A 576,716-nucleotide genomic window follows, 5' to 3' on the forward strand; every position below is an offset into this window, starting at 1 on the left:
TTTAAACGTTATTAACCTGGAATGTATTGTAAGCAGCAACATTCTAGCTGGTTGGAAGGAAAAAAAGATATTCGCAATATATAACACAGAGCAGAAGAACAGACACAAAGTTGTAATAATTAAATAGGTACTCACCAAGCCCCGGGACCTCCACTCCTAGCAGGTCCAGCAGGTCCTGCTCACAGGCCAGGATGTCGGACCACCGGTGCGTCAGTTGCGTCTGGGTGCGCCAGACCCCAGAGATGCGCGACACTGCCCGGCGCACCTTCCCCCACCGCTGCCGACGCTCCCGGAGGCCGTACCCGGACCCAGGCCTGCCACCTGCTGCCAGGGTTGAGGGGAGGTGGCGCTGCACAAAGACAATTAGTGCAGCCAACTCCACCTCCCCAAATAAGGCCCGTGCCTGCACCCCTTGTGGGCGCCGCCTTCCGCAAGGAAGGCGGTCGCTGCTCTGGCTGCGACGGCGAACAGCCCTACCCTTAGACATGGTTCTGGGGACGGGGCGGGAAAGAAAAGGTAAAAAAAATAAAGGAGTAAAGGAAATAAATAGCAGGCAATAGAAAGAGAGAAAAAGTAGCTAAAAAACAAAAACCAAAAATATAGAAGCAGGAAAATAGTTAGAGAAATAAGAAGTAAGAAAGATAAAAAAAAAAGTGGCTATAAACAAAGGATTGAAAAGATTTTGGGAGGATTCAAAATCAGGCCCCAGAACCATGCAATAGAGTGAAAAACAAGATGGCCGCGCCCATTGCGACCACGTGCGCAAGATCGCGCAATATTTTCTCCCCGAGCAAGCAAAAAGCAACGCGATCAAGTAAAAGCGGTTTTGAAAAGGAAATAACTACCGTGTACGGGCGCGAACATGCATTGCACGACCCGGAACAGGAAGTAAGCATCTCAAGAGGGCGGGACAAGTGAAAACAAGATGGCCGCGCCCGTGAGCAACCGCATGGGTAAGTTGGCGACCCGCGATCACACAAAAAATACCGCGAACAGGCGGGAAAAAACTTCCGCGTCTTCGCGATATTTCCGGCGTGTTTGCGGAGATTTTCAGCATTTTTGCGATAATTTGCGAAAGTTAATTTCGCAAATTCCGCCCACCCCTAGCTTTGACACTAAAGTGCAGTACTGAAATATATAGATTGTGTGCAGTCCCCTTACCACAGTAGTGAATGAGTTTTGGTAAACTCCTAGGAATAGTGTTGCTTGTCTAGAATCACACTGTGAGTCTGTGTGCATTTGGGAACCACTGTGAGAGAAGCATTTGGTAACATCATGTATTTGCTGACAGATAACTGTTTTAAAACCTGTCATGTTGTCAAGTTTTAGCAGCATTGGAAGCCGGTCTTTGCTTATGCTTTGATTAAATGAGTCAGGCTTTGACACTAAAGTGCAGTCCTGAAATATGTAGATTGTGTGCAGTCCCCTTACCCCTTCCACAGTAGTGAATGAGTTTTGGTAAACTCCTAGGATACTGTTGCTTGTCAAAAAATCACACTGTGAGTCTGTGTGCATTTGGGTAAGGATTGTGAGAGAAGCATTTGGTAACATCGTGTATTTGCTGACAGATAACTGTTTTAAAACCTGTCTTGTTGTCAAGTTTAAGTAGCATTAGAAGCCAGTCTTTGCTTATGCTCTGATTAAATGAGTCAGGCTTTGACGCTAAAGTGCAGTCCTGAAATATGTAGATTGTGTGCAGTCCCCTTACCCCTTCCAGACTAGTGAATGAGTTTTGGTAAACTCCTAGGGATAGTGTTGCTTGTCTAGAATCACACTGTGAGTCTGTGTGCATTTGGGAACCACTGTGAGAGAAGCATTTGGGTACTTCATATCTTTGAATACGCATAACTGCTTAAAAACTTTCCTGTTCTCAAGTTTTGGGAGAATTAGAAGGCAGTCATTGCTTATGTATTCACCCAGGAGCTGTCCTTGCAATACTGTAAACATTCAGTTAATATTCAAGTACTAATGGAGTGAGGCAGGCTTTAGCACATGCATTGATTCAAATGCTTATCCACTATGCATGCAGTTCTTTAACCATCTACACAGTTTTCTTTCACACCTTTAATTCCACAGTCATTATCCATACACTTCCAGCAAACACCCTGTCACTTCCCATGTACTCCTCTAGTGACCCATTCAGCACCATGTACTAATCCATTCACTGCGCCAAAACCCAAACACTTATAAATTCACCCAGGCACTCTCTTTGCAGTACTCTAATCATGCAGTCAGTATCCAAGTACTCATGCAGCGAGCCAGGCCTTACAACAGGGACTGCTTCAAACCCCTATCCAGTATGCATACAGGCCTCTAGTCACCTACACACTTGTCTTTCACTTATTTAATTAACTAGTCAGTATCTATATACTTCAATAAACATCCTGTCACTCATCTTGTACTCATCCAGTGACTGATCCAGTACCATGTACTAATCTCTTCACTGTGCCAAAACTGAAAAACTTACAAGTTTTACCCAGGCACTCTCCTAGCAGTAGTCTAATGATTCAGTCAGTTTCCAGGTACTCATGTAGTGAACCATGCATAACCACATCGACTGCTTCAAATGTCTATGCAGTATGCATGCAGTCTTCTAACATACTATACACTTGTCTTTAACAGCTTCAATTTCCCAGTCAGTATTCATGTATTTCCAGCAAACATCCTGTCACTCCCCTTGCACTGTTCCAGTGACTTATTCAGCACCATGTAGTAATGCATTCACTGTGCCACAACTGAAACACTTATAAATTCACCCAGGTACGCTTCTTGCAAAAGTATAATCATTCAGTCAGTATCTAAGTACTAATGGAGTGAGGCAGGCCTTAGCACATGGATTGATTCAAACGTGTTTCCACTATGCATGGAGGCCTCTAACTACCAACACAATTGCCTTTCAGACCTTCAATTTCTCTGTCAGTATCTATAAACTCCAATAAACACTCTGTCACCTTAATTGCACACCTCCACTGACTCATTTGGCAGTAAGTACTAATCTATTCACTGCACTAGAATCCAAAATCTTAAAAAGATTCACCCAGTCACTCTTTTTGTAGTACTCTAATGATTCAGTCAGTACTCAGGTAGTTCTGCAGTGATCCAAGTGTTACTCTATGGACTGTTTCAAACGTTTATCCACTATGCATGTAGGTCTCTAGCCACCTACATACTTGTCTTTCACACCTACAATATCCCAGACAGTATTCATACAGTTCCTGCAAACACTCTGTCACTCTCCTTATACTTTTCCAGTGACCTATTCAGCACCATGTACTAATCCATTCACTGCGCCAAAAGACAACCACTTATAAATTCACCCAGGCACTCTCCTTGCAGTACTCTAATCATTCAGTCAGTACCCAAGTACTCATGCAGTGAGCCAGGCCTTAGCACATGAATTGCTTCAAACGCCTATCCAGTATGCATGCAGTCCTCTAACCACCTACACACTTGTCTTTCACACCTTCAATTCCCCAGTCAGTATTCATACACTTCCAGCAAACAACCTGTCACTTCCCTTACAGTCCTCTAGTGACCCATTCAGCACCATGGACTAATCTGTTTACTGTGTCAAAACCCCAACACTTATAAATTCACTGATGCACTCTCCTTGCAGTACTCTAATCATTCAGTCTATACCCAAGTACTCATGCAGTGAGCCAGGCCTTAGCACATGGACTGCTTCAAATGCCTATGCACTATGCATGCAGTCCTCTAACCACATACACACTTGTCTTTCACACCTTCAATTCCCCAGGCAGAATACATACACTCCAGCAAACACCCTATCATTCCCCTTGCACTCCTCCAGTGACCCATTCAGCACCATGTAGCAATCCATTCACTGCGCCAAAAGCCAACCACTTATAAATTCACCCAGGCACTCTCCTTGCAGTACTCTAATCATTCAGTCACTACCCAAGTACTCATGCAGTGAGCCAGGCCTTAGCATATGGACTGCTTCAAACGCCTATTCACTATGCAGGCAGTCCTCTAACCACCAACACACTTGTTTTTCACACCTTAAATTCCCCAGTCAGTATTCATACACTTCCAGGTAGTTTCGCAGTGATCCAAGTGTTACTCTATGGACTGTTTCAAACGTCTATCCAGTATGCATGTAGGTTTCTAGCCACCTACACACTTGTCTTTCACACCTTCAATATCCCAGACAGTATTCATACAGTTCCCGCAAACACTCTGTCACTTCCCTTATACTTCTCCAGTGACTTATTCAGCACCATGTACTAATGTATTTACTGCACCAAAATACAAATACTTATAAATTCATCCTGGCACTCTCCTTGCAATACTCAAAACATTCAGTCAGTATCCAAGTACTATTGGACTGAGACAGGCCTTAACATATGGATGGATTTAAACACGTGTCCACTATGCATGTAGGTCTCAAATCACCTAAACACTTGTCTTTCACACCATCAATATCCATGTCAGTATTCATACACTTCTAGTAAACACCCTGTCAATCACCCAGTGTGTCTCCTTATAGTACTGTAATCATTCAGTCAGTTAGCATGTAGTCTTTTAGTGAGGTAGGCTTTAGGGCATGAACTGCTTCAAAGTAGTATGCACTATGCATGTAGTGTTTTAACCATCGTCATACTTGTGCTTCAGGGCTATAGTTTCTTAGTCAGTTTTTATATAAAATGTGTTTCTACAGTAATAGAATAGTATAAATTTGAAAGTTATTAATATACATTTATTTGTGATTCTTTTTTACAGAACCTGTTTTTCAACGTTAAAATAGAGAAATCATGCCTGAAAAAAAAGAAAAAGAAAAGAACAGAGACAGGAGAATTACTTGAAGAAACATCAACCACAAGTATTGAATGTACAAGATAATGTGGGTAAAAAGAAAAAATCTTCTGGTAAGATCACAAATCAATTTATTAAAAATGTTTGTAGGAGGAAACAGAATGTACAGAATGGTGAAACCACTGAGAATGCTTCAACTAAAAAAAAAATTCAAAATAAGAGGAAAAGCAAAAAAGCAAATGGTCAGTCAAAGGAGGCAAAGTATGGTAAAAGAAGGCAAAATCAGTATAAAGAATTACGCAAAAAAATATTTTACAAGAGAGTAGTACAAAATTTGCTGAAAGATGTGAAGAAATATAAAAAGAGAGCTCTATTTTATAAAAAGAAGAAGCATATTGAAAACATTGTTGAAAAGGCTTTTGAAGTAAAAAGGAAACTATTCATTTTAGTATTAAACAGAATTCGATCACTAGATAAACCAATCCATTTAATGAAGGCCAAAAGTAGGAGGAAAAGAGTAATTAATAGGAAAAAAAATGGTGATGTTTTATTGAGAGAATGGAAACACAGTTCCAGTTCAGAGCCTTTCTTTAATGAAGAGAGTTATTTACAGAGCAAAAAATTATTGTATGCAGTTGACACCAGTGGTAGAGGTTTTGAGGTTAGAGATGGTTGTCCAATTGAGAAAGAGAAAATGGTTGAAAGAAATGCAGAAGAAGTGATAGCTGATGAAGTTCTAGGGAGACGTCCTAAACACCCTTTGTACACTTGGGATTGCAGTAGTATTTGTAGTGTACGTCAGGAATCTATTGATAAATTATGTAGTTTTTTACAAGCATATAGTAAAAATAGTGTTAAACAAAAGATTAAGGTGTTGCAAGGACTAGACCCTTGCAGAGTGAGAAAAAATACTGGTTTGCAAGGTCATTCTCTGGCTTGTCTTTCTAGGAAAGTTTGTCAAAGTGTTTTTCACCATTTCCGGATGCTGGCAGTACATCATACTCAAATGCGGAAGTGAGAAGATTGTATTATGCAAAAAGTCCAGCACTAAAGTTAAATGAGTTGAACAGTTCTCTTTTGCGTGGGTCAGTATCAGATGTGAAGAAGGTTTGTGATGATATTGAGTTTTGTTACTTTGGTCCGCAGCAAGAGAGTGTAGAAACTAACACATTAGTAGAACAAAATGTTGAAGACAATGTAGAACCCGTAATTACAAAAATTTTGGGGATGAAATCACAAAGTTTAAGGTAATATCAGGTGAAAGACCAAATGTTTCTTGTATTTGTTGTCGGCGAAGTCACTATAAAAATCAGACTAGGGGTGTCAATCTGTATTTAAAAAGTGAAATAGAAGATAATGATAAGTGGATGGAATTTGCAAGTTATTTGTTGGTAGAGGATTGTTTTGATTTGGGATCTGAGCAGCGTATTTGCAAATATTGTTATAACAAATTAGATGAGAATAAAATGCCTGCTAGAGCTGTTCATAATAATCTAGAGTCGGTTGCTATTCCTCCAGAGCTGATAGCTTTAAATACGTATGAGTCTATTCTCATTTAATGTGTTCACTCGTTTCAGGCTATTGTCCGTATGGAGCCTAAAACAGGTAAATTACCTCCATCAGAGTTGCAAAGAGGATTGAAAGGAAGAGTTGTGTATTTACCGTTAGATTTAAGGAAAAATATTGAAACTATTGGTGTAGACCATGCAGAAAATGAGCCACTAGTCATTCTAGTTAATGGTGTTCCTACTAAGAATAAGAAAATCTGGCAAGAGTTAGTGGATGTTAGAAAAGTGCAAAAGGCATCATTGTATCTGTTAAAAAATAATGAGTACTATAGAAATATGTTTGTAGGAGAAGAAGAAATAGATTTAGCAGAAGATACTGAAACATTAAGTGGACAAATAGAAAAAGTGGACATGTCCAGATGTGAAGAAATCTATGAACATTACAGTGTACATCCACTTCATTCCAAAGAGGTGATGGGGAATACGATTGAGTTGTTCCAAATGAAAAAAGCAACAGGAATTCCTATGAGTGTATGGGAAGAGAGCTTGGAAGCTCGTTGTTTCCCACAGTTGTTTCCAACAGGAAAAGGTGGACGATATGATGAACGTCCTGTGCAGATTCCTGCATCTGAATATCGGACAACAAGATTATATGCAGAAGATTCAAGATTTCGACAATGTATGTCTTATATGTTTCATCTTCTGTTTGAAAGTCACTTGTCTGGACATTCATATGCAGCAAATCACATTTTATAAACTGGAATGCATCTGCAAAATGTAACTGCAAAGGATTTATTTTATGGATAAAGTGCATCAGAGAGATGATCATTTAGAATCTCAGTTGATTAATCTGATGATATGTCAGCGTGGGACTAATATATATTGGCACCGTCGTCATGGAGAACTGAAATGTATGCTACGGAACTTGGGAACTCCTACATGGTTTGTTACACTAAGCTGTGCTGAGTATGCTTGGGATGATTTACTTGAATTTCTTCGAGAGGCAAATTCCAATATAAAAAATATTGAATACAAGACACCTGGAGAATTGTGCTCTTTGGATCCTGTTAATGTATGCAGATATTTCAATCATAGATTTGAAGCTATGATGTCTTTCATCTGCAATAAAAAGAATCCTCCTCTTGGAGAAGTTGTGGATTTCTTTTGGAGAAAAGGAGTATCAAGCAAGAGGTGCTCCTCATATACATATATTGTTATGGATCAAGGACTCCCCCAAATTTGGAACAGATTCAGATGAAACTGTTTTGTCTTTCATTGAATATTATGCCACATGTGCTGTACCCAATAGCAGAGACGATAAAAACTTAAAACAACAAGTCTTACGATTCCAAAGCCATAGGTGAGGAAAATGCTGTTGACCAAAGTACAAGTCAAAGGATAAATTCTATACCAAATGTCATTTTGGATTTCCACGTCCTGTATTATGCAAAGGAAGAGTGAACAGTTTTATGTCAGCTATGCGACATACCATCACAAGAAAGTCTCCGAAAAATACCTACAACTTAAGAAGAAGCAAAGAATCAAAATACATAAATGACTACAATTCAGTTATTTTATCCATGTGGAACGCTAACATGGATATTCAGTATGTTGCGGACAATTCCATTGCTGTTGCTCGATACGTAATGTCCTACATTACTAAATCAGAAAAGACGGAATTGAAAGAAATGTGGGAGGAGATTTCTCACGAGAAACTCAAAGTTTGAAGATGAAATTGGAGCATATGAATGTTCAGATCGGTTATCATCTGCAAGTCTATATTCCAAAAGTAGAAGAATCATTTGGGTGAGTCTAGGTCTTGCAGTAGTGCGAAATCGGGTACTGAAATCTGTTCAAGAAATTGAATATTTAGCAGAAAAAGAACCAGAAAGTAGAGATATTTTGAAAACGAATATGTTGGACACATATTACCCAAACAGAAGTCATCATCTTGAGAACATGTGTCTCTATGAAGTGCTGCAAAACTACACTTTTAAACAGAATACTACAGAGAACATCAATGATGGAAAATATGCAGTGATTGATTCCGAAGGATGTCTGGTGAAACAAAGGAAAGGAAATTTAATTAATCATAGGAAACTGAGTTGCGACACTGCTGATAAAAGGGAATTTTACTATTTAGCCCGTTTTTTGCAAATGTTCAAACCATGGCGTTCAGAACTGGAATTACTTGGAGATTTTCAGAGCTATGAAGATTCATTTAATGCTTGTAAAGATAGCATACAATGCAGTGCTTTTGCAAATTATGTGAAAATGTTGAATAATGAAATTCATCAAGAAGCTACAATTGCAGCTGAGATTGCTAGAGACAGTTCTCAAGACAGTCAAAGTTCTGCTGCACTGAGTCAAGATCCACTTGGACAACCAATTGTTGAAAATCAAGCAGCAACTGCCATGAATGAGGTGGAAACAGCAATGTATCAAGCTCAGGAAGATGTAATAAAGTTAGGAAACTTGGAAGAACAACTAAATGTTGAACAGAAACAAATATATCAACAAGTGAAAGAGCAGATTGACCATGGATTACTTCATGAAAAGAAAGGGTGCTCATGTACATCATTTCAACCTATCCGAATGTATGTGAGTGGTCAAGCTGGAACAGGAAAACGTTTCTTAATTAAAGTAATTACAAGTTAGCTGCAGAAAACAACTGAGTCGCATTTGTCTTGTGTTGTCACTGCTCCAACTGGGTTGGCAGCACATAACATTAAAGGAATTACTTTACATCGTTTACTAATGCTAACAGTAGAGCATGAGAACAAATTGGAATACCACAAGCTATCTGGAGAAGCTTGTTGTGAAGTTTCAAGAGTCCTGAAGAAAATGAAACTTCTCATTATTGATGAGGTGAGCATGGTCTCACACTTGATGCTTGCCTTTGTGCATTTAAGAATGCAGCAAATTCTTAAAACAGAGTATGACGTTTTATTTGGAGGAAACACGTCATAGTTTTTGGAGATCTACTGCAACTGACTCCGGTAAAAGGACAACCGGTATTTAAAACACTTGCACATGAAGATACCAGAAAGTCTCTTGGTAGTGTTGGTAATGTGAACATTTGGAATAATTTTGAATACAAAGAACTGACAACAAATATGCGACAGGCAAATGATGCTGAATATGGAAGTATTCTTCAAGATATAAGAATTGGAATTCTTACAAAACATGGCAAACAAGCTTTGGAAAGTTGATTACTTTGCAATGTGTTTCCAAATGAAAATGTAGTTCTTGCAAAAGTGTACATGAAAATTGCTGAAAATAAATCAGTGATCTGTTTAATGCCAACACTGCGCAAGTGTTCCATATTCAACGAAGAACTATTGAAACTGGAAAATGAAGAAATTATAAAAATGGAAGCCATCTATAAAATAGAGCATGAAGGAATCACTATTCTTTTGACGGGAAAGTTGAAAACAAAACTGGATTCTTTAGAAAAAAAAATATCTAAAACAGCTGGTTTAGAAAAGACACTATATGCGTGTGTAAACTGTTGGGTAATTTTAAGGCATAATTTGGATGTAGAAAAAGGTTTAGTTAATGGCGCAATGGGTAAAGTGGTGGATTTTGTAAATTATCAGAAAAAAGAAGGAATTGAATTTTTAAAAATTAAATTTGATCAGATTGAAGAAGTTAAAGAAACTGGTCGTTGTTCAGTTCGTTTTTTGCTTATTAAAGATTTATATGTCCGTAGGAAACAATTTCCATTTTCTCTGGCATATGCAGTGACTATTCATAAATCTCAAGGATTAAGTGTAGACAGTGCATTGGTGAACATTGGATCTACTGTATTTAAAGAGGGTATGGCATATGTTGCTTTGTCGCGAGTCAGAACATTATCTGGTTTGTTTTTGATTGATTTTGATGAGACAAAGGTTACTGCAGATGCAAACTGTGTAAAAGAGTATAATAGGTTAAGAAGGGTGTATGCTCCGAATTTAGGTCAATATCCTGTATTTGAAAAGCGTGTGGTTGGTCGAAAAAGAAGGTTTGAGAATATCTGTTCTGAAGGTGTCGACAAGGGAAAAGAACAAGATAATGTTGTGATTGCAAGTAAAAAGAAATCGGACACTGTTGAAGAGAGTGTTGGTTATCAGTTTGAAAATAGTTCAGGTGTCAACTGCTATGCTAATGTAGTGGTCAATGTTGTTTTTTATCTTGAAGGTTTGCAAGAACAAATTATGCAGAATCGGCAAAAAAGATTGCGTTCTCTGTTGCAAAAGTGACAACAGATACAAGTAAAATACAATCTGTTTCAGATGTTCGCAATCTTTTGGATGTGTGTTCTGGTTCTACACAATTTGCACAAAATATCCAACAAGATGCTCAGGAATTTTTAATGTATATGCTTACCATTTTTGAAAATGAAGGTGTAGAAATAGAAAATATTTTTGGCCTTTCTTACAAATGGGAACATCATTGTGAAAATTGCATGTATACATGTACCACTAATGTAGACACTGAAAGATTTCTGTATTTAACATTACCAGACTGTAAATCAGTTTCTTTCTATAAATTAGTTAAAGGTGCAAATCAAAACATGGAGTGTAGCCAATGTAAATCAGAAATGTTATCCACATTATTTTTAACAAAATATGGACAATACATAATTTTAATGATGCAACGTTGTACAGCTGATGGAAGAAAATTGGATACTTTAATAAAGCAATTTGTAGCAACACAACTATCAATATCAGGAAGGACTTTTGTAGCAATTGCAATAATTTTCCATGATGATCCTTCCACCACATCTGGACATTACACTGCCTATCTGAAATGTGACAAAGGCTGGACACTTTGTAATGATTCCCAGTTGGTTTTCAAACAGTGTTTGCCTAGGGAATTACCAAATTCCTACCTAATATTTTTAAAGTCAAAGTTTTAGGAAGATAATTCAATCTCTGAGGATTTTATTATTATAATTTAATAGGACTATCATTGGACAATTTACATAAAAAGGAGTGCAAAAATACCATTCGGCCTCAAGGAAAGGTATATGTTTGAATTATGACCTTTTTTGTGCTCATTGACTCGGTGAATATTTTGAAGCGACAACATTCACAGTTCTTATAAGTTAAAGGTATAAATTTTTTTTAGCCATAAGCATTTCATATATGTGTGATTTGTATTTTGTGGTAAATTACTGAGAATAGTATGTTGGGTTTTTTTAAACAATCTTTTTGATTGTTTTTTTTTTGCCCGCTGTTAAGCGATGAGTACGATTGAAATCACTATTTCTAGTAAATTCAATATATTCTGAGAACAGCAAAGAAGGCAAACAAATTACTTTGTTGAAATTATGCTGTGTTGTAAAAAAATGTATTATTACATGTTATAACTATTTTTTCTTTTCTTTCACAGATCCTCATTCTAAAATAAGCAATTTACATCAATTTACATTGCAAAAAAAATCTGAAAAAAATGTATACCATTTTTAATTTCTATTACGGTGAAGGTAAGTTTAACTAAGTATTGATATGCCGAATGGGCAGATCTGCAAGAACCTACAAAGATTGAACATGTTCTTAAAAACACTCTGTTTATACCTATGTAGCTTTGAAATCTCTCTGTTATCGGATATCATGTGACCTCCAAAAAAACAGATTTGAGTGGTTCATAATATTTCTCATTGTACCTATTGAAGGACCGCAAACATTTCAATCATTCTTCTTTGAGCATCTTTGCAGACAAAACTCTGTGCTTACCTTCTATCATTCAGAAGCAATTTTAAAACAGAAATATGTCACTTTTTGTAACATAGTTATTGCACAAGTCAGCCTTTCATATTTACAAAGAGAGGAAAAGGCACTCTGTGTACTTTTTCTACTCCATGTAAATACAACCTCATCATACACACCACTTTGCGTTGAAAGGGTGTTCTATAAGTGTTGTTGTGCATGATTGCACTGAATACTCATAGAACAAGACACATCTCCAGATTTATCAGAAATCATAAATTTCGATATGTGTGTGAATGCTGCACCATTCTCCAATTGGTGTACGAAAGCACAACAAGGAGAATTGTTTTCATTTCTCCTCATTTTTAAATCTTTAATGCATGCTAAAATGTTCCGCATACATTGAAGGAGAAAAATGCGTTAACTGATTGTTTTTGTGCAGGAAGGTGTGTCTTTCTGCACAAAAACAAACAGCACATGACACAGATATCCTTGCACTATGGTGCAAGGGTGCCTGTGTCACCACATGGCTGCAATTTAAGCAGCCGTGCAGAGAGAAGCATAGATTGGCAACATATTTATGTACATATGTTGCATCCCTGTGTTTTGGAAGTACTACAGCACACTGCAGTTAAAGAGGTTACTGTGTGATGCTGCAGCACTTCCTCATAGTTCTGCACTTATACATTCACCATACACTACTAATACATTATTTCAGTAAATTATACACTACGCATACATCCAACCAAACTTTCACACATGATCATAGAAATATAGCTCTTTGTTTAAACAGAGAAACAAGTTCTGAAAAGAACTTTTTTTTTTCTTCTTTTTAGTTTTTTATTTTTTTTGTACTTTTTGGAACAATTTTGTTATTTTTTTGTTTTTTTCGAAAGGAAAAAAAGACAACAGGAGGAACAAAACAGTCAACTTCTGCAAAAAAAAAAAATAAACACAAGTTTAGCACTTGTGGTTTCGCTGCGCTCGGCAGATAAGTTCAATTGACTGCTCGCCATAACAGAGCAGTGTGTTGCATTTAATGCAACTAATTTTCAGTTTTCCAAATTCTGGACGTATGTCCGGGTGAGTGGTCGATGGTGATGCTGCAGTAGTGCTTGTCACTGCTGGCTGAGGCTGCTGTTGGAGTCTTCTGCATTCCTTTTTGGCCAGGTTCACGGGATGCAGAGTCTTCAGGTGTTTTAATATACTCGCAGTCCCACAAGATAATTTTTTAGATGGATCCCCTCTGGAAAGCACTCTTTGACATATTTTACATGTCACTTTAGTTGAATTAGTTTTATTTTGTCCTTCTGGGAAGGAAAAAAATTTCCACACCACAGAGGTGTATCTCTCTGTGTGTGGAGGTTCCACAACAAATTCCTCATCAGGTGAATGGTCTGAATCTGATGGTGGCTGCTGTCCAGAAGCCATTGTCTTCAGATAATGAAAAATTGCAGCTGTGAAAATCTTCCCCAAAAAGTTTCTTCTAGTTCAAAGGTGTGAGATGTTCCTCCAAAGAAGCTCAAAGAAGAATGATTGAAATGGGTGGGGTCTTTCAAAAGTTAGAATAGGAAGTGTAATGAACCAATCAAATCTCTTTTTCTCAGGTCACATGGGATCCGCGCACCGTGCGCATAGGCGGCACGCACCCAGCGCGAATCCACGAAATAGCATTTAAAAGGAATATAGGATTAGAAGTAAAAATATTTTAATTTTATGAGTTGTTTAGATTATGTCTTCAATTAATATTCACATGAAATACAGATATATATGTTTTTTGACATTTAAAATATTTCGCGGGATTCGCGCACCCATCGCGTCAACCACGCACATGACGTTTCTCGGAAGCACGCGAGCGTCGCGTAACGTGCTTTGTACGTGTCGTGTATGGGCTTGGAGTCGCGTACCGGTCGCATAGCAATCACGCACGAAAATACGTACCCATCGCATACCGTACGCGGATCCTACACTACAATCGTAAAATGGCGACTATGTTCCATGCAGGGATCGAGAAAGGTGCGCATAGGGTGCGCGAATCCCAAAAAAATAGTTAAAAAAAAATAACAAAGTATTAAAAATATAGTTTCAAAAATATGAAAAAAATATAAAAAATAGTTTAAAAAATGAACACTTAAAAAAAAAATTCATTACAAAAATAATATGTTTTAATTTGTAAAAGAATTAATTGAAAAAATAACTTTACAAAATGGTGAAAAACAATTAAAAACATATAATTGAAGAATATAATTCACAGAAAAAACCACATAGGTTTCAGGGGTGTTATAGTTAGCTGGCCATTTCACTCGTACAAAACCATAGAAATTCCTCCGTTATAGTTAGTTCTGCTAACTATAACTCGTGCGCCCACAACGCACTGCTGATGATGTCACCTATTGCATCCTTCATGACATGGTCAGTGACATCACTGATGACATCACTGATGACATCTCAAATGACATCACTGATGACATCACTGATGACATCATACAGTGAATGTGGTATATGAATGAGAATCTCAGCCAAATGAGAGTATTTTTTCCATGTCTATACACAAAGTATCTTTTCCATGTCTATACGCAAGGTGTCACACTATACCTTTAAAAGAATCACGTTCAGTTCGTGCTAATCATGTGATCAAGACCGCTGTGTCGGTCGAAACGCGTCAGAACCGAATGAAGTTCGTGAGAAAATAAATCGAGCACTTTATTTTGCACCAGCATATTTGTGCCCGTGTCTTTTAGTAGCACCGGCTGGTGCTACGGAAGGAGGATTTGATATATATATATATATATATATATATATATATATATATATTCACAGAAAAAACCACATAGGTTTCAGGGGTGTTATAGTTAGCTGGCCATTTCACTCGTACAAAACCATAGAAATTCCTCCGTTATAGTTAGTTCTGCTAACTATAACTCGTGCACCCACAACGCACTGCTGATGATGTCACCTAGTGCATCATTCATGACATGGTCAGTGACATCACTGATGACATCACTGATGACATCTCAAATGACATCACTGATGACATCACTGATGACATCATACAGTGAATGTGGTTTAGTTTGAAATTTAAATTTGTATTATATATGTATACCAATCTGTATTGAAGATTGAGTGGATATATAACTGTCTGGATGGAGGATTTAGTAGCTGTTTGACTGTCTGTTTAAATGAGTAATTAAAAGTGTCTCACTTAATACATGGATTACTAACTAAACTATGTGAATGTGTGCACCACTGTCTCTATTGTTGTATACCATGCTGCATCAGTTGGTCACTAACTACATGAGTGTGTATTAGTTATTGATTAGTTGGGTGAGGATTTGTATGGGACACTGAGTTTGTGTGTGGTTGGATGGGCTGTGTGTAACTCTATGCATAGATGTGTGAATGGTTGATTGACTAGGTGTATAGGTTTAAGAGCCAATGTGGAAACAGTTGTTTGGGTGACTGAGTGTATTTATTTGTGTTGGTGAGCGAATATATGTTTTAGTTGTACATCTTCAACAAAGTAAAAAAATAAAAGGCATTGCATGTGAGAGTTGGTGTATATAAATAAGTATGTGTAAGAGTCAGTGATTGTGAGAGTAACTATATGAATGAGTGTATAATTGTAATGGTGATTTTTTAACATATTAACTATGAGTTACTATGTGTTTGAATAAATGAGGTATTGTTGGATAATTGTGTAAGTGAGTAAATGTAAGTAGGATGACTGCATAACCGACTACGATGACAGCTGATGTGTCAATGTCTATATATGTGTATAAGTGCATTTGATAGTGTTCTATTAATTAGTGACTGCATGTATAAATGATTCTGTTGTTGAATGGGGAGTTGTGTGTGTAGACTTAAGAATCAGTGAGTGGGTATGTAGTAACTGGTATTGGTGTGTCAATGGTTTCAAATATGGTACTCTGTATTTTACAGTGAGTGATGAAAGGTTATACTAGTGTAAGATGAGGTGTATCAGATTGTCACGTGGATAATGTCATCAGTGATGTCATCAGTGATGTCATTTGAGATGTCATCAGTGATGCCATCTGTGATGTCACTGACCATGTCATGAATGATGCAATGCATTTCGGGCGCGCGAGTTATTGTTAACAGAACTAACTATAACAGAGGAATTTCTATGGTTTTGTACGAGTGAAATGGCCAGCTATCTATAACACCCCTGAAACCTATGTTTTTTTCTGTGAATTTCGAAGGTTTTTTAAATGATAATTTCTAAATATAACGTCTCTGAAACCTATGGTTTTTTCAGTGAATTTCAAAGCTTTTTTAAATGCTAATTTCTAACTATAACGTCTCTGAAACCTATGGTTTTCTTCAGTGAATTTCAAAGGTTTTTTAAATGCTAATGTGATAGTAGTTATACCTATTTTTTTGTATTGATTTTCGATATTTTTTTTACTGTTTATTTATAAATATTTGATTCATTAAATAACATTATATATTTTTCTGAAAATTGCAAAAAAAATTTTTTTAAAACATTCAAACTGAAATATTGATGAATTTTTTTGTTTTAATTTTTAATTTTAATATATTTATATTATTTTCTTTTTACATTTTTTTTTACCAGTTTCTTTTCGAAGTCGTGCACTCAAAGCGTACACATCACGGTGGGTGCGTGGATTCTAACCACCATTTTAGAAAAGTTGTGAAGGATCCACGTACAGTGTGCGACGGCTGCGTGTTTTTCAGTTACATCATATGCAGTTAATATTACGTGATGTGCGCGATTAGTATGCGACCAATGCGTGACTCCTGCTCCCGCGCATTCGCGACACAAGCACATTACGGTACGAGATGCTTGCGCGGTGGTGGGTCCGGCGTGACGTCATATACATGCTGGGGCGCGCTGGGTGCCCGACTCCGGCAAAAAAAATGTATGTTCCAAAATGATATGTATGTGTCTTTAATATACATATTAGGCCAAGGGATTATCTTATCTAAGATATTCATAAAATTAATATATTTGGACTTATAATACACTTATATTATTTTTAAATATTATTTTACGAAGTCGGGTGCGTGCATGTAGAGCCAGAGAACCAGGTCAGCAGAGCTGCTCTAGAGCCTAAGAAGCAGGACAGCAGAGCTGCTCTAAAAGCAGAGACCCAGGTCAGCATAGCTGCTCTAGAGCCAGAGACCCAGGTCAGCAGAGCTGCTCTAGCGGCCGAGAACCAGGTCAGCAGAGCTGCTGTAGAGTCAGAGGAACCAGGTCAGCAGAGCTGCTTTGAGAGGGAGAGAACCAGGTCAGCAGAACTACTTTAGAGCCAGAGAACCAGGTCAGCAGAGCTGCTCTAGCGCCAGAGAACCAGGTCAGCAGAGCTGCTTTAGAGCCATAGAGCCAGGTAAGCAGAGCTGCTCTAGAGGCAGAGAACCAGGTCAGCAGAACTGCTTTAGAGCCAGAGAACCAGGTCAACAGAGCTCTTTAGAGATAGAGAACCAGGTCAGCAGAGCTGCTTTAGAGGGAGAGAACCAGGTCAGCAGAACTGCTTTAGAGCCATAGAACCAGGTCAGCAGAGCTGCTTTAGAGCCAGAGACTCTTACTGGCCATAAAAGTCTAAAATAATTTCGAAAAAAACTGCATTTTTTTGTATCATTCTGAAAAAAGTCTCTATGGCCTTTGTGAAAAATTCTATTGAAACTGCGCAGTATGGTATGTGAATGAATGAATGATTGAGTGTGTCTGGAGTGAAAAAGCTTTTATGTCCATCGTTAATTGTTGTGTTCATCCTTGAGAAAAAGTTCTTTAAACTCATTCTTTGAAGTCAATTTAAAAAAAGTAAAGTGTCTTTTACTAAAAAACAGAAAATAAATATATTAAATAGACGGAAAAAGTGGTCTTGAGAGTTATGTTGTTTTCAGTCAATATATTCTCCTGCTAAAGAAAAGCGGACATTAAATTCAGACTCAGTATTGGTAATTTTGGTGTTACTTGTGAGAGAAACCAGGTCAGCAGAGCTGCTTTAGAGGGAGAGAACCAGGTCAGCAGAGCTGCTTTAGGGCCAGAGAACCAGGTCAGCAGAGCTCCTCTAGAGCCAGAGAACCAGGTCAGCAGAGCTGCTCTAGAGGCAGAGAACCAGGTCAGCAGAGCTGATTTAGAGGGATAGAACCAGGTCAGCAGAGCTGCTTTAGAGCCAGAGAACCAGGTCAGCAGAGCTGCTCTAGAGCCAGAGAAACAGGTCAGCAGAGCTGCTTTAGAGCCATGAAACCAGGTCAGCAGAGCTGCTTTAGAGCCAGAGAACCAGGTCAGCAGACCTGCTCTAGAGCCTAAGAATCAGGTCAGCAGAGCTGCTCTAGAGCCAGAGGACCAGGTCAGTAGAGCTGCTGTAGAGCCAGAGAAACCAGGTCAGTAAAGCTGCTTTAGAGCGAGAGAACCAGGTCAACAGAGCTGCTTTAGAGGGAGAGAACCAGGTCAGCAGAGCTGCTTTAGAGCCAAGGGACCAGGTCAACAAAGCTGCTCTAGAGCCAGAGAACTAGGTCAGCAGAACTGCTTTAGAGCCATAGAACCGGGTCAGCAGAGCTGCTTTAGAGCCAGAGAACCAGGTCAGCAGAGCTGTTGTAGGGCCAGAGAACCAGGTCAGCAGAGCTGCTCTAGAGCCTAAGAACTAGGTCAGCAGAGCTGTTCTAGAGCCAGAGAACCAGATCAGCAGAGCTGCTGTAGACCCAGAGAAACCAGGTCAGCAGAGCTGCTTTAGAGGGAGAGAACCAGGTCAGCAGAGCTGCTTTAGAGCCAGAGAACCAGGCCAGCAGAGCTGCTTTAGATCCAGAGAACCAGGTCAGCAGAGCTGCTCTAGAGCCAGAGAACCAAGTCAGCAGAGCTGCTTTAGAGCCATAGAACCAGGTCAGCAGAGCTGCTTTAGAGCCAGAGAACCAGGTCAGCAGAGCTGCTCTAGAGCCAGAGAACCAGGTCACCGGAGCTGCTGTAGAGCCAGAGAAACCATGTCAGTAGAGCTGCTTTAGAGGGAGAGAACCAGGTCAGCAGAGCTGCTCTAGAGGGAGAGAACCAGGTCAGCAGAGCTGCTTTAGAGGGAGAGAACCAGGTCAGCAGAGCTGCTCTAGAGCCAGAGAACCAGGTCACCGGAGCTGCTGTAGAGCCAGAGAAACCATGTCAGTAGAGCTGCTTTAGAGGGAGAGAACCAGGTCAGCAGAGCTGCTCTAGAGGGAGAGAACCGGTTCAGCAGAGCTGCTTTAGAGCCATAGAACCAGGTCAGCAGAGCTGCTCTAGAGCCAGAGAACCATGTCAGCAGAACTGCTTTAGAGCCATAGAACTGGGTCAGCAGAGCTGCTTTAGAGCCAGATAACCAGGTCAGCAGAGCTGTTGTAGAGCCAGAGAACCAGATCAGCAGAGCTGCTCTGTAGCCTAAGAACTAGGTCAGCAGAGCAGCTCTAGAGCCAGAGAACTAGGTCAGCAGACCTGCTGTAGAGCCAGAGAAACCAGGTCAGCAGAGCTGCTTTAGAGGGAGAGAACCAGGTCAGCAGGGCTGCTTTAGAGCCAGAGAACCAGGTCAGCAGAGCTGCTTTAGAGCCATAGAACCAGGTCAGCAGAGCTGCTCTAGAGCCAGAGAACCATGTCAGCAGAACTGCTTTAGAGCCATAGAACTGGGTCAGCAGAGCTGCTTTAGAGCCAGATAACCAGGTCAGCAGAGCTGTTGTAGAGCCAGAGAACCAGATCAGCAGAGCTGCTCTGTAGCCTAAGAACTAGGTCAGCAGAGCAGCTCTAGAGCCAGAGAACTAGGTCAGCAGACCTGCTGTAGAGCCATAGAAACCAGGTCAGCAGAGCTGCTTTAGAGCCAGAGAACCAGGTCAGCAGAGCTGCTTTAGAGCCAGAGAACCAGGTCAAAAGAGCTGCTCTAGCTGACACTGACTGACACTGACTGACTAACACTGACTGATTGACACTGACTGACACTGATTGACTGACACTGACTGACTGACACTGACTGACTGACACTGACTGACTGACTGACACTGACTGACACTGATTGACTGACACTGACTGACTGACTGACTGACTGACACTGACTGACTGACTGACACTGACTCACACTGATTGACTGACACTGACGGACACTGATTGACTGACACTGACTGACTGACACTGACTGACACTGATTGACTGACACTGACTGACACTGATTGACTGACACTGACTGACTGACTGACACTGACTGACTGACACTGACTGACTGACACTGACTGACTGGCTGACACTGACTGACTGACTGACACTGACTGACACTGACTGACTACTCACTACTACTCTACTACTCACTCTCTACTACTCACTCTCTACTACTCTCTACTACTCACTCTCTACTACTCTACTACTCTCTACAACTCACTCTCTACTACTCTCTACTACTCACCCTCTACTACTCTCTACTACTCTCTACTACTCACTCTCTTCTACTCTCTACTACTCACTCTCTACTATTCACTCTCTACTATTCACTCTGTACTACTCACTTTCTACTACTCTCTACTACTCTCTCTCTACTACTGACTCTCTACTACTCACTCGCTACTACTCTCTACTACTCACTCTCTAGTACTCTCTACTACTCTCTACTACTCATTCTCTACTACTCACTCTACTACTCTCTAATACTCTCTACCACTTACTCTCTACTACTTTACTACTCACTCTCTACTACTCTCTACTGCTCACTCTCTACTACACACTCTCTACTACACTCTACTACTCTCTACTACTCACTCTCTACTAGTCACTCTCTACTAGTCTCTACTACTCTCTCTCTACTACTCCCTACTACTCACTGTCTACTACTCTCTACTACTCTCTCTCTTTATGCTACTCACTCTCTACTACTCACTCTCTACTACTCTCTACTACTCACTCTCTACTACTCTCTACTACTCACTCTACTTCTCACTCTCTACTACTCACTCTTTACTACTCACTCTCTACTACTCACTTGCTACTACTCACTCTCTACTATTCTCTATTACTCACTCTCTACTACTCACTCTACTACTCTCTACTACTCACTCTCTGCAACTCTCTTCTACTCTCTACGACTCACTCTCTACTCTCTACCTCCTTTCTACTACTCTCTACCTCTCTACACCTCTACCTCTCTACACCTCTACCTCTCTACCTCTCTCTACATGCACACATATGCACATACATATGTGCATATATATCGATATGCATTTATATATGTATGTGTATATCTATGTATACATACATATATAAACATATATATAATTTGCATATCTATATAAGTACAAATATAAATGCATGCATACATATACATATACATATATGCATACATATGCATGTTATGTACATGAAAGTTTGAAAAACACTAATACAAGCAAAGCTAAAAAGCCACCTAATTACAAACAGAATTGCTTTAACTGAAACGAGGGCTAGACCTATTGCATTTTCAATGCTTGTTTACTTTGGCTCCATCAAGAAGGCATTCAGATGTGTCACACATTTGCCATAAATTCTGAATGTTAGCACTCTAGTTGCTCATTAGATCACTGTAGTAAAGCTACTGCTCACCTGGGAAGTCTGCTGGTGGTATTCAAAGTGCATGTTTCAGTCTGCATATCAGAATTTTTTAATGAAATAGAAGGGGATTTGAGAAGTCAAAATGTGCCCTAATTTATCTTTCTGCAGCACTACTCATAATTTCTATGGCAAAATGAACCCCCTCATTTTGTTCCTTTACAAATTAAATGTTTTAAGTGTTACCACTTTATTCCAATCAAGATGGTTTCAGGTGTGCCATACTTTTGTCATAAGTAAGACTGCGCTCTAGTTGTTCTTTAGAATACTCTGGGACATTCTGTAATTGGACTATACTTTGGCTACATCTGGGGGATATTTGTGCTACATTTGGGCTCTTTTGTCTCTGGTGGCAATCTTGGGAGACTTATTTGTTATGAAGTTTCCTAATTTCCTCATTTACTACAGTCTCCTCAGAAGGAAATACTTTCAGTTTTTTTACTTTGATTCCATCATGAAGGCATTCAGATATGTCACTCATTTACCATAAATTCGGAATGTTAGCACTCTAGTTGCTTATTAGATCACTGTAGTAAAGCTACTGCTCACCAGGGAAGTCTGCTGCTGGTATTGAAAGTGCATATTTCAGTCTGCATGTCAGAATTTTTTATTGAAATAGAAGAGGATTTGAGAAGTCACTCAAAATGTGCCCTAATTTTTCTTTTCTCAGCACTAATCATAATTTTTATGGCAAAATGAACCCCCTCATTGTGTTCCTTTTAAATTAAACTACTCACTCTCTAGTACTCACTCGCTACTACTCTCTACTACTCACTCTCTACTACTCTCTACTACTCTCTATGACTCACTCTCTACTACTCTCTACTACTCACTCTACTACTCTCTACCACTCACTCTCTACTACTCTACTACTCACTCTCTACTACACTCTCTCTACTACTCTCTCTTTACTACTCCCTCACTACTACTCACTCTCTACTATTCCCTACTACTCACTCTCTACTACACACTCTCCACTACTTGCTCTCTACTATTCGCTCTCTCCTACTCTCTACTACTCACTCTGTACTATTTCCTACTACTCACTCTCTACTACACACTCTCTACTACTTGCTCTCTACTATTCGCTCTCCCCTACTCTCTACTACTCACTCTACTACTCACTCTCTACTATTCCCTACTACTCACTCTCTACTACAAACTCTCTACTACTCTCTACTACTCACTCTACTACTCCACTACTCTCTACTATTCACTCTCTACTACTCTACTACTCTCTACTACTCACTCTCTACTACTCATTCTCTACTACTCACTCTTTAATACTCACTCTCTACTACTCACTCTCTACAACTCACTCTCTACAACTCTCTACTACTCACTCTCTACTACTCTCTACTACACACTCTCTACTGCTCACTCTCTACTACTCTCTACTACTCTCTCGCTACTACTCTCTACTATTCCCTCTCTACTACTCTCTCTCTCTCTGCTACTCACTCTCTACTACTCACTCTCTACTACTCACTCTCTACTACTCTCTACTACTCACTCTACTACTCACTCTATACTACTCTCTACTACTCACCCTCTACTACTCACTCTCTACTACTCACTTTCTACTACTCACTCTCTACTATTCTCTACTACTCACTCTCTACTACTCACTCTCTACTATTCACTCTCTAATACTCACTCTACTACTCTTTACTACTCACTCTCTGCAACTTTCTCTTCTACTCTCTACTACTCTCTACTATTCACTCTCTACTCTCTACCTCTCTACCTCTCTCTACCTCTTTCTCTACTACTCTCTACCTCTCTACACCTCTACCTCTCTACACCTCTACCTCTCTACCTCTCTACCTCTACACCTCTACCTCTACACCTCTACCTCTCTACCTCTCTCTACCTCTATCTACACGCGCACATATGCACATACATATATGCATACACATTTATATATGTATGTGTATATCTATATATACATACATATATAAACATATATATAATCTGCATATCTATATAAATACAAATATAAATGCATGCATACATATACATATACATATATGCATACATATGCATGTTATGTACATGAAAGTTTGAAAAACACTAATACAAGCAAAGCTAAAAAGCCACCTATTTACAAACAGAATTGCTTTAACTTAAACGAGGGCGAGACCTATTGCATTTTCAATGCTTGTTTACTTTGGTTCCATCAAGAAGGCATTTAGATGTGTCACACATTTGCCATAAATTCTGAATGTTAGCACTCTAGGTGCTCATTAGATCACTGTAGTAAAGCCACTGCTCACCTGGGAAGTCTGCTGCTGGTATTCAAAGTGCTTGTTTCAGTCTGCATATCAGAATTTTTTAATGAAATAGAAGTGGATTTGAGAAGTTAAAATGTGGCCTAATTTTTTTTTCTGCAGCACTAATCATAATTCCGATGGCAAAATGAACCCCCTCATTTTGTTCCTTTACAAATTAAATGTTTTAAGTGTTACCACTCACTCTCCACTACTCACTCTCTACTACTCGCTCTCAACTACTCTCTACTACTCACTCTCTACTACTCTACTACTCTCTACTACTCATTTTGTTCCTTTTAAATTAAACTACTCACTCTCTACTACTCACTCACTACTACTCTCTACTATTCACTCTCTACTACTCTCTACTACTCACTCTCTCTCCACTACTCTCTGCTACTCACTCTACTACTCTCTACCACTCACTTTCTGCTACTCTACTACTCACTCTATACTACACTCTCTCTACTTCTCTCTCTATACTACTCCCTCTCTACTACTCCCTCTCTACTACTCACTCTCTAGTACTCTCTCTCTACTTCTCACTCTCTACTGTTCACTCTCTACAACTCACTCTCTATTACTCACTCTCTACTACTCGCTCTCTACTACTTTCTACTTCTCACTCTCTACTACTCACTCCCTACTACTCTACTACTCTCTACTTCTCACTCTCTACTACTCCCTCTCTACTACTCACTCTCTACTACTCTACTACTCTCTACTACTCTCTCTACTTCTCTCTCTCTACTACTCCCTCTCTACTACTCTCTCTCTACTACTCTCTCTTTAGTACTCTCTCTTTACTTCTCACTCTCTACTGTTCACTCTCTACTACTCACTCTCTATTACTCACTCTCTACTACTCGCTCTCTACTACTCTCTACTACTCACTCTCTACTACTCACTCCCTACTACTCTACTACTCTCTACTTCTCACTCTCTACTACTCCCTCTCTACTACTCACTCTCTACTACTCTACTACTCTCTACTACTCTCTCTACTACTCACTCTCTACTACTCTCTACTACTCGCTATCTACTTCTCTACTACTCTCTCTCTACTACCCTCTACTACTCTCTCTCTGCTACTCCCTCTCTACTACTCAATCTACTTCTCACTCTCTACTACTCTCTCTCTACTACTCACTCTCCACTCTCTATTACTCGCTCTCTACTACTCACTCTCTAATACTCTCTACTACTCACTCTCCGCTACTCACTCTCTACTACTCGCTCTCAACTACTCTCTACTACTCACTCTCTACTACTCTACTACTCTCTACTACTCATTTTGTTCCTTTTAAATTAAACTACTCACTCTCAACTACTCTCTACTACTCACTCTACTTCTCACTCTCTACTACTCTCTGTACTACTCACTCTCTACTATTCTCTACCACTCACTCTGTAGTACACACTCTCTACTACTTGCTCTCTACTATTTGCTCTCTACTACTCTCTACTACTCACTCTATTACTCACTCTCTACTACTCTCTACTACTCACTCTACTACCCCACTACTCTCTACTACTCACTCTCTACTACTCACTCTCTAGTACACTACTACTCTCTACTACTCACTCTCTACTACTCACTCTCTACTACTCTCTACTACTCACTCTCTACTAATCTACTACTCTCTCTACTTCTCTCTACTACTCACTCTCTACTACTCTCTCTCTACTACTCTCTACTACTCACTCTACTACTCACTCTCTACTGCTCTCTACTACTCACTCTGTACTACTCACTCTCTAATACTCACTTTCTACTACTCACTCTCTACTACTCTCTCCTACTCACTCTCGGCTACTCACTCTCTACTGCTCGCTCTCTACTACTCACTCTCTACAACTCCCTCTCTACAACTCTCTACTACTCACTCTCTACTACTCTCCACTACTCACTCTCTACTACTCACTCTCTACTACTCTACTACTCTCTCTACTTCTCTCTACTACTCACTCTCTACTACTCACTCTCTACTACTCTCTCTCTACTACTCTCTACTACTCACTCTACTACTCACTCTCTACTGCTCTCTACTACTCACTCTGTACTACTCACTCTCTAATACTCACTTTCTACTACTCACTCTCTACTACTCTCTACTACTCACTCTCGACTACTCACTCTCTACTGCTCGCTCTCTACTACTCACTCTCTACAACTCACTCTCTACAACTCTCTACTACTCACTCTCTACTACTCACTCTCTACAACTCACTCTCTACAACTCTCTACAACTCACTCTCTACTACTCTCTCTGCTACTCACTCTCTACTACTCAGTCTCTACTACTCTCTACAACTCACTCTCTACTTCTCTCTTCTACTCACTCTACTACTCACTCTCTACTACTCTCTACTACTCACTCTCTACTACTCACACTCTACTACTCTCTACTACTCTCTACTATTCACTCTCTCTCCACTACTCTCTGCTACTCACTCTACTACTCTCTACCACTCACTTTCTGCTACTCTACTACTCACTCTATAATACACTCTCTCTACTTCTCTCTCTCTACTCACTCTACTACTCACTCTCTACTACTCTCTACTACTCACTCTACTACCCCACTACTCTCTACTACTCACTCTCTACTACTCACTCTCTAGTACACTATTACTCTCTACTACTCACTCTCTACTACTCACTCTCTACTACTCTCTACTACTCACTCTCTATTACTTACTCTCTACAACTCACTCTCTACAACTCTCCACTGCTCACTCTCTACTACTCTCCACTACTCACTCTCTACTACTCTACTACTCTCTCTACTTCTCTCTACTACTCACTCTCTACTACTCACTCTCTACTACTCTCTCTCTACTACTCTCTACTACTCACTCTACTACTCACTCTCTACTGCTCTCTACTACTCACTCTCGACTACTCACTCTCTACTGCTCACTCTCTACTACTCACTCTCTACAACTCACTCTCTACAACTCTCTACTACTCACTCTCTACTACTCACTCTCTACAACTCACTCTCTACAACTCTCTACAACTCACTCTCTACTACTCTCTCTCTGCTACTCACTCTCTACTACTCAGTCTCTACTACTCTCTACAACTCACTCTCTACTTCTCTCTTCTACTCACTCTACTAATCACTCTCTACTACTCTCTACTACTCACTCTCTACTACTCACTCTCTACCACTCTCTACTACTCTCTACTATTCACTCTCTCTCCACTACTCTCTGCTACTCACTCTACTACTCTCTACCACTCACTTTCTGCTACTCTACTACTCACTCTATACTACACTCTCTCTACTTCTCTCTCTCAACTACTCCCTCTCTACTACTCCCTCTCTACTACTCACTCTCTAGTACTCTCTCTCTACTTCTCACTCTCTACTGTTCACTCTCTACTACTCACTCTCTATTACTCACTCTCTACTACTCACTCTCTACTACTCTCTACTACTCACTCTCTACTACTCACTCCCTACTACTCTACTACTCTCTACTTCTCACTCTCTACTACTCCCTCTCTACTACTCACTCTCTACTACTCTACTACTCTCTACTACTCTCACTACTACTCACTCTCTACTACTCTCTACTACTCACCATCTACTTCTCTACTACTCTCTCTACTACCCTCTACTACTCTCTCTCTACTACTCCCTCTTTACTACTCAATCTACTTCTCCCTCTCTACTACTCTCTCTCTACTATTCACTCTCCACTCTCTATTACTCGCTCTCTACTACTCTCTACTACTCACTCTCCGCTACTCACTCTCTACTACTCGCTCTCAACTACTCTCTACTACTCACTCTACTTCTCACTCTCTACTACTCTCTCTACTACTCACTCTCTACTATTCTCTACCACTCACTCTGTACTACACACTCTCTACTACTTGCTCTCTACTATTCGCTCTCTACTACCCTCTACTACTCACTCTCCAGTCTCTATTACTCGCTCTCTACTACTCTCTACTACTCACTCTCTAATACTCTCTACTACTCACTCTCCGCTACTCACTCTCTACTACTCGCGCTCAACTACTCTCTACTACTCACTCTACTTCTCACTCTCTACTACTCTCTACTATTCACTCTCTCTCCACTACTCTCTGCTACTCACTCTACTACTCTCTACCACTCACTTTCTGCTACTCTACTACTCACTCTATAATACACTCTCTCTACTTCTCTCTCTCTACTCACTCTACTAACTCACTCTCTACTACTCTCTACTACTCACTCTACTACCCCACTACTCTCTACTACTCACTCTCTACTACTCACTCTCTAGTACACTACTACTCTCTACTACTCACTCTCTACTACTCTCTACTACTCTCTACTATTCACTCTCTCTCCACTACTCTCTGCTACTCACTCTACTACTCTCTACCACTCACTTTCTGCTACTCTACTACTCACTCTATAATACACTCTCTCTACTTCTCTCTCTCTACTCACTCTACTACTCACTCTCTACTACTCTCTACTACTCACTCTACTACCCCACTACTCTCTACTACTCACTCTCGACTACTCACTCTCTACTGCTCGCTCTCTACTACTCACTCTCTACAACTCACTCTCTACAACTCTCTACTACTCACTCTCTACTACTCACTCTCTACAACTTACTCTCTACAACTCTCTACAACTCACTCTCTACTACTCTCTCTCTGCTACTCACTCTCTACTACTCAGTCTCTACTACTCTCTACAACTCACTCTCTACTACTCTCTACTACTCACTCTCTACTACTCACACTCTACTACTCTCTACTACTCTCTACTATTCACTCTCTCTCCACTACTCTCTGCTACTCACTCTACTACTCTCTATCACTCACTTTCTGCTACTCTACTACTCACTCTATAATACACTCTCTCTACTTCTCTCTCTCTACTCACTCTACTACTCACTCTCTACTACTCTCTACTACTCACTCTACTACCCCACCACTCTCTACTACTCACTCTCTACTACTCACTCTCTAGTACACTACTACTCTCTACTACTCACTCTCTACTACTCACTCTCTACTACTCTCTACTACTCACTCTCTATTACTTACTCTCTACAACTCACTCTCTACAACTCTCCACTGCTCACTCTCTACTACTCTCCACTACTCACTCTCTACTACTCTACTACTCTCTCTACTTCTCTCTACTACTCACTCTCTACTACTCACTCTCTACTACTCTCTCTCTACTACTCTCTACTACTCACTCTACTACTCACTCTCTACTGCTCTCTACTACTCACTCTCGACTACTCACTCTCTACTGCTCACTCTCTACTACTCACTCTCTACAACTCACTCTCTACAACTCTCTACTACTCACTCTCTACTACTCACTCTCTACAACTCACTCTCTACAACTCTCTACAACTCACTCTCTACTACTCTCTCTCTGCTACTCACTCTCTACTACTCAGTCTCTACTACTCTCTACAACTCACTCTCTACTTCTCTCTTCTACTCACTCTACTACTCACTCTCTACTACTCTCTACTACTCACTCTCTACTACTCACTCTCTACCACTCTCTACTACTCTCTACTATTCACTCTCTCTCCACTACTCTCTGCTACTCACTCTACTACTCTCTACCACTCACTTTCTGCTACTCTACTACTCACCCTATACTACACTCTCTCTACTTCTCTCTCTCAACTACTCCCTCTCTACTACTCCCTCTCTACTACACACTCTCTAGTACTCTCTCTCTACTTCTCACTCTCTACTGTTCACTCTCTACTACTCACTCTCTATTACTCACTCTCTACTACTCACTCTCTACTACTCTCTACTACTCACTCTCTACTACTCACTCCCTACTACTCTACTACTCTCTACTTCTCACTCTCTACTACTCCCTCTCTACTACTCACTCTCTACTACTCTACTACTCTCTACTACTCTCACTACTACTCACTCTCTACTACTCTCTACTACTCACCATCTACTTCTCTACTACTCTCTCTACTACCCTCTACTACTCTCTCTCTACTACTCCCTCTCTACTACTCAATCTACTTCTCACTCTCTACTACTCTCTCTCTACTATTCAATCTCCACTCTCTATTACTCGCTCTCTACTACTCTCTACTACTCACTCTCTAATACTCTCTACTACTCATTCTCCGCTACTCACTCTCTACTACTCGCGCTCAACTACTCTCTACTACTCACTCTACTTCTCACTCTCTACTACTCTCTACTATTCACTCTCTCTCCACTACTCTCTGCTACTCACTCTACTACTCTCTACCACTCACTTTCTGCTACTCTACTACTCACTCTATAATACACTCTCTACTTCTCTCTCTCTACTCACTCTACTACTCACTCTCTACTACTCTCTACTACTCACTCTACTACCCCACTACTCTCTACTACTCACTCTCTACTACTCACTCTCTAGTACACTACTACTCTCTACTACTCACTCTCTACTACTCACTCTCTACTACTCTCTACTACTCTCTACTATTCACTCTCTCTCCACTACTCTCTGCTACTCACTCTACTACTCTCTACCACTCACTTTCTGCTACTCTACTACTCACTCTATAATACACTCTCTCTACTTCTCTCTCTCTACTCACTCTACTACTCACTCTCTACTACTCTCTACTACTCACTCTACTACCCCACTACTCTCTACTACTCACTCTCTACTACTCACTCTCTAGTACACTACTACTCTCTACTACTCACTCTCTACTACTCACTCTCTACTACTCTCTACTACTCACTCTCTATTACTTACTCTCTACAACTCACTCTCTACAACTCTCCACTGCTCACTCTCTACTACTCTCCACTACTCACTCTCTACTACTCTACTACTCTCTCTACTTCTCTCTACTACTCACTCTCTACTACTCACTCTCTACTACTCACTCTTAACTACTCTCTCTCTACTCTCTCTACTACTCTCTACTACTCACTCTACTACTCACTCTCTACTGCTCTCTACTACTCACTCTCGACTACTCACTCTCTACTGCTCACTCTCTACTACTCACTCTCTACAACTCACTCTCTACAACTCTCTACTACTCACTCTCTACTACTCACTCTCTACAACTCACTCTCTACAACTCTCTACAACTCACTCTCTACTACTCTCTCTCTGCTACTCACTCTCTACTACTCAGTCTCTACTACTCTCTACAACTCACTCTCTACTTCTCTCTTCTACTCACTCTACTACTCACTCTCTACTACTCTCTACTACTCACTCTCTACTACTCACTCTCTACTACTCTCTACTACTCTCTACTATTCACTCTCTCTCCACTAGTCTCTGCTACTCACTCTACTACTCTCTACCACTCACTTTCTGCTACTCTACTACTCACTCTATACTACACTCTCTCTACTTCTCTCTCTCAACTACTCCCTCTCTACTACTCCCTCTCTACTACTCACTCTCTAGTACTCTCTCTCTACTTCTCACTCTCTACTGTTCACTCTCTACTACTCACTCTCTATTACTCACTCTCTACTACTCACTCTCTACTACTCTCTACTACTCACTCTCTCCTACTCACTCCCTACTACTCTACTACTCTCTACTTCTCACTCTCTACTACTCCCTCTCTACTACTCACTCTCTACTACTCTACTACTCTCTACTACTCTCACTACTACTCACTCTCTACTACTCTCTACTACTCACCATCTACTTCTCTACTACTCTCTCTACTACCCTCTACTACTCTCTCTCTACTACTCCCTCTCTACTACTCAATCTACTTATCACTCTCTACTACTCTCTCTCTACTATTCACTCTCCACTCTCTATTACTCGCTCTCTACTACTCTCTACTACTCACTCTCTAATACTCTCTACTACTCACTCTCCGCTACTCACTCTCTACTACTCGCTCTCAACTACTCTCTACTACTCACTCTACTTCTCACTCTCTGCTACTCTCTCTACTACTCACTCTCTACTATTCTCTACCACTCACTCTGTACTACACACTCTCTACTACTTGCTCTCTACTATTCGCTCTCTACTACCCTCTACTACTCACTCTCCACTCTCTATTACTCGCTCTCTACTACTCTCTACTACTCACTCTCTAATACTCTCTACTACTCACTCTCCGCTACTCACTCTCTACTACTCGCTCTCAACTACTCTCTACTACTCACTCTACTTCTCACTCTCTACTACTCTCTCTACTACTCACTCTCTACTATTCTCTACCTCTCACTCTGTACTACACACTCTCTACTACTTGCTCTCTACTATTCACTCTCTACTACCCTCTACTACTCACTCTACTACTCACTCTCTACTACTCACTCTACTACTCCACTACTCTCTACTACTCACTCTCTACTACTCACTCTCTAGTACACTACTACTCTCTACTGCTCACTCTCTACTACTCACTCTCTACTAGTCTCTACTACTCACTTTCTACTACTTACTCTCTACAACTCACTCTCAACAACTCTCAACTGCTCACTCGCCACTACTCTCTACTACTCAATCTCTACTACTCACTCTCTACTACTCTACTACTCTCTCTACTTCTCTCTACTACTCACTCTCTACTACTCACTCTCTACTACTCTCTCTCTACTACTCTCTACTACTCACTCTACTACTCACTCTCTACTGCTCTCTACTACTCACTCTGTACTACTCACTCTCTACTACTCACTTTCTACTACTCACTCTCTACTACTCTCTACTACTCACTCTCGACTACTCACTCTCTACTACTCACTCTCTACTACTCACTCTCTACAACCCACTCTCTACAGCTCTCTACTACTCACTCTCTACTACTCACTCTCTACTACTCACTCTCTACAACTCACTCTCTACAACTCTCTACAACTCACTCTCTACTACTCTCTCTCTGCTACTCACTCTCCACTACTCACTCTCTACTACTCTCTACAAATCACTCTCTACTTCTCTCTACTACTCACTCTACTACTCACTCTCTACTACTCTCGACTACTCACTTTCTACTACTCACTCTCTACTACTCACTTTCTACTACTCACTCTCTACTACTCACTCTCTACTACTCACTCTCTACTACTCTCTCTCTACTATTCACTCGCTACTATTTACTCTCTACTACTCACTCTCTATTACTCACTCTCTACTACTCATTTTCTACTGCTCTCTACTACTCACTCTCCACTACTCATTCTCTACTACTCGCTCTCTACTACTCTCTACTACTCACTCTCTACTACTCACTCTCTACTACTCTCTCTCCGCTACTCACTCTCTACTACTCGCTCTCAACTACTCTCTACTACTCACTCTACTTCTCACTCTCTACTACTCTCTCTACTACTCACTCTCTACTATTCTCTACCACTCACTCTGTACTACACACTCTCTACTACTTGCTCTCTACTATTTGCTCTCTACTACCCTCTACTACTCACTCTACTACTCACTCTCTACTACTCTCTACTACTCACTCTACTACTCCACTACTCTCTACTACTCACTCTCTACTACTCACTCTCTAGTACACTACTACTCTCTACTACTCACTCTCTTCTACTCACTCTCTACTACTCTCTACTACTCACTTTCTACTACTTACTCTCTACAACTCACTCTCTACAACCCTCAACTGCTCACTCTCTACTACTCTCTACTACTCACTCTCTACTACTCGCTCTCTACTACTCTACTACTCTCTCTACTTCTCTCTTCTACTCACTCTCTACTACTCTCTACTACTCTCTCTCTACTACTCTCTACTACTCACTCTACTACTCACTCTCTACTGCTCTCTACTACTCACTCTGTACTACTCACTCTCTACTACTCACTTTCTACTACTCACTCTCTACTACTCTCTACTACTCACTCTCGACTACTCACTCTCTACTATTCATTCTCTACAACTCATTCTCTACAACTCTCTACTACTCACTCTCTACAACTCACTCTCTACAACTCACTCTCTACTACTCTCTCTCTGCTACTCACTCTCTAGTACTCACTCTCTACTACTCTCTACAAATCACTCTCTACTTCTCTCTACTACTCACTCTACTACTCACTCTCTACTACTCTCGACTACTCACTTTCTACTACTCACTCTCTACTACTCACTTTCTACTACTCACTCTCTACTACTCTCGACTACTCACTTTCTACTACTCACTCTCTACTACTCACTCTCTACAACTTGCTCTCTACTACTCTCTCTCTACTATTCACTCTCTACTATTTACTCTCTACTACTCACTCTCTATTACTCACTCTCTACTACTCATTTTCTACTGCTCTCTACTACTCACTCTCCACTACTCATTCTCTACTACTCGCTCTCTACTACTCTCTACTACTCACTCTCTACTACTCACTCTCTACTACTCTGCTACTCTCTACTACTCTCTCTACTACTCATTCTCTACTACTGTCTACTACTCACTCTACTACTCTCTACTACTCTCTACCACTCACTCTCTACTACTCTACTACTCTCTCTCTACTACCCTCTACTACTCTCTCTCTACTACTCACTCTCTACTGCTCACTCTGCTACTCACTCTCTACTACTCTCTCTCTACTACTCACTCTCCACTCTCTACTACTTGCTCTCTACTACTCTCTACTACTCACTCTCTACTACTCTCTACTACTCACTCTCTACTACTCTCTACAACTCACTCTACTACTCACTTTCTACTACTCACTCTCTACTACTCACTCTAAACTACTCACTTTCTACTTCTCACTCTCTACTACTCTCTACTACTCACTCTCTACTACTCACTCTCTAGTACACTATTACTCTCTACTACTCACTCTCTACTACTCACTCTCTACTACTCTCTACTACTCACTCTCTACTACTCACTCTCTCCTACTCACTCTCTACTACTCTACTACTCTCTCTACTTCTCTCTACTACTCACTCTCTACTACTCACTCTCTACTACTCTCTCTCTACTACTCTCTACTACTCACTCTACTACTCAGTCTCTACTGCTCTCTACTACTCACTCTGTACTACTCACTCTGTACTACTCACTTTCTACTACTCACTCTCTACTACTCTCTACTACTCACTCTCGACTACTCACTCTCTACTGCTCACTCTCTACTACTCACTCTCTACAACTCACTCTCTACAACTCTCTACTACTCACTCTCTACTACTCACTCTCTACTACTCACTCTCTACAACTCACTCTCTACAACTCTCTACAACTCACTCTCTACTACTCTCTCTCTGCTACTCACTCTCTAGTACTCATTCTCTACTACTCTCTACAACTCACTCTCTACTTCTCTCTACTACTCACTCTACTACTCACTCTCTACTACTCTCTACTACTCACTCTCTACTACTCTCTACTACTCACTCTCTCTCCACTACTCTCTGCTACTCACTCTACTACTCTCTACCACTCACTTTCTGCTACTCTACTACTCACTCTATACTACACTCTCTCTACTTCTCTCTCTCTACTACTCCCTCTCTACTACTCCCTCTCTACTACTCACTCTCTAGTACTCTCTCTCTACTTCTCACTCTCTACTGTTCACTCTCTACTACTCACTCTCTATTATTCACTCTCTACTACTCAATCTCTACTACTCTCTACTACTCACTCTCTACTACTCACTCCCTACTACTCTACTACTCTCTACTTCTCACTCTCTACTACTCCCTCTCTACTACTCACTCTCTACTACTCTACTACTCTCTACTACTCTCTCTACTACTCACTCTCTACTACTCTCTACTACTCACTATCTACTTCTCTACTACTCTCGCTCTACTACCCTCTACTACTCTCTCTCTACTACACCCTCTCTACTACTCAATCTACTTCTCACTCTCTACTACTCTCTCTCTACTACTCACACTCCACTCTCTATTACTCGCTCTCTACTACTCTCTACTACTCACTCTCTAATACTCTCTACTACTCACTCTCCGCTACTCACTCTCTACTACTCGCTCTCAACTACTCTCTACTACTTACTCTACTTCTCACTCTCTACTACTCTCTCTACTACTCACTCTCTACTATTCTCTACCACTCACTCTGTACTACACACTCTCTACTACTTGCTCTCTACTATTCGCTCTCTACTACTCTCTACTACTCACTCTACTACTCTCTCTACTACTCACTCTACTACTCCAATACTCTCTACTACTCACTCTCTACTACTCACTCTCTAGTACACTACTACTCACTCTCTACTACTCACTCTCTACTACTCTCTACTACTCACTCTCTACTACTTACTCTCTTCAACTCACTCTCTACAACTCTCTACTGCTCACTCTCTACTACTCTCTACTACTCACTCTCTACTACTCATTCTCTACTACTCTACTACTCTCTCTACTTCTCTCTACTACTCACTCTCTACTACTCACTCTCTACTACTCTCTCTCTACTACTCTCTACTACTCACTCTACTACTCACTCTCTACTGCTCTCTACTACTCACTTTGTACTACTCACTCTCTACTACTCACTTTCTACTACTCACTCTCTACTACTCTCTAGTACTCACTCTCGACTACTCACTCTCTACTACTCACTCTCTACTACTCACTCTCTACAACACACTCGCAACAACTCTCTACTACTCACTCTCTACTACTCACTCTCTACTACTCACTCTCTACAACTCACTCTCTACAACTCTCTACAACTCACTCTCTACTACTCTCTCTCTGCTATTCACTCTCTACTGCTCACTCTCTACTACTCTCTACAACTCACTCTCTATTACTCACTCTCTACTACTCATTTTCTACTGCTCTCTACTACTCACTCTCCACTACTCATTCTCTACTACTCGCTCTCTACTACTCTCTACTACTCACTCTCTACTACTCACTCTCTACTACTCTCTCTCCGCTACTCACTCTCTACTACTCGCTCTCAACTACTCTCTACTACTCACTCTACTTCTCACTCTCTACTACTCTCTCTACTACTCAGTCTCTACTATTCTCTACCACTCACTCTGTACTACACACTCTCTACTACTTGCTCTCTACTATTTGCTCTCTACTACCCTCTGCTACTCACTCTACTACTCACTCTCTACTACTCTCTACTACTCACTCTACTACTCCACTACTCTCTACTACTCACTCTCTAGTACACTACTACTCTCTACTACTCAATCTCTTCTACTCACTCTCTACTACTCTCTACTACTCACTTTCTACTACTTACTCTCTACAACTCACTCTCTACAACTCTCAACTGCTCACTCTCTACTACTCTCTACTACTCACTCTCTACTACTCACTCTCTACTACTCTACTACTCTCTCTACTTCTCTCTACTACTCACTCTCTACTACTCACTCTCTACTACTCTCTCTCTACTACTCTCTACTACTCACTCTACTACTCACTCTCTACTACTCTCTACTACTCACTCTCGACTACTCACTCCCTACTACTCACTCTCTACTATTCACTCTCTACAACTCATTCTCTACAACTCTCTACTACTCACTCTCTACTACTCACTCTCTACTACTCACTCTCTACAACTCACTCTCTACAACTCACTCTCTACTACTCTCTCTCTGCTACTCACTCTCTAGTACTCACTCTCTACTACTCTCTACAAATCACTCTCTACTTCTTTCTACTACTCACTCTACTACTCACTCTCTACTACTCTCGACTACTCACTTTCTACTACTCACTCTCTACTACTCACTTTCTACTACTCACTCTCTACTACTCACTCTCTACTACTCACTCTCTACTACTCTCTATCTACTATTCACTCTCTACTATTTACTCTCTACTACTCACTCTCTATTACTCACTATCTACTACTCATTTTCTACTGCTCTCTACTACTCACTCTCCACTACTCATTCTCTACTACTCACTCTCTACTACTCTCTACTACTCACTCTCTACTACTGACTCTCTACTACTCACTCTCTACTACTCTGCTACTCTCTACTACTCTCTCTACTACTCTTCTCTACTACTGTCTACTACTCACTCTACTACTCTCTACTACTCTCTACCACTCACTCTCTACTACTCTACTACTCACTCTCTACTACCCTCTACTACTCTCTCTCTGCTACTCACTCTCTACTGCTCACTCTGCTACTCACTCTCTACTACTCTCTCTCTACTACTCACTCTCCACTCTCTACTACTTGCTCTCTACTACTCACTCTCTACTACTCTCTACTACTCACTCTCTACTACTCTCTACAACTCACTCTACTACTCACTCTCTACTACTCTCTACTACTCACTCTCTACTACTCACTCTCTACTACTCACTTTCTACTTCTCACTCTCTACTACTCTCTACTACTCACTCTCTACTACTCACTCTCTAGTATACTATTACTCTCTACTACTCACTCTCTACTACTCACTCTCTACTACTCTCTACTACTCACTCTCTACTTCTTACTCTGTACAACTCACTCTCTACAACTCTCTACTACTCACTCTCTACTACTCTACTACTCTCTCTACTTCTCTCTACTACTCACTCTCTACTACTCACTCTCTACTACTCTCTCTCTACTACTCTCTACTACTCACTCTACTACTCAGTCTCTACTGCTCTCTACTACTCACTCTGTACTACTCACTCTGTACTACTCACTTTCTACTACTCACTCTCTACTACTCACTCTCGACTACTCACTCTCTACTGCTCACTCTCTACTACTCACTCTCTACAACTCACTCTCTACAACTCTCTACAACTCACTCTCTACTACTCTCTCTCTGCTACTCACTCTCTAGTACTCACTCTCTACTACTCTCTACAACTCACTCTCTACTTCTCTCTACTACTCACTCTACTACTCACTCTCTACTACTCTCTACTACTCACTCTCTACTACTCTCTACTACTCACTCTCTCTCCACTACTCTCTGCTACTCACTCTACTACTCTCTACCACTCACTTTCTGCTACTCTACTACTCACTCTATACTACACTCTCTCTACTTCTCTCTCTCTACTACTCCCTCTCTACTACTCCCTCTCTACTACTCACTCTCTAGTACTCTCTCTCTACTTCTCACTCTCTACTGTTCACTCTCTACTACTCACTCTCTATTACTCACTCTCTACTACTCGCTCTCTACTACTCTCTACTACTCACTCTCTACTACTCACTCCCTACTACTCTACTACTCTCTACTTCTCACTCTCTACTACTCCCTCTCTACTACTCACTCTCTACTACTCTACTACTCTCTACTACTCTCTCTACTACTCACTCTCTACTACTCTCTACTACTCACTATCTACTTCTCTACTACTCTCGCTCTACTACCCTCTACTACTCTCTCTCTACTACACCCTCTCTACTACTCAATCTACTTCTCACTCTCTACTACTCTCTCTCTACTACTCACACTCCACTCTCTATTACTCGCTCTCTACTACTCTCTACTACTCACTCTCTAATACTCTCTACTACTCACTCTCCGCTACTCACTCTCTACTACTCTCTCTACTACTCACTCTCTACTATTCTCTACCACTCACTCTGTACTACACACTCTTTACTACTTGCTCTCTACTATTCGCTCTCTACTACTCTCTACTACTCACTCTACTACTCACTCTCTACTACTCACTCTACTACTCCACTACTCTCTACTACTCACTCTCTACTACTCACTCTCTAGTACACTACTACTCACTCTCTACTACTCACTCTCTACTACTCTCTACTACTCACTCTCTACTACTTACTCTCTTCAACTCACTCTCTACAACTCTCTACTGCTCACTCTCTACTACTCTCTACTACTCACTCTCTACTACTCATTCTCTACTACTCTACTACTCTCTCTACTTCTCTCTACTACTCACTCTCTACTACTCTCTCTCTACTAACCTCTACTACTCACTCTACTACTCACTCTCTACTGCTCTCTACTACTCACTTTGTACTACTCACTCTCTACTACTCACTTTCTACTACTCACTCTCTACTACTCTCTAGTACTCACTCTCGACTACACACTCTCTACTACTCACTCTCTACTACTCACTCTCTACAACACACTCGCAACAACTCTCTACTACTCACTCTCTACTACTCACTCTCTACTACTCACTCTCTACAACTCACTCTCTACAACTCTCTACAACTCACTCTCTACTACTCTCTCTCTGCTATTCACTCTCTACTGCTCACTCTCTACTACTCTCTACAACTCACTCTCTACTACTCACTCTACTACTCACTCTCTACTACTCTCTACTACTCACTCTCTACTACTCACTTTCTACTTCTCACTCTCTACTACTCACTCTCTACTACTCACTCTCTACTACTCACTCTCTACAACTCACTCTCTATAACTCTCTACTAATCACTCTCTACTACTCACTCTCTACTACTCACTCTCTACAACTCACTCTCTACAACTCTCTACAACTCACTCTACTACTCTCTCTGTGTTACTCACTCTCTACTACTCACTCTCTACTACTCTCTACAACTCACTCTCTACTTCTCTTTACTACTCACTCTACTACTCACTCTCTACTACTCTCTACTACTCACTCTCTACTACTCACTCTCTACTACTCACTTTCTACTACTCACTCTCTACTACTCACTCTCTACTATTCACTCGCTACTATTCACTCTCTACTACTCACTATCTACTACTCATTCTCTATTACTCACTCTCTACTACTCATTTTCTACTGCTCACTACTACTCACTCTCCACTACTCATTCTCTACTACTCGCTCTCTACTACTCTCTACTACTCACTCTCTACTACTCACTCTCTACTACTCACTCTCTACTACTCTGCTACTCTCTACTACTCTCTCTACTACTTATTCTCTACTACTCTCTACTACTCACTCTACTACTCTCTACTACTCTCTACCACTCACTCTCTACTACTCTACTACTCACTCTCTAGTACCCTCTACTACTCTCTCTCTACTACTCACTCTCTACTGCTCACTCTGCTACTCACTCTCTACTACTCACTCTCCACTCTCTACTACTTGCTCTCTACTACTCTCTACTACTCACTCTCTACTACTCTCTACTACTCACTCTCAACTACTCTCTACAACTCACTCTACTACTCACTCTCTACTACTCTCTACTACTCACTCTCTACTACTCACTCTCTACTACTCACTTTCTACTTCTCACTCTCTACTACTCTCTAGTACTCACTCTCTACTACTCACTCTCTAATACTCACTCTATACTACTCTCTACTACTCACTCTCTCCTACTCTCTCTTCTACTCTCTACTATTCTCTACTACTCACTCTCTACTCTCTACCTCTCTCTACCTCTCTCTCTACTACTCTCTATCTCTCTACACCTCTACCTCTACACCTCTACCTCTATACCACTCCCTCTCTACCTCTCTCTGCACGCACACATATGCACATACATATATGCATATATATGCATATGCATTTATATATGTATGTGTATATCTATATATACATACATATATAAACATATATATAATCTGCATATCTATATAAATACAAATATAAATGCATGCATACATATTCATATATGCATACATATGCATGTTATGTACATGAAAGTTTGAAAAACGCTAATACAAGCAAAGCTAAAAAGCCACCTAATTAAACACAGAATTGCTTTAACTGAAACGAGGGCGAGACCTATTGAATTTTCAATGCTTGTTTACTTTTGTTCCATCAAGAAGACATTCAGATGTGTCACACATTTGCCATAAATTCTGAATGTTAGCACTCTAGTTGCTCATTAGATCACTGTAGTAAAGCTACTGCTCACCAGGGAAGTCTGCAGCTGGTATTGAAAGTGCATGTTTCAGTCTGCATGTCAGAATTAATGAAATAGAAGAGGATTTGAGAAGTCACTCAAAATGTTCCCTAATTTTTCTTTCTGCAGCACTAATCATACTTTCTATGGCAAAATGAACCCCCTCATTTTGTTCCTTTTTAAGATAAATGTTTTAAGAGTTGTCACTTTATTCAAATCAAGATGGATTCAGGTGTACCATACTTTTGTCATAAGTATGACTGTTCGCGCTCTAGTTGTTCTTTAGAACACTCTGGGAAGCTGCAGTAGAACACAAAGGAATCAATTGGCAGTCTCTGCCCTTGTTGGATATACATGTTATACTGAGAATGTCAGACTTCATTCTCACATGACTGAGAAAGATAATGTGAATTTACAGAAAATATGCTCTCAGTTTAGATTATAGATCACCTTCCGAACCTCTGTAGGAAAAGCATGAGAAAAGAGTTTTCTCTCAAACATGATTCATGATATCCCAGCATAAGGCTTTTTCACATGGTGAAATCCCCTTAGAACACACCACATTTCCTAAAATGAGTATGGTACCATCAACAAATGATTTATAATGTAACTAAAGTCTTAAAACCTACTATTAATTGCAATGCTTTTTATTGAGGTGCTATCATGTATATTGGTCCCAAGATGGCTGCCAAGACTTCTTGGATAAAGTGCTGACAGCCAATCAGATCTCACGATGAGATGAGTGGTTAGGCTCTGCCCAGATATATATGTGATTTTACTTTTGATTTTCTCAGGAATTACTTAACGGATTTACACCATTTAACCAAAAGGCATGAGTCTGAACTGTGGACTACCTCTTTGCCAAATTTCGTCTAATTCCGTTCAGCAGTTCAGGCTGTAGCTGTGGCTAAAGGTCCTATGGGAAATTGCATGGGGAAAACACGTTTTGGGACCCCCCTTTTTACTCGGCCCCTGCTACACGAATCATCCCGAGACTTTCAGGATAGGAGCAGACCGGAGCTGGCCAAAAGTTTTGAAAATTTCGCAAAGATTCGTCAATCTGCGCAAAAATTATTGGGAATAGAATGTTGCGGATTTCCTATGGATAATAGGTCCTAAGTATAACTACCTACTGGCGACTGCCAGTAGGTATAAATATATATATATATATATATATATATATATATATATATATATATATATATATTCACTGAAAAAACCATAGGTTTCACACACGTTATAGTTAGGATTTAGCATTTAAAAAACCTTGCAAATTCAGTGAAAAAACCATAGGTTTCACACACGTTATAGTTAGCGGACATTTCACTCATAAAAAACCATTGAAATTCCCCCGTTATAGTTAGTTAAGCTAACTATAACTCGCGCACCCGCAGTCCACTGCTGATGACGTAACATATTACATCACTCATGACATGGTCAGTGACATCACTCATGACATCACTGATGACATCTCAAATGACATCACTGATGACATCATCCTTGTGACAGAGTGGTAGACCTCCTCTCACCCTAATATAACCTTTGATACAAACATTCAAAAATAGAGACTGAAATTTTCAAAAAAATGGACATACCAATATCAGTTACAACAACCTATTCAGTAATTCTAAGATCCACATACACATCCACTCATTCACCAACAGTCCTGTACAGTCACTCATACATGTACTCACTCATCATATGTACTCATACACCTATACATCCTGTTACACATTGTCACTCACCCATAGAGTTACTCACACACATAGTCACTCATGCTAATAAAGAGTCAAACATCCATTTACTTGCATATTCAGTTATACACACACCTCATCACGTACTTCTACAGAAACTTACACATACTTACTCTTTTAAATAATCACTAATAAAAACACATAATTATTCATACAGGAACTGTTTCAATCTCTCACTCTCACACATACTCACTTATATACACCAATAGTCAAATATACTTATTTAAAACATATTTAGTAACTCATAAAGACACTATTGAGACAGTCATTCACTCACTAACACACCCATACACACACTCATCCAACCATACAGTCATGCACACATGCTGTCTTCAACACATACAACCAGAGAGTCAATCATACATGCACCTATGCACTACGTAATACCCCCCACCGAACCATGCAGACACTCAGACTGATACTCAAAAAACAACCTAAAATCCAATATAAACACCCATGTAGCTACTCACCAACCCAAGCAGACACTTATACACAAAGTGAGAGACTGATACAGATAATTACATATTTAAACATTACTCACTAAGCCATGTATTCACTAAGATACACTTAATCAGTCAGTTACACAATCAAATTTTCAAAAACAAATCATCCTTTTAGACACTTATATACCCATTTTTTTTTCCATCGACCTTGAGATATACATATATAAAACATATTTAATTTTCAGAAAAATACACATTCACTGGATGATGTCATCAGTGATGTCATTTGAGACGTCATCAGTGATGTCATGAGTGATGTCACTGACCATGTCATGAGTGATGTAATATGTTACGTCATCAGCAGTGGATTGCGGGTGCGCGAGTTATAGTTAGCTTAACTAACTATAACGGGGGAATTTCAATGGTTTTTTATGAGTGAAATGTCCGCTAACTATAACGTGTGTGAAACCTATGGTTTTTTCACTGAATTTGCAAGGTTTTTTAAATGCTAAATCCTAACTATAACGTGTGTGAAACCTATGGTTTTTTCAGTGAATTTGCAAGGTTTTTTTAATGCTAATTCCTAACTATAACGTGTGTGAAACTCATGGTTTTCTCAGTGAATTTGTATGGTTTTTTAAATGCTAATTCTTACCTATAACATGTGTGATTCCCATGGTTTTTTCATAGATTTTTTATGTTTTTTTTTTTACAAATTCTTATATTAAACGTGTTTTTTTTTTTTTTATTTGCAAGTGTTTTTTTTTTTTTTTTTTACTTTATATTCTCTTAAAACACTATGTTTAATTTTAAAAAAATCTGCAATATATTAATTTTTCTCATTTTTTTATTTTCCAAACAGGTAAGATATATTAGTATAACATAGAGATTCTTTTTTTCCTTTTTTTTTTTTTTTTTTTTTTTAAGTGCGCGTACGGTAAGCTTACGGTAAGCGTACGGTTTGCGTAATGTTCGTAATTTTTCTACTCTTTTTGCGTATGGTTACGCAATTTACGTAGCCGTGCGTACTGCGTACGTGGCGCGTAAGCGTGTACGCTACACGCGCACGTTACGCGGAAGTGTTGGGGCGTGCCCATTATGCGCATGCGCGCGAGCACGTGTCTTTTTTACGCGCATGTGTACTTTTACCGTAAGCGCTCCGTAAGCGCTCCGTAAGCGCACCGTAAGCGTAACGTACGCGCACGGTGGGTCATGTGATCAAGAAACAAAACTTTTGATTGGTTCAAAGTAGTTTCAGTTCTAGAACTCTCCTACACCACACCCATTCCCCTCATTTCTGCTTGTGATCCCTTAGGAGAAGGAGCTGACTTGTCTTTGGGATACGATGGCAGACCAGCACTCTTCTGCTGAGAGTGAGGCTAGCAGCACCACCATCAGGCAGAGAAAGAGGAAACAGAAGAGCTCTGTTATATGGGAGTATTTTACTTTTCCTGAGGGCGAGAAAAAAGTCAATGCTGCCTTGGTGACTTGCAAGCTGTGCCAGCGTGTACTTTCAAGAGGTAATCCCAACAAGAAGTATTCCTTCGGGAATCACACTATGTTGAGACACCTTGAGGATGTACATCCTAGGACACATGCACGACATACTAGAGGCAACCCTTCAGTAAGTCGAGCAAGCACATCCACAGCAGCTCAGCCGAGTCCTTCTTCGGAAGCTCAGCAGAGCCCTTCATCTGTGGGGGCAGATTCACCTCTTTCTGGTCCTGTGGAAACTAACCATCGGTTTGCGAGGGTTACTATGCGGTGTTCATTTTGCCATGGTCTAATTGTTCATAGGGAGACCAGTCTTCCCCTCATTAACAACAAAATAGACCAGCACATTTGTCCTACCAGCTAATGTTCCCATTCTTCCTTTCCTCTGTCCCTGCATGAACACAACGGCTCTTTTAAGAGCCAACCTTACCTCTCAATTTTTTTTTATTTTTTCTTAAAAACGTTTTTTTTTTTTTTTTACCGTACGCGTACGGTAAGCGTATTTTTTTTTTTTTTTTTTTTTAAAAACACTAAAAAACAATTATCACATTACAAGGTCCTTGAGGGTTAATAACTAAATACTGAAAATCTGTTTGAGGAGAAGTGGAAGAAAGGGACCATCTAATTTCTGACTTACCTGACCCACCCAAAAATTTAATTATAATTTTAAATTTAATTGAAATTGCTTATAAAAATGGCTTTATTTTTCGAAAATTTTCTTTCTCAATCTGGAAAAAAAGAAAAAAGTATTAATATTTAATAAAACATTTTATAATACAGTACACGTATTTACATATTTTCCCAAAAACATTTTTTTGCCTTTTTTTTGCTGTTTTCAGAATATATTGCATTTCACTATAAATCGTGAAAGCAATTGCATTCATCACTTAACAGCAGGCAAAAAAAAATTAACAATCTCAAAGATTGTTTTAAAAAAGCCCAGAATCTCTTCTCACTAAAACATAACATTATAGAAATGCAAAATATTCAAAAAAAAATTCATCTAATAACAATAACTATTTCTTTAAAATACCGTCTGACAATTTTGTTACAGAAGCATAATCACAAAAATAATATATCTCAAATAACTCCACAATACATCTGGTTACCTTTCCTTTAGGCCAAATGGTAATTTTAAAATTCTTTTTTGATTAAATTTCCAATGGTAATCCAATAAAATTCCAAAATTTAAATTGGACAGATGTTACCGATTCTCTCTAAAATTTTGGTTTCCGAAAGATTAATTAGGAATTAAATAAGTCCACAATACAATTGATTACCTTTCCTTTAGGCCAAATGGTATTTTTAAAAATCTTTTTTGATGAAATTTCCAATGGTAATCCAATAAAATTCCAAAATTTAAATTGTACAGATGTTACCGATTCTCTCTAAAATTTTTGGTTTCCGAAAGATTAATTAGGAATTAAATAAGTCCACAATACAATTGGTTACCTTTCCTTTAGGCCAAATGGTAATTTGAAAAATCTTTTTATTTGTAAATTCCAATGGTAATCCAATAAAATGGTAAAATTTGTTTTGTACAGATCTTGCCAAGTCTCTCTAAAATTTAGGTTTCAGGAAGATTAGATAGGAATTTGCTAAATCAAAAGGCAAACGTTGCTTGAAAATCAATTGGGAATCATTACACAGTGTCCAGCCTTTTTCACATTTAAGATAAACTGTGTAATGTCCAGAAGTTACAGTTGGTCCTTCATGGAAAATTATTGCAACTTTTACAAAAGTTTTTCCTGAAATTGATAATTGCTGTCCTATAAACTTCTTTATTAAAGTATCCAATTTTGAACCATCAGCTTTACATCGTTGCATCATAAATTACATACTGTCCATATTCCTTTAAAATTAACGTTGAAAACATGTCAGATTTACACTCACCGCATTCCATGCTATGATTAGCATCTTTAACTAATTTAGCAAAAGTGACTGTTTTACTGTCTGGCAATGTTAAATAAATAAACCTTTCAGAATCAACATTAGAGCCACATGTATTGAAACAGTTTTCACAACTATGTTCCCATTTATAAGAGACACCAAACATATTTTCAATTGGCACCCCTTCTTCTTCCAGTACCTGAAGAAAATACATCAAGAATTCCTGTGTGTCTTGCTGTACATTTTGAGAAAACTGTGTTCGTCCTGAACATACATCTAAAAGTTTTCTAATTTCAGTAGCACTTTCTATTTGAGTTTTATCATTACTCAGCTTTTGAAAAAGGAGACTCAACTCAGAACAGAATCTTTTTGTCTGATTTACTATTATCTGCTCTTGCAAACTTTCCAGATAAAATGCAACATTCAGCACTACATTAGCGTAGCAGTTGACACCAGAGCTATTTTCAAAATGACAACCTACAACCTCTTCAACATTTTCCTTTTTCTTTTTGCTTGCAATTTCTTCACTCCTCTTTTTTTTCCTCCTCTCTACATCCTCATTACAGATATTCTCAATTCTCCTTTTTCGAGAAACTACACGTTTCTCCAACACAGGATACTGACCTAAATGAGGAGCATAGGTTCTTCTTAATCTATTATACTCCTTTACACAGTTTGTATCAGCACTAACTTTTGAATCATCAAAGTCTATCATGAATAAACCAGATAATGTTTTCACTCGTGACAAAGCTACATAAGCCATACCTTCTTTGAACACAGTTGAACCAATGTTTACAAATGCACAATCTACAGTCAATCCTTGAGACTTGTGAATAGTTACAGCATATGCTAGAGAAAACGGAAACTGCTTCCTACGTACATATAAGTCTTTCACAAGCATGAAACGAACTGTACAACGACAAATGTCTATAACTTCTTCTATCTGATCAAATTTTATTTTTAAACATTCAATTCCATCTTTTTTCTGATAATTAATAAAACCCACAACTCTTCCCATAGCTCCATTTACTAAGCCTTTTTCAACATCCAAATTTCTCCTTAAAAATACTCTACAGTTCATGGAAACATATAGATTTTTTTCTAATCCAGCAGTTTTGGAAATGTTCTTCTCTAGTGAATCCAATTTATTTTTCAGTTTGCCTGTTAATGTGATAGTAATTCTTCCATCCTGAATTTTGTCAACTGCTTCCAATTTCCTAATCTCTTCCTTTTCCAATTTCAAAAGCTCCTCATTGAATATTGAGCATTCACGTAGAGTTGGCATTAAGCAGATAACACTTTTCTTTTCTGCAATGTTCTTGTATATCTTCTCTGCAACTATTTCTTCCTTTGGAAATAAATTATGTAGCAACCGACTCTGTAATGCTTTTGTGCCAGCTTCAGTGAGTAGTCCAATTCTGATATCTTTCAGAATACTTCCATATTCTTCATCGTTTGCTTGCCTCATATTAGTAGTAAGTTCCTTGTACTCAAAGAAGGACCAAATATTTGCATTACCAATGCTTCCCAATGACTTCTTTGTGTCTTTATGTGTCACAGTATTAAACACTGGTTGTCCTTTAACTGGAGTAAGCTGTAGAAGATCCCCAAAAACTATGACATGTTTTCCACCAAATAACATGTCATAGCTGTCCTTAGAATTTGCTGCATTCTTAAATGCACAAAGGCAAGCATTAAGTTTGATACCATGCTCACCTCATCAATAATGAGAACTTGCATCTTCTTCAATACTCTTGAAACTTCCAAGCATGCTTCTCCAGTTAGCTTGTGGTATTGTATTTTGTTCTCATGCTCCACTGGTAACATTAGCAAACGATGTTTATTTATTTATTTATTTATAGCATTTGTAGAGCGCTTCTGCAACCCTACGGGCATCCTGGCGCTGTGTACATATTGCTGAAAATACTGTGCATCAGAGGAGGGGGATAGTATAAAGTTCTGGTGAGATTAAACTTTGGGGAAGAGCCATGTTTTCACCTTTTTACGGAAAGCCATCAGTTCGTCTGTTTTCCTGATGTCGATAGGCAATTTGTTCCACAGATGGGCTGCGGCTATGCTGAAAGCTCTGCCACCATAAGTGGCTTTCCTGATCCTGGGTATGCTTATCAGGTTGGAAGATGAGGAACGGAGGGACCGTGTGGGTATATACCATTTGAATTTCTTTTGAAGTGGTCGGGGGCCCATTCCGTGTACTGCCCTAAAGACAATACAGAGGGATTTAAAGCAGATCCTTTGATGTACAGGTAGCCAGTGAAGATCGGCAAGAGCGAGGGTGGTAGAGGATCTTCGCTCTCGGGAGAGTGCCAGCTTCGCTGCTGCCACCTGGATGCTTTGCAATCTGGAGATCAAATAGGCCGGGGATTCCAGAAGCAGAGCATTACAGTAATCCAGGCGGCTGAGAATGGTGCTCCTAACTATGGTGGTTCTGACCTGCGCTGGTAAGAGGGGTAGCAGCTTTCGCAGTCCTCTCATTAAAGCAAAGCAGCTACTCATCTGCTTGTTGACATTGGTCTCTAAGCTCAGACAGTCGTTAAAGCTGACTCCGAGATTCTTCACTGATTTCACTGGGGCTAATGACTCCCCCGAGTCCAAGGGCCAGAAATCGGTGGGTAGACTTCTGGTAATTCTGCCAACTGCGCAGTGCATTATTTCCGTTTTATCACTATTAAATTGTAGTGAGTTCTGGTTTAGCCAGAGTGTCATTTCTGCCATACAGGTATGGAAAGCCGTGAGTGAGTTGGCCTGGGCACCATCAAGGGAAATCATCAGCTGCGTGTCGTCCGCATAGTTGATCACGCTAATACCGTGGGCCTTGATAATGCCCAACAGGGGTTGCATATATATATTAAAAAGTATCGGACTGATTGCGGACCCTTGTGGGACGCCATGTGGGACTTTAACAAATTCCGACTGATATGGAGGGATGGCTACTGCCTGCCATCTGTCTTTTAAATAGGAGTGAAACCAATCGAGCGCCACTCCGCCGATTCCAATGTTTTTTAGTCTTGTCAGCAGGATGTCGTGGCTCACCGTATCGAAAGCGGCGGACAGGTCCAGCAGAATCAGGATTGCTGATTCCCCCCTGTCCGCCCTCATTCGCAGGTCATCCAGAACTGTCAGCAGAGCTGACTCGGTTCCGTGAGCTGGTCTGAAACCGAATTGCTCCTCTTCCAGGATGTTGTTGGTTTCTAGGAAGAGGGCAAGGGATCTGCTGACCCACCGCTCTATGATCTTTATAGGGTATGGCAGGAGCGATATAGGACGGTAGTTTTTTTTGCAGTTCGGGTCTAGATTAGGTTTCTTTAATAGGGGGGTAACAACCGCCAATTTCCATTCTTTTGGTACTGTGCCAGAAATGAGGGATTGATTGCAAAGCTGTTGCAATACTGGGAAAAGGTCATCTCTGAACTCCTTTACTATTTTGTGAGGCAAAGGGTCCAGAGGGGACCCTGAGGTTGTATTAAGCGCAGTTTTTGTGAAGTCTTGTTCTGTAAGGACTTTAAAATGTTCTAAGGTAGCCTTTGGGTTGGGTCGTCCTGCGTTGTCTTCGCTCTTTTCCCTATTCTCGGGGTTACTAATATCCTGCTTAGAGGTGATGGAAGCACCCTTCATTCCCTCAATGATTTTAGTGATTTTTTCCTGAAAGAAGGAAGCTAAGTCATCGCATAATTCTTGTGAGGGCTTAATTTGACTGTTCGCACAATCCGGATTGGATAACTCTCTGATTATCCTGAAAGTGTCACGGGACTTATTAGAGCTGTGGAGTAGTAAGTCGGCGAAATAGTTTGCTTTGGCTGCAATGATATCTTTTTTATATCTTACAATGGTTTGTCTCCATATCAGTTTCTCCGGCTCCGAGTAATTTTTTCTCCACATCCTTTCGGCGTTTTTACAGGCTCTTTTCAGTGCCTTCAGGTTATCCGTGTACCAGGGCGCGGAGGGTCTTCCTCTTTTCCTGATTACTTTCAGGGGTACAGTATCGTCAAGCTTTTTGGTTACTTCTTTACACAACGTGAGATAGTTAGTGGTGAGGTCGTTCTCTGGGTTGAACGAATTCCCAATGTGATGGAGATTGAACTTTCCTTTCTCTTTCCTTTTTAGCAGGCCTTTCCAATCGCGTCCAATAAAGGATCTGCTCTGTGTATTAGTAGGTCCTATATTAGTCAGGGTGTGAATGTTGAAAAGTAGGAGGTGATGGTCTGACCAATCTACTGGGAGCGTTGTTCTCATTGTAATAAGATCCTCTGCAGCAAATATTAGATCCAGTGTATTTCCCTGTTTATGTGTGGGGGTAGTTATCCACTGTTTCAGCCCTAAGTTTTCCCAAGAGTGGGTGATATTGTGGAAGGCCGTGTGTAGTTGGTCATTATCCCAAAGATTGAAATCTCCTAATACCAGTAATTTGCTGTGTGAGATTGATATGTTGTTGATGACGGCAATCAATTCCTGCTGTTGTGTTGCGTTGATATGTCCCGGAGTCCTGTAGCAGATTAGGCTCGTGAGGCAGTGGCCTGAGTCATGTCTGATCGATATCCCAAGTATTTCAGCACATGAAACCGTGTCGACATCTAAGGTAGCAATATTTAGCTCCTCTTTAAAGATGATCCCTGTTCCTCCTCCTCGTCCTATGGTCCTAGGTTTATGAATGATCTTGTATCCTGGCGGGCAGGCCGGCCCTAGCTCAAATTCCATTCCCGCAGCCGTCCATGTCTCAGTCAGAAATAAAATGTCCAAATGGTTGGACTCGACCAAAAGCTGTATTTCAGTGGCGTGTTTCGGCAGAGACCTGACGTTTAATAGTCCACTGACTAGTTCTCCCTTAATGGTCTGTTTGGGGACGGCGTGTGTTGGCAGGCAGTGCCTATATCCTGTGTTCTGATCAGGGTTCGAATGTAAAACTAGTGGGCGGGGATTGATATGAGGCAGGCGCCCTAGGCAGTTGGGACATAGACTATTGGTCTCGGACTCAAAGTGGGGACTTAGACGAGGGCAGTTAGCTCTGCCTGCCAAAGGGTTTAGTAGCATGAGTGTTTCTCTACTGTATCTGTTTGCCTTGTGGAGCGGGAGAGCTCGGGCAGGGGGGGGATGCCCTAGGCCCGGTCTCGGCGCTGACGAGCGCAGACGAGCTTGCCTTAAGCGCGCCTTCGGCGCGCAATCGTCGCGCCCGCTGCGCTAGTCCGCTGCGCTTCCTGTAAGTGCACATCTTACATAGGGATGAGGTGGGGAGTGAAAAGGAGCGTGGCTACGGTTGGTGGGCGTGGCTTTCTGTTCCGGCCAATTGTGCCTCAGCAATACAACAAACCCCCGCCCTCGGCAGCGTTTTCCGCTGTGCGAGGAGTAAGGTACAGTAATTAAACTTTTAAAATCAGAAGTGAACACACAAGTCTAAAATAGTGCTAGGGGTCCCTTCTCCCGGCTGTGCCTCAGGAGATTCAGCAGCAAGACGCAGCGCTCGTGTTCAGCGCGTGTTTTGGCAAAAAAGGGGCGTGGCTACGGTTGGTGGGCGTGGCTTTCTGTTCCGGCCAATTGTGCCTCAGCAATACAACAAACCCCCGCCCTCGGCAGCGTTTTCCGCTGTGCGAGGAGTAAGGTACAGTGATTAAACTTTTAAAATCAGAAGTAAGGTGATTCCTTTTATGTTATATGCTGCTAACCCAGTTGGAGCAGTAACCACACAAGACAAAGTTGAATCCGTTTTTTGCTGTAGGTAGCTTCTGATGACTTTTATTAAGAAACTTTTTCCAGTTCCAGCTTGTCCGCTTACATACATCCTGATTGGATGAAATGATGTGCATGAGCACTCTTTTTTTTCATGTAGTAATCCGTGATCAATTTTGTTTCTGATCTCTTCATAAATTTGTTGCTGCTCTTCATTCAGTTGTCTTTCCAAATTTGGTAAGTCTATAAATTCTTCTTGAGCTTGAGTCATAGCCGTTTCCACTTCATTCATGGCTATTGCAGCTTCATTTTCAACGATTGGTTGTCCTAGGGGATCTTGACTGAGTGTTCCTGAACTTTGGCTGTCTTGAGAACTGTCTCTAGCTACTTCAGCTGCAATTGTAGTTTCCTGTTCAATTTCTTCATTTAACATTTGCACATAATTTGTGAAAGTACTGCATTCTATGCTGTCTTTGCAAGCATTAAAGGAATCTTCATAGCTTTGAAATTCTCCCAGTAGTTCATCCTCTGTACGCCATGGTTTAAACAGCTGTAAAAGAGCCAAGTAGTAAAATTCCTTTTTGTCAGTAGTGTCGCAACTCAGCTTCCTGTGATTTATCAAACTTCCTTTTGTTTGCTTCACCAAACATCCTTCCTCACCAATGACTTTATATTTTCCATTGTTGATGTCTTCTGTGGCTTTCCGTGAATAAATGTAGTTCTGCAGCACTTCATAAAGACACATGTTCTCTAGATGAAGACTTCTCTTGGGATAATATGTGTCCAACATGTTTGATTTCAAAATATCTGTACTTTCTGAGTCATTCTCGGCCAAATATTCAATTTCTCCAACAGATTTCAGTACCCGATTTCTCATTGCTGCAAGGCCTAAACTTGCCCAAATTATTCTTCTTGATTTCGAGTAGAGACTTGCAGATGATAACCTATCTGAACATTCGTAGGATCCAATTTCACGATGCGATAACATCTTTAAACTGAAACTGTACAGCTTCTTACTGACAGTCTTCTCGTGAGAAATCTCTTCCCACATTTCTTTCAATTCAGTTTTTTCTGATTTAGTAATGTAAGACGTTACATATCGAGCAACAGCAATGGAATTGTCAGCTACATACTGTATATCCATGTTAGCATTCCACATGGATAAAATGACTGGGTTGTAGTCATTTATATTTTTTGATTCTTCTTTTCTTTTAAGGTTGTAGGTATTCTTAGGTGATTTTCTTGTAATAGTATGTCTCACAGATGACATAAAACTGTTTACTCTTCCATTTGAAAGAACAGGTCTAGGAAATCCAAATCGACATTTAGTGTAGTATTTATCTTTGCTCTTGTATTTCCGTCGACAGTATTTTCCACACCGATGACTTTGGAAACGTAAAACTTGCTCCTTTAACTTTTTCTCTTCTGTGCTTTTTGGTATAGCACATGTTGCATATTCTTCAATGAAAGATAACACTGCTTCATCAGTATCTGTTCCAAACTTTGGGGCATCCTTGATCCACAACAGCATATGAATATGAGGAGCACCTCTTGCCTGATACTCTTTTCTCCAAAAGAAATCCACTACTTCTCCAAGAGGTGGATTTTTTTTATTGCAGATGAAGGACATCATAGCCTCAAATCTATGATTGAAATATCTGCAAACATTAACCGGATCCAATGAGCACAGTTCTCCTGCTGTCTTGTATTCGATGTTTTTAATGTTTGAATTTGCCTCTCGTAGAAAATCCAGTAAATCATCCCAAGCGTACTCAGCACAGCTTAGGGTAAGGAACCATGTTGGTGTTCCTAAATTCCGTAACATGCATTTTAATTCTCCATGGCGTCGGTACCAATATTCATTTGTCCCACGCTGACAAGCCATCAGATTGATCAGTTGTGTTTCCAAATGATCATCTCGGTGCTGCACTTTCTCCATAAAATCCTTAGCAGACACATTTTGTAAATGTACTCCACTTTTTAAAATGTGATTTACTGCATATGATAATGCAGACAAGTCGCTTTCAAATAAAAGATGGAACAAATAAGGAATACTTTGTCAAAATCTGAGATCTTCTGCATATAGTCTTGTAGTTCGATACTCAGAAGCTGGAATCTGTTCTGGACGTTCATCGTATCGTCCTCCTTTTCCTGTAGGAAACAGCTGGGGAAAACATCGAGCTTCCAAGCTCTCCTCCCATACACTCACGGGAGTTCCTTTTGCTTTCTTTATCTGAAACATATCAATATTGTCTCCCATAACTTCTTTTGAATGAAGAGGATGTATGCTAAAATGTTCATAAATTTCTTCTTCCTTTGACTTGTCCACTTTTTCAATTTGTCCAGTTGGTGTTTCTGTGTCTTCTTGTAAATCTTCTTCTTCTATATAAATTGATTCATACCATTTGTTATTCCTTTTCAAATACAAATTTGCTCTTTGTACTTTCCGTACATCTACCAGCTCCTGCCAAATCTTCTTATTCTTTGTAGGTACACCATTAACCAGAATAACTAATGGTTCAGTTTCCAAAGTATCTGCATCAATAGTTTCCATATTTTTTTTCAAATCCAAGGGCAAATACACCACTCTACCTTTTAAACCTCTCAGTAAATCTGAAGGAGGTAATTTACCAGTTTTGGGCTCCATACGTACTATGGTCTGGAAAGGATGAACACATTGAATAAGTATAGACTCATATGTATTTAATTCAGAAAGTTCGGCAGGAATAGCATCCAATTCTAAATTATTATGTACAGCTCTGGTCAGCATTCTATTTTCCTCTAACTTGTTGTAACAGTATTTACAAATACGCTGATCTTCACCCAATTCAAAACAATTTTCAAGAAATATATATGTGGCAAAATCCTTCCTCTTATAATTATCTTCATTTTCACTTTTTCTGTAGAGATCAACATTCCTGGTTTGTTTTCTATAATGAGTTCTGCGGCAACAAATACAAGTAATATTTGGTCTTTCATTAGAGATTATTGCAAATTTTGTTATGTGATCATTAAATGCCTTACTTACAGAGGGTTCTACATTCTCTTCCTTTTCTTCCTCATTTACTGTGTCCTTTTCTGCACTTTCTTGTTCTGGACCAAAGTAACAAAACTGAATTTCATCAGTAACCTTCTCTACATCTGAAACCGATCCACGGAACAGAGCCCTATTCAATTCATCTAACTTTATTGCTGGACTTTTAGCAAAATACAACCGTCTCACAAACTTTCTCATTTCAGTATGATGAACAGCCAGCATCCTAAAATGATGAAAAACACTTTTACACACTTTTCTAGATAGACAAGCCAGAGAATGTCCCTGCAAACCAGTAATCTCTCTCACTCTGCATGGATCTAGACTTTGAAGCACCTTAATCTTCTGTTTAACACTTTTTTTACTATATTCTCTTAGAAACTCACAAAATTTATCAATAGATTCCTGACGCACAGTGCAAATACTACTACAATTCCAAGTGTACACTGGGGCTTTAGGACGTCTCCCCATAGCCTCATCCGCCATCACTTGTACCTCATCTCTTGGAACCATTTTCTCCTTCTCCATTATACAACCATTTTTCACTTCATAAGCACGACCTCTGGTGTCAACTGCATGCAGCAAACTATTACTTTGAAAATAACTCTCTTCATTAAAAAAGGTTCACTACTTGAACTATGCATCCATTCTCCTAAAAACACTTTACAAAAGTTTGTTCTTTTCACTAGTCTTTTCCTTTTGCTTTGTGATTTCAGTACATTGACCATTTTATCTAATGTACGCATCCTGTTCAAAATTAAAATGAATAGTTTCCTTTTTAATTCTAAAGCCTTTGCTGCAATGGCTTCAATTTCTTTTTTTCTTTTATAAAATTTAGCTTTTTTCTTATATTTCTTCACATCCTTTATCAAATTGGACATAACTCTTCTCTGAAACATTTTTCTACGAATCTCTTTAAACGCTGTTTTTCTTTTTAAGTTAATCTTTATTGTTTCTGAAGGTACATTTGCATTAACTAAATGCTCAATTTTTTCCTGTTGTTTTCTATTTAAAACATTCTTTCCAGTACAGACATTTTGTACATTTTTCCTTTTTTTGAAGATATTGCTTAAAAAATCTTTTGTCTGCTTACCAGAAGACTTTCTCTTTTTCCCAACATGAGCATCTCCAACTAACTTAGGTCCTCCAGTTGTCTTCAAATATAGTTTTTTTGTGGTTTTTCCTTAGTCTGGATTTTGTAGGCATCTTAAATTTTGTTCACTGCTCTTCAGCAATACCTGAAAAAAACTAAAAAAAAATTCCTTTATTTTATTTAAATATATTACTACATTTTTTATGATCTTTTCAAATCTTAAAATACTATGTACCCCTTTCCTAGTGAAAATCACAATAACACCATCACAAATTAAATATCTAAAAACAATTCCTGTGTGCACACAGAGTCATGGTTTGAAATTAGGCAGAAAACGAAATTTCTTTGCCAATTGGAAAGCACACTTCCTACTCTTTTTTTGGCAAGTGATAAGTACTTTTACAGTCTGACACATTTTGAATCCACTTTTCAGATTCTGAAAAAAGCACATGTCCAAAGAGCTTTTTGAGACCAGCAACATGTGTAACCTGGGTGACTGACTACACTCCAGCAAGGGCAACCAGCCTTAGTGATGCTGAATGTATTTGCATTACTGACTGCAACCTCAAACCCCACTCGGTTGTGAATACTATGCATGATTCCACAGGATAAGCAGCTGGGTGTGTGCTAAGAGTCTGCTTCTGCAGAAAAAATAGCTCCCCCTTTCCTACTAATGCAACTGTAAAATTACCAGAGTAATACGTAATAAATCTCTGTCTATAATTCCTCTTTGCACACAGAGTCATGGTTTGATATTAGTCAGAAAACGAAATTTCTTTGCCAATTGGAAAGCACACTTCCTACTGTTTTTTTTTGGCAAGTGATAAGTACTTTTACAGTCTGACACATTTTGAATCCACTTTTCATATTCTGAAAAAAGCACATGTCCAAACAGCTTTTTGAGACCAGAAACATGTGTAACCTGGGTGACTGACTACACTCCAGCAAGGGCAACCAGCCTTAGTGATGCTGAATGTATTTGCATTACTGACTGCAACCTCAAACCCCACTCGGTTGTGAATACTATGCATGATTCCAGAGGATAAGCAGCTGGGTGTGTGCTAAGAGTCTGCTTCTGCAGAAAAAAATAGCTCCCCCTTTCCATCTAATGCAAATGTAAAATTACCAGAGTAATTCGCAATAAATCTCTGCCTATAATTCCTCTTTGCACACAGAGTCATGGTTTGATATTAGTCAGAAAACGAAATTTCTTTGCCAATTTGAAAGCACACTTACTACTCTTTTTTTGGCAAGTGATATGTACTTTTACAGTCTGACACATTTTGAATCCACTTTTCAGATTCTGAAAAAAGCACATGTCCAAACAGCTTTTTGAGACCAGAAACATGTGCAACCTGGGTGACTGACTACACTCCAGCAAGGGCAACCAGCCTTAGTGTTGCTGAATGTATTTGCATTACTGACTGCTACCTCAAACCCCACTCGGTTGTGAATACTATGCATGATTCCACAGGATAAGCAGCTGGGTGTGTGCTAAGAGTCTGCTTCTGCAGAAAAAATAGCTCCCCCTTTCCATCTAATGCAAATGTAAAATTACCAGAGTAATACGCAATAAATCTCTGTCTATAATTCCTCTTTGCACACAGAGTCATGGTTTGATATTAGTCAGAAAACGAAATTTCTTTGCCAATTGGAAAGCACACTTCCTACTGTTTTTTTGGCAAGTGATAAGTACTTTTACAGTCTGACACATTTTGAATCCACTTTTCATATTCTGAAAAAAGCACATCTCCAAACAGCTTTTTGAGACCAGAAACATGTGTAACCTGGGTGACTGACTACACTCCAGCAAGGGCAACCAGCCTTAGTGATGCTGAATGTATTTGCATTACTGACTGCAACCTCAAACCCCACTCGGTTGTGAATACTATGCATGATTCCACAGGATAAGCAGCTGGGTGTGTGCTAAGAGTCTGCTTCTGCAGAAAAAATAGCTCCCCCTTTCCTACTAATGCAACTGTAAAATTACCAGAGTAATACGCAATAAATCTCTGTCTATAATTCCTCTTTGCACACAGAGTCATGGTTTGATATTAGTCAGAAAACGAAATTTCTTTGCCAATTGGAAAGCACACTTCCTACTGTTTTTTTTGGCAAGTGATAAGTACTTTTACAGTCTGACACATTTTGAATCCACTTTTCATATTCTGAAAAAAGCACATGTCCAAACAGCTTTTTGAGACCAGAAACATGTGTAACCTGGGTGACTGACTACACTCCAGCAAGGGCAACCAGCCTTAGTGATGCTGAATGTATTTGCATTACTGACTGCAACCTCAAACCCCACTCGGTTGTGAATACTATGCATGATTCCAGAGGATAAGCAGCTGGGTGTGTGCTAAGAATCTGCTTCTGCAGAAAAAAATAGCTCCCCCTTTCCATCTAATGCAAATGTAAAATTACCAGAGTAATTCGCAATAAATCTCTGCCTATAATTCCTCTTTGCACACAGAGTCATGGTTTGATATTAGTCAGAAAACGAAATTTCTTGGCACTTTGAAAGCACACTTACTACTCTTTTTTTGGCAAGTGATATGTACTTTTACAGTCTGACACATTTTGAATCCACTTTTCAGATTCTGAAAAAAGCACATGTCCAAACAGCTTTTTGAGACCAGAAACATGTGTAACCTGGGTGACTGACTACACTCCAGCAAGGGCAACCAGCCTTAGTGTTGCTGAATGTATTTGCATTACTGACTGCAACCTCAAACCCCACTCGGTTGTGAATACTATGCATGATTCCACAGGATAAGCAGCTGGGTGTGTGCTAAGAGTCTGCTTCTGCAGAAAAAATAGCTCCCCCATTCCTACTAATGCAACTGTAAAATTACCAGAGTAATACGCAATAATTCTCTGTCTATAATTCCTCTTTGCACACAGAGTCATGGTTTGATATTAGTCAGAAAACGAAATTTCTTTGCCAATTGGAAAGCACACTTCCTACTGTTTTTTTTGGCAAGTGATAAGTACTTTTACAGTCTGACACATTTTGAATCCACTTTTCATATTCTGAAAAAAGCACATCTCCAAACAGCTTTTTGAGACCAGAAACATGTGTAACCTGGGTGACTGACTACACTCCAGCAAGGGCAACCAGCCTTAGTGATGCTGAATGTATTTGCATTACTGACTGCAACCTCAAACCCCACTCGGTTGTGAATACTATGCATGATTCCAGAGGATAAGCAGCTGGGTGTGTGCTAAGAGTCTGCTTCTGCAGAAAAAAATAGCTCCCCCTTTCCATCTAATGCAAATGTAAAATTACCAGAGTAATTCGCAATACATCTCTGCCTATAATTCCTCTTTGCACACAGAGTCATGGTTTGATATTAGTCAGAAAACGAAATTTCTTTGCCAATTTGAAAGCACACTTACTACTCTTTTTTTGGCAAGTGATATGTACTTTTACAGTCTGACACATTTTGAATCCACTTTTCAGATTCTGAAAAAAGCACATGTCCAAACAGCTTTTTGAGACCAGAAACATGTGTAACCTGGGTGACTGACTACACTCCAGCAAGGGCAACCAGCCTTAGTGTTGCTGAATGTATTTGCATTACTGACTGCAACCTCAAACCCCACTCGGTTGTGAATACTATGCATGATTCCACAGGATAAGCAGCTGGGTGTGTGCTAAGAGTCTGCTTGTGCAGAAAAAATAGCTCCCCCTTTCCTACTAATGCAACTGTAAAATTACCAGAGTAATACGCAATAAATCTCTGTCTATAATTCCTCTTTGCACACAGAGTCATGGTTTGATATTAGTCAGAAAACGAAATTTCTTTGCCAATTTGAAAGCACACTTACTGCTCTTTTTTTGGCAAGTGATAAGTACTTTTACAGTCTGACACATTTTGAATCCACTTTTCAGATTCTGAAAAAAGCACATGTCCAAACAGCTTTTTGAGACCAGAAACATGTGTAACCTGGGTGACTGACTACACTCCAGCAAGGGCAACCAGCCTTAGTGATGCTGAATGTATTTGCATTACTGACTGCAACCTCAAACCCTAAAAGTATTCCTCATTTATAACAATACACCTTATTTTATGGTGAAAACATAGTCCATATTATTTTACATGTTCCTTACATTTAAATTTCTCCCAAAACACAAAACGATAAACACAACTTCAACAAAAGGAATTCCAATTCTATTATTCATTTCTTAATTTACCATATACATCCCCTCTCAAACTCATAACTCACCTTTAAAATTAGTTAGTTGTGAAAGAAATGTGGCACTCAAACAGCAGATTATCAGAGCCAGGATCTCTGTTCTGTACACCTCTCTCCTCTCAGCAGAACCAGATAATGGCAATGTTTCCCTCTCTTTTTCCACACATATACATGTTAATTTCAAATCTCAGCGCTTCCCCCTTTTTTTCAAATGTAATCACACATTTCTATTGGTTGAAAACCAACCCTTTTCCAAAAACTGCTGTGTAGAGTTAGGTCAGAAGTTCACCACACAATGTTTCATTTCCAAAGAGCAAGAGTGCTTGACTTTTCAAACCTAACAGCAAATCCATAGTACTGTTCTTTGGTAACACATTTTTCTGTACCAATACAAAACATGCTTCTATATATTGACACATACAGCCTAGTTTTTAGTGTAGAATGGTATGAAACAGCCAATGAGTTCTTTTTATTTTAAAAAAATATGTATGCCTCCATTTCCAAACTGTCTTTCATTTCTTTTTCCCATTCTACTGAAATACACCTCCTGAGTGCATCCCGATCTCCTTGGAAGATGTTCACAGTGTGGATTGTAGGGCACAGCTATGTCTTCTGGAGTGAAAAGTATGCAGAGAAAACAGGTATGGTTAGAGACCTTGCTTTGCCAAATGTAGACATTAAATGGATTGGTCAGAGAGGGTTAAAGTGGCACCAATTGATGCCATTGGTGAAATCCTTCATGCAAATCCAACACCCTGACCTCATAATAGTGCACTGTGGTGGCAATGACCTAGGCACTTTGACTGGGGTAGGTCTGGAAATGCTTATGAAGGAGACCTTTGCACAACTGTTTTCACTTTTCCCTAAAACTGCCTTTGCGTATTCTAACATATGCCAAAGGCAAAAATGGAACTGGTCCAATCATTTTTGTCCGCAGATTGACAAAGCAAGAAAGCACGTCAACAAATCTGTTTCTGCTTTCCTCCGAGACTATGGTATGGGTTCCATTTACCACAACAACTTGCGTTACGACATGCAAGACATTTATAGAGGAGATGGTGTACACTTCACTGATGAAGGGAACAGAGTCTTCCTCTTGAACCTTAGACTCTGCATCGGTACTTACTTGTAGGTACCACTAAAAAATCAAATCACTTCATAAACACAACGGCTCTTTTTAGAGCCCCCTAATATCTAAACACTTAAATCTGAATTTTATTTCTTTTTTTATTTTTTATTTCTACCGTACGCATACGGTAAGCTCACCGTAAGCTTACCGTACGCGTACCCCGCGATTTTTTTTTTTAACTTTTTTAATTAATAAATGGTTTTTTTGTACTTTTCTGTCCTTCTTTGACCCCCTTTCAAATGTTAGGGGGTCTGTAACTCTCTTCCTTGCCCCCTTTTCAAGTTATCTCCCTTTTTTTTTCTGTGTGAAACACACGAAATGGCGGCCGACACTTCCTGATTTCGTCCGATTCGAATGTTTACAGTCATGTGACAACCAATCAGATTTGAGCTCGCGCACGGCACCGTACGCGTACGGTAAGCTTACGGTAAGCGCACGGTAAGCGCACCGTAAGCTGCCACAGATATATATATTGATTTAAATGCTATTTTCTCAGGAACTACTGAACAGATTTACACCAGACCTACAAAAGGCACTTCCTTGACCTGCGGACTTCCTCTCTGCCAAATTTCAAGTAACTCTGTTCAGCCGTTCGGGCTGTAGCTGTGTCTAAAAGTCCTACGGAAAAATGCATGGGAAAAACGAGTTTTGGGACCCCCCTTTTTTCTCAGCCCCCGCTTGACGAATCCCCCTGAGACTTTCAGGGTAGGAGCGGACCATAGCGCCCCATTAGTTTTTAAAATTTCGCGAGGATTCGTCGACCGGCGCCAAAGTTATTCCAAATAGAATGTTGCGGATTTCCTATGGAAACAGGGTCCTAACTATAACTACCTACTGGCGACCGCCAGTAGGTAATATATATATATATATATATATATATATATATATATATATATATATATGTATATATATATATATATATATATATATATATATATATATATATGTATATCATATGTATATATATATATATCACAACAAAAGGGTCCCTGTGGACCCCTTTTGTTGTTTTGCTGTTTCCTGAGGACACACTCAGGAAATAGCTGAGTCCTGCAAATTATGGCAGCGCTCTTTATTGTGGAAAACCGGAGTTACTTATCACAGTTCATTAAAAACCAGCCCGACGCAGCTCCTGCTTCTTGTTCACGGGACTGCCACCTCCTCAGGGCTTTTTTAAAATGAAAGGCATGGGGGGCTCCTGCCCCCCCACGCTGCCCTGGGAACCACCACCTTCCCAGGGCAATCGGTACATTAAATACGGGGGTCTGTAGCAGACCCCTGGCCCCAGGGACCACCACCTCCCTGGGGCTATGTTTACACAGGGAGGTGGGCTGTGCAGCCCCCCTCCTAGAGCCCTTTATGGCCCTGGGTACCGCCACCCCCCAGGGCTGGCTCCTGCAATGTCCCAGGGTGCCTACCCCCGGGACATTGCCATTTGCTATGGCAGGGCGGGAGCACGGATCCTGCCCTGCCATAGCAAACACTGATTTGCTTCTTGGAAGCAAGAGCAGGAAACCTGCTCTTGCTTCCAAGAAGCAAAGCAGATTGCTTTTTGGTAAGGGGAGCTGCATGTCAACAGCTCCCCTTGCCCAAAAGCAATGCCGGCTTCCACAGGAGGCAGGGAGCCGGCAGGGACCGTGGGGGCATTGGGGCTCCCCCTGCGGTTCCCAAAGAGAGGCCATCCCCCGGGGAATGGGTCCTCAGGGCCAAAAATGGCCTGGGAGGGGGGCAACTCTGTCCCTCTCCCTTTAAAAAAAAATAACAAAGAATTGGGCATACCCGGGGGATGGGGTCCCCTGGGCTAAAAGTGGCCACATGGCCCCATTCCCATTTTTTTAAGGTAAAATAAATGGCTAAGGCCCTGGGGGATGGGGTTCCCAGAGCCCAAAAAATAGTAAGAAAAGGGAGGCTACACAGCTACCCTTCTAAAAATATGAAAAGTAAAGAAAAACGGGCATCTCGCCGGAGGCCCAGCCCCCTCAATGTAACACTCGGCAAACACACCTCTTGGCATTTTCTGGGTTGGAGGATTGAGTCCCCTCACATCTTAAGGGTCCTTGGGGGCCAACTAGCCCACCAGGTACCTCCAGTAAGCCTCACACAGTGGGATTGCTGAGAGGTGGTCCGAGGCCACGCCCCTTTTAACACCACTCTGCAAATGCGCCTATTGGTGCACTGCTGGTGGGGCGATGAGGTCCTCTTGTGTCCTGATGACCTCAGGACACAAGTGGACTTCATCCTCCGAGCATCAGTGCGCCAGGCAGTACATTTGCAGAGTGATGTAAAAAGGGGGCATGGCCTTAGACCACTCTAAGCAATCCAGCTGTGTGGGGCTTACTGGAGGTACCTGGTGGGCTAGTTGGCCCCCAGGGACCCTCAGGAGGATATGGGACTTCTTCCCCAACCAGGAGTGCGCCAGGAGGCACGCTTGCAGAGTGGTGGAGAAACGGGGCGTGGCCTGTGTCCACCTCTCAGCAATCCCACTGTGTTGGGCTTACTGAAGGTAAGAGGTAGCCTACTTGGCCCCAAAGGACCCCCAGCAGTGAAGGTGACTTTAATCCCCATCCAACAGCGCGCCAGGTAGAGCGTTTGCAGAGTGGTGCGCAAAGGGGGCGTGGCCTGTTATGAGAATTTAGCAATCCTGCTGTGTGGGACTTACTGGAGGTAATAGGAGGTGTAGTTGGCCCCCAAGGATGTCCTTGGGGGCCAACTACCCCTCTTGTTACCTCCAGTAAGTCCCACACAGTGGGCTTGCTAAAACGTCTTTGGATGCCACAACCACTTTCTCTACCACTCTGCAAACGCACCTCCTGGCAGACTACGGGATGAGGGATGTAGTCCACTTTACTCCTGTGGGAGTTTGGGGGCCAAGAAGCCCTACTGGTATGTCCTGTAAGTCCTACGCAACGGGATTCCTGAGCGCTGGTCGGAGGCCCAGCACCCTTTCTCCACCACTCTGCAAACGCAACTACTAGTTAAAACAGCATTTGCAATGTAATAGATTTAGCATTTGTATGTGGTATTTACTGTATAGGAATTATGTGGAGAGGCATTATGTGTTTTGGAGAGTAATTATGTGGTATTGTAGTCTGTGTTGTGGAGTGATGACCTCAGGTTTAGTCTTGCTCGTTTCCATAGAAGCGAAACTATAAACTCAATGAGACACAAAAAAAGAAGGAAGCATTGAGGAGCACTTCTGGACCTAGTTGAAGGTATGAGAGGGGCCACGGGAATTTTGTGACTGTTCGCTGCACCAATTTTCACATAATTAAACATTTTCTGCACTTGCCAAATATTCAATCATCTGCTGCCTGATCTGCGGATTTGAACAAAAAAGCCTTGTTTCTAGAGCTTTCTTCCTCTTTTTGCACCTAACTCTCTTCTTTCTGCACTTCACTTGACTCTTTCTGTGCTTCTCTTGCCCCTTTCTGTACCTTACCTGCCTCTTTCAGCACCTCTGTTGCCTCTTTCTGCACCCCATTGCCTCTTTCTGCAAACCTTTTGCTTCTTTCTGCACTTCTCCTGCCTCCTTCTGCACCCTTCTTGTCTCTTTCATTACCGCTTTTGTCTCTTTCTGCACTTCTCTTCCTTCTTTCTGCACCCCTCTTGCCTCTTTCTGTACAGCTCTTGTGCACCTCTCCTACCATTATCTGTAACCCTCTTCCCTTTATCTGCACCTCTTGTGAATCTGTCTGCACACCTGTTCCCTTATTTTGCATCCCTTTTGCCTCTTTCTGCAACTCTCTTGCCTCATTCTGCAGTTCTCTTGCCTCTTTCTGTCCCTTTCTTGCCTCTTTGTGCACCTCTCCCATGTCTTTCTTCACCCCTCTTGCCTCTTTTTGCACCTCTGTTGGTGCTTTGTGGCCTGCTCTTGCTACTTTCTGTACTTTCCTTGCCTCTTTCTGCACTTCTCTTGCTTCTTTCTACACCTCTGTTGCTTCTTTCAGCAATTCTCTCACCTCTCTCTGCGCTTCTCTTGCTTGTTTCTGCACTTCTCTTGCGTCTTTTTGTACCACTGATGCCTCTTTCTGCACCTCACTTGCTTCTTTCTGCACCCCTCTTGCCTCTTTCTGCATCCCTCTTCCTTCTTTCTGCACCTCTATTGCCTCTTTTTGCACCCTTGTTCCCTCTTTCTGCACCTCTTTTACCTCTTTCTACACCTCTTTTGCTTCGTTATGCTCCTCTCTTTCCTCTGTGCATTTCTTGTGCCTGTTTCTGCAGTTCCCTTGCCTCTTTCTGTACCTCCTTTGCCTCTTTCTGCACCTCACTTGCCTGTTTCTGCATCTCACTCTCTGCCTTCTGTACCTCTCTTCCCTCTTTCTGCACCCCAAGTGCCTCTTTTTGCACTTCTCTTGCCTCTTTCTACACTTATCTTGCCTCTTTCTACACCTCTCTTGCCTCTTTCTGAACCTCACTCTCTTCTTTCTGCACCTCTATTGCCTCTTTCTGCAACTCTGTTGCTTCTTTCTGCACATCTCTTGCCTCTTTCTGCACCCTTATTGTCTCTTTCAGCACCTCTGTTGCTTCTTTCTGCACTTCTCTTCCTTCTTTCTATACCCCTCTTGCATCTTTCTGTACCCCTCTTGCCTCTTGTGTACCTCTCCTACCACTTTCTGCACCCCTCTTGCGTCTTTCTGCACCTCTGTTGGATCTTTCTGCACTGCTCTTGCTTCTTTCTGCACCTCACTTGCCTCTCTCTGCAATGCCCTTGCTTCTTTCTACACCTCTGTTGCTTCTTTCAGCACTGCTCTTTCTTCTTTCTGCACTTCACTTGCTTCTTTCTGCACTCCTCCTGCCTTTTTCTGCACCCCTCTTCCCTATTTGTGCAACTCTCTTCCCTCTTTATGCACCACTCTTGCCTCTTTCTGTATCTCTGTTGCTCCTTTCTTTACTTCTCTTACCTCTTTCTGCACCCTTCGTACCTCTTTCAGCACCTCTGTTGCTTCTTTCTGCACTTCTCTTGGTTCTTTCTGCACTGCTCTGGCCTCTTTCAGCACGTCTGTTGCTTTTTTCTGCAGATCTCTTGCCTCTTTCCACACCCCTCTTTTCTCTTTCTGCACCTCTTTTGCATTTTTCTGCCCAGTCCCCTGTTTCTGCACCTTTCCTGCCTGTTTCTTCACATCTCTTTCTGCACACTTTGTGCCTCTTTCAGCACCTCTACTGGTTCCCTCTGCACTGTTCTTGCTTTTTTCTGAACCTCACTTGCCTCTTCCTGTACTTCTCTTGCTTCTTTCTACACCTCTGTTGCTTCTTTCAGCAAATCTCTTGCCTCTTTTTGCACTTCTCTTCCTTCTTTCTGCACCCCTCCGGCCTCTTTCTGTACCTCCCTTGCCTCTTTGTGCACCCCTCCTACCTTTTTCTGCAAGCCTCTTGCCTTTTTTTGCACCTCTCTTGTCTTTGTACCTCTGTTGGTTCTTTCTACACTGCTCTTGCTTCTTTCTGTACCTCGCTTGTCTCTTTATGCACTTCTCTTGCTTCTTTCTATACCTCTGTTGCTTCTTTCAGCAAATCTCTTGCCTCTTTCTGCACTTCTCTTCCTTCTTTCTGCACCCCTCCGGCCTCTTTCTATACTTCCCTTGCCTCTTTGTGCACCCCTCCTACCTTTTTCTATACCCCTCTTGCCTCTTTGTGCACCCCTCCTACCTTTTTCTGCACCCTTCTTGCCTTTTTTTGCACCTCTCTTGTCTTTGTACCTCTGTTGGTTCTTACTACACTGCTCTTGCTTCTTTCTGCACCTCACTTGTCTCTTTCTGCACTTTTCTTGCTTCTTTCTATACCTCTGTTGCTTCTTCCAGCAATTCTCGTGCCTCTTTCTGCACTTCTATTGCTTGTTTCTGCACCTCTTTTGCTAATTTCTGTATCCCTCTAGCCTCTTTCTGCACCCTCTTCCCTATTTCTTCACTTCTATTGCTTCTTTCTACACCTCTGTTGCTTCTTTCAGCAATTCTCTTGCCTCTTTCTGCACTTCTCTTCCTTCTCTCTGCACCCCTCTGGCCTCTTTCTGTACCCCTCTTGCCTCTTTGTGCACCCCTCCTACCCTTTTCTGCACCCCTCTTGCCTTTTTTGCACCTCTCTTGTCTCTTTCTGCACTTCTCTTGCTTCCTTCTACACCTCTGTTGCTTCTTTCAGCAGTTCTCTTTCCTCTTTCTGCACTTCTCTTCCTTCTTTTTGCACCCCTCTTGCCTCTTTTTGCACCTCTGGTGATTCATTCTGCACTGCTCTTGCTTCTTTCTGCACCTCACTTGACTCTTTCTGCACTTCCCTTGCTTCTTTCTACCCACCTATTGCTTCTTTCAGCAATTCTCTTTCCTCTTTCTGCACTTCTCTTGCTTGTTTCTGCACCTCTTTTGCAAATTTCTGTGTTCCTCTAGCCTCTTTCTGCACCCTCTGCCCTATTTCTTCACATCTTTTGCTTCTTTCTGCACTGCTCTTGCTTCTTTCTGTACCTCTGTTGCAAATGTATGTATCCCTCTTGCCTCTTGCTGCACCCCTGTTCCCTCTTTCTGTACCTTTCTTGCCTCTTTGAGCACCTCTGTTGCTTCTTTCTGCACTTCTCATGCCTCTTTCTGCCCCTCTGACTTAGAGGTAGTTTTAATCCCTCTGCCCTATTATGTACTAGGGCCTTACAGGGGAGGTCATGCCTATCACAGGATTACCCCAACCCATAGTGTGCCCTAGTGTATGTAGGTGTTTTCACTGTATTCTAAGTGTCTTTTAGGATAGCACTGGCTCCGGGTCTGGTTAGTCAGAGTCAGTTACCACCAGTACCAGTCAGCAAACAGTTGGGGGCACAGGATGACCTTGCAACAAGGCCTCTTTCTGCACCTCTTTTCGTTCTTTCTGCATAGCTCTTGCTTCTTTCTGCACCTTTCTTCGTCTTTCTGCACTTCTGTTGCCTCTTTCTGCATTTCTCTTGCTTCTTTCTGCTTGTTTCTTCCTCTTTCTGCACATGTCCTACCTCTGTAGGAATAGTTAGAAATTAGCATTCAAAAAACCTTTGAAATTCACTGAAAAAACCATAGGTTTCAGGGTCATTATAGTTAGAAATTATCATTTAAAAAACCTTTAAAATTCACTGAAAAAACATATGTTTCAGGGACGTTATAGTTAGAAATTATCATTTAAAAAACCTTTGAAATTCACCGAAAAAAACACAGGTTTCAGGGACGTTATAGTTAGCTGGACATTTCACTCATACAAAACCAGAGAAATTCGTCCGTTATAGTTATTTGAGCTAACTATAACTCGCGCCCCCACAATGCACTGCTGATGACGTCACATATTACATCATTCATGACTTGGTCAGTGACATCACTGATGACATTACTGATTACATCTCAAATGACATCACTGAGTGCCAAATAAAATACTAATACTGATTATGTGGGAAAAAGACCAGCTTGAAAACTATTCAAACCACTATTTTTAATAGTTAATAAAAATTCAATTGAATGATGACGTTGATTTTTAATAATTAAACAAGTGTCTTTTTCACTGTCTGGGGCTCCTGGAGGCTAATTTGCATTAGGTCTCCTGCAGTAGCCCAGCCCATGATTAGCCTTGAATAGGTGTAAAAGAGCTGTTAAATGCCATGCAGGGACAAACAATGGGCTGACCCGAATAGACAAAAATCCCTTCTCTGATCCAGGATGCAAACCAATTCTTGTGTATCTACTGTCTAGTTGCTGAAGACCATGCTATTGTGCAATTTGAAATCTATCTCTGGGTTTGTTATGGGTACAGTGCTCACTCCAAACTGGATTCTAGTGCTAGATATGGGAGGACACTGGTGATTTCCCTATGGCACTCCCACATACAACCCTACCCCTCAGAGCCCAGGTTTAGAGTCACAGGACACTTTGGACATCCTGATAATGCCCTCACAGATGGTATTTGGAGCCTGTTTGCAAATAGAAACTATAGAAACTGTGTATAGGGTTGGCCCCAGACACTTTTAGTCCATTGGTTAGGGAGTGTCCAGGTGTCACCCACACCCACACCCACTAGCTGGTGCCAGGCATAAATCTGACACCTCAAGGCACCATGAAAGAACACTTTCTGATCTTGCATAAGATCAGAAGAGGACTAGACCTGCTGTCTGTGACTTGGGAGGAGCCCTGGAGAGTTGGACCCAGTTCCTCTTGTACCCAAGACAAAGAAATGGACTCCAAGTATAAGTTGGCTGACCTCCTAAGTAGCTACAGAGAGATAGCAAACTGCAAGAGGCCTTTTCCTGGAATCATCCAGAGGACCAGTGACAAACGGACCTGGACTGGACTTTGATGCTGATCTCTGCCTGACACCCTAAATGTCTCTAAGTGGCCTTCTCTGAGGTCCTGGGAACTTTGAAAGTGTAATTCTGTGGATGATAAGGACTTAAAAGACTAAAGGTCTGATTTAGATGTTGGCAGATGGGTTTCTCCCTCACAATGCTGACCGACATCCCATCCGCCGAAATATTAATCCCAATATATTATATTGGGTTTATATTTTGGCAGATGGGATATCTGTCACCATTGTGATGGCGTAACCCATCCGCCAGGATCTATATCAGGCCCTTAGTCAGAGGGTTCAATCTTTGACCAGGATTACCCCGGCTGGTGTATCCCACCCATGCTCAATTGCAGTGGGCCTCATATAGCAACCATTAGTTATCATTGGCGCTTCATGCTTTTAGGTGCAGTCTTTACATCAAACTTTAATCATTTATATCTCTGGTTCCCCTTATTTGGTTTATTGTAATTTTCGTACCATTTTTTTTTTTTTTTTTTTAATCAACTTTTCTAATTTATTTTGAACTTTTTATTGGTTTGTGTTTTAGTGTTGTTACTATTTCAGAGCTTCATAAATACTTTACACGTTGCCCTGAGTTATGCTTGTTTACTCTGTACCATAGCTATCATGGGGTTGAGCTCAGCTTAATTTTAGTGGCATTAAAGGTTCACCCTGACAAGAGTTGTGGTTATCCCTTCAGCTGGGCAGTTGCTTATCCCAAACAATAATTAAACCTCTTACATGCACCAAGAAAACACGTATTACTAATTAAAAGTTATTTTTGAAGTTGAGCAGTGCCTCGGTGTGAGTTCAGGCCAAGCACAATGGAGTGAAGGTTGGACAGTCCAAACTAGTCACACCAGTCGATGTTTCTACCTTCTCAGTTATTTGTTTTTCTGGAGAACCAAGTCCTCAAGCAGAGCAAAGACAAGAAGATGAAGCCTGATAGAGTACCAGGAAGTCATATGTGCTGGTATCAAGATCCTTCTGGAGCTGCTGATTTTGGCACCAAAAGCTCAGCTTAGGAGAAAGCAGGATTCTGTAGCCACTAAGATTGATTTTGTTGCTGAGGTAGATTTGCCGCCGTACCTGTTGCAAGTTTTGTCTTTTGGATTTAGCCACTGTTTTGGTTCTTAAACCTGGCCAGCATTGCAAGAGAGGAAGCTGATGGCAGATAGGACTTCCCAAGACTAGATGCCATCACTGCAAATATTTTTTTTAGGGTCAGGGTGGAAAAAGCCCCAAGAGGTGCAACCCTGGATGTCTACCTGTTAAGGGTGTGCTCATCCTAGGGAAGCCTCAGAACTTTGTCTCAGTGGTTTCCAGGCAGTAAATTACCCAAATGACTCCAACTGTTAGGAAGGCTCCTCCTGTTCATTCGTTCCTCCTGTTCATTCCTGCCATGCTCAGGCTGACTCCTAGACATCAGGTCTCTTTCCAGTCAGAACTCCTGCAGGGTCCGGTCTACTGTGGTCAGTAGGGCCATTTTGGAGTCAGGAGTCCTTCTGCGTTTAATGTCCCTATAGCAGGAAAGAGTAGACCAATCACTTGACCTTTGGAGAGCAGTTCCAGTCCCTTGATGCCATCAGGAGTCCTTGGGTTTTCTTCCTGCAGCCATCTGGCTGAGTTTTCGTTCTCAAGACGTTTTGCCCAGTCCATAAATGTTCTGAAGAGGTGGCAGTGCTGTACCAGTCTTCTCCTGTGAACTAGTAAGTAATTGGAGAATTCCCTATAGGCATTTCTGGCTACCTTCTCACAGAAACCTCATCTCATTTTTCAGTAGATCCTCTCTTGTTGTGTAGTTCCTATATACCCTATACAGGATCTGCGCGTTCGGATAACATAAACTGTGGGATTGGTGGCAGACTGGTTCCGAGCACACCCACCCGATATGTTAGCCTGTCTGTATCAGATAGCTCACAGTGCCACTATAATCTCCTCTTATCGGGTAGAGAACAGTTTCTGGCAACCTCAGAACATGACAACCCTGATCCCCCAGGATCGTGTAAACAATATACTACTTTTCGCTCAATCACTCGTGCTCATTTAGTTTGTCTCAGAGATACACAGAATAAACATACCGGGTGTTTGTCAATAAGGATTTATTGAACAGTAGTTATTATAGTGTAGAATAGATGTGCTGTAACAATCATTATACAGTAGCAGAGATATATGTTTAGCTGTACTACGAAAGTAATGGGATGGTACACTTCTACCATTTTGCATTAATCATGAATACATACGAATATATAAAACACATGATAAAAGTGCGTACTCCTACGATGCCTCCTTAACTAGATGTACCTAAATGTACCTAGCATCTGTGTAGGTGTTATGCCAAGAATCCCTCTAGGATCTAGTCAACCTCATTACCTGAGAATGAGAGAATTTGGGACCCCATCCTGGTCTCGTGTTGGACACCGCACAAGGGATGTTAGACCACTGCGAGCTGGAGTGTCTGCATGCAGGAACCTCAGCCACTCTGGTCAGTGTGTCAGCAGGGAAGTCACAGTCTCCTCTGTCTTTCTAAGCAAGACATGATGTATATATACCCACAGGTCTCCCCAGGGGTCCTACCTTGCTGTGTTACTGTGTCGCCCTAAAGGATGACGTCGGGCATGAGAGATATTATACAGGAGATGTTCGTCGTGCTGTCAATCCTGCCGTGCTTCCAAGAAGCCTAATTCATAATGTATGAGTTTCGAACTAGGGAAAAACCTGCGTTCTGAATGCAGTGTCGTATCCAGGTAAAAGGTCAGTCCCTAAGAACCGTTATGTATGTAATGTAGGGAAGGATATAGGTGAAAGGTTGCAGTGTTACCTGCACCCATATAGTGTACCTATATGGAATATAACACTCTTATTTTACTTAGTTCACTGTAATCCTTCCCAGACTCCTTCACCCAATATGGGCTTAGCCTTCCTCTAGGTGCAGGAGCCTTGTCCTTCCTTTTAGCCACTCCCCTGTGGTGATGAGGTTTCATCTTTGTCAGTGCAAGAACTCGTGTCTTTCCGCATGAGGAGGACACATACAGAAGGTCTAAGGTGCCACTGGGATTTAATGACTGCAGCTCCTGACAGTCACATTTGACTTTTCAACTTTAATTAAAGAGCTCCCAGATAGCTAATCAATGCTAAATAGCCTCTGTAGCACCCTCTTGCTGCAAGAGGCCAAGCCATTAATTTTGAGGAGAGGAATTGTTAACAGTTAGCCATGGATGTGTATCCAGTACCAGGAGGAGGGCCATGATGCAAACCAGTTCTAAATTAATTTACTCTTAGGCAGCATAAAGTATACTTTTATAAAGTTACCTTTCCGATAAAAATTATACTTTCACATGTCAACTATATTTTGAAACTAAGTAGAAGTTAATTTGGATTGCCTTCTCTCTTTGTTCTCAAGTCTAAATAGGGAAAGATTATTTTATTCGTAGCTAGGCCTGTTGAAGTAAAATGCAGCTATGTGAACACAGTGAAACAGTTTCTTGTAACTGTTCACTGTAGGGACACATGCATCCCATTTGTTTATATTAAGCACCTGATCTATAGACATAGAATTCACACTGTAGAGATGGCTTAGCTAACATATAAAAATTGTTTTTCTATGTGTCAATGGCAGTTTTCCTTGTGATAGGTCACTCCAGTACTTTTAAACTGCAGCTCAGTCAGAGCAAAATGGTGCTACATAAAACGAGTGTATGGGTACAAATATTAAAAAATATATACATATCTCTTTTTATTTATTTATTTATTTTCTTTATAATGTGCGGTTCTATAGATCTTATATTCATTGTCTTGTCTTGTTTTATGTGGACCCCTTTTGAGTTCCAGAACATAAATAAAGAATTGAATTGAATTGAGTGTAAAAGAATTATTCCTCTTTAAGCTTTTATATATAGTTTCTGAGAAGCTTGAAATATGCACATGAAATGCCAACATCTCAATGTCCAGGCATGAAACACACACCTTTAACCTATTTAAGCACAAAACGGAGAAAAAAGATAACGAAGTTAACAGAGTTACATGATATTGCGTGGTAAATTAGTGTAATTGTAAATGTTATTTAGGTCGTGGTTACTACTCCTAACCCCCTACAATAAAGGTATTTTTTTTCCATTTTAGCGATAATAGATCTGTGTTTCCTGAAAGCCTCAAGCAGTGATCCGACCCTTCAAAAATAAAAATGAAGAGAAGCCTGGAGCCGAGGAATACAATGACCAGATCTGAAACCACGGACAACTACTAAACCAATGTTTTACTAGCAGCTGTAGAAAGGGAACCCAGAAGGGGGACGTGATGCAATATTCATCTCACAAGTTTTGCTTTATGGCCCACTACATGGGCTTCTTTTAAGTACTAATAAAACTTTGATGTTAGCACTTGTCTCTGGTTTATGTATTTACTGACATTTTTTGGTTGAGTACTGCACGAAGCAGAATGTTTCTTGTTATGATGTTGTTAATTCTAAACATTTCTTTGTGTTGCCCAACAACTTAAATAAGATCGATGCCGTGTAAAGTAAGTTATTTTAGTTTTATTGTAACATTAATATTATACAATAAAATATGCGTGTAGCTTAGGTCGAAATGAAAAATCTTCAATGCATTGCAAGTGCTTGATAAGATTTCATTTAGTACCCCGGATATTAAGCGTAGCTGGAGTCTCATGCTATGAAATAGCCCGGATGATTTCTCCTGAATGCTGCTCCTGAGTCACACTGGAGCCATTACCTGCCCTTTGAGCTGCGGCAATTCCAATTATATCAGCCCAGCCCCGCCTCTGGGATCTGTAGCTTTAGACTACATCATCCTGTAACAGCTGACTAAAGTGTTCGCTTTCGCCAATATGATGAATGTTCACAGTTGTCTAGAAGTTTACAAAATGGTGGTGTAAGACGATGTGTCTCGCGCCATCCAACGATACCTACCGCCTTCACTACAAGTCAAGGTGAATCACCTATCAGTTGTCTTGCATTAGACAATCACAGATCCACAGTCAGTCTTGGATACAATTTTTATATTTGATTACTGTAACATCCTGCTGTAGACATGGCGCCCAGGAATGGAATACAGGATACACGGGCTTCAGAGTTAGGAGATGTCAGTCTCATCGCTGCCAATGACAATTCATGAACCTCAAATCATGAACCTCAGTGTGAAACATTATTGCATCTCGCACGGGAGGCTGCCTTGCACCCCGTCCCCAGTGCTCCTGACCATAAACAGAGGGATGTGCATGGAACCCATATTTCAGTAAAGAGGTATTTGGAAGAAGTTGGGAAAGAGCTCAAGAGAGGTTAATTAACCAGGACATTGCTAGACTTGCATAAGAACTGCCCAGGTTGCCGCTTGAATTTGCACTGAAACAGAAACAGATATGACGTAGCCCACTGTAAACAGCAGCTCTCTCTTTAACTGTGTATTCCACTTGTTGGGACAGATGAGCCGTTTCATGGTCTTTGGAGGCTGATGCAGACACCATGATGTGTCACATACTGGTGCTTGTTCCTACCATCGGCTGCACTGAGTTTCATATGTGAGTTACTGCGTGAGGGGGAATGGTGTTGACAGCTGCAGAGGCTCCAGGTCGCCTGCATGGTTGCCCACCAATCAGTAGAGGAACACTCTGAGAAAAAGATGTCTGATTGTGCTCAGGTATGAAACCTGTCACATGCATTATAGTTGAGTATTGCATGTGATTGTGAATCTCTTACACCATTGCTAGGTCAGTGATTTGCACTCATGTCGTAGTGCTGACCTAGCATTGCAAACACACCTCCTCTGCCTAAGAGTGATGTCCTGCCTAAGTTAAGATTTAATGTCGGGAGCAATTATATAATAGGGCACTGAGGCGCACCAACCTTGTACCACTTCTACTTCTCCAGGCAATTCCTCCTGGTTCACAACTTTGCTCCCACCAAACGGAGCCCTAATTTCATCATGTCATGTAAATGAAGATTGTGAGTTTCTGCCTGCGTTGAAATGACAAGGTGTACAAAAAAAGCCCCACCATTACGTTTTCCACGGATGCATCTCACCTGGGAAAGTCAGGTGGAATATATCTCGGTCAAAGTGTTGTGAAAAAGGGTAAAATATAAGAAATCAGTGCAGAAAAAACAATCCTCTTTCCATGGCTCAATATCCATAAAAAATCTAATGAGGCAGAAATATCGCACTTGATAATTACAGTACCGATGAGGTATATATATATGTAGTAACCAGCAGTGATTGCCCATCTGCAAGCCCAAAGACATTGGGCCCAAAAGAACTGATTTTAATGAAATTCTCTCAGGTAGCCCAAGGCAGACTAGCAACGCAGAGCAAGCCAGGCACCGGAGGACCAAGAGGACGTGGAAGAGGAGGCAAAGGAGACCGAAGGTCAAACACCTCTGTAAGAGAAGAAATAACAAGCCCTGTGGGAACAAGAACGAGGGGACAGAAGAAAACAAAATGAAGGACACCAAGACTGTTATAAACCTCTCCAAACGAGAGCTCAATGAGGCTGAAATTGATGTACTGTCATATGGTCTTTCATTCTGTCCCTCAGCTAACTTTGAGTACACGCAAAGTCAAATTGATCTATTCCAGTTCACTCGTAAGCTTAGGCTAAAGAAATGGTTTGATGCCAAAGTTAGAGAACAGGCAACAGTAACCCATGAACAGCCGAGCAACATCCAGATAGGTGATGTTGAAATGCTACATATGCTCCATGACCTAGAAGGTGACCCTAATTTGATCCAAGACCCCCTTTTGAATGTGATAAATGAAAATATAAGACTTGACCTTAACTATGACAGGGGGTTTAGACCTAAATCAATCTTCCTGCCACAAATTGCTAATGAGGCAATAGACATTTTTGAGAAGGGGGTTGGTAAGGAACTGGACAAATGATCCAAAAACCAAAAGTATGTGAAAACCAACCTATCCATGGCACAGATGACAGCAATACGAAGCCTAAAATATGACAATCAAATTGTAATTAAAAAATCAGATAAGGGGGGCAACATGGTTATGCTTTCTAAAGAAATGTATATTAATGAGGGTCTCTCTCAGTTGAATGATACTAGTAGGTATGAAAGGAGCACAAAACAGCTATATGAAGCAGCGAACATTAAATATCAAGAACAGTTAGGAGACTGGAAAGACGGGCTTGTTGAAATTAGAAGAATACAACTTCTTGAAGTGTAAATATCCTTAAATACCAGCCCTTTATCTCCTCCCCAAACTTCATAAAAATTTAACTAATCCCCCGGGAAGGCTGATTGTATCCTCCAGGTGAATCTGCTTAGAGAATACCTCTAGGTATGTAGATTTTTATCTCCAACTCCTGGTACAGAATCTCCCCTCTTACCCGTAAGACTCAGGGGATTTTTTATGCATCATTGTCAAAGTAGGCTGGCACCCAGGCTGTTTACTCATGACACTAAATGTCAACAGCCTTTACACGAGGCTATCATCCACGTGATAGTCTGACACACCTCTTCACACTCTAATATAACCTTTAATACACCCACTCTAAAATACAGACTACCATTTTCGAAACCATAGACACACCAATACCAGATACTAGATAGATACCCATCCACTGATTCCTATCTATATATTGTGAGCCGGACATACACTGATACAGTCACTCATACATGTTGTCACTCATCATTACATCAGTAAAATATACACTCATACACCTATACATACATTCACACAGTGCTACTGATCCATAGAGTTACTTTTGACGGACACGGAGAGCCTGAGAGAGCCTGATTTGCCGTGGAGGAGGAGGAGGAGCTTTCCCGCTTTCCGCGGTTTGCAGTGTGCCAGTACAGCAGCTTGAGCAGAGCGGAGCCGTGGAGCCGCGGAGCCGTGGTTGGGCCGTAGCCAGGACGATCCGGTGGCTGGAGGAGACAAGTCGGGTTAAGCGGGTTGAGCGGGTTGAGCGGGCTGGAGCGGAGGCTGTTCAATCTCCTAACCCCCGCACCTCATTCCCTGTTCCCCGCGGCCCCTGTGGCTCCGGCTCCGGCTCTGGTGGCACTGGTGGCTCTGGTGGCTCGCTTGCTCACTGCCTCGCTTCTGTGCCGATTTAAGTAGAGCTGGTGAGCGAATTTGAGCATGCAGAGCCGGCGACACAGCCGAAACATCTCCGCCTGACATTTGTATTGATTGACGGAGGTCGGAGGTACAGGAGGAGCTACCCTGTTTCACCGTTTCCAACGCAGCCGCTATCGGAGAGGAGCGGAGCAGAGTCTCCGCAGGACAGCAGAATCAGCCGAAACACCAGCGAGTGATCAGGGTAGACGAGAGAGGCGAGGCGAGAGGAGCGAGCGGTTAGCGGTGAGTGGAAACAAGCTGAGTCGGGTAGAGCCGGGTAGAGTGGAGGGGCAGTTGCCTTATTCCTGTCCTCCCGCTCCCCCGCTCCCCGTACGCTCCCTGCGCATAGTCCATCGCATAGTCCATCGCTCCCTGTATTTGGTAAATAAATGAACATTGATCGTGCCTGGCTAAGCAGCTGGACGGGGTAGTGTGGGCGTAAGGAGTAAGGAGCAAGGAGTAAGGAAATAGTAAAGTAAAGGCAGACAACAGTGCCCTCTGTTGACTGAGGGAGCCTAACGCTGCGAAAGTACCGGAGAGTACCGGAGAGTACGGTCTGTGGTCTGTAGAATGGCGGACCAAAACACGTCCGACCCCGCCAAGACTCGCCAAGTTTGGCCATTAAATACCACGACTTGATCCTTTGCCAGGGCCCAAAGGAGTGTGGGTCCCAGAAAGGGGAAATGAGATCGGGGAAAACACGCCAACTTGCGGAAAGTAAAAAAAAAACCAAAAAATCCAGAAAGTTAACTATGGAAATAAAAAGATCACCGGAACCGGGGCATGAACCAAAAACAAGAGAAAAATTGGTATCGGTACCAACCCCCGAGCCAAGACCAGACCCCAGATGGAAACCCGGCCTCTTAAAATTCTTTTATCTAAAAGACCCATTGGCACCGATCTATGCTCCAACAGTGGAGGCTTCTAAGCTTCCAAGCCCTCTTGAGCCATCAAACTTGCCAAATATTAAACCAGAGTCTCCAACCATTCCCATGCGTTCCCTTCAAGGCAAACATGGGTTGATCACCGCACAAGTGCATTGTCCCAACATCTCAGCTGCCACAAAAGAAATTAATGGAAGCAGCGCAGTAAGGGTCACTGCGGATACTTGCCTCGTAAAGACCCCAAGCCCGACACAAAGAAAAAGTGAGGTCATAGCCGCGACAATCGAAGACAATGTTAACGTTGGTGACCACACTAAAGGAAATACGGGTGTCCATGAGGGAAACCGAGGCCACAAAAATCAATCCATCCTTTTAGGGCCAGACCGGACATATTGACATTCTCTGCCTTTTGAGTGCAGGTTGTTGTGTTGGTTTGCTTCTTTGCCTTCCTGTCACTGGCACGTTTAGGCTTCTATGGGCAAGTTACGCAACCCAAAGTTTGTCTTTGTGCCCTCGAAGACTCCACCTTCCTCTGCCTTTTCCTCAACAACAGGTCATTCTTCTCATCCTCCTTCCACAGATCAAATGGCGACAATATCCTCCACCCGTTCTTCTCCATCACAGCCTGCCTCCAGCAAGTCTTCTTCTCCTGCCTCCTTACCTAAGCGCTTGAAGCAGGACTCCTCTCCTCCTCCATCCGAGTCATCTCCACCCCCTATATCTATGGAGTTGATACTTGAGGAGATTCGCGCTTTGCGCCCGTTCGTGGAGGAGACTAATACTAAGATGCAGCTTTTTGAGGCTAAATGGTCAACTATGGAGGCTCGTGTCTGTTCTGTGGAGCAGCAGGTTCCAGAAATTCAGTCAAACTCTCAACGCATCTCCTCTCTGGAAAAGTCTCTTCTCGCCCTTCAACAGCACACTGAAGACTTGGAAAACAGGAATAGGAGGAACAACCTACGCGTTTATGGCTTGCCGGAATCCCTGGAAGGAGATGATCCTGTCACGTTTTTCTCCTCTTTCCTCCTGAAACTCCTGGACCTTCCCGCTACTACCTCTCTCAGTATCCAACGAGCCCATAGACTTGGCCCTCGCTCCTCCTCCTCAACCAAACCGCGAGGGGTCATCATCCTCTTCCTCAAGTTTACTGATCTCCTTCTGGTCCTCTCTACAGCTCGAGCGAAGCGCCAAGTGTCCTGGATGGGTCAGAGAGTTTATCTCTCTCAGGATGTCACTAATGGCACTGCTGCCAGAAGAAAATAATTCTTATCTCTTCGTGCTCCTCTGCGCTCTATTGGAGCTAGATATGGCCTCTTTCACCCCTGTACCTTCAAGGTAACTCATCAAAACAACACCTGGACTTTCCAAGATCCGGCTGAACTTAAGAATTTTATTCACATTCAGACCAATGCTGGCATGGATACATCCAATCCTCCTACTGGTTGATTATTTATCTGTTTGGTTTTTTCTCCTTACAGGTTTTTGCTGAAATTTTTCTCTCCTTGGTTTGATTCTTCTCCTGCTTGATGTGATTATATAATGGTTGTTGTTTGGGTTTTCTGTTTTGCATATAATGTCTGCATTTGTGCTGTTTATCTCACCAAGGGCCTCATGTAGGTAGCCAAATACCGGTCGGTAACGGCCGATTTTCGGTAAATATGCCGTTACCGACCGGTATTCAGACAAGTGAGATGTAGGAGTCCAAAAACGACTTTTCGGTAAATATGAGGCGGTAAATACCGAATCATATTTACCGAATTCTAAAATACCGAATAAGATTTACCGAATACATACTTAACGAATCGGTAAATATGAAGTGGTAAATATGAAGTGGTAAATATGAAGTGGTAAAAATTAAAATGACATGTAGGAGCACTCGGTAATTAAGAAATCCAAGAAAATCGGTAAATAAGAGTCGGTAATTAACACGGATTGAAAGCAGGTGGTAACCATCAACAGTGCATATAAGCAATCCCAAAATGCAACAGCGTGGACAACATGGCCGCTATGTATGTCATTGCAAGGCGCCTACGTCTACAGGCAGCAAGACTGAGGGTTTTGCGACGGGAGGAACGCATCTACAGACAGCGCATCACACTATTCCAGCTGACTGATGCAGAGATACATGAGAGGTACAGGCTACACCCCGAAACCATCATGGACTTAATCAGGGACCTTCACCCACTCCTGGACCAGCCAATAAGAAGGGCGCACGCCATACCCCCACATGTGCAGGTGCTCTGCAGCCTACATCTGCTGGCATCCGGCAGTTATCAGGTGGTGATAGCTGCGGTGGGTGGTGTATCCCAGAGTTGCCTGTCACGTTTCTTCAGGAAGTTCCTGGATGCCATGATGCAGAGAATGCACCACTACATCAGCTTCCCCAACACACAGGCTGCACTGCAGAAAACAAACACAGACTTTTATCACATGGCACAGTTCCCCCATGTCATCGGCTGTATTGATGGTACACACATCCCAATCTGTCCACCAGCTGACACAGAGCACATCTACAGGAACAGGAAGTCCACCCACTCCATCAATGTGCATACCGATTTGAATGATTTTGTTAAGGGTCCTGTGGGTGGCAGAACCAAAAGGTGGGCGTATGCTATTTACAACGAAGTCTGGAAGTTGTCGCAGATTGAGGCGGCTTCCAGATTGAGAGCTATTGACCAAGCAAACATGGAGAAGGTTTTAGCCGTTATAGATAATAGCATTAGCACTCTCTCTTCTAGGATTTATACATTAGACAATATTGTTTCTTCGGTTGTTGATATTGTGCATGATGATATGTCTGTGTTATATCATGGTCAAAACCAGTTGCGTTCTGTCATGCAGTTTGCATGGACGTTGCAGACGTTAAAGGCAGGGAGGGTCCCTTGGGACTATCTGAACACTACATCGTTATTCCTTCCCTTTAACCTTACTGACAAGCAGCGATTAATGTCCATGAAGGATGCTACATATTCATTGTTACATATTGAAAAGTTAGAACCGTTGCCTTTCTCTGTAGCGGAGATCAATTTAGCTACGTGGTTAGTACACGGATTGATAACTCTCCCTTTCGCGCTTTTTAAGTTTACGTCTTGTATGAAACATTATGCTTTGTCTAGGTATGAACCGCTGGGCACCGCTTTCATACATGAGGTTTGGTCCCTCCCCTTTACGTATAGATGTACTAGGGACGGAACTGAGGTTTATTTGAAAGGCGAGGAATGTACCACAACACCAGACCATTCCTTGGTATGTAGGCACATTCAATTACACGGCGCATGCAATGTACAAGCCCCGAATTTGGCGTGCGTCCTACGAGGTATCCCAGTGCCTGTGATTACACCTTCTTTCACGCTGCTTGCAAACGGTAGTTATTTAATTTTGAATAATGAAGCTTGCTGCGGGATGTTAGTGGGAATCCCGTACATAGTAACTGTCTCGCAGAAAGTTGTCTGCTGCAATAATGTTCTTTTTCCACCCCCGCATGGGCGGCTGGATGTTTCCATCTGGCCTTCGATTCCAACCTTGAAAGCAGAGTTCAACAAGTTGAGCAGAATAAGAGCGCTATTGTCCCAAAAAGAGGTGCCTTTGACTTCCTCTCGTGAAACATTTGTCCTTCACGTTGCTAATACGCGCACTGAGGTACAGGCGCTTCTGAATACTGACCTCCCCCGGCATTTCGGCTCTTTGATCCAAACTATTTTCAATGCCTCGTCCACGACCGGCCTGGCTCATTTTTTTAAACTTGTGGGCTCGGGTCTCGTGACCTCTTTCCAAACTATTTTTGGTGTGATTCCGGCATTTTTTCATTCACTTTTCTCGAGCATCTTTGGAGGTGTCCCGCTGCTTCTGGCGCTAGTGGCAGGTGTGCTGCTTTTCCTTTCTATACTCCGGAATGGCTGCTCCTTCTGTGCCACACGAGCACCTGTCCCGTCTGCATCTTCTTCGTGATAGGATGCTTGACTTTTATGGTACTTTGCCATTGGCGACTTTGAGCCTGGCTTATGGATTATCCTTCAGGTATTCCTACTTCACCTGCGTACAACCTGTATTTCACTGCCTGGATTGTCCCTTTGAATGGCCTCTGGATTTGTGCTTGACCAACATGGTGTCTCCGGTGCCGGATTTCGATCGACTGATGAGGCCCTTAGTGTCTCACGAGTTGGCCTGTTCTGGTGTCCGGATTATGGCCTGTGGTGCGGCGCATGGTATCCTGGGTAATTGGGACATCTCTGCGGCCGCCTACGACTTCTTGGCTATGAGCTATTTGGAGGAACATTCCGGGTGCCCTCTGATTGTGCTAGAGGCTCCGATGGTTGGAGAACACGTATGTTCCTTTTCTTTACTTAATTGGATGGCTGAGACTTTTAATGGCCCTGCAAACGATTTTTTGTTGGAAGCAGTGGCCACATATGCTGCCTATACATTCATGGATTAACTGGACTGTCGTCCATTGCGCCTGTGCTACTGGACAGCACCCTGGCGCAACGTTTATTTCTTTTATTTCTCTTTTTTCTCTTCCTGATGGTCGTTTTGAGTTTTTTTATATACTTGCATTTTTTTTTAGAATTCTATGCTGCTATTTTTTGTAGTTTCGGACTTTGGCGCCGCATTGGTTACGCCTTGTTCTGCTCTGACGAAACTGAACTCTGCGTTCTCTCTTTTCTTGCCTATTAAATAGTGCTTCGATCAAGGGGGCGTGTAGTGAGTTCTCCCTGAATACGTACATACATTGTTAAGTTAGCATCACCACGTTAAATGTTAGAAAGCCATCTTTTTGTCTTTGCACACGACACTGCGTTTACATGTTATTTCTTAAATAAACTGCTGACTCGAGACTTGCTTCACACGAGATCAATCTGTTGTTACCATCCCAAGCTCTGCGCAGCGAACTTGGTCTGTACATGGTGTGACAAACAGTCTGGAATATTACACAATGCATGTTTTCCACTCTAGGTTGATCGACCCACTATTTAGCCATAACACACGCGCAGCTGCAAATACCTGAAAGTTGTTGCTTTTAATATCACAGACATCATGTTTATTATTCAGACCGAAGACGAGCCTTCCTGCGAGAAGACTCCTGATGCTCCTGTGATGTGATTTCACTAAGCTGATCTTTGAGGTATGGGGTCCCCTATTCAAGCCTAAGAGACCTTCTATTAGCATAATAATAATATTAGCTTCTTAGTAAAGGGAAGGTGGTAGTATCCTCGGTATTTTCCGATTCGGTAAATACAACCTCGGTATTTTCCGATTCGGTAAATACCACCTCGGTATTTACCGATTCGGTGAATTCCGATTCGTGATTACCGAATGTTACCGAATCGGTAACTGTTACCGAATTTTTACCTACATATAACTTACCGATTCTAATTTACCGATTCGGTACGGCTCGGTATTTAAGAAACGGTAAAATTTATTTACCTACATGAGGCCCCATGACTTTTGCATAACACGTTTCTTTTTCCCTTCCTTAGATTATTATTCGATAAACCCCTTTTGTATCCCTCTTCGTATCATACGATTCGTCTTCCTCATATCCCGTCCTGGTGCGGTGTGTTGCTCTCCGGATTAGGAGGCCGTTCTTGTCGAATCCTCCCATACCCCATCGTCATCTTGTCATCTCCCTTCCCCCTTCAGGTATGTTTTCCTCAGTCATCCGTTTTGGATATGTACTGTCTCTTCTTCTATTTCTTTTTTCTTCCCTCTTCCCCTCTTTCCTTTTTCTTTGTTCTTCTCTCACTGTATTTCCTGACTTTCTTTTGTCTTGCTCTTTTCTCTCATTCATCTGTTGTTGTCCTTTATGGCGTTCTTGGTTTTATGCCTTTTCTCTGTTTCTTGCACATCTTATTGTTATTTAATTCAAAGTTATCTCATGGAATGTGAAAGGTTTTGTTAGCCCTATTAAACGACAGAGAGTGCTTTCCCATCTAGCCTCTTATACTCCTGATTTAGTTCTTTTACAGGAAACTCATCTTTCTGAGGCGGAGTCTCTTAAACTAAAGAGAGGCTGGGTGGGAACGGTTTTATTTTCTCCTACATCTAATAAAAAGAATGGTGTGGCCATTTTGTGTCACAAGAAGCTCAAATGTAAAGTTCTTTCTCAAGAGAATGATACTGATGGTCGTTGGGTCTTAGTTAAGCTGTTAATCAATTCTGTATCCTTGACTGTTTTTAATGTATATTGCCCCACTCATCCTGATTGTAATTTTTGGCCTCTAATAACTTCTAAGTGTTTTCAATACAGTGATTCCCTCTTCATTTTGGGGGGGGATTGTAATCAAATTGTTGACCCGTTTCTTGATCGTAAATCCTCTGCCCGCTTTACCCCCCACAAATCACATACGCAATTCCTTGACACTATTTCTAAATCTCACCTTCTTGGCTCATGGAGACTGTCCCATCCTGACTCTCTGGACTATTCCTTCTTTTCACCTCCTCATGCCTCTTTCTCTCGGATTGACTACATCTTCCTTTCTCAGTCTCTTTCTCAAAATCTTCTATACTCGTCTATAGAGCCGATAGTTATCTCAGACCATGCTCCCATTGTCACAGTTCTTGATCTTCTCCCTCCTCATCCCAAATCCTCTCGCTGGCGTTTCAATAACTCTCTCCTCCTGGATCCCCTCTTTTCTTCTTCTTTTCTTTCTTTTGCTACGGAATTTGTTCTACTCAATTCTGATCCCTCCTTACCCCCTCATGTTATTTGGGACTCTTTTAAGGCTACCTCTCGCGGTTTTGTGATTGATTTTGTCTCAAAGAAAAAGAAGTGTTACCTTAAGAAACAGAAAGACCTTCTCTCCCATATTAAATCCCTGGAGCATAAATTCTACACCTCTTCTACTAAAACGGTTTTACCAGACCTTATACGCGCCAAACTCGATTTTAACAAAATCACTACTGATAACGCTTCCTCAATATTACTTCGTAGCAGCGCCCGCTACTACGGAGGTCGCAACAAGTCAGGCAAACTTTTGGCCAACTACCTTAAGTCTCGCAAGGAGCGAAACCGGATTGATTCGATATATTCCACCGATAATCTTCTCTTGCATAAGGAGCAGGATATACTCGCCCAATTTCAACATTTCTATCAATCTCTTTATACTCCTGAGTCCCCTCCCTCGGCTTCTCTTATTCAATCCTACTTAGATAAAATTCCTGCCCCCTCCACTTCTCATCTTAACTTCCCTGATCTTGAACTTGATCTTTCTATTACCGAACTAGATAGCGCCTTAACATCTCTAACCAAAGGTAAATCTCCGGGTCCGGACGGTTTCTCTGTGGAATTTTACCTGCATTTTTCAGATCTTCTGCTTCCTAAACTTCTCTCCCTCTTCCAATCCTTCTTTACCTCTGGCACAGCTGCCGGTACTTTTCACGAGGCTACGATCTGTCTTATACCTAAAGAGGGTCGCGACCCCCAATTCTGTAAAAACTACCGCCCAATATCCCTTGTTAATGTAGACTATAAATTATTTGCTAAGCTTCTTGCCCGACGCTTAGATCCTTTCCTCCCACATCTCATAGGTAAGGAACAGTGTGGATTTGTAAAGGGCAGACTCACCTCGGATAATTCCCGCCTTTTTCTCAATGTTCTAAATAAAGTACCTTCTCTCAACATTTCTCTAGCCGCCATCTCGGTTGATGCTGAGAAGGCTTTTGATAGAGTGGATTGGTCCTTTCTGTTTGCCTCCTTGCGTTGGCACGGTTTTGGTCCTAATTTTATTTCTCTTGTTTCTTTACTTTATTCCTCCCCTAAAGCGTCTGTTTTAGTTAATGGCCAACTATCCCCCTATTTTCCCTTGCAGCGCGGCGTCCGTCAGGGCTGCCCTTTGTCCCCTCTACTTTTTGTTCTAGCCTTAGAGCCATTCCTTACGTCTATTAGAAATAACATTTCTATTTCTGGCTTCCCTTATGACAAGACTCATTTGAAACTCTCTGCGTACGCAGATGACATTCTTTTGTTTATTTCTGACCCTGACCAATCCATTCCGGCCTTACTACTTGAGTTTAACTCCTTTTCCCAAGTCTCTGGTTACAAGATTAACTCTGATAAAACTGAGATTCTCCCTCTTACTAAATTTTGTCTCCCTCATCAGTTTTCGACCACTGGTTTTGCATGGAATTCCTCTAAAATTAAGTACCTTGGAATTTGGTTCTCTAACTCCATCTCTTCATCTATTCGGTTGAACATGTCTGCTGTATTATCCCGTATTGATAAGTTGTTCTCTTCTTGGAATCCTCTCTTTCTCTCATGGTGGGGTCGGCTGGATTTGATCAAAATGATGATATCTCCCATTCCTATATACATCCTTTCCATGCTCCCCATTCATATCCCTGATATCTATTTCAAACGCATTGATTCCTGTCTCTCTAAGTTTCTCTGGAACCATAAAAAATCGAGAATTGCTCTAGTTGCTCTTCGTAAACCGAGTCAACTTTCCGGATTTCCGTCTCTATCATAAATCTTTTTCTCTCCGTCAGGCTTCTAATTGGCTTGTTCTTGCACCCTCCCCTCTTGCTCCTCTTTGGCTTTCTATTGAACGCTCACTCCTCTCTCCTTTCTTTCTATCTGAAATTGTACATTTCACTGCTAAGAACTTAACCACTCCTCTACCCCTGTTCAAGCATACTTCTTCTCTTTTACATGCTCTGGTCCGTCCTGGCCCGGTCTCTCGTGAATCCTTTTTGGCCTCCCCTATCTGGTACAATTCGCTTATTCTCCTCAATAATCGTCCTATTTGTTGGACTGTGTGGAGAACAAAGGGTCTGATGTGGGTTAACCAACTTTTCGATGGTCTTCTTCCATGTTCTTTTCCTCGATTCTGACTTCTGTTTCACTGCCCCCAGTCTTTTTTCCGCAGATTCACTGTCCTCATGGCCATCATACTTGATGTTTATTATTCACTTCCCTTGTCATCCTCTCCCGTATCCCATTCCCCACTTCTTCAGATCTTGTCTACTCTCCCTAAAACCTCTCTTATCTATAAATTCTTCTCCTCCCCCAATCCGACCCGCCCGAAATCTAAATTGGAACTTGCTTGGGAGCTAGATTTGGGCTGCGACTGGTCTATAGCTATTTGGGATAAAGTTTGGGCCAGGTCTTTAAAAATTTCCCGTTCCGCCTCACTAACTCAATCTATGTTCTTTCTATATCATAGACTTTATCTCTCTCCTGTTTCTATTTCTCGTTTTTCTCCTGATAAGGACTCTGCCTGTTGGACCTGCTCTGCCCCTAATGCTGATCTTTTTCATTTACTCTTTCTGTGCCCTTCTGTTCTCGCACTTTGGGATCAGGTGTGGTCTTATATCTCTCGTCTATTTTCTATCTCTATTCCATACTCTATCCCTCTTCTTTTTTTAGGTAGTATCTCTGACACTCTTGATATTCCTTCTCGCTCCTCTGGTCTATTAGATCTTATGTTGGCTCTGGCTTTTCAACACATTTCTTCTAATTGGAAGGATCTCTCTAAGCTCTCTATACAATGTTGGTGGAATTCTCTCTGTCACTATCATAGGCTCGATGTTCGTTTTGCTGCTGCCTCCACTCCTACCCTCAATAAAGATTTATTCTGGTTGCCTCTCACAGCATATCTTGACCGCATGGCTCTGAAATCTATCTCTCCTTTATCCTCTGAAAATTTCAAACCCCCATAAGCGACTCCTTCTCTGTCCTTCTTTTTCTTTTTCTTCTTCTTCCTCTACCCCTTTTGTATCTTTTACATTTGCATTTCTCTTTCCTGCCTTTCAACTGTTCCCTATCCTTGGCTTATTTGCTCTTTCTATTCTACCTAGTTTTTCTCTGATCTCTTTATATATTCTTCTCCTAACGCCTCATATTTACCTTTCTCTTTCTCCTTTCCCTTCCTTCCCTTCTCCTCCTTTTTTCTCCTCTTTCCCCCTTTTCTTCCTGGTTACCTTTAAAATTTTACAAAATGCTTTTTAATTTTCCCTCAGGTTTCTTATGTTAGCACATGATGATCCTCTATTTTTTCCCTTTTTGATTCTGTATGACAATGTTCTTTATATGATCTGTATTTTGTTGTTCACTATACTTTTCCTCAATAAAGCATTTCAAACACAAGAACTAAAGGACCTGAGCAATATAGAAAAACATGAGCCTTCAACATCATGGACCCAATCCTTGTTAAGCACCCTAGAGAAAGCAATAAGGGTGCTGAATTACCAATCCAACAAGATGGAAGTCCAGATTGACCTTATTACATTAATGGCTGGACACATTTCAGGTATAAACGCAAAATTGGACTCCCTTTCCGCGCTCCTTACAACTCAGGGGATACCAGATCTGATCACAAGAAGGAGTGATCAAATACAAAACTGTGGTTGTGGAAGCATAATAGAAAAACTAACAAGCCTTCCGGCCATCTTGATGGACATCCCAGGGGAGGTTAAGCTTTCACGTGCTAACAGACAGGTGCTAGAAATAACCCTTTCTCTGGAAAAATCACAAATACTCAAGAGTAAGACCTCAATAAGTAAACAAACAACGGATGATCCAGACCAATCAGCAAAGGAAAGTTGTCTAGGTGAAATTGTCTCGTCAATGAAAAATCTCAATCTATCATCCAAGCCAACTCCAAGAAAAAATTAACAAAGAGAGAAAGGAAAAGGGCGAGAAAGGCAAGGCTTAAGAACAAGAAACAACCTAATGGGGCTCCTGAGAAAATCTTCCCTATATTTAAAAATAAACTCCATCCTGGAAATAATTTTAGCCTTTTGAATGGGTCAACAGGTGGTGAGGGTCTTTCAGCAGACCCAACTGACAAACTAAATCCAGTACTCACACGAAGGGGAGAATGCCCTAGATCAGGAGCCGATCAAAGCCTACACCTGCCAACGGACGATGATTGCAGAGAAATCACAAGAACAAACCACCACTCTGTAGTACAAGTGAGGGGAAGTAAAGAAGCAAAATAATCTCAAGGGGGTGAACATAGAGATTATGAAGAGCATAGTATGATACGAACCCTGGCAACAAACAGCTTGGCTACAAAAAACATCCATAAAGATGTTCCAAAACCAGCAATAGAAAACTCTAATGAGCAACAATTACTTATAATTCCTGAAAGGGATATACACAAACAACGTGGCGCAGCAGTAGCAGTCACAAACAACGCAGTGCTGACCCCCCTGCGGATTACTATCCTGGAAAAAGAAAGTAAATGCTCTTTTTCACAAAGGGAGCAAAGTACTCCCCGACTGAAGACAAAAAATACAGCCCTTATACAGAATCAAGCATTAATATCTGAACAGAATGAGCAAGAACAACAACTGATCAAGTCCGTCAGCACCAGGTTAAAAGGTTGTAACCTTTTTCCTGGCAAAACAGACACAAAATTCAAGGAGGGAAGGAATTACTCAGATTTATTCGAGAAAAAATTAACATTTATTACTGATTACTCGACAAGGGGCATCCAGGATATCCTGAACCGAGGTAACCTGTTAACTTTGTTTAAAGAAGTATCGGATCTAAAAGGTATTACCTCCCAGGATCTCTATTCTGTGGAATTCCAGCAAAATGCAAACAAAATGGATATAGAAGAAACAGTTACAACCTGGGCCTCAAAGGACTTGGTAGACAGGATATATCTTGCAAGACCTCAGTTCGAAACATGGGGAATTTCTATAATGCGCCACAAGTGCCCGAGATGCCCATATCCATTACAATCTAGCAAAAGGGATCAAACAAAGGGGCAAGAGAGCAAAGGCCAAATGTCCACTTGTCTACGAGGCGCAAGGGCCTCTACGCCAGAGTCTTCTAGTGCAGCCCGTCAGGCACAAGCAATTGATCGCCGCCACAAAGACAGATTGGATTGGTCCTGGATTCCTGCTGTCTTGAGTAATATAGCTACCTAACCCCGTTTTGAATTCTACGGAGACTTCACAGATTCCGCTGTCCTGCCAGAAAGTAATAAAGAAGCCCACAGTCTTAATCTGTTCGTGGAATGTCCATGGTTTTCGAGAAATGGCCTATGACCATGAAACCCAAGCCTTTTTTCAACGACAGGACATAATTTTGATGCAGGAGTCCTGGAAATTAGCATCAACACCAATACCAGGCTTCCAAGAATATCAAATATACGCAAAAAGAGTCTCCACGTATGGCCACCCTTGTGGTGGTCTTTCGACATACGTAACCCTTAAGTTCAACTGGGCATCTGAGGAGATAGACGTGGGGCTGAAGTGGGTCCAAGTGATCAGAATTACTGGAAATCAGTCACTGGGTATGGAACCTTGGAAATTGATCATTCTTAATGTCTATATCCATCCAGACAGACATCCACAAAAAGAAAAATTTGTGACCTTGTTATCACTTATCAAGTTCCTGCAAAGGACTCACTCACAATATCCATTGGTCATCTCCGGTGACTTCAACACCGTCCTTATTGACCAAAACAAGGCGAGGGTGAAGATAAAACTTAACAGTGGAGGAAAACAGTTAGTATCAAGCCTTAAAGACCACAGTTTGTCAATTCTAAACGGGAATTTTAAGGAGGACACGCCGGCTGCCGCCACATATTTATGTGGCAGGGCTCAATCAATAATTGATTACACCATAACAATTGATGAGTTAATTCCTATGATTAACCTCTTCGGTGCCCGTGACGAGCTGGACTCGTCATGGGCCACAGTGGCGCTGTGCCCATGACGAGTCCAGCTCGTCACAAACCCCGCCCGCTAATGCAACGGCCGGCACAGGGCGGGGAAAGGGGCGGGCACCGAAGGGGTTAAAGCATTTGGTATAGAACACCGAGCGGAAAGTGACCATCTCCCCCAAATTATAAGTTTGAATTCTGCACCAAGTATGGCCCCAATAATGACCTCTTTATTGCAACACGCATCAAAGTTTAACCTGAATAAACTAAAATGGCGTGGGGAGGGTCTGGGCAAAATCATGGCCTCAGTTAAAGCACAGATGGCTGACTTTGGATCCCAAAAGGAGGAGGACAGAGTATCCAACTGGGAACAAACGATTCAGGTTTTGCAACATAAGTTCCCAGCAAGTTCAGGGAACCACAGAAATGTTTACAACAAAAAGGAGCCGTGGTTTAATATGGATCTCAGAACAAAAAAAAGAAAAGTGGCTAAGGAGGTCCGGGCCCTGGCATATAAAAAAAAATCAGGACTAACAATAAATACATCTAAATTGAGGAAAGTAAGGAGTACATACAGGAAGGCACTGAGTGCTGCAAAGTATTCATACAAAGAAACCATCTGGCATAAATTGCTAATTTCGGGAAAAAATCCGAACAACCGGGATTTTTGGGGCATCATAAACGATCTTAATCAAGGGTTTAAACTTCAGCAGGAAGCCGGAGTTGGAGCAGACATCTGGATCAGACACGTGCAAACTCTATATAGCAAAACGGAGGCGGGTTACAACAATAGCTCCGGGGTAGAGAAGGCCCACATGGAGAAATTAAAAGGAGAGAATAAAAACAAAAAAGGGGAATTCGCGCCGGAATATATGGAGAACGGGTTAACAGAATCAGATGATTTAACCAGCAAAAACGATCTAAGGATGATAATCTCAAGACTAAAGACAGAAGGGGCAGCAGGACCCAACGGGCTGCCAAACGCAATTTTTAAGCACGACCCGGACCTGTGGTCGGAGACTCTAACACCACTGTTTAACCAAATATACAAACACGCAGAGTTACCTGCCTCCTGGAAAGGGAGTATCATCCATCCCATCTTTAAGAGCGGTGACCATCGAAACCCCTCGAACTATAGACTGATATCTCTAATAGACGTAGAGGCTAAACTATATGCCTCTTGCATCTTAGCAGAACTACAAGCTTGGATCTTAGAAAAAAAGATCATACCAAAATTCCAAACTTGATTCAGGCAAGGAATGGGAACAATAACTAACCTAACCTGTTTGTCAATTCTAATAGATCAAGCCACAGGAAAAGGTACTCGACTGTACGCTTGTTTTATTGATATCAAGTCTGCCTTCGACCGACTAAATAGAGAGCGCTTATGGAGTAAGTTGGAGAGTTGGGGGCTGCCACACCAGCTTTTAATAGCCATCCAAGCTTTATACCAAAATACTTGGACAAAGGTGAAATTGGGAAATGGAGGTAGTACAACAGGGAATATCCCAATGCACCAAGGTCTAAAACATTGCTGTGTTTTAGCCCCCACCCTTTTCAAGCTCTTTCTTGCTGATCTTACAATGGCGATCGATTCAGCAGATAGTCATCCCCCCCACTTGGTTAACAACCCAATCTACTACTTACAATATGCTGATGACATAGTGTTGTTGAGTAAAACCCCAATCGGTTTACAAAGAGCCATTAACAAATTAACATCATACTTGGAAAAGGAAAGTTTGGAATTAAACAAAGAAAAAACAAAAGTGGTCCGGTTGGTTGATCCGAAGAAATTAAAATACAAATGGACGGCACAAGGGAAAATATTTGGGTCTAATAATAACAAAAGGAGGTATTCACAATGACCATAAAACAGCATTAAAAACAAAGGCACAATCCCTTATTTTTGCCCATCGCTCCATAAAAGGTATAATGGACTGTCCCAATTATAGCCACCAATTAAAAGTGATGGCAGCTCAGATAATGCCGACCCTATCCTACGGCTTGGTAACATGGTGTGGGAAGGAGGCTGATCTTTTAAACATCTTACAGACCAAAATTTATAAAGCGGTCTTCAATCTGCCAAAATCTGCATCAGCCGCACAAGTCAGGCTTGAATTTGGGCTGCAAAACCAGAAATATCGGAGTATGAGCAGTTTTGTGAAACTTTGCCATAAACTTCGATCTGCTCACTCAGAAACACTGGATTGGCTAAGCTGGGAGGAAATAAAACTACGTGGGGAATCTGAAAAGCCGAATATTTGGGGACAATACCTGAAACAATGTGTGGAAATGCTGGAGTTGGAATCAGTCTGGAAATCAGGGTCAGATAAGGCTACGTTAAGTAAACTAGCCAATGCGGCGGCATAAAGGAAATCGTTTATGGAGGATAAAGAGACATTGGTAAAACGTCGGCATGGTTGGACCATCATGAACTCTTTTACATCTTCAAAACCATTGCCCTACCTAGCATCCCACCTTAAAAATGTATTTACAGCTTATCGGATGGGGATGCATGTCTCAAAAGATTTATTACCATCTTGGAAACCGCTGCATCAGACGAAACAATGTCGCCTTTGCGGGTACCATACAGAAACCCTGGCTCATCTTTTCTGTATATGCCCGGCCCTGATAAACCAGAGACGACTTCTATTGAAACCTATTTTTAACGTACTAAACATTCGATCTTGCAGACAGGCAGTCACATGTTGGCTCAGTGGCTCCTCCATAATCTTAGCTTGCCGTGGAGTCAAATTCCTCGAAGAAGCAATAAAACTCCTTTCTTAACCTCTGGACGGTATAAGTACATCTTCTGAAAGTAAAGAGTATTTATTCCCAGTATTAATTCTTTTAAAATGAAAAAAAAAAAAAGGTTTTATTCATTGTAATTGTATTGACCATGTGAACTTTGTAATAGTTTTAATTAATTATGCAAATAAAGTTTCACTTCACTTCACTTCATAGAGTTACTCACACATCTACTCAGTCATGCCAAAAATCAATCACACACCCATGTACTCACCTATGCAGATATATACACACCACCTGACTTATTTATACTCACACCACTTCCCTTATTTATATAGATACTATCACATACTTACTCTCTTATACAATCACTAATACAAATACACATTCATGTATGTAGACACTCTTGCAATCACTCTCTCTCACGTATAGTCAATTATACACCCCAACACTCACATATACTGTCTAAAAACATATATAGTTACTCACATATATCCAACTGAGACATCAGTTCACTAATCAACACACCTGTACACACAGTTAGCTACTCATACAGCCCTTCTGAGATGCAGTTTTGAATGTATAGAGCCAGTGAAACAGCTATTCAGACATGTATGCACAGAGTCAGACACCCCCACCCAACCATATAGACACTCAGACACCCATACAGATACTCATACAAACAATCAATAACCCATATAGACACTGATGCAGCTACTCATCAACCAATGAACCTGCTTACACACTACACTAACTGAGAGACTAATAGAGACATTCACACAGTGTAGTCATTAATCCATGCATTCAGTAACTTACATTCAATCAGTGTCTTATAGAGTCAGTCATGCATCTACTAAATAATCCATTCAGGCACTTATACATCGACTCATTCTTCAATAGACCTTGGCATAGATATATAAGAAAAATATTTACAGTTTACAGAAAAACACACTCTAAAATAAACCATTTTCGAAAAAATAGACACATCAATACCAGTTACTAAATATGCACTGGCACTGGCTGATTCCTAGGTCTACACACACATCCACTCATTCACCCATACAGTCACTCAAACATGCTGTCACTCATCAATACAACACTATCATATGCACTCATACACCTATACAGACACTCACACACTGCCACATATCCAGAGTTACTCACATATATATATATATATTTAAAAATATTGTGAATAATTTTTAGTAAGGAAAACTATATACATTCTTTTAAAAAAAAAATATTATACAGAAGTCGAGCACCCTTCGCGCACCCTACACGATGGCTGCGTGCGTTCCGGCAGCCATTTTGAAAAGTCACGCTGGGGTCGCGACTTCGGCGTACTTTGTAAAGTATGAAATAACTTTAAATTAATTATAAATAAAAGTCTTCCTTTAAGTGCTTGTCTAAATTTATTAATAAAAGTATTTTTAAAGTATTATTTTCAATATCATTTCGTCTAAAAATTATTCGATTATTATAAGATTCGGAGGTTAGGAGGGATGGCCATTTTGCTCGATCTGTTTTGCAAGATTATTTGGTCTAGTCAGGTGGACACCCTCCTCCGGGTGAGGTATGGCTTGAGGATTCTATTCAAAATGTGAGGAATCAATACGCAGAAGTATTCATCAGAAGAACAAGTTACTTAACTTCGGTAACGCTTTTTCTGGTGGATACAGAATCTGCCTGTGGATTCCTCACTATCCCACCCGCCTCCCCTTTGCACACCTGTTTCTTCCAGCTGATTTTCACTGTTTGGCATGATTGTTTTTAATATGTCTTAATCATACTTATGTTTTAATAGTGAGAAATGCTTGATCTGTTGCTATTTCTTTATGCCTTTATTGGTTATGCATTTGTGTATATATATATATATATATTCACTGAAAAAACCATGGGTTTCACACACGTTATAGTTAGGAATTAGCATTTAAAAAACCTTAGAAATTCAATGAAAAAACCAAAGGTTTCACACATGTTATAGTTAGCTGGACATTTCACTCGTAAAAAACCAATGAAATTTCCCTGTTATAGTTAGTTCAGCTAACTATAACTCGCGCGCCCGCAATGCACTGCTGATGACGTCACATATTACATCACTCATGAAATGGTCACTGACATCACTCATGACATCACTGATGACATCTCAAATGACATCACTGATGACATCACTGATGCCATCATCCAGTGAATGTGTGTTTTTCTGAAAATTAAATATGTTTTATATTTATGTATATCTCAAGGTCAATGGAAGAATAAATGGGTATATAATTGTTTAAATGGATGCTTTTTAAAAAAAAAAAATTTGTGTAACTGACTGATTAAGGGTATTATAGTGAATACATGACTTACTGAGTAATGTTTAAATATGAAAATATCTGTATCAGTCTCTCACTTTGTGTATAAGTGGCTGCATGGGTTGGTGAGTAGCTTCATGGGTATCTATATAGGTAAATAGTTCTTTTTTTAAGTATCAGTCTGAGTGTCTGTATGGTTCGGTGGGGGGTATTATGTAGTGCATTGGTGCATGAATGAGTGATTCACTCTTTGTATGTGTTGAAGACAACATGTGTGCAGGACTGTATGGGTGGATGAGTGTGTGTATGGGTGTGTTAGTGAGTGAATGACTGTCTCAATAGTGTCTTTATGAGTAACTACATATCTATTAAACTAGTATATGTGAATATTGGTGTATATAAGTGAGTATATGTGACAGTGAGAGATTGAAAGAGTTCCTGTATGAATAAGTATGTGTTTCTATAAGTGTTTGTTTTTTAGACTAACTATGTGTAAGTTTCCGTAGAAGTAAGTGTGGTGGTGTGTGTATAACTGTATAAGCTAATAAATGTATGTTTGTTTCTTTATTAGCATGAGTGACTATGTGTGAGTAACTCTATGGATGAGTGGCATTGTGTCACAGGATGTATAGGTGTATGAGTACATATGAAGAGTGAGTGCATGTATGAATGACTGTATAGGACTGTTGGTGAATGAGTGGATGTGTATGTGGTTCTAAGAATTACTGAATAGGTTGTTGTAACTGATATTGGTATGTCCATTTTTTTGAAAATTTTAGTTTCTATTTTTGTATGTGTGTATCAAAGGTTATATTAGGGTGAGAGGAGGTCTGCCACTCTATCACAAGGATGATGTCATCAGTGATGTCATCAGTGATGTCATTTGAGATGTCAGTAGTGATGTCATGAGTGATGTCAGTGACCATGTCATGAGTGATGTAATATGTGACGTCATCAGCAGTGCATTGCGGGCGCGCGAGTTATAGTTAGCTGAACTAACTATAACGGGGAAATTTCATTGGTTTTTTACGAGTGAAATGTCCAGCTAACTATAACATGTGTGAAACCTTTGGTTTTTTCATTGAATTTCTAAGGTTTTTTAAATGCTAATTCCTAACTATAACGTGTGTGAAACCCATGGTTTTTTCAGTGAATTTGCAAGGTTTTTTAAATGCTAATTTTTTGTTTTCATTTTTTTTTTACATATTTTTATTATAATTTTCTATCCTTTTTTAAAGACTATGGTTAAATTTTATAAATTCTACAATATGTTTTTTTTTTACCATTTTTATAAAATAAACAGGTAAGATTTATTAGTATAACATATTGGTTTTTTATTTATTTGATTTTTTTTTTTTAACGTGCGCGTTCGGTAAGCGCACGTCTTGCTTTCATTACGTTAGATTTCTACGCTGTTTGCGTTCATTTACGCAATTTGCGTAGACGTACGTCGCGCGCGCGCAGCACGTAACGCGTACGCTGCACGCGCTTGTTACGCGGAAGTGAAGGGGCGTGCCTGTTTTGCGCATGCGCGCGAGCGCGTGTCTTTTTTACGCGCATGCGTACTTTTACCGTAAGCGCACCGTAAGCGTAACGTACGCGCACGGTGGGTCATGTGATCATGAAACACAACTTTTGATTGGTTGAAACTACTTTCAGTTCTAGAACACTCCTACACCACACCCATTCCCCTCATTTCTGCTTTTGATCCCTTAGGAGAAGGAGCTGAGTTGTCTTTGTGATACGATGGCAGAACAGCAGAACTCTTCTGAGAGTGAGGCTAGCAGCACTACCTTGAGGCAGAGAAGGAGGAAACAAAAGAGCTCTTTCATATGGGAGTATTTTTCTTTTCCAGAGGACAAGAAAAAGGTAAATGCACCCTTAGTGACTTGTAAGCTTTGTGGCCGTGTACTTCCAAGAGGGAATCCCAACAAGAAGTATTCCTTCGGGAATCACACCATGTTGAGACACCTTCAAGATGTACACGGTAGGACATTTGCTCGACATACTGAAGGTAACCCTTCAGTAAGTCAACCAAGCACATCCACAGCAGCTCAGCCTGGTCCATCATCTGCAGTGCCGAGTCCATCTTCGGCAGGTCAGCTGAGCCCTTCATCTGTGGGGGGAGCATCTCCTTTTTCTCATCCTCTGGAAATCAACCATCGGTTTTCGAGGGTTTTAGTTCGGTGCGCCACTTGTCATGAGCTAATTGCTCATAGGGAGACCAGTGTTGCCCTAGTGAACAATTTAATAGATCAGCACATTTGTCGTAGAGACTAATATTCCCACTCTTTCTTTCCTCTGTCCCTGCATGAACACAACGGCTCTTTTAAGAGCCAACCTTACCTTTTAACTTTTTTTTATATATTTTTTTAAACTTTTTTTTATTTTTTTTTACCGTACGCGTACGGTACGCGTAATTTTTTTTTTTTTAAAAACAACACTAAAAATCAACTATCACATTACAAGGTCCTTGAGAGACTACAATGATAAACTGAAAATGTGATTGTGGAGAAGTGGAAAAAAGGGACCATGAAATTGTTGACTTACCATACCCACTCAAAAAATTATTTATTAATTAAAATTTATTTTTTCTTGCTTTAAAAATGGTTCAAGTTTTTGAAAATTTTCGATCTCAATCTTAAAAAAAAGAAAAAAGTATTAATATTTAATAAAACATTTTATAATACAGTACACATATTTACATATTTTCCCCAAAAAACTTTTTGCCTTTTTTTTGCTGTTTTCAGAATATATTGCATTTCACTATAAATTGTGAAAGCAATTGCATTCATCATTTAACAGCGGGCAAAAAAAAAATAACAATCTCAAAGATTGTTTTAAAAAAGCCCAGAATCTCTTTTAACTTAAACATAACATTATAGAAATGCATAATATTCTTAAAAAAATCATCTAATATCAATACTTATTTCTTTAAAATACCGTCTGACATTTTTGTTTCAGAAGTATAATCCCAAAAATATTATATCTCAAATAACTCCACAATACATCTGGTTCCATTTCCTTTAGGCCAAATAGTAATTTTAAAATTCTTCTTTGATTAAATTTCCAATGGTAATCCAATAAAATTCTAAAGTTTAAATTGTACAGATCTCACCGATTCTCTGTAACATTTTGGTTTCCGAAAGATTAAATAATAATTAAATAAGTCCACAATACAATTGTTTACTTTTCCTCATGGCCAAATAGTAATTTTAAAAATCTTTTTTGAATGAATTTCCAATGGCAATCCAATAACATTCCAAAATTTAAATTGTGCAGATGTTACCGATTTTGTCTAAATTTTTGGTTTTCCAAAGTTTCATTAAAAATTTAAAAAGTCCACATTACAATTGGTTACCTTTCCATTAGGCCAAATGATAATTTGAAAAATCATTTTTTTTGAAAATTCCAATGGTAATCCAATAAAATGGTAAAATTGTTTTGTACACATCTTGCCAAGTCTCTCTAAAATTTAGGTTTCAGGAAGATTAGATAGGAATTTGCTAAATCAAAAGGCAAACGTTGCTTGAAAATCAATTGTGAATCATTACACAGTGTCCAGCCTTTTTCACATTTAAGATAAACTGTGTAATGTCCAGAAGTAACAGTAGGTCCTTCATGGAAAATTATTGCAACTGTTACGAAAGTTTTTCCTGAAATTGATAATTGCTGTCCTGTAAACTTCTTTATTAAAGTATCTAATTTTGAACCATCAGCTTTACATCGTTGCATCATTAAAATTACATATTGTCGGTATTCCTTTAAAATTAACGTTGAAAACATTTCAGATTTACACTCACTGCATTCCATGCTATGATTAGCATCTTTAACTAATTTAGCAAAAGTGACTGTTTTACTTTCTGGCAATGTTAAATAAATAAACCTTTCAGAATCAACATTAGAGCCACATATATTGTAACAGTTTTCACAACTATGTTCCCATTTATAAGAGAGACCAAACAAATTATCAATGGGAACCCCTTCTTCTTCCAGTACCTGAAGAAAAAACATCAAGAATTCCTGTGCGTCTTGCTGTACATTTTGAGAAAACTGTGTTCGTCCTAAACATACATCTAAAAGTTTTCTAATTTCAGTAGCACTTTCTATTTGAGTTTTATCATTACTCAGCTTTTGAAAAAGGAGACTCAACTCAGAACAGAATCTTTTTCCCTGATTTACTATTATCTGCTCTTGCACACTTTCCAGATAAAAAGCAACATTCAGCACTACATTAGCGTAGCAGTTGACACCAGAGCTATTTTCAAAATGACATCCTACAACCTGTTCTTCATTTTCCTTTTTCTTTTTGCTTGTAATTACATCACTCCTCTTTTTTTTCCTCCTCTCTACATCTTCATTACAGATATTCTCATTTCTCCTTTTACGAGAAACTACACGTTTCTCCAACACAGGATACTGACCTAAATGAGGAGCATAGCTTCTTCTTAATCTATTATACTCCTTTACACAATTTGTATCAGCACTAACTTTAGAGTCATCAAAGTCTATCATGAATAAACCAGATAATGTTTTCACTCGTGACAAAGCTACATAAGCCATACCTTCTTTGAACACAGTTGAACCAATGTTCACAAAAGCACAATCTACAGTCAATCCTTGAGACTTGTGAATAGTTACAGCATATGCTAGAGAAAACGGAAACTGCTTCCTACGTACATATAAGTCTTTCACAAGCATGAAACGAACTGAACAACGACAAATATCTTTAACTTCTTCTATCTGATCAAATTTTATTTTTAAACATTCAATTCCATCTTTTTTCTGATAATTAATAAAACCCACAACTCTTCCCATAGCTCCATTAACTAAACCCTTTTCAACATCCAAATTTCTCCTTAAAAATACTCTACAGTTCATGCAAACATATAGATTTTTTTCTAATCCAGCTGTTTTGGAAATGTTCTTCTCTAGTGAATCCAATTTATTTTTCAGTGTGCCTGTTAATGTGATAGTAATTCTTCCATCTTCAATTTTGTCCACTGCTTCCAATTTCCTGATATCTTCCTTTTCCAATTTTAAAAGCTCCTCATTGAATATTGAGCATTCACGTAGAGTTGGCATTAAGCAGATGACACTTTTCTTTTCTGCAATGTTCTTGTATATCTTCTCTGCAACTATTTCTTCTTTTGGAAATAAATTATGTAGCAGCCGACTCTGTAATGCTTTTTTGCCAACTTCTGTGAGTAGTCCAATCCTGATATCTTTCAGAATACTTCCATATTCTTCATCGTTTGCTTGCCTCATATTAGTAGTAAGTTCCTTGTACTCAAAGAAGGACCAAATATTTGCATTACCAATGCTTCCCAATGACTTCTTTGTGTCTTCATGTGTCACAGTATTAAACACTGGTTGTCCTTTAACTGGAGTAAGCTGTAGAAGATCCCCAAATACAATGACATGTTTTCCACCAAATAACACGTCATAGTCTGTCCTTAGAATTTGCTGCATTCTTAAATGCACAAAGGCAAGCATTAAGTTTGATACCATGCTCACCTCATCAATAATGAGAACTTGCATCTTCTTCAATACTCTTGAAACTTCCAAGCATGCTTCTCCAGTTAGCTTGTTGCATTGTATTTTGTTCTCATGCTCCACTGGTAACATTAGCAAACAATGTAAGGTGATTCCTTTTATGTTATATGCTGCTAACCCAGTTGGAGCAGTAACCACACAAGACAAAGTAGAATCCGTTTTTTGCTGTAGGTAGCTTCTGATGACTTTTATTAGGAAACTTTTTCCAGTTCCAGCTTGTCCGCTTACATACATCCTGATTGGATGAAATGATGTGCATGAGCACTTTTTTTTTCATGTAGAAATCCGTGATCAATTTTGTTTCTGATCTCTTCATAAATTTGTTGCTGCTCTTCGTTCAGTTGTCTTTCCAAATTTTGTAAGTCTATAAATTCTTCTTGAGCTTGATTCATAGCCGTTTCCACTTCATTCATGGCTATTGATGCTTCATTTTCAACGATTGGTTGTCCTAGGGGATCTTGACTGAGTGTTCCTGAACTTTGGCTGTCCTGAGAACTGTCTCTAGCTACTTCTGCTGCAATTGTAGTTTCCTGTTCAATTTCTTCATTTAACATTTGCAGATAAGTTGTGAATGTATTGCATTGTATGCTGTCTTTGCAAGCATTAAATGAATCTTCATAGCTTTGAAATTCTCCCAGTAGTTCATCCTCTGTACGCCATGGTTTAAAGAGCTGTAAAAGAGCCAAGTAGTAAAATTCCTTTTTGTCAGTAGTGTCGCAACTCAGCTTCCGGTGATTTATCAAACTTCCTTTTGTTTGCTTCACCAAACATCCTTCCTCACCAATGACTTTATATTTTCCATTTTTGATGTCTTCTGCGGCTTTCCGTGAATAAATGTAGTTCTGCAGCACTTCATAGAGACACATGTTCTCCAGATGTTGACTTCTCTTGGGATAATATGTGTCCAACATGTTTGATTTCAAAATATCTGTACTTTCTGGGTCATTCTCGGCCAAATATTCAATTTCTCCAACAGATTTCAGTACCCGATTTCTCATTGCTGCAAGGCCTAAACTTGCCCAAATTATTCTTCTTGATTTAGAGTAGAGACTTGCAGAAGATAACCTATCTGAACATTCGTAGGATCCAATTTCTCGATGCGATAACATCTTTAAACTGAAACTGTACAGCTTCTTACTGACAGTCTTCTCGTGAGAAATCTCTTCCCACATTTCCTTCAATTCCGTTTTCTCAGATTTAGTAATGTAAGACGTTACATATCGAGCAACAGCAATGGAATTGTCAGCTACATACTGTATATCCATGTTAGCATTCCACATGGATAAAATGACTGGGTTGTAGTCATTTATATTTTTTGATTCTTCATTTCTTTTTAGGTTGTAGGTATTCTTAGGTGATTTTCTTGTAATAGTATGTCTCACAGATGACATAAAACTGTTTACTCTTCCATTTGAAAGAACAGGTCTAGGAAATCCAAATCGACATTTAGTGTAGTATTTTTCTTTGCTCTTGTATTTCCGTCGACAGTATTTTCCACACCGATGACTTTGGAAACGTAAAACTTGCTCCTTTAACTTTTTCTCTTCTGTGCTTTTTGGTATAGCACATGTTGCATATTCTTCAATGTAAGATAACACTGCTTCATCAGTATCTGTTCCAAACTTTGGGGCATCCTTGATCCACAACAGCATATGAATATGAGGAGCACCTCTTGCCTGGTACTCTTTTCTCCAAAAGAAATCCACTACTTCTCCAAGAGGTGGATTTTTTTTATTGCAGATGAAGGACATCATAGCCTCAAATCTATGATTGAAATATCTGCAAACATTAACCAGATCCAATGAGCACAGTTCTCCTGCTGTCTTGTATTCGATGTTTTTAATGTTTGAATTTGCCTCTCGTAGAAAATCCAGTAAATCATCCCAAGCGTACTCAGCACAGCTTAGGGTAAGGAACCATGTTGGTGTTCCTAAATTCCGTAACATGCATTTTAATTCACCATGGCTTCGGTACCAATATTCATTTGTCCCACGCTGACAAGCCATCAGATTGATCAGTTGTGTTTCCAAATGATCATCTCGGTGCTGCACTTTCTCCATAAAATCCTTAGCAGACACATTTTGTAAATGTACTCCACTTTTTAAAATGTGATTTACTGCATATGATAATGCAGACAAGTCGCTTTCAAATAAAAGATGGAACAAATAAGGAATACTTTGTCGAAATCTGGGATCTTCTGCATATAGTCTTGTAGTCCGATACTCAGAAGCTGGAATCTGTTCTGGACGTTCATCGTATCGTCCTTATTTTCCTTCAGGAAACAGCTGGGGAAAACATCGAGCTTCCAAGCTCTCCTCCCATACACTCACGGGAGTTCCTTTTGCTTTCTTCATCTGAAACAGATCAATATTGTCTCCCATAGCTTCTTTTGAATGTAGAGGATGTATGCTAAAATGTTCATAAATTTCTTCTTCCTTTGACTTGTCCACTTTTTCAATTTGTCCAGTTGGTGTTTCTGTGTCTTCTTGTAAATCTTCTTCTTCTATATAAATTGATTCATACCATTTGTTATTCCTTTTCAAATACAAATTTGCTCTTTGTACTTTCCGTACATCTACCAGCTCCTGCCAAATCTTCTTATTCTTTGTAGGTACACCATTAACCAGAATAACTAATGGTTCAGTTTCCAAAGTATCTGCATCAATAGTTTCCATATTTTTTTTCAAATCCAAGGGCAAATACACCACTCTACCTTTTAAACCTCTCAGTAAATCTGAAGGAGGTAATTTACCAGTTTTGGGCTCCATACGTACTATGGTCTTGAACGGATGAACACATTGAATAAGTATAGACTCATATGTATTTAATTCAGAAAGTTCGGCAGGAATAACATCCAATTCTAAATTATTATGTACAGCTCTGGTCGGCATTCTATTTTCCTCTAACTTGTTGTAACAGTATTTACAAATACGCTGATCTTCACCCAATTCAAAACAATTTTCTAGAAATATATATGTGACAAAATCTTTCCACTTATAATTATCTTCATTTTCACTCTTTCTGTAGAGATCAACATTCCTAGTTTGTTTTCTATAATGAGTTCTGCGGCAACAAATACAAGTAATATTTGGTCTTCATTAGAGATTTTTTCAAATTTTGTTATGTGATCATTAAATGTCTTACTTACAGAGGGTTCTACATTCTCTTCCACTTCTTCCTCATTTACTGTGTCCTTTTCTGCACTGTTTTGTTCAGGACCAAAGTAACAAAACTGAATTTCATCAACAACCTTCTCTACATCTGATGCCGATCCACGGAACAGAGCCCTATTCAATTCATCTAACTTTATTGCTGGACTTTTAGCAAAATACAACCGTCTCACAAACTTTCTCATTTCAGTATGATGAACAGCCAGCATCCTAAAATGATGGAAAACACTATTACACACTTTTCTAGATAGACAAGCCAGAGAATGACCCTGCAAACCAGTATTCTCTCTCACTCTGCATGGATCTAGACTTTGAAGCACCTTAATCTTCTGTTTTACACTTTTTTTTACTATATTCTCTTAGAAACTCACGAAATTTATCAATAGATTCCTGACGCACAGTGCAAATACTACTACAATTCCAAGTGTACACTGGGGCTTTAGGACGTCTCCCCATAGCCTCATCCGCCATCACTTGTACCTCATCTCTTGGAACCATTATCTCCTTCTCCATTATGCAACCATTTTTCACTTCATAAGCACGACCTCTGGTGTCAACTGCATGCAGCAAACTATTACTTTGAAAATAACTCTCTTCATTAAAAAAAGGTTCACTACTTGAACTATGCATCCATTTTCCTAAAAACACTTTACAAAAGTTTGTTCTGTTCACTACTCTTTTCCTTTTGCTTTGTGATTTCAGTACATTAACCATTTTATCTAATGTACGCATCCTATTCAAAATTAAAATGAATAGTTTCCTTTTTAATTCTAATGCCTTTGCTGCAATGGCTTCAATTTCTTTTTTTCTCTTGTAATATTTTGCCTTTTGCTTATATTTCTTCACATCCTTTATCAAATTGGATATAACTCTTCTCTGAAACATTTTTCTACGTATCTCTTTAAACGCTGTTTTTCTGTTTAAGTTAATCTTTGTTGTTGCAGAAGGTATATTTGCATTAACTAAATTCTCAATTTTTTCCTGTTTTTTTCTATTGAAAACATTCTTTCCAGTACAGACATTTTGTACATTTTTCCTTTTTTTGAAGATGTTCTTTAAAAAATCTATTGTCTGCTTACCAGAAGACTTGTTCTTTTTCCCAACATGAGCATCTCCAACTAACTTAGGTCCTCCTGTTGTCTTCAAATATAGGTTTTTTTGTGGTCTTTCTTTAGTCTGGACTTTGTAGGCATCTTAAATTTTGTTCACTGCTCTTCAGCAATACCTGAAAAAAACTAAAAAAAAATTCCTTTATTTTATTTAAATATATTACTACATTTTTTATGATCTTTTCAAATCTTAAAATACTATGTACCCCTTTTCTACAAGTGAAAATCACAATAACACCATCACAAATTAAATACCTAAAAACAATTCCTGTGTGCACACAGAGTCATGGTTTGAAATTAGGCAGAAAACGAAATTTCTTTGCCAATTGCAAAGCATACTTTCTACTACTTTTTTGGCAAGTGATAAGTACTTTTACAGTCTGACACATTTTAAATCCACTTTTCAGTTTCTGAAAACATCACATGTCCAAACTGCTTTTTCAGACCAGCACCATGTGTAACCTGGGTGACTGACTACACTCCAGCAAGGGCAACCAGCCTTAGTGTTGCTGAATGTATTTGCATTACTGACTGAAATCTCAAACCCCACTCGGTTGTGAATACTGTGCATGATTCCACAGGATAAGCAGCTGGGTGTGTGCTAAGAGTCTGCTTCTGCATACTAAAAAATGGCTCCCCCTTTCCATTTAATGCAAATGTAAAATCACCAGAGCAATACGCAATACATCTCTGCCTGTAATTCCTATTTGCACACAGTCATGTTTTCACATTAGTCACAAAACGAAATTTCTTTGCCAATTTGAAAGCACACTTACTACTCTTTTTTTTGGCAAGTGATAAACACTTTTACAGACTGACACATTATGAATCCACTTTTCAGATTCTGATAAAAGCACATGTCCAAACTGCTTTTTTCAGACCAGCACCATGTGTAACCTGGGTGACTGACTACACTCCAGTAAGGGCAACCAGCCTTAGTGATGCTGAATGTATTTGCATTACTGACTGAAACCTCAAACCCCACTCGGTTGTGAATACTGTGCATGATTCCACAGGATAAGCAGCTGGGTGTGTGCTAAGAGTCTGCTTCTGCATACAAAAAAATGGCTCCCCCTTTCCATCTAATGCAAATGTAAAATCACCAGAGCAATACGCAATAAATCTCTGCCTGTAATTCCTATTTGCACACAGAGTCATGTTTTCACATTAGTTAAATACAATAGGTACCTTGAGGATTTATTTAGTAACAAATTAATTATTTATTCAGGAAGTCACAAAGTGATCTTAATTTCCTAGGACTCAAGCAAAGACGGGGAGAACTCATATAGTGCATTAATACAAAAAATGACCCCAGTTCATTCAAAGTTTTTTTACCAAAAATAAATGTATATTTTCAGTTTCTGAAGTCGTGAAACAATACACTTTACATTTCATGTATGGCAACATAAAACTACTGTCTTATTTGCAATCTAATTAGCAGTAGTTACTGACATTTCTTACATATACAACAGAGCCAACCAATTGTTTGGCCAGGCGATGAACTAAATTCATATAAACTTAAAGAATTTTCTAGGCTACCAATGCCTCTTAGTTATGTAAGAAAATGTCGCAGCGTCGACGTTTCGGTCTCACTCTTGAAGAACAATCACAGAGACCATCCTCAGGACCGAAGTTGCACCATGAATCTATTAAAATATATACATACAAACTATTAATATACTTGAGTTCACAAATTTGTAGTGAATATACACAGAAGGAAAACAGGTGTGATCTGTTTAAACCACCTATAGTGTGGTTGTAATTATGAATTGGAAGTGGTAGTAGAACAGAGCCCAACACCTATGTACCACATCAGCCTAGTCTCCAAAGAGAAGTGCAAACCATAACCACCATAAGTCCGCTAGTGACAAAATCAAAACACTCACTGCAATATGAAAATCAGCCTGTTCTAGAACTTTAGAGCAGCGTATGTACAGTGTTCCTTGAGAAACAATCCTATCATCAAAAAAGCCAAGAGAGAGCATCGTTACAAAACATGCCCTCACAACAAGATGGAATTCAACCTAGTTAATATGCAGTATTTCTTGCAAAGCTCCTACTCTCAAAAAATCATAAAACAGTCAAAGAACACACATAGTTACACAATACACCCTCACAACACGGTGTCTGTAACATGCAGTGGAAGAACATACTGTAGAAACATACCGGCAGTTACAAGCCAACGAGACGGCAATACTCGTCTCCTCCGTAAATTTCTATGAAAGCAACAGTTAAAACCAGTCAGTACAGATTACAGATTACCCATCACGAATTATAAATCAATCACAGTCCCAAACCAAGGTGGAATTAACTTACAATTCACCTTCTGATTCAGACAGCTCCGAGTTCTGCCTCTCACTCCCTAGGTCAGTCGAGCACCGGATGCACGCTGGACACGAGATTTAAACTCCAGCGGCATGCGCGTCTCACCATAGACCGACATAAAGGTCGGCCATCTTTGAATGGTAATATATGTACTAGATCGAGAATCTCTCAGACATAATCATGTAGTTAAATCGACAATATCCAAACATTAAAAAGTGCCCATTATGATGGCAACCAGTGTTGTGTTAGTGGATTCGCTCCGTATTGTATCAGCGGTGGGAGGGTCTCAATATACAAACTGAATCAACCTTCTTAAAATAACACTATCGGTCGACAGAAACTCTGTCAGTCACAAATCCGACCCCATCCAGGCTGGACTCTTGAGACAAAATGCTCGACATATAAAATATAGAGTATGAGGTCCTCAAACACCAATGTGTCGGCCATGTTGGAACGGGATAGAAAGCCCACATAAGGTAAAGGAATCTTGAATGAAGATTAAAGGGTTGCCAAAGATTGCCATTCAACAAAGGAATTAAGTCCCTTTTCTACAGTTTTAGCCGACCAAATCCACCTGTTTTCCTTTAGTGTTAACAAACGATCTACATTTTGCCTACGTTTGTTCATTTTTACACTTTCCAGTACAAACCATTTCGTTTCCGAGGGTAAATGTTCCTTTGTTAAATAATGTTGGACTATTGGTGCCGTTTCTATCCTACATCTAATTCTTGATTGGTGTTGGGTGATCCTTTTTTTCACCTCTTGTGTGGTTTTGCCGATATAGAATAGCCCACCGGGGCACTCTATACAGTAGATGACATTTCTAGTAAGGCAATTTGAATGTTGTCGCATTGTCCATTCTTTTCCATTCAATACACATGATTTGACTACTGATGTGGTAGGACAGGCAGAACAATTGCCACAGGGATAGTGGCCAATGATCGGTGGTAGACCCCAAAGATTTGTCAAGGTACTCGGGGTTGATTCTTTATATGTTTTAACGAGGTAATCTCTTAGATTTCTCGCCCTTTTGTAAGCAAAACGAGGTAGTGCCATTTGTGGTTCTGCTTTCTGAATCAGGTGCCAGTTTTTTGTCACTATCTTTTTAATGGAGTTAGACTCACTTCCAAAAGTCGTGACACAGGTGATCAACTCTCGTTCTTGTGTTTGCTTGTCTTTGATCTGTAATAATGCCTCATGGTCGTAGTACCACGCTCTTTTTAAGGAGCGTTTGACCAACCTATATGGGTAGCCCCTCATTACTAATTTAGTCTGTAGGATCTTAGCCTCTTTGAAATAATCCTCCCGTCTGGTACAGTTACGTTTGATGCGTAAAAACTGACCAAACGGGAGATTATCACGCAAGTTGCGTGGATGATGACTCGCGTACTTGAGTAACGTATTCCTTGCGGTTGGTTTTGTAAAGAGACTTAATGAAAGCTTGCCCCCATCGTTCCAGATCCGAAGGTCTAGAAAATTAACTGATTGGACATCACATTCCATGGTGAATTTTAAATGATTATTTCTTTGGTTTAACCACAAATGGAATTCCTGCAAACTTGCGATAGAACCCTCCCAGACAAGAAATACATCGTCTATATACCTCAGATACTTCTTTATCTGATCTTGGAAGGGATTGTTGTTATATATCACCTCCTCCTCGAATGCTGCTACATAAAGGTTCGCTATATCCGGGGCAAAAATTGCCCCCATTGCGACTCCGTTCGTTTGACCATAGAAATCATCATTAAAAAGAAAATAATTCTCTTCTAGTGCAATTCTCGCGCACTTTGTGATAAAATCAGTTGGTACCTGATGGGGGCGTGACCTTTGCTCTAGTGTAGCATTGATCACAGTTAAAGCCTCCCCTTGGGGTATGCTTGTATACAAGCTCTCTATATCCATTGTAACAAGGATATTATGCTCTTTGTTAAATGGCTGTCCCTCCAATCCAATTATCACATGAGTACTATCTCTGGTATATGATTTAGTCAGAGGCACAAAAGGTTTTATAAAAAAGTCCACATACTCTGCTAACGGCTGTAAGATGGATTGGCACCCTGCCACAATTGGTCTACCTGGTGGTTTTTTGTCATCCTTATGAATCTTTGGTAGCGTGTAAAACGCTGGTATCGAATAATCATTTTTGTTCAAATATTCAAATTCTTTTTTATTTAACCATGAACCTTCGTATCCACAACTAGTGAGATCTAAGATCTCTTTTCTGATCCTATCAGTGGGATCTCTTGTTAGCTTCACATAGTGGGCGGTATTATTCAACTGTCTTAGGGCTTCAGTATCATAATCAGTCTTATTCTGTATGATGATACTTCCACCCTTGTCCGCAGGTTTGATAACAATATCATCCCTGTTGGCAAGGGTTTTGAGAGTGGAATGCTCCTCTTTGGAAAAATTATATCGTACATAACGTTTGTTGTTAAACATCTGTTCGATTTCCATAAGTACCACATTTTCAAATGTGACCAGTTCCTTTGGGATCTGGTTGGTTGTCGGGTAGAACGTAGATGGACAACGTAAGCCTGTTACACTATGGTTTGTGGAGAAGGGAGTTTTGCTGAACAAATATTTCAGGCGGATAGTTCTAAAAAACTTGTGTAGTTCAATCTGTGTCTCAAAACTGTCATTTCTGTTGGTAGGGACAAAAGATAAGCCATGGCTCAATAATTCAACCTCCTTAGTGCTCAATTCATGGTTCGAGAGGTTAAAAATCGGAACTATCTCCAAATTCTGGTTGGTGTGATTCATTATTATTGGAGGGTTCAAAGTGGGGGTAGACTCTACCACTCGTAATAAGTGTTGCGGGTTTGGCGGAATCCCGGAGTGTACTGGTTCCTGAACCAGCCTCTCCTGGTGTTCCGAGTTCTTCCTCTTTGTGGTTGTTGTCCCCTCCCTAAAAAAGGTGAAGAAGGGTTTTGTCCTCTACCGTATCTGTAGTTTGAGGTATTGCCACGGCCACTGTTTTCTTCAGAGCTAGTGGAATTTGTAGAATTTGTGTCCGAAAAAGTAGTGTGTTTAGGCACCCAGTTAGATTGATTAGAGTTTTGTTGAAAAAAATCTTTTTTCAAAAAAGGATAGGTACGATCTCTGGAATAATTTTTAATATCCTTTTGTAGTTTCTCTGTCTTTTTAAGTATATTATTTCTCTGAAAATCAGATATAATCGTTTCCAATTTCTTTAGAAAATCTCGAGCATCCGTCACAGATGTGTCCTCCAAGATTTGTTTTTCTAGGTCTGCTATTTCACTTTTAAGCTTTTCTATATGCTTTAAAGCAGTCTCTATGCTTAGGACCATCCAGCTTCGTGAGCACTTGTTAGATACGAAGCTGAAACCTACTTTAAAGTCCTCATCGTCAACAAAAATAACAGGGATATTCCGTACCTGTAACCCAACTGGAATTATGTTGTTGTTTAAGCAGTCTGTGAGAAATTTAGCATGTAGCTCGGTTCTAATTAATTTTTTGGAGTCTCTCTAGGTTGTTGCGTAGTGCAGTTTGCTGAGTGTTCTGACTAGCACCACCACTTAGGGGACCTAATAATGAAGGCCCTCCAGCTATTTTCGCAATGTATTCGTCCGTGTAAGTGAGAGTTTCTTGTTCAGACATTAGAAAGCAGTAATTATCACGGTTTTCTAGATCCACCTCATAAATTTCACACAAATGTGGGCTATTCTATAACGGCAAAACCACACAAGAGGTGAAAAAAAGGATCACCCAACACCAATCAAGAATTAGATGTAGGATAGAAACGGCACCAATAGTCCAACATTATTTAACAAAGGAACATTTACCCTCGGAAATGAAATGGTTTGTACTGGAAAGTGTAAAAATGAACAAACGTAGGCAAAATGTAGATCGTTTGTTAACACTAAAGGAAAACAGGTGGATTTGGTCGGCTAAAACTGTAGAAAAGGGACTTAATTCCTTTGTTGAATGGCAATCTTTGGCAACCCTTTAATCTTCATTCAAGATTCCTTTACCTTATGTGGGCTTTCTATCCCGTTCCAACATGGCCGACACATTGGTGTTTGAGGACCTCATACTCTATATTTTATATGTCGAGCATTTTGTCTCAAGAGTCCAGCCTGGATGGGGTCGGATTTGTGACTGACAGAGTTTCTGTCGACCGATAGTGTTATTTTAAGAAGGTTGATTCAGTTTGTATATTGAGACCCTCCCACCGCTGATACAATACGGAGCGAATCCACTAACACAACACTGGTTGCCATCATAATGGGCACTTTTTAATGTTTGGATATTGTCGATTTAACTACATGATTATGTCTGAGAGATTCTCGATCTAGTACATATATTACCATTCAAAGATGGCCGACCTTTATGTCGGTCTATGGTGAGACGCGCATGCCGCTGGAGTTTAAATCTCGTGTCCAGCGTGCATCCGGTGCTCGACTGACCTAGGGAGTGAGAGGCAGAACTCGGAGCTGTCTGAATCAGAAGGTGAATTGTAAGTTAATTCCACCTTGGTTTGGGACTGTGATTGATTTATAATTCGTGATGGGTAATCTGTAATCTGTACTGACTGGTTTTAACTGTTGCTTTCATAGAAATTTACGGAGGAGACGAGTATTGCCGTCTCGTCGGCTTGTAACTGCCGGTATGTTTCTACAGTATGTTCTTCCACTGCATGTTACAGACACCGTGTTGTGAGGGTGTATTGTGTAACTATGTGTGTTCTTTGACTGTTTTATGATTTTTTGAGAGTAGGAGCTTTGCAAGAAATACTGCATATTAACTAGGTTGAATTCCATCTTGTTGTGAGGGCATGTTTTGTAACGATGCTCTCTCTTGACTTTTTTGATGATAGGATTGTTTCTCAAGGAACACTGTACATACGCTGCTCTAAAGTTCTAGAACAGGCTGATTTTCATATTGCAGTGAGTGTTTTGATTTTGTCACTAGCGGACTTATGGTGGTTATGGTTTGCACTTCTCTTTGGAGACTAGGCTGATGTGGTACATAGGTGTTGGGCTCTGTTCTACTACCACTTCCAATTCATAATTACAACCACACTATAGGTGGTTTAAACAGATCACACCTGTTTTCCTTCTGTGTATATTCACTACAAATTTGTGAACTCAAGTATATTAATAGTTTGTATGTATATATTTTAATAGATTCATGGTGCAACTTCGGTCCTGAGGATGGTCTCTGTGATTGTTCTTCAAGAGTGAGACCGAAACGTCGACGCTGCGACATTTTCTTACATAACTAAGAGGCATTGGTAGCCTAGAAAATTCTTTAAGTTTATATGAATTTAGTTCATCGCCTGGCCAAACAATTGGTTGGCTCTGTTGTATATGTAAGAAATGTCAGTAACTACTGCTAATTAGATTGCAAATAAGACAGTAGTTTTATGTTGCCATACATGAAATGTAAAGTGTATTGTTTCACGACTTCAGAAACTGAAAATATAAATTTATTTTTGGTAAAAAACTTTGAATGAACTGGGGTCATTTTTTGTATTAATGCACTATATGAGTTCTCCCCGTCTTTGCTTGAGTCCTAGGAAATTAAGATCACTTTGTGACTTCCTGAATAAATAATTAATTTGTTACTAAATAAATCCTCAAGGTACCTATTGTATTTAACTGATCTACCCAATTCCTTGGGGAATAGTGGGTTGCCCTATTGTGATTACATGTTTTCACATTAGTCACAAAACGAAATTTCTTTGCCAATTTGAAAGCACACTTACTACTCTTTTTTTTGGCAAGTGATAAACACTTTTACAGACTGACACATTATGAATCCACTTTTCAGATTCTGATAAAAGCACATGTCCAAACTGCTTTTTTCAGACCAGCACCATGTGTAACCTGGGTGACTGACTACAGTCCAGCAAGGGCAACCAGCCTTAGTGATGCTGAATGTATTTGCATTACTGACTGAAACCTCAAACCCCACTCGGTTGTGAATACTGTGCATGATTCCACAAGATAAGCAGCTGGCTGTGTGCTAAGAGTCTGCTTCTGCATACAAAAAAATGGCTCCCCCTATCCATCTAATGCAAATGTAAAATCACCAGAGCAATACGCAATAAATCTCTGCCTGTAATTCCTATTTGCACACAGAGTCATGTTTTCACATTAGTCACAAAACGAAATTTCTTTGCCAATTTGAAAGCACACTTACTACTCTTTTTTTTGGCAAGTGATAAACACTTTTCCAGACTGACACATTATGAATCCACTTTTCAGATTCTGATAAAAGCACATGTCCAAACTGCTTTTTTCAGACCAGCACCATGTGTAACCTGGGTGACTGACTACACTCCAGCAAGGGCAACCAGCCTTAGTGATGCTGAATGTATTTGCATTACTGACTGAAACCTCAAACCCCACTCGGTTGTAAATACTGTGCATGATTCCACAAGATAAGCAGCTGGCTGTGTGCTAAGAGTCTGCTTCTGCATACAAAAAATGGCTCCCCCTTTCCATCTAATGCAAATGTAAAATCACCAGAGCAATACGCAATAAATCTCTGCCTGTAATTCCTATTTGCACACAGAGTCATGTTTTCACATTAGTCACAAAACGAAATTTCTTTGCCAATTTGAAAGCACACTTACTACTCTTTTTTTTGGCAAGTGATAAACACTTTTACAGACTGACACATTATGAATCCACTTTTCAGATTCTGATAAAAGCACATGTCCAAACTGCTTTTTTCAGACCAGCACCATGTGTAACCTGGGTGACTGACTACACTCCAGCAAGGGCAACCAGCCTTAGTGATGCTGAATGTATTTGCATTACTGACTGAAACTTCAAACCCCACTCGGTTGTAAATACTGTGCATGATTCCACAGGATAAGCAGCTGGCTGTGTGCTAAGAGTCTGCTTCTGCATACAAAAAAATGGCTCCCCCTTTACATCTAATGCAAATGTAAAATCACCAGAGCAATACGCAATAAATCTCTGCCTGTAATTCCTATTTGCACACAGAGTCATGTTTTCACAATAGTCACAAAACGAAATTTCTTTGCCAATTTGAAAGCACACTTACTACTCTTTTTTTTGGCAAGTGATAAACACTTTTACAGACTGACACATTATGAATCCACTTTTCAGATTCTGATAAAAGCACATGTCCAAACTGCTTTTTTCAGACCAGCACCATGTGTAACCTGGGTGACTGACTACACTCCAGCAAGGGCAACCAGCCTTAGTGATGCTGAATGTATTTGCATTACTGACTGAAACCTCAAACCCCACTCGGTTGTAAATACTGTGCATGATTCCACAAGATAAGCAGCTGGCTGTGTGCTAAGAGTCTGCTTCTGCATACAAAAAATGGCTCCCCCTTTCCATCTAATGCAAATGTAAAATCACCAGAGCAATACGCAATAAATCTCTGCCTGTAATTCCTATTTGCACACAGAGTCATGTTTTCACATTAGTCACAAAACGAAATTTCTTTGCCAATTTGAAAGCACACTTACTACTCTTTTTTTTGGCAAGTGATAAACACTTTTACAGACTGACACATTATGAATCCACTTTTCAGATTCTGATAAAAGCACATGTCCAAACTGCTTTTTTCAGACCAGCACCATGTGTAACCTGGGTGACTGACTACACTCCAGCAAGGGCAACCAGCCTTAGTGATGCTGAATGTATTTGCATTACTGACTGAAACTTCAAACCCCACTCGGTTGTAAATACTGTGCATGATTCCACAGGATAAGCAGCTGGCTGTGTGCTAAGAGTCTGCTTCTGCATACAAAAAAATGGCTCCCCCTTTACATCTAATGCAAATGTAAAATCACCAGAGCAATACGCAATAAATCTCTGCCTGTAATTCCTATTTGCACACAGAGTCATGTTTTCACAATAGTCACAAAACGAAATTTCTTTGCCAATTTGAAAGCACACTTACTACTCTTTTTTTTGGCAAGTGATAAACACTTTTACAGACTGACACATTATGAATCCACTTTTCAGATTCTGATAAAAGCACATGTCCAAACTGCTTTTTCAGACCAGCACCATGTGTAACCTGGGTGACTGACTACACTCCAGCAAGGGCAACCAGCCTTAGTGATGCTGAATGTATTTGCATTACTGACTGAAACCTCAAACCCCACTCGGTTGTGAATACTATGCATGATTCCACAGGATAAGCAGCTGGCTGTGTGCTAAGAGTCTGCTTCTGCATAAAAAAAAACCTCCCCCTTTCCATCTAATGCAAATGTAAAATCACCAGAGCAATACCAAACAGCTTTCTGAGACCAGCAACATGTGTAACCTGGGTGACTCACTACACTCCAGCAAGGGCAACCAGCCTCACTGATGCTGAATGTATTTGCATTACTGAGTGCAACCTCAAACCCTTAAAGTATTCCTTATTTTTACCAGTACACCTTAAATTTTCGTGAAAACTTAGTCCATATTATTTTACATGTTCCTCACATTTAAATTTCTCCCAAAACAGAAAATAATAAACACAACTTCAACAAAAGGAATTCCAATTCTATTATTCATTTCTTAATGTACCATATACATCCCCTCTCAAACTCTAAACTCACCTTTAAAATTAGTTAGTTGTGAAATAAATGTGGCACTCAAACAGCAGATTACCAGAGCCAGGATCTCTCTTCTGTACACCTCTCTCCTCTAAGCAGAACCAGATAATGGCAAACTTTCCCTCTCTTTTTCCACACATATACATGTTAATTTCAAATCTCAGTGCTTCCCCCTTTTTTTCAAATGTAATCACACATTTCTATTGGTTGAAAACCAACCCTTTTCCAAAAGTACCCTTCCCCCAACTTGACTTCTGCCTAGTACCCTTCCCCCAACTTGACTTCTGCCTGCTACCATAGCAACAGCTCTTGAAACACTGCTGTGCAGAGTTAGGTCAGAAGTTCACCAAACAATGTTTCAATTCCAAAGAGCAGGAGTGCTTGACTTTTCAAACCTAACAGCAAATCCATAGTACTGTTCTTTAGTAACACATTTTTCTGTACCAATACAAAACATGCTTCTATAAATTTACACATACAGCCTAGTTTTTATTCTAGAATGGTATGAAACAGCCAATCAGTTCTTTTTTTTATAAAAAAAAAATATGTATGCCTCCATTTCCAAACTGTCTTTCATTTCTTTTTACCATTCTACTGAATTACACCTCCTGAGTGCATCCAGTTCTCCTTTGAAGATGTTCACAGTGTGGATTGTAGGGCACAGCTATGTCTTCTGGAGTGAAAAGTATGCAGAGAAAACAGATATGGTGAGAGACCTTGCTTTGCCAAATGTAGACATTAAATGGATTGGTCAGAGAGGGTTAAAGTGGCACCAATTGATGCCATTGGTGAAATCCTTCATGCAAATCCAACACCCTGACCTCATAATAGTGCACTGTGGTGGCAATGACCTAGGCACTTTGACTGGGGTAGGTCTGGAAATGCTTATGAAGGACACCTTTGCACAACTGTTTTCACTTTTCCCTAAAACTGCCTTTGTGTTTTCTAACATATGCCAAAGGCAAAAATGGAACTGGTCCAATCATTTTTGTCCGCAGATTGACAAAGCAAGAAAGCACGTCAACAAATCTGTTTCTGCTTTCCTCCGTGACTATGGTATGGGTTCCATTTACCACAACAACTTGCGTTACGACATGCAAGACATTTATAGAGGAGATGGTGTACACTTCACTGATGAAGGGAACAGAGTCTTCCTCTTGAACCTTAGACTCTGCATCGGTACTTACTTGTAGGTACCAATAAAAAATCACTTCATAAACACAACGGCTCTTTTTAGAGCCCCCTAATATCTAAACACTTAAATCTGCATTTCATTTCTTTTTTAAATTTTTTTTACCGTACGCGTACGGTGAGCTTACCGTACGCGTACCCCGCGATTTTTTTTAAAATCAATAAATGTTTTCTTTGTACTTTTCTGTCCTTCTTTGACCCCCTTACAAATGTTAGGGGGTCTGTAACTCTCTTCCTTGCCCCCTTTTCAAGATATCACCCTTTTTTACCGGAGTGAAATACACAAAATGGTGGCCGCTGCTTCCTGGTTTCGACCGATTGGAATGTTTACTAAGATCTAAGAGCCAATCAGAATCGCGCTCGCGCACGTCACCGTACGCGTACGGTAAGCGCACCGTAAGCGCACCGTAAGCTGGCTCAGATATATATATTGATTTAAAGGCTATTTTCTCAGAATCTACTGAACAGATTTACACCTAACCTACAAAAGGCACTTCCTTGACCTGAGGACTACCTCTCTGCCAAATTTCATTAAATTCTGTTCAGCCGTTCGGGCTGTAGCTGTGTCTAAAGGTCCTATGGAAAAATGCATGGGAAAAACGCGTTTTGGGACCCCCCTTTTATCTCAGCCCCCGCTTGACGAATCCCCCCGAGACTTTCAGGGTAGGAGCGGAGCGTAGCGCCCCACCTATTTTGGAAAATTTGCGAGGATTCGTCGACCGGCGCCAAAGTTATTCAAAATAGAATGTCGCGGATTTCCTATGGAAACGTGGTCCTAACTATAACTACCTACTGGCGACCGCCAGTAGGTAATATATATATATATATATATATATATATATATATATATATATATTACCTACTGGCGATAGCCAGTAGGTAGTTATAGTTAGGACCACGTTTCCATAGGAAAACCTCAACATTCTATTTTGAATAACTTTGGCACCGGTCGACGAATCCTCGCGAATTTCTCAAAATAGGTGGGGCGCTACGCTCCGCTCCTACCCTGAAAGTCTCGGGGGGATCCGTCAAGCGGGGGCTGAGATAAAAGGGGGGTCCCAAAACGCGTTTTTCCCATGCATTTTTCCATAGGACCTTTAGAACGAGCTACAGCCCGAACGGCTGAACAGAATTACTCAAAATTTGGCAGAGAGGTAGTCCCTAGGTCAAGGAAGTGCCTTTTGTAGGTTTGGTGTAAATCTGTTCAGTAGATTCTGAGAAAATAGCCTTTAAATCAATATATATATCTGAGCCAGCTTACGGTACGCTTACCGTACGCTTACGGTAAGCGTACGGTGGCGTGCGCGAGCGCGATTCTGATTGGCTCTTAGATCTTAGTAAACATTCGAATCGGCCGAAACCAGGAAGCGGCGGCCGCCATTTTGTCTCTCGCACTGAGAGTGATTTTTAAAATATCAAGCCAAAAAACATGTAAAGGGGCTGTTTTGACAACTCCCTCCCACATAGTCATGTTGAGGGAGTCCCCAAACATCCCCCAAGTGCAAAAACGGTTTTATTTTTTTTTCGGCAATTTCGCGGGGTACGCTTACCGTACGCTTACGGTAAGCGTACGGTAAAAAAATAAAAATAAAAAAAACACTATCCACACTTACCCCACCCCCTGTGCTTTTGGTGGCCGAAAGCCACCAAATGTACAGGGCTTTTGTTAAGGGCAAAAAACACTATCCACACTTACCCCACCCCCTGTGCTTTTGGTGGCCGAAGGCCACCAAATGTACAGGGCTTATTATAAGGGAAAAAAACTTAGCATTTAAAAAACCGTACTAATTCACTGAAAAAACCATAGGTTTCACACACGTTATAGTTAGGAATTAGCATTTAAAAAACCTTGCAAATTCACTGAAAAAACCATAGGTTTCACACATGTTATAGTTAGCGGAAATTTTACTGATAAAAAACCAGTGAAATTCCCCCGTTATAGTTAGCGCAGGCAACTATAACTCACGCGACTGCAATCTTCTGCTGATGACATATGTGTCTTTATGAAAAAAAAATATTTGTAATATATGTATAGCTAAAAATGTATGGAAGAAGACATGGGCAAATAAGTGTCTAAATACAGTATTAGCATCAGCAGAGGATTGCGGTCGCGTGAGTTATAGTTGCCTGCGCTAACTATAACGGGGGAATTTCACTGGTTTTTTATCAGTAAAATTTCCGCTAACTATAACATGTGTGAAACCTATGGTTTTTTCAGTGAATATATATATATATACAAACATCACAAGTTGCCCTGCATAGAGACGCCAACACGAAAGTAAGAATCACCTTCTTTATTTGCAGGCAGTAGGCAAAATGCGAAGAAGCATTTCCAGCAAGACGCCAAACGTTTCGGGCTTCATGCCCTTGATCACTGGCGTGTGTTGAAAGTCCCGGCAGCTGTGTGGACTTATTACCATGTGCCTCCGCCCATTCGGGACTTTGAATTGCAGAATTGCTTTATGGGACAGGTAGTCCTACTTGATCCAAGGTGGGTGCTCAGGGATTTTCCAACACAAATTATCTTTCCCAAGTGGGTGCCAAAAAAAAGAAAAAACACACTGTGCCTGCCAATGTTCATTCCTGCAAAAATCGGCACTTACTTTCCCTCAGAGCGCTCGTATTGTCAGGCGCTGTAGGTCCGCTGAATAGGCGGGGGGCATCTCTGCGGCGAGGCGCGCCGCTCTTTAAATCCAAACATCACAAGTTGCCCTGCATAGAGACGCCAACACGAAAGTAAGAATCACCTTCTTTATTTGCAGGCAGTAGGCAAAATGCGAAGAAGCATTTCCAGCAAGACGCCAAACGTTTCGGGCTTCATGCCCTTGATCACTGGCGTGTGTTGAAAGTCCCGGCAGCTGTGTGGACTTATTACCATGTGCCTCCGCCCATTTGGGACTTTGAATTGCAGAATTGCTTTATGGGACAGGTAGTCCTACTTGATCCAAGGTGCGTGCTCAGGGATTTTCCAACACAAATTGTCTTTCCCAAGTGGGTGCCAAAAAAAAGAAAAAACACACTGTGCCTGCCAATGTTCATTCCTGCAAAAATCGGCACTTACTTTCCCTCAGAGCGCTCGTATTGTCAGGCGCTGTAGGTCCGCTGAATAGGCGGGGGGCATCTCTGCGGCGAGGCACGCCGCTCTTTAATTCCAAACATCACAAGTTGCCCTGCATAGAGACGCCAACACGAAAGTAAGAATCACCTTCTTTATTTGCAGGCAGTAGGCAAAATGCGAAGAAGCATTTCCAGCAAGACGCCAAACGTTTCGGGCTTCATGCCCTTGATCACTGGCGTGTGTTGAAAGTCCCGGCAGCTGTGTGGACTTATTACCATGTGCCTCCGCCCATTTGGGACTTTGAATTGCAGAATTGCTTTATGGGACAGGTAGTCCTACTTGATCCAAGGTGGGTGCTCAGGGATTTTCCAACACAAATTGTCTTTCCCAAGTGGGTGCCAAAAAAAAGAAAAAACACACTGTGCCTGCCAATGTTCATTCCTGCAAAAATCGGCACTTACTTTCCCTCAGAGCGCTCGTATTGCCAGGCGCTGTAGGTCCGCTGAATAGGCGGGGGGCATCTCTGCGGCGAGGCGCGCCGCTCTTTAAATCCAAACATCACAAGTTGCCCTGCATAGAGACGCCAACACGAAAGTAAGAATCACCTTCTTTATTTGCAGGCAGTAGGCAAAATGCGAAGAAGCATTTCCAGCAAGACGCCAAACGTTTCGGGCTTCATGCCCTTGATCACTGGCGTGTGTTGAAAGTCCCGGCAGCTGTGTGGACTTATTACCATGTGCCTCCGCCTATTTGGGACTTTGAATTGCAGAATTGCTTTATGGGACAGGTAGTCCTACTTGATCCAAGGTGGGTGCTCAGGGATTTTCCAACACAAATTGTCTTTCCCAAGTGGGTGCCAAAAAAAAGAAAAAACACACTGTGCCTGCCAATGTTCATTCCTGCAAAAATCGGCACTTACTTTCCCTCTTAGCGCTCGTATTGTCAGGCGCTGTAGGTCCACTGAATAGGCGGGGGGCATCTCTGCGGCGAGGCGCGCCGCTCTTTAAATCCAAACATCACAAGTTGCCCTGCATAGAGACGCCAACACGAAAGTAAGAATCACCTTCTTTATTTGCAGGCAGTAGGCAAAATGCGAAGAAGCATTTCCAGCAAGACGCCAAACGTTTCGGGCTTCATGCCCTTGATCACTGGCGTGTGTTGAAAGTCCCGGCAGCTGTGTGGACTTATTACCATGTGCCTCCGCCCATTTGGGACTTTGAATTGCAGAATTGCTTTATGGGACAGGTAGTCCTACTTGATCCAAGGTGGGTGCTCAGGGATTTTCCAACACAAATTGTCTTTCCCAAGTGGGTGCCAAAAAAAAGAAAAAACACACTGTGCCTGCCAATGTTCATTCCTGCAAAAATCGGCACTTACTTTCCCTCAGAGCGCTCGTATTGTCAGGCGCTGTAGGTCCGCTGAATAGGCGGGGGGCATCTCTGCGGCGAGGCGCGCCGCTCTTTAAATCCAAACATCACAAGTTGCCCTGCATAGAGACGCCAACACGAAAGTAAGAATCACCTTCTTTATTTGCAGGCAGTAGGCAAAATGCGAAGAAGCATTTCCAGCAAGACGCCAAACGTTTCGGGCTTCATGCCCTTGATCACTGGCGTGTGATGAAAGTCCCGGCAGCTGTGTGGACTTATTACCATGTGCCTCCGCCCATTTGGGACTTTGAATTGCAGAATTGCTTTATGGGACAGGTAGTCCTACTTGATCCAAGGTGGGTGCTCAGGGATTTTCCAACACAAATTGTCTTTCCCAAGTGGGTGCCAAAAAAAAGAAAAAACACACTGTGCCTGCCAATGTTCATTCCTGCAAAAATCGGCACTTACTTTCCCTCAGAGCGCTCGTATTGTCAGGCGCTGTAGGTCCGCTGAATAGGCGGGGGGCATCTCTGCGGCGAGGCGCGCCGCTCTTTAAATCCAAACATCACAAGTTGCCCTGCATAGAGACGCCAACACGAAAGTAAGAATCACCTTTTTTATTTGCAGGCAGTAGGCAAAATGCGAAGAAGCATTTCCAGCAAGACGCCAAACGTTTCGGGCTTCATGCCCTTGATCACTGGCGTGTGTTGAAAATCCCGGCAGCTGTGTGGACTTATTACCATGTGCCTCCGCCCATTTGGGACTTTGAATTGCAGAATTGCTTTATGGGACAGGTAGTCCTACTTGATCCAAGGTGGGTGCTCAGGGATTTTCCAACACAAATTGTCTTTCCCAAGTGGGTGCCAAAAAAAAGAAAAAACACACTGTGCCTGCCAATGTTCATTCCTGCAAAAATCGGCACTTACTTTCCCTCAGAGCGCTCGTATTGTCAGGCGCTGTAGGTCCGCTGAATAGGCGGGGGGCATCTCTGCGGCGAGGCGCGCCGCTCTTTAATATATATATATATTTAATAAACTATGTATACATGTGAAAATGTGTCGTCCACCTGTTTACCTTGGTGGCACGGAAAAAATGGGTGGAACTGACGTCAGCACGACGACGAGGTCCTCTTATGGCTCGTATGATGTCACACTGTGTCGCGAGTGGAGCCATGCTATTATGACATTGTCGTCGATGTGGGAGAGCTAGGAAAGAATTTCCGCAGAATGCTGGTGCAGGGGATATTCACCTAAGTGTTCAGGCTAGGCCTTTGGGAGCAACTGTTTATGTTGCCACTCCAGAAACCGAAACCAGTGATCCGAGGGCAGAGGCCCTGCAGATGGCACACGAGGTGGGGAGCCCAGTCGTGTGCACTGGCGGGGCAGCAAAGTGACAAGCACCACTACCCACAGAAAAGGTAACGAGGGCACTGAATAACACAGGATCTTCTCTTTGTATCTGGCAGGAACAACAAGGTTAAAATGCCCTAGTTCCAAAATGTAGAATTAGTGCTACAACGGTCTTCAAGAGGACCTGCGATGAATGCCGCTTCTGCCTTCCGTACACTGGAGGCTGGACATGGGTCACGCGGTTGGTCATACTGCGGTGGGACGCACACTCGTTCACCTCTCATGGCACTGCTCCACACTTTCCATTAGCTGTGTTTTCTGATGATGTGTCATGCCGGCCCATCCAACAGCAGTACCCCTTTAGATCCAAACAGACTCCACTCTCTCACCGGAAGTGAAACCAGGCCATGCAGACACTTTCACAATAAAACAGCCAGGAATGCACTTTTCGGTAAAAAAAACACATTCCTTCATTTATCAAAAAAACGACTCACTGAAGAACAGGGGCCAGCTTCGATCGGTAAACAGCCGTTACAACAAATGTTTTACTTTGCGATACCATTACAATGCATGCATTACCACGCACGCGTTGTACATGGCAAAGTCATTACCACGCATGCCTTTACAATGAATTTTGTTGTAAAGGTATGTATGGTAAATGAACATGAGTTCTAAAAAAATTTAGACGATCCACGTCGTTGTAAGGAAACAGAGGCTGTTCCGTTTCCTCACCATGAAGTGCACCGCCCCTCAGAGACAACATAAAGCAGGAACCATGAGGAGAGAGGAACCATGAGGAGTGAGAGGTAAGGGGGATTGGGGTGGGGTGGTGGTTACTTTTCTAGGGTTTAAGGTAGTGCAGTGGTGTTTGAGTAGTGTAGGGGTTGTGCTGAGGGTAGTGTATTAGGGTTTAGGGTAGTGCAGTGGTGTTTGTGTAGTGTAGGGGCTCATGCTGGGTGTAGTGTTTTAGGGTTTAGGGTTGTGCAGTGGTGTTCGGGGACTGTAGGGGGTCTTGCTGGGGTGGTGTTTTAGGGTTTAGGGCAGTGCAGTTGTGTTTGGGCAGTGTGGGGGTCATGCTGTGGGTGGTGTTTCAGGGTTTAGGGCAGTGCAGTGGTGTTCGGGCAGTGTAGAGGGTTGTGCTGGGGCTGTTGTTTCAGGGTTTAGAGCAGTGCAGTGGTGTTCAGGCAGTGTAGGGGGTCGTGCTGGGGGTAGTGTTTCAGGGTTTAGGGCAGTTATTGGTGTTCGGGCAGTGTAGGGAGTCATGCTGGGGTAGTTCTTCAGGGTTTAGGGCAGTGTAGTGGTGTTCGTGCAGTGTAGATGCCCGTGCTGGGGTAGTGTTTTAGGGTTTAGGGCAGTGCAGTTGTATTTGTGTAGTGTGCAGCACATGCACTTCGGCGCTAGGTGAGACCTAAAAAGCATTGCACCAAGATGGCTGCCAACACTTCCTGGATTGAAGTGTTGGCAGCCAATTAGAGCCAAGCTCGTGCTTGTGTAGTAAGGTCCCGCCCAGATATACAAAGATTTTTTTCCTTTAATATCTCGAAAACTACTGAACGGATTTACACCATTTAAAAAAAGGTCGCTTTATGAACCAAGCACTACCTTTTTGCCGAATTTTGTGTATTTTCGTTCAGCAGTTTCAGCTGTAACCGTGTCTAAAATTAGCTATGAGAAATTTATTTTTGGACCTCTATATTTCTAATTTCTCAGGAACTATAGAACGGATTTACACAATTTAAATAAAGGTCTCTGAGTGATGTTACTGACCATGTCATGAGTGATGTAATATGTGACGTCATCAGCAGTGCATTGCGGGGGCGCAAGTTATAGTTAGCTGAACTAACTATCACAAGGGAATTTCAATGGTTTTGTACGAGTGAAATGTCCAACTAACTATAACCTTCACTAAAACCTATGTTTTTTTCAGTTAATTTCTAAGGTTTTTTAAATGCTAATTTCTAAGTATAACGTATCTGAAACCTATGGTTTTTAAAGTGAATTTCAAAGGATTTTTAAATGCTATTTTCTAACTATGCCTACAGAGATAGGACATGTGAAGAAAGAAGAAAAAATGCACAGAAAGAAGCAAAAGAAATGCAGAAAGAGGCAACAGAAGTCCACAAAAATGAAGAAAATTGCAGGAAGAAGCAAGACGTGCAGAAAGAACCAACAGAGGAAAAGAAAGAGGCCTTGTTGCAAAATCATCCCGTGCCCACAACTTTTTCAGATGGGTACTGGTGGTAACTGACTCTGACTAACCAGGCCTAGAGCCAGTGCTATGCTAAAAGACACTTAGAATACAGTGAAAACACCTACATACACTAGGGAACACTATGCGTTGCTGTACCCCTGTGATTAGCATGACCTCCTCTGTAAGGCCCTAGTACATAATAGGGCAGGGGGATTAAAACTACCTCTTAAAACCCGCCACGGGGCGTGTTTGCACAGTGGTGAAGGGAGGAGGCGGGGCCTGAGGTGACGTGTGCAAACACGCCCGTTGGCGTGTTTTAAGTTGTGGAATTAATTCCTCTTCCAACTTGAGGGCCCCTGGGGGCCAACTAGCCCACCAGGTTCCTCCAGTAAGCGCCACAGAGCTGCGTTGCAGAGAGGTGTAAAAAGGGGCATGGCCTGGACAACCTCTCTGCAACGCAGCGCAGTGGCGCTTACTGGAAGCACCTGGTGGGCTAGTTGGCCCTCGGGGGTGGTGTCCCCAGGGCTGTGGGGGCCCCCTGGGCCCCCGCAGTTATTTTTTGCTCATGCCCACGGGACTTGGCCCACAGGGGGGCTAATTAATAACGAAGTGCGGGAGCCCGCAATTCAATTTTTTTTAATTTTGTGGCATCCCGCGATTTAAAAAAAAAAATCTCTTTTTTTGGCCCTGGGGGTCCTTGTGTGAGCCCCTGAGCAGGCCTAGGGGGTCACGGTGTTTCTACCCTGCCACCTTTTCTTGTTTTGCGCATTTATTTTACTGTTCTCTTGTGCCTCGGTTCTACCGAGGTACAAGATGGCTGCAAACACTTCCTGGTTTGGAGTATTGACAGCCAATTAGTATTAAGCTCGTGATCGGAAGGGTACGCGGACACTCCGTGCCTCTAGATAGCACTATCTTTATTTCTTAATTTCTCAAAAACCACAGAACGGATTTACACCATTTTTAAAAAGGCCACTTTCTGAGCCAAACAGCACCTTCTTGCCAAATTTGTTGTAATTCTGTTTAGCTGTTTTTGCTATAACTGTGTCAAAATGTTCTTATGGGAAATTGATTTATAACCTCTATTTTTTGATTTTCTCAGGAACTACTGAACGGATTTACACCATTTAAAAAAAGGTCTCTTTCTGAGCCAAGGACTACCTTTTTGCCAAATTTGGTGTAATTCCGTTCAGCAGTTCCAGCTGTAGCCTGTTCCAAAATTTCCTATGAGAAATAACATGGAGAAAACACGTTTTGGGACCCCTTTTTTCTTGGCCCCCGCTTGACGAATCACCACCAAACTTTCAGGATAGGAGGTGACCGGAGCGCCCCACCAGTTTTGAAAATTTCGCGAAGATTCGTCATCCGGCGTCAAAGCTATTGGGAAAAGAATGTTACAAATTTCCTATGGATAATAGGTCCTAACTATAACTACCTACTGGCAACCGCCAGTAGGTAATATATTTACAAATATATATATATATATATATTCACTGAAAAAAACATAGGTTTCAGGGACGTTATAGTTAGTTGGACATTTCACTCGTACAAAACCAGAGAAATGTGGCCGTTATAGTTAGTTGAGCTAACTATAACGCACGCCCCCGCAATGCACTGCTGATGATGTCACATATTACATCATTCATGACATGGTCAGTGACATCACTGATGACATCACTGATTTTCTAAGGGTTTTTTAATGCTAATTTCTAAGTATAACGTCCCTGAAACCTATGTTTTTTTTTAGTGAATTTCAAAGGTTTTTTTAATGCTAATTTCTAACTATAATGTCCCTAAAACCTATGGTTTTTTTCAGTGAATTTCTAAAGTTTTTTAAATTCTAATTTCTAACTATAACATAGCAAGAGAGGAACATAAAGAGGCAGGAGGGGTGCACAAAGAAGGTAGAGAAGTGTAGAAAGAGGCAAGAGAATTGCTGAAAGAAGCAACAGAGGTGTAGAAAGAAGCAAGAGAAGTGCAGAAAGAGTCAAATGAGGTTCAGAAAGAAGCATGAGCAGTGCACAAAGAACCAACAGAGGTGCTGAAAGAGGCACGAGAGGTGCAGAAAGAAGGAAGAAGAGTGCAGAACCAAGCAACAGAGGTGCTGAAAAAGTTATGAGGGGTGCAGAAAGAAGGAAGAGAAGTGCAGAAAGAAGCAACAAAGGTGCTGAAAGAGGCACGAAAGGTGCAGAAAGAGGCAAGAGAAGTGCAGAAAGAAGACATTTGACATATGAGCAAAATATTCATAGTTCAAGTTATGTCAGGGTGGGTCTGTGATTTAAATGCTCCTCACCCATCATCTGCAGTGATCGGAGGGTCAGTGTCCTAATTTCATCAAGGTCAACTCAGCCTTCTGAGGTCGGTAAATTGTGCATGTGGCACCTGCTTCAGCAAATGAAGCGCTATACAAAGTTTACCGCTCCCCCATGTACTTCAGTTTTAAAATGCAGTTCCTCGCCCTTCAAGTGCTAAAGAAAAACTAGACCTGGGCGGAATTTTAATTATCGGAGTAAAGAGAGTAGTTTCGGTAATTCCGCATTAATCTTGGATGCGGAATTACCGTTAATAAGGCGATTACTCCAGCTTAGGTGATTAAGAGGAATTTTGGGGGGAAATCGCACAGTAAAAGCAATTTAGTGTTCTTCTGCATTTGGCTCTATTTCTTGGCAAAAAATTCATTCTCGCACCCATTTGTTTGCTAAGAAATAGCTTTAAATGCAGAAGTACTCTTCTGTAATTATGTGGAATCTTACACAATTCTTAGGTGATTTTGTGTGATTACACTGCACTGAATAACACGTCTTATGCCCACCCTTTGAAAAAGCTCCTTTTTTGGTCCTCTCAAACCTTGGCAGATGTAGGCTTATGCTTTCTTCTCCAAGTACAGAGACATCTGAAACCTCACCCATTGTGTGTGAGTCTCACACCTTTGAGCACCTCACTGTGGACTTCCATCCTTTTTAATAGAATATCAACCCTGGCCCCGCCCACAATGCTCCTGTTAAAACCTGAAGGTTGCCAGCATCCATGCAGTTTATTTCTTGTGTAGTCTGTGGCCGGAATCTCTGTGTGATTGCCACCTACACTCTGAGGCATCTGTGAGGTTGGGCCCAGCTGCCACCCTACAATCTTACTCCTAACTCACGCTTTGGAAGTAATCACTCGTATACCGTATGGATGCCGCCAGGACGTCTCGATACACTTCTTCCGACAAAGTTTGGTCGAATAGACTATATCGTGCTATAACTCTGCCCTGTACTCATGGGCTTGGGCCATCATATGTTTGAATAAGCTGCAGTTTGGACTGAATTCTTACGTTACTGGCGGTCTGGCTTCTTGATGACTTCCTTTACTTCTATTTTAAGAGATCAAACCATTTTGTCTGGCCTGACTGACTTACCAATCTCACCTAGTGCTTTACCCAGCCGGGTTGGAATTATCACCGGTTGAGGGCCCTGAAGAGTCGTGGTCCACTCTTTCCATGACGAAACACGTGTCGGCTGGTTACGCCTATTAAACAGAATTATCAGTGTACATGCGGATGCTTCATTGGTCATTTCTGTACTTACTTTGTGCAACTTTGATTTGATAATTGTATGTGTGCACAGGATTGTTCCTCACACTTTGGAAGTGTTTTGAAGAATGGTAGAAGGGGGTGGAGACCAGGGAATGTGGAATTGTAACATTTTGAGGGCAGAGTGGACAGGAGGTAACAGGAGCTTTTGGTGGGGAGGGGGATGTGGGGATTACGAGGTGGAGCGGTCAGTAGATTGAATATAGCCTATAGGCAGGGCACGGCCACTGGAATTATGGTATTGTTCTGCCGCAGTGATTTTTGCATAATTGTAGATTTGCCACATAATCCATCATCTGTTGCATAATCTGCAGATTTTAACAAACAAAAAAATATGTTTCTAGCTCAAACAGTTCTAAAGTTTCTAAAACTGCAGCAACATGTGTGGCTGCGCAGTGGAAGGTCCGTTGCAAAGTTGGACTGGTCACCTTTCTTTTGCTTATTGCTATATTTGGGTGTTAACCTGGCCCTAAAGAGGAGCAACTAATGCCCAGATAGTAATACGTTTAAAATTGACAAAATAATGAAGTAACACATCACAATTATGCCACATAATCTTGCATAATGTGCCTTTTCTTGCCACATAATTTACTCAACCCTGCCACATAATTCCAGTGACCCTGCTTGTATGTGAGTGGGTGGTGGAAACAAAGTACCACATGTGTTGCACATATTTGCAAACAGATGAAGGCTGGTGGGCCAAGTAGAAGAGGTGAGGAGGTGAACCAGAGGTGGGTGGGTCCAAGGTGGGCACAAGAGGTGGGCACAAGAGGCCCAGTGGAGTGGGAATGAACTGGCAGTAAGGGGTCGCTGAGCAGGGAATGACAAGACCCTGCAGACCGGTGAACGGGCAGGGAGTGGAAAGGGTAGAAAGAGGCAGGCGGCTGGAGAGGGGGCTGCGGAGAGAGTGGCAGTGGGCTGAGAGAGTACAGAATGGGTAGTTAGTGGATGGAGTATGGGCAGGAGATTGGGAAATGGACAGGAGATGTGGGAATGGGCAGGAGAGTGGAGAATGGGTAGGAGGGTAGATAATGGGCAGGTGCTGAAATAGAGGCACAAAGTAGAAATAAGTGTCAGAGTGGAGAACAGGCAGGAGGGAGGTGAATGGACAGGAGAGAGGTGAATGGGCAGGAGAGGGGTGAGTGGGCATGAGAGGTGTGAATGGGTAGGAGATGGCAGAATGGGCAAGAGAGGGATGAATGGGCAGGAGAGGGGTGAATGGGCAGGACAGGGGTGAATGGACAGGAGAGTGGAGAATGGGTAGGAGGGTAGATAATGTGCAGGTTCTGGAATAGAGTCAAAAAGTAGAAATAAGCCTCAGAGTGGAGAATGGGCAGGAGAGAGGTGAATGGGCAGGAGAGGGGTGAATGGGCAAGAGAGCAGTGAATGGGCAGAAGAGAGGTGAATGGGCAGGAGAGGGGTTATTGGCAGGAGAGGGGTGAATGGCAGGAGAGGGCTGAATGGACAGGAGATGTGAATGGGCAGGAGAGCGGTAAATGGCCAGGAGAGAGGTGAATGGGCAGGAGAGGTAAATGGGGAAGAGAGCAGTGAATGGGCAGGAGAGTGGTGAATGGTCAGGAGAGCAGTGAATGTAAAGGAGAGAGGTGGGTGGGCAGGAGAGGGGTGAATGGGCAGGAGAGGTGTGACAGGGCAGAAGAGCAGTGAATTCGAAGAAGAGGGGTAAATGGGCAGGACAGGTGAATGGGCAGGAGAGCAGTGAATGGCAGGGGAGGGATGAGTGGGCAAGAGAGCAGAGAATGGGCAGGAGCATGGAAATGGGCAGGAGAGGGCTGAATGAGCAGGAGAGGGGTGAAAGGTGGGAGAGGGATGACTGGGCAGGAGAGGGGTGAATGGGCAGGAGATTGGTGAATGGACAGGAGAGGGCTGAATGGGCAGTAGAGGGGTGAATGGCAGGAGAGGGGTGACTGGGCAGGAGAGCGGTAAATGGGCAGGAGAGGGGTGAATTGGCAGGAGAGTTTATGAATGGACAGGAGAGGTTTTACTGGCAGGAGAGGGTTAAATAGGCAGGAGAGCGGGGAATGGGCAGGAGGGTGGTGAATGATTAGGAGAGGGTTTACTGGCAGGAGAGGGGTGAATGGGCAGGAGGGTTTGAATGGGCAGGAGAGGGGTGATGGGCAGGAGAGTGGTGAATGGCCAGGAGAGTGGTGATGGGCAGGAGAGCGGTGAATTGGCAGGAGAGGGGTGAAAGTGGAAGAGGGGTGACTGGCAGAAGGGTGGTGAATGGACAGGAGGGTGGTGAATGGGCAGGGGAGGGGTGAATGGCGGGTGAGTCGGCATGGGGTGGGAAGGCAGTGAATGAGGAGTTACTGAAATATGGGCAAAGATAGAAATAAGTTTGTTGAATGTGGATCCAGGGTGTGCAGCGGTCTCTGCTGAGAGGGGGAGATGTGGGGATGGGGAAGGGACACCTGGACCCGAGGAGGCAGTCGGGCACTGCAGGTAGGAGAGGGTGCATAAGTGAGTGTGAAGCTAGTCAGAGGCGGGGAGAGTTCTAGGAGAGGTGAGAGTGGAGGGAGGCTGTGAACAGGCTAGAGACCAACGGCATAAGGGAGGCTGCAAGAGCATAGGGGTGAATAAAGCAGAGGGCGGACATACAGGAGCCTCACCCCATGGCAGGTGAGGGACAGCCATGGCTAAACGGTGGCCTGGGACTGCCAGAAAGGGGGCAGTAAGGGGAAACCGCGGGTGAACTTGCTGACCTAGGAGGGCCCCTTGACCTCTGAGGGGCATGCCATCTCCTGGCTGCTTCAGACTGGCCCTGACAGTGGGGGAAACCTGGGACTCCCCTGGGCACATATGGGCACAGCTCCCTGTAACTGGAGGGCCCGCCAGCAGTGCCATGCACCACAGGTGCAGGAGCCCGGTAGAGCCCCTGGGAGAGGCGAGGAGAGCGCAACGCATCCAAGGCACAATGTAAAGCGTAGCGACTGCCAAGGCCTCGGCCTCTCGGCGCTGCACCTCACCTCAAGCCTCTCCGTCCTGAATGCTTGCATCTGGGGCACAAGAATAAACAACTGGACAGCAGGGGACGAGTCACTGGATGAATGGATACATGAATGGATACATTTATCGATGAATGGACAGTGAGCTGCGCAGGAGACCGAATTAACGCGAAGAAGGAGACCACGATTAATCAGTTATCCCCACGACCTGTTGAGCTTCGATATAAAGAACGGAAACCGCTTTTCTTTCATCTGGAAAGATGAAGTGAATGAACCCTGGAATTCAAGAGCTTCGAGGCACACTGTACAGGGTCAGGGATTAACACACACTAGTGCAAGCCGTGCCCGCAGATGCCCCTGTCACCTCCTCAGCACAGCCCTGTGTCATATGCTTGATAACGTGTGCTGTAGTATGAGGAGCAGTGAAGTACAAATAAAAGATTTTTCACTCACACCCACAGGGTACAAACAGAGTGCAAACTGCCCCTCGGTCGAGGTTTAAGGCACGTGCGCTTTGTCAGGGCCAAGCTTCAGACATGTGTTTCATGTTCTGAACATGCATACTTTCAAGAAGGGGGCAGCGTGGTACATGCCACGTGGACTGGCATTGCATTGGCAGTTATGTTCGCTGCTTGCACGTGCGTTTGTTGTGTCCAGGTAAGGATGCGTTTCCACGTGTAGGCACGTGTGATGGATGTTCACGCAGTGCACTATCAAAGTCTGTGCAAGACAATATCACGGTGATACTATTAATAGTGCTTTGTGTTGTCCTGCCATTTCCAAGCGCTTTAAAGCAACAGTCGTGCCAGTCATAGTACGTTCATGGCAAATGACCCTTACCCAATGACATCTAACTTAACTTATTGGCAACACATTGAGTGATATATAGATATATATTTGATGTTCTAAGCTTCCAGCGTTTTAAAATGGGACAGAACCAGAAAAAGCACGTGCCCTTCTGTTCACAAATTGAAAATGATGATGGCATTGACAATATGTGTAGGGTCCGGCTCAACAAAGAGCACACATGTTTAAGTGTAGTGTGGGTAGCTCTGTGATATGGACATTATGCGTACAGCCCCCCTGAACACCTATGGAAAATAAAAGCAGTGAACGGCCTTTGAGCGTCAAAACCATGGCCTGAAGAAGGCGTGAAGGATGAGTAGCTGACTTAATGAGCCGTTTCTTTTTAGTTATTATGAATGGGGCTGTGCTCGCCCACATTCACTGCACGTATCATGTCACGACAGAGCAGGAGCGTGGCTTTTCACTGCAGTTCACAATCAAAAGGCAGTGCCAGGTGAAGGGGTATCGGTTTAACATGTATATGTTTCTGGAACATCCGTGGTGGCACTTTATGCAGGCATGACTGTACCGAAGATTGTGCTTCACAGCAGTTCTGATAATAACAGACCACTCCAGCAAGCATAGAAAAGGGGGGGGCAGAGGGTTTGGGAGGGGGGCAGTTTTCAGGATTCATAGAACTATTTTGTAGATGTGTAGTTGAGGTAGGCGCTGTGTGAAATGAATAATTTCGAGATTCAACTCATGCAGCGCCTAGAAGCATGCCACAGTCTGCAGGGTTCATTAGTTCCATGTCACTAATACAAGATACACATCTGATTTAAAAGAATGTTTTGATGAATTCACACAAATGTGAGGCATTCGGGGCACATTTACCTTTCAGTCCGCCCAGGGAGCAGAGTATGTTTTTTATAAATATATATATATATAGATATAAAAAAATTGTAAAAAATGTCGGCGGGATTCGCAACCCTAACGCGAATTCCGCCAAAATTGTAAAAAAAATAAATGCTTTTTTGGGCCCTGGGGTCCTTGTGGGACCCCCTGAGCAGGCCTATGGGTCAGGGTGTTTCTACCCTGCACCCTTTTCTTCTTTTTTAACTTCTTTTTCACTGTTTTTTTGTGACTCGGTTCTACCAGATGGCTGCCAACACTTCCTGATTTGGAGTGTTAGCAGCCAATCAGAGTGAAGCACTATCCTGGGAGGGTTCGCGAACCCTCCTCGGTGCTCAGATATATACATTTTTTCTTTCTTTAATTTCTCAGCAACTACTGAACGGATTTACACCACTTAACAAAAAGGACTCTTTCTGAACCAAGGGCTACCTTTTTGCCAAATTTGGTGTAATTCCGTTCGGGCTGTAGCTTTGTCTAAAGTTTCCTATGGAAATTAACATGGGGGAAACGCATTTTGGGAACCCCCCTTTTTTTTCAGCCCCGCTTGATGAATCAGCCCGAAACTTTCAAGACAGGAGCTGACCGGAGTGGGCCACTAGTTTTGAAAATTTCGCGAAGATTTGTCAAACGACGCCAAAGTTATTGGGAAAACAAAAAACGCTCTTTGAAAAGAAACGAGGTCCTAATTATAACTACCTACTGGCGACCGCAGTATGTAATATATATATATATATATATATTGGGCTGCACAACGGAGATTTCATTGAGGGAGGAGAGTACTTACTTTCGGAACTTTCCCAGTCCTCTCTCTATGCTGACATCAATGATCCAATGGGGTTCCTCCGGCCAGCATGAAAGAAGCCCCGTGAAAAACTTGAACTTTCAAAGCACAATTCTGGCACAGAAGAAGGCATCCGCCGAAACGCGTCTGCCAGGTGCTGCAACCAGAGGACCCAATCCAATGTGTATATGGTGGTATTAAAACCTCATCTTGAGCCTACTCGTGCTGTGTCAGACCTGTTTGTTACTGACAGATGGGAGTGGTGGCATTTGTGAGACAGAGGTCGGCTCTGTTTTTCTGACACGCCTCTCGTTCAGGCGCACCAAGGATCAGTCGGCAAAAGGTGGAACTTGGTGCATGAACTGCACAACACGGTGCCCCCCCGGCCGTGATGCATTATGGCAATGGGGAGAGAGAAGCAGACTTACTGTTGATCGAGTGGGCTCCTGAGAGGTAAAACCGCCATTGAATCTGCTCATGCGAGTGAAGGACAATACGACGGCTGGCGTGTGCTAGTGTATTATTAGATACATGAACCGGTTACCTAACCAGGTTTGCGAATTGGACTGTCCCGAACTTGATGGCAGGATCGTTTTTCGCATTGGGCTGCACAACGGAGATTTCATTGAGGGAGGAGAGTACTTACTTTCAGAACTTTCCCAGTCCTCTCTCTATGCTGACATCAATGATCCAATGGGGTTCCTCCGGCCAGCATGAAAGAAACCCAGCGAAAAACTTGAACTTTCAAAGCACAATTCTGGCACAGAAGAAGGCATCCGCCGAAACGCGTCTGCCAGGTGCTGCAACCAGAGGACCCAATCCAATGTGTATATGGTGGTATTAAAACCTCATCTTGAGCCTACTCGTGCTGTGTCAGACCTGTTTGTTACTGACAGATGGGAGTGGTGGCATATGTGAGACAGAGGTCGGCTCTGTTTTTCTGACACGCCTCTCGTTCAGGCGCACCACGGATCAGTCGGCAAAAGGTGGAACTTGGTGCATGAACTGCACAACACGGTGCCCCCCCGGCCGTGATGCATTATGGCAATGGGCAGAGAGAAGTAGACTTACTGTTGATCGAGTGGGCGCCTGAGAGGTAAAACCGCCATTGAATCTGCTCATGCGAGTGAAGGACAATACGACGGCTGGCGTGTGCTAGTGTATTATTAGATACATGAACCGGTTACCTAACCAGGTTTGCGAATTGGACTGTCCCGAACTTGATGGCAGGATCGTTTTTCGCATTGGGCTGCACAACGGAGATTTCATTGAGGGAGGAGAGTACTTACTTTTGGAACTTTCTCAGTCCTCTCTCTATGCTGACATCAATGATCCAATGGGGTTCCTCCAGCCAGCATGAAAGAAACCCCGCGAAAAACTTGAACTTTCAAAGCACAATTCTGGCACAGAAGAAGGCATCCGCCGAAACGCGTCTGCCAGGTGCTGCAACCAGAGGACCCAATCCAATGTGTATATGGTGGTATTAAAACCTCATCTTGAGCCTACTCGTGCTGTGTCAGACCTGTTTGTTACTGACAGATGGGAGTGGTGGCAAGACAGGCGCCAAGACTGGAGATGTCAGTGCAATGCCAGCGCCTCTCCATGCAGTCATGGCCCGTCAAATGACAGCAGCTCCTCAGTAACCAGGGGTCAGGCAGCGGGTCGCGGAAATCCGATACCTTAATAATGTTCAAATCACTATATATATATATATATATATATATATATATATATATATATATATATTACCTACTGGCGATAGCCAGTAGGTAGTTATAGTTAGGACCACGTTTCCATAGGAAAACCTCAACATTCTATTTTGAATAACTTTGGCGCCGGTCGACGAATCCTCGCGAATTTCTCAAAATAGGTGGGGCGCTACGCTCCGCTCCTACCCTGAAAGTCTCGGGGGGATTCGTCAAGCGGGGGCTGAGATAAAAGGGGGGTCCCAAAACGCGTTTTTCCCATGCATTTTTCCATAGGACCTTTAGAACGAGCTACAGCCCGAATGGCTGAACAGAATTACTCAAAATTTGGCAGAGAGGTAGTCCCTAGGTCAAGGAAGTGCCTTTTGTAGGTTTGGTGTAAATCTGTTCAGTAGATTCTGAGAAAATAGCCTTTAAATCAATATATATATCTGAGCCAGCTTACGGTACGCTTACCGTACGCTTACGGTAAGCGTACGGTGGCGTGCGCGAGCGCGATTCTGATTGGCTCTTAGATCTTAGTAAACATTCGAATCGGCCGAAACCAGGAAGCGGCGGCCGCCATTTTGTCTCTCGCACTGAGAGAGATTTTTAAAATCGGAAGCCCAAAAACATGTAAAGGGGCTGTTTTGACAACTCCCTCCCACATAGTCATGTTGAGGGAGTCCCCAAACATCCCCCAAGTGCAAAAACGGTTTTATTTTTTTTTCGGCAATTTCGCGGGGTACGCTTACCGTACGCTTACGGTAAGCGTACGGTAAAAAAATAAAAATAAAAAAAACACTATCCACACTTACCCCACCCCCTGTGCTTTTGGTGGCCGAAGGCCACCAAATGTGCTGGGCTTATTACAATGGAAAAAAACACTATCCACACTTACCCCACCCCCTGTGCTTTAGGTGGCCGTAGGCCACCAAATGTACAGGGCTTATTATAAGGGAAAAAAACTTAGCATTTAAAAAACCGTACTAATTCACTGAAAAAACCATAGGTTTCACACACGTTATAGTTAGGAATTAGCATTTAAAAAACCTTGCAAATTCACTGAAAAAACCATAGGTTTCACACATGTTATAGTTAGTGGAAATTTTACTGATAAAAAACCAATGAAATTGCCCCGTTATAGTTAGCGCAGGCAACTATAACTCACGCGACCGCAATCCTCTGCTGATGACATATGTGTCTTTATGAAAAAAAAATATTTGTAATATATGTATAGCTAAAAATGTATGGAAGAAGACATGGGCAAATAAGTGTCTAAATACAGTATTAGCATCAGCAGAGGATTGTGGTCGCGTGAGTTATAGTTGCCTGCGCTAACTATAACGGGGCAATTTCATTGGTTTTTTATCAGTAAAATTTCCACTAACTATAACATGTGTGAAACCTATGGTTTTTTCAGTGAATATATATATATATATATATATATATATATATATATATATATATATATATATTCACTGAAAAAACCATAGGTTTCACACACATTATAGTTAGGAATTAGCATTTAAAAAACCTTGCAAATTCACTTAAAAAACCATAGGTTTCACACATGTTATAGTTAGGTGGACATTTCACTCGTAAAAAACCAATGAAATTCCACCGTTATAGTTAGTTCAGATAACTATAACTCGCGCGACTGCCACTCTATCAAAAGGATGATGTCATCAGTGATGTCATGAGTGATGCCACTGACCATGTCATGAGTGATGTAATATGTAACGTCATCAGCAGTGGATTGCGGTTGCGCGAGGTATAGTTATCTGAACTAACTATAACGGGGGAATTTCATTGGTTTTTTACGAGTGAAATGTCCACCTAACTATAACATGTGTGAAAACTATGGTTTTTTAAGTGAATATATATATATATATATATATATATTACCTACTGGCGGTCGCCAGTAGGTAGTTATAGTTAGGACCCTGTTTCCATAGGAAAACCGCAACATTCTATTTTGAATAACTTTGGCGCCGGTCGACGAATCCTCGCAAAATTTTCAAAATAGGTGCGGCGCTACGCTCCGCTCCTACCCTGAAAGTCTCGGGGGGATTCGTCAAGCGGGGGCTGAGATAAAAGGGGGGTCCCAAAACGCATTTTTCCCATGCATTTTTCCATAGGACCTTTAGACACAGCTACAGCCCGAATGGCTGACCAGAGTTCCTTGAAATTTGGCAGAGAGGTAGTCTACAGGTCAAGGAAGTGCCTTTTGTAGGTTTGGTGTAAATCTGTTCAGTAGATTCTGAGAAAATAGCCTTTAAATCAATATATATATCTGAGCCAGCTTACGGTGCGCTTACCGTACGCGTACGGTGACGTGCGCGAGCGCGATTCTGATTGGCTGTTAGATCTTAGTAAACATTCGAATCGGTCGAAACCAGGAAGCGGCGGCCACCATTTTCTCTCTCGCACTCTGAGTGGGGATTAAAATACAAAGGACAAAAACATGTAAAGGGGCTGTTTAGACAGCTCCTAAGCACCTAGCCATGTTGGGGGAGTCCCCAAAGATCCCCCAAGGCCAAAAACGGAATTTTAATTTTTTCGATAATTTCGCCGATTACGCTTACCGTACGCGTACGGTAAAAATTTTATTAAAAAAAAAATTATCCATACTCTCCCCACCCCATGTGCAAATGGTGCCCGAAGGGCACCATTTGTGCATGGCATATCACTGATGTGAAAAATTACAATATAACCTTTCACAACGAAGTGCATCATATGTCCTCCATTTGCGCACGGTGCGCGAAGCGCATCGTGCGTACATGGCCCATCTAGCATAACGTGGGCACGCGGTGCGCGTAGCGCACCGCGTGCCCACCGTGCGTGCACGGCACTAACTGCGTAAAGTGGGCGCGCGGTGCGCGAAGCGCACCGTGCGCGCACGGAACGAACTGCGTTAAGTGGGCGCGCACGTCACGAATGGCGTAAAGTAACTTAGCATTTAAAAAAACGTACAAATTCACTGAAAAAACCATAGGTTTCACACACGTTATAGTTAGGAATTAGCATTTAAAAAACCTTGCAAATTCACTGAAAAAACCATAGGTTTCACACATGTTATAGTTAGCGGAAATTTTACTGATAAAAAACCAATGAAATTCCCCCGTTATAGTTAGTGCAGGCAACTATAACTCACGCGACCGCAATCTTCTGCTGATGACATATGTGTCTTTATGAAAAAAAAATATTTGTAATATATGTATAGCTAAAAATTTATGGAAGAAGACATGGGCAAATAAGTGTCTAAATACAGTATTAGCATCAGCAGAGGATTGCGGTCGCGTGAGTTATAGTTGCCTGCACTAACTATAACGGGGGAATTTCATTGGTTTTTTATCAGTAAAATTTCCGCTAACTATAACATGTGTGAAACCTATGGTTTTTTCAGTGAATATATATATATATATATATATATATATATATATATATATATATATATACATATATATATATATACACACACACATCAACAAAACCCCTGCTCGCAAAGGAAAAGAGCACACACACGAGCAATGCAAGGAATATGGCTTCTTTTCATTAGATGTGCCTCCCACGACCCAGCAACCAAGAGAGACGTGTTTCGGCTGTAACAACAGCCTTTGTCAACCTGCGGTGAAATATCTGCAAGTTGTATATATATATATATATATATACATATATCAACAATGTATTTATGTTTAATAACACTGTATTCCAGCAATTGTGCGGTGTGGCCATGGGGGCATGCTTCTCCCCGAGCTACGCTTGCTTACATGTGGGCTGGTGGGAGGAGCATGTCCTCATGGTCCGGCACGCCGAAGAATGGTCCAAGCACATTATAAAATGGTGGAGATATATTGATGACATTTTTGTCATTTGGAGGGGAACCAAAGATCAGGCCCAGAATTTTGTCGATTCCATCAATATCAATGATTTGAATCTGCAGTTCACAGCCCATATCGACAAAACCAGCGCTAATTTCCTAGACATTACTGTCCAAGCTAAACAAGGAATAATAGAAACTAGCCTCTATAGAAAGCCCACATCCGGAAACTTGGTACTACATGCTAAGAGTTTCCATCCTCCTCATACGATAGCTAGCATTCCGTATGGAGAATTTTTGCGAACTCATAGAGCCTGCAGCACCGAGGAAGCCCGAGATTATCATCAGGAATTAACAAAGAAACGGTTAGAGGAAAGAGGATATGTCCCTAAGAGGCTGGATATGGCTAGGAGAAAAGCAAATATGAATGACAGGATAACTCTACTAGATCCAAATAGAGAGACCGCTAATACCAACAGTGACATGGACAGAAAAACACATGGTGAGGGAGATGAGCTCAGACTAGTGACCACATACAGCAAACAGGCCAAAGCTATTACAGCTATAATTAAAAAAGAATGGCCAATAGTCATGACAGATCTGACCCTTAAGAAGGTGCTCCCTCCCAGTCCTACTGTGACATTTCGAAAAGCCTACTCTATGCGAACCGATCTAGTCAAAAATAGTCCAGAGAACATTAAGTTTAGGAATTGGCTCACCCCAAAAAAATGTTTTGTAAGGTGTGGTTCATGTAGAGCTTGTAAATTTGACATCAATACCTCTACATACAAAACACCTTTTTCAGATTTTGAGCATCCACTAAGAGAACACTACAGATGTAGGACTGACCATGCTGTATAAGTACTTAGATGTAGTTGTGATCTATGCTGTGTTGGAAGCACAAAACTTCAGGTACATATGCGTATATTGCAGCACCTCAGTGCGATTGTAAATTCTGATCCAACATATCCAATCGCAAGACACTCTAAAGCTGTGCATGAGAACAACTTACAATATTTACAATATTTTGTAATAGATGCAGTACCCTTCAATAAGAGAGGTGGGAATCGAGAAAAACAGCTGCGCCAAGTAGAATCTAAATATATTATAGAGTTAGACACCAAGTTCCAGACTGTACTGAACACAGGGGAAGATTTACACAATATCCTATAAAGAGGGGCTGCGACTTACATGTACCTGCATCCGTTAGATTATCTTAGTCTCCCGTCAAGATGTTCTGGTTGCTTTTATCTTGATAGGCCTTATGAGTATATACATGCTGAGTTCGTATATTTTGGTGCCATGCATTGTCTTTTCCATTCCAAGATAGATCATTTTTACCTTTATCAAAATGGCGCCGGTCGGCGTCTCCCACGGGTCGGTGGCCTGAGGCGGCCGGGAGGGCTCGGTGGCGCCCTTGAGCGAGAGGCGGGGATGATGGAGGTTGCAGTTTAGAGGGAGATAGGCAAGTGCATCCCCCCTGCAGACTGGCGGCAAGCAGCGGTAAGGCTAGACTGAATCCCTCGCGCAGCGTGGATCCCGCTGGGAGGTCTCCCTCGATCTGGACTCGCAGCGGGTGGGGTGGTGGTGGGGGAGAGCCCCGTTCATGGTTTCCAGCATAGGGGGGAGCAGTCCGGTGCAGCGAGACGTCCAGCTGAGCCCCGAGGACCAGTGGATTCTCAATGAAGCTCTGCTATGCTTCTAAGGACTTTTCTGCACTGCATACGCGAAAGAGGTGAGCTGGTCCCCTGTGCGCACCTGACCTAGGAGACTCAGCCGAATCGTGTGCGAGGATCTCCCTGGGCTAAATATTTACCAGCTTGTGTCCCTCATGAGCTCCGGGTGAGTGCAGCGGTTTTCCCTGTCTTCCACCCACCCGTCCCCGTGTCTGCCTCCCCCAACCGGAGCCGCCTCCTGGGTGCCAGAGTCAACGTCCCTGATAAAGCAGTAAGTTACAATCTGAGACGCTGCTGCCTTTTTGTGTTCCCGAGTATTTTTGTCGCAATGACCTGAGCAAGATCGGCGATTTTCTGGCCTTCTGTCCCACCGATCCCGTGGCTGCCTCCTACATCTGCTGTCCCGTCATTTTGTTCTGGAGAGTTCGAGACCTGTGTTCACCATCTTGTCAGCAACGACCAGTTTCTACTATCGTTATGGGCTGCCGGTCTACGTCTGGGTGTTTACCAATCTCGATCCCCCTCCCCTTCGGGACGCATACACTACCTTCTGATAAGGATGCCCACTACGAGACACCCCTCTCGACCTTTGGTGATCCAGAACATAGAGCGAGTCTGGCCCCAGATGATGTGTTTCTGTGACCCTAACCTGTTTGCTCGTGGATTGTGACTTTGAGGGTCCCCCGATGTATTATCTCCCATTGCTGGGTTGCTTGACCTCTGTCTGTTTTCCAGCTGCAGGACTCATTTTCCCCTCCCCCTCATTTCCCTCTATGCCCCATTGAGACTTGTTGTATTATTTATGCTTTGGTAATCTGATGTAATTCTGTACTACAATGTTCTCATGTAAAGAGCTCTGAGACTGAGCAACATGGCTATAAAGAAGTCTGGCTCTGGTTTTTCCTCGTTCTCCCCATTGTGTTTCCTTCCCTCCCCACCTCCTACCTCCGTGATCCTGTGGCTACCTCCCCTTTCCAGCTTATGCGTTAATATCTCTTGTTTTTGAGTTATAACTGTTTCTCTCCTATGTCTATTCTTGGCTCCTGTTACATGTAATTTTTGTAACCTGCAACTCGCTGATACTCATGTAAAGCTCTCTGATACCTCCGGGTCTAGCCAGCGCTATATAAAACCCTGCAAATAAATAAATAAATACCTATTTAAGATTTGGGTCACACATGGCAAAACTGGAACTGCATTATTATGAATTACTATTTAGAGTATTTGTATTAGAACATTGGATATTGTATTCTTAGTAGTAGATTCCAGCTCATAATGGTATTCGCTGCCTAATCCATTGTGGGATTAGTTTTTTTATCTTTAAGCACTGTTTTGCACATACCATTCATTTTGCACCCCTCACACCAATAGCACTTTAGCGATAGCGTGTAGGTATGAAATTTGTATTTTTATTCATTTTTTCTATTTGGCTCATCAATTTTAACATTGCGTATTTGCACACTTGACAGGAAATTTCAGCCACCCTATTCTGTATATAGGTGATATAATGACACACTGCTGCTAATGTTACAACTATACATATATTTTAATATGCTAGCAATAAGCTTTTTAATTTATTTAAGAAATAGTTGTTTTAGCTATATTGGATATGTTTTTATATATTCTGTAGCGCATTTGCACGTCATACATAGTTTACATTTCCATCATTACCTCCTATATCACTTCACATTGGCATATTTGCACATTATAAGAATGTCATTTGTAGTTGCTTCGGCATAAGGAACGAATTTCCGACTTGTAAAAGTTTACATTAGTGTATTTGTACATTTTATGTAGATGCCATAGCGAAGGATGTAGGTACAAAATAGTATGACCTGGCATATTTGCATTTGTGCGGAAGATATAAAACGACAATGTCTGGATTTCATTTTTAAGATCCCTAAATTGCATTATGTTTACTATATAATTTTCAACAGCTATGTGCGTTCATTTCTCGCATTTAAATTGGAGCCATGTTCTTGTATTCACAGCGAGATTTCCTCTAAATAAGGAACACAATGTGAAGTATTTTTTTCACGTTTGTTTAATGCCAATCACGCGAACCGGAAGTTTCCCGGTTTCCATTATGTCGCCAAGTGATCAAGGACACAGTTCGTGTCCGAAACGCATCTGAGACTGCACATTTCCTTCTAATAAAGCACCGGTTATTGACAACAGCATATTCTGTGTCCGTGGTCCTATCTGTGCGCGCCCTCACGAGGATATTGCTAGCAGATATATATATATACACACACATACATGACATGTGATCAAGGGCATTAAGTTGCCCGAAACGCGTCATGGCGGTGGTGCCGGGCATTTTTAAATAAACACAAAAATGCACCATCAACGGGTCTGCATTCGTCTTCTTTTGGGAATGAGTGGTCTTCGCGGCGAAGCTAGCTGGATATATATATATATATATATATATCAAAGCTCCCATGTCCCGTGTTCGAGACATACTGCACTCTCGGGGCTCCTTCAACTTTCATCCAGCGAGGACGCGTTTCGGCGTTCTGCCTTCTTCTACTCGCGAGTAGAAGAAGGCAGAACGCCGAAACGCGTCCTCGCTGGATGAAAGTTGAAGGAGCCCCGAGAGTGCAGTATGTCTCGAACACGGGACATGGGAGCTTTGATGTTAAAGAATGGATCCACCTCCATTCTGTTATGCACCGGTCAGTAAGAGTGCAGAACACGCCAGAGGTGGAAAATGGAGCGTTCATATTTTTGCGTGGTGCACCGCCGTTGGGCATCTGAGGCACCAGCGTCGACAAGGTTGCCAGACATACAGTCTGGTAGGGACAGGATATATGCCGACCCTTGTGCGGAGTGTCTCTAAGCCCAAGGTTTGACGAGGGGCCCCCCAACCCGGATCAACATTACAACTAGTGAGGTACTTTTAAATCGAGCAGTGGCGAAGGGAGAGGTATACAACTGACACTTTGGGAGCGCCATTGGGCTTAATACGCAAGACAGTAATTTACCATCAGAACTGCAATAACATTTTTGAAATACTCCCGAACTATGGACCTCGCATTAACAGCTTAAAGTGAGAAAGCCATTGGCAGATGAGCAGCCAATCCCGTTCTTCCTTCTAGCCACTGCGTCCAATGAGAAACCATCTAGCAGTTTAAGTACTGACACTACCATGCTGTTTCATTCCCTTATAGCGAGTAGAAGAAGGCAGAACGCCGAAACGCGTCCTCGCTGGATGAAAGTTGAAGGAGCCCCGAGAGTGCAGTATGTCTCGAACACGGGACATGGGAGCTTTGATGTTAAAGAATGGATCCACCTCCATTCTGTTATGCACCCGTCAGTAAGAGTGCAGAACACGCCAGAGGTGGAAAATGGAGCGTTTATATTTTTGCGTGGTGCACCGCCTTTGGGCATCTGAGGCACCAGCGTCGACAAGGTCACCAGACATACAGTCTGGTAGGGACAGGATATATGCCGACCCTTGCGCGGAGTGTCTCTAAGCCCAAGGTTTGACGAGGGGCCCCCCAACCCGGATCAACATTACAACTAGTGAGGTACTTTTAAATCGAGCAGTGGCGAAGGGAGAGGTATACAACTGACACTTTGGGAGCGCCATTGAGCTTAATACGCAAGACAGTAATTTACCATCAGAACTGCAATAACATTTTTGAAATACTCCCGAACTATGGACGTCGCATTAACAGCTTAAAGTGAGAAAGCCATTGGCAGATGAGCAGCCAATCCCGTTCTTCCTTCTAGCCACTGCGTCTAATGAGAAACCATCTAGCAGTTTAAGTACTGACACTACCATGCTGTTTCATTCCCTTAAAGCGAGTAGAAGAAGGCAGAACGCCAAAACGCGTCCTCGCTGGATGACAGTTGAAGGAGCCCCGAGAGTGCAGTATGTCTCGAACACGAGACATGGGAGCTTTGATGTTAAAGAATGGATCCACCTCCATTCTGTTATGCACCCGTCAATAAGAGTGCAGAACACGCCAGAGGTGGAAAATGGAGCATTTATATATATATATATATATATATATTCACTGAAAAAACCATGGGTTTCACACACGTTATAGTTAGGAATTAGCATTTAAAAAACCTTAGAAATTCAATGAAAAAACCAAAGGTTTCACACATGTTATAGTTAGCTGGACATTTCACTCGTAAAAAACCATTGAAATTCCCCCGTTATAGTTAGTTCAGCTAACTATAACTCGCGCGCCCGCAATGCACTACTGATGACGTCACATATTACATCACTCATGACATGGTCAGTGACATCACTCATGACATCACTGATGACATCTCAAATGACATCACTGATGACATTATCCTTGTGACAGAGTGGTAGACCTCCTCTCACCCTAATATAACCTTTGATACAAACATTCAAAAATAGAGACTGGAGTATTTTTCTTTTCCAGAAGGCCAGCAAAAGGTAAATGCACCCTTAGTGACTTGTAAGCTGTGTGGCCGTGTACTTTCAAGAGGGAATCCCGACAGGAAGTGTTCCTTTGGGAATCACACCATGATGAGACACCTTAAGGATGTACACAGAAGGACACATGCTCGACTTACTGAAGGTAACCCTTCAGTAAATCAACCAAGCACATCCACAGCAGCTCAGCCTGGACCATCATCTGCAGTGCCGAGTCCTTCTTCTGCAGGTCAGGTGAGCCCTTCATCTGTGGGGGGAGCATCTCCTTTTTCTGGTCCTCTGGAAACTAACCCTCGGTTTCTGAGGGTTGAAATACGGTGCGCCACTTGTCATGATCTAATTTGTTATAGGGAGACCAGTATTTCCCTAGTGAACAATAAAATAGATCAGCACACTTGTCGTACCGTCTAATATTCCCATTCTTTCTTTCCTCTGTCCCTGCATGAACACAACGGCTCTTTTAAGAGCCAACCTTACCTTTCATCTATTTTTTATACATGTTTTTAAAAACTTTTTTTAATTTTTTTTGACCGTACGCGTACGGTACGCGTAATTTTTTTTTTTTTTTTTAAAAAAACACTAAAAATCAATTATCACATTACAAGGTCCTTGAGAGACTACAATGAAAAACTGAAAATGTGATTGTAGAGAAGTGGAAAAAAGGGACCATGATATTATTGACTTACCATACCCACTCAAAAAAATATTTATTCATTTAAATTTTTTTTAAATTGCTTTAAAAATGGTTCTAGCTTTCGAAAATTTTCTATCTCAATCTGAAAAAAAAAAAAAAAGTATTAATATTTAATAAAACATTTTATAATACAGTACACATATTTACATATTTTTCAAAAAATATTTTTGCCTTTTTTTTGCTGTTTTCAGAATATATTGCATTTCACTATAAATTGTGAAAGCAATTGCATTCATCATTTAACAGCGGGCAAAAAAAAAATTAACAATCTCAAAGATTGTTTTAAAAAAGCCCACAATCTCTTTTTGCATAAACATAACTTTATAGAAATGCATAATATTCTTAAAAAATATCATCTAATATCAATACTTATTTCTTTAAAATACCGTCTGATATTTTTGTTTCAGAAGTATAATCACAATAATATATCTCAAATAACTCCACAATACATCTGGTTCCATTTCCTTTAGGCCAAATAGTAATTTTAAAATTCTATTTTGATTAAATTTCCAATGGTAATCCAATAAAAAACTAAAGTTTAAATTGTACAGATCTCACCGATTCTCTGTAACATTTTGGTTTCCGAAAGATTTATTAATAATTAAATAAGTCCACAATAGAATTGTTTACCTTTCCGCATGGCCAAATAGTAATTGGCAATCCAATAACATTCCAAAATTTAAATTGTGCAGATGTTACCGATTTTTTCTAAATTTTTGGTTTTCCAAAGTTTCATTAAAAAATGGAAAAATTCCACATTACAATTGGTTACCTTTCCATTAGGCCAAATGATAATTTGTTAAATCTTTTTATTTGTAAATTCCAATGGTAATCCAATAAAATGGTAAAATTGTTTTGTCCAGATGTTGCCAAATCTCTCTAAAATTTAGGTTTCAGGAAGATTAGATAGGAATTTGCTAAATCAAAAGGTAAACGTTGCTTAAAAATCAATTGGGAATCATTACACAGTGTCCAGCCTTTTTCACATTTAAGATAAACTGTGTAATGACCAGAAGTTACAGTAGGTCCATCATGGAAAATGATTGCAACTGTTACAAAAGTTTTTCCTGAAATTGATAATTGCTGTCCTGTAAACTTCTTTATTAAAGTATCCAATTTTGAACCATCAGCTCTACATCGTTGCATCATTAAAATTACATACTGTCCGTATTCCTTTAAAATTAACGTTGAAAACATGTCAGATTTACACTCACCGCATTGCATGCTATGATTAGCATCTTTAACTAATTTAGCAAAAGTGACTGTTTTACTCTCTGGCAATGTTAAATAAATAAACCTTTCATTATCAACATTAGAGCCACATATATTATAACAGTTTTCACAACTATGTTCCCATTTATAAGAGAGACCAAATAAATTTTCAATGGGAACCCCTTCTTCTTCCAGTACCTGAAGAAAATACATCAAGAATTCCTGTGCGTCTTGCTGTACATTTTGAGAAAACTGTGTTTGTCCTGAACATACATCTAAAAGTTTTCTAATTTCAGTAGCACTTTCTATTTGAGTTTTATCATTACTCAGCTTTTCAAAAAGGAGACTCAGCACAGAACAGAATCTTTTTCCCTGATTTACTATTATCTGCTCTTGCAAACTTTCCAGATAAAATGCAACATTCAGCATTACATTTGCGTAGCAGTTGACACCAGAGCTATTTTCAAAATGACATCCTACAACCTGTTCTTCATTTTCCTTATTCTTTTTGCTTGCAATTACATCACTCCTCTTTTTTTTCCTCCTCTCTACATCTTCATTACAGATATTCTCATTTCTCCTTTTACGAGAAACTACACGTTTCTCCAACACAGGATACTGACCTAAATGAGGAGCATAGCTTCTTCTTAATCTATTATACTCCTTTACACAATTTGTATCAGCACTAACTTTTGAATCATCAAAGTCTATCATGAATAAACCTGATAATGTTTTCACTCGTGACAAAGCAACATATGCCATACCTTCTTTGAACACAGTTGAACCAATGTTCACAAATGCACAATCTACAGTCAATCCTTGAGACTTGTGAATAGTTACAGCATATGCTAGAGAAAACGGAAACTGCTTCCTACGTACATATAAATCTTTCACAAGCATGAAACAAACTGAACAACGACAAATGTCTTTAACTTCTTCTATCTGATCAAATTTTATTTTTAAACATTCAATTCCATCTTTTTTCTGATAATTAATAAAACCCACAACTCTTCCCATAGCTCCATTAACTAAACCTTTTTCAACATCCAAATTTCTCCTTAAAAATACTCTACAGTTCATGCAAACATATAGATTTTTTTCTAATCCAGCTGTTTTGGAAATGTTCTTCTCTAGTGAATCCAATTTATTTTTCAGTGTGCCTGTTAATGTGACAGTAATTCTTCCATCCTCAATTTTGTCCACTGCTTCCAATTTCCTGATATCTTCCTTTTCCAATTTCAAAAGCTCCTCATTGAATATTGAGCATTCACGTAGAGTTGGCATTAAGCAGATGACACTTTTGTTTTCTGCAATGTTCTTGTATATCTTCTCTGCAACTATTTCTTCCTTTGGAAATAAATTATGTAGCAGCCGACTCTGTAATGCTTTTTTGCCAGCTTCAGTGAGTAGTCCAATTCTGATATCTTTCAGAATACTTCCATATTCTTCATCGTTTGCTTGCCTCATATTAGTAGTAAGTTCCTTGTACTCAAAGAAGGACCAAATATTTGTATTACCGATGCTTCCCAATGACTTCTTCGTGTCTTCATGTGTCACAGTATTAAACACTGGTTGTCCTTTAACTGGAGTAAGTTGCAAAAGATCTCCAAAAACTATGACGTGTTTTCCTCCAAATAACACGTCATAGTCTGTCTTCAGAATGTGCTGCATTCTTAAATGCACAAAGGCAAGCATTAAGTTTGATACCATGCTCACCTCATCAATAATGAGAACTTGCATCTTCTTCAATACTCTTGAAACTTCCAAGCATGCTTCTCCAGTTAGCTTGTTGTTTTGTTTTTTGTTCTCATGCTCCACTGGTAACATTAGCAAACGATGTAAAGTGATTCCTTTTATGTTATATGCTGCTAACCCAGTTGGAGCAGTAACCACACAAGACAAAGTAGAATCCGTTTTTTGCTGTAGGTAGCTTCTGATGACTTTTATAAGGAAACTTTTTCCAGTTCCAGCTTGTCCGCTTACATACATCCTGATTGGATGAAATGATGTGCATGAGCACTCTTTTTTTTATGTAGAAATCCGTGATCAATTTTGTTTCTGATCTCTTCATAAATTTGTTGCTGCTCTTCGTTCAGTTGTCTTTCCAAATTTTGTAAGTCTATAAATTCTTCTTGAGCTTGATTCATAGCCGTTTCCACTTCATTCATGGCTATTGATGCTTCATTTTCAACGATTGGTTGTCCTAGGGGATCTTGACTGAGTGTTCCTGAACGTTGGCTGTCCTGAGAACTGTCTCTAGCTATTTCTGCTGCAATTGTAGTTTCCTGTTCAATTTCTTCATTTAACATTTGCAGATAAGTTGAGAATGTACTGCATTGTATGCTGTCTTTGCAAGCATTAAAATAATCTTCATAGCTTTGAAATTCTCCCAGTAGTTCATCCTCTGTACGCCATGGTTTAAACAGCTGTAAAAGAGCCAAGTAGTAAAATTCCTTTTTGTCAGTAGTGTCGCAACTCAGCTTCCTGTGATTTATCAAACTTCCTTTTGTTTGCTTCACAAAACATCCTTCCTCACCAATGACTTTATATTTTCCATTGTTGATGTCTTCTGTGGCTTTCCGTGAATAAATGTAGTTCTGCAGCACTTCATAGAGACATATGTTCTCCAGATGATGACTTCTCTTGGGATAATATGTGTCCAACATGTTTGATTTCAAAATATATGTACTTTCTGGGTCATTTTCGGCCAAATATTCAATTTCTCCAACAGATTTCAGTACCCGATTTCTCATTGCTGCAAGGCCTAAACTTGCCCAAATTATTCTTCTTGATTTCGAGTAGAGACTTGCAGAAGATAACCTATCTGAACATTCGTAGGATCCAATTTCTCGATGCGATAACATCTTCAAACTGAAACTGTACAGCTTCTTACTGACAGTTTTCTCGTGAGAAATCTCTTCCCACATTTCCTTCAATTCTGTTTTTTCTGATTTCGTAATGTAAGACGTTACATATCGAGCAACAGCAATGGAATTGTCAGCTACATACTGTATATCCATGTTAGCGTTCCACATGGATAAAATGACTGGGTTGTAGTCATTTATATTTTTTGATTCTTCTTTTCTTTTAAGGTTGTAGGTATTCTTAGGTGATTTTCTTGTGATAGTATGTCTCACAGATGACATAAAACTGTTTACTCTTCCATTTGAAAGAACAGGTCTAGGAAATCCAAATCGACATTTAGTGTAGTATTTATCTTTGCTCTTGTATTTCCGTCGACAGTATTTTCCACACTGATGACTTTGGAAACGTAAAACTTGCTCCTTTAACTTTTTCTCTTCTGTGCTTTTTGGTATAGCACATGTTGCATATTCTTCAATGTAAGATAACACTGCTTCATCAGCATCTGTTCCAAACTTTGGGGCATCCTTGATCCACAACAGCATATGAATATGAGGAGCACCTCTTGCCTGGTACTCTTTTCTCCAAAAGAAATCCACTACTTCTCCTAGAGGTGGATTTTTTTTATTGCAGATGAACGACATCATAGCCTCAAATCTATGATTGAAATATCTGCAAACATTAACCGGATCCAATGAGCACAGTTCTCCTGCTGTCTTGTATTCAATATTTTTAATGTTTGAATTTGCCTCTCGTAGAAAATCCAGTAAATCATCCCAAGCGTACTCCGCACAGCTTAGGGTAACGAACCATGTTGGTGTTCCTAAATTCCGTAACATGCATTTTAATTCACCATGGCGTCGGTACCAATATTCATTTGTCCCACGCTGACAAGCCATCAGATTGATCAGTTGTGTTTCCAAATGATCATCTCGGTGCTGCACTTTCTCAATAAAATCCTTAGCAGACACATTTTGTAAATGTACTCCACTTTTTAAAATGTGATTTACTGCATAAGACAATGCAGACAAGTCGCTTTCAAATAAAAGATGGAACAAATAAGTAATACTTTGTCGAAATCTGGGATCTTCAGCATATAGTCTTGTAGTCCGATACTCAGAAGCTGGAATCTGTTCCGGACGTTCATCGTATCGTCCTCCTTTTCCTTTAGGAAACAGCTGGGGAAAACATCGAGCTTCCAAGCTCTCCTCCCATACACTCACGGGAGTTCCTTTTGCTTTCTTCATCTGAAATAGATCAATATTGTCTCCCATAACTTCTTTTGAATGAAGAGGATGTATGCTAAAATGTTCATAAATTTCTTCTTCCTTTGACTTGTCCACTTTTTCAATTTGTCCAGTTGGTGTTTCTGTGTCTTCTTGCAAATCTTCTTCTTCTTCTTCTTCTATATAAATTGATTCATACCATTTGTTATTCCTTTTCAAATACAAATTTGCTCTTTGTACTTTCCGTACATCTACCAGCTCCTGCCAAATCTTCTTATTCTTTGTAGGTACACCATTAACCAGAATAATTAATGGTTCAGTTTCCAAAGTATCCGTATCAATAGTTTCCATATTTTTTTTCAAATCCAAGGGCAAATACACCACTCTACCTTTTAAACCTCTCAGTAAATCAGAAGGAGGTAATTTACCAGTTTTGGGCTCCATACGTACTATGGTCTGGAACGGATGAACACATTGAATGAGTATAGACTCATATGTATTTAATTCAGAAAGTTCAGCAGGAATAGCATCCAATTCTAAATTATTATGTACAGCTCTGGTCGGCATTCTATTTTCCTCTAACTTGTTGTAACAGTATTTACAAATACGCTGATCTTCTCCCAATTCAAAACAATTTTCAAGAAATATATATGTGGCAAAATCCTTCCACTTATAATTATCTTCATTTTCATTTTTTCTGTAGAGATCAACATTCCTAGTTTGTTTTCTATAATGAGTTCTGCGGCAACAAATACAAGTAATATTTGGTCTTTCATTAGAGATTATTGCAAATTTTGTTATGTGATCATTAAATGTCTTACTTACAGAGGGTTCTACATTCTCTTCCACTTCTTCCTCATTTACTGTGTCCTTTTCTGCACTGTTTTGTTCAGGACCAAAGTAACAAAACTGAATTTCATCAACAACCTTCTCTACATCTGATACCGTTCCACGGAACAGAGCCCTATTCAATTCATCTAACTTTATTGCTGGACTTTTAGCAAAATACAACCGTCTCACAAACTTTCTCATTTCAGTATGATGAACAGCCAGCATCCTAAAATGATGGAAAACACTATTACACACTTTTCTAGATAGACAAGCCAGAGAATGACCCTGCAAACCAGTATTCTCTCTCACTCTGCATGGATCCAGACTTTGAAGCACCTTAATCTTCTGTTTTACACTTTTTTTTACTATATTCTCTTAGAAACTCACGAAATTTATCAATAGATGCCTGACGCACAGTGCAAATACTACTACAATTCCAAGTGTACACTGGGGCTTTAGGACGTCTCCCCATAGCCTCATCCGCCATCACTTGTACCTCATCTCTTGGAACCATTATCTCCTTCTCCATTATGCAACCATTTTTCACTTCGTAAGCACGACCTCTGGTGTCAACTGCATGCAGCAAACTATTAGTTTGAAAATAGCTCTCTTCATTAAAAAAAGGTTCACTACTTGAACTATGCATCCATTTTCCTAAAAACACTTTACAAAAGTTTGTTCTGTTCACTACTCTTTTCCTTTTGCTTTGTGATTTCAGTACATTAACCATTTTATCTAATGTACGCATCCTATTCAAAATTAAAATGAATAGTTTCCTATTTAATTCTAATGCCTTTGCTGCAATGGCTTCAATTTCTTTTATAAAACTTAGCCTTTTGCTTATATTTCTTCACATCCTTTATCAAATTGGACATAACTCTTCTCTGAAACATTTTTCTACGTATCTCTTTAAACGCTGTTTTTCTGTTTAAGTTTATCTTTTTAGTTGCAGAAGGTATATTTGCATTAACTAAATGCTCAATTTTTTCCTCTCCTTTTCTATTGAAAACATTGTTTCCAGTACAGACATTTTGTACATTTTTCCTTTTTTTGAATATGTTCTTTAAAAAATCTTTTGTTTGCTTACCAGAAGATTTTTTCTTTTTCCCAACATGAGCATCTCCAACTAACTTAGGTCCTCCAGTTGTCTTCAAATATAGGTTTTTTTTGTGGTCTTTCTTTACTCTGGATTTTGTAGGCATCTTAAATTTTGTTCACTGCTCTTCAGCAATACCTGAAAAAAACTAAAAAAAAATTCCTTTATTTTATTTAAATATATTACTACATTTTTTATGTTCTTTAGAAATCTTAAAATACTATAAACCCCTTTCCTATAAATGAAAATCACAATAACACCTTCACAAATTAAATTTCTAAAAATAATTCCTGTGTGCACACAAAGTCATGCTTTGAAATTAGGCAGAAAACTGCTTTTTCAGACCAGCACCATGTGTAACCTGGGTGACTGCCTACACTCCAGCAAGGGCAACCAGCCTTAGTGATGCTGTATGTATTTGCATTACTGACTGAAACCTCAAACCCCACTCGCTTGTGAATACTGTGCATGATTCCACAGGGTAAGCAGCTGGGTGTGTGCTAAGAGTCTGCTTCTGCACCAAAAAATGGCTCCCCCTTTCCATCTAATGCAACTGTGAAATCACCAGAGCAATACGCAATAAATCTCTGCCTGTAATTCCTATATGCACACAGAGTCATGTTTTCACATTAGTCACAAAACGAAATTTCTTTGCCATTTTGAAAGCACACTTACTACTCTTTTTTTTGGCAAGTGATAAACACTTTTACAGACTGACACATTATGAATCCACTTTTCAGATTCTTAAAAAAGCACATGTCCAAACTGCTTTTTCAGACCAGCACCATTTGTAACCTGAGTGACTGCCTACACTCCAGCAAGGGCAACCAGCCTTAGTGATGCTGAATGTATTTGCATTACTCACTGAAACCTCAAACCCCACTCGCTTCTGAATACTGTGCATGATTCCACATGGTAAGCAGCTGGGTGTGTGCTAAGAGTCTGCTTCTGCACCAAAAAATGGCTCCCCCTTTCCATCTAATGCAACTGTGAAATCTCCAGAGCAATACGCAATAAATCTCTGCCTGTAATTCCTATTTGCACACAGAGTCATGTTTTCACATTAGTCACAAAACTAAATTTCTTTGCCAATTTGAAAGCACACTTACTACTCTTTTTTTGGCAAGTGATAATCACTTTTACAGACTGACACATTATGAATCCACTTTTCAGATTCTTAAAAAAGCACATGTCCAAACTGCTTTTTCAGACCAGCACCATTTGTAACCTGGGTGACTGCCTACACTCCAGCAAGGGCAACCAGCCTTAGTGATGCTGAATGTATTTGCATTACTGACTGAAACCTCAAACCCCACTCGCTTCTGAATACTGTGCATGATTCCACATGGTAAGCAGCTGGGTGTGTGCTAAGAGTCTGCTTCTGCACCAAAAAATGGCTCTCCCTTTCCATCTAATGCAACTGTGAAATCACCAGAGCAATACGCAATAAATCTCTGCCTGTAATTCCTATTTGCACACAGAGTCATGTTTTCACATTAGTCACAAAACGAAATTTCTTTGCCAATTTGAAAGCACACTTACTACTCTTTTTTTTGGCAAGTGATAATCACTTTTACAGACTGACACATTATGAATCCACTTTTCAGATTCTTAAAAAAGCACATGTCCAAAGTGGTTTTTCAGACCAGCACCATTTGTAACCTGGGTGACTGCCTACACTCCAGCAAGGGCAACCAGCCTTAGTGATGCTGAATGTATTTGCATTACTGACTGAAACCTCAAACCCCACTCGCTTGTGAATACTGTGCATGATTCCACATGGTAAGCAGCTGGGTGTGTGCTAAGAGTCTGCTTCTGCACCAAAAAATGGCTCCCCCTTTCCATCTAATGCAACTGTGAAATCACCAGAGCAATACGCAATAAATCTCTGCCTGTAATTCCTATTTGCACACAGAGTCATGTTTTCACATTAGTCACCAAACGAAATTTCTTTGCCAATTTGAAAGCACACTTACTACTCTTTTTTTTGGCAAGTGATAATCACTTTTACAGACTGACACATTATGAATCCACTTTTCAGATTTTTTAAAAAGCACATGTCCAAACTGCTTTTTCAGACCAGCACCATTTGTAACCTGGGTGACTGCCTACACTCCAGCAAGGGCAACCAGCCTTAGTGATGCTGAATGTATTTGCATTACTGACTGAAACCTCAAACCCCACTCGCTTCTGAATACTGTGCATGATTCCACATGGTAAGCAGCTGGGTGTGTGCTAAGAGTCTGCTTCTGCACCAAAAAATGGCTCCCCCTTTCCATCTAATGCAACTGTGAAATCACCAGAGCAATACGCAATAAATCTCTGCCTGTAATTCCTATTTGCACACAGAGTCATGTTTTCACATTAGTCACAAAACGAAATTTCTTTGCCAATTTGAAAGCACACTTACTACTCTTTTTTTTGGCAAGTGATAATCACTTTTACAGACTGACACATTATGAATCCACTTTTCAGATTTTTTAAAAAGCACATTTCCAAACTGCTTTTTCAGACCAGCACCATTTGTAACCTGGGTGACTGCCTACACTCCAGCAAGGGCAACCAGCCTTAGTGATGCTGAATGTATTTGCATTACTGACTGAAACCTCAAACCCCACTTGCTTCTGAATACTGTGCATGATTCCACATGGTAAGCAGCTGGGTGTGTGCTAAGAGTCTGCTTCTGCACCAAAAAATGGCTCCCCCTTTCCATCTAATGCAACTGTGAAATCACCAGAGCAATACACAATAAATCTCTGCCTGTAATTCCTATTTGCACACAGAGTCATGTTTTCACATTAGTCACAAAACGAAATTTCTTTGCCAATTTGAAAGCACACTTACTACTCTTTTTTTTGGCAAGTGATAAACACTTTTACATACCGACACATTATGAATCCACTTTTCAGATTCTTAAAAAAGCACATGTCCAAACTGCTTTTTCAGACCAGCACCATTTGTAACCTGGGTGACTGCCTACACTCCAGCAAGGGCAACCAGCCTTAGTGATGCTGTATGTATTTGCATTACTGACTGAAACCTCAAACCCCACTCGCTTGTGAATACTGTGCATGATTCCACATGGTAAGCAGCTGGGTGTGTGCTAAGAGTCTGCTTCTGCACCAAAAAATGGCTCCCCCTTTCCATCTAATGCAACTGTGAAATCACCATAGCAATACGCAATAAATCTCTGCCTGTAATTCCTATTTGCACACAGAGTCATGTTTTCACATTAGTCACAAAACGAAATTTCTTTGCCAATTTGAAAGCACACTTACTACTCTTTTTTTTGGCAAGTGATAATCACTTTTACAGACTGACACATTATGAATCCACTTTTCAGATTCTTAAAAAAGCACATGTCCAAACTGCTTTTTCAGACCAGCACCATTTGTAACCTGGGTGACTGCCTACACTCCAGCAAGGGCAACCAGCCTTAGTGATGCTGAATGTATTTGCATTACTGACTGAAACCTCAAACCCCACTCGCTTGTGAATACTGTACATGATTCCACATGGTAAGCAGCTGGGTGTGTGCTAAGAGTCTGCTTCTGCACCAAAAAATGGCTCCCCCTTTCCATCTAATGCAACTGTGAAATCACCAGAGCAATACGCAATAAATCTCTGCCTGTAATTCCTATTTGCACACAGAGTCATGTTTTCACATTAGTCACAAAACGAAATTTCTTTGCCAATTTGAAAGCACACTTACTACTCTTTTTTTTGGCAAGTGATAATCACTTTTACAGACTGACACATTATGAATCCACTTTTCAGATTCTTAAAAAAGCACATGTCCAAACTGCTTTTTCAGACCAGCACCATTTGTAACCTGGGTGACTGCCTACACTCCAGCAAGGGCAACCAGCCTTAGTGATGCTGAATGTATTTGCATTACTGACTGAAACCTCAAACCCCACTCGCTTGTGAATACTGTACATGATTCCACATGGTAAGCAGCTGGGTGTGTGCTAAGAGTCTGCTTCTGCACCAAAAAATGGCTCCCCCTTTCCATCTAATGCAACTGTGAAACCACCAGAGCAATACGCAATAAATCTCTGCCTGTAATTCCTATTTGCACACAGAGTCATGTTTTCACATTAGTCACAAAACGAAATTTCTTTGCCAATTTGAAAGCACACTTACTACTCTTTTTTTTTGCAAGTGATAATCACTTTTACAGACTGACACATTATGAATCCACTTTTCAGATTCTTAAAAAAGCACATGTCCAAACTGCTTTTTCAGACCAGCACCATTTGTAACCTGGGTGACTGCCTACACTCCAGCAAGGGCAACCAGCCTTAGTGATGCTGTATGTATTTGCATTACTGAGTCCAACCTCAAACCCTTAAACTATTCTTTTTTTATACCAGTACACCTTAATTTATCGTGAAAACATAGTCCATATTATTTTACATGTTCCTCACATTTAAATTTCTCCCAAAACAGAAAATAATAAACACAACTTCAACAAAAGGAATCCCATTTCTATTATTCATTTCTTAATTTACCATATACATCCCCTCTCAAACTCTAAACTCACCTTTAAAATTAGTTAGTTGTGAAAGAAATGTGGCACTCAAACAGCAGATTATCAGAGCCAGGATCTCTGTTCTTTACACCTCTCTCCTCTCAGCAGAACCAGATAATGGCAAACTTTCCCTCTCTTTTTCCACACATATACATGTTAGTTTCAAATCTCAGTGCTTCCCCCTTTTTTTCAAATGTAATCACACATTTCTATTGGTTGAAAACCAACCCTTTTCCAAAAGTACCCTTCCCCCAACTTGACTTCTGCCTAGTACCCTTCCCCCAACTTGACTTCTGCCTGCTACCATAGCAACAGCTCATGGAACACTGCTGTGTGGAGTTAGGTCAGAAGTTCACCAAACAATGTTTCAATTCCACAGAGCAAGAGTGCTTGACTTTTCAAACCTAACAGCAAATCCATAGTACTGTTCTTTGGTAACACATTTTTCTGTACCAATACAAAACATGCTTCTATTAATTTACACATACAGCCTAGTTTTTATTCTAGAATGGTATGAAACAGCCAATCAGTTCTTTTTTTATGAAAAAAATATGTATGCCTCCATTTCCAAACTGTCTTTCTTTTCATATTGCCATTCTACTGAAAGACACCTCCTGAGTGCATCCAGTTCTCCTTTGAAGATGTTCACAGTGTGGATTGTAGGGCACAGCTATGTCTTCTGGAGTGAAAAGTATGCAGAGAAAACAGATATGGTGAGAGACCTTGCTTTGCCAAATGTAGACATTAAATGGATTGGTCAGAGAGGGTTAAAGTGGCACCAATTGATGCCATTGGTGAAATCCTTCATGCACATCCAACACCCTGACCTCATAATAGTGCACTGTGGTGGCAATGACCTAGGCACTTTGACTGGGGTAGGTCTGGAAATGCTTATGAAGGACACCTTTGCACAACTGTTTTCACTTTTCCCTAAAACTGCCTTTGTGTTTTCTAACATATGCCAAAGGCAAAAATGGAACTGGTCCAATCATTTCTGTCCGCAGATTGACAAAGCAAGAAAGCACGTCAACAAATCTGTTTCTGCTTATCTCCGTGACTATGGTATGGGTTCCATTTACCACAACAACTTGCGTTATGACATGCAAGACATTTATAGAGGAGATGGTGTGCACTTCAATGATGAAGGGAACAGAGTCTTCCTCTTGAACCTTAGACTCTGCATCGGTACTTACTTGTAGGTACCACTAAAAAACCACTTCATAAACACAACGGCTCTTTTTAGAGCCCCCTAATATCTAAACACTTAAATCTGCATTTCATTTCTTTTTTTTTTTTTTTTTTTACCGTACGCTTACAGTGCGCGTACCCCGCGAATTTTTTTTAAATCAATAAATGTTTTCTTTCTACTTTTCTGTCCTTCTTTGACCCCCTTACAAATGTTAGGGGGTCTGTAACTCTCCTCCTTGCCCCCTTTTCTTGTTATCACTCTTTTTTTTCTGAGTGAAACACACGAAATGGCGGCCGCCGCTTCCTGGTTTCGACCGATTCGAATGTTTACTAAGATCTAAGAGCCAATCAGAATCGCGCTCGCGCACGCCACCGTACGCGTACGGTAAGCGTACCGTAAGCGCACCGTAAGCTGGCTCAGATATATATATTGATTTAAAGGCTATTTTCTCAGAATCTACTGAACAGATTTACACCAAACCTACAAAAGGCACTTCCTTGACCTGAGGACTACCTCTCTGCCAAATTTCTAGTAATTCTGTTCAGCCTTTCGGGCTGTAGCCCTGTCTAGGTCCTATGGAAAAATGCATGGTAAAAACGCATTTTGGGACCCCCCTTTTATCTCAGCCCCCGCTTGACGAATCCCCCCGAGACTTTCAGGGAAGGAGCGGAGCGTAGCGCCCCACCTATTTTGAAAAATTCGCGAGGATTCGTCGACCGGCGCCAAAGTTATTCAAAATAGAATGTTGCGGATTTCCTATGGAAACGTGGTCCTAACTATAACTACCTACTGGCGACCGCCAGTAGGTAATATATATATATATATATATATATATATGACACCAACTTCTCCTCCCATTCGAGCAGAACAACGGACACAGCAGGGCTGCACCGGTCGTTTATTGAAAAGATTACAGGCATGTTGCGTTTCGGAGGTGAGCCTTCTTCCAAAAGCCACAGTTTGTTATGAGGTTTCCTGCTGTGTCTGATATGAGCTCCTCCTTCCCTAATGGCGAGGAGCTCACCTGCGCCGAATTATACTGCAAATCACCTCAGCAGTCCAACGTCCAAACTACTGATCTCATAATGCTGTATGTTGGAATACCTAATGCGGTGCAGGAGGAAAATTCAGGGAAGTTTCCAGGAAAAAAATGCCTTATGTCCCCTACTTCCAGCCAACCTTCTCCACAGGCGCCAAGACTGGAGACGTCAGTGCAATGCCAGCGCCTCTCCATGCAGTCATGGCCCGTCAAATGACAGCAGCTCCTCAGTAACCAGGGGTCAGGCAGCGGGTCGCGGAAATCCGATACCTCAATAATGTTCAAATCAATTCAATTCAATTCAAAATACTTTATTCGGTTAAAAGAAAATAACCATAAAAGCAACAAAAATACAAATGCAGTTTAAAATAATACAATATATAGTTATTGTTACAGGGGAGAAGTGCAAATGATTTCCATATGGACAATTCAATCAATTAACAATCCATTGATTTACGAAGTTTAAAAACATTTTTAAAAAATTCTGCCAGCGAGGCAACAATAAATACAGTGTCCATTCTTTGCAATTCTAAAAACGCTGGGCGGCATCTATTTAATTGCAACTCTTTAAGAATTGGGACAATAAATTTCTTGCGAGGCAAGGTATAAAATCTGCAGAAAAATAACACATGGATATCAGATTGCAAGGATAATTCATCACATGGACATAGACAGAGTTCTTTTGACCAAGAATTCATTTGTGGGAAAGTTAATAATCTAAAAACTATATTAAATCTAAAACGTGTAAGACGAAATCTATTGTGGGTTGCCATAGAAAGACATAAATATGGTTGTAAATTTACACCACTTAATATCAGCTGGTGGGAACACACAGTCTTTTTCTTTCTTTCCTCACACAGTCTTTTTTCCCTGAGATGTTCCATACAGGATTTTTTCAATAATTTTCTAGAGATGTGTACCATTGACAGTGGATCCTCAAAATATTGTTCACAATCTATCTCTGTCAAAAAAGTCTTCACATAGTTTAACCATTTGAAAACATTTACATTTTCCAGTTGTAACACATCCTGGATTATGGCTCGATTTACAACACATTCATTAACAGTCCAGACCCTGTGCCATAATAAAATAGGCTGAGTTTTTATTATATCTGAAATATATGGCTGCCCTAACTCCTCATGGCAATTTAGGGTTGCAGTACTATCGGGCACGGACAGCAAGTACCGCATAAACTTATTTTCATTTATTTGAATAGCATCTATGTTCGCATACCCCCAGAGTCCTGCTCCATAGATGGCCACTGATATACACGTTGCATTATAAATAGTTAAAATTTCTCTAAAAGGCTTCTTTCCCATTTTCTGTATAAAACTCTTTAGGGCCATTATAGTCTTTGAGAACAAAAGAGTTCTTGCCCTAATCGCATTTGTCCACGTGCCAGTCTCATGAAATAAAATGCCTAGATAAGAGAATGTAGGAGTGTTTTCTAGACTAGCATTATTTATTGAGATGGTTTTCATCCTTTTCTTAGTTCGTATTCCACAGTTCATGGTAAAAGTTTTGCTGCAGTTAATTTTTAGATCCAAACTGTACATGAATTTGTTGAAGGATGTTATTTGATTTTGTAGGGCATTTGGTGTTCGTGCCATTAAAACGGCATCATCCGCATACAGTAGTGCGGGAATGCGCCTATTGCCAGCAACTGGCATATCCCCGCACTCCTGCAGTAGATGATCTTCCAGCCCATTTATATAAAACAAAAACAGGAAGGGCGCCAGGACACATCCTTGGCGTACTCCGCGCCCTATCCCAAAGGATTTACTACATTCGCCCCCTTTTCCATAACGAACAGTTGCTGTAGCCCCAGAATACAGCTCCCTCAAAAAGGAGAGGATTGAGTCATCCACGCCCATCCTTTGCATCACTTTCCATAATTTATTGTGGGACACGCAATCAAAAGCCGAAGTAAGATCGACAAAGACAAGATATAGTCGCTCCTTCTTTATCGATGTATACTTCTGTTGCAGAAAAAATAAGTTTAAACATTGTTCTATAGTTCCTATGCCTCTTTGGAAACCAAACTGGAGGTCGCTTATTATGCCGTTATCCTCCGCCCAGTTTTGTAATTTAGCTAAAATTACTCTGCCCAGGATTTTTATGGACGAATCAAGTAGGGATATTGGCCTATAGCAGGCACAGTTTTGTCTGTCTCCCTTTTTAAAAATGGGGACAATAATTGATGTAAACCATGACCGACTCAGGCCCTTCGCCAGAGCTGCGTTAAAAAGCTGTACCAGAATGGGACCCCAGATCTCACTGTTAGCTTTATACAGATCAGCTGGGATCCCATCTGGGCCTGATGCCTTTCCACCCTTTGTATCTTTTAAACTCAATAGAACCTCGGGCAGTGTTACCACTAGTTTTTCAGATGTCCCCCATTTCTCCCGTGGAACCTCCAGCAATAGGACTGGTATTTTCTGTGCCTCCAGCTCATTTTCACATAAAGGGGCAAAGACCTCTTGTGAAGACGGCTCTAGACACATATAGAGGTTTGAAAAATGTGTGACCCAGTCCTCCTCATTAATTGCAATTTCTATACGTGCCTTAGTGTTATCAAAAAGGAGCGGCGCATTTACCACCCCCCAAAATGCTGTTGTATCTTTGGCCTGTGAGGCATCGCATAATTGTTCCCAGGCCATCCTCTTTATGTTTTTCTTTCTTTCTTTTAAAGCATGATTGTAGCGATTCCTTAAATCTCTTATTTGGATGGGGTTTCGTGGTTCCAAATGGATAGCATGTTTGAGCTCAGTCAAGGCTCTGGTACACGCCTTATCAAACCATCTTCTGGCATTTTTTGTCCTATTTTTAAAAACCACCCTCAAACTCTCTTTGATTGTAGCTGCTATGATATTAAAATGTTCAATTATGTTTTCGTTCTTTGAATTTTCATCTAAACTAACTCTAAAGCTATCTGAACAGATATTAACTAGTTTAGCTAAGAATTCGTTCGGGACCACCTTACTCCACTTGAGGGAATACCCATTTTGTCTCCCCATCAACACATCTGGGGCTGCCTGTATCTGTAAACTATCATGTTGGCATGTTAAAAATGGGCTATTAATTTCGAGTACTTGTGGGTAATGATCACTCAGTGGTAATTGGCGATTCTTATAAGTAGCAGCCCTAAATCCAGAAGTATTTGAGCAGATAATAAAATCAATGATGGTAGATGCGCCCCTTCCAATAAAGGTCGGGGCAAACAATGTTGGGCACTCAGTTAATTCATTAGCATATCCCAAATCACAATTAAATAATATCTCATTTAGTAAATCCCCGGTTAGAGTATGGTCAAAGTGTGTAAGATTAATGTCTTGCTCTAACATTAAGCCACAAGTTCCTTTTTGACCCATTTTGCAAAGATGACAATTAAAATCCCCCCCCCATAAAATCATTACTTCCCTCGCCTTGCTAACTATCTCCCCTTGTAGATCCTCATTTAGCCTTTTCATAGTGTTCTGAATAGCGGTACACAGGATGTTATTATAAAAATTGACTATCACAAGGCTGATCCCAGTTTTGGTATCTATCACTAATTTATGATAGTAACTACAATTATCATCGAAATGTACCCTCTCATATGATAATGAGTTTGAGAGATACGTGACTATACCACCTTTGGGTCTCCCATATGTCCCTCCTACTGCAGGAGTACAATAAGTTTTGTAGCCAGTTAAATGTATAGGATCTATTGTCCAAGTTTCTTGCAGGGCCAAGATATCCACACCGTCCGTGGCCGTTTTCCATAAGGGATTAGAGATTTTATGTTTTAATCCTGCCACGTTCCAAAACATCACCTTACAATTTCCATTTTGGGTGGATAATATTACCTCGTCTGTGACAACCTGACCTATGTCAGTCTTATCTATCTCAACTATAGGATCAGTCATGTTCCCTTTTGACTTTGGGACGAAGTTTAAATTATTATCAAGTGGTAATTCCTTTTTACCTTTTACGCACTCTTGCCCCGACAATTTGGCTTTATTATTAAATTCTTTGATTTCTAGCGAAGTCCTATTGCACAAACTTATACTAATCTTATCAAGATTTTCGTTCGAGGGGCTAGGGACTGGTGGATTTGGGGTAGTGTTTGCAATCGGAAACAGGACAGGAAGTTTCTCACACCCTGAACGTCAGTCGACCATATCAAGTGGACTGAATCTGTTATAGCAAGGGATGGCAAATGGAACAGACTGTATGCCTGGCCAATTTCCCCAATGTTGCGGGCCACCCTTTTGATTTCTCCCGAACCTTCGCTGTATTAAAGTCCAGTGGTCATCTTCCCTCCATCCCTGTCTGTACAAGTTTAAATCCCCATACAAATTATTTCTCCTTCCTTCCCTAGCACAATTTTCATTTCTGGTCCAACTCCATCTATCATCTAATTGTTCATTTGGAGTATAGAAATAGAATAAAGGTCTAGCTGTAATTAGCAAATCTTGATTTATAGGGTTCCCCTGGCAGATATAATCTACCGTTTGCGGGTTTTCAAAAGTTATAACCACGCAGTCACCATGTAGTTTCTTTCTCTTACTGCCCACCCATGATGCCCTTCGAACCATCAAGATTCTACTGGCCAAAACTGAAGGTATAGGATAATTAGAGTTTAGCCAGTGAGTCACCTTGTTTCTTAATGCTTCAAAGGGCTCCATAGTATGGGGTGCCAATTCAGGGACCCCAGTTAATACTACCACATAGGGGCAGGCATCTGGGGGCAAATCTATGCTTCTGCTCTTTTCAATTTTCTCCTGTTGCTGTTTATCTTGATTAGGAGTAGGAGCGGGAGACGTAGGTATGGTAGGTACAGTCACTTCGGGTGCCATTAATAGCCCAGGAGTCCTTGTACTCGCTACTAATTTGTTTACATTTCGCATGGACTCTGGCAAAGGGATTGTAGAAGTTATTTTCTTCCCTTTCGGCAAATTTTCTTTTAAGGCCACCGGTTTATCCACCAATATAATTTCATTATTTAGCGCTTTTTCCTGGGTGTGCAACTGTGTTTTTATATCCTTTTGGAGTGTTTGGAGTAGGTTCTCTATATCTTGGAGCCTTTCTTGTATGGGGGCAAATAAAGATTTGATTAGTGTTGACAAGGTATATATCATAGAATTTTCCCTGTCTTGATAACCATCTGGACTACTCCCTATATTACTCTCATCAAGAATATCAATTAAAGACTCATCTGGTAAAGTAGCATCTATCATAGGTAAAGACAATTTCTTATGATTGACAGCTTCAAGTTCTGATTCCTGATTAATCCCAACTTCATTTACCACAGACTCTTTAAAAACACCCTTCTTAACAATTTTAGCCTTAACCTTCTTACAAGTTAACCTTTTATTCTTTGCGCACTTTTTTGGGATTGCCCCCTGCCTATTTCCTTTTAATTTTCGAGTTACAATATCATCCTGGGTATCTAAATGTACCCCAATCAAAGTTTCTTCCACAGGGTTTAATAATTCTAATCCCGTGTTGATTGGGTTTTGTGATACCAGGTCAGTTGTGGCACTATTATGTATCTGCGCGTGTGCTTGTAATAAGGGAAGATCAGGCACAGTTTTATCTGGACTGCGAGCCGCAGCAATATTGCCTATCGATGATCTCTTGGCAAAAGCTAGGTCTTGGGATACCCTTCTCTCCATTAATACTATCCCTTGATCTATCAGGCTATTGGTGCGTACAATGAAATCATCTAATGTACCCGTCAGCTTATTTCCTGCGGTAACAACTTTGCTTCTAGTTTCCCGCATATTCATATTAACAACCAGCAATATAAACAGTAGGATAATCCTGTCTAATGTTGAATTAACTAAAATAACCTATATTTCCAGTGACACTAAATCGGGATCACATTTAGCATGTATATAACTTATATATTTAGAATAACAAACTATCAGTAGGGCTGTAGAGCAATTATAGCGTGGATCCCTGAACAATATATACCATGCGATATTTCGAATGACGTGTTTCAAATACAGGCCTTACTTCCTAGGCCGTCCCGTGCCTCTTTGTGCCTCTGAGGGCCTCAGAGGGCCCGCCCTTTGCCCGGGCTTAGCCCGGCGCAGTCCCGCGTGCGGTCCCCGCGTGGCGGTGGTTAGGCCAGTTTTTAAGCGCCTCCAGGCGCGATAGCAGAGTCGGCGGGTTCCGGTTCCTGTCCGGCGCTAGGGCTGTTGGGAAAGGTAGTCCCCTCCACACAGCGGCCGCGTATTGAATGGCGGCAGCGGGAGGGAGACAGCACTCGTTTCACTGATGGCCAGGTAGGATGCGGCGTCAGGGATCACTCAGCCCTCCAGGACACGGTTTTCTGAAAAGTCACCCGCTTTGCCAGTAGTTAGGCCAGTTTTTAAGCGCCTCCAGGTGCGATAGCAGAGTCGGCGGGTTCCGGTTCCTGTCCGGCGCTAGGGCTGTTGGGAAAGGTAGTCCCCTCCACACAGCGGCCGCGTATTGAATGGCGGCAGCGGGAGGGAGACAGCACTCGTTTCACTGATGGCCAGGTAGGATGCGGCGTCAGGGATCACTCAGCCCTCCAGGACACGGTTTTCTGAAAAGTCACCCGCTTTGCCAGTAGTTAGGCCAGTTTTTAAGCGCCTCCAGGCGCGATAGCAGAGTCGGCGGGTTCCGGTTCCTGTCCGGCGCTAGGGCTGTTGGGAAAGGTAGTCCCCTCCACACAGCGGCCGCGTATTGAATGGCGGCAGCGGGAGGGAGACAGCACTCGTTTCACTGATGGCCAGGTAGGATGCGGCGTCAGGGATCACTCAGCCCTCCAGGACACGGTTTTCTGAAAAGTCACCCGCTTTGCCAGTAGTTAGGCCAGTTTTTAAGCGCCTCCAGGCGCGATAGCAGAGTCGGCGGGTTCCGGTTCCTGTCCGGCGCTAGGGCTGTTGGGAAAGGTAGTCCCCTCCACACATCGGCCGCGTATTGAATGGCGGCAGCGGGAGGGAGACAGCACTCGTTTCACTGATGGCCAGGTAGGATGCGGCGTCAGGGATCACTCAGCCCTCCAGGACACGGTTTTCTGAAAAGTCACCCGCTTTGCCAGTAGTTAGGCCAGTTTTTAAGCGCCTCCAGGCGCGATAGCAGAGTCGGCAGGTTCCGGTTCCTGTCCGGCGCTAGGGCTGTTGGGAAAGGTAGTCCCCTCCACACAGCGGCCGCGTATTGAATGGCGGCAGCGGGAGGGAGACAGCACTCGTTTCACTGATGGCCAGGTAGGATGCGGCGTCAGGGATCACTCAGCCCTCCAGGACACGGTTTTCTGAAAAGTCAAATCAGTGATGTCATGAGTGATGTCACTGACCATGTCATGAGTGATGTAATATGTGACATCATCAGCAGTGCATTGCTGGCGCGCGAGTTATAGTTAGCTTAACTAACTATAACGGGGAAATTTCATTTGTTTTTTACGAGTGAAATGTCCAGCTAACTATAACGTGTGTGAAACCTATGGTTTTTTCACTGAATTTGCAAGGTTTTTTAAATGCTAATTCCTAACTATAACGTGTGTGAAACCTATGGTTTTTTCAGTGAATTTGCAAGGTTTTTTAAATGCTAATTCCTAACTATAACATGTGTGAAACCTATGGTTTTTTCAGTGAATTTGCAAGGTTTTTTAAATGCTAATTTCTAACTATAACGTGTGTGAAACCTATGGTTTTTTAGTGAATTTGTAAGGTTTTTTAAATGCTAATTCTTACCTATAACATATGTGATTCCCATATTTTTTTTTATTGATTTTGTATGATTTTTTTATAATAAATTCTTATATTAAATGTGTTTTTTTTATAAAAAAAACAAGTTTTTTTTTAACTTTTTATTCTCTTAAAACACTATGTTTTTTAAAAAAAATGCAGCAATATATCAAGTTTGCTCTTTTTTTTACAAAACAGGTAAGATATATTGGTATAACATAGAAAATATATATTTATTTATTATTTTTTTTTTTAGTGCGCGTACGGTAAGCGTATGGTAAGCGTACAGTTTACGCAATGTCCGTAATTTATCTACTCTGTTTGCGTATAGTTACGCAATTTGCGTAGCCATGCGTACTACGCGTGGGGCGCGTAGGCGTGTACGCTACACGCGCACGTTACGCGGAAGTGTGGTGGAGTGACTGTTTTGCGCATGCGCGCGAGCGCGTGTCTTTTTTACGTGCATGCGCACTTTTACCGTAAGCGCACCGTAAGCGTAACGTAAGCGTAACGTACGCGCACGGTGGGTCATGTGATCATGAAACACAACTTTTGATTGGTTGAAACTACTTTCAGTTCTAGAACTCTCCTACACCACACCCATTCCCCTCATTTCTGCTTGTGATCCCTTAGGAGAAGGAGCTGACTTGTCTTTGTGATACGATGGCAGACCAGCACTCTTCTACTGAGAGTGAGGCTAGCAGCACCACCATCAGGCAGAGAAAGAGGAAACAGAAGAGCTCTTTCATATGGGAGTATTTCAGTTTTCTAGAGGGTGAGAAAAAAGTCAATGCTGCCTTGGTGACTTGCAAGCTGTGCCAGCGTGTACTTTCGCGAGGTAATCCCAACAAGAAGTATTCCTTCGGGAATCACACTATGTTGAGACACCTTCACGACGTACACCCTAGGACACATGCTAGACATACTAGGGGCAACCCTAGAGTAAGTCAACCAAGCACATCCACAGCAGCTCAGCCGAGTTCTTCTTCGGAAACTCCGCAGAGCCCTTCATCTGTGGGGGCACATTCACCTTTTTCTGATCCTTTGGAAACGAACCCTCGGTTTGGTAGGGTTACTATGCGGTGTTCATTTTGCCATGGTCTAATTGTTCATAGGGAGACCAGTGTTCCCCTCATTAACAACAAAATAGACCAGCACAAATGTCCAACCAGCTAATGTTCCCATACTTCCTTTCCTCTGTCCCTGCATGAACACAACGGCTCTTTTAAGAGCCAACCTTACCTCTCAACTTTTTTTTATTTTTTCTTTAAAACTTTTTTTTTTTTTTTTTTACCGTACGCGTATGGTAAGCGTAATTATTATTATTTTTTTTTTTTTAAAAACACTAAAAATCAATTACCACATCTCAAGATCCTTGAAGAATTAATAACTAAATACTAAAAATCTTTTTGAGATAAAGTGGAAGAAAGAGACCTTATAATTTCTCAGTTACCTGACCCACCCAACAATTTAATTTTTAATTAAAATGTAATTGAAATTACTTGAAAAAATGGTTGGTTTTTTTTGAAAATGTTCTTTCACAATCTGAAAAAAAAGAAAAAAGTATTAATATTTAATAAATCAATATATAACACAGTACACGTATTTACATTTTTTTCCCCAAAAATGTTTTGCCTTTTTTTTGCTGTTTTCAGAATATATTGCATTTCACTATAAATTGTGAAAGCAATTGCATTCATCATTTAACAGCGGGCAATAAAAAAATAACAATCTCAAAGATTGTTTTAAAAAAGCCCACACTCTCTTTTTACTTAAACATAACATTATAGAAATGCATAATATTCTAAAAAAATATCATCTAATATCAATACTCATTTCTTTAAAATACCGTCTGACATTTTTGTTTCAGAAGCATAATCACAAAAATATATCTCAAATAACTCCACAATACATCTGGTTCCATTTCCTTTTGGCCAAATAGTAATTTTAAAATTCTTTTTTGATTAAATTTCCAATGGTAATCCAATAAAATTCTAAAGTTTAAATTGTACAGATCTCACCGATTCTCTGTAACATTTTGGTTTCCAAAAGATTAATTAATAATTAAATAAGTCCACAATAGAATTGTTTACCTTTCCTCATGGCCAAATAGTAATTTTAAAAATCTTTTTTGAATAAATTTCAAATGGCAATCCAATAACATTCCAAAATTTAAATTGTGCAGATGTAACCGATTTTGTCTAAATTTTTGGTTTTCCATAGTTTCATTAAAAATTTAAAAAGTCCACATTACAATTGGTTACCTTTCCATTAGGCCAAATGATAATTTGAAAATCATTTTTTTTGAAAATTCCAATGGTAATCCAATAAAATGGTAAAATTGTTTTGTACAGATCTTGCCAAGTCTCTCTAAAATTTAGGTTTCAGGAAGATTAGATAGGAATTTGCTAAATCAAAAGGCAAACGTTGCTTGAAAATCAATTGGGAATCATTACACAGTGTCCAGCCTTTTTCACAGTTAAGATAAACTGTGTAATGTCCAGAAGTAACAGTAGGTCCTTCATGGAAAATTATTGCAACTGTTACAAAAGTTTTTCCTGAAATTGATAATTGCTGTCCGGGAAACTTCTTTATTAAAGTATCCAATTTTGAACCATCAGCTTTACATCGTTGCATCATGAAAATTACATATTGTCTGTATTCCTTTAAAATTAACGTTGAAAACATTTCAGATTGACACTCACCGCATTCCATGTTATGATTAGCATCTTTAACTAATTTAGCAAAAGTGACTGTTTTACTCTCTGGCAATGTTAAATAAATAAATCTTTCAGAATCAACATTAGAGCCACATGTATTGTAACAGTTTTCACAACTATGTTCCCATTTATAAGAGACACCAAACATATTTTCAATGGGAACCCCTTCTTCTTCCAGTACCTGAAGAAAAAACATCAAGAATTCCTGTGCGTCTTGCTGTACATTTTGAGAAAACTGTGTTCGTCCTGAACATACATCTAAAAGTTTTCTAATTTCAGTAGCACTTTCTATTTGAGTTTTATCATTACTCAGCTTTTGAAAAAGGAGACTCAACTCAGAACAGAATCTTTTTCTCTGATTTACTATTATCTGCTCTTGCACACTTTCCAGATAAAATGCAACATTCACCACTACATTAGCGTAGCAGTTGACACCAGAGCTATTTTCAAAATGACATCCTACAACCTCTTCTTCATTTTCCTTTTTCTTTTTGCTTGCAATTACATCACTCCTCTTTTTTTTCCTCCTCTCTACATCTTCATTACAGATATTCTCATTTCTCCTTTTACGAGAAACTACACGTTTCTCCAACACAGGATACTGACCTAAATGAGGAGCATAGGTTCTTCTTAATCTATTATACTCCTTTACACAGTTTGTATCAGCACTAACTTTTGAGTCATCAAAGTCTATCATGAATAAACCAGATAATGTTTTTACTCGTGACAAAGCTACATAAGCCATACCTTCTTTGAACACAGTTGAACCAATGTTCACAAAAGCACAATCTACAGTCAATCCTTGAGACTTGTGAATAGTTACAGCATATGCTAGAGAAAACGGAAACTGCTTCCTACGTACATATAAGTCTTTCACAAGCATGAAACAAACTGAACAACGACAAATGTCTTTAACTTCTTCTATCTGATCAAATGTTATTTTTAAACATTCAATTCCATCTTTTTTCTGATAATTAATAAAACCCACAACTCTTCCCATAGCTCCATTAACTAAACCTTTTTCAACATCCAAATTTCTCCTTAAAAATACTCTACAGTTCATGCAAACATATAGATTTTTTTCTAATCCAGCTGTTTTGGAAATGTTCTTCTCTAGTGAATCCAATTTATTTTTCAGTGTGCCTGTTAATGTGACAGTAATTCTTCCATCCTCAATTTTGTCCACTGCTTCCAATTTCCTGATATCTTCCTTTTCCAATTTCAAAAGCTCCTCATTGAATATTGAGCATTCACGTAGAGTTGGCATTAAGCAGATGACACTTTTGTTTTCTGCAATGTTCTTGTATATCTTCTCTGCAACTATTTCTTCCTTTGGAAATAAATTATGTAGCAGCCGACTCTGTAATGCTTTTTTGCCAGCTTCAGTGAGTAGTCCAATTCTGATATATTTCAGAATACTTCCATATTCTTCATCGTTTGCTTGCCTCATATTAGTAGTAAGTTCCTTGTACTCAAAGAAGGACCAAATATTTGCATTACCGATGCTTCCCAATGACTTCTTTGTGTCTTCATGTGTCACAGTATTAAACACTGGTTGTCCTTTAACTGGAGTAAGTTGTAGAAGATCCCCAAAAACTATGACATGTTTTCCACCAAATAACACGTCATAGTCTGTCCTTAGAATTTGCTGCATTCTTAAATGCACAAAGGCAAGCATTAAGTTTGATACCATGCTCACCTCATCAATAATGAGAATTTGCATCTTCTTCAATACTCTTGAAACTTCCAAGCATGCTTCTCCAGTTAGCTTGTTGTATTGTATTTTGTTCTCATGCTCCACTGGTAACATTAGCAAACGATGTAAGGTGATTCCTTTCATGTTATATGCTGCTAACCCAGTTGGAGCAGTAACCACACAAGACAAAGTAGAATCCGTTTTCTGCTGTAGGTAGCTTCTGATGACTTTTATTAGGAAACTTTTTCCAGTTCCAGCTTGTCCGCTTACATACATCCTGATTGGATGAAATGATGTGCATGAGCACTCTTTTTTTTCATGTAGAAATCCGTGATCAATTTTGCTTCTGATCTCTTCATAAATTTGTTGCTGCTCTTCATTCAGTTGTCTTTCCAAATTTTGTAAGTCTCTAAATTCTTCTTGAGCTTGATTCATAGCCGTTTCCACTTCATTCATGGCTATTGATGCTTCATTTTCAACGATTGGTTGTCCTAGGGGATCTTGACTGAGTGTTCCTGAACTTTGGCTGTCTTGAGAACTGTCTCTAGCTACTTCAGCTGCTATTGTAGTTTCCTGTTCAATTTCTTCATTTAACATTTGCAGATAAGTTGAGAATGTACTGCATTGTATGCTGTCTTTGCAAGCATTAAAATAATCTTCATAGCTTTGAAATTCTCCCAGTAGTTCATCCTCTGTACGCCATGGTTTAAACAGCTGTAAAAGAGCCAAGTAGTAAAATTCCTTTTTGTCAGTAGTGTCGCAACTCAGCTTCCTGTGATTTATCAAACTTCCTTTTGTTTGCTTCACCAAACATCCTTCCTCACCAATGACTTTATATTTTCCATTGTTGATGTCTTCTGCGGCTTTCCGTGAATAAATGTAGTTCTGCAGCACTTCATAGAGACGCATGTTCTCCAGATGATGACTTCTTTTTGGATAATATGTGTCCAACATGTTTGATTTCAAAATAACTGTACTTTCTGGGTCATTCTCGGCCAAATATTCAATTTCTCCAACAGATTTCAGTACCCGATTTCTCATTGCTGCAAGGCCTAAACTTGCCCAAATTATTCTTCTTGATTTCGAGTAGAGACTTGCAGAAGATAACCTATCTGAACATTCGTAGGATCCAATTTCTCGATGCGATAACATCTTTAAACTGAAACTGTACAGCTTCTTACAGACAGTCTTCTCGTGAGAAATCTCTTCCCACATTTCTTTCAATTCAGTTTTTTCAGATTTAGTAATGTAAGACGTTACATATCGAGCAACAGCAATGGAATTGTCAGCTACATACTGTATATCCATGTTAGCATTCCACATGGATAAAATGACTGGGTTGTAGTCATTTATATTTTTTGATTCTTCTTTTCTTTTTAGGTTGTAGGTATTCTTAGGTGATTTTCTTGTGATAGTATGTCTCACAGATGACATAAAACTGTTTACTCTTCCATTTGAAAGAACAGGTCTAGGAAATCCAAATCGACATTTAGTGTAGTATTTATCTTTGCTCTTGTATTTCCGTCGACAGTATTTTCCACACCGATGACTTTGGAAACGTAAAACTTGCTCTTTTAACTTTTTCTCTTCTGTGCTTTTTGGTATAGCACATGTTGCATATTCTTCAATGTAAGATAACACTGCTTCATCAGTATCTGTTCCAAACTTTGGGGCATCCTTGATCCACAACAGCATATGAATATGAGGAGCACCTCTTGCCTGGTACTCTTTTCTCCAAAAGAAATCCACTACTTCATAAGAGGTGGATTTTTTTTATTGCAGATGAAGGACATCATAGCCTCAAATCTATGATTGAAATATCTGCAAACATTAACTGGATCCAATGAGCACAGTTCTCCTGCTGTCTTGTATTCGATGTTTTTAATGTTTGAATTTGCCTCTCGTAGAAAATCCAGTAAATCATCCCAAGCGTACTCAGCACAGCTTAGGGTAAGGAACCATGTTGGTGTTCCTAAATTCCGTAACATGCATTTTAATTCACCATGGCGTCGGTACCAATATTCATTTGTCCCACGCTGACAAGCCATCAGATTGATCAGTTGTGTTTCCAAATGATCATCTCGGTGCTGCACTTTCTCCATAAAATCCTTAGCAGACACATTTTGTAAATGTACTCCACTTTTTAAAATGTGATTTACTGCATAAGATAGTGCAGACAAGTCGCTTTCAAATAAAAGATGGAACAAATAAGGAATACTTTGTCGAAATCTGGGATCTTCTTCATTTAGTCTTGTAGTCCGATACTCACAAGCTGGAATCTGTTCTGGACGTTCATCGTATCGTCCTCCTTTTCCTTTAGGAAACAGCTGGGGAAAACATCGAGCTTCCAAGCTCTCCTCCCATACACTCACGGGAGTTCCTTTTGCTTTCTTCATCTGAAACAGATCAATATTGTCTCCCATAACTTCTTTTGAATGTAGAGGATGTATGCTAAAATGTTCATAAATTTCTTCTTCCTTTGACTTGTCCACTTTTTCAATTTGTCCAGTTGGTGTTTCTGTGTCTTCTTGTAAATCTTCTTCTTCTTCTTCTATATAAATTGATTCATACCATTTGTTATTCCTTTTCAAATACAAATTTGCTCTTTGTACTTTCCGTACATCTACCAGCTCCTGCCAAATCTTCTTATTCTTTGTAGGTACACCATTAACCAGAATAACTAATGGTTCAGTTTCCAAAGTATCTGCATCAATAGTTTCCATATTTTTTTTCAAATCCAAGGGCAAATACACAACTCTACCTTTTAAACCTCTCAGTAAATCTGAAGGAGGTAATTTACCAGTTTTGGGCTCCATACGTACTATGGTCTGGAACGGATGAACACATTGAATAAGTATAGACTCATATGTATTTAATTCAGAAAGTTCGGCAGGAATAACTTCCAATTCTAAATTATTATGTACAGCTCTGGTTGGCATTCTATTTTCCTCTAACTTGTTGTAACAGTATTTACAAATACGTTGATCTTCACCCAATTCAAAACAATTTTCAAGAAATATATATGTGGCAAAATCCTTCCACTTATAATTATCTTCATTTTCACTCTTTCTGTAGAGATCAACATTCCTAGTTTGTTTTCTATAATGAGTTCTGCGGCAACAAATACAAGTTATATTTGGTCTTTCATTAGAGATTATTGCAAATTTTGTTATGTGATCATTAAATGTTTTACTTACAGAGGGTTCTACATTCTCTTCCACTTCTTCCTCATTTACTGTGTCCTTTTCTGCACTGTCTTGTTCAGGACCAAAGTAACAAAACTGAATTTCATCAATAACCTTCTCTACATCTGATACCGATCCACGGAACAGAGCCCTATTCAATTCATCTAACTTTATTGCTGGACTTTTAGCAAAATACAACCGTCTCACAAACTTTCTCATTTCAGTATGATGAACAGCCAGCATCCTAAAATGATGGAAAACACTATTACACACTTTTCTAGATAGACAAGCCAGAGAATGACCCTGCAAACCAGTATTCTCTCTCACTCTGCATGGATCTAGACTTTGAAGCACCTTAATCTTCTGTTTTACACTTTTTTTACTATATTCTCTTAGAAACTCACGAAATTTATCAATAGATTCCTGACGCACAGTGCAAATACTACTACAATTCCAAGTGTACACTGGGGCTTTAGGACGTCTCCCCATAGCCTCATCCGCCATCACTTGTACCTCATCTCTTGGAACCATTATCTCCTTCTCCATTATGCAACCATTTTTCACTTCATAAGCACGACCTCTGGTGTCAACTGCATGCAGCAAACTATTACTTTGAAAATAACTCTCTTCTAATGCCTTTGCTGCAATGGCTTCAATTTCTTTTTTTCTCTTGTAATATTTTGCCTTTTTCTGATATTTCTTCACATCCTTTATCAAATTGGACATAACTCTTCTCTGAAACATTTTTCTATGTATCTCTTTAAACGCTGTTTTTCTGTTTAACTTAATCTTTGTTATTGCAGAAGGTATATTTGCATTAACTAAATTTTCCTGTTGTTTTCTCTTGAAAACATTCTTTCCAGTACAGACATTTTGTACATTTTTCCTTTTTTTGAAGATGTTCTTTAAAAAATCTTTTGTCTGCTTACCAGAAGACTTTCTCTTTTTCCCAACATGAGCATCTCCAACTAACTTAGGTCCTCCAGTTGTCTTCAAATATAGTTTTTTTTTGTGGTTTTTCCTTACTCTGGATTTTGTAGGCATCTTACATTTTGTTCACTGCTCTTCAGCAATACCTGAAAAAAACGAAAAAATAATTCCTTTTTTATATTTAAATATATTACTACATTTTTTTATGATCTTTTCAAATCTTAAAATACTAAGTACCCCTTTCCTAGAAGTGAAAATCACAATAACACATTCACAAATTAAATATCTAAAAACAATTCCTGTGTGCACACAGAGTCATGCTTTCAAATTAGGCAGAAAACGAAATTTCTTTGCCAATTGGAAAGCACACATTCTACTACTTTTTTGGCAAGTAATAAGTACTTTTACAGTCTGACACATTTTGAATCCACTTTTCAGATTCTGATAAAAGCACATGTCCAAACTGCTTTTTGAGACCAGCACCATGTGTAACCTGAGTGACTGACTACACTCCAGCAAGGGCAACCAGCCTTAGTGATGCTGAATGTATTTGCATTACTGACTGCAACCTCAAACCCAACTCGGTTGTGAATACTGTGCATGATTCCACAGGATAAGCAGCTGGGTGTGTGCTAAGAGTCTGCTTCTGCATAAGAAAATAGCAACCCCTTTCCATCTAATGCAAATGTAAAATCACCAGAGCAATACCAAACAGATTTCTGAGACCAGCAACATGTGTAACCTGGGTGACTGACTACACTCCAGCAAGGGCAACCAGCCTTACTGATGCTCAATGTATTTGCATTACTGACTGCAACCTCAAACCCTAAAAGTATTCCTCATTTATACCACTACACCTTAATTTATGGTGAAAACATAGTCCATATTATTTTACATGTTTGTATTTGCATTACTAAGTGCAACCTCAAACCCCACTCGGTTGTGAATACTGTGCATAATTCCACAGGATAAGCAGCTGGGTGTGTGCTAAGAGTCTGCTTCTGCATAAAAAAATAGCTCCCCCTTTCCTACTAATGCAACTGTAAAATTACCAGAGTAGTACGCAATAAATCTCTGCCTGTAATTCCTCTTTGCACACAGAGTCATGTTTTCATATTAGTCTGAAAACGTAATTTCTTTCCCAATTTGAAACCACACTTACTACTCTTTTTTTTGGCAAGTGATAAATACTTTTACAGTCTGACACATTATGAATCCACTTTTTAGATTCTTAAAAAAGCACATGTCCAAACAACATTTTCAGACCAGCAACCAGCCTTAGTGAAGCTGAATGTATTTGCATTACTGACTGCAACCTCAAACCCCACTCGGTTTTGAATACTGTGCATGATTCCACAGGATAAGCAGCTGGTTGTGTGCTAAGAGTCTGCTTCTGCATAAAAAAATAACACCCCCTTTCCATCTAATGCAAATGTAAAATCACCCGAGCAATACCAAACAGCTTTCTGAGACCAGCAACATGTGTAACCTGGGTGACTGACTACACTCCAGCAAGGGCAACCAGCATTAGTGATGCTGAATGTATTTGCATTACTAAGTGCAACCTCAAACCCCACTCGGTTGTGAATACTGTGCATGATTCCACAGGATAAGCAGCTGGGTGTGTGCTAAAAGTCTGCTTCTGCATAAAAAAATAGCTCCCCCTTTACATCTAATGCAAATGTTAAATCGCCAGAGCATAATGCAATAAATCTCTGCCTGTAATTCCACTTTGGACACAGAGTCATGTTTTCATATTAGTCTGAAAACGTAATTTCTTTGCCAATTTGAAACCACACTTACTACTCTTTTTTTTGGCAAGTGATAAATACTTTTACAGTCTGACACATTTTAAATCCGCTTTTCAGATTCTTAAAAAAGCACATGTCCAAACTGCTTTTTCAGACCAGCAACATGTGTAACCTGGATGACTGAGTACACTCCAGCAAGGGCAACCAGCCTTAGTGATGCTGAATGTATTTGCATTACTGACTGCAATCTAAAACCCCACTCGGTTGTGAATACTGTGCATGATTCCACAGGATAAGCAACAGGCTGTGTGCTAAGAGTCTGCTTCTGCACAAAAAAATAGCTCCCCCTTTACATCTAATGCAAATGTAAAATCACCAGAGCAATACGCAATAAATCTCTGCCTGTAATTCCTATTTGCACACAGTCATGTTTTCATATTTGTCACAAAACGAAATTTCTTTGCCAATTTGAAAGCACACTTACTACTCTTTTTTTTGGCAAGCGATAAGTACTTTTACAGACTGAAACATTATGAATCCACTTTTCAGATTCTTAAAAAAGCACATGTCCAAACAACATTTTCAGACCAGCAACATGTGTAACCTGGGTGACTGACTACACTCCAGCAAGGGCAACCAGCCTTAGTGATGCTGAATGTATTTGCATTACTGACTGAAACCTCAAACCCCACTCGGTTGTGAATACTATGCATGATTCCACAGGATATGCAGCTGGCTGTGTGCTAAGAGTCTGCTTCTGCAGAAAAAAATACCTCCCCCTTTCCATCTAATGCAAATGTAAAATCACCAGAGCAATACCAAACAGCTTTCTGAGACCAACAACATGTGTAGCCTGGGTGACTGACTACACTCCAGCAAGGGCAACCAGCCTTACTGATGCTGAATGTATTTGCATTACTGAGTGCAACCTCAAACCTTAAAAGTATTCCTTATTTATACCAGTACACCTTAATTTATGGTGAAAACATAGTCCATAATATTTTACATGTTCCTCACATTTAAATTTCTCCCAAAACAGAAAATGATAAACACAGCTTCAACAAAACAAATTCCAATTCTATTATTCATTTCTTAATTTACCATATACATCCCCTCTCAAACTCTAAACTCACCTTTAAAATTAGTTAGCTGTGAAAGAAATGTCAAACAGCAGATTATCAGAGCCAGGATCTCTGTTCTGTACACCTCTCTCCTCTCAGCAGAACCAGATAATGGCAAAATTTCCCTCTCTTTTTCCACACATATACATGTTAGTTTCAAATCTCAGTGCTTCCCCCTTTTTTTCAAATGTAATCACACATTTCTATTGGTTGAAAACCAACCCTTTTCCAAAAGTACCCTTCCCCCAACTTGACTTCTGCCTAGTACCCTTCCCCCAACTTGACTTCTGCCTGCTACCATAGCAACAGCTCTTGAAACACTGCTGTGTAGAGTTAGGTCAGAAGTTCACCAAACAATGTTTCATTTCCAAAGAGCAGGAGTGCTTGACTTTTCAAACCTAACAGCAAATCCATAGTACTGTTCTTTGGTAACACATTTTTCTGTACCAATACAAAACATGCTTCTATAAATTTACACATACAGCCTAGTTTTTTTTGTAGAATGGTATGAAACAGCCAATCAGTTCTTTTTTAAAAAAAAAAATATGTATGCCTCCATTTCCAAACTGTCTTTCATTTCTTTTTACCATTCTACTGAATTACACCTCCTGAGTGCATCCAGTTCTCATTTGAAGATGTTCACAGTGTGGATTGTAGGGCACAGCTATGTCTTCTGGAGTGAAAAGTATGCAGAGAAAACAGGTATGGTGAGAGACCTTGCTTTGCCAAATGTAGACATTAAATGGATTGGTCAGAGAGGGTTAAAGTGGCACCAATTGATGCCATTGGTGAAATCCTTCATGCAAATCCAACACCCTGACCTCATAATAGTGCACTGTGGTGGCAATGACCTAGGCACTTTGACTGGGGTAGGTCTGGAAATGCTTATGAGGGAGACCTTTGCACAACTGTTTTCACTTTTCCCTAAAACTGCCTTTGTGTATTCTAACATATGCCAAAGGCAAAAATTGAACTGGTCCAATCATTTCTGTCCACAGATTGACAAAGCAAGAAAGCACGTCAACAAATCTGGTTCTGCTTTCCTCCGAGACTATGGTATGGGTTCCATTTACCACAACAACTTGCGTTACGACATGCAAGACATTTATAGAGGAGATGGTGTACACTTCAATGATGAAGGGAACAGAGTCTTCCTCTTGAACCTTAGACTCTGCATCGGTACTTACTTGTAGGTACCACTAAAAAATCACTTCATAAACACAACGGCTCTTTTTAGAGCCCCCTAATATCTAAACACTTAAATCTGCATTTCATTTCTTTTTTTATTTTTTTCTACCGTACGCGTACGGTGAGCTTACCGTACGCATACCCCATGATTTTTTTTAAAATTAATAAATGTTTTTTTGGTACTTTTCTGTCCTTCTTTGACCCCCTTTCAAATGTTATGGGGTCTGTAACTCTATTCCTTTCCCCCTTTTCAAGTTATCACCCTTTTTTTCTGAGTGAAACACACAAAATGGCGGCCGCCGCTTCCTGGTTTCGACCGATTCGAATGTTTACTAAGATCTATCAGCCAATCAGAATCGCGCTCGCGCACGTCACCGTACGCGTACGGTAAGCGCACTGTAAGCGCACCGTAAGCTGGCTCAGATATATATATTGATTTAAAGGCTATTTTCTCAGAATCTACTGAACAGATTTACACCAAACCTACAAAAGGCACTTCCTTGACCTGAGGACTACCTCTCTGCCAAATTTCATTTAACTCTGTTCAGCCGTTCCGGCTGTAGCTGTGTCTAAAGGTCCTATGGAAAAATGCATGGGAAAAACGCGTTTTGGGACCCCCCTTTTATCTCAGCCCCCGCTTGACGAATCCCCCGAGACTTTCAGGGTAGGAGCGGAGCACAGCGCCCCACCTATTTTGAAAATTTGGCGAGGATTCGTCGACCGGCGCCAAAGTTATTCAAAATAGAATGTTGCAGTTTTCCTATGGTAAGAGGGTCCTAACTATAACTACCTACTGGCGACCGCCAGTAGGTAATATATATATATATATATATATATATATATATATATATTCACTGAAAAAACCATAGGTTTCACACACAATATAGTTAGGAATTAACATTTAAAAAAACTTGCAAATTCACTGAAAAAACCATAGGTTTCACACATGTTATAGTTAGCTGGAAATTTCACTCGTACAAAACCATTGAAATTCCCCCGTTATAGTTAGTTCAGCTAACTATAACTCGCGCGACCGCAATCCACTGCTGATGATGTCACATATTACATCACTCATGACATGGTCAGTGACATCACTCATGACATCACTGATGACATCTCAAATGACATCACTGATGACATCACTGATGACATCATCCAGTGAATATGTGTCTTTCTGCAAAATAAATATTTTTCATATATGTATATCTAAAGGTTAATGGAAGAATAAATGGGTAAATAAGTGTCTAAATGGATGTTAATTGTATAACTGACTTATTAACAGTATCTTAGTGAATACAGTGATGTAATATGTGACGTCATCAGCAGTGGATTGCGGTCGCGCGAGTTATAGTTAGCTGAACTAACTATAACGGGGGAATTTCAATGGTTTTTAGTACGTGCTCGCAGCGCGCACCCAGTACGCATGAATACGCACGCTTGCGTGCGTCGTACGTGCTCCGCGCGCTACACTCGCGCATCTGAGCGGAGTACGCGCGCTGACGTTTGCGCATGCCCGCGTGCTGCGTATGCGCGTCACGTACGCGCATAATACTTATGCGCATGCGTGCGTACACGTTTGCGCATGCATAATTGCACCGTGCACGCTCTGAGCGTGCTCCGTGCGCGCACCTCGGGTTATGTGATTAATAAAACAACACTTTTAATTGGTTTTCATTACTTTCAGTTTCAGATTGTTTCAACACCACACCCAATCCCCTCATGGCAATTCATGTGATCAAGAAACATCACTTTTCATTGGTTCAAAGTACTTTCAGTTCCAGATTCTTCCAAAATCACACCCACTCCCCTCATTGTTAGTTCTGATTCCCTTGGAGAAGGAGCTACTCTGTTTTTGTGAGACAATGGCAGAGCACCAGCCACCTTCTGAGAGTGAACAGGACACTCTTGAGAAACAGAGGCAGAGGAAGCAGAAAGACTCCTTTATATGGCAGTTTTTCACTTTTCCTGAGGGACAAAAGAAGGTGAATGCACCAAAAGTCACCTACATACTTTGTCAGCGCACCTTATCACGTGGGAATGCTAATAAGAAGTACTCTTTTAGTATTCACACAATGTTGAGGCACGTTGAGAAAATGCATCCTGTGTCTTTTCGTCAAGCTTCTGGAGCAAACCCTCCTCCTGCTCAGCCGACGACATCTGCAGCAGCTCAGCCGAGCACATCTTTGGCAGCTCAGCCGAGCACATCTTTGGCAGCTCAGCTGAGCACTTCTTCTGCGATGGTGCCTTCACCTTCTTACACATCTCTGGATATTTGTCCTTGTTTTGGGAGGATGAGTACACACTGCATGGATTGTGGTACTCTTATTACTATGGGTGAGAGCAGTGTTGATCTCATTCAGAGAAAATTTGAGGAGCACTATTGCAGTGAGCCATAGTTTTGTTATTTTTTTTTTCGTTTTTCTCTTCCTCTGTCCCTACATTAACTCAAGGGCTCTTTTAAGAGCCACCTAAAATCTAAACACAAAAACTTGTTTTTTGAATCTATTTGTCATTTTTTTTGATGAAATAATCATTTTTTTCACCTTTAGTAAACCTTCAGGGACTCCCTGACAAAGAGAGGGGAGTGGCAAAGTAATTAAAAAAGAGATGGTGTACATTTCAATGATGAAGGGAACAGAGTCTTCCTCTTGAACTTTAGACTCTGCATCGGTACTTACTTGTAGGTACCGAAAAACACTCAATAAACACAAGGGCTCTTTTTAGAGCCACCTAATATCTAAACACTTAAACTTGATTTTTATTTCTATTTTTTAAAAAAAATGTTTCAGGTGCGCGCAGAGTGCGCGCACCTCGCGATGTTTTTAAAAAAAATTAAAATCTTTTTTTTGCCCTTCGTGGTCCTACTGTGACCCCCTGACAATGGCTAGGGGTCAAGAACTCCCTCCTCTGCCCCCTATTCACGTTCTCCACCTTTCCTTTTCAGTGCGACAGACAAAATGGCGGCCGACACTTCCTGATTTCGACCGATTCGAATGTTTACTGACATCTAACAACCAATCAGAATTACGCTCGCGCGCGGCAGGGTGCGCGCACAGGGCTTGCACCGTGCGCGCACCCTGCGCACGTATAGATATTGATATGCTTTTAAATGCTATTTTCTCAGGAAATACTGAACAGATTTACACCAGACCTGCGAAAGGCACTTCCTTGACCTTATGGCTACCTCTCTGCCAAATTTCACGTAATTCTGTTCAGCAGTTCGGCTGTGGCTAAAGGTCCTATTGAAAAATGCATGGGGAAAACGCGTTTTGGGACCCCCCCCTTTTTCTCGGGCCCCGCTTGACGAATCACCCCGAGACTTTCAGGGTAGGAGCTGAGCGGAGCGCCCCATTAGTTTTGAAAATTTCGCGAGGATTTGTCAACCGGCGCCAAAGTTATTCAAAATAGAATTTTGAGATTTCCTATGGAAACTCGGTCCTAACAATAACTATCTACTGGCGACCGCCAGTAGATAATATATATATATATAAATATATATATATATATATATATATTCCAAGTGTTCTGTGATGTATTTGAAGGTTAAATACCGAGCAAATGACCATCTGTGTATTTGCATATGACTAAGATTAATACCAAGTTGGAACGGGTTATGCTGATGGTGTTCACTTTGCTGTGATTAAAAAAGAACTGCCACAAAATGATGCGCACACTCAGGAAATGCCAGAAGCAGGTTTAATGGTCAATGGTAACGCGTTTCGACAGCCGCGCTGTCTTGATCACACAGTGAATACAAAGTGACGGTGCAATAATAGCCAGGTGTAAGCATTGAGGAAGGACTACACATACAATTCTATGGTAGTATGTGACAAACATGGGGGCCATTTTGAAACAGTGTAGTTTGCAAAACAAAACATATGGCCTATCTACTTAAGATCAGTAGATAATGTGAGAGACAGAAAAATTGTCAATACAGAAGTACATCAAAACCAAATGGTTTCCATAGTTCATCACCAAGTGGTGATTGTAGCTGTACAGAAATTATGGAAAAATCTCTCCGACCACTGAGGGAACTATATTAGGTCAAAGCTACGTGAATGCATATATATATCCAGATTACCATCTCATAAGTGCCAGGCAGCAGCAGCTCGGTGCATCCAGGGTATGAGGAAACCCCTGTAATACTTTGATTTTCACCAATAGCAGACTCTCTGCCAGGCACCCACTTCTCCAAAATGATTAGATACACTTTAAATTTATAAAGCACTTGCTTACACCACCGGTGTGTCCCCACGCTAGAAACAGACTCTGTGTAAGGAAGCGAATAAACGTATGCAGCACTACTGGTCCCTGACAGTGACTCTAATGTGCTGTTGGGAACAGCCATGTCTTTAAGTGTTTGTGAAAATCGGTTTCGCAAGGTTCTGCTCTTAGGTCCGCCTGTGCACCCATTCTTGCTTTATATATTCTTGGCGCAGTCATCAATGCCCCACCTATGGATCTTAGGTTCCGGCACGGTGTGTAGGGTCTTATTAATGGTTGCAGATATCGTGGACTTTTTGTCTCCAGAGTGGTTTATTCGTAGCTAGCCAACCCAACGCGTTTCGGCATCTTCACCTCATGATCAAGAGCAAAAAAAAACAAAAACAAAAATTTAAAAAACTGACAAAACAGCATGCAAGTTCTTGAAAAGAGGATATAAACCAGCTTATGTCAAGAAAGGAAAAAGGAAAGCAGAGGCAATACCTCAGGATCAAACACTAGTGAAAAGAAAAGATTAATGAGACACAGAATAAGGACAATTCAGAGATTAGATTGATTCTAACCTACAGTAAAGAAAATCATGAAATCATTAGGATCATGAACAAACATTGGAATGTCCTCATGAAGGACCCTGACATAGGGAAAACTTTGGGACATCAACACAATATAACCTATAGACGAGCACCATCAATGAATGACAAATTAGTACACAGTCATTATACTAGACCACAAGTAACATCATGGCTACATGAACATCAAAAAGGCTTTACCAAGTGTGACAAATGTAAAGCCTGTCGTATCTGAAAAAACATCAAAGCAATTGTAGATTTCAAAGGGAGAACTTTCTTCATTAATAAAAAGCTGAATTGCGAAACAACCTATGTCGTTTACATGTTGGAATGTAACTGTTGCCTCAGATACATTGGAAGCACCATCTGCCAAATGAAGAAAAGAATCTTAGAACATATTCGTGCAATACAGAACAATGATACAAACTATGCCATGACAAAACATATGCACACAAATCAGGAATATAACTGTCAACAAATGAAATATTGGGGCATTGCATCAGTCCCCCCCAGTGAGAGGGGCGGAGACAGAACAACAAAACTGAGACGCCTGGAATGCAGATGATAATTCATTTCCGTACCAAACAACCATATGGATTGAATGGGGATGAAGAACTACATGTTCACCTATAATCCGCAGTAAGATCAAACAGCTTCCAGAAGATCAATAATAAAAACTGAATTACAAAATCATATACTAAAACTTTTTGAACCATAAGGTAACTCAGCCAAAACAACATCTGAGAGCAACTTGCTGTAAATCAGAGATGATGGTGCCCTCAAATACCTAAAATTCCATAATGAAAATGTATGGCACTTAGCCTGACAAATCAATTGAGCATTAGCAGTACGATTTATGGGACCCATGGGAAAAAAAAAAAAAGGCTGATTGAGCAATTAAATACATTTAAATTTGGGTCACTGAGTGACAATAGGGTGATTACAGCGATGAGAAAACCAAACAACTCTGAACCTTGAGTCAATCTTATTGTGATTCACCTTAGTTAAAAAATTATATCTAAAGGAATAATGGGAAAATGAGTAACATTGCAAGAACTTTTAATAATGAACAGTGTGGACATATTTTATACATTTATCTATACAATGGACCACATCTCCCACAATGCCTCATCAGTGTGCAGTTATGAATAACTAGAAATAGTAGAAGTATTGAAACTAACCGTGATCAAGAACGCTCAGGTCGAAATGCATTGGTTATAAGTTGGTGATGGTGATGGTAAATGGCTGTAATTTCATGGAGTGTATGTACATTTTTGTTGGAGAAATAATTGCGGAATTCGATTCCATTTCATGATACTTGCACCAGTCAAGAGCGCACTGACAGAGGAATCAATTGTTGTGGATTATATCTATGTAACTCTGTAGATATAGGTCGATTGAAAAGTTATTTCTGTTTGCCAGTAACTTTTGACCCTGTGTATGGATTTGTACAAAGTTAGTCTGCTAAGGACCAGTATGCCAATTTTGCTCAGATACATACCGGCAGTACCTAATTTGTAAAAAAATAATTGTCAGGCCTTCATCAGGAGGCCACCACAGATTGCACCAGCTGTTGCCACTGCCGGCACTGCCAATGGCAGTACCTACACAACTACTAACCATCACACTGCTACAAGTGTGACATTTCAGACTGTTCAAGGCTCCCAAAGCTACAAGAATGGCTTGGGAAGCTGGTATTAGTTGGTTTTCATGTGTATTGAATTAACAAACAACTGTTATTCTGCTCATCTTTTAATTTCAAAAACAGCACCACCATGTGGCAGCTGTCATAAGGGTCACTGTTGACAAGTAAGTGCCTGTGCCCAGCACCGGAAACCACAGGCTCAAATTAAGCACTGCATACAGGGCAAAAACATTAAGAGTGATTTCCTAATTTAGCTCCAATAGGAAATTTCACTCATGTCTATGGCGGAAGCCGCTCTGAAATGATTTACACAAAACTAGGTATGAAAGTTGAACTTTACTCAACATGCTTATTTGGTTCAGGATATTGGACTATAAAAATGTTGATGAGCAGGATTTGAAATGTTAACACTTTTGCATATCTCTGCCATTTTTCCTTGCGAGCCACAACTTTACTTTTCTGTAATCTTGAAATTAGCAAATTGGCACTGACTCAAAAGTTTCACATGGTGGGAAACCATTTTCACAGTCACAAGAGCCAACCCAAAAGGTCACTGGCTCCAGGTCAGTGGTCATGGGTCATGGGTACCCATGGTGCACTGCAGAGAAAAATGGTCCATAAAGGGTATGTGACTTGTAAGTCTAAGCCAACACACCAGAGGTCGTTTTAGGTACTTGTTCGACTTGTAATTTGTGACTGCCTTGCAAGTTAAAAAATATCTATGTAATTCCTTGTATATATATGTAAATATCATGATTAGCTTCAGAGGCATATGATCTAGTGACCATGCTGGGCTCAAGTTAGGTGTATGGCTAGTTCTTCTACCATGTTCAAACCTGTTGGTTGTTTGGGGCCTGTGTTATCGTTTGGCAAATAGAATTTACACTGTTATGGTGGTGAAGGACAATACAGCCATCGTCCTGTGGGAACTCTGCTCACCAAATTTAGAGCTGTCCGCTGGCCCACTGCTGTCATAAACAGTTTGCCAAACAGTACCGTCAGCCATGTTAGATTGCCCTAAGCACACGTTTGGGTTTGAAGAACATAAAGCTAATACCCCCCTCACTCTGAGAGCTTTCTCCCAGGGTTTGTTGGTCATTATTGTTTTTTTCCTTGTCCCTCAACAACAGGATTTTTCTAATAGTGACAGATGAGTAAAACATTTTTTACACCATCCACACTAAGTAGGGCAAATGGTGTAAAGTTCTTCCTCTGATGGTCTCAGTCGGCCCAACGGAGGAAGTATTCAGTCAACAGAATAGGTACGGCCACCCTAAAACTAAATGAGACGGGCAGAGTACTCTGTCGCGTTTTGGAGTCTGGCTGTCTACCAAACTCTAAATGAAGCCTTAAGTTTCTGGAAAGTTGATAAATTTATACTCCATGCTGTAAAAAATTGAGTTCTCTTTCACCTCCTCTGATATCTGGTATGGCAGTATTCATACCATATTAACTCAATAGGTCCAGGTCAGGATTATGTTTTTGTTGAACATGGTGCACAACAAGATGTGTGAAATTAAACATTTTCATAGTGTATTTATGTTGAAGAATGATTTTTCAATAAAGACATTTGTGCTCCTACATGCTTAAGTTTGCATAGGCTTAAGGCAATTTAATGCTCCTGTTTCTTGATAGGAACTTCCCTCTTTTGAAGTGATAGACCAGGGGTCTCCAACCTTTTCTGTAGTGAGAGCTACTTCTGCTCAAGGAAAGTCTTCCTGAGCTACTAGCAAATTTTATACCTGTGAAATAGTGACTACACTATGACCACCCAAAGCAAGATTTTCAGTAGTTACCACCCAAGTATACCAAGTGTGGTTACCAGCAGAAAAGCGGGGAAAAAGTTCTTCAATATTAAATGCCTCCCCTTGACTTATGAAGTAACATTCAAATCTTGGCCTGCCCAGTGGCACAAAGGACATAAGCACGGCAGTACATCTCCCCAGCTCAGCTTGAATTATCATTCACCAGTTTCTGAAAATGCACATTTTTCTATCTAATACTACTTTCCACTGTGGGCACACAAACTCAATTTTCCAGAAGAAACCCCATTTTTGAAAACTAAAACTGCCTTTAAAATATCAGTTTTCATTTTTTTAGAAATGCACAGTCTCAAAACATCAGCTTGTTATTATCATCATGTGCTCCCATGTACAAATGCATCATATGGTCAGACTTCTTTGAATTCCCAGGTATTACAGTCATATGCCATGGATGCTCACCATTGGTATAGGAAACAATGGTCCTAGACTTCTTTAAAGCTACAATTCAGTAATGAAAAATATTCATTAGTCAAAGGGCATCCGGTACATATAGAATTAGCATTGTATCATTAATGTACCACCATTTTCTGTACAATGCAAACATGTATATCCTCAAAAGACACAAAGGCACAAAATATCGCTCCAATAGTGACTTTATTATTTAGTTACTTTTATAACAGATCACCATATCCAATGCTCCAAATAGAGACATTTGAGTAAAACTGGTCATGGTTCATAGTGGCACCAGTTCTACATCTAGGCTTGTCCCTTATGGATTTACAAATATTCATTTCATGATTTTCTGACGCACATTCATCTGTGAAAGGGCAGGGCTAGGATGGTATCAGTTACAGGCCCACTGGGGGAGAGTGTTGACGTTTAGACCCTGGTGCAATGAGGGTAATTTATATCCTCTGCCACTATGAACCATGACCAGTTTTACTAAGGATACCAGAATGTGTAATTGATTGGTTATTGAAATTGCCTTTTGGATTCCCCTCCTTTATATCTGTCCTACCTCACAAGCACTTTCCTTTTTCACACTCCCCTTGGTTGGAGCAACCTCTTTCTCTATTTGGAGCATTGAATATGGTGATCTGTTATAAGAGTAGCTAAATAATAAACAGTCACTATTGGAGCAATATTTTATGCCTTTGTGTCTTTTGAGGATATACTTGTTTGATTTGTAATGAAAATGGTGGTACATTAATGATACAATGCTAATTCTATATGTAGCCGATGCCCTTTAACTAATGAATGTTTCTCATAGCTGAATTGTAGCTTTAAAGAAGTCTAGGACCGTTGTTTCCTGACCTATACCAATCGTTACCCGGGTCCGTGGACAATTGTGGGTTACCTCATTATATCATAATGGATGCTCACCATAGCACCACGGATGCCTGGATTATGCCAGTAATGCCCACCATTAATCTAGGGCCACAGTTGTGCCAAGGCTGGAAACCAAAAGAATCAGGGATAAGACCACATATCAGTCATGACTCATGACCATTAATATGACAGGAATAGGTACATATAGGCCAGTCATGCTCAGAGTAGGTCTATCATCATGGCCAGCATACCACAACTAGACCAAAAATACTAAAATAGTCAAGAATGACCATAATTATGTCATTGGCACTATTATGTCAAGAAAGGACACAAATATGCCAAATATAACACTCTTATGATGGGGCTGGCATATATATTTGGCGGTTCTTGGCACCAGGCATAGTTTCAGGAAGTAATAGTGTTTATTATGGGCACACACATAAATGTTGATGACTCTCTTAATTTTCTCTGCAGTACAGAAGCAGAATATGAAAAGAAAAGTCTGTTGCACGTCAGTGCTTTAAACAGAGAGGACACCCAAAGAATGTGTTAAGTACTGCAAGTAAAAAAGTTGATGGCAATGAAAGAACTGCTGATCAACAAGTCCAAACTAGAGAAAGACAATGCAGAAAATGGTTGACTCACTTTAGACTTCAGCATAGAATCACCACACATTAAGAAAATGATTAAAAGACAGCAGTGTATTTTACAATCAGAAGATAATTTGAAAGGATTTATTGAAAAACATCAATCAATACCATATTAGAAAACCTGCTATTTAAACCTGTAGGTTTTATACCATGTCATAAATGCAAAGGTTGCAAAAATAGTGTGACAGAAAAGCATACAGTCTAGTGCCATCCATGCCGTGCAGGTACTGGGGAGCATGCACAGAGCTGGGGCACAGCATGTGCCCCCCTGAATCCACCCCATAGCCCAGAGGCAACAGGGCATCCGGTAGGCCCCCCTTTGTTTCCTCTCTGCCATGGTTTTCATGGAGGAGGAACCTCGTAATATGCTTGGCGGAACCGTGGCAGTCCCAGAAAGCATATTGCTGCCTCAAGACCACCACACCATCGCCAGGGATGTTGCGGCGGTGCAATTGCAGTCTGACCACCCTAGCTGTATTACGGCTGCCGCACCATCATGAGTCTGGCAGTCTTTGGACCGCCAGAGTCATAATCAGGCCCTTGATAATTACTGGAATCTGGGGGCCCTGACTGAATCTTTATAGGGATAGGGGATCCCTAGTGAGTCATTATAGGAATATAGGGACCCTGACCTAAGCAATTTTTATGACTTTAACTGCAAAACCATGTATAAATACAAAAACAAACATTCATCAAACTGATACACAAATGATTAATTATTTTATTTAATTCACAAGCAAATCTAAAAAAACTCAAAATTGTAGTTTTAATGCAAAGGTTCTAACTTTTGTAAATTCAATAGTAGTGACCCATTGTCCATACTATAGTCTGATGCACTGACACTGCTCCCATGAATCAATCTGAGGATATCAACTTAATTTTGAGCCTCAATTTCAAATTTCTTCACAGAATGTTTTAAAAGTTTCAATTTTAAATCTTTACTTATATACACTTTATTAATCTATTTAATTTTGTAAGCAGTCCCTGAACCTTCGGAGCAAGCATTGCAGACCCCCCATGTGTCCTAGAACCACAGGTTAAGAACTTCTATTCTAGGTACTTTTTGCACTTCATAAATCACGTTATTTAGTTAAATTATTTCAAAGCACTGTGCATACCAGGGAATCAGAATTGTGTCATTTTTTGTGAAGGATGTGAGTCCTTGAGAAGTAATAATATATCATCGTTCATTAACAGGGAGCCGAGAACCCTATTGTAGGGCTTGATTTTCTCAGGGTAGCGAAGCAGATTATTCAGACACCTGATATAGAGAGGTGATGTGGACTAGTAACCATGGCTTGCTTGTATGCGGCAACACTCAATAAATTAATTCCAGGCTGAGCTTTTACTCATAAAAAGGAGTACTTTTCTTACATATACACTACTAAATATTATGCATTAATTAATTGCAAATATAGACAATCAGGTAGAGGAAGATACCTTTGGTGACACCCTTATAACATTGCCCCCAAGCGGGTCCTGAAACCTATAACCACTATACACTATACATAGAAAATGTAATATCACAATAAAAGATGGTGTCATCAGCAATAAGGCAAGCATAGTGCCTTTATCAGAGGCATCACCACATTATTAGGAATGGAAAACTTGTTAAAATCCACCACTGCAGAAGCATTGAAATCTATGTGGCCAGTACCAACATTCAGTACTATTCATGGCAATATAAAACTTTCCATTGTCACCCATCAATGTTTTCAATACATCATTATAATAAAAACATTTGTTGTAGGCTTATTTTGACTTTCACCATGCCACTACTTTATCTTTAGGACCAACCACAAGGGAGCTCCACACTCCAGAACCTATTAACGAAACTTCTAGCCCATGGAGTGCTTGAAACAATGGACACCCTCTCCTGGCTTCATAATTATACTTTGTACTTTGGGTGATTTTTGAGAAACATTCTGAAGGGGGCTACTGCACTTTCTGCAGCCCTCTAAACACAATCCCAGGAATGTGCACGAGCCCCCTGCCCTTCTAGGTGCACTTCAAAGAAGAGCTATGTAAATTTAAAGCTCCCACTGGGGTTTATGAGGAGTTTCTCTGCACCTAGGCATGAATATTGGATGACCATCTTCTCTTAAATAAATGCCTTTTACTTTTGTTTTTCTAAATGCGGGCTTGCTGCACTAATTCCTTTTCATACACCTGGTGCCCATGTCCACCAGTTACCCAGTTGCTGCCATTTTTGTTCGGGCAGCGTGTGGAACTTAATTCTCAGCTGTGTAGTAGGCTCCCTACCGATATGGTGCTCCAGTAACAGCATGGGAGATGGAGATTTCAGGGGCCAAATGTGGATTTTGGGAGGTTCCACACACACCCCTCCCCATTAAAATACAAATGATGAAGGTTGCACTGACCCCCGGAGGCTTGAACCTTCCCAAGGAAAAGTTTGATTTTACAGTTAAGTGTCATGCGTTTTGTTCTCAGCTGGTCCCACCTGGCAACCAGTCTTCTGTACTCGATTTCTCTGGCCACGTAGGGCTGATTTGAATATAGGAGGTATCAATTTGATCCTGGTGGCAAGCTCTAGCCACCAGGAGTATTTTATTCAGGCCTCCATGCTTCTAAATATATTTATTGGAGGGAGCTTGATTTTGTCATACCTTTTCTTCTCCCCGGGTTCCTTGTGCTCTCTCCTGCGTAGGGGTAAGGGCATCTTACACAGCGCCTCCACAGCCAGCAAGCCAGTCACCCTACTTGACTACATGTGTGTGTCAGAGGAGTCTAGAGCCAGTCAAAAGGCCCATTGCAGTAGGGGGAACACAGGATTAGAATCTAATTATGGCTGAGCTAGGGAAAATTTTGAATTATCAAAGTACTTTCTGGAATGTGGTTATGATGAAGGTGACTGTGGATCTACACTCAGGATGCATGTTTACCCTGAGATTGATACTCCACTGGATACTGTAGACCGAAGTGGGGTAGATTTCACCTATATTGTGTTATACAGTTAAACACCACAGAAATTCTGGGCCATATGTAGGTAGCCTAATACCGGTCGGTAACGGCCGATTTTCGGTAAAAATCCCATTACCGACCGGTATTCAGGCTTTGGTATGTAGGGGGACTTTCAGGATTCGGTAATTTACCGAATCGGTAAAATTACCGAATCGGTAATTTTACTGATTCGGTAAATACCGAATCCTGAAATGAGATGTAGGGGGAGTGTGTGGGTGTTGTGTGGATTCGTTATTTACCACCAACTAAAAGTTGGTGGTAAATGACGAATGTCTTAGAAAAAGCATTTTTTGGCCCTTAGAAGTGTGCAATGTGGCAGACATACATGCCCTTAGGGCATGTATGTGTGCCACATGTGCACACGTGCAGGAATCAGGGGTGCAACAGGGTGTCACTGTGACACCCTGCCACCCTTGATTGTGCTCCCCCCATTACCGAATCGGTATTTACCGATTCGGTAATGGTAACTGGCTTCCCATTGATTCCTATGGGCCTCCTGGCCCATAGGAATCAATGGGAAGCCAGTTACCATTACCGAATCGGTAAATACCGATTCTTAATTACCGACCAATTCCGAATCGGTAATTTTTACCGACTGATTACCTACATAGCATTTACCACTTCATAAATACCGAATCGGTAAAATTCGGTATTCATGAAGTGGTAAATGTTAGGCTACCTACATAAGGCCCTCAGTGAGCACAGCAGTCCTACCCTATGAATGCCTACTCACATTACAAGGCGTACCCCAGGAAAAAACAGTCCTTGAATGGCCCTTTCTGTAACAGTCTACCTAAGATCAAATAAAGGCCAGCGCAAGATGTTAGTCTCACATGCGCAGCCCTCATGTATGCTCAATCAATCAATCAGGGATGTATAGAGTGTGCTACTCAACCATGAGGTTCTCGAGGCACAGTGGGGTGTGCAGCTCCGGATCAGTCAAAGAGCCAGGTCTTGAGGCACTTCCTGAAGGTGTGCAGAGTAGGGGAGTGTCTGATGTTGACTGGGAGCTCGTTCCAGGCCTTTGCTGTGATGTAGGAGAAGGCTCTTCCTCCTGCTCTGGTTCTGCGGATGCGTTGGGTCTCTGCCAGGGCTAGGTGGGCAGAGCGGAGGTTCCTTTTGGGTACGTGGAAGGATACTCACTCGTTGAGGTACTTGAGTCCGATGTTGTGGAGTGATTTGTAGGCGTGGGTGGGTAGCTCGAAGGTTACTCTCTTCTTGATGGGGAGCCAGTGGAGGTCTTCTAGGTGTTGGGTCATGTGCTTCTTGTGTCGTGGGCTTCCGAGGACGAGTCTGGCTGCGGTGTTCTGGATGGTTTGGAGCTTGTGTAGAAGGGTTCTGTTGATTCTGGCGTAGAGGGCGTTGCCGTAGTCCAGTCTGCTGGTTATGAGTGCGTGGGTGATGTTCTTTCTGCATTCGGGGGGATCAACTTGAAGGTTTTGCGGGGGGAGTTGAATCAGGCGGAGGTGATGGTGTTGATCTGGCGGGTCATGGTGAGGGAGGAGTCTAGGATGATGCCAAGGTTTCAGGTGTGGTCTGTTGGAGTGGGTGGGTTTCTGAGGGCAGAAGGCCACCAGGTGTTGTCCCAGGTGGTGGAGGAGGGTCCAAGGACGAGGACCTCTGTCTTCTCCGAGTTGAGCTTCAGGCATATGTTATTCATCCAGGCTACGATGTCCTTCATTCCTTCCTGGAAGCAGAGTTTGGTGTCTTCAGGATGTTTTGTGAGGGAGAGGATGAGCTGGCTGTCGTCGGCGTAGGATACTATGCTGAGCCCACGCTGTCTGATGATGGCGGCGAGGGGGGCCATGTAGATGTTGAAGAGAGTGGGGCTGAGCGAGTATCCTTGGGGTACTCCACAATTGATCTCTGTGGGTTCGGAGAGAAAGGGTGGGAGTCTGATCCTTTGGGTTCTGCCAGAGAGAAAGGAGCGGATACAGTCAAGGGTGGTTCCTCGTATACCGGCGTTGTGGAGTCTGGCTGCAAGGTTGCGGTGTGAGATGGTGACGAAGGCTGCGGAGAGGTCTAGTAGGAGGAGGGCCACAGTGTGGCCCTGGTCGAGTAACATGCGGATGTGATCGGTGGCGGCAAGGTGGACGGTCTCGGTGCTGTGGTTGCTGCGAAATCCAGACTGGGAGGAGTCGAGGATGGCGTTTTTGATGAAGGTGGTCAGCTGGGCGTTGACGAATCTCTCAGTGACTTTGGCTGTGAAGGGAAGGGGAGCGATGGGCCGGTAGTTTTTCTGGTCCGTCAGGTCAGCCGAGGGTTTCTTGAGGAGGGGCTTGACCTCTGTCCGCTTCCAGTTGTCGGGGAGGATGCCGGATTCGAGGGAGGCATTAATGGTCTGGCCTAGTTCGGGTGCTATGGCGGTGGTGGCTCTTTGGTAGATGTGCGGTGGGCAGGGGTCCATGGGGGCTCCTGAGTGGGTGTTCTTCATGGTCGTGGTGGGGTCTTCAGTGATAGGAGGTTTCAATGTGGTGATGGTCGGCTGGTTGTCAGTGGTGGAGATGGGGGTGGAGTCTTGAGTCTGTTAGCTGAAGTTGTCGTAGAGGGCCTTGATTTTCCGGTGGAAGTAGGAGCTGAGCTTGTTGCAAAGGACCTGGGATGGTGTGACATCCGTGGCTTCGCTGGGGGGTTTGGTGAACTGCTGTATGACTTTGAAGAGTTCTTTTGCATTACTTGCGTTGGTGAGGATTTTGTTCTTGATAAAGGTTCACTTGGTGGCTCTTATGTGCTGGTGGTATTCATTCATGGCGTCCCTGTAGGTGTTCTGGTCTTTGTTGGATTTCCTGTTCCGCCAGAGTTTCTCGTGGCGTTTGCAGGAGTGCCTAGCTTCTTGGAGGTCGTGGTGAACCAGGCGGCCATCAGGGGGGGTTGTTTGACAGGGTGGTCTGTCCAGAGGGGCTGGGTGGTGTGGCTGAAGTGGATGTTTGTCCCTCCAGCAAAGATGGGGTCGAGGGATCTGTGGGTGGGGGTGGTCACAAGCTGCTTCAGTCCGAGGTTGGCGAGGTTATCAAGGAGGGTGGTGGAGTTGGGGTCGCAGCAGTTGTCGAGGTGGAACTTCAGGTCTCCGATGAGAATATAGTCCGTGGAGGTGATGGCGTGGGGTGCGAAAAGGTCGGCAATGGTGGTGGCGGAAGAGGCGCGAGGCCCACACACTTGTGCTCATTTGTCCCACCTCAAGCCTCTTATCCTAGCTAACTACAGTTAGCACTCAGTGCATTTTCACAGAATTTATAATTATTGAGACTCAATTTTTGAGACACGCTCACAAAATAAAAATAAAAATCAGTAGTCAAAAGTGAAAAATCTAGGAGGACGAATTGGGCAGAACCTATTTCCTACAATATTATTGTCACCTGTACTTGTTAAGAATTAGGTGAATACTGAATAGAGCAAATTTCCCCATTTACTCTACATTCCCTTAGCCTACAAACTGAACATATTTCTTTGCCTTAACCTCCTTTTAGAAGTGAATGTCTTAGAATTATTATTAAATATATAGCATGTTTTTAATTTTTAATGAATGCCATAAAGGGCCCCTTTATGAGTTGTCTGAAGTAGAATCCTCAAAGGGGCAAAATTCTGGACAACTATGTATTTGACAGTGTTTTCGGGTCTGAAATAATCAGAGATATCGGGTCTGAAAACTCCGGACTTGATCATTGTGGGTTCGGAGATATGCAGGGAGCTACAGGGCTAGAGACAGCTGCTGTGCCCACCCCCGCCCACATTCTTCAGTTGGCGGGCGAGCAGAAGAAGCTCCTGCCATCTGAAGTAAAAAGGAACCTGCCCAACTGTGAACAGTCACCCCCTTCTACCCGCCCTCACAGGCAAAAGAAAAAGCCATTGCAACATTTTCCACCAGCGCCACATCTCATTTCCTACTCCAGGGAATATTGCTTGTAATCCCTGTTATCTCACCGGTATTATTAATTCCAGGCCTGGTCTCTCCCTGTGGAGGTAACAGGGAACTCTTATTGGGGTCTACACGTCGAGCCGAAATTACAAATATGTGGGATCATCGTCAAAAAATCGAAATGTTATGTGAATATTTTAATAATCATAATTAATAAGTAGCACATAGTACAATGATTTTCTAGCCAATCGTGACTAACTTATTAGTAGATGCTTTCGTGGCAGGGAGGGCAGGTAGTATTCAATGTATATTTTGTGCTTAGGATAAAGAAAGTGATTTTAGTTAATTAATAAGTACAATATTAATTTTCTCCTTTTTATTGACACATTCTGGTCATTCACATTCCAAGATGTAACGGGAAATATTAGACAATTTGTTTATAGTTAATACTTTATCTACCAATGCTGCAAAAATAATTAAACAGTATTTACCTAATGTGAATCTCCCCAAAAAAACTAAAGCATTGCTATGCTTTTAACCGTAAGCACTTTTCAAAAATAGAAGCTTATTACAGCATTCCCAATATACAAACGCATGTAGCATTTGTGAATTAGTATAATTGTAGATTGGACAAGATTTATTAAGGATTGTGTGGGTGCTTTCGCGACACTGCACAATTTTGGCCTTTTTAAAGTTTCAAGTAACCAGATTAAAAAAAGGGAGACAAAGTAAATACTCAGGGCCCGATTCACAGAACTAACTTAAGACAAAATCCTAAACTTACTACCATGTTGGTATTCACAGAAGGCACTTACTCATTTCGGTATTCACAGAAGTTAGGACTCCTAACTTTAGGACTCCTAAATGCCTTCTGTGAATACCGAAAGTCTTAAAATTAGGATTTTTCTCAGTTTGGGAGTAGTAAAGTTAGGACTCCTAACTTTACTACTCCTGAACTGAGAAAAATCCTATCTTTACGACTTTAGGTATTCACAGAAGGCATTTAGGAGTCCTAAAGTTAGGAGTCCTAAGTTTACTACTACTAAATTGAGAAAAATCCTAATTTTGAGACTTTCGGTATTCACAGAAGGCATTTAGGAGTCCTAAAGTTAGGAGTCCTAACTATACTACTACTAAACTGCGAAAAATCTTAATTTTAAGACTTTCGGTATTCACAGAAGGCATTTAGGAGTCCTAAAGTTAGGACTCCTAACTTTACTACTACTAAATTGAGAAAAATCCTAATTTTGAGACTTTCCGTATTCACAGAAGGCATTTAGGAGTCCTAAAGTTAGGAGTCCTAACTATACTACTACTAAACTGTGAAAAATCTTAATTTTAAGACTTTCGGTATTCACAGAAGGCATTTAGGAGTCCTAAAGTTAGGACTCCTAACTTCTGTGAATACCGAAATGAGTAAGTGCCTTCTGTGAATACCAAAATGAGTAAGTGCCTTCTGTGAATACCAAAATGGTAGTAAGTTTAGGATTTTGTCTTAAGTTAGTTCTGTGAATCGGGCCCTGGGGGTACAACTAGGTATAGGTAGTATAGTGAATCATAAGCCCTCTTGGAAAGGGCTGCCAAAGTAAATGGTTGTATACATACTCAACATTAGAATAACTTAAATATTCACATGTATGGGTGAGGATACAGAGCAGAATCGTAAGGAGAGGGCTGCGATATAAGGTTGCACACTTCAATGAGAATTCCCATTCTTCCCTTAGAGGTATCAGGGAAAGCTGCATTCGGTGGAGATTATAGGGGAAATCGTATACAGTTAGTAGCAAAAGAATCATCTAAGGACTGCCAAATATTTCTTTGTTGTGGTTTCCATGGGGAGTGTTACAAGGTGATATTGTCACCCTCCCCCACCACCCCGAACCCCGATATGTGACACCCAATTGATCCAGGATTGGAAAGTAGCCTTGTGTGTGTCTTTCCAGTTAGAGGTAATGGTTTTAATTGCAGATGTTAGTAAAATATCAAGTAAAAGGTGATCTGCCGAGCCTTTTAATTTTAGAATTTTTAATGGTAAGAAAATATAAGTAATCTCTTGTGTCATTTGGTGGCACGTTGCCTCATCTGAGAGCCCATACAAAAAATTAGTAAGTAACTCTCTAAATCATCAATTATTTAGGTAAAATTATAAAAGAAAGATCCTTCTAAACATATATGCAGAGTAAAGGTGATCATTCGTTAGATCAAAAGTTCTAAATAAGGCTCGTACATCACAATAAGAATAACCCCTCCTTAGAACAAAGTAATATAAATTTCTTTAAAAAAAAAAAGCTTCACCTTGCCTGGATAGTTTTAATCCTCAAATGTTCAAGTGGTTTTTGGACACATTCAATTAAATGTGGAATAAACCATTCCAAGACCAGGCATGCTAAAAATCGGACTAATACACAACCTAGAATGATATATAGCTTTAGTCATCATATAAATATTGCAGAGAATATTTTTTTAAAACACCACTTATTTTCAGCATTACATACCATACAATTTTGAAGTCAACAAACTCACAATATTTCAAAACTTAACACAGACTATTGATTGATAACTCACTATAAAACCAAAACAAGTCATCATGGTAGTTGTAGTCATTTTAATCATATAGTAACAACGCTTGCAACATTGAACTTTAACCTCTTCAGTGCCCATGACGAGATAGTCTCGTCATGGAGCACGGTCGCACTGTGCCCATGATGAGACTATCTCGTCATGAACCCCACCCACTAATGTAACGCCCGGCACAGGAGGGGGAAAGGGCGTGGCACAGAAGGAGTTAAACATATCTTGTGAAAATAGGCAGTACAAAATAACAGAGATTCACTATATAAGACACATATACAAAATATGTTTTTTGGTGTAAAAACACTTATAAGGACCATTACATCATGGGAAATGTAATGGAGGTTGAAACCTGTGAACTTAAATAAAAGATAATGTATTAAAAACACACAAACAAGACAGAAAATAGATTGATACAAATATATATAGGTTCCTATGTTTGTAAAAGGTGCAAAACACATTAGCAATGCTAAATTAAGAGTTGTAAGGACATTTAGGTTTAGTGACACATTCAATAGTATAACTTACCAGTCTTCACTCCACCAGGGATTCCTGTCAAGCCTTCATGATGTAGGATCCGCAAGACCTTTTCCTTCCAAGGAAAAAGTTGTAAGGGGGGCTGGGAGAACCACCACAAGTCCTCTGAGCCTCCAAGTGATGCTTTGTGCACAGGTTGACACTCTGTCAACTATTCTGGCACACATTTGCCTTTTCTGACATATGGTTGCATTTTGTACTTGGGCTCCAAATAATTGTGGCTCAACCATTATCCAAATTAAAAGAATTGAAATAAATTATATAACCCACAAGAAAATAAATGAAACAAGAAAAAAGGGAAAAGAAACAAAGAAAGCAAAGCAAGGCCCCTGAATTAACTAACAAAGTTCAGCTTCTAAATGTTGTGCTGCAGAGGAATGGCAGAGGATCATGGGGTGAAATGGGGTGTTTTTTTATAGTGTTGTATGCAGGTGTTAACAATTATCCAAAACACACTTAGGTGTGTGGTGCTAGCATCCATCCAATAACCACAGGAAGGGCACATTGTTAAACATGTCCCAAGAATGGACCCATCCATCGGGAAACCGCCACTAGGACACCGCCAGCACAACTGTGTAGTTTAAGTAAGCTTGGCGAAATTCCACCACCCTGGCCGTGATTAAGTACATTTCGCCAGCATAGTTGTCTGCTGTGAGCCGTGTATGCAACAGTAAACTCTCTGTCCATGTGGATGTAGATTCAGCCTGCATACATCTAAATAGGGCGGTCGGGATTCCATAAGCTTGATGGAGTACTGGAAACTCTGCAGCGGAGTGACAACGGTAGTCCCATCAAGATCTAAATCTGGCCCAAATTGTTTTAGGATGTAGGCAGCGGGCAACTCTCAAACAAACAGACACAAATTTGTTTTTTTTTCTAAATGAAGCACCGTTTTCTTAAGGAAATTTAGGCTGCATTTAAAAAAAGCGACTTTATTTAAATGTGATCACAGACATGGTGATCTACTTACCCCAGCAAGCCACCATTCACTATATATAGTGCAATCCTTTTAAATGAGTTTCCATTAGAAAGACGCACTCCAGAAATGCAGCTGATAACACCCTTACATTATCTCTCAAAAATAATACACCTTTGTCACTGTAAAACCTCTTATGACTCAATCAATCAATTAAAGCTGTATACTGGCTCCCATGCAGCCTTAAGATTTGCTGATTATCAAGTTGCACCTATTTACATTTTTTCAAGTAGCAGGCGCCCTGGTGAGAAGGCTTGTTTCTTTTTTTGCTGTCTGCCTCCTCCTTGACTGTACAGAACAGATAAGACCCTCCATTATTTTTCAGCCAGAGGCACCTTCCGGCCATCATTATTTGTTCTAGATTAGTGCTTTTTAAAGCATCAATAAAGAGGAGAGTGAGAAGAGTGGAAGCTCCCTTGACTTCCTGAATATATTAACAAACAACAAGAGACAGCCTCCTGTCTATGTCCTGATAGATCCATTGATCTGCTAAATGGGTACTCCTAGTTAGCTATAGAAGAAGTCTCAGCCACTTAGTAGTATGCTTCATCATAGGATTCCCACCCGAGACACCTAATGCATCTGGGTGTGCTACAATACCGGATTTATAATGCATCTGGTAGTTCTTTATCAGGGATCAGAGCTGTTAAAATGATCTTAAGTTCTCCCTGCCAGAGAGTGTGATTTTTAATAGTGGGAATCATGGGGGAGGGGGGGCATGGTTAGGGTGGTTGAGCTTTAGAAGTGCTCCCATTATCCAAATTATATCCTTCAGCATCCTGCCTGACAGCACTCCATTCTGGCGGGGCAGCTCCCATTTTGGCCCCCTGTTTAAATGTGGTACTGCATGGTCACAGCCACGTGGGGCGAGCTACGAAAATGGCATTACTGATTTTCTCCGGTGCCTAGTTTACGAGGCTCACTCTTAGGCAAGACCCCGCTGATCCCCCTAACGTACTATAATTGCTGAGTTGGGTGAGCCCCCGCCAGCGACTTGATGGGGCCTGCAGCGATTATGCCCCCCCGAAAGATTCATCAGATTCATCAGCTTCATCATAGCTGCGCTGAAGCCTTCGGCTCAGCATCACTGGTTTGACCTGACCTGATTGCTGCCTCGGCTGAGGGATGCGGCTGATTGCAGGGTGGCTCCTGTGCCTCCCCACCCTGATGTGGTTTCACTCAAGCAAAACCCATATGTATTAACCTCCCGGCGGTGCTATTCAGTGGCGTGGTGCCCCCCCCCAGAGAGGTGGTAAACTCAGGTGCAGGGCAGACCATGTCATGGATGATGTCTGGGACACAGGCAGCCATATGGGGATTGGAAGCTCACATGGCCTCCTCCGCTGGCAATATCTTGGTATACACTTACAGTAATCCACTTACACTGCCTTCAAATGAGTTTTGAGACACGCCCACACCTTTGAGGGCTGCCTCAGTCCATGCAACCTTGACTTTTTTCATTGGGACTGTGCTCCACGGGGCGTACATGCTGACCCATGATCAGCTGTGTACCTGCTGCTCCTGGACCACAGGCCTGTGATCTTACTAGGTGCCCGAGTGCTGTGGCACCGGTGCTCCTGTAGCAGGTTGTTGTTGGCACCCGAGATGGGCCCCTTTGCCCTTACTATTTTGGAGGGGCTGGGGACGACCCCCTGGTGAACCACTTGTGAGTTTTGACGGCATTCACAGACCCTAAAGGGCGGCTGGAGCAGCTGAATACCCTGGATTAAAAGAGGGGTTTGATGACACTCGAGTCCCAAGGACATGATCTTTCAAGACTATAAGAAAAGGCGCTCCTTCAAGGAGGTCAAACAGAAATTCTGTGTTCTCAATCTTCGCTACATGTTTCTCTTTCCAGCCTGCCTTTAGGTAATCTTCCAGTCCTTGACCCCTTTTTTTGACACCTCAAAACAGGCTTAAGAATGGCATACTGAAAGACAATCACTACATCCCACCAACTTGGGAGGTCAGGCGCAATTGGCATCGCAAGACTGCCCCTGCCGCTCTCTGTACGAAGGTCCTGAAGGAAGCACTCCATATCCTGGAGCTCAAGACCTGCTGGGTTTGAAGTGGAGACATTGGCGAGCCCACCTTCGGTGGCAGAATTTCCAGCTGTTGAGGAGCCTGATGAAACGTAGGCAGCCACCCCTCAGCTTTTTGGCTTCCTGGGAAGTATACCCGACTCCTTGACTTAACCATCCTCACACCAGTACCGTGCCTGGGTGAGGGCAGGAGCCCATGGTGAGACAAACCTTACAGCAGACACTCAGAGGGGAATTATGTACCTCAGTACATGGCTTCTCAGCTGCAAGAGGGATGGAGGGTTGGGGGTACGGGTGTTATACCCAAATGTTTTGACACTGTTTTAATCAAATAACTAGATGTACGACTGTGAAACATGGGCATTTAGTGCCTAGCTACTTGCTGTAATGTTGTTTGGCACAAGATCCCATCTATGGGTGGCGTTCACTGCCATTGAAACCTCCAAGTATTCTCTTATCTTATTACCTTTCGTAACCCATGTTTTGTTCCTGGGGACAGATGCTTCAGGCGCAGAAGTAGGGGGTGAAGGAGTTGGGAGGGGGGACTTATGTTGGTTCTTATGGGACTGTTATTTTGTTATATGTTTGTTTTTGTTTTTCAGGTATTCATTTTGTGAGCTCTCCACTGTGACGTCTCTGACTCCTTGATTAGACTCTAAGCCACTATGCACAAACTACCTACCTCTGATGGGTCCCCATTTGCTATGTTTCTATCACTTTTCCATCCAACATGATTAACATCATCTCTTGGAATGTTAACGGTCTATTGGACCATATAAAGAGATCCACGGTATTGCGCTATATTAAGTGATATAGTCCTGCTGTGGTCCTGTTGCAGGAGACACACTTCTTGGGTTCCCAATGCTCCTTCCTGGGCCAATTTGGCTATCACAGAGTCTTCCACTCGGCTTCACCAGAGACTCAAGGGGAGTCACACCTCTCCTACGCAAAACACTTTTATTAAGGTGCATGATGATCCCCAGGGGATATACGTGAGGATTGAGGGCCGTATGGCCACCCAACATTACAATTTTATTTCCGGCTATGTTTCCCCTCAGCTGCTACAGTCCGCCTTGCAGATCCTCTGCTCCCTAATAGTGTCCCTCTCCCCATGACTACTCTCATGGGTGGGGACTTTAATGTAGTTCCAGACCCTGGAAGAGACACTTCAGGTGCCACTCCTCCTGGCAGGCGGGCATGCTCAGCTTGACTAATCACCTGGGCGTACTCCGTGGGTCTCTGTGAAGCATGGCGTTTTAGGCACCTTGTGCAGCATCCATGCCCACATCAGTCCACAGCCCAAAATCAGAATCATGAATTGACCAGCTCTGGTTGATGGCAGCTGATCTTCTGTAACTGCGGTCCGTCCAAATTCTCCTCTGTGGCCTATCTGATCATGCCCCCCTCTGTATTGAATGGGACACTCTGGAGGTTTAACCCATAGAACCTCACAGGCTCTAAATGTGCCACCGACATAGAGGAGGAGCTGCAGACCTTTTTCAAACCAACCTGGGATCTGTTCCCTGGGCGACGATGCTGTGGGCAGCAGGTAACCATGCTGGGAATACTCAAAGGCTATGTGCGATAATGGGAATGCCTACAACAAGCACAGGTAACAGATCTAGAGGTCCAAATTCTTACCTCGGAGTGCCAGATTAGTGGATCTGGTACAGGAGATGCAAATCATCTCCTGGGAATAACATAGTCTAAACTGCAACAGTTCTCCCTTGAAGAGGCAAACAGTGCTGGAGGGTCTCGACCCCGTGGGTTTATAGATTAGGAGACAAATCTGGCAAATTGCTATACTGGCTGGTGACCCATAGCGTGTCTATCAGAATAATTGAATACTGCAAGAGGTTTCACACTAATCTGATAGCTCACGTCTTGGCACTCTACGAGGAAGCTTTACAACAGGGATCATTAGCCTCGGACCTTGACTACACCACTATTGTTTTCATTTCAGTAGCGTGACTTCCTACTGAATGGTGCTCTTCATTATGTCCAATCTTGCTCATTTACGCAAGTATTAAAATCTTCGCTAAAATCCTGGTGACCAGATTAGGCATTACTCTGTCCCATCTTATTCATCCAGACCAATGTAGTTTTATGCAGAGTAGAAGTACCTACTACTGTATATGTCAAGTGCAATTTGCTCTCAGAGCTGCATCATAGACCTTCTCCTAGAAGATTTTTATAAGGTGTTTGACAAGGCCTCCTGGTCTTTCCTAGTCGCTGTTCTCTTACATGCAGGACTGGGCCCGGTGCATCTCCTATATAATGCTCCCATGACTCAGTTTTATATCAACTGTGTTTTATCCCCCTCCTTTCCGATCCATAGAGGTACATGCCAAGGCTGTAGCTTCTCCCCAATATTATTCTCCTTACCTATTGAACCATTGGCCCTTCTGGTACGTTGTATTGCCCAGTCGTTAGTGGGTGCGGCTTTTCTATGACTAACTAGAAGTAACCATTTAACCGATTAAGGGATCTATCAGGACATGGACAGGAGGTTCTCTCTTGTTTGTTTTAGAAAGTATTCCAACTGTTATTGTAAAAGTTTTTTTTAAAATTGGGAAGGTCATTCCTAATAGGTCCCACCCACTTCAAGCACTGAGGTGAGCCAAAAGACATTTACAGGTGGAGGAGGGTTTGTTCGTTTTTTAATTACTTCTCATACCTTATGGTGTCGCTATCTCTCTGCATAATCAGCTCGCTTTCAAAGTGCCAATGGGCCCCAATTGGGAACAGAAAGGAGCGGAATTCCAGTGTGGAATTCTATACAGCACCATTATAAGCGGTGCAGTGTTCCTGCTTCTGGATTTACTGGCAGAGAGAACAATAAACCAGATGTTACCGGCTGATAAGCCTAGCAGTTAAAAATCACTGCTACCCGGGGGGGCGTGGCTTGCGCGCCGCTGCGAGATGGCGGCTTGCGCTTGAGCTCTGCGCTGAGCAACGGCCGACGGAGGTTTTGCTGCTGCTGCGGACGGCCCTGTACACTCCAGCAGTTGGCATCATGTTTACGATGCTGCCGAGTGTGTTTTGAGGAAGTTTCCTGCACTTTGGGGCTGCCGGTGACCACATTCAGGACGTCTGTTGGTAGCGCTCGGTGTTTTCACGAGCGGCAACCATTTTGATTCCTCACTGGCGAAGTTGTTTTTTCTCCTCAGCACGACAACGCTACTGCTACGGACTGGTCAGAAATGATGACAAACAAGAGCTGGTGACGTTTTCTTACACTTTATAAGGCTAATTTGATTTTTTCTTCCCTCCTGCTGCATTACTTCCGTTTGTGAGCTTATTTTTGTTTTTTTTATCTTCTTAATACCGCCACTGCCTTTATATGGGGCTTCTTTGATCTATGTTTCCCTGCTTCTTAGCTGTTTTTGGATGTCGGAAGGAGTCCTCTTGATACCTGCAGGGCATGATATTTTTGTGAGGTGGTTCCTTTCCCTGACCTTGTAAGCCCGCAATTTTTACCGCCCTGTTCTTTTTGCTGAGGGTGCACTCTCCATTTTGTGCTCTTTTCCTTATTACACATTTAGTTTTTATACATCCTCTGGCATTTCCTTTCTTTAATCCATCTGAAGGGGTGTATTTTGCTCCTGCTGAGGTGGTGTGCTCTATGGCTGCGAATATGGGCCCGTCACCAAATGCTAAAGACGCAAAGGACTCTAAAGCGTACCTTAAGAGGTCCAAACAGGTCTCCCCTACACCTGAGTCTGTTCAAAAGGACCCTAACTCCACTCTTGAGACTATCCTGACGCGCCTTAATGAGGTCCATGAAATTGCGCAGTCTACCAAGACTAACACAGACTTACTGCAAGTGGAGGTGTTAGCCATCAGGAATGATTTCAAGGCCCTTTCCCTTCGTGTTTCAGACACAGAAGCACGTATTAGTGGCGCAGAGGATTCCATGCAAAAGCACTCTAGATCTCTTTGCCAGTTAGAGCGCTCAATGGCGGCCTTGCGGAAAGACCTCACTGAGCAAGAAGATCGTAACCGTAGATCTAATTTGCGCATTTTTGGTCTTCCGGAAGATGTTGAGAAAGATGCATCTTCTTTGATTGATTTCCTCTATCAATGGATTCCCTTTACGTTACAAATTTCTTTCCAAAGAGATTTTGAGCTGGAACGTGCACACCGTGTCTCTACCTTTCGCCCTAAGTCTGCTACTCAACCTAGAGCGATAATTTTTAAGCCACTGCGCCATCAGCACACAGAACAAATTCTGGCTCATATGCGGAAGGTTAGAGTTGTCTCTTGGAATGGCCATCGCATTTCAATTTCTCAAGACTTTGCCAGAGACACGGTAATAAGGAGGAAGGGCTTTCTTAATCTCCGGAAGCGTCTATCTGAGATGAATATCCCCTTTTCTTTTGCTGGCCCTTCAAAATTCCGCATTACTTTCAAAGTTCGCTCCAGAATCTTTGATGAACCTGCTGACTTGGCCTCGTTTTTGGATAAACAGATGGAGCTACAGATGGATCTTCAATTGGAGGCCTCGCATGTTCCTGGTTCTTCTGGCACCTGATGCGGTTATACATACTGCAATGTGTTTTCTTCTTTGTCAGATCTATTAAGTTTAGTTGCTTTTAGATCTGCGTGGTGGTCTTAGTGTCCATTGGTTTTGGTGTGTTTTTGTCGTCTTCTGGTGCTCCCTTCCTATCGTTATGGTGTAGTGGTCTTTATTGTCGTTAGTTTTATTGTATGAATCTTCCTGTATTTCGTGGTTGCGTCTCTTGATGGTTTGATTTCATTCCTGCTCGCGTGTCGTCCTTATTACTCTTTTCCTTCCCAGTTTGTCTTTTGACATATTAGGTCCTGGTCCGTTTCTTATCCCGGTGTATGACTTCTTTCTTTTCGTCAACTTTTGATGTGAGACTTGGTTTTCTCTCTCTCTTTGTTTTTGGTCTTTCTGCTTGATGGTCGTCTTTTGTTGTTTCGTATTTATGGAGTATACCATTGTTTTTTTAATGTATTGTTGTATAGTTTGGGTACATATTTGAGTCATAGATGCTTATTAGATGTTTATGTATTGCTGAAATTAGAGTTAAGATGTTTCTTCTATTTAGTTAGTGGTTATATCCATTTCACTGCTATATCATTGATTGATTTGTTTATTTCGTATTATTAATTATCTTTTTCGACTAGGTCGGATTTCTATAGTTGTTTTATAATTGATAGTCTTATGTCTCTTTACTTACATGTTCATATAATTATGATATCCTCACCTCTTTTAGTTAAATTGAGTGTATACGGTTCTACCTATTGGTGGACAGCCATATATAAGATTTCGATTGGTTTTACATATTTATATATAGTATTAATTTTTCTTATTTATCTGCCATAGGGCTTCATTGATTGTTATATTGAGCTGTTACTACATGCTGTTCTCTCTACTATGTTTCATTTATTTTTTTCCCACAATGTACCATATAGTATGCTTTGGAATGTATTTTCTTTTCTCTTTATTCTTTTTCTGTTGCTCTTCATGATGTTTTTCGGTCTCGCTCTACCTAATAGTAATATTAGCTTTTAGCTCATTTTTCATCAGCTCTTATTGATTGCATTTGTTTTTTCTCTTCTTTCTGCTTTTCCTGATTGTTATGATCTATTTTAACTGTTACCTATTTATCAATTTGGTTAAACGTGTTGCCTTTATAGACTTTCAAGTTGTTCTGTTTCCAGAATGCTATAATTAATTCCAGTTCATATCTTCTAGACAGTTCTTCTTTTCAAATACGTATAATCAACTATATACTGTTTTGGGGCTATTTATGCTGATGTTTTATATTCCTCTGGTTGGTCCCCTTGCTCATTTTCCCATGCTCCCGCTTGTATGAATTTGGTCTTTTTCAGACCTGCCTTATGGGCCCTTCTCTCTCTCTTTCTGTTTATTTTCTTGCTTTCTTTTTCCTTTTCTCTCTTCCTTTCTCTTTGGATTTCCTCTTTGGATTCTCCCTGTTTCGTGTTGGTTTCTAGTGTCTGGTGGCGTGGTCTCTTGGATGTTGTAGTTCATATATCATATATGAAATATCTTTTTCTCCTGTTAATGGCTCTATGTCTGGATTAAATATACTCTCCCTTAATGTTAAAGGGTTAAATCACCCAGTTAAAAGGTCTCATATTTTAGACTACTGCAAATCTCTTTCTTCGGATCTAGTCCTTTTTCAAGAGACAAAGGTCTCTGCCAAGGAGGCGTTATTTCTGAAGAAAGAATGGGTCTCTGATGTTGCTTGCTCAGATGCCTGTGGTAAAAGAAATGGGGTAATTACTTTAGTTTCTAAAAATTCTGGATTGTCTATCGTCTCCTCTGAACAGGATGCAGAGGGTCGGTGGCTACTGTCTAAGGTGTCCGATGGTAATGCCGATCTCTTTGTCATGAATATCTATGCCCCTAACAAGGATGACCCGTCTTTTTGGAAAGCAATCACTAAAAAGCTAAATGACACACCTCATTCTGGCAATCTTATTGTAGGTGGAGACTTTAATTTACCAATGGATCCTTTCTTGGATAGAAACTCTGCCTTTAACTTTCGTCCCCCTCAAGCTCATAAACAACTGATAAATATGTGTTCCCTGATCCATCTTCAGGATGTCTGGCGTCTTCATAATCCCACTGGCAGTGACTTCTCCTTTTTTTCTTCCCCTCATTCATCCTTTTCACGCATTGATTATCTTTTGGTTCATTCCTCTCTTGTTCAATCTTCTACTTCTCCGCTTATTCATCCTATTTTGGTTTCAGACCATGCCGCGGTGACTTTCACACTTATGTCTTTTGCCCCTAGGGCAAGATCTCGTTCGTGGAGATTAAACACGGAGGTTTTACATGATAATTCCCAGGTTTGAGAATTCTCCAAGGATATTGAGACGTTTTTTCTTGAGAATGTTGGTTCAGTCAGCTCCCCTGTTGTTCTCTGGGACTCTTTTAAATGTATTTTCCGTGGGCAGGTCATTAAGTGTATGTCAAGGAGAAACGCAGCCATTAAAAAGGAGCTCACGGATTTAGCAGATGAGATTAAACGTCAGGAATCCCTTTTTCGTCATTCTCAGGATAAGTCCTGCCTCCAATCTATTAAGAATTTAAAATATAAGTACAATACCATAGTCACTAAGAGACCTCATATTGGTCTTCAGGCTCAGAAATCGAAGAAGTTGCTGTTAAAAAATCGTGCGGGCAAGATTCTTGCAACTACATTAAAGTTCCAGGAATCTTCTTGTAAATCTTCCCAAATCTCTTCTATTACTGACCAGCTTGGTAAGAAAAAATTTCAAACTGAGGAAATTCTCGAGGTCTTTCGCGATTTCTATAATAAGTTATATACCCCTTCTACTCAAGCTTCTTTTGAACAATGCCGGGAGTTCTTGAAGTCAGTTCCTTTGAAAGTTATATCGGAGGAAGATAATAACTCATTGAATGATCCGATTACCTCTGATGAAATCATTTCTGCGATTAAGGCTGCTCGTTCCGGTAAGGCTCCTGGTCCTGATGGATATCCTATTTTGTTTTATAAAACCTTTATTTCCGTGATTGTTCCGAAACTTCAATCCGTCTTTGATGCTTTTATTAAAGATGGTTCTGTGTCTGGTTCCGCTGCTGATGCTACTATTGTAGTAATCCCCAAAGAAGGGAAAGATCATTCAGACCCCAAGAATTTTCGTCCTATTTCCCTTCTTAACATGGAAGCTAAGATTTTTGCTAAAATTTTGGCTAAAAGTTTAGAGTCCTTTATTCCTCAATTGGTTCATCCTTCCCAAACAGGTTTTGTAAAGGGGCATCTTGCACGTGATAATATCCGTACTTTTTGTCATATTCTCGGTTCCGCCAAGCGATCTAACCTTCTGGCGGCGGCCTTGGCCCTTGATGCTGAAAAGGCCTTTGATAAGGTCTCTTGGCCTTTTTTACGTGCTGTTTTATGTGCACATAACCTTGGTGAGTCTTTTATTCGTATGGTTATGTCTCTTTATTCCCGACCTAGAGCTAACATAAGAGTGAATGGAGCTACGTCGTCCTTTTTTAACCTTCGCCAGTGTACTAGACAAGGGTGTCCTTTGTCTCCTCTTTTATTTTTGTTGTCCATTGATCCTCTTCTCAGAATGATTGACGTACATCCAGACATTAAGGGGTTCTCTTTTGGTTCTCATCAGATAAAAACAGCTGCTTATGCTGATGATGTTCTCATTTTCTCGGATGATATTGCATTGGCCATCCCTGCTATTTCTGATACGATTTCTATTTTCTCAAAGGTTTCAGGATATACCCTGAACAAGGATAAGACAGAGATGTTTCCCCTAAATGCTTACTGTTTCTCTTCTCACATGGGTTCGGCGGGCTTTAAATGGCAATCTAAGCAACTAAAATATCTGGGTATTTATTTTTGCTCCACCCTTTATGCTACGGTTACTTATAACGAATCTCAAACTATTCTTAAGGTGCGAAGTCTTTTAGATAACTGGTCTCCGAAGCATATTTCTTGGTGGGGCTGACTCCAAACTCTTAAAATGATGATAACACCCATTGTTAATTTTATTTCTTCTATGCTTCCGGTAAAGCTCTCGGATGCCTTTTTTCATGATCTGGATCTATTGACTTCCAAATTTTTATGGAATAACAAAAGGGCTAGAATTTCCTATAAATTCTTGCGGAAATCCTATGATATGGGAGGTTGTAATCTTCCTGATTGGGGGAAATATCAATCTGCTTTTTTGGCTTCTCAGGGTGCGCTCTGGTTTTTCTCTCCTTCTATTCATGTTCCAGCTTGGTTGCTAATAGAACAGGAATTGGCCTCCCTCTTCCGACTGTCTCTTTTTTAACCTTGAATACCCTTTCTATTCCATTCTCTAGATCTATTATTTTAGACACTATTGCTGCGGTTCGCAAGGTGGATAAGAGAGTGGCGATTCCACTGCATAAAACTAGATGGTCATCTATTTGGCGGAATTCCAAAATTAAAATTAATATTGATCCAGACTTGATGTCTTACTGGGCTGGGAAAGGTATCTCACTTGTTAAACATCTTGATGATTCCAACAATGATCCTTTCCCTTTCTCGACCCTGGCTCAACAATTTTCTTTATCCAATCTAGACTTTTATACCTTTCTTAAGATAAAGGTAGCACTTGCTAAAGTACGCCTTCATCCATCCTCCTCTATGATTACGCTTTTTCAACTATGGATTAGGTCTGGTCATGTAGCATCTAGGATTTATACATTTTTGTCGTCTTCTACACTTCCTTCCCAGACTGTCGCACAGCAAAAATGGCTATATCATTTCGATCATAGTGTTACCGATCATATCTCTTCAGACACATGGCAAGATATTGGTAAACTTTCTCTTCGTAACAAAATCGCCCCCTCATTAATGCAATCTAAGTTTTTCTCTATTAATCTTCTTCACTGGACTCCCACTCGTTTATTTTCGTTAAATCTCAAAGAAGACAATCGGTGTTGGAGCTGTGATCTTGCACCAGGCGACTTTCAGCATATGTTTTTTGATTGTTCTCTTCTCCAACACTTTTGGGGTTTAATTCACAAACACCTCATGATTATCTTTAATATCAAGTTTCAACTCTCTTTCCCATTAATTCTTTTAGGCCCGTTGGCAGCCTCGGTCCCTTTGCCTTTGGATTCCATGGAGTTACAACTGTTGGATCTTTTACTAACTATTGCAGTCAAAGTAATTCTCATGGAGTGGAAATCTTTCTCTTCAGTTTCTTACCATACTTGGTGGGCTTGGGTTTCCTTCCTACGAAGTGCTCATACTTCCGTTGATCACGCTCATCTCTCTCCTTCTATATCTAATGGTGTGTGGAAGGCTCTAGATACGTACATGGAAATGGCCTCAGAGGGGTTGGTGGAACAATATCCTTTTGATTTGTCTGGTTAATGATGTCTTGGGTGTTGGGTGAATCCTTTGGAAATCCTTTTCTCTCCTTTCACTTCGTCTTGTCTTTCTTCAGCTTTACCCTATTTTTTCCATCTTTGCTTTCTTCTTTTCTTTCCTTTCATCCCTAAATTAATATCTGATTGTGATACTTTTGATAATTACTTCTTCCGGTTAACTTATTTTTCTGATATTTACAGATTATACCATATGTGTGTTCTAGCTGATATCATTTGTATCACTTTTGCTTATATTTTATGTTTCTTCTGCTCCTTTAAAATAATAAATTATTTTGAAATCAAAAAAATCACTGCTACCCATTTCTCACTAGTTTTCTCTTCAAATTCACACAGTCATAATACCAAAACATACTAAAGAGCATAAGTTTGGTCCTGATGCATGACATCAAGATACTCCCCATACAGGCCACACGACAAACGTGCTGTTCCATCTATGGTACTCCACAGAGTAACCTGCTACCCTTTCGCACTTTGAGACCTCACTAAGAATATGAAGTACTGTATAAGTACAATACGATACAAAATATTTGAACCCAGCAGCACTGACCATCCCTAATAATGGTAATACAGAGTTGGGTAAATTATCATTGACATAACCTATACCTGACTTTTATTAACATATATACTTTACTTGGACCCTGATTTGAAGCGGTGTTTTAAATTCTGATCCAGGCACTGAGGTCAGAATTCTGAGTTGCTCATCAGTTACTACACTTTGCAATTACTCCTGACATATTTCCCAAGAAAAAGGCTGAGAAAATATAGAGATGAGCTATAACTGCAGAATATCAGAAATTTAACTTTTTAGACTTCATTCTGAGGTAGGGAACTCAGAGGAAGTTAATTATGTTACCCAATTCAAATCCCACTAGGTTCATGGTAATTACAATGTGCACTAATTATAGCCCAAATACTGCAGAACTTGAAATCATGGTCTTAGTCTTCAAATCTGTTTGTGTACTTCTATCATGATAGAATCCATATAGGTACATATGATTCATTATGATACATTCTGCATTGCACATAGAGACTCTTATGAAATAATCCTCATGCTGCTTATGTGTTTGCTTCCAAGTTTAGTTTTTTTTTGTTGATTCCTCTGTTTGGAATGCACTCCATCTTGGCCTGTGCAAAGTAGAGGACCATTCTATGTTTAGGTACAGTCTTAAAAATAAATCAGTTTTATTGATTTTCTTCATATCTTTTCTGATGTTAATCAGTTTAGTGGCATGATGCCTAACTGTGTTCATTGCACTTCAAAAATAACAACTTAACACATATCTTGCATGTGTAGGGTTTCAGTATACTAAATGGTGCCCCTCGGCCCTAAACACAGGGCCAGTACAACTTTAGTAGATATTGGCCAGAAATGCTGGGTTGTTGCTCTTGTCTGTTGTTTATGCATTATTGTCACATAAGGCATAGCAAAGGTGTCCCCCGCCTGACCTGTGGGTAAACTGAGAGATAACTCAACTATGTAAAGACTGAACATATAATTTAGGTTTAAAAAATGCATACGTCGTCTGCCTAAAGAGTTAATTGTATGATAGATGTAGAATTTTCTTTAAAGTGTGATGTGTGTGGTTGATGTCTATGAACACACAGTACACCTACACTCCTCTTGTGTTGGCATTTCACCACTGTGATCTGCCTCTTCAAACTAGTGTAGATTGGTACCAAAATGCTTGTAAAATCTTATTCTGTTGTCACACTAAGCATGGGTCAGACAAAAGTAGCATAATTCTTATATGTCATATAAGAGGTTTCAATGCAAAGGTGTAACATAATGAAAACATTACTTTGTTCAGTACTTGTTCCAGTGCTGCAATGACAAACTGGTCACCATGCTATTTGCCTGGTGCCTCTCGTATGCCCCATTTAGGAACAACCATTATAGAAACTATGGTCATTCTTCTTAAAGAAACTTTGGGTATTTCTGTAACAAATGTTGCATTTTGCAATGCACATTGTCCCTGCAGGATTTAAAAAACAACACATATTTAAGGTCATGTCAAACTTTGTGCTGGGGGCTTCAGATTCAAATCATGGTCTTTATTATAACATATGCTGTTAAAAGCCATTTCTTTTGCAGGTTGTTGCCTATCTACCACACATTTGATGTGTTCTGGGACTTTAAGAAATACTTATATACTTTGCATGCTAGAACACCATTTGATGTGAAGTTATTTCAAGGCAACTACCTTTTTTAACAGTTCTTAAGGCATGGGGACTTCCTGCGTGGATGTAGCCTCGCATCTTGTGTGAGAACTGCTCAGTGTGTGGTGCTAAAAGTAAGGGGTTTCTTTTTTTATTTAGGATAGCGCAGATTCCTGGCAGAGTACTTACCAAGTAGTAATATTGCAAACTGATTGGCACTCATTTATTCAATCTCGGGAGGAATAGAAGATGTACTAGGAATCAACTCTGAGACTTAAAGATCACACATCCCCAAATCAGGTGAGTTAACTAAATATGACCAATATTTTGGGACCTGCATGTTTGTGGCTCCAAAGCACATTATGGTGCAACATCCCGATTAAAAGACTGAAAAAAATCGCTTCGGTCGATAGTCAGGCAGTAGCATCTTTCTGAATATGGAATTTGAAATATTATATGAGCTCTGTGTCATTTCACAAAAGGATTTTTTTCTTTTCTTAAAGATCTGTCAGTACCCTTTAAAATTGTTAAATTCACTGAAACATGTTTGTTGTAATTGGATAGGGTTTGGCCAATGTTTAAAATGCACAATTTACCACTCTATTTTGCTATATTGGCATGATAGCTCCACCCCTTTTCTTGAAGTGTGAGCTCCGCCTCCATTGGCTGACCTGTTTGCCCCCCCACCCAAACTTTGGGTCTAGTTGCTCCCCTGCAAAATAGCATAGTTCTGAATGGATGTATGTCGTTACAACGCACACTTTTACAACGCATGCACTTACAACACATTTTTTACAACACAAAATCCATTACAACGCATGACATTACAACGCATGACACTACAACGCATTTTTAAAAACTACCTTTACAACGCATTCCATTACAACGCATACTACCTTTACAACGCATACCATTACAACGCATAATATTAAATTGCATTTAAGGTAAGTATTAGATAGTATAGGGGTAAAATTTACTTTTGTAACTCCAGGGGGTGCAACAGTAGGGTAAGTGTTGGATAGTATAGGGGTAAAAATTACTATTCTAACTCCAGGGGGTGCGACAGTAGGGTAAGTGTTGGATAGTATAGGGGTAAAAATTACTATTCTAACTCCAGGGGGTGCAACAGTAGGGTACGTGTTGGATAGTATAGGGGTAAAAATTACTATTCTAACTCCAGGGGGTGCACCAGTAGGGTAAGTGTTGGATAGTATAGGGGTAAAAATTACTATTCTAACTCCAGGGGGTGCAACAGTAGGGTAAGTGTTGGATAGTATAGGGGTAAAAATTACTATTCTAACTCCAGGGGGTGCAACAGTAGAGTAAGTGTTGGATAGTATAGGGGTAAAAATTTATATTCTAACTCCAGGGGGTGCAACAGTAGGGTAAGTGTTGGATAGTATAGGGGTAAAAATTACTATTCTAACTCCAGGGTGTGCAACAGTAGGGTAAGTGTTGGATAGTATAGGGGTAAAAATTACTATTCTAACTCCAGGGGGTGCAACAGTAGGGTACGTGTTGGATAGTATAGGGGTAAAAATTACTATTCTAACTCCAGGGGGTGCAACAGTAGGGTAAGTGTTGGATAGTATAGGGGTAAAAATTACTATTCTAACTCCAGGGGGTGCAACAGTAGGGTAAGTGTTGGATAGTATAGGGGTAAAAATTACTATTCTAACTCCAGGGGGTGCAACAGTGTAGTGTAATATTATGCGTTGTAATGGTATGCGTTGTAAAGGTAGTATGCGTTGTAATGGAATGCGTTGTAAAGGTAGTTTTTAAAAATGCGTTGTAGTGTCATGCGTTGTAATGTCATGCGTTGTAATGGATTTTGCGTTGTAAAAAATGCGTTGTGAGTGTAGTGCGTTGTAAAAGTTGCGTTGTAAAGGTTGTTCCCCTTCTGAATGACTGGAGTTTGTGAGTCAAGAAGCTTTTTTCACGTGTGAGTGAGTTGAGAGCATGAGTGAGAATTGGCTTCCCCTAGCATGATGCTATGCTATGATGGCACCCGGCGAGATTTTCTGAATGTGTGCGGTTGCGACCATTCGCAGTGAGAAAGCAGGAGCTTGAATAGAAAATCTACTCATGTGGCAGCAAAGAAGCAGCATCCTCTGGCAAACCACGTGTTGCAATTCACACTGATTTTGCAGTGCAGAACAAGCTCTCAGAGCTACAAATCAGATCAAGCAGCACCACTTGGAGATTCTGCCCGCTCGTGGAGCTCTGCGGTATCTTATGGAGTTTACATGTAACTCATGTGAAACCCTGCGACTTTCGCCCACCCATAGTCTCTAGTAGTGCTAATTCTATTACAACAGTTACAATGTGGTGGCAAGGCAGTTACTGACAATAAGAGAATAGCTGTCAGTCTTTATCAGAAAATGTCTCTTTTTGTATGGTCACCCACATTTTTATGAATTGATGATGCTGAGTTTTTGACTCTGCGCACTTGGATACTACTAACCAGACACTAGTGCATATGCTCTGACCCCTAAAGCATGTCAAAACTGGCTACACTCCTGATTGGCATATTTAACTCACCTATAAGTTCACAGTATATGGTACAAAAGTGTACCCAGGGCCTGTATGTTAAATGTCACTAGACGACTGCAGTACATATTGCGAAGCCTCATGTAGAAATGTTGGGTCTGCCTGAGGATGTGTGTGTGGCCATAAGGGCCAGACAGCCATCAGAGAAGTCGAGGAGGTTGGAGTCTGGATCAATGGCTCAGGTTCCCACAACCAAGAGGAAGGTCAATGGGCTTGGGAATCCAGTTTATAAACCTCCCACAGTCCAGAGGGAATCTGACCTCCATGGGTGGATCTGGAGCATACAGGTCGGAGTCTGGATCAATGGCACAGGTTCCCACAACCAAGAGGAAGGTCAATAGGCATTGGAATCCAGCTTATAATCCTCCCACAGTCCTGAGGGAATCTGACCTCCATGGAAAGATCTGGAGCATACAGGGGACAAATAACCTAGCCTTAGAGAACTGCCAGAACCTCCAGGGAGTAATTCTTTTAAGCATAGAGAACATGGACAACTCCTGAAGGCCTTCAATGCCCATGAGCAGAGGGATACCAGTGGATCCCACAGGATCTACTGGGAGGAAGGTATCCCATACAGTGATGCTAGAGACCCGTTCACTTGGGCAACCAGGAGATTGTTTTTCCCCCAACAGTACAGGGTCTTCCTCTTAAACATAGTTCATGATGATCTCCTTTGCTGGGCATTTGGGGCAGACCAAAACCTGACGGGTTGGTTATCTACTTTTTCTGTCCCCAGATGTCTAAAAAGGGGAAGGAGTTCTGTTGCTTATACACCATCTATCAAGCCAGTGACAAGGCAGGGGAGCAAGGAGAGGATCTCTTAAGTTCTCTACATCTTGTGAGGATACATTTTGAGAGAGTAGGATTCACATTGTCGTCCCTGAAACCTTAAAAATATCACACTTCCAATCTCTCTCAAGAACTCATGAGCAGGGGGTTATCAGGTGTGGTATATGGCCTGGGTTGGGTGTGGTCCTGGGGCCTGGGTTGAGTTTAGTCCTTGGGCCTGGGTCGGGTGTGATCCATGGCCTAGGTCAGGTGTGGTCCTTGGGCTAGACCTTAAATACTGTGCCCCCACTGCCTAAACTGCGTGGCTTCAGGAAATTCTCCAAGTCAGAGCTCACGGTAGAAGATCCCAGTTAGTCTTACCTGTTCAGGACCTCCTTGCGACACAGCTCCAAGTCAAACCTTTCACCTGCCTCTTGATGCAAATCTCCACTGTGCTTTGCAAGAAAAGAAAAGACAAGATTCAAGAAAGAAGCTAATCTGAAAATAAGATCAGTGCACTGAACCAGAACAAACAATATTCTCATGGATATGCACATTTTTAAAGCAAGTAGCAACACTATATCAGGACTCTGTAAACTGAACTTTCATTAACTGCGTTCTCACTGCTCTTAGGCAACATTAACAGAGAATAGTTACTGTTGAACTCTTGACTTGAAAGAGTATCACCTAAGTCCAAGTCCGATCAAACTCAGTTCACTATGACGTATATAGTTACAGAGATTGCAAAAAACTTGTATAGCTGCAGAGATGGTAACAGGCTTTTTTGCTACAGAGCTTGCAAGAGGCTACTATAATTACAATGGTGGCAAGAGACTATTTGGTCAGTGTAACAGGGCAGAGGGTTTACATGTTGTTAACAAACTAGAGATTTCTGTAAACACTGTATTGTTTATATGTTCTTCACTGTTTAGAGGAACCAGTATCCTTGTTGTGGGATAATGAAGTCTATCTTGAACCCATGAACCATGAAATCTGAGAAGGTACCTGCTTCTCTGTGTTCATCCAACCCTCACCTTCCCTCCTGATTGAACCAACCAACACACACAGTAATCCGTAGGTTGGGGGTTGAATCATCTGTGAATGGGTGGAATATCTTCTCTCATGTAGACACCGGCTTTTCAGGTGGGAGGAGCTTAGGAACTGACAGGAAGCCACGCCCACAAAAAATAGACTCTGCCCGAGCGAAGATGAACTCTGATATTTTTATAGATCCCCAATGTTTGGATGAGCTTGCTCAGCGCCCTTCCTGAGCTAAATCATAATCCAACTACGGAAGCCATGGCCCAGACCATACATGCAATAAATGCTGAGTTACACACACTGCAATTAGAGAATTAGGCCATAAAAAATAACTGGTAAGGTACAAACCCAGTTCAGACCTCTGGAGACAGGGGTCTGGAGCTCTTCCTAAGATGCCCAAATTCGACCACCCTTCTTAAGCCCACCTGGGGGGAGCACTTGCACAGTCAATCCGATAGAGGGAACATGCAATGGGCCTGTAAATTTGACAGTCCTTACACCTGTCCCTCTAGCCCCTCTGGAACGCTTTAGTGGAGACAGTGCTAAGTATAGCATCTTTATGAACCAATGCCACCTCCAATTCTAATGTTGTCGTCACACCTTCCATGATGATGCTGCAAAAGTAGCTTTTTTATCTCCTATTTGGTAGGCAATTTGGCAGCAGGGTCCATTCCGCTGGTGGAAAACGACAACCTTATTTCATATAATTACCCTGCTTTTAAGGAACAAATGTGTCAACTTTTCACTAAACACACGGACACTCTGGCTATTGACAACAAACATTTGAACCTGAAACAGGGAAACACGGATCTGTTAACTTAAGTCACTAATTTCAATCGCCTGCTCTGAAACAATCTGGCCTGAAGGCAAAAGGACATCTTTATTTTATCAGGGACTTTGAGATGACCTGAAGGATATTCTCTTTTAAATTGTCTACTGCCCAGAAGAATATTCTGATTTCATTGATTTGGTTGTAAGGTCACATCATAGACTAGGAGAACGGAAAGGTTAGAAATCTTGGGGGATTCAAGACTAGTAACTATTCAAGGGTATAAAAACAAAGCATCTGAACACAAACCAAATCAAAGAGGTTGAGTCCATGGAATTAGCTGGGGTATGAGGCCCATTGTCCCCAGAGAAGAAAAAAAAGAAATGGAAATTAAATCTTTGCCTCTACTGTGGTAAGGAAGGATACTTTGCTCAGGAGTGTCCAGGTAAGTCAAAACAAAACTGAGAAAACTAAAGCCAATGTTAACATCTCAGACAGTCAAGGTGAAAACTGATAAACACAGGAAGGGAAGAGATCGACTCTCTGAGTGGTTCCCCCCTTATGATCTCACAGTATCTACCACACATAATATCTCATTAGGTTCAGGAGCTAAAATGCAACTTACTGGATATCTCTTGAACTAGACAATTAGAAATTCATTTGTAACATAAAGCTATACCCAAACCCGTGTAGGCCGTAGATGACTCTGAGATATCTTCAGGGCTCCTTACCTACCAGTCATAACCACTTATTGAGGACACTAAGAAATTTTTTTATCTGCTCTCATTGATGCTCCAATTTTCAGAGCCACATTAGGGGTCCTAAGGCTTTGACTACAACGTCCCAAAATTGACTGGTCTACTAGAAGAGTAACGTTAAATTTGCAAATGCGTTTACAGTCTTGCTATCAAGATGCCTCTAACTGGTCAACTCCCTTGATTTGTTCATCAACACATATAAAGAACTAGAAAACTTACCATCTCCATACCTGGAATACAGTGATGTATTCCATAAAGCCAAGGCAACAACTCTATCACAACAGAGAGATTTTGACTATAGGGTCAATGTAATTCCTGGTGCAACATCACCTTGCAGTCGAATCTATGCTCTTACTGAGCCCGAAAACCGACAATTCTGTGAATAACTGGATGGATTAGTTGAAATTGGGTTTATACAGCACTCTACAACTCCTGTTTCTTCCCTATTGTTTTTATTACAAAGAAGAATGGGGAATTATGCTGATTAAAGAGCTCCTACCATAGTGATGATTAAAAACAAATACCTGTTTCCTCTTATCCCAGTCCTCTTGGATCAAGTGAAGGGGTCCTCAATCTATTCCAAGCTGGACCTACATGGGGCTTACCATTTAGTTTGAGCACAGGAAGGAGGTGAATGGAAAATCACATTCCAACCCAAGTGTTAGAAATGGGGTACCTAGTTGGCAGAGGTTTTCACCCTGTCCAACTAGGGACCACCACTCTAGTCAGGCTAAGTAAGATATACACCCTAAATTAACCTGTGCTCACCCTCTGGTAGCCTGGCACAGAGCAGTCAGGTTTAATTTAAGAGGAAATATGTCAAGTATTTGTGCAACACTTAAATTGCAGTAACTCAATAAAAACATCACAAAAAGACTCTACACAGCTTTAGGAAAATGGAGAATATGTATCTGATTAAAACAAGACTACAACAACAAACATCCAATATGTAGAAGTTAAGCTATGAATTTTTAAAGAATAACCCAAAAATAGAGCTTTGACGTCACTAACGGTCAAAGATTTACTGGAGGTCATGAAGTACCGATGCAAAGTCAAAGTTCTAGCTCACTACAATCAATGGTTGGCCGGATACAGGACCCAGACAGTTCCTACTGAAGATATACCTTAGCTTATGTCAATGTTGAGAGTCTACTTCATCATCGTCAAGCCACACAGAGAGGGTCCCGTGTCAATGTCGAGCTCCGTTGCAGTGAATGCAATGCTTTGTCATCGAGCCACCTCTGCATCTTCAAGTCAAGCAGGCTGTAGCTTCTTCATCATCAAATAGCCTCAGCGTCGGTGTCGGAGGGGTGACACAGCGGAAATTCTCACACACTCAAGGCATTGCTACAGTTGTTGGAAACATAAGTCTGGAACCAAAAGCCCTCAAGGGTTGGATACTCCCTCTCTGCCTTACATACCTCCTCCCTGGTAGGTCCTTCTTCTACATGCTAGTCAGCAGGTGTAGGAAGGTCACCAAATGGAGCAATGTCCACCTCAATGGAATTCGGGCAGCCACTACGGGTGCCTCATCCATCTAACTGGGGTTACTTTCAGGAAATGGTTTCCCCTTTTTAGCCGCTGGCTAGGCCATTATTTCAGGCTCCTGCCCTTTCTGCCTCCCTACCCGGGCAGCCATGGATCTTTTTATTTTTTGTTAAAGATGCTTTATTGAATTAAAAAGAATCCATAGTAAAATGATATACATGTGCTCTAGCATTATATTAGAATAATATATGAAACAGTGAAATTATTATAGCTAAGAGGGATTAACGATTAAGAAAATAAATAACAAGAGAAAATACAATGCCGAGAGTCACCAGAACAAGATTAATACAAAACGGTAGTATTTTTCTAATTTTTTTGAGAGTAAGAATAGAGATGAAAGAAGAAAAGAGAGAGAAGAGAGAAAATAAGAAAAAGAAGACAATTTAGAACAAGGTTAAAAAAAACATAGTTAACAATCATTTGTTGCTACCAAAATAACCAAAACAAGATAGTTGCTACTCATGAGAATCCAAAAGGGTGCTTACAAGTCTAGCTAGGGTAATAGTACTAGATAAATATTACATTAGAGGAGGCCAGAACAGATCTCGTTTAATCATTAGTGGTAGTAAGGTAGTGAGTTCTCTGTCTAACCTGTAATGATGACATAGTAAGTTCCACCAGGCAATAAAGGTGATTTTTAAGTGTCTTTCCAATTGGATGTGATTTGTAAAGCCAGGGCTATCGTCATGTCAATAAACTTCCCAATTACATGGCTAGATTGCCATAGAAGGGACACACTACCCAAAAACAGATGTACGATATTAAATGTATAGTTCATAGACAAAATGTTATTAAGCTTATCCCAAATTAACAAAAAAAAGCTAAAAACTAGGGGACATTCAAAAATATGTGCAAAAAGTCACAGTTTTCTTGGGTATAAGACCAACACTTGGTGTCATTGATTAGTTGAAACTTATATAAATGCGTGGGGGTGTGATATAGTCTATTATAGAAATAGAATAAAGTTTGGTTGGTGGCAGCAGAGCGAGAAGTAGAATGTATCTTGGCCCACATTTTTTCCCCAGTGTGTTGAGAAAATTCTTAATTGAAGTTCTGTCCCACCATAATTACATTTTTGATTTGGGTCTACTCTTAGGCGGGAGACTTAAACGTTTGTATGTATACAAAGCTTTCACCTGTGAAGAAAAATCAATGGGAGGAAAGGGAGACAATGGGAGACTTGATGAAGAGGGAGATTGTGAATAAAGCTGCAGAATGGTAGGCCTAATAATGTTAAAATGTACTGCATAAAAGGATAAAATATGGTATTTAAGTTGGATATCCCTAATTCTAGCACGGAAGCGACTGAAATTATATGACCAAATACTAATATTTCTTTATCAATCCATTCCTTCCAATAAAGAGCCAGATTATTTAATTTAATGTGCTTGTTGTACCATATTGGGGTTTGTAAAAAAAAAACTCTATTGAAGAATTAGACTTAAGGAGAAGAGGTGCTACAACAGAGAGAGAATGTGTAAGTAGGGGTGAGAGAAAATTCCTAGGAGCTTGGGATATGTAGGCCATTTCTATAAGTGAAAAAGGAGCAATACAAGCTTGTTCCAGTTCGCTCCAGACTGTGCATTCATCCAGCGAAGGAACAGAAAGAGAGGTCCAATCCTGCTTTAAAGAAAAAGTGTAGTGGTATCTACTAATCGCAGTAAACTTGACCCTTCCATTGTTTCTAGTCTGTTGAAGCCGAGATAGAGATATTCTCGATTTGCGTTCGTTCCGTAAAAAAGATAAAAGCAAGCGATTAACAGAATTGAAAAAAGTAAGAGGGAGTTTGATTGGAAGCATGGACAAATAAAAATTAATTATCAGTAACTTCATCATTTTAATCATAGCTAATCTCCCCCACCAAGATAAGAAAAGAAGGGACCAGGCAAGCAACATATTCAACATTTTCAATTTTACTTGTTCTAAGTTTATTTGAATGGTTTCTTAAATATTGTTAGAATATAAAATGCCTAAACATTTTATGGGTTTAGCTGTCCAAGTAAAACCAGTGTCCTTAAACATCTCAGAGAGACAATATGTATTTAATGGAAGCACCTCTGACTTATCTATATTGAGCTTATATCCGGATACCAGGGAATAGTTATTTAATAATTGAAAAAAGCGTTAAGCTTATTTAGCGGGTTGGAGAAATATCATAGGACATCATCTGCATAAGCAGTGAATTTAACCTCCAAATGCCGGTATTTTCTCTAGGAAAGGTTCCAGAGAAAGTATACAGAGGAGAGGGGAAAGAGGGCAGCCCTGCCTGGTGCCTCGGAAAAGAGGAAAATATGAGGATTGTATGGCATTAGCATAGATAGAAATGGAAGGCTGAGAATATAGTAGTTGTATATATCTAAGGACATGTGGACTGAAACCATGCCATTTTAATGCACCAAACATAAAATCCCAATTAACACGATCAAAGGCCTTTTCAGTGTCCAAAGTTTTGGCTGCATTAGGTATTTCAGACTAAGAGGCCATATGGATTATATTAGGGAAGGTTCAGGAGTTAACTGAAATAAGATGACCTTACACAAATCTTGATTGATCAATCAATCAATCACATAATTTGTAAAGCGCACTACATACCTGTGAGGGTTTCAAGGCGCTGGGGATGGGGGTGCTGCTGCTATTGGTCGAAGAGCCAGGTCTTGAGTTGTCTCCTGAAGGTCAACAGGTCTTCGGTCTGTCGCAGGTAGAGGGGGAGGGTGTTCCAGGTCCTGGCGGCGCGATGGGAGAAGGATCTGCCTCCGGAAGTAGTTCTCCTGATGCGTGGGACCGTGTCCAGGGCGTGGTCGGTGGAGCGGAGTTTCCTGTTGGGTACGTAGAAGGAGAGTCGACTGCTGAGATAGGCTGGGCCAGTATTGTGAAGTGCCTTGTGTGCGTGGATCAGGAGCTTGAAGGAGATTCTTTTGTCGATGGAGAGCCAGTGCAGGTTCCTCAGGTGGGGGGTGATGTGGTCAGGGCGCGGGACGTCGAGGATCAGTCGTGCGGAGGCATTCTGGATTCTCTGTAGTCTGCTGATGAGCTGGGACGAGGCTCCGGCGTAGAAGGCGTTTCCGTAGTCGAGTCTGCTGCTGACTAGGGCCTAGGTGACTGTTTTCCTCGTGTTTGTCGGGATCCATCTGTAGATCTTGCAGAGCATGCGGAGGGTGGAGGAGACTGCGTTGACTTGTTTGGTCAAGGAGAGTTTCGAGTCGAGGATGACTCCCAGGTTGCGTGCATGGTCGGTGGGGGCTGGGGGGCTGGGGGGGACCCCAGTGACGTGGGCCACCAAGAGTTGTCCCATGCGGAGGGGTTGGACCCGAGGATGAGGATTTCTGTCTTGTCTGTGTTCAGTTTGAGGCGGCTGTCCTCCATCCAGTCTGCGACGGCCTTCATTCCCTGGTGGAGGTTGGATTTGGTGGTGGGGGGGTCCTTGGTGAGGGAGAGGATCAGCTGAGTGTCGTCGGCATAGGAGATTATGTTGAGGTCGTGCTGTCGGGTGATGCGTGCTAGTGGTGCCATGTAAACGTTGAACAGCGTCGGGCTGAGGGAAGATCCTTGAGGGACGCCGCAGATGATCTCGGAGGCATCGGATCGAAACGGAGGGAGGCGGACTCTCTGAGTTCTGCCAGAGAGGAAGGAGGTGGTCCAGTCCAGGGCCTTGTCTTGGATCCCTGCGTCGTGGAGGCACGTGCTTAGTGTGCGGTGGCAGACGGTGTCGAAGGCGGCCGAAAGGTCCAGGAGGATGAGGGCCGCCGTCTCGCCGTTGTCTAGCAGGATCCTGATGTTGTCTGTGGCGGCGATGAGGGTGGTCTCGGTGCTGTGGTTGCTGCGGAATCCTGATTGGGAGGGGTCCAGGATGTTGTTGTCTTCGAGGTGGCGGGTAAGCTGGGTGTTTACTACCTTCTCAATGACCTTTGCTGGGAACGGAAGCAGGGAGATGGGTCGGAAGTTCTTGAGGTCGCTTGGATTCGCCTTGGGTTTCTTCAGCAGGGCGATGATCTCTGCATGCCTCCAGTTCTCAGGGAAGGTGGCGGGCTCGAAGGAGAGGTTGATGATTTTGTGCAGGTGGGGTGCGATGGAATTGCTGGCTTTGTTGAAGATGTGGTGCGGGAGAGGGTCGGATGGGGATCCAGAGTGGATTGTTCCCATAGTCTTGATTGTGTCCTCGATGCTCACGTTGGCCCAGGATGTCAGGGTGTTGTGGACGGTGGGGTGCGGTGGGTTTGGTACGGTGTGGTCGGCAGGGGTCGTCCAGGGTCTGAAGCTGTCATGGATGTCGGTGATTTTCCGGTGAAAGAAGGTGGCGATGGAGTCTCACAGGGCTTGCGATGGTGGAATGTCGTTAGCGTTGGAGCTGGGGTTGGAGAGTTCCTTCACGATGGTGAAGAGCTCCTTGCTGTTGTGTGCGTTGTTGTCAAGGCGGTCTGTGAAGGAGGTTCTTTTGGCGGTCCTGATGAGGTGGTTGCGGATGGTGTTTTTGTGGGCAGTGCGGCTAACTGGCGTCTTGTCGCTGTGCCATATGTTTTCCAGTTTCCGGCAGGTGCGTTTTGAGTCGAGGAGTTCCGGGGTGAACCAGCTAACTCTTCTGCTGGTGTCTCTGCTGGTGGGATTTTTTAGCGGGCGATGGTGTTGGCGCAGTCGTTCATCCAGCGTTCGAGGGTGAGTGCACCTTCATCTGGGTTGGTGGGGTCCGTCGGAGGGTTGAGTGCGAGGCTTGTCTGTAGTTGTTCTTAGGTGACTTTGCCCCAGCAGCGGCAGGGGGTCTGTAGTGTGCGGTGTGTGTGAGGGGTTTTCGGAAGGAGAAGTGGATGCCGTGGTGGTCTGTCTGGGTGAGTTCGGAGGCGTGGCTGAAGGTGACGTGGGGGCTTGAGGAGAAGATGGCATCTAGTGTGTGGCCGGCGATGTGGGTCGGTGACGAGCTGTTTTAGTCCAAGGGTGGCGAGATTGTCGATTAGGGTGGAGGAGTTGCTGTCGTTGTTGTTCTCCAGGTGATAGTTCATGTCTCCAAGGAGGATGTAGTCGGTGGAGGTCGGCGCATGCGTGTTGATGAGGTCGGCGATGGAGTTGCAGAATTGAGGCCGGGGTCCTGGTGGTCTGTAGACGAGGGTGCCTCTTTGGGTGGTCTTGGGGTCCATGTGAATCTAGAAGTGCATGTGTTTGGTGGTGCTGAGGGTGTCGTTGGTGTTTGTTGAGGCCCTGATGGTGTTTTTGTGGACGATGGCGATTCCTCCTCCGGCCCTGTTGGTGCGGTCTCTGCGGGTGATCTTGTACCCGACTGGGATGGCTATGGCGATGTCTGGCGAGGAGGTTTTGTTCATCCAGGTCTCGGTCAGGAAGGCGACGTCCGGTGATGTGGTGTCGAGTAGGTCCCAGAGTTCGACGGCGTGTTTGTGTGCTTAGCGGGTGTTGATCAGGATGCATCTAAGCTGGTTGGGTTCCAAGGTGGCAGGTGTCTTGGCGCTTTCGAGGCAGGAGAAGCTGCAATTCCGGCAGGTGAAGGGACCATGGGTGCGCTTCGGGGTGGCCTTGCAGCAGGTGTGGATTCTTCCTGGGTTGAGAGCGACGAGGGTGCTGGCGTCGTAACGGAGGCGGTCTTCATGGGTGGTGCGGGGGGCAGGGGTTCTGGCGCTGGATGCGGTCCAGGCGCGGACGGGCGCAGACGGGCTTGCCTTAGGCGCGCCTTTGGCGCGCCAGCGGCGTGGGCGCGTAGCGGCTGCCATATATGGGGAGGTGGGGAGGGAGGAGCAGCTGGGAGGCGAGGGACGGGTGGAGCGAATGGGGTGGGGCCACAGGGGAGGCAGCGGCGGGGGAAAGGAGACCGGCGCAGGGCGCGGACTCGAGCAGGGGCACAGAAGTATAAAACAGCACAAAATCAGAGGGGCACTGAAGACAGAGGGACAGAATGTAAGGGGGCACAGAAGTACAAAATCACAAGCACAAAATCAGAGGGGCACAGAAGTCAGTGGTACAGAATATAAGGGAGGCACAGACACAGTGGAAACAAACATTAGGCCACCACTGGCCACCAGGGATGAGGCGCAGGTGGAGCCTATGGGTGGTGGAGGGCCTCGAATCACCTACAGCAGCAGGAGACAGCGGGGTGACAGCGGAGCTGCAGTGTGGGGAGCGACCTACCAGGAAGGTCAAGGGTCGCTCTCCTCACCGCGCAGCGGCCGCCATATATGGGGAGGGAGGAGCAGCTGGGAGGCGGGAGGCGAGGGATTGGTGGAGCAAATAGGCATGGAGGGGGCGGGGCTGCAGGGGAGGCAGCGGCGGGGGAAAGGAGACCGGCGCGGGGCACGAACTCGAGCAGGGGCACAGAAGTATAAAACAGCACAAAGTCAGAGGGGCACTTGAGACAGAGGCACAGAATGTAAGGGGGCACAGAAGTACAAAATCACAAGCACAAAATCAGAGGGGCACGGAAGTCAGTGGTACAGAATATAAGAGGGCACAGACACAGTGGAAACAAACCTTAGGCCACCAATGGCCACCAGGGATGAGGCGCAGGTGGAGCCTGCGGGTGGTGGAGGGCCTTGAATCACCAGCGGCAGCAAGAGACAGTGGGGTGAGGGCGGAGCTGCAGCCGGGGGAGCGACCTACCAGGAAGGTCAAGGGTCGCTCTCCTCACCGCGCAGCGGCTGTCATATATGGGGAGGTGGGGAGGGGGGAGCAGCTGGGAGGCGGGAGGCGAGGGATGGGTGGAGCGAATGGGCACGGAGGGGCGGGCCGCATAGGAGGCAACGGCGGGGGAATAGAGACCGGCGCGGGGCACAGACTCGATCAGGGGCACAGAAGTATAAAACAGCACAAAATCAGAGGGGCACTGAAGACAGTGGTACAGAATATAAGGGGGCACAGACACAGCGGAAACAAACCTTAGGCCACCCCTGGCCACCAGGGATGAGGTGCAGGTGGAGCCTGCGGTTGGTGGAGGGCCTCGAATCACCGGCGGCAGCAGGAGACAGCGGGGTGATGGCAGAGCTGCAGCAGGGGGAGCGACCTACCAGGAAGGTCAAGGGTCACTCTCCTCACCATGCAGCGGCCGCCATATATGGGGAGGTGGGGAGGGAGGAGCAGCTGGGAGGCAGGAGGCGAGGGATTGGTGGAGATAATGGGCGTGGAGGGACGGGGCCGCAGGGGAGGCAGCGGCGGGGTAAAGGAAACCGGCGCGGGGCACGGACTCGAGCAGGGGCACAGAAGTGTAAAACAGCACAAAATCAGAGGGGCACTGAAGACAGAAGCACAGAATGTAAGGGGGCACAGAAGTACACAATCACAAACACAAAATCAGAGGGGCACATAAGTCGGTGGTACAGAATATAAGGGGGCACAGACACAGCAGAAACAAACCTTAGGCCACCACTGGCCACGAGGGATGAGGCGCAGGTGGAGCCTGCGGGTGGTGGAGGGCCTTGAATCACCGGCGGCAGCAGGAGACAGCGGGGTGACGGCGGAGCTGCAGCGGGGGGGGGGGGAGCCACCTACCAGGAAGGTTGATGGATGTTTATTAAATCTGGAATAACCTGTTTAATGCGTAACGCTAGGGCCTTTGCAAAAATGTTGCAATCCGTGCTAAAAAGAGAAATGGGCCTATAATTTCAACACTTAGATAAATCTTTGGCCTTATTAGGAAGCAAGCAAACCATCACCTGTGAAAATTTACTTGTGTGCATTTTTGAGTGACAAAATAAGAAATCAAAAGAAGTAGTTTTGGAATAAGAAGATGTGCAAAATGCAAGTAAAATTAAACAGAAAATCCATCAGGACCAGGAGCTTTGTCCTTGGGAAGTTGAAGAACGGCATTCTTGAGCCCCAAATCTGTTAAATCAGCATCTAAGACGGAGAGGTCTAGTTTGTTTACTGTCGATTTGGGTATAGATTGAAAGAAAGAATCTAATTGGTGAGCCGTGGGAGAAAAATCTGTTGAATATTGTAGCTGTCACTCAGCTCAGATGTATACTGGAGACAGGCTGCAGGCACAAAGAGCAAAGTTAAGAGCAGAGAAATGCCAACTTTCTAAAAGTGGAATATCTAAAATGGTAAAGTCAAATCCAACTTTACCATTAAAGAGGATTTATCACCACCATTCCAAAGATATTAAACATGAAATAGTTAGTCCTTTCCAATCAGCAATTACAGCGTAAATGATGTTTTCAGGAGTCCCCAATGCTAGGCAATGAAAGGACTGACCAGGCCTTACATCAATGAAAAACTAATTTAGCTGTTTGTCACTGCCAGAACATGTAAAACTTAAAAGGACATGCCCTGCTTTCAGTTAGACAGCATTCTGCCCTTAGAGTCAGTTAGGGCCAGCCTTAGGGGTGACTTATGTGTAATAAAAGGAGAGTTGAAGGCTTAGCAAATAGATGTAAATGCCAAGTCAAAGTGACATTATGCTGCAAACAAAAGCCCTGCAATGGCAGGTCTTAGACAGGTTTGAAAGACTACTTGTGTGGGTGACACAATCAGTGCTGCAGACCCACTAGTAGTTTTTAGATTACAGGCCCTGGGTACATGGCACACCACTTTACAAGAGACTTACAGGTAAACTAAATATGCAAATCAGGTATACACCAATGTCACCATGTTTAGGGGAGAAGCACATGCACTTTAGCACTGGTCAGCAGTGGTAAAGTGCTCAGGGGCCTAAGGCTAACAAAACAATACAGTAAAAAGTGGAGGGAAGCAGGCATAAAGCCTGGGGGAAGAACATACAAAGGATGACAGATCCAACACCAAGTATGGTCTATTTGAATATCGTGTTATGCCATTCGGTCTCTGTAATGCTCCTGCTGCATTTCAATTTTTTATCAATGTGGTGCTTTGAGAATTTCTAGATATATTTGTTATTGTCTACATAGACAATATTTTCATCTATTCCCAAGACAAACAAGAGCACATAAAACATGTGAGAGCCGTCCTGCAGAAACTATAAGAGAATCACTTGTGCACCAAGTTGGATAAGTATGTTTTTCACACAAAAAAAGTAGAGTTCTAAGGGTTTTTCCAATCACCAGCTGGAATACGAATGGACAACAAACAATTAGAGGAAATTTCCAATTTGCCCAGATCTAACAATATAAAAGAAATCCGATCCTAATTGCTATTTGCAAACTTCTATCTGAGGTTTATTACCCATTTGTCAGATATTGTTAGCCCAATAACTCAGCTTGTGAAAAGAGGGAATGTCTTTCTGATTGTCTCCAGAAACTGAGCAAGCACTATACACTCTGAGAGAAAAAAATCTACTGCCACAATTTTACATCACTTGGATCCTTCACAGCCAATCTTTGTAGAGACTTACACTTCACAATACGTTGTGGGAGGTGTTCTCTCTCAAGGAGATTAAAAAACTCCACTCCATGGCCTTCTTTTCAAAGAAATGACTTCTATTTCAGAAAGAGAGTTATTGACAATAAAACTCGCAATTCAGGAGGGGAGAGAATACCTACTATTCGTTAGCCACACATGCACAGTTTATTTTGATCATAAAATTTTCTAGGTCTGCTTGGTCTTTAACTCCACGACAAAAGCAGTGGGTCCAATTCTTTTGTGAAGTTTATTTTCTCATTACCTGCTGCCTGGATTTTTCAGTGGATTGGTCCCCAGAGTTTTTGCTTTTTGGCCTCCTGTTTTAGATGCGGTTTTTGTGGGTTTTATGACTCTGGGCACTTTACCAATGCTGATCAGTGGTAAAGTGCATATGATCTCTGAGTAAATTGTGTAGATGGGTTGGTGTTTCCATGATTGGCTTGTTTGACTTACTACTAAGTCCCTAGAACAGTGCACTGTGTGTGCACAGGGCCTGTAAGCCAAATGCTGCTAGTGGGCCTGTGGCACTGATTGTGCCACCCACAGAAGCAGCCTTTCAAAGGGGTCTCAGACCTGCCACTGCAGTGTCTGCATGCATTCTCTACTGCCATGTCGACCTGGCAAGTGCACCCACTGGCCAGGACCCAACCTTCCCTTGTATTATAGGTGAGTCACCCCTAGGGTAGGCCCAAGGTCCCCCAGTGGGCAGGGTGCGGTGTAAGTGGGTAGGACATGTACTGATGTTTGTGACATGTTCCTAGTTTTGCTATTTGCTGGAAGTTCCCTCTCTTTACAGAACTCCTTGAGCTGGAACACGGTGTAGGTCTCCATGTTAGCCAGCTCAAACTCTATAATTTAAGATGTGGATTGAGCCACAACAATCAGTAGAAGGAGATTGAATTTAGAAAAAACAAAAAGGCCATTTAGGTAGAATCTAAACTCTCAATGGTCTTAGATATGGGATAGTAGTGTAGGCACAATCACTGTATGGCATTGAACAAACACAAGTCCTGGCCCTCACTGCTGAAATGTGGTTGTTGGTTGACTGGTGTGTGAGACCCTTGGTTAAGCAACAACCACAATCTTTGTCAGCGTGAGGCATAAGCCAACCCTAAATCAACCTGTGTTCAACTCTCTGGTAGCTTGGCAGAGAGCAGTCAGGTTTAATCTGGAGGCAATGTGTAAAGTATTTGCGCATCAATTTAAACAGTAATACATTGAAAAACGCAACACCAAAAAGGATTTCACAGCAAGTTAGAAAAATAGAGTTACTTATAATAAATAAAACAAGACCAAAATTATAAAAATTCAATCAGTGGAACTGGATATATGCAAAAAGTGTCAACTGTGGATATCTGGTCACCCAGACTGGGACAAAGTCACAATTTTAGGAGGACAGCGATGGAGCATGGGCTGGTTACAGGTGGCCAGTTAGGCCCACTAACCAAAGTACCTTAAGTCCTGGTTTGCAGACCATTCTGAGCATCTGCGCCAAACATGCAACATGCAGCTGAAGTGATGGGTCAATTCTGAGATTCTGTAACACTACAGTGTGTGGTCCTGCACTGTCATCAAGGATCCAGTCAATGAGAGCTTGCAATGCGAAGTCCGACGTTGAGTATGCATTGCGCAGTCAATTCAATGTGCTGGTTGCGAGGAGCTGCAAGGCTGCAATGTGGAGTCCACAGTCACTGTCAAGGCTGCAGTTGACAAGGGATGCATGGGTCTGTGCCTAGAATGTGTCACACAGCAGCAGTTCCAAAGAGGCTGTGGTGCGGTTCTTTATGACACGGTGATACACGAAGCAGCGACGATGGGTCAGTACTGCTCGGAATTGTGCTGCACAGCAGACATGATACGTTGGCTCTGATGGATCCACAGTGGCTGGCAGAGCATACTATGCCCACTTCCCAGTGTCCATAACTAGGGTTGAAACACTTGGCTGTGTTGGGTCACAGATGGCTGAGGCCAGGTGCATGTGCAGGGTTGTTGGAAGAATGTTATGTTCCTGAGGCTTCAGATGAAGAGGCCAGCCAACTAGCTTTTTGAGTCACCCGGGGGTCCTGGGTACAAGAGATGTAGGCCCAGTCATCCTCACCCAGGGGAGCGGGCTACAAGCAGCAATTCTGCACAGCGGGGTAACAGTTCTTCCAGGTCAGCAATTCGTCAGAGTGGCAGTCCTCTCAGCGACACATCAGCCCTGATTTCTGACAAAGTATCTACTGGTCCAGGAATGTATGGAAGAGTTGGTGTACTGAGGTTCAATATTTATACCCAGTTGTGCCTTTGAAGTGGGCAGAAGCTTCTAGTGCACAGGTGCCGTGCCATCCGGGCCCTGACTCCATATTAATAACAAGGTGTATGCAGCCCTTTGTGTTGAAGCAGAACACAGCTTATTGAAGTGTAAGTTGGGCTGTGCCCAGCTCCTCCCTCCCATCCTCCCATCCTCCCATCCTTCCAGTGGTGGTTCATCATTTCCATTTACAATTTCAAAAACACCAAGCATGAACTGGTTAACTGCTCCCATTTAGAACTTACAGCTTATGAAATGTAAGAAGGTAACTCCAATGTTATCCTATAGGCAAGGTAGACCCTCAATTAGTGAAAAACCTAAAAGTATATTTCAAGTTTCTAAATACACTGCACCCTGCTCTCTGGGTTGTCGAATGCCTGATCCTAAGGAGGTTTTGAGCCTGGCAAAGGGTTTTTTGCCAGGTAAGAATGGTAGTTTAAAACTGCACACACAGGTTGCAATTGCAGGCCTGAGACATGTTTAAAGTGCTGCTTAAGCAAATGGCACAATCAGTGCTGCAGGCCAACTAGCAACATTTAATTTAAAGGCCCTTGCAACACATGGTGCATTGTACTAGGGAATTACCAGTAACGAAAATATGGCAGTCAGGGAGAACCCAATCACCAATACAATTTAGACAGAGATAGTTTGCACTTTAGCACTGATTAGCAGTGGTAGAGTGCCCAGAGTCCTAGAACCAACAAAAACAGGTCGGAAAAAATTAGAGGAAGAAGGCAGAACTTGTGGGGATAACCCTGCCAAAAGGGCCTGGTCCAACAGTTATGCTCTACTTACGTATTATTTTGTTTGATCTGTGGGTATATGTATTTTCATCTTGTTTTCCCATGCTCCCATTACGTATGTTTTTTAATTCACACCCTAACTGCCCTGAGTGCCTTTGCAGTAAAGATGTTGTCACTGTATTGATCTGGTGTTACTATCCCCTCTCCATCTTATCCATATTCTTATGTATGACTTGTACTGTCTCTATAGCCTCCTTGTTGTAATTTTCTTTTCTTTGACGTACAGACAGTACATACATTTGTATCAGTTTTACATTATGAGTTACTTGATGGAATATTAAGGGTTTAGGTAAACCTGTTAAACAAAAGAGAGTTCTGTCTCATTTAGCTAAGCTTAAAACAAAAGTCGTACTATTTCAAGAATAACCTCTTTTTGAACTAGAAGCTATTAAATTTAAAAAATCCTGCGTTGGCAATGGTTTGGTTTCGCCTGCAATGGGGAAAAAAATGATGTACTAATCTTTTGCCATAAGAAGCTTCAAATCTCAGTCACACAACAATAACATAACTCAGATGGCAGATGGATTGTTGTTAAACTTCTTGTCAATAACAACCCAATCACAATGTTCAATGTCTATGGCCTAGTCTCTATTGATAACATCTTTTGGAAAACTATTTCTAACAAATTGCATCACTATGATGGTGATTACATTATATTCAGTGGTGATTGTAATCAGGTTATTGATACTAGCTACAAAGATAAATTTGCCTACACTAAAATGCATACACATTTCAGATCCACCATCAAAAGTAAATCCCTAGTTGGTATTTGTTGGCTATGTCTTCTAGATCTTCGTTAATACGCCTTTTATCCCCAACCTCATCATTCTCAATCTCCTATAAATTATCTTTTTTCAGTAAGAGTCTAGTTCAGCATCTCCTTCATCAAACATATAGGATCACCTTTAATTTCAGATCATGCCCCAGTATACACAGATTTAGATCTCATACCTTTTTAACCACACTCAGGTAGATGGCATTTTAAGAATTCTTTATTATTAGATGCTATATTTATCTTTCAAGTTGAAAAATGTGCCCAAGAGTTTTTTGTTCTTAATAGCATAAATGACTCCAATGTTTAATGGAATCCTTTAAGACTACAGCCCGAGGTTTTATCATTAACTTTGTCTCACATAAAAAGAAAGCCTTGGCAGCTCAATCAGACCATCTTCTTGATAACATAAAAAAACTTGAATACATATTACAATTCAAAGAATGAAGTTTCTTTGCAAGAACTAGTTGATGATAAACTAACTTTAAATCTCTTAACTACTAATACTGCTTCTGTATATTTGTTTAAAAGCACTGCAAGATACTATGGTGGACAAAATAAGATGGGGAAATTGCTTGCCAACTTTTTTAAAAAGTCAAGAAAGACAGAACAAAAATGTAATCTTTAATCAGTACAAATGGTGGTGTCCTCCTTAAAGATAAAGATATTTGAAATGAAATTCTTCATTACTTTAGAAATATATATACTCTAGAAACACAACCTTCCTCAAAAGACGTATCTGTATTTTTTTCAGTTTATCCCACCCTCCAAAGTCCACGTGCTGATTTTGCCATATTGGAGAAAGATATTTTGTTAACCTACAGAGAGTGAACGCTCCTGGCCCAACAGTTTTACCATTGAAGTTTATAGTGATTTTGCAAAAACTCTCCTTCCTAATTTTTTACCTTTATTTAATTTTTTCATCAAATATGAATCTTCTCGGGCACCTTTCAAGAAACGATGATTTGTTAAATTTGAAAAGACAAGAGAGATCTTAAGCAATGTACAAATTATCGTCACATCTCCTTAGTCAACACCAATTACAAAATGTTTGCAAAAATATTGGCATTACGCACTGATCCTATTTTACCAGATGTTATCGGCCCAGAGCAGTTTGGTTTTGTCAAGGGTCGACTGCGCTCTGATAAAGCTCATCTCTTTTTCGATGTCTTGAGTAAAGCTTCAATGTGAGATTACCTTTTGGTTGCTATAACTTTGAATGCTGAAAGAGCTTTCAACAGAATAGGTTGGTATTTCATGTTTGCAACACTAAAATGGATTGCATTCTCCTTAAACTATGTACTTTAATTTCGTTATTGTATTCAGGTCCGAAAGCTGCTATATTTATTAATGGTATCTTATTAGACTACTTTTCTTTATCCAGAGGAGTATCCAAAGGATGTCCTTTAGCTCCTCTTTTATTTACCATTGCACTAAAATCTTTGTTAACCAGATTTAGGCAAGATTCACGCATCTCAGGATATAAAGTTGTAAATCTGCAAATAAATATGTCTGTATATGCTAACTACATAATTGTATATTATTCTCATTCATCTAACTCTCTTCCCACTATCTTAGAACACACATCTGTTTTCTCTCAATTATGAGGTTATCAGTTAAATACTGACTAATCTGAAATATTGCCTCTAAATATTCTATGCAGTAAACAACTCTTTGACTTTGTAGACTTTACTTGGAAACCTGTTAACGTAAAATATTTTGGATTATAGTTCACAAACATGAATAAAGACACAATCAATCAAAATTTTGATCTCATCACTAAGTCTCTAAATGATACAATTATATGGTGGAATCTGTTATTTCTTTCTTGATGGGGTAGACTGGACTCCATTTCTACAATCTCAATTCATATACCTAACTTCAATTTAAAAATAGATTTAGTTGTTTTTAAAATTCTATGGAAGGGAAAGCCATCCCGGATAGCTCTGTCCACCTTAAAATGAGTTAAATCTGACAGTGACCTTACAATATAAATACAATATAATACAATAAAATGTATTACCTCATCTGGAGAGGCATCCCAGCACTAACAGCGTAAAAGTGGAACATGCAATTAACCACACCAAGAAGAGGAGTCATATATGTCAAAAAGGTAGGTCTTCAGAAGTTTACGAAAAACTGTTTCCTCCAACAGTTCCCAAACTTATGGCAATACTATTATGCCTTCTTCTTAAAAAACTTGGCTCAGTGGCTTAGCCACTCTCATGCTTCTTTATGGATATCAATAGAAAAATCCCTAATCACTCCTTTTGAGTTCACAGAAATATTATAGTTTACAACAAACATTTTCAAATGATGTATCCCATTTATTGCAAATTCACACCACACTTTGACACCTTTACTTCCCTCTATTCATATTTCTATTACTAGTTTTCAACAACAATCTATTCAGCATATCTGTCTTACCCAAATAAACAATCGTTCTATATATTGGAAAACTTGGAGGGACAAAGGACTATGTTTGATATCTTTGATAATGACAAGTTTTTATCATTTTCTGATCTTTAAAACACATTTCCCTTACCCTCTACTTCTCAAAATAATATGAGCTCCTCCGTACCTCTATAAATAATCCCAAATTGAATTTACCCCTGACAACCCATTCACCCCGCCATTCTGATGTGTTATTTCCGCTATTTTCACCCAATCCCAAAGTTTCTTCCATTTATAAAATAGTAGCATGTTTTATTTAATGTCCCCCTGTTTTATGATTTTGGAAACAGGTTTGGTGCCAAATTAACACAATTTTTAAAATAAATATTCCTCCCTCGTTTTCAAATATATTTTAGAGTGTCACCCCAGATTGATATGTACTAGCTCAACATCACAAATTGGTAGACTTACTATTAGCTGTGGCCTTTCACCTAATAATATCTAATAGGAAACAGGTACATAATGTTAATTTCCAAACTTACCCTGTATGTTTCAACCTTAGACTGGATTCTAATTATGTCTTCCACATTACCTTAGCAATAAAAAGAGTCTTCTTATGGCTTCCAATTCCTAATTCAGTACCCAAATCTAGTTTACTTGGAAGTAAGAACATCCTATTTCCTGCTGAGGTACAGAAACCACCTTAAATTAGTACATATAATACAGTTATATCTTTATTCATGGATTCACTATTGTATTTATGTAATGTTTGCTCATTCTTATGTGTTTATAGTGTATTATTATCTTTTATTTTTACAAATTATCTGATATCATATTCTCATCAATGTCCTTCCACCCTCCCATTTTATATTACTCCTTACTGTTATTTTTCATTTCATTGTTCCACAGCAGAGGATGCTTGTTTGATTTGATATCTTCAAGTTCTATTGAGTGTTTCTTCCATATTCTTTGCTGTATATTCATCTTTTCATAGTTTTAAATTGATGTACTGTTTTGCTATTACTTCTCTCATCATTATTTAACTGTTGTTAAATGTTCTAAATAAACCCAAACTTAAAAACATAGGTAGATTCAGTCAAAGTTCAAAGTTTATTGTGTGATAAATCATTTCAATTTGCAAGGAGTAAAAATATCATGACATGATCTGGAAAATTGCCACTGGACCATAACAATTATATTCATGATGCAGTAAAAAACAACATACAATTAATAAATTATGAATAGTATAAAAATAAGTGATGCACATGTAGGTCTTATGCTACAGTGCAAAGTGCTGTGCTACAGGCGTGTGTTCTTCTAAGTGCAAATATCATTGTGATGATCCCTGAACAAACGCGTATGTCTTTTGGAATACAAAACAGCATTGTGAGAATTCATAAACAGAAGCCGTCATCGTTCGCTCTTTGATGAAGCTCAGGCGGCAGAATTTATCTGAAACTGTTGCAATGACTCAAGCCATTTATTTTTTGAAGTGCTGAAGTGCCTGGAAAAATTGGGCCTATAAGGTATAAGCTGACTACAATGATTCTTATATCTATCTATGTTTAAAATCTTTAAAACAGGAAGTTCAGTGCATTTGGATTATGTTAAAATAAAAAATATTTGTCTTGCTTCAAAGTCCTCCTGTAAGTTTTTTCCGGTTATGAATTGTACCTGGGACCCTTGATTTTGTAGACGTATAAAGTGCAACAGTATTTGGTCATAAACCTGTTCCAGAAGCTATTTTTTCAGCTTACTCTCTGTTTTTCTCAAAGTCTGCTTGCCGGAGGAGTTTCCTTGATTCAGCCAAATATTTTATTCCCCGACAGGACAAGATTATTGAGGAGCCTTCCATCCAGCTGATCACGGCTTGCCTGCATTAGCGAATGTTTATCTCGTTAAAAATAGATTTTAAAAGCAATTTCCTCAAATCCTTAACTGCAGGGCAAGCACACAAGTGAGTTATTGTTTCTTTAGCATAGCCACATAATCGACAGTGTGCTGCTTGTTGTTTGCTTTTCCATGATGGCTGTACTTCCTTTGAGTCGTGCATTTCGAAGCAATGATAAATAAAGCTCTTTTTTATCACAGAGCTAGAATGGGCTGCTAGATTTGCTTGAAGTTTTATATGTGTATAGGAATTTATCACTGTCCACGCGTGACATCGTTTGGACAGTGTATTTTTGTCTTCCAAGAAGGATTCTTCTCTGCTGAATCGTTGCTGGACCTGTTAAAGTTTGCCTGTTCTACCATACTGTCCCATACTAATTGGATATCAAGTTCGACCAAAGATTTTCTTAAGTAAGCTCCCCATGTGTTTGATGCTTCTTGATCCATCTGGCCTTTGATCTCTTTCCAGCATAGACTGTTCAATGAGCGGGCCTCTGATGATCGAAATTTATGGCACAGCTTCACGAAGGAATTCATGCCTCGGAATTTCTGATTCTGAAGGCAGAATTCCAGCCGTACCTGTGCAGGGGATGCAGACTTAGGGTGATTAAAGACAGCCTTGTAAACCCTGGTCTGAAGCTTATTTCATAATTCAGACTCCTTTTCACACCATGTGTCTAGACCGTATGACAGGGTGGGTAAAGTTTGAGCTGCCATCATATTTAAGAGGTGGTTGTAGGCCGGATAGCCCAGTTTTTTATCAATAATCTGTAAGAGAAGATTAGTGCTTGGGCTTTAGCTCTTAGGTCCATTTTCTGTTCCTTATGGGTCATTCCCCGCCCCAGTTTAATGCCAAGATATTTATAAGACACTTGCTCTTCGACTAGTACCCCATTAACATGCTATTTTAACGTAGTTTTTTTTTGGTCCACTAGGCGTACAACATTGTTTTTCTTTTTGTTCAACTCGAGGTTTTCCTGGTCGAGGTAAATTGCTAGGTTGTTTATTGCTCTTTGCTGGCCAATCGGGCTTTGACTCAACACCACGATGTCATCTGCGTACTGTAAAAAAGGAATTGGCTCTTGGGCCAAGTTTGGTGGGTGACACTTGGCCGATTGCATGCATTTGGTTGTGTGCACAAGAAACAGAATAAATAGGCTGTGGGCCAGTATGCTGCCATGTTTTAGGCCGTGCTGTGTTTTTATACTGGCTGTTACTCTACTCCCGTCGCCTGGTTTCACTCTTGCCCAGGTTTCTCTATGTAGGGCAATCATTGGATCCGATAACTTAATTGGTAAACCCCAGGTTTTTAGTTTTTCCCAAAGTCGGTTTCTGGTCACTCTGTCGAACGCTGATTTCAGGTCGGTGAAGCATGCATATAATCGAGTTTTTCTTTTTGCTGCTTTTTCTGTTAAAAGTGCCAGGATTGCCAGATTTGTGGTGGTTCTAATCCCTGGCCTAAAGCCTGTTTGAAACTTTGAAATGATGCTTTTTTCATCTATCCAATCTCGAAGATGGACTAGGAGACATGATGCGTACAATTTGGCCTCTACGTCGATCAAGGATATCAATCTGTAGCTTTCTGGCTTACTGTGGTTTTCTTGTTTAAAAATTGGATGAATTATATTCCCTTTCCAGGAGTTAGGGACCTTATTCTGTCTATAAATGTGGTTAAAGAGGGGCTTAAGATAGTCTGCCCAAAAATCTGGTGCTTGCTTAAAAAGCGCGTTGGGGAGCCCGTTTAGTCCTGCTGCTCCCTCCGTTTTCAGGTTTTATTATTATTCCTCTTAGTAGTTTGGTGTCAGTTAAGTTGATTTGTTTGTTGCTGCTTATCTCTTGTTTTTATTGATTACATTCTTTCTGAGGCTGGAGAGTGATTTTTTTGTACACCAAGATTCTGTCCTTTAGCGCACTTTTTGTGCTCCACATTGTTATACATATTTTGTACATGTTGTATCCAGGTCTCTTCACCAATTCCTGCTTCTTGTTGGAGTGTTGGTCCCTTAGTCAAATTATTTATGATTCCCCAAAATCCTCTGGTTATTGGCAATTTACTTGCCCACAGTAATTTCATCCAGGTGGTTTCTTTGTACTCTGTTTTTGCTTCCCTTCATTTTTTTCTTGTATAGGTCGATTCCTTTTTAGTAATGTAAACGTATCTTCCAATGCAATTTGGATGCATGCGACAAAGTGCAATATGTGAATAAAATACTGCTAGAATTATCTTTATTTGTGATGGTGTTATTTGATCACTGCCTTCAATTTGAAATGGAGGACTGGAGATGTCTATGTTAACCAGTGTTAACTGTGAGGTTATGAGGTAACATGGTCGGACTGGACTACAGGGCAATCTGGCAGTGCCAGACAGATCAGTGTGTGGGCTGTATTTTTTTTACCTGTTCATGGTTTGATGAGCCGGTGAGCACTGCAGTGACAGCTCCTCCGCTAAGGCGGAGGAGTGTCGCCCCACTTCCATGAAGCAGTAAAAGAAAGGAAAAAATAAAATGATAATAATGTAATGTTATTATCGTTTTATTTTGTCCTCCTGCTGCGTCAGCTTTGCGTGAGGGGCCGGGCTGCAGGGGAGGAGTGGGAGCACCATCCTAGTGCGCAATTACTGTTTGGCTGGCCTATCCGGCCGGCGGAGCAGTCATGCGGACTTTGCCTGTGCTCCATGTTGGCTGCATTACTGCCTGCATGGAGAACATGCACAAGCCCCCAGTCCCTGGCTGAGCGCTGAACCACGGCTCTCAGACCAATCACAATGCTGTGATTGGTCAGGGGAGCCTGGGTGCCTGCTTCCTGTGTCATTCCCGACGCGAGGAGAGACGACGGAGAGACATGGCAGTAGGTACGTTTTTTTTCATTTTTTTTAAATATCCCCGTATCGCCACACCCACTCCCCCCGCCCCGCTACCCCTGATCCATGCCGGCCGCTACCGGCGCACTGTTGATTTCTCTAATATTACCCAAACATTTCTTGCAGCAAACACAAGTGCATGAAGTCTCCCAAACCTTGCAAATACCCATACAGCTTGTCTACACGAGTTCTAAACTGGCCCGAAATATGAACCACTTTTCAGGCATCTGATTCGCTATTAGGGCCAATTTATTTTGGTACCTGTTATGTTGTTACACAGTAAATATGTCACCTGGCTTACGTTTCCCCCGCGCGCCCCTCCCTCCTGCGCGTGGCATCTCCCGGTTGGAATGTTGACAACCGGGCATTCTAAGTGGCAGTTGTGACAGTTGGCATTAAGGTCATTATGTACTGGTTGCACTCAGCCTCCGGTTGAGTGTGTCGTTTGTCTGAGTAATAAACTTACTTTAGTTTAACCTCCTGACGCCTCGTCTTTACAATTTGGCGACGAGTGATGGTGAACGACACACAGAAGAACCCACAAGTAAGGGATCGTGAAAGGAAGTAATGGAAGAAGTTAACCGGATGGATGTGCAACGGAAGTGGTGAGATGGAAAATTTTGAAATTGCGGCACCAAACGAAAAAAAAGGAAATTTGATGGAGAACTACTAATAAGCTGCAACATTTACGTAAAAGAAAAGACTAAGGTAAAATTCTACGCCTTGTAGAGAAAAAAAATATTTACTGAAGGAACTACGAAGTGGATATTACCAACGACCTTATCGGATGAAAGAAATCCAATTGCAGTGCACAACTGAGATTAAGTGGACTTAAGTGACAGAATCACTTGCGACGCACCACGGAACAAACAGCGAAGGAGCTAAGCCGTGTGAGTAGTGACTGAAATTAAATTAATAGCCATGCGATGAACTCACCAAAGCGTTCTTCTAAATCATTCCGGAGGTGCAAGAGGTCGTGAAGTGACGAGAAAAAAAATTCACCTCAGACCTGGGGCGTTCGAGATAGAACGTCGTGACGTATAAGCAACCGGAAGTGAGTATCCAGTCTGCGGTCTAGATCAAAGTGTTCACGCACAGGAAACCGGCGTGCCGCCATTTTGACCAGGAAGTGTAGCGCAATTTACATGTTGCAGAGCTGCAAGTGAAAAATAAACAATTACGAACAGCTGGAGAGTTGGAAAAACCCCGGTTTTTTTCTACGGAACTCTAGCGGAAGTATACTAAACAAACAGGTGAGAGTGACTTTGTGGAAAAAAAAAGTTTAACTCAATTTTATTGAAGGAATTGAATTTAATAGGAAAATAAAAGAGGGAAACCAAGGTATTCTAGTATGGCATCTGGCAATGTATACAATTTACAGCCACCAGAAGCATTTCTAAAGGGTACAGGTGTACCGAATGTAAAATGGGAGAATTGGAAAGAGTATTTTTGCAATTATATTTCAACATTTGACAAGGAGGATGAACCTCTTAAACAGGAAGAAAAGAAAAAAAATTTATTACATTGTTTGGGTGCAGGAGGTTTGACGGTATATAACAATATTACAAAAAAAACTAGAACAGATGGTGAAAGAAAAGTGTACGATGAGGCTATGGAGGACTTAGATGGTTACTATAAGCCTACAGTATGTGTTGCAGTACACAGATACAAGTTCTACAGAAGGAAACAAGGGAAAGATGAAAGCATCGATGACTATGTGTCGGCACTTAAGAACTTAGCACTTTCATGCAAATTTGAAAATATGCATGACGATTTAATAAGAGACCAGATTGTCATGTGTGCTGCAAATTCGAATATACAAGACGCTCTATGGGCAAAGGGAGAAAAACCACTTCTCTAAGTAATAGAAATTGTAAAGAAAGCAGAATTAACCGGTAGATGTGCTAAGGAAGTGATTAACGAAGGGAAAAATAAAATGGAAGAAACCAGTGTTGTGGCAAAGATAAGTAGTAGTAAAACATATTCAAAGAATAAGATGAAGGACACGCACAAATACAAAGGTAATGCCGGTCAGTTTGAACAATTGAAGTGTTACCGCTGTGGTAGCGGAAAACATCTGGCAAATGATTGGAAATGTCCAGCAAGGAACAATAAATGTACCCAATGTGGAATCATTGGCCATTTCCAGAAATCATGCAAAAGAAAGGGTAAAGAGAAGGTGAAATTCGTAGAAGACGTAGAAGAAGAAGAGTCCGAGCAAGAATCCTCTGACGAGTCTGTGTACAATTTATGTATACTGGAGATTAATAAGGAAACAACTGTAGAGGAGGAGGAAAAGTACAAGAAAAAAAAACCAACCTGCTTGGTGGAAATAGGTGGCGTGAGTATTAATATTGTAGCGGATTCCGGGTCACCTTGTACAATAATTAACCGTGAGGTATGGAAAGAGAAGTTTAAAAGCAAGGTGGGAAAACATTTAGAGAAACCAGATATCTGTCTTAAGACTTTCACTGGTGAACCTATAGAACTTATGGGTTTTAAGGAACTGAAGTTTGCATTCAAAGAAAGGGAAACGAGCAGCAAATTATATGTAGCAATTAACGGACCATCAGTACTTGGTTGGAGAGACCAAGGCAAACTCGGAATAACTCTCAATCCAAATAGTGCTGAACCTGTCCTGATAACACTACAGGAGAACTGTGATTTAGTAAACAAGTTTCCTAATGTATTTAACGGAAAAATAGGGAAACTAAAAGGGTTCCAACATGTAATAAAGCTGAAGGATGGTGCAGTACCATGTCTACATAAAGTAAGACAGATACCGTTGTCTCTAAGAGAAGAAGTAGAAACTGAAATAAACAAGCTACTAGAAGCTGAAATAATTGAGGCTACTGAATCGTCAGAGTGGGTCGCACCTCTGGTGGTCGCAAGAAGGGCCAACAAAAAGATAAGATTATGCATTGATTTGCGCGACCTAAACAAGAACATTCTAATCGATCAGTACCCTTTACCGAAAATAAACGAAATGTTGTCCCTTACCAATGGCATGACTGTATTTTCAACCATTGACTTAGCTGCAGCATACCACCAGGTGTCTCTACATCCCGAGAGCAGACACCTCACGACATTTATAACGCCTTTTGGGTGCTTCAGATTTAAAAGAGTACCTTTTGGGCTAGCATTCGCAGCTGCACTGTTTCAAAGACTGATGCACGAGATATTCAAAGGAATAAAGAACATACTAATTTTTCAAGACGATATTCTCATAATGGGAAAAGACAAAAAAGAACACGACAAACGGTTGGAACAAGTTCTGAAGATCATAGAGAAATGTGGGTTAACAGCAGAATACAGGAAGTGTAAGTTTAGCAAAGACTCCGTCACATACTTAGGACACGAAATCACCAAGGATGGAGTGAAACCCAAGAAAGAATAGATCGAAGCCATCAAGGATGCCCCTGTGCCACAGAATAAAGAGGAACTTAGAGCGTTCCTAGGTCTGGTGGAATATTATTCAAAGTTTGTTAAAAATTTCTCGATGAAAACATACTGTATCAGAACCCTTCTAAAAAACAAAATCAAATTCGAGTGGTCGCAAGACTGTGAAAACAGTTTCAAAAACCTAAAAAAAGAGATTTGTGACGCACCACCCCTTCAGGGTTTTGAGAACGATTTACAATGTGTAGTCACCACAGATGCAAGCGGAAAGAGCATTGGAGCGGTATTAACCCAAGTGGAATCTGATGGAAAAGAAGTCACTATCGCCTTCGCATCCCGATCTTTGACACAAACGGAAGAGAAGTATTCCGTAATAGAGCGCGAAGCCCTGGCGTGTGCGTGGGGTCTTGACCATTACAGACAATACATATGCGGGAAAAGAATAATTTTAAGGAGTGACCACAAACCCTTGACTAAAGTGCTCACAGTTAAGGGATTATTCAATGCATCACCAAGATTAGCAAGATTGTCTATCAAATTGTTGGATTACAATTATGAAGTGCAGTACTTGCCAGGATCAAAGAACGTTGTTGCTGATTTTCTAAGTCGGTTACCCTTGCACAATGTGGAAAAAACAGAGAAGGAGGAAGAACTATGTGTTGCCAATGTGAGTGAGGAATTCCCAAGTATAACCAAAGAAGCATGGAAAGAAGAATACGAAAAAGATGGAACATTAGAAGAGGTAAAAAGACACATTGTGGTAGGATGGCCAAAGAAGAGTAACATGACGAAAGAACTGCGAGCCTATTGGGAATTAAGGAATGAGTTATCTATGGAAAACAAATTGATATTAAGACAGGGCAAAGTAATACCTCCCACAGCTTTAAGAGAAAGGCTTATTGATTTATGCCATGAGGGTCATCTTGGCATAAATAAAACAAAACAGAGAATAAAGAGCTGGTATTGGTGGCCAGGGTGCGACATACAGATTGAAAGAGCTGTAAGGAATTGTGTACCTTGTGAGAATTCAGATAAAACCCAAATTGTCTTAAGACCGACACTTCAACCGTTAGAATGCCCCAACATGGCTTGGGAAAGGGTTGGAATAGATATAATGGGTCCAGTGAGATGGCAGGAAGAACAGATGTATGTACTGGTCTTAATTGATCATTTCTCAAAATGGCCGGAAATTAAGGTTTGCAGGAAAGTGGATGCAACCGATATTGTCAAATTTTTGGACAAAATATTTAGTAGGGAAGGCATACCTAAAATTATTGTCAGTGACAATGGTAGTCAGTTCATGTCTGACGTCTTCAAAAAATATGTAAATGGGAAAGGAATTAAACATAAAACTACAAGCATCTACCATCCAGCGGGCAACGGAGCCGTAGAGAGATTTAACAGGGTGATAAAAGGCATCATCCAGTTGGCTAACAATAACAAAAAATGCTGGAGAAAGGAATTGGGAAAAATGGTATGGAGCTACAGGATAACACCAGGAGAAAAAACCATGGTAAGCCCATTTGAGATGCTGAGAGGAAGAACTCCCATTTCTAAAGACAATATTGGTTGGCTAAAAAGCGCAAGAAAATCAGAATGGTCTGTAGAAAATGTGAGAAAGAAGATACAAGAGTCAAAGGACCAGAGTAAAGGAAGATTTGACAGCAAACACAACTGCAAAGAAATCAACCTGGAAGTTGGGGACATGGTGAGAGTAAGGAGAAGTGGTAACGTAATCAAAGGACAAAACAGGTTCTCTAACCCGTTAGAAGTGGAAAAAGTATTTTGCAATTCTGCACGACTCAGTGATGGGAAAGTATGGCATGCCTCAGCAATGTCTGTTTGTAAAAGGAAAAATAAGACTCCCAACGAAACAAGGAGTAAAATACACATGGAAAAGGAAGGAAAAAGTAAAGAATTAGACGTGCTGGGTCGTGTTGAACTAGATTTTACAGATTCAGAGGAAGATGGTGATCACATGCAACACAAGGGACTAAAGAGTACAGACGTTCAGGGAAGTGGAGTTATCGAGACCATAGGTGCGAACTGTGAAGCGACCACAAGTGAATCTGGGGCTTCAGTGAGTCATGGTAGTGATATTGAGTTAGAGAGTGAACTGGAAGCTGTAGAACCAAGCGGAGTTGGATGTGTTCCAGTTACCTGTACACCTGGAGGTCAAATGGATCCTAATGAAACACCTGAAACCAATCTGGAACCAGTGTTAGAGACGGACAATGCAGAAGAAGATGCAACCACAAGTAGATGTGGTCGCGTCGTGATTAAACCCAGCAAATACAAAGATTTTCTTTGTGAATAGTTGCTTGTTACTCACTCGTATCCACGCTGTTCCTTTATATTCCTTTTCAGAAAATATTCCTTTCCTTGAGGAGGAGATGTGTTATGTTGTTACACAGTAAATATGTCACCTGGCTTACGTTTCCCCCGTGCGCCCCTCCCTCCTGCGCGTGGCATCTCCCGGTTGGAATGTTGACAACCGGGCATTCTAAGTGGCAGTTGTGACAGTTGGCATTAAGGTCATTATGTACTGGTTGCACTCAGCCTCCGGTTGAGTGTGTCGTTTGTCTGAGTAATAAACTTACTTTAGTTTAACCTCCTGACGCCTCGTCTTTACAGTACCCGGCACTATTTTCTATGCCATGCAGTCCTGATGTGTGCTGCCAGTTCCTGAACTCTCCGATCGAATGCGGTTTACAGTCAGCAGTATATGCTACTTCCACACTTCTCAAACTCATTTATAGACATTGCTGCTTCAGCCAGCCTTTTGATTTCGTTTCAGTGGGAAAATAATATTCGGAGATCGCCTTTTCATGTGCAGGCCTCGGTGCAGGGGAGCCATTATACAATAATTGCCACGCGTCGCAGCTTAATAACAAGGGAGGTTAGAGAACGGGAAACCACCAACTTGTTGTCTGAATCACTAGAAAATGCGAGATAGAAAAGAAACAGCTTCAAATATTCATGAACCTTGAACTTTGGCTTCAGATAAACAGCGTAACGCCAGGAGTTTGTCTGCTCTGGAGCGCTCCGCGAGCTGTTTTATTATAATGCAATGCTGGGACTTATAGGAATGCTAAGAGATGCTTTTTTTTTTTTTACTTTGTGGCTGCTAAGCGTCCCCGTTTGTAACTCGCTTGACTCTTTATAGATTGAACCTTCCATTGCCTGTGAACAGTTCCATTTCCCGAATAAAGGCAGGGAAATACCACCTTCACATGTTTAGATTGTCCCGTGACACCAGAGGCGCTGGGGAATCGCACAGCTATTCACTGATAATTATACGGACGGGGCTGTCGATTCCAAAACGCTAATTACCCATGTCCTCATCTCGAGTATTAATTTTCTGCACAATAGGAGTGTGACCGCCCATTGCCGCTGGAAGAGACTGAGACTGTTTCCTGCATAACAGACTATTAAGCGACACATTTGCAGTCATAATTCAATTATTATAATTAGAGTATTCCCATGAATACATATCACAAGGGGCGCATTTTGTACTGAATTAATTTCTAGCAGATCTATCTACCAGCTTCTTGTGTCCTGTATGTATTAAAAGTTTTAAAGCCTCAAACAAGTTCCGATTCAACTCGGTGCCATTTGGAGGGTTGGCGTAGTAGGGCTTTAGGCTAAACTATTGTATCTGTGGCTGGCTTGCTTATTATGGACTGCAACGCCTGGCATTTTTTACCTCTGGGCAGTGAGAGCCTTCTAACGACCGCCCCCCCCCCCCCACCCCTGCAAATGCCTTTCCTTAAACATGGTTTCAATGTTGGATTAAGTGATTGGCATGTTTGACTTCTGTGTAAGTCTGCCCTGAGAGTGCCCTAGATGCTTGTTTCTGGTCCAGGGAGGACCTGCTTGGCAGTTCGGTCTGGACTGTTCCCATGAGGCACAGGGCCAAGACTGATTTGCATATGGCTGGGTCAAGACTGGGGGGGCGTAGTGGGCAAAAGAATAATTGATTTAACCCAGATCTCTTGACTGGGGGGAATGTTTGAATCATTCAGACATACCCCAAAACCAGTCCCAGGATGCTTGTTTCTGGTCCAGGGAGGACCTGGCTTGGCAGTGCGGTCAAAAGGGTGACATACCCCAAAACTGGTCTCAGGATGCTTGTTTCTGGTCCAGGGAGGACCTGGCTTGGCAGTTCGGTCTAAAGGGTGACATAACCTGAAACCGGTCCCAGGATGCTTGTTTCTGGCAGTTCGGTCTGGATTGTTCCCATGAGGCACAGGGTCAAGACTGATTTGCATATGGTTGGGTCCAAACTGGGGTGGCGTAGTGGGCAAAAGAACGATGGATTTAACCCAGAACTCTTGACTGGGGGAGACTGTTTGAATCATTCAGCATTCCGTCCATCATTTGTTGCAGTTACACTTTTCGCCCTAAGTGGGATGGGTATGCGCAGGCGTGGGTCCCTTGCTCACTGTGCCACTGGATTCAAGCTAGCCTGGCTGATGAAGGGTGACCTACCCCGAAACCAGTCCCAGGATGCTTGTTTCCGGTCCAGGGAGGACCTGGCTTGGCAGTTCGGTCCAGACTGTTCCCATGAGGCACAGGGTCAAGATTGATTTGCATATGGCTGGGTCCAAACTGGGGTGGCGTAGTGGGCAAAAGAATGATGGATTTAACCCAGATCTCGTGACTAGCGGAGAATGTTTGAATCATTCGGCATTCTGTCCATCATTTGTTGCAGTTACACCAAATGCACAGGAGTCATAAAATTCAAGTACCTCATGTTGTACCAACACCCATACAAGAAATACGAAAAGTATAAAATGGGCTCAAAACTGCCATATTACACTGTGGGTAAGGCGTCAGAGTAGAAGTGAGAGGTGAACAAGCCTGTTTTGGTACTTCAATGTAAAATCTGACATTAGTTAAGACAGTGTTTACTAGGCCATGTTACAGTAAGGTTCAGCTGATTAATGTTCAGATTTGAAACGTGACCTGGTCAGACGTCAATGTGCCCAGTACAGAACAAGGAATAACATGAGCTGAATGGCATTTTGGAATTTGAGGCAGCAGCAGCTTCAGATATTGTTAAAGCTTAGAGTGGTTAAAAGTCTACTTTTAGTTTCTTAAAAAGAAGCTAAAAATGCCATTCTCATAACAAATGACTAATTAGACAAATAAAACATGGGCACATGCACATTTTAAATGTCATCATATGTCTCAAGGTGACTGTTATAAGGTTTATATATTCCTGTATTTTAGAAACTAGTCTAAACCCTGTTTGGAAGCTTCTGCCTTCTTGCTGCCCTCCTGCAACTAACCATTAACTGAATTGCCTTACACTTCCCTCCATACCCGTACTAGTTCAGAACTCCGAGCCTCCCCAAGGAAAATGTGCTATCTGGACCTCAATCATCCCCAGCCCCTCTACTCGACAGCTTTCAATCAACTAAAAAGGTCACTGATTAAAGGACTGTGCACAGCAAGGGAGGGAACAGCTCAGTCATTTTGAAAAAAAAGCATCACATATATTGCCATAGAAAAATGGGGTTCCTTGGAGGGGTGTGCTTCTATTTGATCATAAAGGGTCTAGAAGGGGGGGATTTGGTGCAGAGGTAGAATTCCAGGCAAATGGAACTTATCTAAGGCTTTCCTTAGCCATTTTGGAAAACAGGTAATGAGGTTTTACTGGATTAAACTTGCTAAAAGTAACATCGTATTACCAGAATATAATCGCCAGAATATCGTTATAGTAAAATGTTGACAGGAATATCGCAGGTAAGAATATAATTTTTTAACATTTTTTTTACATTGTTGATAAAAATGTAATTGTATTTTATGTAGTTTTTTCCAATGTTCTGGTAATGTTATCAGTCTTATATATTCGTATGGTGTTTTTGTTGTAAAAATATTGAGTAATTGTATTCAAAATAGTTATTATTTTGTAAAATGTTCTTTATTATTTTGTGTTGGGGGAGTTCATTTAAATCAGATTTTTAAAAAAAATAAAAAAAATAAATGATTTCTGGTTTAATATCAATCTAATTTTAAAATATTTTAAATTCTATTTTATTAGATTTTTTTATATTGTGTTTCTTAAGTGACATCTTTATAGACCATTAGTTTATAATATATATCATAACTAGTACTTTTTAATATTTATTTGATAACAATGTTGAACATTCTTAATACATTTTTGTTAGAAATGTAGGTTTCTGGTTGGCAGAGTATACACCCTGTCCAAGAAGGAGCCATATGTCAGATGCATAACCTAAATTAACCTGTGCTCACCCTCTGGTAGCTTGGCACAGAGTAGTCAGGCTTAACTTAAGAGGAAATGTGTAAAGTATTTGTTTTTACTCTTTAATTACAGTAACCCAGTAAAAACACCACAAAAAGACTCCAGATCAGTTTAGACAAATAGAAAATAATTATCTGAATAAGACAAGACAGAAATGACAAAAATCCAATAAGTAGAACTTGTGATCTGAATTTTTAACGATTAAATGCAAAAACAGTGCTTAGAAGTCACTAGCAGTCAAAAGGTTACTTGAGGTTGCAAGGGATTGGTACAAACCCAAGGTTCAGGCCGACCACGATGGAGGGCAGGCTGGCTTCAGGAACCGTGCAGGGCCCGCTGAAAGATATCTTGTACAGAGCAGGCTTCGGCGTCATAGGCTTCACTGCGTCGGTTCCTATCCACGCAGTCATTGCTGCGTGGACTTCAAGCCTCGCAGTTAGTGTCAAAGGATCGGCACTGTGTTGCCGTTGAACTTTGTGTGAGGACCCATGTTGGCGTCTAATCAGCCCTGCCTCTGCATCGGAGGGCACTGCGTCAGTTTTGACTGGAGGGAGTACCTCAGGCAATGTAGGACTCACAGATGGCAGAGTCCAGCAGCACCAGCAGAATTGCAAGTACTTTGTGACCCTGAGACTTCAGAGAACAGGAGGCAAGCCAACAAGCCTTTGGAGAAACTCGGGCTCAAGGATGTAGAGAGCAGGTCCAGTCACTCTCACTCCCATGCAAGAAGCAGCAGGCCAACACAGTAGAGCAGGCAGCAAAGTTGCAGCCCCTGCTACAGCACAGCAATCAGCAGGTGGCAGGCCAATGCAGCAAAGCAGTTAGCAAAGTGACAGTTCCTCTTGCAGTATAGCAGCTCTTCCTCCAGGCATAATGTCCCTGGTTCCAGCAAAGTTCTGATTTGGCAGTGTCAGGGGGCAAATACTTATACCCAAATATGCCTTTGAAGTGGGGGAGACATCAAAGAGGCCTTTGAAGATCACAACATCCCTGCCTTACCTGTCCTGCCTTGAGACTCACTATAGGGGGTAATCAGCTCTTTGGGTGGGGACAGGCACAGCCCTATTCAGGTGTAAGTGTCAGATCCTCCCTCCCGATCTTCTTCAGGAAGGCCCATCAGCCTGGTGATGGGCCATCAGGATGGAAATGTCACACCCCAGCTCCCTTTGTGTGACTGTCTAAAGGGAATGCACAAAGCTCAGCTGTCACCCCACCCAGACGTGTATTCAGAGACATGCAGAGGCACAAGATGTTTAAAGTTAGAAAGTGCCCACTTTCTAAAAGTGAAAAAACAACAGAGCATCTTGCTATCATATTATAATGCTGTTTTCTACTTTAACAGACTGAGACCAATCAAGTTCAAAACCACTTTATTCGGTTACTTAAAATTATAAAAGTACCATGCATTAAGTCACAATACAGCACATAAAACACATACAATGCACATTTAAAACAGACAGAGTACACAATAATATATCATAACCGAATTGTCAATAATAGGGCGATTTGAGAACATTTGACAAAGTTCATGAATTACATACAAATCTTGGCTGTAGTTAAAACCATTAAAACGATACATCATTGCAATAAGAAAAGTTTAGTAAAGAAAAAGGCAAGTATTAAAAGAGTAATAACAAGGACTTTGCAAATGCTCTTATGCTAACTTTGGGTTCCGAATGTTCCTGAGTCTTACAGCTGCGACAAGAAAGCTTGCAATGTTAAAAATATACCATGGATCATTAAGCATTTGTAAGTACAGTAGAGTGGGTTTAACCTGAATAAAACATTTCCCTTTTAGAATTGGGACTAAGAACCTCCTGCGGATAACACTACAGTGGTCACAAAACATAATAAAATGCATTGTATCCTGTGTCGACAAGTTATCACAGGTACAAGGACCTAAATCACACGTCCTACTCCAGCCTTGCAAATTACCCAGAAAAAAGTGAATTAGATTAAAACGAAATCATGTTAATAGCAGACGGTGAAACAGCTTTGTGACAATCCTCAGGTAAGGTTCAAACTCGGGGGTAGTTTTTAGCAAAAAGTGAACTTTAACTGTCGGTTTAATTAATTCGATCTCCTCCCGCTCTACCTTCAACTGATCCAGTTAGTGTATTTTTACCCATGCCAAATCATCTTTTCTTGTTTTACCCGGGGAATCAAATAAGTGTGGGCGTCAAAGCTTGGTGAGGGTATTCTTAACATAGATTAGCCATGGAATTTTGTTAGCTCGGTACAGGGTGCCACAATCCCAAATTATCTTATGGTTCAGTCTTAGCTGCGGGTTAAGCCAGGTTTTAAGCCAGCAGAGCACTGGTGCCAGCCTCAACCTGTCTGTCACATAACCAACACCTAGGGGTCTATTATGATCACAGGCGGATCGCCACCGCAGGGCCGGTGGTGATCACCGCAGGCCCGGCGGTAGCGATCCACCCGCCAAATGACCCATTTTCACCCCTGCCGTATTAGTATGACGTGGGGCACCGCGGTGGATGGAATGACCGTCCGCTGCTTTTCTGCCGGTCGGATTGCCGGCCGGCCGGGCGGAAAAGGCACAGGTAATGGTGGCGGTGCCTAGGTTTCATGCCTTTCCATGGCAGAGACTCCGCCATGGAAAGGCATGCGGGAAATCACCATGGTGGGCCATTGCGGGCCCCTGGGGTGTGGGGGGTGTGGGTGGCTGCACTGGGGGGTACCCATGGTACACCCCATCATTGCCATGCACAAGGTGGCAGGCACCGCGTGGTGCCCGTCACGTTGTGCATGGCAATGCACAACATGGGCTTCAACATTGCGGCGGGTGCTGCTTACAGCACCGCCCGCCGCAATGTTAATGTCGAGGATGTGCCCGCCAGTGTGGCAGGTGCATCCTAATTTGCCTGGCGGGACTGCCGCAACTTCAGCAGTAGGTCCCGTGCTCCGTTGCGGTGTCCTCCCGGCATCGTAATAGGCCCCTTAGTTCCTGGTGAATTGAAAAAGTAGGAGTGGATTGAGGTACAGACAGACTGAGACCAATCATTGATTGCATTGGTCTTCAAAGTTTATTTACTTATTTTGTTATACTGTTTTCAGAAGACCATTTCATTTTATCTTTTAAACCAGAGACAGGAAAAACACTGTTCGTTTTGACAATAAACATGCAAACAAACTACAACAATATCACAAACATTACAAATACACAAAAATGGATTGATTGCAAATGAATTACAGTATTGAACCAATCATTATTTTCACAGCAACATTAAACTCGATTTTTAGTTCAGTTAGTAATTTGTCTGTTCGTGCCTGACCAATGGGAACAAATGTTCAAGCTCATAAGTTGTGCAGACTTTCAATCAGATCCCTTAGGGCGGATCCAATTTTCATACTACATGTAAGAAAAAGGAAGGTTTGGGTCTGGCAAGTAGGTTTACTTCCCAGGTCGAAGTGGCATTTTTAAACTGCACACATAGGCTCTGCATTGTCATGCCTGAGTCATGCTGAAAGGGCTACGGAAGTGGGTGTCCTAATCAATGCTGCAGGCCCAGAAGCATTTCGTTTACTGGCCCTGGGCACATATAGTGCTCTTTACTAGGGAATTACAAGTAAATTAAATATGCTAATTGTGGATAAGCCAATGTTTCTTTGTTTTGAGGACAGAGCATATGCACTTTAGCACTGGTTAGCAGTGATAAAGTACTCAGAATCCTAAAGCCATCAAAGATTAAGGGGCCCATTAGGATGGCAGGCGGACTTTAGTCCGCCCACCACCCTAGCGGTGCTGGGACCGGCCGCCATTGGTGTGGCGGTCCCGCACCGGCAATTAGGATGCCACCACCACCGTGGCAGTGGCATCCACCATTCCCAGCATTGTAGCGGGCGGTGCTCACAGCACCGCCTGCCACAATGCTGGGAATGCACCGTGTGCATTGTCATGCACAAGGTGGCAGGCACCGCGAGGTGCCTGCCACCATGTCCATGACACTGCAGGGGGTACCATAGGTACTCCCATGTGGACACCCCACCCCCCTACCCTGGTGGCCTGCAATGGGCCCCGACAGCAAACCACACATGCCTTGATGCTGCCATAGAAAGGCACGTCTCTGACTGCATCCAAATATGGATAGCGGAGTCATGCAGACACCGCCACCATATTGAGCACCTTTTCTGCCTGGTCGACTAGTCGAAGGGGCGGAAAACCAGCGGACGGCCTTTCCGTCCACCGGGTTCCCCCCGCCATACTAATATGGCAGGGGGAAATGGGTGGCGGGCAGGGAAGGATGCGGGGCAGATCGCCACCACCATGCGGGCGGTGGCGATCCGCCCTACATCCTAATGGACCTGTTAGTCTGCAAAACAGGAGGTAAAAGGCAAAATGTCTGGGGGGAAAACGCCAAGAATGCCTGGTCTAACAATTTTGTAACATTTTTAATAACTTTCATCATTTACTTTTAACAAACATAGAATAGTTTTAATATTCATTTTTACCACCCATTGATTAGGAGGGGTTATGAGCAGAAGCAAAATTAACATAACACCAAAACAGCATTCATATTAGTAAATAAAAAACAAACTTCTGAACATCAAATAAAAATTGTTAGAAGTGCAATATTAATAATTTATCTGTTACAACAATATCATTAGTATTCAAAAGTAATTTGTAACCCAAAATTGTGCATTAGAAAAGCCTTCCGTAACCTCCCCCCCTGATTATTATATAATCACTAAAACACATTAATAAAACTTCATTAATCATCCATTAGTTAGTAGATGACATCATCATCTTCTGTTGCTTTGGAGAATTTTCATCTGACTGTGGATATGATCCTTGTGACTCTCTCATTTCCATTGAAATTTTCCTTTTCTTCTACCTATTTTTACCTTTTCCTTTGTTTTTATATCTACAAATCAAAGAAAATGTTAGCAAAAGAAATAGAACAATTGCACCGCACATTATAAATATTAGAGGTGTTAAGATTGCCTAGAAAGCATTTCTACCTAAGTTACCTAGCCATTCACCAACTTTACCAAAACTCTTCCATATATCTCACTAAACCATGACCCTACAGTTTCCTATAAGCCAGGTTCTTCAAAAGATATTTATCTTATGTGACTTTTGAATTTATGGAAGTGCTTTCCGCCCACAATGTAAAATCACAGCTGCCTTTCACAGAAGCATTATTAAAAAATAAATAAAAAATTAAAATTTGACTAATGAACGAAAACCACAGATGATTACATATGATACTATAAAAATAGTAAACTAAAATAGAAAATCATATTTAAAACTCTGGTATCTCATGGAAGACCTTCCCAGAAATATGAAAAACTCCTATGTCTTGCTGGGCTTTTTAAGTTAAGTGTACTGGAGTTTTGCCGGAATTTCCCAGCTTTGCTAAAAATAAAAAAACAGTTACTTTTGTTGTATGGCCTGAAAGGTCACTTTACAGAAAGAATATTTGCTTCACTGGTTTGCCAAACTTTTCTTTGCGTAAAATCTTGGCTATCGAACTAGACCTGATTTTGTGGTAAAAGATACAGGACAGCATACAATGCTCAATATCCTCTCTTTCACCACACGGACATCCTTGTCTGGTGCCTTTGTGGCTAATATGTCCACTGTAGGGGCTTGTGTTTGATATCATGATCACAGTTTTAAATCCCGGTGGGTCCACGCAGCCTTTTATTCTTCTGAGGTCGATAAAATGAGTACCATTAAGTTGGGTAATAATAAACATCTGTTATTTAGCTCAAAGATACCCTTCTGGGTGCACATGCAGTTTACAAATGCACATAGTGGTTGTCTGAAACCACAGGATTTCTTCTGTTCTTAGTGGTATTTAGTAACAAGCAACCACTCCTTGCTAATTCAAACAGTCTTCTTTCTCTCTGGTATGCTGGCAAGACAGGATGTTGTTGAGCGTTCTCTTATCGATTGAAGAAGCCGGCATGGCACCTGAGATGTAAATTTCCTAGGACGGCTATTTTCTAAATTACATTCAAGCTGGAAAATTGCTTATTAACAATGGCATTTGTCCTCTTGCCCATCAGCAGATTTGAATTCAATGACATTGACAGGCCCAATTTCTTGGCTTCTTTTTCCCATCACGCATCACGGCCCGATACCTGGAGTGAGTCTTTAAACTGCGGTGAAGAGGGACTCAGCGGTGGAGAATGGCAATGACATCGGCAGCGGGAAGGGCCGGGCACTGGAGCATCCCCAGAGGGCTTGCCACAGTGCAGTGGGTGCACATAGCCCATATAACATTTGAAAGGGGGCGCTGACCCCTAGCACTTGAAGCAGTAGAGGTCGGCGGAGGGCTGAGTCACTTTTGGAGGCTTGACCACTCTGCTGGGCCCATCTCAGGGCAAGATGTCTACAACCTGGCTTGATTCCCCCCGTGCAGCGCAAGATCTACCTGCAGACTACCACACGCCACCTTCACCCACCACCATCTGACCTTCTACCCCTAAAGCCAGCACCTGCACTGGTATCCCTCCAGGCCCAAGAACACCGCCCATGAGTGCACCTGCACCCTGAAGGCCTGACTGAACGAGCACTGCAAAAACTCAAGCAACGGTGAAAAGATCATGCTCTGTAAATATGTAAAATATATATATATATATATTATCTACTGGCGGTCGCCAGTAGATAGTTATAGTTAGGACCGAGTTCCCATAGGAAATCGGAAAATTCTATTTTGAATAACTTTGGCGCCGGTTGACTTATCTTCGTGAAATTTTTAAAACTAATGGGGCGCTCCTCTCAGCTCCTACCCTGAAAGTCTCGGGGTGATTCGTCAAGCGGGGGCTGAGAAAAAAGGGGGGTCCCAAAACGCGTTTTCCCCATGCATTTTCCCATAGGACCTTTAGTCGAAGGTACAGCCCGAACGGCTGAACAGAATTACTTGAAATTTGGCAAAGAGCTAGTCCTCAGGTCAGGGATGTGCCTTTTGCATATATGGTGTCAATCTGTTCAGTAGTTTCTGAGAAAATTGTAGTTAAAAGTACATAAATATCTTTATGCGCGCACGGTGCTGTGCGCAAGCGTAATTCTGATTGGTGGTTAGATGTCAGTCAACATTCGAATCGGTCGAAATCAGGAAGTGTCGGACGCCATTTTGTGTGTGGCAGTGAAAAACAAAGGTGGAGAACGTGAAAAGGGGGCAGGGTAGAGAGTTCCTGACCCCCTAGCCTTTGTCAGGGGGTCCCTGAAGGACCCAGAAGGGGAAAAAAACATTTTTTTGTTTTTTCAAAAAATCGCGGCGTGCCCACACGGTGAAAAACCCTTAAAAAAAAACCATTTTAAACGAGCCATTCCATATTACAGGATACAGTCAATCTATAACTATATACATAGGTAGGTTATTGTAAAATAAATATATAAAAAAGTATAATAATACATAAATTAGCATTTAAAAAACCTTACAAATTCACTAAAAAAAACATAGGTTTCACACACGTTATAGTTAGAAATTAGCATTTAAAAAACCTTGCAAATTCACTTAAAAAACCATAGGTTTCACACATGTTATAGTTAGGAATTAGCATTTTAAAAACCTTGCAAATTCACTGAAAAAACCATAGGTTTCACACATGTTATAGCTAGCTGGACATTTCACTCGTAAAAAAACATTGAAATTCCCCCGTTATAGTTAGTTCAGCTAAATATAACTCGCGCGACTGCAATCCACTGCTGATGATGTCACATATTACATCACTGTATTCACTAAGATACTGTTAATAAGTCAGTTATACAATTAATTTTACAAAAAAAAACATCCATTTAGACACTTATTTACCCATTTATTCTTCCATTAACCTTTAGATATACATATATAAAAAATATTTATTTTTCAGAAAGACACATATTCACTGGATGATGTCATCAATGATGTCATTTTAGATGTCATCAGTGATGTCATGATTGATGTCACTGACCATGTCATGAGTGATGTAATATGTGACGTCATCAGCAGTGGATTGCGGTCGCGCGAGTTATATTTAGCTGAACTAACTATAACGGGGGAATTTCAATGGTTTTTTAATAGTGAAATGTCCAGCTAACTATAACATCTGTGAAACCTATGGTTTTTCAGTGAATTTGCAAGGTTTTTAAAATGCTAATTCCTAACTATAACGTGTGTGAAACCTATAGTTTTTAAGTGAATATATAGATAGATAGATAGATAGATAGATAGATAGATAGATAGATAGATAGATAGATAGATAGATAGATAGATAGATAGATAGATAGATAGATAGATAGATAGATAGATATACTTATAGATATCAATCCATCTCTCTCTCTATAAATATATATATATATATATTTGTCCAACCCTAATCCCTTCAACTTTCCTTAAAATGTAATCTTGAGTGAATTTGCAACTTGTATATTTGTAACTCTAACCACTTGTATCTGTAGTAGACATATGTACTTTCTACCATTCTTATGTGAATTTCTAGTTTATCTGTTTGTATCTTTTATGTAATTCATGTACTCTGAAGTCCTTATGTAATGTAACTGGTTCTATTGTAAAGTGTTCTAACACTGTTGGGTAAAGTTTGCGCTATATAAAAAAACGCATAAATAAATAAATTGTAATACAAAGATTGCTAAGTTTTTTTCTTAAGAAATATTTATTCCTAACTGGAACACACTTTAACTTACATTCTGTGTTTCTCCAGAGGCAAAAAATGTCTGGATGGTACTGAGCATTTCTTTAAAAATCCTTTTGTCATCTGCCCACTGCCAAGAGCATTTGGGGATGGCCAGGCATCAAGATTGGGGTGCCAGGCACTGATGGCCCCCCTGTGGCTACGGTCGTGGAACTATCTCAGCTCTGCCCTTCACCGCACGGCTCTCATTCCGCTTCTTGGCCCCTCATATGGTTGGAGAATGAGGAAAGTATGACGCAGCTCCTCTAGGTCCATAGAACGGCCACAACACTTGCAGGTAAGCGGCTGGGCGGCCTTTGGTCTCCTGCCCTGATTTTGCCTCTAACACTTTCCCTTTGATATTTGCTTTTTTCTTGGGCCTCTCATTCGACGACCCCCCCCCGCTCCGTCTCCTCGCTGGCACTTTAATGACCCCTGGGCCTCTCATTAGGCGTTTTGTTTTTTCATCATCTGTTCCAGGGTATTTAATTATATTCAGTACATGTCCTGGCTATTAGAGAGGCTCGATTAATCACAGAAGGAGACATGTTTTCGTGTACTCTACTGCAGAATTAGTTAACAGCCCCTAGCCAAAGTACTTTAATTAAGCCAGATAATAGTGCGTGCAAACGTTGTTTTGAATTTCTCATTTCATGCAGTGTTTTCAGTGTTGGTGAGTGTTGTTGATTACATCATACTGTGCCTCTCGGTTGATGTAATCAAAGTTGTACTACAATGACCGAGCATTTAGGTTTCAAAATGTGGCCACCTTAACCAACATTCCAAGCCTGCAGTAGCAGTAAATGTCCATGCTTTCCTCACATGCAGCACTTGGTGCTTTGCTTTCTTTTCCTGTGCACCACCTTTTTCTACTATTGTCTGAGCTCCCTACTGGGACTCTGGACCACTCCCCTGACTGGGCCTTTGTCTCGTCCAGGGTCTACATTAAAACTCTCTGCTTTCTTCATGGGCTCTCATGCAGCCCAAGACTCCCCTACGTGCCCCCCCCATTGATTTTCTTTTACTGGGCCTCTCACGCCTCACCCTAGTTAGTGCACTATGCTCTTTTCTCCCCCATGGAGCCTAACAAAGTGTCAGCATGGCACAAACTGGAATGGAATGGTGAGCAAAAAAACGATGGATTTAGGCCCACATCTCTGTACTGGGGTGAATGTATGACATTGTTCTGCATTCTTTCCATCAACTGTTGTTTTTGCATTTGTCACCCCGAGTGGGACGGGTATGCCCAGACATGGGTCCCGTGCTCTCCATGCCACTGGAATCAAGCTATCCTGGCTGAAGAGGGGTGACTCCCAGAAACCAGTCATAGGATGCTTGTTTCCAGTCCAAGGAGGATCTGGCTTGGCAGTTCGGGCTGGACTGTTCCCATGAGGCACAGGGTCAAGACTGATTTGCATCTGGCTGGGTTCAAACTAGAATGGCATGGTGAGCAAAAAACGATGCATTTAGGCCCATATCTCTGCACTGGGGTGAATGTATGACAGTGTTCTGCATTCTGTCCTTCAACTGTTGTTTTTGCACATGTTCCTGTGTGCCAAGCCTGAGGGTACAGGCGCATGGGCCCTGTATCCCTACAGTGCCTAAATCAATTCTTAGACACTGTAAGTGCAGTACTGAAGAGTATATGGTATGAGAGTTGGTCATTATGAACTCCACAGCAACATAATAGCTTTACTGAAAACTGGGAAGTTTGGTAATAAACTTCTCAGCACATTAAACCCACACTGATGCCAGTGTAGGATGTAATGAAAAATACACTCAGAGGGCACCTTAGAGATGCCCCTTGAAAAATGACCTAACACTAGTGTGCTGGCTGAGTGGCTGCTCGCCAGCTGCCACCACCAGACAGGTTTCTGGACCTCTGGTTTGCGATCCTACCGCTCTCGGGGTCCTGAAACGAAGCACATCCTGGGACGAGGTGCCAAGCCTCTTCCCCCAGGATGGGCAGGGTCCACAAAGGGGAAGCTTCAATGGCCTGTCGCCTTTGTGAGCTACCCCAGCCATTTGTTGCTCCCAACAACTGGCCCCTACCGGTTCTGATCCCCACTTTGGGTAGGAGAATCAGCAGAAAAAACAAGTGAGAAGGAGAGGTGTGCCCACCTTGGCCAACCCCACCCCTCAGGTGGAGGAGGCGTGGTGAAGCACAACTCTCAGGCCCAACCATCTTACTGATAGGGGGACCCAACCAACCAGAGTAAGACCTATGCCACCCTCCCACTGGAGGGTGGCATTATAGGGGGTGTACCCACCTCAAGGAAGGGATCGTCCTCCTGACGATCCTAGCCTGGATCCCAGAGTCCCTTGGACTTCTACAAGCTCCAAGACCAAACCTGGAGCCAAGAACTGAAAGATCCCCTCAACTCTGACCAAAAGTGACACCCGGACCAAATCCGTAACGAAGCTGTCTAGAAAGACTCAACCGCAACTGTCTGACCTACTCCGTCCCCGAACACTTGTTTTCCAATCTGGTGGCCTGCTTGCCGCAGTCCCCAAGCCCCCGACTGTGCTTAGTCTGTTGGCTAACTTGATCTCTGCAGTCTGCACCCGGCTGCCTCTGTGCCGCTGGTGGTGCAATTTGAGTACTTATTGGGCTAAATCCTACTCACGGACCCGTAAATCTGTTTCTGTCTCCTCAGGACTAAGTGTAGCTCATGAGTAATATTGTAAACCTGATCTGAACTTACTGAATGCATTAACTCCTTTTTCTTTCCCTCAGGAAATGGACCAGCTTTGTATCTCGAGATACCAGGCTGCGTATGAAAAGTACATGAAAAGTAACTCAGACTGTTTGCTAATACAAAGTATTCCTTTTTATAATCAATTCCTTGCATTCAAACTGAATTTCAATCTGCATATGATGGCAAACTATTTCCATGCTTACCTGTACCAGGCTGGCTTGGTTCTATAAAAAAAATATAACTAAATAATAATGGTCAGAGTTCAGTCTTTGAGTGTGTGACATCATTTCTTGCCTGAGTGTGTACAATAAATGCTTAGCACTAACTTCTGATAAAGCCTTACTGCTCGCCCACACTACCACAAATAGAGAGTAACGTGCTATCTACTTTTACCTCTGCCCACCTTTGGGGTTCCACTGGACTCTGTGCACACTAGACCATACCTTGGTATAGTATATACAGAGCTAGCTTCCTACATTGGAGCATCATGAAGATCAATATGGGGCTTAGTTAGATGGATATTTACAGTGAGATAATTGTGCAGTTCTCTGTCGTGGTCAATTAAACGGCATGGAGTCTGTGTTTAGGATTGGGCATCGGGGTAGGGTTGAGAGGCTGATAGTAAAAGAAGTTCATACTATGACAGTCCTCTCATGGATGAATGCTGCATTTTAGTGCTGAGTAAAATGACAACTAGATAATGGGGTACAACTACTGTAAGGGTGGTGTCAAGGACTATAATCTCAGTCTTTCACAAGATGGATCGGAGCTGTCAGGGCTTGTAAACAAGTCAGAATTCTCCTGGTAACTGCATTAATTTAACTATTTTCATTTGATCTCTGTGATTGTGCGCCAACAACTTGAAATATAGCAGATTCTCCTGAAAAGACAAGTGTGTTCAAATCTTTCTTGAGTGCTTGAGAGAAGCTGGATGATGATTCGGTAAACCCTTGAGATAGATGACACCATATCAGCTGGTCACCCATATAGCAATAGTGAAAAAGGTTAAACAATGATCTTCCACTCTAAAGCATTTAGTGGTGGCTAGAATACAAAACAATATAGTTATGTGATGAAGGACAACCAGAAAACTAGGTATTACCACAGAGTTAATAGCTTGCAGGTGTTGTGGAAGTAAAAACAGTAAAGTATTTTGGAGCCTAGCTGCCAAACAAATGGGTATCAGGAAAACAATACAAGCACTCCAAGTGTCAGCATCGGCCTGGGAAAAATATATCCATAGTTTGTATAAACTAAACTCACAGAAGGTGGAAAAATGGGATCAGCAGGCTCAAGGAAAAGATGAGTTAAATGTTGTTGCAGTAGCCTCAACAACTAAACAAATAGCTCACTTTATAAAGGCCGCAAGAGCTACAGAAGCAATGGGACCGGACAAGATCCTGATTAAGGCTCTTCAAGCAAATCAGGACAAGTGGAGCAAATTTCTATCCCCCCTATTTCTATACTGTTTTGCAACAGGACATATCTCAAAATCATGGCGGGGGAGTATTGTGATCCCTATCTTAAAAAAGGCTCTAGAACAGACCCAAAGAACTATCGACAAATTGCCCTACTCGATGCAACGGGAAAGGTCTTTGCAACCTGTGTTCTGGACCATCTTAAGGACTGGGCCTTTTCCAGTGGAGCAACTCCTATGTCCCAGGCAGGATTTTGCCTAAAGCACTCAGTAACAGACAATATCGCTATTTTACAAACGATACTGGACAAATATGTTGTGTCGAAATTACAAATTGTATACTGTGCTTTTATTGATTCTACCATGACTTTGATAGGGTGGACAGGCCAACACTCTGGAAAAATCTGGTGAGGCTAGGGATCCCACAAAATTTACTTACAATAATTATATCCCTCCATACATAAACCTGGTGCTGAGTCCAAATGGAGGGAGAAAAGGGTTTAACTAGACCAATTTCCTCGTCAAACGGTCTAACACAAGGCTGTCTCCTTGCCCCCATGTTATTCTCTCTTTATTTAAGTGACCTACCAGAGTACTTCATCCAAGTAAAAGAATTTCCACCAAAATTAGCACTGCCTGACATGTACATTTTAATGTACGCTGACGACATTGTGATATTATATCTTACACTGATAGGACTTCAAAGAAAATTAAACGCACTGAGTGCCTATGCAGAAGACAACTTGTAGTCCCAAACATCTCGAAAAACAATTTTTTACCTGATAGAGGAAAGAAGCGATACCTACCTTTCTATTGGACATTGGGGGGAAACCACTATAGACCGTTAAAGAATACACTTATTTAGGTCAGATTTTTACTCAAACTTTACAGAACTCCTCTCCCCTACATCGTAAAGGCAGATGCCTACGTAGGAGCACTGTTAAGGCTATACTCCTCCTCTGGAAATAGACACCTTCAACCATTGTTAGAGGTCTATCGCATGAAAATCCCTCCCATTCTAATGTATGGTCTAGAGTATACACATAAAAAACTTGGCAATTTGTAAAAAACGAGAGAAGGGAATTCTCTACGGAAACTGGCAAGGGGAAATCAATCTGTTACGGCCCAAGTATTACGCCTCAAACTCTCCTTGGCTAGTATATATGCAAGAGCTATCCAGAATATATTAAGATGGGCATATCATCTTTTGCATGCTGACTCTGGCTCTTTAAGGCACATTTTAAAACTGGATACTTTCAGAGATGAGTCGTCGCGGTACACTTTTCATATAAATCTTAATACAGCTTTTAACCTATCTCACTGCACAGTAGCACTTTTACAAACTTGGACACCAGTACTCTGACCTCAAGATAGAGATTTGATCTGGACGTAGAACACTGTCTCCATTTAAAACACTATGCAGAATACGCAAAAACAGTAGAATACAAATCCCCTAAAAAATACACGTATCTTTCATTAGATCATAGGGTACGGCGCTGTATTCTTTTACTGAGGTTGGAAATCTTCCCTTTGAAAGTTTACATAGCAAAGTGGAATAACTCTGAAAACACAACAGGGCTCTGTGACATGTGCAAGGGAGGAATACAAGATCTAATTCATCTATTCTCTGTCTGCCCTAACCCAACCCTAGTTGAAGCCCGGCAGTGATATTGCAGGCCTATTAGTATTAGATGTAATGTCTTGTCTACTCAAAGTTTAATTAAGCCTTGTAAATCGCCACCGGATGAATTGATCTGTTATCAACTGAATACATTTTTAAAGAGTTTTTTTAAGTTGTTTTAAAGTCTATAACGATAATGTTTTAAAATTATAAACATTTAAAGCTCAGATACAACGCCACTTTTTCATAAGATCTAACTAAGGGGCTCATTACGATGGCGGAATGATTGCCACCGCTGGGCCGGCGGTGGCGATCGTTTCGCCATCACAATGAGATTTACCCACCGCCATATTAGGATGGTGGTGGGTATTGCGGCAGACGCAAAGTTCATCCGCCGCATTCCTGCCGGGAAATGAAAGGCCTTTCTGCTGCCATGGAAAGACTGGCGGGGATTTGGTCTAGGGGCCCGTTGCAGGCCGCCCTTGTGTCTGGGGGAGGTGGGGTGCACTTGGGTGGTACCTATGGTACCCCCCTATATCTCACTGCACCAAGTGGCAGGCACCGTGTGGTGCCTGCCATGTGGTGCAGTGAAATGCTAGATATGCGATTTTAACTTTGCGGCGGGTGCTGCTGTTAAATTGCAGAATGCGACCACCTTGGTGGCATCGCATCCTAACTCGTGGTGCGGGACCGCCGCATGTCTTACGGCCGGTCCAAACACCGCAGGGATCGCCATCCTAATGATCCCCTTAGCTCTGAAAAGTCACCACTGGATGAATTTATTTGTTAATAGTTGTATAATTCTTAAAGCCGTTTTTAAAAACCATGATGACAATGTGTTTACATTATAAATGCTGAAAGCTGATGCTATGGGTACCATGATAAAAAAAATATATATGTTTGTGTATTTTTTGACCTAATTGAGGTCTATATCAAAATTTAAATAAACTTACAACTGGTGCAAGCGTATATGTGTCTACTAGATTTTTGATCAGGAGAATAGGTGGTGTGCACACACTCATAGTGACTCCCTGCTTTATGAAAGAGCTGACAATTAGTCTAAATACTGCTTCTGCTTCAAGGCGTAGGAGGTACGGGGGACGTTTTGCCATTGGATTTACCTTAATTTACAGGTTCAATTGTTAGAACACACATTGGATCATTATCATATTGAGACCAAAAGTAGAGGGTACTTGATCAAGTATATCTGTTAAACATTTTGCCTTATGTTTTTTATATTCAGTATCATCAACACAATTAGTGGATTCACATAAAACAGCTAAGACTTATTTATTTATTTATTTATTTTACTGATTTGTAGAGCGCATGGCTGCCCGTGAGCGTCCCAGCGCTAAGTGACAAGAACCTGCTGAGGGCGAACCTCATGGAAATAGCCATGTTTTGAGTGCTCTGCGGAATGAGAGAAGGTTGGGTTGAGCTCTGAGGTTTGGGGGAAGAGTGTTCCATAGTTTGGACGCGTTGTATGAGAACAGTCGACCGCCAGAGCGAGCTGTCCTAATTCTAGGTACAGAGGCTAGATTGCAGTTGGAGGATCGAAGCGTTCTTGTGGTGGTGTGAGGTGAGATGAGGTTTTGTAGTATAGGGGGGGCCTTACCGTGCAGAATTTTGTAAGTAGTGCAGAGAGCCTTAAATTGTATTCTTTCCTGGATGGGAAGCCAGTGTAAGACACTCAAGGAGGGTTTGGCTGAGCAGCGACGATGGGTTCCTGTGAGAATCCGGGCTGCGGCGTTTTGTACTGTCTGAAGTTTTGACAGTACTTTTTTGGGGGCACCCAGATACAGGGCATTCTCGTATTCCAGGCGGGACAGCACAAGGCCGTGAACAAGGAGTTTGCGGGACTGTGCCGGGAGTAGGGGTAGGATTTTCCTAGCTGACTTTAGGAGGCCATGGCATGTTCCAGCCGTTTTCCTTGCCTGGGCTGAGAAGTTGAGGCCTTCGTCTAGCCAAATACCCAGGCTCTTGATTTCTTGTTTAGGAACAGGGGGAGGACCCATGGTTGGAGACCATAAGGATGTGGAGTGATAGAGGGATTTATTGCCTAGAATCATTATCTCTGTTTTATTGTTATTTAGTTTGAGGTGGGAAGTGTTCATCCACTTTGTTATTTCGATAAGACAGGTTTGGAGGTTGGGGAGGGAATGGTCTTGCTGGCTTAAGGATACCACCAGTTGAGTGTCGTCGGCGTAGGTCAGAAGCTTAATTCCAAAAGGAGCGACGACTTTCTCAAGGGGGGACATATAAACATTAAAAAGGGTCGGGCTCAAAGATGAGCCCTGAGGGACCCCGCAGCTGATGGTCGTGGATCTGGACGTAAAGGTGCCATCGGCCACCTGGAAGGATCTGTTCTCGAGGAAGGATTCTAGCCAGGCCAAGGCCGTTCCTGCAATACCAAGGTTACTGAGCCTTTGGATCAGCATTGAGTGGTTGACGGTGTCGAAGGCAGCGCTGAGGTCCAGGAGGATCACTGCCACTGATCCTCCTGAATCCATGATTTTCCTTGCCTCTTCGACTACCGCCAATATTGCAGTTTCTGTGCTCTGGCCTGGCCTGAATCCCGTTTGAGAGGGTTCCAGTAGTCCATTAGTTTCGAGATGATGGGATAGGCTGTGGTTGACGTGCTTCTCGGCTATTTTACTAATGCCTGGGAGCAGGGAGATCGGTCTGTAGTTACCTAGTTCCAGCGGGTCAAGATGAGGTTTTTTGAGCAGTGCTTTCACCATTGCTCTTTTCCAGCTAGGAGGGACGATGCCAAGGGTGAGTGAGCTGTTGATTAATTTGGTCAGATAGGGTAGAATAGTGGGTCCGACTAGTTTCAGAATGTTAAGTGGAGCAGAGTCAGTGGGGCTACCACTTTTGATGGAATTGAGTATGAGAAGAGTGGTGTCAGTTGTCAGAGGAGTGAGGGCTGACAGCTGAACAGTTGTTGCTATTTGTGGATGAAAGGGCTGATCGGGGTCGGGGGGGGCTGAGTAGGCGTCCAAAGTAGTAGAGGGAAGGGATTTGATGATGTTGATGATTTTCAAATTAAAGAATTCTGCAAGTTCGTTGCAGCGAGTGGCTGAGGGTTCTACCAGGGGAGGGGGCTCCGGCACTTTGAGGAGTTTCTTGGCTATTTGAAACGTTTCTCGTGATGAGTTGGTAGATGATCTTATTTTCTCCTCGAAGTAGTTGACTTGAGCGGCTTTAAGTGCTTTTTTGTAGATAAGGAGGGTTATTTTGTATTCGGTTTTTTTTGTGGGATCAAAGTTTTTCCTCCAGTCTCTTTCTGATCTCTTGCAAGCTTTTTTTAAAAGCCGCATTTCACCCGTGAACCAGGGGGAGGTGGCTTTGCTCCGTGGGTTACTGGAGATTTTTTTCGGGAGAGTTTTGTCCAGAGTATCGCTTATCCAAGCTGAGAATTCTGCGTCAGCGCGAATGGGGTTAGTATCAAGTTCAGGGGGGGAGCTCTCTAGGTGATGTTTCCAGATTTCTACATCTAATTTGGACCATGAACGGGAAGGCTTGCTAGGTGGGGCAGTAGGATGCGGAGTGCGAATTAGCTGCCAGTTAATTGGGACTAGGAGATGGTCAGTCCAGGGTACCGGGATGGGATCGAGGACAGTGAGATCGATGATGTTGGTAAATACCGGATCCAACAAATGTCCCCTTGTATGGGTGGGAAGACGGCCTAGTAACTTTAGTTGTAGAGTTTCGAGATCTGCTATCAGGTCGGCGGTTCGTTTGGCTTCCTTTTTATCAAAATGGATGTTCAGGTCACCCAGGATCAAGCAGGTGGGGTTAGTCGCAGCCAGTGTGTATGAATGCTCCATAAGGGATTCGCAGAATTGACCTAGGGGTCCTGGAGGGCGGTAGATGAGAAAGCCTGATATAGATTGACAAGGGGAGACCTGGATAGAAAACATGACGTTTTCACAGTCTAGGAGGGGACTGCCTTGAAAACGGCATGAGAAATGGTCTTTGTGAATTATGGCAATACCCCCACCTTTTCCCTTAGGACGGTCCATGTGGTGGATAAGGAAGCCTGGAGGTAAGGAGTTTACAATGTCAGGATCAGAGTCCGGTCCTAACCATGTTTCTGTTAAGAAGAGAACTTCAAGGCCGTAGTTTTCCAGTAGTTGGTAGATTTCTATGAAGTGCTTGGGAAGGGATCTACAGTTGATTAGGGCCATGCGTATTGGGATGGGGGAAGAGTTTTTAGGTACAGTGAGGGTGAATCTGTACGGGCAATGGGAGCATCGGTTAAGGGGGTGATCCCCGGATACGCTATGTAGGCATGAGTCTTGTACCTTTTTATTAAGGTGAAGTAGAGCGTCCCTTGCGTAACTGCGCGTCTGGTCGGTGGTCATAGTTGTAAGGTCTGGCTCTGCGCTCTGCCTAGCGCGGACGAGCGCAGACGAGCTTGCCTTAAGCGCGCCTTCGGCGCGCCATCGTCGCGCCCGCTGCGCTCGTCCGCTGCGCTTCCTGCACAGACACATGATTTATAGATGGTGTTATGTGCGTTGGAGGGATGTGCGTGGCCAACAGGGGTGGGCGTGTCCCGTGGCTCCTCGAGGCCGGTAATGGCAGCGGGAGAACAATTTCTGCCCCTAACAGCGTTCAAATCGGCTGTTCGGGAATGCAAGGTGAGTGCTGGGGGGTCGGTGGAGGATGCTTAAAAACAGAGTATTACACAAGATTTAAAGAATTTTAAAAGTTTCTGTGAGCAGCGCGACTCCCGGCTTTTCACCTCAGGAGGTTCGAAGTACAATGAGGCGCTAGTATTCAGCGCGCACTGTTACACCTGGCGAGGGTGGGCGTGGCCAACAGGGGTGGGCGTGTCCCGTGGCTCCTCGAGGCCAGTAATGGCGGCGGGAGAACAATTTCTGCCCCTAACAGCGTTCAAATCGGCTGTTCGGGAATGCAAGGTGAGTGCTGGGGGGTCGGTGGAGGATGCTTAAAAACAGAGTATTACACAAGATTTAAAGAATTTTAAAAGTTTCTGTGAGCAGCGCGACTCCCGGCTTTTCGCCTCAGGAGGTTCGAAGTACAATGAGGCGCTAGTATTCAGCGCGCACTGTTATACCTGGTGAGGGTGGGCGTGGCCAACAGGGGTGGGCATGTCCCGTGGCTCCTCGAGGCCGGTAATGGCGACGGGAGAACAGTTTCTGCCCCTAACAGCGTTCAAATCGGCTGTTCGGGAATGCAAGGTGAGTGCTGGGGGGTCGGTGGAGGATGCTTAAAAACAGAGTATTACACAAGATTAAAAGAATTTTAAAAGTTTCTGTGAGCAGCGCGACTCCCGGCTTTTCGCCTCAGGAGGTTCGAAGTACAATGAGGCGCTAGTATTCAGCGCGCACTGTTATACCTGGCGAGGGTGGGCGTGGCCAACAGGGGTGGGCGTGTCCCGTGGCTCCTCGAGGCCGGTAATGGCAGCGGGAGAACAATTTCTGCCCCTAACAGCGTTCAAATCGGCTGTTCGGGAATGCAAGGTGAGTGCTGGGGGGTCGGTGGAGGATGCTTAAAAACAGAGTATTACACAAGATTTAAAGAATTTTAAAAGTTTCTGTGAGCAGCGCGACTCCCGGCTTTTCGCCTCAGGAGGTTCGAAGTACAATGAGGCGCTAGTATTCAGCGCGCACTGTTATACCTGGCGAGGGTGGGCGTGGCCAACAGGGGTGGGCATGTCCCGTGGCTCCTCGAGGCCGGTAATGGCGGCGGGAGAACAATTTCTGCCCCTAACAGCGTTCAAATCGGCTGTTCGGGAATGCAAGGTGAGTGCTGGGGGGTCGGTGGAGGATGCTTCATTTTCATTGCTCTTCTGCACAAATAAACATTATCACCAGTACAATCAACAGTACAGTTTGTTTGCACAATAGGGCTGTCCCTAAAATGTTCACAGGCGAGGTAGGACTTAACAAAACTGCAGGCTGATCTGTGACATTGAATCAATTAACAAACAAGCCTGAGAGAGGTAATGTAGCGAATTCAGAGGTCTTTGAGGCAGATCAGCTAGCAACAGTTTTAATGAGGCATGAGGTGAGTTTTCTATTATTGGCACATCATAAGTATAGTACGCATTAGTCTACTGAGAACAAGTGCAAATGGAGTAGTCAGCACTTCTCATGCTGTCCTAAAAAGTAGGGTATCAGGTCTGGGAGACTTGAGAAAACGAATGTTTTTCAGGTTTGTTATGTGGGTTATTAATGAAATTGGGAGAGTCCCATTTCCAATGATCCACATGTCCACAACTGAAACATAAAAAACATCCAGCTGGGCTGAATCTCCCTCGTCCCCCAGCCTAGTTTTATCCTGCACATTTGCTCCCTTCCCCACCCTTTTTAACCTTCCAATCCCCTCCCTTCTCTTTTATGGATTGTTGAAACAACTGCATTAATAATGACATTAGCCTTGATAAATTTAATTACAGTATCCTTTATTCTATTGCTAACAATGATTAGCAACAGAGACCATCTCAGTCAGACCCTTGGTGTGTCACCCAGCACCTGTGGCAGCGGAACTTGAAAAGAAGTACCACCGATAACTTACAGAGCACTTTCGGAAGGTTGAGCAATACCAGAGTAATGTTCACATTAGAGGTCGGTGGAACTTGTGGCGTTTGACTCCGGGAAATTCCGCAGAGTTACATAAAAACTCAGTAAGATTTCATGAAGTTCCATAAGTGAGTGAAAATCCGCACATCACACTGCTTTTGCTTGTTTCTGGTGCTGGAAGCTTGTTCCGAGCTGAAATATCCACATAAATGGCACTGTGCAGTACACCAGAGGGTGTTGCTTGTTGCATCTGCTTGAGTAGATTTTATACTCGAGCGGCAGCTTTCTCAACGCAAACGGTCGCAACCTGCCGTAACTGCTCGTGTTGAGAAATCTTAATGAGAGGTGTTCTAACACCTACAAATCATGCTAGTTCTTACTTGCGCTCAGCATCCTAACATGCACTAGAAGAAACTCCACCAGGTAGCGGTTGGCGGAGCTTTGCCATAACTCTATGTTTCTAGCGTAACGTGGAGTGAACAAAATGCTGCAAACTCCGCCGGCGGAGTGGAATTATTCACCCACTCCTAGTTCACATATATCTTTCAGATAATCAAGATAATCAACACTTGGCTCATAGCATCCAATGTGCCTGCTGTGTCTGGATGCATGTTGTTTGATGGTACCCCTCCCAATGGCTGTAAAACTGCCATGGCTCCATTTCCAGGCTCCATCGCAGGCACTCCTCTAACACTATCAACCCATGCAGGGGACCCCAGAACATCTAACAGATCCTCCTCCTCTTCATATACCTACTCTGGCTTTTTGTTTATAATTTAAGCAACAAATATGGAGAACGTGGAGCATTAAGGATTCTAGCTTCAACCCTATCCTTTAAGTATGTGTTTTTGTATTTCAGTCTCTTGTGGGTTATGGTTTTGTTCCATGACCTGCGTCTGTTATTCCTGTTAGTTGTTTTGGATTTCTCATACCAGTTTAAGAAGAATGGCCATTGGTTAGCATCTACTCTAGGGTCATTTTAATGTTTTTTTCCAATTCTAGAGCAAAGGCGCTGTTTTGTTTTTTAAAGGACTGCTATCCTCCCTCATTAGTGAGTTCAAACCACTGTTTTATATATCTGCTTGCGCTTGCGCTCTACACTATTGGTGGTACACTGCATGGACAGGAGTCCCTTTCGCCAGGGCTTGCTCTTGTTTCGAGATTCTCTCCCACATTTCCCTGACTATACCTTCCCCACACCCAAGAAATCATTATATTGCATGTGGGCCTTGTTCCTCAAGTCATCGAATGGATGGGGTGAGTATGAGAGCAAAAAGGGTAGGGTTGGAAAACAAACTATTTTCTATCAGTCCTTGTGGATAGAGGTAGCACAAGCTGGTTTCATGCAATCTCCAGCTTCTCTAAACTTGCACCAAAACGATTATATTACCCTCCAATATTGTATAAAAAAACATGTTCACTGTCTCTACAGCATCTCTTGTCAGGTGTGAGCTCCCTGTCTGTCTGAGGGGTACCTGCCACAAATTGCAACTAGGTACTTGGGCTCACCTGTGAGTCAACCAGTGGAAGTCTGCCCCTACCCCTGTTGGCACTCCCGTTTCAAGTCCTGGTTACCAAGAACACTGCTGTAAACTGCCATAAAGTATGGAGTACCAGCCAGGTTGCATGCCAGGTACTCCAAGAGGACCCCAAACCCAGAAGTTCATTCCCTGTTGTTGCCTTCATGCCTGTGAGCCAAGATGTACCTACACATCTTGTTCTCACCTTGATGAGCAGTCCTACTTTCTCTTCAAAAGAAGGGGCTCCAGCTTAAGACATCTATCTATATTGCTCTTGTCAGGATTTATTATTTCCTCGTGGCCACAGATGCAACCGCCAATCTGGGTAAGTGAACACCATCCAGCTACTTAATTCCTCAATGGGTCTGGCCGCTTTTCTTTGCTGTGAGACTTGTTGTTTGTCTCAGTGTGTTGTTATGCCTAGAGGGATGAGGTGGTGGGTGCCCACAAATCAGCAACACTCTGCTTGTCACACTCTCGAGATAGATAATGTTTATAAAGCAACATTGACAGAACTTTCCTCTTTCCCCCTGCTGGCTTTGTGCCCACTTACCCACTGTAGCTCAAGGGGGTGTGACAATGATACCTGTTTTCTTTGACGAAGAAGAATGTCATGATTTGTACCTTATGAGCACTACCTTGGTGAATGTGGAAATTCCACTGTGCACATACCCTTGATTTCTGTTTACCTAACCAAGAATCCATGCACCTTGCTGTTCACTTTGATGACTCTGCCCAGGGAAAGGCATGTAAAACTCAAAATGGCAGTGAATGCGATCTGTCTCTTGAAGCCCGATCTGATTCCCACCCAGTCCCTATTATTTTGACCTTCCCCTAGGAAGCCTCCAGTAGCTGTTCTCTGGGTTAAATTTAAGTAGTTATACATTTTATTTTAATTGAATTTTGCATTTTTTAGTTCTGTAGTGGGTTCATAGGGGAATAGAGTGGGAAGCAATGTAATTCTATTACATTAATGATAATTTTTTATTTATTAGTATTTATTTAATTGAGATTTTATAGTGTTAATTGTGTAATTTATTTTTAATTAATTAGTATTTGGTTGTCAATTTAAATTAATTGATTAATTGGTAATTAATTATGGTAAATGCATAATAATTTTAGGTGAAAATTTTGGGGTTTATGGGGGTAAAGTGTGGGAAGTAATTAATTTGTTTATTAATTAATAATTAGTTGTTAATTGAAATTCATTATTTTATTAAATATTAATAATGATAATTGTGTAATTAACTTTATGTGTGGGTTGTGGGGTTTATAAGGGGTAAAGGGTGGGAAGTAATTTATTTTTGATTAATTAATAATTATTTGTAAATTGATATTAATTAATTTAAAATTAATTATGGCAATTGTAAAATTAATTTTAGGTGCAGGTTGTGGGGTTTATAGGGGTAAAGGGTGGGAAGTAATTTATATTTAATTAATTAATATTTAGATGTTAATTATTAATTCATTGTAAATTAAATATGGAAATTGTATAATTACTTTTACGTGTTTGTGGTGGGGTTTATGGTGGTAAAGGTTGCAAAGTAATTCGTGTTTAATTAATTAATTGTTAATTAATATTAATTAATTAATTGATATTTATTTAGGGTAATTGCGTATTTTTTTGTGCGTGGTTTTCCCTTTTAAAGGGTAAAGGGTGGGTATTAAATCAATTTTTTTACTTTATAATTAGTTGTTTAATAGTAATAGTTTTTTTTCAAAAATAAGCTTTAATTGTGTAATTACTTTTTTTACTGTTTAATTTTAGCTGTGGGCTGTGGGGATTATAGGCTTAAAGTGTGGAGGGCTAATTCATTTTTATTCGTTTCATTTTTTTAATTAACAACATTTCTTTAATCGTTAATTAATTATGTTAATTGTGGAAGTATATTTTTTTTACATTTAGATGTGAGTTGTGATTTGTTTGGTGTTATAGGGTAGGAAATAAAATAAATACATTCATGTAATAATTAATGGTTTTGTTTATAAATATTTTTTAGTTAAAATAATTTATTTGTTTGAAGTTTATTTTTTATTTGATTTTATATAATATTTGTAGGTATTTATCATATGTAATTACCATTACAATATGTTTATTTTTTATTTTTAATATTAAATATATTTGTATTTTAATTTGTAAGATATTTATATATTTAGTTATTTATTTTGTTTTTTTATTAATATTTTTATTTTTAAAATATTTTTTATTTTATTTTTTAACTGACTGAAATGTGAATAGTAAATTTTACCTCTCCGCTATCCAACACTTTCCCTACTGTTGCACTCACTGGAGTGGGAATCGTAATTTTTACCTCTCCGCTATCCAACACTTTCTCTACAGATAGATAGATAGATAGATAGATAGATAGATAGATAGATAGATAGATAGATAGATAGATAGATAGATAGATAGATAGATAGAAAGATAGATAGATAGATAGATAGATAGATAGATAGATAGATAGATAGATAGATAGATAGATAGATAGATAGATAGATAGATAGATAGATAGATAGATAGATAGATAGATAGATAGATAGATAGATAGATAGATAGATAGATAGACAGATAGACAGATAGACAGATAGACAGACAGACAGACAGACAGACAGACAGACAGACAGATAGACAGATAGATAGATAGATAGATAGATAGATAGATAGATAGATAGATAGATAGATAGATAGATAGATAGATAGATAGATAGATAGATAGATAGATAGATAGATAGATAGATAGATAGATAGATAGATAGATAGATAGATAGACATTTTTATACATTTGTGTATACGTATAAAAATTATAAAATTAATTAAAATTCTTCGTTTATGAATTGTTTTAAAGTAAATACATATATATACATTAATTATTATGTTTGTGTGTAACTTTTTTCAATTAAGTTTATTTGTTAGATTTTGTTAAACTGTTTATTACATTTAATTAATTTTGTTGAAAATACTTTTATTATTTAATATTATTTAATATATTTAATATTTATTATTGTATTTTTTATAAATATATCAAAATCAATATTTTGTAAAACTATATTTTTTACATCGATATTTTGTACTTACCTGTTTAAGTATAGGGAGTCCCTATTTTTGTAGTCTAAATTTTTTCATTGTTTTTTTTACATCAATATTTTTTACATCGATGTTGTGTCAGTGAACCGAGAGGACATTGATGGGGGACTGGAAATGAGATAATAGAAATAATTATGGTTGTCTTCATTTTGCTCATACTGTTTTTAGGAAAGTGCCTCTTTTTTGCTTTCATTATTTAATCCCTCAGGTGCGTCGGACGGCCAGTACTCAGGAGACCAAGGGAAATGTTAAGTGGTAGGACATTTGTGCCGGCACAGTGGTCCCACACAAAAATCTGTAGAAAATTTGTTATTTTTCACCAAAATTGGAGGTTTGCAGGGGATTCTGGGTCAGAAAATGTTGGGGGATCCACACAAGCCATACCTCCCTGGACTCCCCTGGATGTCTAGTTTTCAGAAATGTGAGCCCAGGTGACCCCCCTTGCAAAACTAGGTTGTTTTGTGAAAGGCAATTTTTATTTCTCCACAATACATTTTGGGCCATTGCCTGTCGCGGAAGCTTGACCCACCCACACGAGTGAGGTACCATTTTTATCGGGAGACTTAGGGGAAAGCTGGGTGGTAGGACATTTGTGTAAGCTAGGTGATCCTACAACTTTCTCACACAGAAAAGTGAGGAAAATTTTATTTTTTTCAGCTAAATTTGAGGTTTGCAGGGGATTCTGGGTAGGAAAACATTGGTGGATGCATACATACCATACCTCCCTGGACTCCCCTGGGTGTTTAGTTTTCAGAAATGTGTGGGTTTGGTAGGTTTCCCTAGATGGCTGCAAGCCCAGGGCCAAAAAAAAAAGTTGCCTCCCATGGAAAACCAGGTCATTTTATGGTAGGTAATTTTGAAGTATCCACAATACATTTTGGGCCCTTTCGCCGTGGGTACTTGACCCACCCACACGAGTGAGGTACCATTTGTATTGCGAGACCTGGGGGAATGCTAGGTGATAGGAAATTTGTGTCAGCCCAGTGATCCTATAACTTTCTCACACAGAAATATGAGAAAAACTTGATTTTTTCAGCTAAATTCGAGGTTTGCAGGGACTTCTGAGTAGGGAAAAGTTGGGGGATCCAGACAAGCCATACCTCCCTGGACTCCCCAGCGTGTCTAGGTTTCAGAAATGAAAACTAGGCCAACCCACACATGTGAGGTACCATTTTTATCGGAAGACTTTGGGAAATGCAGGGTGGGTGGAATTTTGTGGACCCACTCAGTTTCCAGAACTTTCCATCACAGAAATGTGAGGACAATGTTTTTTTTTTCAAAGTTTGAGGTTTGCAAGGGATTCTGGGTAACCGAACCTGTTGAGAGTCACTCAAGTCACCCCATTCTGGATTCCCCCGGGTTTCTAGCTTTAAAAAATGTATAGGTTTGCTAGGTTTTCCTGGGAGCGGGCAGAGCTAGGGTTCAAAATACACAGATAGGCACTATGCAAAAAAACTGTCTGTTTTCATAAAAATGTGGTGTGTCCACGTTGTGTTTTGGGCCGTTTCCTGTCACGGGCACAAGGCCTACTCACACAAGTGAGGTGCCATTTGTATGGGAAGACTTTGGGGAATGCGGGTGGGTGGAATTTTGTGGACCCACGCAGACTCCAGAACTTTCCACCGCAGAAATGTGAGGAAAATGTTTTTGTTTTTTTTACAAAGTTTGAGGTTTGCAAGGGATTCTGGGTAACAGAACCTGGTGAGAGCCACTCAACTCACCCCATCCTGGAGCCACTCAACTCACTCCATCCAGGATTCCCCCAGATGTCTAGTTTTCAAAAACGTGTAGATTTGCTAGGTTTCCCTAGGTGCCGGCAGAGCTAGTGGTCAAAATCTACAGCTACGCACTTTGCAAAAAAATGGGTAGTCTTTATTGTAAAAATGTGGTGTGTCCACGTTGAGTTTTGGGCTTTTTCCTGTCACAGGTAGTAGGCCTACCCACACAAGTGAGGTACCATTTTTATTGGAATACTTTGGGAAGTGGGAGGTGGGTTGAATTTTGTGGACCCACGCAGATTTCAGAACTGTCCATCACAGAAATCTGAGGCAAATGTGTTTTTTTAAAATAAAGTTTGAGGTTTGCAAGGGATTCTGGGTTACAGAACCTAGAGAGAGCCACACAAGTCACCCCATCCTAGATTCCCCTTGGTGTCTAGTTTAAAAAAATGTATAGGTCTGCTAGGTTTCCCTAGCTGTCGGAAAAGCTAGGGTTCAAAATCTACTACTAGGCACTTTGCGAAAAAATTGTCAGATTTCACTGTACAAATGTGGTGTGTCCAGGTTGTGTTATGGGCCGTTTCCTGTCACGGGCACTAGGCCATCCTACACAAGTGAGGTGCCATTTGTATGGGAAGACTTTGGGGAATGAGGGGTGGGTGGAATTTTGTGGACCCACGCAGACTCCAGAACTTTCCACCGCAGAAATGTGAGGAAAATGTTGGTTTTTTTTATACAAAGTTTGAGGTTTGCAAGGGATTCTGGGTAACAGAACCTGGTGAGAGCCACTCAACTCACCCCATCCGGGAGCCACTCAAATCCCTCCATCCTGGATTCCCCCAGATGTCTAGTTTTCAAAAACATGTAGTTTTGCTAGGTTTCGCTAGGTGCCGGCAGAGCTAGGGTTCAAAATCTACTACTAAGCACTTTGCAAAAAAAGGGTCAGTTTTCACTGTACAAATGTGGTGTGTCCAGGTTGTGTTTTGGGCCGTTTCCTGTCGCGGGCACTGGGCCTACCCACACAAGTGAGGTACCATTTTTATTGGAAGACTTCGGGGAATGCGGTGTGGGTGGAATATTGTTGATCCACACAGATTCCAGAACTTTCCATCACAGAAATGTTCTGAACATTTTTTTTTTTTTTACACAGTTTGAGGTTTGTAAGGTATTCTGGATAATAGAACCTGGTGAGAGTCAGACAAGTCACCCAATCCTGGATTTCCCTAGGTGTCTAGGTTTACAAAATGTATAAGTTTGCTAGGTTTCCCTAGGCGCCGGCAGAGCTAGGGTTCAAAATCTACTGCTACGCACTTTACAAAAAAATGGGTAGTCTTCATTGTAAAAATGTGGTGTGTCCACGTTGAGTTTTGGGCCGTTTCTTGTCACAGGTAGTAGGCCTACCCACACAAGTGAGGTACCATTTTTATTGGAATACTTTGGGAAGTGGGAGGTGGGTTGAATTTTGTGGACCCACGCAGATTTCAGAACTGTCCATCACAGAAATCTGAGAAAAATGTGTTTTAAAAAAAATAAAGTTTGAGGTTTGCAAGGGATTCTGGGTTACATAACCTAGAGAGAGCCACACAAGTCACCCCATCCTGGTTTCCCTTTGGTGTCTAGTTTTAACTAGTGTATAGGTTTGCTAGGTTTCCCTAGCTGCCGGAAAAGCTAGGGTTCAAAATCTACTACTAGGCACTTTGCGAAAAAAGGGTCAGTTTTCACTGTACAAATGTGGTGTGTCCAGGTTGTGTTTTGGGCCGTTTACTGTCGCGGGCACTCGGCCTACCCACACAAGTGAGGTACCATTTTTATTGGAAGACTTCGGGGAATGCGGTGTGGGTGGAATTTTGTGGATCCACACAGATTCCAGAACTTTCCATCACAGAAATGTTACGAAAATGTGTTTTTTTACAAAGTTTGAAGTTTGCAAGGGATTCTGGGTAACAGAATCTGGTTAGAGTCAGACAAGTCACCCAATCCTGGATTCCCTAGGGGTCTAGATTTAAAAAATGTATAGGTTTGCTAGGTTTCCCTAGGTGCCGGCAGAGCTAGGGGTCAAAATCTACAGCTACGCACTTTGCAAAAAAATGGGTAGTCTTCACTGTAAAAATGTGGTGTGTCCACGTTGAGTTTTGGGCCGTTTCCTGTCGCAGGTAGTAGGCCTACCCACACAAGTGAGGTACCATTTTTATTGGAATACCGTGGGAAGTGGGAGGTGGGTTGAATTTTGTGGACTCACGCAGATTTCAGAACTTCCCATCACAGAAATATAAGGAAAATGTGTTTTTTTAAAATAAAGTTTAAGGTTTGCAAGGGATTCTGGGTAACAGATCCTAGGGAGAGCCACAGAATTCACCCCTTCCTGGATCCCCTTTGGTGTCTAGTTTTAAAAAATGTATAGGTTTGCTAGGTTTCCCTAGGTGCTGGCAGAGCTAGGGTTCAAAATCTACACCTTAGCACTTTGCAAAAAAATGGGTAGTCTTCACTGTAAAAATGTGGTGTGTCCACGTTGAGTTTTGGGCCGTTTGCTGTCACGGGCACTAGGCCTACCAACACAAGTGAGGTACCATTTTTATTGGAGGCCTTTGGAGAATTTGGGGTGGGTGGAATTCTGTGAATCCAAAGCAGATTCAAAAACGTTTCATCACAGAAATATGAGGAAAATGTTCGAGGTTTACAAGTGATTCGGATTTACAGAACCTGGTGAGAGCCACTCAAGTCTCTCCATACTGGATTCCTCTGTGTGTCTAGGTTTAAAAAATGTATAGTTTGGCTAAGTTTCCCTAGGTGCCAGCTGAGCTAGGGTTCAACATCCACAGCTAGGAACTTTGTAAAAAAGGCTCTGTTTTCACTGTAAAAATGTGGAGTCTCCACATTGCATTTTTGGCCGTTTCCTGTCGTGAGCACTAAGCCTACCCACGCATGTGAGGTATCATGCTTATTGGGAGACTACGGGGAACACAGAATTGTAGAGCAACTGCTATCACCTATTGACTTTCAATGCATTTCTCCCTTCCAAATGTAAGACAATGTGTAAAAAAGAAGTCACTTTGAAAAATGTCCTATACTTCACATGCTAGTATGCGTACCCACAATTTCAGTGATGTGCAAATAGCTACTGTTTGTAAACTCCATGTTTTGTTCTCATTTCAGAAATACATAGGTATCTTCCATACCTATTTTTTACTTTTTGTATTTTACCAAATGAATTGCTATAAACCCAGTACACAATGAAAAACCATTGCAAGACGCTGCTCCTCGGGTTCATGGTGAACCTACAAGTCCTATATATCCCCACAACCAGAAGGGTCCAGCGGATGTAACGGTATATTGATTTAAAATATCTGTCATACTTAGAAGAAGTTACGGGTGAAAGCGTTGGCACAAATGGCTGTTTTTTTCAACCCATTTTCAATTTATCTTATTTTCAACTGTAAGTTTGTATACAAAAAACTCAAAGGATCTAAACAAATGACGCCTTGCTGAATTCTGAATTTTGTTTACTTTTATGAAATGTATAGTTTACCAGAATCCATTATTGCTTTCACACCCATTTCTACCACTAACTGGAAGGAGGTTGAAAGCACAGAAAATAGAGTAAATAGGCTATGCCCCAGTAAAATGCCAAAACTGTGTAAACATTTTTTTTTTTAATTCTTTTTATTAAACATATTCAGAATATTCAACTTAGGTACAGTTCCATCAGTTCAATGACAGGGAACATAGCGATATCAAGGTATATAGGCTTAGGAGGATGAGGATTGGAAGTTATGGTGAGGGGGGATTGTCACATTCGGGAACATCTGGTGGGGAACATATATAACCACGATATGCATTCCAGGGAGTCCAGATCCTAGACCACTTTCGGGGACAGCCCCTAGCTGCATAAACTGTCTTTTCCCGTAGCATACACCAGTCAAGGTCTCCCAATCCACGACCCTTGGGGCTTGTGCTGCCCCCCAGAGTTGAGCAATGTTTCTTTTGGCAATCATGCAGCCCAGTGTGACCCATTGTATAGCATGTGAGTTTAGGTCAGTAGGTTCCCAGATATTAAGGAGGCATCTGGGGGCTTCCGACCTTACGGTAAGCTCGAGTGCCTGGCTCATAATGTTATGAATATCTCGCCAGTAAGCCTGTATTGGGTCACAGTGCCATGTTATGTGAATGAACGTGCCTAGCTGGGTGCATCCCCTTCTGCAATACCCATCCGCTGAGCCACCCATGTGTATCAATTGGGGCCCCCTGATGTAGACTCTCCATATTGTTGATGAGTTTCCTATATGTTAAGGAGATGGCTCTCTCGGGCAGATAGCCATCTAGCAGTCTGTCCTCCAGTGGTGAATAATCAGGTGGGGAGGTGTCGCGGGGTAGTGCCGTTAGCAATGCGTGGCATATTTGCAAGTAGTGAAAACGCTCTGATTCCGCCATGGTGTATTGAAGTTGGAGGGAGTCAAAGGACTTAACGCCATTTTTGTCCCACAGATCTCTAATGTGTGAAATGCCAATTAGGTCCCATTTATCAAAACCCTGTGAGTTGCCCAAGTCCCCGAGTCTCTGGGAGTCCCACAGGGGCATAGAGAGGGTCAGTTTGTTGGTCCAGCCCAGCGAGGCGGTCGCCGTGTGCCAGATGTGGACGTGAATGCTTGGTGGGGCCAGTGAGGGGGTATCTATTTGGCTTAGAGTAAAGGGCCCTGGTAAAGGAACCATTGGGAAGGAGCAGTCTGTCCATACCAAACCCGGGGTCGTCAGGCCGCCCATAGGTGCTGTGGTTTATTGCCGTTAGGTGTGAAGCCCAATAGTATTTTCTAACATCAGGCAAGCCAATCCCCCCGGCGAACAGGTTGAGGGTGAGTTTTTTAAGAGCAATACGAGGCCTCCCATTCCAAAGAAGGTCTCGTTGAAGTCCCTCTATTTGTTGAAAGTAAGAATTTGGTACTGGATCTGCCGAATTCTGAAGGACGTAGAGAAAGCGGGGTAGGGACATCATTTTGAAGAGGGCCGCTTTGCCTAATAAGGAGAGGGGGAGCGATTTCCAATTTACGATATCTTGCTTTAGTCGTTGTATCGGGGGAGCAAGATTTCGGGTGAAACAGAGAGTTTTGTCTAGCGAAATAAAAATACCCAGATATTTAAAACAGTCTGATACTATTGGTATGGGACAATTTCGAGGTATTGGGGGGGCCTCTCCACTCAAGACGTAGAGGAGAGACTTCTGCCAGTTGATGCCAAACCCGGAGTATCTACCAAAAACGGAAAGGATATCAAATAGCGCAATAAGGGATCTTTTGAGGGATGCAAGGTATCACAGAATATTGTCCGCGTACAGGGATATTCGGTCTTCCCAGTCGGCCGACCACCGCAACCCACGGATCATTACATCCCTGCGGATCCAGGCCGCGAGGGGCTCAAGGGCTAAGGCAAACAATAGAGGGGAGAGTGGGCACCCCTGACGGGTCCCTCGGCTGAGTAAAAAAGGAGTCGGATTTCCTGTTATATACAATTACTTGAGCCATTGGGGAGCTGTACAGTAATCATACCCATTGAATAAAGCCCAGCCCAAATCCTAATTTCTTGAGCACTGCGAAGAGATAGGGCCATTGAAGCGTATCGAAGGCCATTGTGGCGTCTAAGGAGACCACAATGGCGTCCTCGCGCAAGGTCGGCGCCCTGCCTAAGACCCCATGCCTTCTGCAAAGGTTAAGGGCGGTATTTCGCCGAGGCATAAACCCCGATTGGTCAGGGTGCACCAGGCCACCTATAACCTTGATCAATCTATTAGCGAGCACCTTAGCTAATATTTTAATATTTTGGGCTCAGCATTTAACATTGAAATAGGCCTATAGGAGGCACAATCAGTTTTGGGTTTCCGTTCCTTATGAATCGCGACGATAGTCGCGATTCGCTGGTCAAGGGGAAGTGTTCCCTGCTCAAGACTGGTCTCAAACATTGATTTCAGATGTAGTGCTAGTCTGTCCGGGCGGAGCTTGTAGAGTTCGATCGGGATACCATTGGGGCCCAGGGCCTTGCCCGGGCGGAGTATTCTGATTGCAGTTGCAATCTCATCAGCTATGAGGGCGCTAACCAAAAAGGCACGGTCGCTGTCGGATAGTACCGGCAGAGAGATGTCTCGTAAAAGTTCAGAGGAGTCTGATTCGATGTATGGCGCTTTGGAGCGGTAGACTGTACGGAAGTGAGCTGCAAAGTGGTCAACAATTTCTTGGGGATCAGCTATAGCTGATCCTCCAGAATTCCTTAATTCGGGAACTAGTCAGCTAGCTCGCTCCTTTTTGACTAGCAAGGCGATTAATTTCCCGGCTTTGTCACCCCAGTCATAAACCCGTCCCAGTCTGCACTTTCCTAGAGTCTTGGCGCGGTCGGTGACCAGGGCTCGGTATTCCTCCTGTCGGGGTTGCAGTGCATGGAGGGCCTCCGACGAGGGGTCGGGATCAAGATCATTTTCCGGACGGCAAATGTCTTGTTCTATATCAGAGATCGCCGCTAACTTATCTTTTTTGGACCCCGCTATTAAGGAGAGGGCTTCGCCCCGTACCATTGCTTTGAAGGCTTCCAACAATGTCTGCGGGGAGTCAACCGAGTGTTCATTATCCAGAAAATAGTTGTCAATAGATTTAATAAGACCGGTCTGAATTTTACAGCACTTAAGATGCCAGGGGTTGATTGGGGCGACACGCCCCACCGGGGAGTCGTCAAGGACAATATGGACCCAAAGGGGAGAGTGGTCGGAGATGCCCCTAGCCAAGTGTCGTATCTCATGTATGTTCATCACCTGCGGGGCGAGGACAATGATATAGTCTAGTCGCGAAAGGCTGTTATGAGCACCCGAGTGGAAGGTGTGTTGGATCTTATCGGGGTGATATGCCCACCAGCAATCCTCAAGTCCCATCGCTTCCAAAAAACTAGAGAAAGAGTGAGCGGTGGCCGGCAACATACGTGGGGGGTATCTGTCTAGTGTACCTGATACCACTGAGTTGAAGTCTCCCCCGATCACTAGGTGTCCCTCTGGCAATGTCAACAGCACAGCGCTGAGATCAGAGAATATAGTGGCCTGCAACCCCTGGGGGGCATAGACAGACATGAAGGTGATGGTTATTCCCTCCCATGTGCCCGTGACACCCACGTATCTACCTCGGTCGTCAACATGAGTGGAAGCGGGCAAGAAAGGGAATGATTTCTTTTGCATGATGCCCACCCCTCTAGAATTAGACGCAAACCCTGAATGGGTGTGCATGGAATAGCCCCATCTGTGCATGGCTTTACATGTGTGGCCGATGAGGTGAGTTTCCTGAAGTAGAATAATATCCGGCGACAGCCTCCGAATCTGTTGCAATACTATACTGCGTTTGATTTTGTCCCCCAACCCATTCACATTCCAGCTTAGGATTCTAATTTCCTTGCAACGCTGTACCCCCATCAATGCATTTGCGGAGAGTGGTATTGATACCCATTAAGAAGAGGACCTGCACCATCGTCATAGCAACAAGTTCAACAAACAAAAAACAAACAACCAAAAAACCCTTTACCCAACAACCCCCCTCCCTGATCCCCTGCCCTTCAGGTTCAAAACTGCCCATTAACAACTTGCAGAGTGCCTGTCGCCCTAAAAAATTCAAAGAAAGAAGGAAAAAACAGTCCAGGGGGGTAAAGCAGGGAGCTCCGTGTCCGTGCCCTTAATCTACATCTATGTCACACCGTGATTGTTACTTTAGCATATCTCCAATAATAGAACAGTAGTCCCGTTTTAGGTTGAAAACCGTGGATCCCACCACTCGTCCCCCCACCCCCCGCCCCTCACCCCCCAAGCTGTACTGTAACCTGTCCTCATCGAGGCTCCCCCTCAGGTCGGCGCGTTGTCATCCAGGCCGCCGGCTCTCCCTGTCCCGGGGTTTTTTGAGTCTCGATACTCGATCCAATTAGCCACGTCTTCAGGCCGATCAAAAAACCAAGCTCTCCCCTCCGCCTCAACCCGGAGGCGGGCCGGGAACAGCATCGAGTACTTTAGGCCTTTCTCTCTTAGGACACGCTTTATAGAAAAAGATAGTCTTCGTTGTTTCTGTACCCTTTGTGTGAAGTCCGGGAAGAAAGAGATATCTGTGTTTTCATATCGGAGGGGGTGCCAGCCCTGGAGTTTTGAAGAATCACGTCGCGGTCTCGATAGTTAAGGACACAGGCCAAAATAGGCCGCGGGGGAGCGCCCGGCTTGGGTCAGCCGCCCGGGACCCTGTGGGCCCGCTCAATCACAAAGAATTTACTGAGTCCCTTGGGTCGTAGGTGCTTGAGGATAAGGTCCTCGACGAATAGGTCAGGAGTCTGTCCCTCTGCTTTCTCCGGGACTCTTATGATGCGGAGGTTGTTGCGACGAAGATGGCCTTCATAGTCATCCAGCTTGAGGACTGCAACGTTCCGGGAGTCCTGCAGGTCGTGGACTTCCCTCTGCAGCTGTGTCACGTCACTCACCAGGCCAGCAGTCGTGATTTCCAACTGTTTCACATTTTCATTAAGTTTCCCCAGGTCAGCCCTGATAAGGTTGACGTCGACAGCCACCTAGTCCAAAGAGGTCCTAACCCCGTTATTGCCTCCATGACGTCCTTAAGAGAAAGTTCCTGCTCCTCAGGTCCAGGGCCACCCTGTTCGCCATCTTCCTGCTGGTGCCCTCGCTGCGGGTCCTTAGAGACCGTATATCTGTCAAGTTTATTCGTTTGGACCGACTTCGCTGTCTTGGCGCCGGATCCCTTGACGCAGTCCGTCATGGCGCCAAATGTCAACCAATTCCAGGTAGGAAACAGAGGGGGGGGCAAGGAGGTAAAGCGGCACACACCGCTCTCCAGTCGGTGCGTCAGGGTTCAGCCCGGTTCTCTCCACACCTGCAGCCCACACAATCAAAGTGCCGCCCACCAGGCGCTGAATGGCGACTCGCGCCGAGGTCTGGATCCGCACTCGGGAGGGCCCCCTATCAAAGCTGCTGTCTACTCAAGACCTTTTGAGTTTATCGTTGCCTGCATGCATGTAGCGCTCGCACTGTCAAGTTTGATAGAGATGTCGTCATCTGGTTAGCACTTTCAATACATGTTTAGTGTGTCATTACGTATCGCATAATCTGTGGGAGTTGGATCATTAACTACTGTCTGATATCGAGCATTTGCACAGAGGGCAATTGATCAGATAATTTATTCCATCCCAACTTTTTCTGTAGAATTCGATCGGACGAGCGATTTCTTCCGCACTGTGCCAATTCAAGGCTGACCTAAACTACCCGTTAGGTGAGTCATGGCCATCCAACCTTGCTCCCATATTTTGGTGGCTTGTGGAACACATGTTATTTTAATAGGGGAATACTTTTGATATGTGCCTCATTTGCATTTTCAGGTTGCCATTGTGTAGCATTAGTCCTGATGAAGACCCGCATGATGATCTAGGATCGCTTTTATAGGGTTGAAACGTCGACATTCTTGAGGCCCAGTCCAAGACCTTGTTTCATAACGAATTGAATTGACCTTTGGAAACATTGTCATTTGTTTATCCTTATACTGGCCTGTTTTACTATGTACATATATTTTCTCTAATCACTGTGTATATATTACGCACTATTTGTGTCACATATGTCACTATGTCACTTTTTCACAAATTCACTATAATGCTTACATCCTTGGCAACCTTCTTTTGCTAAAAAAGAAATATATGGGTGTGAATATAAATGATGTAATTTATATATAAAGAATATCTCACCACCCGACATATTTGACTCCACGCAAGTTTATGCGTTTTTGTCTGTTTTTTTATGTGTTCTGTCCAAATATAATTTATTTTTTCGTCAATTTATATATGGAATTTTCTGTTAAAAGTATTTGTTAAGCAAAGTAATTGTGTGGTCTCACCCGACAGAACCACTGTTTTTCATATAGTCTACTCAAGACGGGCAGTCACCAGCAATGCCACACCAGGGATTGCAGCTCCACCGCGTCCAGCTACAGTCCACCGCGGCAGCTCAAGGCACCAGGCGTTATCCACCTTTCGTCCGATACAGTGCGCCCCCGATTCCTGGCAGCCCCCACGACACTCGCAACGGAAGCGAGAAAGTCCGCCAGCAGCAAGAGTGTGTCACCTGTTGGTTCGCCTCAGTTGGGTCGGGCCTTGTCTTGATACCACTCTCGATGCGTCACTGTAGGACCAGGCCGCTCCCCATAAGCTTAACAGTGCAATCTCTCCTCATGCAGGGTCGCAACCTCTCCAGCAATCCTCTGAGTGTGGGTACATCAGCTGTGTCTCAGATAGGTGAGTTGTTCGGTGGTCCACCACAAAACACCACTATCACGCCGGTTCCAAGCGGGGTTCTCACTTCCAGCGCCGCGCCGCCGCCATTTTGGGACCCGCAGGATGGGTAGTGTCGAGGGTTATTTACCACTCCCTCAGACTCGCCGCGGGACCGGAGGCATCACTGTCACTCCTGGGCGTCCCAGGACTCCAAGGCGACGTCAGCAGCCGCTGGAGGGGCCCCGCACCACTGCACAGGCCGCGGCTTCCGCGGTGGGAAGGGAGAAGCAGCATGGATCTTCGCGGTGGCCGCAGCTGCGACCACAGGACCTGACGCCTGAGAGGTGAGCAGGCCGCGATCTCACGGAAGCCCCCACCGCCTCGTCGCCGGTCGTACACACACCGGGCCACTGCAGAAGGGCTCTGCCGGTGATCCGACACTCGGGATCACTTCTAGGTGTTGCGGATAGCTAATCAGGATGGTGAGGGGCTACGTTGGGCGACGGAGCTCACTCACTACGCGGCCATTGCCAGTCCCTGCTTGGCCACGCCCCCGTGTAAACATTTTTGGTTTTCTCACAAAAGTCTGTCAGTCCCTGGATTCTGGTAAGATGGTGATTTCAGCACTACAAACCCTTTGTTGATACCATTTGACGCTTTCTTCTGCAACGCTTTTTTCCCATTTTTTCCCAAAAAAAGAAAATGTTGCTGTATTTTGGCTAATTTCTGGGTCCCCTCCAGGGGAATCAACAAATCATGGGTACCTTTAAAATCCCCATGATGTTGGGAGAAAAGGACAAAATTTGGCGTAGATACCTTATGTGGTCAAAAAGTTACATGGGCCGAAGCATGAACTACCCCAAATAGCCAAAAAAAGGTTTTGCATGGGGGGGGATAGCAGCGAAAGTGTTAAGGACTGATGCTGCTTGATTTTTGACTCAGAGCACTGAGACTCTGCTAACCAGATACCAGTACATATGATGAAATCAACCACAAACAAATTATCTTATCTGACAGGTATGTTTATCCTCCGATACCTGGCCCTTTGTTCTAATGCCTTCTTTCTATATGGTTTTCAAATGTGTGCTGTTTCTCTCTTGCTCTAAGGGCCTTATAATAAATGGTCCCTGTTTGGCAGCCCCTGCAGAGTAGCAATATCATAACTGACAGACTGAAGATGCACCTTATCCAAGTAGCAATGGACAGTGCAAGGTTCCTATACAGAAGACGGAGCAGAAATGTAACTTGCAAACCTAAAGGTGAATATGATTTTTATGACCCTTTGATGTGTGCTGGATTAGTATTCAATTATATTACAGGAACCAGCTGAAAATGCAACATGGATACATCACATTTTTCCACTCAACGCTGACCCTTTTTTAGCAAAGCGGCTAGCTACAGACTTTGGGATATAGCTCAGCCGGCACAAAGGGAAGCCTACCAAACTTGCATGTATTTTAAAACTAAACATCTGGGGGAATCCAGCCTTGGGTGACCTACATGGCTCATGGAACACAGAATCCCTTGCACACCTCAAACTTTGACTAGAAAAATACACTTTACTCACATGTCTGTGATGGGAAGTTCTGGAATTTGCAGGGAGCCACAAACTTTCTTTTACTCTGCATTCCCCTAAGTCTCCTAATATAAATGGTACCTCACATGTGTGAGTAGGCCTAGTGCCCGCGACAGGAAACGGCCCAAAACGCAGCATCAATACATCACTTTACTCCACTCAAAATTGACTCTTTTCTTGGAAAGTGGGTAGCTGTGAATTGTGTGCCCTCACTCAACAGGCACCTAGAGAAGCCTGGCAAACCTGTAAGTTTTTAAAATCTAGACACATTGGGATATACAGGATGGGGTGACATGCTTGGCTCTCACCAGGTTTTTATTTTCCAGAATCCCTTGCAAATTTAAATCTTTAACTAGAAAAACACATATTCTTCACATTTCTGTGATTGAAATTTCTGGAATCTGTGAGGGTCAGGAAAAGGCCTACAACGCAACTTGAATACATCACATTTTTTCACTCAAAACTTTTTGCAAAGTGGGTAGCTGCGGATTGTGGGTCATAGCTCAGGTGGCACCGATAGATACCTAGCAAACCTGTATGTTTTTGTGAACTAGACATCTGGGGGCATCCTGGAGAGGGGAGGGTGACTTGCGTGGCTCTCACTAGGTTTTTTACCAAGAATCCCTTGCAAGCCTCACACTTTGACTACAAAAACACATTTTCATCACATTTCTGTGATGGAACGTTCTGGAATCTGTGGGGAGCTACAAACGTCCTTCCACCCAGCATTGCCCTAAGTCTTCCAATAAACATGATACCTCACTTGTGGGGGTGCGTCTAGTGCCCGCAACAGGAAATGGCCCAAAACGTAACATGGATACATCACATTTTCCCTCTCAAAACTGCCCCTTTTTTAAAAATGGAAAGCTGCAGATTTTGGGCCCTTGCTCAGGCGGCACCTAGGGAAACCTACCAAACCTGCACATTTTTTAAAACTGTACACATGTGGGAGTTCTGGGTGGTGCACCTTGCATGGATCCAGTGCTCTTTTCTTACCCACAATTCCTGGCAAACTTCGAACTTTGCCTGAAATCACATATTTCCTTAATTTCTGTGATGGAAACTTCCAGAATCAGCAGGAATCCTCAAAAGTCTGACCACTCAGTATTACCCCACATGTGCTGATAAGAACACTGCACCACTTGTGCAGCTGGACCTAGTGCTCTCAACAAGAACGGATCAAACCAAGGTTAAGTGAAGCCCTTTCAAGGGGTCTTCCATTAATCTCCGTTTGATCGATACCGGACATAGTAGTTCTAAAATGCTTAACACGTGTTCTTAAATTAAGCCTGTCTACTCTATTCCATGGCTATCAGTGGTTGAGCTCAGATTTAAATTACTGAAACCTTATACTGGACCTAACAAGAATAGTGACATTATCACTTGTGGTTGACTACCATCCACCCCAACTAATAATCCACTTTCTAACATTGTTCTATAGGCTTATCATGGTTTGTATAGACTCTATTAGCAGTTTTACTGAAAATAAAAAGTCTTCCCCTTCTTTTCCCTTTTATGCTGCCAAAATCTGATGGTAATGTAAACGATAAATCTGATTATGGCTTGCTTGAATGTTTCTACGGTGCAGTGTCTCACAAAGTGAACAGACTTATGGACTATGATTTACTATGAAGGTTACGCAATAAATAGTGCAATAGGGAGGAATTGTGGAATTCAAAATATTGTCTTCGCATAACTATTATAGCTGTAGCCATCTTCCCCCTCAGTGCTAGCTGATGCTACCAAGCTGCTTCCACCTCTGACGTGTAAAGCCGCACTCTGATGCCCGGCAGTGTAAGTGAAATATTCTTCAACAGCTTACTCGGCACTGAAAGTTTACATTGTAGAGCCAGTCTGCAGGTGATTTATACACTGGTCCATGACTTCAGATCTTGCACCTGTATATCTCCTTTGATTCGATCTAGTCACATGATCCTTACTGGAGCACTGTGTATGAAAACATATACATTTGTGATCTGCCCTTGTTTACATAGTTTTATGCTCATTGGGTGACATACAGTGACCCTGTTAATGGCCAACCAGTTAGAGTCAGAAATCTGTCAAAGTGAAGTGTTGTCCTTCTGTCTCTCATCAGCCTCCCTTCTGCCTTGAGGATGCGATGAGATGCATTTCTTTCACCTTCTTTTGATTATGCAGCATGGTTTTCTGGCCCTTCTGCATTCTCATCCTATTGTCTTTGCTCCCATATGAGGATCTAATCCAGAGGTTCATTGTGTATTGCATCAAGCTTCTGTTCCAGCTGTGTGCTTCCATGTTGGCCATACTCCTTACGTTGAATCCCCAAGCCTTTCTCCACTTGTTTGTGGCATAGAGTTGAAGCAAACAACTAAGTGATTGAAGGAACACTTGAATTACTCCCAGCCACTTAACATGTCTCTAGCCGTTTACTAGTCGTTGTTTCTGGCACATTCTGACACTTGGCAGTGACCACCCATATGCAAATCAGCCATGGCACTGCCCTTGTATTAATAGACCAGCCCGAACTGCCAGACCAGGTCCTTCCATGTGAGAAGACAAGCAATCCTGAGCAGTTTTTGCCTAGTTGGGCTTCCTCGGTGACATGCAGTGTGAGTCCTGGGGCATATTAAGCACAGAACCTACACACTATAGGGCATTTACTTAAATAAACAAAAAACTGATGGAAGGAATGCTTGAATTAATTTCATTCACTAGTTACCATTTAAGCCGTGATCACTTCCTTCATTTCTCACTTGCTGTGCCACCATCCATACTCAAAGCAGTATTGGCTCTGTCCCTGTAGGAACAGTCCATCCTTGACTGATAGGCCAGGTCCCCTCCGAAAGAGAAGACACGCAGTCATCCTACTTGGGCCTCTTCAGCGAGGTGTTCTTTGAGTCCTACAGAACAGTGGGGGTGGAACCCATGACTGAGTGTCCCCGTTGCACTTAGGGCATCTACTGTGACATACATGAAGTGGTTGGAAGGAATGCTTAAATAAATCCCACACACTGGCGGTCACTTGGGTCACATTCCAGTGCATTGTTTTTTGCTCCACAGAAATTGCCGGCCCCCATGATGAAACAGAAACTAGACAGTGCCTTGAGGTCAACACACCTTATCATATAGAGCCAACAAAGACATCTCTGTGCAAGACAAACGCGCTATCTCTGATGGACATGCGTTAGAAGGCAGAGATTTAGATTTAGTAATGAGACTTTGTGATTTATGTCTTCTTTGGTGTAATTAAGACGCCCCAAAGAGATAAGTGTTATGCAGGAATCTCAACGAATGAGTGCTAACCATGCAAAACAATGGTAAGAGACCTTTCTTGGGAAACACTATGCACCTTTTCACTCTCAAACGTTGTAAATGGTTTGAGAGGGAAGATACAAAATATATGAACCATTTAAACAGAATGGAATTCGATGTGCTACTCCATTCTCAAGAAGAGAGAAACGAAGGGGAAGGTGTGCATGTGTTCTACCTCCATATACCATAGCTATACAAATATCCTTCTTTTATAAATACCCGACGAAACTAACAAAGAATGTGCCAGTCTGTCCTTTCCTTGGCGCTTCACTTCCCAGCAAGGCTGGCCCTTACCAGTTAACTGCAGCTGCCAAAGATGACAATTGTTGACGAGTCAGGTGACCGGCAGGTATCCCATCACCACCTGCGCCTCCAAGGAGGCCACCCAAGGCCGAGGCGGCACCCACAAGCCCCACACATAAATGTACAGAATCGCTTGAGCAAAACAAGCAGACAACTCTAGTGAAAATGTACAACGTTTTCCTCATTGCACACGTTACTTAAATATTTCCACACAGGACCGTCGTTTCAATCGAGCCCCGCAACAAGTTACCAATATGTTGTATGAAGTGGCATTAAGGCAGCCCTTTGGGACAGGCCTTCAATTTCACGACATCATTAGGCTGCCTTTAGTTCTGTCTTTTGGACTCGGATTGATGTGTTCAGTGATGTGCCTAGTTAGTGGAGCTTCAGCAAGCACACAGGGATTTGGATCGGCAGAAGCGCTGGTGAAAAAGCGGCCAGGAGAGCATTAATTGGTATCAGACCATCGGAAGTCCTGAAATTACTAGGGGTGGGCGGAATTTGCGTAATCGCGTTACGCAAATCTCCGCGAAACGGTAAAAAATCTCCGCGAACACGCGGAAATTCCGCGAACACGCAGAATTGCTTGTTCGCGATACTTTTTTCCTGTTTGCGATCGCTGTTTGCGTGCTCGGGTTGAAATTTCTCGCGAACACGCATATTGAGAACGCGAACAAGCCAAAAATTTCGCGAAGTCGCGGAATGCAGATTTTTGGGCAATTTCGCGTTCTCCGCGGAACGCAAAATTACCCAAATTCCGCAAATTCCGCGAGCGGAACGGATTTTACCGCCCAGGCCTAGAAATTACCTTTCACGGAGAAAAGACCTGCACAGCATTACTGTAGCAAAGGAATGCCTATGATTCCTGTTGTGGCACATGCAATGCATCTGACAAACAAATGTGTAATTTGTGCATGTGTATATGTTATAAATAAAGAGCAAAGGGTGCGAGGTGCACAGTACATTTGCAAGTGAGGATGTGCAATTTGCGCACTGACTGGTTTGCGAATGACCGTGCAATATCTTTTATAGGACCTCTGTACTAATAGGTTGCATCGCAGAATGCACTTACTCCGGGGACAGCAAAAACACCTGCCTAATTGATAGGCTCGACGAAATGACTATGACTGGCTGTGAATGCTGAGATGATGGCCTGCTTGGGACAGCGGACCACCGTCCTTGCAGTCCTTGCATTCCCAAATAGAAAATATTTTTTAAAGCAGTCCCTGTCTGTGAAAGGAACAGGTGCTGCTTTTAAATAATTCTTACCCTTTGGAGAACACATCAAAAAGGAGCACTGTGGCACTGTATAGTGAAACTGCAAAAGCAAATTTTATTTGCAAACATAAACGATTTTATTAAAATGTGCAAAAGCCCACGTTTAGATAGATCATGTACTAAACACAAACATTAGTAGTAGGTAATCATACTTAAAAGTTAAAGGCCTAAAAAAGCGCTAACTCCCTAGGGGGCATATCAACAAGGGCTTTATCTCTGCTTTTTTGGCTTTAAAAGCCAAAAAAGGAGAGATAAAACTAGTGCCCTATCAACAACAGGGTGCTAACATGCAAATTTGCATGTTAGCACCCTTTTACTCTACGCTTCCCCTAGCATCTCTAATGAGATGCAAAGGGGGCGTTCCAGAGTAAAATAAGAGGAGAAATGTCGCTAAGCGACATTTCTCCTATTATCAAGAATGTCGCTAATCCTGTTAGAGACAAAAAAAGCAGCGCTAACCGCGGTTAACGCTGCTTTTTTACGTCTGGTATATTTCAGACTTAGACGGCATATCCTATGGAAGGAGGATATCATGGCTAAGTTTGCCTGTCCCTATCAACAAGGTAACGTGAGATTATCGCTGGGTTTCCAGCGATAATCTCACGTTAGCCTGTTAGCGTGAGGATTTTTATCGCTATTGAGATAAGCATTGCTAATAGCACGCTATCTCAGCGATAAAATTTCACGCTAGCCGGCGATAATTATCCTAGCGCTAAGTGCGCTTAGAGATAATTATCGCTGGCCGTTGTTGATATGCCCCTAGGTGTCATACTTGACAAAAGACTTAACCTAATCTCCCACATCAACTCTATTGCTAAGAACGCATGTTACCAGTTGCTCCTTCTGTGGGGGATTTGTCAGTTCTTCTTGGAGAAAGACTTAAAAACTTTGATACAATCGCTGGTTCTCTCTAGACTGGATTATTGCAATTCTCTTCTGATGGGCCTACCCAAATCCCATCTCTCCCCTCTCAAATCCATCCTCCATTCGGCAGCTCGCTTCATTTCAGAGTCTAAATGAAGCGATCACGTCACTCCTGTCCTGTCTTCTCTTCAATGGCTTCCGATCGAGGCAAGATCTATTTACAAAACTGCCTGCATCACACATAAAGCCTTGCACAATTCCTCCCTTTGTTACCTGGCGAATAAATTAAAATTGTCCGGAGGATCTCAACTTTCTCGAAAAGCTTCTGCTTGAGCCCCCTCCTTCAAAAACGAAAGATCGATGGCGCAATCCTTCTCAGGCAATGCGGTGAGAATCTGGAACTCGCTTTCCAATTTGCTGCGTGCCACCTCCTCTACCCGGATCTTCAAAGCTGTCCTCAAATCTCTTCTCTTCCAAAGACACTTTGAGAACTAATACTTTCATTCTCAGGCCCCTCTAGGAAGTTCGCTCATCATTGTAAATTTGTATTTTTTCTTTTACATTCCTCACCCTTGCGTGCTGTGTTGGATTTTGTGGTTGTGTACCCGTCCTCTTAAGTCTCCTATTTATCTTTGTATTGTTCTATTGTCTAACACTTTACTCTTGTAACGTAACTGGTTCTATTGTACAGAGCTCTGACACCTTCGGGTAATGTCCGCGCTTTATAAAAATGCACTAAATATATAAAAATAAATAAAAATAGTGAGGTTATCCTCGAAAGTAGCGTTCGCAACAGGAAGAACAGTCTGGACGACAGAATGCAAACAATGTAACTTTTCAAGATCTATTGTCTAAAGTCTACTGTACGAGTGTGAGAAGATGGGGATTTTGTCTATTGCCAGAAGTTTATCGAAACCCTATTGGACAAGACAGGAGTTGTAAGAAAATTGGATTATTAGTTGTGTGGCCTGTATAAGTAATAGGTCTTCAATTCTCCTTACTGGAAACCAAGCTCCCCATTGCAGAACAGTGACTGTCTCAGGGTAGTGAGAAAGAGCAGTCCGAGGTCTACTCAGGGCAGGTGGTGTGGGCTAGTGATCACCATTCATTGGCACACAATAATAACACTCAATAAATCATTGTCCAGTCAGTACTTTTTCCTTAGGAAAAGGAGTAGTACATTTATTACACACACATTACTAAATAATATGCAGTAATTTACAAATATGTACATTAGCAGATTGAAAATACCATAGATGACATCACACATAATCATCATTGGCCCCTAAAGAGGTCACACAAACATATCAAGTAAGTCTATTGGCTTGGTCAAGGGTCAAGAGCAGTAAACCACAGGTTAAAACCATTATTTTGTACTTAAATGCAATCAATAATAATAACCAGGTGTAAATGCACTTATTCCTGCTAATAAATAATTTCCACTGTGATCAAAAACCATGGTCAATATTATTAGCTCAATAAAGCATTTAAAATCAGCAAAACGTGTCTGTATTTTTTTATCCTTCTAACCATGAAAACTGCAATTACAAAAACAGTTCCTAGAGAGCATCACTAGAGGATATGCAACTATAGACTTAGCCACTAGAGGGCGCTTTAAGCTCTGTACCTTCTTCAAACATACGCAGGACCACAATAATAGCAGCCATACAATCAGTCCCTAGAGAGCACAGCACTCCCAGCTGTAAAGCAAAAACTCCAGCCTTGGGAGTGCTTGAAAACATGAAGAAAATCCTGGAGAGATCCTGGTTCTATGACCCTGCAATCATAGAGTCATTAATTCAATACAAATGCCTTGGGGAAAGTGCTGTGCTCCTGCAGCACCCCCAGACCTTCTTTTACATGTTGGTGCTGCCCCCTACCTGTTTTGGGGGCCACTACAAGCAGCAAAATATACAAATAACAAAGCCCCGTAAGGCATTATGGGGCGGTCCTTCGGGAGCAGTGAATATTATAGCAGTGGGTCTCCCGTTGTGCCAGTCTTAAGTGTATTTTCCTTTTTATTGTTTTTTTTCTAGGGGTTCCCGACCCACCTGAGCACCACGTAAGCTTCCTTCATCAAGGACGGCTCAGGGAGCCCATCCCTGGCTGCCCTGCGAGCACCCTTGTGACCCGTACCTCTACATGCTGCCAAGGTACCCAGCAACATTTTGCTCCCTGACGCTCCTGCGGGCAGGGTGCATCCTTCTGCGGTAGCCGCCCATCCCCCCAGACAATGGCACAGGGCATGGGGGCAAGGCCACTGCCGTTTGGGGGAGCGTGATTGAACTCCCCCTTCATGTTTGGTCATTAGGGGTCAGGGGTGGGGTCTCCTTCGTGATTCATACGCCCAAGGATGGGGTCCCCAGGAGAAAGAGAGAGTCCAGGAAGGGGCCCCATTCATGCCCCCTCCCTGAGAAAATGAATACAATGAATCTCACGCTGACCCCAGGGACATGGCCTACCCTGGGTGCATTTTTCAGAGAGGCAGCGGAGCCATTGTCGGAGAAAAGTCAAAGGTCGCCAAATGTTATTATGCCATAACTCGTACCCTAGTGGGCCAATTTTGATCATCTTGGGTTCATTTTATTCCTGGTAGAGGGCCCTAGCCACTACAAACCATTGCAGCAGACCTCCTCACCTCATAGTGGTGCAGTCCTCAGGGAGCTGGTTCTCCCTGGCTCCCTGCACCAACCTTGCTCCTGAGTTCTGGGTACAAAAGTCCAGGGCTTTAACTTAACCTATCCTCAGGGAGCATAAGGGGGTGAGCCTGGCCTCACTGGCCCTTGGGGAGACTCACTGGTCCTGGAGTCTATGGGGCAGAGTCTTTAGTCCTTTATGGGCCCTAATGCTTTAGGAGTTTGATTCTAAAAAAACAAAAAATTGAAAACGTTCTATAGACAGCCATGAAATCCAACAGGGGCCATTCACCAAACCTTTTTTATATTGAAAGAACCGCCATGGTACCAGTTCTTTTCAATGTGCCCAGTAAGCTGCTGTGCCAGTGGCCATCTCTAAATTTGGCAGACAGTAGTCCATCAAGTGGGTGAGGTAAAGTCCTCCATCACACTATCACCCTGATGGACTGTACTCCAGCTGCCAAACCTTAAATCAGACCCTAACTATGACTTTTCCACTTTTCTCCAATTTATGGGAAAATTCTTTCTGGTCACACCTGCAGTCCTCAGGTCATCTGGGCAACCTTCTAGGCACAATGTCTCTCTCCAGTTAGGGCTACTGCAAGGTCCAGCCCTCTGTGATCAACTTGGCCTTGCTGGTGACAGAAGTCCTTTCACTTTTTGTGCTCCTGGAGTAGGCAAACAAGGGATCTGCCACCTGACCTTTGAAGAGTAGATCCATTCCATGGAAGCCTGGCAGAAGGCAGGAGTCTTCTTTCTTTGAGCAGGACCTCCTTTTTTCATGTGTAGACTCCCTAGGTCCAGGAAAGTTCCTAGTGAGTGATGATGAGGTGATGATGCAGTGCTAGTACCCCATTCACTATGCATTGTTTGGAGAATATTCATTGCCTGTTCCTGTCTACTTTCTTGACTTATGCCATCCTCCTTTTGCAGCACGTTTGCTTTGCTTTAACATTTCCAGAATCTCCAAACCTAACATAGTTGAACCCTTCTTTCACCAGGAGGGTATCTGGTTCTCTCTAAAACCCCTCCCTCTCTCTGCCAGGTTTCATATTGATTCTCCCTCCTGCTGGGAGAGCTTGGAAAATAAATGGAGCACTCTTTGTCATGTCAACTATTCCTGTTCACTCTCAGATGGAAAACCCATGCTAATTGACTGGTTGTTGACAGCACCTCTGCATTCTTATGTCCAAAAGCCAAGCTGTTGCGAACTCTAAGCATGAATGTGTATTGGACTCTGCACGCGAGATAAGTGGCAGAACTGGTTCAAAGAATTTTTGGCTCACATAGCACAAAGTACAACTTTAAAAAAATCCCTTTCCACTAAAGTTATCAAAATCTGATTTCACAATTCAATCAGAATATGAAAACTAGAGAGAAAATAACTTCCATTTATATATATTCATATTACCCAGTCTTCGAAGTTTAAAAACACAGCAGATTCAATCCACAAAAAGGGGAATGCCCACGCAGAAAGGGATACTGTCTCACACTATAATTTTCCAAGCAGAGATGTACAATAAATATTTTAATCACACTCAGGTTCTTTTGTGGAAAATGTATTTGAACCTACACTGTAGATATTGCTTTTACGCATTCTGCCATTGTGATATAATGCATTTGAAAATATATGGTGTGCCATGTTTATATATATATTAAGCACCATACTCCGTAGCAGGGTCAAGACTGATTTACATATGGCTGGGTCGAAATAGGAATGGCATGGTGTGCAAAAAAATAATGGATTTAGGCCTAGATCTCTGTACTGGGAGGAATGTTTGACATTGTTCAGCATTCTGTCCATCAATTGTTCTTTTGCATCTGTAGTGTTATAAGACACATCTTAGGGGTAACTTATTAATATATAAAAATAGGTTTTGTTCCATGGCTTAGGCACTTTTGCTTTCCACATGTTACTGCAGTTCATTTAAACTTTTTCCTTGCCAGAGGCCAGTAGACGTCTGGCAGCCATATATTTTTGTTATATAAGTGAGGGATATAAATACACACTAAAACCCAGATATGACATTTAACTTTCATGCCATTAGTGCATGTGCAGAAACAGCAATTGATGGACAGAATGCAGAACAATGTCATACATTCACCCCTCTTCAGCCAGGATAGCTTGACTCCAGTGGAATGGAGAGCACAGGACCCATGTCTGGGCATGCCCGTCCCATCTGGGTGACAAATGCAAAAAGAACAGTTGATGGACAGAATGCAGAACAATGTCATACATTCACCCCAGTACAGAAATCTGGGCCTAAATCTATCGTTTATTTGCTCACCATGCCATTCCAGTTTGAACCCAGCCATATGCCAATCAGTCTTGACCCTGTGCCCAATGGGAAAAGTCCAGCCTGAACTGCCAGGCCAGGTCCTCCCTGGACTGGAAATAAGCATCCTAGGACCGGTTTTGGGATTTCACCCCTCTTCAGCCAGGATAACTTGACTCCAGTGGCATGGAGAGCACGGGACCCACGTCTGGGCATACCCGTCCCACTCGGGTGACAAATGTAAAAACAACAATTGATGGACAGAATGCAGAACAATCTCATACATTCACCCCAGTACAGAGATCTGGGCCTAAATCCATCGTTGTTTTGCTCACCATGCCATTCCAGTTTGAACACAGCTATATGCAAATCCGTCTTGACCCTGTGCCTCGTGGGAACAGTCCAGCCCAAACTGCCAGGCAAGGTCCTCCCTGGACTGGAAACAAGCATCCTAGGACAGGTTTCGGAGTTTCACCCCTCTTCAGCCAGGGTAGCTTGACTACAGTGGCATGGAGAGCACAGGACCCACATCTGGGCATACCCGTCCCACTCGGGTGACAAATGCAAAAACATCAATTGATAGACAGAATGCAGAACAATGTCATACATCAGCGCCATTTCCTATGGTCTTACAGGAAAGCTAAATATGTGAATAAGGTGGTTTTACCAATACCATTTTAGAGATAGAACACATGCTCTGTGATACTGAATAACAGGTTAAAATAGGATCCATAAAAAGACACCAAATACAGTGAGGGCCAAGCAGAAAAGATTTCCTTCACATTGCTGCACTGCCATGAAGTGATGTAATGGTTTTTTTCACTGCTTACTGGCCAGATGAAGGTATGCATGATTTTAGGTTCAGGCACACTTTTCTGAAAATCAGGTGTCAAACGGGAGACTATGTAGGCTCAGCAGGACTAAGCATTAAAGAATAGGATCAGTATTCATCATGAGGTTTTGTCCCTTTATATTTCACAACAAGGGTACTGACTATTAGATCATTGTTATTACAAAAAATACAAGATGGAAAATATAAATTGCCTAGCTTATTCAGTCTTGTTTGCCTGACCCTGTTTCATCTCCATCTTTATGCATGTATTCATGTATATATGTATATTTCTAACCAAATGCAGAAAGCTCTGTACAGGGTTAAAGGGAATGCTTGCGTAGTCTAGTAATGTTCCACAGCGTCATAACTGTGGTAAACATGGTAAGATTGGTCTACACCTATTTGGGTATATAATTTACCTGTCAGTCCCTTGTAAAGTGGTATCTCAGATACCAAGGGCCAGTAGATTAAATGCTACTGGTGGGCTTTCAGCGCTGCTTGTGTCACCCTCCAAAGTAGCCTTTCAAACCTGTCTCAGGCCATTGCAGGGCCTGTGCACGCAGTTTCCTGCAGTTGTGATGTGGCACATAAAGTGGGTGCCACTTCTGTGACCCTCCTTTTACTGCATGTCAGTCACCCCTAAAATAGGCCCTAGCTAGCCCTATGGGCAGGGTGCATTGCAGGTAAAAGGTAGGACATGTACCTTAATTGTGTGACATGTCCTGGTAGTGACAAACAGCCATTTTGGGTTTCTCACTGCTGTGAGGTTGCCCTCTCTTAGGAATGCATTGGGGATTCCCTGATAAGTGTTTCAGTGGTAATTTTGTAATATGAGAGGAGCAGCGTGGTCACGTTTGGTATGTTTTGAATAGTAATAATAAATAGTGTGTGATGGTGTACGCAGATTTATTATCACTATTTTAGAAATTCCACTTTTAGAAGTTGCCATTTCTGTGTGCTATGTGTCTTTGTGCCTGCCTGATGTGTATTGCATGTCTGGCTCTAGAGTGACCGGGTCTGGTGAGGTGTGAGGCTCCAGAGGGGCAGGGTGAGTCAGTGCTAGGCTGAACAGGCAGATCTGCATTTGGAGTAGTGGGAGGAGTAGCCCCTGACCCTGAATAGGTCTGTGCCTGCCTCGTTCAATGCGTGCTCCACCCCCCTGTGGTATGTCTGGGGCCAGAGCTTAACCTGACAAAGGAGGGTGTGAGCACTGTATAGAAAATGCTTCAGCACCCCCCAGAAGCAGTTGGGACTGAATCCCTAAGCCCTGTGCCAGGGCAGAACAAAGACAAAGGGAGTATACATCTTGGGGCTGTGACCCCATGTGGGGTATACTTACTTGTGCTTACATCGAGCTGTAATTGCTGCAGGACTGCTGGGCCAGGAGGAACCACCGTGGGACCCAGCTGCTGGCTCCTGGGGCTCCGTACGCGCTGGCCTGCCTGTGCACACCTCTGCCCCTCTGAACTGGGGACTTAGCGCCTTGTGAGCACTTCATGATAACTGCTGAGGGTGCCAAAGGACAGGAAGAGTGCCTCGGAGGCACTGAGCTTGAAAGCGCTGTGCAGAAGGAGTCCAGACGTGGGGGATTCCCCGGTGCTGCCTGATTGTGGGCGGGAGCCTACCCCACTGTTTTGTGCCAAGGAGTGCCAGAGACATTGCTCCGTGTTGCCCAAGGAAGCAGGCTTCCACTGTACCCATGCTGATGCGTGTCAGACACTTGATGGCGCCTGGTTCCAAGCGCTGAGCCTGCGGGAATCGGCCCATAAAACTGGAAGCCAGGCGGAGCTTGCCTGGTTGTGGGTGGGGCATCGCGCTCTCAGGCGAGGAATCCACGCCAGAACCGGAAAACAGGCAAAGATTGCCTGGTTGGGGCTGGTGACATGTTCGAGCCGGAGCCTCTCGGGCTCTGTGTCCGACTAGTGAAGGAGAGTTGGTGGTGAGGTGTCCCAACAGGGGACCGAAAACCGGAGAAGGAAGCTTCCTGCTCTGCACTGGGCCAACCTGGGCCCCTTGCCTGTATTCCAGGTCTGGGCGCGAGTGTTTCTAGGGAAGACAGGAGCCTCCCCGCTGCCCCGGGCCGCCGGCTGCAGAAGGTGGAGAGCTTTGTGCCCATGCCTTACTACTGAGTGGCACCAGGGGCATGGAGCTCTCTCTCTGGGTCGCTGCATGGTGATAAGGAGCGCGGGCCGGTGGATCCATCGCAGTAGCTTGCACGAGCACCCAGGGACGGTGTGCTCGCCCCGTCATGCAAGTAGGAACCCATTTGCCTGGTTAGTGCCCCTAGTGTGCCTCGGTACCTCCTGCAAATTACTAAATTGGGGATACTGACGCTATTGGCAACGTGTGCAACTAATGGGCATTAGATTGATCACACAAAATGGTAATGTTGGGCATCCTCTCATCAGTAAAGTGTTTACTGTAGTGCACTGAGGCGGATGTTGGCCTAATGTGTTCGCATGTTGCTAGATGATTTCCTCATCACAGGTTGGATTTAAAATGTGTGCACTTTGCAAGTGTTTTACTGTAGTGCACGGTTCCTGATGCTAAGGCAAAATGTGCCCCACTGAGTATCCATGTGGGCAGGGATAACAATATGGTACACTGCTGCGGTTGAGGTTAGGCTTAAGGTGGGTCTGATGGGATTATGATAAATGCATAGAATGCTGTCCTATATAATGCTGTGATGTGCATGCCTCATGCTTGGTGCTAAGTACACCTTCACCAGTAGTTACTGGTTGTTTTATTTTTACTACTTATGTCCTAATGGTGAGGACAGTGGCCCGATTGTCCTTGTAATGTATATAATCCCCTGTAAAGTACTACCTAGTGCCAGTTGGCACAGTGTATATTTGTGATTTTGATCTAAAGTGTTTATGAGTAATACAAAGGCTATTTTTATATAACCTTGTGTGGAGTTTCTTTTGTAGTGCGCCTAGTGTGTCACTGCTGTGTGTGTGTTGCCCAAACGCTTTACACATTGCCTCTGGGAGAAGCCTGACTGCTCGTGCCAAGCTACCAAGGGGGTGAGATGGGGTTATCTCCAGCGTGTAACTCCTGACTAGGGTGGTGGCTTAGGTGCTTGCCCTAGCCAACCAGAAATACCATTTCTAACCGGGACGAAAAACAACTAGTGGATAAAAAGTAGCAAGGGGAAGCAATTGATAGAAAGAGGGAATGAAATGAGGACAAATGAAAAATAGAAGTGTTTTAAAGGTAGACATGCATCGCACATCATTAGCAATGTGTAATATGTATTGTTACTCATGATTTTACATCTATAGACTGATATAGTGTAATTGCTTTGCAAACAAATTTCCTATATGTAGACATGTATTAAATAATGTGCTTAATTATGCCACATATCTATGTAGATGCCATCTTGAACAAGAGAGAACCCATCTCTGTCATTCACCCGTGCATCCTCCTATGAGAATACCCTTTACCCACAGGCTCCACAGCAAACAGTCAAGTTGGAGTCATAATAGTTTATTTCCACTGTAGTCATTATTCTGCTTCTGCTCACTGTGAATCTTCTATGGTGTGGATGTAAAATTGTTACAATAAGTAGGTTTTCAGTTTCTTCTCTTGACCTATTAATTCAAAGAAAGTATGATTGTCAATGTTTCATGTTTTTTTAACATGCAGAATCAATCAATCAGGGGAATTGTAAGCGTGCTACTCACCCGTGAGGGTCTCAAGGCTCTGAGGGGGGGTTAGCCGCTCCGTTCAGTCGAAGATCCAGGTCGTGAGTGTCTTCCTGAAGATGTATAGGGAGGGGGCGTGTCTGATGTCCATATGGAGCTCGTTCCAGGTCTTGGCTGCGATGTAGGAGAAGGCTCTTCCCCCATGGTTCTGGCTTTGCGGATCTGCGGGGTTTCGGCGAGGGCGAGGTTGGCGGATTGGAGGTTCCTCTTGGGTACTTGGCAGGAGATCCTCTTTTTGAGGTATTAGGGTCCTATGTTGTGGAGGCATTTTTAAGCGTGGGTGAGTATCTTGAAAGTGACTCTCTTCTCTATGGGAAGCAAGTGGAGATTGCGCAGGTGTTGGGTGATGGGCTTGTGTCGATGGATGTCGAGGACGAGTCTTGCTGCAGTGTTCTGTATGGTCTGGAGTTTGTGGACCGGAGACTTCTTGATCCCGGCATAGAGGGCGTTTTCGTAGTCCAGTCTGTTGGTTATGAGTGCATGGGTGACAGTCTTTCTTGATTCAGGGGGATCAATTTGGAGGTCTTTCGGAGGATGCGGAGGGTGTTGAAGCAGCTGGAGGTGATGGCGTTGACCTGCTGGGTCATGGAGAGGGATGAGTCGAGTACGATGCCCAGGTTTCTGGTGTGGTCTGTGGGGGTGGGAGGGCTGCCGAGGTTGGTGGGCCACCAGGTATTGTCCCATGCGGAGGGGGAGGGTCGGGGGACGAGGACCTCTGTCTTCTCCAAGTGGAGCTTCAGGCATCTGCTGTTCATCAAGGATGCAGCGCCTTCATTCCTTCCTGGAAGTTGAGCCTGGTGGTGACTGAGTCCTTGGTGAGGGAGAGGATAGCTGGGTGTCGTCGGCGTAGGATACTGATCCAGCGGGTTACCAACCTCAGGTACTCCAACACCATATACGCACCTGGACCCATAAACACACACACACAGTCGCATAGGCTAGTAAAGACCGCTGGGGGTCCATTTTTATAATGTTTTATTAGATTGAGTTACCTGTCAAAATTTAACTAATCTTTCACTAATCAAAAAGTTCTTTCCTCTGGTCAATGGGCCTATTAGTTGGAACTAGTTGATGGTGAAATTACATCAGAGTTATTTATATTCCTTCCCATTATGAAATAACCACAGACTTGAGAGAAGTTTTAAATGCTTATCTAGTTTATTCATGTGAGCCAAACAAGAATACAGTACAAACTCCGTTTCTCCAAGGAAGAAAAGTCAATTAATTCTTTACTCTGTCACCTATATTATATTGATAATTCACAATGACAGTACTTCAGAAAGGAGGGGATAGAGAGAGCAGTACAATTACATACTACACAGAATTATAATTACCTAGAATGGTGTGCTAACCAACCCCTTGGCCAAGGACCTGGAATCAGGTGACAAATGTTAGAATCCGTGTTCTCTGGTTGGCACAGGTAGGTACTTGTGACAAGCAGGGAACCTTTCCTCTAGTTAGGGTAAGGGGTTACACTCCTAAAATAACCCCTGCTCACCCTCTAGGTAGCTTGGCGCGAGCAGACAAGGCTTATCTCAGAGCGTTATAGGTTAAGCATTTGTGAACACATACAGTAACCAAGTGACAACACTACAAATGGACACCACACAGGTTTTATATTAAAAATAAGGATTCTTAATATAGAGTTGCCACAAGACCATTAAACGGCAAAAATACACAAAACTGTTACTTTAGATGGTAGAAGTTTGCTTAGTTCTCTTAAGTTCTTAAATGCGACACTTTAAGTCAATGTACCTTAGATGCGACACGCAGGGCAACAAAAGTGTTGCAACGATGCTGATGCGATGAAGTTTTTGGTGCAAAGAAATAAAGACGTGAAGATCTTCCAGATGCGTTACACTTCTCCGATGTTGCGAGAAGACTCGACTCGATGCGTCAGCTACAGTGGCGTCACCATTCACGCGATGCGATGACAGCGGCCTTGGCAGCGACACTCTTCTCCGACGTTTGCGAGACGCTTCCGCTCGATGCGATGCTGCAGCGGTGACACCCCTTTACGCGATGCGACGACAGCAGCTCCGACGGCGGCACGCTTCTCCTTCTTGAGTCGCGCTTCCAGCTCCTTCCGACACGCAGTCCCTCAGAAGGCCCAACATCAGCAGCAGGCACTTCCAAAGAACTTTGGGGAGCTGGGGGGTGAAGTCTGTTGTTCCTGAGACTTCAGCAGGAGGCAAGCTCTATTCCAAGCCCTTGGAGATCTTTTTGAAGCACAAGTTGAAATAAAGTCTTTGTAGTCTTTCTCCTCTCCTTTCAGCAGCAAGGCAACCACTGCAGGCCAATCCTCCAGGTCAGGGACAGTACTCCTCCTTACAGCTTTCCCGGTTCCTTCTCCTCAGGCAGAGGTTCTTCTTGTCAAGCAGGATCTAATTTCTTGGGAGCAGGGTCCCAATACTTATACCCCTAATTCCTTTGTTCCTCTGGGGTAGAGGGGACTTTGCCCAGTCCAAACCAGTTCTTGAGCACTTTGTTGACATGACTCTGCCTTTCTATTCAGGGTGCAGGGCAGAGACATCAGCCGCTCCACAGGAGGTGGAGCCAGCATTGTGGTGGCAGAGCACAGCCCTATTCAGAGTCCAGGTGCACTCCTCCCACCCATCTGGATGTCAATCTCTCTATTCACCACCAGGCTACCTAGCCCTGCCCCTCTGGGTTTCCCCAGCCCTGTCACTCACACAAACCAGACAGGCAGATACACATCATAGCAGAGGCGGGCTGAAATGGTTAGGCAAGCAAATGCCAACTTTCTAAAAGTGGTATTTGCAAACACAGAAAATTTAAATAAACTTTACTTCAAGATGTATTTTATTATTCTGAGTTCAGGCATATTAAACTCGAATTTCTACCACGTTCCCTGGGTCTGTTAGGATCATAGAATGTAACAATTGTAACAGCCCATTCTGGCCTATGGGAACAAGTAGCCTTGCAATAGTGAAAAACGAAAATGGCTGTAATTCACTATTAGGGCATGCCACACACATCAGGGCTTGTCCTACCTTATGCTTACAATGCACCCTGCCCTTGGGCCTTCCATAGGAGTGACTACTATGAAGTTAAGGGAAGGTTTAGGGACTGGGAAGTGGGTGCACTTGCCCAGTCAGCATGACAGTACCAGACTGCACGCAGGTTCTGTAATGGCAGACCTTAGACACATTTTACTAGGCTGCTCCTGTGGGTGGCACAACCAGTGCTGCAAGCCCACCAGCAGCATTTGTATTTACAAGCCCTGGGCACTCCTGGTGCACTTTTACTGGGGTCTGACAGTAAACCAAATAAGCCAATCATGGAATCCAACCAACATATACATTTTACAGTAGGGAGAGCATATGCACTTTAGCACTGATCAGCAGTGGTAAAGTGCCCAGAGTCATAAAACAGCCAACAACAGGTCAGAAAAAATGCACGAGGAAGGCAAAAAGTTTAGGGATGACCCTGCAAAAAGGGCCAATACCAACAACAAAGACTTCAGGACAGGTTTCAGGACAGGATTCAGGTGACCTCTTATAGATCCGACGCCTACGTGCGCCCTGTCTGACACTATCTTCCTCCTCGATTCTTCCGTGATCTTCTTCTAATTAGTTGCCTTATTTTCCCTCCTTGATTCTTCCACGATGTTCTTCTAATTAATTAGCTCAAATTCTAAGTCTGCAAATCGATTCTTCATCAGCATTTGTTCAGCTCACGGACAGCATCCCGGTCTCTCAGCATCTCTGCATCACTTCAAGAAGATATTTGTTCAAATTAAACTACCTCAATTATACCTTTCTAATGGCATGTACCACCCCTTAATGCTTCAGTTTCATGGAAGCCCTAATTCTGATTGGACAGGCAAGGGGGGATGATCATCACACCAGGCTGTTTTAATAATTTTCTTTGGTTCTTTGTTTAATGTTCCTGCCCCTTAATTCTTATTCCCAAGCTTTATTTCCCACCCGTATTCACATCTTTATCAGTCAAATGTATACTTTTGATATTCATTTCTATTCAGCTCTCAGGATGTCCATCAGGTTCCCAGGCTATGTAGAGATGATGGCCTTGGACGGGTTTCAAGTTCTACATCACGGCTTCCCGACTTGTCATTACTGCGCCTGCGTGAGGGGTCACGTGTGACATGGACTTCTGTTTCACTAGGAGGCCCAATTACATTACGAACTAATAGAGAGTTAGAAAAAAAACGTATTAATTTCAGAATAAAATGATTTCACTGTATACCACCTATCTCTACTCTAATCCCATTTACTTATAATAGCTCTCCCCGCATTAGCGTTTAGTAAAAAGCTTGTTTTAGTTTCAGAAAAGCAGATGCTTAGCATGTGAGATTTCAAGCAGCCATATTAGATGCATTTGCGCAGGTGCAGAAATTTCCATCCAAACGAAAGACTCGTCATACTGCGTAGATGCAGTTGACGCATGCGCAGTCAGTTTCCCGCGTTAGCAGCCATTTTTAGGTTTCCCTCTGGTTACTGGTTAGTAAAACACATATGCAAGCTTCATCTTGCTAAAAATGTAATGAGGTGCATGTTAATTAGCAAAAATACTTTATTAACACAGTGTTACGAGTTATATGAGAGGATTGCATCCAAGCATCCATCAATACTATGCTGAGTCTGTGCTGTCTGACGATGGTAGCGAGGAGGGCCATGTAAATGTTGAAAAGCATGGGGTTGAGCGATGTTCCTTGGGGCACTCCGCAGTTGATTTCCGTGGGTCCGGAAAGGAAAGGTGGCAGTCTGATTCTTTGGGATCTGCCAGTGAGGAAGGAACGGATCCGTTCGAGGGCAGTTCCCTATATCCCAGTGTCGTGGAGTCTGGTGGTGAGTGTGCAGTGGGAGATGGTGTTGAACGATGCAGAGAGGTCGAGTAGGATCAGGGCAGTGGTGTGTCCTTGGTCGAGGAGGGTGTGAATGTCGTCTGTGGCGGCCAGTAGAGCAGTCTCAGTGCTGTGATTGCTTTGGAATCCAGATTGGGAGGGGTTGAGGCTGGTGTTTTCTTTGATGAATGTTGTTAGCTGGGCATTGGCGCTCTTCTCTGTGACTTTTGTCGTGAAGGGGAGGTGGGTCGGTAGTTCTTGAGGTCTGAGGGGTCTGCTGGTGGCTTTTTGAGCAGGGGTCTGACTTCTGCGCATTTCCAGTCATTAGGAAAGGTGCCGGTCATGAAGGTGGTGTTGATGGTGCATCGTAGTTCAGGGGCGATGGCGGTGGCAGCTCTGTGGTAGATGTGTGGGGGGCAGGGTCTGTGTGGGCCCCTGAGTGTATGCCTTTCATGGTTGAAGCGGTGTCCTCTGTGGTGACTGGGGTCCAGGAGGAGATGGTACACCAGCTGGCGTTGCTGACGGGGGAGGTGGATTCGGTGTCCGGTCTGGTCGCTGAAGTGGTCTTAGAGGCCTTTGATTTTCAGATAGAAGTAGGATACGAGCTTGTCGCAGAGGTCCTGGGAGGGTGTGATGTCCATGGTTTCACTGGGGGTTTTGGTGACTTCCTGGATGATGCTGAAAATTCCTTGGAGTTGCTGGAATAAGCGATGATCTTTTTTCCGATTAAGGTCCTTTTGGTGGATCTGATGTGTTTGTGGTATTCTGTTATGGCATTCTTGTAGGTGGTGAGATCTTGTCGCGTTTTTGTTATTTCTCCAATTTTCTAGATACGTCTGCAGGTGCGTCTGTTTTCTTGGAGGTTGGTGGTGAACCAGGTGGCCTTTCCTGGGGCGCTGTCTTTTGAGGTTGCATAGGGGTGCGAGTTCGTCTGCGCAGTTGGAGATCCATCTGTGGAGTTTTTTGGCTGCAAGGTTGCGTCGGTCAAGGTGGAGGAGGCATTGCGGTTGAGGGTGTGGTTGAGCTGCTCCTCAATGATTTTGCTCCAGTTCCTACGTGGAGGGTGCATTTGCCGTTTTGAGGGTGGTGAGTTTGCTGACATTGAAATGTATGCAGTGGTGGTCCATCCAGGGGGTTGCGTGGTATGACTGAAACAGATGTTGTTACCTCCTGCGAAGATGGGGTCGAGGGTGTGTCCTGCCTTGTGGGTGGGCGTGGTGGCGAGCTGTTTCAGGCTGATGTTGGCCAGGTTGTCCAGGAGGGTGGTGGAGCTGGGGTCGCTGGGGTTGTCGAGGTAGAAGTTCAGGTTTCCGATGAGTATGTAGTCCATGGAGGCATTGACGTGGGGGCGCAATGAGGTCGGCGATGGTCATGGTGAACAAGTCACAAGGTCCGAGAGCTCTGTAGGCGAGGGTGCCATGAAGGGTGGCTCCAGGGCTAGTCTGTATCTGGAAGTGCAGATGTTCGGTGGTGGAGAGGGAGTCATTTGTGGTGGAGGTTGAGAGTCGGAGGGAGCTCTTGTGTGCGATGACGAGATCTGCTCCTGGGCATTTGGGGTGGTCTTTCCTCCTGATTTTGTATCCGTCGGGGATGGCGGTGACGATATCGGGGGCGGAGGAGGTGTTGGTTTCGGTTTCTGTAAAGAAAGCAACGTCTGGTGAGAGGGTGTTGAGGAGGTTCCAGATCTCGATGGCATGTCTGTGCAGGGAGCGCACATTGAGGAGGATGCACCTCAGGGGATCAGTGGTGCTGGCGTTTGGTGCAGGGGTGGTGGCCGTGCGGGTGCTGATGGTGTTTAAGGTCTGACGGCAGTGGCGGCAGGAGAACTGTCCATGGGTGGTGCTCAGCATGGACAGCTGGCAGTTGTTGTTCCTTTCAGGGTTGAGTGCGAGGAGGGTGGCTGAGTCGTAGCAGTGGATGGTTGGAGATCCAGGGTTCCTGGCGCTGGTCACGGTTGGGTCGCGGACGGGCGCAGACCGATTTGCCTCTGGTGTGCCTGCGGCTGCCATTAAATAGGGCAGGGGAAGGAAGCGCAGCTGGGAGGCAGGAGCAGGCATTGGCAGGGGAGGGGCCGTGGGGGGTCAGCGGCAGTAAGGGCGGAAAAAAACAGGAGCAGAAATAAAAATAAAATTTAAGGAGAAAAATACAAGGAGAAAAAACAGTTACACTAGGGCAACAAAAAGCGCAATTACACTTGGGCAACAAAAAAGCACAATTACACTTGGGCAACAAAGAAGCAAAATTACACTTGGGCAACAGAAAAGCACAATTACACTTGGGTGACAAAAAAGCACAATGAGCACAATAAACGCAGGAGGTGGGCAGGGAGTGAGATGCAGGCAGAGAGCAGGAGGGCCTCGAGCCCCTGCCAGGAGGGGGTGCCTTGGACAGAGGCAGGCGAAGGCACAGCGGAGTTGCAGGTGCAGAGAGCGGGACTCTGGCCAGGAGGTCAGAATAACTATTCATAAAATGGATTAGTCCTTCAGTGTTTAGGCAATATGATGTTCATTTTCTATGTGCTATGATTTGCTGAAGAAATTATACATGTGCTCATCCTGTGATGAAACTGCAGAACTGGTGATTTAAAATTCAAGAATTGACCATTAAAACTCATTGATTTTGATGATAAGTCAGACTTTGATATTCTGCTAGGGGGCCTGCCTGATTTTTGTCTGATTTTGCTGCCCATTGGGAATAATTTCGGACTTTGACATGCTCTGTATAACTTTGTATCTGAGAGCCCCTCTGTTAATAACTCTGTACCAACTATATTTGGTAGAAAACACTTCATTTAGCGAGAATTCAATTATTGAGTGGACCCCGTAACCTAATTAATTTTTTATTCTGCTTATTTGATGCTTTTGGATGTGCCTAACACAAGGACACATTGTCTCATGAAATGTAGATTTCACACCGTAGCTGGTCCAGTAAATGTGGGAGGTTTTATTCAGGTAAATATTCGGAATGTCTATAATCTGGACTACCAATGTGCTCCCACAGAGAAAGGTGAAAGAAAAAAGCAAAGGGAGATGAGGAGGGAAGGAGAAATGGGAAAATAATAAGGGAGGAAGGAGATGAGAGAGAGAAAGATAAAGAGTGGGAGTGAGAGAGACAGAGACAGAGCAGTTAATACAAGCTAGATCTGAAAGAGAAGGGGAGCGTTGTGGTAGACTAGTCTCTCACATGGTGACAAATATACACCCTTGCCCTGAGTGCCCCAGCTGCAACAATATCTGTATTTCTAGTGCTGATTTTTGGTACTGGGTGAACACAGATCATTGTGTGTGTGAAATGACCTAGGCCTGTCTCATGGTTTACAGTCTTGTTAGACCAGGAAGGACTCCTAAAGCACTACCCTTGCAGTGGTGAAGTGCTGTTTCCGTTAAAAGAGTTAAGTAGCACAAGAGTGGTGGTGGCAGTATGCTGTGTTTTTTCTATTTATGATCTGTAGAGTATATGGGTATTTCTAACCGTGTCACTGGAGCTGGGGCTATTAGTCTACTCAAATAAAGTTGTGCTGCTCTATACTTTACTCATCCTTGGCCTCCATCATGTTTGCATCTGGCGATGTGCAGTGCACATAAGTTTGCATGTACGTGGTGTAATGCATGTGTGCCTGGTACAATATGTGGAGGCCTGCGGGTTCCATATTGGAAACTTAGGGCCTTTGGAAAGGCATGTGGATGTAGTGGAGCCTCCCAGACCAATTTGTGGATTGCTACATTCCCGAGACCTAGCTGGGACACATACAGGAGGAGGAAGGTAGGTCCAGACTCTCCTGTACATTTCAAAAAAGCTCTTCAATTGTGGAAATGGTCAGTGGTCAGTGGAGCCTGGGCACAACTCATCAAGGTAATTGGGCAGATATGGGAAAGTTAAAGAATAGTCTGGGGGGCCTTTGTCACCTTTTGTCATTCGTATATCAATGAGGCTGACATGAAGGTGTGATCCATGAGTAACTCCCATGGCCTGTGTTGTGGGGCAATCTGGGTTGGAGCCTGCTGTGACAGACTGCTTCCTCAATAAAGGACAGGATGGAGGAATGGGCACCTCAAAGACAGCACCTCCTGCAACATGAACTTTTATGCATGAGACACTAAATCACATCTGTGCCTGGAAATGGATTATAAAAGTGAAGCTTGAGTCTCCCAAATAACCATCAAGAAGTCACCTTTGTGGCAGTAACTCTATGTGGATAAGCTCAGTAAGACCTCTGCCTTGTGTTACCAGGACTAGAAATCAAGGTTTGCAAGTCTCCCAGTTGGGTGAGCAGACTTCACCCAAGAAAATAAAGATCACCTCTCCTGGAGCACCATCATCTGCCAGCCTGCTGAGACTCGAGGACCCTCTGAGGAGGAGGAGACCACCTGGAAGAAGTGAGATTCAGTGGGGATCCTGGTGAGTGGATCTTTGATGCTCCACACTGAGGTTGGGTGCCAACATCATGATAGTTGCTGCCGTACCGTTTAGGCCATCTGCCCGTGAGCTGCCCACATCGGCGACCCTATATGCCAGAGCTGGCTGCCATAAAGGTAACTGCCACTGCATCAATCGTGCAGCCTGGCTGTGTGCTTCCAAAAATACAGTGACCCCACATTCCAGAGGGGGCCACTGTGAAAAGCTAGAAACATCACTCTAAGTCACTATTGTCAAGAAGAAGGGCCGCTACCTGGGTGCAGCATGTGAACATGAAGCACTGGGGGCTCTGATCCATGGGTCTGGAACTCCTACTAAAGCATCAGAAGCCATATGTCTACCCTCAACCTGGAAGCAAAATCAGAGGAACTTACCACATCACCAGAGGAGTGAGGCAGACTTCCAGCTGATACGCCTCAGAGATGAGATTACTGCCAGCATCTGCTCCAGTCAACCATGACACCGATTGTGACCATCCCGAGTTCTTCCTTATTGCAATTCCAGCAGGCATGGATAAGACTGATCGCCGGGACACAAAGCACTGGGATGAACTTCCTCTGCCTCATAGTGGTATCACTCAGACTCAGACTTGTTAGCAGGGCCTAACTTGAAAGTCATCTATTGTAAATGGGCATTAGCCACTGCTGGTAGACAGGGACATGAAACTCAAGACACTGCCCGGACAACACTCACCAGCCTCATGAGGGCTGTGTATATTGTTTGTGTGTCATATTTGACTTTATTTTCATATACAAAAATTACTTTTGCCATAAATGTAAGTATCTGGCTGGTCATTCATTTATTTCAGTTGCTAGATGTATCCTGAGGCTGTGGTCACCTTACAACTACCCTACCCCCCACCCAGCCGAGAAAGCCTGTACTGCTCGACTCAGACCACCACTGAAGGGGTACTTGGCCCAGTGTTCAGGGCCAATTGTAGGTCAGGCCCTGGGACATCAGGAGTAAAAGGCTTCAACCACCATTGTTGGGTCTTGTAACATTTGGTTTCCCCATAACTCTATCAAAGGGGTTGTGACATGGAGTAAGGGAATAGGGAAGAAAGGGTAAGTGGGGGACAGAAATGTTGTAGGGCATAGATACAAGGGAGATAATGATTAACACTTGGGTGAGAGAGAAAAGATAGAACGAAAATTAATAAGAATAAAGCTGCAAACAGAAAAGAAAGGGACGAAGAAAGGAGATAAGGACACTTGAGAGGGAGAGAGAGAGAGAGAGAGAGAGAGGGAGAGAGAGAGAGAGAGAGAGGGAGAGAGAGAGAGCAGAAGAGTGGAAGGTGAATAGGAAGGAGAAAATGAAAAGTAGACATAGATGAAAAGAGAGCGACAGATATGGAAAAGGGAGGAAAGACAAATAAAGAACTCAGACACATGTACTTAGGGGCATTGCTAGCATAAGTGTAACAGACACAAGGCAGTGGTGCCAAAAGGTGCAAGGGCCTACTGTAACCTAATTATGTCTATCTTTCAATATCGACCTGTGAGAGCGAAGTGGCCATTTTCATTGTAGACTAGGGTCCATGCTATGCCACTGTACAAAAATAGTTGTTGGAAAGTGGATTATTGGAAGTGGTAAATATGCATCTTCCACTGACAATAAGACCACTAATACAGGCTAGGGCTCAGTACAGGTCTCAATAAAGTATTCCCATTCCCAACACTGGGTAGGTTGGCTGCGAGAAGGCAGGCTTAACTTAGGAGATGGGTGTGTAAATAATTTAAAAACACCAATTCAGTAAATAATTAAGATACAACACACTATAGAAAGCCCACTCCAATTTAAAAATTAGGATATATTTCTATCTTAAAAATCACATCAAAATGACAATAACCCAATGTAGGGACCCCGAGATATGACTTTAAAGATTTAGCACTATATAGCACTTAGAAACCTATAGCACCACTTTAGGATATCTGGTCGCGCTTTACTGGGACAAAGTCAAAGTTTCAGGCCAACTGTGATGGAGCCTTGCTCAGATACCCCTAGTGGTAGGCCTCAGTCGAAATTTTACCTGCAGAGTTAGAAACTTTTCTGGAGCTTTTTCTGCTGCTGTTTCTCGATGCTCTTCACCAGTCTGGATTTGGTGAGAGCTTGACGACTTGCTTTTTCATAGAGCTCCCGGTCAAGCTCTGGAGGTCACACCTCTGGAACTTTTCAGCGGGACGAAAAAGCACATGAGGCCGGATTCTTGGTGGTGCCGGTCCAGGTGAGCTCTGTTAACCTGTAGCTTGCAGGGAGTCCATTCTGTATTCCTCTTGAAGAAAGGTACATCAAAAGGGCTCTATTTCTAGATATTGCAGCAGGCACAGTCAGTCAGAATGCAGGGCCTGATGGTGCACGGCCAGCTTGCCAAACCTCCTTCTTCTTTTAGTTTCAAGCAGCAGATCTGAGAGGCTCTGCACCTCTCACATGTATATCCAGTGTTCCCTGGGGTCAAGCAGGAGAGCACTCCTGTCCAATGAGGTGCAAGGCAACACCCCAGAGCATGATCATTTCCTTCAAAGTGTGGCATAATCTTCTCCCAGAAAGAACTATTCCTTCAAAATTTTGCAGAGGAGCAAGAACTAATAAAACCAACCTCAAGCATGGCTTATTTCAATAGCTCTCTTCCCCTGTATAGCAGAGCTCTATCCACCAGATAACTTCTCCCTGGGTGAGCCACTTATCACTTTATTAAAGTAGCCTGGCTAATCCTGTTAGCTCTAACCAATCAGGGAAGAACACAGGAAGGCTGAATTTTGGCTTACAGACAAGAAAGTCTTATAACTCATTTTCTATATACTTACGGATACATTCTACAATTGCATATTGTTGGGATTTATCAATACCATTCTCGTAAGTCCTTGAATGGTAATGTATTTCATTCCTAGCGATAGTTATGCATTCATAAACTATTGCCATGTCATCCTATGGGGCTAGGCATCTACGATGGTGAAACTGCAATGTGCAATTTCTCCATCATCTGGGCATATAAAACATATTTTATAAGGGTCCTGCTTAGAGTAACATGAACCCCTCACCCATGGGATGGCTAGGGGAGACGTTAGTGGACCTGACACTAGCGTAGACACTTACTCCACAGTGCTCCTAGCACCAAAGTCTATTTTGGGGAGCACTTTGCTACAATAGGGAAGGTGAAATGTGCAACTTATATGTCCCCAGGGCATATAAAACCTCTTTAATAAGGGCCCTCCTTATAAATACATGAACCCCCACCCCTGGTACACCTGGGGAAGACCCTGGGAGTGCCTAATATGCCAAAATATTGTAGTTTATCACTTCTTAAGTGCCCCTACTATCAAAGTCGTGTTTGGGCACAATCTATGTTTAAAGGCAGAGTGCTGCAACACAGGACTGCTTTTAAAATTACTTCAGGCTTTCGGCAGCGCACACATACAAGTGCAGAAAGGGCTGCTGGCCTCTAAACTGCCATGCCCTATTATATTCAAGGGAGTGAAAGGTATTTTGAAGTCCCCTGCCCTATTATCTACTATGGTCTAGTAGGATGGATCAGGATAGTTATAGGTGTACCCTACGCATAGTGTACCCTGATGCATGTGTGTGTTTGCACTGTGTTTTCAATATAACACTGGCCCTGGGCTCTGTTTAGACAGAGCACAGGGACAGTCTGAGTCAGTTACCGCCAGTACCTATTTTCACCACCTTGCGTCTCTTTATAAAGAAATGTAACACAACACTACAGCATTCACTGCGATGCGATACATTTGTTGTGGGAGGTGTTCCATGGGTGGAGCATGGGCGTTCACATGCACCCACCCATGGAAAATAACGCAGTCCCAGATTTACAAAAGGCAGTAAACTGGGGATCGTGCCAAAATGGTGCGCCACCCACGAAAAAGTTTGTCGAGGAGCAATATTTTTATGCATTCTGTATCACACGCATAGAGAGGAAATTGCCTCTTAGCAATTGTTTCTGTATTGAGGTATCGTTTCCTGCATAAAACACTCCTGCCTGTAATGCAGGCACCCTTGCAGCTTGGAGTGCCTGTGTTGGCAATGGGCAGCACACAGTGCACCAGCGTTAGGGGAGAGCAGAAGTGTGCCATTTATTGGTACTTATGGCACATTTCTTCCTTTCAAGCAACACAGCAAGTTGCCTAGCTGATTTGGATTGCATGAAATATTACTAAATCTGCCCCTGAATGTCTTGTGGTTAACACATAAGGTAGTAGTGGATATAGCGTCGCACAATCAGACAAAATATTTGACAGATAATAGGGTACTCTTATCAATTGAACACAGGTAACTGGAGGTCAAACCTATTCACAGGTGCCAGTTCGAGGTAAGATATCCTACTACCAAGGGTATCAGTCATACAGGCCACAAGGTGATCTGTAACAAAATGCAAACATAGAAACCCCGGCACTCTGATTATACATATATATAAGTACAATTCTAGAAATTAATCTCTTGAGCTAAGAACACACAATGATGTAAAGAGATGACCCCTGACATAGAGAATATTCAGGAACGTACAAGTGTATTATACAAATACTGATTTATTAGTAAAAGAAATCTTCAGAAACATAAGTCACGAGTATTACATCCCATGTCAAAAGGTGTACTAAAACACAATTGGTTTAGTGAAATTCTTGGGAGTCCAGTTCATGACATGAGGAGCATCAGAAACAGCCAACGCACGTTTCGTCACTACCGTGACTTCCTCAAGGCTCTGCTTGTGGTATTCAGATTGCGGGGAAGTCTTTGATATGCCTAATCCCCTAGACCCTCCGTAGTCCTGGATAATCGCAAAATCCCAGATTAGCCTTCCGAAATTTGAGCTAAAGCAATCCTTCTTTTGGAGTATAGTAGTTTCATATAGTCTCAAGTCAGAAATGGATGAAGATCCATAAACGAGTCCCCAAAGTGCTAAAAAGTATTCATGTAGTAATATATAGTCGTATTCGTCTTAGTCGTAAAATATCCAGTATAGTCACAAGTTATGGAGCCATGATAAGGTCCTCAGATCAGTGGTAAGACTCGTACAGAAATCCTTCTGTCCGTTGGGGCCAGAACAACCGAATGTCTTGTACTCGGCTTGGTTCGGGTTAGGGGCCCATGGTCCATCCAAGTTAAGAGCAGAAGCGCTTACCACTCAAGGAACAAGTGAGGATTGCCGTTCATGGTAGTTTGCACGCTACAAACATAAATGAAATATTTAATACATAAGTAAAGAGCATTTTAGTAAATGGAGCTTTTGCTAATTTTTTTCACCACAAAATAATATTTCGGGATATTCACAAGAAGTTTCCAAACTAAAATGACATGATTTTATACATCACTACTTTATCGACTGCTGCACGAGAGGGCCCTGTCACCAAGGCGGAAAGAATCTCACAAGCATTGAATAACTTTAACACCATGTCTACATAAAAGATACAGGGGCATATCAACAACGATTAGAGATAAACATCGCTAAGCGCGTTTAGCGGTGTTTATCCTATCGCTGGATTTCATCGCTGTGATAGCGCTGTATCAACAATGCTTTTCACAACGGTGATAAGAAATCCAGCAATAGCGGGGAAATCGCCGTTTTGCAGGGAACATCGCTGGTTTTCCAGCGATGTTCCCTGCAAAACGGCGATAACCTTTCTGATACGACCCTGTGGTCGTATCAGCATAATCCACCTCCTATGTTAAGCATAGCTAAGTAATGATTTTAGCAGACGTTAGTTTTTGGCGAAAACCGCAGTTTTCTCCAAAATCTAACGTGTGCTAAAATCCTGTGGGCTGCCTTGTAAATATCGCAATGTGAACATCAGCGATATTTTACAAGATAGTTCATCCGAGGTACGCCCAGTGACACTCACTTTGCATCTTATTAGAGATGCAAAGGGAGGCGTCGGGAAAAAGGGTGCTAACATGCAATTATGCATGTTAGCACCCTGTAAATAGGGCGATAGTTTTATCTCCGCTTTTTTGGCTTTTTAAGCCAAAAAAGCGGAGATAAATTCCTTGTTAATATGCCCCTAATTAAGTTAAGCTAACCAGTCCAAACACAATGTCGAAGTCATGAATGAAAACCGATGCATACAGTGTGCAAAACGTACACATTAAAAGCGCATACCAGTCCACACATTCACACATATAACGCAAATAAAACATCAAAGCTTCAGCAGCTTTAGGCAGGGCCGGCTCTAGGGCAGTGCGACCGGTGCCGCCGCACCGGGTGCTGACTTTGCATGGGGGCGCCTATTTGCTAGCTTATATTGTTCTTAAAAGCACCCGCTGCAGCGATCCTGACCTCCAGCAACTTTAAGCCACCAATAAAACTGTCAAGCCTTCTCTGGTGATTGATGCTTTTCCTGGACAGAGACCGAAGTTTTGTCTAGAGGAAGTTTTTACTGGGGGATATTTTGGTTCATCTTAAGGTAGTGCAGAGGGTTATTGTGCCTGCTGGAGAGAATGTGTACCATGCAAATCACGAAGTGAACATAACAAATCGGTCAGGGGGTTACTGCTTTCATCAGAGACTTCCTTTTGTTACTTGCAGTTTATAAGTTAAAATGCTAAAAAAAAACAGTGAGCTATTAAAAGTCATCAAAGAACTGAAATGCAGACTTCAACTATAGATTAGTGCGTATTGATTTTTTCCCCCAGACTTTCAATATCCTAATGTTGAACAAAGTGCTGGTTTGGGTAGAAATCAATTCCAATTATTAAAGATAACCCCCAACCATAGTTACATTTTAATTTCTGAGTTTGTGCTTCTCCAGACTAAGCACCCCTAAACTATACTGCCTACCAGTGTGGTCATGGGAGGGGCGCCAAAAAACATTCTCGCACTGGGCGCCACCAATGCTAAAGCCGGCCCTGGCTTTAAGAGAACTTGTCTGTTTATTATGACTTTCTACAGCTGTGCAGTAGGCGACGTAAAAGCGAAAAGCAATAAGAACAGTGACAATAACATTGCAGGCTCCTTCTTTTAAAATGGGAGTTCTGCTGTGAAAATGATTATCTCTGCAAATCGGTGGGCAGCCTGTTTCTGCAGGGGATCTCGAACAACTCCGGCAAGCAAGTCTTTTATGTGCTGCCCTCCGGAACATGTCAAGCAGGGGAGGAAACGAGGCAGGCTCGGAGCTAAAGGTCTTACGGCTTCAGCTTGCAGTCGGCCTTACTTCAGAATTTACCGACCAAGGTGGCATTAGTGCCGGGTGTCCTGAGTCTAGACATTAACTCATCGCGTGCACAGAGCCAGCTCCATTAGTACCTATCTTATTAATATATTCAAGCACTCTTTTTCAAAGGAAAGTGAAATCATATTGTGATTTGAATTGCATCCCCAGCGTCTACACATCTCAAACATTGTACATTGCTGCTGTAATTGGACATAGGATTACATTATTGGTTCAGTAGAGGAAGAGGTAGTTACCCACCCAATAAATGCCAGCACTTCTGGTTGTAGTTTTTACTGGATGCAATTCCATTTTCTACCTCAGAACATTGGGATTTACAAATCAAAAAGGATGTTTTCCACTCCGAATCCCTCTCATCTCTAAATCTACTGCATTGGGACATTCAGCCGGTTGGATCTGCCAGTATTTGTTTGGGGAAAACTCGGGAGGGAAGAATTTGCAATTCTGATCCCTGCACTAAGAGTTTTGAATTTACCTCCTATCTTTTAATCAGGGCCATATGCTTAAAATATACTCCACCTCTCCACCTACTGTAGATTCTAGCCCTGGACTTTCCCATTAAAACCATTGGTTTTTGGAACGCTTACTCTAGGTTGGACAATGGAATCACTCTGGACCCCTAATGACTGGTACAGTGGCTGGCCCCAATATTCCAGTGTTTATCTTTTTGTTCCTCTCTTTTACATTTAGAACAATGTTCCTTCAGTGTGTGTAATGTTTTTATAGCATTATAGCCGTTCCGTCATCCCCTGAAGACAATGGACTGTCTTAAGGACAATAATAGCTGATATAGATCTTCTCACAGCAAGCGATTTACAAAACGAGGCCTAGACCTTTGATACTGCACCTATCACAATGTGGAAATAGTAACAAGGAGTGGTACTACGATCAGGGGGAACAGTCTCCTAATCCCCCATAAATGGAAAAATCCTCAAACCTATGCACTAGAGAGATCAGTAATCACAAATTTTCTCTGATTGTATATCTTAGTTAAGGCAGTATTCACAGATAACGATTTGGGTATAACACTGTTTATTCCAAGTAATTCACGTCCACATCACACCAGTTCCAATTAAATATATGGAGGCGAGTTGTCGGTTGCAAAATTCTTTATTCATGAATTGTTCATGCCAATGCAGCCAACGCGTTTCGTCCCTTTCAAAAGAATTCTTCAGGGCTTAGTCCTGGTGTACTTGTATTCACATGTCACCTGTTAGTATGCTGGCAGGTTTGCACCATCTCACAGTTTGAAACCCTTCAAGCTGGGTGACGGTGCATACCTGTCAGCATACTAACAGGTTTGGCTACCACTGTGGGCCAGAATATACCGTTGGCAAACATTACTTTTCTTTAAGAATGACGAACATCAGCCAATACTCTTTCTTGAATCTGTATACCTACAAGTGACATGTGAATACAAGTACACAAGGACTAAGCCTTGAAAAAGCCTTGTGAATAGGAAGAAACGTGTCTGTTATTGTCATGCAAAGATCCTGTCAGAAGTCGTGTAGGGTTGTTGCTGGAGATTTGCGCTGGCAGTCACCACGGGCTGTCGATGCTATAGCTTGAAGTGCAGAGTGCATTGCCGGGTGTCGCTCACTGTCAATGTGGTGAGAAGAGTCAGGTTTAACAGAACTTTGTATTGACGGGCGGTGTGAGCGGCAAGATTTTGGCATGAACAGGTTCGACCATGGTCATGAAGAGCCCAAAACTTCAGAATGTCTCCTTTTCTTCAGGAGAGAGTTCAACCGATTCCACACTACGGTTCCAAGACTTCTTGGGGATCAGGAACTCGTGACCAGCAGGACTCAGTCAGGTCCAACTGCAGGTTCAGGCAGCAGGTCAGCTGGGCAGCTGCAAGAAGGCCTTTGGAGCTTGTATGTCCTTGTAGCTCGGAACAGGAGATCAGGCAGTTGACCCTTGGAGGCCATTCTGTCTGGGATGAAAGGTGCAGGGCCAGTCTTCCTTCTCAGCAAGCAGAGCAGCGGGCAGCAGTGCAGCAGCGTAGCAGGGCAGCAGTGTTAGTCCTTCTTACAGCAGTGCGGCACAGCAGCCCTTCTTCTGTAGTATCCACAAGTCCAGAGGTGTACTGAATGGTTGGGCCTCAGGGTCCAATACCTGCTGCCAGCTTCGAAGTTGGAGAAGGTTCTGGAGGTTTCCGCCCTAGAGGTGTTTGGAATTCCCTGCCTCCCTGGCCCCAGTTTGAATGGGGGCACAAAAGACTAGTGTCAAACCCTTTGTGATGGTGCTCTGCCAGAGGCTTTGTGATGTGCAAGTGTGGTAGGTGACAGCTCTGCCCCCTATCAAGTTAGAGGTGGTTCCCCCTGCCAACACTTATGCCCCATTTATCTCACTCTCTGGAAGCAATACAAACAACCAACTACCAGTTGCACCTAGTCATGTGACCCAAGATACAGGCTTCATGCACCAAATTGTTAGGACAAGGAATTTGCTAACGACAGCAACAGTTTAACAATCTCTATTATTTTTCTGCCTTCTTAGTTTTGGATTTAAACCTAGGGTGCAATGTATCTATCAGTGTGCTATTACCATTGCCCATATTCTCATCAAGGTAGTCACTACCTGCCTGTAATGTTCTTTGACCACTGAGCAGGGTACTGATGTGCGATACGCCCACCCTGTGTTGCCTGAAGCATGTGTTGCATGACACTCCCTTGTTCTATTTGGTTGGGTCTGGGTAATATTTTAAACTGGTGGAGACTGGATAGATTGAATCTTGAATTACTAGACACTGTTTCATGGTATGCTGGTGTTTTACTTCAGTCCGTTTCAATGAGTTGTGTTCTCAGTGTCTCGTTCTCATATTTCTCTAATAGCTAGGGTTTTGTAGTAGTGCTCTGTTAATGTAGGATATAGACCTTTCTCCCTGTAAAAGGCAAGCTATAGTGGTCATTGTATTAAATTTGGGATTGGGCCCAGTGATTCTTCCCCCAGACACCTATCTACACCCCCACACGTGTGTGTTGCAGCTTTTGTTAACTTGGCACATTCCAGGAACCAACCTGCACCAATTGCACATCTGCATCTGGATTTCTCAAATGCTATCAGCACTTCTCCCTCATACATGTCTTCTAGTTCCCAACAACCTCCCTTTATCCAATGGGAAGCACCCCACGAATAATGTTCGATCCGGTTGGGTGTTTCACAGTTGGGATGCCAGATAATACCACTGGGAGGGATAATCCCCCTTGCTAATGCAGGAGCTTCAGTGTAGTCAGCTTAATTCTTTGAAATATCATCTGGGTAGTAGGCATGTCAGTCCCTGGAAAATATACAGGCATCTAGAGAGCTGGACCATTTTGATGAGGGCTACTCATTCTAATAGAGGCAAGGGGAGGAAACAGTCTATTCCTAGTTAAATCTTTCCACTATGTGATGCAATCTCTTCTTCGGCTGATTGGGCTGTGTGTATTCCTAAGTATTTTAGGGATGCCAAGTCATCCCAAAGTCCAGGAGATGCTCTTTTTGTCTGTGGGCGTGAGGCTCATGGGGGATAATTGTGCTCAATTAGCCTTTTATCCAAAATTTACCAAACATTGGAAACATTTAGGGGACTGACCTTTCTGGGTCCTTTATGTTGAAAAATAGGTGTGGCCTGGTGAATCTTCCTGTTGCCAAAAGTGTTTAATAACTAGGGTTATGTGAAATGGGTGTAATTTGATTTAATGTAATTATAAGACATTTTGGGAAAATCACAAAAAATGATGAGTAGCTATTCAAACTCCAGACCCAACAATGAATACTATACTTTGGTGTGAAATGAGTCCTTGCTTCAAACACAATTGCTGCAGACAGCAGGTGCTCTCATTCTGGTTGCTTGCATTGCTTCCGCACTCCGGTGCTACAGTTTTGCCCCCAGTAGTGGCATCATTTAAAGAAGCTGGAGTCCCTTAAAGGATCAGCTACAAAGATAATGTTCACATTGTTCTATGGAGACAGCATCCCCTTACCATCCAAAGTCGGCTGGCGGTATCTGTTCAATGGTTTCTGACCACAATTACTACTACAGACCGTGGATACATGGCATTCTGAGTCACAAAAACTGCAACGTCACTTCCTACATCGGCCCCCAAGCTGGTAAACTGGGCGGTTCTGTGAATGCAGACCCATTTTATCAGATCTCTTCCCCTTTATGTTTTCCCGATTTAATAACCTATACAATCATTTCCCACATACATTCTCTGTCTGTGCGCTAGCAAAGTCCCACACTTACTGCCATCCCTAGACCTGTCGCAATTATTCCAGCATGCATCTTTTAAAACAGAGAAAGTGTGCCACTTAAATTGTGAAGTTGAAACATCAATAAATAGCAGATATTCTATTCACCCTAGGTTTCTGAATTTCATGCGTGAGCTTTGGAAAAAGCAGATATGCATGCTTGAGAGGGATGATGTCTTAATGACTTGCCAGCAAATTATGGAAATGTCTAAACACCCAGTGCCTTTGTGTGTCATTCAATATATTAGTCCTGAAATAAATAATTGAGCCTGTGCATTTAAATGTGTGGAGCCTGTCTTTTTAACTGCAAGTTCAGTTTGCTTGTCATGCTTACTGCACTGCAGCGCCAGTGCATGGTTACCAAGAGAATCATCATTTCAAAGGCTGTGTTTGCTGAAGGTTTAGGATGGAATAGCTAGTTGTTAGTTTTACAGTAGGACACATATGCGAGGTTGCATAATACAACAGCGATGAAAAGGTGCACAGCAAGATGTGTACCAGATATCAGCTGCCAGGCACCGATTGTTGAAGAATACGCAGAAATCGCACAGTGGCCCAATTCCTTGTTTGAGCTGGATTAACAGAAGCTATTGGAAGCATGACTTTATCAATAACTAGTGGCGGCCTGTGACTTTTGAAAGTGGTAGGGCGAATTCTGTCGGCCTAGCGAGCACAAGACCCAATTCAGCTCTCGGCAACTTGCGCTTGTTTCTTACCCTTACTCTACTACAGGAGCCTTTCTTTTTCCAATAATCTGGTCCCTGTGGTGCCACTTTAGGCCGAAGCAGCTCGATGGTGAAGCAGCACGATGGTTTCCGCCCTGACTGCAATAAAGAGCCAAACTGCACTACAGCACACCTGCTGCTGACGATTATGCCGGAAACAGGAGCCGCCAAACAAAGTGTTGACACCCACTGCACTGTTTTGCTGCCGACCAGCCCTGCCCCTTTCCCTTTTTGTGAATCACGCTCTGCTCATCACGCCCGGCCCATTTCATTAGCGTCCCATTTGAAACCCTAAAGCTGCTTTATCCAGCCACTCCCACCAGGCTGATGTCACTCTGCTCGCTTGTGTTTTGGGGCGAGGAATTCCTCGCCCAGCCAGCACATGTGCAGGACTCCACATCACAAATAAAAAAGATTTTCAATTTCTTTTGTTTCACGGATGAGCGCCAAGCAGTGAGCGCCTGCTCTATGGTGTTCATTCTCTCCCTTTTGCCTCCCCCTAATGCTGGCAGGGCAACGCCCCCTTCGCCCCTGAAGCCAGCTGGGGCTGTCAATAGCATCAGCATCTTTAAAGACAGGGAACGTCGAGGATCATGAATTAGTTCAATATATACACATTCTGCTACAGATAAAGGCGTAGAAACATATCACAAAAGAAACTGAATTTTAATGTGCCTAAAAGTCTGACATTCCGACCAACAAGCACATTCCACATAGAAAAGGTAAGAGTCACTATCACCTCGACTGAGACAGCCTGAGATTGCACCTGGTTATCTGGGCAGAAGGACATCTTGCTGAATCGGAGATAAAGGGAGGTTTTTGAAGGTTCATGGGCGCATAAGTGGACAAGGTCCATTGCCTTGTTAATTCTATTTGACAAATTTGTGTCCCCAGTCTGATTATGTCCTGTCTCTAAGTGTGCAGCTAGCCACTGTAGGTGGTGGTATTGGTAGCCAGACAATTTGTAATAGCTCTGTAGATGCAGGTGATTTTGAAGATGCACGTGCTGCAAAGAGGGCCATTGGAGTTCCAGCAGGGTGGGAACAATGTGGTCATTATTCTTTAGGCTGTTGATGAGGTATCCTTCACCATATAGGTTGTCCTTAACCAGTGGTAGCTGGTGGAATTTTAAAGTGGTGTGGCTTAAAACCTGTTAATACATTTTGGTGCGCGAGTGAACCATCAATTTTTCAGGGGAGGTTCTACCCTGAGAAAATGTTAAAAAATATAATAGGTTTATAAAGATGCAAATTTCAGCTCTGTTTCTCTGATAAATGGCCCAAAAATACAGTTCTTATAGGCATTTATTAAGGAAAATGCATAAAATATTTAATAGACAATAGATGACTGTACTCGACCCTAAGGTATTGGAGCACTTTACATGACCACCAAGTACATTACACAAGGCCACATTCCGTTTTATTTAGACACAGGTAGATGAAGTGGTTTCAATTTGCCCAGAATCACAGGATGTTGAGCCGATGCAGAGACTCTTACCTGGTTCCTCCAAGTTCTGAATCCGTCAGCTCTGGCCTTAAGGCCACCTAGTCAAGTACATTGTAATGATATATATATAAATATAAATATAATTATAAATATAAATATACATTTAAATAATATATATATATATATATATATATATATATATATATATATATATATATATATATATATATATATATTGTGACATTGTTAAGATAAACGTATATATGTGTATATCTATATTTGTCTGAGTCACATTTTGGTGCCGATTCCGATCCTGTAAAACCCGGGTACAAATGGTCAGTCCTCATATCGATTCAGATTTTTCAGCATATACCATAGTGTTTAGTTGAGTGCCCAGCAGTCGCAGTATACAAAACAGTATAAAAGTACAAACGTTTCCCCGAAGCTGGATCCGTGGTCTCCCCTCTGCGTCTCGAAGCAAGGGTCGTGGTGAAGTAAATTTGACACGGTTACTCCATGGACACTAACTGGCCATTTCCACCAATCAAACCTTGCACCTGTGAGAGTTCACATACTATAAACTGACTCGATCACATGTAGCACACACTGCACACTGACTCGCCTCTAAGTGCTATCTAAGGAAGTACTAATCAAACGCATAGCACACAGTGAAAACGGACGCGCCTCTAAGCTCTACCTCTCCAAGTACTAATCACATACAGCACACACTGCAAACTGACTCGCCTCTAAGCGCTATCTTCAGGAAGTACTAATCACAGGCATAGCACACACCGAAGACAGACTCGCCTCTAAGCTCTACCTCTCGAAGTACTGATCACACGGATAGCACACACTGCAAACTGACTCGCCTCTAAGCTCTACCTCTCGAAGTACTGATCACACGGATTGGAGCGATCACTTTATGAGAAGGAAGCCTATGCCCAACTCAATGACAGAGAATGCTATATGAGGTCCAATGCAAGTGATTTAAAAATCATGATTCAAGACTACCACTTGAAACTTACTAAATGGAAAAACAAAAAATTGATCACGGAAGCAGAGTTCAAGTACCTTAGAGTTGATAACCCTATCACACCCATTATTTATTTTATCCCTAAAGTACATAAGGATATCAGCAAACCTCCTGGCAGACCAATAATCTCAGCCAGGGGTGGACTACTGGAGAAAACATCAATATATATTGACTATTTCCTTCAACCCTTTGTCAAACAACTACCCTCTTACATCCAGGACACAGGGGATTTTTTGTACAAGATACAGCAGATTAAATGGGAAAACGGTTACTGGATGCTAGCACTAGACGTTACAGCTCTTTATACGAGCATTAAACATGAGACTGGTCTTAAAGCAATTTCGCATTTCCTGCAACAAAGGGGTGACCAGGACAAGGAACATAATACCATGTTATTGCAGATGTTACAGTACTGTTTAACCAATAACGTATTTATGTTCAATAACCTGCTTTACCGTCAACTCCAGGGTGTGGCTATGGGGGCCAGTTTTTCACCAAGCTATGCCTGTCTGGTGATGGGGGCTTGGGAGGAACTGGTCCTCAGGACTCAATTCAATGAAGTAATGAACAACAATGTGGTAGCTTGGTATCGATTTATCAATGACTTATTCATTGTCTGGCGGGGTGACGCAGATTTAGCCAATAAATTCATTGGAGACATTAGCAGCAATGATTACAATTTAAGCTTTACTGCTACAATGAGTCAGTCGTCAGTAACATTCTTAGACACTGAAGTATATGTCTTCAAAGGGGTATTGGAAACCAGACTTTACCGCAAAAAAACAGCAGGTAATACGTTATTACATGCTAGGAGCTCACATCCGGCCCATCTGATAGCTAGCATCCCCTACGGGGAAATGCTACGCATCAGAAGGGTTTGCAGTAATCCAGCAGATTTAACCATGGCACAACTTTCCAGCAGCTTGAGATTCCATGAGAGAGGTTACTCTAAAAAAGTCATTGATAGTGCCATTAGCAAATCTATGCAGCATACTAGGGAGAAACTATTGAGCTCCTATGCAATCAATCAAAGTACCCTAATTGAAAGCTCAACTCTCACTCCTGATGAAGAAAAGCACAACACATTCAGGGTTATCACAGGATACAGTAAGCAGCATAGAGACATATATAAAATAATTAATCGTAATTGGCCCATAGTACTCAATGACCCAGTCATTGGTGCTTCACTACCTACACGAGCATCGCTTACTTTCAGTAGAGCTCCCTCAATGAGCGACTCTCTGGTAGATACGAATCCTGAAATCATTGAGAAAACATCATGGTTACAGTCCAATTCAGGGTTTTACAAATGCAAAACATGTAAATCTTGTCTCCAAAGCGTAAACACTAGAAATTATCAGGATGGGTTTAGTAGCAAGGATCACCCGATCACTAAACTGCTTACATGTAAAACGGAGTTCGCAGTTTATATCCTGACATGCCCTTGTCCATTAAGGTATGTGGGGAGCACCAAATTACCGGTGCATAAACGCATCCTCCAACATCTTAGGGCAATCAACAATCAAGATAACACATACCCAGTGGCCAGACACTTCAGGGAGTCCCACAACTGTGATAGTCGCCAACTCAGATTTTATGTCATTGATGCCATCAATGCGAGCAGACGAGGTGGCAACAGGGAGGCAAAATTGCGTAAATTAGAAACCCAATACATATTACGCCTTGATACCAAACATCCGAAAGGGCTCAACACAACCGAGGACCTTTATACCTGCTTACCTTGATTATGAGATTTGATTGTTTATGAAATTGATTCTTTTATTATTCTAATCTATTGAAGAATTTATTTCATTCCTAGCAGTGATCCGATATCTCCTCTATTTACATCCATTGTGCTTAAGGCTCTACCCTATGAATAATTTATCAATGAGACTTCTTTAAGGGTTATGATCCTGATCAACCGTGTGCGTTTAGCTCTAATTGTAGTGGTCTTTCGTCCAACACTTTATCGTTACACATTTACGTTGGATGAGGTACACCATTTTTAGTCACTTTTCTATCTCTTTCACCACATGTGCACACATAACTTTATTTATATCTATTTATGAAACCATTTTAGCCCTGATACACATTATGTGAGACCTACTGATACATGTGTTTTATACACGAATGCTTCTATATACACAGGTTTCTTCCCTTTAGTTGTAGAGACAAACAGATGTTTAAATCCACCTACTGGATAGCCCCAACACACACATATTTGGATGTCCACACCTCAGACAATCGATACATTTGACATTTATGCCATTAATATGTTCCTTTAACCTATTTATTAGATTGCATTGTCTGGCTTAAGTTGGGACTATAGGCATATTTCAAACAGGCATTTAAGCCATGATTCTAGGATATGCCTTCACCAATAAGGGTGATGCTTAATTATAGAATTTTAATGGATTGTATGTTTTTATTTTAAAACTTATTTATCTATTTATTGTCTTAATATATATTATCATGTATTATTGCGACAATTTGCACATTCTAAAATTCTGTTTCCTTTTTAATATTGGGATCAAGCCATTTGCGTCATGTTGCACAACACCATGTAAAAGAAGCAGTGTTTTCTTTATATTCATGAAAACATAAGTCACATGGTATCGAATGGTGCACTTTGAACCTTGTAAACGGGCTATTTATTGGTCTTTGTAATGTACTGACGTTGTCATGTGATCAAGGCTCCACCGAGCCGAAACGTTATGACGACAGCCTCACGAACTAATTAAATTAAGCACTTTACCAAAGGTCCGTGTCAGCGAGTGTTTTTGGAGTTACGGATGTCTACTACGTCTTCCATGCACCAGCGATTTCTGGATATATATATATTCAATGAAAAAACCATAGGTTTCACACACGTTATAGTTAGGAATTAGCATTTAAAAAACCTTAGAAATTCAATGAAAAAACCAAAGGTTTCACACACGTTATAGTTAGCTGGACATTTTACTCGTAAAAAACCATTGAAATTCCCCCGTTATAGTTAGTTAAGCTAACTATAACTCGCGCGCCCGCAATGCACTGCTGATGACGTCACATATTACATCACTCATGACATGGTCAGTGACATCACTCATGACATCACTGATGACATCTCAAATGACATCACTGATGACATCACTGATGACATCATCCCGTGAATGTGTGTTTTTCTGAAAATTAAATATGTTTTATATATGTATATCTCAAGGTCGATGGAAGAATAAATGGGTATATAAGTGTCTAAATGGATGATATGTTTTTGAAAAATTGATTGTGTAACTGAATGATTAGGTGTATCATAGTGAATACATGGCTTAGTGAGTAATGTTTAAATATGTATATATCTGTATCAGTCTCTCAGTTTGTGTATAAGTGGCTGCATGGGTTGGTGAGCAGCTACATGGGTGTCTATATAGGTTATTAGTTGTTTTTTTGAGTATGAGTCTGAGTATCTGTATGGTTCGGTGGGGGGTATTACGTAGTGCATAGGTGCATGAATGAGTGACTCACTGTTTGTATGTGTTGAAGATAGTATGTATGCAGGACTGCATGGGTGGATGAGTGTGTGTATGGTTGTGTTAGTGAGTGAATGACTGTCTCTACAGTGTCTTTATGAGTAACTACATATGTTTTAAACTAGTATATGTGACTATTGGTGTATATAAGTGAGTATATGTGAGAGTGAGAGATTGAAAGAGTTCCTGTGTGAATAAGTATGTGTTTCTATAAGTGATTGTTTAAAAGACTAAGTATGTGCAAGTTTCCGCAGAAGTAAGTGTGGTGGTGTGTGTATAACTGTATATGCAAGTAAATGGATGTTTGATTCTTTATTAGCATGAGTGACTATGTGTGTGAGTAACTCTACGGATGAGTAGCATTGTGTAACAGGATGTATAGGTGTATGAGTACATATGATGAGTGAGTACATGTATGAGTGACTGTATAGGACTGTTGGTGAATGAGTGGATGTGTATGTGGATCTTAGAATTACTGAAGAGGTTGTTGTAACGGGTATTGGTATGTCCTTTGTTTTGAAAATTGTAGTCTCTATTTTTGAATGTGTGTATCAAAGGTTATATTAGGGTGAGAGGAGGTCTGCCACTCTATCACAAGGATGATGTCATCAGTGATGAATTAGCAAGGTTTTTTAATTTAAATGCTAATTTTTTTTCATCTATTTTTTAAAACATATTTTTAATTTAATGTTCTTACCTTTTATAAAGACTATGGTTAAATTATTAACATTCTTTAATATGTTTTTTTCAATATATTTCATAAAATAAACATGTTATAATTTTTTGCAGTTCATTTTTTCTTTTTTTTTTAGTACGCGTACCGTAAGCTTACGGTAAGCGTACGGTTTACGCAACGCCCGTAATTTATCTACGCTGTTTGCGTATAGTTACGCAATTTGCGTAGCCGCGCGTACTCCGCGTGGGACGCGTACGCGCGTACGCTACACGCGCACGTTACGCGGAAGTGTCGGGTAGTGACTGTTATGCGCATGCGCGCAAACGCGTGTCTTTTTTACGCGCATGCGCACTTTTGCCGTAAGCGTACCGTAAGCGTACCGTAAGCGTACGGTAGGTCATGTGATCATGAAACACAACTTTTGATTGGTTGAAACTACTTTCAGTTCTAGAACTCTCCTACACCACACCCATTCCTCTCATTTCTGCTTGTGATCCCTTAGGAGAAGGAGCTGGGTTGTCTTTGTGATACGATGGCAGACCAGCAGAGCTCTTCTGAGAGTGAGGCTAGCACTAGCAGCACTACCTTGAGGCAGAGAGCGAGGAAACAAAAGACTTCTTATGTATGGGATTATTTTACTTTTCCTGAAGGCCAGAAAAAGGTAAATGCACCCTTAGTAACTTGCAAGCTGTGTAAGCGTGTACTTTCAAGAGGTAATCCTGACAGGAAGTATTCCTTTGGGAATCATACCATGAAGAGACACCTCAAGGATGTACACAGAAGGACACATGCTCGAACTTTTGGAGGTAACTCTTCAGAAAGTCAACCAAGCACATCCACAGCAGCTCAGCCTGGACCATCATCTGCAGGGCTGACTCCTTCTTCTGCAGGTCAGGTGAGCCCTTCATCTGTGGGGGGAGCATCTCCTTTTGCTGGCCCTCTGGAAATTAACCCTCGGTTTGCGAGGGTTGAAGTACGGTGCACCCATTGTCACGATCTAATTACTTATAGGGAGACCAGTGTTTCCCTAGTGAACAGTAAAATAGATCAGCACACTTGTCGTACCGTCTAATATTCCCAATCTTTCTTTCCTGTGTCCCTGCATGAACACAACGGCTCTTTTAAGAGCCAACCTTACCTTACATGTCAGATTGACACTCACCGCATTGCATGCTATGATTAGCATCTTTAACTAATTTAGCAAAAGTGACTGTTTTAGTCTCTGGCAATGTCAAAAAAATAAACCTTTCATTATCAACATTAGAGCCACATATATTATAACAGTTTTCACAACTATGTTCCTATTTATAAGAGAGACCAAATAAAATATCAATTGCAACTTCTTCTACTTCCAGTACTTGAAGAAAATACATCAAAAATTCGTGTGCATCTTGCTGTTCATTTTGAGAAAACTGTGTTCATCCTGAACATACATCTAAAAGTTTTCTAATTTCAGTAGCACTTTCTATTTGAGTTTTATCTTTACTCAGCTTTTGAAAAAGGAGACTCAGCTCAGAACAGAATCTTTTTCCCTGATTTACTATTATCTGCTCTTGCAAACTTTCCAGATAAAATGCAACATTCAGCACTACATTTGCGTAGCAGTTGACACCAGAGCTATTTTCAAAATGACATCCTACAACCTGTTCTTCATTTTCCTTTTTCTTTTTGCTTGCAATTACATCACTCCTCTTTTTTTTCCTCTTCTCTACATCTTCATTACAGATATTCTCATTTTTTCTTTTACGAGAAACTACACGTTTCTCCAACACAGGATACTGACCTAAATGAGGAGCATAGCTTCTTCTTAATCTATTATACTCCTTTACACAGTTTGTATCAGCACTAACTTTTGAATCATCAAAGTCTATCATGAATAAACCTGATAATGTTTTCACTCGTGACAAAGCAACATATGCCATACCTTCTTTGAACACAGTTGAACCAATGTTCACAAATGCACAATCTACAGTCAATCCTTGAGACTTGCGAATAGTTACAGCATATGCTAGAGAAAACGGAAACTGCTTCCTACGTACATATAAGTCTTTCACAAGCATGAAACGAACTGTACAACGACAAATATCTTTAACTTCTTCTATCTGATCAAATTTTATTTTTAAACATTCAATTCCATCTTTTTTCTGATAATTAATAAAACCCACAACTCTTCCCATAGCTCCATTAACTAAACCTTTTTCAACATCCAAATTTCTTCTTAAAAATACTCTACAGTTCATGCAAACATATAGATTTTTTTCTAATCCAGCTGTTTTGGAGATGTTCTTCTCTAGTGAGTCCAATTTATTTTTCAGTTTGCCTGTTACTGTGACAGTAATTCTTCCATCCTCAATTTTGTCCACTGCTTCCAATTTCCTGATCTCTTCCTTTTCCAATTTCAAAAGCTCCTCATTAAATATTGAGCATTCACGTAGAGTTGGCATTAAGCAGATGACACTTTTGTTTTCTGCAATGTTCTTGTATATTTTCTCTGCAACTATTTCTTCCTTTGGAAATAAATTATGTAGCAGCCGACTCTGTAATGCTTTTTTGCCAACTTCTGTGAGTAGTCCAATTCTGATATCTTTCAGAATACTTCCATATTCTTCATCGCTTGCTTGCCTCATATTAGTAGTAAGTTCCTTGTACTCAAAGAAGGGCCAAATATTTGTATTTCCGATGCTTCCCAATGACTTCTTCGTGTCTTCATGTGTGACAGTATTAAACACTGGTTGTCCTTTAACTGGAGTAAGTTGCAAAAGATCTCCAAAAACTATGACGTGTTTTCCACCAAATAACATGTCATAGTCTGTCTTCAAAATTTGCTGCATTCTTAAATGCACAAAGGCAAGCATTAAGTTTGATACCATGCTCACCTCATCAATAATGAGAACTTGCATCTTCTTCAATACTCTTGAAACTTCCAAGGATGCTTCTCCAGTTAGCTTGTTGTATTGTATTTTGTTCTCATGCTCCACTGGTAACATTAGCAAACGATGTAAAGTGATTCCTTTTATGTTATATGCTGCTAACCCAGTTGGAGCAGTAACCACACAAGACAAAGTAGAATCTGTTTTTTGCTGTAGGTAGCTTCTGATGACTTTTATAAGGAAACTTTTTCCAGTTCCAGCTTGTCCGCTTACATACATCCTGATTGGATGAAATGATGTGCATGAGCACTCTTTTTTTTCATGTAGAAATCCGTGATCAATTTTGTTTCTGATCTCTTCATAAATTTGTTGCTGCTCTTGATTCAGTTGTCTTTCCAAATTTTCTAAGTCTATAAATTCTTCTTGAGCTTGATTCATAGCCGTTTCCACTTCATTCATGGCTATTGATGCTTCATTTTCAACGATTGGTTGTCCTAGGGGATCTTGACTGAGTGTTCCTGAACTTTGGCTGTCCTGAGAACTGTCTCTAGCTATTTCTGCTGCAATTGTAGTTTCCTGTTCAATTTCTTCATTTAACATTTACAGATAACTTGAGAATGTACTGCATTGTATGCTGTCTTTGCAAGCATTAAAAGAATCTTCATAGCTTTGAAATTCTCCTAGTAGTTCATCCTCTGTACGCCATGGTTTAAACAACTGTAAAAGAGCCAAGTAGTAAAATTCCTTCTTGTCAGTAGTGTCGCAACTCAGCTTCCTGTGATTTATCAAACTTCCTTTTGTTTGCTTCACCAAACATCCTTCCTCACCAACGACTTTATATTTTCCATTGTTGATGTCTTCTGCGGCTTTCCGTGAATAAATGTAGTTCTGCAGCACTTCATAGAGACACATGTTCTCCAGATGTTGACTTCTCTTGGGATAATATGTGTCCAACATGTTTGATTTCAAAATATCTGTACTTTCTGGGTCATTCTCGGCCAAATATTCAATTTCTCCTACAGATTTCAGTACCCGATTTCTCATTGCTGCAAGGCCTAAAGTTGCCCAAATTATTCTTCTTGACTTCGAGTAGAGACTTGCAGAAGATAACCTATCTGAACATTCGTAGGATCCAATTTCTCGATGCGATAACATCTTCAAACTGAAACTGTACAGCTTCTTACTGACAGTCTTCTCGTGAGAAATCTCTTCCCACATTTCCTTCAATTCTGTTTTTTCTGATTTCGTAATGTAAGACGTTACATATCGAGCAACAGCAATGGAATTGTCAGCTACATACTGTATATCCATGTTAGCGTTCCACATGGATAAAATGACTGGGTTGTAGTCATTTATATTTTTTGATTCTTCTTTTCTTTTTAGGTTGTAGGTATTCTTAGGTGATTTTCTTGTGATAGTATGTCTCACAGCTGACATAAAACTGTTGACTCTTCCATTTGAAAGAACAGGTCTAGGAAATCCAAATCGACATTTAGTGTAGTATTTATCTTTGCTCTTGTATTTCCGTCGACAGTATTTTCCACACCGATGACTTTGGAAACGTAAAACTTGCTCCTTTAACTTTTTCTCTTCTGTGCTTTTTGGTATAGCACATGTTGCATATTCTTCAATGAAAGATAACACTGCTTCATCAGTATCTGTTCCAAACTTTGGGGCATCCTTGATCCACAACAGCATATGAATATGAGGAGCACCTCTTGCCTGGTACTCTTTTCTCCAAAAGAAATCTACTACTTCTCCAAGAGGTGGATTTTTTTTATTGCAGATGAAGGACATCATAGCCTCAAATCTATGATTGAAATATCTGCAAACATTAACCGGATCCAATGAGCACAGTTCTCCTGCTGTCTTGTATTCGATGTTTTTAATGTTTGAATTTGCCTCTCGTAGAAAATCCAGTAAATCATCCCAAGCGTACTCCGCACAGCTTAGGGTAACGAACCATGTTGGTGTTCCTAAATTGCGTAACATGCATTTTAGTTCACCATGGCGTCGGTACCAATATTCATTTGTCCCACGCTGACAAGCCATCAGATTGATCAGTTGTGTTTCCAAATGTTCATCTCGGTGCTGCACTTTCTCCATAAAATCCTTAGCAGACACATTTTGTAAATGTACTCCACTTTTTAAAATGTGATTTACTGCATAAGACAGTGCAGACAAGTCGCTTTCAAATAAAAGATGGAACAAATAAGGAATACTTTGTCGAAATCTGGGATCTTCAGCATATAGTCTTGTAGTCCGATACTCAGAAGCTGGAATCTGTTCTGGACGTTCATCGTATCGTCCTCCTTTTCCTTTAGGAAACAGCTTGGGAAAACATCGAGCTTCCAAGCTCTCCTCCCATACACTCACGGGAGTTCCTTTTGCTTTCTTCATCTGAAAGAGATCAATATTATCTCCCATAACTTCTTTTGAATGAAGAGGATGTATGCTAAAATGTTCATAAATTTCTTCTTCCTTTGACTTGTCCACTTTTTCAATTTGTCCAGTTGGTGTTTCTGTGTCTTCTTGTAAATCTTCTTCTTCTTCTTCTTCTTCTATATAAATTGATTCATACCATTTGTTATTCCTTTTCAAATACAAATTTGCTCTTTGTACTTTCCGCACATCTACCAGCTCCTGCCAAATCTTCTTATTCTTTGTAGGTACACCATTAACCAGAATAACTAATGGTTCAGTTTCCAAAGTATCCGCATCAATAGTTTCCATATTTTTTTTCAAATCCAAGGGCAAATACACCACTCTTCCTTTTAAACCTCTCAGTAAATCTGAAGGAGGTAATTTACCAGTTTTGGGCTCCATACGTACTATGGTCTGGAACGGATGAACACATTGAATGAGTATAGACTCATATGTATTTAATTCAGAAAGTTCAGCAGGAATAGCATCCAATTCTAAATTATTATGTACAGCTCTGGTCGGCATTCTATTTTCCTCTAACTTGTTGTAACAGTATTTACAAATACGCTGATCTTCACCCAAATCAAAACAATTTTCTAGAAATATATATGTGGCAAAATCCTTCCACTTATAATTATCTTCATTTTCACTCTTTCTGTAGAGATCAACATTCCTAGTTTGTTTTCTATAATGAGTTCTGCGGCAACAAATACAAGTAAAATTTGGTCTTTCATTAGAGACTATTGCAAATTTTGTTATATGATCATTAAATGTGTTACTTACAGAGGGTTCTACATTCTCTTCCACTTCTTCCTCATTTACTGTGTCCTTCTCTGCACTGTTTTGTTCAGGACCAAAGTAACAAAACTGAATTTCATCAACAACCTTCTCTACATCTGATACCGTTCCTCGGAACAGAGCCCTATTCAATTCATTTAACTTTATTGCTGGACTTTTGGCAAAATACAACCGTCTCACAAACTTTCTCATTTCAGTATGATGAACAGCCAGCATCCTAAAATGATGGAAAACACTATTGCACACTTTTCTAGATAGACAAGCCAGAGAATGACCCTGCAAACCAGTATTCTCTCTCACTCTGCATGGATCCAGACTTTGAAGCACCTTAATCTTCTGTTTTATACTTTTTTTACTATATTCTCTTAGAAACTCTCGAAATTTGTCAATAGATTCCTGACGCACAGTGCAAATACTACTACAATTCCAAGTGTACACTGGGGCTTTAGGACGTCTCCCCATAGCCTCATCTGCCATTACTTGTACCTCATCTCTTGGAACCATTATCTCCTTCTCCATTATGCAACCATTTTTTACTTCGTAAGAACGACCTCTGGTGTCAACTGCATGCAGCAAACTATTACTTTGAAAATAGCTCTCTTCATTAAAAAAAGGTTCACTACTTGAACTATGCATCCACATTCCTAAAAACACTTTACAAAAGTTTGTTCTGTTCACTACTCTTTTCCTTTTGCTATGTGATTTCAGTACATTAACCATTTTGTCTAATGTACGCATCCTATTCAAAATTAAAATGAATAGTTTCCTTTTTAATTCTAATGCCTTTGCTGCAATGGCTTCTATTTCTTTTTTTCTTTTATAAAACTTTGTCTTTTTCTTATATTTCTTCACATCCTTCATCAAATTGGACATAACTCTTCTCTGAAACATTTTTCTACGTATCTCTTTAAACGCAGTTTTTCTATTTATATAAATCTTTTCAGTTGCTGAAGGTATATTTGCATTAACTAAATTGTCAATTTTTTCCTCTCCTTTTTTGTTCAAAACATCCTTTCGAGTACAGACATTTTGTACATTTTTCATTCTTTTGAATATATTTTTTAGAAATTGTTTTGTCTGCTTACCAGAAGATTTTTTCTTTTTCCCAACATGAGCATCTTCTACTAACTTTGGTCCTCTAGTTGTCTTCAAATAAAGGTTTTTTTTGTGCGTTTTTTGAACTCTGGATTTTGTAGGCATCTTAAATTTTGTCCACTGCTCTTCAGCAATACCTGAAAAAAACTAAAAAAAAATGCCTTTTTTTTATTTAAATATATTACTACATTTCTTTTCACAATAGTCACAAAACGTAATTTCTTTGCCAATTTGAATGCACACTTACTGCTCTTTTTTTTTGGCAAGTTAAAATCACTTTTACAGACTGACACATTATGAAACCACTTTTCAGTTTTTTTAAAAAGCTCATGACCAGACTGCTTTTTCAGACCACCACCATGTGTATCCTGGGTGACTGCCTACACTCCAGCAAGGGCAACCAGCCTTAGTGATGCTGCATGTATTTGCATTACAGACTGAAACCTGAAAACCCCACTCGCTTGTAAATACTGTGCATGATTCCACATGGCAAGCAGCTGGGTGTGTGCTAAGAGTCTGCTTCTTCCCCCAAAAAATCGCTCCCCCTTTTTCCTACTAATGCAACTGTGAAATCACCAGAGCAAAACGCAATAAATCTCTGCCTGTAATTCCTATTTCCACACAGAGTCATGTTTTCACATTAGTCCCAAAACGAAATTTCTTTGCCAATTTGAATGCACACTTACTGCTCTTTTTTTTTGGCAAGTTAAAATCACTTTTACAGACTGACACATTATGAAACCACTTTTCAGTTTTTTTAAAAAGCCCATGACCAGACTGCTTTTTCAGACCACCACCATGTGTATCCTGGGTGACTGCCTACACTCCAGCAAGGGCAACCAGCCTTAGTGATGCTGAATGTATTTGCATTACAGACTGAAACCTGAAAACCCCACTCGCTTGTAAATACTGTGCATGATTATACATGGCAAGCAGCTGGGTGTGTGCTAAGAGTCTGCTTCTGCACCAAAAAATCGCTCCCCCTTTTTCCTACTAATGCAACTGTGAAATCACCAGAGCAAAACGCAATAAATCTCTGCCTGTAATTCCTATTTGCACACAGAGTCATGTTTTCACATTAGTCCCAAAACGAAATTTCTTTGCCAATTTGATTGCACACTTACTGCTCTTTTTTTTGGCAAGTGAAAATCACTTTTACAGACTGACACATTATGAAACCACTTTTCAGTTTTTTTAAAAAGCCCATGTCCAGACTGCTTTTTCAGACCACCACCATGTGTATCCTCGGTGACTACCTACACTCCAGCAAGGGCAACCAGCCTTAGTGATGCTGAATGTATTTGCATTACAGACTGAAACCTGAAAACCCCACTCGCTTCTAAATACTGTGCATGATTATACATGGAAAGGAGCTGGGTGTGTGCTAAGAGTCTGCTTCTTCCCCCAAAAAATTGCTCCCCCTTTTTCCTACTAATGCAACTGTGAAATCACCAGAGCAAAACGCAATAAATCTCTGCCTGTAATTCCTATTTCCACACAGAGTCATGTTTTCACATTAGTCCCAAAACGAAATTTCTTTGCCAATTTGAATGCACACTTACTGCTCTTTTTTTTTGGCAAGTGAAAATCACTTTTACAGACTGACACATTATGAATCCACTTTTTAGATTTTTTTAATTGCACATGTCCAGACTGCTTTTTCAGACCACCACCATGTGTATCCTGGGTGACTGCCTACACTCCAGCAAGGGCAACCAGCCTTAGTGATGCTGAATGTATTCGCATTACAGACTGAAACCTGAAAACCCCACTCGCTTCTAAATACTGTGCATGATTATACATGGCAAGCAGCTGGGTGTGTGCTAAGAGTCTGCTTCTGCACCAAAAAATCGCTCCCCCTTTTTCCTACTAATGCAACTGTGAAATCACCAGAGCAAAACGCAATAAATCTCTGCCTGTAATTCCTATTTGCACACAGAGTCATGTTTTCACATTAGTCCCAAAACGAAATTTCTTTGCCAATTTGAATGCACACTTACTGCTCTTTTTTTTTGGCAAGTTAAAATCACTTTTACAGACTGACACATTATGAAACCACTTTTCAGTTTTTTTAAAAAGCCCATGACCAGACTGCTTTTTCAGACCACCACCATGTGTATCCTGGGTGACTGCCTACACTCCAGCAAGGGCAACCAGCCTTAGTGATGCTGAATGTATTTGCATTACAGACTGAAACCTGAAAACCCCACTCGCTTGTAAATACTGTGCATGATTATACATGGCAAGCAGCTGGGTGTGTGCTAAGAGTCTGCTTCTGCACCAAAAAATCGCTCCCCCTTTTTCCTACTAATGCAACTGTGAAATCACCAGAGCAAAACCCAATAAATCTCTGCCTGTAATTCCTATTTGCACACAGAGTCATGTTTTCACATTAGTCCCAAAACGAAATTTCTTTGCCAATTTGATTGCACACTTACTGCTCTTTTTTTTGGCAAGTGAAAATCACTTTTACAGACTGACACATTATGAAACCACTTTTCAGTTTTTTTAAAAAGCCCATGTCCAGACTGCTTTTTCAGACCACCACCATGTGTATCCTCGGTGACTACCTACACTCCAGCAAGGGCAACCAGCCTTAGTGATGCTGAATGTATTTGCATTACAGTCTGAAACCTGAAAACCCCACTCGCTTCTAAATACTGTGCATGATTATACATGGAAAGGAGCTGGGTGTGTGCTAAGAGTCTGCTTCTTCCCCCAAAAAATTGCTCCCCCTTTTTCCTACTAATGCAACTGTGAAATCACCAGAGCAAAACGCAATAAATCTCTGCCTGTAATTCCTATTTCCACACAGAGTCATGTTTTCACATTAGTCCCAAAACGAAATTTCTTTGCCAATTTGAATGCACACTTACTGCTCTTTTTTTTTGGCAAGTGAAAATCACTTTTACAGACTGACACATTATGAATCCACTTTTTATATTTTTTTAATTGCACATGTCCAGACTGCTTTTTCAGACCACCACCATGTGTATCCTGGGTGACTGCCTACACTCCAGCAAGGGCAACCAGCCTTAGTGATGCTGAATGTATTCGCATTACAGACTGAAACCTGAAAACCCCACTCGCTTCTAAATACTGTGCATGATTATACATGGCAAGCAGCTGGGTGTGTGCTAAGAGTCTGCTTCTGCACCAAAAAATCGCTCCCCCTTTTTCCTACTAATGCAACTGTGAAATCACCAGAGCAAAACGCAATAAATCTCTGCCTGTAATTCCTATTTGCACACAGAGTCATGTTTTCACATTAGTCCCAAAACGAAATTTCTTTGCCAATTTGAATGCACACTTACTGCTCTTTTTTTTTGGCAAGTTAAAATCACTTTTACAGACTGACACATTATGAAACCACTTTTCAGTTTTTTTAAAAAGCCCATGACCAGACTGCTTTTTCAGACCACCACCATGTGTATCCTGGGTGACTGCCTACACTCCAGCAAGGGCAACCAGCCTTAGTGATGCTGAATGTATTTGCATTACAGACTGAAACCTGAAAACCCCACTCGCTTCTAAATACTGTGCATGATTATACATGGAAAGGAGCTGGGTGTGTGCTAAGAGTCTGCTTCTTCCCCCAAAAAATCGCTCCCCCTTTTTCCTACTAATGCAACTGTGAAATCACCAGAGCAAAACGCAATAAATCTCTGCCTGTAATTCCTATTTCCACACAGAGTCATGTTTTCACATTAGTCCCAAAACGAAATTTCTTTGCCAATTTGAATGCACACTTACTGCTCTTTTTTTTTGGCAAGTTAAAATCACTTTTACAGACTGACACATTATGAAACCACTTTTCAGTTTTTTTAAAAAGCCCATGACCAGACTGCTTTTTCAGACCACCACCATGTGTATCCTGGGTGACTGCCTACACTCCAGCAAGGGCAACCAGCCTTAGTGATGCTGAATGTATTTGCATTACAGACTGAAACCTGAAAACCCCACTCGCTTGTAAATACTGTGCATGATTATACATGGCAAGCAGCTGGGTGTGTGCTAAGAGTCTGCTTCTGCACCAAAAAATCGCTCCCCCTTTTTCCTACTAATGCAACTGTGAAATCACCAGAGCAAAACGCAATAAATCTCTGCCTGTAATTCCTATTTGCACACAGAGTCATGTTTTCACATTAGTCCCAAAACGAAATTTCTTTGCCAATTTGATTGCACACTTACTGCTCTTTTTTTTTGGCAAGTGAAAATCACTTTTACAGACTGACACATTATGAAACCACTTTTCAGTTTTTTTAAAAATCCCATGTCCAGACTGCTTTTTCAGACCACCACCATGTGTATCCTCGGTGACTACCTACACTCCAGCAAGGGCAACCAGCCTTAGTGATGCTGAATGTATTTGCATTACAGACTGAAACCTGAAAACCCCACTCGCTTCTAAATACTGTGCATGATTATACATGGAAAGGAGCTGGGTGTGTGCTAAGAGTCTGCTTCTTCCCCCAAAAAATCGCTCCCCCTTTTTCCTACTAATGCAACTGTGAAATCACCAGAGCAAAACGCAATAAATCTCTGCCTGTAATTCCTATTTCCACACAGAGTCATGTTTTCACATTAGTCCCAAAACGAAATTTCTTTGCCAATTTGAATGCACACTTACTGCTCTTTTTTTTGGCAAGTGAAAATCACTTTTACAGACTGACACATTATGAATCCACTTTTTTGATTTTTGTATCCTCGGTGACTGCCTACACTCCAGCAAGGGCAACCAGCCTTAGTGATGCTGAATGTATTTGCATTACTGACTGCAACCTCAAACCCTTAAAGTATTCCTTATTTTTACCAGTACACCTTAATTTATCATGAAAAAATAGTCTATATTATTTTACATGTTCCTCACATTTAAATTTCTCCCAAAACAGAAAATAATAAACACAACTTCTACAAAAGGAATTCCAATTCTATTATTCATTTCTTAATTTACCATATACATCCCCTCTCTAACTCTAAACTCACCTTTAAAATTAGTTAGTTGTGAAAGAAATGTGGCACTCAAACAGCAGATTATCAGAGCCAGGATCTCTGTTCTCTACACCTCTCTCCTCTCAGCAGAACCAGATAATGGCAAACTTTCCCTCTATTTTTCCACACATATACATGTAAGTTTCAAATCTCAGTGCTTCCCCCTTTTTTTCAAATGTAATCACACATTTCTATTGGTTGAAAACCAACCCTTTTCCAAAAGTACCCTGCCCCCAACTTGACTTCTGCCTAGTACCCTTCCCCCAACTTGACTTCTGCCTGCTACCATAGCAACAGCTCATGGAACACTGCTGTGTGGAGTTAGGTCAGAATTTCGCCACACAATGTTTCAATTCCACAGAGCAAGAGTGCTTGACTTTTCAAACCTAACAGCAAATCCATAGTACTGTTCTTTGGTAACACATTTTTTTGTACCAATACAAAACATGCTTCTATTAATTTACACATACAGCCTAGTTTTTATTCTAGAATGGTATGAAACAGCCAATCAGTTCTTTTTGTTTTGAAAAAAATATGTATGCCTCCATTTCCAAACTGTCTTTCTTTTCATATTGCCATTCTACTGAAAGACACCTCCTGAGTGCATCCAGTTCTCCTTTGAAGATGTTCACAGTGTGGATTGTAGGGCACAGCTATGTCTTCTGGAGTGAAAAGTTTGCAGAGAAAACAGGTATGGTGAGAGACCTTGCTTTGCCAAATGTAGACATTAAATGGATTGGTCAGAGAGGGTTAAAGTGGCACCAATTGATGCCATTGGTGAAATCCTTCATGCAAATCCAACACCCTGACCTCATAATAGTGCACTGTGGTGGCAATGACCTAGGCACTTTGACTGGGGTAGGTCTGGAAATGCTTATGAAGGACACCTTTGCACAACTGTTTTCACTTTTCCCTAAAACTGCCTTTGTGTTTTCCAACATATGCCAAAGGCAAAAATGGAACTGGTCCAATCATTTCTGTCCGAAAATTGACAAAGCAAGAAAGCACGTCAACAAATCTGTTTCTGCTTTCCTCCGTGACTATGGTATGGGTGCCATTTACCACAACAACTTGCGTTATGACATGCAAGACATTTATAGAGGAGATGGTGTGCACTTCAATGATGAAGGGAACAGAGTCTTCGTCTTGAACCTTAGACTCTGCATCGGTACTTACTTGTAGGTACCACTTAAAAAATGACTTCATAAACACAACGGCTCTTTTTAGAGCTCCCTAATATCTAAACTCTTAAATCTGCATTTCATTTCTTTTTTAATTTATTTTTTCTTCTGTACGCTTACCGTAAGCTTACCGTACGCGTACCCCGTGATTTTTTAAAAAATCAATAAATGTTTTCTTTGTACTTTACAGTCCTTCTTTGACCCCCTCACAAATGTAAGGGGGTCTGTAACTCTCCTCCTTGCCCCCTTTTCTTGTTTTCACTCTTTTTTTTTCTGAGTGAAACACACAAAATGGCGGCCGCCGCTTCCTGGTTTCGGCCGATTCAAATGTTTACTAAGATCTAACAGCCAATCAGAATCGCGCTCGCGCACGCCACCGTACGCGTACGGTAAGCTTACGGTACGCGTACCGTAAGCTGGCTCAGATATATATATTGATTTAAAGGCTATTTTCTCAGAATCTACTGAACAGATTTACACCAAACCTACAAAAGGCACTTCCTTGACCTAGGGACTACCTCTCTGCCAAATTTCTAGTAATTCTGTTCAGCCGTTCGGGCTGTAGCCCTGTCTAAAGGTCCTATGGAAAAATGCATGGGAAAAACGCGTTTTGGGACCCCCCTTTTATCTCAGCCCCCGCTTGACGAATCCCCCCGAGACTTTCAGGGTAGGAGCGGAGCGTAGCGCCCCACCTATTTTGAAAAATTCGCGAGGATTCGTCGACCGGCGCCAAAGTTATTCAAAATAGAATGTTGCGGATTTCCTATGGAAAAGGGGTCCTAACTATAACTACCTACTGGCGACCGCCAGTAGGTAATATATATATATATATATATATATATATATATTGTGACATTGTTAAGATAAACGTATATATGTGTATATCTATATTTGTCTGAGTCACATTTTGGTGCCGATTCCGATCCTGTAAAACCCGGGTACAAATGGTCAGTCCTCATATCGATTCAGATTTTTCAGCATATACCATAGTGTTTAGTCGTGTGCCCAGCAGTCGCAGTATACAAAACAGAATAAAAGTACAAACGTTTCCCCGAAGCTGGATCCGTGGTCTCCCCTCTGCGTCTCGAAGCAAGGGTCGTGGTGAAGTAAATTTGACACGGTTACTCCATGGACACTAACTGGCCATTTCCACCAATCAAACCTTGCACCTGTGAGAGTTCACATACTATAAACTGACTCGATCACATGTAGCACACACTGCACACTGACTCGCCTCTAAGTGCTATCTAAGGAAGTACTAATCAAACGCATAGCACACAGTGAAAACGGACGCGCCTCTAAGCTCTACCTCTCCAAGTACTAATCACATACAGCACACACTGCAAACTGACGTGCCTCTAAGCTCTTCCAGCGATTCAGATTGAGATCACTAGTTTTTCTTTTCAATTTTAAAAGCGTGAACATGACCCGAAGGTATCGGAAGGCTTTTCAAGAGCACCAATTGCATACAGATTTTTTTAGGCACAGGAAGCTTAAGTGACTTGCCCAGAATCAGAGAATGTTTGAGCAGACGCCGAGGCTTGAACCCGGTTTCCCACAGTCAAGGTCGGCCCCTCTTGCCGTTTAACAACCAGCTCTCATTTTGTGAAAACAAAGGCATCAAGGACAAATGAACTGCTAATAAGGAAAAGTCCAATGTGTGATTGGTGCAGCAAATTTGAAGTTTGCCTGGCGGCACCTTCAACAGTTTTATTTTCGTGCCGTGCATTGCATTCTGGTACATGCAGTTGTATAGATTCCCCCGAACATAAAAATTCACTGAAAAAAAACTAAAGAACAGAGCAGAGTGAAATAATTGCTGATGTGCCTGATAGTTTTTGAATCTCCACCTGTCCGTAAATTGCACAAACGGGCCCGTAATTTTAGCCTGAAGTCCATTATTCACATGATAGCGGACAGCAATTTGTCAGTAGTTGGACACTTTCTTTTTACGGCTTTTTTTTTGTTGCAGATTTATATAGCGCGAACTCGACGCGAAGGTATTGGAGCGCTTTACATGAGCACCAGTTACGTCACACAATCTGCAGTGAAGACCTCCATACATTGAAGGGGTGGGTGCATGCTGTGCGCAGGGCCCTCCACTTTGCTGTACATACCATATCTGCTGCGTGGAACAATGCTTCTACTTTTGGCCCGGTGTCTGTTCCACTGTCAGTAGGGGAGCGGCTTTGTCATGTTCCTTGGTACGAGGGGGGCAGGTGGGGGCCTGAAATGGCAGCGCAAGCAGCAGCGGCAGAAGCCCATTCTCCTGCGGGCGGGAGAAGGAGGCAACTCAAGTTGCAGAGAAAACGGCTGTCTGCCATAAACATCAAGCGTGGCATGCCGCTCATAATAACGTTTAAATTTAATAAAGAAATAATTTAGTGGCAACTCAAGATGCAGAGAAAGCGGCTGTCTGCCATAAACATCAACCGTGACATGGTTCCCCCGTCAGTAGGGGAGCGGCTTCCTCGTGTTCCCTGGTACGAGGGGGGCAGGTGGGGGACTGAAATGGCAGCGCAAGCAGCAATGGTAGAAGCTCTTTCTCCTGAGGGGCGGGAGAAGGAGGCAACTCGAGTTGCAGAGAAAGCGGCTGTCTGCCATAAACATCAAGCGTGGCATGCCGCTCATAATAACGTTTAATTTCAATAAAGAAATAATTTAGTGAGCTGCGCTGTCAGAGAGGTGAAGCAGGGTGTTGTGTAAATAGTAAAGTAACAAGGAAGTAGTCCCTAAATGAATAGTTAAGGCCGAGCAGCGGAACTAAACTGTAGTTGGTCAATGCTGCTTCCGGCAATACGGAATCAAAACGGAAGTGAGGTATCGGACCACCAGCCAATCAATGAGCGACATAAGAAGTGCAATGTCGGATGTAACCAATGGTAAGTGACAAAACAAATAGAAACATAATGGGTGGAGTTTCACCACTAATACTAATTACTTAATGCCTCGGAGAGGCAGCGCATGTGCTGCCCTATGCGAGGCCTAAAAATCAGTGTGTTGACCAAAAAAGTGTCAAATAAATTGCACATTTCTCAGGGGCAAAGACAGAAGCTGTTTCTGGGTAAAGTTGTTAGTTATCCGGTGAGGTCCACAAAAATAAAGATATAAATTAAAAGTGACCTTTGTAGCACTTTTGTGAAAGGAACCAAACTGATTTGTCTTTCTTTAAACTCGTTTAAGTAGATTGATGATTACACATACTGCTTCCCTCAGGTTGGGTTGGTGATCCGCCATTCACTTACAAGAACTACCTAGAATCACAGGATGAGGCAAAGACTGCAGGCAAAACTTAGACTCGACACGAGAGATGAGACTACATCTGCAGAAGCCCTCCGACAGGGTACAAACAGCACTGTTACCAGATACAAGCAAACTTTACTAAATGTCTACATAATCAGTCAATTCAACCCTGATTGGAATAGAGGGAGGACGATTTTGAGAACACTTGTGCACACTGGGAGGGATTAAAGAGAAGGCAAAGCTTAACATGTGTGTAGTGATTATGCGTGTGGGTGATCCGCTTATGCGTCATGCGCGAGTGTAGCATTTGAAAACAAAAAGAGCCAGGTCACATATTTTACATTTGTAATAATTATACGTGAAATTCGTTTGGTAGTTAATTTTAACAAATGCAAATTGACAAGAAACAAATATACCGTGGGTGTTTCTGTTTACATGAGCGCCGAAGACAAATTATTGAAAAGGAATGTCGAGGGACCATTCGGAAAGTCTCCATCTCAGAGTACCTAAAGCTGTAACAAGCTTCTAGAATGTCCTACTTTTGTGGTTGGAAAAGCATTTCATTTTCCCGAGCACTTCTTCTTCAAATATTCTCACCATAGTTTTTCATTCAGTAAATGATCAAATTAGCTTTCTATACCAATTTACAGGCTAGAAAAGGCGTGGCCTCTGTCCCCGGCTTACCTGATCATACTCAGGCTGCTCTGTGACCGAGAGGCTGACTAGTCTGGAACGGATTATTAGCAGCACACAGGCATGCACGCACGCACAACGCTATACTGCTGCGAATCAGGAGAGGAGGCAGCAGGGTCTAATCCCACCCTTGCTGAAAATTGTCACAGGGTAGGGTGGGTTCAGTAATACTTGCAGACCCCACCCACCCTGTGACTGCTTGGAATAGGGTGTTGCAGCCTGAAAAGTGATTGACAAGTAGGCTCGGCAAGTATAGGGCTGATGCCTTACACGCCCGGTGCTGCTTGAAAATATGACGCACCTCCGCGTCATATGTGGGTGGTCTCTTGAGACCCCCGAAAATTGCAGGTCAGGGCTGGCACTAGGTCCGTCCTTGCCTACTTAAATTTAAATAATGCGCATGTTTCATTCCCGATAGTGCTTGGCTGCCTGACTCTCGTGTCAGTCAAGACGGGAGGCAGGCAGCCAGTCATGAGGCAGCACTCGACACAGGCCTTAACCTTAAACCTTGGAATTTTGTTTTATATTAGAAGGTGTTATGTGGATGGGGATTTCCCTTAGGGATGACCATCTAAATAACATAGAAATCTAGGTGGGCGGAGTCCAAACGACCTGTACGAGCAGCCACCCCTGCCTCAACAGCAGCCAATGGAGTATGGATGGAACAGGGTGTTGCCTCCATCCAGTGAACAGCAGCTCTGAAGTCACTTTCTGGGAGGAATGGTTCCATTGTTCAGTAGAGAAGACTGATACCATATCGTCTTGATGTCTTATGTTATGTTAAATATGTTAAATAGTTTGTAAAGCGCGTGAATCACCCCCGAAGGGGTCTCTCAGCTTGCAGAACTGTGCGGGGATGATGTAGCGGTGTCATTCTGAAAAAAGGGTGGTCTTTAGTAACTTTCTAAACCCGAGGTAATCGGAGCACTGTCTGAGCGGGAGGGGAAGCTGATTCCAGACCAATGGAGCTTGGTAGGAGAAAGATCTACCTCCTAGCCATGCTCTCTTTATCCTCGGAATGAATTACAGCGATTTAGAGCCTGATCTCAGATCGCGATTGGGGATATATTGGAGGAGCCTTTCAGTCAGGTAGGAAGGGCCGGGGCCCCACAATGCTTTGTGAGTCAGGCAGCAGAGTTTAAACTTGACTCGTTTCCTCACTGGCAACCAATGCAGTTGCCGAAGCAGCGGGATAGAGGCGGATCTGCCTGGAGCTCTGGTAACCAATCGTGCTGCGGTGTTTTGCACCACTTGCAGACGGTTAAGGGCAGATTCATTGGCAGCGACCATTAGGGCGTTGCAGTAATCCAGTTTATTTAATACCAGAGCCTGGACAAGTGTCTTGCGGAAAAAATCTGGGAGATAAGGAAGAGCTTTCTTCAAAAGGCGCAGTGTGAAGAAGGAAGCACCGACGGTGTACGAAACATGATCCTTCATAGACATAGCCTGATCGAAGCGAACGCCAAGGTTTTTTACTGTGAGTTTAGGCAGCGGAGCGGGCCCCAACTCAGATGGCCACCAAGTTGGTGACCACATGATTGGGGCATCGCCATAGAGGATGATCTCCGTTTTGCTGGCATTCAGCTGCAGGAAATTACCACTCATCCACTCCGAAATGGCCAGCATACCTTGGGAGAAACACGTTTGAGCAGTCAGTGAAGATTTATCAAAAGGGAAGATAAGTTGGGTGTCATCCGCATAGGATATGGGGATGAACCCAAGAGATCTTAAGAGAGAAGCAAGGGGGGACAAATAGATATTAAATAACGTAGGGCTGAAACAAGAGCCCTGTGGCACGCTCTTGGTCAAACACTCGGTGGTGGAGCGGAAAGGGCCAAGGTTCAGAGTTTGTGTGCGGTCAGTAAGGAAGCTAGTTACCCAGCTGAACGCCGTATCCCCTAATCCTGCCCCTCTTAATCTTTCGAGCAAGGTCAGATGGTCAACCGTATCGAAAGCGGCGGAGAGATCTAAAAGGACCAAGATGGCAGATTGTCCCTGATCGAGCATCCGTCTAATGCAATCGGTAACAGCAACCAGAGCAGTCTCGGTGCTGTAGTTTGCGCGGAACCCTGATTGGGACGGGTCCAGGTAGCCAGTCGCTTCGATATGGTACGAGATATGTTTATTCACATACTTCTCGAGGACCTTGCTCAAATAAGGGAGGAGGGAGATAGGGCGAAGATTGGCGAGATCATCCATAGGAAGCTTGTTATTTTTGCGTAGCGGGATGACCTGTGCAGCTTTTCAAGAGCGGGGAACTAGCCCCTTACTTAAAGAGGAGTTAAAAAGCAGGGTGACAGGGTCTGCTAATGCGTGAGCAAGAGACGTCCCTATTCTTGCAGGCATAACATCTACGGGAGAGCCAGATTTAACATTACACAATAGTGTAGCGGTCTCAGCCCACAAGAGGGGAGGAAAGGTCAGTAAGGTTGCGTGTTTGCCAATAGGGGGTTTCACAATGTCGTCAGACAATGAAGTATGGCGGGTATTAGAAAATTTGTCATAGATGGTATCAATTTTTTGTATGAGAAAAGAGCTGATTTTATTGCAGAGAGACTGAGAGTGCTTGTTGTCCAAATCACATGCTTTTGGACAGGTGAAATCTTGCAAAATTTGGTGGAGGATTTTAGGCGTATTACCTGCTAGCCTTAATTGCGCAGCTATATATGTTCTGTGGGCTTGTTTAATTTCTTTATGATAAAGAGTTAGCACTTAGTGATGTGTCCTTTGAGGGATAGATCAATGTCTATTGCGATTCCAAGTGGATTAACTTTGGGTGAAATTTGGGGTTTAAATCATTCATTAGCTTGGTTTGGACTACTGGTAGCTGGTTGTTATTGGCAAATGGTAAAAATTCTGTCTTGTGGGTGTTGGACATCCAAGTCCAGATAACCAGGAGGCATTGGAAGTTTGAAGTGCAGGAGACTTTAAGGTTTAGTTATAAGCTCTGGTTGTTTTGGTGAATGCTGACTCTCTTAACCATGCCTACAGTTCAACGGTGCTCTATGCAGAGTTTAAATACGGAGGTTCAAGATGGAACCTTGAGGCACTCCACAGGTGAAAAGGAAATCTTTGGACCTAAAGGAGGGTATATAGGGGTGGTATGCCTTGCCAAATGGGCATGGCAAGTCTTTGTGAACCAAGTTGAATGGGGACTGGAACCGTGAGACTTCAGAGATCCATATCAGATACCTTGAACTGTGGGATATGTGGATTCCATGTGTCTCTTAGAAACACTGGTAATAAGCACAGGACTCTGGGGGAAAGAGTTACTCTTACTTGCAGGAGACACACCAACGTTTTGAGACCACACTTCATTATACAATAGACAACAGGAAAGAGGTTTACAGCTAGTGTATTTATAAGGTCTGGGACATCTAGCGGTCAGAGAACAATATGATTCTCAGTAACAGGAACTATAATCTTATTCTATGTGTCTTGCAAATACAATCTTGTGGTATTCTGTTTCGTGGGTCACTGGAAGAGGTGTCTGCACTAATTTCCTATTTAAAGGCTGCATTTCCTTGTTTCGGCTCTCTGTGTTATGATTAGAATTCTTAAGTTAGGATTTTAGTAAGAATTCTTGTTTTCAGAACTTTGCTTGTTTATTTTTTCTCAATTTGCTGTGTATTTTGGGAGTTTTGTTTTTTAACTTGTCTTTTTCCCTCTCTAAGGTACTATGAAGTTGCCTCTGCCATCTTGTGCAACCTTCTTGGCACCTTGCTTGCATGGTGTCTCTTCACTTTCCACTCAGTGAATCTGGAGGAAAGTGTTGAAACTTCTGAGGGAGGTCACCTTTATCATCCTTCTCTCAAAAAGAAGGTGGTTAAGGAAGTGTGGCCTGCTATTAACAGGGGGGAGAAGCAGTGAAGGACATTGGTAGTGAATCCCACTCAAGACTGTGGGCCAGGTTTTTCAAAGTGTTGCATTGCCCCAGCATCACGCATGGTGTTGCAAGGACAACGCAATACTATAGTTAGATTTACTAAGCAATGCACGGTCACCTGGAAGGCGTTTTATGGGTAGAGCAGGGTGTTCCCACACACCCACCCATGGATTTTGACACATTCCTAGATTTACCAAGACTGGTAAACCTGGAAATGCATCAAAATGCTATGTCTTCCCAGGGGAGGTGCAACAAGGAGAAATATATGTATTTCTTGTCATTGTTCCCTCTTTATTTGTGTGCTGCATTCTGCCACAAATTTAGAAAGATGATAAAGCCTCTGAGGATTGTTTTGGAGCAGGAAGGTGCCCCTTCCAGCACAATAACAATCCTGCCTGCAACGCAAGCACCCTTGCAACAAGGCACAAGGGCGCCTGCATTGGCTCTAGGCACCAGTCAGGAAGAACGCAGGAATGTACCATATATTGGTAAATATGGCACAGTCCTGCAGTAGGAAAGTGCCCTGTTTGTATTGTCACCCCGAAACTTTTTTCTCCAATGCTGATGGTTTTGACTCTGAAAGCCTGTTAACCAGACCCCAGTGCCAGTGCTCTCGCCCAAAAATAGACTTTAACCTCCTTATAAGTACCTGGTAAGTGGTACCAGTGGTACACAGGACATGGGAGTTAAAGGGGTCACCAGGGCCTGCAGCACTGAATGTGCCACCGTGAGTGACCCAAGTAAAGAGATGTCAGCAGGCCTGCCATTGCAGACTGCAGGAGCAGTGCAAACTGCTCAAACTCAACTTTGCCCTCACCATGAGTGACAAGGTCACAGCAATATTTTTAATATATGTCCCCTTAGGTAGGCCTTCTGAGCTGAGGAAGAAGGGTGTATTATATTAAAAGTATGGACAAATAAGTGCAAGCTTAAATGTCCCTATAGTAGCATCTTTACATTAAGGGCTACTTTAGGTGTTCAGGGGACCCTAGGATAACATGGGTTGGCACCTGCGCATCCCGATGTTGCCAGCTCCATTATGCTTCCACTGAATATTGCCATGTTTGGTACCAAACATCTTGTCTCATCAAATCTGACTTGTTTCATATGTCAGATTTTATGCGGCTTGCAATCAGGTGGCAACTTTAGAGGATGCCCACATGTTTGCCCCAGCATTTCCTGTGCCCTGGCTGACGGCCTGCAGTTGCTGCCACCAAGACAGGAATATGACCTTCTGCTAGGAGGTGTGAACACTCCCAGTAGTCAGAAACAAAGGTCTGCCTGGGTGCACGGTGTCACCTCCCTCACTCACAGGATGACAAGTGAAGTGGCACATGAAGGCGGTGAGCTTCAAAGCTCCCACAGCCTTTGATATGCAACCAGACTGCCTCCCAGACGAAGAAATTGACAACCCCCTTCCCCAGGCACATTTGCAACCGGGCAGGTAGGAAAATTAGATAGTCAAGAGGCGTACACCCCCAGAAGGCTAGCCACACCCTAGGGTGGACTTCCTGGCCTGCACAGCTGAAGAAGGGTTCTGACATTTTTAGAAATGGCAGAATAGAGGCTTCTGGGTAGAAAAGGTGCCACACTCCACAAGAAGTGGTCACCTCACCCCTAACGCCCCAAAATCCAGGATTTAAGGGACTCCTCTGGCACCAGAACCTCAGATCTGATTGACGTGCAATGAAGGACAAAGAAGGGACTGAGTCTGTGACTTCAGGATCTGCACAAACTAAAGGCATGATAACCTGAACCTGTGGCAACCACCCTGTAACTGCGCAGCTGCAACTCACCCTGGACCAGAGACCAGTTCCAAAGTAATGAGGATCTTCTATGCAAGCCAAAGGCTACTCCTGAACTCCCTTGGACTGGAGGTACTAGTCACCTGCAGACCGCAGGCAAATCATTTTTCAGAGAACCAAAGAATCACTGGCCTTCAGGCCTGCCAAGGGATCGCCCAAAAGTAAATGGTATAGTGCATTGTGGGAAACGTAGTCCTAACCTCCAGCAAGTTTCAGGCAGCTACTGTTTTCCCCCGGACATCAAAATAACCAAAAGCTGAGTTTGATGTTACCAAGGCCTGTTGATGGCCAGTCAGGCTACCACTACCTTTATTTAACACTGTGCCCCGAGAGAACCCTGCAACACCTTTGAACTGATACCCCAGTAGACCCATTGTTCAGATTTTGCACTCCTTTCTTCACCATCACCATCTAAGCAGCAATACCAGCAGCTGCGGCTCGGCGTTCAGCATCAAGGATAGCCAGGACAACTCTGCATCCGAGCCCTAGAAGCCAGGTAAAATTCAACTAACAGTTAGGCCCTGTTCCTCTAACTCACATCACCTTACCACCCAGTAGATTCTACTGAACTCGACCTGCAAGAGATCGAGTGACACTAGTGTAATTTCCCATTGACAGCAAACATTATTGATTTGAAAGAGTGTAATGCAGTGATTTACTTTTCCTTTACAAATTCATAACTCCATTTATACTCATCTGATTGTCTTCATTTTGTTATATAAAATTATATAAAAATCTGCTTTATTTTTATAAAGTGATGTTGGGTTTCTTTCGAGTCGTGTCAATTACTTATCGTCCATGTTGCTACTCTGAAATGCTTAACACATGTTCCTCTAATAAAGCCTGACTGCTCCATGCCACTCTACCAGGACTGAGCTAGGAATTTATTAGTGTGAATCCAAAGGACCTATTGGGGGCCACAACGAGCCACACTGCATAATACCTCACTTTCCTACCCCATCTCACATCTTTCCATACAGCACAGCAAATTGTCTTGCTGCGTTGGTTGTGTGAAAGATTGATAAATCTGCCCCTCCATGTTGTGGATGAGTTTTAGAAATGGGGTTTCCTGGTTTGCAGAGGTATGCACCCGGTTCAAGCAGGAACCACAATCCTAGTCAGAGTAGGTAACAACTCAACCTAAATTATCCTGTGCTCACCCTCTGGTAGCTTGTCTCAGAGCAGTGAGGCTTAACGTAAGAGGAAATGTGTAAGGTATTTGTGCAACACTTCATACAACAACACAGTGAAAACTCCACAAAAAGACCCCACACCAGGTTAGAAAAATAGATTATGGTTTTACAAATAAAGCAAGAATAAAACAAAAATCCAGTATGTAGAAGTTAGGATATGAATTTTTAAAGACTAAATGTCAAAATAGCGCTTAGAAGCAATAAGCGCTTAAGTGGGTTATCTGCTGTAGAAGTGGAGACAAAAATAAACTGCTGGCCTTAGGTTAGTGATGCAAATGTCTGGATATTGTGGTAACCAATCCTTTGAATCTTCCACCAAGGGTGTACAAGAGAAATGAGCAATGCGAATCCATTAATGTTGTAGAAGAAGAGAAAAAAAAGCAAACAGCATGTGTTCTAGACTCGCTGTAGAAGTCAGTGGACATAGGAAAGGATTATTATTATTATTATTACATTTATTAGGCGCACAGCTACCCTGATAGGGTTTCCCGGCGCGATGAGTCTTAAATTAGACTAGGTAATTCAAGCCATTTGCTGAATGAAGAGCCATGTCTTAATGTCTCGGCGAAATTTTAAATAGGAGGATTCCGTCTTCACATGGTTAGGAAGAGAATTCCAGAGTTTTGGACCAAGGTACGAGAAAGAGCGTCCGCCCATTCGTGTCAATTTAAACCTAGGAAGTGTTAGATTACCCTGGGTGGAGGAACGCAGAGCGCGGTGTGGTATGTAAGGGCAGATGAGTTCTCTCAAGTATACTGGGGCTGCATCTTGTTTGATTTTAAAAATATGGCAAAGAGCTTTGAATTTTATGCGGTTGTTAACGCAGAGCCAATGAAGATCTTGCAGAAAAGGAGTAACCGAGTTTCTTCGCGCAATATGACAAAGAAGGCGCGCTGCAGAATTCTGAACCATTTGCAGCCTCCTAACAGGTTCCTTATTGCAGCCTAAGTAAAGAATATTCCCGTAATCCAGTCGGGACATTATAAGGGACTGGACTACAGTTCTTTGGGTAGAAAAAGCAAGTATCCCAATTATTTTCCGCAACCATCGTAATATGGAGAAACAGGTTCCTACTGTGCTTACTGCTTGTTGTCTCATAGAGAGTTGGCTGTCAATGATGAAGCCTAAATTACGGGCTTGGGTAACCGGTTGAGGAAATGAACCCATTTCTTGAAGCCAATGAGAGAGGTTCCAGAGATGTTCATCTTTCCCCAAGATGATGACCTCCGTTTTATCCCCGTTTAATTTCAAGCAGTTGGCATTCATCCATTTCGAAACTTGGAGTAGACCGTTCCGTAAAGAGGATATCGAGTTGTCTTTGGAGGAGGATAACGAAAAGATGATTTGAGTGTCGTCTGCATAGGAGTATAGGGTGAGTCCTGCGTCCTCAACGATGGTGGCAAGGGGATGCACATAGATATTAAAAAGTAGTGGACTCAAAGTGGAGCAGGTAACATCCACCAAGGTTTAAAACCCTGAGAGCCAAAGGGTTCATGCTCTAGTTTTCCCAATAGCTTCAGGCAGAAAAAGTCAGAACATCACGGCCTCAGCCACGTGTGTTCTAGCATCGCAAGTGTAACCACGCTTCGGTTAACCACACATAGGCCTTAACCATGCATATACGTGGTTAAGGTATATGCTTGGTCTAGTTGCTGGCTGGCTGGCGGAAGCAGGAAAGAGAAACGTTCAGGAGAGGATGTGATGTGCCACAGTGAGGTAAGTTGGGGTTTCGGGGGTGGGGGTAGTTTGTATGCGTTGGGGAGATTTTCAGGGCTAGGGGGGTCAAGGTAGTTTTCAGGGTTGGGGAGTCGGGAGTTTTAGGGCTCAAGGCAGAGGACCAGAAAGGAGTAGTTTCCTGGCTGAGGGGGCAGTGGACAGGGGGGTGGTGGGGATAGGTTTAAGGGGGTGGGGGCTGGTTTTAAGGTTTAGGAAGGGTGCCCGGTGGTGGAGTTTTTGTTAGAGGGGTGAGTTTTAGGTCTCAGGTAGGGGACAGGAAAGGGGCAGTTTTCAGGCAGAGGGAACAGTTGGTCTGGGACAGGAGGGAGGTGGGGGTAGGTTTTAGGGGCTGGGGCCTGGTTTTAGGGCTCAAGGAGGGGACTGGGGTCGTAGTCGTTTTTTGGGTTAAGGGGTCGGGGTTTGAGGATCAGGATAAGGGGTCAGAGAAGGTTATAGGGCTGGGTGGGTAGTATCGACTTCAGGAGGGCCGAATTTTAGGGATCAGGACAAAGGGGCAGGAGTATGATCTTTACCACACATGTCCCTTTACTAATCATGTCTTTACCACAAAATTGCGTGGTAAAGGCATGCGTGGTCTAGGCATGCATGATAAAGACACGGTTGTGATTAAGACCACGTGGTTCAGGCATGCATCGTTGGGGCATGTGTTGTTCCATCTCACAAGCGCTTCAGACTTGTGACGATGCAGGGACCAGCATCAGGGCGTCTTCGAAGATGATGCCTGCTTCACGATTCCACAGGTCAGTGGAACAGTGACAATGGAATGCTCAGTCAGAGGTGAGCGTGAAGCAGTGATAATCTGTATGATCAAAGTATAACTTCAAATAGTAAACAAAACTAATTCCCGAGATCAGTCCCACTGTTGGCTCACATTTCCGCCAGTTTTGTGAAATTTGTTGAAAGAAGAGCACTGCTCTTCTGACTTGGAACACACAATGAAATTGGAGGTGCAATCTCAAAGCTTTGAAGTGCTGTGCTAAGTGCCCACTGTTCGCCACTGTGAAAAATAGAGGACGGCTTCCAAGGGTTAGGTTCAGAAGTATCTTTTATTGATAGGCCCCATTTATAGACTGCTCCAGCCGGCTGCAGGTCCAACCACCACCTGTCCCCACTCAAATCTTAGTTAGGCTTTACAATCAGAATACAGGTGGCAGAGCATTTCAACATTTAAAAGTATTTATTTTCCACAATTATATCAGACAATAGTAGTCTGCCAGCTGCCACTGTGACTCCAACAAAAATTAGTTTTCACATTTTGCTTCCTAGCAGATTGAACGCAATTTGTGAAACGAATTCACTTCTAACAAACGCACACTTCTGTTAACTATCAGGAGAAATTATTAAAACTTTGTTCAACCGAAGATCACTGTTACTTTGATTTTGACAACCTGTGGCTATGCTTGAAATGTTTCAGAAGTTTCTTCCTTGTCTAATGTTCTTCTAAAGTAATCTATTTATTGGATTAATTCAGAGTGGCGTGTAAAAGGTGTAGCTGTAGCGATCATACATACATAAACAAATGTTTGTTCTCAAGAGTAGTAATTCACTGCTTATTTAAAATGAAGTCACGTGAATTAGAACAAACATTGTATTTCAAAGAACAGCATTGAGACCCAATGTGCCTTCAGTTAATTTGTTTCCCATTACACACAATTGTCAGTTGCACAGTCTGTTTGCTTCACTCAAATAGAGCTGCGCACCTTTATCAGAGCATCTGCTCATTCCGCGCTCGGTCGTTAGTCTCTGTCCGTCTCGAGGAGCACAGCGAGCCGTCTTGTGAAATTAGGTGTATTCTATCAGAGTAGCGAGTCAATTCAATTTTAAATATATTCGATCTAAATAAATCAGACCAAAACAGTTCAATAAATATACACAAAAGTACAATTTAAATCACACATAATTAGAAATGTTCAAGCGAGTCAGAGAACATGCACACGGAAGCACAGCGTACGACACAGCAGCCTTCGGTGAAACAGCACTTTCAGACGCCGACACTCTTCCGGGATTCAGACTTCGGCGGTATTACTTCACTATTCGAATGGGGGGGGTGGGGGGAGAGGTCTGAAAGAGGGAAAAATCTACCATCATTGAGTTTGCAAACTTGGATTTTGGACGCAATATTACTCACAAACACTGCGCTTACAGGTCGATGGATCTTTGGTGTGGAAGAAGATGTAAGGAGCTGTAATCAATACAAAGCGTTATCATTTAACATTTCTCTTATTTCAGTCAATAAAAAAATGTAGCATGAGTTCAACTTTTTTAAAAATCTTTTAGTTTGTCATTCCTTACTAATCTATTATTCTGGTTTCATCATAAAAGGTAAAAATAATCCATCAATCGGCATTCGATAATAGATTGATTAATGTTTTAGTTCAAAATGCAATTAATACAATAATAATGAAACAAGTGCGTTCCATGAACAAACTTCCTTTTCTAGATAAATCAAGGCTAAATGCAAAAAGGATAAGGTGTCAGTTCAGATACCTATGAAGAGTTCTGATGAGAGATTTTAGCATAAACATAACATTTTAGCATATTTAGCTGGAAAGTATTCTCAGCTCAACATAGAAGACAAAGAAATAAGCTAAGGCTTCTCATTAAGAGATGTCTAGGAAACTCAATAGAGTCTCCACTCAGAGTTGAAAAGAGGACACTGAATAAGATACTGTTCTTAGTCTAAAGGATGGAAAAATGGGGCCTGAGCCTAGCCAGTCTAGAAACACACACTAATTTAAATAGACATCTGCTATGTTGCAACATTAATATTCTTTCTTGTTTATGTTAAACAATAAGTCTTCAGTGTGCTCCTGGTAACAGGTTTACTCTCCATCTTCTCACCTGCGTATGATTGTCTTTCAGAGATGTGTCTTTGAACGTTGCAGGCAATATTTCTTGTTTTCCCAAAACTCCTTCCCATGAATCAACATTCCGGCCATAGGCAGTGAGAACCTCACCATCAATTGTCTAATACAAGCATGTGTCTGTTTATTAGCTACTAAACAGTAGCTTCCAAAATTGCAGTGCCTGAGGCAAAGAGAAGAAAAACTTCTTGCACAGCGGTTTTCAGTGCGAAAATAAGCCTTTCGATAATTAATGCACTTTTTCATTTCACATGGTACTGTCAGTTACATCAAGTTAAGAATTCATGCTTCATTTCTATGTTACAGGCCTGTGGTTCATAAGTATGGTTGCCTACCATACTTTTTGTATTTAGTACATATTTTTAAACGCAAACTTAGCATTATTTTTAATACATTTTTTTGCAAACAACTAAATTTACGGCAACAGTTTAGCAATGTGCATTTACTGATTTGTAATACAAATAGAGTGGGGGACCGGGAGCATAATTAGAAAAAGGTCCAGTACCCGTGCTCCCTCAGAATACAGTATATATACTAGGAGGGTAACTGTTCCTCAGAGAATGAAAAATGTGCCAAGGAGTTGGTACGTGTGCTTATCACGCGGTCGGGTCAAAACGAGTGTGAGGGAATTTCTCCTTTAGAATGTAGTGCCCTCACACACCCTTTCGAGTGTCATGCTTCATCATCGAGCGTTGCTCCTCGTGGGGGTGGCACTGCAGTCCCTCACGGGCCCCGCGAGAGGGCTCTTTATCGGAGATCTTTTATGGAGACGCCGCAGTTGTGCATGGGGTTGTGTGGGCCTCTAAAAAAGGGAAGTGAATTAGTGAGTTAAAATTGCTATGCGGAGCCCAGAACCAAAGTTTTTATTCACGGGTTCTGTATAGCAAAGGTTAAAAATAATCCTGGAGCTCCTCTTCGGAAAAAATTGTTGAGGGCAGATGTTTTACTTACTGCTGCTCTCAGGATGGGTGTAGTGTAGGTGAGTGGAAGTCCTACAGCAATGGGGTCAACATGTTTCGCGCTGTTCTGCTGGTCCATAAGGGATCCATTAGCGCTTCGTCAGGACCGGAAATAAGGTGAGAGAAAAAATGTTCATGAAAACAGGTTGCAGGGAAGAAAAGAACTGTGAACCTGTAGTACCTTAATATTAAAGGGCTTAAGCGTCCACGCGCTGATAGGAACTCTTTCTTTAAGGAACCTATACCCAACCTGGTGAAATAAAAAGACACACATATGGAGACAAAAGAGACAAAACAAAACATATAATGTAATTCACTTTTTTCAATGATGGTCAAAAAAAACTCGCATGTTGTGTTCATATCGCAAGTAAACACGATTGTGTGCTCAATCAAACAGGCATGCACACAACATTAACATGCAGGTAAAACGACCTGGTGCCGGAGCGTGATTCTCCCTGTGCAGTTGACCGTTGTATTGGGGTACGTGTTCTATAGGCAATTATCAGTGATCGTGTGCCTTATAAAAACAACCCCGCAAATGGCCAGCGGCATGTGAAATATAGTCTAAAACAGAACCAAGAGTGTAAATCGGTTTCAATGGTGGAGACTGATGGTCAGAGATAGCAAGATATCTGGCAATAGGTACGTATATCGTGTGAAGTATAATGAGGCAAAAGCTGGCGGTGTGTCAGTTACAATAGAACTAATGCGTGCTACTACCAGCTATGTAGGAAAAAATTCCTGCAATGATGGTCATGCTTGATCTAAAAGTAACGTGCCTACCCTTCAAGTTCAGGGGATGGGCTCCGTCGGCACCTCGGAGGTGGCAAGTCGAGAAACTAAGGAGAGGGAATGTGATGTCAGAATACCGTTGCAGGTGGACGCCAGTCCTCTGACGGTGTTCGTAAGGTGAAAAAAAGAGATTGCCGCTCCAATTGAAGCCATACTCACAAGTGCTCGTCTGCCCAGGGAGTGGAAACCTACCCCTCCTCCGTAGTGTGCCGGGATTGATAAGGAGGGGTGGGGGGTAAGGTCTTTAAATATGCTTCCTTATTGACACTGACCTGGTGATTGAGGCGGGTCTAAGCGTCTGAATGAAACGCGATTACGTATGCGTTTACGTGTACGTGTAGTCTCTGCTTGGCGTCTCGTGTCGATGGCAGTGCCGTGTGGCTATGGTGGGGAAACGGCGGCCATGTTGGAAGAGTCTTTCGGATCGGGAGACAAAATACATACAAATAGTGTATACTGGGAAGCCATGTGTAAATACGTACAGGGTGAGTTATTAATAGCAAATAGCGGACAGACAGGAATTATGTGCAAAAAAAGTGGTGGTTATCAATATTACAATTGTACATTGATGTTAAAATGCAGTTGTCAGCAGCACGTGTGGATATTGGAAGTGGATAGGCTCTCTGAATGTAGACTGGTAATCATATTACGAACCATGAGAAAAAGGTCATGAGGAAAATAGGAGGGTACAGAGTTCCCTCTGCAGAATTGTGACTTGACCAGAGACTGTAAGGTCAGTTCTAGGCAGTGCGATGAGGTATCTCTGTATTAGGTATCAAGTTAATTCGACCCATGGGATTTTGTCGTTAAGGCCCATGGTGACGCATCTCAATTTATGAACCCATCATTGTTCTTGCTTGAACAGAGAGCGTTTGGTCCAATTGGGATTGGAAACGATGATGGTCCATTTCAAACTATTCGCAGTGTGTCCTCGTTCTGCAAAGTGCGTGAGTAGTTTGGTATTTGTTCTACCTCGTCTTATTGGGCTTTTATTTTCACCAATGCGTGTCTTAACTGCTCTGGTGGTCATGCCCACATATCTTTTATTGCAAGGGCAGAGTATTGTTTAGACACAGTTGGTGGTATTACAATTTGTGTGCCTGGTTTGGCGCCAAGGTGTTGTCAAGCCCAGGTCGATTTCTTTTGAAATCGTGGTTTCTGCACAAGGTGAGCAGGAGCCACAAGGGTAATGGCCTTCTACTGGTGGTAAGGACCATAATGTAGGTTGGCGTGTTAGTTGTGGTTTAGGTCTCGTATGTACGAGGTGATCTTTAAGATTCTGCGTGCGTTGGAATGCAAATAGTGGCGGCGGGCCTGGTTCGAAAGTGCCTAAGTTTAATATGGCCCAGTGTTTCCTGATGACGTTTTGTATTCTGTTAGAACTGGGCGTGAATGTGGTGACACATGTAATGGTGTCTAGTTTAGATTTTTCCTTTGTCTCAAGGAGAGCCGTTCTAGGGTTATTTCTAGCTCTCTTTTGTGCTTGGCGAATGATGTTGCTCGGATAGTGACGGTTCTCAAGGTTGTCCCTGAGAAAGTTAGACTGTTTCTCGAACTCCCTAACAGTGTCACAGTTCCTGCGGAGACGCAGGAATTGGCCCACCGGTAGATTGTTCCTAAGCACCCTGGGATGGTGGCTATCGTAGGTCAAGAGACTGTTCCTATCTGTGGGTTTCTTGTAATTGGTGGTGTGTAAATAGCCATTATCCAAAGAGATGAGAAGGTCCAGGAAGGGAATCTCATGTCGTGATCTTGTACTCGTGAATTTCAAATAAGGGTTCAGAGTATTAATCCAGTTGCAGAACGAGATACAGTGTTCTTCATCCCCTTTCCAAAATAGTACAATATCGTCAATATAACGACGCAAAAGTAGAATGTGTTGACTAAATGGGTTGGTTTCTCCACGAATGTATTGTTCTTCAAAATGGGCCATGTATAGGCAGGCCAGACTAGGAGCGAATGTGCTTCCCATGCTCGTACCTTGTATTTGGTGAAAGAGCTGTGATTTGAAGGCAAAGAAATTCTCTTTAAGAGCTAGGGTCGCAGATGAATGAGATAGGTTTCAGAAAAGGCCAAGGTTCGATGTTACGGAGAGTGTTCTCTAATACCTCTAGTGTGGCGTCCTGAGGAATGTTTGTATAGAGGGCTTCTACGTCCATGGTCACTAGGAAGTCAATTTTATCAGGATCAGGAAAAAGTTCTATAAGGTTAAGAAATTCAGTGGTGTCTCTGAGATAAGATGGAGTTTTGCTCACCAGAGGGCGTAGATAGAAATCGCAGAACTTGCTCAGTGGTTCTAAGACAGAGTCAATGCCGGAAACAATCGGGCGGCCCGGTGGAGGGAAAACCCCTTTGTGGATTTTAGGTAGTGTGTAGAAGTAAGGGGTACGTGGGTCTTCAGTGGTAAGGAAGTTGGCTTCTTGGTGTGAGATTCAACCTTCTGCAGATGCTTCGCTGACCATACTCTTAATGCGAGTGGTCAGGCGTTTGGTAGGATCCTCTGTAATAGGTTCATAGTATGCAGTATTAGCCAATTGGCGGGTGCATTCTGTGTCGTAGGTATCCTGATTCTGGATGACAATGGCACCGCCTTTGTCTGCTGGTTTTATTATGATGTCAGGGTCTTCGGTGATGGTTTGGAGGATAGTTCTTTCTTCTTTGGAAAGATTGTTGTATGGTCGCTTCAGATTCATAGCTCCCACATCTTTAAGGACGGCTTGTTCGTATGTAAGGATCTCATGTGGTGTCATAGCCGCTGTGGGGTGAATCTGGATGGTTTCTTTAGGCCAGTCTCTGTCGGTGGGGTGTCAGGTCTGCCTTGAAAAAAGGCTTTTAGTCTGACTTTCCGAAAAAATTGATGTAGTTCTTGATGTAACCTGAAAGGATCTTCCTTAGGTGTTGGGACAAATCCCAAACCTTTCTCAAGGAGTGTTGTTTCTCCATCCGTAAGTTGTCTTGAAGAAAGATTGACCACTAGGGTCTCTGACCCTTCGCCTGGCTCCGTAACGTCATTGGTTATTGGTCTTGCCATTGCACCGTCTTGTAACCTCCTCTTCTTCTGCCTCTTCCTTTGCCCCTCCCTCTGTTGTGAAAAGGGGGGTTCGGGAATTGGTGGAAATGTGTCGGTTGGAGGTGGTGGGTCTGTTGAGGATGGTGAGTCGGGGTATGTGCCACATTGGTGGAGGTCCCATCCATTGCCCTGGGTAGATTGGTGGTTGAAAGGATTGATGAGAAAAAGGTTGAGGTGGAGGATTCTGAAATAATGGAGGGCGTGTTAGTTGTTGTGTCCCTCTTGCGTGCGGTGTATACCGTTGCCCTTCATAGCTCGAATCACTGCCAAAGGATCCTGTTCTACTCGATCGGTTACGGCTTCCTTCATCAGACGAGGTGTCATAATTCTGGAATACATAATCTTCTTTGATGTAGGGGTACACCTTCTCTTTGTTGAAACATTTCAAGTCCTTCTGTAATTTAGTGATCTTCTGCTTGGTAAGAAAATCTTTATGCTCGTTCATTTCTTCGTTAATTTCAGCTATCCTGGACTTAAAAGAGGTAATAGAGATCCCTGTTTTTAGACCGTTCTCAGCTATCGTAATCCGTATGAGAAGTTCGTCCGAGAGACGTTTGGCCGTGTTAATAATTAACACGAGCCAGTCTCGTGTGCACTTCCATGCAATTTGTGACCATTCTGTGCGAAAGGTCAAGTCTTCTAAGAAGATTCTGGGAGGGAGGGTAACTAGAAGGCCATTAGGTGCTATATTAGCCCTAAGGAACTCAGTCATCATCAATCCATGCAGGGCTGTCTTTATCTGTAGTTTCCTTAATGATTGTAAGGATTTCCAGTCGTCTGCTTTACTGCCTGTGGCTGCGCTGCCATCATCTGCTAAGAGTGATGGTGCACGGAGAATCTCTGCTATTGTGTCATCATCGAAACTAAGACCCACGGTGTCCATTCTAGATAGTGGTGACAGGTATTGTTAATGACTCTCGTACATACAAGACCTAAACCACAACTAACACGCCAACCTACATTATGGTCCTTACCACCAGTAGTAGGCCATTACCCTTGTTGCTCCTGCTCAACTTGTGCAGAAACCACGATTTCAAAAGAAATCGACCTGGGCTTGACAACACCTTGGCGCCAAACCAGGCACACAAATTGTAATACCACCAACTGTGTCTAAACAATACTCTGCCCTTGCAATAAAAGATATGTGGGCATGACCACCAGAGCAGTTAAGACACGCATTGGTGAAAATAAAAGCCCAATAAGACGAGGTAGAACAAATACCAAACTACTCACGCACTTTGCAGAACGAGGACACACTGCGAATAGTTTGAAATGGACCATCATCGTTTCCAATCCCAATTGGACCAAACGCTCTTTGTTCAAGCAAGAACAACGATGGGTTCATAAATTGAGATGCAACACCATGGGCCTTAACGACGAAATCCCATGGGTCGAATTAACTTGATACCTAATACAGAGATACCTTATCGCACTGCCTAGAACTGACCTTACAGTCTCTGGTCGAGTCACAATTCTGCAGAGGGAACTCTGTACCCTCCTATTTTCCTCATGACCTTTTTCTCATGGTTCGTAATATGATTACCAGTCTACATTCAGAGAGCCTATCCACTTCCAATATCCACACGTGCTGCTGACAACTGCATTTTAACATCAATGTACAATTTTAATATTGATAACCACCACGTTTTTTGCACATAATTCCTGTCTGTCCGCTATTTTCTATTAATAACTCACCCTGTACGTATTTACACATGGCTTCCCAGTATACACTATTTGTATGTATTTTGTCTCCCGATCCGAAAGACTCTTCCAACATGGCCGCCGTTTCCCCACCATATCCACACGGCACTGCCATCGACACGAGACGCCAAGCAGAGACTACACGTACACGTAAACGCATACGTAATCGCGTTTCATTCAGACGCTTAGACCCGCCTCAATCACCAGGTCAGCGTCAATAAGGAAGCATATTTAAAGACCTTACCCCCCACCCCTCCTTATCAATCCCGGCACACTACAGAGGAGGGGTAGGTTTCCTCTCCCTGGGCAGACGAGCACTTGTGAGTATCTCTTCAATTGGAGCGGCAATCTCTTTTTTTCACCTTACGAACACCGTCAGAGGACTGGCGTCCACCTGCAACGGTATTCTGACATCACATTCCCTCTCCTTAGTTTCTCGACTTGCCACCTCCGAGGCGCCAACGGAGCCCATCCCCTGAACTAGAAGGGTAGGCACGTTACTTTTAGATCAAGCATGACCATCATTGCAGGAATTTTTTCCTACATAGCTGGTAGTAGCACGTATTAGTTCTATTGTAACTGACACACCGCCCGCTTTTGCCTCATTATACTTCACACGATATACGTACCTATTGCCAGATATCTTGCTATCTCTGACCATCAGTCTTCACCATTGAAACCGATTTACACTCTTGGTTCTGTTTTAGACTATATTTCACATGCTGCTGGCCATTTGCGGGGTTGTTTTTATAAGGCACACGATCACTGATAATTGCCTATAGAACACGTACCCCAACACAACGGTCAACTGCACAGGGAGAATCACGCTCCGGCACCAGGTCGTTTTACCTGCATGTTAATGTTGTGTGCATGCCTGTTTGATTGAGCACACAATCGTGTTTACTTGCGATATGAACACAACATGCGAGTATTTTTTGACCATCATTGAAAAAAGTGAATTACATTATATGTTTTGTTTTGTCTCTTTTGCCTCCATACGTGTGTCTTTTTATTTCACCAGGTTGGGTATAGGTTCCTTAAAGAAAGAGTTCCTATCAGCGCGTGGACGCTTGATCCCTTTAATATTAAGGTACTACAGGTTCACAGTTCTTTTCTTCCCTGGAACCTGTTTTCATGAACATTTTTTCTCTCACCTTATTTCTGGTCCTGACGAAGCGCTAATGGATCCCTTATGGACCAGCAGAACAGCGCGAAACATGTTGACCCCATTGCTGTAGGACTTCCACTCACCTACACTACACCCATCCTGAGAGCAGCAGTAAGTAAAACATCTGCCCTCAACCATTTTTTCCGAAGAGGAGCTCCAGGATTATTTTTAACCTTTGCTATACGGAACCCGTGAATAAAAACTTTGGTTCTGGGCTCCGCATAGCAATTTTAACTCACTAATTCACTTCCCTTTTTTAGAGGCCCACACACCCCCATGCACAACTGCGGCGTCTCCATAAAAGATCTCCGATAAAGAGCCCTCTCGCGGGGCCCGTGAGGGACTGCAGAGCCACCCCCACGAGGAGCAACGCCCGATGATGAAGCATGACACTCGAAACGGTGTGTGAGGGCACTACATTCTAAAGGAGAAATTCCCCCACACTCACTTTGACCCGACCGCGTGATAAGCACACGTACCAACTCCTTGGCACATTTACTGATTTGCCCAGAGTGAGTTTTAGCGCAAAATCTAATATTCCTGAGGTAGCTGGAGGCAATCATTCACAACCTTGCATTAGCCTAATATCTTGGAATCTGGCAGGCATTTCATCAGAAATTGACTGATCCCAACTGATTGTCGTATATTGGTGAGCATGACCTCTGTATGTTCCAAGAGACCTGGGCTATTGAAAAAGTGTTTGTAGATGGATTTATCACCCTCAGTGTGGAAGCAAAACCTCCCCAAGATCTATGGGAGGGCAATTGGGGGGTCCTTCGATTCTAATAAAGAATAATGCATTTAGTTAATGAACCTTACTGCATTTTAAAAGTCCTGATTTGACAGGGGTTAGTGTTACTCTCCCCACTGGGTTAAGTCTGATATTTATAAACATTTATGTAAGAACGTCCTCGCCAAGCAATGAATCTCCCACTTTATCCATTTTAGAAGAACCTTTAGATTCCTCGTACACAAACACAAAAATTATATTGGCTGGTGACTTTAATACATCTTATGAACCTTCAACATATATTAATGAGATCATAGAACAGGAGGATGAATTGTGGGGCATTCCGCCACTAACAGGGGAACCCAAGGTTAATTTTACGGCCACTGGACTCAAACTAGACTGTTTAACGGTCAGTAGAGGGTTGAGGGCATGCAACTGCTGCACTATTTCTGATCCAGATCAAGCCCCTATCTTCAGGAGGGGCCACTATACAAGTGTTATTGATTTTGTGATACTAGATGTGAGACTATGGCCTCTTCTGATCGATATGAAAGTGGATCGGTGACCAGATAGTGACAATGACTCCCTGATCCTAACACTAACCGGGGCATCTCTGGAAAGGAATAAAAATATTTGCTACACAATAGTTCCAGAACCCATATTAGCTAGCAATCGATGTTATGTCTCATGATCAGCCGCGGTCGGTAGTAGGAGTAACTGCAGGGCGGTGATGTGGGAGGGGCAGGGTGGGGGGTAATAAACTATGGATTACGGAGGTTTACAGGTAAGTTAACATATACATTAATAAAATGAATTTCGTTGCGTGCACTGCATCGCATTTGAGGATGCAGTGCACGCAACGAAATTCGTTTTATTAATTTATATGTTAACTTACCTGAAAACCTCCGTAATCCATAGTTTACTACCCCCCACCCTGCCCCTCCCCCTCCCCACGTCACCGCCCTGCAGTTACTCCTACTACCAACCGCGGCTGCTCATGATCTAGTGTTTTGTCTAATGAAAAATTGTTGTCCCAGATTTATGAGCCGTTTGTTAAGTTTTTGTCGAATTATGAAGGGTTAAGTGAAGCAGAAATTCCTATTCTAAACATACACAGCTTATTATTCAAGGAGCTACAAAAGGTATTTTATAAAGATGTGGTTCTTAAGAAACCAACATTGTGTAAAGAAGCAAAATGGTATGATCTCGCCTGTAGACAGGCTAAATGTTACTTGAGATCACTCTGTTCTAGGTGGTGACAGGTCCCTAATAACCAAAGCCAGATGCATTTATAAAGCTTCACTAAACTCTGCTAAAAAGAATTGGGATGACAAAATTTGGAATGATATGTTGTCGGCTGTTAAAACAAATGACAGTCGTTCTTTTTGACAGACAGTGGCCCAATTCAAAACAGAAAAATTACAAGCTACCACCATCACATTTATGCAAAAAAATGGGTGTCCCACTTCTCTGATGTTTATGAGGTCAAAGTTCACAATAATACAGGGCTGTGCTGTGACCAGATGATTACTCTAGACACATTTAGTCCTGCTGTCACAGAAGCAGCTAACCAAACTGTTGGTTTTAGCTTAGACGATACAGCTAGAGCCATTGCCTCGTTAAAATCTGCTAAGGTGCCCGGCCCAGATAAAATCCCTGGAGATCTGCATAAATCAGAGCCCTAGATCTGGTCAGCCAATCTAAACTTACCATCAAACGCCAAAGCCAAAGGGGGCGAGATACCGGACTCTTGGAGAGGTGCTGAGATTATTACAATGTATAAAAAAGTTGATGCTTGTGCCCCCTCAAATTACAGACCAATTTGTCTAATTGATGTGGCACAAAAGATCTTTGCCTAACAAGTTCTTGAGAAGCTGTTAAACTGAGTGGAATGTTATAATATCTCATCTGCTCTTCAAGCAGGGTTTCAAACAAAGATTGGTACTTCTGCTCACATTTTTAGACTCCCCACATTATACTGGAACTATATTTTATTTCGTCATCAAAAGCTCTATGTGGCGTTTATAGATCCGCCTTTGATCTTATTCCGTGCACCAACTTGAGGCATATCTTATCAACTATCGGGGTCCCAGGGAATCTTATTCACCTTATGCCTCAACTCCATAATAACAACTTTGCCCAGGTTCATTGTGGGCATATGGGTGAATTTACTGAAAGCATTATTCAGCGTGCTGTGTGTCAAGGGTGCATTCTTGCACCCATGCTCTTCACCCTTTATATAAATGACATTGTAGACAAATGACTCTTCAGCACAGAGCAACAAAAAGGTTCCTATTCTATTATTTGCAGATGATTCCCTTCTTATTTTCAAGACATCCATGAGACTCCAGATCCTGGATAATACATTTTTAGGCTTCTACATGTCCAGGGGCTTGGAGCTCAATGTTAATAAGATCAAATACATGGTGCTTAGAAAGGGAATGGTTAAAAACTCGATTATTCAAGAAAGTGTAGAAGGTTTGGAGAGGGTGCGAATCTTCGATTATTTGGAGGTAAAGGTAATGACAATCTCAAGTGGGAATGACAACTTAGCAAAAGTTCACTACTAATTGAGCACAGATCGAATGCTATTATCAGATTGTATAGGCAAACAAGCAATCGTTTGATTTCACCGGCCCTTGAAAGAGCCGCACTCTATGGTGCTGAGACCTGGGGTTGCACCAATGTTTCACTACTATATGTTGCTGAAAATAAATTTGCAAGACAGCTGGTCTCTGTCCCTACTAGTTCACCTCTAATTCCCCTATATTTTGATTTAGGATTATTTAGGATTAAAAAGAATTGCAGATTTGGCTGCACTTAGACTGCTTGTTTATTGGGTTCGTTTATGGTTTACACCAGAGCTAAGTGAGTTTAGAGACTCTCTTGTAGATTTACAGAAGGTAGGTGGTGCCAAGTCAGTTCCTTGGGTCAAGTTTGTTTCTGATTTACTGAGTAAATTGGGATTGCAAAGGCTCTGGGATGATCCGATAAACATCTGTAAAGCTTATTTCAATGTCCTGAAATCCTGTTATTGGTCACACATCCAGGAGGGTATGCTAATAACAAACTAACTGGCTCCCTGACTAATAGGTTCCTAGACATCAAGCCTTTCCCTCGCTTTGAGGAATTTTTAGATTTTGTTTGTCCACCCTTAGCAAAAAGCTTGTATATCCGTTTTAGATTTTGCATTCTCTCTTTGAAATCTTACAGTAGTAAATTTAATAAGGTCTTAGGGGCTGATTATGATGACAGTGGTACCACTACCGACAGCCCGTCGGGCTCCTTGAGCCTGCCGGTGCATCGGGGGGGGGAGTTCTATTCCCTACAATGGTAGCAGTGCCTGACAGGCACCGCTGTAGGGATTACAATGTCCCATTCCACCTGCTGTTTCATCGCAGTTAACCGGCCATGAAAATGCTGACGGGAAAGGACTTTGGGGGCTTTTAGCGGGCCCCCATTCACCCCTGGCCCTCAGCTCTGGGTTTTGGGGGGCACCCATTTTGCCCCCCTTCATTCCCTGCACCATGAGGCAACCTGCCACGTAGTGCAGGGATAGGTGAGGTGTTGTGGGACACCCCCGCGCCACACGGCCACCAGCTGCTGCGTGTGCCCCTTGCCTGCCCTCTGCCTCACTGCTGCCTCGTTCGCCGGTTGCCGGCTGCCGCCGCTGCGGCTGTTTTTTCCCTTGTTTTGTCACGAATTTGTGCCTGTTTTGTATAACTTTCTTTTTTTTCCTTGCTTTGTTGTGAATTTGTGCCTGTTCTGTTTAATTATTATTTTTCCCGTGTTGTGGTTTCCTTCCTCGCTGCCCGCCTACCCCTCCGCCCTCCCTTCCCGCCACCGCCGCTCTTCCCCGCCCCTTTTTCGATTCTGTACCCTCCCCGCTCCCGCCTCCCAGCTGCTCCGCCCACCCGCGCACTTGGCCTTAAATGGCGACCGTGCGACGCAGGTGAGTGTGACCCACTTGTGGGACACCCCCGCGCCGCACGGCCACCAGCTGCTGCGTGTGCCCCTTGCCTGCCCTCTGCCTCACTGCTGCCTCGTTCGCCGGTTGCCGGCTACCGCCGCTGCGGCTGTTTTTTCCCTTGTTTTGTCACGTATTTGTGCCTGTTTTGTATAACTTTCTTTTTTTCCTTGCTTTGTTGTGAATTTGTGCCTGTTCTGTTTAATTATTATTTTTCCCGTGTTGTGGTTTCCTTCCTCGCTGCCCGCCTACCCCTCCGCCCTCCCTTCCCGCCACCGCCGCTCTTCCCCGCCCCTTTTTCGATTCTGTACCCTCCCCGCTCCCGCCTCCCAGCTGCTCCGCCCACCCGCGCACTTCGCCTTAAATGGCGACCGTGCGAACGCGCAGCGGCCACGCGCAGCGGGCGCGCCGACGGCGCGCCGAAGGTGCGCCAAAGGTAAGCCCGTCTGCGCCCGTCCACGCCTGGACCGCGCCCAGTGCCAGGACCCCTGGCCCACGAGGACCCCGACCGACCCGCCTGACGTACTCCGCCACCACCCTCACCGCTCTCAACACCGGCCGACTCCCAGAATGCCATCAAGCCACTCCACGACGAACCCACGGACCCTTCAGCTGCCACGCCTGCAAGTTCACCTGCATCCGGACCGGCCTCGCACCAGCACCCACCAAGCCGAACACCAGCAGCACCCACCTCAAGTGCATCCTGCTCAACACCCGCTCCGTCCACAGACACGCCATCGAACTTTGGAACCTCCTCGACACCACAGCTCCAGACGTTGCCTTCCTCACGGAGACCTGGATGAACGCCTCTTCAGCTCCCGACATCGCCACCGCCATCCCAGAGGGCTACAAGATCGTCCGGAGGGACCGCAACGCCAACCAGATGGGAGGAGGCATCGCCATCATCCACAGGAGCACCATCCGTCTCACGACCAGCACCGACAACACCCTGACCAGCGCCGAACACCTGCATTTCCAGATCCACACCAACCCGAACACCACCCTCAGAGGCACCCTGATCTACCGACCCCCTGGACCACGCACACAATTCAGCGAGGACATCGCCGACTTCGTCAGCCCGCATGCCCTCCCCTCCGCTGACTACATCCTCCTGGGAGACCTCAACTTCCATCTGGAAAATAACAACGATCCCAACACCAGCACCCTGCTCGACAACCTCGCCAACCTGGGACTCAAGCAGCTGGTGTCCACCCCCACCCACCTCGCCGGACACACACTCGACGCTGTCTTCTCATCCAGCAAGGACATCGACTTCAGCCACGCCACAGAGCTTCAATGGACGGACCACAGCTGCGTCCACTTCACCTTCAAGAAAACGACGACCCACCAACACCAGCAACAAGCCGCCCGCAGAAGCTGGAACAAGATCACAGCAGACCAGCTCGCCACCTCCCTGAGCCAGCACCCCCCTGCCAGCTCAGCGAACCCCAGCCAGGCCGCCGACAACCTCACGAAGTGGATCAGCAACTGCGCGGACGAACTCGCCCCACTGAGGACCCCGCCCAGCAGACCCAGCAGCAAGAAAGCCCCATGGTTCACCGACGAACTCAAGAGCTCCAAGAAGAACTGCCGAGCCCTCGAGAAAGTCTGGAGAAGGGAACCGACACTGGACAACAGGACCTCCTTCAAACTTGCCACCCGGAAACACCACCAGCTGATCCGCGCCGCCAAGAAAACAGCATTCAAGGACCGGTTGGACAACAACGCACACAACTGCAAGGAACTCTTCAACATCGTGAAAGAGCTCTCCAACCCCAGCGCAGGAACCAACGACATCACCCCATCGCAAGACCTCTGCAACTCCCTCGCTTCATACTTCCACAACAAGATCGCGGACATACACAACAGCTTCAACAACCAACCGACGCACACCATGACCGAGCAACCACCCCCCACCACCACCCTCCACGCCTGGACCCCGATCAGCACCGAAGACACCATCCGCACGATGAACTCCATCCACTCCGGATCACCGACCGACCCCTGCCCTCACCACGTCTTCAACATGGCCGACGCTGTCGTCGCACCCCACCTGCGAGACATCATCAACACATCCTTCGACACCACCATCTTCCCTGAGAGCTGGAAACACGCCGAACTCAGCGCTCTACTCAAGAAACCAACAGCGGACCCCACCGACCTCAAGAATTACCGCCCCATCTCGCTCCTCCCGTTTCCAGCCAAAGTCATCGAGAAGACCGTCAACCAGCAGATGGCCGCTTTCCTCGAGACGAACGGATCCCTCGACCCCTCACAGTCCGGCTTCCGAGCCAACCACAGCACCGAGACCGCCCTCATCGCCGCCACCGATGACATCCGAGCCCTGATGGACAATGGAGAAACAGCGGCCCTCATCCTCCTAGACCTCTCCGCGGCATTCGACACGGTCTGCCACCGAACCCTAGTACGGCGCCTCAGCAACATCGGAATCCAGGACAAAGCACTGGAATGGATCATCTCCTTCCTCGACGGAAGAACACAGAGGGTCCGCCTACCACCGTACAAGTCAGAGGCCTCCGGAGTCATCTGCGGCGTCCCCCAAGGATCATCTCTGAGCCCCACCCTCTTCAACGTCTACATGAGCCCCCTCGCGGCCATCGTACGCAAACACAACCTCAGCATTATCTCCTACGCCGACGACACCCAGCTGATCCTCTCCCTGACCAACGACCCCGCCGCCGCCAGAGCCAACCTGCACGAAGGGATGAAAGAGGTAGCCGAGTGGATGACGACCAGCCACCTGAAACTGAACTCGGACAAGACGGAGGTCCTCATCCTGGGCTCCTCTCCCTCCGCCTGGGACGACTCCTGGTGGCCCCCCGCCCTGGGCACCGCACCCAAACCGACAGACCATGCACGCAACCTGGGCTTCATCCTGGACTCCTCCCTCTACATGACCAGGCAAGTCAACAACGTCTCCTCGGCATGCTTCAACATCCTACGCATGCTACGGAAGATCTTCTGGTGGATCCCCACCGAGACCAGGAAGACCGTCACCCAGGCCCTCGTCACCAGCCGACTGGACTACGGCAACGCCCTCTATGCCGGTACCACCGCCAAGCTCCAGAAAAGACTCCAGCGGATCCAGAACGCCTCAGCCAGACTCATCCTCGACATCCCACGAACCAGCCACATCTCCGGACATCTGAGAGACCTTCACTGGCTCCCCGTCAACAAAAGAATCACCTTCCGCCTCCTCACCCACGCACACAAAGCCCTACACGACCAAGGCCCGAGCTACCTCAACAGCCGAGTCAACTTCTACGCTCCCAAACGCCACCTCCGATCAGCCAACCACGCCCTCGCCGCCGTTCCCCGCATCCGGAAAGCGACTACAGGAGGAAGGTCCTTCTCCTACCTGGCCGCCAAGACCTGGAACTCCCTCCCGACCGACCTGCGCCTGACCCAAGACCACCTCTCCTTCAGGAAGAAGCTGAAGACCTGGCTGTTTGAGCAGTAGCGGCCCTCCCCCCCCCCCCCCCAGCGCCTTGAGACCCTACGGGTATGTAGCGCGCTTTACAAGTGTCACTGATTGATTGATTGATTGATTCCATTTTTGGACTGCAGTGCGTGTGCTGCAGCCAGTAGCACCGGCCGCAATACAAATCATAGGCATTGCGACCGCCGTGGTGGCGGTCGCATCCTAATACATATGGCAGGACCGCCGACAGCCTGTCAGGCTGTCCCATTTACGAAAGTATGGCAGATGGACGAAAGTCCGACCGCCATTCTAATTAGCCCCTTAGTCTTTACTTTGTGCCTGGCCTGTAGCTCAGTTAGCGAAGAAGAGATACACATACTGTTTTTTTGCCCTGGGTATATTGGGCCCCGCTGGAAATGGATCAGCCCAATATGTCAAGATCTGGATGTGACAATATACCTTGTTGCTTACAGAATCTTAAAGAGTGATACCTCCCCTGTAATTTTTTCCTATCAGTACATTTTTACAGGCGGTTGTAATTGTTTTCCTATCAGTACATTTTTACAGGCGGTCTGGTTCAAGCGTGGCAAACTGTAGTCAGGGAAATTCAGTGAACAAGATGCACTCTGAATACTAATTAAATTTTTTTACACTTGCGATAGGGATCAATGATTTTACAGCTGCAGATTACTTGGTGTGTAAAGGAGTTGTTTTCCATTAAAATTTGTGAATACCCACAAACCTTTGAGTTTGTTGACTTTCACAAACTTCGATCCAGCACATACCCTGGATGTTTTATGCCAGGAAAGGGCTGGAATGACTCACCTTTCAGAATAAAAAGGGGGGCCTCCAGATTTGAATCATTTCTAGGGCAAGGAGTTTCTCCACGTGGAAAAATGTTTACCACGTAGAGAAAAAATGAAAAAGTATGCATTGTATATTGGGTTGAAATTCCACGGGCAGATTTGTACATTATGTACAATTTATCATTATGCAAATGAGAGCCCAGGGAACATGTCACATGGCATGCACAGAGTTCCAGGTTTGCTACTGGGATTGTTTGTGAATTCCCAACATTAGTAAATCTGCTTCCATTCATAGGGGGTTACTACAGCTGGTGATTTACTACTTTTTATGGTGAATTGGGCCATAAATGTAGAGAAAGAGCAGAGATGGCAGTGGTTTAGGGACAGACCTGGAAAAGAAGCTTTGTGTTGAGACTATTTTGTGGTCAGTCGTGCCAGCGCAGTGACTTTTCCCAAGGCACAAGATCAAATTATCGTCTTTTCCATGTCAGATCATGTCAGATGACTTTTCAGTAGAGATTATACCAAGAAATATCTCCACTGGTCCTATTGAGGAAGGATGGCAGGAGAATTGAGGTTCTGGACTTTTAAGAGTCCAGAGGTGTCAGGGAAACAACACCCGAAGACCCCTGAGTTCCTTCCTGTCTCGGTGCACAAATAAACAGAGACGCGGGTTTCTCGATGGTGGCGTCAAAGACCAAGATTTATTCACTGCAGGGACACAGAAGTCATAGGAACCACACAGAGGCAGAATCTACGAGACTGTTCAAATTGCATTAAGTGGGTTGTTCTTTAAATACACGCAAAATGTCTTTAGGCAACATTACACGAATATTTCTCATGCCCAACCCGGTATCCCAAACAAAACAGTAAATAGACATCAAACAATAATTAGTCGTAGGTTTTCGGTATTCGATCAGGTCCCCTTGTCAGTTTTCCATTCTTTGCCCGATCCTCCCCATCATAAAAATCGTAACCTCCCCATTGTAAAAGCCCAGAAGGAGAGGAGCAGAGCCAGGTGCAAAGGATGAAAGAGTAGGATAAGAGGTGTTTATGGATCATAAACGGGCATGGCTACCGTCTTCGGCCTTTCAGTAAGGACAACGGACACGAGAACCAGTATAGCAGGACTGGCCTCAGGCAAGGGAGGCAGCTTGATTCTGCCTAGTCATGCAGCGTCAGCCTTTCTCGGGGCTCGAGCTTACGTGTCCTTAACAAGGTGACTCTGCCGGGGTCATCGTTCGTTCATTGACTATGTGAGGGCAAGAAACAAAATGGATGCCGTAACTAAAATGGATGCCATGACTTTACAACAGAATGCCCTATTTCTCAGTGAATTCATGCTAGTTGCGTAGCGAAAACACTGTTATGCATATAATGGATCATTTGCAGTTCATTGGTACTGAAATCGTGTCAGTACTACGATACCGAATTCACGGGTTCGGATCACTACAGAACCTCAGACCGTCCTTTTGCCCTTACATAGGCAATAACTTACTCTATGTCAGAGTCCATTTCTATGTTCATCAGGTCACTGATATGTTGTTGAAGCATCACTCTATCCCGTGGCGTATCTCTAAAAACAGGTGGTCTTCTTACGCATGTAGAAATGCAGAGATTGCATAAGGCAGGACCACACTGAACAATGAGACAGCACGAAAATAAAAATACCAACGCAACACCAGTGACTATCAGAACCTTCCATCCCCACGCAGATAACAGGCTCCAGAACCATCTCATTAATGACCAGTCACCTTCCTCTACATGAATAGAGTCAGAGATTTTGTGTAACTTAGAGATGGCCTTATACACTGTTGGCGCATTATCTGGGATAAAAACACAGCAGCTCGATTGGATCATCTTACATACTCCACCTCGATCTGCAAGTAACACTTCAAGGACCATACGGTTCTGTAACGTCATGAGGCGATCCGCTTGAAGCTCAGCTGTCAGGTTACTAAGGGCACCTGCAGTTTCGGTGATAGTAGATTCAACTACCCGTGTTAGTTGACGTAAGTTTCTACTGTTGACCATAGGCCCCCAGAATGGAAGGAAACCTTTGAAGAAGTCTCCTGCTTCTTGGCCAGCAGTATCTTCTTTACTGAAAACACCTCTCACAATTCTAGTTTTGTGATAGTCCGGTGCAGCAGTGTATGTCGGAGGTAACAGTTGAGCGATATAACATGAGCCTGAGAAGTCAGCAGGTAGCCATGTGTATGCTCTGTCTTGGCAAACAAAATAGGTACCCTTAGCAGCTAAGAATGCAGGGGAAGACTGTGACGGGAAAACATATGTTTCGATACAGTCACTCTTCCCTAGTCGAGCTTTCGGATTCCTCACATTTCCTTGCAAACAGACCTGACCTTGGTGGGGTACAACCCAAATCGGAGTCGAGCTTTTACGTTTGTTCTCACCCAGAGTAATGCCATATTCCGTAACATTCCAACCCATGTAAACTCGCAATTCATCCTTGGGAATGAACGGAGTGTTGTTGACATCTCTAACCATGTCAGTGATTCCTTTTACCAAGGCTCTATTAGCAGAGTTATACCTAGTGGAACGCGGGGTTCGTGGAGGATAGGTCTCTAGGGCATAAGCGAACATTGTCTGAAATGCCCAGAATGATCCATTATAACTAAAGGGCAGAACCAGATAAGGGATGCCCTTGTCCATGGTATGTGGTATCAAGCCACACACCCAACAGTTTGTTGTGTTAACCACTAGTTGATGTTGATGCAAGAGCTGAATGAAAGTGTTATTTATAAACTCAGAGCATCGAGCTTGCTCGTGGGCAGGAAAAGGATGGAAAGAATGAAGAGAAACAACAGTCGGAGAAACAGGAACATGGGGAGATACTGTAGATGTAACAGGTGCAAAGATCAACTGAATACCAAAAATAATTCCGCCTGCCAAAGCTATCAAAACAATCAGAAGTGTCAGAGTACATTGCATTAGAAAACATTTGTTATATAATATGTCATATAGTTTTGTCTTGTGCACATTTATGACATCAACCCGTCGCAGTTCAGGAAGCTCCATCTTCTACAACCGTTCGCAACGGATGGTTTGTACCTGTTAGAAATTTGCCTCTGTTTACCCTGGGAGTTCCCAAGATAGACAGAAGAAACCGACCTTGTGTCTGGTTCCCTGCAAATTAAAACAAGGCACACGTTACAACCCTACGGTAACCCAGACGGCAAGGTGAGAGAAACAACAAAAACACAAAGATAAAAATTTGAGCAAACTTCCTGACTGAATGGAATGCAATAAGATCAAAATAGTTTTCAAACAGAAAGGTAATTTATGCAATGTCATTAGTTCGCAACATGAGAACGTAGATTATATCTGTACTTTCCGGGTCTTGTCTGATCTTGAAATAGCTGGTCTACAGGTGCGGAGATGTTCGACTCCACAGGTGGCAAATGTTCACTTTGTACAATACTCGGTCCAGGATTCAAAAGAGCGGTTCCTGCTGAGGTGTCAAAGTTCTGTGTTTCAGTTCGTGGGTGGTCCGTTATGTACTCTGCATCACTGAAAGGGATGTGCCTAGGAACAGGTTCTGTTTCGGATACACCAAATCCCTGTCTAACCCAGTTGTCATAGGGAAGTGGGAGAGGGACACGTTTCGTATGGCTAGCGTGCACCCAATTCTTCCTTCCAGCTAGGCGTACAGCAGTTCTCGTTGTGAGGAGTACCTGGAACGGACCCACGAATCTTGGCTGGAGGTTCCGAGTTCGTTCAAAATTCCGTACTACCACTTGGTCGCCTGGTTTCAACGTGTGGCCTGGACTCTCTGGCAGTTTAGGCAAGGATTCAAATACCTGTTGACGAATAAGGCTGAGTTTAGCAGTCAGGTCATAAAGATAATCAATCAACATTGGGTATTCGATCTGTTTGAATTCCTTTGGCCTAGGGACACCCCAAACATTAGCAGGACGACCGAACACAATCTCATATGGGCTAAGCCCTACTCGAGAGTGTACAGTCGCTCTGGTGGACAATAGAGCTAAAGGCAGTGCATCTGGCCAAGATAGACCAGTGGAAGCTTGAATTTTAGCAAGTTTCAGCTTCAGGGTGCCATTGTACCCTTCAACCAAACCCGCTGACTGTGGGTGATTCGCACTGTGGAATTTTTGGTTAATACCCAGACCCGTACACACACTCTTCATAACTTTCCCTACAAACTCACTTCCATTGTCTGACCAAACAATCCGTGGCATACCATACCTGGGGAAGTATTCTTTGAGGAGGATTTTGGCAGTGGACATAGCAGTGTTATCTTTTAACGGATATGCCTCAATCCATCTTGAAAAGGCACAGACTACCACTAGGATATATTTAAGATTGTTACACCTGTCCATGTGGATAAAATCCAACTGAATCACTTCAAAGGGACAAGAAGGGGGAGCAAAATGACCAGTTGGGGTTGGGGTTCCCTTGCCCGGATTATGCATCAGGCATATCATGCAGTTTTTCACCACTCTTTCCGCACACTTAGTAATTCCACCATTCTTCCATACTGGAGCTAACATTTTACAGATCCCTTTCGAACTGATGTGCGCCGCTCCATGCGCCATCGTGACTACTGCGAGCACATACGCGTCAGGTAGCATCCAACGTTGCTGCTCAGACAAATCAACCCAACATCCACTTGAATCCTTTTTACCCGTTTTCTCCTTCCATTCATTTTTCTCATTTTCAGTTGCTTCATTCTGGATTGCCTTCACACTTTCAATCGTATTTTCACACATCCCTGATTCAGCAATCCATCTTGCAGACGTTGCAACGTACATTCGGCTCATCATGTTCTTGGCTGTTTCTTTAGCGACCTCATCAGCAAACGCATTCCCACGGCCAACATCATCCGTAATCTTTTGATGTGCACTGCACTTTACAATCGCAACTTCATTCGGAAGGGTCAGGGATTCTAATAGATCGCTGACTAACTGTCCATGTTGGATCTTAGTCCCATGGGACGTGAGAAAACCTCTTTCTTTCCAGAGACGTCCAAAGCTATGTGCTACGCCGAAGGCGTATTGGCTATCAGTAAACACATTCACTCTCTTTCCCTCAGCTAAAACACACGCTCTTGTTAATGCAATTAATTCTGCAGCTTGGGCAGAATTCTGACTTACTCTTGCAGTCTCAACAATCGTACTCAAAGTCGTAACTGCATACGCGGCCGTCACATCACCATTCTGTAGTTTAAAACATGACCCATCGACATATAAAGTGCCGTCTGGATCTAGTAACGGAGTATCTTTTAAATCAATCCGACCTTTTGTCTCTTCCTCAGTTCTAAAACAGCAATCATGGGGCTCTGAATCACTCGACTCTTGAGTAGTCGGCAACAGCGTTGCTGGATTCAACATGTTGCATCGCTTAATCTGAATGTGACTTGCCAAAAGCGTCAGCTCATAGCCTGATAGTCTAGCATTGGTGAGGTGCTGAGTTTTCGTTCGATTCATGAGTGTATCCACAGCATGTGGAACCATGACTACTAACATGTTGTTCATGACTAGTCCAGCAGACTGTCGGATAGACACTGCAGCTGCTGCTGTAGCTCTCAAACAACTTGGCAATGCTCTGGCTACCGGATCTAATGTGGATGAGAAATATGCACAAGGCCGCTGTTTGTCACCAAATTGTTGCGTTAATACACTCAACGCACAACCTTCTCTTTCATGGACATATAAAGTAAACGGCTTACTGTAGTCAGGAGTACCTAACACAGGCGCTGAACACAGCGCATCACGTAAGTCGGAGAAGCTCTGTTGACATTCATCAGACCATGGCAAAGGGCTCGGAACACCTTTTCCAGTCAGGGCTACCAATGGTTTTGCCATGAGAGAAAAATTTGGGATCCATTGCCTGCAGTATGACGTAATACCCAAAAACGCACGCACTTCTCTCTGTGTGCTTGGTACAGTCATCTGCGAAATTGCTTTGATTCTCTCTGGGGTCAACCTTCTTCCCTCCTTTGACAAGAGATGACCTAAATAGGTCACTTCTTGGCAACAATATTGCAGTTTAGAAGGTGACACCTTGTGATGTAAGTCTGACAAATGACGTAATAAAGAAATTGTAGCTGTTTTGCAAGTTTCCTTGTCATCAGCAGCCAGTAAAAGATCATCTACGTATTGGATCAGAGCAACACCAGGAGGAAGTACAAGAGCATCTAATTGACTCTTTAATGCTTGACTGTAAATTGAAGGGCTCTCACAATAACCTTGTGGAGCGCGCTTGAATCTGAAACTGCGACCACCTAAGGAGAAACCAAAAATGTCTCTACTTTCTTCGGCTATCGGAATGCTGAAAAAGGCATTCTTCAAATCGATCACTGTAAACCATGAGGCTGAGGCAGGAATCAACGTCAATAATGCAGTGATATCTGGTACCACAGGAAACTGCGGAATTACTATTTTGTTAACTTCTCTGAGGTCAATCACAAATCTGTAGATTGGAGGTTTGGAAGGGTCAGTGCGTTTCAAAATCGGCAGAACAGGACTATTGCAGACATTTCCTCTAGTTTCCTCTATCACATCTTTCTGTATTAAGTCTTTCACAATCAGCAAGAGTGCACGTTCACCTTCATTCGAAATCCGATACTGTGGGATTCGTGGGAATTTAACATTAGCTTTCAGACTTACCACATAAGGGGGAATTTCCAAGAGGCCTACATCGTTAGGACCAGTCGCCCAAAGAGTATCAGGGAGAGAACGCAGCTCCGGTGGGAGCTTATTCATTGACATGTACATTGGAGAAATGACTCTCTTGCCCAATGTGAGCTGTACTCCTGAAGGAGAACAGTACAGTGTCGCATGCAGGCGTTTCAACAGATCTAAACCAAGCAGATTTTCATTACAACCGGTTGTTAGGATAAGGGGTGCTTCTAGTTCGCATGGCCCGACAGATATTGGCAAAGGACTAGAAACAGGATTGTAAACAGGGGCGCCTGAGAAACCTACTGAAGTGTTCGTTAAGCCAGACAAAGGTGCGCCAGGGAGTTTCGCATGCATAATTGAACTTTTCGCCGCACCAGTATCCAACAGAAACGGTTCGACCACGCCTGATGTAACTACTGCGACATAAGGTCCACTCTGATCAACTGGAACTGATACTACTCCCTCTCTTTGCCTGTGGCTGTCCTAGTACTCGCTTCTCTGAATCTCTTCATTATGTTCATAATAATCTTCAACATGATACTGTGGAGATCTACCTGGTTGCGCAGATTGTGCATTTCGCTGATCAAAATAATTCGATTGGCGATCAGCCTGTGGTGTCGTTGTACCACGTCCTCTGCCTCTAGGAGTTTGCATAAACCCGGCATTACCTCTCTGAGCTGGGACACCACTAGTCTGTGCGTGCAGTACTGGACACTCATTCTTATAATGACCCTCCTTTTTACAATAGGCACACTGATTCCATGCTAACTGTTGTCGGGGAAAACCATAATTAAATCTTTGGGACGTCCCTTGCTGGAATTGTGGCTGTTGCTGAAACTGGGGTCGCTGCTGTGAATCTGACTGATTTGAACGAGGCGGATACGCCTGTTGCAATAGAACTTTAGTCTTTAAATCTTTCGTTTTCTTTTCTGACTTTTCCTTCTCTTCTTTCTCTCTATTCTCGTAATACTGAGCAGTTGCAAGTATCTGTGCTGTTGTCGACACTGCCCATGCACTTTCAGAATCCTTTAACTTGTTACTAAGCTCAGGTAATAAATTAAACACGATCTTGTCGACAAACAACCTTTGACCTCCCTCAGTACTCATATCTTGCCCACTGTGGTCTACGAAGGTCTCTTCAAATCTAGTGAAAAAGTCAGAGACGCTTTCGTCCTTCTTTTGCTTGCATGCCGATAGTTTATCCCAGTTAACTCGTAACGCTGGCATCAGCGTTTTCATCAGATTAATTATTCTGCCAGGCAAGGCAGCAATCAGAGGTTCAGGTTTAGCACCGCCAACTTGTTGCCCATCTGCTGCTACAATAGCAGGCCAATCACCTCCTAAGGCGACTGGGTGGTTCTCTTGCCGAATTTTGGCCCATATAGGCTGTGGCACTACATTGCCAAATAGCATTTCAATGTCTGCCAAATTCATGACACACGCTTGGACTGTCTGCGTTAATTCTTTGTAATAACCAGCAGGATTTTTACGCGGGTCTGGCAATGCCTGTTTTATTGCTAATACTTCGGCCCGTTTCCAAGGGATGTGTATCCACACTCTCTGGAATTGTGCCGGGGCAGCTGCAATGCCCTGAGCTGCATCCGCTTGAACTGCATCACGCCATATCGGTGGAACTTCCCTCATCGGGTATTGACCTCGTCTTTTCCTAGTAGTAATCGGTGAACCATCAGGGTCCCTTGTCGCTCGAAGAGGGGAATTATCCCTATAGGCTAAAATCAGTTCTATCGCTCCTCTTACTTCTGAACCTATCACCATTCCTGCGGCGAATTTCTGCTGAATATTTATCAGATCAGAGGGGACGGAATCTAGGTCATCATCTTCCCATTCTTCACGCACAAGAGAACACATTACGTCAAAAACATAACGTTGAGTTGGTTCATTCTATTGCATAAAGGTATCTAACACTCTTCGCGCATCATACTTCACAGCTTTCGACATCCACGTAAGAGCTGTCGAATCTAACATTTCTCGTTCCTGTGGACCAGGAAGCTGGCTACGTCTCTGTATAGAGTCAGAAACGGGGGTCCCAATTAAAGACCTGTAGAGAGGAGTTAAAATATTAGTTACAGAGTCGGTTATTTTCCGACGAACGGAAAGCGGAGTCAGAATGTTCACAGGGTTCGGGAGCAGGGCAGCTGAAGCAGATGAAATAGTAAGGGTGGGAGTAGCAGGTAAAGCAGTTTGCGAAACGACAGGCAAAGGCAGAACAGGCGACCCAGGAAGAGGGGGTGCCGAAGGAACATTAACCACGGAACAGGAGCTGGAATCAAAGGAAGTGGAGCAACTATTCCAGGCTGACCAGCAGCTGGCTGTACAACAGGTAATAACTGTGGTGTTATAATACCCTGTGCATACGGTGGAGGTGAATTCAACAGGTAAGAGAACAGAGGATCCTTTTCATGATCCTCCATCGGCTTAGTAGGACAAGATGGCAATACAGGGTAACATTTATCAATTGCCAAATTATATTTTCTATTCGCCATCTCCATTGCTTTCTCAGTCTCGTTGACATGCAACTGCCTAGCAGACTCCATTAAAGTCAACCCTTTCTCTTTCTGTTCTTTCTTCGTCTTCCTAATTTCTCTCTGTTTGGCTTCTTTGCGCCATACGCGGAAAGAATCAAACATTGCCGGCCGGGCTTTTCTCTTAAACAACTTCATTTCTAGATTGTCTAGTATTTCAGTTTCGAAGCTACCATGCAGTGGCCAACTAAGGACACCATCTTTTCTGGTATAACGGACCCATACTTCATTATACGTAATAGGACCCACACCATGTTTACAATAGAGCTCATATGTAGGAGTTCCAATCGGAGGAACCGAACACGAATCCTCCAACCGGGAATCCCCGTTGCAACGTAACCAGGACAGGAAACAATTACTACTGGTAGTCATGACAAACAAAGACAAATTCCAACCAAAAAATGCGCAGAGAACTTAGGCCTATCAAATGAACTAATACCAGAACAAAGATTATCTAAACAAGAGCAACCAATGATAATCTACGAATTAAACCAGAACAACTAAACTGAGCGTAACCCACTTAATACTTAACTGAAATGTGGAAGACGTCACCAAGGAGAACCCGTCTACGTCTCGCCGTACTAAGGTCTGCACCTCGGGTCCAAGACAGGGCGACAGTCAGGGCAGCGGTCCTCTGTAGCCGTCTGGGAACGGGAACCCTCGTGGAAGAGATCGTCGGGCCACTTTTACGACATGCAGGGATCGATGAAGCGGGGTACCTCCCTCCGGAATCTTCACACGAAACTTCTCGAACTTTTCAGGCTTTGGACCGGTACCGGATGACGTCGCCCTACGTTGGGCGCCAATTTGAGGTTCTGGACTTTTAAGAGTCCAGAGGTGTCAGGGAAACAACACCCGAAGACCCCTGAGTTCCTTCCTGTCTCGGTGCACAAATAAACAGAGACGCGGGTTTCTCGATGGTGGCGTCAAAGACCAAGATTTATTCACTGCAGGGACACAGAAGTCATAGGAACCACACAGAGGCAGAATCTACGAGACTGTTCAAATTGCATTAAGTGGGTTGTTCTTTAAATACACGCAAAATGTCTTTAGGCAACATTACACGAATATTTCTCATGCCCAACCCGGTATCCCAAACAAAACAGTAAATAGACATCAAACAATAATTAGTCGTAGGTTTTCGGTATTCGATCAGGTCCCCTTGTCAGTTTTCCATTCTTTGCCCGATCCTCCCCATCATAAAAATCGTAACCTCCCCATTGTAAAAGCCCAGAAGGAGAGGAGCAGAGCCAGGTGCAAAGGATGAAAGAGTAGGATAAGAGGTGTTTATGGATCATAAACGGGCATGGCTACCGTCTTCGGCCTTTCAGTAAGGACAACGGACACGAGAACCAGTATAGCAGGACTGGCCTCAGGCAAGGGAGGCAGCTTGATTCTGCCTAGTCATGCAGCGTCAGCCTTTCTCGGGGCTCGAGCTAACGTGTCCTTAACAAGGTGACTCTGCCGGGGTCATCGTTCGTTCATTGACTATGTGAGGGCAAGAAACAAAATGGATGCCGTAACTAAAATGGATGCCATGACTTTACAACAGAATGCCCTATTTCTCAGTGAATTCATGCTAGTTGCGTAGCGAAAACACTGTTATGCATATAATGGATCATTTGCGGTTCATTGGTACCGAAATCGTGTCAGTACTACGATACCGAATTCACGGGTTCGGATCACTACAGAACCTCAGAATGAAGAGAGCATATGCCTGTTATTGCTGCTTTTGTACAAAGTTTCTAACAGTTAATGCTCAAGCTGCAGTTATCACCGCACTTATTTACGTGACGCCACCACCAGCAGTCAGTATAAACATGGTAACAGAAAGAGTGGTGAACCCAGCAAGAGGAGCAACCAGTTCAGTTTGTAAATAGGAATGGGCTTACTCTTTAGTTGGTGGGTACACATCAATCCCTAAAACCTTCTATAATCATAAACATTTCCTATATAATCATAAGTATTCCTATTTTCCAACCACTCCCCTGTCCCTTCCACAGTTACTACGAAAACATGTACATACATGTGCACAGATCTCTGACGCTGGCGAGAAGATCTCTAAATATAAAAGATAGAAGAGTCTGAGAACTCTACATGTAAGTTTATGTTTAGAATTTTTTATTATCTGAGCAATACTGTTGTAATACTAATAAATGTGCTATAAAATGCAGTCTGTGAATAGGCCCCACAGAGAGAGAAGGGTCTCTTTGAGCTTCCTCACAAGGCTTTCGATCCAGGCTTGGATGAATGAACCACGTGAATGATAATCAGAGGGAGTTCCCTTTCTCTCTAGTTTAGCACAAAGGAAACATGGTTTTCAATTTGTACTCTGAGCTCACAGATCCTCATACAAAATCCGTACCCTGAGCTCATTACAGTTCCAAAAACAGAACCACTTCTCTGCAAGTAAGATACATTCTGTCCCGGTTCTAATAGGATTCACATTTGTGTGGAAACTGGGCAGGGCAATTGAGGCCACTGAGGAAAAATGAAAATAATTTATCAAATTTGTTTACTCTGCCACTAAATGTTCTCAACAAGTTTGTTCAAAAAGCATAATGTTTAAAAAGTAATAGCAGTTGCACCTTTTTAAACAGGGAGAGATACCATCACTGGGTCATGAATGAAACACTTAAAAACGGTAAAATATTAAGAAAAGACAAGGGCATATTGATTTACAACCCCCCCCCCCCCATCTCAAATTCATCTTGGGGATGAGAAATCTAACTTGCTTCACTTGGACCCCTTATGTGAGTTATATATTTGCATCACATGGTGCCCTTCACTCTATTACACAGCTTGATGTGTTGGACAGGGTGCAGAGTGGCAGAGTTCTACAAAGTCCATCAGCATTGCATGCTTTAGGCCTGAATGATGAACTACTGTTATGCCAAAACCCTCAAATGAGAAAGAGCACCACCCACATGCTTTTCTTTGAGCCCTATGTAGACCTTAGTGAAAGGTCCTCTGGTCATCCCGGTGAAGGCCTATATACTCTATATACAAATCCCCACCCACCTGTAGGACATCTTTGTGCAGTGGAGGAAAATGTATGGTGGTTTCTCCCCTCATAGGAGTGGAGGTTGTTTGCCAAGAGGGCCATATTTAAGAGTTTGTTTTCACGTAATAATAAAACGACATGCAGTGAGTTTTCTCCCTGCTTGTGGGTGTCATTCTGTATTTTCCTTGACTGTTTCTACTGTGCTTTGTATGGTGGACACAGACAGAGAAAATGAGCACCTCAATAGGGCGGGATGACTATCACCGTGACCAGGTTGCCCGGTAGGAAGATTACACCGGCAGAGCGAGTGGAGGCTCTGTCAGTGTAAACCTGGCTCTTGCCTTGATTCTAATCTCACTTTCACCATTCCTACTTTATCTATAATTTAATTTAGGCTTAGCAACTAATAAAGCATTTCATGATTCCCTAAGAAGCTTGTACCACAAAGTGAAAACCAAATAAGGTGGATGTCTCTACAATAAAAGAGGGTGGTAATAGTAGAACAAAATAAAATGTATGATTACTGATTGCTTTACCACTAAGGAGAGAAGCAGTCGATCTTTTGCAGTTTTTGAGAGTTGTGATCATCAATGCTCAGGTACGTGTAATAGCCCGAATATTATGAATAAATCCAATTTTATTTATTCTGAATTACTCAGTTTACTCAATCGTCAACAGATTGTATTTATTTTCAGTGATGATTTTTCTCGGGAACCTAAATTGAAAAGGACTAAGGTAACCTATATGCTCATTTCTAATGGTAGCCTTTGCTCTGGCAGCACTGTTTGGGATGTTTCTGAGGTTGATAGAAATCAACAGTCATCCTTTAATTTATATCAAACCAAATTAGAAAATGATTACTGTTGGTAATATATGCTTCATTTTCGAACTCTTTTGGAATCCACTACTTTCTGGAGGCCAGTGTTCCACAGACACCTAATTTGGATCCTTCTAACTACACAATGATGTATTTGATAGAAACATTATGGGCCTCAATGATAAAACTACTAGCTCATTAGCTAGCTGTCCAAGACTTTTTTTGTAATACATTCACATTATTCTTAATGTGTTAATTCAGTTGTCTTCTAAGCCATTTAAACTGAGCAATGTCATGCTAATGAAAATGCCTTAGATGCTGAGTTTCCTGAACAAATCTCTAACTCTTCAGAAATATCTTGTAACTTCAATGGACCCTCCTGCCAAGGCATCTCTCATTGATACTCAAATTATTGCTAATTATACCCAATTGAAACAAATGTGTTGGTAGTAAATGATGAAGTCACTAAGTCTTAAGGGCATAATGCTGAAAGAAGTGTACGATAAAGGGACATTTACAATGTAAGTACACTTCTGATTCTATACTAGCTCCCTCTGTGGTTTAGCTAAGAATGCAAAAAAAGAGAGTGAGACTACAGTGACTTAAGAGAAAGAGACTTAAGCTCGTTAGATTTCCAAATAATGTAAATATTTGCTGATAGAGACCATTTGCATATTAAAAAGTGAACAGAATGTCCTAAGGAACCCGTTTGCGCCAGTTAAAGTGATGCAGCCTTAATTTAAAATGACCCCATGGTGTCTTTAAATCTTCAGGAGGAATCATGTTAGCTCACTACTTTGGTTAAACCTACAGAAATACAGATGCTAAGTAACATAGTTTCAACCAATGTAGTTACCTTTATTGACACTACAGTTTTCCAATCAGTGTAAACCCTGTAACCAAGAATCATCAACTTGTCCTAAATAACATACATTTTTTCCTTGAACTCGGATATCTGGAAACTTTGATTGAACATCTTGTTAAATTTGTAAAAGTTCATAGTAGTCCGACAGACTACTGGTGAGCAATTGTTAAATTTGGAGTGTTGCATGTCACTACTCTTATGTGACACATTACAGAACAGTTTCGAATTATGAACTGATGTTGCACTCCTGATATAATTTAATGGGCTACTGTCTAAATGTCTGGGAGATACATAGAATCAACATTTGAAAATGCATAAAGTAAGTAAAGTAATCTTTATTGTCCAATTAATAAAAATCATTACAATCAAGGAATATATAAAAACATTACATTTCTTTAAAAAATAGATTGGTTAAAAAGTAATTGGAGTATCTATAGTAATTTTGCTGAATCAACGAATGTTGAACAAATACATTACTAATATTGAGGTAATTTAGGGATAAAATTCCGTACTGGATCATTGATATTATATAAACACATCACATATGTGTCATTTCTTTCATATCATAGTTTTAACATTTTGTTTCATTTCATTATGAAACGTAGCTTCTCTATATGCTGAAAACACCTTCTGTGCAGACAGTCATTACTTCCTTTCCCTGCAGTTTTTAAAGTGCCATGGTGCATTTAGTTCAAGCCAAACTACATTTTTTTAGAGTCATATTTCACAAGAAACAAAATGTCGAACTTGGTCTGTAAAGTGCCTTCGTCCCTCTTCTCAGACCTGAATTGACTCTATTATAATCATGTAAAATAAGACATTTAGAACAGTTTTCTGGATCTATAGGATTACTCCTTGCTTACCTCACCAAAGATAGAATCTAAATCTCAATACCAAATTGCTTGGGACATTGGATACTGGGACCTTTTAGGTGGTCAAATAAGAGCAATTAGTACAATAAAGAGTCCACATGCTTTCTTTCCAACAGTTATATTAAAAAAATACAATTTTAATTATCTGTCGAGAGTCAGGTGGGTCAGATAATTCAAATAGTTAACAGTGACAGTCCTTGCTAGTTACAACAGGTGATGGGTAGGTAAAATATTTCTATACCTGACAGGGCAACCATCTGTAAAAAGTCATTTTGTATTAATTATTTTTCAGGTATAAAGATGAACTTTACAAATTGGGTTGTTAGATGAGTAGAATTCCCTGAAAAGAAAGATATGATTGTATAGAAACACGTTCTCACCCCAATTTCCTGTAAGATGGAACATGTGCTAGTACATATGAGGTGTAATGGCGTTTCATTAATAAAACTGCATAGTCTACAACTGTGTGTTAACTAATTTTGTACACATCTTGGGGTTCCGTCCTTTGTAGGATAACGGACAAATATTAGCGTGAGAAATCTATCACTTAAAAATGGCTTTAGATAGGAGGTTAAATATGGTTGGGGCTCGGTTTTATTGAACGAGTTAATAACTACATTCTTTAAAAAAAATCTTCTCCTTATCCAATATAGACGATAAGAAATTTGCCGATTGATTTAACATCTGTTTCAATGTAGTTTTATTTCTATCCAGATGCTCAAAGGGCTTAAAAGTTGTTAGACGCTCCAATAAGTAAGATCTCCAAGCACTTGCATACTAATTTTTACTTACTTCCTGCCATCACAGATTTGTGGGAGAGCCAGGATCAGATAAAAATAACAAGTATAAACTTTTTTAAAATGAAGATTGTCTCACTAGAGTGTGAATTGTCAGGCCAAATTCCAGTCTGACGTTAGCATGCCCAGCGTTTTTCGGAACCCTGAAGGGTGATTTAAAAACTTTTATTTTTAATTTATCGAACATTTTGGCATCTTTACCTCAAAAGATTACTGACCCATAAGCTAGTGAGGGAATCAACTTTATCTTTATTACCTCAAGTAAATGGTTATGACACAGACATAATAGTTTATCTCGCAGTGTTATAAAAGCAAAAGAAAGTGTGGTGGCTTTGGATTTTAATTAGCAGAATTATGTTTAAAAGACGCTATCGCCAAACGTTATTCCTAGATACTTGTACAGTTTTACGGATTTGACCATTAACCCATTAATTTTCCATATTATCAAATCCGATTTAGTTGATCCTATCGTCATGATTTTAGGTTTTCTGTATTCATTTGTAGACCATTTGCTAATATATATTTGTTAAATTACTCTATCAGTTTCTTTAGCCCTATGGCTGTCTGACTAAGCAGTGAAATGACATGAAATGAAATGAAAAGTAGATTTATAAAGCGCAAATTGCTGCCCTGGGGCGTCCAAGCGCTACTTGAAGAGTGAGGTGGGGACGACCGAAGCGATTCAAGGAAATTAATTTTGGGGGGCGAAGAGGAAGGTCTTTAAATGTTTACGAAAAGAGGAAAGGTTGGGATTAGATCTGAGTTGAGGGGGTAAGAGGTTCCACAGCTTGGCGGCATTATAAGCAGTATAGTGTCATCTGCATACTGCGAATATTTCATATTGTGACCCGCAAAGTTTGGAGAGTGAGCATTAACATTTCGCAAATGGTACGGTAAGTCAGCCATAAAAAGGTGAAAAAGACATGGGAATCTTTGCATCTCTGTTTAAGACCACGCTGTGTTTCAATGCAGTGGGTGGTGACACTGCCATCCCCCAGTTTGACCTGGACACACGTATTTCAATATAGCAATATGATCACATCTAGCAGTAAGTAACTTGAACATGACTCACTGCGATCAATAACTCCTTGCATTTTATCGATTGCCGTAAAAGTAATGATGCAGTACAAAAGCTATTCATCCTTTACACGGCATTCCAACATACTGTGAGAATGACAATAGACATATAAAGTAAAGGTGCACTTTGCACACAGTTCTAGAAACGTCAATAATTATGAGAAAATTAAGCACAACCATCGTAAAAACAGGCTAAAGTTGTAGAATTAGTGAAAATCATATACTATGTGTCAAACTGGTTCATATGGTTATAAACCATTTTTAGTAATGAAATAATTGATAAGCAACATGAATATGAGTCATAATTAAAATATGTATTAAAGAACCTTAGATGACGACTAATATGCTAAAGTATTTTTGCAATATGTTTTGCACTTATTTGACACTAAACTAAGTCAGATGCTAACTCATTATGATGGATACAAACATGCTAATATCTTGAAAACGTTTTACTAATCTTATTGTAGTGCACTGGTTTGTAATGCAACTGTGGTGCAGAACTGTCACCGTAATAGCTAGAAAGTTGAAACGTTGCAGAATTATTCTTTTGCTATAGAATATTTTTGATTTTCTAAAATGATATTGTTTTTATAATGAATGGATATAGTTTTCACATGTAGATATTCTCAAAATGTAATAATTAGTCAAGACTTTCATTGAACCCTGACACGCAACAATTCCTGATATTAACTACTATTAATAAAGCACTATTGAAGTTATAACTGTTCATTTAACTGTATATTCGTTCTTTACTTGTACCATAATACTTGAAATGCATTTTACTTGACATTAATTCTAGGCCTCTTCTTCCTCATGAAATCCACAAAATGGAATTTCTTTGCAGACTTGTTCATGTAACTTTCTTGTACTTTCTCACGAGAAACCAGAGGAAGTTGATACAACTTGTATCCGATTTGTTGCTACTTACTTTAGGACTAACTTGTTGCTACTGCTGGTACAGAAAGTTTCGGAAATAAATTATCCTTTGTAAGCTAACCTGTGACACCGGGACGAACACTCGATTCTCATGATCTATATGGAAGAACGTTGAAACGTTTCTTTTCAAAGACTTTGAAAGCAGAAATGTACCTCATGCGACATTGTACGATGATGGCGCAACAGTGGTGTGCCACAGGGGGTGTTCCTCCCGGACTGTTGACCTCTATTACTGACCTACACCAAGAAGTGTGGCTGCCATTCTTGAGAGCGTCTCCCTGCCTTGTCTCTTTTGCCATGCATTTGGTACCAATGCATCTTTCCTGATCAATTGACTGCCTCTCTGATCCCGCTTTGACCTTCTTTGACCTTTGCCAATTCGAGCTGGTTGGCTTGTTGGCTGACTTGCTCGAGACTGCTGAGATCTGCTGAACTCTTTCTGCCCCCGAAAGGCAGGAATCACCTTCCTGGCAGACTTCCTTCAAACTCCTGGCCGAACCATATCTTAAATGCACTCCTGCCCCAGACACACCTTTTTGAACCTTCTGATTAGAGGCTCTTGCTTCTTCTATCTATAGCTAGGGAAATTGAGAGCTCTGCCTGTAGTTGCTCTATTAAGTGTAGTATTGCACTACATATGTAAGTTATTTATTTGAATTCATCAACTAATTTTCCTCATGACTGTTTGAAGCATTGATTGACATTTACTAAAATGATAAACATTAAATGAAATAATGTCTCAGTCTCTTGAGTTTCTTAAATATTCTTTTCACTGGGATTGTGTTAGAATATAAGTTTCTGATGCAGTGGTGGCTAGTGACATTTGAACGTGGTGGGGAGTAAAAGCAGATACAACACAAAGCTGGAGGTGCCAATTTCACTTTGCAGACACAATGTCAGGCCAGAAGCATCAGGTGTGAGAAAGACCTTCCCTCAGGGTGCTGAAAGGAAGACACTGAACGGCACTGGGAGGCTCACTGCAAGGAAGCAGGGAGATATCGATCTGTTTGGGCAGTGCTGGGCTGCACAACCCCGCCAGCTGCTTGTGCCTTACGAAACCAGATACACGGCCGACAGTGGAAGGGGTGTTATCATAAATACTTTGCTACACAGTACTCTAAGGCCGTTCATTGACTTATGGTTAGTTAATATGCAAGGCGATATTTTGTTTTTTTATATTGTTAGGTCTGAAAAAAGAAAACAGTGGTTTGGATTTTAGGAACGCACATTTGCATTAAACACGCATGGGTCTTGTTTATTTATTGTTAACTGGTATGGCATAAGACCTCAAGCAGGATGAAAGATTGCTGTTCCAACTGTTGTGTTGTGGGCTCTAGGCCCACATGCTGTGCAATAACAGACACAGACACTGTGACTATCGTTATACAACTGCCCCCGAGCACGTGCACTCGGGCCCCTTTATTAGCCGGGTCACGTCAATCGTGACGCCGGTGATGGATGGGTGTGTGGTGTGTGTGTGCCCACTCCCATAGGGGAGTGGCTACTACCTCTGTGCCTGTCGAGACACTAGAACGTGTCTCGCAGGACACAACACCAACCACACTGTATGATAGTAAAATAGGCATATTTGGGGTCTAACCTAGAGAGCCCTTTACCCACATGGACTCCGGTGCCACTGCGCCTGCTAGACTATTGGAGGCTACGCCTCCTCATGAGAGTTCTGTGTGTGTGCTTACTGTTTTCAAACCGCGCTCCGTCCCAGAACTCCACACACAAGCCCATCTCTGCCCAGTGTTCGTAAACAGGCAAGTTTGGACTCTAGCAAAAAGCTGAGCCGGCAGGGCAGGAGAAACCAAAGGCACCAAGACGTGCCAGCACTTTTAAAAACAAGCATTTGCAATGCATTTACGCGAGTTTGAGATATTGACATTGCAAATGACAATGCCTTTTATTTTTGTTTTTAAAACCTAAATAAAAGGCATTGTCATTTACAATGCCAATAGCTTAAACTCGTGTAAATACGAGACCTATTGCATTGCAAATGCTTGTTTGTTGCTGGAACCGTAATCCTGCCTTCCTGTCCCTGCTTAGAGGGCAGCTAAGGAATGAGCTTCCCAGAGATAAGCACCTGATTTATGAGGTCTTTGAGCTCCGCATGAAGGCCCCTTGATGTTTACAATCCCTTGTGTTCGCACTGAAAGGGGGGGGGGTTTATGGCCTTCACAGTCGCCTGCTAGAAGCTTCTTAGATGTTAGCTGTATCTGGACCCGTGTTGTAATTGTGCTGCATGCAAAAAAAAAAAAAAAGCATTTGCAATGCAATAGGTCTCTCATTTACGCTTGTTTGAGCTATTGACATAGCAAATAATAATGCCTTTTATTTTTGTTTTAAAAACATAAATACAAGGCATTGTTCTTTACAATGCCAATAGCTGTAACTCTCGTAACTGCGAGACCTATTGCATTGCAAATGCTTGACATCTGTGACACTTCCGCTATCCACCTTTGCTTCGCCCCTTCCTTCAGTGGCACAGTAGATTGCACTCTGGCTGCAGGGAATTCCCGCTGAATAAAGTCACTGTGTGCCTGTCTTCCTCCTCACAGCCACAGAAGAGCCATCTCACTTTAAGAGGGGAGAGGGTGCTGCTTTAGGGCTAGAGCGAATCACACTCCGTGACGAAAACCTCACACGTTCTTGGTGACAAGACGGGAAGTGACATGCAGTTCTTTTGTCCTGGGGTGGGGGTGGGGGGAGCACCACTCGAGATGACATCATGAAAGGAGTAAACAGTTCTGGTTTAAATATACAATACATTCTGCATATTACTGATACAGCTCACTGACACTTCTAGGCACTACAGCCCTATCTGTATAATTGCTCAAAATAATGATTCATACACGTTAGATCAGAGGATGTGCAAAGACGTTATTGGGGTGACAGCAACTCCACAGAGGAAGGAAGTCTATCTGGCAACTTCATCATTTCTAAAAGCTGTCAGTTCAACGATTTTGTGTACACGTGGAAGTAACACACACAGTAAAATGTGAATGACAATACAGGCAGTGACTTTTAAATTAGCCCCTTTCAAAATACAACTCTATTTTGCCTCCTGTCTGCTGCTGTGTGTATAGCAGTTGGGGAATGCCACGTCTTAAAATAAATCACGCCGCCTTGTCTTTTTTTTTTTTTTATAGAAACCGCATGTGCGTTTAAGTAACATAAAATAACAGCACTCAGTATGGGTGTACATACTATGTTTTCCTTGTCAGTTTGTTGGAAGGGAACTTCTTTCGAACAACTAAAATGCAAGCCTAAACCGTTTGCAAGAGTGTGAGGGGTAGCCCATACATTAGAACAGAGTACATTCTTTCCCAGAACTGTTTCACCTGAAAACGTTTCTTTGTATGCTGTGGTTGGTGCAAGAGTGTGTTGTAATTTATGTAAAACGCGCACGAGGTACACATTACAGCGTCTTGACACAATGTGTACATTGTATGTTTAGACTGTTTAATTGTAAATGAAGAATATAACGATGCTGTTTTCTTTTAGAGTGCTCTTTGTACACGCAGGCTGCCACAGTGTGAAAGTGATCGCGATCGCGATCACATCAAAGCGGCCGTGCGGCCCGCGAAAGTGAAAGCAAACGAGTGCTTTCAGGCCTCCAAATGGTGCGCGCGCCCGGACGGCGCACATGCACTGTATTTGGAGGCCTGAAAAGCCACTGTTTGCACTTCCAAAATTCGCTTACTATAAGTCTCGCCAGAGCAGCGCTAACGCGCTGTCTCAGGCGAGACCTAACAAGGCCCATGCCGTCGCATATATTTACCGGAGAGAGCCCAGCAGGGATTAGGTAGGGCCTGTGAATCCGTCAGGCTTTTGTAGTGAAAATGCCTTTCCAGATGTGACACTCTTGGTCCTTTCGCGATTGTAATTTCTTATTCATCAGAGTGCAACGCTCCGTTCCCTGCATGAAGTGGAGTGAAAGGTCGGCGGCTGGAGGGAGATGTCCAGTTGTTTTGTATCTTGAAACACAACACACCACACAGCACATCAGAAGCATGGTGCGGAGGTCTGGCCTCTGAGGGATGAGAGCTGCCGTAAGAATGAAATAACTGCCCGATATCCTGAAAAGGGATCATTCCAGCGATGCGCGAATCACCAGTTGCTTGTTAATTTGTTCAAACACCAGAATCACTTTTAGGCTGCATCTGCTGGCACAAGATCCGACACGTCTAACACTAGAACACACCATCAGGGTTCCAATGCTTTTTTTGTTGTTGGTATTGGTGCATTTACGCTTCCTTTTAAGGCTATATTGTTATAAAGACTTGTAACTTCCCAGTAGGATGTACGAGAGAGTAGGTTTTGGGCACATCAAGGTGGGAAATAATGTCCTGAATACTGTTCAACTGTCTTTAAAAAAGGCTGTGTGGTTCTGCGCCTTAATAACAGCATCGGTGAGAATAAGCAATTTGATTTTCAAGCTGTGGGAGATTCCTGAGGATTCTTGTGGTTACACACGACGCTTCTACCCACCACGTGCCTCCGTAATTGTTTTAAACTGGGCACAACTCTGCAAAAGAAGACAGAGGAGACTGCCGAGAGTGAGGCAGAAAATGCTGGAAGGCGGATCCGTAGCGCTCGAGCCAGGCAGCGTCTAACAGAAGTTCTGTTTTCACACCGGCTTCCCCCGCCGCAGGGTTTTGCGATTTGCGATTGTCCTTCAACCGTAATTTTTTAGCTCTGATATTTAATGTGATTTTCCGCGCACCCATTTGTTTACTTGATACGAATATAAAAAATACTTACCAAAGCAATTGTATTTACACGAAACATGGCTCTGTCTCTTGCACGTGACAGGGACATGAAGTGAAGAGGAGCGGAACCCACAGCAAAGGAAAGATAACAGCTCGAGGGAGGAGGGGAGCCAGCAGAAAAATACTGGCAGGAATAAAAGCCGGATAGTGGGCCATCACTCAACATTTGCGAGCCCAGTCAGTGAGGGAGTCCGTTTCGACTGCTCCAGGATTGCTGCCTTAGGTGTGTTTGCTATGTGCAGACTGCACATAGCAAACACACCTAACCGATCCTGGAGCTGTTCTCATGCTGGATTCAGCATGATAGGAGGGCCAAGATTGGGTGGAGCAGGCTTACCTACTCCTTTTGAGAATGGGGGCTTGTGGCTGAAGTCTGTCTGGCTGCTTAAAACAGCTCGGATTAGTGCAGTCAGAAGTGCGCATGTCAGGCTGGCCACGGCAAGATACTTGGCCAATCTGACATGCACACTTTTATGCAAGTCAAATCATCCCTGACCGTGCTGTCAATCAGCAGAAATAGCCCCGCCTCCTCCCTAACACTCCAGCTGACATAGCAGCACTAAGTAAATGGTAATGCCATAATTCATGATAATCATATTAATTTATGTTTGCTGCTGCTCTCAGCAGGTGGAGCAACGCTCCTCTGCCCTCGAAGAGGAACCACTGCTGTTCTAATGTATAGCAAAGAACGCCATAAGCTGTTTATGGAACTTCATGTTCTCTTACCATTATTATGTATTGCTGCAGCCGAACTCCTATTTTGTGTCATTTTGACTTGTTTAAGTTTCTTTAGGAGACTTGGACTTCCTGATGCCATTCTGTATATGTACAGTATAGTGTTGAGGATAATCTATTTGAACCTGATTACAAACTTATAGGTTGGTTACTGATTCCTTGTCCTTGTTAGGTAACCAACTTTGATACTTTAAGATACTTCACCCCTCAATGGGATAAGCAAGGTTCATCGGAGGACCAAGAGAAGAGAATCTCATAAATAGATAAAGAAAGTTGTTAATATTGGGTCTAGAGTAAATTTAGAGATAAAACACTAACAATGATGGGTGATAAAAGATTGGTCAAGGAATCAGATCAAAGAGCAGCACACAACTCTGGTAGCCTGACACTTAGGGCCTGATTACGATGTCGGGACACCGTCTCGGTTCTGGGACCAACAGACCTGCGGTCGGTGGTCCCGACTGGCTAATTACAATGCGAACTAACACTGTTTGGTCACATACTTCCATTTTTCAATCAGAGCTTGCAGTAAGCCAGCCGTAACACAAGCTCCCATTGAGAAATGGGAAGTGTTGTTCATCCCTGTACCCCGCGGCGGGCATCTCAAGATGCACGGATTAACAGGGGGCACCATGGGTGCCCCCTCAGCCCCCAATTGGAGGCCGCATCACAAGGGAGCCCTGCTGGGGGCCCCCAAATATGCTGTCTAACATGGTTTCCATGTCGGACAGGCCAGCATGGAAACCATGTCGGAAAATGTGCATTATAATCCCAAGGGCAGAAAGGCCTGCCCTTTGGCATTACGAGCCTGCTCCGATTGACCGACAGGCCCCACGATGATGGGCTGGTCTACTTTCTGGCCACCAGCATCAAAATGTGGCGGTCGGAAAATAAACCGAGGGGGCGATTTTGATGTGGCCAGGAAGGCTCCTACCGTCAGCCGGAGCCTTTACGGGCCGCATCGTAATCGGCCCCTTAGTCTTGGTTAGCAGCTGCCCTCATTCATACTAGCTGTCAAAATCAGGATTCAAGATAAAGTTCTGTTATTATTAGGTCAGGACATACCTGGTTTGCTCATTTCCAAAGTAGGTATCATACAGGAAATATTCGATTCATTTGATGTAATCTGTCTTCAAGAGACATCATAAACTTCCAAATTTGATATGGATAATTATATGTTTGTCCTTTTCAACAACTACTGCAGAAAAAAGCCACATGAAAGCTTAATAGGAATGTTGAGTTGCTTACCATGTTATATGAGCACGTACTGGCTATTACGTGATCTTGACTGACCATAGTGAATGACTAGGATAATGTTTAACATATAACATAAATGGCCACTTAGGGAAGGTGGCATTAATCTTTTCAATGAAGTAACAAAGTAGATTGCAGAACTCGTGGTTTCAAATCCTTAGTTATTTTTTACATTATTATTTATTTTTCGTGGCAGTCAAATGTAATGATTGATTCACCACTAAATTGCTCTCAATCACACTTTGATAGTTACTGGGGAGTGGACAACCACCAGCAGTTTTGTAATGAAAGATGTTACTAAAGGGATCGCTTACTCCTTGGCTGGATGCTTACATTGAATTCAGAGGGTTTGAATGGAAGAAAAACAGGCGACAGTCATCCAACATGGTATATGCGGGGGCTATGATCAATCATTGTATATTTACATCGTGTGATGCCCTCCATTCTATTTCAGAGCTTGATGTGTTGGACAGGGAGCAGGGTAAAGCCAGCCATTATGGCTAAAGCTTCCACTGTTTGCTTCTGAATGGAAATAATTAACCCAGTCTCAATGATTTCCTGCTATCCCCAGCAATGAATGTATTGGTTAACAACCAAGAAGAAATAAATTGGTTTCTATAATTAATTGAGCTGCTTCGGAATCACATTTCCATTTCTGGCCGCAGGTCTAGAGTTAAAGGATGTTTTATCTATAATTCTCTATGTTGGGCAGTCAAACACTCCAAATTTGAATTAAAACTCTATCAAAATATTCTAGAGGTTCAATATTGAAGTACCATTCAAAACTACCTAACAAAAGGTAATTTAACTGTGGTGGCTATTATCTTGGGAAAAAAATTCTGAAAAAACTTGCCTCTTGCAGTTAAAAAGAGCTTTATAGAATTTACAAATATAATTTTCAATATGGGGATACCATAGTTTTTGAAGCGTTGCACAGTGTTTTTTTGCACTTTTTCGTTAACGAGATGGACAACAATAGCAGGAGATCAAGTTCAAGCTCCTCATGGTGTCTCCAATGTTGCAAATAAATCAACTCCCCAAATTAGGGCTCGCATAGTATTTAAAAAAAAAATTCTTATTCTAAGTTTATGGTGTAGTAGTTTAATTGTCTTCATCTGCAAACGAGCACTCGTAAAGCCAACAGGTTGACTTGCATTTTCCATGACACTAATTTACCAATGCTTGCTCTAAATGCATGCACGTTAAAACTAAACTAAAAGACTGAAATTATTTCCTCCTTCTGAGTAGCTGTCTTATTTCAAACACTGTGCTAAGAATATGTTCTGTAAAACCTCATAAAAAGTGCATGCCCATACTACGTGCATTTCTGAAAATAAAAAATGTAGGCTGCAGGTATGCATGTCACGAGGAGCAGAAATACTAGCTCAGAAAGCTGGTCTCAGCTCCAGAGTTAAAGCAGGAAGTGCAGAGGTTCTATAAAAAAAGGGTAGCAGCAAAGGAATCCAGGGGCCAGAATTGACCCTTGTATCCTACACACAGAAGGAGTGAAAGGTCAATTAGTTTTGATTATGCTTCCTGCCTTCTTTTGGTGGGATGGGCACGACCAACAAATAATGAGCACCTAATATTACAATAGGGCACTGAATTAGCTTATTTAACAGTGGAGAGGAGTAAAATTGCCTAGAGTAACCTAATGAGTAATTTATTGGTGGTTGCTATGGCATGATTAAAATCCTTCAGAAACGTGGATGGTTGTGGAGCTCAATTATCCTACCATCCTTTCCAAAGTCAACATGTTTCTGCCTACAGATATAGCCCCTATGGGGTAGTAGGCCCTAGAAAGGATTGAAAAGATAAATCCCTATTTTGTCCTGCTTCACTAATATGATATTTAAGATTGTCGTAGAGCAAAACATTGTGGGGTATATTCACAAGAACATGTGCTAAGCATCACCCAAAAATGTTAAAGCAACTTTACACATCACAGACTATCGCGGGAAAATAACCCTGTGTCAACGTGGAATTCACAACAAGGTGGTACCATGCGATAATCTGCCGAAACCGCGGACAATGTCCGCGATACAACCACCTTGATGGAGATAAAAACACAAACCACAACACAAAAAAACCTGTGATGTGCCAAAGCGCGATGAGGAAATCAGCGATAAGCAGCGCCAGGCCTGCAACACACACCTGGCCGGCGGGAAAAATCACCATAAAAGTAGAAAAAACACCCAAACACAAACTGACCGACACCCAAGCACCATGGAGTCAGCCGGAGCAGGTGCAGAGGACGAGCGCAACCGCATAAGCACCCCGGACGACCAGCCCAGGACCTCGGGGACAGGGAACTGCAAGGACAAGAAGAAGAGGAAGACAAAGTTCAGTCTGCAGGCACACAGGATCATAGTCACGGAGGTGATGGAACACCATCAACAACTGTTCGTCACCTCCAACGTGTCATTGGGCACCATAACTGGAATATGGCGGGACATCGTGGACAAGGTGAATGCCGTCGGAGAGCACAAGAGGACAATGGACGAGGTCAAGAGGTGATGGAATGACATCAAGCAGATGACCAAGGAGAAACTCGCAGCCAACCAGAAGGCAGCAATGCAGACTGGAGGTGGGGGCCCAGCACCACAGCTCAAACTGGATGAAATGGAGGAGCTGGTGTCGACAGTCATCAGTGTGGATACTGTGGCCGGAGTCGGGGGACCGGACACTGCTCGACAGGACACAACACAACCGCAACAGGGTGAGTGACCACCAGGTACTGGGGGGACAGGTGGAGATGGCCACGAATGAACACATGCACAATCAAGCAGAGCACAGTGCACACCCTCAATGACTCTGGGTCATCGCCCAGATCCATAGACTGTCACAATATTCAGTGCCATGCTATCTGAATGTCAACATGTCCCATGCGGCTACATACATGTGGACACATTGCAATACACCATCTCCCCTTCACATTGCAGGGCCACCGCCAACACCCCCTGCAGAGCAGTCCCAGCCACTCTTCACTGATGATGATGAGGACAACCCCAGCATCGACACCCAAGCCCTCCTAGACATCATTGACATCATCCGCGACTCACTTCCAGGATCATGGCTGACCAGCTGCATCAAGGAGACCCCACTCACTACCCAAACCACCCAGCAGGAGGCACCCACGGCCCCGCCAGTCTCCCAAGACCCCCAGGAACAACACATGGCCTTCCAACACCGTGTGCTGGAGGCCCAGAGGGAGACAGCTGAGCAGGTGTGGGTGGGGTTCGACCTCATGGCTCCCAAACTGGACGCCATCCATGGGTGTCTAGACCCGCTCCATGGCCTCCAACAAGCCCTGACTGACATTGCTGGAGTCCTGACGCACCTGTCCGCTCAAAGGGGCTCCAGCGATAGCAGGCGTGAGCTGGCACACATGCGGAGGCTCATGGACGACATGGTGCGTATATGAATTTGAATTTAAAAGCATTTATTAAGCGCGCTTATACCATGCGGTTTCATGGCGCTTAGAGGCGTAAAGGATGGCAGCCACCGCTGCACACCAGCGAAATGTAGTTGGGATCTACCATGCCCTGCAGATCATCATCATGGCATTGCTGCCACAAGGCGTGGCGCAGATGAATGCTGCTGACCCCACACCATCCACATCTCCGCCCCCTGGTGTGTCAGTGCCCCACAGTGCGGCAGGCGTATCCACTACGGCACCTGATGTGTCACTGCCACACAGTGCGGTCGACAACCCTCCTCTGGCCCCTGATGTGTCAGTGGCACACAGTGCCCCAGCCAGTACTGCAACACCCACAGTTGGGGCAGAGCACACATCCGGGGATGAGGACGTGGATAGGTTTGTGATCAGGAGGCACTAGCATTCATTTCCGCCACCTGGCCTGTTTCTGCTTGGTGCCACACATGTCCTCATGACCTTCCACTGACCCCCGATACACTCCGATGCACTCACCTGGGACAGCGACATAGACTGACATATCCTGTTTGATGACCAATGACACGACGACCAGACTGCAGACTGTACCCATCCTCTTCCGCAGTACTTGTCATCCCCGGGTGGACTCTGGCTGGCCCTCCACGGGCCCATATTGTGTAGTGTGCTCGGCATTGCCCTGTACCGCTCCAGCTGCAGGATTACACAGGATGTGCAATAAACATCCAGTGACGCACTGCTGTGTTATGTCTTATATCATTCATGTATGAATGTGTGGGTGAATGTAGGGACAGTGATGTCCGTTGCATCAATGATGCTCATCCTGTGGGATGCCAGTCAGAGGGTGCTACATTGAATATTGTGTACCAGGTCCCGTGAACACTACAACAGGGACACACGCATCAGTCACTTCCATGTCCGGACATGGACTGAACCACGCCCAGATCCCACGAGTCATTGTTTCAAGCCCTGCGCTGGTCCGGCGTACGGCAGGCCAGACCACTCCTCTTACGCTCCGAGGGGGGGCCTTCATTGCTACCCGTCACAGGCGTACTCGCTGGTGGTGTGCAGGTCACTGGTCTAGTTGTCAACATGTCACAGCCACTCCCTGAGGACAGGTTTGCACGCACACCACACCCATCCGGCACAGGCGTCACAGGCCATGTGACTCCGCCAACATAAGGGGCCAACGACGTCACATTCCCCTCTGCCGGTGGTGACTGGATGACGGACGCTCCACGGTTCTCAATCATAAAGGGCCCATGAGTTGTCGAGCACAGGGTTAGTGGTGCCCGAGGCCTTGCAGCTGTCACGGGCCTACCACCAAGTGACGCTGACTGGGGTTGCACAGGTTTAGTGGCACCTGGAGCATTGCGGTTGGCACAGGCACCCCACCACGGGACGGTGACATTGGGTGCACTGAGTTAGGGGCACCTTGAGCTGCTGAGCGGGTGTACAGCCTGCGATGATGCCCCGTCCCGGCGGTCCGGTCAACTCAGGTTTTGTGTGCCCTGCTGGACCGCAGTGTAGGCCAGAGCCAGCAGGCAGCGCGGGCCTACCGCCACATGGTGTCGCTTTTGGGACCACAGAGTTGGTGGCACCTATTGGGCTGAGTGGGTGAGCAGCCTGCGATGATGCCGGGTGCACTGGTATGTCCTCTGCCATGGAGTAATCAAGACACAGCACCAAACGTGGGACCTGGTGGTCTGCAGAGCGGGGTGGCATAGTGTGGAGTGTGCCATGTCCACGGGCCCCGGGCTTGTGGCTTGCAGCGGCACATGGTGGGACCTCCTGTCTGTACGCCGGTGGCGGAAGGTGTGCAGAGCGGCCTGGGTGTGTATGGGCGGGCATGATCTGAGGGTGGCGGGAGGGGCTGGGGTGCCTCTGTCTGGGTGTGCATGGGCGGGCAGGCGATGTTGTCTTTTGCAATTGTGTGTACTGTGCCAATCATGTATCTGGACTTTGCTTCAGATGATAGGTCTGTCTCAGATGTGTGACCGAAGGAACTGCACTATATGCCAGCAAGTGGTTGGAGACACACCGGTGGCAGCAGGTGAGTCGTGTGGGCTGGGTGCGCAGGGGCTGCGCTCTCTCTCTCTCTTCTTCTTCTCTCTCCCCCTCTCTTCTTCTCTCTCTCTCTCTCCCCCTCTCTTCTTCTCTCTCTCTCCCTCTCTTCGTCTCTCTCCCCTTCACTCTCTCTCTGTCCTTTGATGTGCGCAGGACACACATTCTCATCATGATTTTTTTCTTGCAGGCTGCGACCTACGGATTGGCCCGAGGGGAGCCGCAATGTGTCTTCATTTCATTTCAGTGTTCATTTTCATAAAGTTTCATTTATTGCTTCGGAAATGAATGTGTGATGCTCATTTTTGTGACATCACATGCATGTCACCAGTTGTGATTCTGCAACATCATGCGGATAATTTTGTACGTGATTGGGTGTAGCTGATGTGGCATGTCTTTGGTCGGGGGTGCCGGGGAGGGGGGGTCCTGGGGGTGGTTGCTGCGGGTGTTGTTTTCCTTTCGGCCCTCCAGGCTGCATGTTCAGTTGCTCAGATGCATCTGTTGTTCTTCAGGTGTGGCTCTGGGCTCGTCTCTCTTTTGTGGTGCAGGCTGTGGTCCGACTTAGCACCAGGTCGGGGCAAGTGTTATTTTCCTGGTGCTAATGCACCTTATCACCTGTCTCGTGTTCTTATCTCAGTTCTGGCTGTTCGTTGTGAATGTTGTGGAGTGGTGTTGTTGCAGCTTTTGGCACGGGAACGCCTACTCTGCATCTCATTAGTGATAGTTGCGGGAGGCATCCGCGGCGATGTTTTTTGCAGCTGCTATCGCGGGTAAACTGGTGCTGTGGGCTGTTAACACCAGCTCGTGATTGGGGCGATAAGTTTATCGCAACTTTGGCTGCGATAAAGTGCCGTTGACTTCGCGATAGATCCTTGCGAATATGGCCCTCTGTTTTTTAGTTCCCCTTTGCATACTCTCTTGTATATCATAACACTGTTAACAGGTCCTTTAGTCTGCAAATAGTTTCACTGCCGGCTTGGCAACTGTGAATCATGCTTTTGAACAAGGGAAAGAAAACCACAGACTACAGGTTTTCAGCAACAAATGATTTATTAATTGTATTTTAATGAACCTTCATCAGAAAATGAAAAATTGCTTATGGGAAAATCCAGCAGTCTAAATGAAACAGTCCTTTCTAATGTGCTTGAATATAATAACACTTTATAGTTAGTCATCTTGGCATATAAGCATTTCATATGAGCACAAACTCATTCCTATGATTGCAAACTGCTGTTACTGTTTGGCACTCTGTCAAACAGTCCTGGGGGGTTCTTTGGTTGCCCTTTTTTGCCTACATGGTCAATCAACAAGTTGTATGTTTAGAACTGACAGCTGCTTTTTGTGCCTTATAAATAAATATTTTATTATGAAATACTTTTGTTATGTCTGGCATTAACCAATACCTTTTACATTTAATAAAACATTATAGATATTACATACTCACATATAGGGGCTTACAGGCAGCCATCTTGATCCATTGGTGTGTTGTTGTGTAATTCATATTTTTCTCCCCCCTACTACAGCATGTAGCATGGGACAATATTTACACCCACTTAAGCCATTTGCTAACTTCACTGTGACAAACAGCATTTCCCCTATCACCAGGAGCACGTACACTTATTTATTTTTATTTTTGACATTTTATAATAGCATGGACATGGCCCGAAGGCATCAGAGTGCTTTACAACAGTAGCAGGATACATGGGTTACAGCAAGTTACAGTAATTAAACTTGGATGTTTACATTGGTGAATGCATGCAGTGTCATGTGCCTGAGTAAGGCCTGGTAGGAAATAGTACAATTTTTACATGTACACAATTCTTTCCTAAAGCTGCCTTTACTTTGTCACATTAACTTTGGGCACAAATTTGCATTTGTGACACTTGGGTTAGTTTCTAAAAAACACAGATCTTGCTGACACGTAGAACTTCATGAGAACACTATCACACTGCCTTGGCATTATGTGTAAGGCCCTCATGTGCGTGATGCAAATGTGTTTGTTTTTACGCCCATATGGCGAGAAAGCTTTCTGTGGAATACAAACAATAACAGCCTGATCACAATCTCGGCCAAAGGCAAGGATGCCTTTTTCTATGGATAACCTTTTTTTCCGAACACAATCAGAGGAGACACGCTGACTTTGAGGGGTCCGTGCACGCTGAAGCTCTCGCCTAGCAGCTAGCCGACATCTCCGTGAGGGGTGTCCTGTTCGTGACCAAGATGGGGTCCTACACTCTTACCCACCAGGTAAAGGGGGTGGATCATCGAGAAGTGGTTTCTTGGCAGAACATATATTTACACCCTAGACACGTAGGTTAGGGTTTGCATCATAGCAGTACGACAGATTGGTAAATAATTGATGTATTCCTGCATATTTCTACTGTGTTAGCAAAATGGTGGAACTGTTCGTTCTATTCACTATTTTGATTCTCGCTATAAATTTCATCTCCTTTGGTCTGGTAATCATTGCAGCACATATATTCTATAAAAAAATCACTTTGGTTCAATACATTTTGGAAAACGTCCCTTTGTGTTTTCTTTGTTTATTTCTCTGAGCATAAGTGGGCAAGAGTGACTGAGCCAAAAGTTCTAGGCCTTCCACCATAATCCCTGAGGGGTCTGGGTTGTCATTTTCAATGGTTGCCAGAACTGTTCGCTTCCTGCCTAAGTTTAGGGGGTCTAACGTTGGCTTTGTTAGCAATCTGGTCCAAGGGACAACATATCGATATATTCTACTTTATGGTGTTTTGGGAATACGCACACCCCTTGGTCCATTTGTGCTTCATTGGGGCTCATTTTCCTGGACTACTGTGGTGTTGCTGTGCTTAACTGGGGGATGGATCTGAGTTTCCTATTTGTGCATTTGTCTGCCGGCGACGTGCCACACCTCCTTTGACCTGTCAGTCAGTTACAACTGTCCTGGTTTGCAGAGTCTGCCTGATCACGTATTTTTGAGTCGGGGTGATGGAAAGTTCATGACTGCAAATTTGACAATAGCTAGGCAAATTCATTTGTGTATGCGACTCTACCATCATAAGCATCATTTTTATTGATTTCAATCCTCCCCGTCTAGTTGAAATTTTAGCTACATTATCTAACCCATACTTCATAACAGTCACATTACTGGGGGCATTCTTTTCTTCAATTTTGACTAATACTACTTTCCTAGTCATTTGCATTCTACCTAATTTGAAGACTGTGTTTTTACAGCAGGAAGCCCTCAATTGCAGGAAACCACACTGGAACAATAAAAAGATGAGAATGGGCAACAGTGACATGCATACTCTGGTCAGCCACCGGGGGAGTCAGGCAAACCAGTTTAAATACGATGGATGCTCTGGGGCACCTCCCTCCTCATGCATCTCTCTTTGTAAACAGTGCAGTGCTTGGATGGCAAGAGTCAAAGTTCTGTTATCCAGGTTGTTACCTGGGATAAATGTGCAGCAGGATGCAGATATCTTTGCACACACCCTTCTCTCCTTGCAGTCATTAAGTCCAACATATATCGAGGTTGTATCACTGTGAGGTAAATGGCTCTCAGTTCTTCCTTGATTGCATTAAGGCCAAGCTCTGTGCTGTTCATCATCTTGAGGAGTTTCCACCTAGTTATCATTACCCAGTGGGCATTTGCTTTCGTTTGCACTGTGAAGAAGAGTATGGACCCATCTATGTTGATTTGTGTCAGAAAACTGTCTGAATTAATCCAGAATGCCCTTGTACTGAGCCCAACCAAAATATTTAGCAGTTCTTTTCTCTCGAGCCTGATGCAACAGAGTCGTCTTCATCCGTAGCGGGTGTTGGTGCAGCTCTGACAGATCTTCTCTGGGAATGACCAGGGTTGTGGTGTGTATGGTGATGAAAGAGCAGAGGACATGCCTTCTGGGGACGAGCTGAGTGTAAGCAAACTCACCACACTCCCAGTAGGTATCCAGCTGCATGGAGGTGCATATCCCGAATGCGCAGCTCTATACCGCAGTTTTCATTTGTTCCTAGTGGGATGGTTCTTTTCCTCTAAAACACAAGAAATACAGTATAAGTTTCCATACAATTAAGGGTTGCCCCTTCCCTTCTAACAGTATATATCTACTCATCTCAGTGTCCCAGATTTCCTGACATGGGGTATCTACATTGTTGTTTAACCCTCACCTATGAGATTCATTCTCCGTTATATAATCGAGTTGGATGGCCCTACACTGGAACTTCATGTCTGGGGTCCATTGGTTATTAAGGAAGACAGCCCCAGAAATGCCAAGGAGCACCCAGGGACAACATACAGAGGCAGGAGCAAATGTGTTTGTGCATAGGTGTAGCAGTTTAGCTACCTCCAAAAACCTATTTTCTGGAACATCTTGGGGCCAAACAGGATCCTCCCCTATGGTGCCCCTCCTGCGCATCCTATCTAGCTAGGCTCATTGAAAAGATACAATATAGTAGGATTAGTCTTGTACTGGGTCAGGATCACTACTACCCTATGGAGTTCTACTCTATTGGGTTGTATCTTGGCCTGAAACCTATATAGATATAGGTGGAGAAGACATTTTGCTTTTTTGGGAGCTAGCTATTAGGACAAGTAAAGCCTGTCTGCGCTTACTGCTTGCGGTATGAGTGAGCAAAAGCAACATTACCTAACTGTTGTCTGGGAGCCCACGGTGGTCATGTGCTGATACCACATGTTGTGTAAGAGGATGCTATGTATCACGGATGGAATGCTAGTGTTAGGTTCAGTGTAATTATAAGTGATGTAGAAGTGGTCCCTATGCAAGTGCGGTGATAGCTTTGGGGTATACTCCTTCAGACTAGGCAGTGCATTGATGATGACTGGATGCGGAAACACCCATAGCAAACAGAGGGTACATAGAAGTGCAACAAGAAAATTGCAGGTCTGTATGGCTGACACAGGAGACATCTGTAGTCCTCTGGTGATTGGGGGTTTCTTTACTTTTGAAAAAGTCCCCAAAAATTTGTGGTCATTGATAGCGGTGGGTGAAAAACTGCTCTGCTGTCAGAGTTTGCAGAGTTTTGCAACTCTGCACTCCATTTGAAGTCTGGAGTTCGGCAAAAAAACTCTGCGATCTGCCGGCGGACCGAAGTTTACCGGTAAATCCTAGGAACACTTGGAGGCAGGCACTCCCAGTCACCATCACCTGCTGTGGATGGGCCACACAATAGTGCCGTGGCTGGCCTGTGCTTTATTTTTAATCACCCTTGGTGTTTGGTGGGTGCTTGGAACCCTACCATCTCCGATTGGCAAGGACAAAAGAAAGGACAAGGGAATATTCCAACTATGCCATTGGATAGAGTTGTGTCGGAAGGTGTTTTGACTTTTGCTTCCGGTGAGATTACGGGGAAAGAGAATTATGCTTGTGATAGAAATATGAACTCTATTGGCTGAATCATCTATTGCACACCAGTATAATAGGAGAAGAGTATGACCCTGATTGGTGGGTGATTTCAGAGGCTTGGTTGTGGATCAACCTTGTTAGAGCTGCACGTGTGGTGTTTCTGAAGCGGGAAAATGGCATCAGTGACAGCAGCTGGTAGGGCGCCAGGTGCTGGCAGGAGTCGTGTATCCAGTAGTAGAGATTTGAATTGTTGGTTCCCTAGCTGTCCGACAACCTGGGAGCTGTGGCCAAGCAGCGGTAAGTGATGCGAGCCAGAGTGCCAAAAGGAGAAAAAAAAGTGATGTAACAAGGAATGTGAGGTAACCCGAGGGTATGCAAGTTTGACATCGAGCATGAGCGCTGACAGCAGGTGAGTGTAAAGTAGGTTGTTCTATGGTAAGTATGGTCTCTCTGTATGCACTTTTCTCTTTCTAGAAGTGGTATGTACTTAGTTCTGTTCATTTGTTTATCTACATTTATGCGCAGCATTGTGCCAGCAAGCTATTTGCTCTATGAATGCTAAACTTATTTAAGCTAAGAACACTCTCAAAGAGGGAATTCAAAAATGTGGGTTTTTATTTTTTGTATTTAAAAATAAACTGTCAAAACCTTGTGTCAACATAAAACACTTCTTTATATATGGTGGATAGAGTTGCATGCAATAAGCACATACAGTGTCAGTATCCTCACAGGTTTTCTCCTGTGTGGTTTTTATAATGTGGCAACTGTTAGAGCATGATAGTGTATCTTTGCTCTCTATGCTAATATGCATTTCACTTGAATTGCAGGCCGCTGTGCACACACATAGAAAGAGTACGTTCCTGTGCTACATATAATTTCAACTCCAGTATGAGTCATAGGAAGGTCAGAAAGAGGTTAGTTTTTTGCTTGACACTTCTAATTTTGGTTCTTGAATATCGATATTTTGGAGTTTAATGTGGTGTGTCTGTAACAGCTTGCAGTTAAGAGCAATTCAACTGTGTGATCACTGCAGTTATATAATTACTGCTGTGCATAATTCCTCTGAATGGATGTCATTTCAAACAATTCTTGTGCCATCGAGCGAATAAACAGGTCCTGCTCTCAAAGTGAATGATCTCAGCCAGAGATACCTTGAAATAGGGGTGGCTGAATAATACTCTGCCCGCTCGTGCAACTCCGCGGAATTACTCAGAGTCTAACACCGCTAACTCCACCCAGCGCTAATCCTTGTTGGGGTTATGGACATGGTCGCTGCAGAGGTGGTGAGCCACTGTAAAGGTGGTGACTTTGGTGGATCGATTGGAGATCTGCTGGATAAGAGCCTTTGTTTGTTGGTTTAGTTCAGAAAATATTTACATTCTTAGGTATATCATCAACAATCGTTCTTGGGGATTTCTGTGCCTCTCCTTTTTAGGGATGTGCTTTTAATATAATGCGTTGTATTTAAGTGGTATCTACTTTTTCTTCTCTAAAAACAGTGGCCATTTATTCACAGGTCACCTTGATTCCTACTCATGGGATATCAGTCTTCCTCCCTTACCATGGTAGAAAAGGATATTTTAATGGGTGGTATTTGTGAGCATGTGGATGATTTTCCCTCTATGTGGATGATTGACCCTATTGTCATTAAGGAAGCGATTAAAAACCTGGCTCTGTAATAACATCTAGGCCATTGTCCTTCCCCCTGGAGCAGTCAGCACGGAGACAACTATTGTTATTTGTGCGCTTTATGAGTTGTTTTAACATTAACATTAACATCTTTGGTTATTTAACTGATGTTTTAGGGGCGTTTACAGCCTTCCGATTTCCTCTTTTCTCTAGTGTGTGTGTGGGAGTGCCTCTTGACCTACACATGCGAGGGTGATGTATTACAAGTGGGCATGCAGTAATTGGGTATTGTTAGTGATTTAACGTGCCCTGAGGTCATGTGTCTATCCCTCCAGCCCCGGCACATGGTTTGCAGTTGGACCCTCCCTAAAGGTGCCAGGTGTCCTGACTACTTCCTTTTTCTAGAGGGTACTTATTGGTCTAGCTTTGGGCTTCTTTTAACTGATCTTTTGGGCATTTCCCTAGGTTTTCATGTGATTTGCTTTCTCCATTGTGATGTACCAGAGGGGGTCAAAGAGTTGTCCCATGGCTGCCATATGTTTCTGATGTGCCAGTGTCCGAGATTGCTCTTGTTGCCTCCTCAGACAGTGTGTATAAGGCCGTGTGTGTTAGCTTGTTGCTTGAGCTACACCTCAGCCATGATATTTGAGCCTGCTGTCCCTGGCTGTGTCCAGGGACGTCTAAGCGGTGACATGCTACTTTTATTGTTTTGAAGGGACATGACCCGAAGCACAGGCTTCCGGATGTTTGAAAAAACTTTGAGGGAAAGGAGGAGGCAGAATATTGCTAAAAAATTGGAGTCCAGTGCAAGGTCAGAACTTGCAAAAATTCATCTAACCTCTGGGTGCTGCACTGGGACAGTTGGTTGTTCAGGTAAACCTCCCCTCTTGACTGACTCAGCACCATGTGGCGCTTCGCCACCTGTCAGATTTTATGCACAGAAGGTTATGGGGTCTTTTCTATCTTGAGCGTATTAGAAATCTGGCTCCTGAAACTGGAGGGCAGCTTAGTTTTTTACCTGACAGGGGGCATCCATTGGCTGGAGGCTTGGGGCTTTTGCAGAGCACTGCCAATGGAAGCAAGTGCAATACAGTAATCTGGGGTCCCTTCGACTTAGTCATGGGAATCCTTCCCAATTGGATTTGGGTGAGGGAACCTGGGTGCCAGCTTTTAAGGACTTGGATCGGAGCTATTCTGCCCCTCTCATCAGACTGCCCTTCCCCTGGGGTGTGGCCAGCCAGCCCCCTTCTTCTGGCTCAGCAGAAGAGTGGGGCCTGGGATCCTGCAGGCACCCAAAATGGCGAACTCTACTATGGATTTCCGATTGACAAAATGTACAACAGCCCTGAATTTCCCAAGCACAAATCAAGTCTTGAATTCCTAACTAGTACATTACCACCCTAGACGCTTACCCCTCCCTGCCGTAATTGTGGACCCTGTCCTAGTTGGGCTGGGTTTCCTGTCTGTTGCGGCTGTTGTCACATGTTTGACCAACTCCCTGATCTCTGTTGCGGTGGTGCAGTGGCTGTCTGATTTCCCTGTGGCTGAGTGTAAGGTGCATTCGGGTAACCCTGGGCTTGGTTTTGAGGATGGAGATTTTGTGGGGCTGGCCCAGGCTCATTATTTGTAATATGCTTTTAGCCAGCACAGTTCGGCCATGAGGCCCCTTCTGAGGCAATAGTGACAATCTCTAAGGTCTGGCTGCAGTCAGCCTCCCTGACTTCTGCTGTTATATGTAGGTTGAAATCCTTTGGGGTTTTAAGGTGGAACCCCCATAGTGGATCTCTGAGAGGGAGGGGTGCATGTGGCCGCCTAGCCATCTCACGCTCAACTTCCCTCCCTGTAGGGTCGGCGGGGACACTTTCTTGTGGTGGTTTTCTTTCTATCTTACGTGCTGCATTGCCTATGATAGCTATGCGTTTGAGTACTCTGCCAGACAGTGAAAGGGGGCTGCAGGAGTGGGGAATGCACCACACAACACCAGGCATCTTCGCCTACACCACTTTCCTGCACTAGAAGGCGCTAAGGTGTTGGCAGAGGCTGTATTTGGAGGTCCTAAGGGCACATATATTCTGTTTCTTACTGCCATTGCCCCTCTGCTTCCTGCCTTTCTCTGGAGGGCCAGCAGGTATGTACATATTGCAGTCATGACTCTCTTCCTCCTTGCGTACTCTATTGGCGATCAAGGTCTTCGTCTTTTTGACTGTCTCGACTAAGAGCATGACGTCTGTCGAGTAAATTTGAAAAATTCTAAGAAATTCTCCATGTGTTCCAAGAGCGCCTTGGTGAAGGGGGTCTAATTACTAGGAATTGTCCTTGTCAGTGTACAGGTGATGTGGGAGTGATTTAATGGATTGGGTTCTATAGAAGGAGTTCCAGGGGAGGAGCAGGCTATAGTTCCATCATCGGCAAACTGGATGAACATTTTGAGTTGGTCATCGGGTCTCACCCTAGTATATTAGGTGGGGATGAAAGAAAGATTAATAACGGTTCTCTCACATTATTCCCTTCTACCTCTAACTTGAGACGTTCCGTGATCGGGATCACTGTCACCGTGCCTGAGAATCCTTATACATCTGTGATGTTTCTTGATACGTGGACTATCCCTTGCCTTAGTGACACAGGCCCTCGTCAGCAGCAGACTGGACTACGGCAACGCACTCTACGCAGGAATCCCAGCCAAACACCAACGGCGGCTACAACGCATCCAAAACGCCTCCGCCCGACTGATCGTCAACGCCCCCCGCCGCAGCCACATCACCCCCGTCCTGAGAGACCTGCACTGGCTCCACATCGACAAGAGGATCACCTTCAAGCTCCTCACCCACGCACACAAAGCACTCCACAACGCCGGACCAGCCTACCTGAACAGCAGACTCAGCTTCTACACCCCCACCCAACAGCTCCGCTCCGCCAACCTCGCCCTCACAGATGTCCCACGCATCCAACATACGACCGGCAGCGGCAGATCCTTCTCTTACCTCGCCGCCAAAAACTGGAACACCCTCCCAACCCACCTACGACAGACCCAAGACCTACTCGCCTTCAGAAGACTCCTCAAGACCTGGCTCTTCGAGCAGTAGCGGCATCCACCCCCCCCCACCCCCCCACCCCTCAGCGCCTTGGGACCCTCACGGGTAAGTAGCGCACTTTACAAGTACTCCTCAAGACCTGGCTCTTCGAGCAGTAGCGGCACCCACCCCCCCACCCCTCAGCGCCTTGGGACCCTCACGGGTAAGTAGCGCGCTTTACAAGTACCCTGATTGATTGATTGATTTAGACATGATCTTGTTGCTCCTGTGCCTATTAGGAAACTGTATGGCATGTTGTTTATAAGTACTGTCACTGTTGGATCTACCTCTGACTGGTCTAGGGTGGGCAGCAGTGTGAGTGTGTTTTTTGGGGTTCCGTCGTCCTCTGGCATAGATTCCTTATTTTTCCCCTTGGTCAGCAGGGCCAACCCTGTAGCCTCACCCTTGCTGTCGGTTCCTGGGGGACTGGAGCCTTCTTCCTCACTCTCGCTAGTTGTATCACTGTCAAGACCCCCTATAAATCTGCCTGTTGCCTGACTGTGCTCACTTAAATCGGTGGGAGTGCATGTTTTCTGTGCCGCTTGGGTTCGATGGGCTGAATGCGTTTCGACGGAGTCAAATTTCGGGGACCTCTAGCGCTGAACTGGGGTGATGCTGGGATTGCCTGGGACTGCTGGCCTGTTAGCTTCTTATGTCTGGATCTAATAGTTCAGGGAAACACCCTTTACAATGAGGTTTTTACCATGTTGTACCTTTACTAAGCATGTTTTTAGAATGCATATGCTTTTACAACGTATGCCTTTACCACCCATTTAAGGTAAGTTCAGGGATGTGGGGGGTCTCCCCCACAAATACAATGTTTATATATATATAATATTCAATGAAAAAACCATAGGTTTCACACACGTTATAGTTAGGAATTAGCATTTAAAAAACCTTAGAAATTCAATGAAAAAACCAAAGGTTTCACACACGTTATAGTTAGCTGGACATTTTACTCGTAAAAAAACCATTGAAATCCCCCCGTTATAGTTAGTTAAGCTAACTATAACTCGCGCGCCCGCAATGCACTGCTGATGACGTCACATATTACATCACTCATGACATGGTCAGTGACATCACTCATGACATCACTGATGACATCTCAAATGACATCACTGATGACATCACTGATGACATCATCCTTGTGATAGAGTGGCAGACCTCCTCTCACCCTAATATAACCTTTGATACACACATTCATAAATAGAGACTAAACTTTTCAAAACAATGGACATACCAATACCAGTTACAACAACCTCTTCAGTAATTCTAAGATCCACATACACATCCACTCATTCACCAACAGTCCTATACAGTCACTCATACATGTACTCACTCATCATATGTACTCATACACCTATACATCCTGTTACACAATGCCACTCATCCGTAGAGTTACTCACACACATAGTCACTCATGCTAATAAAGAATCAAACATCCATTTACTTGCATATACAGTTATACACACACCACCACACTTACTTCTACGGAAACTTGCACATACTTAGTCTTTTAAACAATCACTTATAGAAACACATACTTATTCACACAGGAACTCTTTCAATCTCTCACTCTCACATATACTCACTTAGATACACCAATAGTCACATATACTAGTTAAAAACATATGTAGTTACTCATAAAGACACTGTAGAGACAGTCATTCATTCACTAACACACCCATACACACACTCATCCACCCATGCAGTCCTGCACACATACTATCTTCAACACATACAAACAGTGAGTCACTCATTCATGCACCTATGCACTATGTAATACCCCCCATCGAACCATACAGACATCAGACACTTATACTGATACTCAAAAAACCAACTAATAACCTATATAGACACTCAAGTAGCTACTCACCAACCCATGCAGCCACTTATACACAAAGTGAGAGACTGATACAGATATTTACATATTTAAACATTACTCACTAAGCCATGTATTCACTAAGATACACTTAATCAGTCAGTTACACAATCAATTTTTCAAAAACAAATCATCCATTTAGACACTTATATACCCATTTATTCTTCCATCGACCTTGAGATATACATATATAAAACATATTTAATTTTCAGAAAAACACACATTCACGGGATGATGTCATCAGTGATGTCATCAGTGATGTCATTTGAGATGTCATCAGTGATGTCATGAGTGATGTCACTGACCATGTCATGAGTGATGTAATATGTGACGTCATCAGCAGTGCATTGCGGGCGCGCGAGTTATAGTTAGCTTAACTAACTATAACGTGTGTGAAACCTTTGGTTTTTTCATTGAATATATATATATATATATATACACACATATATATATATACACATATATATATACACATATATATACACACATATATATATACACACATATATATATACACACATATATATATACACACATATATATATATACACACATATATATATATATACACACATATATATATATATTCACTGAAAAAACCATAGGTTTCACACATGTTATAGTTAGCTGGACATTTTACTGATAAAAAACCAATGAAATTCCCCCGTTATAGTTACTGTAGGCAACTATAACTCACGCAACCGCAATCCTCTGCTGATGCTAATACTGTATTTAGACACTTATTTGCCCATGTCTTCTTCCATTAAATTTTAGCTATACATATATTACAAATATTTTTTTTTCATAAAGACACATATGTCATCAGCAGAGGATTACGGTCGCGTGAGTTATAGTTGCCTACAGTAACTATAACGGGGGAATTTCATTGGTTTTTTATCAGTAAAATGTCCAGCTAACTATAACATGTGTGAAACCTATGGTTTTTTCAGTGAATTAGCAAGGTTTTTTAAATGCTAATTCCTAACTATAACGTGTGTGAAACCTATGGTTTTTTCAGTGAATTTGTATGGTTTTTTAAATGCTAATTTATTTATGTATTATTTTTTATATATTTATTTTACAATAAACTACGTATTAAAAATTATTATTATTTTTTTTTTTGGTTTTCACCCTGCGAATTATTTTTTTTTTTTTGGAAAAAATAAATAAAAAAATTGTGTTTTTCAGGGTGCGCGCACTGTGCGCGCACCCCCGCGATTTTTAAAAAAAAAAAATTTTTTTTTTTGCCTTCGGGGTCCTTCAGGGACCCCCTGACAAAGGCTACGGGGTCAGGAACTCTCTACCCTGCCCCCTTTTCACGTTCGCCACCTTCCTTTTTCACTCTCGCACTGAAAACAAACAAAATGGCGGGCGACACTTCCTGATTTCGACCGATTCGAACGTTGACTAACATGTAACCACCAATCAGAATTACGCTCGCGCACGTTAGGGTGCTCGCACGGTGCTCGCACGGTGCGCGCACCCTGCGCGCATATATATATATATATGCTTTTAAATGCTATTTTCTCCGGAAATACTGAACAGATTTACACCAGACCTGCAAAAGGCACTTTCTTGACCTTATGGCTACCTCTCTGCCAAATTTCAAGTAATTCTGTTCAGCCGTTCGGGCTGTAGCTGTGTCTAAAGGTCCTATGGAAAAATGCATGGGGAAAACGCGTTTTGGGACCCCCCTTTTATCTCAGCCCCCGCTTGACGAATCCCCCCGAGACTTTCAGGGTAGGAGCGGAGCGTAGCGCCCCACCTATTTTGAAAAATTCGCGAGGATTCGTCAACCGGCGCCAAAGTTATTCAAAATAGAATGTTGCGGATTTCCTATGGAAAAGGGGTCCTAACTATAACTACCTACTGGCGACCGCCAATAGGTAATATACAGAAGCAATGCGTTGTAAAGGCATACATTGTAAAAGCATAGGCACTCTAAATAAATGTGTGGTGAAAAATGCATGGTATAGGCATGCAGAGTATTTCCCTGCATTGCTCTGTCATACAACAAGTAGTTCATTGTTCGGCAGGAGGCCCTCCAACTCCCTTGACTGGCGGGTTGACATTACCTAATGCAGGGATGGCAGGCATTGGGGAGAGCACCTCCATTCCTACATACGGCAGGGAGGCGGGGACGGCTCACTTGCTGGTTCTGGGATAGTATTGTCGGTCTGGGCCTCCTCAAAGATGGCCCATAGTTCTAACAGTGCTTCTCTTCTGGTCTTCTTTTGCCCTACATATTTGGTCCTAATGTGAGTTCTTGTGTGTTTGATTATGTTAGTGTCGAAGGTTCCCCCTCTGTCCTAGGGAACGCTTGTGCCTTAGTGTGCGTGTGCCCTTCATGACAATACGTGATACGTTTTTTAACCTGTGTGGGGAACCTAGTTTGCATGTGCTTTAGCAGCGACTCCATGATAAATCAGGAACTTTTGAAGGTTCTAATACTTTCTAACTTCTCTGGATTAGGTAATCTCAAACTCTGCTCTGGTCATGGGGAAATAAATACACAAGTATTACTGACTACAACTACTTTACTACAAGCTCAACATAACATATCACATGTATCTTTAAAGCGCACGTTCATCCAAGGGTATCTTGGAGTTGACTAACAGATGTTTATTGTTACCCAACTGTACTCATTTTATCAACCTCAGAAAGATGAAAGGCAGAGCGGACCCACCGGGATTCGAACCTGTGACCCTGAGATTGAACACAAGCCCCTACAGTAGATGCATTAGTCCACTAAGCCTCCAGACCTGGGGTTATGTACATTTGACATAACAAAAGGTAAAGATACATCAGAACAAACATTTCACAAACACAAATACCAATGCATATGAAGGGTCACAAGAAGAAAGAAAGTGCAATTGTTAGTTCAAACATGTGATTTTAGCAGCAAAATAGCAGACTCTACTTAGATATGGAGTGACTATTGTGAGAAATAGCAACGCCTTCATAAGCACATTGAGTCAGTGATAAATCACGACATCAAAGACAAAAATACAGTTGCAATAGTTTACCAGCACCACAACATCAAGAATGCGCAAATCAAAAACCCCATTGAAGATAAAGATAAAAAACTGACAGAGAAAAATTTATGACTGGAATATCTTATACAACCTTTATACACCAGATAGATGAAAAATGAACAGAGAGGAAATGTAATCAAACAAATAAAAACAAATGATAAAAAAAGCAAATTTATTCACAACATCATTTGGAGCACAATATACAATATATTTTATCTAGTTGTTGTAATCCCTCCTAACGTTAAAAACAGTAACATTCATCAACATACAACAACCTACATTATATCAGTTAAAAATAGACTAAATTAATATACACAATTGGGAACACAGTGAAGGAAAAATTATTCCTATTATCAAGAAGACACTACATCAGTTAGTTTTTTTCTTGAGTTCCGTATTTGATGGCATCTATGGGAAAAATTTGGTTTTGATGAGCCATTTAAATAAGCATTCTCGCGGTGTAGACATGACTTTTGCGGGGTTAAGTTGATGTTTCGAAATGGCGGATTCTTTTGCCTATTCTACACTAGGTTGGCTATTTTCACCCTATGACCGGAGGAAGTGGTTGGACTTCCGGTTTAGTTTCCGCGATATGGGCGTATTTAAGGATCCGTGATAGGTAGCAACGTCAATTTTGCACATCTCCGGAGGCGTTGGCCCCATGATTGATGACGACCAGAGATAGGTAAGTGGCGCTGGAAGCTATGCTGGTTTTTATATAGAAAAGAAGTGTTTTTATTGACAGGCCATATTACTGATATTTACTATTGGGCCTTCTCTAATATGTGTGGACTGTGTTTACCGCAACGCAGGATTTTACTGACCGCGCTGATCGAAACTAAGAATATCTTTGAGGTGAATCTTTCACTTCTGGGTCGGAATAAGAGATACGCGTCCGATTATGTTCCCTCCTATCTACGGGCCTGTGGCGGCTGAACATCACTAATTAGTGCCTATATACTGGCGTTAGTGGATTTCATAGGAGGTATGATGTCAGAATGTGTTTCAATACTTGAAAGGATGGTTATATATATGTCCTTTAGAAATAATTTGGATTGTGTTCTTTTCTTTTATGGACACAGAGATTGGCTGTCTAAACATTTGCTTACAGTCGCGTTTGGAGGCCTTTCTGCCCTTTGCTTACAGTCGCGTTTGGAGGCCTTTCTGCCCTGGACTTTCAGGTATTCTAATGAGATCCGATATTGATAATATTAAAAAAAAGAGAATTTGGTGTGTATGGAGACTTTGTCCCGGCTTTCCGGTGGTTTTAGGATTAATGAGGCCAATGCCTTGCAGTATAGAGATAATGTGATCAATAATGCATAGGTGAGACACTCATCAGAACCCAATAGATCAAGGCAATGTAGTAGCAACAGCCTTTTACATTACCAATGGAGGCTTAATGCCCCTTTATTCCTTAGATGGCATTATTCTGTCTTATGGATCTGTGTGCTGTATGTCTGTCTTTACAGTATGGATGTAATGCCATTACTTAGATGGCATTCTATCACCAGTGTTTTGAAAATTTTGAACAATGAGGTTATGTATCTACAAATATTTTGGTTTAAGCGATTAGGGTCCTTTTTAAAAAAAAATAATACATTGTTTTTATATATTTTTTTTTATTGTTTCAGATTTTAATAGTGCTGTTGGGAATATATGTTGTCTTCCTGAAGAAGGTGCTGGCTGTATATTGATTGCCCACCAAAACACGTCGATGCTCTTGGAAAAGAAAACCACATTAAGTTTGAGGAGACAATTGTACTGAATGAAATAGTTGGAATAATGATTTCAGTAATCACAAATTGACCTGTGTCTAACTGATGTAGTGTTGTCTAGGCCTGGGCCAAAATTCCGTTCCGTTCGCGGAAATTGCTATATTTTGGCATTTTCGCGTTCCGCAGAAAGCGTGAAAATGTCAAAATTTCCGCATTCCGCAGCTTAGCGATAATTTGTTTCTTGCTCGCGCTGTAAAAAAATACATTCTTGCGTGCGCGCGATCGCCTTACCTGTTGGGCCTGGCCATGTGGCTGGTGGCCATTTTGAAGCCTAGGCCTGCAAGCTTGCCTGGCCTTGTCCGCCAACAGGCCTGCTTTCATCCACTAGGACCAGAGCAGGTAGCCACAGCTTTATTAATCTACTATTTTATGTGTGGTCTGTTGAATTTAGACTTCATTTAGGGCATGGATGGCATTGGATTGAGCCTGGCCATGTGGCTGGTGGCCATTTTGAAGCCTAGGCCTGCAGGCTTGCCTGGCCTTGTCCGGCAACAGGCCTGCTTTCATCCACTAGGACCAGAGCAGGTAGCCACAGCTTTATTAATCTACTGTTTTCTGTGTGGTCTGTTGAATTTAGACTTCATTTAGGGCATGGATGGCATTGGATTGAGTTGGGGAAGTGTGCTTTTTGGGGGTGGCCTTTCTGATGTTGTTGGGCCTGGCCATGTGGCTGGTGGCCATTTTGAAGCCTAGGCCTGCAAGCTTGCCTGGCCTTGTCCGCCAACAGGCCTGCTTTCATCCACTAGGACCAGAGCAGGTAGCCACAGCTTTATTAATCTACTGTTTTCTGTGTGGTCTGTTGAATTTAGACTTCATTTAGGGCATGGATGGCATTGGATTGAGTTGGGTAAGTGTGCTTTTTGGGGGTGGCCTTTTCGGTTGTAGTTGGGCCTGGCCATGTGGCTGGTGGCCATTTTGAAGCCTAGGCCTGCAGGCTTGCCTGGCCTTGTCCGGCAACAGGCCTGCTTTCATCCACTAGTACCAGAGCAGGTAGCCTCAGCTTTATTAATCTACTGTTTTCTGTGTGGTCTGTTGAATTTAGACTTCATTTAGGGCATGGATGGCATTGGATTGAGTTGGGGAAGTGTGCTTTTTGGGGCTGGCCTTTCTGATGTTGTTGGGCCTGGCCATGTGGCTGGTGGCCATTTTGAAGCCTAGGCCTGCAAGCTTGCCTGGCGTTGTCCGGCAACAGGCCTGCTTTCATCCACTAGGACCAGAGCAGGTAGCCACAGCTTTATTAATCTACTGTTTTCTGTGTGGTCTGTTGAATTTAGACTTCATTTAGGGCATGGATGACATTGGATTGAGTTGGGGAAGTGTGCTTTTTGGGGGTGGCCTTTCTGATGTTGTTGGGCCTGGCCATGTGGCTGGTGGCCATTTTGAAGCCTAGGCCTGCAAGCTTGCCTGGCCTTGTCCGCCAACAGGCCTGCTTTCATCCACTAGGACCAGAGCAGGTAGCCACAGATTTATTAATCTACTGTTTTCTGTGTGGTCTGTTGAATTTAGACTTAATTTAGGGCATGGATGGCATTGGATTGAGTTGGGGAAGTGTGCTTTTTGGGGGTGGCCTTTCTGATGTTGGTTGTCTTAAAGACATGCTTTTTTATGTGTCTGGTCACTGGTGTGTTGGTGTGCAATGCATGCACCCTGCAGAGCTTTTTGTGGCCTGTGAATATTCGTATTTACATTTTGTTGCATTAAAAAGGCAGAGCAGTGTGCTTTAGCAGGCATCCTTTACCTGGCTTTTATAGGCCTTTTATCAGCTCCTGGTGTTTCCCAGGCCCCCGGCTTGTTTGTGATTTGTGTGTGTGTCCATGTGGGTGGTGGTCTTTTTTGGTGTTTGGACTGTGAGTTATTAGTGTCCTGCTTTTTCCATAGGCCTGCATGGTTTTCCTACTGGCTCTTTGGCTTACTGCTTCCATCCATCCACCCCCTTTGCCAGCAGCAGCTCCATGGATGCTGAGATGCTCAAATAATGCAATGGTCCACCCCACTTCCATTCAATTTTTATTTTGTTGTTTAATCTTAACGTTCCTATCCTTCCTGAGAGTGTAGTGTGTGGCTGTACACAGTACTAGTAGTATAACATAGCTCTAGTTAAAAAAAAAAATCATAAATGGCTAGACTATCTTTTGTTTGCACTAGTACAGTACTAAGTAACTGAACCACAACAACAAATGCAACATTTCACTGATGTTCTTCTCCTGTCTTATTTGCTTTTAGGTTCACAAAAGACAGAGTAGGAGGTGTCATCAGCATCACCCGGCTACCCGTTCTACTGCCAGCCAGACAGAAGTCCTGCTGCGCATCACGTCCACGTGTGACCAGAACTTGTTGTGCATCTGCAACCTGCCTGACATCTCTAGAAGATGGCCCCAAAGAAAGGTACCAGGTCCAGTACCAAGAAAGTTGCCGGTGAGAAGAAGGAACAGAAAAAGGAAGTGTCATTAACTACGACTGGTGGTGTGCCGGCCAATGTTTTTTTTGGCACCAAAGCGTTGTCCGGGAACCAAGCTGGGAGCCGCACAGCGTTTCAACCCCACCAACCTAGGCCCAAGGGCTTTAGTGTCGCAGAGGTAGCCAGTCTACTAACGAGCAGCGATGTTGAAGAAATGTCATTACCGCAAAGTAGTACACAATCAAGTTCAACGCAGGCGCAAACTCAGCAGATCAGTGTCAAGCCGCCGCAACAAGAACAGCAGCAGCGGCCGCAACAAGAACAGCAGCAGCGGCCGCAACAAGAACAGCAGCAGCCGCCGCAACAAGAACAGCAGCAGCCGCCGCAATAAGAACAGCAGCAGCCGCCGCAACAAGAACAGCAGCAGCCGCCTCAACAAGAACAGCAGCAGCCGCCGCAACAAGAACAGCAGCAGCCGCCGCAGCAGCCCACCATAGTAGTTGTTGCTCCTGACGTAGGGGCATTTCAGGAAATCGAGCTTCCTGCAGACAAAGTGGAGCAAAGTCAAACCACTGTTTCAGAAGATCTATTGTCTTCCAGACCACCAGCAAGGAAAAGGAGGCTTAGTCCATCATCTTCTTCTTCAAGCCCCGCTTCTGATGATCGTGATGACACCTGGGTCCCACCAGCTCGGTCTGAGAGTGATATACGCCACAAGACAATGCTTCTGAAAAGGAAGGTCCCAGAAAAACTTAGAGTTATGGAGGTAGATGTAGAAGAGGGGGGTGATGATGTTGATGAAGACGAGCCAGTCATCACGCACATTACTCCCGCCCCAAAGGGATTGGAGACCGACATTCTTACCCTATCCAGAAAGGCTGCTACTGAGCGGGATGTAGCACGGATCTCACCAACACAGGTTACACCACCACTACCTCTAGCTGCCATATTTTCCAAGGCCCGGCAGGGACCTACATCCAGCTCAACCATCTCAGTAGGTAGTGGTAGTAAAAGTCACAGTGTAGGTGGACAGGGTCACATATTTTCAAGCACCCCCTCAAGTTCATCTGGTGTTGAAAGTGGCACATCCAGCAGTGCCAGAAAGTTCTCCTCCCCAGTTTGGGACTTCTTTTCTGTTAGCGCGAAGGAGGAGAACGTTGCTATATGCTCAATTTGTCGGCAAGGTGTTCGGTGTGGTAAGCTTGGTACAAACTATGGTACCGGAGGACAAGCAAGTCATCTAAAAATACACCACACTATCGTGTGGGAGGATCACCTATTTAAGTTAAAAGAAAGTAGAAAAACTAAACCCATTGAAGTTGGTCAGGAATCAGGGAGCGATATTATTGTGGTGGCAGGTGAAGAACAGGGAGGCATTTCTAGCCCTGTCTCCAGTAGTGCAGTCACTGCAGTGGTAACGCCCACATCCTCCTCAGTAACATCAGAGTGGCACCGCAGCAAGAGCCATACTCAGAGTCTGGGTGAGACACCAAGGCGACCGGCGAGTACCTCAATGAGACAATCTGTGTCGTTGAGCCTTAGTGGGTTAATGAAAACAGCACCACTAAGGAAAGTAAGCCAGCCTACCATTGAGAGCATGTTTTGGTTGGAGGGGCAGTTCCAACGCAACCACCCAATGGCATGATTGTACAATGCGAAGCTGGCTAAAATGTTAGCGCTGGACCTTCTTCCTTTTTCATTTGTGGAAGGAGTGGGTTTCCTTGAATTTGTGTCTGCCATCTGCCCGAAATGGAAAGTTCCCAGCCGGTCCTATTTCGCAAGAATTGCTGTTCCGGCACTACATCATGATGTGCTGGAATTGGTTGGTCAAGGTTTGCAGCAGAGTGCTGTGCACAATATCCACCTGACAACAGACATGTGGAGCAGTTGCCAAGCCACAGATTACATGTGCATCACTGCACACTGGATCTCTTTTGTGGGGGCTAGAGATAAACTATCTGCACGAGGTGTTGTTGACACAGCTGCGATTTTTGAAGGTACTCGGAAACATGCAACTGTAGCCATGTTCGCCATGGAGAAATCTCATACGGCTGAAAACATTTTAGAAGAGTTTCGCACCAAGGTTTTGGAATGGCTGCAGCCCAGAGGGCTTGGTATTGGTTTTGTTGCCACAGACAATGGCAGTAATGTACTTAAGGCCATGGAACTTGGTTCCTATTTCAGGGTTCCGTGTTTGGCACACTGCATAAACATTATAGTGCAAGACTTTCTGAAAAAAGAACCCATAGTCAGCAATTTACTGACCATCTGCCGAAGAATATGCACTCATTTCAGCCATTCTTTTAAAGCTCGGAAGCAGCTGAGGATCATCCAACGTGAATTTAGGATGCCAGTCAAGGCACTCATCCAGGAGGTGGCAACACATTGGAACTCAACGTATTACATGCTTGATCGTCTGTACGAACAGCACAGGTCACTCCATGAATATGTCTGGTACAGAAGCAGGGATGCTAGTGTTAAAGGCATGACCCTTTAGAGGGAGCAATGGACCCTAATTAAATGCCTGACTGAGATGCTGTCTCCTTTTGAGGTCTTCACACGTGAAGTCAGCAAGGAGGACTGTACAATAGGCCAAGCTATCCCATTGTTGCAAATGCTAGAGCATGAGCTGAATAATGTGTCTGAATCCTACAAAGGTGTAGAGGACAGAAGGCAAGCCCATGACTTGGTGGAGAGCCTATCCAGGCGCTTAACTGAAAATGTAAGGATACAAAATAAAATTTTGTCACAAGAACATTACATTTGTGCCACAATTCTGGATCCACGTGCAACATTAGGACTAGTGAAGACATTCCTTGCTTTTTCCGACAATGATGTTGCCCACTACAAAAGTTGTATAGCTGAAGCAGCCATTAAATTTGAAAACGAAGGGCTGCTAATTAAAAGCCCGCCACATCAACCCACAACAAGTACTGATACTGAAGCAGGCCATGCAGAATCAAGTGCAACTTCGTCGGCTGAGGGCAGTGCGGTTGGCTCAGAGTCACAATCACAACACTCACCATCACTATCGACTACAGAAACAATAACTGGATCATTAGGCCGAGTACAATCATTATAGGATTGGTATGTAAAGATGGGCCTTTGTAGGCACAGTGCTGATGCACAGAAAAAACAGCACAAAAGCTTACCAGCAGCAACCCTGAACATTGAGCGGATGGTCCAGGCCTATCTGGACGACCCAACAGAGGTGTACGTTGATCAAAACCCATTGCAGTATTCGTATAGGAAAAGGTCTGAATGGCCACAGCTCAGCAGGCTGGCGATAAGCTATCTGGCTTGCCCTGTCGCAAGTGTCTCCTCTGAACGTGTTTTCAGTGCTGCTGGTTCCATTGTAACATTGAGAAGGACCAGTCTATCTCCAAAAAACGTGGAGAGGTTAACAATGATCAAAATGAATCAGCACTTCATACCACCGAATTACACAATACATGAATCAACAGAGGAAGATGAGGACAGCGGCTCAGGTGACGGAAGTATTGTGTCAGATGATTACCTACTACTGGAAGAACACCCAGAGTTTGAGGACGAGCTATACTTCCCTGACAATTAGGCTCGCACTTACTGTCTTCCTCCCTTTTTTCCCCCTTTGTTTATGTGTCTGTCGTTCCGGTTATAAACTTGTGAATCGCAACAAATCCATTATCACCGTCTTCTACTCTTCTAATTTAATATACAAGTTTCAGGTGTCTGCTACTTGACAGTACAGTCCTCCGAATCCAGCTCCTCCGCTGCATCATACTGAATCTCCTGCTCAATTCCATTTCCCTCATGAATGATGATTGGATGATGGTAACAACAAATTCAAACTTTCCTCGTCCTTCCAAAACAAGTGGACCATGAATCAGATGACTACTATAGCTATCCTCCTTTCAGAGCCGAGAGAGACTGGCCATTAGCTGAAAATAAGATGGAACAGGTAATGATTGATGCCATGCATTGGACGCAGAGTCGCAGACTGAATGATTTAGATTTTGTTGTGTTTGTTGTGCATGAATTTATGTAATTGTGCACTGCCACTAATCAACTTCCTACAGACCACACTATTTTTCCCCTTCTTGCAAATAAGAAATTTGTACTTCTCCTGCAGCTTGGTGATACATTGCTTTTAATTCAATACAGGAAGGGGACTCACTCAATCTGCGCAATGCGTATGACTGTGACTCAACAGCACCGTCCATGATGATGATGGCAAAATAGACGGCCCGTTAACAAGATGAGATGGAACAGGTAATGATTGATGCCTTGCATTGGCCGCAGAGTCGCAGACTGAATGATGTAGATTTTGTTGTGTTTGTTGCGCATGAATTTATGTAATTGTGCACTGCCACTAATCAACTTTCTACAGAACACACTAATTTTCCCCTTCTTGCAAATAAGAAATTTGTACTTCTCCTGCATCTTGGTGATACATTGCTTTTAATTCAATACAGGAAGGGGACTCACTCAATCTGCGCAATGCAAATGACTGTGACACAACAGCACCGTCCATCATGATGATGGCGAAAGAGATGGCCCGTTAACTTAAGATGAGAAGGAACAGGTAATGAATGATGACAATTAATGGCATGCATTGGACACCTGACTCTGAGCTATTGGTCTTTGTGTGTGCGTTGTTTGTTTGTTGTGCACAAAGTGATGTCAAAGTGTACTAGTAGTAATCTATCTTTCTGTACACAATAATGAATGACTCAAGTCAGTAATATTTATATTTCTACTCTTGTTGTGTCATAAAAATTTTACTTATTCTGCAGGCCGATCTTCACAGTCAGTCAGTAAAAGTATCAGAGATGATGATGAAGTCAGGAGGATGTTTCAGGAGTGGCATAAAACGGAAAAGCCTAAAGGTAAACACGGCAACAACAACCACAGCAGATCTAAATGTCTGTGTAGAAGTTGAATAGAGTGTAGCGGTGGGATGACTGCAGTGCATTGATTTTACTAACTTAAACTGTAAAATGCTATGTTTGGAATGGATAATGTGCTTTGCGTTTGTCCAACTCTTTGAGAGAAAAAAAAAGGGCTCTAAAGTGTTAACGTAGGATGTGCTAATGCTAAGCACTGTGGGCCTGCTCTCTCCTGTTACTGTTGAAGGTCAATGCTGGAAACAGACTAGAGTAGAGATGATGCATACATGCCACCTCGGAAAGTGTTCTTGTTGCACTACACCATTTGTTTTAACTTTCTTTCTCAATATCCCCTTTGGTTTTCCATCTACAATTACAGGCCGGGCCTTGCCCTAAACTTTGTAAAACATTACAATGCATATTAATTACCTTACCAATCCACTGTCCATAGTAGAAAAAAGTCTGTAACGCCCAAACCAGTTAAGAACAAAAATTAAAAAAGGGGCAGAACAGGATGACAGGGACTAACTGGTGGGGCGGGACTCGAGGAGGACACGCATTTGGCGCATCTCGCCCTCTAAACGGGCGACGTGGCGTCTAAGGGTGCGGCAGTTGCAGCCACAGTGGGGGGGGGCACCGGAGATGGCACGGTGGTGGCGGGCAGCCGCCAGACGGTGGCGCCGTACCGCTGGAGGGTGGTGGCTGGGGCCCGGGCCACGGGAGGAGGTTTCCACAATTGCAGCCGCAGTCTCCTCCTCCTCCTCGGCTAAGACCACCAGCCGCCGGTACTCTCGCTGGATTGCCTCCAGCTTCCGGCGCCGTGCCTTGGCGGCCAACTCCCTTCGATTTAGTTTAGGAGTAGCTGTGTATCAAAAAGAAAAAACAAGACAATTGTAAAATATACTCTTAGAAAAACAGTAAGACAAGTTAATTATTTATACACATAGTGGCATGGTAGAGTAGCACTATAAAGCACAGTAGTACATAACATTTTAAATCGCGCCCGTCCTTCTTCCTTCCACCCGTCTTTTTAGTTGAACAGTGCACCAGGTGCTCTTCTCCATGAAACTTTCAAAGCGGAGTTGAAATTAGATAGATGAGGCCATTGGTTACTCAATACTCCCGCTCCTATGCCAATTAAAGGGATTCTAGTCTTATAGTTCACACTTCAAACGTTCACAACAACTCATACTTACTACTTATGACATCGTATGGTGGGCGGACTTTGTCCGCCCGCCATCCTCACGCTAAAAAGGGTGGGGGTCCCGTGGGGACAATTAATTAGGATGATGCGCCCGGCACAGTGGCTGGCGCATCCTGTTTTTTTTACATTCTGGTTGGCGGTGCCGAAAGCAATGCTAAAAATACATGTTGTGCTGCTTTTCCAAGCACAACATGACGGGCCCCGCACGGAGCCTGTCACGTTTTGCTTGGAAAGGCGGGTGGGTACCATAGCATAGGTAGGTACCCTCCATGGGGGCACCCAAGCATACTCTGCAATGTCTGCATGCCTTTCCGTGGTGGACGGCAATGCCGCCACGCAAAGGCATTCCAAAATGCAGATTATATGGCTGGCGGTGTGTTCAGAGAGACACCACCGGCATATTGAACCCTTTTCCGCCTGGTCGACATGTAGGGGGTCTGAATAATTTCTACAGGGATGGCGGAGGTTTGCCCCTGCGGTGTCGGCAGTGAATTCCAGCCGGCCCGGCGGGGGCAATACGCCCACCATCCTAATGGGGCCCTAAGTCACAACTGTACAGTATACATATACATACAGTACACCCTTGCAGTGAGTGTGCTGTCAAGTTCAACAATAGTTAAGGAATATGAATCTAACTTACCACCGCCTGCCACTGGTGCTGCCACTCCCCCTACCGCTCCATCGTTGGTATTGGCAGCAACTGCCGCATCCTCGCCCTCCGCGTCGTCTTGTTCGCTGGCCCCAGCACTGGTGGTCGGTAGTGCGCCTAGAAAACATTACACATTTATTAGGCGTCATATACACCTCCCCCCTATTAATCAGTTGCAAGGTTGAAAAATGAGTTAATACTAACATACATCACTAGTACAAATCTGGTAGTAGTAGAGTAGACACTAATAGTTATATATGATCATTGTAGCCTTTGCTTAATTAGCCCTAGCCATGCTACCATTTTACCTTTGTGGCTTTTATTTTTGCACATGTGACGTTACCTTTACCTTGCAGCTTCTTAAGACACCTTTGAGCCCACATGACCTGCCTCACACTGCTACTGTCTAGTCTACGCGCTGCGTACAAGCGGTCCACAAACATTAATAAGCCACTTTTTTAGGAAGTACTGGTGTACTACTGTTACTGTTAGTCCATATTGCTTATCCATAGATGCTACACTTTTTGGCACGGCTGAGAAATGCTTGCAAGTTGCAATATACTAACGCACACCATTTCTTTTTTCGCATTACAGACGCAGGATTCCCTTCTACGAACCAGAGCTTCTGAATGATGCAACAACTACCAGTACTAGGTTCTTCTAAGGTGAGGGGTCCCTTCACTCACATCTTCTTTTATAAATTTATATAAACTAAATTGCTATGGGATGGTGGTGCTGCCTTCCACCACTGTTCAGTTATCATGATTTAATTCCCAACTGTATAAGTGTAACAATGTATATTGTTTTAATGTTATTGATTTTCTGGTTGGTGCTGCTAAGAAAACAGTGTACAGACCTTCTCAAATTGAAATAAACATTTTGAACTTACATAGACTTGGTGATATTTGGTGTGGACTAACTTACACGAGTGAGCAAATTAAAGTAAGGGTGTGCATGTGAATTGCTTCCACGACTGAGAGGTTGGGTGTGTTATGTTCTGGGTTGTGTACTTGTTGGGTATCTTGGGGGGAGGGTTCCGAGACCTAATAGTTATGACAAGACAGTACTATAGTCAAGCAGTGGAATTGTGGTGGGTGCGGAATTTCTGATTGAGGTGTGCAAGGAAGGTCCAACCTACCATCACCAACATCCTATTTTCTGGTGCAAATGTATGTGCAAGATCCCTACAACAGTAGTATGTCCTATAGGGTATCATATCAAAATAGTAATAAATCTGGTAGGGCTGTTGTTGCTGTGAATTTTCAAAGCCTCAAGATCAATAAGAGTAAAAGAAGTACAAGACGACGACCCAACGGATTGGACTCAATGGCTCGAGCTACTGGTGAATATGAGTTTTATATTACAACCTTTCACAAAGAGTGGCACTGGCCAACTGGGCAAGACTAGCTACTACAGTACAGACAGACTGATAGTATGTAGTAGTAGTAGTACTCAGAGTCATCATAGCGGAGGCAGGGATAAGATTTTTGAAACCGTACAGATCGAAGGATAATTGGTGGTAAAAAAATAGCATTTGGAAACAAACAATAGTTCGGGAAAAATATGGGGCAGTAAAAATTATGGAATAAGAAATATTATTAAAAACAAGAAGACTTACTGGGGCCAGCAGAGGAGCCCTCAGCGGTGTCCTCCTGGTGGTGTTGTTCCTGTCCCGCCGACTGCCCAGTCCCTGTCGGTCTGCCCCTGGGTGCTGATGAACAGGAAAGATATAAGAAAGAGACAAACATTGATGGATGGTATCAAACAAATACAATATTTTTCAACAACGGTCAAAAAACACTTATGTAAACAACAATTGCAATAACTACATTGACCGATCCCATCTGGTCAACATGTAATATCGAGGGATTCGCAGTTCGACTACTTAAGTTACTATTTATCAACAGTAATCCAGTCTTCCATTCTGATGCCAGAAAACTAAGTTACAACTAAGCCTAAGTACAACGTACCACCCAACCTAGCCCACCTATTCCAGGCATGCCAATTGTACATTAAGTATGCATTTCCACTGTATTCCTCAACAATGCGTATGGTCAAATCATGGAGGACACATGAACATGACTACATTTTTTGTATACACCAAATTTTGGTTTGATTGATGCTGATCTGCTTCTGCTAAGTAACTGCTAAGCCTACCACCACTCATTGAACAAACTAGAAAAGGTTCTAAAGACTGCCGTACTAGCAGCACGTCACGTAACTGAGTGAGGGGGCATCACGCATACCACTAACAAATTAGAAGCTCATACAAAGTAGTGTACCTAAACATCAATCCGCCCCTATCTATTAGTGACGGGACAAAGTAAGGAGTGGACTAGAGTCACTGTAGCATTACGTAACTTAATTTCTCTAAAATAAACTCGTAAAGAATCACGCTAAGCAAGCGCAAACGCAAAGCTGCAAACAAGTAAGATTAGTAGTAGCGCAGAAGAGCACCATAATCACAGAAGACTTTTAAACGTTATTAACCTGGAATGTATTGTAAGCAGCAACATTCTAGCTGGTTGGAAGGAAAAAAAATATTCGCAATATATAACACAGAGCAGAAGAACAGACACAAAGTTGTAGTAATTAAATATGTACTCACCAAGCCCCGGGACCTCCACTCCTAGCAGGTCCAGTAGGTCCTGCTCACGGTCCAGGATGTCGGACCACCGGTGCGTCAGCTGTGCCTGGGTGCGCCGGACCCAGAGATGCGCGACACTGCCCGGCGCACTTTCCCCCACCGCTGCCGACGCTCCCGGAGGCCGTACCCGGACCCAGGCCTGCCACCTGCTGCCAGGGTTGAGGGGAGGTGGCGCTGCACAAAGAAAATTAGTGCAGCCAACTCCTCCTCCCCAAATAAGGCCCGTGCCTGCACCACTTGTGGGCGCCGCCTTCCGCAAGGAAGGCGGTCGCGGCTCTGGCTGCGCCAGCGAACAGCCCTACCCTTGGACATGGTTCTGGGGACGGGGCGGGAAAGAAAAGGTAAAATAAATAAAGGAGTAAAGGAAATAAATAGCAGGCAATAGAAAGAGAAAAAGTAGCTAAAAAAAAAAAAAAAAGTAGACAAAAACCAAAAATATAGAAGCAGGAAAATAGTTAGAGAAATAATAAGTAATAAAGATCCATAAAAAGTGGCTATAAACAAAGGATTGAAAAGATTTTGGGAGGATTGAAAATCAGGCCCCAGAACCATGCAATAGAGTGAAAAACAAGATGGCCGCGCCCATTGCGACCACGTGCGCAAGTTCGCGTGATATTTTCTCCCCGAGCAAGCAAAAAGCAACACGATCAAGTAAAAGCGGTCGCGAACAGGAAATATCGACCGCGAACGGGCGCGAACATGCATTGCGTGACCCGGAACAGGAAGTAAGCATCGCGAGAGGGCGGGACAAGTGAAAACAAGATGGCCGCGCCCTTGAGCAACCGCATGGGTAAGTTGGCGATCCGCGATCACGCAAAAAATACCGCGAACAGGCGGGAAAAAAACTTCCGCGTCTTCGCGATATTTCAGGAGTGTTTGCGGAGATTTTCAGCATTTTCGCGATAATTTGCGAAAGTTAATTTCGCAAATTCCGCCCACCCCTAGTGTTGTCTTGATAATAGGAATCATTTTTCATTCGCTGTGTTCCCAATTGTGTATATTAATTTAGTCTATTTTTAACTGATGTAATGTAGGTTGTTGTATGTTGATGAATATGACTGTTTTAACGTTAGGAGGGATTACAACAACTAGATAAAATATATTGTTTATTGTGCTCCAAATGATGTTGTGAATAAATTTGCTTTTTTATCATTTGTTTTTATTTGTTTGATTACATTTCCTCTCTGTTCATTTTTCATCTATCTGGTGTATAAAGGTTGTATGAGGTAAAGTGAAGTGTTGTGCATAAGATTTACCCGAAGGGGACTCTTTTCAAGACTTTGGTCATTGTTGGTACCCTTCCCCTTCGTTGTTAGGTCCCTCTCTCTTCATTTTGAGGTAAAAAATATCTTAGCCCGCTCCTAGCACATGCTAACTGATGTTAAAGGGAGGCTCTACTCGGTAAACAGGACTAAGTGAGCCAAATAGTCTGTCAATAATGGCTCTGGGACAAAGATAACAATAATTTATGTGGGAAGAAGGAACAACTTGACAACCACTGGCACTCCTTGGCTAGACACAAGTTACCCGTAATCTCCGAGATTTAAATTTTCCCTAACATCCGAATTATACCCTATATCACATCCAAGGGTCATGCGTACCATCTGTGTCACACCCAGTGGCCCAAGCAAACTAAACTTTTCACTTCTTTCAGATAACAACAGTGTTAAGAAACCGGCAGCCCTGAGAAAACCTTTTTAGACTAAAAAATAAGATTGAGATGCTGGCCCTATATCATACTATGTGTACCATCTGTGTAATGCCCAGCAGTCCATGGACAACCAATTCACCCTTCCTAGCATGCTGACAATCGAAAAAAGATGACCTCTACAGCAACGCCTTTGGTGCCACCTTGAAACGACTCAGTTTGGGCACATAAAATAGGTAATATGTCAGATTTCTGTCAGTAGCAGGGCGCTCAGGATACATTTTTGCGCTTCTTCCTAGTTTGCCATATGCAAAAAGCTGTGGACTAAGAATCAGATGACGTCTCTTACCCTCTTATGGTGGCTTCAGGACGGACCTTCACCCCACAATTCAGCATAACTTTTAACATATTCTGGCTTCTGCTTACCTTCTTGCTGCACAGATGTGAATCCATCCGGTTGGGTTCCCTGTCCTTTGGATGCAGTAGGGTTCGAAGCACAAATCACTCCTATCTGGCTTGCTAAAATGTTGCTTGAATACGAATTTACATAAAAAAAAAAAAAGGCAAGAGGAGTTTAGCAAAATAGGAATAGTTAGTTTAATTAAACTCTGTGGGTGGAAGTACAGCTTGAGCATTATCATTGTTTTTAGCAATTTCAACAACCACCTTAAGGATGACAGGTCTAACACTTGTCCCCCTCAGATGAAAGTGGGGAAATCTACCCAAAGTCTAGGGAGTTCTCATCACTATGGTGGAAAAGCCTAGATAGACCTTCAGCATTGGCATGGTCTACTCCAGGTCTGTTTTCCATCCTGAAGTTCATGCCCTGTAGAAAAATGGACCACCTCAACAGTTTTGTCACCCTCATTTGCAGAGCCAGCTAAGGGTCCTGTGGTCAGTCTGAATCAGGAAGTGAGTGCCAAACAGGTATGGCCTCAACATCTTCAGTGCCCAGACCACAGCAAAACTTTCTTTCTCAATATCAATCCACCTTTGTTCCCTCAGGAGTGAGGTTACAGGTTGGTCTAAGCCCTCCTCATTAAGTTGGGATAGTACTGTCCTTCTGCCATGCCCTGAGGCACTTGTCTGAATTATACACTCCTTGGAGAAGTCAGGGACTCTGAACACAGGAGCTGTGCACATGGCCTGCTTGAGGGAGTCAAATAAAGTTTGGCATGTGCTAGAAATGGCCCTTTTTGCATGGTTATCCCCAAACATTTAGCTTCTTCCTCCTATTTTTCCAGACCTGTTTTTGTTGGCTTTAGGACTCTGGGCCCTTTACCACTGTTAATCAGTGTTAAAGTGCATATGGTCTCTGTGTAAATTGTTATTATGATTGATTATCCATTATTGGCATATTTGATATACTAGTGAGCCCCTAGTAAAGTGCACTGTGTGCTAGGGCCTGTAAATCAAATGCTTCTAGTAGGCTTACAGCACTGGATGTGTCATTCCCCTCAAGTAGCCTTTCAAATGTGTCTCAGACCTGCTACTGCAGTGTCTGCATGCGCAGTTTTAAACTGCCATGTCGACATGGCAAGTGCACCCACTTGCCAGGCCCAAACCTTCCCTTTCCTTACATGTAAGGCACCCTAAGGTAGGTAGGCCCAAGGTACCCCCATGAGCAAGGTGCAGTGTAGGTAAAAGGTAAGACATGTGCTGGTGTGTTTTTCATGTCCTGATAGTGAAATACTGCTAGTTTTGTTTTCCACTATTGAAAGGCTATCAGTCCCATAGGCTAACATGGGAGTTATTTTGTAACAACTTACAAGTATAACTTTCCATTGGGATAAGATGGAAGAATGGAGTTTAGGCTGTCCAAACTCAAAATTTTATAACACATCTTTTCAGGGAGATGGTTTTTGAATTGTGTGTTTGAAAATGTCACTTTTAGAAAGTAGGTATTTTCTTGTCTAACCATCCTGTGTGTCTCTGCTGCTTTTGTATTGACTGTCTGGTTTTGCAGTGACAGGGGCTGGGGATGTGCATTCACTGTAGCTGTGTTTGAAAAAAAGGTGTTCTTTTGGACAGTGATAAAGTCCAGTGGGGGGGGATGAGGTGTATCCTGCATTTCCTGGGTGACTCATAGCTGGGCTGAATAGACCTTGGCTGAATTTTGAGTGTTGGGAGGAGTTTCACTTGCACCTGAATAGGCTGTGTCTCCTCTGTACAATGCTATCTCCACCCCCTGTGGTCATGCTGCACCAGAGAGGACAGAACTGGTTTGGACTGGGCTCAGCGACCCTTGCCACAAAGAGAACCAAGAGAAAATGGGATGTAAGTATTGGACCTTAAACCTCAGAGAATTAGATCAATTCTGGGCTCAGGAGGAACCTTAGCCAAGGAGAATGGCTAGAGAGTACTGCCCCTTTTGCTGTGTGCTCTGTGGGGTTGGCCTGCAGTTGCTGCTTCTGCCAAGGAAAGGACAAAGACCGGAACTTTGCTGGGAAACCTGCCTGAAGATAATCTCTAAGGGCATATGTGTGCTGTCCTTCTGTTCTGAAGTCTCAGGAACACAAAGACTTCACCCCAGCTCCCCTGAACTCTATTGCTGGACGTTCTGACCTGCAAGGAGGTGCTTATTCCAGTTTTGGGCTCCTGGAGGTAGTTCCTGCTGTTGGGAGCTGGACGAAACCTAAGAGAAGCAAGAAAAGCAATCTCTGACACAGTCAGTGAAGCTGCCGTGAAGCCACGACCTGCACGGCGGCCAGGGGTGCCTCTCATGAAGTGTATGACACACCGCCCAGCCTGCACCGCAGTTTTGACCGCCTTTGACGCCTGCCGACCCCTGCAGTCATTGACATTCCTGATGCCAGCACTTGCACCGACTCCATCACCGCAAGCGCCTGCATCCTGGTATTGTGGCACCGATAACCACCAAGGGTAAATCCATGAACTCGTTGACTTCACATCGCCTCACCGGAACCGGCGCCTCACCACCGATGCAACCGACATCCCCTATGCTGGATTCGACAAATTGCCTCCTCGTGGACACAACGCCTCGACGTCCCCCTGGTGGCCAGGGAGCCGGCCTCGACCTCAGCACTGACGCCTCACCTCCACAATGTCATGCATCGTTATAGACTTCACTTCCAAAGGTACTGTTTGCTTGGAGGTTCATGTGACTCCGTGTCCGAGGACGAGCACCTCACGGTCAGCACTGTGCTTTCGATTTATTTCTGTCACAATGTCGAGAAAGCCTAAAGGTGGAGCGATTTGTTTTCTACAAGCTTTGAAAATAACAGTTTTTGAGTGCTATTTTACTAGGTTACTGTGCATTTTGAGTACGAATACTTTCACATTGTGTTTGGGATAAGCCTGTCTACTCGTGCCAAGCTACCAAGGGGGTGAGCAGGGGTTATCTAAAATGTGTATCCCCTTACCCTGACTAGAAGCAATAGTTCCTACTTGGACAAAGGTACCTACCTCTGCAAATTAGAGACCCCCAGTTCTAACAGCATGCCTCTGTCCAAATCACATTTCTGGGCTGCTTCTTGGAAGTCAGGTCAGTGACGGGGGCAACAATGGTGCCATAAACCTCCTATAGTACCCAGTGAGGCCCAAGAATGGGGGCAGCCAGGCCATGATGGTTTCTATCTTGATCTGAAGGGGTTGCATCTTTCTCCTGCCCTCCAGGCTTCCCAAGTACACCACAGACCCCTGCCTTATCTGGCACTTAATAGCCCTGATAGTCTGGCCTGCCTGTTGCAGAGCCTGGAGCACTTCCTGGAAGTGAAAAAAGTGGTCCTTCCAGCTGCTACTGAAGACAGGTATGCCATCCAGATAGGAAGCACAGAAGGCCTACATACCAGCAAGCAACTGGTTCATCAGCCTCTGGAAGGTGGCAGGGGCATTCTTTAGCCAAAAGCTTAGTGTGGCCCTCTGGAGTGGAGAAGGCTGATCACTCCTTTGCTCTCTCCATTTGGGTAATTTGCCAGTACCCTGATGTAAGATCAAAGGTACTGAGATATTGGACAGCCCCTATCTTGTCAATCAGCTCTTCAGCCTGGGGCATGAGGTGAACATCTGTCTTAGTCACTGAATTTAGCTCTCTGTAATCTACACAGAACCTTAGGTCAGGTGTGGTGCCCGGTGGGGAAGCTTTTGGCACCAGAGCCATAAGACTGGACCAGGGGCTACTGTTCTATTATCCCCAACTCCAGCATTTAGGACACTTCTGCCTTAGTGCTGGACCTCACCTTATCTGACAACCTATAAGACTTATTCATACAAATGAGTTTGTTCCTTGTGTCCACAACATGGGCACACAGGTGGGCAGTCCCAGGGATAAGGGAAAACAGAGAAGAGTAATGTTCCAATACTGTGTGGCAATCTCTCTGTTGTTCAAGAGAATGAGTGGGGGAAATGATTACTCCTTCCACAAACCCATCCTTCCCCTTGGAGTCCATGAGGTCAGGCAGAGGTACACTCTCCTCTTCCTCTTCCTCTTCCCCATTTGTCACAAACAGCCTGGTGAGCTCAGAACTCTCAAAGTGGGGTTTGAGGCGATTTACATGCAGCACCCTGCAGGGTTGCCTAGGAGTCTTGAGGTTCACAAGGTAGATGCCTCACCCTTTCCTTCAATCGCCTAATAGTGCCCATTCCAGCAATCATGGGGGGCCTATGAGAGGGGTAGGCCTCACCGTAGTGAAAAGCTAATATAAGTGTTTATCACTAGCAGGACACTTAAAAATTAAACACACATGTTCTACTTTTTACTTATATGACACCCTGCCCTTAGTTTACTTAGGACTTATCTTAGGGGTGGCTACTATGTAATAAAAGGAGAGTCTAAGGCTTCCCAGGTAGTTTTAAATGCCAAGTCGAAGTGACAGTAAACTGCATGCACAGGTCCTGCAATGGTTTGAAAGGCTACTTATGTGGGTGGCACAATCAATGCTGCAGGCCTAATAGTAGCATTTGACTTACAGGCCCTAGGTATATATTATACACATTTACAAGGGACTTACTAGCAAATCAAATATGCCAATTAGGTATACACCAATGTCACCATGTTTAGGGGAGAAGCACAGGCACTTTAGCACTGGTTAGCAGTGGTAAAGTGCTCAGAGTCCTAAGGCCAACAGAAAGAATCAGCAAACACAGAAAATAAAAGGCAAAAAGTCTGGGGAAAGACCACCCTGAGGATGCCAGGTCTAACAGTCAGGAAAACCACAAAGTTTGGATTTAAAACGGAACCCAGTGATTTGAGATTGTAGATACTAACTGGACTCTATCACTGTCCAAACAAACAACTTTTTGCAAACATAGGTTGAGAAAAAAACAAAAAGTATCTAAACTTGAGCCTGACGACTACACTAAAATGATGGGCAGAATCATGCTTACATAAGAGCTGAGGCATGTTTCAAATTGCGGTCTGATATAGTTTGCCTGGATATATACATGGAGTATTGGGGTACTTGTGAAAGTACAAATTCAAGTCGACTCTCTTTAAAAACTGCAATTTGATGTTATAACTCTGAGGACAAGAAAAAGCACATAAGGATCCAAACCCAAATTTGCAGCTTGCATGCAGCTCTTTGATGCCAGTTTATAGCTGACTGTGCTATATCAGAGGGACTGAAACTACTGAACTGTAACAAAAGGATCCCTGTGTCAAAAGCAGGAACCCACTTACCTATCTACATACATATTAATCTTTGATCTGCATGTTTCCAGCGTGCTTTCCAGCAGACACATCAACCCTCTTAGCAACCTTCTGAGCCAAAGTTGTGACTAGACACAACAAAGACCTCTCTGGGAACTGCTTTATCCCCAAGTTGTCTCACTTTTATTATATCATATGCACACAAAGATCCCTGCAGCAGGTGTCTTTACCCTGTCAGATATTTGAAAATGCAGACCCTTTGTGACCTATTAAGTAAACTATAACAAATATATTGTCACATTCGTCCTTGTTTTCAATTTCTTAGCAGCTGATTTTGAAAAAATGTATGCATACCGTTGACTGTCAGACTCTGCATTTCAAGACTTCGCCCCTGAGTACTCCACCCCTTGGTCTCTGCCACACTGTAACAGCCTATTCATGGGTTCCCAGGGAATTTTTTTTGCAAATCCAGAACTTCTGACCAGTTTCTTTTTCAGAAGGATATTTAGTTGCAGGATGCAGTGGTGTTCAGAGAGGGCCCTGCATTGCTGTAGGAACTGTCCCACTACAGCACAAAAAATCCACAGTAGTTTACCTACATTTCTTACAGCACTATGCCCATGCTCCATTTGTGTTTTCCACAGCCAGTCCCATGGCAAGAATTCCAGCAGCAGGCAAAGAAAACACAGTAGCTGCCTTGATGAATCTATTGTATTTCAGTGTTTACTTTCAAGTGATAGTAGTACAACACAATTTCCTGCACCATAATGTGCCATTGATGATAGGAGGGACATCCAACTGCAGGGAATGTGGGGTAAATGAGATGTAGATGAGCCAGCATAGGGTGAATTCAGGGAACTTCATACTTCATACTTCTTCATCAAGTGTGAAAGTCTCTGAATTCACTCAGATACGTGATGGTAATTCAAACTTCATTCACTCCTAAATGTATAATTTCTCTCTGAACATCTGTGTTGGTGTTTGGTTTGCTGTTGAGGAGTTATCGATACATACATTCATATAAGGTGCTGCACACATTAACACTCTAGGTTCTGTTTCCATTTAATTTCCTTGAATTTACTCTTCTCCCAAGCCGTTGTATCTTACTGAGAACATAAAATAATGTTTCCATCTTGGTTGGGTCTCCATACTAAGGGATTTTCATTTGCATGGGGGCTTTATTTGTGTTTTCTGCACATTGGCTATAATAGGACTTTTCAAGTCTGTTGGAATTGGCCCTTTTTGCAGGGTCATCCCTAAACCTTTTGCCTTTCTCCTAGACTTTTTTTCTGACATGGTGTTGGTGGTTTTAGGACTCTGGGCACTTTAGCACTGCTGTTCAGTGTAAAGTGTGTGTGCTCTCTGTGTTAAATATGGTAAGATTGGTCTACACCTGTTTGGCCAATTTAATTTACCTGTCAGTCCCTTGTAAAGTGGTATCTCATATACCCCGGGCTGGTAAATTAAATGCTACTGGTGGGCTTGCAGCGCTGATTTGCGCCACCCACCAAAGTAGCCTTTCAAACCTATCCCAGGCCTTGCCATTGCAGGGCCTGTGCGTGCAGTGTTACTGCTGCTGTGACGTGGCACCTAAAATGTGTGCCATGTCTGTGACCCCCCTTTTACTACATGTCAGTCACCCGTAAGGTAGGCCCTAGCTAGCCCTTTGGGCAGGGTGTATTGTAGGTAAAAGGTAGGACATGTACCTTAAGTGTATGACATGTCCTGGTAGTGACAAACAGCCATTTTGGTTTCTCACTACTGTGAGGCTGCCCTCCCATTGGATTGCATTGGGAATTCCCTGATAACTGTTTCAGTGGTAATTCCTGATATGGGAGGAGCAGCGTGGTCAAGTTTGGTATGTTTGGAATAGTGATAATAAATGCTATGCAATGGTGTGCACAGATTTATTAAAACTATTTTAGAAATGACACTTTGTGTGCTATGTGTCTGACTGCCTGAGGTGGATTGCATGTCTGGCTGTGGAGTGACAGGGGCTGGTGAGGTGTGTGTGGCTCCAGGAGGGGCAGGGTGAGTCAGCGTTAGGCTGAATAGGGCATCAGTAGTCCCCTGATCCTGAATGGGATTGTGCCTGCCTGTGTGAATGCTGGCTCCGTCCCCCTGTGGTGTGTCTGATGACAGAGCCCCAACCTGACAAAGGAGGGTGGGAGCCCTGTAAGCAAAGTGCTCCACACACCCCAGAACCATTTGCAACTGGTTTCCCCAGCCCTGTGCCAGGGCAGAACAAAGGGAATGTGGATATAAATGTAGGGGCTGTGACCCCATGCTTTTGGAGTGATGATCCTGTGCTGCTGGGGCCCAGGAGGAACCGCCACGAGGGCTTGCCTCCCTGCTGGAGGGCCCTGTGTGCTGGCCTCCCTGGGCCCAGCTGTGCCCTTGGACTGTGAAGGACCCTAGCGCCTCATGAGTGCTACAACTTTATTTTCAGGAGAGGGGAGAGTACTGGGGCTGCGCAGTCCTGTGCTGCATATCATGGAGAGGGAATCCGCGGTGTAGGGATTCCCCCCGAGTTGCTGCAAGCAGCGGGAGCCCACACCGCTTTTATGCATATTTACTTAGTGGGCCTACCCCGCATTTATGCCTTGTTTTGCTTAAGAGGAGCGGGTGCCCACCCCGTATGGATGCCTTGCTGGGGGGAGCCCACCCCGCTCTCATGCCTTTTTAAAGAGCGGGTGCCCACCCCGGATTTTCAGGTGCGCCGGTGTGGCAAGAGCCTACCCCGCACTTCGAAATTACCAGAAGAGCCCGCCACATTTTCAAGCGGCGACCCGGAAGCCAGGCGGCTGTGCCTGGTTGTGGGCAGGGCCTACCTCGTGTTGCCGGAAGTCTGTGTATGCCCCACGGTGTTGGCCAGAGAAAGTCCCAAAGTCGGCGTCTTCCTGAGCAGGCCCCCGTGAGCTGTGGGAGCCCCGCATGCCGCCAGAAGAGGAGAGAGCCCTGCAAGTTGTAGACCGGAGGTGTCTACAAGAAGGCCCCAGTGAGTGGAGACCGGAGGAGGCAGAGACCCGCGACAGAGAGCCCCGGTGAGTGGGGCTCTGAAGGGGCCATGTCTTCTTCCTGCCAGTGGGGGCTGAGTCTGGAGCGTTTTTGTTGTGCTCCCCAGGCACAGTTGGTGCCACATCCCATTTCCTCAGCTGCACCACGAGAGCGCAGGCAGCTGCACCGAGGGGCAAATTGGTTGCAGAGTCCCAGTGGGGGACTCAGGTGGCACAGTGGTGCCAGGCCTAATTCTCATCAGCTGCAACACCCGTTAGAGGCAGCTGCAACATTTGGGGGGCATTTTCTTTGGTGACAAGGAGGGGGTGAGAAGCACCGCACGCCCCAGAGCAGGGCGCACTTTGTGTGGGCTGCAGAAGTGGCAAAAGGGCCAGTCGAAGGCCCCAAAACAAGCCCTGAACTTTTTGGGGCATAGGGCATTTGGGCCCCCTAGAGAAGACCAGTTGGCCTGGGGGTCAGGTGTAATGTTGGTAGGGCGCAAAGCCCTAATGTGATGCCCCTTACATCATGTGCTTGTACCTATGATGAATCATGCTTATGAGGTTTTATGCCTACAGATTTTGCTATGAGGTCTATGAGTAATGTGATTTATGCGTAATGTTATGCCTAATGTGATGTCTACAGTGTAATGTGATTTATGCCCATGGTATTTATGCTAATGTGTTTATGCTTTTGAGGTGATTGATTGCATAATGTGTTTATGCTGGTGATACCTAATGTGTAATGTGTTTATGCTTATGAGGTTATATACCTAATGTGTAATGTGTTTATGCTAATGAGGTTTGGGCCTAATGTGTTTATGTCTAAGTGTGTAATGTCATGCTATGATATTTTAGGATGGTGTCTAACGCTAATGTGATAATGCTTCGGTCATTATGGTACCAGTAGTTACTGGTTATGTTTTATATTTGCTACCTGCATTCTGATGGTTCTGATCATGGCCCGATTGGCCTGGTCCTGCAAATAATCCCATGTGAATATTGCCTAGTGCCAGTTGGCACAGTGTAAATGTGTGATTATGTTTCTAATGTGCTCATGATAATACAAAGGATATTTTTGATATAACCTTGTGTGGAGTTTCTTTTGTGGTGTGCCTAGTGTGTTGCTGCTGTGTGTGTGTTGCTCAAACGCTATACACATTGCCTCTGGGATAAGCCTGACTGCTCGTGTCAAGCTACCAAGGGGGTGAGCAGGGGTTATCTTCAGCGTGTAACTCTCTTGCCCTGTGTAGAGTGGTGGTTTCTGCCTGGCTTAGACGCAAGCCCTAGCCAACCAGAAATCCCATTTCTAACAAAGTCACATCATCTTCAGCGCCAAGAGCATCTAATTCTGATAAACTTCACTGGTGGCCTCCATCATGGCGATTCAAAAGGGTTCCAAAGGAATGGTTCAATCTCTGATGTAGTTTGATTTGAACCAGTTATTGCCTATATTGAGAGAATAACTGAGGTATTTGGACAAAATATCAAGTTGTAAATATTGTGATACAAAAATACTGTGATGCAGAAATATCGTTGTCAAGAATGTCGCTTTTTCAGGTAACGAATATCATTGTTAAGAATATCGTTGTAAATATCGTTTTCAATCACATAGTTGTAAAGAATATTGTTTTTTAATTACTTTAGTGTGTTTTAGTTTATATGCTAATTTTATGAGTTAGTATTGTATGTATGATTGTTCTGAATTTTTTTTTAAATAGTTTTCAATTTTGGGTGATTTCAAATTTTTAATTTAATTGTTAATAGCAATTATAGTGTTGTAGCGGGTCGTTGGCCTTGTATGCGGATAAAGGGGAAGTTGACTAAGCAATTATTAGTTATTAATTAATTAATACTATTTTAAGCAGGTATGTGATTGATATTTATTATGCATATTATGTAATATTGAATTATTATGATTATATTTTAGGTGCAGGTTGCTGCGTTTGTAGGGGTATAGGGTGGGAAGTTAATTGGGTAATGCATAATTTATAATATAATAATTTAATTTTTAATTATGTAAATAGTGTAATTATAAGATGCAGCTTTGTAGGGGTATAGAGTGGGAAGTTAATTAAGTAATTATTAATTATTAATTAATTAATAATGGATTATTAATTATTTAATTGATTATTAATAATGTACAAAATGTAATACTGATTAATTAGGTATGTAGAGAGGACCTACCTCTCCACAGAAGTATTCAGGGTATTTAACCTAAAGGATATATAAGGGGAGATGGCATGTAGAAATATATCACAAAAAATGTAGCATGTTGGAAACCATTGAGGATCCTATTATGGTCTCTTCTCCATTATGAAAACACAACTGAGGACTGTTTACTGACAGTCCTCCGTACCTTTAAAAACCTAAGGTTTCCAAACTGCTATGAATTTTATAATATTTTTCTACTTGCTATCTCCCCTTATAATATATCCTTTAGGTTAAATAGCCTGAATACCTCTGTGGAGGTATTCAGGTCCTCTCTATATACCTTTTATGGGACTCTGCACTGACTTTTCTGTGGAGTAGGGACACATAGATTTGGCCCTAACAAATGCCTAAGACCATCTGGCTAACTATATGCAGAAACATGTTGCCATGAAAATGTTACCAATTCAGAGAGGCATATAGGTCATTATATCCATATATGCCCCCTAGGTATAGTACCTTTTGGTGATTTTTTTTTGTGTTTAAAATTTTTTATTGAATTTTCAAGAAGAACAAACAAAAAGCAAAAACATTTGCAAAGTCAAAAAACATAGTACAGATAATAGATGGACAATTAGTATATAAGTGCAGGATATGAAAACACTAGAGGGAAAAGAAAGAAAAAGGTGAAAGAAGAACGAAAGGGAAAGAAAAGTAAATATAAAAGAGGATAAAAAACAAAGAAGATATAAAATGTTCAGAAAAGCATATAGGAGAGTAAGGAGAAAGAGAAATTTAAGGCATGGGATCATGAGTAGAAAGATAAGTTGTAAATGGTAACCAGAGAAGATCAGATTAAATTCTTTGAGAAAGAATAGAAGAAGAGACATTAGCAATTCTATGTTCATCACAAATAAAGTTCCACCAAGTCAATGAAGATACTTTGGAATTATCTTTCCAACAAGACAAAATAACCTTGAGTGCCAATGCCATAAAAAGGTCGAACAACAAAGAAATAGGAGAGGCGTCAACTAAATCATGTGAGGATGAACCTAGAAAAACATTTTGTAATGATAATGTAACATTTAAAAAAATGTAATGCATGTAGACCATTCAGATTTCCAAAATGTCAATACATTAGAACATTCATAAAGTTGATGTTTTAAAGTTCCGGTATAATTAGAACAAGACCAGCATAATGGAGAAGAGGAAAGGGAAAACTTGGATATACAAACAGGAGTAATAACTGCTCTATTGTAAATAAAATACAGAGATTGGGTTATACGAGCAGCAGCAGAAACTTTAAATAACTTAGACCATAGTTTGTCCCAAACAGAGACAGAGAGTGATAAGGATAAGTCTGTTTCCCACGCAATTTCAATAAAAGATTTAGGTCTTTCAGTAACATGTTGCAACAATAATATATAAACGAGACCGGCTTTAGGTCTGTGCGCTTGAGAGAAACTTTATAATGGTGTAGGCGGAATAAGAGAGGGTGAGACACTGGGGAGGTCATGAGAAGCTAATTGTGATTGTAAGGTGGTTGAAATTAAGATGTATTCATTAAGAGATGTGTTAGGTAAATGGTAGTGTGATTGTTTTCAAGGAAGGGAATAACAGAATTCTGGTGAATCAATTATTAAACAAAAATAATTCCCTTCTCCTTCCAATGTTTGTAATAGAATGATTTACCTTTATATTTGAGAAATGTATTATACCAGATAGTAGAAGATAAAAAACATTGAAATGGGTTAAGACCATCTGTGAATATATTATACAATACATTTTGGGAGTGTTTTGAAATAGGGTTATTGGATATGAAAGTACAATTGGACATATATATTACATTATGAAAAGAAAAATCTTTTAATGAGGAGCGTTCAAAAACAATCCATCTGGGTATAGGGATATCAGCAAATTCATAAGATAAAGCAAAGGATTGTTTAATCAAAAATGCCGAGTGATAAGCTTTAAAGTCAGGAAAAGGCACATCACCTTGAGATTTGGGGCGTTTAAGCTTTGTAAGGGCAATTCGTGAGTGTTTCTTATTCCATAAAAACTTTACACAGATGGAATTAATATGTGAAAAATATGAAATGGGAATTCGAATAGGTAGCATAGATAGTGTATAGAGGACAGGAGGCACAATCATCATTTTGATAGTATCTAATCTACCCCACCAAGAGAGACAAAGAGTAGTCCAAGTAAGAAGGAGTGATTGAATCTTGGTGATTAGAGCATTGAACGTATATCTAATTGTGGTAGACAGAGTAGCAGAGAACCAAATACCAAGGTATTTAATTTTTATGGCGCACCAAGTGAAGTTAGTGTCACTAAACCTATATTGATAGCACAGAGAGTTCAGAGGCAAAACTTCTGTTTTAGAGAGGTTTAATTTATAACCAGAAATACTGGAATATAACTGAATCTCATCCAAAAATGGAGGAAGGGAAGTGTGAGGGTTGGACTTATATATTAAGATGTCATCAGCATATGCTGATATTTTGGTTTCAATGGAATTATGCATGAAGCCTGAAATATGTGTATTGACACGAATACGTTCAAGGAAGGGTTCAAGGCATAAAACAAATAACAAGGGAGACGTGTACCTCTAGATAAAGAAAATAATCTAGAGAAATGATTATTTACAAAAATACTGGCACAGGGGCAAGAATATAACAATTTAACATAAGAAATGAAAGTTCGACCAAAACCAAACCATTGAAGAGTTTTAAACATATATTGCCAATTAATACAATCAAAAGCCTTTTCGGCATCTAGAGGCAACGCTGCAAGTGGGGATTTGAATTTTTTCCCGAAGGAAATAACATTTGCAAACATTCGAGCATTATCCGCAGCCAACCTGCCCTTAACAAATCCAACTTGATCAGTTTTAACTAATAATGGGATAATATTTTAAAGACAAGAGGCCAGAACTTTAGCAAAAATCTTACAATCATAGTTAATTAATGATATGGGGCGGTAATTTTTACAAAGGGAATGGTCTTTATCAGGTTTAGGACTGAGAATTATCAAGGCGTCCATGAAGGAACCAGAGGCTTTAGAATCAACAATAAAGGATTTAAAAAGAGCCAGAAGTTTGGAAACAAAAATGGAGGAAAAAGTAGAATAAAATTCAACGGAAAGGCCATCTGGCCTTGGTGTTTTCGATTTTTTTAAGGATTTAATGGCATTAGTTATCTCTTGAACGGTAACCTCTCCCTCAAGTGAGTCAAATTCAGCAGGCCGGGAAGGAGGAGTGGAAAGACCTGAAAAGAAAGTATTGAAGTTTTGATTATGGGATTCGTATCATCAGAATAAAGCGTTTGGTAGTATTCATGAAATATAGCAGCAATATCTTCATCTGAGGACGCTAAACTTTTGGTGGATTCATTTAAAATGGGTCCAATAATTTTACGTTCAGATTTGATTTTCAAATATTTTGCTAACAACTTACCTGCTTTATTTTGGCCTCAATGATATTTAGATTTAATTTTAAGAAGGACATTGCAAGCTTCAATTGTAGCAATTTTGTTCAATTCAGACTTGGCCTTAATCACTTCAAGAAGAGCCGAAGAAGATTTGGAAGTGAAATAATTATGTTCCAATAATTTAAGTTGTTGGAATAAAGCTGTATACTTGTTTCGAGTAATTTTCTTTTTTTTTTTTGCAATATATGAAATAGTAAAAGCACGGAAAGAGGCTTTAAAGGCATCCCAATTATTGGAAATAGAGGTATCTGAGGGGTTATTTAACTTGAAAAATTCATTAATAAATGCAGTGGCTTCTTTAATGAAAATAGTATCTGATAATAAAAAGTTATTAAGCTTCCAACGGCTGAATTTTTGGGAGCTTAAGGAAAAGTCCAAAACGGTGAGGACTGGTGCATGGTCGGAGATAAAAATAGACCCAATCTCCGAGGATTTAATAGATGGGAGTAAGGATTTACTAACCAAAATATAATCAATTCTAGACCGTGTTTGATGAACATTGGAAAAAAAAGTACATTCAAGAGAATCAGGGTTACAAGTCTTCCAAACATCAAATAATGAACGAGAGGCAATGGCAGATTGAAATGCTTTGTGGGATTTATCTGGATTAAACTTACACTTAGATTGTCTGTCAGAAAAGGGGTCTATCCATTGTTTAAAATCACTGGCAATTATAATATTCGGACAATCAATGGAGGAAAGTAAAATCTTAATGTCATTCCAAAATTCTAGATCTGGTCTGACTGGGCCATATATATTCCAATCCAATCCAATCCAAACAGCTTTATTCGACAAAAGTCATAAAAGCGAGACAAAACAAGTACAGGTACAAGATACACAAATAATTTAACAAGAATCAGTGTAAAAGCGAAACTACTTAAAATATTTACAAGTTTTAAAAAAGCATATAATAAAAGATCATTGAGTAAAACATACCAGATGTCTGACTTTACTATCTGATACTCTTAGCTCTTATAATCCATGCCCACCCCAGAAATTTGGCAACCCCCACAACAATTACCGGGTCAGTGCAAGTGCGAAGGAGCCTTCCTGCTTCAACACTCTGTCTAGTGCCCAATAATAGGCAAACGGGTTTCAACCACACACGCCTCGGGGCCATGTAAGCAGGGCATACAAAAAACATATGCACTAATGTTTCCACCTGGGATTTGCAAAAGGGACATAAATTACTTTTCTGGGGTTCCCACTGGGCTACAAATGAATTTAAGGGCAACGCTCCCACCCGCATCTGGAAAAACAATTTCCTATCAAGAACTTTGGTTACAAGATCCCAAAAGTATTCTAGCCTAGGGACGAGTTTGATGTTCATAAATTCGTCCGAAAGCGAAGAGGGTTTAGTGGCAGAGAGTACCTTTGTGTTTACCAGCTCCCAGTATTTCTCCTTCAAGAGAGCTTTAGATGGAAAAATAGCTGCTGTAGGGTTATCCCAAAGTTCGCTCAACCCCAAAGCCTCAAGGGATTTTCTAGTTTCGTTAAGCCAAGCAATCTTCCGGGAGCCCACCATCGCCAATATGTCAAGAAAACCCTCTGCATACTCTGCCAACGCCGGAGTGGTCCATAGGCGACGCCAATAAAGAATAGGTCGAAGCCTGGCTACATCAGCTATAGAGTTCTTCCCAAGGTCATACCTTAGGGGGACTAAAGGTGTGCTCTGCGGGAGGGAGGTGATACTGCGCAAGAACTTGTTTTCCGAGATGGTTAAGGAAGACAGGTTCTCGTACCCCCACAGTTCCGCACCATAAAGTGCCGAGCTCACCGCTTTGGCACTATAGACCTGTAACACGGGTCTAATGGGCTTCGAAGGAGACTTTTTGAATTCAGCAGCTAGTACACCAGCTAACTGCCTGTGTTTTAGAGTAGTCAGATCTCTCTGTAACTTCCATGCAAAGTTATTTTGGATATTAACTCCAAGATAATTAAAAGCCTGCACTTGTTCTAGTGGATTGTTAAACAAAACAAATTGATTTCTAAAAGATTTGTGTGGCCTGAATGTCATAAGCTTAGTTTTTTTAATATTGACCTCCAGGCCACGATCAACACAAAAGGACTCAAAAATATTTAATGAACGCTGAAGGCCGCCAGGTGTCTTAGCAATTAAAAGTGTGTCGTCAGCGAACATTAAAATTGGGACCTTAGTGTTGCCAAGAACGGGAGCGTCAACGTGTGCTTCCAAAAGTCGATCCGCTATGTCATTAATATATAGGGAAAATAAAGTGGGGGCCATTGCACAGCCTTGCCTGACACCTCTCTGGACCGGAAAATCCTCGGTCAACATGCCCTGGCCGCCCCATCTGATTCTAGCCAAATTATCTTCATGAAGCCTCTGGATTAGGGACAACAATCCGCCATGAAGCCCCAAATCTTTTAGAGTCTGCCACAGTTTTGAACGAGGAACTAAATCAAAGGCGGCCCTTAGATCCACGAACACTGCGTACAAATTTCCCTTACCCAAGACCACAGTCTTCCAATAGAGAAGAGTAAAACGGAAGACTTGGTCAACAGTGCTAATGTGCTGGCGGAATCCGGCTTGAAATGGGGATAAAATATTATTTGACGCAATCCAGAGATGAACACGATTTAAAATCAGTCTACCAGTGATCTTTTGAATCGCATCAATCAAACTGATAGGCCGATAATTCTCAGGAAGCGAACGGTCACCCTTTTTGTACACCGGGATTATTTCCGCGGCTTTCCAAGAACTTGGAATTGGAGCTCCATGGGCCAACGCGTTAGCAATCAGCTGTATATACCTCCCCCATTTTAGCTTGTCATACAGAAAGACATCCGCAGGAACACCATCAGGTCCGGGAGCCTTACCAGATGCCACTCCCACCAGTGCCAGATCAACCTCAGAAATAGAAAAGTTATCTTCTGGATTAAACAACTGGGGGGACCCATAGCTATCAGAAGGATCGGTAGGGGAAGCATACTGCGGTTTGAAATAGTCCACCCACTTCTCATGTGAAACATTATTTTGGGGACACTCAGACTGTGCACCAGAACCCCACTTTACAATACTCCAGAATAATTTACTATCATTCCGGAGACTAGCTTCAAGGAGGTCCTCCCACTTTTTGCCATCCCATTGGCGTTTAGCTTTAGCGACACAGCTCTTGTAGACGATTCTCCTATGCCGTACCAGGCTAACATCGCCACCCTTCAGGGCAGACCCAAGCGATAGCCTTGCCTCCCTGCATTCTCTATTATACCAGGAGGCTTGTTGGTTAACGCCTCTTGGTCCTGGTCTCACTTTTGTGAAGAAATAGGATTTCAGTTTTGCAAATAAACTATCGTGCGCTGATGTTACATCCCTCAGGTTCCCCTCAGCGGCTAAAACTGACTCAATAGCAATGATGGAGCCATTCACCTCCTCTATGATCTTTGATAAGGTGGTAGGGTTCCCCATAAGTCCGGACCATCTCAGACGACGCATATCGTTGGATGGCATCACAGCGGAAGGGGGCGATACCCTGGCCTCAGCAGGACCACCGTACACCTTCCACCATTTATGTGATAAACAGAGGGGGTTATGATCACTCTCTGGAAGGGACACTATTTCCATGTCAACGAGGGAGTGCCATAATTTCATATCAGCCAGGATGTAATCAATTCGACTCCTGCTCAGCCCATTATTAAATGTACAGGCGCCCTCGCGGTCGCCTGGCATCCTACCATTCAGAGCCCTCAGGCCCCTTTCCATGCAAAGGGAATTAATCTGAATGGCGACATCTGAGCATCTTGATATAGGGGACAACTCCAGGGGGGGAATACCCCAGCAAGACTCTTCACTGTCCTGTAGGTCCCACTTATTATCAACAAGAGGTTCGAATGATGTATTAAAGTCACCTGCAACGATGACGAAGGTGTCAACTGAATAAAGGTCAAACAGGCGAAGTAAGTCATCAATGACTGAGGATTTTACACCTCTAGAACCCCTAACGTACACATTATATATGTCGATTGTACCCAATAATCCAAGGTCTAACCTCAACAGTTGGATATCACTACTTCCCGTATGGGGAAGCTTAGTGGTCAGACACAATTCGCTTCTTAACCAGATAGTTAAACCCCCTGATGGACGCCCGTGGGATCCCTTGGTTGCCGGAATGTGAAAATTTAAGTAGCCCATACAAAAGCGCGGTTCAAGAAGCCAAGTCTCCTGGAATATACAAATGTCCATTGAGTTAATAAAAGCTACCCAATCAGGAATAGCTAGCTTGGAATTCAAACCAGCAATGTTCCAGGAGCAAAGAGAGCCACCAGCCAAAGGAGGACCGTCAATATCAGGAATAGTGAATTGCGAATCCACTGTAGAGTTACTGGCGGATGGATCAAACCCCTGACAAGATTCCGGAACAGAGACAAAATGACTGCTACTCAAAGTTGTAACCACTTGGTTGGCAGATATAGGACAGGGGTCGATGCAAGGGTTAGCCATAATGGACTCCTGGTGCTCAGTGACCCTCACCCTCTCGTCCCTGTCCCAAAAGCCAACACCCCCCACACTGAGTAGTCAGTCATTGGTATCCAGGGATGAACCATCTAAGTCCCCAACACTACAGAGGCCTCGCTTCAACCCCCCTAGATCATGCGGGAGATAGCTTCGCAGTTGGATGGAAGAACCCTCTGGGGGACAAGTTCTAAACTCAAGTGCTAGAAGATTTTCAGCAAGGTAATTGCTTTTAAGAGTTAATTCAATGCAATCAACAGAAGCCCTGGGTGAAGAAAATCTCGTAGCTCTGGAGATATCCTCCCTAATAACTGAACGACAGCCCCTCACATGTCTCAACCAGTGGATTGCCTTGTTGGTCAGCGACTCAGGGGACTCTGTGCCGCCCTTAGGTAGCAATTTGGGGACATTGGTCATGTAGATTATGTTGGAAGAATCTACGACGTAGCCCTTGGGTGGGACATTATGATCGCTCCGACCGACCCGGGACCCCTGGTCAAAGGTGTCATGGTCACTTCTCGCACCCGGCCTCTTTGGATGACTTGTTCTGTCCTGCAAAGAACATTTGGTGTTATCAGGTAAGCTAACCAAAATGTGGTTCGTATTGGCCTTGACTACATTACTATAGGTGGCATAACCCTTAGGGCGAGGGTTAAAAAGGCCTGTCCTATCAGCCTGAGTTCCTAAGGGATTATCTGGAGCAAGAGAGGGGTTAGGTAAAGTAGTGGCAGGGGCATGGTGTGGGACAACAGAACACAACCCTGCTTTGTTAGTCAGAGATTCTATCACTAATTTCAAAGCGCTGACTTCATCTCTCAACAGGTTAACCGTTTTTATAAGATCTAATAAGGGGTTAACAGATGAGTCGATAGAATTGCCTAAGGGGATGGCATGGGAATGCGACAAAGATTCACATGGGACCCCACTGGCGACAACCTGTTCGTTCATCAAGGGAGAAAACCTATTAAAGCAAGGAACAGCAGGAACACTGCTCTGAGTATCAACTGAATCACACAATAAAGTATTATCCCCAACATTCGAACCCTCGAGCACATCCGCTTTGTTAACCCCCTTAGCAACTCTTGCAGTAGGCTTACAACGGAACATTTCCGGCACAATAGGTGTTGGCATAGAGTTAACATGTCCAGAGTCAGCAGAAGATTGGACAATGACCAGGCCATCATCCGTCGATGACTGGTCGGAACCAAGGATGGCTTCGCACTCCCCCACTAGGACACCAATACGTGACAAAGTCCCCTCCGGGTCGGGCTGTTTGCCAGCACGTCGAGGCTTCCTGATTTTCCGGACTTTAGGCAAGGAACCATTACCCCCTGTTCCCCCAGAGCTCTCAGCTAGCTTTCTCTTGCCCATTCAGGAAGCAGTAACAGCAGCGTTAGAAATGGCAAGGGAGCACCCCAGCAAGCGAACACCACACAGAGTATTGAATCACCTTATGTTAGAAAGCCGCTCCTCATGGGGGTTGCAGAATACAGCCAAGGGGGGTGGCCCAGCCCGGCCTACTCCGGCCCCTGACGGCCACAGACGGCCCGCCCTTTGCCCGGGCTTGGCCCGGCGCACGCCCGCGCGCGTCCCGCGAAGCGGGAGGCGCGAGGAAGATGAAATAGATCCCCGGTCACAGGGGGCGGTGACGAGGCAGTAGGGCAGGGCTCACGGGCTTGTGGGGCATGCAGTCCGTGATAGGCTGGCTCCGCTGTTTCCCCGGTGCAACACTGCGTCTCCCGCGAAGCGGGAGGCGCGAGGAAGATGAAATAGATCCCCGGTCACAGGGGGCGGTGACGAGGCAGTAGGGCAGGGCTCACGGGCTTGTGGGGCATGCAGTCCGTGATAGGCTGGCTCCGCTGTTTCCCCGGTGCAACACTGCGTCTCCCGCGAAGCGGGACGCGCGAGGAAGATGAAATAGATCCCCGGTCACAGGGGGCGGTGACGAGGCAGTAGGGCAGGGCTCACGGGCTTGTGGGGCATGCAGTCCGTGATAGGCTGGCTCCGCTGTTTCCCCGGTGCAACACTGCGTCTCCCGCGAAGCGGGAGGCGCGAGGAAGATGAAATAGATCCCCGGTCACAGGGGGCGGTGACGAGGCAGTAGGGCAGGGCTCACGGGCTTGTGGGGCATGCAGTCCGTGATAGGCTGGCTCCGCTGTTTCCCCGATGCAACACTTTGATATTGTGTGCAGGTAGTCAAACAGGTGCTGTAACCATACATGATAAATTACAGTCTGTAGTCTTCCAGCTTCTTTTTCGCTTAAGTGATTCAGCTTCTGTAAGGTGGGTTTCCTGAGGGAGACAAAAACAAATAGTGGGGCAGGGACAACGCACTACAGGATGAACCACCCGAACCTGGGAAGTCCAACCATACCAGGACGAGGGAGAAAGAAGAGGGACCATATGAGTTGAGGAGACAGAAACAAATCTCGCTTAGCAGGAATTTGTGTCAGAGTTCTCGTCACCTCTGTGCTGCTCACAGTGCGTCGTAGCTACAGCTGCTGACCATGACCCGGAAATGTATATATATTCAATAAAACCATTTCTTTATTTTGTATAATAACCTTAGCCATTGCCCATCGTCCATCAGCATCATTTTGCATAGATACAATTTGTACAGATAATGACATATGAAACAAAATAGCAACACCTCCTTTTTTACTAGAAGCAAGAGAGTAAACAACTTGACCCACCCATTGTCTCTTTAACTTAAGTGATTCAGCTTCATTGCAATGTGTTTCTTGAATAAAAGCAACCTGAGAATTTAATTTTGATAAATGAGAGAGCACCTTTTGTCTTTTAACAGGGTGTCCAAGACCACAAACATTCCACGTGACAAAATTACACATGGTGAGGGGATGGAGGGGTAATACATGTAAGGTGATGATACACTTCAGGAAAACAACTAGAATGCAAAAAACACCACATATGAGATGAATAGAAAAAATAAGTTATATAACAACAAACAGCACAAATGGACACATGCAACAAATTGAACATCATCGAATAGAAGGAACAAACAGAAAAAAAACGAAAAACAGGAAAAAGAAAAAGGGAACAGGAATAAGAGAAAAGGAAGATAGATCAAGGAAAGAGATCCAGATCTAAGAGGAAGCAACAATGACTGAGGCATGGGGCGCAACAGTACAGACAAGAGATGAAACGACAGGGAGGAACATAATAAAGACTAGAGTTTTATAAACAGCCATAGAGAATAAAATGTAGAAAAGAGACAGGAAACTTAAGAATGAGGAAAAGAACCAGTTGCAGAATTTGTGGAAAGGTTCTGGAGAAAAGATCACAGTTTAATAGGATCATCAAAAGAATGTGTGGAGCCATCATGAGTAATTTTACACAGACAAGGATGAAGGATACCATATCGAAAATTCAATTGTCTCATTTGAGGACGGAGAGCCAAAAATTCCTTTCTTCTGGCATTAGTAGCGTTAGAGAGAGCTTGTGATATGAAGATGTTATGACCAGACCATTTGAGGTGACGTTTTGCTTTGGCTGCAGAGAGGACTCGCATTAAATCAGTAAATTCCAAAAACAACATAATAATTCCTCTAGGTTTGGTGGCATGAGGTTGAAGACGTCCAAGTCGATGTGCTCATTGGATGTTTAATGAAGGTACTAAAGGAAGGTCTAAAAATTCTGACAAAGAATTTCTTTAGGAAAAGAAGCATATCCGGACCTTCAAGATTTTCTGGCAGTCCATAAAGACGTAGGTTGTTGCGTCTATTATGATTTTCAAGGTCCTCATTGTGAAGTTTGAGACGATTAATTTCCTGTTCCAAAATCGGAATTTTATTAGATACATCATGTAGGTCACTGATGCGTTGCTCCATATCTAGCACCTTAGCTTTGATACTAATCCAGCAATCTTCTATTTGCTGAAGTTTCTCATTGGTTGTGGACATAAACGACTTAAGCCCCCTCACCTCATCCAAAATGATGTCCAGAACAGGGTTTTGAGAAGATAGGATTGGTGAGGGAGGGTCTTTTTTGGCTCTCTTGGGCTTGGTACCTGAAGACAAGGCTCTGACCGCAGTTGGAGCTTCATTAGCCATCTTGAAATGATGTGAAGAGCGAGACGTAACTTTTAATAAAGATTTCAGTCTGCCCATAAGCTAATTGAAAAACATTACTAATCGGTGAGACTCTAGATAAAAAGATGGCAAGAATAAGAACATGATCCGAAAAAAAATTGTGTCACCCTCCGTCTGCACTCTGACATTAGTTAACAAGGAACCAAGATGAGACGACGTTGTTAGCATTTATCCGGTCAAATGCCAACTATCAAGAGGCTAGAAGGTGTGCCAAGGGTAGAGTAAAAAGGCTAAAACAGTCATTTGCGAAGCAAAAGGGTCAGATGATCTATAAAGGTAGAGAGCAGCACCATCTTGAAGTGTATCCATGCATATTAACAAAGCAGTAGATATGTGTGATGATAATTGGAAGTAAGAAGTAAAAATAAAATGCCAATGTTCTACATGCCTGGCCCAGAACGTTAAGAGGGCATAATAAATCTAGCAATTACATTACTGCTGTAGAAATATAAGTCCTGAGCCAATATTCCATGCAATGAGGGCAAATGGCATAAAAAAAACACGTTGCCGCGCATTTAAAGAAACTCCGGTTTACCTTGAGGCTGATTAGAGCGAGCGGCCGTTATAAAATGGCGGCCGCTCGCATTTGGCTGAGGAGATAACACTGCTGCTGCCGCTGGTCCGATAGAAGAATGCAAATCGGTCAGAGCGGCTCCAACCACCGCCCTGACCCTTCAGGTTGCAGATTCCATCAATTCATCCACTGCCGAGGACAGAAAGCAGGCTGAATTCAGGAAAAGAGCTCCGCGTACGAGCGGAGCTCAGAGCCGAGATCTTATCGCGGCGTGTGACCACGCCCCCACCTTTTGGTGTTTTTAAACAAGCCTAGGATACCACCTGAATAAAGAATACTTTGTGGGCTATCTTAAAGCCTTTTTAATCTTCAAACTGTATCCGAGTATTTTATCCAGAAAAAATAAATGATTTCTAAGTACTCATTCAAGCTAACCTCCCTTGAGGTCGAGTCCACTGTGGTGGTACCATCTTACCAGGATGGGACGAGGCAGAAACACTTCACACATTCCATCTTTAGATAAGCCTGACTGCTCTTTGACAAGCTACCAGAGTATGAGCACAGGTTATCTTTTAGTGTGTATCTAGCTTACTATGATTAGAGTGGTAGTTTCTGTCTGGCCTGGGTGCATATCTCAGCCAGCGAGGAATCCCATTTCTAACAATGACCATGAACTCTTAACATATGTCGGCAAGTATGGACTAAACGTGACTCTTAGACCCTATACCATCCTTGCCTTAGGTAACATTTCCTGTACATTGGTTGTACACTTAAATGATTTTTTGTCTCTCTGTGTGTGATGTAAAGCGCTCATACAACCAACAATTGGATGAGTAACACTATAAAAAAATTACATAAAAAATAAATTAACAAGTCTCTGATGAATCATTATTTGTTTAATTACTTATTCACACACATGCATCTGGCATTCTTACAGTGCATGCACATTTCTTACATAGGAGGGTTAAGAAAGTTAAAAACCTACCTCCAAATTATCCTGCTTCAAATGATAGTTTCTATACTGTGCTTCTGAAGTGATGAGCTATCTGTCTTTGATTCCTTCCATGGCAATGCCATCTGGGCCTGATATTTTAACAGATGGGGTACTCCATCAGAAACTTGACGAATATCTCGTCCATTGATTTACTGTTTTACATTTACATTATATCCTATGGCATTTGTAATTCAGTGGACGGGATATACGGCACGTTTGCGACAGAGTATCCCTTCAGCCAAGTCTAAATCAGACCCTAGGTGCTCAAGTCCTCTCCTAACCAGGTGGAAGAGAAAGCAAACAATGTGCAAACACTGCTGATTTGCATCCTGGTGTCAGAAAATTACACCTTGATAAATTCAGCATACTTCACTGGTCAACAGAACCCCACTTCTGACTTAGATATAGCTGCAGGAACCTGAATCTGACAAGATCCCCCTCATTGTGTGCACTGCTTGCCAAAGATGACTCTGCCTTGTCGTCACCATTTTCTTGTTCTGAGACACGTGTTTGAAAAACATTCTTACATGACCAAGCACCACATACAACACATGCGAGATAAGAAAGATGGACTCAGACTCCCCGGTTAGGCACTGGGAGATTTCTGCTGAGCTTTGTGAGAAGGTGCAGACGCCCTCTAGATCTATTGTTTCCAAAACCATCTACTGCATATTTTAAAGAAGCCTGGTGCTCTTGTGGTGTTTTGTGCCTTAATTGTAAGCTAGCAGAATAATGGATTCATTTCTATTCTGTGTTTGTGACAGCTCAGCTACGCTAATAAGCCAAACACCACAGTTTGATTGTACAAATGTTTGTTTTCATGAAACTTGGCCCACTTACCTATGACTGCTGACAAAGGAAATAGGTTCAGGAAATTGATTTTAGCTGAGTAAATTGAGGTGTTTTTAAACCATAAGTGTGTTTCTATAGTCAGATGACTAATGTAGTCATCAATTATATATCCACAGTGTTCTGATAAGCTGGTATATGTGCAAATCAATAGCCTCTCGCTCTCATCTACAGTGCTGTTTATCACACCCCACGCACACACCAGGATGCATTTGACAAATGCCAGTTGGAAATGGATTTAAAGCAGTACAAGGCAGAAGAAATATTTACATAAATATCGCTTTCCTTTAAATTGTATCACGAAGAGAAAGTTAACATTAGTTTATTATAAATTCTTTTCACTTGCAGAGCCTGCCCATTTCCATTTTCATAAGACGGGAACTCAAATATAGGCGTCCAGATATTGCCATGCACTGGGACGATTCCTGGGCATGCACTTTCAAATCATGATTTAGCACTAAATCCTTCTGTGCTCTTTCCTTATTCTAGACAACGTCTATAATGCTGGCGGGCCAAGCAATAAGGGAAGGCCTATGAAAGAAGGGACTATGCGCTATTGGTGGCTGACCGTAAACCACTATGTATACCTTTAAATGGAAAAAAATGCTTTTTTTAATGCTGTGCGTGCTCCTTCGGCGTGCCTCATTAGTGTCAAAACATGATATGGAAAAGAAACCATTTCAGAGAGGAATAGCTCAACAGCGGCTCTTACCTTTTGGGACAGTAGATCAGAAAAAATTAAGGGGCTTATTTACAAGCCCTGTGGGTCGCCGAAACATCACTTTTTGTGACGTTCTGGTGGCGCACAGGACTTTGCTATATCTAGAAGGCCAGCTAAAGCCACCATGCGTGGTCTTTCATGGACTTGTAGATATGAGAGCATATTTACAAGGCCCGTGCACAGTCAGAACGTTACTATTTGTGGTGTTCTGACGGCGCGCAGGGCTTAGCCATATCTACAAGGCCACATAAAGCCACCTTGCATGGCTTTTCATGGCCTTGTAGGTGCGAAGAAAGGCAAAGCAGCAAAAGTTGCTGTCTTGCCTTACTCTGCGGCAAAAAGGCAGTCCATGGGTGTTGCTGTGGGTGTTCCCACGCAGCACCCATGGACTTTGACGCTGCCCCAGATTTACAATATCTTGTAAACCTGGGGCAGCACCAAAACCTTGAACCTCCCGAGTGCAGTCGTAACAAGAAGAAATTTTTACTTTTCTCCTTGTTTTTTCCTCTTTTCAAGTGTACTGCATTCTGCAGCACCCATGGAACGAAGAAAACACCTCTTGTGATTGTTTTTGTGCAGGAAGTTGGCCTTTCTGTGCAAAAACAATCTTGCCAGCAACACACACACCCGTGCACCACGGTGCAGGAGTGCCTGCGTTGGCGCTAGGCTGCAAATTGTGCGCCGGTGCAGGCAGAAAGGATAGGACTGCACCGTATATTGTAAATATGGTGCATTTCTGCCCTTTCGAATTGGCAGACGGCAGTGCAGCAAAATGATTTGCGGCGCTGCCCTACGCCAATTCTTTTTAGATATGCCCCATGGAATAAAGCAAAGCAGCGCAAGCCGCTGCCATGTCTTACTCTGCAGCAAAGAGGTACTCCATGGGTGTTGTGAGTGCTCCGATGCAACACCCATGGACTTTGCCACTGCCCCAGATTTACAATATTTTGTAAACCTGGGGCAGTGCCAAAACCTTACGCGTTCCTGAAGCAGGCATAACAAAGAGAAATATTTACATTTCTCCTTGTTTTTTCCTCTATGTGTGCTGCGTTCTGCAGCACACTTGAAATGGGGAAAACGCCTCTCATGATTGTTTTTCTGCAGGAAGATGTCCCCTCCTGCACAAAAACAATCCTGCCAAGAAAACAGATACCCTTGCACCATGGTGCAAGAGTGCCTGCATTGACGCTTGGCTGAAAATTGTTCGTCAGTGCAGGCAGAAAAGACAGGAATGCACCGTAACTTGTAAATACGGTGCATTCCTACCCTTTCGAAATGGTGTAGGTCAGCACAGCAAAATGATTTGCATTGCTGCCCTACGCCAATTCTTTGTGAATATACCCCTAAGTTCTGATTTAATTAGTGCCACTATTGATCTACTGCTCATGCACTTCTGGGATACAGAAGCAAAGAGAGATTTGTCAAAGAAAATCTTTGCTTTTTTACTGTTGGTATATATACTTTCAGAAAGATTGGGTTATTTTGACATCGTTATGAGTAAAGCAAATATTTGTTGTCATATATTCATGTTGACTACAGAGCAATACTTTGTCTCTCATGAAGGGACCACTTTCTCTAAGTTGGCCTGTGACATGGGGTGGTAATTCCAATTCCATCTGGTATCCCCACCCCAGTACAAGGACATTACACATTTTTGGCCCTGAATAGGAGAAAGCATGCAGGTCCCAGAACGTTCCCACATGCACTTTCAAGATGTCAGGCATTTCCCCACTCACATTTTCAGGAGAAACAAGTGAGTGCGAAACATTGGAGAGTATATTTACAAGATCTGACGCGCTGCTATTTTGCCACAGCAGTAAACCCAAAAAATGCAAGCTGGAGTCCCAGGGAAAGAAGAAGTGCAATTTCAGTCAGGAGGCTATGATGAAATACAACAGCAACAGGGTAAGTTGCAAGAAGGGGCAATGTGAGTAACTAGGTCATGTTAGGCAGTGAAGGTAGCTATGTCCCAGCTCTCTGTGGCAGTGTCTGCAGGCAAAGGGGTAGGATGCTGGCTCATCTATCTTTAAACTTGACATCAATGGAAGGCTCATGGGTATTTTGACAATATTTTATGGAGGGCAGTGCCACAAGCCTTCTAGATGGCCTACCCTATGTCTAAAGAAAAGGGCAAAAATGTGTTGTATCTACAAGACAAAGTGAATTCCTGTCCTTTCTGCCAGCGCCGGCACACAAATAGCAGATGTGGCATGTATTTCTGTAAATACAGACCATCACTTCCTGCACATAAACAATCATCTGTGCAACACAGACACCCTTGCACCATGGCCCAGAACATGAGAAAACACAGTGAATACGGTGCACCCCTGTGCAGCGCGGTGCTGCTAAATTGCTTGCAGCGCTATGTTGGGCCATTTCTATATGAATATGCTCCTCGGAAGCTACATGTTGACATTCCCAGCTCTACTATCATGTGGGGTGCTGCCTGACACATAGCACTCTATAACAGCCTGCCGTGTCATTCCATTGAATATGGTCATGCATAATGTAGGTTTCGTAGGCACATAAGAGTCAATGTATGATCACAGTGCCATCATTGTGTGGCAGTAAGTCGGTTGCCAGGATCAAATTGGGAACAGCCAGAGGAGGTATGCACACATACAACAGGGGCATAATACAGCCCCCGCATCCCCCACAGTGCGGGGGGCCCAAGAGCTGCAGGCGGCCCCCTCAGCACTGTACTCACGCCAGAGAGCTCCAGATTAAATCCGGAGCGGGGGCCCCTCTGTGTACCTTGCAGGGGGGCCCCTTCAAGTTTTGTCACGCCACTGACATACAAGTGCATGTTTCTGGTCAAAACGATGTGTGGTACCCTGCAGATAAGCAACTCTGGTCCTGATGTGATGGGTTGAACCTCAGTGACCGTACTCTGACTATTATGATGGACCCCATCCACTCAGAGTAGACAGACAGTGGTAGGGATAACAATGCTGAGATCCAGTCATTTGATAGGGAAATACAGTGCAATTTGCAATCCATACCCTTGCATAATAGGTGACCTATACATCAATGAGGAGCTGAAAGTGAAATGTATAGCACCTTGATTGTCAACTGGATCATTCATGTTAACATCTAAGAGAGATGATGATCACCAATAGCATTTTTCCATCTCATTGCAGAGGATAAACCTTCACCTCCTGGCCAGCACGCTGTCCCAGACTTCAGCTGTGATGGGGATGACAATCTGCAAACCATTGACCAGGACACACTCCAAGGACGCCTGGACTCTATCAGACACCATCCATGGACACAGGGAGGGTTAGCAGTGTTGTGGGTTCTCCACATCCCCTGCCTACCAACCAACAGGCAACACCTGCCACCCCACTCAGAGACCTGGACTCCGAGGACCCACAGATTACCTTGCAACATACTGCGACATGAGTCCAGCGTGAGTTGGTAGATCAGGTGCTTGTGGGGTGGAGATAATGGCGGCCACCCTAGAGGGAATCCGTGGATGCCTCAGTCGCAATAGCGACAACACTGCTGCAATCAGGGGCATCTACTCTATGCTCAGTGGCCTCCACCAGACCCTGGCTGACATCGTTAGTGTCATGAGGCTGAGGTATGAACAAATACCCAGCCAAAGTGACACTAGTAACGAGGCCAACCAGCTGGGGGCAATGAGAGCCATCTTGGAGTCCATGGAGCTGAAGCAGAAGTCCTACTTTTCTGCCATGGCTGCCTACCAACGGAACGTTGCTGCTGTGTTTCAAAACCAGCAGATCCTCCTCGCTGTTGTGCTGGCTCATGTATTGCCACAGATGGATGCTTCTGCAGGCACAGGATCCACATCTTCTACCCCTGATGTGTGTGTGCCTCCCTCTGCTGCCGTACCTATAACACCCTCATCACAGAAGACAGCTCACATCAGAGGAGGAAGATGTGGACTGCAACTCTTTCCAATGAAAAAGTGTTCAGTAGCATTCATCTGTGCCACAAACCCAGTTTCTCCTTTGCCCTGTGCTTATGGACATGCCAGGGAAAATCAACTGCCACTGAACTCATATACATTTCACTGTGTTCACCTTGACCATTTGTAGACTTTAAATGTGGCCTATCCGCCCTACTGACATTGTGGTCATCCTCCTCTCTGAAGCACTTCTCTCCTCCACATTTCCTATGACATGTTACCCCCATAGACTCTGTCTGAACATCTACTGGCTCAAAACATCTTTTGGGGTTGTTGTCCAATGAGCTGTACCTTTGAGCCGCTTCATCATTTGCATATGTAAATAAATGCACTTAGTACAACCTGTGTGTTGTCTGTCTGTTGGAGTCTGGACCAAGTTGGTCATTGACATCCTGTGAGGCAAATACACTAAAGGAACATGTGTTTTTTGGAGTCAGAGGCAATGCTACACAGTGAGAGTATAATATATTTGGTGTGCTTATGTGTGTGTTGACTAGCAAGTGGTTACTCAAGGTTGCATCAGAAGTTCAACTGGTGTCATGCAGTAAATATTAATGGTGAACGTCACAAGTGCCGGGTCTACCCATGGATACTATCAGGCACACAACATTGGGCTGACAAGTAAATGCTGCAAGTGTGAGTAGGTATTGGGCAGCCATCAGTGTTTGAGTCTAAAAACCTATTTTTTGGGCAAATGTGTTGAACACAACATTCCTCCAATGCATGTTGCATGATGTACCCACACAGAGAAATTGTTTGTGAATACATGTGTTGCGTTGTGTTCCATTTCCATCATGATGCCAAGTGCACTGCTCAACAATGTCTGTAGATAGAAAATGTAAAGCCAAGGCCAATCTGACAAACCCTGTCCATAGGTAAGACACCTACTCACATATATTGTCAAACACTGCTAACAAAGACAAATGCATGTGCATAACATTACCTGACCACACATGCTAACTCCCACACAGTAAATCTAACAGTAGAACTGTATGTAGCAAACAATGACATTAAATGCCAATAGAAAAATTTAAGGGGCATATCATCAAGGACCGGCGATAATTATGGCTAAGCGCACTTAGCGCTAGGATAATTATCGCCGGGTAACATGGAATTTTGCTATTAGCAACGCTTATCTCAAAAGCAATAAAATTCCAAGCGCTAACTGCCAAATGTGAGATTATCGCTGGAAATCCAGCGATAATCTCACAAAGTTTGGTGATAGCTTGTTGCTAGAGCAGGGCAGACTTAGCCATGATATCCACCTCCCATAGGATATCATGGCTAAGTCAGTTGAAAAGCAGGTGTAAGGAAAGTAGAGATAACCATGGTGAGCGCTACTTTTCTTATCGCTATGCTTGTTAGCGATTCCTTTGATAATTGGAGAAATGTCAGTTAGTGACATTTCTCCAGTTATTTCAGGAAGGAACGCCCACTTTGCATCTCATTAGAGATGCAAAGCTGGGCGTTCAGAAAACTGGTGCTAAGGCAAGGGTTCACGCGATAGCGTGACCTTGCTGATATAGCGATAAAATTATCGCCTCTTTTCGGCCAAAAACGGCCGCAAAAGCGGCGATAATTTTTTTGCGCCGCCTTGTAGATTTGCCCCTAAGTTACTAAAACTACCTACCCTACACTAACTAACTAATCCAACCTAACCTTCTAACCTACACTATTTTATTCTACATACTATCTATAACTGCCTTAAATTCCCGGCCTCTTGAGCTACCTGATTATTGTCCCGGCTTTTGAAAAGGGGAACAGGGACAGCACTCATTGCTACAGGCCTATATACCTGTTGGACTCGCTGGTTAAAGATGTTAGACGGATCCTGCTGGGCAGGTTATCATCTTGGGATCTGGACAATACTAGCCTGACAGATACCCTATAAGGCTTCCTTTCCACGATAGACCAATGCCTAAACCTTTTTATGTTACTGAATAAGTATGTGGTAGCCCATTCTGGTACCATCTTCCTACCCTTCATGGACCTCTCTTTGATTGTGTGAACAGAGGAAAGCTGTGGCAGATCCTTTTTTCCCTGGGGGAGGACAGAGATACGGTCTTCTTCTTAAAAGACCTCCACCGAGACACTGAGCGATACTCGGCCGGCCTGAATATATCAAGTTCGTTTCCAGTTCGGGGTGGAGTCCATCAGGGTTGTATTCTGGCCCCTTTTTTATTTAATCTCTACATTAACAATTTGGAGAAAAACCTCTTGGAGACCAAGGTAGACTTCCCTAAGGCGGGACTCCTTTGCCCAATTTATGGGGGATCAGGACCTGATGGTCAACAACTCCAAGTCTTATATCATGCAAGTAGGGGCCTGGCCCAGCAGGCCATCCACTTTTGGGGTTGGGCTTACCCTGATTCCAAAGTCGAGCGTGTTCTCTTATCTGGGGGTATTATTAGATGACAAAATGAATTGGGGCCCCAATTCTCCTCCAAGAAAAATGACCTCACCCGGGAGACCCCAGCCATTTTGAACTTTGCCTCTAGACTGGGGAAAAGACCGGTGGGGGCACTTGTAAAGTTCTAGAGGGCCAAGTGCATCTTAAAGGCCTTTTACAGAAGTGAAATTTGGGGGTAGACCACCACTGATGATCTTCAAACTGCGGAAAATCAAATTTTTGAGACTGCTTTTATCAATCCCTGAGGGTACTCCCTATTTCACTGCTCTTGAGGAGCTAGGCATGTCCTATGTTTCTGACTTGATAGCATTTCGTACTGTGCTTCTCTGGCTAAAAAGTTGCTTGAGAAGGGGACCGCCTTAAATAAACTGATCCTAAAAGATTGTCTGGCTCTCGATCATGAATCCAGGGTACCGTGGCTCAGTTATGTTGAAAAGAGTCTTACAAGCGTGGGAAGAGGAGACTTTTTTTCCAATCCCGATGAGACGAATAAGATAGATCTGTCCTTATTAAGACGCCCTTTCTTGAATCATGGACTATGGCAAGGGAGGAGAAGAAGCTATTAAAGCCCAGCGTACGTTGCTTCATCATGTTATGGACCACCAAGATGGTGGAGGGGTACTTACTAGGGTTCATAAACTCATATGACCGTTTTCTTTTGACTAGGTTCCGGTTTGACCTTTTCCACCTCCTCTTTGCCCATCCTAGGGGTCAGAAAAAGGGACAAATCCTGTCGACCTGTGGTTGCGATGGAAAAACTCCACAGGACATGGTTCATTTCACAATGTTTTGCCCATTTTTTGATACTCCCAGAAAATCTTTTTTAATTCCTATCTTGAAAAAGGCCAATTTTAGACAAGTACAGCCTACTTTAATTTTTTTACAAATGTTGACTGGTAACACTGTTTTTTATGTGCTTCACTTTTTAAAATCCACGATCAGGCTTAGGGTGAGCTGTGACTAACTAGCCTGACCCCCAACATTATCCCTGGCACTATGCACTTTACCTTGCTCTACCCGCCTGTGTAACTAACAACCTGATCATGCGCAAGGTTCTACCACACCACCTAGAGTAATTTGGTTATCAGGCACCATCTTTGTGTTTGTGGAGGTTTGGTAACCACATATTTTTTATTTGTATATATTATGGTTAAATCGGGCATGTCCCCATGTGGATTGAATGCATCATATTTTTTATCTTGTGCTTTTATGGTTTTATTACATGAAACCGAATAAAATTGAATTGAATTGAATTACCTTAAGTTAACCTAGCTTACTCTAAACATTTATCATGGCATGAGAAACATCAACCCTCCCCCCCTTAAGGCACGTCTTCCCATAAGGACAACCGATACTACACCTAAACATCAACTAACTACACATAGAACCCTAATCAATCACATATTTTTTTGTATTTTTTTTACATTTTGCATTTGTTTTGTTTTTTATACACATATAAAAGACATCAATCCCCACTCCAAAAAAAAAACTAAGTACTCCTACCCACTAAAATTGTAATCCAGCCCTACAAAACCCCTAAAACAACTACCGCTACACTATCACTACACCAACTTACCTAAACTAACCTATAAAAACATTATGGCAAGATAGCCTCCGCTGCGTCCGTTGCTTCGGACGTGTGAGCCGCTGCTCCCGGGTGCCTAAACCCTGCACTATGGCTATGTTAAACTGACCGCGCAGAAGGGAGAAGGCGAAGGAAATATTTTACCGGTCCGCCGCGGTATGCTGGTTTTCGCGGCTGCAGCTATTTCGGCGGGGCTGCGCAGTCAGCATCGCTGCAGTTGGTGGAGCTACGTTTGGAGCTGGCGTCGGTCCTCTCTACCAGCGTGTATACACTACGGCTGCTGCAGAGGGCTGGCGAGGAGTGCGCAAGCAATACCTCCCAAAGCAGCGAGAGGGAGGACTCGCCCTCACGTGGGCAATGCTGATATTGCGGGTATTGGATCTAGAAATACAGTGAGCACCATGAGCGGATCTAAAGCTGCAAATAAAGACGCTGTGGTAAAAGGAGTAAAGGGAGGATAACCGACGGAGAATGTGGGTATGCGCACCATACCGCTATTGTTTTCCGCTGGTAAAGCTAAAAATAAAGGGAAAGATTTGCAATATCCCCAAAGCATGTCTCCTGCCACAGAGGTAGGGTCCAGGTGCACTACAGATACTACAGACCCTATCATAGATCAACAGAGAAGAGAGACAGACTGCAAATATGGTGACATTGGTGACGTTAAAATAGATCCAATATCTCTGCATGGAGCGGCCCAAGGTATTGGAATGGATGAGGGCATAAATGGGGAGGGGAGTGCTCCAATTACTCCATGCTGGCCCCCTACCGTGGATTATTCGGTTGGTCCCAACATCAACTCAGTGGGCGCTGAGGAGCCTGGTCTAGCTTTAACAGGGGCTACAAAAGATGACAATATGAACCCTCAAAGCCTCATTGCAGGACATAGAATCTGGGGAATATTTTTTCTCATTATCAGACCAGTCCAATCTGTCAAGTGACAACCTCGAGTCTATATTGGTGGCCTCAGCTATGACTGGTGCGCAGGGTGATGATGGTAGTGATCGTGACATTATACACTTAGAAGATTCCGGTGATATAGCCGATGGTAGCCTGCGAACAGTTCGTAAAAGACAGGATTTGAAACGTGGCACCAAGCAAACAAATAGTGGTGATGGAAGCAATGCCTTACAATGGGACTATTCCTGTTCAACTGACTTAAGTATGGATAACGTCCGTGACCCGGGGATTGCTACGAAACCGTCAACCAATGCAACCGAGGACATTTCATTAGCTCTGATCTATCAAACCATGGTCACCCACAGAGAGGAGGCACGAGTAGAGAGTCAGAGAGTCCAGGGGTCTTGCCGTAAATTGCAGAACTCAGTGTGGCGCATAGCAAAGACCTGCTCAGAGTTCACAACAAGATTTAAGGAAGCAGAAGCAAGAATCTCATGTCTTCAAGACAAATTGGTTGCACAGATGGCTCTGACTGACTCTCTACGATCCCTAAAAGACGATACACAGTGGAAACTTGCCGATGTAGGAAACTGGTCTCGTAGAAACAATCTTAGAGTTCTGCAAGTTCCAGAGGGGGTCGAGGGAAAGGACCCTCGTAAATTCATCAGTGACCTGTTTTCGGAAGCCTTTCCTGAATTGAGTAAATGGGACTGATGAGAGAAGTAGAGAGAGCACATCGCTTCCCATTCAATCTCCGTCCAAGATCTGGTCAAACTATAGACAGACCCAGAGCGATTTTGACTTCTCTAAACAGCTTTCTGGCTCAGGAAGATGTGTATTTTCTGGCACGGCCTGACATAAAAAGGGCAGGGAAAGGGCTTGAGTTCTTTGTTAGGCCTGACTTCTGTCATCTAACGGTGAAAAGACGCTGGCATTTACACCAGTTTATCGCACCATTTCAGGCCAAAGGGGCTCAAGTTTTTTTGATAAACCCAGCCAAGCTCAAAGTTATTCACAAGACAGAAGTGGCTCAGCACGCAACTTAAATACAGATATAACGGACAAAATTATTCGTCACAATCAATAAACAAACAGATGTGTAATGTATCCCCAAAGATTCACGATAAACTTCGAAGTCTTGAAGATGAGTTTCTCTTTATTTGGTAGTTCAGATTTTTCATTTAAAATTACAGCATACAATTCATAGCCAGTTCATAGCCGACGCGTTTCGTCCCAACGGGACTTCTTCAAGGCTATAAAGATACATATATAAGACATACATTATTATATACAATTAAAATTATCATAATAAAAGAGAGAGAAAAAAGGACGAAAAAATGATGTTATCACTTCAAGACCTGAGGTATTGTCTTAACACATTTCTTATACCCAATATGACCTGTGAATCTATGCAGACTGGGGGATACAACCAAATATGGAATGGAATTACAAAACATTTTGTGACCATTTTTGAAGCAATATATTTGAGCAGTATTAAAGCAATATTTTTGAAGCAATTTTTGAAGCAATTTTTTGAAGCAATTTTTTGAGGTTCTGACAGGATAACCCTAATCTTTTTTAGCACAACAAGCAAAGTATATTTATGTCCATTTTTGACCTACTAGTTCTTATATATGTTTGTTTTAATTTGATTCGAATTAATCAATGGATGTTATAGACCGATTATAAGCCAAAGTTCTATTGGTAAAATGTACCTCAGTTAATACTGTGCGGTAATAACCAACAAAAGAGTAAACCTATTATTTATTCAATTTTTTACAATTTTTACATACCTCGCGAACAGTAATTTTAATAAAATCCACACAAGTTAAAGTTTTCCATTTTCTCTTTTTCTGTAATTTATGTAGTCAGATGTCTAAAATCTACGAAGAACAGAGATTTGCGTCAAATTGTTAGTCAAAATTACAAACAATTCACAAAAAGTTATTGTCTTGGCTGAAAAGCCATATTGATAGGTGTGCTTATATCAAAGTCCAAACAATTAAATCTTATTCTAACAATATCAATAAGACTTCTTAACAAGATAAACTTATAAATTAATCAGTCAGCACCATTTACTCAGAACGTGAACTTTATACACATGTGGTACAAGAAACATACCTCAATATTGGCCTAGACCCAGTGTTAGTATGATGTGAAAGTGTAGGAAGAAAAGGTACGATGGCCTTGATCCTATCGAAAAAGAGGAGTTCGTATTAGAGATCATTAAATTGTTATTTTTAAATTTTAGTATATTAATCTTACTGGTCAAAGCGGTAATAAATTTATGTTAAGCACTATAACATGTCAGATGTATCAATTTAAAAAAATGTTTAATTAATTGAGGCTGACACTCCAAAAGCCATGTTAAATATTGGAAAAAACCCATGCTATGCAAATGGTCATATTTATATTCCAAAGAAAAATACAAGCAATATTATCTTTTTACTTTTGCGCAATATACTCTGCCCTACGAACTTTATCATCAACAAGTTGAAATATATCTATTGTTTGAACAAACATTATTGTGTGCGTGAAGGATATTTAGTGCATTATCCTACACTGTTAGTTAAAAACACATTAAAATTGCAAAGTTCAACATATCTAATGTGTAACCCACTAGCGCTCTCAAATTGGTCAACTTGAGTGAACGAAACGCACATTTAGTGGAGACATTCCTAATATAACCTTGTACCAAAAGGATGTGGCTAGTCAAGCTTATCTTGTCTGGTCTTAGTAAAATGTGAAATAGCCGTTAAAGGATTCTAACCCGCGCTCGTGCATGAAAACCGGCGCCGTGTATGTATTTAACTATGATGCATCCAATAGCTAGATAGTCCCAAGAAACGGCAGTGTCATAATTGCCAATTTATAAAAGTGTGAAAATAAAACAGAAAACCGTAAGGTTTTGAAACTTACGTGCGATATGGTCAAAACTACCGGGTCCGTGCTCCGTGTATGCCAAAAGGTCGAGATTGACCAGGAACACCGGGCCTCTATATATATGCATAATTAACTATCCACACCTGTGATTAATGAACCAAATTACGAGACAAATGCGGTAACCATATAATTAAAAGGAACACCTACGCGAACGTTTCGGCCATCTTGGAACAGTCAGAGATCCCAATAGTCTATAGATATATGTAAGGATTTTGAACAATATCTTAAATACATATATGAAAATCGAGATGATGATTTGTATTATTATTCAGCAAAAGAGCACAAACTCCAGATGGAGCTTCAAGTAATTGGCCAATGTCACATTTATCAAACACTATCCCTGAAAAGGTTGTCCGCCATTTTGTAGTGGCGAGCCATCGTCATTTACACAAGGAACCGAAAGAGAAAAAAAGGGGTTGTTGGCGCTGTGTACAATCTAACATATATATTAAAAGTGGAATCTAGGTATTCATTTTTAGGTTTAGGTTCAAAAAGTAATAAATCCGGTGCGAAACATAAGCGTTAGACATATCGAGAATTTTTTTACCGTAGTTGCAAAAAACTTGTCGGCCATATTGTAATGGTAATTTGTTAAAACGAAAAAAGGAAAACTTTTTTATCGATCTGAATAGTCAGGTAGGGATAGAGAAGATCTCTTGTACATATCTGTCTGTATTCTAAGCTTAAAGATGCGCCGACCTAACCGCCATATTATAGTGGTTGGTGAGGAAGGTGTGATATATTGCGAGAACATGAGTCATAAAGTGAAGAAATGAACGATAAATCTAGTGATAAACTTATGTTGTACACACATGGCGATCAATGATAGTGTGTAATATTATTCAGTGGAATGAGCAGAATTGTTGTGATTTGTAATTTATTAAAAATTAATGAAGTGTATCTACTGAGGTCGACTATAGTCGGAGGGCTACTGTCCATGATTCCTATTTGGCCTGTCTCCTTGCACAGCATAAATTGTCATATGCATCATAATGACAGTGTCTCGACTTAATAATATTATTAATTAATATATGAACAGTGTTGTTTACATAATCAAAATCGCATGAGAGTAAGATCCCAAAAGGTTGGTCAAAGTCTAGTGACGTCTGGGGCTGAAAGAATCAAGAGAAATTTCGAGAAAAAATATATATTCGCGTCATGGTGTATGACAAAAGATTGATATATCTATGAAGCATAATGATTCAGCTTAGTATTAGAGTTATAATCAAATGCATACATCAGGTCGTCAGATGCTGCTATAAAAAATGATGAAATTCATTGTTGGTATTAAGACCAAATATGACCGTACGTAAGCGACAAATCCAGCGTGCCTCAGTTTGTCTTAAGTGCACTGTCCTGTCGCCACCCCTTTCATTTTTGGCAACATGATCTATCGCATGGAAGGTGATCATGGTATTCTCCGGATGGGTTTCATGTATGTGAACAGAAACAGGATATTTGTCATCTCGATTTTTTATAGCCCTGACATGTTCCTGTATTCTTGTCTTGAGACTGCGAATACTGCTTCCGACATATCCTTTTCCACATGCACATTTAAGAAGATAGACTGTGTGTGTGGTATTGCAGTTGATGAAGGACTTAATTTCAAATTTCTTTGAGTTGCTATACTGGAAGCTGACAGTCTTGTTAGCTCCCAAGTTACAAACATTGCAGTTGCCACAAGTGAAAAAGCCACAAGGTTTGACAGGCAGCCAAGTCTGTTGGCAGGCTTTCAAAGGTTTTATATAGCTAGGGCAGACAACACTCTTTATAGTTCTTCCTCTCCTGTAGATTACTTTAGGTTTGGTAGGGACTAAATTGGCCGTTGAGGTGTTTGACGTCAATATATGCCAATTTTTTCTAAGTATATTAAATATTTGTCCACTCAATGAGTTGTATTCTGTTATAAATGCCAAATCAGAATGATCAGCATGAGCTTTCTTGCTTTTGGCCTTAGAGAGAGTGGATTTTCTGTCTTTTTTTACAATCTTATCCTCTGCTCTCTGTAAACAGTCCTTGTCGTAACCTCTTTGTACAAAGTTTTTCTTGATCTTTTGTATTTGCGTCAGGAATGTGTGATCCTCGCTGCAATTGCGGCGAGCCCTCACCATTTCACCAAAGGGAATAGCTGAGATAGTTGCTTTCGGATGACAACTCCTGGTGTGAAGGACACTATTGCAGGCAGTCGACTTTCTAAAGATATCACTGTGTATTGTGTCGTCTTTGGCATACAGTCTTAGATCTAGAAAATCTATCTCTTGTTTGGAGCTCTTGATTGTTAAATTTACATTGAACGCATTATTATTCAAATAGTGATGATAATCTATGAGCTCCTCCTCGCTTCCTTTCCATATGAGGAAGATATCGTCAATGTATCTACAAAAGAAGAGAATGTTGTCTATCCATTTGCTTGCCCCTGAGCCCCAGGCATGCTCCACCTCATACAATCCCATGAAGAGATTAGCATAAGATGGAGCAAACCTGGAGCCCATGGCAGTGCCTTGTTTTTGGAGGAGCCAATCCTCACCATGCATGAATGCATTGTGTGTGAGGATAAGTTCAGACATTTGTAGTAGCATGTGTGTATGGTGCAGATGTTTTGCATTCCGTTTGTTCAAGTAGAACTGCAAGGCCCTTAGACCACATGACATCTGTATGCATGTGTAGAGACCTTACACGTCCATAGTTACAAACGTGAAGGTGTTTTGTTCCCATTTGAAATCTTCCAGTTTGCAGATTAGATTTTTGCTGCCCCTTAAGTACGATGGTAAATTTAGTACTATTGGTTGGAGAAATTGGTCAACGTACTCAGCAATTCTTTCCGTGGGTCCTCCGTTGCCAGATATTATGGGCCGGCCAGGTGGAAAAGAACCACCTTTGTGTATCTTTGGTAGAATATAGATACAGGGGTGCCTGGAGTTATTTGCTGTGAGATATCTATATTCCAAGTCAGTGATAAGACATGACTCTTGCCAATCTTTCAGGTGCGCATTGATCGTCTTTTCAATGGCTGTGGTGGGATTGCTCTTAAGTTGTTCATAGCAATTTCCCTGTCTCAATTGGCGATTAATTTCAGCTACATAGTCAACCCTATCCATAAGGACAATGTTGCCACCCTTGTCCGCCTCGCGGACCACTATGCTGTTGTCATCTCTGACTGAGTATAGAAATTCTTTATCCTTATTCGTTAGATTGGGGGGGCATGCATATTTTTTATTCTTGGCATAGCAATCCTCAAGTTTGTGTAATTCCTCAGATATTTTTCTCGAAAACTCATCTATGCTGTGATCTGTTACAGTTACGGGAGTAAATTTGGATTTTTTACGTAACCCACTATCTATAGAGGTGTCCTCACATATGTTAAGATCTAAAGCAAAGTCCATGAGGTTGGTAGAATCATTCACATCATCTAATGTAGTGAGAAGATGTAACACATTCACATCTGAGATAGTGAAGTTCGAGTCTGGAACAATGTCAGAAACAGAATGATGGGCAAAAGGATAATCTGCAAAATATCTCTTTAATTTAAGTTTGCGAACAAATCTAAACAAATCCAGATGAACATTTTCAAATAAAGGTCTCTCAGTAATACAAAAGTTAAGACCCATACTTAACACATATTCCTCATGGTCATTTAAGGCTCTAGATGATAAATTTACAATGCTTACGGTGTTCAATACATCATTATTCTCACTGTCCATTTCATGGTTCACAATCTTTGTTATTTCTTGCCCTGTTGTGTTTCTACTCGTGCCTTTGTTCCTGCCCTTGTGTTTCTGGCCACCCCTCCTAGTTCTTCGATAGGGTTTTTCTTTTTGTTTCCCAAACGGTACCGTTGTACCTCTCGTAAAAAAACTGAAGGGGCAGTCGGAATACTCGATGTACTGGTCCCTTCCCCAGGATCACTTTCAAGTGAGGAGATAGAGGTGTTACTAGAGGAGGTATTAGTATCTTTCACATTGCTCTGTAAGTCAGTGGTCTGTTTAGGCATCATGTCATCATATTTACGGGCAAATGTGAAAATACGACCTTTGTCGTAATCTCCCTGATCACGTAATATCTTTTGTTGTTTTTTCTCTTTGAGATACTGAGGTACATTTTACCAATAGAACTTTGGCTTATAATCGGTCTATAACATCCATTGATTAATTTGAATCAAATTAAAACAAACATATATAAGAACTAGTAGGTCAAAAATGGACATAAATATACTTTGCTTGTTGTGCTAAAAAAGATTAGGGTTATCCTGTCAGAACCTCAAAAAATTGCTTCAAAAAATTGCTTCAAAAATTGCTTCAAAAATATTGCTTTAATACTGCTCAAATATATTGCTTCAAAAATGGTCACAAAATGTTTTGTAATTCCATTCCATATTTGGTTGTATCCCCCAGTCTGCATAGATTCACAGGTCATATTGGGTATAAGAAATGTGTTAAGACAATACCTCAGGTCTTGAAGTGATAACAGCATTTTTTCGTCCTTTTTTCTCTCTCTTTTATTATGATAATTTTAATTGTATATAATAATGTATGTCTTATATATGTATCTTTATAGCCTTGAAGAAGTCCCGTTGGGACGAAACTCGTCGGCTATGAACTGGCTATGAATTGTATGCTGTAATTTTAAATGAAAAATCTGAACTACCAAATAAAGAGAAACTCATCTTCAAGACCTCGAAGTTTATCGTGAATCTTTGGGGATACATTACACATCTGTTTGTTTATTGATTGTGACGAATAATTTTGTCCGTTATATCTGTATTTAAGTTGCGTGCTGAGCCACTTCTGTCTTGCGCATTTTTTGGGTGATACCAAATATTAGGGGCGCATGAAGGTCACGTCCCTGGCTTCTTGCACCACATCTTTGCTTATTTATAACACTGTATCACACTTTCTTGATTGGTGCAGTTTTCTCGAGTGCCCTGATCTTCTTATCTCTTCCATATCGTACAAGCTCAAAGTTATTGTTAAAGATCAAACCCAGTTCTTTACCTCTGAGGTACTAGTGAAAGAGTTTTTACAATCTTTGTAAAACTTGTTTTATCTGGCAGTCGTAGTCAGAACTAGTTAGAATTAAGGTCAGGGCCCGAATTAAGATGTAGATGTGCAACTTTGTCTGTTTCTATTTTCAATTTCTTTTGTCGGCCTGTTTCTCCCCCGTTCTTATTTTTCTCTTTTCTCTCCTCTCTCTTGTGTGCTATCTCACCCTATGTAAAATTTGGTGATTTAGTTAGGATATATTGGCAACATATATATGGTCTAAGAATGCTTTGAATTCAACATGTTCTGTATGTTGCCATGCTTGGTTTATAGGGTGATGGGTGGGGTGTGGAGGTGATCACCCGGGTGGCAGGAGCTTGTCATCACAGGGACTATGGGTCACAAAGCCTTGTGTAAGGGTAGGGGTAGGGGCGTGGGTGGGGATCAGGGGGGTTCAGATGGGGTTGGGCAGTTGGGGTGGGGTAAAATAAAGAAAATAATCCACAGTATCGATAAAATTTTGAGTTTGTCAGATCTAATGTCCGTTTTTAGAGAAATGAGTATTGGATGGACCCCCTATTTTTCTAATGGCTAGACCTGGGTTTCGAATATGCTCATTAAATGTATGTGGCCTAAATAGCTATAATAAAAGACAAAGGGTAGCCTCTGAATTTCGGGTGATTCAACCAGATGTGGTTTGTTTACAAGAAACCCATGTACCCTGGGGGAAGTGGAAAATATTATTACAAATGGGTTTTGAGCTTCTAGCAGCCTCTCAACAATCTACAATGACTCGGCGGTAGCGGTGCTAGCTAAACCTGTCATACAAACCTCGGAGCGGGTATTAGCTGATAAGTTGGGGCGATGGCTCATCGTGGAATGTATGATAGGGGAGAAAAAGTTAATGCTCTGCACTGTTTATGGCTCCAATCTTGATGAAGCCATGGTCTTGGAACAACTTAATTTGGAGCTTGCACTTTGGCCTACCCCCCTGGTGCTGTGTGGGATTTTAATATTAATTTGATTATTAAGGAACTTGTGGTGATGTGATACTGGGAATGACATGATGTCATGTGGAATGTTTCAGTGGGGTTCTGCTCTGGGGTTCTGTGAAGAGCAGTTGGGACTTCGTGCTGTGGCTGTGCCGGTTGGGACGGCTCTCTGTGCTTTCCAGTAAAAGCTATTCTTATTAAAACCGGTTGGGACGGCTCTCTGTGCTTTCCAGTAAAAGCTATTCTTACTAAAAGTAACCTGGTGTCATCGCGTCATCTTTACAGAACTTCAGTTGGGCATACAAAATTACAAAGGTAGGAAACCTAGGGTTTTTAAGGCGCTATTTCACTTACTGATGGATCATGGTTTGGTTGATGTATGGGAATATTTTTGTTCCCACGATCCTGGCTTTACATTTTATTCTCATTCCCATCAAAAGCTAGTACGACTCGATTATTTTTTTGTATCGCCTATATTATTTACAGGAGTCAAAATCCGAGTTTTCCCGAGAATCACATCTGATCATGCACCAGTAGTTATGGATATACCCGCATTAGGTTCTTGTATAAACCCACACATCTTTACCTTTAATAGGAAACTGCTTCTTGAAAACACCTTTATAGATCATATCACTAGTTGGATTAAGGGCTTCCTCCAAGATAACCAGCATTCAACATCCGCTGGGGTTCTGTGGAATGCTTTTAAGGCCTGCCTTAGAGGGGAGGTCTTGAGCTATGGATTATACCAGCCAAAAAAAAGAAAGCTAATCGTGCAATGAAGGAACTGTATACTAAACTTGAGACGGCGGAAGAAAATCTGGCACAGGGGATCTTGGTTAAGAATGACATCACAGAATTACAATCTAAGGTTGCTGGATGTAAGGCTAATATCAATCTATCCTGGAGTAAGGAAATCGCAGCTAAATACTTGCTATACAAAAAGGAATGTTACGAGTATGGAGAAGCGGTAGGGCGTTGCCTGGCCAATAGATTATGTTTTAACGAAGCAGCCCATAGAATAACCGGCATGAAGAATCAGTCAGGTGATATGGTTTATGATCCCCAAGAAATTCTCCAGATTTTTTATGAATTTTATGAAAATTTATATTTGGGGAAAGAAACAGGGTTGCATACTGGTGACTCTGCAATGCAACAGTTGGTGGAACAAGTTGGTCAGGAGGAGGTAGAGATATTGGAGAACCCTATTACCATGGAGGAGTTAGAACTAGCTATAAATAGCATTGCGATTGGTAAGGCAGCGGGTCCTGATAGGCTCTCTTCGGAGGTGAATAGGTCCTTTTTTCAGGATATTTAAACAGATCTGTTGGCCGTCTTCCAAGCAGCCCAAATGGTAAGGGCACCTCAATCCTGCGATGAGGCCAATATCGTTATCTTCAGGAAAAAAGATAAGCCACCGGACTTGCCAGGGTCATATCGCCCGATCTCTCTTGTCAACTGCGATGGGAAGATACATTCCAAAATTCTGGCGAACAGGTTAGAAAAGGTCATTTCTCCCCTGGTCTCCCCAAAACAACATGGATTTATTGCTGATCGTGGGACTGTGAATCACATTAGCAGAATAGTGACGCTCTTCGATATTGCTCAGGTTGAAGCTAGGGACTTAGGGCTGATCTTACTTGATGCCGAGAAGGCGTTTGATCGTGTAGCCTGGGATTTCCTCCGGGGGGTCATGCAGCGGATGGGGTTCGGTCAGGGGTTTATCCAGGCTGTAAAAGTACTATATCGATCGCCTTCGGCAAGGATCTGTTCTATGGGTCTTTTATCAAACCCTATAAAAATCTCAAGAGGCACACGGCAGGGTTGCACCTGTTCTCCCCTGCTGTTTGCCCTATTTATGAATCGTATTTTAATAATGTTGTAGCGAAGTACCCAGATTTGACCTTTCCATGTTTTGGAACACCAGTTCCGTGTCTTTGCCATTGCCATCATAACATCGGATCCTGTCATGGCTATACTTGAAGTAGAACGTCTAGCATGCAAGCTTGGCGCAGTTTCGGGCTATAAAATGAATATATCTAAAACCCAGATTCTGTGTACCAAACAGATAATGGCCAGCGATCCTAGAGTGGTAAAGGAGGTCACTTATCTGGGAATTAGGGTCTGTGAAAACTTGAAAGATTTGGTCTACATTAATTGGAGGGATATTAATACCAAAGTAAAGCAATCATTAGAAAGCTGGGAATGTTTACATCTGTCCTTGGTGGGTAGAGCTAACATCCTCAAAAATGAATATACTCCCTAAGGTGTTGTATTTCTTTAGATCAGTACCGTTGGAGGTATCCCGTGCCCAGCTACAACATCTGCATGCACTTTGTGCTAAATTCTTGTGGGCTCCAGGAAAACCCCGGAGAGCCATTCATTACATGACTGTTCCCAGGGAGAGGGGGGGTGGTCAATTCCTGACTTTACACACTATTATTATTCCTGTCTCTTAATAAATATGCGGATAATGCTGACTGGAGAAGATTTGAGTAATACGGCCGAGGCTCCCTCAGTTTACCAGATGGTGTTAGGTAAAGAGGTTAAGAACTGCCTGTTCAAGAAATTGGATCGGTTTGGAAAGTGGTTGGGAAAAATTTACAAATTCAGGGATTAACTTTTTATACTCCTATCACGGCCGTAGGTATATTACCACCAAAATTTCATGATCAAGTCGCACTTAGCTGGAGACGGAATGGCATTTCCCAAATCCAGGACTTTTATGAGGCTGGGGGGCTTTATGCTTCTTTTGCAGATTTAGCAGATACATTTCTTCTCCATAAGAATCAGTTCTTCAAATTTTTACAAATACGAGATTTCCTGAGCAAACAACCCACGGCGATGGTACCACTTAAAATAGTCAAAGCTATAAGGGGCCAGGAAAGGATAGGGGATCTTTACAAAATCCTCTTAGCTTCAAGGAGGGATGACTTAGAAAAACAAAACTGTAAGTGGGCACTAAAAGTGGGACAGTCAGGGGTTTCTATAGAGAAGGCAATCACTATTGCCGGGGAAATTTGTTTGTCGGCGATTCTCAAAGCCCAGTTTTTCAAAACCATATTTAATCTCCATCATACTCCTGCCAAGATGATGAAATGGGGGAGGGGCAATGATGGTAAATGTTTCCGATGTGGTATGGATAACGCTGATAGTCTCCATATTTTTCATGTTTGTGCTAAACTAGTGCCATATATGCAATATATAGAGAAATTCATGACAGAGATCTCCGGGGTCAGCGTTAAAATATCGGCTTCTATGATGTTGTTGGAGATTGGTGAGGATCTCGAGCAAGGGAGACCCATGTATAAATTCAGATATTTGCTCTTTATTGCCACGGCAGTAGCATGGTTATGTCTAGCGTCTTCGAGGCTTCAGACGGAATCACCATCTTTTGAAATGTGGCGAGCCCGGTTTTATAATATATATGATTTGGAGCACAGTCTGTATTCCGTGAAAGGCTCAAGGAAACACAAATTAGGTATTTATGTATGGGGGCCAATGATTGATCATATAAATCGCTGAAGGGGAAAGATAACGTAACTTAATTTAACTATGTTTTGTGGTATAATTGAATGAAATTAATTGATTTTATGCCTTGTTATTAGATTTGTATGTATTTATTCATGTTTTTAAAACTGTGGATAAATAAAAATAAAAAAATTAAAAAAACATTATGACCAACATTTAAACTATGACCGGGGGAAGGGCAGAAAAGGCTCCCTGTGACTAAGATGACTTGGGTTTTATCACTGCCTGTTTTAGTTCATTTAGGGATGTTAGAGCCTGATCCATTGTATTTTCAAGCACAGCCACTCACAACTTTAGATCCGAAAGATACTTCTTTGTATCAAGCTAGTCCCTCCTGTGGCCTGAGGTGTATGGCTAGGTGGTTGTTGAGGTATTCTGGTGGAGGTGATGGGTACTGGTGCCTTGGAGGTACCTTGGCCTGACCATCCATTTGTTCCAGAGCTGCTTTTGTCCATTGTTGGTGGTCCCAGGGGAAAACATGCCCACTTTCCCAGAGCCTTCTCCTCCTTGTATTCCTTCCTCATGGCCCTGTGTGCCTTATTGACTCTTCTGAGGTGGAAGTAGCACTCCTTTCTGAGGTTATGCTTCCTCAGCTGCTCTGGGGTCATGTTATCTGTTTAAGCAATAAGGATAACTGTCAGTCAAAGGGTGACTAGGGACAGGTACAACCATCATGCAATACCAAAGGGGATGATGGATGGAGCACTTGAGCAAATCAAACTCTCACCCCCAGTCAACTGATTTGGGTTTAATCCATCATCATCATTCTTTAGCTAACTCCACCACCCCAATTCAGACATGGCCATATGCAAATCAGTCTGACCCTTGCCTCATGGGAACAGTCCAGCCCGAACTGCCAAGCCATGTCTTCCCTGGACCGGAAACAAGCATCCTGGGACCGGTTTCGGGTTCATAACCCTCATCAGCCAGGCTATCTTGAATCCAGTGGCAAAGTGAGCAAGGGACCCACGTCTGGGCATACCCTGCCAACTTAGGGCAAACAAAGCGATACCAAAGGGGATGATGGACGGAGCGCTTGAGCAAATCAAACACTCACCCCCAGTCAACTGATCTAGGTTTAATCCATCATCATCATTCTTTAGCTCACTCCACCACCCCAATTCAGACATGGCCATATACAAATCAGTCTGACCCTGTGCCTCATGGGAACAGTCCAGCCCGAACTGAAGCCATGTCTTCCCTGGATCTAAAACAAGCATCCTGGGACCGGTTTCGGTTTCATAACCCTCATCAGCCAGGCTATCTTGAATCCAGGGGCAAAGTGAGCAAGGGACCCACGTCTGGGCATACCCTGCCAACTTAGTGTGAACAAAGCGATACCAAAGGGGATGATGGACGGAGCACTTGAGCAAATCAAACACTCACCCCCAGTCAACTGATCTGGGTTTAATCCATCATCATCATTCTTTAGCTAACTCCACCACCCCAATTCAGACATGGCCATATGCAAATCAGTCTGACCCTTGCCTCATGGGAACAGTCCAGCCCGAACTGCCAAGCCATGTCTTCCCTGGACCGGAAACAAGCATCCTGGGACCGGTTTCGGGTTCATAACCCTCATCAGCCAGGCTATCTTGAATCCAGTGGCAAAGTGAGCAAGGGACCCACGTCTGGGCATACCCTGCCAACTTAGGGCAAACAAAGCGATACCAAAGGGGATGATGGACGGAGCGCTTGAGCAAATCAAACACTCACCCCCAGTCAACTGATCTAGGTTTAATCCATCATCATTCTTTAGCTCACTCCACCACCCCAATTCAGACATGGCCATATACAAATCAGTCTGACCCTGTGCCTCATGGGAACAGTCCAGCCCGAACTGAAGCCATGTCTTCCCTGGATCTAAAACAAGCATCCTGGGACCGGTTTCGGTTTCATAACCCTCATCAGCCAGGCTATCTTAAATCCAGGGGCAAAGTGAGCAAGGGACCCACGTCTGGGCATACCCTGCCAACTTAGTGTGAACAAAGCGATACCAAAGGGGATGATGGACGGAGCACTTGAGCAAATCAAACACTCACCCCCAGTCAACTGATCTGGGTTTAATCCATCATCATCATTATTTAGCTCACTCCACCACCCCAGTTCAGACATGGCCATATGCAAATCAGTCTGACCCTGTGCCTCATGGGAACAGTCCAGCCCGAACTTCCAAGCCATGTCTTTCCTGGACCGGAAACAAGCATCCTCCTGGGACTGGTTTCGGGTTCATAACCCTCATCAGCCAGGCAATCTTGAATCCAGTTGCAAAGTGAGCAAGGGTCCCACGTCTGGGCATACCCTGCCTAGGATGCTTGTTTCCAGTCCAGGGAGGACCTGGCTTGGCAGTTCAGGCTGGACTGTGCCAATGAGGCACAGGGTCAAGGCTGATTTGCATATGGCTTGGTTCAAACTGGGATGGCATGGTGAGCAGAAAAACAATGGATTTAGGCCCAGATCTCTGTACTGGGGTGAATGTATTACATTGTTCTGCATTCTGTCCATCAACTGTTGTTTTTTGCATTTGTCACCCTGAGTGGGACGGGTATGCTCAGACGTGAGTCCCGTGCTCTCCATGCCACTGGAATCAAGCTATCCTGGCTGAAGAGGGGTGAAACCCCGAAACCGGTCCTTGGATGTTTGTTTCCAATCCAGGGAGGACCTGGCTTGGCAGTTTGGGCTGGACTGTTACCATGAGGCACAGGGTCAAGACTGATTTGCATATGGCTGGGTTCAAACTGGAATGGCATGGTTAGCAGAAAAACGATGGATTTAGGCCCAGATCTCTGTACTGGGGGGAATGTATGACATTGTTCTGCATTCTGTCCATCAACTGTTGTTTTTGCATTTGTCACCCGGAGTGGTACGGGTATGCGCAGACGTGAGTTCCTTGCTCTCCATGCCACTGGAATCAAGCTGTCCTGGCTGAAGAGGGGTGAAACTCCGAAACCGGTCCTTGGATGTTTGTTTCCAATCCAGGGAGGACCTGGCTTGGCAGTTTGGGCTGGACTGTTACCATGAGGCACAGGGTCAAGACTGATTTGCATATGGCTGGGTTCAAACTGGAATGGCATGGTTAGCAGAAAAACGATGGATTTAGGCCCAGATCTCTGTACTGGGGGGAATGTATGACATTGTTCTGCATTCTGTCCATCAACTGTTGTTTTTGCATTTGTCACCCTGAGTGGTACGGGTATGCGCAGACGTAAGTCCCTTGCTCTCCATGCCACTGGAATCAAGCTATCTTGGCTGAAGAGGGGTGAAACCCCGAAACCGGTCTTAGGATGCTTGTTTCCAGTCCAGGGAGGACCTGACTTGGCAGTTCGGGCTGGACTGTTCCCATGAGGCACAGGGTCAAGACTGATTTGCACATGGCTGAGTTCAAACTGGAATGGCATGGTGAGCAGAAAAACAATGGATTTAGGCCCAGAGCTCTGCACAGGGGTGAATTTATGACATTGTACTGCATTCTGTCAATCAACTGTTGTTTTTGCACAACCATCATGCAACAATAAATGTTCATATAATATAAAGTAGCAGACCCTGCAGCCTATATTCATCTTACAGCTTAGAGTGAGCATACACATGCCTATTATCTATCATCTCAAATTTACTATGGCCAAATTATGAAGGCAGGGCAATTTTTGCACAATACAATTGCAACACCTTCGCGCATCTAGGTATGACCACATCAGTACTACATATGCTTGGAAGCAATGCTGTTTGGTACCCATGGAATATTACTCATCATCTTTAATTAACAATACTGTGCCTTCTGATCCTGCAATGGTCTTTATGCCATAGGCATTTCCCACAGTAATTTGGAATGTCTGCAAAGTACATGTATTGTCTTACAATTTTGTGTAACTGATATGGCAAGGACCCATATCAGGACATATTTCTAACTGTACTGAACACTTGGCAGGTATGAAATGTAGCAATAGACACTGGATAAGTGCCTCACATCACACAAAGGCATATGATACTTCAATCTGAAATGATAGTAAGTCCATGGTGGACCATGCTCCCGCTCATTACATGCTCCAAATATCACAGCATGTACAACTGGCATGCATTCTGAATTCTTCACAATCACTGCAATGTTCAGATGTGCATTCACTATCACATATTTTCACAAAGTCTGCCACTGTGATCATAGCTCACCTGCCAAGCCTCTATCATGTGGTCACTCCATGATTGGCAATGTATTTGCCTTGAAAGTAGTCAGAAGCTGATAGACATGCAACTCTTAACATCCACTTTTCCTTACCTATTAACCAACATACAAAAGTTTATTTGTGATAGGGATGCACATTGAATCTGGCAAGTTACACAGCATCTGACATCCCACTCAGTCCTTGCACTACACAATTAGCATTGACGAAGGCACTCACCTGTGAAGTTGGGGTCCTTGAAACTATCCACCTCACCAACAGTGCCACAGATACCACTGGTGCACAGATCGTGCCAATGGTATTGCCATGGCATTTCCCTCTTTTGCATGTGGCTATGGCCAGTTTGAGCCCAACGTCATGTGAGCCATACTTAATTCTACCACTATTCATCAATGGGTACATGAGACACTAAGGAAAACAAACACAAATCATGAGTACTGACCAACTGCTCCACCATCTTCGATGCCAGCATAGTTGAGGTCAGACTACCTGCCAACCACATTAGGCCCAGCGATGTTTGAGCTGATGGATGTTCCTGTCTACTACAAACAGCCTCAACATCAGTTGATATACAGTTTCCCACAGTTGCTTCCACACCTTCACGGGGTAGCTTTGGAGCACATGTCCCCCACTTGCTACCATGTTGGGCAGGTAATGGGTAAGTAGCCACACTCCTGGTAGCTCATGGGGCGGGCCCTACTCTTCCCTGACATGATCCCACCCAAAGATAAACACCCTAACAAAACAGAACACTGCAAAAACCCACTACACCCCTATTGCAATACCCCAGTAGACAAACAGCCAACAGCAGACCAGACAATGCACTACAATTGACAACTAAACAGAGCAAAAAGGACTTGAGGGACATGACAGGGACAGCAGACACAACGGACCAGATCTAAGCACACCAAATCACTCTCCAGCACAGTCAAAACACAACCACTCTCAAGCGTAGACAGTAAAACTGTAAATTAAAGTGAAAATGAAAGTAACTTCACTGTTCCTGGTTTGCAGCCTGCAGGATCCATCACATCACTTCTCTTTATCCATAACATCACTTCCTGGACAGATGCGTCACGTTTTCATTTGATGCGTCATGTTTTTTACGCTACCAGTAAACGCGTCGATTTCACACAAGGCCTGACAAGGCACAATGCAGTTATATTGATGCGCCGTCTGGGAAGTATCATTTCAGCTAATGCCTTGACTTAAAAAGTCATGCTTTAGGCTCATGCGTCAGATCTATTTCATGCACTAGGGCAAACGTGTGTTTTTGATGTATTGGGATGTGCAATGTATGTAATAGATTACAGGGATTGTTATGTTGGGTGTGGATAGTGGAGTTGACCTGTTTACTGTCTTAGCATGTGTTTACTATGTGTGTTGACAGCGTACATGTGTGTGAGTTCATGCTGTTCACAGATCATACTAAGCATAGTGCTCAAACCCTCTGGTAGCACAAGGGCACAACTTACAAGTGGACTCTACCATCGGCCACAAGTATGAGGCTGTACAAATGGCTAGCTGTATGATAGATACACACACAATCATTGCATGCTATGTTACCACACCATGTTAATTATGGCTGGCAATAGAGGACCATTTGCTACAGGTAGGTGGCATGCACACTATTTTGTTTGAAACAGATGCTGTTCAATGTGTGTTACACATAGCTATATACATTTTCTGTGTGACAATTAATAACAGGTTAAATGTGAATGTTTTGATGTTTACTTTTACCAATGAATCAAAAGGCATACACATTGGCAGTGCTCATACATTTATTTGCACATATATCTACAAAGTTACATCTGTCATCATTTTGTGACATCATGTGCATCACGCATGCTTCTGTGAAGAAATTGTTGATAATATGGTCCCTCTGCTGTGCTACGGTACCAGATAGTAGTGTTCAATGAGGCGCCTCATCTTCCTCCTCATTGTCCGGCAATTCCTGTTCCTCATTGCCATCAGGCCTGTGACATTTATCCTTACACTAATCTTGTGCAATATGCAGCAAACCAGAATAATTTTGCACACCATTGGTGGCGAGTAGAGCAATCAACCCCAGACATATCCAGGATTCTGAAGCAGGATTTCCAGACATCAAATGAGTGATCAACTATGGACTGGGTGCTGCTTAGGGCATGATTATACCTCTGCTCGGCTTCTCTCTGTGGGTTTTTAAGAGGAGTCATCACCCATGGCAGCAGAGCATATCCTTAGTCAGCTGCAAGACAGGAGGAGTAAAATTAGTTAAGAGTCATGACAAGGGATGGCCCCACATTCAAGTGCAGTCTGTTATGTTGTTATGTGTCCTAAATGACTCATGCACCTTGCTTAGTGTAAGAGGTGTGCTATGACATTGTGTGTCATACATGTAAGTAGGGATTGGAAATGACTGACATTGTGCTACACTCTGTAATTCACTTACTATTTGTCATGCTTATGAGTGCCAAATGATATGCATGTGATGATTTGTCACCAGTAAGGAGAGTCAATTTGCCATTGAGTACACACATTTCTCACATTCATATATTGTGTCTGTTATTGGCTACTATTGCCATTTTTGAACTGATATAGGTCTGGTTTTACAACATGTAACTAGAGCTGGCAATGTGGCATAATTCAGTCACACATATTTGGCATTGACAGATGGAGTCAATGTTAATCAATGTGTACTGCCATGGGATCAAAGTGAGTGGATATCAATGTGGAATATGATAGTGTACACAAGGCAGTGCACAGTGCCCACTATGGTGACAGTACACAACAGGTTGATATGTGTTAATCTTGCGCTGTACAGTGCAACTGGTAGACTAATTACACTACAGTGGAACACTGCTTGTGGACGGTGTAGGCCATATTTTCCACATTATTCAGTTTCCACGATTGTGTGCCTGCATTTAAGAAGCTGTGCAGCTTTACTCCAAGACAGGCATGTTATTACCAAGATGACAGGGTTGTTGGCTGTGAATGGAGATGTAGTTTGTGCATGAGGCTGCACATTGCTGCACAGTATGGAGCCTTGGAGGACTGATAGAGTGGTTTGTGTGCTATAAAATGGTGTGCACATAGGATGTGATGTATGTATATGATGTGTGATGTAATGTAGCATAGTAGACATGATATTGCGTGGTTAATGTATGACAATATTTCTCAGTTTCACATGTCTGGGAGACATCTCATGCCTCATGACCATGGGATTTACATGTGGACACACAGACTAGAGACAGGGAATCCCTTGCTTCAACAGGGTGTTTGGACGCAGCATTTTACATGGTGTTGAATTAATGAGGCTCTTTGACACTATTGAATGCACACACAGGGCCTCATTTAGCAGTTGTTGCCACTGGGCTGCATTGGATGTCACCTTGCTGCGCTGAACTGCATCCAAAGTGAAGGTGTGGAATGTGCCATATTCAATCATATGATTTGTTCGCATAAACATCGTTACATGGTGGTGACTAGTGCCAACAGCCCCTCTTTGCACCATAGTGCACATGTGTCAGCTTAGTGTCCTCAAATAACGTCATGCTTTAAGGGACACAATCCTGTACCAAAAACACACAATCTGTGCAATTCCCTCATTCGATGCATGACACATGGTAATTGGACATGACAAAGAGACATGTAATTATCTATCCTCGTTTCACCTCCCCGTGGAAGGCACACTATTTGCAAACAGTCCCAGGGTCCCTGAACATAGGATGTGTGTAAATGTGTGAGATCTTCATTGATGTTGCATGGGAAAGGCCACCACAAGGCCCATGGTACACATCCTTAACATGTGGCTTGCCTTACTGCATACCTATGAGGCCATGCAATGGCAGTAAGACATATTTTGCATTGCCTCATTGATATGATCTGAAGAGTTACTACACCAGAGCATCATGACCAGTGATACTGCATCAACGTAGTTCACTTGTACATGTGGCACACAGTAGTATAGGCGGTCTCGGCATGTGTGACTTGTAGGTTTGTTATGCGCATATGCCATTTAGTGTGGCACTAGTATGTAGCCCCACACCAACTACGTATGCACTGCCTCACTCAGCCCTAGAATAATATGTTACTATATTACACCACCATTGACTGCCAAGTGGTATGTCATGCGCTTGAGAAGTACTTACCAACCAGTAGGTCATCCATTCCCATATGTCCCATTCTGGAAGTGCTCATTAATGGTGGAATCCCAGAAGATGAAGGAATCATAAGCACTGCCTGGGTACTTTACAAGGACATTAATGAAGAGGACCAGACGGTCCACAAATTTGAGCACATTTATCGATAATGTGTGTTTCCTATTGCGATTCGGGTGTGATGTAGCCGCTGGAGGTGCAAGTTGCAAATGGGTGCAGTTTTATTAAACCAACACGTGAAACTCCTGCAATGCTATAAAAGCCTTCCTTGTTTTTCTGTTGTTGTTGTGTTGGGGAAGAAGAGGTCCTGGGGTGTCAGGCTTATGATGGCATCCAGGACGGAGGGGAGGAACCTTGAGAAGGGTGCCTGGGATACTTCAGCCACTCTGGCTATGGTGAGCTGGAAAGTTCCAGACACCAGCATGTGTAAGACAGCCAGTAGCTTGGCCTGCAGAGGCATGTTGGTGCATCGCTGCGAGGTTAGCTGCAGCCTTTGTGCAATCTGGTGCAGTAAGCGGACAATCGACTCACTCCTGAGCCTGTAATGGGCAATGACCTCCTTTTACAAGTGCTCCGACTCTCTGGCACCCCTCAAGAAGGCACCCTGCAAGCAACCCCCCAAGAAAGCCAGCTGGTTCACTCCTGGCCTCCACGAGTCCAGGCGCACCTTCAGATGACTAGAGAAAATATGGAGGAACAACAAAACCCCGAAAACCCACACAACCTTCAAAGCAGCAAACACTGCACACTACCTACTCCTCAAAACCACAAAGAAATAAAGACTAAATGCCAAAGCACACAACAACAAAGAACTCTTCTCCCTCATAAAGGAGTTTTCTAGGTCCAACAGCAAAATCACGGATGTCCCAACATCCCAAGACCTCTGCGACAAATTTGGTGCATTCTTTCACCACAAGATCAGGCAGATCTATGATAGCTTCCACACCCAAGTTCATCCCACCAAGCCCGACACCACCGCACCCAACCACTTCACACCCCAACAAATCCTACTCAAGTGGGCCCGGCTCACCACAGATGACATTCTCAAGACCATGAAAAACATAGAGCAGCCACCGCCATCGCCCGAGCTTCGCCGCACCATCAACTGCTCCATCAAGACTGCCACATTCCACGCCAAGATCAACCCTCTGCTAAAGGATTCATCCGCTGACCCGACAGACCTCAAGAACTTCAGACCCATCCCTCTGCTGCCATTCCCAGTCAAGGTCATCGAGAAGGCCATCAATGCCCAACTCTCCGAGTTCTACGAAGCAAACCATGTCCTGGACACTTCCCAATCCGGCCTCAGAAGCAACCACGGTACCAAAACTGCACTTTCACTGCCACAGATTACATCTGCTCCCTTCTCAACCGGGATGAAACAACAGCCCTCATCCTTCTGGACCGCTCAGCCGCCTTCGGCACCATCTCCCACCGCACCCTAATCATGAGATTCTATGACGCCAGCATCCACGACAAGGCCCTGGACTGGATCCACTCCTTCTTCACTAGTCAAACACAGCGAGTCAGACTACCTCTGTTCCTCTCAAAACCCACAGAGTTCAGCTGCAGAGTATGCCAGGTCTCCTCCGCGAACCCCACCTTTTTGAATCCAGAACAACAGTCCCCCACGCACTTATCAGCAGCAGACTTGACTACGGCAATGCACTCTATAACGGCGTCACCCAGAAACTCCTCAGGAAATGACAGAACATCCAAAACGCCGCAGCCTGAGTGGTTTTCAACATCCCCCACCACAGCCATATCACCGAACATCTCTGAGACTCCACTGGCTCCCAGTCAACAAAAGAATCACTTTCAAGCTCCTCATGCACGCCTACAAGGCCATCCATAATGCAGGACCAGCATACCTGAAACGCCACCTCTCATTCCATGTACCCACCGGATGCCTCCACTCCTCCCAGCTCACCCTAGCCACCGTTCCTCGAATGCACAAGACTAGAACTGGAGAGAAATCCTTATACCTCGCTACCAAGACCTGGACCACCCTGCCTCTCCACCCCAGACAATCCCCATTACTGACCTAATTGTGGAAGGACCTCAAGACCTAGCTCTTTGACTGAACCCCAGTGTTTAGACGGATCAGCAGCCTCACTTGTCCCCCCACCCAGCGCCTTGAGACACTCACAGGTGAGTAGCCACACTGTATTAATCCTAATTGATTGATTGAATGATTGAACCTCCCTGAGGTCAATGAGGGTAATCCTCTGGCGGTATGCTTGCTCCCTTCTCCTGTGCTGCCTCCGTGGTGATGGTGGTGGTGGTCTCCTTGGTGCTCTGAACTGCAGTTGGAGTAGGTCCATGGCGCCGTTGAGCTTGCTAGAGTGATTTTGGTATATTCTGCTTTTATACCAGTGACCATGCGTCATTTTTATACCTGCTGTTCCGTAGCATTAAAATTCTGCCGCTATTGGGACTCTGTGTCTGTTTTTCCAAAGTATCACAGTTCCCCAAAATTCTTGGCAATATGGCTGAGTCCGTTTTGCGAGGCATTATCATGGAGAACGCCTACCTTGCATATGATTAGCAATAACTGCAGCAGCGTCCGGGGCGGGGCAGGGTGCGGCGGGGGGGGGGGGAGCTGACAGACGACAGAACAGGTATTATTTATTTATTTAATTAGACCTATTCCATCGTCTGCCGACTTCACCCCTCCCACCCCTCCCCACCTCACTGCGTTTACCTGTGCCAGCCGCCGCTGGATAAATGCTGCAACCGGATCTGTTGCTAAAAAAATAGGCCCTGGAGGTGAAAAAGTGATGGTAAATGCCTCTTGTGTCACTTTGAAAATATGGAACTAAATAAAAGCTGCTGCAGTGTCAAAAATAATGGCACTGCAGCTGCAGTAGCTCCTTGTAAATATGCCTCCTGGTTTTATTAAGTGCAATCCATGTCATTCCAGTTTGAACCCAGCCATACGCAAATCAGTCTTGACCCTGTGCCTCATGGGAACAGTCCAGCCCGAACTGCCAAGCCAGACCCTCCCTGGACTGCAAACAAGCATCCTAGGACCGATTTCGGGGTTTCACCCCTCATCAGCCAGGATAGCTTGATTCCAGTGGCATGGAGAGCACGGGACTCACATCTGAGCATACCCGTCCCACTCGGGATGACAAATGCAAAAACAACAGTTGATGGACAGAATGCAGAACAATGTCATACATTCACCTCAGTACAGAGATCTGGGCCTAAATCCATTGTTTTTTTGCTCACCATGCCATTCCAGTTTGAACCCAGCCATATGCAAATCAGTATTGCATTATATTGTATTGTATTGATATTTTGTAAAGTGCACTGTGACCCTACGGGTATCCTGGTGCTAGAGCACATGGAATCAGTTATCCTAGAGTGTGATGACGGTTGCAAAATTAAAAAACATTAAACTACACCCTGGGAACAAGCCAGGACTTCAGCATCTTTCTAAATGGCAGCAGGTCATCTATCTGGGAGTTTATTCCACGCCAAAGCTGCTGCAATGCTAAAGGCTCTCCCACTAGATCTAACTCTTTTAAACTTGGAGAAACTCGCCAATTTGGCTGAGGAGTAGCGAAGATTGCGTAGGGGAGTGTACCATTCAAATCTGCTCTGTAAAGGCTTGGGCCCAATGCCATGTCTAGCTTTGAAGACTATGCATATTGATTTGAATTGTACCCTCTGCGCGATTGGGAGCCAATGAAGCTCAGCCAGAGCCTGAGATGAGGAAGACTGGCGAGATCTCGTAAGTGCCAGCTTAGCTGCCATTTACTGGATTCTCTGGAGTTTCCCTATCAAGTATTTAGGAGACTCCAACAACAAAGCATTGCAGTAATCCAGTCGGCTGAGAATAATACTCCTTACAACCAGCGGCCTGGTCTATTTAGGAAGCATTGGGAGAATTCTTCGTAGCACTCTCATCAGAGCAAAACAGCTCCCAACTGTCTGGTTTACTTGGGGCTCCAGGCTCAGTTTGCAGTCAAAACTGATTCCTAGGTTACGAACTACCTTTGCCGGGGTCAAGGGGGCTGTCACTGGTAGTGGCCGAAACCCAGTGGGTAATGGATAAGGAACCTTCCCCACTGAGCAGCACAGGATCTCAGTTTTTTCCCCATTAAATTGCAAATAATTATTTTGAAGCCAAAGATCCGTATCGTGCTTACAGCTATGAAATTTGTCCAGTAAAAGTGCATGATGGCCTTCCAGAGATAAAATCAACTGGGTGTCATCAGCATAGTTCATTAGACTTATATTATGTGACTTGATGACAGCCGGTGTGATCAGTGCTTTTTTCCAACATGCTGGCACTGTTTCACTCTCTTGCATGCAGATCAGCCTGAGTGCCGGAAGAAGCTTTACTCCTAGAGGTTTCCATAATTTATGAGGTGGTGGGTCCAACGAGGAACCTCAGGATATACTGAGGGCTAATTTAATAAAATCCTCCACTTGTGGTGTTTCAAAATAATCAAGACTATCTGGGGTCTCTAACGTTTCTCGCTCTTGTTTCTGGGAAGTACAGTGATTCTCAGATTTCCCAATCTGAACCTCCCGTGTGGGTATATTGCTAGATTGTAGTCCTTTAATGATTTTACTTATTTTCTCCTAAAAAAACATGGCTAGCCCATCACAGAGAGTCTGTGTTGGGGGAATTTCCTTTTTTGTGCAGGTGGGATTGGTGAAATCATTTACTATTTTAAAAATGCTTTTAGTGCTATTAGAGGATTTCAAAATAAAATCAGCAAAGTATTAAGCTTTTGATGTAATTAATTATTTATTTTTTATAAGTGGATATAGCTTCGCTCCAAGTTTTTTTGCCCCCATCTGTATATGTTTTCCTCCATATCCGTTCTGCTAACTTTTTTCAGGTGTTTTACATTGTCCTTGCACCAGGGGGCAGAAGGTCTACCCCTTTTTATGATTATTTTTAGGGGTGCTAACTTGTCAAGCTGCATGATAATTTGGTTACAGAAATTCGAGTAGTTTCCATCTACCTGTTCACCTGCATCAAACGTATGATGCACGTGGGACTCAGGTAATGACATTGACATACCAGCTAGTCTTCACCAGTCCCTGCCTCTGAAAGTCTTGTTTTCCATCAGGATAGCTATACTTAGTTTCGGGCAAATAATTCTAAATTGTATTAAATAATGGTCAGTCCAGTCTACTGGCAGAATAGTACCCATCTCAATTAGATCTTTATTGGCGAAAATCAAATCCAGTACATGTCCCCCTGTGTGTGTGGGCTCTCCGACCCACTGTACCATGTTCATGTTTTCGTATGTCTGAAGGAGGTTGTGATATCCGGAATCTAGACTTCCATTTAGCCATAAGTTAAAATCTCCTAAAAAAAGAGGTCTTGAGTGGGTTAGCGCCATATTGCTAAGAGCATCTGCCAAAGCACCCTGCTGTTGGGGACTAGCTACTCCAGGTGGTCTATAGCAGACTATGCCCGTTACTACATGTCCCTTAGGATACCGACGGGCAAATCCCAAGAGTTCTCCCTGGACTGGAAGCAAACTTTCTAGGACCGATTTCGAGGTTTCACCCCTCATCAGCCAGGTTAGCTTGATTCCAGTGGCATGGAGAGCACGGGACTCAAGTCTGAGCATACCCGTCCCACTCGGGGTGACAAATGCAAAAACAACAGTTGATGGACAGAATGCAGAACAATGTCATACATTCACCCCAGTACAGAGATCTGGGCCTAAATCCATTTTTTTGCTCACCATGCCATTCCAGTTGGAACCCAGCCATATGCAAATCAGTCTTGACCCTGTGCCTCATGGGAACAGTCCAGCCTGAACTGCCAAGCCAGGTCCTCCCTGTACTGGAAACAAGCATCCTAGGCCCGGTGGTAAGGCAGCAATTAGGCGGTTAATAAAGGATTTCTTCTTTAGTCCTGTTTATCGTTGACAATTTTGGAAAAACACTTTAGCCTAATTTTCTGAAAAGAATCCCACCATTCCAAAGTGTAATCGGAATTTGTCAGTGTAGTTAGTGAGGACAAAGCTATGGACTCTGTTTATTAATTTTTGTTCTTGTGCCATGAGTTTTTCTATTGTGACGTTAACCTAAAAAAGCTTGGTTGCCTTGAAAAAAAGGCAGTGGTGGTGAACCCATTGGAGATGGAGGGACGTAAGAGTTGGGCTAGAAGTACATGTTATGGGAAGGTATATTCAGGAAAAAAAAGAAAATGTTGATTATTGTGTTTTTTTACCTCTACGGTTTTGTGGTCTATTTTTTCCGCTATTGTTGAATCCATCACTGGACCAACCATCAGATTCTGAATTGGATTGCCAAGGCTGATCTCTCAGTGCACTTATTTTCTTGGAAGATGCTTGTTGTTTTCCCACATAGCCATCCCTAATATAAGGATAGACCTTCTCATGGGAGAACTTTTTTATGTTTTTCCGTAGTTTGGAGATTGTACTTTGGGTGAGAAATTCCTTATAATAATTAATTTCCTTGTTTGTTTCCTTGAATTTCTTTTTAAATGTAATGAACTTAATCTGTGTGTTTAGTTTGTCCTCACTAATTTTGATCTGGATCAGTAAATCATCAGATAGTCATTTTGCTGTATTAATGATCAGCATCAACCAATCACATGTACACAGCCATGTGATCAGTGACCAATCTTTCATGAATTCATTGTCCTCCAGACAAATGTGTGGTACATTGGTAAAAATGTGCTGTAAGGCATGGAGGAATTGTGCAAACATAGGTAGGGTTACCCCGGCAAACTTTTTCCCTATTGGTTCGGAAGGGGCAAGAGGTCACCACCACCCACAGCCTAGTGCCAGGCATAAATGTGACAACCTGAGCACCCTCTCGAGAATACTACTTGACATGTGGAAGACAGAAGAAGGCCTGTACCTACTGTTGAGGCCTGTGAGGAGAACCCTATGGGCTTGACTTGCTACTACAAGTACTCAGGCAAGGTGTGGACTCCAAAGATTAGTTGGCTGACCTCCTGTAAGCTACAGGAACACAAAAGCTGCATGATGTCTGCTTTCCTGAGAACCCAGCTGAACATTTGTACTGGATCTGCAAGGAACCCTGCTGTTGGCTAACTGTTGGAGTGAGTCCTGACCACCAAGTCCTGTTCATGAGGTCCTGTAACACTTAGTCGGTGTCAAGGTGTACTCCTGCCGAACCCTAAAACCATGTAATGTAAGATGCATATGAAGAGTGCTGCTTGTCATCCGTGAATTTATCTAGGTGCTTGCTTGGAAATGTTTTAAAGACTTGGAAATGTTTTAAAGACATTTTGCCTGGAGAACCTACAGAAGACCCAGACAAACCTGCCACGCCAATCCGGTGAATGTCCTTTACTGCTGGGGTTTTCCACAGCAGACAATTTGTTTAAACATGATGCCCCGGAGAAGGTATCTGGTTTTGTGGAGCCATGTTCAGCTACAGCTTTCAGCCTTGCCCTGCTGGAGAAATCTGAGCTCCAAAAGAGTGACTAAGTCCGATAGTAGAATCTTAATTTGATAAAGGTGCCTAAAATATCTGTTGACGACGGACCTTTCTTGAGCGTGAATTTTGAATCTCTCCTGCTCTGTGATTTACAGCCAAAAGTCAATATCCATTGTCTATCTGGCCTTGTGGAACTCATCTTGGCCACAGCCTGCTGCCCTGCCCCTTTGAGGATTAATCTCCATTTCAGAGATTAAGTCAGAAGATAAAATTTCCAATCGGGACAACCGTGGTCTTTGTATCCGACCCAAGCCCCATTGCAGTTGTCTTGGTCAAGCGCAAACAATTGCCCACTGTTGGCGCTTTGCACTTCTTGATACTATTTTCATTTAAAAATTCATATCTCCAGGTACCCTAAGTGGATTTTGATATTTTGGTTTAGCTCATTAAAATATTCACTATTTTTGGAAATAGGACTGCGATTTTTATTGTGTTGTGTTTTCGACTTTTTAACTGTTTTAGTACTTCTAACCACTTTACACATTAAAAAGTTAAGACTGTGCTGTGCCATAGCTATCAGGGGTTGAGCTCAGGTTTAAATTACTGAAACCTTTGCTGGACCTGTTACAAAATGGGTTCTGCCCATTTGGTAAGCCTGGATTTCTTTGGTTTATTGATCACCCAGATTTGGACTTTTTTACTGTCACTACTTGTGTCTCACCCAAGGTAATTACATGGTAAACAGACTGCATGTGTTTATTGCCAATGTCCATCTGTTAAGATAAATAAGACCAATGCGATGCAGCTAGGGTGAGAGGCAGTTGGCTGGTTACAAAAGAACACCGGTTCACAAGTGCAAGTTGCATGTGTAAGATTACCATCTTGTGCAGCCCAGTAGCTTCACACAGTTAGCCTGACACAGTGGGGGCCCTGAAGCATTAGATATTGACTTGTGGTAGACCTTTTAATATTAGTGTGTATCATTGGTAAAGCCGGTATGGTTTACAGTTTTGTCTGTAGTGACCCTGTATTATACACTTAGGGAGAATTGCATTAAAGTACTGTTCCGCTTCCCTGTGGCCTACAAAGTCCCATGTAATATGGAGCTGGGTGGGAAGTTTGTACCCAGTTCAAATCCACAGGTCCCAAGATCATTCATGGACACTTTATGGGTCATTCAGAATTTTCATATTTCCCTGGCTTAACTCAGGATCAGAGCACATGACTTTTGTCGCCCTGCTGCGCCAAGTTGATAATTCTGCTCCCCGGCAGAGGGAGCAAATACCTCCCCACACGAAAGGAGCAATTAACAGTGCTTCCCTCATCTCCTGATTCGGAAGGGGTGGGGAAGAAATCTGCATCTGTTAGCTAGCTGTCACACTTTACCAGGGCTGGGACAGCCCAGGCCCACTGAACAAAGGAGGAAGCCCAGACAAAAGGAGCTAACAAGGGAGGGGGGGCTTCTCTTTGATGTTTTGGTATAAAAGGCCCTGGCAGTATTGTCAGTGAGGGATGGATCTGAGGCTCCCAGAGCAGAGGTGACCAGTAACTTCTGGACTGCACCATCTTGGACTGTCCCAGCATGCTGTGCAGGAGGGTTTAGTCAGGGATGCAGAGGTGATGAGGCACCCTAAGATGGACCAGAATGTCTAGCTTCTAGAACTTTCCAGCCTCATTTAAAAACGGTTGCACAAGGGAGAGAAAGTGCTTTTGTGCTTTTCTTTTTACTGGGCTCAGTTGTCTCCATCCCCCAAGCATGTTGGGTGCCTGGGTGGGACCTGGCACCACATAGGAAAAAAGAAATCAAATGAGGAAGACACACAGCACAAGGCCGTGAAATGCAGTCAGAGCCGCACATCATTTATTCACGCTGGAGGGGGCGCCCCATAATGCCTCAGCAGAGGCTTACTAAAATATTTTTCTTGTCTTGTGGTGACTTCAGGATTGCAGGGGCACCAACACCGACATTATTAAGACAGTATGGAGTTTGGGGGGCTGCAGGAGTGCTGTATATACCCTACATGACGTTTTTAAAAATTGGCCCTAGGTTTCTGGGGCCACAAAAGTTATGAACCCCACCAAGAGTATCAGCGTTATTTTTGGCACTCCCAAGGCTGGAGCATTTGTTATTTAGCTGGTAGTGCAACGCCCTCTAGGTGCTGGTTCTATGACTGCATTTTATGTGGCGTTAAAGTGTATAAAAACGATAGACAGTTATGTTAATTTCAAATGTTTTAATAACAGCATATTATTGACATTGATTTTTTGTTCAATTTTGTAAAGCTTCATTGACATTAATGATTGCATTTACACATGTTTACTCATTATAGTGAAACGATGATGATTTTCAACATGTGGTTATTGGTTTTTTACAATGGTGAATGTTTCCTAAAGCTAAAAGGTTTGCCTTATATCTGTGGTGATGACCCTTTGACAAAGCCAATAGACCTGTTTTATTTAAAGTGAAAGCCCCTATATTGTGATGTGCTGTCTGGTATAGGTTGAGTGATGACGCTTTAGGAGTCACATGTGATTACAGGATGTCATCTAAGTTATTTTCCGTCTGCCATGTGTATATATTTGTAAATGAATGCGTAGTATTTTGTAATGAGCGTAATAAATGTACTTTTCCTTTTCTAAACAAAAGCACTGACTGGACAATCATTTATTGATGGTTATTATTGCCTGTCAGGGAATGTTGATTACTAGCCCACACCAACTACCCTGAGAAGGCTTTGGACTGCTCTGTTTTGCTACCCTGAGAGAATTAAGCACCACAATAGGGTTCTTGTTTTCCATTAAGGAGAAAATGTGGACCTATTACTTGCGTAGGTCTCACATCCTGCACAACTAAAAGCCCAATTTCCTATAGGACCTAACAAGAATAGTGACATTATTACTTGCGTTGGTATACCACCCACCCCAACGAATCACTTTTTCACAAATCTGTTTGCTCGTCTGCTCTAAAGGACAGTCTGCAGGAGCTTCTCTCCAAGAACACCATTTGTCAGGTAACCCAGTTGAAACGGGGAAGGAGTTTATTTCCATATTTTTGTGGTTGAAAAGAAGACCTGAGGATTCAAGATGATAATCACTCAGCAGAAGACCAACCTATATGTGTCAAGTATCCACTTCAAAACAGACATGTAGCCAGTGGCGGCTCCTTCGCTAAGGCGGAGGAGTGTCGCTCCCCCCTGCTCAAAAGGAAAAACAAAATGAAAACGTAACGTTATCATTTTATTTTTGCAATAGATGTCATTGGCAGGATGCGGTGTGGCTGGCCAGTGCATGGGGAGCAGTGGTTTGCACTCCTTAAGTGCTCGTGGCTGTTTGACCAGCCCTCTCGGGCCGACCAAACAGTCATGCGTACTTTGCTAGTTCTCCACCGAGGCTGCATTACAACCTGGGTGGAGAACATGCCCATTCCTTGGCTGAGCACCGAACCACGACGCTAAGACCAATCACAGCGCTGGGATAGGAAGAAGGAAGATGATGAGGACGAGGAAAGAGGCAGCTGGCCATTTCAGGTAAGTGCTTTTTTTCCCCTTCACTCCCCCTCCTCCCCCTTTCCCGCCACCCTAATACCGCCATCCTTTAGCAGCTGCTACTGCATGTCACCACACAAAATTTCTCTGATATGCCTTGGTTCTGAAAGAATCAGACCAAAGATATTTCTGTCAGGTTTCATAGTAGGATTAGAACCCCGAAGGAGGCAGCTAACAGTCCCAGCCACCCACAAATTCCAATTAGTATATTGATTTGTAAAAGCTCAATTAAGAACTAGGGGAAAAGTGAGACAAAGGGTAAGGCAAAAAAGGCGGGTTCAAATTGCGCTATTAGAAGTTTTGGGTCACCACTGAACCATGGGTTGGTAATCTTGGCAAAAAAATACAGAGCAAAACGTGAGAAAAAGTAATGCAACAAATGAATAAATGCAAAACAGATGAAGCGAGAATGCTAGCAGCTCCCGCTGGTCCGTAGCCAACCGGGAGCCCCTCCCCTCGGTTTGGAGGCAGCTGTTCGTGATGTCGGGATGTCGGAAGCGGGTTGCCGCGTACAGAGGCAAGCTGTAATCGGCACTGCTTGTTTGACGGACTTTCATGCTGATCTAGTTGTGTCTTTTTCTTGTTCGGCTCCTTGGCCCTGCCCTGCCGAAGGATGGTCCGGAAGATGTTGCTCCCCAATGCCCTCGAAAAGTGAAGACGGGGAGAGTGAGGTTCCGGCCTCCCTTAGTGGCATAGCGACGGTACAACGCTGGAACTTTGCTCTGCGGCAGCTCGACTGAGCAAGGAGGTGCGAGGGGCAGCTCAGCCCTTACGAAAACTGCCTGTCTACCCCCATTCGCCTCCGCATCCCCACCTGGAATTCCTCTTCTTTTTTTTTTTTTGCTTTCTGCTCTCTCCCCTATTTCTTGGCGCATTCTGTGAGGCATTTTAGTTAAAGTTGGAGACATAAAAGAAAGACCACCTTGTTATCTGGCAGGATGGGGAAAAACCTCAAATCTACGGCTACTGCCATAAGATCAGATGCAGCGACAAAACGAAAGATAAAAACTCGCCTTGGGCAGACTAAGACAACGTTAGCTGCAGCGAGACTAGAGAGCAACCCAGGCCAGACTGCTACTATCTCGAGCCAAGAGAGCACCGACGAAGAGGGGCATCTCTCAGTAGAAGCCGACTCACCCCCAAAGGGATTAATGTCTGCCTCGGGAATGATTCCCCCTTTGAAAATTCAGCTTCTGTTTCAGTTCCAGTCCATTTGTCCCCAACTGGGGGCCCCAGCTTAAAAGAATTTCCATTATTCCAAAAAAAAACATACAGCATGTATCTGACATCTGGTAAGGACCTACACGCTGAAGGATCATCAGAGGTTGATATTACTCAGGCGCCCCGACTGAATACTCCCACCCCTACATCAAATCAGGTGAAGGGCGCACCCTTAGTTTCGGTGCCGACCGCTGAACAGTCTATTTTGAGACCCCCTAAATTAATGATGCCGTTTGCGGGTTCACCAGCAATGGCAGTTATCTCACAGACCCCTGCCTTAACACTCTCCCTACAGGAAGGCTCAACCACTACTTTTGAAGATGCAGGTGAAAACATAACAACAGTAAGTCCACGACTGGTAATAGCCCTATCCGAGACTGTCGTTGTGCACCCAGTGGTGGAAACAGAAATAGGTGACTGTTTACCAGTTCCGGGAGAACAGGCAGGGCTCTCATCTCTTTCGAATAATGCTCAACTTCCCTCCCAGCCTCCAGTTTCTGAAATCAAAGAAGCAAATACGTTTAAAATGGACATAAAGGTAATGCTCAATATGATCTTAGATGAAATCAGGGATTTAAAAAAATCACAAGAAACTGTGACGGCATCCATTCATCTTCGTCTGGATAAAATCGAAGAAGCAATGGTGGGTGTCCCCACTAGAATTCAAGAAGCAGAGACAAGAATCTCTGAGCTGGAAAACCAGATGAGCATTATGTCCTTGAAAGTTAAAGAGGGGGTCGAGGTAAAACGAGTACTGGAAAATAAACTGGAGGAACTTGAAAATCATTCCAGGCGTACTAACCTCCGGTTTGTAGGGGTCCCGGAGGGTATTGAAGGAGCACAACCTCTTCAGTGGGCAGAGTCCTTCATTAAACAGAAAATACTTCCAGGCTGTATGGATGATTTAATATTTATCCGGGCGCCCTCTTCCAAACTCTCTGATACCTCGTACCATTTTAGTTAATTTTGCAGACTTCAGAGTCAAAGAGACAATCCTGAGCAAGGCTATTGAACAAAGACAATTTTCGGTTAATGAGACATCAAAATGCCGAATCTTTTCAGATATGTCAGCTCAGACAGCCAGAAGACGAAAAGAGTTTGTTAAACTCCTGCATCTTTTTAAAGCTAAGGGGGCACAAGCCTCCATAGCACAACAATCAAAGTTAAAGGTTCTAGTGAGAGGAACATTTCTTATGTTTTCGTCGGTTGAAGAAGCTCAGGAATTACTGAAAGAGCTATCAGCAGGATAGAACACTCTTCTGGTAGGGGGGAAAAATAAAGAAATGCGGGGGAAAGGCGAAGGTAGGAAGGGAGGGGAAAAGGGGGGGAAGCAAGCGGTGTAGGTGTAAAAGAAGAAGCAGTTAGGGGAAAAGGAAAAAAAAGAAGAAGAAAATGGGTTGAAAAGGGGGAAAAGGGAACAAAGTAGGGAGGGAAGAGAGGAGGAAGAAGAGGGAAAGGGCAAGGAAAAGGGAAAAGAAAGGAAAATTAAATGGCTACTGCCTTCACTGGGGTGGGGGGGTGAAAGGTCACACAGGGTGCATCAACAAGGCACCCCATGCGGTTTGGGAGGGTGAGATGTAGTAAGCGGGAATCTTCCACATCTCTAGAGGGTAGGCGGGGGTTTGGTTGGGGGGTTTGGGTTAAAAATAATAAAATGAGCAGTATCAGGGAAAATTGTAAATTTGGTAAATCCAGGGAAATTAAAATCAGGAATGTTTTACAAAAGAATGGCTAATAAAGGTAACAAATGTACTATGATGTCAGTCAATGTAAATGGGATCTTAAACAAGCAGAAATATGGAGGATTAATAAGGTGGCTCACCTCCTTTTCCCCTCATGTATTATTTTTGCAAGAGACGCATTTGAAAACTAGCTTCCCTAAGCTATTTCTTCCCAGATTTTTTTCTCATGCGTTTTACGCTTCGTCAGGCTTAGCGAAAAGAGGGGTAGCAGTTTATTTCTCCAGGAATTTTCCCTGGGAGTTTGGCCAAATTGAGAGAGACCCACAAGGGAGATGGATTTGGATTGTGGCTAAATTAAGTGGCACTATATTAAACTTCATAAACTACTATGGTCCGGTAGTAGATGAGATTTCCCAGATAATTAAAATTGCGGACTTAATAAGGGGCGCCCCAGGAAAAATAATCATGGGAGGTGATTTTAACTTTATCCAAGATTTTAAAAAAGATACTTCCAACATAAATAAAAAAGAGCTAACCGCGTACTAAGAAGGTGCTCGAAAGCTTTAGAATGGAGCATCACCTTCATGACCCATGGCGACAAATGTATCCCTTCCATCATAAATACACTTGTTATTCTCGCCAATTTCGCTCTGCTTCTCGGATTGACTTTTTTCTGATATCCCAGTCAATGAAATGCTTGGGTGCCGAAATAGGGGCTAACTCCTTTTCAGACCACTCTTTTATTAAATTAGAGGTTGGAATCATCGAACAAGCAAGTGTCCGCTCCAGGTGGCAAATGGATCGGCGCCTAACGCAAGATCCCATTTGGGTTGCGAATATGAGGATTTGGATATCTGAGTTCTTTACTCGTAATCCGTTGTCTGCAGGGGTATTTGCAGTCTGGGGAGGATTTAAAGCAACATTGTGAGGTCAACTGATAGCCTACTCTGCAATCCAGAACAAATTACGGCGGGATAAAATTGATAAACTCCAGCGGGCAGTAGAAAGGGCCCTTCAGCTTCGAAATAATCTACAAGGTTCTATCAATGTGGGGTGTCTGCTCGAGAAGGCTAAACAATCTTTTCGGGAATTTTTTCTAATAGAAGAGATCAATAGCACTAAAACCTTCCAACAGAGGGTGTATGAGGAAAGACAGATGGTAGGTAAATTGCTAGCCGGGGCGACGAAATGTAAGCAGGAAGTGGCACTGGTGTCTGAGATTATTGATCCTCAAACCGGTAATATAACGGGCGAAAAGGAAGGAATAGCTAAGGTTTTTATGGAGCATTACTCAAAGCTATATGCCACAAAATATGAGCTACCCCAGGAACAGATAATTAAATATTTTGAGGGAGTTATTTTGCCATGCCTTTCACAATTTCGATCTGAGCAAATTGGTCAACAGATTATGGAATTGGAGGTCTCACAAACAATAAAATCTATTGCAGGAGCCAAGGCATGTGGGGTAGATGGCTTCCCTGCTGAACTTTCTAAAAATGTTTCAAACTAATTGACTCCCTTCCTGACAAAACTGTTCAATGTTATTAAAAACGGCTCTGATATTCCATCCAGCTTTAAAGAGTCCGTGATTGTCAGCTTTGTCAAGAAGGGTAAAAACTCAAAAGACGTGAATTCCTACCGTCCCATTAGTTTGCTCAATGTTGACTATAAAATTCTGATGAAAGTCTGGGCACAGCGGTTTACACCAGCCGCTCAAGAGTTAGTTCATAGTGATCAATCTGGCTTTGTAGCTGGCTGCTTCATGTCATCAAATACTGGGTTTTTAATTCAAGCCCTTGATTATTTCACTTGTAATAAAATTCCATCAATGTTTATGATGGTCGACGCCGAAAAGGCTTTTGACCTCGTAAATTGGGAGACATTATTTACTGGGTTAAATAAATTTGGATTTCCGCTCCCAATCATTCACATGTTAAGGAATATATATCTGGGGGCTGAAGCAAGAATAGTTTTGAATGCCGATCAGATTGGGACAGTATCCATCAGGCGGGGGACCAGGCAGGGGTGTCCACTGTCCCCCTATTATTCACTTTTTTTATTGAGCCTCTGGCAATTAGAATTCGTGAAAATCCTGAAATTAGAGCGCCCATAGACGGGATGGAGAAATTAAAACTCTTTGCTGATGACATCATCCTTTATCTGTGCCCTGATAAATCTAATTTAGAGCGGCTTTTAGCGGAGTTTGCCAGCTTTGAATCTATAGGGGGGTATAAAATTAATCAAAATAAAACAGAAATCATTACATTAAATATCAATGACAACTCTTTTTTACCACCCATTCTGCAAATACAAGCATCCAAGTCAGCCCCCATATGATATTTGGGTATTTTCATCTCTAAGTCAATAGATCAACTGTTTACATTGAATTACACGGCTATGCTGATAAAAATAAAAAGCTTGCTTGATAAATGGTCAGTACTTCCTCTGACAGTTATAGGATGTGTGGCACAGATAAAAATGTCTATCCTCCCTCTTCTGGTGTTTCTCTTTAGCAACGTCCCTGTACAGATTAATGCGAGCTATTTTAAAGAAATTGATTCTTTATTCAGGAACTTTATATGGGCTAAGAAGGCTCCCAGGGTGAAACTCGAAGTGTTACAACTGGAGGTAGATAAAGGGGGGCTAGCACTTCCAAAAATCTGCACTTACTATGAGGCTGCGATGCTCGATATAGTAGCTCGTTTATTAGATTTTAATAATTTAGAAGACCATTTTTTTTTTTTAATAGAATGGTTCAGGAGGCAGGTGTACAACTTCCTACTTTCTTAAAAATTGACAAATTGCCAAAAATAACAAGATACAAGACATTACGTGATCTATCATCCAGACTCCAATTGCTATTCAAACAGCACACTTCTCCAGGGTGGGTTTATTTAAAGCTGCAGGAATGCAAGACTTTAGGTCTATTACTACATCCTTCTCGAATTCTGAAGTGGAGGGAGATTGGTCTTGAGGAATTGGGTCATTTCTATATGAATAATAAGGTGATCTCGTGGCAGGAGGTCCAAAACAAGCTTTTAGATCGAACTATACCCAATTTCCTTGACTACTTGCAGGTCATTAATTTCCTGAAAATGGTCAATTTTCCCTCCCCTTCCGCGACGATGAACTTGGCTTCCCTGCTTTATGAAACCAAAGTTAAAGGCATAGGAAAATGGTACACTCTGCTTGGGAAAGATAGTGAGCTCCCTATCTTACATATGTTTTTGGGTAAGGTTGAGCGGGAAACGGGGTGCGCCTTGACCTGTCAAGAATGGCAATTACAAGCCCAGCTCGGTCATAAGGCTTTGAGAGCGGCTAATTTTAAACGGATGGCTTTTTTAAATAGATGGCTAGCATACTATACTCCCAAGACTCTGAGTAAACGATATTCAGACGTGGAAAATAGATGCTTCTGTTGTCAGGCTGAGGAGGAAGGAAATTGGCTCCACATTTTTTTTTTTTTTGATAAACACATTTATTGTGTTTTGCAGCATAAAGGACAATATCAAGAAAGATATACAACAGTGCATTGAACATGGCATCAGTACCTGCAATCAGGAAGGTATCGACAAACGAATGTAAACACCCCCCCTTGCCCCCCCAGCCCCCGTCCCCACCCTCTGCGCCCCCACCCCTCAAAGCAGTCCCCCCAGCCATTTCCCCCATATTTTGCGGAATTTTTTGGGGCAGCCCCGGGCAGCGTACAACGACCGCTCTTGGGCCGCACACCAATCTACCCCTCTACTCCAGGTAGCCCTTCTGGGCGGGTCTGGCTGCGACCATGCGGCTGCTATGTCCCTCTTAGCCACCATTAGGGCAGTAGTGAGGAAGTACTTGTCGTTACGGGACCCATCCATCCCGTCCGTGATGCCCAGCAGGGCCATTCTAGGCTCATGGGGGACCTCCCATCCCAGAACCTCCGCCAGGTCGGCTTCAATCGCTGCCCAGTAGTCCGCCAGGCGGGGACAAGACCACACCATATGGAAAAAATCCGCCGGAGCCATCCCACAGCGGGCACAGGAGGCATCCACGCGGAGGCCCGCACGGTATAGGCGGTCCGGAGTCAGATAAGCGGTGTGGAGGTAGTAGAGTTGGATGAGCCGCAACCTAGCGGAGGTGGTAAGCGACCGAGGGGCCATAAGGGCGTCCCTCCAGTCCGCGTCATCTAGGGGTCCCACCCAGGCCTCCCATCGCTGTTTTAGTCCGCTCCAGTCTACCGGGGTATTGTTAATCAGGGATTTGTAAATGCGGGATATGCCCCCCTTCCCCAGACACCCTAACATCACCTGGGCTTCAGGCGGGCTATGGGAAGGCAATCTAGAGTCAAGAGGGACGTGGGTCTGGACCGCATGGCGCAATTGAAGGTAGCGATAAAATTGAGAAGGCTGCAGCGAGAAGCGGGCCTGAAGCTCCTGGAAGGAACACATGTGGCTCCCACACCATATATCGCCCAGAGTGGAGATCCCGAGAAGATCCCACTGCCGAAAGCCCACCAGTCCCACCACCTCCCGCAACCATGTCCCGTGCCAAAGCGGTGTGAGTTGCGTGTTCGTCCCCGACCACCGGGTGTGCCTCAAAGTCGCGCGCCACGCGAGGAAAGGGGCCCGCACGACGCCGGGGAGCGACAGGGGAACCGCTGCTCCATAGAGCATGTTTTGGATAGAGGAGAACCCGAGGCAATGCACCTCGAGTCGATAAGCCGGATCGCCCCATCCACCCGAGAACCAGTCGTGGATCACCAGTAGCTGGGTGGCCAGATAGTAGAGATATAGGTTTGTCATGCTCAGGCCGCCGTCGTAGGAGGGGACTCTGCAGCGATCTAAGGCCAGCCGGGGTCTGCCGCCGCCCCAGAGAAATTTAGTCACCATCTTATCCAGTTCCCGGAACCACGGGCGCGGAAAGGGGCACGGAGTGTTTTGTAGCATGTATAGAAACTTGGGGAGGACCATCATTTTATAGAGGGCAACTCTCCCCAGCGGATTCAATGGGAGCGATTGCCACCGGAGCATGTCTGATCTGGTCTTGTTGACTACAGGAGCCACATTGAGGGCCCAACAGAGTTCCGGAAGGAGGGTGACCCAGATCCCCAAGTATTTAAAGGAGAGTCTCCGGAGGGGAATATCCGATTGCCAGTCGAAGCAGTCCCGGGACGGGTGCAGCGGGACTAGAACGGACTTTTTAGGGTTCAGATGGAGACCCGATGCTTGGCCAAACCGGCGGAGAATCCGGCGGACCTGGGGTCCCGAGGTCGCTGGATCAGAGAGATAGAGGAGGACGTCGTCCGCGTAGAGGGCGATCTTATCAGGGGCCAGGCCTGGCCAATCCCATCCGCGAAGAGCGGGATCCGAGCGAATCAGTACCGCCAGGGGTTCCATGGCCAGAGCGAACAGGAGGGGCGAGAGTGGACATCCCTGACGCGTACCTCGACCGATGGGAAACGGGCGAGACAGAGCCCCATTGACCAAAACACGGGCCCGCGGGCTCGCGTACAGGACCGCAACCATGGCACGGAACTGGGGACCGAAACCCATGTGCTCAAGGACCTTACCCAAGTATGCCCACCCCACTGAGTCGAAGGCCTTTTCAAAGTCGACCAGCAGGAGGGCCAGATAGGGGGAAAGGCGGCCGCGGTGCGCCATCGCGAGGTGCAGGCGCCGCAGGCAGTGCCTGGTCCCCCGGTCCGGCATAAATCCGCATTGATCCGGGTGGACCAGAGAAGCAAGAGATGGGCGCAACCGCTGTGCGAGGACCGTGGCATAGATTTTGATTTCGGTGTTGATGAGGGATATTGGCCGGTAGTCCGAGCAGGACCGCGAGGGGGGCTGCGTCTTGGGGAGGACAACTATGGTCGCTGTGTCCGTTTCAGGCCGGAACGAGCCCGTCTCCACCACGTCCGCGAACAGGTCCCGAAGCCTCGGGGCCAGAGTCTCACGATAGTGAGCGTAGTACTCCTGAGGGAACCCGTCGGGTCCCGGGGTCTTCCCGGGCGCCAGGCAGCCGATCGCCTCCTCAATCTCCTGCAGCTCTATAGGTGAGTCGAGGCTCTCAGAGACCGCAGGCTGCAGCCGCTCAAGCATCGCCCCATTCGTCCCCAGCAACTCCTCTAGGGAGAGCGTGGACTTCCGGAGTCGGTACAGCCGGGAATAGTAGTCGGCGAACGCCTGGGCCATCGCCACCGAGGCTGTGTGGAGGCCCCCCGTCGAGTCCGCGATGGCCGGAATGATCCTACCTGCCCGGGGGTAAGTAGCCAGCCGGTGGAGAAGCGTGCCATTTTTGTCTCCCCAGCCGTATACCCGGGCCACCGAGGAGCGCCACAGAGTCTTTGCTGCCTCCAAGGAGTGTAAGCGAATCTCTTCCCGCAGGAAAGCCAGGCGACGAGACCGTGTGTTGTCGTCCAACCCCCCCAGGTTGCGCTCCAGGTCCAAGGCCTGAGCCTCGCAGTCCGCGAGCTTCTGAGATTGGGCCCGCCGTTGCCATTGCAGATGCCCCTTAGCGGCGCCCCGAATAGTCGCCTTGCCAGCCTCCCACAGGACGGCAGGGGAGGGGACAGAGCCCTCGTTGTGAGAGTAGTAATCGGCTATCTCGCCCCCGACCACCTTCCGGAAAGCCTTGTCGTGGAGAAACCAGGCGTTCAAACGCCACATCAGACGGGCGGAGAGGGGGGGGGGCCAAGAGCAAGGAGTACTGGTGAGTGGTCCGAGAGGCCCCTCGGGAGAATGCGCGCATCCTGCACCCCTGCGCAGTCGGTAGACGGTACAAAGATGAGGTCGATCCGGGCATGGGAGTGATGGGCCGCCGATGTGTGGGTGTATTGGCGAGCCTGCGGGTGCCAGATCCTCCATACATCGCAGAGGCCCTGAGATTCAGCCCAAGACGAGAGCTGCTTCGCGCGGGCGGCGCGGGCCGGGGATATCGGACCCGTCGAGTCCAGGTGGGGTGTGTAGACAGCGTTAAAATCCCCGCCGAGAATGAGGGAACCCGCCGGAAGCGTCGGGAGGAGGCCCGCGGTGTAGGAGAGGGCCGACGGCAGGAGGGACGGCGCCGCGTAAAGGGACGTCAGGGTGAGGGGTCGCCCCTCAAGAGTACCACACACCACCACTACCATGCCCTGGGGGTCCAAGTGCACCTGGGTCAGGACAAAGGGAAAGGACTTGCGGAGCAGAATAGCTACCCCCCGGGATCCCCTTGTAAAACCTGAGTGCCACACCCTGTCATAACCATAGCGGCCAAGAAAGGGACAGTTATTGCCCAAGAGGTGAGTCTCCTGGAGGAGGAGTACATCAATCTCCGCACGTTGCGCGTATTTGAGGACCGCCATGCGTTTGAAACGGTCCAGAAGACCATTGACGTTCCAGGATAATATGCGCATGGAGGCCCTAGGGACAGGAGGGTCAGCCATAGCCCAGGACAGAAAAGGGGGCCAGTGGAGGCGCGGCTCAGCAGGCCCCCAAAGAGGAGGGACAACGGGACATCGGGCCGGGGAGCAGGTCAAAGAGTACAAGATGCCGTGGTACAACAAATAAGGGGGAGTCACCCCCCACCAACAAAGCCTCCCCAACGAGGAAGAAACAACCCCAAACCAACCCCAAACCCCCACCCCCCACCCTATACTTCGAAAACAGAAGCATCTGTCGCCCGAACCAAATGGAAGAACCACCAAGCTAAAACGCTCGGGCTTGAGTGCTAGTGGACCCCTGGTACAATTGAAATCACGCCTGAATCATCTGCCCTGGCCAAGAGCGACACTGACAGCGGGGCATTCCAACCCCCAGCCCGGGCGTCCCCCACCCCCCCCCCAAAGAAACATAGAGAGTCAAATGTTAGGGCTGCGAGAGAGGTCCGAAGTGTCCACCAACTCGGCCGGCTGGGTTGCAGGGCCTGTGAGCCGGGGGGACATGGCCCGCCGCCCGTCAGCCACGGGACTGGCGTGTGCGGCCGAGGAGGCCGAAGAAGCTCTCGATCCCCGGCGCGGCCGTCCCCCAGAGCGCGTGGTGACCGCCTCCTCTGCCGTGCACTCCCGGGGTAACGTGCGATGCCGCCTGCGGGTCTTCGATGTCCGGGGCCTCCCCCGTCCCCCCCGTACTCCCGTGGGCGATCCGCGCCCAGAGCGGTGCAGGGGGTGCTCCTCTGTCAACCAGGACCAGGCCGCACGTGGCGTATCGAAAAACAGTGTCTTATGCTGGAAGATGACCCGGAGGCGGGCCGGGAACTGGAGCTGGTACTGGAGGCCCAGGGAACGTAGCTTTTGTTTCACTTCAATGTAGGAGCGGCGTAGCTCCTGGACCTCGCGAGTGTAGTCCGGGAAAACCATGATTTTGTGGTTCTGGTAGTGGAGGGTTTCGGTGCGCCGGGCCTCGCGGAGAATAGCGTCCCTGTCTCTGAAATTCAAGAGTTTGAGGATGAACGGCCGGGGGGGCGCACCGGGGGGCCTGGGGGCCAGGGAGCGATGGGCTCTCTCCACCACGAACGAGGCAGATAAGCTGTCCGCCGGCATCCAGGATCGGAACCAGCGCTCCATAAAGTCGTCCGCCCGGCCCGATTCGACTCCCTCCGGGAATCCCACGAGGCGCAGGTTGCTGCGCCGAGCGCGGTTTTCTGCATCTTCGACCCGGCGGTGTAGCTCCTTAGAGTGGGTGGTCAGCTCCCGAACCTGGTCCTGTAACTGGCGGATGTCGTCCTCAGCAGTGGATATCCGGGATTCGGCTTCCGAGATGCGGGCGGTGGCATTCCGCAGATCCTGCCGGAGAAGCGCCACATCCACCTTGACCTCTCCCACCATGCCCTCGAGGGAGGCGCGGGATGAGTTGATGGCCTGCAGGATGGCAGCAAGGTCCGTAGCGGGGGTCGGGGCCAGTTCGCCCGTGGGGCCGGACCCCTTCTCAGAGGTCGTGAATTTGTCCATCCTGGTTTGGGTGGCCCCGGACGCCGGCTTTGTGGCTCTGTCCTTACCCGTGTCTGGAGTGGCAGTCAGCTAAGCAGGGCAGCAGGGTGTGAGACACTCCTGCGGGATGTCAACGGGTGTTCGGGCTGACAGGGACTCCGCAGGAGGTATGGCCAGGGGGTCCCATGGCTGGAAATGGTCGGGCGCCACCAGCCCCCGCGGCCAAGCTCCGGCGGGCCACTCAGCAGGAAATCCAGTCCAGCCCTCAGCCACAGTCGCACCCACAGCCTCCCACCGACACTGCGAGGCCCAGCAGCGTGGAGCACGGTCCCAGGTCCCTGGAGAAACTTCCGAGAGTGCCTCAATCGATAGTCGCCAAGGCCGCAACTCCTGCGTGCAGCCCGCCTCTCCGAGGGTACTGTCGGCGCACTGCCCGATGTGGCAGCCGGTAATCTCAGGGGGCCGTCACCAACCCCCAGCCCCGGCCCTGCAGGGAGGTGCGTCACCCTCCGCCGCACACCGCAGCCAAGGCTAGGTCTCTCCGCTCCAGCCGAAATCACGGGGCACTCAGCCAAGCTTCAGGCCTCCTCCCGGTGGGTCCGCCGCCACCACGGCTCGTATGCAGCCCGAGACCGCGGGCTCCTAGGGCAACTCAGTTCAATCCTCCCCTGGGGGTTCGGGCAGCCGCACGCTCAGCACCCGGAGCGCCTTAGCCGAAAGGGGGGAGGAGGGGGGGGGGGGAAGGGAGGCCGCACACACCCCGACCGCCTGCCTGCGGCCCGATCCCCACAGGTGGCTCCGCACCCACCAAGGCGTCCCCGCAGGCCGAAGAAACCAGGCCCGGGGTCCGCGATGCGGGCGAGGGGGGGGGGAGGGGGGGAGCCGGCCCCTGACCGTCGACACCCGGCCCGATGGGGGGGCGTCCCCACCACCTCCAGTCCCCCAACAAATCAAGGAGCCCTGCTGGTGCGCTTCCCCGCTGCCGCACTCACCGCCTGTCATGCGGCGCAAATCGGATCCTCTGGACCAGCCCCGCACCTCCGCGGACTTCACAGGATGGCCTCAGCAAGGGGCCTCCGTTTCTCTCTCGGGGGGGGGGCCACAACCGCAGCAAAGACGCCTCCTGTAGGCCGCCGGCACATCAGGGCCCAGACACCTCGTGGGCGCCGCGGGCTGGAGTAGCAGCTCGCCCGCGCCCCAGGACCGGGACCACAGCCTCCTCCCAGCGGTCAGCCACAGAGACGCCGGGACGAGCGCCGAGGGGGCAGATTCGCTCCGGATCCACACCAGGGAGAGCAGGATGGTTCCGGGCTTCAGCGCGCCCGGGAAAGCATCGGCCAGGGCAGCTGAGGACGGAGCAGGAAGGATTGGCGGGGTCCGGCGCCCGGAGCTTCACCGCGGAGCGGCCATGCTGGTCAGGCGCCACCTAGCGCTCCTGGCTCCACATTTTTTACACCAGTCCTAAACTTAATGAATTTTGGGGAAACATCTTTGTAGCTATAAGTCAGGCCATCCAAAAGCCGGTAGATCCTGAAGTTGAAATCTCCAGAGTCAAGCCAGGCCTGACCAAACATGAAGAAGCATATGTGATTATTTGTTCATTGATGGCACGTTCATTAATTCTTCAAAACTGGAGGTCGCTAGAGATACCCTCCTTTATGAAATGGTTCAATAAAATGAAGCGTACGAGGGGGTTTGAGGAAGCATATGCTATGAGGGCGGGAGCAACAAGTACATTTGTGAAGATTTGGCAGTTATTTGACAATGGTATTATGAAATGAGGTTTTATAGTTTTTTAGTTTTAGTATTTTTTCCCATTTTCCGCCCTCAAGAAGCTTTAATATAGGAAGCCTGAGGATAGGAAGAAGGCGAAAGGAGAAGGGGAAGGAAGAGGGAAGAGAAGGGAAGGGGAAAGAAGGGAAAAGAGGAAAAAAGAGAGAGAAAAAGGAAGGAAAAGAAAAAGGGGAAAAAAAGGAAGGGAGGGGGAGGAAGGGGAAAAACAAAAACAAAAAAAATAGAAACGAGCTCTTGAAAAAGTAAGGGGTAAATGTCTTCAATGGCTGAACTGTTCCTTACATAAGGTTATTTTTTTTTTTTTTTAGGAAAAGTTTACTGTTTTGATTTATTATAAAAGAGGATTTAATGTCTATGAACTGCTATGCTCTTTACATAGACTCCTCCCAGCACAAAGTACTTTAAAGTATTTTTGCACTTTAGCTAAACAACTTCCATGTACTGGTTTAGCATGAAAGAGGGTTTAATGTTTATGATAATGCTGCTATGGATGTTAAAGGTTTATAGTCTAAATATTTTGAGTATTTGTCTTTGCATTAGGAATCGGGGTCCAGTTCTAGGAATGGATTTCATATTGAGTTAGTACTAAGCAGCAAATACTGTTTAAAAATCCATATGTACTGTATTGCGACACTTGGTAGTAACAATAGACTCTATGTTAAAATATTTATAGTTTTCCTCATGCGTTTTTGCACTTCACGTAAATGTTTTTTTGTTATTCAGTCATGGTATTTTAGTACATCAATGTCTAATTGTCTTAGGTGGTATATTATAAGGATTATGATTGATTTGTACATGGAGAATATTTCCTGATTGTTTGTTACTATCCCTGTTCTGCTCAATAAAAAAATAAAATAAAAAAAGAGAATGCTAGCAGGTTACCTCTTGCTTGGCTCAGGTAGACTATCAGGACCAGACTGCCATACCGGGTTCTGGTGTTTCGGTGGGATGGCAGGGTGGGATCTGGTTTCACTGCCGGTGGAGGCTTTTTTTTGCTGGCGTCCAGCCTTTCACATTCCCTTTTGCAGTGTTTCTAAATAACCAATGCAGAAACAAATGGTTTTAAAGTATGTTAGTCAGTCCAGGCCTGGTGATTGTACCTATACCCAGCCCTCCCAAGATACAGGCCCAGAGGAAAAAGATACTGAGGAGAGGAGAGCAGCACTCCAGAGAGGATGCAGCAGAGGTTGGATGTCAGAGGAGGAACAGCTGCAGGACATTCAGTACTCAGGTAGATAGGTGGAAGGCTGAGGAGGCGGAGCCTTGAGGGGTCCGCACAAAAATTTCAACAAAAGAAGTAGAGTTCTGTTTGGAATCAGGGCAGATGGAGAAAGTGAGAACTGGGAAGGATGAAAATAACAAAGTGTAGGTATGCAAGTCAAAGTGACGACCTAGTTCAGAAGCCGAAAGCCAAAACAACTAGGGACTTCACTTTGGCAGGCACGACTCAGTGCCAGTGAGAGTTGTATATACTAACACTACCATATTTGCCCTGTAAATCCTACCCTTAACACAGACGTGTAAACCACATCACATGTGTACAGTGCTGGAACCCTAACTCCAATGAATAGTAACTTTCAGAAAGCTGAGGCAATTTCCACAAAAAAACATTAACAGTTTATATGCAATGCAGTGAGCCTTGGCACATACCAGCCCTTCATAAAACTGCAAAAAATATGTATAAACAATGCGTAGAATATAAATTTTTCATGACAAATATTCAGCTGTGTGCCAATTACCAAAAGACGGGTAAGAAATATTCTCACTCTCGGCCCGAAAATCTGGGCCACTAGGCCTGAAATATGTCAACGTTTCCCTGGAAGCCCGTGTGTTAGAGATCTCCTCATTAGTCAGCAAAGAACAACACTTGCAGATCCTCTGTTTTCTAGCCCAGCTAGGTTCCATGAAAATCCAAAATGAAGACCATCAAACTGACAATTAAAGGCTGATGTATCTTCATTTTTGAAAAATTCCACAATGTGGAAATTGCATTTACATGAAAATTGACAGAATTTTGTGGAGAAAATATAAAGGCCCAGGAATGGAATCTTAGGCCTAGAATATTAACGAAAAATATAGACGCTTCTTACAGTTCCTCAAATTAACAAAAAAACTGACAGATCCAGCGGCTGCTCGCATAGGGAAATGCTGTGGGACAGTGAGGCGGGACAGGGCGGGGCGGCATGGGGGTAGTGGAATCTGACATACCGGGAATGTGAAAAAGAACTAAACAAGCATTTACAATGCAATGGTCTCGGCATTGGTAAAGTTAGAGCTATTGGCATTGCTCATGACATTATTTTTGTTTTTGTTTTTAAAACATTTAAAGAAACGGCATTGTTATTTACAATGTCAATAGCTTAATCACTCTCAAATGCGAGACCTTTTGCATTTGCACTCACACACAGAGCCACACACACACAGCCACCCACACACAGAGCCACCCACACACACACAGCCACTCACATAAAGCAACCCACACACAAATAGAGCCACCCACAGAGCCACCTACACACACAATTACCCACACACAGACAGAGCCACCGCGCATAGAGCCACACACACAGAGCCACACACAGAGCCACATACACAGAGCCACACACACAGTGGCTTCCACAAACCTTCCAGCACCTGTGACGAGATTAGCAATAAATCATCAAAATGCAAGATGGGCGGCACACTATTCTAAGCACAGCTGTTTAGCTTACGTGTTTTAAGCCACGCCCTTACTTACATTGACGACGCCCCTTTGAGACCCCCCCCACGCCCAATCTTTCATCCCACTTAAAGCCCTGCCTGTAACCCTTAAATTTCAACACTGGAGAATACAGGGTTACTTCCTCCTAGAACATAGACGTCACACAGAGTAGTCCAGCAGGCTCATGAAAGAACTTTTGACGGCACAAGTCGGAAAACAGAGGTAATTGCTGTTTACGACTTGTCCTGTCTGCATTCATTAGGTTACATTTAAAGTTGTATGTGTATATTACTTTTAGACACCTCAAACTGAGGAAATATGAATTTTGTGATCAGTTATGTCCCCTATCGTAGACCCCAACGGCTCCATGTGCATGCTATAAGTACATGTATGTTCCCTCCAGTTCCAGTTTTGAAGACGCAAATACATGTGCGTCCACCGTCAACATGTCCTCTTTCAGATCCGCCATGAATGGGTCAGATATTCCATTCCTAAGTATAAAAGGCCACCGACTTTATGTGGTTCACTTTCCACATTTTACAGATTCAGGCGAGTAGGCCCTGAATTCTGTCATCAAGCCTTTTTCTGCCTTCTGCCTCTGAAAGCTCCAGTCTGAGCCTGCATCTGTATCCATGAACTTTGTCCTACTCCCTGCGCGGCTAACGGTGCCTGATCCAGCCTGTTGCCTGCCAAAAACTGTATTTCACCTTCAAGATTATCTGCTCCGCTCCTCATCCGATGCATTCCTGTCTAGTAGTTTAGGTAAACATTCCTCCAGCTACCGTGCACAGGGCCAGGCCTCGCTGTCCTCATGCAAGTAATTCATAGCCCCTGTTACCATGGAATATTCCTGCCCCCTCGCATCTCATGTAGACACTTAGACGCTTGTACACGCACTAACAGTCAGTATAGAATAGACTCCGTCCGAGAGACCTTTCCTTTTGGATAATACAGTTCTTTAAACATAAGATATTAGATATGATTTGGGATTAGGTTGACATGACCCCCCAGACTTCTGTCTCCACATGTAGAGCTAAATGTCAAGTCCCCTTCACCCTCTAGTTGCACGTCAATCACACGTCATGCGGCTGCGCGCGCATCTCTGCCAAATATTTCTGCTGACATTGCAGGATTCTCTTATGGATCCACCCACTTGTGACATTATGTATAATGACGTTTACTAAGTTACGCCTATATGTCCGCCTTTTTTAGTTACGTATGCACATTTTATCTGTATTATCAGCTGTTACGCCTCTTGCATCTGTCTTAATGTAATGCTTTCCATATAAATACCATTACCTGTCAATAATGTATTGCCCTTCCTTCCTGAACTTTCGTGGTGATGGAATTTGAAGCCTGCAATTCGAATTGTATTTCCTTTGTAAAGGAATAAAGCCTTTTAGAACCTCTAATACCACGGATTCTGCCTCTTATATTTACTGAGTTATTCTTACTAGACTTTACCGCATAAAAAATAGTACCGGTAATGAAATATTTACCACATAAATTGGCGCCCGAACAGGGGCACTTTCTCATCTCACGCGCCGGAGGTGCGTTGCAGGCCCGGTCTCCTGCCACAGCTGAACGGACAAAAACGTGTACCTGCAGGATTTCCTGTATCTCCCTCCGGCCAAGCGGGGGCGACTGAGGCTGCGATCAACACCCAGACGAGGCGGTGAGAAGTGCTAAGTATCCCGACCAGAGCCTAGCTGAGAGAGCAAGATCCGAGGTATACAGAGGCCCACCAGGTTCCGAAGTTCCGAGTCCAGTCGAGTCGAGTCCAGTCCGGTCCAGTTTCAGTTCCGTTCCGAGGCCTTCCGTTCCGAGCTACCCGGTGAGTACCATTACCGGGGAGGCATTTAACGTGCACATAGTCTGTGCCGGTCAAGACGGGTTTGGGTACACAGATCCGGTCTGCACTGTTTCAGCAGTGTATCTGTACTGTTTAGCAGTATATTTAGTATGTCTTGCATATAAATAAGTATTATCTAGTGTCAGTATTATGTCAGTAACTAGTTTTCCATTAGTTATCATCGTTCGTTAAACTGTTAAGTGTTAAATGTTTTAATACGTTCTATATATTGTGGTGTGAATGACTGTTCATTATTGTGTTTATTGTATAAAGTGTGTCCTAGTAATAAGGTCTAAAAATGCCGCTCTTTTCGAAATTAAGACAGATCAAAACTAGAAAAGGGGTACTCGAAGAAGCTGTTCCCATCCCACCTAGGGACACTCCAGGGTACTTTATGTATCATAAGCATGGCCTAGATGCCGTATTATTTCTTGATTTATGGGTGGACTACACCAAGGATTTGCCAGAAAATCAGAGATGGCCCGCAGCGGGGACCTGGGATGCAGATAGCATCATGAGAGTAGAAGAAGAATTATGGAAAAAGAAAGCCAGACAGTCACAGAAAGATGCCATTGAATTATGGCGTAAAGAATCATATAGACGTACAGAAAAAGCGCTCAGACAGGAAGAGAAAGGTAGAGAGAATTCAAATAAAACCCGAGAAAATCTATTAATTGAGGAAGGTACCCGAGTAAAATCAGAACAAATAGATAGACAAAGAAACACTCTTAGGAATGGTATGTATCCTCTTCTGGCCGAAGGGTTACCTAAGGCTACCCCGGAAATACCAAAAGACTTGACTCCTCCATTACTCCCGATAAAAGCGCATCCCAAAACACATCCTAAAACAGCAAAGGACGTTTTCCTTTCCTCTTATTTAGATGACGTAGCTCCCGAGTATGCTAATACCATACCACACACACCGCTTGCCGATGGTGTTCAACATCAAGAGCATCCGTCTGTATCCCCGCAACCACAAACTCCTACACAAGTTCCAACAGGTCCGTCCGTTTCTACTGTTTTTCCCGCATCTACAATTTCTATCTTACGTCCAACGAATCCTTTCTTGCCCAGCACCTCAGATGGTGCTACAGGAGGTACGCCAGACATGTTTGCCACACCGCCGCGAAATAAACAGACCCTTAGAGATTTAGCACTCCAACGTACACCCCAACTAGCGACATCCGACATGTTTAAAGAACAGCTTGTGGATTGTAGATACGATCCAGTGCCAGGTAAACAGGATAGATTGCTAATATCATCACTACGTATACGACGAGCTACATTGTATTTAATGACGATACCAGGAATGGTTGAACACCTAGACAATATATATCGCTTTGTCCAAACAGGGCGAGGTCCAGAAAGTATTAACGAAGCTATGGAATACCAGAAAGTGGATGTACAAAGACAACTACTACGCTTTTTCATAAATTGCGTGATTAGGAACCAAGACAGGCCTGGGGCAGATCATGATACCATGCAAAAACTTGCCAAATGGGGTCAGAACATATCAGAAGAGAAACATGATAAACAGGCGTGTATAATCGCCATGTATCGAAAGATCCGCAAAGAAGTAGAACGAATACATAAAGAAAGACGAGAAGCAGACAGAATTGAATCAGAGGAAGAGGAGGAGCGAGAATCAGAACAATTAGAAACGATAGCTTACGTAGGTAGAGGAAGACCCCATAATAATACTAGAGGCTTTAATGACCCGATACGTCCGATACGTCCAGAATGTAATAGACATTTTCAAACCCCTATGTTAAATACAAGATCCCCTGAACACCTATTCCAAGCCGCTGATAAATTACTCCGAGATCGAAGGGGGTACCATATGCTCGATTCCATGGACGAACAAGAATTAGCCAGGTCAGCAGTACAATGGGCTGACAGTACCAGCGAATACAATGATGATGCACTAGCACACACGTTTCTGAATCTTGCCCCAGACGAACAGCGTTTAGCTAGTATATACATGATTCAACACCTCCTTATATTATATAAAAGCCAACACTCCGATCCAGGACCCTTACCTGACATATTGACAGAACTACTCACGAATAAATGGAGAGGGTCAGGTACTGATTTAATTAAAGAAATTCTAGAATTTCGAAACCAGTATATAACTTTCGTATGCCCAGAACACGTTCCAGTTCCCATTATGGGAAGAAAAATGTATCACATAGATAGACAGAATCCGTTACGCGAAGTACACCCAATCAGAGGTGAAGGTAATAACTTTACACGCGTGTTTGTGTACACACCTATAACTAAAATTGAATTATTAGAAATGAAGAAAGTAGTACCCAGCCATGACAAGGATCCAGCAGGTTTCCACCGTGAGATAAAAGACATGTTACTCATGGGAGAGTATACCTACCCCGACATTATGAAAATATTAAAAGTCCTATTACCCGCCGGTGTTTACGAGAAACTCAAAGAAAAGGAATGGGAGGTGGGAGACCAAAAGATAGATTGGACAGCATTAGAAAACGAAGAAAGGGCCCAAGCTGCAGGAGCAGGGCTTGGGGAAAAGACTACAGCATTACCAGGATTACTAGTGCAGGTACTGCCACGTTTATTAACTACGAAAAAGGAAGACTGGGGTGCAATCTCAGCCTGTAAACAAAAGCAAGATGAAGACACTAGTGATTTCTATTCCCGATTTGAAAAATGTTTTGGTATAAATAGTGGCATAAAAGCAAGTAGCGAGTCATATCCACATCTGTTTGTGACAAAATTAGTTGAAAATTCCCTACCACAAGTCAAGAATAGAGTATTGAAATTCGAAAGTACCTGGCAAGGTAATACCCCGTCACAGATGTTACAGACGTTACAATATCACCACAATAGAATTAGAGAAGAACAAGAACACGAACAAAGACGTATGAAAGATACAAAAATGAAAATGCTTGTTGCTCAGTCAGTTCCAGCTGATGGTCATCAAAAGGGTGATTCCGCAGGTCCAACGAAAGGGACATGCAACTATTGTAAACAACAAGGTCATTATATACACGATTGTCCAGTCCTGAAACATAATATTGCCATAGGTAGAACCCAGGAAAGACCACGTCCACCTAGACAGGATCAGAATCAACAACAAATCCCTCAGCATGCACAACCTAGGTCAGCTCCGCAACAACTAGCTCCGCAACAGGCAGCTCCACAACAGACCGTGGCACCACCACAAGCGCAGCCTATTGCTGCCACACAAGCAACAACACAACAGATGTATCAGTATGCACAAGCAGATTATCCCGATTATCAGCGATACACATGAAATAGCCTAGAGAGGGAAGTTGGCTTACCCCTTATTGAGGTTCCAGTAGATCAAGAGGGACCTTATGTACATAGTGAACTATTAGGGGAAGACAGAAAGTTTTTACTTGATACAGGGGCAAGCAGAACAACTATACGACGCAGTGAAGTTCCAGGGGCACCCCTCTCAGGCTCACAAAATATTTCCCTTGGATTCTCAGGAAAACCTATAATTAATGACGTAACACAACCTCTTCCACTTACGGTTGGTCCATTGACACGTACTACAGATTAATTCCTTACTAAATCATGTCCAGAAAACTTGTTAGGTATAAAAACATTGAAAGCTCTAGGAGCTATAATATGTTGTTCTCCGGAGAGAGTACGATTATTTTTACGTGACTTTAAAGGTCACTACGTGTCCAGAGACATGGATCACCGGCTGCAGAATTTACCTACACATTTATGGGCACAAGGCCCCACTGATGTTGGTTGCATGAACATTACACCATATCGTGTCACACTAAGAACAGGAGTAGTACTACCACGAATGCGGCAATACAAGTTACCACCAGATGCTGTTGTGGCTTTGCTGCAAATCATTGACGAGCTCATTGCACAAGGAGTGGTTGTAGAAACCGACTCCAATGTATGTAATTCCCCAATAATTCCGATTCTTAAAAGAACGGATCTAAAAGCACCACCAGTATATCGATTAGTTATTGATCTGCGCGAATTAAATAAATGTATTGTACCACAATATCCTGTGGTCCCAGATATCTCTTCATTACTAACAGCTATTGACTCAGAAGCAACGTTCTTCACTGTAATTGATCTCAAGAATGCTTTCTTTAGCGTCCCAATAGATCCGGAAAGTCAATATCTGTTCGGATTCAGTTTAAATGGACGAAGTTTTAAATTCACACGCGCACCTCAAGGATTTACAGAAAGCCCCAGCATCTATAGCCAAGCACTGAAAAGAGAACTTGACAGTATCCACATGCCAGTTAACACTGCCTTGCTTCAATATGTCGATGATCTGCTGATCACCGCCCGAAGCGAACCTGAATGTGAAAAAGCGTCACTGACGGTTTTAAAATTTCTGGCCGACAAGGGGCACAAGGTGTCCCCTTCTAAGCTGCAATTCTGTGTCCAGCGAGTTGTTTACCTTGGGCACTCGCTGTCCAAGGAGGGAAGACAGCTTACACCTGATCGCATCCAGTTAATCGCTAACATGCCACCACCCAAGACACAAAAGGAGGTGCGGGCTTTTATAGGTCTCACTTCATACTGTAGGCAGTGGATCCCTCAATATGCATTTCTAGCAAAACCACTCATTCAGTTGACAACACAGGAGGCAGCCACATCGACTGTCCTCCCTTGGACTCAAGAACATACACACGCCTTTGAAAGCTTAAAGAAAGCTTTATGCCAAGCACCTGTTTTAGCAACACCATGTTACAGTAAACAGTTTACACTCTTTGTTACAGAACGCGATGGTACTGCCTTGTCAGTACTCACTCAGGAACAAGCAGGATCACACAAACCATGTGCTTATTTCTCTAGTACATTAGATCCAGTAGCTCAGGCTCTTCCTGCATGCCTGAAATCGGTGGCAGCAACAGCTTTAGCAATCAGACAAAGCGATGCCATAGTGTTAGGACACCAATTGACAGTACAAGTACCACACGCAGTAGAGGTTCTCTTGAACCGCACACAAACACAACACTTGACTATAGCGAGACTCACTGGTTACGAATTGACATTGTTTCAGCCACACATAGAAATCAGACGTTGTAATACGTTAAATCCTGCCACACTGTTACCAGTAGGCGGAACAGATCCCTTGGCACATGATTGTGTTGAAGTCATTACTATCACGACGAAACCCAGACAAGACTTGACAGACATCCCTTTATCAGATCCAGACCTGACATTGTATGTAGATGGTTCATGTATGAGAACAAGTACAGGAGAGTTAGTGGCTGCTTACGCAGTTACAACAGACACTGAAGTCATTGAAACAAATTGTATTAACACTTTGTCAGCTCAAGCAGCAGAGCTCATCGCTCTGACACAAGCCTGTATTCAAGCCAAAGATAAGAAAGTCAACATATACACAGATTCACGTTATGCATTCAGAGTCGTCCATGACTTCGGCGTACTGTGGCGAGAGAGAGGTTATTTAACTTCTCACGGTACCCACATCCAACACGGACCCCTCATTCAAGCCCTATTAGACGCGATTCATCTACCTACTGCAATATCGATTATGAAATGCAAAGCCCATACAAAAGTTACCGATATCATTTCTCAGGGTAATGACCTAGCTGACAGAACAGCTAAACAGACTGCTCAGAATCAGACTCACACAACTGACACGACAAAGACAATAGTTCCGACACCAACACATTGCATGACAGTTAAGGATCCCGCCCTTGATGTAATTGACATACAGACACATGCTACACCAGAAGAAATAAAGAAATGGACTGAATTAGGAGGGATCCAAACGGATCAAGGATGGATGACGAAGGAAAAATCTATATGGTTTCTTCCCGACTCCATGGTTCAAGTCATCATTAACACAATACATAGTCCAGCGCACCTAGGAGAAAAAGCTATGCTAGACAGCATTCAACACATCTGGTTCAACAAACATTTACGAGCCGCAGCTAAACAAAAAGTTCGTACCTGTATGATATGTTGTCAGTTTAATCCAGGTAAAAGCATCCCCGTAGAGCAGGGTGGATTTCAATCTCCCGATCATGCTTTTGAAGTCCTCCAGATGGATTATATCCAGATGGAACGATGTCGAGGATTCAAATATGTTCTCGTAGTTGTCTGTGCTCTTTCCCGTTGGACAGAAGCCTGCCCGGTTTCAGATTACACTGCCCCGACTACTGCCAAACAGTTAGTTCGAGAATTCTTCCCACGGTACGGTTTACCACGTGTTGTCTACTCAGATAACGGCCAGCCATTCTCATCCGAACTAATGAAACACGTTTCCCTTTTGTTAGGCTACCAATGGAAATTCCACTGTGTCCGACATCCCGAGGCAGCAGGTCTCGTGGAACGCCATAATCAAACTCTGAAAATTAGATTGTCCAAAATATGTAGAGAAAAAGGTGTCGATTGGATAGTAGCCTTACCAGTTGCGCTCTTTTACATGAGAATGGTAGCACATTCTCGAACAGGGCTATCCCCGTACGAGGTGATCTTCGGTAGACCACCAAATATGTGGGGGACGCCTATACCTCGCAAAATCACTGATGTTGACTGTAATATGCTGACAGATTACCTGGCTTCCTTGATGTCTGCACTACAATCTTGTCGTTCACAGGTAGCTGCAGCTTTTCCCGATACTACTGAGGTGAAGCCCCATGACGTGGTTCCAGGCGACCTGGTTCTGGTCCGGAATTTTGACCGGAAGACCCAACTGGAGCCTAGGTGGAAATCGCCAAAACTTGTTCTACTAACCACAAGGACAGCCGTGAAGATCGAGGGACGTAAAGGGTGGTTGCACTCGAGTCATATCAAGAAATTTTATGGACTACCGTCCAGTGTGAACTCTCAGCCCTGCATTCCCTCACAGACAGACTCAAAGCTTCCCTTGGTTGAACAGTCAAAAACGGAACTTTATAAACTGAAATTAAGGTCTAGCAAGTCAGACAATTTGATTGTTTAAGTCCTCTCCAAGGTGAATCGGTTGAATTTGTCTCTGACATGTATCCTCTAGACCGGAATAGAGAAAGAAATCAACAGATGCAGCTTAAAAAGCATGCGTATTGTAAATCACTTCGTAGTCACTGCACAGTAACGTTATTAATTTTGTTTTTTCTAAGTCTTCTGATCATCATTTCTAGTATACTACTGCATATGTATTACCCTATTTCTAAGCGTGCTTACAATGTTACTGCAGAACATTCTTTTAGCGAATTACCTCCGCATGAGTTGTCCTATAGATTTGCGCTGCGCAACAACACATTCATTAGTATGTTACATCATTCCCATCAGACCAGCAATGCTACAAATTGTTGGATATGTGGCCGACTCCCTCCCTATCAGAACTATAAGGGAGTTTTGCCCCTCTTTCCATATCCGTTCACACACAATGGCTCCTGTGGAGCATGGTTTAGTTTGATTAATTCCCTAGATTCAAATTCCGCAGTTTATCAAGACAACTGGGTATGGGGAAACCTGAACCTAGTTTTGCTTAAAGTCTGCTACCCTAACAAGGAGGGACTTCCCAAAAGAACAGGAACTGATCTAGAAAATGAAGTATATGGATTAGGTAATTTTACACTTAACCTCATGATCCTGAACGTTGAATCTGAAGCTACACCAATCTTGCCCGCCATGTCAGTATTCCCAGTAAAAGGGGAATTATGTGTAAGAAAGAATGGTTCCATACACATGGGCCATAGTAAATGCACCACTGTAATAAAATTCAGTGATCAAGGCAAGTCTACATTTAGAGCTTCCCGTCATTCCTACTTCATATGTGGCCAGACCGCATATATACGTCTACCTCTAGATTGGGATGGTACCTGTTACATAGCATTCCTTCTGCCACCTGTTTTCCTAGCCCCTCCTGATTATCACAGAAATACCCATTTAGTACACAATAGACAGCAGAGAGATCTCCCAATTGTCGATTACACTGAAACAGCATGGGAGCAATACACAGATTTCAATAAAGGTTTCTTTCCCTATATAGGTACAGTCACTAATAGTAAGCTGATACGTAGATCAACTAGAACCCTTGAAGCAGTAGTGAACGAGACTACTTCCGCCTTAGGCAATTTAACAGAAGAGCAGTCTGCTATGCGGATTGTTGTGCTTCAAAATCGTCTTGTCCTTGACGTCATCCTGGCCGATAGGGGCGGAGCTTGTAGGGTCATCGGATCAAGTTGCTGTGTTTTCATACCAGAAAATTCGCCGTCAGTATATAAAGCCATAACTCGCCTTCATAAGATTGTGAGCCAGATACACCAGAGTCCAGGCACCTGGACTTGGTCCGGTTGGTTTTGGAGCGTGTTGTCAGCCTGGGGATGGAGAATCCTATCCTTCCTAGGTATTGGCTTTCTCATACTATTCAGTTGCTGCTTATGTCTACAATGTGGGCCAGCGATTTGTGGTCTGTGTGCCACATCGTGTATCCCACATCCAAGTTTTCGTTCAAGATCCCGGAAGAAGAAAGAAGAACAAATGATGCTATATGAACAGATCGATGGATTGATGAAGATCGATATCTCCTGAGGGTCCGTAGGGGACAAGGAGGGAATGAGGAAATATGAATTTTGTGATCAGTTATGTCCCCTATCGTAGACCCCAACGGCTCCATGTGCATGCTATAAGTACATGTATGTTCCCTCCAGTTCCAGTTTTGAAGACGCAAATACATGTGCGTCCACCGTCAACATGTCCTCTTTCAGATCCGCCATGAATGGGTCAGATATTCCATTCCTAAGTATGAAAGGCCACCGACTTTATGTGGTTCACTTTCCACATTTTACAGATTCAGGCGAGTAGGCCCTGAATTCTGTCATCAAGCCTTTTTCTGCCTTCTGCCTCTGAAAGCTCCAGTCTGAGCCTGCATCTGTATCCATGAACTTTGTCCTACTCCCTGCGCGGCTAACGGTGCCTGATCCAGCCTGTTGCCTGCCAAAAACTGTATTTCACCTTCAAGATTATCTGCTCCGCTCCTCATCCGATGCATTCCTGTCTAGTAGTTTAGGTAAACATTCCTCCAGCTACCGTGCAAAGGGCCAGGCCTCGCTGTCCTCATGCAAGTAATTCATAGCCCCTGTTACCATGGAATATTCCTGCCCCCTCGCATCTCATGTAGACACTTAGACGCTTGTACACGCACTAACAGTCAGTATAGAATAGACTCCGTCCGAGAGACCTTTCCTTGTGGATAATACAGTTCTTTAAACATAAGATATTAGATATGATTTGGGATTAGGTTGACATGACCCCCCAGACTTCTGTCTCCACATGTAGAGCTAAATGTCAAGTCCCCTTCACCCTCTAGTTGCACGTCAATCACACGTCATGCGGCTGCGCGCGCATCTCTGCCAAATATTTCTGCTGACATTGCAGGATTCTCTTATGGATCCACCCACTTGTGACATCATGTATAATGACGTTTACTAAGTTACGCCTATATGTCCGCCTTTTTTAGTTACGTATGCACATTTTATCTGTATTATCAGCTGTTACGCCTCTTGCATCTGTCTTAATGTAATGCTTTCCATATAAATACCATTACCTGTCAATAATGTATTGCCCTTCCTTCCTGAACTTTCGTGGTGATGGAATTTGAAGCCTGCAATTCGAATTGTATTTCCTTTGTAAAGGAATAAAGCCTTTTAGAACCTCTAATACCACGGATTCTGCCTCTTATATTTACTGAGTTATTCTTACTAGACTTTACCGCATAAAAAATAGTACCGGTAATGAAATATTTACCACAAAACGCAAACAAAATGGCTGAGTCAGCGTAGTTCTTCAAAAAGAGTAAACTGTATTTCTTTTTTTTATAAAAACGTAGAGTAGTTCCTGGAGCGCCGTGCGCATGTTCAAGCAACCGGCTGGCCGTTATGGCGGCCGTCTGTCGCTCCGCCTGTTTGCCTACCCCGGCTCGAGAGCTCGCGTCCGTGCAGCGACAGCTGCGGCCCCCGCGCTCCGCGTGTGTGTTGTAGAGGCTGGTGCAGCTGTCTCTCCTGTGTGCCAACACCCCAAGTCCTCGCGCGCAGAGACACGCACACGCGGCCTCCTCCGCTTCATGAATATTCATGCTTGGCTCCTGCCTTACACCCCACTGTGGGCAGCAAATGGCCGCACAGCTGCTGGGAGCCCAGCATTGCAGGTCTGTAAGGGAGCGCGCTGCGGACGAACATCTGCGCCTCTAGACCCTGCGCACAGCTTAACTGTGTCCAGCGCGCAAGGGAAACCGAAGGAAGGGAGTTCATGAGAACACGGAGAACGTGGCGCAAGAGTTGGGCGGAGAAATGCGTTACCCGGGCCGACAGGAACCTATTATCAGTTATTTAATTTTGTTTCGTTTTGCTGTGTACAAGCATTAACAAGGGCATCTGAAGGGCCCCTGGAGGGACCGTGTTTAGATCGAGGAGCAGGAGATGATGCTATCAACACCACCGCCTTTCTCCGAGGCAAAGCAGAAATGCCTCGGTGAAACGCAGTGGCGGTTTCGGATTCGGGAGCGTGTTCTCCTCTTGCCATTGGCTGGAGGAGATAATTAGAAAAGTAATGAAAAAACACGCCCCCGAATCCGAAAAGGACGGGGCCTGTTTGGAGTGACAAAGCCTCTTCTTCAATGGCTGGCCGGAATTCAAGAGGCCAGCCAATGGAGAAGAGGGGAGAAGAAGGGCGGGTTCAAGCCCCTCTTCTCCAAAACATTAAATCTCCGACTTCCGGTTCTGCCTTCGGCAGACCGGACGGTCCTCGACCTAAAAAACGAATAAAACCACTTTCCTTGCACTCGCCGCATCGCCTCTGCCCCGCCTTACGGCCCCACAGCATTTACCTATGCGAGCCGCCTCTGAATCTGACTGTTTTTTTTTTTTTTTCTAGGAATTGTAAGAAGGGTCTATATTTTTCATGAATATACTTAAAGGTAAGTGGTTTTATTTATTTAGTTAGTTAGTTTTCAAATTCCCGTTGTATGTCGGATTCCACCACCCCCACCCTGTCCTGTCCCCGTTCCGCCTCACCACCCTACAGCCTTTACCTGTGCGAGCCGCCGCCGGTCAGATCAATTAATGTAAAAAAATTAGAAAGGAACAAAATATAAAATGGAAAAATGAGCCATGGTTTTATTAGTATGCAATGGTTTTATTTAACTGTACAAATAAACTTGACTTTGAGCCATGGTAGCAGTGCTTAGTGTAAGCCTTTGGTTGCCGGTGGGGGCCACCGGCACTTATTTTTGGGAACTGGCGCTTATTTTCCCTCATCAGATACTGATCGAGTGGAAGAGAGGGAAAAACACACAGATAGGAAAGACTAGGGTGACACTATTTTAAAAGTCAAAAACAGGGGCGTTTCAGAAAAATAGAAGAAGGACTCAATTCAACATCATCCAAGGGGCACAGAATGACTGCACTCATCAATATAGAAATACAGACGAGGCACTAGGGGAATAGATAAAACATATTTTTTTAAACCCAGTATCACACGTTATATAAATAGCTTTCTGATAAGCGCTGCTAACTAATACTGCTTTGTAGCACATAAAAGCCTGCCTCTGTTGTTTGCAGTGAACCCTCACTGAAAACCAGGACCTGACCGAAAATAGCAGAAAGCTGCTGGGACAGCTGGTGACAACCCAGCACTGTCCCGGCAAAACCGCGACTGCCCTGGCAAATCCAAGAAACCTGGGGGCAGATTTATGTTCCCTGGCGCATCCCTGCAAATCAGCATGGATGCGCCAGGGAAGATGCGTCACGAAAGTTTACCCTTGCGCCACAATAGATGCGCCGCATTTACAATGCAGCGCATCGTGGCGCAAGGATAAACAGATGCGTGACGCATCTGATGGCGGAAGGTTGGCGCATTTCTGGAGTTGCGTCGCAAGCGCGATGCAGCTCCAGCAAGGCTCGGGGGTGCCCTATTGTTACAATGCTGCGTCAATCCTTACGTCTGCTTCAAGCAGGCGCAGGGTTTTGACACAGCATGGCCGGAAAAGTGACTGAGTGAAATCTTGTAGATTTCACTCAGCCACTTTTTGGAGGCGTTCCTGCGCCAGAACGCCCCCCCCTGTGCAGGTACGCCCACATGTGGCGAAGGCTTTACAACGTGACGCATCTCCCTAGATGCGTCACGTTGTAAATGGGGCGCAACATGGCGCAGGGTTTACACCGCCGCTGCGTCACAAAAGTGATGCAACGGCGGCGTAAAAGTGGCGCAAGTCTAACATAAATCTGCCCCCAGGTCTCCCAAGAAAAGATGAAGAGAAAAACGACTGAACAGCCACGAAGAGATAAAGCTGGAACCAGCAAGAGTGAGAAAAATAGGTTGGGAGCGTCTGGTAGTGGATTAAAGACTATCAGCCTTGGTCTTCGGGCTAGCCCACGTTTAATTACATGGATTACAGCTTCTGAGCAGAGCTTCGGTCACCGGCACGCTTACTTTCACAAATTAAGGACAGCATTGTAGTTTACTGTAACCTGAAAGAGAAGAATCACACAACGCTGAGCGGGACGGAAGAATGCAAAAAAGAACAAAAAAGAAAAAAGAATGAAAAAATAGTTGGCACAAAATGGGGGTGTCGGAGACAAATTACGGGAAATACTGGACTTTCTGCCATAAAAAAAAAAAGAAAAGAGAAGCCAGCAGAGGAAGGAAGAAACTAGGATGAAAGGACCAGAGGGAGGGCCATCAGAAAAAGTAGGACTCAGGAGACCACCTAAACATTAGAAACTATAAAAGAAAGATGGTATTGGGAAGTCAGGAGGGCTTCTACACAGCACATAAAAAAAAGAGGAGACAGAAAAGAAAATGCGCAAAAATAAGTCAACCAAACAAAGTTTTATCACTCATAAATACTTTCATCAAGTTAGTTTTGTCTGCCTGGTGCATGTTATTCTTTCTGAAAAACACGAGAAAACTCAGGGGTATATTCACAAGAACGTGTGCTAAACATCTCCAAAAAATGTTAACGCAACTTTACACTTCGCAGCCTATCGCGGGAAAATAACCCCGTATCAACGTGTAATTCACAACACGGCGGTACCATGCGATAGTCAGCCGAAAATGCGGCCAATGCCCGTGATACAACCACCTCGATGGAGATAAAAACACAAACCACAACGCGAAAAAACATGCGATGGGCCAAAGCGCGATGAGGAATTCATGGATAAGCGGCGCCAGGCCTACAATACACACATGGTAGGCGGGAATTAGCACAACAAAAGCCTTAAAAAAGAAAGACAAACCAAACAGAAAACAACAGCCAAGCACAATGGAGGCAACCTGAGCCAGGATACAACCCCACAAGCCCCATTGGCAACAAAACATTGCACATGGCAGGCCATCTTGGACAAGATAACAAACAATCCTGTGCACACATAAAATTCTATAATCCATGTTGACAACAGTAAGCACAATGAGAGAAACAAAGTTGTTTGGAAAGAGACAAGTTTTTCTTTAATCTTCATAGAAGCATGACCAGCCGACACGTGTTTCATCGGGGAAACATAAACCCACGACTCTTCAGTAGAAAGTGCACACAGCCGGTGATAATTCATATATATTTAAATGAAGTAATTCAGATAAAATGCAAAGTGGATATGCATACACTGTGTTATTGGGATTATTCCAGATAATAACTCTTATATGTCTAGGCGTGTGTGATATTCATGCCCTATGAATATTTGGGTTATGCGACTCTTAATGTGCAGAAGAAATTACTTTTGAGAACCCGACAGAACCAATTTTTGTTAATAAACGTTATACCCAGGTTCTGAGGGACACTGGATCGCCCCACTTTGTTATTGGACTACATAGGATACTAGCAGCCAGATTACACTCGCTCCCCCTAACATATCTGCATCCCTCTGTGAAAGTAAAGTCAGCCATCACAGAGTGTCACCTCTGCTATTACAAGCGGGAATCGCTGGCTCACATCTTGCTATGCTGCCCTGCCCTGTTGCCAGCCCGACGTTCCTACCTAAGGCCCATTCTCCTTCAACAAGGCACGCGGACGGCACATGAGGCCGTTCAACAGTTCTATTTGCTGGACAAAGTGAAGCATATAACCAATTTTGCTAAGTTCATCTATCATGCCTGCCAAGCTCTTATGGACAGGCCAACCTTGGCACCACTTGGGAACTATCCGGCTGAGGGACCCAGGCAGTCTGGCCCCAACTGAAACTTAGCTTTGGCGCATTAAACGGACTTATACTAGCTGCATTTTATAAAACAAACACACCAAATGGTGGTTTTTAAGAATTGCATATATATTATTATATTTTAACTAACTCTTCTATATTGATCGTCCTTTTGTATTGGTTTTTATTAATTACACAAATACAGTGTCATTGTCATTGTCAAAAGCATCTTCACATAGGTGATTTGTGACTTTTTTTGCAGAAACATTTACCAGTCATAGATTTCAGCTGGCTCCCTGAATAGTTGGCATGGCCCTCCAAATTATTTGTTTAAATGTTCTGAGAGAGAGGAAAGACCCCTACAGTGAAATGCATGCCATCTACCCTAGTCCCTCTCCTTCTGTCCCCCTCACTATTACTGTTTTCATCTACTATAGTTGCATTGCAAAGGATTGTCCTTCATTTATTTCTATAGTGGCATAGACATAACAAAAAATACTATTGCTTAATCACGGCCTGTACGGGCCCGCTCTAAACCCGGCTTTTGAAATGGATAAGATTTTACTGCCGGGTGGTGATTATAACCGAGCGCTATACTCCGGCTCGCTTGACGCACGTCTGACGGGCCCCACTCGTGTCATGGTACGAGTGTGGCACGCGGCTAATGTGGCGATGGGGTGGAAAGGTCGTTTGACCCGGGCGTCGCCACTATACGCATCTGAGCAGTTGGGCTCCCTGTGGACCTCGAAGGGCTTTGAAAAGTGGGACATGATAGGCATCAGCAGGGTGGGTGATCTCTGGACGAGGGGGGGATTCAAAACGTTCGAGATGCTACAGACAGAATTCCAGTTGCAGGACAGGGAGTACTTTCGGTATATGCAGATCCATCATGCGCTATGCTCCGTATTCCCGGACGTTGCCTCCATCCCGGAGTATTCCCCTCTGGAGGATAGAGTGCTAGATGGACATGTACCGGACAGCACGATTTCATTGATCTATTAAAAACTTATCAATGACCGCTCGGGACTGCTGACTAACCTTCGTGAGGCATGGGTGGCCGATGGATTGGAGCTGGATGACGAGGACTGGGTATCGGCGGTGGCCTCCCTGAAAGAGGTGGCCATACCGGCCCGCCTTCGCTTCGTCCAGCTCAAGGTACTCCATAGGGTCTATGTCACGGGGCCAAGGCTACTGCGTATGGGATATGCTGTAGACGGGCTGTGTAAGCGTGGGTGTGGTTCTTTGGGGACCTTTTTCCATATTTTGTGGGAATGCCCAGAGGTGGAGCGATTCTGGCGTGGTGTGCATGAGGTCCTGCGGGTGGTTACGCGTGTGTCGCTGCTGCCCGAAGCGAGGAGATGCCTGTTGAATGTGTGGGAGCCAACCGACTACTCGGTACCACAGACGCGGTGGGTGACTCTGGGATATATGGTGGCCAAACGCGACATAGCTCAACTGTGGGGTTCCCAGAGGTCCCCGACTGTCTCGGCATGGAAGGATAACATGGATTGGTGCATATTTCGGGAAAAAGTGGTGTATGTTGCGAGAGGTAAGCCTGGGACATGGGTGAACGTATGGGGCCCCTGGAACGCCTACCGTGGGGGAATCTGTACCCCGCCGTTATTGCCCGATCCGTCACCGGCCCCATCCCCTTAGCCAGTCTATCTCCCCGGTCCCGGGCACTGAGTCCACCTAATCCCAGTCTTGCCCTTTTTCCCCCCCTTGCTACTCCTATGGATTGGTAGGGTCCCCCCCGCTAGGGGAGCACATGCTGCTGTTTTCGATTGTGGGTTGCCTTGTGGATTTGTTCTTTTGTTGTTATTTATATTAAAATGAAACCGTTATGTGTGCTCGGATGGTGTGGCTACCACCGCTTCTAACTCCTGTGCATTTCCCTTCGCCGCGGCATGGGCGCTATTGTTTGTATCCAATGCTCCTCTTGCTTGCTAGCGGCCGGCCTGAAGGTTGTAGGCCCATCTCTGTATATTTTTTGAATTTTGTAATAAACGGTTTCAAAACAAAAAAAAAAAATAAATACTATTGCATACAATGCCTAAGTATATTTCACTTGTTAGACCTGTCAGCCTTAGGGTGGTCTTCCCACAAACTTTTTGCCTTCACTCCTCCTGTTTCGCTGATTTCACTTTTGTTGGCCTTCGTACTCTGCGCACTTCACCACTGCTAACCAGTGATAAAGTGTTTGTGCTCTCCCATTAAACATGTTGAAATTGGCTTACACCAAATGGGCACACTTAATTTACTTGTAAGTCCTTAGTAAAGTGGTACTACAGGTACCCAAAGCCTGTAAATTAAATGCCACAAGTGGGTCTGCAGCACCGATTGTGCCACCCACTTAAATAGCATTTTAAAACAGGCCTGTTGTTGCAGCCTGTGTGTGCAGTTTTAAACTGGCATTTTGACTTTGGAAAAGAAACTTCTTTCCAGCCTAAGCCTCCTTTTTTAATACTTATAAGTCACCCAAGGTGCAGGGCCGAAACAGCTCATAGGAGTGGGTGTAGTATATTTTAAAAAGTTGGACATGTACCTCAGGTTGTACGTGTCCCAATAGTGAAAAACTCTTAAATTCTTTTTTAATACTGTGAGACCTACCTCTCCCATAGGATAACATTAAATTACCTTATTACCTTTATTAAGTTATAACTTTTGATTGGGAACAGGTAGGTTGGTGTCTGAAGAATTGCAATGTAAACCCCTCTTTAATGGTAAAGTCAGATTTTAAGCCACATTTCTGAAAATGACACTTTTAGAAAATTGGCATTTTCTTTTCCAAACCACTTGGTGCCTGCAGCCTATTGCTGGGGCACATGACTAGGTGTAGTTGGCAGATGGCCTTTGTGTATTCCTCCTAGACAGTATCACAAAGGAATGTCTGACGTTGACAGCATGGACCATCTCTGACTTGATATGGGGTTCATGGGAATAGTTTCAACCAGTTGTGTTTTTAGCAATACTTACGTTGTATGCAGTATTTACACTTTATTTTCTAGGGTATATATGGATGTTTATTAAACATTTAATTATTGTTAATTATTACATGGAACGATTAGCAATCATTATTATCATATGTTATAAAACATATTTGCTGGCAAAAATGCAAAATGCAGAATGTTGAGTAACATGGTCAGCTATTGAAGGTGAAGTTATATTTAAAAACAGCGAAGCGTCATAATGAGCCCATAATTCAGAGTTGTGGTACTTGTAAAACCATTTTCGATACTCTAATTGGACGAACATTTGATTTCGCAAACTATTTGCATTTCTTAAAGGACAAACGTTCCCAGCAGCCTTTCATCATAAATATGTGGCATTTAAATGTACTTCAAATGCCAGGAAGGTCACATGGTCGTATATGCTTCGGACCTATGTTTTGAAAGCGTTCATGGTCTTATCTTTCGCTTAAAATCAATTGTTCTCATTTCATCTATTAAAGAAAGACATTTGAATTGAAACATAAGCAGAGCTGATGAACTACAGTCTTCATCCTTGTGAAGCTTGTTAAATAAGTTTACATATTCACTGTGGTGCTTGATCGCCATTGTTATTTGTAAGCAATGATGATGGAATCTATTTAAAGACCTATGATGATGCAGTGGATTTAATAGGGTGCTCTATAAAATAACAGGTGTGTGAAACCGAGAAATAATCAACCTTATTTAGCTTGATTACATCCGATCTTTTGGCAGTCATATTTTGGAGGAAGTGTAATTTTAGTGAAAAAAAGCATCGAAATACCACTTGATGAAAGGTTGTTTAGCAGACAGGATTTCTACATGAAAATTCAAAAAGATTAGGGAACATTTGAACCTCAGCTCTAAATACCATTGCTCCGAATGCCATTACTTCTCCATTGCCACCTCCTATCACCCAGTAGTCCAATGCACGTTGTGGAAAACAACACCAATGACCTGAGAGCCGCGTTGCAACTCAACCGAATGAAATAGCCAATGTTGAGCGATTCTACCAAAATGAGTGCAAGGCAGACTCGTACTGTTTCATAGTGAAACAAGCATTGGCATAGCCAATAGGTCTCGCCTTTGGAACCTTATGTGTTTAGCCAGAAGTTTTGGATATGTTGTAGAGCATTGTAGCTGCTGTGCATCATGTTGAAAAGTTATAACAAAAAGTGTTAAGTATTTTTGTTACATTTATACAAACCAATACAACATTATATACACAACTGAACAACCTGATTAAAAAAAGATTTTAACATAAAACATTTCTTCTAGTTGTTTTGTACTTGCACTGCTGGCAACTTCTTTCTGCCTGTTGTCAAGCTTGTTGCTGTAATTTATTTTGTTATGAGGGAGCGAGACATAAATAATGGGGGAGTGGAGGTTGTAAAACAGTAATTTAATTAGAACACGAGCAGCGGACGGACACTAGGGGAGAATCGTAAAAGGGGATAGGAGCACACTGCCATCACGTCTCAGCGTCATTACCTCCAGGCATCTTGGTCGATGTAGTTCAAAGTTTTTCGCTCAGTACAAAGTTCAGATAATAATTGGCTAATGCCATGTTTTTTGTTACGTATCCCTAGACCCGTGTTTCTGGATTCCTCCGTCATCAGTAGGGAAAGAGTTCGTAGGTTGCTGGACATGCTGCCGCTTAATTTGCACAGGTATAAATCCACTCAGAGCAAGCAGGCGCTCCCAAGCTCGTCAGCTCAGGCGGCTCGAGGGAGCCTTTTTAAATGGTAAAAGGGGATAGGAGCACACTGCCATCACGTCTCAGCGTCATTACCTCCAGGCATCTTGGTCGATGTAGTTCAAAGTTTTTCGCTCAGTACAAAGTTCAGATAATAATTAGCTAATGCCATGTTTTTTGTTGCGTATCCCTAGACACGTGTTTCTGGATTCCTCCGTCATCAGTAGGGAAAGAGTTCGTAGGTTGCTGGGCATGCTACCGCTTAATTTTCACAGGCATAATTCCACTCAGGGCAAGCAGGCGCTCCCAAGCTCGTCAGCTCATGCGGCTCGAGGGAGCCTTTTTAAATGGTAAAAGGGGATAGGAGCACACTGCCATCACGTCTCAGCGTCATTACCTCCAGGCATCTTGGTCGATGTAGTTCAAAGTTTTTCGCTCAGTACAAAGTTCAGATAATAATTGGCTAATGCCATGTTTTTTGTTGCGTATCCCTAGACACGTGTTTCTGGATTCCTCCATCATCAGTAGGGAAAGAGTTCGTAGGTTGCTGGACATGCTGCCGCTTAATTTTCACAGGCATAATTCTACTCAGGGCAAGCAGGCGCTCCCAAGCTCGTCAGCTCAGGTGGCTCGAGGGAGCCTTTTTAAAAGGTAAAAGGGGATAGGAGCACACTGCCATCACGTCTCGGCGTCATTACCTCCAGGCATCTTGGTCGATGTAGTTCAAAGTTTTTCGCTCAGTTCAAAGTTCAGATAATAATTGGCTAAATCCATGTTTTTTGTTGCGTATCCCTAGACACGTGTTTCTGGATTCCTCCGTCATCAGTAGGAAAAGAGTTCGTAGGTTGCTGGACATGCTGCCGCTTAATTTTCACAGGCATAATTCCACACAGGGCAAGCAGGCGCTCCCAAGCTAGTCAGCTCAGACGGCTCGAGGGAGCCTTTTTAAATGGTAAAAGGGGACAGGAGCACACTGCCATCACATCTCAGCATCATTACCTCCAGGCATCTTGGTCGATGTAGTTCAAAGTTTTTCGCTCAGTACAAAGTTCAGATAATAATTGGCTAATGCCATGTTTTTTGTTGCGTATCCCTAGACACGTGTTTCTGGATTCCTCCATCATCAGTAGGGAAAGAGTTCGTAGGTTGCTGGACATGCTGCCGCTTAATTTTCACAGGCATAATTCTACTCAGGGCAAGCAGGCGCTCCCAAGCTCGTCAGCTCAGGTGGCTCGAGGGAGCCTTTTTAAAAGGTAAAAGGGGATAGGAGCACACTGCCATCACGTCTCGGCGTCATTACCTCCAGGCATCTTGGTCGATGTAGTTCAAAGTTTTTCGCTCAGTTCAAAGTTCAGATAATAATTGGCTAAATCCATGTTTTTTGTTGCGTATCCCTAGACACGTGTTTCTGGATTCCTCCGTCATCAGTAGGAAAAGAGTTCGTAGGTTGCTGGACATGCTGCCGCTTAATTTTCACAGGCATAATTCCACACAGGGCAAGCAGGCGCTCCCAAGCTAGTCAGCTCAGACGGCTCGAGGGAGCCTTTTTAAATGGTAAAAGGGGACAGGAGCACACTGCCATCACATCTCAGCGTCATTACCTCCAGGCATCTTGGTCGATGTAGTTCAAAGTTTTTCGCTCAGTACAAAGTTCAGATAATAATTTGCTAATGCCATGTTTTTTGTTGCGTATCCCTAGACACGTGTTTCTGGATTCCTCCGTCATCAGCAGGGAAAGAGTTCGTAGGTTGCTGGACATGCTGCCGCTTAATTTTCACAGGCATAATTCCACTCAGGGCAAGCAGGCGCTCCCAAGCTCGTCAGTTCAGGCGGCTCGAGGGAGCCTTTTTAAATGGTAAAAGGGGATAGGAGCACACTGCCATCACGTCTCAGCGTCATTACCTCCAGGCATCTTGGTCGATGTAGTTCAAAGTTTATCGCTCAGTACAAAGTTCAGATAATAATTGGCTAATGCCATGTTTTTTGTTGCGTATCCCTAGACACATGTTTCTGGATTCCTCCGTCATCAGTTGGGAAAGAGTTCGTAGGTTGCTGGACATGCTGCCGCTTAATTTTCACAGGCATAATTCCACTCAGGGCAAGCAGGCGCTCCCAAGCTCGTCAGCTCAGGCGGCTCGAGGGAGCCTTTTTAAATGGTAAAAGGGGATAGGAGCACACTGCCATCACGTCTCAGCGTCATTACCTCCAGGCATCGTGGTCGATGTAGTTCAAAGTTTTTCGCTCAGTACAAAGTTCAGATAATAATTGTCTAATGCCATGTTTTTTGTTGCGTATCCCTAGACACGTGTTTCTGGATTCCTCCGTCATCAGTAGGGAAAGAGTTCGTAGGTTGCTGGACATGCTGCCGCTTAATTTTCACAGGCATAATTCCACTCAGGGCAAGCAGGCGCTCCCAAACTCGTCAGCTCAGGCGGCTCGAGGGAGCCTTTTTAAATGGAAGGGGATAGGAGCATACTGCCATCACGTCTCAGTGTACTGAGCGAAAAACTTTGAACTACATCGACCAAGATGCCTGGAGGTAATGACGCTGAGACGTGATGGCAGTGTGCTCCTATCCCCTTTTACCATTTAAAAAGGCTCCCTCGAGCCGCCTGAGCTGACGAGCTTGAGAGCGCCTGCTTGCCCTGAGTGGAATTATGCCTGTGAAAATTAAGCGGCAGCATGTCCAGCAACTTACAAACTCTTTCCCTACTGATGACGGAGGAATCCAGAAACACGTGTCTAGGGATACGCAACAAAAAACATGGCATTAGCCAATTAATATCTGAACTTTGTACTGAGCGAAAAACTTTGAACTACATCGACCAAGATGCCTGGAGGTAATGACGCTGAGACGTGATGGCAGTGTGCTCCTATCCCCTTTTACCATTTAAAAAGGCTCCCTCGAGCCGCCTGAGCTGACGAGCTTGGGAGCGCCTGCTTGCCCTGAGTGGAATTATGCCAGTGAAAATTAAGCGGCAGCATTTCCAGCAACCTACAAACTCTTTCCCTACTGATGACGGAGGAATCCAGAAACACGTGTCTAGGGATACGCAACAAAAAACATGGCATTAGCCAATTATTATCTGAACTTTGTACTGAGCGAAAAACTTTGAACTACATCGACCAAGATGCCTGGAGGTAATTACGCTGAGACGTGATGGCAGTGTGCTCCTATCCCCTTTTACCATTTAAAAAGGCTCCCTCGAGCCGCCTGAGCTGACGAGCTTGAGAGCGCCTGCTTGCCCTGAGTGGAATTATGCCTGTGAAAATTAAGCGGCAGCATGTCCAGCAACTTACAAACTCTTTCCCTACTGATGACGGAGGAATCCAGAAACACGTGTCTAGGGATACGCAACAAAAAACATGGCATTAGCCAATTAATATCTGAACTTTGTACTGAGCGAAAAACTTTGAACTACATCGACCAAGATGCCTGGAGGTAATGACGCTGAGACGTGATGGCAGTGTGCTCCTATCCCCTTTTACCATTTAAAAAGGCTCCCTCGAGCCGCCTGAGCTGACGAGCTTGGGAGCGCCTGCTTGCCCTGAGTGGAATTATGCCAGTGAAAATTAAGCGGCAGCATTTCCAGCAACCTACGAACTCTTTCCCTACTGATGACGGAGGAATCCAGAAACACGTGTCTAGGGATACGCAACAAAAAACATGGCATTAGCCAATTATTATCTGAACTTTGTACTGAGCGAAAAACTTTGAACTACATCGACCAAGATGCCTGGAGGTAATTACGCTGAGACGTGATGGCAGTGTGCTCCTATCCCCTTTTACCATTTAAAAAGGCTCCCTCGAGCCGCCTGAGCTGACGAGCTTGGGAGCGCCTGCTTGCCCTGAGTGGAATTATGCCTGTGAAAATTAAGCGGCAGCATGTCCAGCAACCTACGAACTCTTTCCCTACTGATGACGGAGGAATCCAGAAACACGTGTCTAGGGATACGCAACAAAAAACATGGCATTAGCCAATTATTATCGGAACTTTGTACTGAGCGAAAAACTTGGAACTACATCGACCAAGATGCCTGGAGGTAATGACGCTGAGACGTGATGGCAGTGTGCTCCTATCCCCTTTTACCATTTAAAAAGGCTCCCTCGAGCCGCCTGAGCTGACGAGCTTGGGAGCGCCTGCTTGCCCTGAGTGGAATTATGCCTGTGAAAATTAAGCGGCAGCATGTCCAGCAACCTACGAACTCTTTCCCTACTGATGACAGAGGAATCCAGAAACACGTGTCTAGGGATACGCAACAAAAAACATGGCATTAGCCAATTATTATCTGAACTTTGTACTGAGCGAAAAACTTTGAACTACATCGACCAAGATGCCTGGAGGTAATGACTCTGAGACGTGATGGCAGTGTGCTCCTATCCCCTTTTACCACTAGGGGAGAATCAACAGATGCCAGATATCAAAGGCAGATTGACATGATGCTTAGGTGATGCTTAGGTGGTGCGCTGATGCAAAATGATGGTGGTGAGTGTTGTTTGGTGATCAGGTGATGCCACTATATGGTGTGGATTGGAGGTATGTTGTGGATTGTGGAGTTGTGGAGTTGAAATATGTTGTTTGGTGTGCATTTATGTGATGTGTATTGGAAATGTGTGGAGTTGAATTGAGTGGCCTGGAACTGTGGTGTTGAGTGAAATTATGCTTATCGAAATAGTGTCATGGTGTGGTGTGCATTTATGTTGATTGGTGATATGTGGCATAGAGTGCATTTATGGGGAGTGTATTTATGTTGCATTGAGTAGAGTGCAATTATGAGGCGTGTAATTGTGTGGCACTGAGTGGTATTATGTGGAGTGGATTTATGTTGCATTGAGTAGAGTGTAATTATGTTGCATGTAATTATGTGGTACTGAGTGGTATGTGGAGTGTATTTATGTTGCATTGAGTAGAGTGTAATTATGTGGCATGTTTAACTATGTCGTACTGAGTGGTATTTTGTGGAGTGTGTTTATGTTGCACCGAGTAGAGTGTATTGATGTGGCATGTAATTATGTGGCACAGTGGTATTATGTGGACTGTATTTATGTTGCATTGAATAGAGTGTAATTATGTGATGTGTAATTATGTGGTATTGAGTGGTATTATGTTGAGTGTATTTATGTTGCATCGAGTAGAGTGTAAATATGTGGCGTGTAATTATGTAGCACTGAGTGGTATTATATGGAGTATATTTATGTTGCATTGAGTAGAGTGTAATTAAGTGGCGTGTAACTATGTCACACTGAGTGGTATTATGTAGAGTGTATTTATGTTGCATTGAGTAGAGTGTAATTCTGTGGAATGTAATTATGTGGCACAGTGTTATTATGTGGAATGTATTTATGTTGCATTGAATAGAGTCAATCAATCAATCAATCAGGACATTTGTAAAGCGCACTGCTTACCCGTGAGGGTCTCAAGGTGCTGGGGGAGGGGTGCTGCTACTGCTCGAATAGCCAGGTCTTGAGGAGTCTTCTGAAGGATAGCAGGTCCTGGGTCTGCCGTAGGAGGATGGGGGAGGGTGTTCCAGGTCTTGGCGGTGAGGTGGGAAACGATCTATCGCCGGAGGTCGCTCTTCAGATGCTGTGACTGTGGCTAGGGCGAGATCGGCAGAGCGGAGCTGGCGGTTGGGGGTGTAGAAGCTGGGTCGTCTGTTGAGGTATGCTGGACCGGTGTTGTGGAGTGCCTTGTGTGTGTGGGTGAGGAGCTTGAAGGTGATCCTCTTGTTGATGGGGAGCCAGTGCAGGCCTCTCAGGTGGGGTGTGATGCGGCTGCGGTGAGGGATGTCGAGGATCAGGCGAGCAGAGGCGCTTTGAATGCGCTTGAGTCGTTTCAGGAGTTTGGCCAAGGCTCCTGCGTAGAGGGCGTTTCCGTAGTCTAGCCTGCTGCTGACGAGTGCCTGGGTGACAGTTATTCTTGTTTCGGTGGGGATCCACCTGTTGATCTTGCGGAGCATGCAGAGGGTGTTGAAGCAGAAGGATGAGACGGCGTTGACCTGCTTTGTCATGGAGAGAGTAGAGTTGAGGATGAACCCTAGGTTGCTTGCGTGGTTGATGGGTGTTGGAGCTGTTCCCAGTGCGGTCAGCCACCATGAGTCATCTCAGGCCGAGGGGATGGAGCCGAGGATGAGGACTTTCGTCTTGTCCGAGTTTAACTTCAGTCGGCTGTTCTTCATCCACTCAGCGACAGCTTTCATTTCTTCGTGGAGGTTGGTTTAGGTGGTGAGGGGGTCCTTGGTGAGGGAGAGGATCAGCTGGGTGTCGTCTGCATAGGAGATGATGTTTGAGGTCGTGCAGTCGGGCGACGTGGGCGACGTGTAGAGTGTAATTATGTGACGTGTAATTATGGGGTACTGAGTGGCATTATGTGGAGTGTATTTATGTTGCATTGAGTAGAGTGTAATTATGTGGTGTGCAATTATGTGGCACTGTGTGGTATTATGTGGAGTGTATTTACGTTGCATTGGATAGAGTGTAATTGTGACGTGTGATTATGTGGTACTGAGTGGTATTATGTGGAGTGCATTTATGTTGCATTGAGTAGAGTGTAATTACATGGTGTGCAATTATGTGGTACTGAGTGGTATTATGTGGAGTGTATTTATATTGCATTGAGTAGAGTGTAATTATGTGGCGTGTTATTATGTGGCACTGAGTGGTATTATGTGGATTGTATTTATATTGCATTGAGTATAGTGTAATTATGTGGCGTGTAATTATGTGGCACTGAGTGGTATTATGTGGAGTGTATGTTGCATTCAGTATAGTGTTATATATGGCGTGTAATTATGTGGCATTGGGTGGTATTTTTTGGAGTGTATGTTGCATTGATTGCAGTATAATTATGTAGCATATAATTATGTGTCACTGAGTGGTATTATGTGGGGTGTATTTATGTTGCATTGAGTAGAGTGCAGTGCTTCAGGGTGAGAACTCCTCATTACAGGCACGAAGAGGCAAAGAAATGAAAAAGAGTGATGGGGATGGGTGGGGAGAAAAGAGACAGTATTGAAACACAAGGGAGGAAAGATAATTATTACCATCATCATCATGTTACTGCAGCCAGATGAAGCAGAAATACACAGTGACAGAGGAGCTCATGAGCCTGGAAATCATCATCAGGATGTTCGCTCAGAAGAAGCAGCGATAGAACAAAGGGACAGCAGTTAATGAAGCTAGGGGCGGTCCACCCAAAAAAACAAAACTACCTAAAGCATTTGGTGCAGCATGGCTGTCGTGGTGTCAGGAAGAAGAAAGTACAACGTATGTGGAGTTTCCAGGGTAGCGGAAATCAGACAAGGAGAGGTGTGGCGAAGGGAGGCACAGTAAGAAACACCTTGTGACCACGACGCACCATGGTGTGCAGGAAGGTTTCTGGGTGAGGATGATGGATGGTGGGGGACAGATTGAGTGGTGACAGGTTGGTGCACAGAAAAATAAAAACACCATAAAAAGAACCTGTGACTCCTGTCATACCATTATGGATTGGTGTTCATGCTAAATGGAGAAAGAGATAAATGGCATCAGAAGACAATGAAAATGTTACAGACACAAAACATGTGGCTTAAAGCTGGATGACTGAATAAGTGTATGAGTGGGATGCAAGGTGTTGGGATAAAGCGAGGAACTTATGGGGGTACAGAAAAAAAAAATCCTGTGACCCTCAACGAAATATAGCATCTGCAACACAACAAAACAAAAGAAAACAAAATAAAAGAAATGTTATTGTATCAGAAAGGGGGTCGGAGAAAAGAAGCAGCCCACAGGAAGGAACAGAAGTCTAGCTCCGTGTCTTAACTGCAACACCTTGTGCAAGCCAGAAGCGTGGTGTGTGAGAGGTTGCCAACTTTTATGGGAACATTTGAAATGAGTAAAACCACAGGAAGATATCCAGCGTGTTATGTGAACTGAAACACAACTTTAGAAACTTAAAATAATATGCCAGATAAAGTGAGAAAACATCCTGATGAAACAACCCAAGTTAAAGCGACCGTGAAGTGAAAGCAGCTGCGCGCGCGTGTGAAATCTGACAGATTGCACAGCGCAAGCTGTAGGCCTTTTCACATGCACAAGCGTGTGAAAAGTCCAGAGTGATTCCAAGAGGTTGTTTTACTAGAGCAGTGCATGTGCTGCTCTAGGCTCGACCTAAAAATGCATAGCGGCAGCAGCTGCAACACTCGGAACCTGTAATGAGCAGCAAGTCCTGAGTGGCGTTTCAGGGCATCAACTCCTATACAGCCCGAAAGTATAGCTCTCCTGCCTATTTTTTGCACTAATAACAACGTGGGTGGTTACAACATGCAACTTAACTAACTGTGTTCCTGTTTAATTTCTGCTTTAAGCAGGTTGGAAGGTGTGGTGTTTTTCAGTGGCAGGATATATAATGCAGAGAGCTGGTCCAGTTGCCAAGTATTGCTTTTGCCAGGGTTGCCAATTAGTGTCCTGTCAGGACAAACCTTGTTGTGTGGGGAGTCAGGGGTCGACATGGGGCTAAAACATATGGGTCGCCGCTCAGTTCCACCAGACTCTCAGCAAGACATCGGAGATGCTGCCTGATCCCTCTACACTCAGCCTGCGGTGCACACTGGACAAGATATTAAGGGCCATTGAAGAATCAAAGTCCACCCTTCAGCTGGAAATTGGCTAAGTTATCAGCTGAGCTAGGCCTGCTTCATGCTGACCACCAGAAAGTGTCCGCCAGAGTGAAAGACAATGAATCCCCCATAGCAGACCTGCGCCCCTCGCACAAAACTTTGAAAGCTCAATTCACTCCCCTTACCGAACAAGTACAATGAGTTGAATACCGGGCAGAGGATGCATACAGATGCAGCAATTGTTGCAGCGCAAGCAAGGAAACATTTTTAATATACGCTTACTCTCCTTACTACTCTAACTGTACTGGGCCCTTTACGATTAGACAATCTGCAGCATTTCCATTTATCACAGAGGCAATGTTTCTCTGATTAATCTTTCTCCGCCGATAGGACAGGTGGTAACTAGGAGAGCCAAATCACCACATCAGCTGTCCAATGAGGACCATTCATTGACAGCCAACTCCCAAATTTGGGATAAGATTTAGGTACACCACTCTTAAAACCATGCTGTAGAAATATCAATGGAAAGACCCAACCTCTTGAAGAAGTTAAGTCAGACAGGAGTTATGTAGACTAGAAGCTCTGCAATAGCAAAAAAGAACAAAAGTGAAATTTTATGTTCTGACATAGCTGGCTGATTCTCCCTACAAGACTCAATAACAGACTCAGACAGGTATTAGATAATTAGGCTATTGTATTAAAGATCTAAAATGCATATCGATTAGCAGTCTTTCAAAAATGTCAGTTAAGAATATCACAGTTTGCAATAAAGCACAACATATTTAGGCAATGCTTTTTGGGATGGGTATTAGCAAAATCAGTTTACAGAGTTATAAAGTCCCACTACCATTAAGGCATGTCCAACACGGAAGTGGAAAGGTTTCAGATTTAAAGTCCATTAAGTGTGAGTCCATTAGCATAAACAAGGAAATAAAGGAAATGAAATGTGAAAAATGGAAATGGTTCAGCAAAGAAGGTTTCAGTCCATCAGCTACGACTGTAGCATGAGAAAAGCAGTCCAAAGTAAAGGAACAGTTCTTGGTAATTATCAAAATTTGATCAGCATACCATCCTCTAACAAGGGAAAAAGAAAAAGTATGGTGTTTCATAAAGAAGCAACAATCAATGGTGTTGCCCCCTCCATTGGGGTTTTTCTTTTATAAAGTCTCTAGCAATTTCCAGTGATGTAGCATCACACCACCATCGGAACACTGTTGTATTCTCAAATTCTCGTAATGTCACCTAGGATACTTGCAACAGTGAGATGCTTCCCATGCTGGTCATGGGAAACAAAAGGTTTGAGAGTCCACATAGGTGAAAACAAAATACAAGGTATCCATCTATAGCTACAGCTGAAATTCAATTCCCACAGGAATATTTCTTTGTTAGTATTGAAGAAACATTTAGAAAAGTCGATATATACTTGTACAGAACAAATAAAGCAACATTTACTAGTTGCAAATGGTCCATTGCATTAGCCCAGGGAAAAAGTCATCATTAGAGAAAAAACATTTTTGAAATAGCCTTTAAGTTAGCATTACACATTTAAATGAAATAAACTCTAAATCATATCAATATAGTGAATTAAAATCAATTAAGAAATAGGAAATATGTAGAACTTTCACCAAAGATTATTGAATGGAAATAGCTAATGTTAAAAATACCCAAATCCTAAAAAATTTCAAAACATTCACATAAGTGTATAATTTTCTAAGTTTACATTACACATTTTTTTTCCATAAACTATAGAATCTCTAGTACTACTATTCAAAATTTCTAGATCGTACCTAGTTTCTGCACATATTTGCACCAAGTTTCTAAACGATGCATTCTAAGAAAAAACATTACAATAGGTCTCTTTATTAACAACATAATTTCATCTGTGAACGTTAATAAACAACATGTTCAGAAGCAACTCTTATTAGTGAAACTCATTTACATGTATAAATATTGCTTTGTATGTATGCTTTCTTCATTTTGCATTTTAAAGCACGCCTTTACAGTGCTTCTACTGCACTTGTTGCATTTTCATGTATCACTGTGTCTAACATGTGCAAAGTGCACTTTCAGCTTTTCCTGTCTTTACTCATTAAATGTGTCATATATTATGATTTTTTAAATCCAGCTTCATCACAAGTGGAGCAAAGTGTGAATAATAGGACTTCCAGAAGGAACTGAGGGGTCTGACATGGTAGGCTACTTTTAGCCCTTGGCGAAGTCGATGGTGGTTCCGACTTGGCTCATGTCTTTTTTTGCACTGGAGAGAGCGCTTCAAGTGCCAGCCCGTTTGCCCCAGGACGCTACGAAGAGAGAGATGTGCTACTGCAGCAGGCATGCGAGTTGGGGCCTTTCCTGGTGGAGACCTAGCAAACCTCTTTCTTAAAAGTAAAACAGACACTCTGCAATGAAGGGATCCAGTACTCTCTTGTATTCCCTGAAAAACTGAGATTAGTGCTGGATAGTCGCACCCACTTCTACCAGAACCCGGGCGAGGCTTGGGCCTGGTTGGAGGGGCACCAAACAAGGTCTCTCAAAACATGCACATCTGATGGAGAGGCTCCCCTTTGACGCCGAAAATGCTGCAGGTCATGGGGACACTTGCGAGCAGGTCCTTTAACAAAACCCACTCAGTCCCAATCAGAGTTGGGTTGAGTGGCAATGCTGCAAGCAGCGGCAACTCAGATTGAAGTACTGACATCTGATAATAAGACTATTGGTAGCTCAGACCACCAGGAAGACTCCTCTGATTCTGATTCACTTCAAAGGGAGAATGTTGGGCTTCCAGTTGTAACCTCCCAAACAGATGACAAAATTATTTGATAGAAATAATGTCATTCCCTTTTCTTTTTTCTTCTCGCTAAGCATGGTTTTTTTTGTTGTTGTAAATACTGCTCGGACTGATGGTAAACGGCCTTTGCCTTTCCCTCTCATTTGCTGCTTTATGGATTTTGGAGCGGAGTTATTTATGTGTTATGAGCTGTATTGTTTGGGTGGCCATCCATTACTGGACTGCTCAGGAGATAGGCAGCTGGGAAGACTGTTTCTTTTTATTATTGTCCTATACTGCCTTGGCACAGTGTGTGGGGATTGTTGGGGGGAATGGTGATTGGGGCGGGGCTCTTTGTAGCTTTGCCAGGCAGCTAGCTCTATGGCTAAAACACACAATAGTTATACATTGATGCCATGGAACATTTGCAGCATGGTCTCTGATGCCAAACGGCATAACATCCTGATGTATCTTAAAAGACGTTGCGTGCATTTCGCTCTGATCCAGGAGTCGCACCTCACTCTGGCTGAAGCAGACCACCTTTGCCAGCAGTGATGGGGTCAGCTTCATGCGACTACATACTCAGCCTTTGCGAGGGGGTCCCGGCTTTGGGTGCAGGCAGGAGTTCCTTTTGAGCCCCCCACAATTGACATAGATAAAAAGGGCTGATATGGTTTAGTGGAGGGAAGACTTCGTGGGAGGCCCCTGTTTACGCACCAAACCACCACCAGGCCACATTTCTTCACATCCTGTCAGCATTAGGGGTGGGTGGTGAGCTCCTCTCTGCCAGCTGAGTTTTCCCAGCAGAGCACGGAGATTGGCAAAAAACTTCAGATTCTACCACGTGGCAGAGCGTATCCCACCGCCCACCACCTTTAGTAGTTCATGGAGAAGCGCAGCCCAGACGCAATGGTACCAGTGGACTTGTTGAAGTTGGCACATGGGGTATGGCGGGGTGTGCAGCTGCTGCAGCCCAAGTCCTCGACACCCCTGCTAGGGAGTTGGTGGATGCGGGATCAGCTATGCAATAGATCCATGGTGGCTATCAGACGGACTGGGGTGTGGGGGCCAGTGGGGCACCATGCTGTTCTACCTGTGGATGCTGGCGGGCGCTGCTGGACTCGAGCTGGGCCTGGCTTTGCCTGATGCTCTGGGGAACCCTCGCCTGCTCAGTGGACACACATGGCCCAGGCGCACTGCCAGACTGCCCTACTCATCGTGGGCCATGTGGTACCCAAGGGCACCCCTCCGTCCTGGGCTTGGTTCTTGCCCCTGGCCTGCCTGCAGCACGTCCTGTGTCGGGGTGAAGGTGAGAGTCCGCTGGGTGAGGGTGGCATGGGGTGACCGATTGAAGGAGCCCAAGGGCTCCGTGAGTCTCCTAGGCTGTGGGGGATATGGTGGTGTGTGAAACAATAGTCTAAAGCCAGTTTCTCTGTTCATGGACAGTTGTGCGACCCTTGACGCCTCACGGTCCTCCTGTGACGCTGCCTGTGCCTGCCCTGCTGCCTGCTTCTGCCGCTTCCTGCCCTCGTGCCACCGGTACACTTGTACTGTATTGTGCATCTCTTTTTGCTGCGTTACCGTAATATTGTGCCTCTTTCTACTGTATTTGTGCCTTTGATCCTCCACTTGTTGTTGCCCTTCATTGTACCTCTGCCCCCCATTTTTTGCCTTCTGTATCCCCCCTCCCGCTCCCCTACCTCGCACTCTCCCGCCGCTGCGTCCCTGCGGCCCCGCCCCCCTGCGAGCCCATTTGCCAACCCGCTTCCGCCTCCCAGCTGCTCCTCCCTCCCACTGTCCTTCTTATGGAGGCCGCGAAGCGGGCGCGCAGTGGATGCGCGCAGCTGATGCGCGCAGCGGGCGCGCCTCTGGCGCGCCAAAGGCATGCCCTTCTGCGCCCGTCCGCGCCTGGACCGTGCCCAGCACCAGAACCCCTGGGCCCCACAGGAACCAGAAGCCCCGCCTGAGATACGACACCGCCGCCCTCCACGCACTCAACACCGGCCGAATACCCGCCTGTCATCAAGCCACCCCGAAACGCACCCACGGACCCTTCACCTGCCAAGCCTGCAAATTCACCTGCCTCTGCACCTGCACCGCGCCCCCCAGACCAGGCGCCAACAACAAACACCTCAAGTGCATCCTCCTCAACACCCGCTCCGTCCACAATCAGGCCGTCGAACTCTGGGACCTCCTCGACACAACAGCGCCAGACGTCGCCTTCCTCACGGAAACCTGGATGAACGCCTCCTCGGCCCCCGACATCGTCATAGCCATCCCGGACGGCTACAAGATTCCCCGGAGGGACCGCATCAACCAAACCGGGGGAGGCATCGCCATCGTCTACAAGAACACCATCGGCATCACGACCAACTCCGAGGACACCCTCACCGCCTCCGAACACCTTCACTTCCAGATACACACCGACCCCAAGTCCGCCCTCCGAGGTACCCTTATCTACAGACCCCCGGGGCTACGCACACAATTCAGCGAAGCCATCGCAGACTTCATCAGCCCGCATGCCCTCGCCTCCTCAGACTACATCTTCCTAGGGGACCTGAACTTCCCCCTGGAGAACAACAATGACAACAACTCCACCACCCTGCTCGACAACTTTACCAACCTCGGCCTCAAGCAACTGGTAGACACCCCCACCCACTACGCTGGCCACACGCTTGACTCCGTCTTCTGCTCCAGCAACCTCGTCACCTACAGCCACTCTACCGGACTTCATTGGACCGATCACAGCTGCGTCCATTTCAACTATAGGAGGACCACAACTCACCACCACACGCAACAGGCTCCCCGAAGATGCTGGAGCAAGATCACCACCAACCAGCTTACCACTTCCCTCAGCAAACCCCCCCCTACCTATACTTCAGACACCAACGACGCAGCCTGCAACCTCGCACAGTGGATCACCAACTGCGGCGATGACCTGGCACCACTGAAGAACCCTCGAAGCAAACCTGGCAGCAGGAAAGCCCCATGGTTCACGGACGACCTCAAAGACTCAAAGATATCCTGCCGTACCCTCGAGAAAGCCTGGTGCCACGAACAGACGGCAGATAACCTGACTGCCCTCAAGAACGCCACCCGAAAACATCACCAGCTGATCCACGCAACCAAAAGGACATCGTTCAGAGAACGACTGGACAACAACACCCACAACAACAAGGAACTCTTCAACATCGTTAAAGAGCTCTCCAACCCCAGTGCCAGTAGCAACGACATGACGCCTTCGCAAGACCTCTGCAACTCACTCGCCACGTTCTTCCACCGCAAGATCGTCAATATACACGACAGCTTCGGTGCCCAGCCCACATACCTCACCATTGCACCAACGCCCCACACCACCACCCTCTGCGCCTGGACCCCCGTCAGCACCGAAGACACCACCCACGTGATGAACACCATCCACTCTGGCTCCCCAGCCGACCCTTGCCCCCACCACATATTCAACAAAGCCAACTCCATCATTGCACCCCAACACCGGAACATCATCAACAACTCTTTCGCATCCGCCACCTTTCCGGAGAGCTGGAAGCATGAAGAGATCAGCGCCTTCCTGAAGAAACCCACCGCGGAACCCACAGACCTCAAGAACTTCCAGCCCATCTCGCTCCTCCCGTTCCCCGCAAAAGTCATCGAGAAGACCATCAACAAGCAACTGACCGCCTTCCTCGATACGAACAACTCCCTCGACCCATCGCAGTCCGGTTTCTGAGCGAACCACAGCACCGAGACCACCCTCATCGCAGCCACCGACGACACCAGAACCCTGCTCGACAACGGGGAAACTGCCGCCCTCATCCTCCTCGACCTATCGGCCGCATTCGATACAGTCTGCCACCGCACCCTAACAACCCGCCTCCACCACGCCGGGATCCAAGGAAAGGCCCTGGAATGGATCACCTCCTTCCTCTCCGACAGAACCCAGAGAGTCCGTCTCCCGCCCTTCCGCGCCGCGGCCACCAAGATAATCTGCGGCGAACCCCAAGGCTCTTTGCTCAGCCCCACCCTCTTCAATGTCTACATGAGCCCCCTCGCAGCCATCGCTCGCAACCACAACCTCAACATCATCTCCTACGCTGACGACACCCAGCTGATCCTCTCCCTCACCAAAGACCCCGCCACCACCAAAACCAGCCTCCAGGAAGGAATAAAAGACGTCGCGGAATGGATGAAGCTCAGCCGTCTGAAACTGAACTCAGACAAGACGGAGGTCCTGATCCTCGGACCAACCCCTTCCGCCTGGGATGACTCCTGGTGGCCCCCTGCCCTGGGCTCCGCCCCCAAGCCCACGGACCACGCACGCAACCTGGGCTTCATCCTTGACTCCTCCCTCACGATGACCAAGCAAGTCAACGCTGTCTCATCCTCATGCTTCAACACCCTTTGCATGCTCCGAAAGATCTTCCGTTGGATCCCCACCGAAACCAGAAAGGCGGTCACCCAGGCCCTCGTCACCAGCCGACTGGACTACGGGAACGCTCTCTACGCTGGAACCACAGCCAAACTACAGAAAAGACTCCAGCGCATACAGAACGCATCTGCACGACTCATTCTGGACATCCCCCGTCACTCCCACATCTCCGCCCACCTGAGAGACCTGCACTGGCTCCCCGTCAGCAAGAGGATCACGTTCAGGCTTCTCACCCACGCACACAAAGCTCTCCACGACAGTGGCCCTGAATACCTCAACAACCGCCTTACATTTTACTCGCCATCCCGCCAGCTCCGCTCCGCCAGCCTCGCCCTCGCCACCGTCCCACGGATTCGCAGAACCACCACCGGAGGAAGATCCTTCTCCTACCTGGCCGCCAAGACGTGGAACTCCCTTCCCACCCACCTACGACTGACCCAGGACCACCTCTCCTTCAGGAAGCACCTCAAGACCTGGCTCTTAGAGCAGTAGCAGCCCCCCTCCCCCCCAGCGCCTTGAGACCCCCTCAGGTGAGTAGTTCGCTCTACAAATTTCGTGATTGATTGATTGATTGATTGTGCATCGCAGTGCACTCTGGGACTTGTAGTCTAAGTGGTGTTCTGGTGATTTGCAGCCTTCTGGTCCCCCTAGGGGTGTGACCTCCCCAGGAGTGCACTGTGGATCAGATCTCTGGAGGGTGTGTAATCCCCCCAGCAGCACTGCCTGAAACTGGCCAATGTGTTCTTGGCACTTCCCTGGATCATTTGACTCCGCTTTCACTTTTGAATCTTCAGCACCGGAGGCAGGGGGAATGACGCCAGGCTGTTTAACGCCGCTGTGAGGGCAACGGCCAACGTGGAAACTCCATTTCCCAGACGCCCTAGCCGGTCGCCGCTGTGACGCGGCCAAGAGCGCCCGCAGGCGCATAAAGTCTCCAGCAGCCTCCCGCAGCGCGGGCAGCGCCCGGGCGTAGCCCGGGCCAAGGGCGGGCCCGTCCTTGCCCGTCATCGCCAGGAGGAGGCAGGGCTGGGCCCCCCCTCCAACGTCGCCAGTGTGCAGGTGCCCTTAAGATACAGTTGATCAGCTGCTTTGCCTATCTGCTTAAACACCCATTATGGGGAAAAGGATACCAGTCGCGTCCAGAAGAAATGGTAAGCAGAAATTACCTGTATCAACCCCTACTACCCCACTGCCTAGCCTGACAGCCATAGACAAAATGTTACAGAAGACTATCGGCGTTGTCGCCACGGCTATTCAGAACACTGAAAGGCGCCTATCGCTTCCACCAAGTCTGCCCCTATTTATGCACCAAGAAAACTCTTTGGAGTCCCTGCTTGCTACATCTTATGCGGGGCTCCCAGGCGCAGCTGATAATGAGAACTGCATAATTGTAGATACAGCCTCTCGAGGACATCTGTCTATGGACACCAGGCTTTCGTCGACTCCCACCATGTTTAGGCCAAGCATGAATAGGGACTCTGACTTTTTGCCATCCCCAGTCAACAACCAGACACATTCAAAGGGGGTAGGATTACATCCTGATTTTGATGCACTTGTTATAGATGGGGATAAAAGTACCAGTGTATCGATGCAAACCAGGGGGCAGAAAGCTAAGAGGCAAAAAGCTAAGAGCAAACGAAAACACATAGAGACAGCACCGAATAAACACAAGGTTGGGCATATCCAATCACGGAGGACTGTCGCCCCCTTAGAGCAAAATAAGGATAAGGGGGTCGGACAACTTGGCGAGATAGACTCCCCAATCATAGAAGCCAACACAGTGTCAAGGGAACGAGGGATTTTGGGGGAGAATGGAGACATTGATAACTACCCTTTTAGGGCCAATACATCAACAGGTCCTGAACATAGAAAAGAGGCTGAGAGCATTAGATGATCATGTAACAAAACTGGGCACAGGGCGTAATCAAAAATCTACACCAAATTTGGGGGTAACTATTGTAGATAAATCTCAAACAATTGTGGCCAATACGAGTAACAAAGCCCACACTAACGCCCCCTTGCCTTCACCAAAACCAAGTACAAGCAAAATTTCATCAAATGCGGAATCTTCAGCCAAATGGGTACTTAAATCGAAAGCAACCAAGGCTGCCACCCTTGAAAGTACGGATCACATTGTTCCTAAAAGTAAAAAGGCACAATTTAGACAAAACAATACCGATAACCGAAACTGTCCAACCTCCCCCTTAGCTAAGCCGGATCAATCTATATCAATTAATACGAGACAGATCCCGGCTCGTATCAGCCTGCCCCCAGAGTGTGGAGCCTATGTATTGGTTCTAGTCAATGTGCCTAAATTAAGGAAGGACCAAGAGGAAAATTTTACAACTCTTAAAAACAGAACCCTCCACTGGTTATCTAGAAATTGCCATTTTCCAATGGGAGGTGCAGGGGAGATCATTCATACCCAAAGAGTGGGCTGGGTGGGCCCGTTGAAAAAAAAGTTTGAGGGGGACTGTATAATTATAAACTTTAGGTCCAGCAATGGGCACAATCCACACTTGCAAAAGCCCCACAGCCCTCACCATGGGAATATAATACCACTCTCCTCCCTCGTGGATACTTCTATAGGCACCTAACAGACTCTAACCTTAATTTCGGGACTAACTCTTTAGGATATCGATCAGACTCAAATTTTAATACTAGAAATAATAGCCGATTGTACCACCAGGATCAAAATCCTAACTTTAGGACTGGCCACCCATTTTTTCCTATTGCGCGCCAGCATATCCCAAAGGAGAGGCCCCATGTAGGGATCAACCAAAACTCTAACATGACCCAGAATGAGTTGAGGTACATGTATAATATCCCAACTTACAATCGGTTTGAATATGCCTTCTCAAACCTAGAAGATCAGGATTGACTGGGGAATATTGTAGGCAACACTGAATGTGCAGAGGTAGTTGATGCCACTGGGGAACATCTACATTTAATACAAGTTAATACCACCCAGCCAATGGTACCACAGGATACTATTGCTCCACCCTCAGTCATATGCGAGGACATAATAACCTCACCAATCCAACCTAAACAGAGCGCAGGGGATAAGTCTTTAGGTTCCCCTAGTGGCTCTGATTTATCAATCCTTAGCTGGAACGTTGCCGGTTTAGAATCAAGACTGTCTGACCCTCAATGGGCCCAGCTATTGGATGGCAAAGATATTATTATGTTCCAAGAGACATGGGCTGTGGGGAACCTGCACTTAGAGGGCTACCACTGTTTTAGTGTAATTGCATCCATGCCCGCTTTTGGTCGTGCAGTGGGAGGACTTTTTATTGGAATCAGGATATTGGCAGGTGGTACTATTAAGGATCTGTCAGAAGGGAACCCAAATATCCAGGTTCTGGAATATAAGCGAAAGACTAAGATTGAACGAAGGGGTATTGAATTAGTCAACATGCTAAGTGAACATATTCTTAGCAATGCCATGGAAGCAAGCCAAACCTTTAGGATGGCTTGCGCCCCTACGTTTAGAGGGAGGGACTCCCGTTCAACCATTGATTTTATTTTTACATCCCCCTATCTAACAGACCGTGTAATAGATTCTAAAGTGGTAGAGACACTATTTGGAGATCATAATCCCCTCACAATTATTTTACATTTAGGCAACAGTCCGGTATATGTTAATTTAAACGGTGCTAGAGACATTACACCATCTGACGATGGCCTCCGTTTAAAATGGAGGGGAATTGACTGTGGAGCCATACTCGATAGTGTGAAAAACGATCACTTTGAATTAATTAATTCCTGCTAATTATTTGACGGGAATTGACATAGAATAATCACGGACTTTGGCAAATTGTGCTTGGTAATAAAAACCTCTTTGTCAGTCCCATTACCTACAAAAGGGAAAGTCCCAAGGTGGTATGACTCTGCTTGTTCCATAGCAAATAGGGAACTACGCAGGGCACTGATTAGGAACCCAGTAGAGGTTCAGTCAGCCAGGAAACATTATAAATTAAAAATAGCTGAGTGGAAGGCTGCACTATTGATGGAACAGTGGGAATTGTTGGTTGTAAGTGCCAATCAAAAGAGCAGTGGTCCATTTTGGTCTGCCGTTGGGAAAATGCGCGATTGGGCAAACATTTATCTCCAATTAGCTGTAATATAATCAGCAGCACCTAGGAGGCCCATTTTTCCAAAATATATGCTGCCCCGATCGAGGATGTAACTATCCCAGATTTGGGACAGCTGCGCAATTTGCAGATCGATCTTCATGAGGTAGAAACAGCCATTAGAGAGAGCCTTGGCAACAAGGCCCCAGGCCCAGATGGACTCCCCATAGATGTTATAAAGTATAGTCCAGACTTATGGGCACCAATTCTTCTCAACGTTTTTAATAGCCTGTCAAAAGCGCCCATTCCCAAGACGTGGACCTCCAGTATCATAGTCCCAATTTACAAAAAGGGTGACAGATCAGATCCAGCTAACTACCGCCCAATCTCGCTCTTGGATAATACTTTGAAAATACTTGGGCGAGTTATTTATAATAGGGTAGTAGAGTGGACTGAAGACTCAGATTTACTGGACCCGTGTCAGATGGGATTCAGGAGCAGGGTGGGCACGGTCGAGCAATGTTTGAATTTAAAACTGACAATCGATAAGTATAACGTTGCTCGATCGTCTTCCATTTACCTTGCTTTCATGGATCTTTCATCTGCTTTTGATTTAGTTAACAGAACCAAATTGTGGACTATGCTTCTTAATTATGGCCTGGACGAGGCCCTCGTTCATTTCCTGGCTTACCTTCATACCGATCTTAAAGCAGAAGTCAGGATTGGGATGGGCGGCGAGGTATCCGGAGCAATAAAGATTGGTAGGGGGGTCAGACAGGGGTGCGTTTTAGCACCCCTGCTGTTTATCATCTATATTAATGGTATAGCAAAAGCCCTAAAACAAGTGACTAAAGATGTGCCAATTATTCAGGGGCACCCGTTGCCAGTCTTACTATACGCAGACGATGCGGTCCTTATGGGCCGCACTCCAAATGACCATCGTTTGCTTGTGGAAACTTTTGTCCACCACATGGAGGGCCTAGATCTGCGTGTAAATTTAAAAAAATCTTTTATCATGTCATGTGGGCCAGGGAAACGGAAGCTCAATACCATACATATAGGGTCAGATAAACTAGACTCTGTAAATTCTTTTCCATATTTAGGGCTGGTTTTCGCTGCGAACGGCTCATGGAGTGGGCATCTTGCCCATGCCATGGGCAAGTTCTCGAAAGCCACCAATTCAATATTGAGCCTCTCACGCCCAAAGAAATTAGGTGCTACTAGAGCCATTTAAAAATTTTTTAGATTACAGTGCATTCCAGTTGCTACTTATGGGGTTGAGGTTTGGGGTTCAGGAAAAAGTCCCGGTATCCAGCGTGAAGAGAGTCGTTTTTGCAGGAAACTACTGGGCGCCCCAATCTCATCCTCTGAATTTATTTGCCATAAAGAGCTAAACCTCCCCTATGTCTGTGATTTTATTAGATCTAGACCAGCTCTATTCTGGCTGAGGATTTGGAGGAACAATTCAGCCACATTAACACAAGACATAATTAAAGATGGCCTCAAATGTGATCACGGCTTACTAATTCCCTGGCTCGCTGGAGTCCAAAAAACATTGTGTGCAGTGAACAGAGGTGATCTTTTCACCGACTCACCCAGAATTGAACCTAAAGACAAGGTAGAGGTTAAACAAGCCCTATATGCACTTTTTGATACAGAGAGAATGGAAAGGGAAGTTTCCAAACCTACCATTGCTAGATATATGGAGAATGATTTGTGTAAGCAACCATTTCCACTTTACCTCACTCTCCCCATGTCTAATTGGGAAAGGTCCTTGTTATTCCGATTAAGGACAGGATCTGTGAAATTTTTACTGGGTTTTCCGCTGGGTTACCATCACTCAACTGAATATAATCCATGCTCGTGTGATGGTATTAGTACACAGAATAACTTGCACTTCCTATTCTTCTGTAAATGTTATTTAAAATATATTAACTGGTTCTTAACACCTTATTTTAGGAAACAAAGACCCCTTTCATTGGGGGAGTCTCGTTTAATGTTATTCTCCCTGGATACGGATGAACTAATTTTTCGCACTAGCACTTTCTTGAGACTTATAACACGTGTACATAAAATGATGGAAAATCCCTGAACGACAGCTGTGCTGGTTTTTAATAATTATGAAATTGTATTCTGAAATATTGTGATAATGAATTGTTCTTATGTGTGTACTTTTATGGATTTTATGAAATTCGAATAAAGGTCTTTTGATTGATTGATTGATTGACTCCTCTGCTCACAGGCACTTCGGCCCATAGAGCATCTGCTGGTTTGGCCACTTGGATCTCTTATTAGGACATGAAAGACACTCCGCATACACAACATCCCATTGGCAAATATTACTCCTACTTTTTGAACCTTTACCAACTCCATTCGAGGATTGATTGCTGCGTAATAGTTGTATTTTACACACTGAATAATTGGGTCATACCCTCTCAGACCATAGTCCTCTGCGTTTGACACTGCAGCCAGTAAATGAACATCCATTTATACCATCATGGTGACTAAATTCATCTTCCTAGAAGACATCGCCTTTAGGGGCTCTTTAACAACCAATATTACTGAATTCTTTGCTTCCAACTCGGGCCCGGCATCGAGCTGTGGTGTTGAATGGGAGTCTTTTAAGGTTGTGATGCAGGGGCACTACCTGGGACACTCAGTGGGTATTGGACGTGAGCTGGTGAGAGACCATCAGAAGTTGCGAAATAACGAGCTGGGTAATAGCTCATAAGCCCTTCCGCAATTGCCTGAAATATGCAAACGGTACAAGGTGGCTTTGGAACGGCTGTGATGCTATGATTACAAAAGCTGCCTAAATCAGGTGCGTGAAGAGGAAGGATGATCGGGATGGCTCCTTGCATGGTTGGTTCGTGCAGAAAGTAGGAGTGCCCCTATTACTTGTCTACTGTTGTCAGGAGGGTCAGTTATTTTCCTGCCAAAACATATAAATTAGGCATTCAGGTCTTACTATGTGTCCCTTTATCGATTGTCAGAGCTATAGCATCGGACAGCATTGGAATCCTTTTTGTAGGGACTTCCAGTTTGGTCCCTACCACGGGTGGAACAAGGTCGACTAGGTGATCCAGTATCAGACATGGAGGGGAGGGATGCTATAAAAGACATGGCAATAGGTAAGACACGTTGCACTGACGGCCAGGGGGGGGCGCAGTGCAAACACGCATGCACGCAAACACCTTTTACAAGGTGTTTGCGTGCAAACTGGTGCTTAAATTGGCAGAAATTAAAAGGGTATTCTCATGGCAAAACAAGGATGGCACTGGTGGTGCACCTGCCTAAATCAGCATCATAGGATGCAGCACCCTCTTATTTCGGACCACTCTCCATGTTGAACTCTGATTTCAAAATCCTCAGCAAAGTGTTAGCGTCCCGGCTGCTTCCCCATATGCAGGCTCTGATTTATGGGGACCGAAATGGTTTCATACTGACTCGTAACACCTCTCAGAACCTGCAAAGACTTTAGTCAATTCTGTACTCGCATGACCTACCACCTGACCCAGCAGCAGTAATTGTGTCAGTGGAGCTTGAAAGTCCTTCGACACAGTACATCAAGACTTCTTGGAGGCCACTATGCATTGTATGGGACTCGGTGGTAATTGGGTGAGATGGGTTAGGCTACTCTACACTCACCCAATGGCTATGGTTAAAACTGTAACATACAACAATGTCTCTATGGGTGTTAATTAAAGGTCAATTTCAAGCAGCACAATTAATTGTTGGGATCGGCAGGAGAAACCAGGGAGACAAGAAATTTTGACAACATAGAATGAAGTTTAGTAAATGCATATTTTTGTCATATTTAACTTCATATATTCAAACATATGTAAGGGTGGCACTGCGTTACATTGAATGGCATGTAACCTGTGGGATACTCTGCACAAGTGCTCGTAAAAACTTGTGATGGCGCAAGTGACATGTGAGGAAGTGTGTACAGCGACAGGAAGGGGCGCCACAAAAAACTAGTGATGGTGAGATTTGCATAGTTGGGATACCCAAACAATAAATGATAATATATACAAAAGCAGTCAAGATGGGTATCCTTGAGGAAATAGAGCAGAAATTTTCGCTATAAAATTCAACGGCGTTCCGGCCTATTGAAGTGTTTAGGCCATAATCTGAACCAGGTTACTGTTATTTCTATAGCAGTGCTGTAGATAAAAAGATATTCATATAAATATATACATATATACATACACTCAATGGTGGACCAAAAAAAGGGGGTCAGAAATAAAGAGTACAAGATTGAAAGTTTTTTGGGATGAGCCCAAGGGGGAAGGTGAGGACAGATTTAGATCACGGCGAGCAACAACGAAGGAAGATTACCAAGTGACGTGACAGAGAGGGAGATGTGTTGAAAAAGTGCAATGCCCAAGGGAGCAGCTAGTAATAGAACGGCGACTTACGTGACGTATCGCAACTGAAAACCACATTGCGTTGGGGGAGGGTCCTGGAGCGGTCCAGGTTCCACCCGGAACACCGCTGCAAAAAGCAAGAGAAAGTGGGTAAGTGTGCTGGGCGGGCCAAGGCCAATTAAGTAAGATAAGGGAGGGAACAAAACTTACTGGAAGGGACGAAGGCAGGTCTCTGGGGATAGATAGTCTAGAAAGGTTCAGGAATTAATGCTTTGAGTTGTGATAAGTCAGAAGCTGCTGGGCAGGGTACCTGGAAGGGAAGGAGGCCAGGTGAGCCAGGTGAGCCAGGTAGGTGCAGCCTAAATTGAAGCGTGGGCACGGTGAGCCTGCTTAAATGTAGTGCACTCAATGTAGATGGTGGTCCCATAGGCTGTGAGAGGAAGTGGAGCCCAGTAAAATGGGGCGTGCTCCCAGAAAGGCAATCGTCAAAACAACCAAGGGGGGCCTAACATGAATAATGTGCTGCTGCTCCGGGAAACAAGTGTGTTCCACAGAGGAAACGGCGGCAAGGGCACATAGTCAGATTAACCAAAAATATATAGAGCCTGGTCGGCACAACACATAAGGTAAGAGGCCTAAAAGAAGCCAGGCACAAGTGAGTCAGGTGCCACGAGGGGCACCGGCTCTCAAGGAAAGAACTGAGTGTCTGAATGGGCTGCCAAAAATGCCCAAGGCTTCAGAGCGGGCTTGCGAGGCAAGCAGGAAGCATGATATCAGGTGAGGGGTCAGTGTGGGAAAGGACGCGACTTGCGTCCGCGTATAATCAGCATTAATGTGGAAGAAGCGGGAATCGCAGTGGCCAGAATGAGGCACCATGGCTCCAGGAGAGTGTGAGTAATTGGGATGGCCGGAGTGAGGTAGCACTGCTCCCCAGAAGCGTGTGTAACAAAAATCAAATCATGTGAACGGCAATGGCGGGAGACAGGGTAGCGCGGCCGTTGTTGGGCTGAAATTGTCCTCGGGGGAGGTCTGGATCAAAACGAGAAGGGAACAGTGCAACTTACTTGGAATGGATGAGTCAGCTTGTAGAACGGCGATGCGCATCAGAAGCTGTCGGGAAAAGGGACGACACAAAGATGCGGAGACAAACGAAAGGACTTAGAAAACCGGATCCACATGTTTTAAGAGGAATTCTGACAACACAAAAGAAGAGAAGCCTACTTATCCCAAAGAGGTCTTACACGCCAAAGAACAAGAATCCAGTTCCAGATAGATTGCTGACATGTACCAAAGTCCTACACCGAATCTCCCAGCCCTGAGGATGACCTTCTGAAAATCCTTGCGGTCCCCACACGAAGGTCGAAACGCGTCAGCACCCCCCACACAGAGGCCAAGGGATTCCCCTTGTTGAAATGTTAAAGACATCAGAACGACTTACTTATAAGCTGGATTGAGACAGCTTAAACACTATTGATCTTTCACAGGCTCTCCCTGACCTCTCTACTTTGGACCCAGAAATATGTTTGTATAGAGGTCTTAGAAATTCAAGCGACCCAATACTTTACGATTACAGTAGGACTGTTCAATCGATCATGAATAAGATGAATGAATTATATGTTTTATATGTTTTGTTCCCGCATCACTGTATATAGATTTATTTGTACACTGTTTTGTTTATTTAAAAAATGACTAGCAAGATTGTATAATTTTGTTTCTACTCCAAAAACAAAAACAAAAGCAAAAAACAGTAAAATAACGACACTGTTAAATGCACACTGTGAGTTTTGGTGTTTGTAAAGAGTTGGGCTCTAATATGTGGTACTGATAATCAAAATGTATCAATTGGAGTAAACTAAGTAACTTCACCCGCAGATAAAAAATAATCTGGAGTTGCAAATATTTTGTAGAATCTATGGTCCAAGAGGCATCTGTTCCTTGCCTAGTTTAACTGATTCCAGCCTCTTGGTCCTTAACTGAATCAATCCCCTTTACGTGACTGCGCATCAGAAGCTGGCATGAGTCAGGCTCTAGTGGTGTCCCCTACACGCACGGGCTAAAAGTAAGGGAAGGTCTAGTCACGTGATGCGCTAGATAGCGTGAATCCGTGGGAAAAAGACTAGACCATGCAAAGGTAGGCTAAAGTTAAAAAGAAAGACAGAGAGAAAAGACTAAACACTCGAATGGGCGTTTGCGTGTGTAAATATTATGAAGCAATGAACAATGATACATTTTGTTTTAAAAGCCAAACAACAAATATGGGAACCATATGCTGAATAAAAAATGGGTGTAACAGAAAATACAATTTAAGGTAGATTTTATGAATAAATCATGAGTTCTTTGGTTAGGCAGCCACATTGTTGGAAAAATATTTCAAATGACAGTTTAGAGCATAATTTATGAATAACCGATAAGTACTTTGGGTAGGTACCCACAATGTGGTGAGAAATATATCAATTGCACATAGAGGTGTACAATTAAAATAAAATTCCACTGACAAGAGAGAATTAATAGTAGTGTTCACACGTGCTCAAGCTGATGGGGTTGATGGGATGAGAGCAGCTCGAGCAAAGTGGTCAAAATAGTGTGTTTCACGTGCTCAAGCTGTTGATATAGCTGGCTGCTCTAATGCGGATTCATGTAAGTGTGGTGTTCCATTCATCTCAGGTGTTTAGGCCGTGCTCAATGGTATTGCAACATGGTATCCAACGGCATTTACACCTATTCCGAAGTCTCTGAACATCACCACCCCTGGTAGGTAAAGTGGGTTGGTCAATGACCCTCCAAGTACAATCCGTCTCATTATGGTTGTGTTCCTTGAAGTGTATAACAAGGAGTGCTGTCAATACACCACATCTTATTCGGCTGCGGTGCTGGAAGATCCTGTCCTTGATCAGTTGAGTGGTCTATCCAACGTATAGAAGATCACAGGGGCAGTGTATAACATATATAATGTTCTGTGATCTGCAGTTTGTAAAAGTTCCTAGTGGATGTTAAAACAGGGCTCACAATTTCGGAAGCCTATGAGGTATTTAGGGTAACTAGGCAGGGTTGCCCCATGTCGCCCTCTTATTTGCCCTTACAGCAATTGGCAGAAAGGTTCCGAATGGAGGGAATGTATTGGGGCCTTAAGCAAGATGGCACAGTCCATGTCATTTATTTAATTGAGGATGATCAACTTATTTACCTTCGGGATGGCGTGACTAATATTCCCCAGCCTCTACGATGCCTTGAAAAGTTTGGAGAGTGCTCAACTCTAAGGGGAATGTGGGGGAGGGGTTGCATTTGATCACTGAAGTTGTGTGTGTCTTCTGGCACACACTCAAACTACCAACCATGGTCCGTGTTGCGCTCTCCAAAATAGTCATGCTCCCAAGGCTACTTCACTCTTTTGGAAACCTCCCAGTGAAAATCCTGGTGTCCTGGTTCCGGAGGCTTGATGCAATCTTCCGTGACAGATTAGGGATAGCAGGATCCAGAGAGTTGCATTAGCTACTCTCTGCTGCCCCCATTTGAGTACCAGACTCTGAATTGTACTTTCTTGCAGCCCAGTTTGAGTGGATCATGAAATGGCTTGATGGTGTGGGCTTAGTGGAACTTGGTCAGTTGAGCAATGAACCCAACCAAGGACTCCTGCTGGCAAAGCTGTTACGCCTGGCACCCCAGATCCCCTGCCTGGGTATCCTTCTGTCTACCGCCCTGAATTCATGGCAATATGGCCTGCAATATACTGGTATGGTGTCCACTTATGTACAAGAACTTCTGTTGGTGGGCCTCCCTCATGGCAATCCATTGGCTTTCTTCAGGGCAAGGCAGATGGACTCCTAGACAGAGGCGGGGTTAGTGTCCCTAGGAGACTGTTTTCATACAAATGTTTTAATTCCTTTTGGAAAGTTAGTGGAGCAGAAAGGTCTGCTGGTGGAATCATCCCTTACTTATGAAGCACCTACTCATGCCATACAGGACTTGTGGGGGATGCAGGACGTGAACCTCCAACATATGCGGTCCTTCAGTTACTTCTGACTGTGGGATCGGGAGCTCACTTGTTCTCGTAGTTATACAAGGCCCTAAGTGGGCTGGTAAAGAAACCTTGGGTGCTCCACTGGCTCGCTGGACTTCTGATTTGCAAATGGACATGACAGATAATGAATGGGGTAAAGTGCCTGTGTATCTGCAGGATGTTTCAGAGAACACGCATCTTAAATACATACAGGACTTATCTTACTCCTCACAGGAGTCAGACTTGTATTTGTAGGGAATTTGTAATGCACAGGAATCACCCCCGAAGGGGTGTCTCCGCGCTACAGAAGAGGAGTATGCCAGGTCAGAGCAATTAGCAACCAAAAAGTTCTGTCTTTAGGAGTTTCCTAAAGTGGAGGAGATTGGTGCACTTACAAAGCTCAACAGGCAATGAGTTCCAATGTTTCAAAGCCAGATAAGCAAAAGTTTTACCCCCAGTTCAGAGTTTTCTGTAGCGGGGACAACAAGCAGACCTTTCCCCTCTGAACCAAGAGATCTGCCAGGAAGGTAGAGCTTAACTTTTTCTGCCAGAAAGCTTGGGCTTCCACCATGAAGTGCCTTGTGGGCTAGACAGCAAATTTTGAACGTAATTCTCTGGCAGATGGTAAGCCAGTGAAGATGCCTCAGCAATGGTCGGTAAGAAGTTCTGGGGGGCATATTGAGAGCCAAGCAAACTGCTATATTCTGAATCACCTGCATTTCATTGAGAAGGGATTCATTGGCCGATGCAAGAAGAGCGTTGCAATAATTGAGACGGCTCATAACCCAGGCTTGAATCAGAGTTCTGTGGACTGATAAAGAAAGCATCTGGAACACTCTACGGAGAAGGCTTAGGGTGTAGCAGCAGGTTCCTGAGGTGGCCATGACTTGGTCTCTCATAGTCAGAGAGTGGTCTAGTCAGACACCCAGGTTTTTAGCCATAAGCTTCGGGATGGGAGCTGGGCCCAGCACAGCAAGTCACCAGTTGAGGGACCAATTTGTTTGAACGCTGCCGAATAGCAGAATCTCGGATTTGGCAGCATAATAGCTGGAGGAAATTTTCTATCATCCAACCAGGTATTGCTACCATGATCTCAGCGAAGAGATGCTTGGTCGATACTTTTTGGTATTGACAGATAAGAGAAGTTGGGTCTGCAAAAGAATGGGAGTGAACCCATGTTCTCTGATGATTTTAGCAAGAGGGGCCACATACACAATAAACAGGGTAGGGCAAAGGCAGGAGCCCTGGGGAACCCCTTTAGTGAGCTTCAGGGTGCGCGACCAAAAGGGACCCAAGTTGACAGTTTGAGTGCGTTGGTCCAGAAAGCTTGCAAGCCACTTTAGCGCCTGTCCCTGTATACCAATCTCACTCAGTCTGTGGATTAGCATCTGGTGAGAGACAGTATAAAAGGCAGCTGTCAAATCCAGCAACACCAGAAGCACTGCCTTGTTGTTATCCAGGACCAAGTTGATGTAGTCTGTGTCACCTATAAGAGTGGTTTCAGTAGAATGATTAGGTCTGAAACCAGACTGAGAGGGATCAAGATTGCCTTGAGGTTCAAGATATCCCATAAGCTTAGTGTTGACATACCCTTCCAGCAGTTTACTCATTAATGGGAGGAGCGAGATTGGGCAGTAGTTGGCCAACATTTCAGTGGGCACCTGTGCTTTTGTTCCGGATTGGTAGCACTTGTCCTGCCTTCCATTCAAGTGGAATTATCCCTTCACTCATAGAGGCATTTAAGATGGTGCAGATGCAAGGGGCTAGTAGCGAGACAAGCAGATAGCTTGCATGATGTCAAGGGGTTCTACGTAGGCATCCTTCATTCTCAGAGATGTTGGCGGCAGGTCAGGGTTTTACAGGGGTTTAGGATCATTGGGAAATGTATCATATATTAAATATATTTTTCCTTCAAAATAATTGGCTATGTTATCACAGAGCGCCTGAGAGGGGGTACAGGCAATGGAATGAGTAAAAGAGTTGAGAACTTTGTAAAGTACCTTAGTAGAGTTTCCAGCCTGATTTAGACTTAAGATAATGTGGGCTTTCCATGCCATT

Source organism: Triturus cristatus, chromosome 6 (assembly GCF_964204655.1).
Source record: "Triturus cristatus chromosome 6, aTriCri1.1, whole genome shotgun sequence".
Classification (NCBI taxonomy): domain Eukaryota; kingdom Metazoa; phylum Chordata; class Amphibia; order Caudata; family Salamandridae; genus Triturus; species Triturus cristatus.